This window comes from Pelodiscus sinensis, chromosome 9, assembly GCF_049634645.1.
Source record: "Pelodiscus sinensis isolate JC-2024 chromosome 9, ASM4963464v1, whole genome shotgun sequence".
In the NCBI taxonomy this organism is placed as follows: domain Eukaryota; kingdom Metazoa; phylum Chordata; order Testudines; family Trionychidae; genus Pelodiscus; species Pelodiscus sinensis.
In genome coordinates, this window is record NC_134719.1 from 24,868,151 (window position 1) to 25,392,630 (window position 524,480).

At 43.0% G+C, this 524,480-nt stretch overlaps 4 protein-coding genes and 2 long non-coding RNA genes across 24 annotated transcripts; 3 read left to right on the plus strand and 3 right to left on the minus strand.

Moving 5' to 3' along the window:
- The first annotated feature begins 25,978 nt into the window (after window positions 1-25,978).
- Window positions 25,979-197,182, plus strand: AK5 (adenylate kinase 5). The gene is made up of 14 exons (XM_006129565.4): window positions 25,979-26,631; window positions 29,040-29,226; window positions 32,953-33,120; window positions 40,774-40,943; window positions 41,056-41,169; window positions 63,778-63,969; window positions 106,309-106,399; window positions 114,333-114,409; window positions 144,903-144,945; window positions 145,826-145,870; window positions 166,969-167,135; window positions 170,570-170,686; window positions 181,628-181,807; window positions 195,799-197,182. The coding sequence occupies exons 1-14, from the start codon at window positions 26,572-26,574 to the stop codon at window positions 195,907-195,909; spliced, it is 1,722 nt and encodes a 573-aa protein (XP_006129627.2). The 5' UTR covers window positions 25,979-26,571; the 3' UTR covers window positions 195,910-197,182.
- Window positions 143,780-160,419, minus strand: LOC142830571 (uncharacterized). 2 transcript variants are annotated; one of them, XR_012905930.1, is made up of 4 exons: window positions 160,162-160,419; window positions 156,043-156,118; window positions 148,972-149,036; window positions 143,780-143,921 (listed from the first exon to the last, which is right to left on the minus strand). It is a non-coding gene; the product is annotated as an uncharacterized LOC142830571 (long non-coding RNA). The 2 variants fall into 2 exon arrangements; XR_012905931.1 differs by lacking the exon at window positions 160,162-160,419 and adding an exon at window positions 158,235-158,512.
- Window positions 197,183-199,680: 2,498 nt separating the features above from the next.
- On the minus strand, window positions 199,681-320,171 carry ZZZ3 (zinc finger ZZ-type containing 3). Of its 9 annotated transcripts, none has more exons than XM_075936294.1 (14): window positions 319,995-320,171; window positions 298,978-299,069; window positions 287,209-288,764; window positions 278,434-278,544; window positions 238,294-238,432; window positions 236,752-236,899; window positions 236,552-236,667; window positions 236,149-236,223; window positions 235,811-235,912; window positions 234,236-234,331; window positions 212,269-212,421; window positions 207,897-208,031; window positions 203,331-203,431; window positions 199,681-201,015 (listed from the first exon to the last, which is right to left on the minus strand). In XM_075936294.1, the coding sequence occupies exons 3-14, from the start codon at window positions 288,711-288,713 to the stop codon at window positions 200,871-200,873; spliced, it is 2,826 nt and encodes a 941-aa protein (XP_075792409.1). In that variant the 5' UTR covers window positions 288,714-288,764; window positions 298,978-299,069; window positions 319,995-320,171; the 3' UTR covers window positions 199,681-200,870. The 9 variants fall into 9 exon arrangements, with proteins under 9 accessions (XP_075792409.1, XP_075792410.1, XP_075792412.1 ...); XM_075936295.1 differs by lacking the exon at window positions 319,995-320,171 and adding an exon at window positions 319,562-319,608; XM_075936297.1 differs by lacking the exon at window positions 298,978-299,069 and having other exon boundaries at window positions 236,149-236,220; window positions 319,995-320,170.
- Window positions 256,938-269,966, plus strand: LOC142830570 (uncharacterized). Its single transcript, XR_012905929.1, has 3 exons — window positions 256,938-257,069; window positions 266,252-266,347; window positions 269,837-269,966. It is a non-coding gene; the product is annotated as an uncharacterized LOC142830570 (long non-coding RNA).
- Window positions 320,172-349,880: 29,709 nt separating the features above from the next.
- On the minus strand, window positions 349,881-458,270 carry USP33 (ubiquitin specific peptidase 33). Of its 8 annotated transcripts, none has more exons than XM_075936302.1 (24): window positions 458,115-458,270; window positions 441,568-441,699; window positions 439,649-439,702; window positions 436,284-436,346; window positions 423,385-423,537; window positions 418,269-418,368; window positions 415,652-415,721; window positions 412,824-412,937; window positions 408,742-408,820; window positions 390,178-390,598; window positions 387,986-388,126; window positions 384,635-384,747; window positions 381,468-381,640; window positions 381,277-381,371; window positions 380,590-380,623; window positions 379,689-379,734; window positions 378,634-378,814; window positions 376,632-376,758; window positions 374,989-375,158; window positions 373,200-373,281; window positions 365,957-366,065; window positions 354,317-354,419; window positions 353,646-353,714; window positions 349,881-351,109 (listed from the first exon to the last, which is right to left on the minus strand). In XM_075936302.1, the coding sequence occupies exons 2-24, from the start codon at window positions 441,646-441,648 to the stop codon at window positions 350,952-350,954; spliced, it is 2,736 nt and encodes a 911-aa protein (XP_075792417.1). In that variant the 5' UTR covers window positions 441,649-441,699; window positions 458,115-458,270; the 3' UTR covers window positions 349,881-350,951. The 8 variants fall into 8 exon arrangements, 7 of the variants coding, with proteins under 7 accessions (XP_075792417.1, XP_006129637.2, XP_075792418.1 ...); XM_006129575.4 differs by having other exon boundaries at window positions 381,277-381,347; window positions 458,115-458,269; XM_075936303.1 differs by lacking the exon at window positions 458,115-458,270 and adding an exon at window positions 457,560-458,083.
- A 152-nt stretch (window positions 458,271-458,422) lies between these two features.
- Window positions 458,423-521,725, plus strand: MIGA1 (mitoguardin 1). 3 transcript variants are annotated; one of them, XM_075936323.1, is made up of 16 exons: window positions 458,423-458,567; window positions 460,446-460,579; window positions 467,517-467,694; window positions 468,212-468,348; window positions 473,052-473,175; window positions 474,212-474,348; window positions 475,448-475,571; window positions 494,566-494,666; window positions 508,591-508,709; window positions 509,729-509,801; window positions 510,559-510,645; window positions 510,819-510,917; window positions 511,230-511,364; window positions 512,875-512,928; window positions 516,746-516,862; window positions 517,133-521,725. In XM_075936323.1, exons 2-16 carry the CDS (start codon window positions 460,523-460,525, stop codon window positions 517,349-517,351), a joined length of 1,761 nt encoding a protein of 586 aa, XP_075792438.1. In that variant the 5' UTR covers window positions 458,423-458,567; window positions 460,446-460,522; the 3' UTR covers window positions 517,352-521,725. The 3 variants fall into 3 exon arrangements, with proteins under 3 accessions (XP_075792438.1, XP_006129638.2, XP_006129639.2); XM_006129576.4 differs by having other exon boundaries at window positions 458,424-458,567; window positions 460,446-460,621; XM_006129577.4 differs by lacking the exon at window positions 458,423-458,567 and adding an exon at window positions 458,661-458,684 and having other exon boundaries at window positions 460,446-460,621.
- Window positions 521,726-524,480: the final 2,755 nt, after the last annotated feature.

A 524,480-nucleotide genomic window follows, 5' to 3' on the forward strand; every position in this document is an offset into this window, starting at 1 on the left:
CCTGAGGCGCAGGCTTGGAGGGAGGGTGAGGAGCAGGCTGTGAACTGCCCAGAGGCGACCGGGGGGCACCTGCCTCCCACAGCGGGGAAGGGCCAGTGCTCAGTATTGTGGCACCATCCTCTCCATTGGGTGGTTCGAGGGACCCCACGGCACCTGGTGTTGACAGTAGGGGTCAGGCCCGTCCCTGCGCTCACCAGCTGCAGGAAGCAGAGTGACCCAGACCCGGCTCACTCCGCTCTCCCTGCTCCCACATACATGGCTCAGGGGAGGGGGGCTTGTGGGAAAGGGTGAAACACACACACTGGCGCTGGGAAGCAGAGTGATGCTGCTGTGAGCTGGGGAGTGAAGTTGCCCCACTCCCGCCGCTGGCGGATGCTTGGGGGTGACACCTGCTGCTGGCACCAAGCACCACAATAATCTCCCAAGATGCATTGCTTGGGGAGCGGGGACTTGGGTCTAGGGTTGCCAGATGGTTTCAACAAAAATACCAGACGCCGTTGACATTACATCACAATCTAGATTGCGTCTTATTTAGAAAATACTGGACATTTATATTTTCTCAATTTGTTTCCCGAACAGAAAGCTCGAATACTGGATTATCTGGTTCAAAACCGGACACCTGGCAACCCTACTTGGGTAACAAGGTGGAGCAGGGTGGCAGTGGAGCAGAAGTGGGGAGGAGCAGAGGTTCGGAGGAAGAGGTTGAGGTGGGGCGGGGAGGAGCAGACTCAGGTGGGAGCTTGGGGTCAAAAGTGTGGGGGGGAGATGCCACACCTGGGGCAGAAGGTTGTCCCTCCCCCAGGCTAAGGATGGTGCAGGTAGGAGTCACTTGGGGACTGGGCACATAGCCCTTGTGTCCCTCCCCAGTAAACCGCTCTGTAACTGCCATTACATTCAAGAGACTGTCCTCTAACTTCTCCCATTTTTTCCATATTTTTAAAAATTGATTGCTGTTTAATAAATTTTGTGCTTTAAACTTTATGTAATTATCAGTGGATCACTGAAGTGTGAGAGGACCCAGCAGGAGGGATACCCTGCCTTAACTAACCCTAATAAAATTGGGGGACAAGCCTCTCTCCCCTCCAGGAATTCTGGACCCAGCCTTGTTAGAGGATTCTGCCACAAAGGAAAGTGGAAGGAGAGCCCTCGAGCTCAAGGAGGCCTCTGGATAAAGAAAATGGGAGAGAGGACACAGATCCTTTCACTAGTCCATTTCATTGTGGGGAGTGTAGCAGCCAGGAAAGTTCCCTACAAAAGTGGGACCATCCCCCCAGCTTACAATTATGTGTGCTATGTATTACACACACACACACACACACACACACACAAAAAACATTATAGTTACAGTAAGGATGTTAAGTACTGTATTGGGTAATTGACTAATTGAATAGTCGATGCATTTTGCATTGACTATTTGATTATTCTATGAAGTGTCTTTTCCTTTGAAGTGTAGCAACAGTCCTAAGGCTATTGCTACACTTCAAAGGCAAAAGTGCCATGTGGAGCCTGGGGTCACTCCCCAGCTGACCTTGGGCTCCATGCAGTGCTGCCACCTTGAAACACCACGTGCAGCCTGAGGACACCCCAGGTGGCAAGCACATGACTTTTCAAAGCAGCAGCACCGTGTGGAACCCGGGATCTGGCCCCAGGCTTCAAGCAGTGCTGCTGCTTTGAAGTACCTCCCTCTTCTTCCCGCCCTCCCCCATTTGCTGCCTCTATCTAACAGAAAAAAGCAGTCATGTAGCACTTTAAAGACTAACAAGTTGGTTTATTAGGTGATGAAGCAATTAGTTGACTAGCCTGTTGATTATCCAATACGCAGAGTCAAGCACTCAAGAATTGAGAGATGTCTAACTTACGGTGCGGGATGCACAAGGAGGAATTAGACACTACAATTATCATTGTTGGTACACCTAACTTTTAGGTCCACTGGTTCCTAATGGAATTCACAGCTCCAAGTTGTGGGCACCAATACTCCCTTTTAAAGCATGGGAATAGTTAAGTGCCTGAGCAGATAGATGCCTAAATTAGCCAGAGGGGTGGAGAACCTTTCTGGGGTCAGAGGCCACTGATGCACAGAAACATCAGTCAGGGGCCACACATAGGTGAAAAGCAGAAAACCAAAACAACCGCCCCCCTCCTTTCCCCAACTGAGCCAGAAAGACACTCCCACATTTCTGTTGCACACCAGAGCCTAGGGAGATCCAGGCTAGTAGAGTCTGTGTGCTCCAGCCCCACGTAGGGTTTAACTAAAAATACCGAACACTGCCTCCCCCTCCCAAAAAAAACACTGGGAAAAAATTCTGTTGAGGGGAAAAAAAAGGGGGAGATGAAAGTTGTTGGAAAAAAAAAGAGGGCCCGGACAGCAGTAGTTAAGCAAAAAAACCAGCATGGCCCCTTTAAGAAGAAGTTTTTAGAAGAAGCTTTTTTTTTTTTTTTTTTTTTTTTTGCTGGTGACCATCTTGTTTTTCTGCTCCAGCCACAAGACAAGCCCCGGGAGAACCAGATAAGCAGGGGGTGTCTGGGAGCTAGGTCTGGTTGTTGAGTGTGTTGTAGGGTTGTCAGGTGTTTGGTATTTTCACCTCCTGGCAGGGAAAAAAAATAGGTATTCAGTATTTTCTGAGGCTGTGTCTACATTGGCAAGATTTTGCGCAAAAGCTTGCCACCTGTCTACACTGGCCGCGAGTACTTGCGCAAGAACACTGACGTTCTAACGTAGGAAATCAGTGCTTCTTGCGCAAATACTCTGACGTTCCTGCTCTGGGATAAGCCCTCTTGCGCAAGTGTCCTTGCGCAAGAGGCCAGTGTAGACAGGCAACATTAATTTCTTGCGCAAGAAAGTCCGATGGCTAAAATGACCATCGGAGCTTTCTTGCGCAAGAGAGCGTCTACTCTGGCACCGATGCTTTTGCGCAAAAGCACACCTCTTGCACAAAGGCACATGCCAGTGTAGACTCTCTCTTGCACAAATACTTTAATGCAAAAAATCTTGCATTAAAAGTATTTGCGCAAAATCATGCCAGTGTAGATGCAGTATAGAATGTTTTTACCGGACAGGAGGTTAAAATACCAGACTGTCTGGATCAATACCTGACACCTAGCAATCCTAGCCCCACGGTGGGGCAGCGAAGGGGCTGGAGCGCCAGCATGCACTCCCCAATGCTGGTGGGGGGAACCCTGATCTTCAGCCGCCAGATCTAGGCAAACAAGGAGGGGTGCATATGGCCTCTGGGTTTTAGGTTCCCTGCCCCTATTCTAAGAAATGTTGAAGAAAAGGGGAATAGCTCACTTTCTTCCCTCAAAAAAGAGTTAAGTGCCTTTATTCATTTGGGTCATCCAACCATTTTCTGTAGAGTTGAAGAGATCAGTCCTTTTTCAAAGGAAACAGAAAAGTTGTCACATTAACAACCTTCTCGTTAATGGGGCAGGCAAACTGATATTTGAAAAGGAGATCAATATCCTTTCATTTTGCAGGGAGGCTTGAGGTCAGCAGTAAGAAAACAAACTAACTAGAATAAAGCAATCAGAAGAAAAATGATATTCTGCTGACATTTATTCTTATATGCAGAGTTCTAACCTGCTATCAGTTCTGTAATTATGCATTCATCTCTTCAGCACATCTGTGAGAGAATATAGAGTCCCTACAGCTGCACCATAGAACAATCCAACATTTAATCTCATGTAGTCTGAAAGTGAAAGTAATTTTAATATTATTTTATCTCATAATAGAATGAGATTTATATGGGGAAAATATTAGCAACTTGTTTATATTCTCTAAATAGGTAATGTCAGAATCATAAGTTAGAGGTGAAGGTGTATCATATTTGCTTTTATGTGGGCTAATGGGTTAGTTATTAATAGTTTTTTTCGGGGGAGGGGTCTTAATTAAATGTCACTTTTAGTACTGAGAAGCTTCATCTGTTGACTAAAACAAAAATACATGAAAGGAAAAATAGCTCAAAATAGTTTAAAAAACCCCTACTTGTTTCTTGGTGTTTCCTTCCTTGCCAAAGTAAACTGCTTCAGGATGATTCATCCTTGGACAAAAAATTTCACAATACTTCTTAATTAGAAGGTAACAAACAAACATGTAAGAATCATAACATTTCCTTTAAAAATTATTACTATAAAGCTAATGGTCAAAGTCAATTGATAGTATCCTTCCTGATACTTATCTGCTTCATTTTAATGACTCAATCTTCAGATACTTACTGATTCCCTCCACCTTCCTGATTTTCTATACCCTCTGCTCCCTGTCTCTCAATCCCCCCTCCCCTGTTCTCTCCTATTTATTTTGGGTCTGCACAACCTAAACTCAAAACTCTGGTCATCTGAAGAAGTGGGCTGTGCCCACGAAAGCTCATGATACAATCAACATATTTTGTTAGTCTATAAAGTGCTACCAGACCATTTGGACCATTTGGGTTTTTTTTTTCCCCCGTACAGACTAACTTGGTTACCCCCTGAAGCTACTATAAAGCGTTCATACCTTTTTTTGGTTAGAAAGGTAATTTCAAGCTCAACTTTTCTTCAATCTACTCCCATCACCTTAAGAAACTGCTATGTCAAAGCTTTTATTACTATAGCAGGTGTCTCAATTATGTTACAGCTACACCTAGTCTTCAAGGTCTTAGCCTATAAATAAGATTTAGTCGTGAAAAAAAAGTGGTTGTGTTGTTCCTTTTGGCTGTGCAAGGATATTTGTGCTAAGGATGCTCTGGGAGAGTGGAAGCAGAGCAAGCAGGAGGAAAGTTTGCTTTTTACCTTAAGGTCTTTGTGAGACTTAGTTCATGATGCAGAGTTGCTCCAAGAAACTGAAGATAGTATTTGGGTTCAGGTTCCTAGATTGGATGATTCTGAATACAGATTGATCACGTTATTCCAGAATCCATATATACATGTAAATAAAGCAACTTATACTTAGAATATACCCCAATTTTGTATCACCGATTTCTTGAACAGAAACCAACCGGCAAGGTCCTCACATTCTGCTATCATTTAAAAGTGGGTCATGATGGTTTCAGAGTAGATTGAGAGTGCTGAAAGCTTTGTTTATACTACACAGTCTTGTTAACAAACAGTGGGGGGAAGATACACACTGAAATGCTCCTCCCACTGATATAACTCCTGTGCTACGCTGACATAGTAAAACCACCCTGAGCTCTTTGCAACATAGTTTAAGTGATGCAGCATCAGTGTAGATACTGCACTTAATTATGTTGCCTTAACTGGCCTACAGGAGATGTCTCACAATGCCCTTGAGGACTGCTCTCGTCAGCAGTTTGAATTCATCTGCCCTGAAGGTACAAAGGTATACACTCCTCTGTTTAAAGATGTGGGAATTTTTGAAGTTTATGGCCTTTTTGCTCAGTGTGAACAGTTCATTTATTATCTTCCAGCTGACTACACTGCCTTTCTGCAAAAGATCCTACTCCTGTGTGGAGTACACAACATCTGTTGGATGTGTGAGATGAGGCTGTGCAGTCACATTTCCAATTAAACCATAGGAACTTTGATACACATGGGCTGATTGCTCAAGATATGCAGGAGAAGGGACATGCAGCAGTGCCATGATAAGATAAGGAGCTGAGGCAGACATGCCAGAAGGCAAGGGATGTCAACAGTCACTCTGATGATGCATGCTGAAGTCATGCTGCTTCTACAAGTAGATGCATGCCGTCTTCTCATAGGCAGTGAGTGAACCTTGGGCAGGGGGAGGCATGCCACCAGCTCTGCCCCCTTCTGTTTGGGGTGCTCTGTAGGAGCTAAGCTAACCCTCACACTTTAGGTGCAGGCCTCCAGCCCGCCTTCACCTCAGATGGGCAGTGCACAGCCCCGGCCCTAGAGCAAGAGGAAGGTGGGTGGCATTCACTGTCCCAGAGTGTAACAATATGTTTTCTCTATAGCCATATTGGTAGGCCTAAACTTAAAGCCTTTCTCTGCAGCCAGATTGAAGAGCAGAAGCCATTGGCTGTAAAGCCTAGAGTCACTCACTCACATTAAATCGCATTAAAATAGCGTCATACAGGCTGTTAAGGAGATCCTGTCCTAATGGTATTCACTGTCACCGGATAAAGAAATAGATTTTGAGATGGGTAAAGAAAACTTAGTTACCAGCATTTTGTCTGGCAAGAAACTGTTTATCAACAGTTGAGGTTGTGGAATCCTCATTCTATAATTATGGTCCTCACTTTCCAGTTGTTTGTCTGTATGATCTGTGTGGTTTTTGTTTCTGTCTGCTGTATAATTAATTTTGCTAGGTGTGAATCAACTAAGGTGATGGGGTCAGATTTAGGGATGTGAAAGTGTAGTTGATTAACCAACTAACTGATAAGCAAAAAGTTTATAGGTTAATGCTGTAGGTTACACGCATTCTCTTCCCTTTCCTCCCTTCCCCCTCACTTGCCAGTACATTTTTTTTAGTAGGCTGGCTAGCAGCCCAGCTCAGTTCCAGCTCATGACAGGTCTTATATAGGGGCTGCTGCCACCCAGTGCCACTGCCTCTTTATCAGCAGCACCAGCACAGGGCGACACCACAGGTCCACAAGGGGAACTGGGTTTTAAACTGGCTCCCCTCGCAGACCAGCTCCCACCCGGCACCCCATGCTGCTTTCTCTGATACAGTGGCAGCAGCTCAGAGTGACAGGGATCTTCTTGGGAGTGAGGCCGGAGCACACTGGCTGCTGGCTCCGCCCCCAGGGACTATAGAATAGTCGACTATACTTATAAGAATTCATGAGGTTAGTCGACTAATCAGTTAACCGATATTTAACATCCCTAGTCTAATTGGTTAGGTAATTGTTACCATAGGTTACAATTGGTTAGTAAAATTACACAAAAATAATTGGTTATGGTAGAGCTAAGCAGGACTCAGGTTTCTTTATATAAACTGGGGCCCAAAAGGAAATTCTTTGGGAACCAACTCCAGGACACAGCTCCAAGATCAGAACTGCCAGACCTCAACCCTGTGCTAGTGACACCGTGCTGAAACTGGAGTCCCTCAGATAGGCCTGATCCTGACTAGCCATAGAGACAAATTCATCTGTCTTATTGAGAGTGATGAGCACTGGCATATGCACCTGGAATTAAATGGCATGTAAGTCAACAGAATCTGAATTAAACTGAACAGATATAACAACAAAGTTCACTGGTGTTTATACAGCTTGAAAAATTCTCTCTCCCATGGCAGAGAAATAGACTTCAACAGCTGGTGGTTGTATGAATGCTGTATAGTAACAGAACTCTTATGTAAACTAAGTTAAAATAAAGCCAGGGAAGCTGTACTGAGTATTATGGAAAGTCATTAAACTTCTGATATTGTTCTGTAATCCTATTATGAATACACTCTCCAGAGACACCCTGTCCTCTTACAGTTGTCTTTGTAAGAAAAAAGTGTCAATGAGGCTGTCCTGTTGTAGAAAATGAATGAGAGTCAAGAAATGTACACATTAATACCAAGGATTATTCAAATACTAATGTGTGTCTGTTGGTTCTTTTTCTCTTTCCTGCTCTTGACCTAGACTAATGTTTTACTGATAAATATATCTGCTACATGAAAAGGTTATATTTACTACAGCTAGTGACCTTTTACCGTTATAACAAACTTAATTTACTTTATTTTTTGGGATATTGATGTCAGCTGTTGAGAGCTCTAATGGACACTTTTGGAGGAATATTATCTCTATGAAAGTCAGCTACTTACAATTTTAACATTTGGCACTTTAACAGGACCTCTCCTCCTTTAAAAAAAAAGCTTAATAAATGAATGGAAACTCTGAAAGAGGAGGGAAGCAAACAAGTTATACTGACCTTGCAGAAAAACAGCAAGTGTAACTTTAAAAGAACCAATCATGCATAAGTAGAAATTTATGATTTAGAACCTCAGGCCCAGAATTTACTGTGCATCTCAGTTATTTTGATACCTATATGTAGGGAGTTCTGCATTTCCTATCTCCCACCCCCAAACAAAAAGGGGTACGTCCAGGGCCAAGAGAATGACCAACTTATCCAGACACCCCATTGGTCCTATAATCTGAAAAAGCTGTTGGTGCTGCATCAAGACAGACATAAGTCAAAGCAAACCCTAAGACTGTTTTAAATTGATGCTCCCCCCTCCACATCAGTGAGGAAACATAAGGCACTTGCACACCTTGGCTGGACTGGAAGACCTCAGATTGGAAGCATAACATGTTGGGAGGCATAGATAATTAGCGAAGATACTCGTGGCGTCACAAGTCTTCCATGTGAAACTCAGGTGCTTTAAGTAAAATCTCTGCTATACAGGCAGTCCCCGGGTTACGTACAAGATAGGGACTGTAGGTTTGTTATTAAGTTGAATCTGTATGCAAGTCGGAACTGGCGTCCAGATTCAGCCACTGCTGAAACTGATCAGTTTCAACAGCGGCTGAATCTGGACGCCAGTTCTGACTTACATACAGATTCAACTTAAGAACCCCAGGCATCCCCAAGTCAGCTGCTGCTGAAACTGATCAGCGGCTGATTCCAGGAAGCCAGGGGCAGGGGCTTCCTGTAGTCAGCCACTGGTCAGTTTCAGCAGCGGCTGACTTGGGGATGCCTGGGGCAGAGCAGCTGGGGTGCTGCTGGGTTGGTCCAGTAGCGCCGCCGCTCCTCGGCGCTACTGGACCAACCCAGCAGCACCCCAGCTGCTCTGCCCCAGGTGTCCTGATTCAGCCGCTGCTGAAACTAATCAGCAGCGGCTGAATCAGGACTCCTGGGGTAGAGCAGCTGGGGTGCTGCTGGGTTGGTCCAGTAGCGCCAAGGAGCAGTGCTGCGGGACCAACCAGCAGCGCCCCACCTGCTCTACCACAGGCCTGGGGCTTTGCTCCACGTCTCCCTGGTCTGCTGGGGGGGGGCCCACTAGCTGCGCCCTCCCCCCCCAGCAGACCAGGGACACGGGGAGCAAAGCCGCAGCGGCGGCGGCGTGCCGCGCATCTGAGGCTTTGCTCTGGCTTTGCTGCAAAGCCTCAGAGGCGCGGGACCCCTCCGCCTCCCCAGCTTTGCTCCAGGTGTCCCTGGCCTGCTGGAGATGGTCCCCAGCAGACCAGGGGCACCCGGAGCAGCTTTTCTCACCCCGGAGGTCGAGGTGGCGGGACCGCTGCGCTCTGGGCGGTCCCGCTGCCTGCGAGCTCCAGGGCGAGAAAGCCCCGTTCGTAAGTGCGGATCCAACATAAGTCGGATCCGCGTAACTCGGGGACTGCCTGTATAAACTAGATGGAAATATGCTAGCTTTTCTATTAGCTCTTATCTGCATGTCAATTTTACATACATCTTAAAGTAAATTTTTAGTATGTGTCAGCATTGTACATCTCCTTTCTAGAATGCAAATAATTTCAGATTCAGAACTAAAATATGGGTGTTTTTCAGATCCATATTACCAGTTTCTAAATAGAAATTCAAGGTATTATCAACTGTTTATACAGAAGTTCACTTGCTTTGTGTTTGAAATAAAGATGAGAGGTCATAACCTGTGAACCAGTCTACTATGATAAATATGGTGCCTTTCATCTCTCCTTGACTCTACTTTTTAATTCTTTCTTATTACCAGCTCCAATGATCTAAAACTTCCCTTTTGGTTTTCAACTCCATTCCTGAAATAGCTCCACTTCACCCTTCTAACTTAACATTTTTCCACAGGGCTATTGGTTCAGAACTTGCAGAAACCACATTTAGTGCCATCCATAAAGGAGAACATGCAGGTCTAAGTGTGTTGTGGAAAAGAGATAATCAGTGTTTTCTATTGAATTATTACTTGAGTTATAGATATTTAGATATATAGATATTTCCAGAAACTACTATTGTCTATTAAAGATGTCAGCTATAATAACCTGTACAGACTAGCTTGGACACTCACTTTTTCTTCATTTCCACTAATCTAGAAACTAATTAAATGAAAAATTTTAAATGAAAGCTTGCTGGGCTTCCATTAACTATAGCTCATTTTACAGAGGAAAATAGTATGCTAACTAAAGTAGATGGTAATTTTAAAAAAAAATCTGCTGAAGATAGGTATGGAGGTGATTTAGTTTGACAGCCTGGAATTTTCTTAAGGAGGAAGTGAGAATTTGAACCTATTCCAAATATTATTGTATTGCTGTTACCTAGCAACAAAAGAAACAGGAAAGATAACTGCAGTAAAATACCTGATTCTGATCACTTTATATTAAGTTCCCCAAAAAATCTGTTACCATTTAACTATAATTTATCAGATTGAAAGAACTCAGATAGTGAGATTGACAAGCCACAAGATTGTCACAACCTAGCATGAGAATCGTGAAGAATGAGCCAATCTGATCCCATTTTCAAGACTGCAGATTCCCAAAAGGCCAAGATGTTATGGACTCAGGATTATAAGGATAAATGGGATAAAAGATAAGTAACCATATTGACAAGCTCTGTTTCAGCATCCCTTCAAAACCTTGAAATAAGAATGAAAACTTGTTTTTAAGGAATTGAAAATACATTTTAAAATACAGTTTTGCTCCAAAAATGGATATGAAAGGACAAAAGCTGCAGTCATAATGTTTGTTATTAGTATCAGAGTAAAACTAGTAGGCTACGTCTACACTGGCAGGATTTTCCGAAAATGCTTTTAACAGAAAACTTTTCCGTTAAAAGCATTTTCGGAAAAGCACGTCTAGATTGGCAGAATGCTTTTCCGCAAAAGCACTTTTTGCAGAAAAGCGTCCGTGGCCAATCTAGACGCGGTTTTCCGCAAAAAAGCCCCGATCACCATTTTCGCCATCGGGGCTTTTTTGCAGAAAAAACTACTGTGCTGTCTACACTGGCCCTTTTGCGCAAAAGTCTTTCGGAAAAAGACTTTTGCCCGAACAGGAGCAGCATAGTATTTCTGCAAAAGCACTGACGATCTTACATGAGATCGTCAGTGCTTTTCCGGAAATTCAAGCGTCCAGTGTAGACAGCTGGCAAGTTTTTCCGCAAAAGCAGATGATTTTGCGGAAAAACTTGCCAGTCTAGACACAGCCGTAGAATCCTGTAGAGAGCATCTAAATCTGCCATACTCAGCTACCGCCCATCCATGTGTTCCTTCAGTTTGGTTCATAGTTCCTCTAGTCCAAACAGTCAATAGCTTAACAAAAAGTCCAAATGTGCATGGTCCTGTCAGACTTGCTGGCTCTCAGAAGGAGTAGTTGAAGAAGGCTCTTAGTTGGGCTGTGCCCTTTGCAGCTTTTCTCCTTGGAATCCCGCACTCCCATCTTCAATTTCTCTAAGCTGAATAACTTACCACACTACGACTTTTCATGGCCCAGCATGCCCTTTCCTCAACCCGCTCTAGATGGGGATACTGTTGCAATTGCTAGGGATCTAACACTATGTTGATCATGTGCACAAGCTGTTCATAAACAGGACCCAAGTTTGGGTCATTCCTTTCTTCTTCTACAGAGTCTGCTTCGCCAGAGAGCAAATCCACATGCATTAATGGGCCTTACTGCTCTGATTAGGCTCCAGTGAATAGTCACTCATCCACAAAGATGGTTCTTCTTCTGGGTCTTCATCTTTCCCTGGGGTCCTTTCCTTATGATGGTCTCTCTCAGCCACCACATTCATGTCCTGTCTCCTGAGCTTTTTCAGCCTCAGTTGTGCCTCCACTGGCGATGAGCCATCCCACCTCTGGACTAACTCTTCAAAAAAACTAAAACTCTTCAGTCCCACCCAAAGATGACCAAAAAATGCATGTCTTTGGCCACTCCAGCCTGCACTGTCTACGCAGGTTTTTGCAAAGTCTGTTTCAGCTCTCACAATGGGTAAGGTTATATGTCTCCAAGCATACACTAGAAGTAGATCATGCCTCCCTTTCCCCAACTCCCACATTCCCAATATGCAGTCCACTTCTGTGGGGATTAGCATTTTCCCTGGGCCATTTTTCTGAGCCTGGTTATTTGCTGTCTAGGCTTGCTCATAGTTATGATCTATGAATGGATTTGTTGTCCACATGAAAGACAGGACCTCACTGTAGAAGGCAGTTCCACTGTAAATTCTCCCAGGGATGGCTCCAAGTAAGGCTGCTCCACCAGGCCTGGATCCTTTCTAGCTGACTGAGGCTGGGCTTCTTGTTTCCTCTCAAGGCCTTTGTACTCCCCTCCACTGGGGTTCTGTGTCCAAGTGCCCCAGGCACCTTCAGCTGAGTCCAGGAAACAGTGAATTGAGTGTATGGGTCTCTAGGAGAGATGGGGGGGCGGGGTGCAACAGACCAGCCATTGGCATATCTGCATCAGCTCATGGACATCAGATTCTTCTCTGCCAGATTGGCTGCCCTGTCAAAAATTCCAGGAAAGGAAGGATCGGCATGAACTGCTTCATGACTGCCTTCCCAGCCACCGAAACTCCCATGCAGTTCTTTGGCTGGACCCAGCTATGTTCTTTCAGATCCTGGGCAAAAGCTGAGGGCTGAGCCACTAGTGGGAATATCTTGTGGTGGAACAACTGCCAATAGTTTCAAGATGATCAGGTCCTCTTGGGTACCTGCCTTGTCTTGGATAAATTCCTGGGTGGGCCCCACATTGAGTATTCAGTAGACTGAGTTAGCCAGCCCTATCAAGATGGGAGCTAATAAGGGTGGCTCTGCTTTCGGTGGGCCATTGAGTCACAGCAGCAATCCTCACAACATGACATGGAACATCTCTGGGTCATCCACGGGCCCCTTTTTTGTAAGACCTGCTGCCGCCTAAGGGGCTATCAGAGCATTGCCATCTGCTGAGCCACCACTGCTCCTGTGCCACCATTTCTTTAATCACTTGCTGTTGAGCAGCTAGTTCTGCTGCTGGTTCTTCAGGTCACATTTCAGAAGCTTCTCAGAAAGCCATTTTTGCTTCTTTCATTTGCTGCCTTTTCTCTTCTGGCCTAGTTTCAGGCCTCAGATACTATGAATGGCTGCACTCTCCACCACACAACAGAGCACTCAAAGGGCTAGGTGACACAGCAGTTAGCACACCTGACCACCATCCTAACAGTCAAATTCTCCTGTCTCTATAGAATTTGTTTCCAGTTTGGCCTTGATGTAGGGAGACACACAGAATAGTACTAGCTGTGCACAAGCTAGTATTAACTAATACGTTGGGTGACAGTAGAGCAGGAGTGGGGAACCTCAGACGTGGGGGTCGGATTCAGCCCCTGGCTTGCCTGGATCCAGCCCATGAGGCTCAGGCACCCCCCTAGCATTGGAGAGCCTGTGTTGGCACTCTAGACCCCCCACTACGCCACCATTGGACTGGAAAGCCTTTTCCAGAGGATTTCTTATTCCTACTTTCAAAAAAAAGGCTTTATTTTCCGGAGAATAACGTCTAGACTGACGCTTTTCTCCGGCTTTTCCCCAAGCCGGAAAAAAGCGGCAGCCATGTTAATGCAAATGCTGCGGGGGATATTTAAATCCCCCGCAGATTTGCCTATTCCAACGTGCTACATTAACATCCCTTTTCCGGAAAGGGGTGCCAGTGTAGATGTAGCCCTTGAGTATTCTAGGCTGCATTTCATCAGGCCCTGGTGAATTGCAGACATCTAACTTTTCTAAGTGATTTTTAACTTGTTCTTTTTTTATTTTATCTTCTAAACCTACCCCCTTCCCAGTAGCATTCACTATGTCAGGTTTTCCTTCAGCAGACTTCTCGGTGAAGACCAAAACAAAGAAGTCATTAAGCATCTCTACCATTTCCAAGTTTCCTGTTACAGTTTCTCCCTCCTCACTGAGCAGTGGACCTATCCTGTCCTTGGTCTTCCTCTTGCTTCTAATATATTTATAGAATGTCTTCTTGTTTCCCTTTATGCCTGTAGCTAGTTTGAGCTCATAATGTGCATTTGCCTTTCTAATCTTGCCCCTGCATTCCTGTATTGTTTGCCTATATTCATCCTTTGTAATTTGTCCTAGTTTCCATTTTTTATGAGACTCCTTTTTTATTTTTAGATCATGTAAGCTCTCCTGGTTAAGCAAAGGCGGTCTTTTGCCATATTTTCTATCTTTCCTACGCAGCAGAATAGCTTGCTTTCGGGCCCTTAATAATGTCCCTTTGAAAAACTGCCAACTCTCTTCAGTTGTTTTTCCCCTTAGTCTTGCCTCCCATAGGACCTTACCTATCAGCTCTCTGAGCTTACCAAAATCTTCCTTACTGAAATCCATTGTCTCTAATTTGCTGTTCTCCCTTCTACCATACCTTAGAATCACTAACCCTATTTCATGATCGATTTCACTTTGAAATTCTCAACCAGTTCCTCCCTATTTATTAAAATCAAATCTAGAACAGCTTCCCCCCAATAGTTTTTTCAACCTTCTGAAATAAAAAGTTGTCTTCAATGCAGTCCAAGAACTTATTGGATAGTCTGTGCCCTGCTGTGTTAGTTTCCCAACATATATCTGGATAATTGAAGTCCCCCATCACCACCAAATCCTGCACTTTGGATGATTTTGTTAGTTTTTTAAAAAAAGCCTCATCCACCTCTTCCGCCTGGGTAGGTGGCCTGTAGTAGACCCCTAGCATGACATCACCTTTGCTTTTTACCCCTTTTAGCCTAACCCAGAGACTCTCAACACATTGTCTCCTACATCCACCGCAGTCTAAGTGTGTACATTATTAATATATAAGGTACCACCTCCTCCCTTTTTTCCTCACCTGTCCTTCCTGAGTAAGCTGTATCCTTCTATACCAATATTCCAATTATGTGTATTATCCCACCAAGTCTCTGTGATGCCAACGATGTCCTAGTTGTATTTATTTATTAGCACTTCCAGTTCTTCCTGCTTATTACCCATATTTCTTGCATTTGTATATAGGCATCTAAAGGATACTAATTTGATCTTGCCTCCTAGTTCTGCCTTTCCCTCTTTTCTCTCACTATTATAGCTCATACTTCCTCCCATTTCTGACCCATCTCCCAGGATTCCATGTTCTTCATTTACCCATGGGCTTTGGTCACCTGTCCCCTTCAAACCTAGTTTAAAGCCCTCCTCACTAGGTTAGTCAGTTTGTATCCAAATACGGCCTTCTCCTTCCTCGAAAGCTGAATGCCATCCCTGCTTAGCAGTCCTTCATGGAATAGCATCCCGTGGTTGAGGAAGCCAAAGTCCTCCCGGCGACACCAGCTTCGCAGCCAGGCATTAACCTCCAGGATGCACCTGTGTCTGTCTGGGCCCCTACCATTGACAGGAAGGATCAAAAACAGGAAGCATCTGCACTCCAAACTCCTTCACCTGTACTCCCAGAGCCCTGTAGTCACTCTTGATCCGCTCATTGTCACACCTCGCAGTATGATTAGTGCCCACATGGATGAGTAGCATGGGGTAGTAGTCAGAGGGCTGGATAATCCTTGACAATGCCTCCGTAACATCTCAGACATGGGCCCCCAGCAGGCAGCATACCTCCCGAGATGACATGTCAGGGCGGCAGATAGGCGTCTCCATCCCCCTCAGAAGAGAGTCTCCAACCGCCACTACCCTACATTTCCTATTTGCAGTGATGGCAGAAGGCCTCCCATCCTTGGTGGTATTTCTTTTGTATTTCTTTAAAGTCAGTAAAAAGTTCTCAAGGACTACTTATCTTTATGCTTGGTTAGTGGAATACATCTGCAACAGTAAAATATCATATATTTTTTATCGGGAAGATGCTGCAGAAATTCAAGGTTAACGTGTTCATTCTTTCCCATTCTCATGACTTTGTGAAAATATAACTATACATATTAGTAATGATGCAGCTGATACTATTCTGAGTGTCTGCCTACCTCAAGGCCAAATTCTTCTGACTCTACAGGTTTTGTTTCCTATATCTGGTCACTATTTGAACCCACTGTTTCCTATATATGGTGGCAGAGCATACAAGATAGCTGTGGTTTTTGCTAAATCCATGCACAAGAAGGCAGTGGCTCATGTCATATCCAGGCCTCTTTTTACAGCCCCTATAGGCCAAACAGTGAATAGCTTAACAAAAAGTCCAAAAATGCACTGGGCCCTGCAAGTTCTCTATGGCTGGTGGTGACTGGAGAGGACACTACCTGGCATTACCCATTCTGAGACTGACGCTCATGCTCAAACTATCTGGCTCCTCAAGAAGGATTCATCTGTCCTGCAGCCAGTCCACCACCCCTTGCCAGTGCTTCCAAGTTCCTTTTAACTCACTCCTCCAGATAGAGCATGGTCAGCAGGTCCGAAAGGGCAGGGTAACCTGGGCCCAGTATTGCTTTTCAGGTCCAGTTTGGAGTTGGCTTACACACTATATACTATGATAAGGTATTTGGCACAACAGATATAGTCATACAGAATCAAATCCCCAGCTATCCTTAATGGGCTTCCTCTTAAAAATAGCAACCTTCCTTATACAGGTCCTTCCTGAGCATTTAGTTTTGCCAGGACTCTTAAGCTATGTCTACACTACGAGGTTTTTTGGCAGGAAATATGCTAATGAAGGACTCATTAGCATGAGTGGCAACAACATTAGCATATTTTCTGCCGTTTCTTTTTGCGCAAAAAGGAGCAGTGTGGATGTTTCCTTTTTGCGCAAAAACCCCGTTTTGCACAAGATCCTTATGCCTCTCCGGAACAGGCATAAGTATTTTCGCAAAACAGGGTTCTGCGCAAAAAGGAAACATCCACACTTGAAAGCATCAAGCTTTAAGGCTACTTCTACACTATTAGCTTTTTTAGCAGAAAATATGCTAATGATGTCGGAACTTATGCTAATGAATCCCTCCTTAGCATATTTTCTGCCAACAAAACTCATAGTGTAGACGTAGCCTTAAATCCACCTATCTTGATGCTTTCCCGATCCAGGCACTGTTTTTTAAAAACAAGCTTCTCTTAATTCAGCTTTCCTCTTCTGAAGTTCTACAAATCAGTTTAATCTATTGTAAATAGCTTCAACTCTTAAGTCATTTAAAATCCTTTAAGCAATTTACACTTTGTATAAAGCCCAAAAAGTTTAAAATGGTTTAAACAGGAAACTATCCCAAAGATTTAGAGTAATTTAACTTGTTTATGCCCTCTAACACCAAAAAGTAGCACACACTAGTTAAGCCAATGTTCCATTTTAAAACTATAATGCTGTACGACTGGCATCACTGTCAAAGTCTCAGAGAAGTGGTCCCTCCATGTCAGGCTCTGAGGGAAGCCACTTCAACTTGCTGCATCAAATAACAAACAAAAGCGAATTAGCAGTTTCAGAGTAAAGACACAGGAAAATCTAAGACCACCTCAGGATTTGTCCCCATTAATTAAAGAGTGTACAGGTACTTCCCTGCATAACTCATATTGGATTAACAACCCCCTTCCTCGACCCTTCCCTCTCACAAAAAATCTCTCCCACTTAAAATCTAATTTACTTTCCAGTTTTTCTGATTGTTCATTTTTATTTTGTATTGCAATAGAGTACATTTTTTGGGAAATAAAAGAAGTAGGTCAGTTTCATTGTAATTTCTAGTCACTTTCATTTTTCATGTTCTTATTCCTTAGAATAGTGCTGGTTTAAAACACAATAGAAAATATTTGAACAAAATAAGATTAACGACTCTATCAACTAAATGAAAATATTTCTATTAGTGGGTTGTGTAACAATCACTACATCACCATCAATTTTTGTTTTTTTAAAGAATGAATTTTAGGGACTTAAACCAAAGCTGTTAGCATCTCCACAAATGACATGAAACAGCAATTTTGGAGCTAAACCGGTGCTAGATTTAGGACCTAGATTCCATAATGTAAAGTCTTCCGCATTCTTGAGTCATGATTCCATTTCATTCAGATAATCTGAGTAGGTACCAATAAATTGTATCATTGCAATTAACAAAAGCAAAATCTTAGCTAAATATAACAGAAAGGGGCGAAATTTACATACTTATGGAAAGGTTATTAGATAGCTGTAGCAAGGATGTTCAGAAACAGTGTGTTTCTTTTCTTTTAAGCACAAAGATTTCCTGTTAGTCATTCTTTTCTGATGAATTTGCAATTTGCTAATGGATTGAGCACACTCTGCAGTTGCACAAGTTGTACATCTACATTAAAAAACATTCATTCTGGAACAGAAGCATATGAATCAGCAGGTTCTGTTGAAAAGGTCTCACATAATTGTATTTCTCATAGAATTACAAATTCAGGCTTCCCATGTATGTTGCATCAGCCTGGACAAATGTGTCACTCCAAAAACACTATTCCTTGATATGGTAGAGCAGAGCAGCAGTTTCTGTAAGGAATGCTGCTTTGGAATGATTCAATGACAATGTTTTTTAAAAATGGGGGAAAAAAACAACTGATATATATACATATTGGGAGCGTGCGTCTAAGGTTTTCCGTGTCTTCACAGCACAGCCATTATAATGGGCGGCTTATTCCGATGTCCTGGTAAACCTTGTTCCACGAGGATTATGGGACTTGTCGGAATAGTGGTCTATTTGACATGGTCTTCACCAGATTTGGTACTTTCTGTTATAGCAGGGGTGGGGGACCTTTTTTCTGTTGGGGACCACTGACCCACAGAAAAATTAGTTGGGGGCTACACACAAGTCTTCCAGGCCCATGGTGGAGTGACAGGGTGGGAGCTGAGCCTCAGGGGCCGGATCCAGGCAAGCCAGGGTCTGCATCTGGTTCCCGGGTCTAAGGTTCCCCACCCATGTTACAGAAACTCGATCTGAATTAGAATTTGACAAAGCTATAAAATTCAAATTCATGTAACTGTTTGTCGTAGTGAACTTTTTGTGCATATCCTTTGCTTTCTTCCAACCAGCAGGATGGTATTTGTTCTCTGATGTTCTGATATTGTTAGCTGTCAAAGTGCTGTCTTCAAGTTGCATGTATAACTATTAGCACAGCCAATCTGGGTTACTCACCCTTGCACATACATTTAATAAATGTGTCCTCAGCCTTTTGTTCTTCAGAGACAAATCTAATTGTTTTGCTATATATTGCAGTAATGTAAAAGTTATACCAAGCTACTTCAAAGGAGATATGTCATATTAGTCAGATCTAACAGTCTGATTTATCGTTATATTTCTCATATTCAGAGCCTGACAGATTTGCAAAACAGCAATCATTTTCCTGGGATGGTAAATTGTAAAGCATAGGACTAGATTCTTGTTACCAGAACCAAAACAGCTACAGTTCTTTCATTGTATGATAGTAATTTAGAAGTGCATGATAACCGATGTTTGCCTGGCAAGTCAGAATCAGTCTTTACTTTCACAACCTTCATTATTTGACCTGGAGACATGCCCAGAAATTGGCAGCCAAAACAGCGAAAAATGTCAATTCTGACTTTGTACACAAATTGTTCAGGGTTCTGAGGAAAACACTTATTGAAGCTATAGCATTTAAAGAATGTGAGCAAAAAAGATTTTCCCAAGAAATTAAAATACATATTTTTAACTGTGGATTCAGCAGTGCAGAATGGAAGATTATAAATGCAATTTGGAATGAATTGTTCTTTTGGGATAATGATAGTCTTGGTGTACCTTCCTCAAATAAACTAAAAAGATTCGAATTTCTAAACACACGATGCATATTTTATGCTGCTGAAGCTTGTCTTCCTAAATAGACAGTTAATGTACATTCACCATTCCCTCCAGTCGACCAAGAACGAATCTGTTTTAATTGATTTCAATCCCTCTTTTGCCTGAACTTCCGTATCTGAAAATAATTCTCTTCTTTTCTGACAAGTACACATAAACCTTGTCTATTCTTTACTGATTTAAGTTGCTATAAGGGACTTTTCAACCAATTACAAGGTGCCAAGGCAAAGAAGTTACATCAGTTTAATTAAACTGGTGCAACTTTTGTGCATAGACAAGGTCTTTGTGAACAGTCTTTGTTGAAAGATTTTGTTGAGAATAATTTTCCAGCTCTCTCATCCTGGCTAAAATTGTTGATGCTGTAACCTTACTCTCTCCCTTAGTCTGTCAGGCCCTTTAGACACTCTTGATATCGAGTAACAAATTCTTAAAACTGGTTGAAATATTGTCAGTTCCAAATGTGACCAAATGTTCACATTTGTCAACCAGTACAGCAAATTACCTTGATAATCTTTTATGGCTATTGAGTTCTCTTTATTAGTTTCCTATCACTAATCCTTCTCAAGATACCTCAAATTCCTGCATTAGCTAGAAACTAGGATCTTCAGTACTGGCAGAACCTGACACAAGAATCTTTCCAATGAGTACGGGAGTGCATGGAGTGTGAGATAACTGACACTTACTTTATAGAAGCAGTTAAGTTTTCATTAAAAATTCTCTTGGTTAAATCTCTAGTTAATACACTAGAGCATTTAAATTAGAAGTCAGATAATACAAAAAGTTATCTTGTAGAGGCTGCTATTATTTGAAACTAAAACTTAATTAGAAGTCAGATTCATTAGTGTCTCATTTAAAGGTCTCTGTCTCTATTGCTATTACTTAAAAGCAATCCATGACAATATTTCATGTTTGCACTGTTATAGTCCTGTTGGTCCCAGGATATCAGAAAGATAAGGTGGGTGTGGTAATAGAAACAATCTTTCAAGCCAACAGAGTTCTTCTTTGAAAACTTGTCTCTTTCCCCAGTTGGTCCTATAAAAGACACTCTCTCATCCCCCTTTGGAAATGGAATACTAAACTGGGGTATATCATTTAGCCACGAGTTGGCACTGTGTGCAAAAAAAACTGATTTAAAGCAACCTCAGCTACAATAGGTAGAGCATTCAAATTATGAGGAACTCGTCTAGTGTGTACAAGCAAGCTCCCCAGCCAGTCCACATCTGTTATAGAAATATGTCATTGTGTCAGGAGCAGGATTAGAACAGAAACAGAAGAAGAAAATCAACCAAGGCTGCAGGTTCTTAATATACCAGAGAATTTCAGCTTTGATAGACCTTTACAATGGACAGAGTGGAAGCAATACTTTGCAAGATTTTGAATTGAAAATAAACTCCACAAAGACACTGAAGATATAGAGGAGCATCTTTAAACCTGTGACTTCACTGAAGATAGTTAAAAAGATTACTATGAAAGGATTCTGGCTATGTTTGATGACTACCTTATATCTCAAAAAGTGTCATTTGTGAAAGCTCTGCATGCATTGGGAATGCAAAACATGAAAATATCAGACAGGATTATTATTGGTGAGTAATTGATTTGGTAAGTATGAAATGCTAAAATGACAACATGCAACGTACTTCCATACTACATGTGGACTGGGTACTTGCTTATACATAGCAGATGTGTTCATCATCTTTGCATGCTCTGCAATGTATGGCTGAGATTCATTTAAAGACAATGAAAACTCAGAATTATGAACACCTAAAGAATGGGGGTTGTGAACAAAACGTTATGGTTGTTCTTCCAAAAGTTCACATAAATCCGTATCTAGTCTCTTCCACAGTCTCTTGTGCACTAGATGGTCTGGCATTGTTTCTTAAGTTGACTTGTACTGGATCATCTTTCAAAAGTCATAATCAGATCCTCCAAGTTCTTTCACATTTCTCGCAAGGCCCATTATGCCTGTCACACTGCAGTTGAGAAGGTTGTTGGCCTTTGAGCCTTTGATCACATGCACTGTGAATTTATAGCTTTAGTCTTTGTATATTGCTTGGTGAACTGGGCCAAGAATTCCTAATACCTCCAGGAAGAATAAGATGTGTTATATTACATCACGTCTGGGAAGAGTTGAAGGTGATTGTAAGTCCTTTGTGAGAGGATTGCTTCATATGGCATCAGCTCCTGAATAAATTGTAAAGTTAATAGTCTTGCCATGTTCAATTTAACTCTCCAGGCAGGCAGTTATCACAAGTGATAGATCCCAGAAACAATGGCTTTTGACTTTGTGTCATATAAATCAAATCCCTGACTGCTTTGGTGCAGCAAACATATGCAAAGTATCCACAGTTCATGCATGTATTACATCATGCACCTTTGGCTGGACATGCCTTACCTCTTGGGATATGACTTTTTTACACATTGTACATGTAGGATGAATTTGTCTCTGGTTAGACTGGGAGTTCTTTCTCCTTGCCTCAGGTGATTGATAATGACTCTTAGCACCAATAGTGCATCTATTAGCAGTTTTCCTAAGATAGTTTCTTATTTTTTCAAGTTTGAGTTGTTCTTGGTTTTCCTATCTTACCAGTCTGCTTCAGGTTCACATATCAGCTAATGAAATGAAATCAATCAGCATAGTTTATTATTTACCGAATTCTGACTGCTGCTTCCTACAGCACAAAGATGCTTGCTTAGAAATCTCAAGTCCATTAATTCCATTTTCCAATAGCCATTGTCCACAATAGTAAAGAATAGGACATCTAGAAAGTTCTTAAATAACTTGACATTACTGATGGGATTATTCTTATAACAACCTATTATATTCTGTATTTCTACTCTTTAGGGTGAAGGAAATTGCCCACTTTTACTCTTTTCAAAGGAAAGTGGTGGTAACTACTAACTTTAGTTTTTTAAGCCTTTGTAAGTAAACAAAAACAAATGGTGTCTGGGGAGCTAAACTATATTTACACTGTGGGATTTAACTAGTGCTTCTGAAATCCTGCTGAACATAGATTGTCCTTTTATTTAAACAATGTTCAGGACCAGTTTGGCTGCAATTGTTATTGTCACTAAAAGTATTTCATGTGAGAGAAGTGTGCTTGCCGGTAAGACATCCATGACCAATAATAAAAGGTTATTCAGCTATAGCAGAAGAAGTTGGAGGAGGATGAATTTCTTTTTCTGATACAGATCAAACAAACAAATAAAGGATTGCATCATAAATTTTAAAACATCGGTACTGGGATTTTGTGGGGCATGGGGATTCAAAATTGATCAATTTTTCTGTGAAAAATGCCAATAATTTTAACTGAAATTTAATAAATTGTATGTATTTTGTTTTTGAAAACATCATTGTAATCTTCCTTTTCTGGAAATCCAGAGTGTTAGATAGTGAAAAAATATCTCAAGTAATTTTGATCAAAATGTCAAACTATTTCAAGAAAAAAAATGAAATTTTCAATCATGTCAACAATTTTTCACATAAAGGTTAATTATGGAGAAAAGACAACTTTTAATTGTAAAAGATTTCATAAAAATATTCAGCAAAGCTAATAAGAATTTGATTCCTCTCCCTTAGACATATTTGAATGAATGAAACTACATTCAGTAAATGTAAATAAAGATGTAATTAAATAAATTACCAGTGCAAAGCATGAATTCCACTTTGCATTGGAGCACCTTGCACCAATCCAAGTAGCTACATCATTTTAGTCTTTGCTCTGTGTGATTCAAACTGCATGGTTTCCCTCTGGGTTACATTTTGGTGTTTCTTTTACTGTACCTGTTACAGTTTGTTATTCCAAGGGAATAACTGCAGATTTAGTACCTCTAGATAGGAGTGGGCAACCTTTTTTGGGCTGGGGGCCATTGACCCCCAGAAAATTCAATCAAGGGCCACACACAAGTGATAAGCAAAGTGAAAAGCCCTTGACTGAGAAGGAGAAAGACAGTCTCCACATTCCCTTCTCACACCAGAGCCTGGGGGCCTCAGGCTAGTAGATTTTGTGTGCTCCAGTCTCAATTTGGAGGTGATCCTTAAGCCTCAGGGACCAGATCCAGGCAAGCTAGGGGCCACATCCAGCCCCCGGGCCTGAGGTTACCCAGCGGCGGATTTAGGGCAGGGTGAGCGGGGTGGCTGCCCCAAGCCCCGCACTTCCCGAGGCCCCACGCATGTGCCGTGTCAAAGGTGGGCCCCCACGAAATTTCGCTGCCTGGGGCCCTGCGGTGCTGCCCTGGGCCCTGCGGCACTCTCATCCGCCCCTGAGGTTACCCATCCCTGCTTTAGATGTTTGGCTTCAGCATAACAGGGTTCACTCACCCATAGGGTGCCTCCTCCTACTCGCTATGGGGATTAGCTCCCCAAGTTGGGCAGTCCCTCCCATCACTCATGCCATAGTCCCTCTTTTTCTTTCTGGATGTTGCCTACTCCCACTTCTTGACTTGCTTTTCATGATTTGACCCTCCAACCGGGTCACCATAATCCTCCCTCTCTTCCAGGTAGGGGGGTTACCTTATTTTGTTATGGTGAATACGGGACACCTGGTAAAACTGCTCAAATTCAAGCAAATGTAATGGCAATCAATCAGAACAATGTGGTATCCCCCCCCAAAAAAAAAATCTATAAAAACTCCCAGGTCTAGTGGGAAAAAGGAGGTTATAGGGGTCTGGCCTAAGGGGGAAGGGGCAGGGCTCAGGTATAGAACTAGTCAGGTTGACACTGGGACCAGAAGTCTCACCTCTTTCCCCAATGGATACTGATTGGGGACTTAACGGGGCAAGGGGTCCCATGCTGGCAACAGAGGTCATGCCCGCCCCCCAGGCTCACTGGAGGAGGCAGCCCCAGCATAGTCTACTCACTTGGCCATATTACTCTGCTTCCTGCCAGTGACTGTGGGGGCGGTCCACCCCCTCCCCCAAAGCACTGCTCCAGGAAAGCAGAGCAAGCTGGGGCTGTGTTGTTCTGCTTCCCCTGCTTCAGCTAGTGAGTACAGAGGCAGGGATGGACCTCTGTTACTGGTGCTAGCCCCTCCCCCTGCTACTGCCAACAGATGCCCAGAGACTCTGGGCCCACCAGCTGCTGGCTGGCCCCTTGACCATCTTGTCCATGATTGGGGGACATGTGCCCTCTCTTGCCACCCCACACGTCACCTACCAGGTGATTGTAGGATCTGATTGTGAGGTGCTCAGAGATCTGAGGTGGTTGGGACACATAAGTCCCAGACCAATGGGATCTAAGGTCCATTCAGCTTATAACCCTTTCTCTACCTCGTGTAGTATTACTTCTGTTTTGGGAGCAGGGGGCAGCATGTTCAAGCCAGTTCCATATGGTAGGTCTGAGGAGACAGTGCCACCTCCACCCTGATTCACCGCAGCAAGCCACCCTCCCTGTCTTGGTTGTGGCATGGGGAAAATCAACCAAAAATTATGTCTCAAAATGGAAGCTCAGCTCAAAAAGTTAGAAAACAGAGAGGGTAGCTCAGTGTGTGGAAAGAGAAGTAGCTTGGGGTTATGGGGTGGACGGGTGGTCTAAAAGGGCTGGCAAATACCCTCCTTGAGAAACCTTGCTTTAGGATGCACATGGGAAGGGGTGATACACACACCTCTCATTCATCCCCATATACCTTACCTCTCTATAACACACAGGGCTGCCCCTCCTCCTACTGACTTTCTGCCTCTGAACCCTTCCTGAGAGCACCATTTGCTGGCCACCAGCTACCCACATTCACCTGCCAGCTACAAACAGTAGGCTGCTGCAGCTGCGATGACTGCTGACTGACCAGCAGGGAGAGCACCAGAGCAGAAAATACAGGACAATTTGCCTGTTTTTTAAAACAAGATGGGACACCTGCAAGAGGGCTTAAATAAGTAAATAAGTACCATATAAAGTGAGGATGTTTTTTACCCAGGAGTTGGGACCACTCTGCAAGGTGTGTTGGAAGCAAGCTTTCAGACCAGTCCCCATTTTGAATGGGATATTGTAAGGAAAATTAAGCTTTTCACATTGGACACCTTGCAAAGGACTCTGTACCAGACTAAATTAATTCTCTAACTCCATGATTCGATATGATAATTGCTGGACAAGGCAACAGCATTTATGACTTTCTGTCATAGTCCTTAAAAAGGAACCAATGACCTGCAGCATTTGAAGAGTATCTAGGCTGCCTCGATCCAACAGCAAAAACTGCCTGTTAACACACAACCCTTTGTCACTTCAGCACTCACCATCCGATCCAGAAAACTTATTCTAAAGAGTCCCAAGAGCTGGACTGGAACCATCGATGACACAGGGGAGGGAAAGTGCTGGGGGGAGGGATCTAACTGGGCTAGTTACACACTAGTAATGCACATGGACTTCACCACCATGTCTACAAGGGCCCTGCAGCACCACAGGCACCTGTTCACAGCTTTCACAAACAGACTCAGGCACACCCACAGCCCTTCCTCCATTCCCATAGACAGCTGTCCACTCACACGCAGGTGGCGGTGTCCCAGGAATGGCCCGGAGTGAGCGCCACCGCCAGAGTATGCCCGGACCGTGGATTGCAACGTGCCGGGCCTAAGAAACTTGCCCGAGGACTGGGGTCTGCTGGAAACGCTTTGGATCCCGCAGACTCTCCGCGCCTCTCCCCCCGCCTGCAAACAGACGCGGTACCCTTGTGCAGCGCGGCTGGGGCTGCGGATTTCCCGCCCGTTCGGCTCACCCCGCGGCAGAGCGGCCGCCTGGGCTCGCCTAGCGGTGCCTGCCAGCCCTGAAGGGGGCCGTGCCTTGTGCGCTCTGCAGCCCGCGGGCGGGGTGCGCGCTGCTCAGCCACCCACTCCCGCCGCCAGCCGGAGCTGTGCACACGGCTGGGCGGCACAGCGGCGCTCGGGGGAGCTGGCGCTGCCTCCTCTAGCTCCTCTCGGTCCTCCAGAGCTGGCAACCAGGGGCCCGAACCGGCGTCGCGCCGCTCCCCTCAGCTCCTGCAGAGGGCACGGCAGAGAGGAGGCTCCCCGGGGCCGGGGGAGGAGCAGCAGCCGCGGAGCCGTCGCCCCGCTCCCAGGCAGCCGGCCGGCGGCATGAACCCCTGCGATGCCAAGGAGTATCTGGCCCGGAGGGAGATCCCGCAGCTCTTCGAGGTAAGCGCCGAGGCGCGGTGCCCCGCGGGCTGAGCCCGAGCAGGGGCAAATTCCGGGGCCAACCCGCCCGGCCCGCGGGATCCAGCCCGTCTGAGCCCGGCCATAGGGCGGCAAGGGGCCCCCGGACTGGGGGCAGGGTGGGGCGGTCCGAGGCTGGACTCCCCTCCGCATGCCAGAGCCGGGAGCGAGGGGCCGGACTGGCAGGGAGGGAGCCCGCTCGGGTAGACCGGGGCAGGCGGCTGGGCTGCGCCTCCGGTGCCCGGGAGGGAGATGCTTTCCCAGGCGGGGTTCCGCCGCGCCGCCCGCCTTCCTCCTCAGGAGACGGGCTGGGTGGGGCAGGTGACCCCTCTGCACACACGGGCTCTCTGGCCCTTCGGACAGTGCTGGGTTTGCCTCCTGCAGCACGTGCCCCCGCCCTTCTCCGCGGGTCCCAGCCCGCCAGCAGCCATCCCTGGGCTGGGTTAGCAACGCGGGAGCGCAGGCTGGGCTGTCGGGAACCGCGGAACGGGAGTGTGTCAGGCACCTCTGGGCGCATTGGCAGCTTGGATGGAAAGGATAACGTGCGTGCCATTATTGTCTGTTCCGCGAGCAGATTGCCCTTCAGCCAACAGCAGAAAACGCTGTGCGTGACCATCCTTCTTTGTAATTTAGGTTAAAAAAAAACTTAGATGAATCCCGTATATCCAATGAGTTCTTGTAGGGAAAGTAAATTATTGGCTAGGAACTCAGGCATAAATGATCCTTCATTGTTCAATAATTCACTTCACTGATCAATAAGACAGACTATTTAATGAGAGTTTTTAAACATCAAATTGTTAAAGGGATGTAGTGCAAGCTACCAGGTGTATCTGTTAATGAACAGGAATGTGCTCTTTCAAATGTGGATTCCTCCTCTCCCAAAATAAACCATTTTCAGATCCTGTCTAATCTGTATGAAAATATTATTGTAGGCTTTTTTAAACAAGACTTTCTCTATGAAAGATTGAAAAGACATATATAGGACAAAGACGATGTTTATGGTTTATTCATGTGTTTAAAAAATAAATGGTTTAATTATGGATACAGGCAATTGTGCAGTTAGAAAGATACAAGACTTGTGTTAGCAAATAAAAGATTCTGGTACTAAAATGGTATGCATTCTTCCACAGAAATATGTACATAGTTGCAATGCAAGTTATTTAATTATACTATAGATGTAACTCATGCAAATTATTTTCTATGTTATAAATACAATTGCATATAAAGACAACATTGACCTAACTATATAAACTGTAGCTATTAAAATAACACTTGGAGAAATACTGAATCATGAATGTAAGATATTTTCATGTATTATACTAATTGAAACTATAGCACCCAATTTTATGTACTAGGGAAAGCTGAAAAATGCAATGGGAAGGACTACACTTTAGAAGGGCATATGTTAGGAGCTAATCATAGGAATTGCCATATTGGAACTAATAGACCATCTCCTCATGTATCCTTTCATCAACAAAAACCAATCCCACCTGCTTCAGAGGAGAGTATAACACTCCACAGTCTGCTCTCTCCTTCACATATGTGACCTACACCAGTTAGTGCAATACTATAATAATATTACGTGATGGAGGTTTTCTAGATGACTGTGGCTGGTGGTCAGTTCAGCGTCTTAAACCATTCTCATCAAAATGATGTTTGAGCACCTGTCAAAGGTTTTAAGATCTATCTATCTGTTTTATAATTTTCAGAGAGGTAGCTGTGCTACTGTGTTTCAGCAAAAACAACAAGAAGTCTGGTGGCACTTTAAAGACTAACGAATTTATTAGGGTATTAGAGCACAAGCTTTCGTGAGCTACAACTCACTTCTACAGCATCAGAGGAAGTGAGTTGTAGCTCACAAAAACATATGTTCTAATACCCTAATAAATGTGTTAGCCTTTAAAGTGCCACCGGATTCCTTGTTATTTATAATTTTGCTTCTCAAACATTAATATGAACAAAATATTTGTGGTCATATTGGTCTTTCAGGAAATTATATATTTTCATTTAACTAACAAGTGAGCCGGAAAACACAAATCTTGGATCTTATTTAGCTAATGCAAGAACCACTATATATATTTGCCAGTCAGAAATGTAGTTAAGAAAGATTAAATAAACCTTGTTACTATTTTCCAGTTTCATTCCATTTCTAATCAGGAAACTAAAAACATACTCAGGAAACCTATATCTAAGTCCTATTGGTGACTCAGTGTGGGTCCCAGTCCTACATTCCTTGCAAGCCCCAAACATCAACTTGAACTGGAGATTTTGGGTGTGCAGGGAATACAGAAATGGGTACAATAAAATTAAATTCAAAATACCAGTTTGTGCTTATTTTCATAGCCTAAAGCTTTTTTTTTTTTTTTTTTTTTTTTATTGTTATGTTTCAGAGTCTGTTGAATGGGTTAGTTTGTTGCAAGCCTGATGACCCAATAGAATATCTGGAAAGCTGTTTACAAAAAGTGAAGGAATTAGGTGGGTCAGAAAAAGTGAAATGGGACACCTTTGTTAGCCAAGAAAAGAGGACATTACCTCCACTCAATGGAGGACAATCAAGAAGAGCCTTTTTCAGGAATGGTAACGTATCTCTTTGTGCTGAGTATGTTGTGTATCAGTGTGTTATTAGGCAATTTCAGAGCCACTATTTCAAAATGTATATTTACATGAGTTATCTTGTACTATTATGACACATTATATGTTTAACTTGTTTTGAGAAAAAGTTGTAGAAATAGAGGCATACATATGCCAAATTATGTTATATCAATGTGCAAGCAACTAATCAATCAAGCATGAAATGGTAATTTTTAAATTTGATTTAAAGTACTTTTAAGAGGGAGTTGTTTGTTTTTAGGTATGTGGAAAGGTTCTTATGTAGTGGGAAAAACTGATCAAAATTATACCTCCGATGAGGAAGTAGAGTAGTTTTGCTATAGAGGGAGAAGAAGTGTATTTTCAAAACCATGGATTCTAAAGGCATTTATGCCTCAGCTGATGGTGGGGGAAGTGTTTAGGCATGCAACTCTGGCCAATATGATTGAAAAGGTGCACTTGGTGTTTGATGCAGGGGCGAAGCTACAAGTAGCCATGGCCCACCCACTTAGCATTAAGGGCCCTGCCCCTACCCTTTCTCTGATCCCACTGGGGCACAGGGACTTGCTCCTATCCTCCCAGTGCTCCAGCTGGGCCAGGAGAGTGGGGTCAGAAGCTTGTCCTGCTCTGCTCACCCAGAGCACCTCACAGAGAGTGCTGCAGGGGCTTGCAAGCCTCTATGCTCTGTTCTCGATCTCCGGTTGGAGTGCTGGGCATATAGGTGGAGCTCTGTCCGCCCAGCCCCACGTAGCAGATGGGAGGAGTGGGGCAAGCGCAGAGCCCTGCTTTCACTCCTGTGCTGGAGCACTGCATGGGCAGAGTCAGACAAGTCTGGGTGCTGTCACTCTGTATTGAGCACTGAGTGGAGCTGGGCAAACCCTGAGCACATGGTGGAGGAGGGAAAGGAAGAAGGTGAAGTAGGCCCCTGATCAGAGCATCTGTCCCTCCCACTCTTTCAAGGTCAGCTGTGGCAGAAGGAGAACTGGCCCCATCACTCTTACCCCCCAGTTCCACCTATTCCATCCTGGCGAAGCCATTGGTTTGATGCTAGGAAATGCAGCTCTGCTGGTGCACACACACATGCTCTTTCCAGCATGCTAGGTCTCCTGACTAGACCATAATTGGCCACCATAATCCTGCAGCCAAATGATCAACATTTGTTGTGTGGATACGCTGCATGGTGAAAGAGGAGTCTCCTGTCACCTCCCTAATATACCAGCATATAGACATAATTCAGTCTCAGCTTTACAGTATTTGGGACCGATCCTTAGCTGATCTCCATGAGCCAAATACTTATTGACTGGAATGGAACTACACTGATTTACACCAGCTGAAACTTTCCCCCTTTACATTCAAAACAATTATTAGAGCTGTGCATTAATTTACTAAATATAACATGAAGAAATTATTTAGAACATAAGAATGGCCATACTGGGTCAGACCAGTAGACCATCCAGCCAGTATCCTTTCTGCCGACAGTGGCTAATACCAGATGCCCCAGAGGGAGGAACACATCAGGTAATTCTCACGTGATCGCTCCCCTGTCACCCACCTACAGAGAAATAGAGGCTAGGGACACCATTTGTATCCATCCTGGCTAATAGCCATTGATGGACCTAACCTCTATGCATCTGTCTAGCTCTTTTTTGAACCCTGCTAAAGTCTTAGCCTTTATCATATCCTCTGGCAAGGAGTTCCACAGGTTGACTGTGTGCTGAGTAAAGAAAAACTTCCTTTTGTTTGTTTGTTTTAAACCTGCAGCCTATTATATCCATTTTGTGACTCCTAGTTCTTATATTGTGGGAATAAGTAAATAACTTTTCCTTATTCACTTTTTCCACACCAGTCATGATTTTATAGACCTCTATCTTATCCACCCTTAGTATCCTCTTTTCTAAGCTGAAAAAAAACAAGTTTTTTAAATCTCTTTTTGTATGGGACCCGTTCCAAACCCCTAATCTTTTGTGTTGCCCTTTTCTGAACCTTTTCCAATGCCAATATATCTTTTTTGAGATGTGGTGACCACATCTGTATGCAGTATTCAAGATGTGGGCGTACCATGGTTTTAAATACAGGCAATAATATATTTTCTGTCTTATTCTCTATCCCTTTTTTAATGATTCCTAACATTCTATTTGCTATTTTGACTGCCGCTGCACACTGAGTGGATGTTTTCAGAGAACTGTCCACAATGACTGCAAGATCTCTCCCTTGAGTAGTTGTAGCCAAAATAGTCCCCATCATATTGTATATATAGTTGAGATTATTTTTTCCAATGTGCATTACTTTACATTTATCAACATTACATTTCATTTGCCATTCTGTTGCCCAGTCACTTAGTTTGGTGAGATCTTTTTGAAGTTCTTTACAGTCTGCTTTGGTCTTAACTATCTTCAGCAGTTTAGTATCATCTGCAAATTTTGCCACCTCACTGTTTATCCTTTTCTCTAGATCATTCATAAATAAGTCGAATAGGATTGGTCCCAGGACAGACCCTTGAGGGACCCCACTAGTTACCTCTCTCCACTCGGAAAACGTGTCATTTATTTCTACCCTTTGTTTCATGTCTTTTAACCAGTTATCAATCCACAAAAGGACCTTCCCTCCTGTCCCATGATAACTTACTTTATTTAAGAGCCTTTGGTGAGGGACCTTGTGAAAGGCTTTCTGGAAATCTCAGTATACTATATCCACCGGATCCTCCTTGTCCACATGTTTGTTGACCCCCTCAAAGAACTCTAGCAGATTAGTAAGGCATGATTTCCCTTTACAGAAACCATGTTGACTGGTGCTTCTCAGTAAATCTAAATCTTTCATATCATACATGTCATCCATAGATTAGAACAGTAACCTTAATGATCAGTATTTAGTTCCTTTTCAAGTTACCATATTTATCTCTCCTAGTCAGTCTCTATATGCAACTTAAAAGGAGTTCTGCTCACAAAACCATGGATCCACAGGAATCTTTAGGCAGATTTTCATATGATGAAGAATAAAAGTACTTTACCATAAATGCAAGATTGTAAAGTTCAAAAGACAGTAATGATATCTTATAAACCAAGAACTAGTTTGTTTTAAATTGAATAAACCAGGTGAATGCCAAATACTTTAGTACCGTGGTCCCCAACACGGTGCCCGCGGGGGCATTTCTCGGTGCCCGCCAAGTGCTCAGGGCTGGCCTGGCCCCGGGCACGTGGCGCATGTGCGGTGCCGGAGCCGGCCCCGGGCGCGTGGCGCACTGTGAGCACCGGCCCTGGGGGCGCTGCGGATTCACCCCCCGCGGCACATGGGGGGGGGAGAAAGCGCTAGTGCCGGCCCCGGGCGCTCGGCGCTTGGGGGAGGCGGGGGGAGAGAGCGCCAGTGCCGGCCCCGGGCGCGCGGCGCTTGGGGAAGGGGGGGGAGAGCGCCAGCCTCGAGCGTGCGGCGCTTGAGGGGAGAGCGCCGGCCCTGGAATGCGGCTATGGGGGGGCCCCGCCCCCCCGGGCACCCGGCGGGCGAACGGCCTCGCCCCCTGGCGCCCGGCAACCCCAAACGGTTGGGGACCACTGCTTTAGTAAGTAAAATGGCATTCAAGATGTTGAAGAAATTTTGTTACCACCATTTCTTATTGCAGAAACACTACATTATTTTTGTTATCCTCATTTAATAAAAAAGCCATCAATGTTGATTTTGCTATTTATCTCCATTATTCCAGTTTATTTTATTATTTTGCAGTGATGCCTGACAATCCTAATTTTCCTTATCGACGATATGACCGACTCCCCCCAATCCACCAGTTCTCCATAGAAAGTGACACAGATCTTTCTGAAACTGCTGAGCTAATTGAAGAGTATGACGTATTTGATCCTACAAGACCTCGACCAAAAATCATCCTTGTCTTAGGTATGAAGGCAAAGTCAGGGGCAATTGTGTTTGAGAAACCCATATTATTTCCCCTGCACTAGTATTTATAATGCAAATGAATGAGATACCTACTCTGTTTAAATGTAATCCTTCTGCTTGGGTTAGGGAAAGAATATGGTCCAAGTGCAAACTAAGTCTCTGGTTTGGTTGTTGAATAAGAAAATATAGTTGTCCACAGATAAGGAAACATCTGTAAAATTATATCAGTTATTATCCTTGAGAAGAAAATACTGGTCTGGTGTGACCTACGCTTAAAATTCCTTGATGCATTAACCATCGTGTCCTGTTAAGTGAAAGTGTGCCTCTTCAGCCCACTACTTTGATCGTTTATCTGTAGCTACACTCCATCAGTTGTGTCCAATGTGCTCCTCTGTAAGAATGAGCTAGTTAATTACATTCTTTTCACAAAATTCATGATTGCTCCTTGGCATTTGCAAGCAAAGAGATAATTTTCAACTTCAGGTAAAATATGCTAAGCACAGTCAGTGCATCTACAGTTTAAATCCAGGTCAGTAGTTTGTTCAGTGGGTATAAAGCATTTGCATTTCACTTGTCTGGATATTTTTTGTTGTTGTTGTCTGGGTGTTATGTTTCCATATGCCAATAGGGCCTGATTTCTAAATGCCTTGTCTGGTCCTGATACTCCAGTGTTTTGCATCATATTTAACCACTTATATCTGTGTAACATGAGTGTAAATTGCTGCCCAATCAGATTTCCTCTCTCCCTGGTGGTAGTGTTTTGTGCTCATTTTGCACTTACTTTCCATGAATATAAATGACTACACAAGATCCAAAGCAGTGACAAATCAGATTCTCAGTCTAAAAGGAATTATATAAGGGGAGCAAACATCCATCCATGAGAGAGAATACTGTGTGTGTCTCCTTTATGATGTACTACAGAAATGCTGAGAACAAAATGTCTGCAGAACTCTGCAGGGGTTGTTAGAAATGCAAAGGGCAATTCAGATAAAACAAAAAAGCATCACATTTTCATAGCTCTTGGTGCATACCCCTCCTAAGCTGCTAGACAATGGTGTTTTCCTCAGTATGTTGCTCTTACTTTCTAAAACAGAATTCTTTGAGTTGTTTGACCTTCATCAGAAGGAGAAGTAATAAATAGATGGCCATCCTTTTCACAAGGGTGCAAATCCAGGCCCTTGCTCTGGGGCCATGGAAGGCCCTTGTGCAGTGGAATCAATGTGATTCCATTGCACAAATTGGCTGAAGACTGGACATAGGTAAAATGCACAGTGGGTATGTACTCCTGTAATTGGGCTGAATCCTACTTAGTGCATGCTTCTTGCCTGACAGTACGTAGAGAGTAGGCCATGGGTTCTGAGAAGATCTTCCTCTTACACACCTAGGGCTCGTCTACATTGGCCCCTTTTCCGGAAGGGGCATGGTAATTTTTGAAATCGCAATAGGGAAATGCGCAGGGGATTTAAATATCCCCCGCGGCATTTAAATAAAAATGTCCGCCGCTTTTTTCCGGCTTTTAGAAAAGCCGGAAAAGAGCGTCTACACTGGCCCCGATCCTCCGGAAAAAGCGCCCTTTTCCGGAGGATCTTATTCCTACTTCAAAGTGCAAGGGCAATTCAGAGTAGGAATAAGATCCTCCGGAAAAGGACGCTTTTTCCGGAGGATCGGGGCCAGTGTAGACGCTTTTTTCCGGCTTTTCTAAAAGCCGGAAAAAAGCGGCGGACATTTTTATTTAAATGCCGCGGGGGATATTTAAATCCCCCGCGCATTTCCCTATTGCGATTTCAAAAATTACCATGCCCCTTCCGGAAAAGGGGCCAATGTAGACGTAGCCCTAAAGAGGAACTATGTAAGCAGCCCACCAAGGCTACATCAGCCATTGAGCTGACTTTCCCCTATTGAATAGCTCTGAAGCCTAGCGGGCAAAGAATCCTCCTTACATCTATCCATCATTTGTTGGAAACTGTCATACATGGAGTATAACTTTCAAATTCTGTACATTATCCAGAAAAATGGTCACAATTCAACTTCCTCCCTTTTTGTAAAAAGAGGAACATGGATAATTATTTGACATAGGAAATAATTTTGTTCTAGTCCTCTTATCTTAGTTAACGCTCTAAACTTTTTCTGATCATTTTCTAAATCACATTTTGGTATAAAGGCGTAATTTTCTAACTGATAAAAACTGACCTCATATATGAGAAGTTTGTGAACCTTTGTTATCCAATAATTTGTGGCTTAACTATTTTTCTGTGCACAAAACTAAAATGAAAGCATAGAAATACAGGACTGTCTGTACCTCATTTTTGCCATGTGTTGCATGGCAAAAGAAATTTTTCCCTGAAGATAGTGATACCTCATTTCTTCAACAGGCTGTATGGCTTTTTTCAGCTCTTTTGAAATTTTAGGAGTAAAAACCGAATTTTTTCAAGTATTAATAAAGGGGACATTAGTTGGTGATCTTTTTCCTAGGTTTTCACATCAAATATAGGCAACTCTGATAGATTAAGACAAACTTTTTCCCTTCATTCCCACACTTTCTATACCAGACAATATTATCTATATCTATTTTGACTGTTAATTATTGCTTTATTGCTATGAGATGATTTCAGGAACATTTTTAATCTCCAGCTTGAAGGATAGGAAACTGAATTGATTGTTTTTCTTTGGTAACTCAGTTAACCTTTAAGCTTTGTTAAGTGTTTTGATTCTCAGTTGATGGGTGCTTTAATAATAGTCTGTTGCCAGTAAATGAAGCCTTACAACTTCATAGTAATATATTTAAAATTAATTGATAATTACCCATTACAATATATGTGGGCAGGTCTACCCTTGGGAGTTATTTCGAAATAACAAGGTGAGCATCCATACTACCAAGTCTGTTATTTCAAAATAACGGGCTTGTTATTTCGAAATAATAACTCCTGCTTGTGAAGAGGAATACACTTATTTTGAAATTGTTATTTCGGGAGTTATTATTTCAAAATAACTTATTGTGAAATAATCTGGTAGTGTAAACATAGCCTATAGAACCATATTCTGCCATCAGTTACTCTCACTCTGTAGTATTTCATTCCATTAGTAGTCCACTTATTTCAGTGGCAGAATCTTGCCCATAAAAATTGACCATACCTATCTAACTAAAATTATTTTGTAGCACATATGGAGAAATATCCTAGGGTGCATTCCTTCCACAAATAATTGTTAACTAGCAAACTTACCTGGCATTGCCCGGGTTCATCAGGGCAAAGTCTTGGGGTTGGGTTGGTGCAGAAGACTGTTATCAGGGTCTGTTATCCCCTGAATCTTCTCTCTGCCCACCAAGAGTCCCTCTCCCTTTCTCCTTCTGACCCCCCCTTCTCCCGCAGCCATCCAGGCATCTGTCCTCACTCTCCCCCAGCTCACCAGGGGTCTGTTCTCTGCCCCCGCTTCTCCAGCTGTCTTTTTTCTCCCCCCACCTTAGCATTGTGGCCAAGGACTGGGAGCAGGGGGGGAAGGGTTTGGGGCAGGGAGACTATTTACTGGTGTGCTGGAAGGCAAGATGAGTGAGCCCCAACCCTGCTGGCCACTCCCTTGGTGAAACGGATGCCCCCAGGGAACACTCTGCAGGATAGTTTTCCCTTGTGGGCTCACTGACCCCAGTGGACACACTCATATCGTGTCCCTCCAAACAGTGCTCCTACTTTGCATATCCTTTTCCTGGGGCTTCCAGTTGTCCTGGCACAACCAAACCCTGACCTTGCTTTAAGTTAAGAGAAGAGGAAGCTGCGTACTGTAGGAGAAAGAAAGAAAGAGTCTGAAACATGAGCCTGATGCTTGAACCAAAGTTAGCAAGAGTTATTCTATGGGTAACAGACACGTCCTGTCAAAAACAGATGTTTCTCTGCAAATCAGCGTCTCGCGGAACTGGAACTACTAGCACTACTAAAAGCACATGAAATATGTAAATACATTCCACCAGGACAGTACAATGACATTCCAACTTAGTACATGCTAAAATAGTTTGAAACAACAAGAGTGAAAGCATAACAACGGCTAGTGAATGTTTTGGAGAAAAGTACAAGGGGAGATACCAAATGTGTCATTAATGTGTAAGATGATACATAAGGTATATATCACAGATATAAATGTCTATAAATGTTTGGGTATAAATAACTCTCTATAAATGTTGGGGTACCTTGATTTAACTCTTTGGCCTGCCTAGGGGCAATAGTGAAATCCATACTATTGATTGAGACGTGTCCATTTTCATGGGTACAAATGCATAGGGGCTTGTCACGGGGTCACCAGTCCGGGCCGCCGCCCTTCCTGTTTGCCCCTAGGCTGCGCTCAATGTACCACCTGGTTCTGGATCTCCTGGCGGAGTGGGGGGTCCGGGCCCACCCTCTCTCCGGACCCCGACCCAGGGCCCTGACACTGAGAGACGCTCTCTCAGTGGTAGCAGGGGGGGGCTGGTACCCCAAACACACCTGCTCACGGGTTCCACAGCCCACCCTGGGTCTTGCTCCACTCCGCCGGCCCTCACCCTGCCGGTCACACACTGGCCTCTGCGGGTCCCCAGCCGCCTTCGCTGCCCTCTTGCCCGGCTTCCGCGGTCCCCTCCTCTCTCTCCTCGGCTCCTGCCCCTGCTGGTTCCGCCGCCGCTGGCTCCGGCGCCGCTGGTCCCGCCGCCGCTGGCTCCGGCGCCGCTGATCTCGCCGCCGCTGGCTCCGCCGCCGCTGGTCCCGCCGCCGCTGGCTCCGACCCCCTTACCCCGGCCGCTCCTGCTCCTTTTATCCTCCCCCTCCCTTCCACCTTCCCTGGCGTCGCCCCCCTGACGTCATCACCGGCGTGCCCTGGCGCCTCGTGATGACGCGTCCCTTCACCCCCGCTCGGGCCTGCCGCGCCGATTGCCTGCCCCCCGGCTGCCCCGTTCGCCTCGCAAGAGTGACGGGGTTGCTCCACCCCGTCACAGGGCTCAAAGGCCATCTGGCTACCGATGACTATTAATGTACTTTGTTTGACAACAAACCTGACTCAGGTGCCTTCATATCTTATCTGAGTGTGTGGTCTTTGGCGACTCTTGTGAAGTCTATCGTGTTAGCTACCTGTGCAGAGTTTGCATAATATACTGAGGGAGCACAGAAAAATGCTCGCAGCTGAATGTTTATCATCACTGATGGAGTAGAAGACTTGTCAGGATGCTACACAGTGAATCCTTAATTTACTACATCACTGTCCTGACCTCTTATATGCACCAGCTTTGGTGACCCTTGCTCTTACTGTTTAGGAGGAGTTCATGGAAAAACAGACATGCAGATGTTGTACCAATAAAAGCAAGCAGGATCTTATGAGGGGGATAAGGCAAAAAGCCACATTTATTGTAAAGATAATAATACAAAAATGAAGAAAAGCTAGAAGCAAACAACGTTGTTTAACTACTTAACCCTTATACATATAAACATTCATTCATCCATTCATTCAGGTTCTGTGTATTTGTTATAGTTACCAGCCTGGAAGTTGCTTGTGACAGAATACTGGCCAGGTATTCTGTACACAAGTGATGGTAGTGGGGAGTGAAGTCCTGATCAGATGCGCATCTGAAGCTCCTGGTACACTGGCAGCAGAACCTTGGACTCTGATTCCATAATTTTTTAGTCCAGTTCTTATAGGAATTTCTTCCTATGCCAGTCTATAGGAATTGCTGCATCATACTGATGTCTTCAGGGTGGCTGCCAGGTGCTCATCAGTGATCTCATCGGGTGGACCTCCAGTACTTGGTTTTCTCCACTTGACACCTTTTGGTTGCCCTGGCACCTGATGCCTTCTTCAGCCCTTTGTTGCTGTATTCTCAGGCTGGCACCTCTCAGAGCCATTCATTCATCATACAAGCACTCTCTCTCTTACATACAAACCTCCTTTCCTAATTAATGTTTCCCATACAGTATTTCGTATAATAACAACTTTACATATTCAAGAGTTGTAGTTACAAAAAAGTCAAGTTTCTGGGTGGCATTTCTTGAAACATTCTCTGTCTGAGTGCTGAGTTAGTTACAGTTGTTTTGAAGAGAATAGGCATCAATTATGTAACAATGCCCATAGTCAATTACAGGGCTTGGCTCCCAGAGCAGAGTTAGTGGCTTGACAATGCATTGTTACAATGTATCTCTGCAATGTCAATTTCAAGCAGCCCCTTGCACAAGCTTGAGCATGCCCTGGGACACCGGGGGGGGGGGGGGGGGGGGGGGAGCTATTTCTGGCTACATAGTCCTAATATTATATTCCTAACAAATTATATTCTAGAGGGCAATAATTATAAATCTAAACATTTAACAATCTTAACAAATAATAATAATAATAATACTGATAATAATAATAAATCTAAACACTTTAAGTTGTGAGGAACAAATTATGGGAAGTCACTTCCATTTGGGGGAATCATTTTCAATACATTAATATGTTATCCCTACACAGACACACACTAAAATATATAGAGAGATTACAGATTTATGGAACTAATATAGATAATGTAAGGAAGAGATAAGTTATTCTTTGTAACCAGTTAATTTTATCTGTTATCTAAGATATTAGTATTTGCTTCCACTTTATTATGTTATTTTTAAAAGGACACAGAAGAATAAAACTTATTCTGAATAATTCTTAAATTACCTGAAATATGTATGCTTTGACAGAAATCATTACATAATTTGGTTATACCTTCTCCATTAATTTAACTTTTTAAAGTATGTTAATTTTACAAATTCCAGAATGTTCTGCAGATATATTTAGGAATATACATTGATACTCATACTCCATGAATAGTTCAATTGACTTTATTTGGACCACTTGTAGCCTGAGGTACATTTTTAATATAAGGAAATCAGGATATTTGTTCTTCCATTTGGCTTCAGTTAGTAATAGCTTTCCTTAATCAAAATGCTTGATAATAATCTAGTATAAACCAGGAAAAATCTTGATTAAAGAGGTTAGTGAAGGGAGATAAGTGAACCCAGATAGAACAAGCTCATCTTTGACTCATACAGGTATTTTATTTTAGATAGTTAATGTTAGATATGGTTCTGCAAAAGATCCACTTCCAGGATATGTCTAGATTACATGCCTCTGCTGACAGAGGCATGTAAAATAGGCTATCCGACATAGTCAATGAAGCAGGGATTTAAATATCCCTGGCTTCATTAAAATAAAAATGGCTGCTGAGCTGTGCCGGCTCAGCTGATCGTCGGCACAGCGCGCGAGTCAAGATGAGGATCAGTCGACAAGGGAAGCCTTTGTTCTGTAAACCTCCTTTCACAAGGCATAAGGGAGCGGTCGACAAAGGCTTCCCTTGTTGATCGATCCGCGGCTTGACTTGCGTGCTGTGCCGACGATCAGCTGAGCCGGCACAGCGCAGTGGCCATTTTTATTTTAATGAAGCCGGAGATATTTAAATCCCCGCTTCATTGACTATGTCAGGTAGCCTATTTTACATGCCTCTGTCGGCAGAGGCATGTAATCTAGACATATCCCCACTGATTTAGATGAGAGTATTAACTATGGAACAACTCCAGGATTTGATTTAATGGTGCATTGGGAAATTGGGGTTGATGGCAGAGATGTCACAGCAGATTTGACATTTCAAATGAAAGCTCAATTTTTTGCTTATCTTTACAATAGGTGGCCCAGGAAGTGGGAAGGGAACCCAAAGTTTGAAAATAGCTGAACGTTATGGATTCGAATACATATCAGTTGGCGAATTGTTAAGGAAGAAGATCCATGATACAAGCAGCAATAGAAAATGGAGTCTAATTGCTAAAATAATTACTACGGGAGAACTGGCCCCTCAGGTACAACACACCTAAGAAATATTCTCTTTGGTACTTTGCTGTAAAGATTTTTACATGCTACTTTAATGTGCATCACCAAAAAAACTTTTTAAACTATTTCTCTCTGTGAAAGGAAACAACCATAACTGAGATAAAGCAGAGATTAATGCAGATTCCTGATGAAGAAGGTATAGTTATTGATGGATTTCCAAGAGACGTTGCACAGGCACTCTCCTTTGAGGACCAAGTAAGAGACTGTCTTTATTCTTAAGATAACTTATGCATCTCATATCACTGTTAAGCTTCTTGAAATTAATGAGCAGATTCCCAGTATTGCTCTTTAAATCTTTTCAAATACATAATTACAGGTTGACAAAAGGTCACTTTTTTGGCATATACTTTAGAGTATGAAGACAGAAAAATCTGTAATGAAAATCCTCCCAAGTTCAAGGATAAAAGAGATTGAGTCTAACAATTTTCAGACATTAATCATTTAGGAAGGGAAAAAGTTATCCTTTAGTATGTAGTTGAACAATTTAAAATGCTCATTAAGAGGACCACATTGCAATCAATGAATTTCTTCACAATCAAGGAAGAATGGTTTCAAGGTTATTCTGAGGTGCTGAAAAGACTGAAGCAGATGCTAAGGTTAGAATTATCTGCATTTTTGTGAGCTCACTTCATCCAGTAGTGGTCATTTCGTTTTAGAAATAGTTGTCTGTTAGCTTGCTTATTTTGCCTGTTAAAATCGAAAAGGTATCAGATTTAATCAGATAAAATTATTGCATAGTAAAATACAGAGTCCTATCAGGATGACATATGTATGTATGTATGTATGTATGTATGTAAGTAAATCAGTCTAAAAATATTTAAATTTAATTTTTACTTGAGTTCAGTGTTGTGAGGAAAAAGTTATTTCAGTTTCAGTCCAAACACTAACATATAGAAGCTCTTTGTGGCCATATGCAAAGGTTAAAATTCAGTATTTCATTTTTAAAGTGCCTTTCAAGCAAACCATTTCAGAGTGCTCCACAATCACTAAAGGCACTAATTATCATTTCTGTTCTTTGAATTCTAAATGGAATTGCCTGGATAGCAGTAACAAAAAGAAAGCAGCCTAATGAGGCTCTTCATTATTGCTCTTTTATAAAGTACAGTTCCGTACGAAGCTCAGAAAATCAAATTGAGAAAATTAAAACAAACTGACAAAATAGTTATTATGGAAAACAATTGATGACTGCCAGCTACGTTTGCTTATAAATTAAGAAAAGAGAAGATTGTGGTTAGTGTTAATTATTTTAGGAGCTAAAAAAAAAGAAATTTAATCCAAACCATCATTCCTTGACCAATTTTCATTTTCAAGGTATAGTGTTTAAAAATATCTTTTTAGTGTAAGCAGAGTAGTGTTATGCCAGCCCATGTGTCCACTATATATAAGGCTTATAAATTAAGTAACATATGTACAGATACATAAGAATAATTATCATACAGGAAGTACATACATCATTAAAATTTGGCCTTCTTTTTTACTAACTCTGATACCCTTTTACATTTTGCTCAGGTACTGTAATTTGGCCTTAAAGGGGCTAGACTTCATCACACTACCCAAGCCTTATTGCAATTGAGAATAACTATGAGCCTTTTATCTAAGTCTATGTATGTGTTTACTTCTTTAAGAACATATACACCGACCCTGAAGTCTGTGTGCACTAAAATCTCCAGTAAATATCAAGGGAAAATTTGAGTATGCAGAGATAGCAGGAGAAGACCCAAAATTAACATTTTAAAAATGCATTGATCCATGGCAATAATGAAAGATAAATCGTATATGAAAATCTAATGAGCAGAACAAAGAGGAAAACGCAAAACACTATTACCAAACAAGAAAATGTTTTAAAATAATATAGTATTAGAAAAAATAAAACTGTAAGAAGGCACTTTATGGACAAGGCCCCAGATTCAACAAAGCATCTACTCATGCTTAATGTTAAACACTTGCTTAATTTATCACTCTGTAACAGAGCATGTAGGTTCTTCATGTTTTCATTGGACCCAAGAGAATAAAGTCCCTTCTTTGAAGAGTTTATTGTCTAAGAGTTTACAGATGAATGATCACAAAGGAGACACAACTAAAAGCCACTGATTTAGTGGTGAAATGGAGGAAACTTCCTGGTGCTATGACTTTGTTGTTTGTGTTTGTTAGCAAGGGAAGGATGAAAAGAGATAGGAGTGGTGAAATATGCAAGGAGTTAAGATGCACACAGGTTCGTCATACCTCAACAAGGGTATGTCTACACTGCAAAGTTAATTCGAAATAACAGCCGTTATTTCGATTAACTTTAATATCATCTATACATGCAAACCGCTATTTTGAATTTAATTCGAAAGAGCGGAGCCCTTAATTCGAATTTGGTAAACCTCATTCTACGAGGAGTAATGCCAAATTCGAAATAGCTATGTCGAATTAAGTGCTGTGTAGACACTTAATTCGAAATAAGGGGCCTCCAGTCCTTCCCAGGGAGCCCTGGTGGCCACTCTGGGCACAACCAGGAAAGCTTACTCTCCTCTCCTCCAGCCTGGAGACATTAAAGGGGTAGACCCTGGCCACAGTGCCTGTGCTAGCTCCACGCCTGCCAGCCCAGAGCCAGCAGTGGCCACCGGGGCCCCTGACCCAGTGGCCCCAAAACATGAGCCAGCAAGCCACTGGCAGCCAGCCCTCCACCACTCCCCAAGAGCAGTCTGCCAGCTCCCAACAACCTGACAGGGGCTGGAGAAAGCAGGCGCCTTTCTGGTCCAGGGTGGAGATCATGGACCTTATTCAGGTTTGGGGGGGATGCCCCCAACGTCCATGATCTCCGCACTAGATGGAGGAACGTGGCCGCCTATGGCAGGATAGCTGCCAGCCTGGCCACCAAAGGCCACATGCGAATCCAGGAGCAGATTAGCATGAAAGTCAGGTTGGTCCGGCGAGACCCCCAACCCTGAGCCCTGAGCTTCCCCTCCCCCTTCTTTCCCTTGCTTCCCCCTTCCAGCTCCCTCCTCCCAGGTTTCCCCCTCCCCTCTTCCACCCTCTCTCTTCCCCAGAAGGATGGTCTTGTGTTTAAGGGACTAGATTTGGCAAGTTAGCAGATCTTGGTTCTAGTCCCAGCTCTACCACAGAGTTCCTGAGTGATAAGCTTTAGTAAGCCACTTACCCTGTGACTGATATCCTTATTCTGTAGCATGAGGACAATAGTTGAAGGGATGGCACAGTCTTCAGGATAAATTTGATAATGTTTGTACAATGCTTACAGATCCTTTGGGAGAAAGTGCAATGGAATTGTGAAAAACAAACTACTGAACTCTAAACAATCTTTGTTCAAGACTGCATTTAAAATGAGATTTATGTTTTCTACAATTAATATTAAATTTGAAGTTTTCTTACTGGCTGTGTAGAGAAGCCATTCATAATGAGGAAAGTGAAAGGATGAAAAATAATGAACTGAAGCTGTAGGAAGGGAATTTTAATTAAATAATAAGATACTTCTTAATTATCATATCTACTCGGAAGTAGAACCTGATTCCAAGGGAACCGGTGAATTCCCAATGATGAAAATAATCAAATTATACCCAGCAGGAGTTTGTATCCCTTATTCATGTTGGGGAATACCATAATACCCAGTGACTTCAGTCCCTCTGATGTCAGACTTCTCATGTAAGTAAGTGCAAGAACATGTGTATAAGAGGCATACAATCTAGGCTATTACAATCAAATTCTAAAAGGTTAAATGTAATTGAACCATCAAGATGCTAAAGCGATCTGTGTAACAGCTATTTCTCTTCCTCGGCCTATTTCCTCCTTACAGTTCGGCAACATCATTCATCACATTGAATTTACATGAGACTAAACTCTTTGGAACTCTTTGGCTGTGTCTTATTATTTGTTCTATAAGGGTATGTCTACACTACCCCGCTAGTTCGAACTAGCGGGGGTAATGTAGTCATCCGCACTTGCAAATGAAGCCCGGGATTTGAATTTCCCGGGCTTCATTTGCATGAAGCCAGCCGGCGCCATTTTTAGATGCCGGCTAGTTCGAACCCCGTGCCGCGCGGCTACACGTGGCACGGAGTAGCTAGTTCGGATTAGGCTTCTAATCCGAACTAGCTGTACGCCTCGTGGAACTAATCCGAACTAGCTACTCCGTGCCGCGTGAAGCCGCGCACCACGGGGTTCGAACTAGCCGGCATCTAAAAATGGCGCCGGTCGGCTTCATGCAAATGAAGCCCGGGAAATTCAAATCCCGGGCTTCATTTGCAAGTGCAGATGACTACATTACCCCCGCTAGTTCGAATTAGCGGGGTAGTGTAGACATACCCTAAGACACTTAGGTTCTGGGAAATTAATAATATATATTGGGAGTTTGTATTGGGGTATGCAGAACATGCCACAACGCAATGTATCCTTTAGGATCCCTTGAAATAGGTAAGATATGGATTAATGAACAGAGTGTGGGGACAATGGGCAGTGGGGACGGTGTTGTAATAAATTCATCCATTGTCATTTGTTATCTTCTGCAGCATGTGAGGGATGGATGAGTACTGGCTTGAGATAGTGAGCAATGAGCAAAGTCGGGTTCATTGCAAAGCAGCATGTTCACTGGAATCCCCTCCTTTTGTCACAGTTTACACAGAGCTAAATCACATTGCAAGAAGATGTATAATGGCATAAAATTCAATGGGGGAAAACGAGACTTTGCAAAAGGGTAAATGGTTAAATTATTTGGAAATGGAGATGAGTAATAAAAGAAACTGTGGAGAATGGGTAAAGCAGGAAGAGAGATTAAGTTGATGTGGAGAGGGTCAGAGCAATCAGCAGGGTAGGTTTCAAAAACAAGCAGCCTTATTTAATGCTATTGAACATGTTTGCAATTATAGGTTTTTTTTTTTTACTTTTGGCATCAGAGGCAAATGGAGAGGGCCTGCACAAGTGCCCTGTGGCATTTGAGCTCTCCATTGTCTGTGCCTGTGAGATGTAAGGAAGTGATGCAGAAAAAGATGTCTGGAGAAAGTCCGAATAGGGGGGTCTTTGAATCCATAGTACAGGAGAGTGTCAGGTTCTGCCCTGGCTCTGAAGAGGTTACTGTGGAGAATGCAGTTGGTTGAGCCAGGAGGGGGTCTGAGTCTTATCAAAATCCAGTGCACCTAAACCTCCAGATAGGGTGTGTGTTAAGGGCATAGGATACTAAGCTGTGGGCTGGAATAATGGGACAGGACCTTTTCTTCAAGACCTCCAGTGATGGGAATTCCACAATCTCCTTGGAATCTATTCCTATAGCTAGATGGTTTATCCTAATATATAACTTAAATCTTCCTAGCTGCAGGTCCAATGAATTACTTCTTGTGCTATCTCCAATGGATATGGAGACCAATTGATCACAGTCCAGCTGAAGTGTTTTCAAGCCAGCTATTCTGCAATTTGTATTTGTGTATTTGATTTTTCCTTCCTGAGTGTAATACTCCGTACTTAGCTTAATTGAATTTCACCTTTATTGATTTCAGACCAGTTCTCCAATTTCTCAAGGTTGTTTTGAATTCCAATACTGTCCACCAAAATGCATGCAACCCCATCTAGTTGGCGTCATCCACAAATTTTATATCTAAATTTTATAAACTCTCTACTCCATTAATGAAGAACTTGTGCCCAGTAATTACAAAGACAAGCTAATGGCTAACTGTCAGAAATGGTTTACCATACTAGTAATATTCAAAGGCTAAGAGTATGCAAAACATTTTTGTTTTTAAGCATGTGTAGAAATGTTAAATATGTGCATATTTCCCAGGCCCAACAACAGGGTGGCCAAAGAGATCAGTTGCCCTATGACTCAGTGATTTTAATAGGTCTAGGTCTACTGACTACCACCGCTGCTACTGTGGAAGCAGCCAGAGGCTCGGGCCCTTTAACTCATTGCTGGAGCATCATGTGGTGTGCTCCAAGCGGCTCAAAGAGGGTGGGGCAGAGTTGGTGTGGCACATTCCAGGCAGTGTTGAAGGTTGGCTGTCCCCGGTCCCGCCCCTGACACCGAAGGCCCCATCCCTTCCAGGAACATGAAGCTCACCCCTACCTTCCACTTTTCCCAGGGACCTGGCATGACTGTGTGCTACTCTGATGTCTCCTCGGAAGCATTCTTCACACAATACCTGGTATTCAAATAAAATGCAGGACAATGTAGCACTTTAAAGACTAACAAGATGGTTTATTAGATGATGAGCTTTCGTGGGCCAGACCCACTTCCTCAGATCAAATAGTGGAAGAAAGTAGTCACAACCATATATACCAAAGGATACAATTTAAAAAAATGAACAAATATGAAAAGGACAAATCACATTACATTTTTTAAATTGTATCCTTTGGTATATATGGTTGTGACTACTTTCTTCCACTATTTGATCTGAGGAAGTGGGTCTGGCCCACGAAAGCTCATCATCTAATAAACCATCTTGTTAGTCTTTAAAGTGCTACATTGTCCTGCATTTTGCTTCAACTACCCCAGACTAACACGGCTACATTTCTATCACTATTCTACATGGTATTCAAATGTGTGCATTTAATTAAAAATTAAACTTACTTGTTTTTTTCAGCTCACATGGCTCAGTTAGGAAGACTTAGCATTCTTTGAGCTTATATCTTTACTTAATCAAGAAATACTATAGTATGAGTATTAATTACTATATCTGTCTCGCATATACATTTAATATTAAAATATCCTATTAATAGTGAATTCTAGTCACATTTCAGATATTTATTCCTACTAATTTCAACACATTTCCTATTGCCTCTTCAGCTAATCCAAAAGCTTGATTCACTGAATTTCACAAACTCTCATTTCATTAGAACAAAATATAGTTCTTGCAAAATGTGCCAAAACAAACCAACTAATGCTAATATTCCAGAACACAGCCATGGCTTAGAGCTTATAGTACCTCCCAGTCATGTTTCCACCATCAGATTGTATGTGCTTCACAGCTAGAATGTTCCCAAAGTAGCACTACATAACAAAATACACCTCAGGTATTCAGAATGCCTATAGTAAATGGGCATCATCAGAGTACCCAGAGGTGGTCATTATTGCTGTATCACCTCAGATCTACATGTCAGGGCAATGGAGATAATCCTCCAAACAATAATCTCTAGTCATGCTGGAAAGTTTGGAGGAAAGGCATTTCACACCTTTAAGTCCAGATGAATAGATGACACTTCAAATGAGAATTGAGGCTCAATTTTATATTCTTGATCTATAAAACTGCCATATGACTATGTAGAACTGTCTCAGCTCCCTCTGCAGATACTGGATTAGATAAATTAGAAGCCAGTTTATTCTATCTACGTTTGGTAATACCAAGGCTCTTGTCACTATGGTATCTGAGCAGCAATAGGGGTATGTCTACACTACCCCACTAGTTCGAACTAGCGGGGTAATGTAGGCATACCGCACTTGCAAATGAAGCCCGGGATTTGAATTGTTCCACGAGGTGTACTGGTAGTTCGGAATAGGACTACCTAGTTCGAGCCCCGTGTAGCCGCGCTGCACGGGGTTCGAACCAGCAGGGTTTTAAAAATGGCGGCTCCCCACTTATGCAAATGAAGCCCGGGAAATTCAAATCCCAGGCTTCATTTGCAAGTGTGGTATGCCTACATTACCCCGCTAGTTCGAACTAGTGGGGTAGTGTAGACATACCCTAAGAGACTAAAGGAAGCCCTCAGGGATGTTTGCAGACATGCATGGCCTAGTTTTCAAAAGTGCTCAACACCCAATAGCAACCATGTTCACCTGGTGTAATTACATTTGTTACATTTATTTTATTGCTGATATAAACTGGCATGATGTCAAAATCAGTCTCTGAACACTAGGGGTATGTCTAGACTACATGCCTGTGCCGACAGAGGCATGTAAATAGGCTACCCGACATAGTCAATGAAGCAGGGATTTAAGTATCCCCGGCTTCATTAAAATAAAAATGGCTGCTTCACTGTGCTGGTTCAGCTGATCGTCTGCACGGCGCGCGAGTCAAGATGCGGATCGGTCGACAGGGGAAACCTTTGTCAACCGCTCCTGTAAACCTCGTTTCACAAGGTATAAGGGAGCGGTCGACAAAGGCTTCCCTTGTCGACCGAGCCGCGTCTTGACTTGCGTGCTGTGCTGACAATCAGCTGAGCCGGCACAACGCGGCGGCCATTTTTATTTTAATGAAGCCGGGATATTTAAATCCCCGCTTCATTGACTATGTCGGGTAGCCTATTTTATATGCCTCTGTCGGCAGAGGCATGTAGTCTAGACATGCCCTAGGAGTCAGGTTTTTTTAGAGCTACTTGCCTATGTTCAAAGTAAGGAATTTATTTCTCTGTTTTAACTCCTATCTCCTACTGATTGAACATATCACATTATAACCCAGATAGCTTATCTTACAGGAAGGCCTTGGATTCTTGCCCAGTTTTGATTCTCCTATTTCAAGAAATCAGATTCAATATTGCCAACTTTGGTGACATCAGTGCTTCTCTTACTTGAATCATGTGCTCACATAATCATCTCAGTTATCATTTTACGTGAAAATAAGATTTTAGTTTTCCTGATTATAGAGAAAAGCTTGAAACCACAAACCAAAAACCAAATTAAAAGAATCCAAATTTGTTAATGATTTTTTTAAAACTTGTTCATGATTTTTGAATGCTTGAAGTTGCTAGCACTGCTGATTTAATTCTGGTTTGTCTTGTCTTTGAACTTCAACAAATAACTATCCTAAAAGCAGGCATTTCACTTTCCTTTAAATTGGCAAATATTGGAAAGCTATTTAAATTCCAAGCACACTTTGTAAAATGCTGAGATGAAAGTGATTTACTTAGTATTAACCTGTCAGCATGAAATCCAGCAAGTCACCTACATAGCAGCGTGCTCACGCATGTTAAGTATCTTCGCTCTAGTGACACCATATTGTGATGGCTCTGATTGGTGAATTGAATTCAGATTGCTTATGAAGAAGAAACTGAAGCTTGACCTTCTCTTCCAGTGTGAGGTGACAATAGTTCTTTCTTTCCCAGGAAAACTACAGCTTGGCATTACAATATTTCTGAGTTAATTTCAGTTACTGTTATTCCATTTTCATTCATCATATATCACACTTTTCTTCAGAGTTCAGCAGTTATTTTTCCCAGCATGAAAATGTTGACCACTGAAAGAATAAATATATGAAAAATTTGACTGGGATTTATTAATAGGCAGATATATCAATAATGAAATGAAATGTAGGGTAGATATTACAATTAATTTAGATGTTAATGAAGAGTGAAAAGTTTAATTTCATGTTAAAATAAAGGGATTACTTTGTAAACAATAAGAATTTTTAATTGCGCTGTGTGTGCTAGACAATATGGATGAATTTGAGGAAGTGAAATTTTAATTAAATATATATAATATTCTTTTAAAGGTGGTTCTGAGATCATGTACATTCATCTGTATGTGCTCTGCAAACAGGAATATTGAAAGTCTCTTTTGCTTAATTTATAGACAGCCATTTTGTATGAATTAGGTTAACTTGATAATTCCCAAATACAGTTCTCCCAGGAAGGAGTCCATGCTCCCTCCAAAATGTTGGAGTAAATCAGGTTTTGTGCAGAGAATACTGTAGGAACTTGGGGAGAACAGAATTCTCCTTTTGTACAACAGCAGGCTCCAGGCAGCACTATAGATCATCCAGGTCTGCTACTCAAATCCCTGGGTGGGAATAAGGGCTCCAGACTTTATCCAGTCCCACATGGTGTTCATGTTCATGAGTCTTGTTCTCTGTGCTGGGATTTGCAGAGCAGAACCATTCCAAGTCCACTATGCCACAGATCTGTTCAGACCATCCACTGATGGGTGATTTTGCATCTTAGTGCATATAGTAAAAAGGGAGGGATGCTGAAAATTGTATTCTTCAGAACAACTGGCAAAAATGGTCTCTTGAATTTAACCATGCTGTTGTTCATCTAAAGTGAAAGTGCTGCCTCCTGCTAGTGGTGCATTCTGGTTCATTCCAACAGCTACATACTCCCCACTGCCCACAGATCCTCCAAGTGTTATGAGATTGATTCTTTACCCCTGCAAAACAAATTCATCTTTCCCTATCTTGTCCATGACCTCTGATATAAATCTATTGCACACACAGTAAATCTACCTTTTCTCACCCAAAAATCAATCCATCTTCCTCTTGTTGCCTGCTCCACTTGTATTTTAAATCTCCATCTCAATCAGCTTTTCACTACCCCCATGAATTAAGTAGGTTATCTCATCATTTGTCCCTGGCTGCTCACCCCCCAAAATACCATTTTCTACTGGACTAATACCTGGTTACAAGCATACCAGGTAGGAGCCCTAATTAGCTGAACAGAAGAGTAAAGCTGGGCTGAATGATCAGTAACTATTGCTCCCTAACTCCTATATGCTGAGGCAGGGGATTTTCACAATTCCTTTGTGTTCTAGTTATTCTCTTCGAGGTGCCCGCTGGTTAGGACTGTCTCTTACGTTGTGGGAGGAGCAGAAGGTAGAGCTGCTGCATGTGTGACTGGGATGCTGATCTGCAGTAAACAAGGGCAACTAGCAGGTGCTGTTGCTGCTCACTTGTTACTGAGTCCTGCTGGTTACTTCAGAGCCATCACTAAAGCTACACCTACACAACACCCTTACCTGGAAATAAGATACGCAATTTGCACTACGCAAGTTGCATAGCTTAATTCAAAATAAGGCACTATTCCAAAACGTCCCTTATCCCTTGTGCAATTTTACAGGGACATCGGAATAGCGAGCCTGTTATATTTCGATGTACAGTCAGTCCCCGTGTTACGTACAAGATAGGGACTGTAGGTTTGTACTTAAGTTGAATTTGTACTTAAGTCGGAACTGGCATCCAGATTCAGCCGCTGCTGAAACTGACCAGCGGCTGACTACAGGAAGCCCGAGGCAGAGTTTCTCTGCCCCGGGCTTCCTGGAATCAGCCGCTGATCAGTTTCAACAGCAGCTGAATCTGGATACCTGGGACAGAGCAGCTGGGGTGCTGCCGGGTAGGTCCCTGCAGCACCGCACCTCGGCACTGCGGGGACCAACCCGGCAGCACCCCAGCTGCTCTACCCCAGGGTATGTCTACACTACCCTCCTAGTTCGAACTAGGAGGGTAATGTATGCATACCGCACTTGCTAATGAAGCCCGGGATTTGAATTTTCCGGGCTTCATTAGCATAAGCGGGGAGCCGCCATTTTTAAATCCCCGCTGCTTCGAACCCCGTGTAGCGCGTGAAACGAGGAGTACCGGTAGTTCGGAATAGGACCCTAGTCCGAACTACCTAGTTCGAGCCCCGTGTAGCCGCGCTACACGGGGTTCGAAGCAGCGGGGATTTAAAAATGGTGGCTCCCCGCTTATGCTAATGAAGCCCGGGAAATTCAAATCCCGGGCTTCATTAGCAAGTGCGGTATGCATACATTACCCCGCTAGTTCGAACTAGCGGGGTAGTGTAGACATACCCCCCGGTGTCCCCAAGTCAGTTGCTGCTGAAACTGATCAGCGGCTGATTCCAGGAAGCCCGGGGCAGAGCAACTCTGCCTCGGGCTTCCTGTAGTCAGCCGCTGGTCAGTTTCAGCAGCGGCTGACTTGGGGATGCCTGGGGCAGAGCAGCTGGGGTGCTGCTGGGTTGGTCCAGTAGCGCCGAGGAGCGGCGCTGCGGGACCAACCGGCAGCGCCTCAGCTGCTCTACCACAGGTGTCTGCGAGAAAAGCCTGGTCTGCTGGGGGGGGACGCAGTAGCTGCCCCCCCCCCCCGCCAGCAGACCATGGAGACGCGGGCGGCGGGACCGAGACGTGCCGCGGTGCCGCCGCCCGGGTCCTCCGCGGCTTTGCTCCGCGTCTCCCTGGTCTGCTGGGGGGGGCTCCCCCAGCAGACCAGGGAGACGCGGAGCAGCTTTTCTCGCCCTGGGGGACGCAGGCGGCGGGACCACGGCGCGTCTGGCCGGTCCCGCCGCCCGTATCCTCCAGGGTGAGAAAAGCCCCGTTTGTAAGTACGGATCCGACATAAGTCAGATCCACGTAACTCAGGGACTGCCTGTAATGGGTTTGCTCTTAAGAGGTAGAATAGCTAATTCGGGATACCATAAGTATCTGGAAATGGCTCTGCCATGTAGATGAAGCCTAACAGAGTTCCCAACCAGTGCATTCAGGGTAATATTCATATGTACAGAGAGGGCTAGTGCATGGCTTATTTATCACATAAATCCTATCTTTGCACAGGGATGAATTTCGTGCTGAGATCATTCATTTGAGAGAGAAGAGACCCTTCAGCTGGTGTGAAGACCTAACCCACTAGGCAATTTCCCCAACTACCTGTGTAGGCCTAATCAGAATAAATACCTATATGAATGTTGGGAAAACAATTGTTTTACCCATGTAGCGCCCAATTTATGAATGTCTGAATTCAATTTGCAAACCACCAGATACATGCATCATTTGGCATAATTGGAAACACATTTTTGTTTTCCTAAAACAAAAATAAAAATTATGCAAATAGTCTAATAAACCATCAGAGACAGGATTATGCCCAACAGATCAGTAGTTATCATGGAGAGTAACAGCACAATGAACATAAAATAACTTTATAGTACCCTTTATTAGTGTAATTAGAGTAAAATGCACTATTAATCTAATGATGAGTGTCCATGAACTATCAATTAAGTTTGCTCCTGAGTATCCAATAGAATGTATCAGGAATTAAACAATCAAGCAATTTAGTGGTATTTTTTTTGTCTTATGAGGAAAGAAGAGCGTTTAATCATCTAATTTTCTAGCTAGCAAGTGTCACAATCTCACTTATAAGAGGAAACATGAGAAATACCCCCAAGAGACTATAAACCCTCCCTGTCACTTACCCTGGCTTTATTCCAGTAGCACCATTGATTTCAATAGAATTATTCTCAATTCACACTGGGATAAGTAGGAGGAGACGCAGACTGAAGAATTGGACTTGCTCACAAAGAAATTGTATTATAAAAGATAAGAGGACTGGAACCATTCCACAGCCCCTGTTGTATTTAGGGTTGAAACTGTATGTTTTTTGCCTTATTTAAAACTCAACAAGCAAGTCACTCACAGAATGCCTATTGCCCACACACGGGCAGTTTCTCTCTTCTGCTGAGCTCCACTCAGTGGCAGTTGAGAGCCATTTCCAGCTCTCTGACCATGAGGACGAGTCTGTGTGATCTCTGGTCCAAATAAGGTTTAGACACCAATATTTAAAAAGGGCTCTAGAGGTGATCCTGGCAATTACAGACCAGTAAGTCTAACTTCAGTACCGGGCAAATTAGTCAAAACAATAGTGAAAAATAAAATTGTGAAGCATGTAGAAGAACATAATTTGTTGGACAAAAGTCAACATGGTTTCTGTAAAGGGAAATCCTGTTTTACTAATCTATGGGTATGTCTACACTACCACCCTCTTTCTAGGTTGGTAATGTAGGCAACTGGAGTTGCAAATGAAGCCCGGGATTTGAATTTCCTGGGCTTCATTTGCATAAAGCCGGGCGTCGCCATTTTTAAATGTCCACTAGTGCAGACTCTGTGCCCCGCGGCTACACGCGGCACGGACTAGGTAGTTCGGATTAGGCTTCCTATTCCGAACTACCGGTACACCTCGTTCCACGAGGAGTAACGGTAGTTTGGAATAGGAAGCCTAATCCGAACTACCTAGTCCGTGCCGCGTGTAGCCGCGGGGCACGGAGTCCGCACTAGCGGACATTTAAAAATGGCGGCACCCGGCAATATGCAAATGAAGCCCGGGAAATTCAAATCCCGGCTTCATTTGCAACTCCGGTTGCCTACATTACCACCCTAGTTCGAACTAGGGTGGTAGTTTAGACATACCCTATTAGAGTTCTTTGAAGGGGTTAACAAACAAGCGGACAAGGGGGATCCAGTAGATATAGTATACTTGGATTTTCAGAAAGCCTTTGACAAGGTCCCTCACCAAAGGCTCTTGTGTAAATTACATGGCCATGGGATAAGAGGGAAGGTCCTTTCTTGGATTGAGAACTGGTTAAAAGACAAGAAACAAAGGATAGGAATAAATGGTAAATTTTCAGATTGGAGAGAGGTAACTAGTGGTATATCCCAAGGGTCAGTCCTGGGACCAATCCTTTTCAACTTATTCATAAATGATCTGGAGAAAGGGGTAAGCAGTGAGGTAGTAAAGTTTGCAGATGATGCCAAACTGTTTAGGATAGTCAAGACAGAAGCAGACTGTGAGGGACTCCAAGAAGATCTCACCAAACTGAGTGATTGGGCAACAAAATGGCAAATGAAATTTAATGAGGATAAGTGTAAAGTAATGCACATCGGGAAAAATAACCCCAACTATACGTATAGTATGATGGGGGCTAATTTGGCTACGACAAATCAGGAAAGAGATCTTGGAGTTATCGTGGACAGTTCTCTGAAAACTTCCATGCAGTGTGCAGCGGCGGTCAAAAAGGCAAATAGGATGCTAGGAATTATTAAGAAAGGGATAGAAAATAAGACCCAGAATATCTTACTACCCCTGTATAAAACTATGGTACGCCCACATCTTGAATACTATGTACAGATGTGGTCTCCTCACCTCAAAAAAGATATTTTGGCCTTGGAAAGGGTTCAGAAAAGGGCAACTAAAATGATTAGGGGTTTGGAACGGGTCCCATATGAAGAGAGGTTAAAGCGACTGGGACTTTTCAGTTTAGAAAAGAGGAGACTGAGGGGGGATATGATAGAGGTATATAAAATCATGAGTGGTGTGGAGAGGGCAGATAAAGAAAAGTTATTTATTAGCTCCCTAAATAGAAGAACTAGAGGACACCAAATGAAATTAATGGGTAGCAGGTTTAAAACAAATAAAATAAAGTTCTTCTTCACACAGCGTGTAGTCAACCTGTGGAACTCCTTGCCAGAGGAGGCTGTGAAGGCTAGGACTATAATAGAGTTTAAAGAGAAGCTAGATAATTTCATGGAGGTTAGATCCATAAAAGGCTATTAGCCAGGGGATAAAATGGTGTCCTTGGCCTCTGTTTATCAGAGGCTGGAGAGGGATGGCAGGAGACAAATTGCTTGATCATTGTCTTCGGTTCACCCTCTCTGGGGCACCTGGTGCTGGCCACTGTCGGCAGACAGGATTCTGGGCTAGATGGACCTTTGGTCTGACCCAGTACAGCCGTTCTTATGTTTAGAACAATACCTGATTGTTCTAATTTACACCCCTGGCCAGGGCTCTTCAGTGGCTTCTATATATGCAGACGAAAGGTATCGTAGAGTTTTACCCGACAGCCACATCCCATCTCAACATTTTCCACCTTTCCTAGACTCTTCACATACACCAAAAACAGCTGCAGCTAGCGCAGGAACCACCTCCATTAGCTTTATGCTAATGGAACCTCTCCTAAGGCAGGGGAACTCCCCGCTGGACATTTTTGATCAGAAAAAGGCTCTCTGGTGCAATACAAAAGGGTTGGTCTCTCACATAAAGAATTCAACCTCTAGGCTTTAGACTTGCGTAATATTTATGTCAAAATTACTAGGAACACAAGCACTATCTCTTCTCATTCCTACCATCTACCAAAGGAAAATACATACAAATTCCCACAGTTTGGTCCTTTCACAAGGACTGGACTCGATGACCTCTTGAGGTCCCTTCCAGTGCTAGTATTCTATGATTAACAATTCCTTCCTTCTTTGAGTTTGGGGAGTTAAAGCATTATGATTCTAGATACTCCCTCCCTGGGCCAGCACACATTCAGATCAATGGGGCCTTGCCGTTGACTTTAAAAGGCTTTGCATCAGGACTCCGACAAGTAAAACACCTTTTCCCTATACCCTTCCAAACCTGCATAAGAGAAAGCATGGAATACAAATATATGACATACGCAAAAGCTATACAGGTAGCATGTAATTTACATAGTAATTTTGAGTTCATGTACTGTGACATGCATGAATTAGCAGCCCCTTTCATATGCATGTGCAACGTTAATAATCATAGAAATGTAGAACATGAAGAATCTTGATAGGTCATCTAGTCCAGTCCTCTGTACTCAGGCAGGATTAAGTATTATCTAGACAATCCCTGACAGGTGTTTGTTTAACCTGTTCTTAAAAACTTCCAGTGATAGAGATTTCACAACCTCCCTAGCTAATTTGTTGCAGTGCTTAACTACTCTTGTAGTAGTTATCTGTGTACATAAAATAAATTATTTTTATACTGAGGGCCCTTAATTTTAAAATCAAATATAGATAGAGTAATTTGTGAGCACTGAATCAGTCTGGCTCTTTATTAGCTTGGTGCACAGTCTGGGCATATCTCATGGAGCATAAATTCATTGGAAACATAAGGCTTTGCAAACAGAACAGCATTTGCTCAATTCTGGGAATAATTCAAGTGGTTAATCTTCTGTTTGCTCTGTATAATAAATTAAACCTGCCCCTCTCAGCATTAATTTTCACACCAGTTTTTAAACCAAATTTTCTGTAGCCTTTGAATTTTTTTTTTTTTTTTTGCTGTGTCAACTGCTTTAGGAGCCAAGACACCCTACATGTTTTTTTCATCTTCTTGGAAGAAAAATTATGCAGGATGATGATAAACTAGAGAGGATTCAGAGAAGAACCATGAGAACGATTAAAGGATTAGAAAATATGCCCAAGCGATATACTTAGTTACCCCATAATCTTCTCTTTTGTTAAACTAACTTGATTACAGTCTATAAGTATCTACATGTGGAATATTTTAAAATGTAACAGTCTGATGATCGGAAATGACTAGAAATAATGTATGAATTTTTAAAACAGGGAACAATTAAAGAGTCATTGCATCACTGACCATTTTTAAATGAGTGTTTTTTCTAAAAGGTATGCCCTAGACTAGAGGATCACAATTGTCCCTTCTGGCCTCAGGAGCTATGAATTCATTAAAACAGGAAACAGAAAATGTATTTAGTCTTTTCAAACATGATTCCCTTATGGGATTTCCCTTGTATTTCTCAGAAGAATGGAGAGCGGAGCTTATCTCCCTGCAGTGGGAAATGGGACCTGGTTCAGCCCTTGCAGATCTCCAAGGGTCATAAGAGTAACGATGGGGAAGCCCTTTGCGTTCCTACCGCTTATGGGTTCCATTCCTGGGATCCAGACTAGCAGTACTGACCTATCACTTTTAAAGATGTGTAGCCAGAGTAAAGCAGTGGAGTGACAAGAACAATAGATTCCTGACTGCATGTCCAGCCCTCCTGCTCCTTGCCTTTGCTCAGATTGCTGTATCTACATGAAAATAAGTATATTAGAGGAATCACTAGTCTCGAGAAGATGGGATTTTTCCTTTCTGTGCAGGGTGGGAGTGATCAGCATTTGGAGGATCACTTCTGCATGCTAATCCTTAGAAAACAATCTGTCCCCTCGTTAGGAAATTCAGAGCAATGTGGTTTTGAATGCATCTTAACACCAGGCTGATTTTGAACTGAATTATAACCACTTTTGGTTATACTGTAATTGAAAAAACCTTTGTTGTGAAAAAATTGTCCATAGTCATTTTTATATAAGGGGCTGTATCTATCACCAGTGAATTGTTTCCACACATCTCTGTGTCCACAGTAATTTGTCATATCCCTACTTCATATGCATACCCTGGAAGCCATAAGCACTGTATTCTCTTGAAGATGTAGCTGTGGCTGAGGTCTGGTGAACAGGAAACACGGGGCTTTGTGAAGAAGAGAAATGCAATTATTGCTAATATTTGGATTGTTTGCACTTTTTCATACAAATTATACCTGCATTTAATAGAGAGACTATCCTTTTGTGAGCTATACACTTCTTGCATCTAAACACCAAGCAGCAATGCTAAGAAACATAATTTTGTAGCACAGTTTTTCACTTGCTTTCTGACTGAACATTTGTACTGTACTGATGAGAGGTATTGAAGGCACCATCATAAAAATTAGAATCTATTTTGTAGTCCTGCCACATAGGTTAACATCTAATATAACCTTGAATCACTATTTCCTTTTAAGAAACCTTTTAGAGGCTAGCTTGATTTGACAATAGGCTTCACGTGTTGCGAATTTTAAACCACTGTTTGCATTTTCTCTCCATGAATGATATGTGTTTCCAAGCATAAAAGCCAATGCTTCAGAATAAGCTGTTTTAGCTACTGGGTTTCTGATGTCAACAGCATAAAGCTTACCACACTGTTACAATTGTTGTTAAAACCATTAATAACAACAATACTTAGTACTTTTATAATGCTTTACATTTAAAAAGCAATGTGTGAACAATTCTTCCTCACAGCACTCACTGTGACGTCCCCTCTTTTTATCCTCATTTTACAACTTGGAAAAGAAAATTAAGACACAAAATACATCTTCCCATTGACTCTAAAGGGAACTGGCCCCTGACAACCATCCTAGTTTTCATGGTGAAGCCACATCATTTGCCAACGCATATCAGCTCTCCTTTGTTGGAAAGTTGCCATTGGTCAATCTAGTGGTGTATTTTTTTTTATTAAGACTGAGATTAACTAGTGAGGGGGCTGCTCACAAAGGTGGTGGCAGGCAGAAGATGGCATCTTCCTGTTTTGCCCTTTGTGCTACTACATAGTTTTATCTTCTCCCCCCTTATTTGGGGGGGAGCTATCGGTTTCTTGGGAAATCTGTTTCTTGTTGCTCACTCTGGGTGAGGTTTTATGCTGTAGACAGGGTTGGGACTACAGACATTGGCTAGGCCTTGGAATAACTGCAGGCCTTGATAAGCCCAGGCTACATTAGGGTGCTCCAGAGTGGAGTACCAAAAGGGGGGGGGGGAGAACAGTGATAGCATAGAGAGGTTATGGCCATCTGCCCATATTTTTTCATGGCTGCCAGAAGATACGTTTTGTAAATTAAAAGTTGACCACGTTATTTATTTTTCCAAAATACTATGTTGTCCGTGCATACTGGCCCTCTGCTATTATCAGTGGAAATGAGATCAGACCTTAGGTGACTTATATAAGGTTACTTACCTAGTACAAGTCAGTGGCAGAGCCAGACACTGGAGGTCTTGGGTACCACTGATATGCTTACCCCACTAGGTGACACTACCTTTCTGACATGCAGTATATAGTCATACTGTTCCATAGCTTGGAACACTTTGAAATATATGGTACTTTTATGTGGTAAATTGGGGTTTTTTACTGCCCTTTAAAACCCCACAAGTTCTGGTTCTTCGTATTCCTACTTAACAAGAACTACCTGGATTTAACATAACTGCTTTTGCCAGAGTGCTGTACAGATGTCTAATACAGAAATTTACTTTTCAGAGGATGTATTGAGGGTTATGATGTTCTTTGAAACAACTAATATGGCACTGAATTCATTTATCATAAAATACTAGAACTAGAAAGGATCTCAAGAAGTTATCAAGTCCAATACCCATGACACAAGGCAAATTAATTTGTCTTGTGATGATAGGGTATGTGAAAGGAACAGAAGAACATTAACTAAACAATTAAAATAGCTTTAAAAAATGAAATTTTATTTTTGTTGAGATACCTGTCTTGGATTTGGGGGCCAACGAGTAGAAAAAGGACAGGGAGATTTCTACCTGAGTCAGTTGTGTCAAAGAATTTTAAAATAATACATACAAATCATTCCATAAGTTAATGGATTCCCTGTTAAAAATGACCCAAACCAGTATTGCTAGTTGATTTGCATCCAGAATAGCTCTCATCAGTTCAACATAGGACAATGTGTACTAAAGGATCATTAGATTTGACCTGTATTTAATCATTTAGTCCTAATTCCCCATCTGTCAATCCAATGGCACAAAAAATGATTTCATTATCTTTAAACTTTTCTAATCATCTGGCTTTGTTCACTCTAGTGCTGGTGATGCCTCAGTCTCCCTTGACTTCTATTTTAACTGTTATTTATAGTCCTAAAAATCTTCCTATTATCTAGGATAAGTCTCAGCTGTTGTAAGTCCTAGGTTCTGTTCTGCTGACTTGCTGCATGATGATCATAGACTAGTGATTTGGGCTTAAATTTTGAAATGTTAATATCAGTTTTGTGTGCCTCGATTTAAATTTTTGTTGTTGGTGAACCGCTGTTGCTTCCATTGACTTCAGCTGGAGTTTCAAGAGCTCAGCATCCTTGAAAAAAAAACACACCAAAGGTGTTTAAAGTTGGACAGCCAAAAACTGAGACATGCTTCAATACAGAACACTTTTCAAATTGTGCTTCTTGGCCTCTCTACATTACCCACTTGTAAAATAGTGACAGAAGTTCTGTACTGAACTTTGTATGTGTGTATCAGTCTGATTCCTGTGTAAGCCTAAGAACTTCCCTATTTATGGTAGCACTTGTCAATTCAGAATTAAGTGTTGATGACTACAGTAACTAACTATGATTGATTATACTAATAAACATGTTGCTTTAGATATGTGGATCATTCCCTTTTAATAATTTTAATAAGTAAAATGTATGGAAAAAATACTTAATGATATTCCTTTAATGTTAACAAAGCATTATCTTATTTAGATAGTACAGACAAAGTCATCTTAAATAATAGGTAACTTAATGGTAAATAATTCCTGTACCTTTCACTCTTGACCATTAACTATTAGGTTATCATATATTTCATACATAATACAGAGACGTTAAAATTTTAGCAATGATTTTTTTTGGCCAAGTATGTAGAGACATCAGAAATAAATGTGTGTGGAAATGTACACAACCCCTTTGTAATCTGTAGTCAGATGGAGGTCTGCACCATATAACTTAATTTATTTTTGTCCAGCTTCCTTAATAGTCAGAAACACACACACACTCTGAAAGGCAATGACAAACTAAAGAGAAGAAGATTTCCTGGTAAGATTTAAGGAGAAGTAACTGCTTGAATCTAGACAGGCATTGATAGTACAGTTTATCAGTACAGATGCTGACAGGGGAGGGGAAGTGGCAAAGGGGAAAATTGCCCAGGGGCCTGGCTGCACCATCAGCACAGCAGGGCTAAGGCAGTCTTTCTGCTTGCCCTCGCTCAGTGTCACTCCCAGAAGCAGCTGGCATTGTCCCTGGGGACCCCAACGGAGGGGGGGGGGGGGGGACAGAGGGTGTCTGCGCACTGCCTCTGTCCCAAGTGCACACTCCCAATGGGAGCTGTGAGGCCAGTGCCTGCAGGCAGCAGCTCATGGCACTCCTGCTTCCTAACCCCCTAGAAGCCACTGCTAAAGGGGTGAGCCAGTCACTTTTGGGATCCACCCAGAAGTAAATACTGATCCCCACATCCCAATCCCTTACCCCAGCCCAGAGTCAAAACCCCAAACTTCCTTCCTGAAACCAACCTCTGGCCTAGCCCAGAGCCCACAAACGCTCACAGACCCCATACCCTCTCCCACACCCCTTCTTGGAGCCCACACCCTGTACTCCCTCCCACACCCAAACACCCTCCCAAAGCCTGCACCCTCTCCCTTGCCCACATCCAGACTTCCCCCCCAAAGGCTACACCCCAACCCTCTGGACTAGCCTGGTAAAAGTGAGTTAGAGTGGGGGAGAGCAAGCAATGGAGTGAGGGGTGGATCCTCAGAGAAGGGCAGGACAGAATATGGCCTTGGGGAAGCAGTGGCAAGGACAGGGCAATGGTCTTTGGGTTTGCATGATTAGACAGCTGTCAAGCCTACTGGGTGGACATGTGAAAGCCCTGTTCGTTTTGGCCACTCGCAGAGCACTAGCCAGTTCAGGCACAGCACTGGTCTAATGTCAAGCCGACCGTATCCCTGCAGGCGTGGCTTGTGCATGCCTGGGGGGGGCTCATTGTCTGTTCTGCCCTTGGGACTGGAATTGCTATTAGTGGCCTTGGCTGCTGAGCATGAGGCTTTGGACTCAGAGTCCCATGAGAATCAGTAGACTGAGGAAAATGGGTTTTCAAAAGCACCTAAGTGACTTAGAAGCCTAAATCCCATCAACTTTCAGTAGGATTCAGGATCTAAGCCATTTATGTGCTTTTGACATTTTTCCCTATTGTATTTATCATATGAATTAAAGCAGCGATCAGTGGACTCTGAAGACTCCCATTTCATGAGAAATTTTAGCAGCTTTTCTATGAATGGCTATTGTGGCTCTGCCATGAGCATACATTTCTTGCTGGTATCAGCAGTAACTACAAGTCTATGAAGAGCTTTGAAAATCATAATAATTTAAATTGAATAGTGAGATTGCTAGAGTTTGAGGAATGATTGGGTTGATATGGCCTCATTTCCAGCTGCAGCTAAATCATCTGGCTGTAGAATTCTATACTCTGTAAACTTTAGTGCATATGGACTTAGGAAAAGATTTAGAGAAAACCAATTACAATAGTCAAGTCAGGGTTAGGAAACATCTAAAGATGGAACTATGCCAAGGTACAAACGAAAGAAAGAAGAGAAAAATAGAACATTCTGAATCAAGAATAATTGGATGATATTATCATCAATTAACTATAAGAAAAATGAGCCATGTTAAAATAAAAGACTGACCTTAAGTTGCAGAGGAAGTTTATAGTGGATCTGGAAATAGAAATCATGTCTCTCTTCTGGTTCTGCACGCTAGTAAACTCTATAGTGGCTATTGCATTTTAAGTGACATCTTATTGAGTAGATTACTTCCTTTTAGAATTTACACAGGGGTTTCCTGTGGATTAATTACTCAGTTTGTCAATGTCAGAATGCTACTCAGAACTAATATATACAAATATAGCATATTAAAGACTTACAAGAAAGGTAACTATTATTGACAGCAGTGCTGTATGAGTAATTAAATCACTGTTTTTTTGGATAATTCTCTCTGTAGATCTGCACTCCAGATTTGGTGGTGTTTTTGGCTTGTTCCAATCAACGGCTGAAGGAAAGGTTATTGAAACGTGCTGAACAGCAAGGGAGACCTGATGATAACCTCAAAGCCACTCAACGACGGCTAATGAATTTCAAGCAGAATGCAGTTCCACTTGTCAACTATTTCCAGGAAAAGGGGCTAATCATCACAGTAAGTTGGGATTTATGCACCCGATAAATGAATGTAGGGCTGCAGTTGAACTCAGGAGCTTATACCTGGTATTCTGCATTATCTTTGCTTTATAATAATGAGTCTGAGTCAAATTCTGCTCTGATTATTCTGTCTGTGCATCCACACTTCAGTACTGAAAGCAAAGTTTGGCTTGGGCCTTTATAGCTATGGAATGCAGATGTACTGTATTATCTCATGAACTTTGCATTATTTGTATTCACAACTCCTTTTTAAAAGACAAATATTTTTCACTTCCTATAGTAAAGAGGTCATATGGAAGTTAAAGAGTAATTTGTTTATAGAGCATATCAAAGAATGTTTGTTGTGTATTCAAGGATTGGATCAGCTCTGTGGTTGTATTTTCAGTGTTAGTCATCTGTTCCATTTCTGGATTTTGGGTAGGAGAAAGTGATGAATTAGATTTCAGATAATCTGTTGGTAATACCATTAAGAAATGTATACTTCAGGGACATGCCTGCACTTTGAGTAATCTTTGTAATTGTTAACTGACTGTATGAGCATGCTAAAAATTACAATGGAGCCATGGCAGGAGAGGCTTAGCCACACTAAGTAGGTACTATCGGAGTCATACATAAAGCAACTAGACCTCCCTTTACAGGGATGCTATTTTTAGCACAGTGACTCAGAGCTAGTATGGGTATATCTCTGGCTACAAATTCACACCTATCTTAAAGTGTAGACACACCCTTAATTTAATGAAGACTGCATAGCAGTGTAGACTCAGACCAAAATTATATAGCTGCTATGACACATAGTTTCTTTAAAGAGCATCAAAACATATGGAATTAAATTCAGCGCAGTGCAAGCAGCTAGGGTATGTCTACAGTACAGAGCGTTTTTTTTTTTTTTTTAAACTGCCATTTTTCTGAAAAAACTTCAGTTATGTCCATACTGTAATCACATTCTTTTGAAAGAAAATTGGAAGAACAGGCTTTTTCTAACATTGGTAATCCTCATTCTATGAGGAAGAAGCCTTTTTCCAAAGAGTTCTTTCGGAAAAAGAGCTGTGTGGACGGAGAAGGGAGAGGAAAGAAGAGGAAAGAGGAAAAAGCACAGGTGCTCTGGTGGCCACTCCATCCATAGTAATCACAGCTTAAATACGAGGTAGCATCCACTCAGTGTGGACACTATCTTATGAAAAAGCAAATCGCTTTTTTGATGTGCTTTTGCAGTGTGGATGCTCTCATTTCAAAAGAAGTTTTTCTGGAAGCTCTCTTCTGGAAAAGCTTCTTCTGACAGGAGCCTGCAGTCTAGACATAGCCCTAGTGAATACTAAAATGCCCTTTCAACCTTTCTCTCAGGGCATAAATTATTCTTAGGGCCTTGAATTTCATCTAAGGAAACAAAAACAGTGAAACTTTAATTATTGTTTCAAGGTTACAGTGTCATGTACTGCAAGCACCTTTGGGATTCTTTGTCTTGAAAATATCAGAGTAATGTTACATTCCCTGGATTGCAGGGCCAGATGCCCAGCTGGCGTAAACCAGCATAGATCATCTAAACCACGAGTGGCCAATCCAAGGCTTGCGAGCCACATGAGTCTCTTATTCCCCCCCACGGCTCGAAAGCTGCCCCAGTGTCCTCAAAAATGGCCCTCTCTTCCCAGCTCCCTGTGCTAACCTGGGCAGGGAAACTGTCTAGTGCGGCCATGAAAGCTGCAGAAATGATGGCAGTTGGTGGGAGCCAAAAAGCCTCAAATTGCATTTAAATGCGGTTTCTTAAAGGGGCAGAGCCTTTTTTGGGGGGGCTCGACAACTTTGTCCTGACTCCTTGGCTCTTTGCCCAAAATGGGTTGGCCACCCCTGCTCTAAACTCAATGAACAACATGAATTTACACCAATAGAGGATCACTCCATTAAAGTATATGCTATTCAGACAAGACACATCCTGTTTATAAGGTGGTATATAAATGATAATTTTTAAAACTTTGGAAGGCAGGGTCTGGCATAAATTGGTCCTTTTTGAAAATCAGTGTGAAAAGTGATCGCTGCAATATGCTGGAAAAGAGAATCCATCTTTTCATACATACATGCAAGGTTTAATCAGTACAAGCAGGGTTATGAAGTATTGCAAACGTATTTCAATGATTAATCAAACCTTATAACCTGCATCATCACAAATAAGATTATGACAGCTTTAATAAGGGGATGATTAATTTAATATATTTTTGCTTGCTGAAATGTCAGTAGCTCTAACGGAGTACTGAATAACAATGCAGATCTTGAGCATGAACACAGATGAACGTTAAGAGGAATATCTTTATTATAAAAGGATACTTTAAAAATAACTTTTAAAAGGGCAGAACAAGCAGAGAGACTGAGATCAAGGGAATACAATCTGGAAATTAAGATGACGAGAATAAACACAGAATATTTAAAAAAGCAATCTGGTTTTAGAATCTTTAGCTGAGAATTCATAATATATTTGAAAAAACATTGCATAAAATATGGTCAAGTGAATCTCTCCAACTCGTTTATCTCCTGGTAATTTACCATTTCTTACAAGTACTGTCCTATTGCAACCTGGGTCCCAGGCAGCTCTTTAAATCTCTCCCTGCTGGCTTTTGCCGCAGCTTAGCCAGTTCTTGTCGGAGCTGCACCCCAGGGCGCACCCGCTCACTTTTACCTCAAAGTGTATTTGACCTCTTTCTTAGTCCAATTGTAAATAGTAATTCACTGCTCTAGGTATAAAATCCAGATAATGCAATTAGCCTAATAATTGTTCTGTTTCTTTCTCTCTTAGGATTTAATTATGCAAATACTAATTGTTTTACCAAATGCTAGCTAGTTTAGGGTGAAATTCTGGTCTTGCTGAAGTGAATATCAAGTCTCCCATTGATTTCAGTGAGGTCAGGATTTCACCCTGAGTGTTTCCTACTATGAGTGGTCAAATTACTAACAATGAATTATGTGCTCTGCCTGTTGGTAAGAGCTTGGAAGGTTGACCCTTAAGAGAAAAACTGGCATTATATAGTGTATAATAATGCAATCTCTTTTGAAAAGTTCTGTAAATCATACAAATATTTTTCCCAATCTTTTCAAATATGACTAAGCCAGATTCATAAATATGAATAATCAGATTCACAAATGTCAAACATGTCCTTAAATTGCAAGGTAGATATGGTAGGGAGAGGGTTTTTTTCAAGGTTCAAATATTTTGGTCAAGGTGTAGTCACAATTCAGACTCCAGAGAATATAAAAAGACAATAATAACAATAATGATAAGAAAATAAAAAGTTAAAAATATCTCCAATATATCCTTTTGGATTAAAAGTAAAAGATGTATTGGAGACAGATTTTTTTTATTTGGAATGCGTTCAAGACAATCTTTTTATTTCAGAAGGTAGAGAAAGTTACTAGGGGAGAGATTCTAGATTTGATTTTTGACAGATAGGGAGGAACTGGCTGAGAATTTGGAAGTGGAAGGTAGCTTGGATGAAAATGATCATGAAATGGGTAGTGTTCATGAATGTAAGGAGGGAAAACTGTGCAATAAAGACAATGTATTTCAGCAAACTAGCAAACTCAAAGAGTTCGTAGGTAAGATCTGATAGGAAGCAAGTCTAAGGGGAAAACAGTTCAAGAGAGTTGACAGTTTTTCTAAAATACATTATTAGGGACACAAGAGCAAACAATCCCACTGCATAAGAAAGATAGGAACTACAGTCCTGATAGGTATGGTCCCATGGGAATCAAGACTGAGGGGAAAAACAACTGAGGAGAATTGGCAGTTTTTCAAAGTGACATTGTTAAGGGCCCAACAGCAAGCTATTTCGCTGCGTTGGAAAGATAGAAAATATGGCAAAAGACCACCTTGGCTTAACCACGAGATCTTGCATGAAATAAAAATAAAAAAGGAGTCATATAAAAAATGGAAAGTAGGACAAATTTACAAAGAATGAATATAGGCAAACAACACAGGAATGCAGGGGCAAGATTAGAAAGGCAAAGGCACAAAATGAGCTCAAATTAGCTCCGGGAATAAAGGGAAACAAGAAGACTTTTTATAAATACATTAGAAGTAAGAGGAAGACCAAGGACAGGGTAGGCCCCCTGGTCAGTGAGGAGGGAGAAACAGTAACAGGAAACTTAGAAATGGAAGAGATGCTTAATGACTTCTTCATTTCGGTCTTCACCGAGAAGTCTGAAGGAATGCCTAACATAGTGAATGCTAGTGGGAAGGGGGTAGGTTTAGAATATAAAATAAAAAAAGAACAAGTTAGAAATCACTTTAAAAAGTTAGATGCCTGCAAGTCACCAGGGCCTGATTAAATGCATCCTAGAATACTCAAGGAGCTGATAGAGGAGGTATCTGAGCCTCTAGCTATCATCTTTGGAAAATCATGGGAGACAGGAGAGATTCCAGAAGACTGGAAAAGGGAAATATATTGCCCATTCATAAAAAGTGAAATAAGACCAACCCAGGAAACTGCAGACCAGTTAGTTTAATGTCTGTGCCAGGGAAGATAATGGAGCCAGTAATTAAGGAAATCATCTGTAAACACTTGGAAGGTGGCAAGGTGATAGGGAACAGCCAGCATGGATTTGTAAAGAATAAATCATGTCAAACCAATCTGATAGCTTTCTTTGATAGGATAGCGAGTCTTGTGGATAAGGGAGAAGTGGTGGATGTGGTATACCTAGACTTTAGTAAGGCGTCTCACATGATATTCTTATCACATGATATTCTCACATAATATTCTTATCAATAAACTAGGCAAATACAACTTAGATGGGGCTACTATAAGGTGGGTGCATAACTGGCTGGATAACTGTACTCAGAGAGTAGTTGTTAATGGTTCACAATCCTGCTGGAAAGGTATAACAAGTGGGGTTCCGCAGGGGTCTGTTTTGGGACCGGCTCTGTTCAATATCTTCATCAACGATTTAGATATTGGCATAGAAAGTACGCTTATTAAGTTTGCAGATGATACCAAGCTATGAGGGGTTGCGACTGCTCTGGAGAATAGGGTCATAATTCAGAATGATCTGGACAAATTGAAGAAATGGTCTGAGGTAAACAGGATGAAGTTTAATAAAGACAAATGTAAAGTGCTCCATTTAGGAAGGGACAATCAGTTTCACACATACAGAATGGGAAGCGACTGTCTAGGAAGGAGTATGGCAGAAAGGGATCTAGGGTTATAGTGGACCACAAGCTGAATATGAGTCAGTAGTGTGATGCTGTTGCAAAAAAAAAAAAACATGATTCTGGGATGTATTAACAGGTGTGTTGTGAGCAAGACTCGAGAAGTCATTCTTCCGCTCTACTCTGCGCTGGTTAGACCTCAGTTGGAATATTGTGTCCAGTTCTGGGCACTGCATTTCAAGAAAGATGTGGAGAAATTGGAGAGGGTCCAGAGAAGAGCAACAGGAATGATTAAAGGTCTAGAGATCATGACCTCTGAGGGAAGGCTGAAAGAATTGGGTTTGTTTAGTTTAGAAAAGAGAAGATTGAGGGAGAACATGATAGCCATTTTCAGGTATCTAAAAGGGTGTCATAAGGAGGAGGGAGAAAACTTGTTTATCTTAGCCTCTGAGGATAGAACAAGAAGCAATGGGCTTAAACTGCAGCAAGGGAGGTTTAGGTTGGACATTAGGGAAAAGTTCCTGACTGTGAGGGTAGTCAAACACTGGAATAAATTGCCCAGGAAGGTTGTGGAATCCCCATCTCTGGAGATATTTAAGAGTAGGTTAGATAAATGTCTATCAGGGATGGTCTAGACAGTATTTGGTCCTGCCATGGGGACAAGGGACTGGACTTGATGACCTCTAGAGGTCCCTTCCAGTCCTAGTATTCTATGATTCTATATGGCAAGAGATTACAGGCAGTCCCTGACTTACGTCGGATCCACACTTACGTCGGATCCGCACTTACGAATGGGGCTTTTCTTGCCCCGGAGCTCACGGGCGGTGGGTCGCCACACGTGTCCTCCAGGGCGAGAAAAGCTTCTCCCGGTCTCCCTGGTCTGCTGGGGGGGTCCAGCAAAGCGCGCTTGAGCTGTCCCGCTGCGGGTGTGCTCCAAGGCTTTGCTCCCCATCTCCCTACAGACCAGGGATGCCAGCTGATGATAGTATTTCTGTTAGAGCAAAGATGAGTATGAGTGGAACTTCTATGGTGAATAGATCTTATGGTGGCCCTCTGCACAGGAGTAAATTTCACCCCTATGTGATCATCTTGACTGAACAACAAGTAGGGCAATAATAATATCTCCTAAACTCCGATGCAGGGTATGTCTTCTCATGCAAAACTGGTGTTAATCAACTGGAGAAACAGGAACATTAAGCTGAAGATACTGTCTGTTCTTGACCTAATTTTTCTCACTTGTTTCATTCCCAGTAATCATCTGAAGATGAATACTTTAGTATAGCATACAGTGGCTCTCTTATGCGGATGTACCATTCTTTCCGTGTATACTGTTATGTCAAATAAACCAAGGGAGTTACAGATAAATAATACATAAGTAGAAAACCTCCAAGTAAAATCTCTGTGCAGGTGAACTGTTCTATATAGTTCTTGCTGTTCAATCACAAATGGTTAACTGACTCATACCATTTACCTGCTAAAATAATTGTTAGGTTGTACCTTGCTGTGTGTTTAATAAATTGCTCTTAACAATAATCTTACAATAATAATGAGAATTCTACCACTACAAACACCACTTAATGTAGTAATAACACCACTTAATGTACTAATACTTTTTTTCTGAGGGTTGCATTCTGTTTTTTTAAATTGTAGCATAATTAGAAAAACAGTAAAACAAAATAAAAAAAGAAAAAGAAATAAATGGATAAGCAGAGACAGCTAACTAGTTCAGCAATCTTTTGCTCTCTGTCTATTATGATAATTTACTGGCAGGCCACAAGGCATTTGCTGATGTTGGCCGTCCTCAGGTTGGCTGTGGGGCTGCAGGGCATGTGCTGGCTGCTGTTTCCCACAGCTCCCATTGGCCGGGAACAGCAAACCACAGTCACTAGGAGCTGTAGGGAGCTGTGCTTGCAAATGGTCAATGTAAGCACAATGTCTGTTGGCCTGTGAGTGGATTACCCTCATGGGCCAGAAGCCAAAGTTTGCCGACCCTTGAACTAGTTACAAGAAAAAGTCTGTTTTGAGATTTGTTTTTCAACTTAACATTATGCAGTGAGAGAGGAAATAGACAATACAACATAGGTTTTCAAGAGTCTCATCAATGAATAGTTTAAATAAGCATAGTTGCATCTTTGGAGCTATACTGATTTACATTATTTGAAAATCTGGCCCATAAATTTCCTCATTGTCCGAGGAGAACCTGTTATTAACAGAGTTCTTCTCTGCTTTATATGTGCATTAATTCCTTACGGCAGCAAACAGAAATTTCAGTTAGAGAACTGTCCTTCCGCTGTGTTATTTTTCTACCAGGTAAACTAAGCAGTGTGTCAATATTTTTACCATCTGTGCAATGATGGAATAGCTAAGCCCTAAGAGATCTGTATGGTGTTTAGGGAAATCACATTTGCTAATCTCTGAATAAATACTGCATTCCAAAACTATTTTTATTAATGGATATCATCACATTTTTTACTTAATTCACTCCACCACACAAAAGCCCTAAGTACTAAAGGCTGACCGAGAGCTGCAGCCTGAACTACCAGCATATATTTAAGGCCTCTTGTTCATGTGTGTGTACCCATGTGTATAGAAACTGCACAGCTGGTAAAAGAATGGTAATCTCTGGCCCAGCTCCCTGTTTTAGGAACTTTAAATCTTGAGTAGTCCAAACCAGAGCGCTGAGAAACAGCCTTTAAATGTTTAAGTGCCCCTTTTGAGGGGACTTTGTTGAAGGGAGACATGCTTATGTTAAAATATTGGGCTTATATTAGAGTATTTGGCTCCTGGACTCAGTGCTGGTGCTAGCCCTTTGTGGGGGAGGTTATACAGAATATCTGGGGAGTGTCCCCACACAGCAAATACTAATAATTAACAGAGGGGCCCCTAGAGTTGCTTAGGGATCTAAGCAATAGTTTGGTCTGCTTATGCCTTGTACCGGCTCGGACTGTTAAAGTGAACCCATTCCTGATGACTGAAGGAGAACTGAGGCAGGTCTCATCCAAGCGACACATGGCCAGAAGGAGGTGGTGCTGGGGAAGCATGCCCTTTTACAGGTCTACAGAAGTTATAGGAAATACACACATGCTGCATCACAATGTAGTTTGGTATTAACCAAAACTGAATGGTGCTAACTCCAGATCATAAACTAGTATCAGAAATAAAATCCCCTCCCCCAAGAAAGCAGACATTCCTCTTCTATATTTAAACCTAACTTTGTAGACTAAGAGATGAGACCCATTCCAGTTGAAAGGTTCCAACTTTCTTCATCCACAAGGCTTATGCTATAGTCTGAGGGCATATTCAGCTATTGATATAGTAGTGGCCAGAGATTTGCCTCTGCTGCCAATAAGGACATCCTTAAAAAAAAAAAAAAATCACACAGGCTACATCTACATTGCGCTTTCTTGCGCAAGAACATATGGAAATGAGGCACGTCTCATTTGCATACTTAATGAACTGCCATTTTTGCACAAGGGGCTTTTGCGCAAGAAGGAGCAGACTATACTGCTCCTTTTTGCGCAAAACTCCCCTCTTGTGCAAGAGCCATTCTGCTTGAAAATAAGCAGCAGAACGGCTCTTGTGCAAGAGCTGGTTTTTGTTAAAGAAGGAGCAGTGTAGACTGCTTCTGCTTGCGCAAAAGCCCCTTGCGCAAAAATGGTGGCTCATTTGCATATGTTCTTGTGCAAGAAAGTGCAATGTAGATGTAGCTTCATTGTATTAAACACAAGAGGACTCTTGAGTAGTGATTTCCACAGCCATCCTAACTTGTGTTTGTAATGCTGACAGGCAGAATCAAACCTGGAACTTCTGGAGCTTAGTGTTTGAACCTCTACTACATGAGCTAAAAGCTGGCTCTCAGCTAAGGCTGTAGAGCAGAGTCATTATTTTCTCTGTAGGTGGTCTTGGTGCCTCTAGATGGGACAGTACATCACACCCAAAAAGCGCGTGGGTTACACGTTTATATGCTTTAGGGGGGAGGAGGTTAGTTCCTCTAGGCATCTTCTGTCACTATTGCTGATATTTTCTAGTGCCCTCAGTCATGTATTTGGAGAGATGTAGTTAATGGTTTATAACATTAAGCAATTGAATGGCAGCGGTGGATTAGAGTCATATGTGACTTTAATTAGATAAAGAATGTTAAGATATTATTGTGTCAAGTATCTGGACTGTGAATCTTCAAACTGACTTCAAAAACAGATCTGTAAACATTCTATTGCCTAAGGGTATGTCTAAGTTACAAAGTTTTGTTGATGAAACTAACATTGACATGTAAAAAAAATGACAACATTAAAATCTCCAGTGGGTGTTCACACGTGATCTCTTTGTTGACAGATTATGTCCGCATTGGAGGCACCATTATCAACAGTGTGAGCAATGCACTGTGGGTATGTATCCCACAGTGCAGTGTTGTGGAAAGGCAGAGCTGATGGCATCTTGTGATTTCCTCAAAGTTCTCCCACAGCCTTCTCAGTGGCGAGGAGCAGCATCATGAGTAGTTCTGTGAGCTCTCCATGCTGAGGAATATCAAAGCAACACAGCAATCTGTCCCTCTGCCCCCTGTAGCAGCCATCTGCCTGCTGCTGTATTCCTAGTGCAGGTCAGAACAGGAGCATTCCAATGATTTGCCCTTTGTTCCCCAAACCGAGCAGCTCATAAAGCTGTCAGAAACTTTGGGGAGCTTTGAAAGGGGAGGGGCACGTGCTTGCAGGGCAGCAGAAATCAAAACGCTGAGCAGAGTGATCCAGGCAGGCATAGTAGGATACTGGGGAAAGGCAGTTCTGTTGACAAAACAAACAATAGAGTCTACACTGGCTCTTTGTCAACAGTAAAGGGAGGGGAAAAGAAAAAGTCTCTCATAGGCATTTTTTCCAACAGAAGTCACATTGCATTTTGGAGACAAATCTTGGTAGTATAGACATCTTCTTAGTTTTATTAGGAAGTCTACAATTATGTGTCTTCAACTAAAATAAAGTGACTCCTTTGTGGTTTTAAAATAAAAAGATTCTGTCAGGAAGTAAAGTCTTATTAATGTGAGAAATTTTAAAGAAAAGTGCCTTTTTGTTACTAGAAATTCAGTGCCTATATTTTTTTAATTAGACATTTTTTTATACTGATTTATTGTCAAGAGCATGGCAAGAATTCATAAATAGTTACTCCTTTAACATTAAGCCAATGATAATACCTCGGTAATCAGTATTATGTAACCCTTCTGCCAGGTAGCACCAGCAGCAGCCAGGGCCAGGTTCAATATCTAGGGGTCCCTTTTCATCCATCTCACACAGAACCTGCTCGAGCCCCCACCCAGTAGCCTGGGAAATTCACACATCCCTGGGCGCCTCTGAGAGGCAGTGCTTCCCCACTCGCTAGCACAGAGTCTGAGCGTAGAAAAGAAACTTTTAATTAAAGAGAGAGAGAGAGGCATGGCATTAACTTGGGAAAATACCACAACCAGAGTTCATAACCAACCTCTGAGTAACCGTCCCAGCTCACGGAGATTGAACAATGTCTTTTGCCTCTCCAGTTCACTAGTCCAACAATGTAAGGGTCCCATTCACTTACCCAAACTTTCTGCGTACCCCACTTCAAATGCCCCACTTACAGCTCTGTCCAGTCAGTGCGGATCCCAACACATCATCCTGATGACTACACTCATTGAGCCTGAGGCCGTGCCACCTTTGTGCTGCTCCTGTGGTCCACTTGCTCTGCCAGCCACCCAACCGGCCGCCTGCCACTGTTCCTACCGGCTGCCTGCCAGTAGTTCCTGCCAATCACCCTGCTGGCTGCCTGCTACTGCTCCTACTGGCCGCCCACCAGTTGCAATGGGTCTGGCTCCAGGCCAAACCAGTGACTTCAGCTCTAAGTCATTTCAACTCTTATCCACCACCTAGGCTGGCCAAAAGATTCCAGCTTCCACTGGAATAACAGAGAGATTCCTTATGGAGTCTGCTTTAGGTCTATCCTTAGAATGGGGGGGGTGGGGTGGGGAAAGGAGACAGGTAGAACCAGTCTTACAGCTCACACCTGGCAGGCATGAAGCAGGCTGGCTCAGGCCCCTTCCACCAACTCATCCACTCAAATCTGGAAGGGGGAGGCTTGTTCATCGGAGACCCTGTACAATGATGATGTCTCTCCTGCAAGCAGTGGTGTCATATTTTAAGTTCCTACATTTAGGGGTAGCATGGTTTGTGACCCCACAACAGCCAAATTAGTTACAGTACACTATATTCCATTCCAACAATTCACCCTCCATCAGCCCTGGCTGAATTGGATTTACATAACTACACCCTGGATTCCTTCCCCATCCTGGCATGAGCTGTATTTACATATCAACAGTTGTTTATTTTGCAGGGCTAAACAACTTGAGTGAGCATACCTACCCCCAGGGCTGCCCTCTCCTTTCAGCTGGCTGCATTGCAAGCAGTAGTTCAGCCCCTGCTTACAATTAAGGTCCTGCTGTCAACAGCTCTAGCTATACTGGTGGTTAGATTGCTATAACTGCATCACACAGGGGTGTAGTTGCTATGCTGTGCTGGCTAGAGGTATAACTGATTTTGAAAAAGAACTAGACAAATAAATGGAAGATAGGCCCACTAATGGCTGTTAGCCAGGATGGTCAGGGATGCAACTTCATGCTCCCACTGCAAGTTTCCAGTAGGCAAAGATAGGGTGGCATCATTCAAATGTCATGTTCTTTACATTTCTCCCGAAACTCTGGTATTGGTTATTGTTGGAAACAGGATCTGGTCTGAGATGGCACAGGAGTTCTTATGACAATTTCTTTCTGATTGAAAAAAATGAGGCAGTATGAGAGACAATAGCAATTGTCCTCCTAATGTAAGAAGTACAGTATTATTTTTGCCAGTTTATACAGTGTATTGAAATGAAGATTTCTGGTTTTAAGTTTAAAATACAAAACTACACTAAAGCCATTTTTCACGGTTCATACTTTAAAAGAAAGAAGCGCTGATATTAGTTATTTGTAAATGTCTTTTTTTTTTACTTTAACCTTTCTGCCAGTTGTATTAATTTGTTATTGAAAAGATAAATGACATATATAAACACAGAAGGACCTGAATAATACAATATACAGCTTATGACTTTCAATGCAGTGTGACAGAGCAGTCTTTAAATTTGAAAATTTACTGTAGGAAAATATGTATTCAGCTATTTAGGAATTTTTAAAAATAATTTTTATTCTAACCAAAAACAAAATATACAAATTGGAAAGCGGTAATATTTTCATATAATAAAGAATATCAGAAAACACTGAAAACCAGAAATTGTAAATATAATTACATTACGTTACTTGATTAATAAGATGGTACTACATCATCTGCTACTCTTTTCTGTGGGATTTGCGAAATAACTCTGGAAAGAAGATCAAGTTGCATAGTGGGATGTCAAGTTATTTCAGATCTCATTGACTTGTATAGACTTTTTTTTGTACACAAATAAACCTTCAGTTCTACAGTGAGCTCATTATAGGATCTGTGTCATGATGGTCAGCACCAAACAAAATAAAAAGATGATAACATGAGAAGGAGTCGAGGAGTTCTGTGGCACCTTATAGACTAACAGATTTATTGGAGCATAAGCTTTTGTGGACAAAGACCCACTCCGTCAGGTGCATGTAGTGGAAATTCCAGAGGCAGGTATAGATATACAGGCATAAGAAAAGAGTACCAATGAGGTCCAATTCTAGCAGCTGATGTAGAGGTGTGAACACCAAGAGATGAGAAACTGCTTTTGTAGTTAGCTAGCTATTCACAGTCTATAAGGTGCCACAGGACTCCTCGTCACTTTTGCAGATTCAGACTAACACGGTTACTCCTCTGATACATGAGAAGGAGAGTGTGTTCTGTTGGTTTTTTTTTAAAGTGAAACAACCACATAGCTATACACTCAGTTTTATGTGTACAGAATGAACTATATGTTATGAGATTTAAGGCTAGATTAAGTAAGAAGTCTCATTAGCTTACATAGGCCTTTGGTATTAATGCTCACTGAAGACCAAACTAGGGTTACACTTACATTGCTTTTATTAAATGCCACTGTTGAATTAAATGGAAAAGGGGCTGAACCTGATCACACACATACATCCATACACTCATATACAAACAAACAAAACAAACCCCATCTTGCTTTTGTTTAAAGTTACCAGTCCGTCACTCACATTAACTCACCAGACCAATGCTCCAGTCTTCACAAGACGAAACCCAGAGATTCATGCAAGACACAATCTTTTATAAGACTTTTCTCCCATTCAAGTCTATACATTTTGCTGTGTCAGTTCTTAATCACCATCTGTTCTGTTTAACATCTGTTTATCTGGGAGATATTCTTTACTCTGACATCAGTATGTTGGTGCTTCCTTCCCAGTGTTATTTCAAGGCTGTCTTGTTTATAATGGGATGCTTGCCCTTAACACTCCAAGGCCATCTATAATGTCCTGCTTCGGTGTGCTTTGTTTTAAACCTCAGTTTATGGTACCTTGATACTTCTGAGTCTTATGGCCTCTTCTCCAAACTCTCACATTCCAAACTCATTCACTCCCCTCCCCTTCCGTGGAACTACGCAATCATTTCACACATCGGAAAAGGATAAAATTGTCCATACAAAAGGTATCAATCTATTTCACTTCAAAGTTTCTATTAGCACAAGCTTTTAATCATTCATCATATTTTCTTTATAACACAATCTATATTCTAATTACTTCAAAGAGCAACAGTGTGATCATGCTGAATCACAAGAATCCTTCTGATCTCTCTCACATTATACTGCAACTTACATTTACATTATACTCTGTTGGGCTGAGGTTTTACACAAGGATCAGGCCTGGTTTATAAAATGCACAGTGCTTCACATGTCAGCTGTGAGTTAGAGAAGCTGTAACAGTGGTTCCCAAATTTTTGGCATCATTTCCCCTTTTTGATTTTTGAGAAACCCTTATGCCCCCCCCTCAAAAAAATAGAAGCAAACCTTGTTGAGGAAAAAAAAAAGTTGCCCTTTTAAGTGTAGAGCATGCATTGCCCTTTTATGGTGTCCATTTTGAAGTCTGCCCGGGACGTTCCATCTTCCCCCTGCCCCAGCCAGCCCGAGCTGAGCAAACTGGGCTCTTTCTTGGGGGAGATTGACGGGGCAGCTGGGTCACCTCGCGCGCCCCTCCCTCCCCCCCGGAATTTCTTCACGCTCCCCCAAGGGGGGCATGCCCTCATTTGGGAACCTATGTAAGTATTCCACTCAAATAGCTGACTTCATTGAAACAGTCTATTTAATAAAACACTAAAAGGAAGGACTGCATCTTCTTTTATAAAAAGATTGGAGAGGACAACATGCTGTGCCATACAATGCTGATTTCACTAAGATATCTTCATTATCTCACATTTTGAAGAACTCACTATTCCCATGCAAAATAAAAAAATGGCATTCAAGTAATCTACAGGATCCACCAAAAGCAGCAGAAGCTGGAAATGGGCTTGTTGTGCATAGATATAGAAGTTTACAGTTATCAGCAAGGGAATTGGCTTATATAGTTGTCTGACCTAATTAGCATCAAACACGCCTAATGGCTGTCAACTGTCATAGAAAAGCTCCCCGTGGAATTTAGTTGTATAAGATTTTCCTCTTTATTGGATGGGAAAAAGTGGATTTCTGCAATGTTTGAATACTTCTCACCCCCTTGCCCTTCTGAATGGCACAGCCTTCCAAATATCACTCACTTGCATACTGATGTGAACTTTAGCTCTCAAGCTGACAAAACCATCCATAACAAGCCATCTCCAAAGTTCCAAGTGCTATCACATAGGATCTCAACTTGAATTATTTGATTTTCATTTTTTTAGTTTCTTTGGCACTATGAGTACATGTTTATGTAACTCAGAAGGTGTTTGAATGCAGTATGTAGTATAGAAAGCAATGTGTGGGTTGTAAAAAATTCCTAGCTTAAGTATTTTTCTAAATTTCCGAAAGGACTAACTGATGATTCAGAGTAATGAGGGACTATGTGAAGAATTCTCCTGGAGAACTGAAACTATATTTTTGTTTCATTTCGCTGTGAGCCTGCAAAAATATTCTCTTCTACTTCACATTAATTTGTTAGTTAAATTTTGTTTCACCCAGCATCTTAGGGTACTTCTACACTGTATGGCTATTTTGGGATACCAGAGATATTGCGAAATAGCTACCCCACATCTACACAATATTTTTTGAAATGATGGGCGTGTTATTTTGGCATCCTGATAACCCTCGTTCCATGAGGGTAAAAGGATGTCTCAAAATCGCACATTATTTTGAAATTTGGTGCTGTGTAGATGCACCAAATTTCAAAATAAACTATTTCGAAACAGATTTGAAATAAGATATGCAATTTGCACAGCACAAATTGTGTATCTTATTTCGAGTTTAGGGTGCTGAATAGACGTTAGAGACTAACAAAAAATGTAGATGGTATCATGGGCTTTCGTGGGCACAATCCGCTTTGGGTCTTTATCATGAGTGTATCAGTTCATATTCTATGAACCAAATTAATAATAACCAAAGGAAACTAGTCTTCAGCAAAAGCAGCAAGGAGTCCTGTGGCATCTTATAGACTAACTGAAGTGTTGGAGCATAAGCTTTCGTGGGCAAAGACCCACTTCGTCAGATGCATGTAGTGGAAATTTCCAGAGGCTGGTATAAATATGCAGGCCAGAATCAAGCTGGAGATGACGAGGTGGATCCAATCAAGGAGGATGAGGTCCACTTCTAGTAGCTGATCTGGAGGTGTGAATTCCAAGAGAGGAGAAGCTGCTTTTGTAGTTAGCGAGCCATTCACAGTCTTTGTTTAATCCTGAGTTGATTGTGTCAAACTTGAAGATGAACTGTAGCTCAGCAGTTTCCCTTTGAAGTCTAGTTCTGAAGTTTTTTTGCTGCAGGATGGCTACCTTTAAATCTGCAATTGCGTGTCCAGGGAGATTGAAGTGTTCCCCTATAGGTTTTTGTATGTTGCCATTCCTAATATCTGATTTGTGTCCATTGATTCTTTTCCGTAGGGACTGTCCAGTTTGGCCAATGTATATAGCAGTGGGGCATTGTTGGCACATGATGGCATATATTACGTTAGTAGATGTGCAGGAGAATGAACCAGTGCCAGTATGGCTGATCTGGTTAGGTCCTGTGTTGGTGTTGTTGGTGTATATATGTGGGCAGAGTTGGCACTGAGGTTTGTTGCATGCATTGGTTCCTGAGTTAGAGTTATTATGGTGCGGTGTGTAGTTGCTGGTGAGAATATGTTTCGGGTTGGTGGGTCGTCTGTGGGCAAGGACTGGCCTGCCTCCCAAGGCCTGTGAAAGCGAGGGATCATTGTCCAGGATGGGTTGTAGATCACTAATGATGCGTTGGATAGGTTTTAGCTTAGGACTGTAGGTGATGGCCAGTGGTGTTCTGTTGGTTTCTTTGCATCTGACAAACTGGGTCTTTGCTCACGAAAGCTTATGCTCCAACACTTCAGTTAGTCTATAAGGTGCCACAGGACTCCTTGCCGCTTTTGCAGATTCAGACTAACACGGCTACCCCTCTGATACTAGTCTTCAGCAGTGCTCTTTGTACTTCCATTTTTCAGTCATCCCAAGATTATTTCCCCTTTAAGATTCACACAGCCCCTGGCTCTCTCATTCCTGCTGTGTTTAAGTGACTGCTGTTTAGTTTTCTGCTCTCCCTCAAAATCTGTGCTTGCCCTCCATCTGCTGCAGCAACCAGTGTAGCTTCCATGAATGCTCTTGTCATTGACCCTGATCATTCAGAGCAAGTTAAAGTGGGGGTGGTCTTGGTTGGATATTAGGAAAATCTATTTCACTAGGAGGGTGGTGAAGCACTGGAATGGGTTACGTAGGGAGGTTGTAGACTCTCCATTCCTAGAGGTTCTTAAGTGACCACTAGATAAAACCCTTGCTGGGATGATTTAGTTACTGAGGTCCTGCTTTGGGCAGGCAGCTGGATTAATGACCTCCTGAGGTCTCCTCCAGCCCTGTGATTCAATGCTTCTAACTTTTGACTCCATGGTAATTGAAAATTTGTTTGATTACAGTATTTCCAACTGATGATTAATATAGCTGAAACCTCAGGTGAACCACAGCTGTCTTTAAGTGCTCTGCAAAGCCCTCAGTTGGCATGCTTCCAAGCCTTATTAATCTAGGAAACAACTGCAGTTAATGCTGATCGCAGTATTTGGCACTTCTCCATTTTATGCCTTTTATGATACTGAACATTTGTCAGTGTTAAATTAATAATAACCAAAGGGAACTAGTCTTCAGCAGTGCTCCTTGTACTTCCATTTTCCAGTCATCCCAAGATTTTTCCCCCCTTAAGATTCACACAGCCCCTGGCTTTCTCATTCCTGCTGTGTTTTAGTGAATACAGCTTAGTTTTCTGCTCTCTCTCAAGATCTGTACTTGCCCTCAATCTGCAGCAGCAACCACTGTAGCTTTCATGAATGCTCTTGTCATTGACCCTGATCATTCAGAGCAAAGCACGGGTTGCAGTTCTGTGCACACCAGTCGTCTCTTCATTTGTGCAGTTCTTGTTCTCTTGTAGCAGTTGGACTTTTCTAGGTAAGTTCAGGAATCAGGTGGAAACTGAAGTCAACTTGTTTTTGAGATTTTTTTAAAATTATTATTGAAAACTAAGTTAACAGAGTTAGTTTAACATAATATAAGCTAATCAAATCCATACATTCAGCAATTAAGACTTTATGGTGCAAATCATGTGAACTTTTCTTCATTTGGGGTGATAAATGTAAAATTACAGATAAGTATCAAGTAATTCTGAAATGATATTGTATAGGGGTATTTGGAAGCAGCTGCTATAGTTAAAATGGCATAACAATTTCTATTAAAAGCTCATATTCTTAGAGACACTCATCACTAAAGCTGAGCAGAATCACATTGCACATATTGTTTAAGATTCCATAAATCAGAATTTTTCCATTCTAAAACAGAATTAAAATAAAAATTCAAAATTTCCAGTGAAACAAAGTTCTGGAGAAAAAAACATTTTAGATCAAAACACTTCATTCTATTGTCAACTTTTTTAAACTTGATTTTTTTGGGGTAAAAATATAGTTTCAAAATGAAAATTCAAAATATTCTCTTCCAGAAATATCAGAAGCATTATTGAAATGTTTCATTTGATTTTAAAACAAAATTGAATCACAATTGATATTTTTTAAACATTTGGGCATTTTTCTTCAAAAAAACATTCTGACATAACATTTCTAATGTGCTTTATTTACTTTCCAAATATTCATTTTTAAAATTAAATGTCATGTTTGCTGTCTGGACAGAGACAAAACTTTAAGGAAAATGTCTTAAGGCAGGAGCGGGGAACCTTTTTTAGGTTGGGAGCCACTGACGTACAGAAAAATCAGATGTAGGCCAGGAGCTGCGGGGAGGTGACAGGGGCAGGAGGCTAGAGTGCCAGCATGGGCCAGATGCAGGCAACCCAGGATCCACATCTGGTCCCCAAGCCTTAGGTTCCCCACCCATGTCTTAAGCTATTTATGAGAACATCAAAAGGGAGAGGGAACTTTTCTGGTTAAAAAAAAAATCTAATTCTCTCTTTTTCAAGACATAGCTATAATAAAAATGGTATTGATCCTTGAAACTAACAATTTCCTTATTTTGAATAAAACAAAGATACAACTGGTTGGAAATTGCACTTTCATGTACATAGTTGGTTTGTTATTAACTGCTGAGGATATGTGTTTGCTTAGCTCGGATTATATTAAACTGACTCTGTTAAATTAAGCCCTTTTGGATTGTCTCCTGACTGTAGCTTTATAGGAAATAAAAAACTCTCAAAACCAACTTGACTTCATTTTAAATATAGCTCTACAGATGTGCATTGAAACATATTACCTGTGTGTGTAAGTGTTGCCGGCAAGAGTGAGTCTCAGGTCTGACACTAGGTTCTCAAAGTACAAATGACACTACACAAGTATCTGTCAAACACAAGTAGTTTATTTCCTGACACGTATCAGCTGTGCCCCTTAATTAAAAGAACAACATGATAGGAAAAGCGGCATTTCTTACATATCTTCGGCTAGCTGGAAAGCCCATTTCGGCTGTTGATGAAGTGGGAGACTGTCTCAGCTTCCGAGGTGCTTGTACCCAAAGCCCATAGGTGAGGTCCAAATTGTTGTGCTCTGGTGCAACTTTATATACTGTGTCTCTACCTTGTTTGTGGCAGTTTGGAAATATCTGGGGGTTACTCATTGCTTGTTACAGAATGGCGCCGCTGTACTACTTGTCCTTTGACTTTGTTTACATGATCAGTACATTTAGGTAAACAAGATTGTTATGTTCCTGCTCTTATCTACAATTCATTCTTGCTACAATGGCGTATGTTCCTAGAGGCTTGCTTCTGGCTCATCAGTACTAGGGAAAAAGGGGCGGGATGGGAAAGGGGGAAGAATGCAGGCCTCCCCACCCCTATACTTCACACGTACAGAGTTCTTCCACAATTGACCTGTACAGTAAGCAAGTTGAATGCACATGTCCTAAGCATCCATGTGTGGATCTCACTTCCTTTCTACATGGAAGTCATGTCAGCCACTTCCTAAAGCTCTCCATAGGGTTGGGACCTAGGGTGGGAAGGTCCACACTATATCTCACATACCCACATCTGAAGGACTGTCTATGTTTACATGAAATTTCCCTGATGAGTGTAGATAGGACATAACCTTGTTACAGTGTAGGTCTTGCAAGTACCAAGTATCCATGTTTAGACACAGCGTGCCAGAACCAGTTGAACAAACCTTTTCCCCTCTTCAGTCTATAACTGAAGAGTATAGACCAGTTTTAAGAGCACTAGAAACAAATGCTGAATTATATTGTCTTAGAAGTTTGATAATGACTTTCAGAAGCTACTGAAAGCTACCTCATAGCATCTCAATGTAGAGGGAAATTATGCTGTTTCCACCTCTGCAATAACAATGACTGTGCAGTGATTTAACCCAATCACAATAACACTCCTTTTGTAAGCACTTAGCTAGGAGTACTAAGACAGCTGCAGACTTCCTACTCCACCCCCATCTTCTGATTGAAAAGGCAATGTGCTTTTTATTAAATTTCTCTGCTCTCAGAGGGTAACTGGCACTAAGAAAACCTTTCTACTTTAACCTGATTTAATTTGGTATATAATGGTCAAATATACAATAATAGTATTAATGAACATAGAAACCTTTAGTGGGTCTCTTGCTTTGTGGATTGATTGTAATGAAATAGCCAACATTAAAAATGTATACTTAAAGAAAGGTTGTAAAACCTATTTAATGGAGACTAGGGAAAGTAAACAATGACAGTGGTTCAGGAAGTTCTAAAGGAGAGTAAACATAGGAAGGCATGTTTCTTCAGCATAATCACTCCTGCTCTGTGAGACAAAGTTTGGCTTTTTAGTATTGTGGCAAAACTTCTAATTTCACACACTGGGTCCTGCACTTCTGGGTAGCAGTAGGTTGAGTATAATCTCTCCCCATTTGGGGGAAATGGCAACTCCCTATCTAATTGCTCACCTCAGCAGCTCACTATAGCTCTCAGTCTTCTCCTTTAATTCAGGTATCTAAAAGGGTGTCATAAGGAGGAGGGAGAAAACTTGTTCATCTTGGCTTCTGAGGATAGAACGAGAAGCAATGGGCTTAAACTGCAGCAAGGGAGGTTTAGGTTGGACATTAGGAAAAAGTTCCTAACTGTCAGGGTAGTCAAACACTGGAATAAATTGCCCAGGGAGGTTGTGGAATCCCCATCTCTGGAGATATTTAAGAGTAGGTTAGAGAAATGTCTATCAGGGATGGTCTAGACAGTATTTGGTCCTGCCATGGGGGCAGGGGACTGGACTCGATGACCTCTCAAGGTCCCTTCCAGTCCTAGTATTCTGTGATTCAGGGGTAAGTCATAGTGTGATTTAGCTACTCTCATCATTGGCATAGCAGGAAGAAAAGGGAATGGAAAAATCTTGTAGTCTGTGGTGGCCTCTCCAGACATGGAAGCAACAGACTAGATTTCTTATCTCAGTGTCTCCCCCTCTAGAAGCGGTTTTCCTCCTTTAGACTTTTGGAGCTTAAGGAGCTATTTCCCAGGCATGGTTCTTGCCTTTGTACATGCAGGGTTCCTTCCTGGTATCTGACAATCACTACAGTTTCTATTCTCCAGCACCACATTCTCCTCCCTCCATTCCTGGCACATGCCATGACACTGACTAAAGGGGTAGCTTCTAATCAGTTTCAGCTGGTCCTTGAGTGGCTCCAGATGTCCTAGTCAAACCTAATTGTCTCAGTTGGTTCTAGCAGATTCTAGATTGCTTCCATGTGTCATATCTAGCCTAACTGCTTCAACTGATTTTTAGGAGGTGCTTAATTGACCCCAGGTGTCTTAGTTTACCCAGAGTAACTGCTGTTTGACTGCCAAGGCAACAGGGATTTGTTCAGCCTAATATATCTGTCTTCTATTATTTCTGATAGCCATGTGTCTTCTTGCCATCTCTGGCTTCTCCCCATTACAGTATATAAAAAAATTAAAATGCTCACAACAGCAATTAGTATAGTTATGTGATATTATACTGTTTTTCATAGATTCTTATTTTCTGAATTGTAGACTAATAGTAGAAAATGAAGAAATTGAAACATACTAATTGCCTGAATTTAGAGTTTCCACTATTCTGTTTCTGGGGTTACATCTAAGTCGAGTAAAGATAAGCAACTACAGCTACTACGGCAATTGTGTAGCTGAAGTTGAAGTACCTGAACTCATCTTTTGGCGCTGTCTGCCGTGAAATGAGGGTTACCATGAGTTGGAGTAAGAAGCCCTCCAGCTCAACAATATTTCAAAAATAAAGACATGTAGTATTTCATCAGTCATTCTGAAATAACACTACTGTGTAGATGAGCCCTGAGAAACCATGAAAACTCAGTGACTGAGATCCCCTTCTTATTCTACTGAATCCATTGACAACAGTTGATTAGAAGCGTGATTCTACTCTGAAACATAGCTCTTGGTTTAAGCTGAGCTACAGCGCACCTTGCTACACACACCTATCGCATTGACATAGAGCAGGGCTACTTAACTAGCCTGTTTGTTTATGGCCCGGGGTGTGGTATGGGTTTATGAGGGCTCAATACGCGGCTTGTGGGTGGGAGCCAAAACAAAAAAATAATCAATATAACGGTCTTCTGTTGATAAGCGTTTTAGTAGTTAAATTCCTGGACTGTCATTGTTCATTATAAGTGCTGTCATATGGGTGGAAATCAGGTAAATATTGCATTTTATTATATGCAGAACTGATTTAAATGGGGCCTATGTGTTGTGTAGTCTTGCCTTAATCTTTGTATTCCTGCCTGTCAGTGTGAAAGAAGCTATTTTCATATATTTGCATGTATATGCAACCATACTTAAGTTGCGGCCCTCAGCATGTGCTGTGAGTATCATTGTGGTCCCTGGGGCTTCTAAAGTTGAATAGCTCTGGCATAAGATAATTGTTAGTCTATTGAGTATTGTAGAAAATTGAGAATCTTAACTACTAAACTACACACATTCTGATATATCTATTTTGTCATTATAGGCCAGATTGTGTTTAGGAGTGGATGTACAGTTGGTAGGCTTGTCAGAAGGAATTGCACACACAATCCAGTGGGATTCTGGATCCCATGCAGCTGAAAAATGGACAGTGTGAAGCTCCTTGTGCCATCCCTTGTCTTCCTACATTGCTACAGGAACAGTCTGTAATTTACCCTATTTTCAGATTAGAAATTGACTCAGTGAAAAACCATAATCTGAATGCCCTAACACTTTGGGTAGTTTGGAACAGAGTTTAAGTATGCCCATCTCTTTAACTTGCTGTAGAACTGAGCAAATCTGAGTTCTTTGTTGTTTTGTTTTCTGTGCATTTGTGGGCTTGTAGTTTTGGAGGAAAGAAAGCCGATAGTGTATGTCACTGCCAAGGGCCAGACCAGCTGCAAGCCTGCTCCCTAGCTACTAGGAAGCCAGTGAGCCCATCTGCACAGCCTTGCTGGTCACCAGGGTGGGAGAGGAGGGAGGGCCAGCTCTGTGTTCCTGGAAGGAGCTGAATTGAGGAAACCAGCCCTTAGTGCTGCCCGGAGTGCATGTGTTCTGATATATTGTGGCAAGTTATAAGAACAAAAGAACAGTCATACTGGGTCAGACCAAAGGTCCATCTAGCCCAATATTCCGTCTTCTCACAGTGGCCAATGCCAGGATCCCCAGAGGGAATGGACCGAACAGATGATATATCTTCTGTTGCACATTATTAGCTTCTGAGGAACAGAAGCTAGGGCCATAATTCCTGCCTATCCTGGCTAATAGCCATTGATGAATCTATTCTCTATACATTTATCTAGTTTTTTTAATCCTGTTATAGTCTTGTCCTTCACAACATCCTCTGGCAAGGAGTTCCACAGGTTAACTGTGTAGTGGAAAGAAATACTTCCCTTTGTTTATTTTAAAACTGCTATCTATTAATTTCATTTTGTGACCCTCTAGTTCTTGTGTTCTAGGAAGGAGTAAATAACTCTTCTTTATTTACTTTCTCCACATCAGTCATGATTTTATAGACATCTATTATATCTCCCCTCCTTCATCTCTTTTCCAAGCTGAAAAGTCAGTGTCTTGTTAATCTCTCCTCAGATGGCAGATGTTCCAAACACCTAATCATTTTTGTTGCCCTTTTCTGAAGCTTTTCCAATTTCAATATATCTTTTTTTATATGAGGTGACCACATAGTCATGTGGTTCTCAAGATGTGGGCTTACCATGGCAATATGATTTTTTGTGTCTTATTCTCGATCTCTTTCATAGTGCTGCATATTGAGTGAATGTTTTCAGAGAACTATCCACAATGACTCCAAGATCTCTCTCTTGTGTGGTAACAGGTAATTTAGTCCCTACCATTGTATTTATATGAATAGTTGGGACTATGTTTTCTATTATGCATTATTTTGTATTTTACAACACTGAATTTCATCTGCCATTTTGTTGCCAGTCACTTAGTTTTGTGAGATCCTTTGAACCACTTCACTTTCTGCTTTGGACTTAAAACTATCTTGAGCAGTTTTTGTACCATCTGAAAATTTTGCCCCCTCACTGTTTACCCCTTCCTCCAGATCAGGGGTTCCCAAACTTTTTGACACGGGAACCAGTAAATCCATTCACGAATGTTTGGAGGACCGATAACATTCATGTGCATATTTGCATATTCATTAACCAAATGATGAATATTCAAATAAGTTGTTTCTGGTCCTCCCAAAACCCCCAGTGCCAGCTTTAGCAAAGCTTTTGATATGGTCACCCACAATATTCTTGCCAGCAAGTTAAGGAATATGGATTGGATAAATGGACTGTAAAACAGACAGAAAGCTGGTTAGACCAGGGTTTCTCAAAATTTTTACTTTAGTTGGAACCCTTTTTTTTCCAGTACTGTTTTTTGCAGCCCAAAAATATAAACACATAAAAAACAAACTGAGAAAATACCAGGCATATAACATGTCTGGTATTTTCTCATTGGGTAAGTTTTATTATTACTAGATGTATCAGTTTGTAGTTTCGAACTGCCTGGCTGGTAAATGTGCTCAGGCTGCATGAGTGTGTCTACCAGCCAGACAGTTCGCAACTACTCGAGGGGTGAGGTGGAGGGGGGGGGGGGGGGACAATAGAATCCCCGGGCCAGACTAACTCGTGTTTTGTGAGGGGGGGAGAAGGGGGGCAGCACCCCGAGATCTACATATGGCCAGGTTAGTCTCACTTCCCGCAGGCCGATTCAGTCCTCCAACCTGCTCCCCCTGCTGCGCCTCTGGCCAGCCCCACTTCCCCCATCCCCCTCCCGGGCAGCCAGTTCTCCTCCCAATCTCCCTTGCCCAGCCCTGCTGCCTGCGTCCAGCCCTCCTTTCGGCGGCCGCTTCTCTCCCCCACCCCACACATCTTTCCCAGTCAGCTCCCTGCCCCCAACTTCGCCCCCCCCCCACCAAGCAGCCCTGCTTCCACCGGCCCCCTCATTCTCCCCAGCCCGCTCCGATTCCCCAGTCCAATGCTGCTTCCGGTGTCTGGCTCTCCCCTCCTCCTCCTCACCCCGCCCACCTCTCTTAGCTAGGATTCTGCCAGGAGCCGGAACATCTGGCTGCAGACTCTGTCCAGGCCTCTTGTCTCCTCTCCTTGCTCCATCATCTCCCCTGGTGCCTGCTGCCCCCCAACTCCTCACCCTACTCTGCTGTCCTGACTCCTGCCCTTCACACTGCCCTTAGCCCTTCTGCGACCTGCCCCACTCCACCAGCCGTTCTCTTCCCTCTGTGCCCACTCCTCCAGTAGCCCCACTCTGATCATGTGAGCTACCCCTCTTCTAAAACCTCCCTCTACACACCTGCCCTGCCTCTCTCCTCTGGTGCTGGTCCCTCCCCTGCAGGTGTCTGCCCTTCTGCTTCACCCACAGAATCCCCTGGCACCTGCATCTTCCCTTAGCCCTACACCCTCCTGGTGCCTCCCCTTTCCCTTACTGCCTCTGCCCCCTTTGTCCTCTTTTTCCCTGATACCCACCACTCTCTGCCCCATTCCCCTCCTGCCCCTCACACATGACTTGCTCTATACTGGCCTTCCTCATGCCCACCCCTTCTTTCAAGCCTTCTCCCAGCACCTCCTCCTCCAGCCCCCAATGCCCTTCCTCTCTCCTCTCCCAGCATCACCCTGTCCCCCCTCCCACTGACACTTCCCCTACTGCCCTTTGCACTTGGCCCCCTGGCATTTGTCTCTCTTCTGCACCCTGTCCCTTGGTGCCTTCCCCTCCCCCCACCCAAGCCTCTTCTCCTTCCACCCCTCCACCTCCGCCTCCTCTCCTCCCCTGCCTCCACCCAAACCGCCCACCGCCACCGCCTCTCCTCCCCTCCGCCGCCACCACACAAGCCCGTTCCCTACCTTCTGCCTTCCACATTGTGGGGCCGGAGGCCACGCTCAGGCCCCGGAGGCCGAACCTGGAGCCAGCGTGGCCCCGCCACGTACCTCTGAAGAATTTTAAAACCCCGGGCCGTGATGTCATGTCACGCCCGGGCATCCTCCCCGCCCACGTGCAACGCTGCACATGGGCAGCAGCAGGAGGTGAGGAGGAGCCGCGCACGGCAGGACGGTCCGGAGCCGAGGGGGATGCTCGGGGGCGAGGTGGGAGGACGCGCAGGAGGGTTGGTGGGGGGGGGGCTGGGGCCTGCTCCAGGCAGAGCCGGGGGAAAGACCCAGCTCCACATATTGGTGGAGCAGGGCTCCTGGCTCTGTAACTCGCCAGCACTTCCGGGTTCAGGGGCGCGGGGCCCGATTCGACCAAATTGGTCAAATCGGCCTAAGGCCGGCCCTGGCAGCAGCCACCAAGCATGCTGAGGCCTGGTATTTTTTTTCCATGGCCCGGTATCGGGCCGCCGTCCATAGTTTGAGAAACACTGCTCCAGATCATTTATAAATATATTGAATATGATTGGTTCCACTATGGACCCCTGGGAGGCACCATTGGTTGCATCTCTTCATTTTGAAAACTGACCATTTATTCCTATCCTTTGTTTCCTATCATTTAACCAGTTATCAGTCCATGAGAGGATCTTCCCTCTTATCCCATGACAGCTTACTTTGCTTAAGAGCCTTTGGTGAGGGATCTTGTCAAAGGCTTTCTGGAAATCTAAGTACACTATATCCACTGGACCCCTCTTGTCCACATGCTTATTGACAGCCTCAAATTCTAGTAGGTTGGTTAGATATAATTTCCCATTACAAAAACCATGACTCTTCCCAAACAAATTATGTTCATCTATGGGTCTGATAATTCTGTTATTTACTGTGGTTTAAACCAGTTTGCCCAGTACTAAAGTTAGACTTACTGGCCTGTAATTGCCAAGATCACCTCTGGAGCCCTTTTTGAAAACTTATTTTTTATTCTCCAGTCATTTGGTACAGAAGGGGGTTTAAAGGATAGGCTACAAACCACGGTTAGTAATTCTGCTACTTCACATTTGAGTTTTTTCTGAACTCTTGGGTGAATGCCATCTGGTCCTGGTGACTTATTACTGTTAAGTTTACCGATTTGTTCCAAAGCCTCCTCTAATGACACATCAATCTGGGACAGTTCTTCAGATTTGTCACCTTAAAAAGTCACATAAGGAATACTGTTAGTTTAAAAATGTAATATACGTGCTTACTTTGTTACTATCTCTGCGGAGAGAGAGACCTTATCAGAACTCCAGGGTTCCATCTGAGATTTTGGAGGAGTGGGGTTTAGTGGGATGTAAAATGCCGTTTAACATTTAACTAGTTAAATGTTAACTGGTTAAACTGAATAAACGGGAAGGGGCTGGAGCACCACACTGTGGGCAGGGGCTGCTCCAGCCTGGCTTCTTCCGACCCCACATTGGGCTGCAGCTCACGTGGGCTCAGAAGCTGGGAGCCTTCCCCACCCTTGCTGCCACTTCTGGGCACCTCTCCCCTCCCGCAAGGCTGCCAACTACCAGCCTGTATGGGCTGGGAGCCAGCATTCCCATGTGGCTAGTTGGGATATAAGCGACTAGTCCACTTTCCAATAAGCATAAGGTTATCAGATAGTCAACTAGCAATCTGAATAGTCACTTCTCTCCCCCTTGATGTCTATCGGAGAAAGGCAGCAAGAGGGAGGCAGGAGCCGGTGCTGGCAGGATTAAAAGCCGGTTTCCCCCCAGCACCGTCTCCACCACTGGGCGCTTGTACATTTCAAAAGCAGAATCACAGCAGAAGCAGCGGGAGTGGAGACTGCGTCAGTCTCCATTCACACAGTTTCCTGCTGTGCCTCTTACCTCTTGCCCCCAGCAGAGACGGTGCTGGGGAAAACTGGCTTTTAAGCCTGCTGCCCCCAGCACTGGCTCCTGCTCCCCCCTTGCGTGTACATTTCAAAGACTGAAGCGCTGCAGGGAGTGTGGGGACACTGGGGAGTCCCCCACCGGCCCCACGCTCCCTGCAGGACTTTTGCCTTTGAAACATACAAGAGTCCTGGCAGGCACCGCAGGGAGCGTGGGGCCAGCAGGGAGTCTTGGCTGGTCCTGCGCTCCCTGCGGGGCTACCTTTTGAAATATACAGCTTCCTTTTGAAATGTTCCTTTATAAATGTACGCCCCACTGAGCTGAGGCGTGGCAGGGAGCGTGGGGCCAGCAGGAGTCCCCCAGTGGCTTCTGCCTTTGGCTGCGTCTATACTGCAGGCTTCTTCCACACAAGCTTATGCAAATGAAGTGCAGAGTGGAATATCACCACGCTTCATTTGCGTAATCAATTAGCAGCCATTTTTGCACGAATAATGGCTCTTGCGCAAGAGGGGGTTTTTGCACAAAAGGGAGCCATCTGCACAGCTCCTTTCTGTGCAAAAGCCTCTTGCGCAAAAACAGCTGCTAATTAATTATGCGAATGAAGTGTGGTGATATTCTACTCTGTGCTTTATTTGCATAAGCTTTTGTGGAAGAAGGGTGCAGTATAGACATGTACTTTTCAAAAATACTAGAGCCCCGCCAGTGTGCTTGTACATTTCAAAGGCTCAGGCACCATAGAGAGTATGGGGCCAGTCCCCTGCTGGCCCTGCGCTCCCTGAGGGGCTTCCATTTTTGGACTGTAGCAGAGCCCAGCAGGGATGGAAATTTCATCAACTATTCAGTTCGTTAATTAATCTAAATTTAACATCCCTAGTGGCTAGAGTAGCTCTCCATCCGTGATGGGCTGCTCCTGGATAACAGTTAATCATTACCCAGTAAGTATCACCTGTTAAGCATCCCGTGTTCACATCCCTACGGGGTACAGCAAGGGCAGATACATTTGGTTTCTATGTAAGAATATCAGAATGGCCATATGGGTAAGACCAGAGGTCCGTCTAGTATCCTATTAAAGTATTCTGTTTTCTGACAGTGGCAAATTCCAGCTGCGCTTCAGAGGGAATCAAACACAACACATAGTCACTGCGTGATTCATCACATCACCCGTTTCTGGCAGAGAGGTGAGGGACATGCAGAACAGTGTTGGATCTCTGCCCACTTTGACTAATAACCATTCTCCATGAACTCAGCTGCTTGTTTTCTGAACCCTGTTATATTCTTGGCCTTCACAACAGCTTCAGATTGTACAGAAATTCTTTATTTTGTTTGTTTTAAATTTGATGCCTATTAATTTCATTGGGTGATTCTTAGTTCTTGTGTTATTTGAAGCACTAAATAACACTTCCTTATTCAGTTTTCCACATAATTCATGATTTTATAGACTTCTGTCAGATCTCTCCCTTAATCATCTCTTTTCCAAACTGAAGAATCCTACTCGTTTTAATCTCTCCTCACATGGAATGTGTTTAGTTCCCCTAATAATTTTGGTTGTCCTTTTCTAAATCCAATATATCTTTGAGATAGAGTGATGAAATCTTTACACAGTATTCAATATGTAGGCGTACCATGGATTTATACTGAGGCAATATGATATTTTCTGTTTTATCTATCCTGTTCCTAAATAATCTCAATATTCTGTTAGGTTTTTTTTTTGTTGTTGTTGTCACTAGACATGGAACAAATATTTTCAGAAAACTATCCACAATGACTCCAAGACTGCATCATTTTGTTTGTATATTTGAGAATATATTTTGCAATGTGCCCATTTCTCTGCATTTATCAATATGAAATTTTATCTGTTGTTGTGTTGCCCAGTTTTGTGACATTCGTGTGTAACTCTTCAATCTGCTGTGGACTTAACTGTCTTGAATGTATTTTGTATTAGGCCAGCTGACTGTTTACGCTTTTCCAGTTCATTTATGAATGTGTTGAACAGCACTGGTTCCCAGTACAGATGGCAGAGGGACACCACTATTTACTTCTCTGCATTCTCACCATTTATTCTCATCCTTTGTTTCCTGTCTTTTGACTAGAGCAGTGTTTCTCAAACTGCTTCGCGGAGCCCCTGGGGCTCCGCGAGACATCTCCAGGGGTTCTGTGAGGTTGACAAACTGGAAAGCCTTCAAAAGCATAACTGAGAATCGCCTCAAACTCAACACACATCGCTGGGGCTCCACATACATTTTTAAGCATGTAAAGGGCTCCAGAGCCCAAAAAGTTTGAGAACCACTGGACTAGAGTACACTGATAATGCTTTCAAGGATCCTTTTATCATCTTAATCATCTTCTTTCTCTTTATAAACAAACTCCCTGACCCAAAGACAGTGCTGCTCCCAGCTTCAGAGTTCATTACACTTAGGGTGAGGTGTAGGTTAAAGCTCCATCTGGGGCTAAGGTGAGTGGACCCCTAGTACAAAACTTGGGGGGAGGGCTACAGCTCCTCCACCCCCTCTCTAAATGGTGCCCCTAACGAGACAAGGAAGCACACTGATTACTTCAGATTGGTATTGGAAACAGTAATGGCAATGACACTGAAAGCTCATAGAATCACATGACTGGAAGGCACATGGAGAGGTCATTTAGTTCAGTTTCCTGCATAGCAAGACTAAGTATTCTCTATACCACCCTTGAGAGTTGTTTGTCTAACTTGATCTTACAAACTTCCACTGATGGAGATTCCACAGCCTCCATAAGCAATTTATTCCAGCCTTTAACTACCCTGACAGGAAGCTTTTCCTAATATCCAACCTAAACCTTCCTTGCTGCAATTTAAGCCCATTGCTTCTTGTCCTATCCTCAGAGATTAGAAAGAACAATTTTTCTATCTCCTCATAACAGTCTTTTAGGTACTTGAAAGCTGTTACGTCCCCTCTTGGTCTTCTCTTTTCCAGACTAAACAAAACGAATTCTCGCTTTCTAGACCTTTAATCACTTTTGTTGTTCTTCTCTAGACATTCTCCAATTTGTCCACATCTTTCCTGAAATGTGGCATCCAGAATTGGACACAGTAATCCCGTTGAGGCCTAAGCAGTGCAGAGTAGAGAAGAAGGGTTATTTCTCATGTCTTGCTTACAGCATTCCTGTTAATATATCCTAGAATGTTTGCCCCTTTTTTTTTCGCAACAGTGTTGCACTGTTGTCTCATATTTAGCTGTGACTCCTGAAGTGCCTGTGCCGTGCTGTGTTATTTTTCCAATAGATGTTTGGATACTTGAAGTCCCCCATCACACCAAGTCCTATGCTTTGGATGATTTTGTTAAAGTTGTTTAAAAAAGCCTCATCTTTTTTTTTTTTTTTTTTAAACTAGTTAGGTGGTCTGCGGTAAACTGCTACCATGACATCATCCTTGTTTTTTTCCCTTTATCGTTACCCAGGGACTTTTAGAAAGTCTGTCTCCTATTTCCATTGTAACATAAGTCCAAGTGTTTGCATTTTTAACATATAAGGCTGTTACCTGTCTATCGAACAGAATGAGGAAGGTCAAAGGTGTTTAAGGACACTTCCCAGAGAGTTATTGAATAACCCAACTCATCTGCTTAGGAATGGTATTTCAAGATGGGACCCTCTTACCGTATCTAATCACCGGGTGAAATATCACTTCCCAGGGAAAGGACGCATAAATAAAAACTTTAGATGTGGGTTCAAACTAACAACCACAGGACTATATTTTAACATAAAATTTAGATTACAATACCTCTACTTGACATATAAGGGGCGGTCCCTTGTTAAATTACATGGATATGAAGGGGAGGTCCCTTCATGTCCCTATACCTACTACAGAGTTCTCGACGCAGGGCGATTGATGGGGCGCTGGCGACCTTCAATCCCTTGGCTAATGTCAAGCCATAGGAGAGGAACTCCAGGTGTCCCTTGTCGGCTGTCTCAGGGTCGAAGCTGGCGACCTCGATCCGTCAGTCCTTCTGGACCTCAAGAGAGGAACAGCCAGGAGTCCCACAAAGAGCTGAGTAGAATTGCTGACTTCACCTTCCGTGAAGCGCGATTCTTCAGGCTCTTCGGCGCCTCTGGAACAGGCGATGGATGCTAGATTCTGCTCTACCTAGCCTAATCCTAACCTAAAGATAAAATCTTAACTAAACCGCGACGCGCCCGCCGAACAAACTTGACGACGGCCAATATGCATCCACTGACGCAGCCTGCCGGACAAACTCGACAACAGTATCTAATCTATCTAAAATACTATTCTAACTAAACCAAATCTAAAGAAAGAGGAGGTCTGACCTTCCGTCAGCCTACCTCTAAAAAGAACTATATTAACTTAAAAATAGGAAGCATGATCTTCCATCAGCTTCTCTAAAAGAATACTTTACAGGACCTCTCTCATACCAGCATTCTCTCCTATGCCTAAGCCTAAGCCCGACGCAAGCAACGCCCTGATCTCAGAATAAGCCCGAGGACCAGAACGAACTGATGCGCAGCAAGAGCTTTTATAGCTTCTGCTCATGCATATGCATAAATGCTTTATTTCAAAATGATTGGCTGAACCAGGATGCTTTTACAGCGTGGTTTAAACTGATTGGTTGGCTTAGAATGCTCATACATATTCATGACTTATGCAAATTATAACAGGTGAGTGAGTTTTTAAATCCTAACAGCCACCTGTGGACATGTCAGAATGTATAACTCAAATGGATGACACCAGAGAGAATGTCTAAATACAAAATGGAGTTTCAGACTCCATTTTGTAAGATTGCAGAATTTCATAAAATCTTAAGTTTACAGGTATTTAACATAAACGAGTTAACCTTTACATTTGAAAAATCATCAGCCCTGAACACTATACAGAGGTTCACATGGTACATTTTACATCATCAGGATATTATACATTTGCATTTCTTTTACATATTCATTTCTACCTTACAAGGCTAAACCTCCTCCCTTATTTCTCTACCTGTCCTTTCTGAATAAACTATACCCTTCTATACCAATGGTCCAGACATGTATTATCCCAGCAAGTCTCTGTGATGCCAACTATGTCATAGTTATGATTATTTAGTAGCATTACGAGCTCTTCCTGCTTATACTTTTCGCCATTAGCATACAGACATCTAGGAACCGGATATGATTTCACCCCCTCTTCTCTGTTCTGTTTTGTTTCTCCTTTATCTCTGCTATAACAGCCCATGCTGCCCCCAATTTCTGACTTTCCTCCTGAGTCTTCATTTTTTTGACTTACCTTTGAGCTTTGATCAACTGCCCCCTTCAAACCTAGTTTAAATCCCTCCTCACCGGGTTAGCTAGTTGGTATCCAAATATGCTTTTCCCCCTTCTTAATAGGTGGATCTCATCTCTGCTTAGCAGTCCTTCTTCCTGGAGCGGTATCCCATGGTCAAGGAAGCCAAAGCCTTCCAGGCAAAATCATAGTCTTAGCCGTCTTTTACCTCCAGGATTAATCTGTCTCCTTCACCCCTATTCCCAGTGCCCTGTAGTCACTTCTAATCTGCTGAGGGTTACACCTCACAGTATCTTTAGTGCCCAGATGAAATTAAAATTTGTAATGTTATGTGGGAGGATAGTGAATAACCTTAAAACTTACAGCTGATATTAACCTCATAGCCTTGACCAAAGAGGATCTGCAGCAAATAACTGACAAGATAGACCAGGAAAGCAGAAAATTTGGACTGGAGATCTAGATGGAGAAGACTATTGACAACAATTGGAAGACGAGATAAAAACCAAAAGTTGGAGATGAAGAACTAGAGTAATGGAAAAGTGTGTGTACCTTGCAGAATTAGTATTAAAGAATTGGAATTTGTGACAATGACATAAAATAAATCAGACTACCCGCTACTACTTTTGGAAAATATGGCAATAGCTGACAAACTAAAAACATTTAGGTAAAAACTAAAGATTGCTGTCTATGAGGCAAATGTTGTGCTGCTATTGTTGTATGTAATGTGAGGAAAGCTGACTGCAAAAATGAACTCACTGAAGGGAAAACAGAGTTTCAAGACTCCAGAAAATAACAAAAAGTGACAGGAACACAGTTAGGGCAATAAATAATGCTGTTACAGAAAATTTGAGAGAGACCACTGTGATAGTTTGAACACACGTTAAGAATGGGCCATGAAAGAATATTATACATGGCAATGCATACCAGAGTGCCAGGAACAAGAAAAAGGAGACCAAGGATGTGTTGGATAGACAGGGTGAGTAATGGCATAGAACAACAAAAAATGTAAAGCTGGATGAAGCTGGTACAAGACAGAAAGTGGTGGAAAGCCTTCATTCAGCATTGTTTTTGCTGCTGAGCTGACTGACGGTAATCAAAAAGGATGACTCAGGTATACCTACCAAGTAACCCATGTCCACATGGCAGAGCAAAGGAAAAAACAAAACAACAAAAATTCAATGGTAAAACAAAGTCACTATCAACCTGACCTGGTGAAAAATTCCTTCCAGACCCTTCATACAATGGATCTTTTAATTAAAGAATATAATTTAAGATGCCAAAAGGCTGCTTTTTTCCAATACGTTCCTTTTACTTGCATTTCTGTATAGCATTCATATATACTATTCATGTTTTTCCCCAACTGACAGAAAGCACACTCATCTATAAATTACAGCTGCTGTTACAGCCTTTGCCTACTAACCAGATGAACAACTAGAGCATTCATCATCCAGTCCCTGTAATCCAATTAGAGTTGCAGATGGATGGGAAGTTTGCCATACATCCATGAACTAGGCCATAGCTTTTTCTGTTTCTTCCTATCAGTCAGAATAGATAATTTCAGTTGTTACAAGTATTTATTCAACTATATCTCTTTCCTTGATTTTTTTTTCATTACTGTATCTCTCTCATAGACTCTCTGGGCAGAATTAAGTATCCTTTGTCACACAAGCTTGTTATGCCTTGCACTGACCTGAAGTGTCCTCTATTCAGACTCCTTTGTATTCTTCCACTACAACCTACATTGAGACTATCACTGTCACTTTGTAAAACAGTTCGTGGATGGGCAGTGAGGGTGGATTACTTTACCTTCAAACAAAAGCATCCTCATTCATGCAATTTCCTTGATTACATGTGTTTTCTACTAGCTAAAGAGGAAAGAATCCTGGGTCACTATACTGTATCCTCTTTCTCTTTTCAGTAATGGTGTCCATTTATTATTACTGCCCACCTAAGCCCACTTATTCAGAAGCATTGACAATTTGCATATAACTTTATGAAAACATTCCTTTGGAATAGGCTTCTCTGAGAACATCTTAAAAACCCTAGTCTAGTGTTGGATAACTAGCAACACAACTGATTTCCCTATAAAGATTACTTATCACATGCAGACCACAGAATAGGGATGTTAAATTGAGAGTAATTGACTAATAAAATAGTCAATGCATTTTGCATCGACTATTTGATTAGTTGATAAGGGCGCCGCATGGACTCTGGGCTCAGGATCCTCGCAGCATTTCAAAGCGGCAGTGCTGAATAGAGCCCGGCGTCATCAGGGGAGTCTCCAGCTTATCCTGGGCTCCATGCAACACTACCGCTTTGAAATGCCAGATGCAGCCTGGGAACACCCCAGCTGGCCCAGGGCTCCACGTGGCGTTTCAAAGCGGCCGCACTGTGTCTGACCCCAGGCTCCATGTAGTGCTGCCGCTTTGAAGTTCCTTCTCCTTTTTTCCTCCACCTTGCTGACTCTTTCTGATAGAGGCAGCAAGTGGAGGGGCGGAGGGAAAGTGACTAGATGGCTAGTCTTTCACATCGCTACCACAGAACTCATTCTGCACTTTATCATAATCTGGTGTTCTGACTTTTGATATATAAACCTTTATCACAATCAACCCAGCCAACAGAATACATGAACCCAGGCATTTTTACAGAAACTTGTTTTCCAGAGTGAAACACACAAAAACACTGAAGCTGAAGGACACTTTGCTATTTTATCTACAGCGTTCTTTGTAGCATGCCTTTACTTTTAATTCTCCCTCTAATGTTGTCAAAGGAAAATCTTATCAGAAAGAATATTTAATATATGTTCACTTTTTGACTGTCAGTAATTTAATAAGTCTGTGTAATCCGAATATATTCCACCACTTGCTACCATGCTTCCTGATGCCTGGTCTGTAAATCTTCCACATGGTAGTAATTATATGGCAATTTTTCTCAATTGAAAGGTGAAGGGGAAAACAGCCCATGAGTAGGATGTCCTGCTTCTGAAAGCTTGTTTTGATTGTTGGACCACTCTAGTTGAAGATATGCAAGAAATGAAAACCACAGCCAAGTTCCCCAAAAAGCCAGCTATGTATATTAGAGAGACGAGGATGAGGTATTATCTTTTATTGGACCAACATTTGCTAGTGAAAGAGACAAACTTTCAGACTACATTGAGCTAAAATCAAGACCTGATCCAAGGGAAATATTTATGAATTTACAAATGGTAAATGTCATTGAATAATAATGATTGCCTTTTCTTAAAACTATACTGCTCAGATAATGTATATTTCTGCCTAAAGGACAAATCTGAAATGTATTTTTAACAATGGCTTTGTGGGGTTCTATAGTTCTTTTCTCTGAAGCTACGTCTAGACTGCAGGCTTCTTTCGGAAGAAGGTTTTCTGGAAAAATTTCTTTTGAAAGAGAGCGTACACACAGCAGAAGCGCATTGAAAAAGCGATCTTCTTTTTCAAAAAATAGCATCGAAATTTATTGGAGGCTATTTCGCATTTAAGTTGTGATTACTACGGATTGAGTGGCCACCAGGGCACCTGTGTTTTTTGTCTCTTGTGAAAAAAAAAACCCCTCTTTCCTGTCCACACACGCCTTTTCCGAAAGAGCTCTTTCAGAAAAAGGCTTCTTCCTTGTAGAAAGAGGTTTACTGCTTTCAGAAAAAACCCTGTGTTCTTCTGACTTTCTGCCGGAAGAACACAATTGCAGTGTGAAAGTTAGTGTAGTTTTTCTGGAAAACCCTCTGTTTTTCTGGGAAAACTGTACAGTGTAGACTTAGCCTGAGTGGCTTCTGGATCAAATGAGCTCAATTTACAAGTAAAAACATGGTTCTCTCACTCCAATTCTGAAAACAAAAACTTAAGCTTAGTCTACACTTAGAATTTAGATATGGATAACTAGAGCCCTGCAGATATTTGCTTTATAGCCACAGGTATCTGCATACGCTGATATGGCTGTGACTATCCTCCGTTCATTTTTGCAGATACAGATGCAGAAGAGGATACAAATTTTGTATCCATGCAGGGCTCTCTACATAGTTACATCCCTGAGCACCATCGGTGTGCCAAACGAATAGTCTAAGTAGAGTTGGCTAGGCCGATGGAAAAGAAATATGGCACCTGGGGAAGTGGATTGCCTATAGCAACCAGAAAACCCTCTTCTGTCCCTACAGGAAACAACTAGGCTATTGTACTAGCTACAGCACCATAGTTGTGCTGCTGTAGAGTCTGTAGGATAGACAATTACTTGGGCACGTCAAGCTAGGTACGTTCCTTTTCATGCATCATTATACATCATAAGGGCTGCATAAATCATATTTTATCCTCAGCCACATCTCTGGAACTTAATTCAATGGAAATTGCACAAATGTGGCTGGTTACAATTTAGCATGTGGTTCTGTTGATAAAGGAACAGCAGCCGTCTCTCTGTCAATTGTATTGTTTCCCCAAGGACAAAAGAAGCAAAAAGCTATTACAATTTACTCACATAAATTTTTATTCTGAAGTAAGTTCCAAGTGCCCACACAAATGCATCCTTGTGGAACCCCAGCAAAAGTCAGTGGATCACTGTGCAGATAAGCAGGTGCCATCACATATTGCTTATTGCAAGGTCAGTGCCAAAAATCAAGCAGATGTGGTTCTGAGCACTGATCTCTTGAGTAACAAAGTGTCATTTTTATTAAAAAATTATTCAGAGTCAAACTTCACTTCAGTTCTCCACATTTGGCCAAGTTTATTGTTTATGAATTAAATATGTGTGAAAGAAAAGTATGTGCTTTGACTATAAATATTTTGTATCCATCAAAGAAGGCTGGATGAGAATTTAGCGGCACATGCAATTAATCAACCCTTTTAGAGACCTTGTTTGGGCTCTGCAATTCTCTTTCATAAGGCGAGAACTGGATTGGGCATATAGTAGAGACCTTTTTTCTTGTAGTGATTAGCAATTCTATTTTCAATATGTAGAAACATCCAATAAATTCACAGATGACATGTCAAAAATATTTAATTATAAGGGGTTTGCTATTGTTTAAAACTGAAGTGGGTCAGTTGAGCACCCTTATGTCCTATTCAAGTATCTGGCAGTTATCAAAGAATTTCAGTTATAAAATGTGTAATAATTCACTTAAGCACAAACTTAACATCTCTCTTTCTTTTAAAAATATTTCCCCCATAGAATCTACCTTCCTTTCCACAGTTCTGGGTATTACAAGTCCCGTAACATAAGGGAGAAACTGAATTAAGTGCAAAAGTTCAAATAATTGATTTTCCTCTGTTTGCAATAAGAGCATTTCACTGTACAACTTAGATTTTCAGCTCTGTGCTGATTAGGCCTCAATTGGAGTATTGTGTCCAGTTCTGGGCACCACATTTCAATAAAGATGTGGAGAAATTGGAGAAGGTCCAGAGAAGAGCAACAAGAATGATTTAAGTTCTAGAGAACATGACCTATGAAGGAACACTGAAAGAATTGGCCTTGTTTAGTTTGGAAAGCAGAAGACAGAGGGGACACAACAATTTTCAGGAATCTAAAAGGGTGTCACAAGGAGGAGAGAGAAAAATTGTTTTCCTTAGCCTCTAAGAAGCAATGGGCTTAATCTGCAGCAAGAAAGGTTTAGGTTAGACATTAGGAAAAACTTCCTAACTGTCATGTTGGTTAAACACTGGAATAAGTTGCCCAGGGAGGTTATGGAATTTCTGTCTCCGGAGATATTTAAGAGCAGGTTAGATAAACATCTATCAGGGATGGTCTAGACAGTACTGGGTTCTGCCATGAGGGCAGGGGACTGGACTCGATGACCTCTCAAGGTTCCTTCCAGTTCTAGAGTTCTGTGAAGAGAATCCTAGACATGCTGTAGATTCTTGTGGGAGGGGGGAACTCTTAACTAGATGGCTAGGCAGGGTTTGATTTATTGACACCTGGTTCTTCAAACATTAGCTGCTTCCTTCCAGGGCACCCTGTTTCTCTCTGCTCAGAGTAAATCTAACAAATGAGATTTTCTCCAGAATTTCATATTTTTCCCCCCATTTTCAACTCTTTTTCTAGGTTTGCAAGGCAGAAATTCTGCCTCTACATGTTGATATCTATTATGATGAAAGGCCATCAGCAAACCTTCTTTGGGTTCCTTTTTGCTTCTGACATCTCTGTTAGGTGCTGAAATGAAATTAGTGAGAGTTCTGTACAAGTTGTCATGAAGGTCCATGAGGACCAATAAGTGGGGTGGTATGGATGTTGTGGAAGTAGGGACTATTAAGGGTTTTAGCAGGTTCCTGGACAAATCCTTGGATATCATTTTGCATTCTTAGCCAATATCCATGATAAGTATTGGAAGAACAGCTGAACTTCTCACCAATGCTAGTTTTCTGCTACCCAGCTCATCTGGGCTGTAGTAGGGTTTGCACCCTTGGAGCAGCATACAATGCATAATAAATTATGGAAATAGCACAAGGTGTAGAAATAAGATTGATTCTTTTAAATGAGATATCCTATTGCTGTTTGCATTGCTCTAGGAGAGGGCTTCCCAACCTGGGGTATGCGTACCCCAAGGGGGTACGAGAAGCTTGTCAAGGGGGTACAGGGAATATTTGGTAAATAACTAGATTATCCTAATTGAAATATTCCAAAAGTAGTAGTGTTAGTGAAAAAAGTTGTGGATTCTAGTCTAAAATTTATTTAATTTCATATTGAATAGGGGTATAGGAAGGTTTACTAATAGCCAAGAGGGTATGGGGACCGAAAAAGGTTAGGAACCCCTGCTCTAGGACATCATTTGTTTCATACCTTCTCTAAGAAATCTCCCCTTCCTCCCCCCAATGGATCCCTAACCAAAAAGACAGACATTGACTATAGCGCTGGAGCACACTTTTCAGCATAGTTTCAGACTAGAGAGGCCAAGTTCATCAAAGCCCATGAACTCACGTTTATGAGTGTACTGTTGTTTGCCCCTTAGGCTCATTCTCCATCACAAAGCACATTGGTCTGAAGATGAAAAATGACCACAAATGTGGAAAATTGTTCTAGGAAGCCCATTTATGATTAAAATTGTTTCAAGCATTATAGTCAAGAAAGGCGCTAATGGTATATATAAACACTCAGAAGGAGGAGAGCTTGTTTGGTTTAAACAGAAACGTAGTTTGGTGTGCAATGGATTGGGCTGGGAGATTGATTTAACCGTATGTCGACACTGAGGGTATGTCTACCCTACCCCGCTAGTTCGAACTAGCGGGGTAATGTATGCATACCGCACTTGCTAATGAAGCCCGGGATTTGAATTTCCCGGGCTTCATTAGCATAAGCGGGGAGCCGCCATTTTTAAATCCCCGCTGCTTCGAACCCCGTGTAGCGCGGCTACACGGGGCTCGAACTAGGTAGTTCGGACTAGGGTCCTATTCCGAACTACCGTTACTCCTCGTGAAACGAGGTGTACCGGTAGTTCGGAATAGGCACCCTAGTCCGAACTACCTAGTTCGAGCCCCGTGTAGCCGCGCTACACGGGGTTCGAAGCAGCGGGGATTTAAAAATGGCGGCTCCCCGCTTATGCTAATGAAGCCCGGGAAATTCAAATCCCGGGCTTCATTAGCAAGTGCGGTATGCATACATTACCCTCCTAGTTCGAACTAGGAGGGTAGTGTAGACATACCCAGGGTGTTTACTTTTCTCTTGGAAACCTGGCAGGCTTCAGTTAAGGAGAAAGAATAGTTTAATGGACGCAGATGTAAGTTTTCCCTTTATTGCTACATTCAGTTAAAATGAAGAACACTGAAGGCAATCAGCTGGCAACATTCAAATCAGTAAAAGAAACCTCTTCAAGCAGGCATTACTAGTTTATTAAGTAGGAACAATACATTTAAAAATGATTGAGTTGAGTGTGTCAGTGATAAATATCAGATACGAGGAAAAATAGTTTAAAATGATGGATCAGGACACAGGTCATAGTATAGGAGAGAGATTAGGGTGTAGGAAAACAGGAGTTAAACTTTGGACAAAGGATTTTATAAATGAGAGGAGGAAGAAAGTCACAAACTCAAGAAGCTACTGTACAATTATAAGGGGATTTTTACCTCCTGTGATTTTAAAAACTTATATTAACCAAGATAGTACACATACCAAACAGCAAAACATAGAGGAAACCTTTTCTTCCTCCATCTATTACAAGTAAATTCTCTAAAGTATATCCTTTTTCCAGTGACTCTCTGAAATTCCGATACATTAAAATGATTAATTTGTGTGCAGTTCTAAGACAGTTCAGAAGTTTCTAAACAATTTTGACAAATTAAGTGGTGTTACTTCTTCCCTGTAAAAATCAGGTGATAAGAAGTATTCATGTGATATGTAGTTTCATAGTCTCCACATAGTTGCTTTGGATGGCAGAAAAAATGTCACATATAGTGCTGTGTGTTACTAATAGGCTGTGTCTACATTGGCACCCTTTTCCGTAAAAGGGATGCTAATGAGACACTTCGGAATTGCAAATTCCACGGGGGATTTAAATATCCCCTGCGGCGTTTGCTTGACCATGGCTGCCGCTTTTTTCCGGCTCGGGGTTTTGCCGGAGAAAAGCGCCAGTCTAGACGGGATCTTGCGGAAAATAAGCCCTTTTCCGGAAGATCCCTTATTCCTACTTTCAAGTCCCCCTGCCCAGTCCTTTCAAGTAGGAATAAGGGATTTTCCGGAAAAGGGCTTATTTTCCGCAAGATCCCGTCTAGACTAGCGCTTTTCTCCTGCAAAACCCCGAGCCGGAAAAAAGCGGCAGCCATGTTCATGCAAATGCCGCGGGGGATATTTAAATCCCCCATGGAATTTGCAATTCCGAAGTGTCTCATTAGCATCCCTTTTACAGAAAAGGGTGCCAGTGTAGACACAGCCATACTGTTTCCTGAGGTTCTACCTTGGAAATGTCAGTCTTTTAAAATGACTCAACTTCTTTTTAATTGCAACCTATGAACAATGATGGTCAACTTGGCAAAAGAAAGAATCATAATGAAGGGTTTGAGTCAAAGCCTATGGAAGGAAATTGAAAGCTTCCAATTGACTTCAGTGGTTTAGGAATGGATTGCATTTTATATAATAGCATTCATCTAAATAATTCATCCTGTCCAGAAGTGTCTAACTTCCTTCTCCCTTTCCAACAGTTTGATGCAGATAGGGACGAGGAGGAGGTTTTCTATGACATAAGCATGGCAGTTGACAGTAAGCTGTTTTCTCCCAAAGAGACCATGGCAGGTGAGTTACTGTTCAACATCAAATGTAACAAATGTTTTTTGTACCCATCTCATATTGACAAAATACTGAAACAAACTCTAGACCACCTGCCTAACCCCCTCCAAATTGCTAAAGCTCTCAGAGAGATGGTGACGGAAGTAATGCCATTCAGAGCTCATCTCCAGGTCTGGGAAATAGATTGTTTATTTTACTGTTTAATGGGTCAAATATTTGGAGAATTCGCATAAGGGGAATTAGCATGGCTTGGATATGAAATCTCTGTGGGGGACCACAGTGGGCATGTCACCCACAGAACAGATTAGGTCCAGTGGCTCTACAGATAGCATAAATCCACATAGGCAAAAACCCTTGTGCAAGGGGAGCAGCAGGTAGCATCTGCTCCTCATCCTAATACATAGATGTAGCTGCCAATGGGCTCTATCGGCACATGTTGGAGGATTCCTCCTGCCCAGTCCTTCTGTGTTAGAGTGAATTTTCCTGTCAATGGGAACCTGGTACAAGACTTTGTTCTCCTTCAGGATAGGATTCAAAAGTGAGATAATCAGGCCTGCAGGTGAAGAGCTGTCATTTCAGTAATTAGCCTTTTCTCCAAAACAAAGGACACCAGACCAAAGAGGATACAGTTAGTTGGGAACCTCTCTTTTGCACAAAGAGTGAGAGGATTAATAAAATAGAAGCCAGTTAAAAGCTTTTTGTTTGTTTCAATAATGTTAAGATGTTTAGCCCCACTGCATTTTGTAGCATAATTACAGATGTAAATTGATTCATAATGACTAACAAACACAAACATATTTCTGAACACGTTCATGGTTTCACATCATCATATTTGATATGCCAAACCTTGAACTACTCTTCAAGATCCATGTGCAACCCCCTATACAACAAATATTTGGAGAAAGAAAGCTATGCAGTGCATTTGTAGATAATGATATTCTTTTCCATCGTGGCTTCCTGAGATATATTAAGACTGTTGCCAAGAGCAACAACCTCTCATGAAATTCCACCAATTTCAATATATTTTGTATTAAACATCTTACTGAGAGCAAAAATGAAACTGTTATTCTAACGCTGATTAGTTGTTTTTAAGTTATTTTTTCTTGGACAATGGTTTTCTAAGTATTTCTCTGGCTTGGAATGCTGAAATGTAAGCCCTATTAACTGAGTTGACTGTTCTTCAGAGAATTTCATAAAAGGACAATTTAATTGTATTAAATCTAACAGCTATGTGGACAAACCTAGGTTTCATAGAATTAAAAAAAAAATTATGACAATGCAAATGTAGAAAGCTCAAATACAATTCTTAAAAATATGTAGTGTGTGAGGATATTTGAGCCAATGTATGGATTGAAAAGTTGTGAGAATATATTAATTCTATGTTATTGAAAAATAAATGGTCCAGTCACTTAACTTGCATCGATGTGATTCTGTTACCTTTTAATAGCAAATTAACAGCAGCTAAATTTTGACAGATCATCATTTAGCTCCATGACATAAATGAACATAATTAATTAGGGTGGAGGGGAACAGTGCTTGTTAGTAATATGCATAAAAAGCTGATGGTAAAGACTTTTTCAGTAAAGATGAAGACAATGCAAAGCCTTTTGCAACGCTCATTAAGTGATACACAAGTGGAATTCCTGAGGTCATTAGCACAGGGGTACATTTCTGTTCTAAAAATCTAAACATCTGTTATATGAATAGGCCCATGATTTATATCTTGATAATTTTTCATAAATATTTTTGGAATTCAGCTTCATTATGACAAAAGACATATGAAAATTTAAGCCAACACTTTACTGAGAATGAACTCTCAATTTACAAGATAGCATAAATGCTGCCTTCAGTCTTGAAGATGCAAAATTTAGCAAGAAAGCAAATATAATTGCTGAAGTTGTTCCTTCAGTAACTCCTTGCTCTTTGTGGAGCTGATTATATAGGTAGGGGCGTACCAGTAAAGAAGTAAACTGATTTTTTTTCAAAAATGTACACAACTGTAATAAAATCGAGTCCATTTTTTCCCTTGGGAAAACATGGTGCCCAGACCCACTTACACACTGGAGAACGGAAAGAGATATTTCAGTTTATAAAAGCACCTTTTCTGATCACGTCTTGGTTTTTGCATTCTTTGACCCCATTCCAGCATAACATTAAGCATTAGGTTAGCTTTAAGCACAAGAGAAGGTCATTGAAGTCCCTGGGATTACTTAGATACCTGCTGGTAGCTCTGATGTAAATGGTCACATGCTTTATGTTAAGCAAACATGTCAATGCTGTGATGGAATGGGACAATGGAATGCAAAATGATTCACAGCAGCTAAGACTGTACCTCCTAGTGTTCGCCAGGTGCTAAAGTGCTTTGCACCTTTAATATTAGGAAGAAAGATGCAAAAAACGATAATAAAATTAAATAAACCTTATTTTCAATTTCAGGTTATTACCAGACCACTGCTACACATAAACTAGCCATGAACATGCACTGATGTGTTAAATAAAACATTTGAGAACTCTTTCCTCATCCATTTATTTGCCTAATCCTGAATTCAAAATTCTTTGTTTCCCCATTAACACTGATGATGGTACCACGAGATTAGCATCAGAAACTTGGTACATAAAGTTTTAAGTAAACTTCCCTCTCTCATATTTCAAGGACTTCTGGTGTGTTGGAACAGGCTTAAGCAAAATATGGCCTATGGTGCTGCCCGCCAAGCCAGCAGGTGCCCCAGACAGACTGCCCTGCAGCCCTGTGCAGAAATGCAGCTTCAGGGCTCTTTCTGTTTTAAAACTGGAGGGGCAGGAGGAGTTTCAGGAGTCGCCCCGCCACCAGCACATTCCCATTGGCCGGTTTCTGGCCAGAAACCAGCCAATGGAAGCTGCTTGTTGGAATAACAAGCAGCCAAGAGGAACCACACGCCCTCTCTTTGGCTCAGTTATTCAATGAAGCACATGGCCAACCCCAAGGGCAGATATCGACTGAGGGTTTTGGTTCTGTGCTGTGAGAGGGGGGCTGGGGCTGGAGTTCTGTGGCTGGGGCACAGGGGGTTGGGAGCCAGGGGGCTGAGGATGGAGGTGGAGTTCTGGGGCTGGGGGCCGGAGGTCAAGGGGCTGGGGATGGAGTTCTGGGTCTGGGGGCCGTGTTCCTCCTCCCCCGGGGCCAACCCCCCTCCCCCACGGGGCAACCCCCCCTCGTTCCTCCTCCTCCAGGGCCGACCCGCTCCCCACCGTGGCACAGGGGAAATCCCCCCACACGCTGCCTCTCCCAGGACTTACGCCCTTCCTGGCCGCAGGGAAGCCGTGCTCTAGGTAAGGCATGGGAAATGGAAGGGGCAGAGTTTGGAATTTGGCGCCCCATGCAACTTGGCGCCCTAGGCGGCTGCCTAGTTTGCCTATAGGCACGGGCCACCCCTGCAGGTAAGTCTCTTAGCCACAGCCTGCTTCTAGCACCACAGCCCTTTCCTGCTCCAACCCACTGCCCCCCCCACTCAACATACCCAAGCCCTCTGTCCCCCTCTTACACCCATACGCCCTCCCAGATCTGGCACCCCAATTTCCTGCCCCAGATCACAATCCCCTCTAATCCTAGGTCACATTCCAAACCCCTGCACTCCAGTCCCCTGCCATAGGTCAGAACCGCCTCCTTCACCCAAACTCCCTCCCAGACTCCAGTCTCCCTTCTATACCCCAATCCCTTACACCAAGCTCCCTTCCACACCCAACCTCCATCCCAGATCCTGCATCTCCTCCATTAATATCATCGAAGAGCGTGGTCCTCGCCCACTTTCCAAATCTTTGGCATGGCCCCCCCCATCAAAAATTATTGCCCACCCCTGTGTTAGAGCCTTTCCCATCCCCTTCCTTATCACTTCCATTATTATGCAGGTTGATCAGCTGGCCCCCTCTCACTCCCAGTCCCCTTAGAGTGGATGGCCAGCAAGCGTGCTCACTTAGTCACTTCCCCTACCATCTTGTAGTAGTAGGCTTTACTGTGGGTCCAGCAAGTTAGGCATGCTCCCCCTTATGTACAGTTAGATTGGCAAACTACTGCCTCCCTTCTCCATTCTTACCAATACTGCAACAATGGTATCCAACCCTCCCACCCCCACTACTTTGCCTTATTTGCAATAACCTCTTACTACAGCATACCATAAGGCATCTCTTTTAGGTTTATTTCATTTCACTCAGCAAAAGCACAGCTCTCTGTAGAATATTCAGAGAGTGACAGATGGTTTTCCTTTCGCTAAGTTCTCAGTGAAAACGAGAGAGAGAAAATCTCTTAATTTATCCTACCCTTCCTTCAACCTTGTAAAAGAGTTGGTGCTTCTGCGGAGAAGGCAGGCAGTTTTTCCTTGAACATGAGCCTTTATATTATGCACCATGTTAAAATACATAACTATTTGGGATTTTCTAGCTTAAGGCATGTCTACACTAAGAAATAATTTCAAAATAAGTAAAATGGAAATAACGCCTGAAATAAGAAAAACAAAATAGTGTCCCCCCAGTCTGGGGGAAACATTGAAATTAGAATCCGAATAGCACGTCCACACTGATTGGAGCCTGCCTCAGACCTAGAGCCCCCAGAAGCACTTTGGAGGGCAGACACTTGCTGTGGTTGCTTGGTCAGGCAAGCTGCGACACGTACTTTCAGGGGCCCTCTCTACGGCTGCATCTCACACACTGCTCCTCCACTGCCTTCCCCCTCACAGGACACAAAACAAACAACAGTGTTCTCTGGTTGCCCTTGGGGACACTACAGACTCACAACATGGAGCTGGAGCTGCTGCAAAGCAGTGCCAGGCTCACAAGCCTTGTGCTGCGTCTCATGGCGCAGTTCATCCAGACTGCCCACATGCTGCTCCAGCAGGATGACAACCAGGCCAGACTGGAGGCTCTTATCACCCAGATCCTGGCACTCCTGCTGCTGCAAATGCCCCTCAATCTCCTGGACACTGGGGAACACCGCTTCCGCTAGAGAGAGAACAGTTCGGACTAGTGGGATTGCATCGTCCTGCAGCAATGGAATGAGTGGTTGCAGAACTTCTGCATATGGAAGGCCACCTCCCTGGAGCTCTGAGAGTGGCTCGCCCCTGCCCTCAGGTGCCAGGACAACCAACTGATACTCATCGTCCCTGTGCAGAAGCACGTTGCCATTGCTCCGTGGAAGCTCGCCACACTGGACAGCTACCGTTACATGAGGAACCAGATTTGGTGTGGGGAAATCCATAGTTGTTACTGTGCTCCTGCAAGTAGCCAAGGTCATCAACCACATGCTGCTGTGAAAGGTCATCACTTGGGTAACATAGACAGCATCATTGATGGCTTTGCCACGATGGGCTTCCCCAACTGTAGGGGGGCCATAGATGACACTCACATCTCCATCTTGGCGCTCAACCACCATGCCTCAGACTACAGGAAAGGGTATTTCTCCGTGGTACTAAGTCCCTTGTGGATCACAATGGATGCTCCACCAACATCAATGCCAGCTGGTTGTTGATGGCCCACTCCATGCACGAGGCCTGGCTCTTCATCACCGAGGAAAGGGAGAAGCATATGGAGAAGCACTGAGGAAAGGGAGAAAGCACAGCCCACTCCCAATGCTCCTCCTCGAGTCTCCAAATGAGGGACTGCAGTCAAGCCATCTGTTCCCTCATTTGGTCCTCCCAGGTTTTCTTCCTCCTGAAGATCCCACAGAGTTGGGAAAATGGTGTGGAAGGTGAAGGACGTGCCCCGCTCACAGCTGGATCAGCTGTGACGAAAAGGTTACAAGGAAGTCATCCCAGGAGACACTGCGTGTGAAGCCTAGCCCTAATCACTGAGCCAACACTGAAGATCTCATTTCGGATGATGGTGATGTGCTTCGAGCCAGGCCATATGTTGCTAAGATAGCAGGCACTTTCCTGCAGGGGCATGGACGTCCCAGAGAGCATCACTACACTCTCAGCCTGGGGACAAAGCAGCATGGGAAGGTGCTGGCCAGGGCTTAAAGTATATTAAATGTGAACATTAACTTTCAGCCCGATCTGCACATTTAAATTTGTAATCTATTTTTTTTTAAATTACTTGTTTTCTACAACCAATATTTAATGTTAATGATCCTAGTTAGAGAGGAGATCACCACTCCCAATAGATAAGGAATATTAATGATAGTTTATCAAATAATGTCCAAAAGTATCTTTTAAAATAATTGGCAGCTCAGTGTAGGTTTTTCTCAATCAAGATTCAGGCTTACATTATCTACATTGATGCAATGGTAAGTTTGAGACTTCAGTTGCATAAAAATACAAGTACTTAATTAAGCTTATCATAGTAGCCTTAATTCTGTCCTTTTGCACCTATCTATAAAACAGGAACTTTCATTAGAAGCTCACAAAACACCTATACCAGAGTACAAAATGCAGCACAGGTGTATCTGTGGTGGTACAGATGGTAAAGTCTAATTCCTTTCTACTACCTGTAAATTAAAATAATATTGTGAAAGTACAAGAACATTTTTGTTTAAACCCACACAAACAGATTGTGGGACAATCCATCCCTGATGTAAATCCCATGAAATCAACAGAGCTACATCAAGGATGAATTTGGCCATTTATAATATGGATTACAATTTAAATAGCATTGGAGTCATCTGCTTTACAAAGCTTTATGGTTTTACTCATCATGCTATCCAGTTCTGCTCCTCATGTTCTCTTATTGTTCATCTCACCACCTACACAGATTATTACTATGCAAATGTTAAAAACAAACAAAAATAGCTGATGCTTAAATGGATTGGGAACTACAAATCAGAAAAGCATTTAAGGACTGTGCATGGTGCAGACAACTATCCATGTACACGGTAAAGGAAGGATTAGCTTTAATAGTGAAGAAACTATTTAAATTGAAGATTAGTGATTGTCAATACCGCTTGTTCTCCTGAGGATATTTTGTTGCAAGAGCAGACATGCAAATACAACCCACCAAAACATCCTTCCTGCTTCCCTGTCCACAACCCTGACTGATTACAGCAGGTCACAACAAAAATTATATTTATTCGCTGCTCTAGTGTTCTTTACTGCCCCCAACGTGGTAAACAGTGTTTAGGGATACCTTGGCTTCTTGACAGCTAATGTGTAGCTACAATCTAAATCTAGGACCTCTCTCATTATTTGACTTTGTTTAACTTTCTCTAAATCAGTGGAGTGGTGACAGCTGAGCATTAAATAAGAGGAGTAATTTTGTTTTTAATCAGTCTACTGAAATGATGGCAAAAACTAAAAAAGATATACTGATTTTATAGCATCAGAAATTCAAATAAACATGTAACAATGTGCCCAAATACTGGTGGGCTGTACTGAGATATGAATGGGGTTATTACTACTTCAGTAGAAAGAACAAGGAACCCTTCCCTTCTCCAGCCCAAGAAGAGGAGACAGATATAATCTGCCAGCACTGGAGACCAGAATTGGTGGTTTCATAATAGGTGTTTATGGGATGCAGTCTCTGGGGGCCATGGCTCTATCCTGCTCTATCCTCCAGCACCTCTGGCAGTACTAAGACCTATTTTCCCATTCCCCTGCAATCACTGACGTGATTAGAACAAAGCAAATGTAAAATGTAACCATTTTTGTTTTATTAGTATACACAAAATAGATGTTTTTCTCAAGTCTGTTAAGAACCATTAATTGAGCTCTGTGTGTATAAAATTATGTTTATTCTTCACCAACTTTGTAGTTAATTAAAATCCCAGTAACATTTATGTAGAGCATTGCGCAGCGTGTTACACTTTGCAGAATACACGGAAGGCAGTGTAATTCAGACAGTGTACTCATTAGAAGAGCCATTCATTATGTATACCGACAATGAAAGGGCCAGATTGAGGTAAAAAATATAACTGTGTCCCATCATGTAAAGTGAAACCTACTATTCCATTTCTGAAGTTTCATTTCCTTTCATATTTTAGGGACAAATGTACTTGATCCGAGTCCGATTATGGATTCTGGAGATATTCTGGATACTGAATTTGACTTTGAAGACCAGGTAATTGCTTATATACAGTGTTTCTTTTCTCTCCCCCACACACTCCTCCCTACCCCTCATTGCTTTATAGTTTATGTATATGTTGTGTTTTGCCTAAGTAAGATGGATTAAAAATTTTTAAAGTTAAGGGCTTTTGTCATGCCATGTAAGCAAGTATGTCACAGCAAAGTAGCCATTGCTTTACCAATACCAGATAAAGAGTACTTTGGCATTCAGAGCCATACTCTGCCATCCTCCCTTACATTTGAAGTTTTTTCCAAACAATTTAGAAATATGGCACGAATGGCTCAGTTATAAACAAACAGAATTCCGTCATGGTCGATTTCCCTGTCTCTCTAGGTGTATTTTATTTGGAATAGGGGCAGTGGTTAAACATTTCAGAGGAGATGGGCTAAAAAGAAAAAGGCATGGAATGTAATCAGAACTGAAAGGAAACATTCTCCATTTTATGGGATTCAGGGAAAAAACTTCTAAGACCAACCTTCCTCTTAGCTGCAATTTCATTCCTGTTGGGGGAGTCCAATTCAGATAGCCTTTTCTATGTCCATGGAAAAAGAGGTGGTCAGACAAGTAACCGTGCCACACTACAATTTAATCCATGGAGGTAGGAAAGGGCAGGAACTAGATATGCTCAGTCTGTTTATAGTTTGTTTATGCCTTGCCCTAATTACCCCTCCTCTCACAGATTGCACCTGTCCATGCAGGGCCAATGCATGGGAGGGTAAGAGGGGACATGTGCTCTCTGAGGGGTAAGGGGCCAGCCAGCCAGAGTGCCTGGGCATCTGATGCCTGCAGCAGGGGTCATTTCCCCCTGTATGCGCTGGCAGTGATGAGAGAAGCAAAGCAATGCGTCCCCAGTTCACTCTACTCTCCCAGTGTTTCACTCTGAGGAAGTCTGGGATCACCCCACACTCACTGGAAGGAAGTAGGGTGACGTGGCTGGGGAAGCAGCGTGAAACTGGCTCCTTCCCCTACCACTGCCAGGGAGTGCAGGAGTGCTGGACCCCTGACCCTGCTAGGCCCCTAGGCTGCATCACTCAGGGGAGGCAGAGTGGAGACAGAGCAAGGGTGAAGCAAGTGTGGGAAGGGGTAGAGCAGAGGTGGGGCCTGGGGCAGAGAGGGTTTGTTCTGGTCCTTACCTGGCTGGGGGGGCAGTCAGATGGCCGGTGTCCCCTCCTTCCCATTCCTCCTCACCCGTCAACTCTGTGTCCATGGCAAAACCTGTCTGAAAGGGACTCTGCACAGGGGGCACAGCCTGTCACACAACAGGTCCACACTAGTGACAGCAGGCCACATCTGTTGCAGAAATGGGGAAAGGCTTGAACATGGTCCTGTTAAGTAAATCATCACTGACTGACTGAATAGAACTGGATAATCTCCTTATTGCACTAGAGTATTTTACATGTCACATTTTCCTTTCCTCATTCACATATTCATACTTCAGTTTTCTTTTGCCAAATCTGATGCAAACACTTTCCAAGTCCAGTATATTTTATTCTCTTATTCCTATTTGTTTTACTCCCCATGCTTCCTTTTAACTGTTCTTTACAGCTTTTCTCTTCCCAGCCGTTTGATACACACACTCTCCCTTCCCCTGTCCATCGAGCAGCCTCACTTCTCCCTTCCAAACCTTCCTTAAAGCACACATTTCCAGCAGTGGTTCTCAACATGGCCTCTTTACCAATTAAAGTTTCCTTTGTTTTTTTGCCTTGAATTGATCAGATCTGTCTCTGTAGGACAAGGAGAGGGTCTGTTTGCTTTGTAACGTAGTGAGTGTATTGCTGCAGCACTATACAAATCCATAAAAGAATAATCACATATTTTTTAATCATAGGAATGCATGTTCCCTTGGCAAGGTCTTTGGAGAACATCTTATTCCACACTGCATTTACATAAAACCAAATTATTTTCATTGATCCTTAAAAGTGTAGCTCATGATTACAAAACAAGATTAACAGGAAAAAGTATGAGATTTATACTAACTGCTAATGTCATAGTATTGGGTCATTGTGTGTACAGTGGACTTTGCAGATGGAGGATTAAACTTACTTGTTGGTTAGCAGTATGTTTTGATGAGAAGACTGATATGGCACTTTAGACAATTCAGCAATTGAAAGTTTTCCTCCCACTGCTTGGGGTTGTCTCCCATTCTTGCCCAGAGCAGCACAAGGTTGGCAATGAAGCAAGATTATTGTCAACAAGGGAAAGGAGGAGAGGGGCGCAGGGGGATCAGATTTGAATATTTCCTAGCCCTAAGTACCAGAAACATCTGGTGCAGTTTTAAAGCAGCTTGTTGATAATGGCTGCCTTCATCGGGCAATGGAAATTATTAATATGGTCATTGATTCAGGAAAACCGATCAAGTAAAAAAAAAAAACCCCACAAGACAGATTTCTATTGCAGCTTATTCATGATTTTGGGTCTCTAAAAGTGTGATAGGCATTTAACAGAAATGGACAGAAGAAGCCAAATTGTACTCAGATGCACTAATAAGTTTAAGCGTTACGCAAGTGAAGGAAATATATGAAAGCAAGGGAGAAAGATTAGGACCAGGGTTACAATCACAAAACCATCCAGTTATTCACACATTTGCACATCTGAAAGACTAAATTAGAAAGTATCTTCAATAAAAGATAAAGTAAAATTAGATTACTAGGCTGTGTGGAAGTGCTTGCATTCAGTGATGAAACACATTTTGACTAGGATAGTGACTTACCACACGACAGGTTATTTAGTAATTTTCTCAAGCCTAAAACCTGTTACAGCAAGACTCTCAAATGAGGTAGGATGCATGTTTAGATACAAGTGTGTCATGTGAGGATGTTAGTGCATAAAACAGCTATCAGGCGGAATGTGAGGGCTAAGTGGGTTGGTTTCCAAGCAACCTTATAGCACTAAGCTACTAAAATAATAGTTGAGATTTAGCGTAACATCTTGGTAGCCATTGAGCAACAAGAGATAAATGCATCTGTGTTTTACTTCTGTATGGTAGGTGCTACTTTCATTGGGGCAGAGCATCAGCATGGGCTGAGCAGCAGTTGGCACAGCTGAAATAGAGGCACAAATAGTTCTGTTGTACCTACTACATTTTGGGAGTGCTTTGGGTCTAAATGGTCCAGGGGTAAATTAGGACAGCCTGTGGACTGCATTATTTTATGTCACTTGCTAATGGCTGCTTGAGACCATTCTGGCAACCAATAATTACCCCACCCACCCACACCTTGTACTGGCAGCCAAGAGGATGGAGATGGTATAGGAACCTCTAGGATTATGCTACCCAAGGATTCCCACACACAGAGGAGAACCTCCAGTATACAGCTGTGCTGACTTCAGGACAGTGCTTCACTGTGCAAAGCAGCATTAATTGCCAGTCAAGATCTGGCTCTCTTTCTAATAGTTTAAACTGATTCCCTGTGTTTGATATAATTTATAATGTAAATTAGGCTACCCCTACACCGCACAGTTATTTCAGAATAAACTATTCCAGAATAATTATTCCAAAATGTGCTATTTTGAAATAAACTATTTTGGAATAATTATTCCACATCTACACTGCAGGGAAGCTTCAAAATTAGTCCAAGGCAGGCTTCCCTAATGTAGACATGCTCTCTTAATTTAGAGCCCCAGAAGGAATAACTTAGAATGGCCCTGTGAGGGGATATTTTGAAATAGAAGTGGAACGTCTACACACACCTTGTTTCTAACAAGCTATTTTGGAATAGGCGTTATTCTTCGTAGAATGAAATTTACAGAAGTTGGAATAAGCTTTCTGTTATTTCAAAATTATTTCAAAACAACAGAATTGTTGTGTAGACGCTCGCATAGTTATTTCCGAATAATGGCTGTTATTCCGAAGGCCCTAACCATTGTAAGGTTACGCAAGGGAAGCCACCTAAACTGAAGAAATTCACAGAAGCAAATTTCCAGATAAGGATTACGTTTCCATTCCTGATTACAGTAATTCCTCATTTAACACGGTAGATACATTTCAGAAAATCGTGCTAAGTGAAAACGTGTTATGCGGGGTCAATTTTCCCATTGAAAATAATGGAAAAGGTGGGGGTTGCGTTTCAAGCGCACGTGCACTTGCAGCTCCAGCCTGAAGTTGTTAGCAAATGGAACCGGGACATAAGGTTGGGGGAGAAAAGGGACTGGGTTATTGCAGGGAGGGGAGATGTTTGGCTCTGAAGAAGGGAAGGGAAGGACAGGGGAGGAGGCTTGCAGCTGTCGGTTGGGTTTCTGGCCAGAGCGGGTCACCGGGGAACTGTGCAGCGAGCGGCAAACCTCTGCTGCTTTGCAGGGAGGCAGGGGAAGCCTCGCGCAGCTCCTGACAACCAGCCAGCCATAGGGGAAATTGTGTTATTGTGGGGATGGGGTCATTTGTTTGAAAAATATCCCCTAAAAAAAAATTGTGCTATCACGAAAACGTGTTAAGCGAGCACGTGTTAAATGAGGAATTACTGTATATCTGAAACTAATGAGTCTAAAAAACAGTGTCAGAGATGGTGTAGACAGACGCATTTTAGAAATACTGTTTCGAGAACAGTTCCGAAAAACCCACACAGTGCATTCAATTCATAATTTCTTATGGATGGGTGGGCAGACGGGAAGCATTTCCAGCAAATGGAAGAATCAGGGCTGGATATCCCAACCTCCTGCATGTTCCCTATAAATTCCACTGTATTGCTTTACATGTATAGTCTACCAAGTCGCTGTTCCTAAGAATCTCATGCAGACTTTTTTAGGACTATTGATATCTGACTATTCCTCTTTTTCTGGGTTATGATTTCTAAGCCTATCAGAAGGTAAATGCAGTTACAGAAGTCAACGCACAGCATCTTATGCCCAATCATGTCTGAACTGCAGCAGCTGAATTCTTTTCCGCTGCCAAAAGTCTTTCTAGACTGCTGCCTATCAAGGCACATCTTGGAGTCGATGTATTCTGTTCAATCAAATGTTTAAATATAGAATACCTCTTGTTGACCTGTATTATGACTAACAGTGGGTCTGCCAGAGAGGTATAATGCTCTTGTGAAGTTGTACATGATGAACTGGAAATAAAAACATTTATTATTAAGCTACAGGAGAACTTCAGATCCTCCACATCCGAAATATTGCTTCTAAAATTTTCAAATTTATTCAGGACTCACTCTTCAAAAATGTTGCAATACATCTATGTGGAAGAAGTGATTTCTTCATAGTTCTTCCTAGTTAGTAACATTTTATTGCTGCATTTAAAACATCAAGTTTACCTTCGAAGTCTTTATACTCAACAAAGATATTCCCAAGCTAATAATTTTGCCTTCAGTGGAGAGAAACAATCTCTACAACCTTTTAAAGCTGTATGAAACTTGTCTTCAACTTAAAATGCACAAAAGCTTCAGATTCACCCTTATCTTTCTTTTCCATCTAATTCGCAACTTAATTCCAAAATGAGATTTGTGCTTTTTAGGTTTCTCAAAGATAGGTCTTTCTTCAACTACATGTTCTCCACAATTTCTATTTCAAAAACCTTGGATCAAACAAAGCTCCAGTCTATCCATTGCTCCTCAACTAAGCACCAACTTTAACTTCCATGTTAGCCTCTCTTTCTTCATTAACTTCTTTTAATATCACATCCAGTGTGTTGGTTAATTGAATTTGGATATGTTACTCTGATAAAAGTCCTATTTAAGGCAATCCAATCTAGTGACACTACATGTACCTCACCAAGGTTATGCCAGATATGATATTGAACACTCTCTTTAAAAAAAACACACCATATGGGTGGGCAGACGGGAAGCATTTCCAGCAAATGGAAGAATCAGGGCTGGATATCCCAACCTCCTGCATGTTCCCTATAAATTAAAGAGAGGAGGAGTTGCTGTTTAGTCAGCCAAGCAATCAGGGCTTCTCCTTTAAAGGAAATGATGGTGCCACTGACATAACTGAAAAATAGACATCTGGAGAAAAGCTATTTCTACTCATACCAGGACCTCATCTTTGGTGGTTCATCGTGGGAGGTGACAGGATTGCCTAGGCAATGGAAATATATATATTGTATAATAGTCTCCTAATTTCGAATATTCATTTTATAAATATTGTTATTTCTATTTATTTAATAAAGAAATTACATTTACAATTGTGGATAATGTAAGTGCTTCCATCTGCAAATGCAGTCTTTGATTACAGAATTGCATTCCACTGTGATTGCTGGCATAACTATGTTGTCTTACTGCCCGTTGTATCCCGTTATGCTGACTATTGAGTTTCTTGGCCATGCAAAATAACTAGTTGCTATTGTACCGTTTGATGCTATTACCGAGACATGTTTTATCTTCCAAAACTGAATACTTAATTTGAAGCCATTTAATTCAGTGCATTCAGGCCAAACAAGAATATAAGAACGGACATACTGGGTCAGACCAAAGGTCCATCTAGCCCACTAGCCTGTCTGCCGACAGTGGCCCCAGAGAGGGTGGACCAAACACAATGATCAAGCGATTTGTCTCCTGCCATCCTTCTCCAGCCTGTGACAAACAGAGGCCAGGGACACCATTTCTATCCCCTGGATAATAGCCTTTTATGGACCTAACCTCCATGAAATTATCTAGCTTCTCTTTAAACTCTATTATAGTCCTAGCCTTCACAGCCTCCTCTGGCAAGGAGTTCCACAGGTTGACTACACGCTGTGTGAAGAAGAACTTTCTTTTATTTGTTTTAAACCTGCTACCCATTCATTTCATTTGGTGTCCTCTAGTTCTTCTATTATGGGAGCTAATAAATAACTTTTCTTTATTCGCCCTCTCCACACCACTCATGATTTTATATACCTCTATCATATCCCCCTCAGTCTCCTCTTTTCTAAACTGAAAAGTCCCAGTCGCTTTAACCTCTCTTCATATGGGACCCGTTCCAAACCCCTAATCATTTTAGTTGCCCTTTTCTGAACCCTTTCCAAGGCCAAAATATCTTTTTTGAGGTGAGGAGACCACATCTGTACACAGTATTCAAGATGTGGGCGTACCATAGTTTTATACAGGGGCAGTAAAATATTCTGTGTCTTATTTTTTATCCCTTTCTTAATAATTCCTAGCGTCCTATTTGCCTTTTTGACCGCCACTGCACACTGTGTGGAAGTTTTCAGAGAACAAGCCACGATAACTCCAAGATCTCTTTCCTGATTTGTCATAGCCAAATTAGCCCCCATCATACTGTACGTATAGTTGGGGTTATTTTTCCCGATGTGCATTACTTTACACTTATCCACATTAAATTTCATTTGCCATTTTGTTTCCTAATCACTCAGTTTGGTGAGATCTTTTTGGAGTCCCTCACAGTCTGCTTCTGTCTTGACTATCCTAAACAGTTTGGTATCATCTGCAAACTTTACCACCTCACTGCTTACCCCTTTCTCCAGATCATTTATGAATAAGTTGAAAAGGATTGGTCCCAGGACTGACCCTTGGGGGACACTACTAGTTACCCCTCTCCATTCTGAAAATTTACCATTTATTCCTACCCTTTGTTTCCTGTCTTTTAACCAGTTCTCAATCCAAGAAAGGACCTTCCTTCTTATCCCATGGCAATGTAATTTACACAAGAGCCTTTGGTGAGGGACCTTGTCAAAGGCTTTCTGATGAATTGGATGAATATAGATGATTGGAGCCAGTATATCATAAAAAAGAGCTTCAAAAGGAAGCAGCAGATTATTTTCTTGTGAAAGGCAAAGTTTATGGACTGCATCAGCCAGCCTGTAGGATAAGAACATACATACCTTCATTAGATAAAGCGGAATTATGTCTTGAGAATAGGTGGAACCTTACAATCTGAATGCATCTTAAACCAAGAATTAAATTTAAAACAACCCCCTAGACTTCAGGTAATCTAGGAGAAAGTATCTTAGTCTAGGTGATAAAAGCCAACTGGACAAAAATACTTTGGGTTAAACTGTGAAAATGCTGAGTGCTTGACTCTGGGCACAATCTGCACACGCATTTTGTGCCACAATATAAAATTGCCAGCTCAAATGCAGTCCCCCCCGGCAAACTTCCTGATTTGAACCTGCAATTAGATAGTTTGAATACGAGTGTAAATAGCACTTACAAAATGGAGACAGCAATGTATGTCAGAGATAAAAGAAAAAGTGCCAGAAATCTGTATAATTTAGAAATGTGTGTAAGTCTGTGAATCTGTTTGTTCAAAAACTCCTTCTGAAAACGGTAAGAGCTAGGGCCACCAGATTTGGAATACAGCTTTCCTCTCACCCAAATGTAAAGCTAAGTCAGTAATGCCAAGGAAATGTGCCAGAAATGGGACTGTTTTTCATAAAGTTGAAAGGGAGGGGTCAGAGAGAGGAAGGATGCAAAAGGGAGGGGCACAGAAAGGAGAAACACGATACTGAACCACGCCACCAAGAGAGTGGCCAGTCAGTTCGGAGCTCTGCCATCTTGCCTGACACCAGACTGCGTAAATAAGTGCCCCTGCCCCAAACCCTCTTCCCTGCCTGGCCCTTGGCTGCAGTACCAGAGGGGGGAGAAAGGAAAAAAAGGCCCCTGACAGCCAGGGAAGGCTGGGGGGGGGGGGAACAGATGGCACGACAAGATGGACTCCTTGCCCTGAGCCCTTCCTCATCCCCCCCAACCCTCCTCGCTCTCACCCACCCACCCACACCTGCAGCCTCTTGTACTGCCCCTCCCATATCCACAAAGCCCTGATCTCTTCTTGCACACACACCCTCTTGCACACAGACCCCCACATCGCTAGCCCCCTGCTCTGATGGACCTGGGCGATTTCAGGTAAGTCTTCTAGTATATCAAAGGTTTTCTGTTCAGGAGTTCTAATCTTCTGTATTAAGAAAATTGCATTGCCCAGTCTTAACTGCAAAAGAAAAACAATATTTTATAATTAGAAAATGTCCCAGGATTACTCAAAAAAGCAACAGCAAAAGAGGAAATAGAAAAAAAATCCTCTCAAAAGAGAACTGCATTCTACTAACCTGAAAAGCAAATTCTTGATAACTAAGTATGGCAATAACCCTTCAAGATGTATGGCTACAGTATCACCTCTAGTCCAAACATGAAAAATTATGGCTTTAGGATACAAAAATTTAAACAGCAAGGTATCCACTCATCCAATGAAAAACAGACACTGTTTCTAACAGGAGTAGAGCAATATATCCACCCTGATCCTTTATCATAAGTGAAACCTGAACTGATAATGTCCAAGAGAAAATCAAAACACTCTGGAAAAAAATCCAGGATCAGTACTGTAGCAGAGCAATTTTCCAAAGATGGATCTACAGCAGTGACTTCAGAATCCCTTTTTATTTAAGCTCTATGGATATCAAAGATCTTCTTTCTGCTTCTACCCATCTTATCTCATTTGTCACATTTTTTCTCTCAGTCCTCACTTCTGGAAGGCAATACCCTTGGGAACAATTCAACATTACATTGGTGATAGTTCAAGAATTGACATTACAACATGATAAAATAACATGGTTCTCATCTTTATCAGATAAAGAAGAACTTTTAGTTTACACTGGGACTTCTATATCAGTCCTTCAAAAATACATAATGGATTAAATTATTTAAGAGGCTGGGTCAGAGTCAGACTATAGGAGAATACACTATAATTGCTTTAATTGTACTCCAGGACAAAGTACTTAGTAAAGTGACAGTTGCATTCACATATGCTATACAGCATTAATCATAAGGAGTCTGAATTTACAATATGATCATGAGCATCTGGAAGGTCACAGTTCTCCAGGCTTATCAACTGCAATATTTTTGTTATGGACTTGTCTCCTTCATTGATATGCAGTGGCATCAATTCAGATTATAGATCCAGATTCTGCCTTTGTAAGAAGAGAGATTGAAAACGGGAGGACGTGAATCTCAATAAGGAAGAATGAGCATTCAAAATACAGCAGAAGTTCTAAAATCTGTCCTAACTTTAGGCAAATGAAACATGCTTAAAAGAAATCTATTGAAGCCAATGCACAATCTGTTCATTTTGAGTTGCCATGGAAACTATCCTATTAGGGGTTTAAAAAACCAGTTCTAGAAACAAAAGAACTATAGTTTGCCTTGAACAAAGTGCTGCATTATGCTCAAAACTAAATGTCTTTTGGGGGGCTTTTATTTAATTTTGTACATCTTTCAGAATTATTCAGTTATTTCAGAAATATACATTTTATACCATAAAACAAACCCTATAGCTCGACTCTCACTTATGCAGTTTCTTTCCACAGAAAGGAATAGAAATGCCACAAGGTTCAACCTGCAGACTTAGAATTCTTTGGCATTCTTCTGCCATTTACAGAAGTGGTGTTTGCTTCTCCATATGTAGAACACACCAGGCTTCACACCCAACCCACAGATCTTAGTTAGGATCTGCCAGAGACAAGGTGAAAGGTTCCTTGCATCTTTCACTGCTGTCTGCCTACTATCCCAAGCTAAGTACCTCCGGGAGCCAAGCTGTCAAAGGCTCCTTAGAAGCCTCCTCAGTTGGAATTTCATTACATGGAGGGAAACCTAGACAAATTACTACAGATTTAATCATTATCCATAACTTCATTTTCCAAAAACCACTTGCCTTTTAGGCTCCCCAGATTCTGAGAGCAGTAATGTGAACCTGGCTTACAAAAAAGTCTAATGCCTCCAGGTATTAAGACAGGGGCAATGTACCATCTCCCCACCTTTAGCACAGTTTGCTTCTGCGCAGGTATACTTGAGCCTATAACTTACACATGCCCAGTTTTTACTCCTGCTTAGCTCCCACTGACTTTCAGATAGCAAGAGCAGGCAGCAGGTCAGTTTGGGCAAGTCTTTGAAAAGACTTGCCCCAGTACAGACTGTGAACTTTGGAAAGAGGGCCAGTGAGCAAGCTCTGATTCATAAAGAATGTGAATGCTCTTTATTAACACTCACACCTGCTTAAAGTAAATATATAGATTGGTGAACTGCAGTGTCTCCACAAATGCTATTTTGTTCTATTGGGGGACAAAATAGCTCTTTAAGATATTTATTTGTATTTCAAAGCTATGGAATGGCTCTCATGGAGTACAACTAATATAAATATAAATATATTAAATCCTCTACGTATTTGCCTGAGTCAGCATTTGTCATCTGTGCATCCCTCCTCCAGGTCTGCCTCTTGATGTGTTCCAAAAGCATGTAACATTTCAGCATGGTTAAATTTGTCTTTCTGTGCCAGTTGGCCAAGGGAAAAGTGGTTTAAGAACTCCTTCCTGGTAGTTCCTTCCCTATACTGTTGCCTCTTCAAAGATGGAACTGCATGAAAAATTGCACTCAAAGGAAATTCGCCTTATGAAGAGTTATAACAAAGTATAGTAAAACTCCAATTGTCCAGCATCCAGTGGTCCGGCACTCCTGATAGTCCGACACCGGCACCAACTGGAACCTTGAAGTGCTCTGGCCAGCCCAACAATTGGAGCTGCTCTGCCCCCAGCTTCCCCAAGTCCGCTGCTGTTGAAACTGATCAGCGGCTGACTTGGGGAAACCAGGGGCAGAGCATCTGGGGTGCTGCCGGGTTGGTCCCGTAGTGCCGCCCCTCACCTGAGCAGCACTGTGGAACCAACCTGGCAACACCCCAGCTGCTCTGCCCCAGGCTTCCTGAAGTCCACTGCCGGTCAGCAGCAGCTGATTTGGGGAAGCTGGGGGCGGGGAAGCTGGGCTGCCGCCGGGTTGGTCCCGCAGCGCTGCCCTCTCCCAGGCTGTGCAGTTCCCTGCCAACCCCCCCCCCCCCCCCGCAAACTCCTCATAGCCCCCCTTCTGGTACTCCGGCATAGCTGATAATCCGGCACTCCCTGGGTCCTAAAGATGACAGATTATCGGAAGTTTACTGTAGATAGAAAAATAATTTAATACAATGTAAATGGCTCTCTCACCATCGCTAGATTTATACTTGGCCATAAGTTACACCAGCTGAGTCTCTCACTTTCAGAATAATAAACTAACTTGGATCTTACTAAGAGCAAATTCTAGGGTCTGCTGTCCTTTGTCAGCAGCCTCCCATGCAGTCCCCTTTTCCTGTGATGCAGTCTGATTTAGTAGTCTGCCTCTCCTCCCCACTTCCTGGTAGCCCAGTGTCTGTCAGGCAGTAAACAATTAGATTACATGGGCTCCTCTTTTCTGCAGATTTGTTTCCTTGAAGTACATCTCTCTGCATCTTAAACCAGTCTGTCAGGTGCAGTAAAGTGTGTATATGCCAGTGAAATCTGGGCTCAGCTATTCTGTGGAAAATAGCCAGTTATAGCCATCATCTTACTTGCCTCTTCTGTTGCAGGAGTTGTTTACTCATCATCTGGGCATATGTGTTGTCCAAAAGCCAACCTCTCCCAGGCGCCAACCTTTTTTTGCAGTGCCAAAATATAATTGGGAAATTAAAAGAAAAAAAAGGAGAGAGTTTTCTATCTGGATAATACCATTTTAGAGTAAACAATATATAGTGTTATGGGGGTGGACAGAGTTAGAGAAAAGCTAGGAAAATGGGAGCTGACAGAAAATGTTTTGGGCTGGATACCACTTGTAGCCAGCCCTAGAGGGAAGCAAACCATGTGTGCAAGGATTTTGGCTGCATTAAGGTTAGACTGTTAGGGTATGTCTACACTGCAGCATTTTTACGGAATAATGGGCATTATTCCGGAAAAAACAATACTTGCATCCACACTGCAATTGAGCTTTCAACTTTTTGTTGAAAGAACTCAATTGCAGTGTGGATGCAAGTATTGTTTTTCCAGAATAAAGCCCGTTAGTCCGTAAAAATGGGTTTTCCCCGACAGTGGTAAACCTCTTTCTATGATGGAGATCGCTTTTTCCAAAAAAACTTTTTCAGAAAAAGACGTGTGTGGACACAGAAGAGGGAGTTCTTTCGAAAAAAGAGGCCTCCAGGAAATAACACAGGTGCCCTGTAGGCCACTCCTCCGAACTCATCACAATTCTATAGTTCCTGTCTTCCAGCAGCTCTTAAAGCCGCAGGCCGTTGTGGTCAGGAACCGATATCCTGGCCCTCCTGGAGGTATGGTGTGAGGAGACCACCCTCCAGCATCCAAAGGAAGCTTGCAGTCTAGACATAGCCTTATATTTAAAAGCAATATGTTTTTGCCTCACTGTGTTTGGATATTCCTGATCCTGTACTATTTTAACTTCTGAATTCACTTTTTTATTGCTTCACTTTTTATTGCTTTTTTTATTACACACACAGGTATGAATAGAAATGTTCCATTTTAAACAAAATTAAAATGATTAAAACTCACAAGGAAATTAAAAATGAAGGTTACCTTCTGTCCTTGACTCATGATGTTAGATCATTCTGTTCTCAAAACCAAAGAGTTCAGATGTCTACTTTGAATTTCCTCACTTTGTTAGTTTGCTTCACAGATTCAGTGCTCTCTTTTCAAAGCAGATTGCTATTTTTATGCTTCCTTTAAGTTCAACTCTGCCCCAAATGCACAAAAACATGCATCTCCTTTTAGGAAGGACTATTTCTGAACCAATAAATGTTTCTCATATAATAACTCCCATTTTAATGTGAGTCTAAGTTGAAGAATGTGGGGCATGATTTTCAGACATACGAAGAACCCCAAGCTCCATAGAATAGGGTGTGGTTTTTTTTTTAAATAAAATGAGAGCGCTGAAATCAAACCTCATTTCAATATGTAATGTAATAGCTTCAAAAAAAAAACCAACCCCAAATTCTCAATTAATCTTCCCACACTGGTGAGAATGCTACCTCCTTTACATAAGTTTCAATCCAGACCAGAATGCCACTATCCTAGATGAAAATGCTGATGATACGCAGTTCTCTGGTCCATCTGCAATCACATAGAGGCCAGGTGCTATCATCCCTACTTCTCTTTTAGGTGCTTTTCACTGAACGTTTTCAAATTATTTTCACTTAGCTTATTTTTTCCAACTTTTATCCCATTGTAGTTTTTGGCCAGTACTTCTCCTCTGGCTTTATTTCTCCATCCCCATTATTATTTACATTTTCTCCCAATTGATTATCATCTTCAGACTTCCAGTGTGCTGTGTAGTTCCTCTTCTTTATCATTGTTAAATAAAACCAGTCCCTGCAGAATCCCTTTTGACACTTCCCTCAGCTCAGTACATTGAAACGCATTAGTACATTGAAGCACATCAGTACACCAAGGCTGAGTCTACTCCAGGGAGTCAATGGTGGCATAGATATGCTGGCATAGCTTTTTAGCATAGATGCAGCCTACATTCACAGAAGGAGGTAAGTTTCTGCTGGCATTGGAAAACCACATCCGAGAATGACATTAGTTACATTGGCAGAAGACATTTTCTGTCAGCATAGATGTGTCAGACGCTTTTTTTGCTCAGCATAGCTATATCAGTAAGGGTATGAAAAAGCACAGAAGAGGGCTTCTGGCAGTATAGCTAATAACGGACGTTATTTTGAAATAACAGTCCACATCTATGCTGCAAGCAGTTATTTTGATATGTCTTACTCCAACTTTCTCTCCAACTTCCTGCTTTGTAGACAGTGCCAAAAGCAGAAATAAGCTATTTCGACTTAGACTATGCAATTGACGTAACTCAAGCGGCGTAGTTTATTTTGGCTTTAGCCCTGCTGTGTAGACGTGCCTTTAGTGTGTACTGCATGCTTGCTAGGAGTCTATGGCAGCATAGCTATATCGGCATAGTTGTGACATCCTGGGCTCTACAGTGAAGACATTGCCCCGATTTCCTGACTTCTAGTGAGTTTCTAATCTACAATGGTTTTTATTCAATGGAATAAGTTTGTCATTTAAGATTGTGTGTGAAACAAATGTTTTACAACTAGGTATTTAACAATGATCTGCAGAAGCTATTTAATTTTTCTGGAGATATTATGTACTAATTGAATGCAAGTAAGGGTAACACTGGCAAATTCTTTACTACTTCCTGTCTGGCCATTCTCCTTTTCATTTTTTAAAGGCCCATTTTAAAAACGTTTGTGAGGTCTTAGCTATTTTAAAAATCATGACCGGCTTTCTAAACTTCCAGATATATTAATGAACTTAGAGAACTCTGGTATTAGTCTTCAAAAGAAATAAGGGAGAAATCATAGCAATTACTACTCAGTCTAAATTCAGTCCCTTGTAAAACAGTTGAACGAATATGAAGAAAATAAATCTGTAGGGACCCAAATTATAATGAGACCATGAGCATAAAACAGTATTGGTCTATATGTGGAAAACATACTAGACAAGCTTGATCGTTTGTTTTTTTTTGTTTTTGTTTTTTTTTTTTGACAGCATTACAAGAGCCATAGATAAAGGGAATGCATGAGATGGAATATAGCTAAATCTTACAAAAAGTTTCCTTTACTTAAGCGTCCCTTTGATTTGCTAGATTATCTATGTATTGCAAGGTACTCTCTTGTTGCTCCCTTAGGGCATGTCTCCACTAGAAAATTATTTCAAAGTAACACAATTCAAAATAACTCCCAAAATAGCTATTTCAAAATAAGCTTGTTCTCCAAGGAAAGCAGGAGTACAGATTTTGAAATGAGTCCTTTATTTCTAAACACCAGTCTTGGTAGTGTGGACACTCCACTTATTCTTTCAAAATAACTTCTTAGCGTAGACCAGGATTTAGTGTCCTTTAGGTACTTGGACCACCTTAAAGGCCAAACTTAAAACTTCTTGAAGGTCCGTATCTGTCAAGGTTACCTGTCACCAGAGTAGTCTCTTTTCTGACACTAGTTTGTATGCATCCACAAAACACTTTTATATGTCATCTGTAAGTAGCTCACAGGTCTCCTTGAGAGAATATCTGCAAAAGCCTGATTTTTTCCATGAATGTATCTTGCAATTGGGTTGAATCTCATTAACCTTATCAATAGACAATGGCATCTCAGTAAGGTTTAATTCAGGTCTTTCAAACTGATGAGGGTAATATGCAACTTGTGATCTGTTATCAGTATAAAATATTCCAATTCACAAAAATATGTTAAAAGTTTTCATATGCCCACATGCTTTCCAGCCATTCTTTTCAATCTGCATAGATCCTTTTTTCTACTTCTTTGATTAGGACAGAGCAAACTATAACAACATAGATCTGGGTGGAAGTAAATTACAATTCACCATGTAGGCCATAGTTGCTTGCATCTGCATTGACCATTGTGGGTTTGTTCACATCACAATGCTTGATCTGGAGCTGTTGAAATCATTTTTGCCTCTTTGAAGGCAATTTCTGTATTTGTGCCCCCACCCTCATTATATATTTGACTATAATACTTAATCCAGTACTTTTGTCATTTGTAGAAAAGTCCTGGAGGTGTAAGCCAAGATAATTCACCTTATTCATAATACATCTCAGTTCTGGGTCATTTGTTGTTGCAATCAGTTCTTAAATAGCCATGAAAAAGAAAGCAATGACTGGATTTAATCTGTATATTGCCTGCCCCTAAAAGCTTGATTTGGGGTAGGTGGAAAACACACTGGTCCTTCTGCTTCCATCCAGAATGATTGATTAGGGGCTTAGAACTTTAAGGGTTTTGTTGTGTTCTATCAATGACCCATATATATAGGCTATGAAAAATATAACTGCATTTGTGGTGGTGAACTGTTCTGTCATCTTTCTTTGGAAAAATTTCAGATTAACTTTTGGGATTACCAGTTCATCTCCAAAAGCAAAATTTCCCAAACCATGTGATCAATGTAGTCAGTTAACACTGACTAAACATTTGCCAGAATCCACTTGAGGCGTACTATAGCTCCTTTTGCTTTGGGGAGGAAGTCCAAGTCATCTAGGCTACGTCTACACTGGCATGATTTTCTGGAAATGCTCTTAATCGTCATTAAAGCGATCGGGGCTTTTCTGCGGAGATCAGTGCTGTGCTGTTTACACTGGCCCTCTTGCGCAAATGGTTTGCGCAAGAAGGCTTTTGCCCGAACGGGAGCAGCACAGTATTTCCCCAAGAACACTGACGATTTTACATGAGATCGTCAGTGTTCTTGCGGAAATTCAAGCAGCCAGTGTAGACAGCTGGCAAGTTTTTCCGCAAAAGCAGATGATTTTGCAGAAAAACTTGCCAGTCTAGACACAGCCCTAGTGTTGGGAGGATATATTTTTCTTCAATCACTATTTAAAGATGCACATATTTGTATTTTTCCATTTGTCTCTAAAACCAATACCATTGGGATACACATCATCCTCTTGGCTCAAATTTTCTCTGGTGTATTAATCTGTTCCATTCTCTTTAATTCAGGTTCTATTTTATATTGGAATTGGAAAAGGTTCAGAAAGGGGCAACACAAGTTAGGGATATGGAATGGATTCTGTATGAAGGGAGATTAATAAAACAGGAATTTTTCATGTTGGAAAAAGAGAGGATGTGCGGGGAGGAGGAGGAAGCATAATAAAGGTCTATAAAATCATGACTGGCATGGAGAAAGTAAATAATGAAGTTTGCCAGGGTCACAGGGGGCTGGATCATTTGATGATTACCCATTCTGGTCATTCTTTGTGGGGTACCTGGTTTTGGCCATTGTTGGAAAATAGGACACTAGGCTAGCTCGACCTTAGTCTGATCCACTATGGCCACTTTCTTACAAAGCAATGGGAAAGAAATTCTGCAAGGTATATGTAATCTGTATGGTGCAGAATTGTTTATCAATGTTATTTGTATTGGATCTCCTTTCAAGTGCTTGAGTGTCTCCTAGGCCCGTCATGGCTGCTACACTGAAGTTAGAAGGTTATTGGTCTTTGCCCATGTATAAACACTAAAGTTGGAGCTGAGTGTGTAAGTTTTCTGTGATGAACTGGTCAATGAAATTCAAAATACCTCCAGCACAAATCAAGGCTATGTCAAGTGATTTCAGCTCTGGCAGGCATTGAAAGGTTGTAAATTCCTTCTGAAAGTTAGTCACATCTGCTTGAGTCAATTTTAATCAGTCTTCCACAAACACTCAATTTCAGTCTTCCGGCAGGTTGTGTGGTTGTCACGTGATAGAACCGAGAAACAAGGGCTTTTATTCTTTCTAATCGTGGTTCACACTCTCTAATCTTGTACACTCAGTGCGTTGGTGTGGTAAACAGCTACAAAATGTCCATATTTTATGCACTCTTACATATTTCACCTTTAACTGGGAAGTCTTCCACATATTGTATATTTATTCTAAAAGCCTGCGTAGTTTAGCTGGAATTTTTCTTCTTGAGCTCAGGAGTCTTAATTACTTTTAGCAGCCATGGTGCAGCTGTTCACAACTTGTTAGTTTTTTGTTTTTCAAGTCTGACAAGTGTGTTTTGCTGCTTCACAAGTTCCAACTGCTTTGCTACTTGAATCACTCTGTGTAGTGTTAGACCTGCCTTTAATTGTAGCGGTTGTGAAAATTTGCGAGTGATATTTTCATATTTGTTAGTCCAGATATAGTTCAGACAAAAGTTCTGCAGATATTGGAAGAGGCATCTTTTCTCCTGGTTCTTGAACACTTCTGAAAGAAGCATGTTTTCATAAATCACATCTGAGAGGTGTCAAACAAATAGAATCCTTTCACGGAGATCTTTATGACTATCTTCAGTAAAGGGATGAGATTTCAAGATATACTTTGCCTACTTTCTCATAGTAAATGTATTACACACCTGTATCCCTCAAGTTTTCTTGTGGATTTTTGTAGCAATTTGAAATTTTGTGAAATAATGTTTTCAGTCTGTCCATTCTCAAGGTCTATCAAAGAAAATTCTCTGGGGGTACTGGAGAATGGCATGTTGATGAGATCCTGCAACATTTGTTAATTTTTTCCATCTTCCGTCTCCTCCTTCCTTTTGTTTCTGTACCCTTCTGACACTAGTTCACTTCTGATTCTATGTAATTTACACCTTGTACACCAGAGGCTTTTGTACCAGACAGGTACTGACTACAAAGCTTCCTTCCCAGAGGTACATTCAGGTTTAACGCAGTTTTTCCCTCAGTGACCAGACCATGGACTAGCACCAATCCCAGAGATTACCTGACAGTTTAGGAAGGCAGCAAGCTGGTCTGATATAAAAAAGGCTGAGAAACTACTGCTTTAAGGCACTGCCAAGACTTACATTTGATTTGAAGGACACGTGTTCTGTCTTGTAATACTGATCAGAGTTGACAGACAACTTGGCCGGGCTCTGTGCAAGGTGGGGAGGGGCTCGGCTCCAGGCCCCTCAGAAGGAGCAGTGCTTCAGGCAGAGAGGTGGAGCTGGAGGGTTAGCCTCCCCAGCACCACCCAGAATGTACCTCATAGGGCTTTGATGGGGATTTAGAGATCTTGGGGTTCCTTACAGTGGAGTGCTTAGTGTGTCATGCGGTGAGTGGGTGTGTAGACAGGCAGCTGGGTCTCGGCCCCTGGTAACAAGGGCCATGAGTGAGGCACCCGGAAGCACCAGAGGGTCAGTGGGTGCAAGGTGCAGGCTGTGGGTCCTTTAAAATGGAGCTGCTCCTCCCGCGTCTGGTGACATGACAGGAGCTCAGGCTTCAGCAGCTTACACTCCAGACCAGGTTTTCATAGCAGCGCGGAAAATTTATTCCCTGGGGCTCTGAGCTTGCAAGTTTGTCCCTGTCAGGGGAAAGGAGGAGGAGAAAGGAAACTATCATTCACCACCTGTAAGTGGCTACACCACACTGTGGCAAGTAGGGCATAAGATGGGGACAGAAAGCCCGGTGATGTCTACCTGGTGCAATACAAATGCCATATATATTGCACGTGCCTCTGATACTTATGTCTGGTTTCATCTAGGGTATGTCTAGACTACAGGGTTTTGTTGACAAAATTGGACTTTTGTCAACAAAACTATACCTGCGTCCACACTACCGCTGAGTTCTGTCGACATAACGTTGACAGAACTCAGCAGTTTTGTCGACACTGGTAAACCTCATTTTACGAGTTTCTGTCGACAGAAGGTGTTATTGCATATAAACTGTCCTTTGTGTCTACACTACCATGTCGACAAAGCAAGGTGCTTTGTCGACAGAACTCAATGTAGTGTAGACGCTCTTTGTCGACAGAAGCCTGTAGTCTAGACGTACCCCTAGTGTCCTGTTCACAGGTCGCTCGATAACTCTGGTGTTTGCATCTTTGAGGTTCTGCTGTTCTGCCCAGCCTTCTTCTGGACAGTCCAACTGTATTCTCTTTAAGGGAATAATATCCAGTAGCTTAATTAACTAGGAAAAAACAAAGAGTCTAACAGACTCTTAGAGACTAACAAAACACATAAATGGTATCATGAGCTTTCGTGAGTACAACCCACTTCTTTAGATGGCAGGAGTGTTAGGAGTCCAGATCCAAGAATAAGTAAGGGAAGGCTGGGTAGGAGGAGGAGGAGGAGGAAGAAAGAGAAAAAAGTGCCCATTGGTTGGTTAGCTAAATCATTAAGGGTATGTCTACACTACAAAGTTAGTTCGAACTAACGGACGTTAGTTCGAACTAACTTTAATAGGTGCTACACTAGCGCTCCGCTAGTTCGAATTTGAATCGAACTAGCGGAGCGCTTAGTTCGAACTAGGTAAACCTCATTTTACGAGGACTAACGCCTAGTTCGAACTAGCTAGTTCGAACTAAGGGCTGTGTAGCCCTTTAGTTCGAACTAGTGGGAGGCTAGCCCTCCCCAGGTTTCCCTGGTGGCCACTCTGGCCAACACCAGGGAAACTCTATGCCCCCCTCCCGGCCCCGGACCCCTTAAAGGGGCACGGGCTGGCTACGGTGCCCGTGCCAGGTGCAAGCCTGCCAGCACCCAGCTAGCAGACCCTGCACCTGGCACGGCACAGAGCCACCCACCCGATGCCCCCCAGCCCACCCCCTCTTGCCGGGACCAGGCTGGCGGCTCCCGGGAGTTTGCCCTGGACCGCAAGAGGCGGGCACCTTCCTGGGCAAGTGCGGACATCGTGGACCTCGTCCACGATCTCCGCACTAGGCACAGGAAAGTGGCCGTCTAGGGCAGGAGAGCTGCCAGCCTGGCCACCCAGGACCAGGTGTGCATGAAAATCAAGGGGGTCCACTGAGACCCCCGACACTGAGCCCTGAGCTTACAATGGCCGTCCTGGGTCAGACCAAAGGTCCATCTAGCCCAGTAGCCTGTCTGCCGACAGCGGCCAACCCTAGGGACCCTGGAGGGGATGGACCGAAGACAATGACCAAGCCATTTGTCTCGTGCCATCCCTCTCCAGCCTTCCACAAACTTTGGGCAGGGACACCACTCCTACCCTCTGGCTAATAGGACTCCATGGACCCAACCTCCATCACTTTATCTCACTTCCCTTTAAACTCTGTTCTAGTTGTAGCCTTCACAGCCTCCTGCAGCAAGGAGTTCCACAGGTTAACTATTTGCTTTGGGAAGAAGAACAACTTTCTCTTACTAGTTTCAAGCCTGCTACCCATTCCTTTCCTTTGGTGTCCTCTAGTCCTTCTTTATGGGAACTCAGGAAGAACTTTTATGAATGCACCCTCTCCACCCAACCCCTGCTTTTAGAGACCTCTATCCTGTCCCCCCTCCGTCTCCTCTTTTCTAAGCTGAACAGTCCCAGTCTCTGTAGCCTCTCTTCATCCGGGACCTGTTCCCAACCCCTGATCATGTTAGTTGCCCTCCCCTCTCCCAGCCTTTCTCTTCCCCTCTCCCACCTCCTTTTCCCAGTCTCCCCCAGTTTTTTTTAATAAAAACAGAGTCAATGTTGGAAGAAACGTTATCTTTATTTTGTACATCAATAAGAAGGGGGGCTAAGGAAGGGTAAGTGGAAGGAGGTGAGGGAGGAATGGGGTACGAGCCCCCGATGGGGAGGACTGGGCTGGCTCTGCGGGCTTCTGGGGGTGGAAGTTCTCCTGCAGCCCCCCAATTACTCCCTCTCCCCAGATGGCAGCCTGCGGCAAGTGCAGCTGGGCTGATGGCCGAGTGGTGTGATGTGCCCAGTGTGGGCACTCAGGGCACTCCAAGCCAGAACTTCTTTGCAAGCGGGGCACCCCTTAGAACTGTGTGTCCGGGGTGGGGGTCGGGACCCTTTAAGCGCAGCCCTCGGCTAGCCTGAGACAGCATCTCCATGCTCTAAGTCCTCCTTTTATGCCCTGCCGGCACTGCTTCCGGCCATCCTTAAGCCCTGTTCAGAGTCCACTCAATGTGGACTTGCTAGTTCGAACTAGCAAAACGCTAGTTCGAACTAGTTTTTAGTTCTAGACGCGTTAATTCGAACTAAGCTAGTTCGAATTAACTAATTCGAACTAAGTTAGTTCGAACTAGCGCTGTAGTGTAGACATACCCTAAGATGTGGAAGGTAGTGTGTGATATCTTTATTCATTTCTCTCTGATAACTTCATTTACAAGTTTGATTCCTAAGTTCCAACTCTTCCCTGTGTATTTGGCTTGTGGAATTGGCCTGAACACTGACTTTGAGATCCATTAATTAGTGGATTAGCAACTACAAAAAGATTGAGTACAAGAAATGAGGCATAAAAAGTCAACATGTACACAAGATAAAGTTTAGGCACTGAAGGGGTTTATTTGAGTTTAATATAGGTTTCTCATCCCATGTGACCAAACTCACCAGGATCCCTTCCTAAGAGTGCAACAGCTGTTTTGTCTTCTCAGGTACAAATAATGATATGGGCAAGGAGAGAACAAGAGATTGGAAGGAGTGTCTTGTGGTATTTTCCTTTCCTTTTTATAGTTTAGTCCTTTTTGAAAAAGATTTCCAGCTGAGAACCAGGAGACTGTTTCTGGAAGAAGCATGTTCCCTGCTGATCTTTCACCTGTGTGTGACTTCTGTTTCTCTCCCTTCTCTCTGATTAATGACTGTTTATAGTTTAAATGCCAATTAAGACAAGGGTACACTCCTTTGTGCAAGACAGGTCTGTTTGACTGGTAGTTTCATGCTACATGAGTCTGAACACTTTTAGCAGCTTTCTGTATAACATTTAAATTTGCCCCTGTACAAACACATTTTGCCATAATATTACTGATCAAGAAATATTACAACAGTACTGTGAGGTGTGATCATAGGGCTATTTTCCATCACAATCTTACAGCATGATGTTTAACACCACTTCCAGGAATGTGTGTTAGCAATAACAATTATAATCTCTGAATATTCTTGAAGTCTTTTGCTGTGATAAAAGTTGACTCTGTAGTTTTATTCTCTCTCCTAGCCAATTTCTGATACATAATACTTTTTACTTTATTACTACTTAATTTGACAGACACCCATCAGACAATTAAAGACCTTTTAAGTCTAAATTATGCAACTAGTTCTCTTATCTTATTGTGTAAAAATAATGACAGACTAGTAAAACATTTTCCTTGAATACATCAGCTTTCTCCATAGCTATTCATATCCTCAGGACTGGTCCTTATTTTCTTTTAGAACACATTCCCCACGCACTTTAAGAGCACCATCCGTAAATATCCAACTTCCTTTAAATGGATGTGATGAGTCAAATTTTTGTAGATAGTAATAATGCTCAATTGTAAGTGGTGCTTTAATGTTCCCTCTAATATGCTGTGACTTACTGTCAGCCTATTTCATTATAGTAGTTCAAGTCTCCGTCATTACATTCAAGCCTATAACAATAACCAATATAGGCTATCTGCCTTCTAATGAATTAAATGACAATGTTATTGTAGCCCAAACTATTCAACAAGACATTTTATTAATATTTCCATTATAATAATTAGATCACAATAACTTATTGTACTCCTGATAACTCCAATAGCTAATGATCATCTTAGTCTAAAACTCCTTCCCCATTTGGAAAAGGTTATTTTTTGTTCAATTATAGGCAGCTAGATCCCTCTAATTGATGATCCTTCAGTCAGCACAAATGCAATTGCCCAACCCAGAAATGGATACACTATATTTGTGGACAACCTGATCTTGAGGTATCAATACTTATAACAATGGATTGTAAACTATCCATCAAATATCTTTACCAGAATCATAACTAGCTAATTTGACACCTGAGGCAAGGCCATCCTTGACACAGGAAGGGGTGCTGACGTGGTGTAAGGCACGAGCGAAGACTGTGTAATAGCTGTATTTTCTGCGCTCCCTCAGCTATGTGCCAGAGACAATTGCCTCACTCGCCTTGCCTTTGTTACGGCCCTGATCTTTACTGAAGGTAGCTATCCTCTAATGTCAGTAGGAGTCACACATGCCTCAGCTAAATGGAAAGACTTCCGTCAAGAATACAAAGACTGTTCTACTCTTTCATTTGAATGGTAGGTCAACTTGTGACTAAGGGTATGCCAAAAAAGTGGGGGTGCATAGGCTGTTCTTAATTTTGGTCAGCTAACCCAGCTTAAAACAGCAGTGAAGACACTGGCACCTCAGCTTCTAACTCATGGTAGCAGGTTGAATTAAATCTGATAGGAAAGTATCTGAAGTAGAGTTTCTAACCTGAATAAAAGCAAAGTTAACTATGTACTTATTGCTGTTTGAGTTAAGAGTTAAAAACACCCTTTGTCATAACAGACCTTCCTAGAGTTGTTTCTAAAGAAACCTCAATTTAGCCTTCCATTTTCAGCTACAAATAATTTTTCATGCAGTTGTTTGCATTCAAACTAACCAATGCAAAATGAGAGGCTGCTTGTAAGAACCAGGAGAACCAAACTCTTAATATTTTATGCCCATCTTCAGAGACAGAAGGTTGCTTATGTTATTCTCTCTCAAAAAAAGTGATGCTAGTATGGAGCAAAGGTAGATTTACCCTTGTTATTTTTCAAACATTGGCTGTTCTGACTTTCTCCATTATCCTGAAATTTTGCTATCATCCTAACAATTGAAATCACTACGGGTTGAACCTCTCTAGTCCAGTGTTTCCCAAATGGTACTCCGCGGAACCCTGGGGTTCCGCAAAGCGAACGTAAGGGTTCTGCAAGAACCCGAACACTCCCCTCCCCCCGCGCATAAAGAGACAGAGGAGCCCAGCGCTCAAAGATGCTGGCTCCTTCCCCGCTCCCCTTTCAGACATCTCCCGCGTCCCCCGCTGCCGCTCTGCTTTTACCACTAGACCTAGCAGCAGCGACAGCTGCTTGCCCAGCTTCTGCCTGATCAACCCAAGATCCCTCTCCCGCATCCCCCACTGCCGCTCTGCTTTTACCACCGGAAAAAGCAGAGCGGCAGCGGGGGACACTGGAGAGGGATCTTGGGTTGAGCGGGCAGAAGCAGGACAAGCAGCTGTTGCTGCTGCTAGGTCCCTTGGTAAAGGCAGCATGTGTGTGTGTGGAGGGGGGGAGTACTATTAGTGAGTGGAACACCGGAACTCCTACGCACTGTGAGGATCAGAACAAATCCCCATACACACTGTGAGGACATGTGGCTCCTGGGTGTGACTAAGTTTAAGAATTCAATCTAATATCAAAATTCCCCATGGATCGTTGGTTAAAAGAAGGAACTTTAAAGAGAAAAGTGAGTACTTCAAACTCCAATATTTTTACTGAAACCAGCAAGGAAAATACTGAGGCAGCTCAAGTTAATTATGAAAAATTTCAGCTGACTAATAAGAAATGCAGGTATTGTGAGGACTATTTGGCATTTGGATTCACAAGCAATGGAAATGAAGATGCTCCAGGTGCCCAGTGTGTAGTGTGCAGCAAAATATTATCTAATAGTTGTTTAGTGCCCACTAAATTGCGAAGACATTTTGAAACAAATCATCCAGAATACAGAGATAAAGACATTCTTTAAGCAAAAGCTTGAATCGCTTGAAAAAAAAAGTAAACTTCATGTCAAAAATTGCCAAATCTGATCATGAAAATGCAACAGAGGCATCTTACAATGTAAGTTATCGTATATCGCTCGCCAAAGCAGCACACACTATTGGGGAATCACTCATAAAACCATGTGCAAAAGATAGTGATGTGTATGTTGGATCAGGAGTCTAGTAAAAAAGTTGAGGCTGTGCCACTATCAAACAATACTGTCACACGTCGTATTCACGATCTTGTTGCTGACATCGAGAAGAAGCTTATTTTTCGACTGCATTTATGTGATGCATATGCATTACAATTAGACGAGTCCACTGACGTTGCAGGTCGTGCAGTTCTGCTTGTATTTATCCGTTATTATTTTAATAGTTCTATTGAAGACTTACTTTTATGTGAACTTTTGCAAACCAATACAACTGGTGAGAATATATTCAATTGTATCAATAACTTTATGAAAACACATCAAATAAGCTGTGCTGATGTGTGCAGTGATGGTTCCAAAGCAAATGGTAAGAACAGTGGCTGGCGCTGTAACACGAATAAAAAAAAAGTAGCACCAAACTGCACCCGTAATCACTGCATTCTCCACAGACACGCTCTGGTAGTTAAGAATATTTCTCCCTCTCTTAAAAATGTGTTGGACGAAGCAGTACAGATTATTAATTATATATAAAAACTCGACCATTACAATCAAGACTGTTCAAAATTATGTGTGAAGATATGGGTAGTCAGCACACAGCCCTGCTTCTACATACAGAAGTCAGGTGGCTATCACGAGGAAAAGTGCTGGTTAGATTATTTGAATTGTGTCATGAGCTCTCCGCAAATCTGATGCATCACAAATTCCAACTGTCTGATCATTTAACAGACTTTTTGTTGTTATCTAGAGTTGCGTATCTTGCAGAAATCTTTACAAAACTAAATGAAGTAAATCTGTCGCTGCAAGGAAAGAATGTAAATATTTTTAATGCGAAAGAAAATTGTCATTGTCACGGAAGCTACAGTTTTGGATCTCATCTGTAGGACGAAATTATTTGGATTGTTTACCAACTCTGAATGATTTCCTTGAAGAAAATGGATAAAAATTTGATGAAGATATTTGCAGCGACATTGCAGATCATCTCCGCGATTTATACACGAACATCATTAAGTATTCTCCAAACATCAATGACAACAGTAACTGGATTCAAAATCCATTAAGTTTAACAGAAAAGCCAGTCAGTTTTTCTACACAAGATTATGAAAACCTAATTGAAATTGCTTCAGATGGCCAATTAATACAAAAATGTAAAGAAGTTTCTCTGATTACATTTTGGAGTGACTTATGTCAAAGTCAAGAATATTCATCTTTATCAAGACGCGCAATTCATCAGCTGTTACCCTTTGCCAGTACATACTTGTGCGAAACTGGGTTCTCAAACTATGCAGCGATGAAAACGAAATACAGAAAACGACTGAATGCTACGCCAGATATGCGAATCCAACTTTCTAGTATTAAACCAAATATAAAAAGAATTTGCCAAGAAAAGAAAAACCACTCTTCGCATTGAAAACTATTAATATAATTAATATTATTTGATAGTTTTATTTTTTGTACATATTTAATATGATTTTTGTTGAATATAAATTAATGGTGTTATATTCAATATGTTGAATTTAAATGAATGGTGATCTCATGACCGTATTTAGCATCTTATTACTACCAGTTGTGGTGTACTGGCCGTCTGTGTGTGTTTGGACTAGTAGTGGGCATTACTCTCAAATCAAGAAATGAAAAAGAACTATAATCATTTTTGGTACTTAAGTCTAATCAAGACTACTTGTGTTTCCGAGATGATTGAAACAATGAGAAACCTGTACATGTATGCAGGACACTTGCCAATTTAAACAGTTTGCACAATATATTCTCCCACTTCTGTTCACTTCACTCATTCTATTCATGTAACAATGAGCATTGCAACGGTCATATTGCCATTTGTTTAAAAATCACTAAACGTCAGAAGTAGAGTTTTATAGTGTAAGGCGCCCCGTCCCCGGAAGGAAAGGGGGGAGGGGAAGACCCCCCCCCCCCTTTTTAACCGTCTTATTGCTGGGCGCACCCCTCCTATCGCTCAAGGGTTTTGTAATCCTCGCTAGTCCCACCGTGCTATGCCCCGCACGGATTACCCCGCCGCCTATTCAGCGGCCACACACTCGGGAAAGGGGGCGAGTAAGGGGGTCCGGGCCCGCCCTCGCTCCGGACCCCAACCCAGGGCCCTAGAGTCAGGACACTGGTCCTCACTCACAACGGGGGGGAGGGGTCTGCGAACCCTAAACTCCCCCGCTCACGGGTTACGCGGCCCCGCCCTGGGCTACTTCTTTCTCTCCCCGGTCCGTCCTTCCCTTATCCTCGGCCCCCTGGGTTTAACCGCACCCAGGGCCGCCAGTACCCGGTCGCCCCCGGCTCCTCCCGGGCTGCTCCGTCTCTCCGCTCGCCTCCCCCCACAGGGCGGGCGGTGGCTACTTTTAAATCCCCCGCCCGACACAGGCCGATGACATCTCGCCCTGCGTCATCCGCCGGCGCCGTGTCCCTCCGTCGCGCTGGTGATGTCATGCTCGGTGTGGGGCCGGGCGGGCGCCGATTCTCCCTGGCGCTCGGGCCTCCCGGCCCTAACAGCGTCTTTCCGGGTTCGGGGCGCCCCCGGGTCGCGGCCGTCTCCGGGAGTGGCGGGGCTGCCCCGCCACACAGCCACATACTGGTACTGTACAGTGAATTATAGTATGAAATTATAATTCATGATGCAATTATCTTTCCTAGTATATGAAATATACAGATTACTCAATGCATGTGGAGTTTTAAAACCAATTGAGGTATTTTGCAGAATACATTAAAATACTGCTAATCTGAATGCCTTAGTTCCAAGCAATTTAGTTTATACTCCATTATTTCATGTAGATTTACAGAACAAAGGGGTGTCTATCTGACTAGAGAGTCAGAGGAACTCAAAAGGTAACCTAGTCCAGAACCCTGAATTCATAGCAGAACTAAGACCATCATTGAGGGATATCTGTCTAACCAGCTCTTAAAAAGATCTGATGATTACACAACCTCCTTAAGCAAGTTATTCCAATGCTTAATTACCTGAACAGTTAGGAAGTTTTTCCTGATGTACAACCTAAAGTGTTCTTGCTGCAATTTAACATCATTGCTTCTAGTCCCATCTTCAGAGGAGAAAGAACAGTTTCTCTCTAGTACTTGAAAACTTATGCCTCCCCCCCCCCCCCCCCGCCGTTTTCCTTTCTCCAGACTAAACAAACCCCTTCCCTTACCCCCAGTCTTCCCTCACAGGTCATGTTTTCTAGACCTAAATCATTTTTGTTGCTCTTCTCTGGATTCTCTCTCATTTGTTCACATCTTTCCTGATTAAATGTTTGACGGAGGTAACTTTCAAAAATACTACAAATCAAATATGAAGCTGTAGCCCCATGACAGAACAACATTAAACTACTATTTTGTGCTGCCTGGCTAACCAAACTTCCCATTTCCCCCACATATTCTCCTCTAACAACATTTGTTGCTTCGATAGCACTTGCAGCTTATCCTGAAGGTCAGATTCCTTTTTTTTTCCCCCCCCAGACCAAAGACAAAACCACTCCAAATCCCTAATATACCCTTGAACAAGAGCCTTTATTGTGGCCAGAAAGGTTCAGAGGCAGTTTGCATAACTGTCCTTGCAGGAGCTGCTTTTTTCCTCCAGGCATTTCCTTACCACTCACATTCTTTGCTGGTTTCAGGGTATGCATCTTCTGACCCTGTGTTCTATCAAAGAAATTCTGACTGACAGGTAAAGGTGTGCAGGCTGTAAGAGAAAGCAGAAAGTCATGCTTCTTTGTTCCTTCCTGTGCCTCCATAGAGGCTCAGATTCACTTATTTCTCCTGGTTATAAGTGCTCTTCAACTATTGCCCATGATTTGCTGGGAAAATAGTTTCCTGACCAGCTCTAGTCAGGAGCTGAAAACAGCAAGAAGGTTTAATACACATTGCAGTAAAATGGTTGCAACATACACCAGAACTGTGGGCGATAGTTAAGGACAACTTTTTACCTATATGGGTCTAATGAGTCTACCAAAGAACCTCTGAATTCATTGTTTCTATTACTTATACAAACCGCACTATTTATAAAAATGAACACACATGCCAAACTTCATGTGTATCTGATCCTTCTGGCAGGGGAGGCTTCTCCTGTGAGCCCAAACCGTTCCCAAATTGACAAGAGTGGGCACTTGAAGCAGAGTAATGCAAGTTAGTTTTCCTCTCCCTTATGGTACCATCAAAGCATGCCTGGTTCCTACTACCTCAGGAGAGAGCATGTCATAGCACAAGTCCTGAACTCCTTTGAGAGGTAGTGCAATGGGCAACAAGTTAATTTCATCTTTATAACTCATTTTACACACTACAAGTCAATCTATTGTTGTTTAGCTTCCCAAAGTAAATGGTTGACATATTTCCAGGTCAACCACGGGATATTTAGTATTCATACTAGATGCCTCCGAAATAGCCGTTATATGGCTTAACACTATAATAGTTCAGTCATTTTAGTAAGTACAGAATGGGGCAATATCAATCAGCTTGAGCTACCTTAGGTTCCCTATTTGCAAGTGCTGCAGGGAGAAAAAGACATTAGAGTTCTTTTGTAACCATTGTTATTGTATATTTGGGCAAGCATAAAATTGCAAGGTATTTCATTGGTCACATGATTAGTTTTACTATCCGCAGGTACAAGAAGAACCCACAGACTATGCAACAACAAACTTTAAAATGTCAATTCCTTAATTAACAGGCAGATGACCAATCAAATCTCTCTGGATATGAGAACACAGGCGGTGAGTTTCTTCTTATGTATAGAAGAATGTATTTATTATGGTACTGGTAGATCTGTATTTAGTGTAATCAGGTACCTAACCAGTGTAGTAGTAAGTTGTATCCAGATTTTTTTTTTTTTTAAATGAAAGCTATGCATTTCAGCTACTGATGGAAATCACCTTTGATTACATACAAAATTGGGTGTCGGAGCTACTTCAGTTCCATTCAAGTAATTGGACCCCCATTTATTCAGAAATCTTACTATAAAGCGAACAACAGATTTCAGAATTTGGCAAACCGTTATTAAAGGCTGATGTAAGGTCTGATTTGACAAGGTTCTAAGAGCAGCCTGAGGGTTAATGAAAATCTTCAGCTAGTGCTATACTATAATTAGAAGTGTGCAAATCACAGGTGAGTTTTTTTTCTAGTCTGGCTGAATTTAAGGTTAAGTTTCCTTTTAGTCAGAAATGTGGAACACTGAATGCAAAAGCCTAAGGGTATGGAAACTCTTGCATACGAACCTTAATCAAATTATACTTTTAAAATAAAAGAAAGAAAAGAAACATGGTGTCCCATTATGTATATTATTCTTATCTCAAGAGCAGATTGATTCTTTTTAATTATTATGATTGTCTTTTTTAGTCTTGGTGTGCATATGAAAGAGCTGTCATTGTTTCAATGGAAGAGATATTTTTATCACATCTGCAGTGACAGCTGCAAAACTGGGACATAAGTGAGCTTGTGAGTAACAGCTCATTTCAAAATAAAGAACATTGTGGAAAATGAAAGCTACTTAAAGTTACCTTGAAAATCTTGCTAGGTGTTACATAACTATAGAAAGAACAGAAGATTAAAATCAGTAGCTGCTGCCAATAAAACAAAGCTTTTATTTTTATTTAGATTTTACAGAAGATGTAAGGAAATCTAACATCATTTTTGTAGTTGGTAAGTAAGAGCCTTAATACAACTGTTCCATTTGCAACTGAGTCAGAGTTTTGATTGTTAATATATGTGGCTTTGAGGGGAGGGCCCGGTTTGGTCAAATCTTTATTCCCCAATTACCTGTCCCAAAGCTACATCGTAATAGGAGTAACACTGCGGAAGGTGTGATATTTTGGATGAGTTTTGAGGGGGTCAATCTGTTATAAGTCTGAGAGCTTGTCTTCGGTGACAAAAAAAAGGGTGTTTTCACTGTGGGATAATACATATTAGCTATCCCACAGTAAAAACATCCCTGAGTCAAGGCACTGTTTTGCCAGAGATAAACTTGAGAATGAGAGCCTCTGGTGGAAATCACATTGTGCGGACCTTCCCTAGTGATGTCATGGTAAACGTCTCAAACACTTAGTTTTAGGATTTTATAGCAAGTAGACATCGTATCTTGCTGTAAATACCCATACCTTTTTCAATCAGTGAAGACCAAACTAGGGAGCGGCGGGGTTAATACAGGCTTTGATTTAAGCTTCTGCGCAGGACAGTCTAGGTGCCTGAACAGATTCAGACTGAGTTTAGTGCTCATGCAGCTAAGAACTATGTGTTTTGTTTTGACAAAAAACTGATTCACATGTACTTATTAAATACTACAAGTTGTAAGTCAAGTCTTTGAAGACTTAGGACCATGTGAAAAGAGCCCTTCTTTTGTGACACGATCACTGTAAATACAGGTTCCCATCCTAAACATAATTAACTTCATGCATACTAGTAATGCCATTAAAGCTGGCGGGGGCTAATCCCAGCATATTAAGGTATGTACATGTGTAAGTCTATGCAGGATCAAGAACACAAGAGATTTCAATAAACTGAACACAAACTAGAGGACACACTGTATTAATGACAGATGTGTGACATTACAGTGATCCAATTAGTGTAAGTTTAAAACCGTTTAGTTATACAAAAATCATTTATAAGTTTCTGAACATTTTTTACAAAGCATTTGAAAGAAATAAGAGAAAGATTTGTCTTGGATCAAGCAGGAGTGTGCCTGAACACATTACAGCAGGGAGAAACAACAAGTTTCCTGGGGGATACTCCAAAATTAAAAAAAAAAAAAAAAAAAAAAAAAAAAAAACACAACAAAAAAAACCCTTACATGAAAATGAATTGGTCTTTGAGTTAATGTCCATATGGTTACTCAACCATAGAATGCACATGTACACTTGTAATTGGAAGTTTTATCTAGCAGTGTCTGAAGGCCCACACCTATGCATCATACATTTTTGTGCTCTGGTACAAGATATTGGGAGGTTTGAATCTGCTTCCACTACAGTTACCTCAGGTGACTTTGGCTTTAGTCAGATCTTAACACTGTTTGCTGCTAGCTTTGCATTTCTTTCTTACAGCTGTTATTTCGAATAAACTTTAATAGTAGTTTGCATATATAGACGCTATTTCAAAATTAATTCAAAATAGCAGAGCACTTAATTTGAATTTGGTAAACCTCATTCTACGAGGAGTAACACCAAATTCGAAATAGCTATTTCAAATTAAGTGCTGTGTAGACAATTAGAAATAGGGGCCTCCAGCCCTTCCCAGGGAGCCCTGATGGTTACTCTGGGCACAACTAGGAAAGCTTACTCTTCTTCAGCTCTGGAGCCATTAAAGGGCTAGACCCTGGCCACAGTGCCTATGCCAGCTCCAAGCCTGCCAGCCCAGAGCCAGCAGTGGCCACCAGGGCCCCAATCCAGTGGCCTCAAAACATAAGCCAGCAAGCCACTGGCAGCCAACCCTCCACTGCTCCCCAGGAGCAGTCTGCCAGCTCCCAGGAGCTGGTCAGGGCTGGAGAAGGCAGGCACCTTCCTGGTCCAGGGTGAAGATCATGGACCTTACTCAGATTGGGGGGATGCCCCCCAACGTCCATAATCTCTGCACTAGATGGAGGAATGCAGCCATGTATGGCAGGATAGCTGCCAGCCTGGCCACCAAAGGCCACATGCAAACCCAGGAGCAGGTTTGCATGAAAATCAAGTTGGTCCAGCGAGACTCCCAACCCTGGGCCCTGAGCTTTCCTCCCCCTTGCTTTCCCCTTCCAGCTCCCTCTTCCCAGGTTTTCCCCCCTCCCCTCTCCCACCCTCTCTTCCCCTCTCCCACCTCCTTTTCCCAGTCTCCCTAGAGGTTCATCTCCCCCTCTCCCCCCCCAGTTTTGTTCAATAAACCCAGTTTCTATTTTTGAACATACATGTCTTTGACATCAGGAAGGGGGGCTAAGGATGTGAGCGAGGAATGGGGCATGAGCCCCCAATGGGGAGGACCCATGTGGCTCTGAGGGTTCCTCGCAGTGGACACTCTCCCTCAAGGCCTCATGGATCCTGACATCCCCCCGATAGACCCCCCGGATGGCTGCCTGCAGCAAGTGCAGCTGGGTTGATGGCAACAACCCCACGAGATGCACCAGCATGCCCAAGGGCAGCTCTGGCTCCATGTGGCCAAGTGCTGTGGTGTCCCAAGTGCTGGCAGTCAGGGCACTCTAAGACAGGACTGCTTTGCTGTCCCTCATCGAGGTAGACAAGCAAGCAGGGAACCCTGAGAACTGTCAGCCTCAGGCAGCAACCCCACATACTAAGTCCTAACCTGATGCCCTGCCAGCACTGGTTTTGGCCAGCCTTAACTTTGGTTTAGGGTCCACTCAGTGTGGACGCGCTATTTCGAAATAGCAAAACTATTTCAAAATAGTTTGTATATAGATGCGTTATTTCGAATTAGCTTAATTCAACTTAGCTATTTTGAATTAACGCTGTAGTGTAGAGGTACCCTTACAGAATCTAGGGAACCTGCAGTCTGTTGGGATATACAAGCCTGCATTAAAGAGACTGTTTATTGAATCCCAGATAGTTCATTGTTTCAGATCAATAGCAGACCTACACAAGACTCCCAGAATTTCCAGAGAGAGGTCTAGACCTCACAAGAAAGTACCCTTCTCCACTACCCTTCTCCACTGTTCCATTTGGTTGGAGCTGCTAAGTTACATGTAAGTTGTGTCAGCTTGGGCAAAGATCATGAGTCAATCGCTTTTCTTTGTCTCATACTGCAGAAAACCATCCTCCACTTACCATTTGAAAACTCTCCTGTCCTCCTTTGGTCTTTCAGTTGCCCTCTGGGTCAACACTGCTGACCTCTGTCAAAAGAAAATAGCACTTTCCCTTATCTGGGCAGCCTGCTTCTTACCAATTGCTTGTGTTTTGAGGTCCAGTCTGCAACAAACGGGTCCCTAACCAACTTTCACTCTCTTGGCCTTTGTCTCAGAGAAAGTCCACTCCTACTCTGCTACAGAACACAAAATTCCTCTGAACCTGCTCACAATAGGACAGTCTTTAACCGATTGACCATATTCCCAAGAATCCTCAATTTCCTGAGCTGGCAAAAAACCCCAGCAAGGCTTGTGGGGGAGTTACCTTCTCACTCTACTCCCATCAAGGGTCCTTACCACTGACATCTAATACACCCTTGCATTTTCACACAGTTGCAGCTTCCCTTTTAGAGTACTTCTAGACTACAAGCAGATTTTTTTTTAAAAGCGAGCTGCTTTTTCGAAAGTCTAGATGCTCTTTCGAAAAAGCAGTTTGCATTTAATAGCACTTTTTTTAAAATACTTTTGAAAAAAGGCGTTATTCCTCAAAATGAGGAATTACTGAGACCGAAAAAAACTGCCGCTTTCTTTTGAAAGAATGCGGCTGCAGTCCAGATGCAGGTGAAGTTTTTTTTTTCAAAAAAGGCTACAGGGCTTTTTCGAAAAAACCCTATAGTCTAGACACATCCAGATTCATTTGAAGGAACAATACTTTTTTTTTTTTTTGAGGGGGAGGGAGCTGAGGAACATTTAAAACTGCTATTTTTAGGAAATAGGCTGCGATATTCTTCCTCACACATCACCTCACCCATGGAGGCATCTCTTATATCAACATCCTCAAACACTTCGTTATGGGCATCAGCTCTGCCTTTGCAGCACTGAGGGCAGCTCAATCAAAATAATGCTAAATAGAGCGGCAGAGTTCTATATAATCTGCTGCACAGAAGCAAGATCCCAATGCTTGTGTACAGCTTGAAACTAGCTCATATACCACCACATATACATCACAGTGATCTACCTATTGGACCTGCAAAACACATTGTCTGAACAGACACTTTCACCAGATCTTTCTTTGGGAACTTGGTCTTTCCCTAGTGCCTGATAGCCTTGGGGCTTCCCAAAGGTGCATTTCTTTGCAATACCATCCAATGCAAACTGCTGACTCTTGTTTATGGTAGAGCCACAGTTCAATGGAGAATACCTCTTAGTCATCTGGCATTACACCCTCCTGTGTGCCTACTGACACTACTCAGCCTCAGGGTCTTAAACAGGAACAAGTGGTAGAAATGTCCCTCGCTCCATCTTGGCCATAAATTCAGCTGTCAAATCTGGCTTTCATCATCACAGTGGCAGTCACACAAAAAAGGAATTTTCAGACCCAATCTTGGGCACCACGTCCTAACTTGTCTGCACTTTAGAGCTTGGTTCCATAATGGTTTGTGGGCACAAAATTGGACTATTCCATGAATGTTGAAATAAAGCCACGAAATTAAGTTTTGCAAAGATTATATTTTTGCATAATTTAAGCCTTGTCATATACTAAATGAATAAATCCAACTTATTACTATCCTGCATGTATATAAAAACCTCTTGAAAATGAGATTGGACTATTACACAGTTGCTGTGGTAACCCAGAATTTTCATAAAAGGAAAATTTGCAATGATCTGCTTCATAGGTATTGGAAAAAAAATGCAGTCCTGGGGTATACCATTACAGCAACATTTTCCTCTCTGAAATTCCCACTTCATTGAGTATTCAAGTTTTGGTTAGTACAGAGCAGCTTAACCATCCTGTGAAGTTATCTGTAACAAATTTAAGAAATTGTACTGAGTTGTCCGCACTCAGTGTTTTTCAAATTTATTCTTTAGTCAGTTTTTTTATGACTAATTCTTGACCCCCCCCCTTTCATTTGCAAGTACTTTATTTAAAATATTCAAAATTTGAAGTTATATCTCTTGTTCTAGGAGAGACATAGGCATATCATAGGACTTAAAGGGATCTCAAAAAAAGTCATGTAGTCTAGTCCCTTGCAAACATGGCAGGACTAAGTATTATCTAGACCATCAGTAGCAGCTGTTTGTCTAACTTTCTTTTAAAAATCTCCACTGATGGAGATTCTACAATTCCACTAGGCAATTTATTTCAGTGCTTAACCAACCTGACACTTACCATTTTTTCCCTAATGTCCAATCTAAACCTCCCTTGCTACAGTTTAAGCCCATTGCTTCCTTTCCTTATCTTCAATTGTCAAGAACAATAATTTCTTCTTCGAGTAGTGTCCCCGTGGGTGCTCCACTGTAGATGAAGGGTCGCCCAGAGCCGCAGACTGGAGCTTTGTAAAGCAGTTTCCCCCGTTGGGCTGCACATGCGCAGGAGGCATCTTGAGCCCCTCCCGCTTCCTGCAGCGCGTGGCTCATCCCCCTCCCTTTCAGTTCCTCTTTAACCGCCCTCATCAGCAGACAGAGCAAACAGGAGCTCCCTGTCAGTCTGACTACATCCCCACTAGTTAGGTTAGGCACAGTTGTTTCCCCTGTTGTATTCCAAGTTTGTTTTTAAAGAAAGAAGGGAAAACTAAGAAAACAAGAACAAAAACCTAGTAATAAGAAGAATAAACTTAATGAAAATCCTCCCCCCCGCCGCCCCAAAGGGACTTGAACTCTGTTCAAACCAGGGACCTGGTTAACCGGAATTCTCACGGCTATAAAAAAAAGGAAAGAAAAGAGACAGACCACAACGACGATAACAACGGAGAAAAACAAATAAAACAACAAAAAACAAAGTGTGAGGAGAAGGAGGAGAGAACTGGCCATGTCTGGCTTCTCGGGGTTTGAAACATGTGACCAGAGCCGCGAGCCTATGCTGGCTTCAGACGGCCATTCAAAGTGCATTCACTGCCTGGGGGAAAACTCACTCTCCCCACAGCTGCACTCATTGTAATTCACTCACAGCGAGAGCCAGGAAAGACCATGAGCTCCGCTTGAGAATGATCTTATTTGAAAAGGCTTTGCAGCCTACTGAGGGACAGGCGACAGCGTGGCAGGAGCCCTCCCTCCCCCCCCACCTTCCAAGAGGGAAGACAGAGAGCCTCGCCATCCTGCTCTCTTCCAGCCTCCTCCTCCCCAAAACGCAGGTGAGAGGCACAGCGCGCTATGAGGACCCCTGCCATTAAGGCAGCAGGACAGTCCTCACACTGCACCGGGACCAGTGCGCGCAACCTCTGAGCCATCCTGGGAGCGCTCCAGGCAGTCAGCACGGCAGAAAAAGCCGCCACCGCTTCCAGTCCCGCCACCGCAGCACAAGAACCTTCACCCTGCTAAGCCGGCACCAGCAACAGCTAAGCAGCAGGACGCTGCACCGGTGCCTACAGCACAAACAGAGAAGCAGCCAAATGAGGCTGCTACGGAGCAGCCCCAGCAGGAAACACACTCATAGCAGGCAGCAGTATCCATGCCTCCCTTCCATGGCTTATTCACCCGGGAGGTCTCCATCAAGACAATCCCCTCTCCAGGTCTATATCACCATTGTCCCTTCAAGAGGCTCCCCTGCCTGACAATGACCATCACACAGCATACTCCTCACAGCACGCATCACCTATGAGGTCTCGCTCCTACCACTACAGGGCTGCACCACAACAGAGCCCATGGCACCAATACTGGCTTTACTCACCCCCCACCTTATCCACTGCAATGGGGACCCTGGGACCCATATAGACATCGGTCCCTACCTCGCTCCACTCCATCCCGGAGAAGCTTGCCTGAGCCACAGCCCCTACCTCCAGCAACTCATTCAGAGGGGAAGGCGGAACGAATTTCGGACAATGAATCAGACATCCATCCAATTGATGTCACACTCTGATACTCTCAGTGCGCAACCGGATGACGCCGTTGTACCATCAGACACTGTAGCGATTGAGGACCTGAAACAGTTCCAAGAACTGTTCAAGACAGAGTAGCAACAAGACAACGCGCATCTCTGCAAGAAGTGCAAAAAAAGCAATACCAACTACAAAAGAACCTACATCCTACATTACACAGCAAGATTGCCTCAGATTGGTAGGCCAATCATGGAAACTTTGGAGGACACCTCCCTGAATCCAAAAGAGCCATCTTGAAAGCAATAGTCCATGAGGGCCATATGATTGCCCGCACCGCTCTTCAAACTGCAATGGACATTGCTGACACTGCAGCCAGAGTGACAGCTACGGCAGTAGTGTTGCGCAGAGCTTCCTGGCTTCAGTCGTCCGGAGTTCCCCGCGAACTCCAACCCAGAGTAGAAGACCTGCCATTTGACAAACAAAAGTTGTTTGTGGCTACTACAGACTAAATGCTCCGTAACAGCAAAAATTCTAAGACCACGCTTCGCACGTTGGGCATGTTCATGTCACCCTACAAATGCAGGCAATACACTCCATATAACTCCTATAACTGATACGGGCAGTACAATCTACCACAGAGGACCTAGGAGGACACTAGACCAAGACAACAAGCTCCCAGAAGGCACCCCAACCAGGGCCGCCCTACCCAATCCTCCAAGCAGCAAATTTGAAGATGTGGTCGAGGGTCTGCAAGATCTCCCTTACGATCTAGCACCAACTCAGCATGGCCATCTATTCACCCACTGTTTGTGGCCGTTCCTTCCACAATGGGAATCCATAACATCGGACCGCTGGGTTCTAGAGATAATTCGAGTGGGCTATATCATCCCATTTAACCACTGTTCCACCTACCCTTTCCCCTACCCCATCCCTCCTCAGGGACCACTCTCATGAGACCCTACTAAAACAAGAGATTGGTCAGCTCCTCGTTATCAGAGCCATAGAAAGGGTACCCGAAGAGTTCCACGGGAGAGGGTTTTACTAGAACTATTTCTTAACCGAAAACGGAACAGGGGATTGGAGACCTATATTGGACCTCCGCAAACTGAACAAGTTTCTCAAGAAACAGCGTTTCAAGATGGTCACTCACAACAATCATTCTTGTGCTAGATCAAGGGGACTGGTTCACAGCCCTCGACCTGCAAGAGGCCTACTTCCATATAACCATCCATCCAGCCCACCTATGCTTTACGCTCGGCCCAGAACACTTCCAGTACAAAGTTCTCCCTTTCGGTCTCTCGTCGGCTCACAGGGTATTTTCGAAGGTACTAGCAGTTGTAACCGCATACCTCAGATGACAGAATGTCATCATATTCCCCTACCTGGATGACTGCCTTAAAGGGATTGTCACAGGACAAAGCCACCTCTATGATACATACGACCACAGCCCTCCTCAATTGTCTAGGCCTTCTAAATCAACAAACAAAAATCAACATTGTGAGTTCATTGGCGCACGTCTGGACTCAGTTACGGCTCAAGCATATCTACCTCTACAACGTTTCACAACTATAATTTCCTGTATAAGTGGGATGCTCACAATTCCCACCACTATAGTACTTACCTGCCTCTGACTAATGGGACACATGGCTTCCACTACCTACGTAGTCCACCACACTCGCCTGCACTTTCAATGCTTTCAACTCTGGGTAGCAACCATTTATATCCCATCATGACACCCTCTAAACAAGGTTACCATTCCACCAAACATTCTTGCATCCTTAAGATGGTGGACAATGCCAAACAATCTTCTGGCAGGGGTCCCAATCCAACAAACCAAACCCACTATCCAGATTACCACGGACGCTTCCCTGCTCAGCTGGGAGGCACATATGGATGGTCGCGAAGTTCAGGGCAGGTGGTTCCCAAGCAAGAGACTACTACACATCAACCTCCTCAAATTAAGGGCCGTAAGGAACGCCTGTGCACTTTGCCTCCAACATTGCCAATCATACAGTCCGCTTCTTAATGGACAAGATTTGCATGATGTTCTATATAAATATAGACAGGGTGGAGCCAGCTTCCATGCAGAGGGAGCGGGAGCGATTCGCCTGTGGAACTCGTGTATCTGCAACCAAGTCACCCTTGTAGCATCCTACCTGCCCGGGGTGAACAAGACCAAAGCAGACTCCCTCAGTCGCAACTTCACCTTGGACCACGAATGGGAGTTAAATATGGAGGTCACAAATTCAATTTTCCACCAATGGGGATGGCCATCTATAGACCTCTTCACTTCTGCCCAGAATACCAAGTGCCCCCAATTCTGCTCATGTGTGGGACTTGGCAAATTCTCTGGGGGATGCCTTCCTAATCAAATGGACAGCACCCCTACACTACGCTTCTCCCCCCCCCCCCCATACCACTCATCCCAAGAGTCCTATGCAAAATCTGCAGAGAAAGCCATAGTCATCCTGATCTCCCCATTATGGTCTCGTCAAACTTGGTACCCATACCTCCACAGGCTAGTGGTCCAGCCTCCCTATCCACTACCATACCGAGGAGACCTACTATCTCAGGACAACGGAAGGATACTGCATCCACAGCTCCATACCCTATATCTTCAGGCATGGCTTCTCTGGTTCTCAGAGATAGAAAATCGCTGTTCTCAGCAAGTAAAAGAGATCCTCTCCACAGTAGGACGCAATCTACTTGGAAAACTTACCTTCAAAAATGGACACAATTCTCTCACTGGTGTCAGTGGTCCAAAGTAGAACCCCGTGTCTCCCCACTAAATACCATCCTGGACTACATTCTACACTTTAAAATGTCAGGACTAAATTCTCTAAGAGTACACTTCTCTGCAATAGCAGCATTCCATGCCTCAGTAGATGGTTACTCCATTTTTAACCATCCTATCACGAGGAGATTCCTTAAGGGACTCCACAATGTGTACCCGCCATATAAGGCCCCACCCTCCTTATGAGACCTAAATCTTGTTCTGGACTACCTCACCAGACCTCCTTTTGAGCCATTGGCAATACTACCACTTCCCTTTCTTTTTATGAAAGTGGTTTCCTCTTAGCCATCACCTCCGTCAGGAGGGTGAGCGAGCTTGGAGCATTAATGTCAGAACCCTCTTACATAGTTTTCACAAAGGATAGGGTCATACTTAGACCCCACCTGACATTCTTGCCAAAGGTCTGTACAGAATTCCATCTCAACGAACCAATCATACTACCTACCTTTTTCCCAAAACCACACTCTTCACAGAAGGATGCCAGCCAGCATACTCTTGACATCCAAAGGGCTTTGGCCTTCCTAGAAAGAACAAAACTGAAAGACTTTATCTCCATTGCCGAACAATCCAAAGGAACACCAATGTCACCACAACAAATCTCAAAGTGGATATCGACATGCATAATTAAGTGTCACACTCTGGGCAATAGACCACTACAATGCCCACCACGAGCGCATTCCACTCGAGCAACGGCTGCTTCTACAGCCTCTCTGAGCAATGTCCCCTTAAGAGACATTTACCGGGCAGCAATATGGTCTTCGGACCATACCTTTGCAAAACATCACGCTATCCTACCAGAACTCAAGGATGACTCAGCAGTTGCTACAGCGGTGCTCTCCACCACTGCTAAACACTGACTCCGGCTCCCTCCAGCCATATACCGAATACTGCTTTGTAGCCAACTACAGTGGAGCACCCTCGGGGACACTATTCGAAGAAGAAAAGGGAGTTACTCACCTCATGCAGTAACGAGTGTTCGAGAGGTGTGTCCCCATGGGTGCTCCATGACCCTCCCTTCCTCTCCTCAGAGTCTAAATTACTTGGGTGGAGACAAGGAACTGAAAGGGACGGGGGTGAGCCATGCACTGCAGGAGGCGGGAAGGGCTCAAGATGCCTCCTGCGCATGTGTGGCCCAACGGGGGAAAACTGCTTTACAGTTTGATCTGCAGCTCTGGGCGACCCTTCACCTACAGTAGAGCACCCACAGGGACACATCTCAAAGAACACTCGTTACTGCACGAGGTGAGTAACTCCCTTTTCCCCCTTCCTCTTTGTAACATCCTTTTAGGTACTTGAAAGCTATGATGGCACTGTAGTCTTTTCCAGACTAAACAGATCCAGTTTTTTCAGTCTTCCCTCACAGGTCATGTTTTCTTGACTTATCAATTTTTGGTTGCTCTTCTCTGGACGGTCTCTAATTTTTCCACATTTTCTGAATGGGGTTGCCAGATGCTTTCACAAAATATCCCAAACAAGGCAGGAAAAAAGATTGGTTGAGCACAAAAATCTTGGGGAGCCAAAGTTGTTGAGAAAAAAGTCACTCTGCCTTTAAATATCCTCACGCGCTCCTTGCATCCCCCACTAGACATGGCAGAGAAAGAATGTCCCTGCTGGCCTTCCGTCTGAGAGATAATACCGGATATTTTTTAATAGGACGGGGCCAGAAGCAACAGACTGTCCATGCAAAAACCAGACACCTGGCAACCCTATTTCTGAAGTGTGGTGCCCAGAACTGGACATAGTTGAGGCTTAATGAGTGCAGAGTGGAAAGTCTTACTTACAACACTCCTGCTAATACATTCTAGAATGATGTCCACCCCTCCCGCCCCAACAGTATTACACTGACTGTTGACATTACACTGACTGTTGACATATTTAGCTTTTGGTCCACGATGTCCCCCAAATCCCTTTCTGCAGTACTCCTTTCTAGGCAGTCATTTCCCATTTTGTACAAAGGAAGGAACAATCAATTTCACAAGTGGAGTACTTTGCACTTATTATTGAATGATTATAGGATATATTTCTTTACCTTACTTCATTAGCCTAGCTCTTAGGAGGTATTTTACTTGGCTAGATTCAAAATTTACTTTCAATGAAACTCAAAAATTAGAGGAAAGCACAAAATAAGCAGAATGTTTAAGAAAGGAACCAGATTGTACAGTGATGAGGTTAGGTATCTAGGTAGACAGACTGAAAGAAGCATAACTGACTGAAAGTACAGATCAGTAAATATAATTTATCACAGATCCTAGGGACTGCAAAACATCTGGGAAAAAGCCATTCATTTGAAATAAGTCACTAACCAGCATAGTTTCACAAGGCATAGCCTTTGTCTGACATATCCAGTACCATTTTTCAAAGAGAAGGCAAAAAGAAAAGGCTAGTCTACTTAAATAGGCCCAATCTTGATGATCATGGAGATGTGGCTATAACCCAGTAAGAGGTCGTTGTCCTTCACCTGCCTGTCAGATGAGCGTCATGTTTTTCTGGATATTACCACTGTTTGCTAGTATATTGGCCAAATCACAAGACAGAGCTTTCTTTTTAAAAAGTATGTTTTTCAGTAAATTGCTTTCCAGAGAATCAAGAACCAGGCAGGCACCATTCAACTTTCCCCAAACAGTCACCATTACGTACCTCTGCTAGGGTAATACAAGTGAGGAGTTCTGTGTAGCCTTCACATCCTTTGCTCTTTGTAGCACTGCCATGGCATCACACAGAGTAAGACTCAATTGTATAGGTCCTATTTGTCTTCCTCCGAGACCTGATATTAAATTGCCTTGGCTACCTGTCAGAATACTTTTTTCATGGGCATAGTAGATGTTTCTCAAAGACATGTTCTGGACTCTGCGCACACTCACACAAACTTTGGCTGATGTTATTTGTTTCCCTGGAGTAATGCACAGAAGGCTTATATCTGCAAACACCCACGAGAGTAAACCTGTTCATGTCAATATCACTCTTTACACAGGGTAGAGTCACTGTGCAAGTGTTTGCAGCCTAACTGTTCAGTCCAGTCATTGCTGAAGACAATGAGAGTCTTTATGACGACTTCACGTAAGAGTTCAACTGATCCCTTAACAGTGGGAACTAAAAATTGTAACAACATTTCCAAAAATCCTGCTCTTCCTTCTAATCAGAAGCACAAAAGGACTCCTACTACCCTAACTGCCCTCAGTAAAGAAATATGGACTTGCCATTCTACTATATTCCTGAGGCAGGAAACCAAGCCACCGTAAAGAGGACTTTAAAATTAGCATTTTAATTGTTTACATAATAATGAAGTAAATATGCACATCTGCTATAGCTGACAAGTTGAGACACTGTTTATAAAAATCACTAACAAATCTAATTTCTCTCAAACATCTCTAGTAAGTGAATGAAAACATGGACTGATTAGCAAAGATTTACGTGAAGGTTACAGTAGGAATTAATTAGAAATGCAGTTGACTCAAACTAATTAGGCAACAATATCAATGTTTCATCCAGACAACCAAAGCAAAGGTGTAGAATCAGAAAGAAAAAAAAAAAAAAAAAAAAAAAAAAAAAAAGAGAGAGAGAGAGAGACATAACAGCACGGTAATAGACTACGACAAGATTAATCCATTGAATTTAGAAACAGCCTGAAGAGACAATTAAGGAATTAGATGTAATCAAATAAATTAATGAAATGGGGGGGGGGGGAGGTTGGATGCTAGTACTTCACATTCTTGTAATTATTGCCAATGACTAAAATTGGCTCTCACCTGCACATAGTGATGAACACCTTCAGTGTCTTTAAACAATAAAAATATGATGGACAACTTTTAACCAAACACTACAGCTAAGAAAGCTAGCACTTGTGTTGGCTTCATAGGCACATGCACCTGACAACCTCACCTTCTGCTAGAGTTTAATATAATACAGTACGTGACTGAGACAATCCCCACTCAAATCAATAAGAATATTTCCATTGATTTTATTGGAGCCTGGATCAGATGCTAGGCACTCAACTATACCCAAATATTAATTAGTCCCCTTACTAGCAATATTTTAAGAGTGTTTTTGTGGACAAGCTGAATCTAAAATGAAATTAAAGATAAATATGATGTTTTTTATTTTCCCCACATAGGACATAGCCCTTCCCTCTGATAAATGATAATAGTTTGTTATATAACCATCTGAGGACTAATATGAGGCAGGACTAGCCATTAAATGATGCTATCAAATTGACCCCATATGACTAATCAATGCCTACGTTGATTGTAGGGCTGAAGGCTTTTTAACTATAAGCATAACGGGAGCAGATCATTTTGGGGGATACATTAGAAAACATTCTCAATAGACTTGTTGGTCCCACCTCTACTTGTAATAAAGGCATTCTTAGTATGGTTCAGCTACCCCATTGGCCTTAGGTGCACTGACAAAAATAACATGGTAAAGTCTGCAAAATAGCAAGGTTCTACTACTTTGACACATCACCTGCACAGGACTAAGAAGTCCTCACAAATTGTTTCTTCAGCTATTGTTATCACGGTGTATATGCACATCCATCTCTCTCTCTCTCCCACTACAAGTACAGTACCTTTAATCCTTCTATCTCCAAATTTAGCAGAAGTATACACCAGGAAGGAGCCTTGCACACACCTCTTCTCCTCAAGCCAGCTCACCTTCAGAGCTTTCCCCTACTTCATATCTGCCTCTCCCAAATTATATGTCCTCCCAGATACTTAGACAATTGCCTCATTAACCCAGCAGTTACCACCAACTGTCAGTAATCCTCATTATCAACAGGTTGATTAGCTCCATTTCAGCCTGTAGCTACCTTGGTGCTGCAGCAGTTTCAGTAATCAGGAAATGCTACAGCTACCACTCTAGCCCAGTAGCCAATACATAAAACCCTTCTAAATGACAAAGAAAGAAGTTGGTGGGTGTTCCTTTCTGCCATACTCCATGGGAGCTACCCCCCACAATCATCCTGACTAGGCACGGGATATCACTGAAGTTTTTCAAAAAGCTCAGAAAAGTTATTTTCTGTTTTCAGCCAATATGATCTTTAATACATGGGATTTCAGCAAGGGGTTTGAAAGTTATGGGGAGGGTAGGAAAAAGGAGAAAGCCCAGATACTCACAGTCACTTGGCTTTAGGAGCTGGAACTTTACAGAAAAAACTGTATCATGAAACTCTCAGTGAAATCACAAGAGTTGGCAACAGTGGTGTCATTGAGATATCTCACACATTGATGCATTACTTCTAAGCAGACTTGCTAATGAGAGTGGCAAGGGGGCAGTTGCCCCAGGGCCCGGAGGCTCTAAAGGGCCCAGGGCTCCCAGCCACTGCTACTGTGGCAGGGGTGGCATTTGGAGCTCCAGGGCTTAAGGGCTGGGGGTGGAGAGGGAGGGCAGTGTGGCGCACTGAAGGAGGCTGCCCTGGCTCCATCCCACTCTACCTTCCCAAGGTCTCTCCCCTTGTAGATCCAAAGAGTGTGTCCCCCCCCTCCACCTTGCCCAAGGGCCCATCACGGCAGTCGACTAACCTATTCCTAAGTGGCTCTGGAACATTACACTGTGGGAGTCTGTCCCCTATTTGACTCACTGTATCACAAATCCAATAGAGGACAGAATGCTTGTTCCAAACATGGGGGAAGGAGGATGGAGGGTGTACAATTTAATACTTTAAAACATTAAAAGCTTGCACGCACAAAAGATGCAAACGCACACTGGTGCCTCAAAGCGTATTGATAGCCAAATAATTCCTTTGTAATCACTGAGGCAGCTTAAGACTTCACTAGCAAAATCAGTCCTGAGCTGCACCACCTATTAAGAATATTCATTTTCTATTCTGAACCTGCTCACTCACAAAAGGGGATTCAGGTTTCCAACGCAGATGGGTAATGGATAAACAGAATATCAGCTAGCTGGGACAGCCAGATAAAATGTTCCTGTTTATAATGAACAATGTTTGAAAGAAATCAAAGCATCTCTAGCCTAATGATGATTTCCCCCATTGTCTTTTTTTATTACATACACCTAGATTGAAGGATGGTCTTGTAGTTTGATTTAGACACTGGCTTGAGAGTTGGAAGGCTTTCTGTCCTATGTTCTGCTACAGAATTGCAGTATGATCTTGGATAGCTCATTCAGTCCCTCTATACCTGGATTTCCATATACATGAAGTGGAGTAGTAATATTAGCCTGCCTCAAAAGTATGTTGCCAGAGTAAATAAATTAATTTATGACATGATCAGATAATGCACAGGAAAGGGCCGTAGCAATAGACACTCATTTCTTTTTAAAAGTGTTAAATTATGAGAGAAGTTTAGAAGAAACTTATTCTTATCCACAACCTTTGCTCAATGTAACAGTTGTTACAAAACAGTTTTAAAAGAAAAGTGCAATAAGTCTTAAATGACATAGTGCTCCAAGCAATGGTAAAAAGTGTTATACCTTAACAGCTTCATAAGCACTCTCTCTACTGTATTAGTTGGAAGGAAGAAATGTGCTTCTGAATGAAACAATAAGGCTGCGTCTACACTGGAATGATTTTCCGCAAATGCTTTTAACGGAAAGTTTTTCCGTTAAAAGCATTTGTGGAAAAGAGCATCTAGATTGGCATGAATGCTTTTGCGGAAAAGCACTTTTTGCAGAAAAGCATCCGTGCCAATCTAGACACGGTTTTGCACAAGAAAGCCCCGATCGCCATTTTTGCCATCGGGGCTTTTTTGCGCAAAACAGTCCTCCCCTGTCTACAGTGGCCCTCTTGCACAAATACTTTTGCGCAAGAGGGCTTATCCCTGAGCGGGAGGCCTTATCCCTGATCATAGTATTTGTGCAAGAACACTGACAATCTTACATTAGATCGTCAGTGTTGCGCGAATTCAAGCGGCCAGTGTAGACAGCTGGCAAGTTTTTCCGCAAAAGCACTTGCTTTTGCGAAAAAACTTGCCAGTCTAGATGCAGCCTAACATTTAAGCACAGTACAAAAGATAGTAACCGGTTCTTTCTGCACATACAAGCTAAAAGCCATAAACTCCACACAGAAAAATACAAGACAGCACTTTTGATTCCTTCCTGGCTGTATCATCCACTCACCCTCAAGCATTAACTAGTCCCTCTTTCTGTTGCTGAGCCCAGTGGGCTTTAGCTGAGCCTTGTGAGAGTTAGCAGTTGCTGATTAGCTCACAGCTGAGAGGACCTCCCTGAGTTGATCTTGAGTCATAGCTGGCAATTAAACCAACAAAGTCCAGCCCTTTGTCCAGCTTGGCAGTGCCCTTCCTTTGCTCTTCTCTATGGCTTGTTATCTCTGATTTTACAACTCACACGCATCTAATAGAATGTATAATCATAGTGGCCCAGCTCTGAAGTAAGCATCATTTTCTCGTCCAGTCTTTTTGGCCACAAGTAGGTCTTTGATAATAAGCCTTTAGGACCACCAAAGGTGTGGACGCTCCTAAGAAGAATACTAGAGGTGAGCTCTCCCTGTTCTTTGCATTGGTTGACATAGATGTGTAAACTCTGGTTGTGGGACCTTGCATTGAGTGTAATACAATATGCAGGGATGTTCATCAGTAACCTTGCAAAACTGTTGAGATCAGAGTTTAGCAAACCAGGCAGTGGGGGAAGAGCATTCTGAGTGGAGAAACAAGAGAAATGGAGCTCCACCATAAGGTGCTACCTCTTCCTGGGCATGGTAGGAGGGAGTAGTCTGGGCACCTCAAAGAGTAGAGTAGGGGTTATAACTAGCTCTTGAGTTGACTGTGAAAAGCTTCCTTCTGCCACCTCCCTGCGTAGCTGTACCAAGGCAAAACAGAGGGTAGCCCTAAACCAAAACTGTTAATTATTGTGTTAATTTCTTAAAGAGGGACCAAGCACTATACCCTAGATCTTGCAGTCTTTGCACCTAATACTCATGACTTGAGTCCCCTCATTCTTTTGAGTTCAATTCTGTGTGATGCACTGTGGTGTATTTGCATTAAAATGAGCTCCAGGCTTAAAAAATGAAAAGCCTGCTCTGCCAGCGTACAAGCTCAAGCCCGTTAGCATTCTGGGACCTTTCCTGGCACCACTTACATTATTTAGGGGACTGTGCAATTATTGGCAGAGAGGAAAACAAGCGGTAAAGGACAAAGAACTTCAGACCAGGGAATGGTGTTATTGTTTACTTTCAGTCACTGGGCTTCCTAGCCTCCCATCATGTTGTTTACACTCCTCTTTGTATTTTCAAGCTAGTAGCATAGTAATTAATTCTGGTAGCACTTAGGGAATGTCTATACTGTAATTAGACACTCTCGGCGGGCCCATGCCAGCTGACTCATGAGGGTTCTTGGTGCTGTGTCATTTCTGCATAGACATTTGGGCTTCTAAACTCCAGGCTCCTAGCTCAGAGCTAATGTCTACGCCACAATTAGACAAGAGCCAATGCAGGTTTTTAACTGCAGGAGAGGCCCCAACTAAGATTAGTGATTCTTTGTGCTGGGCACTGCACATAGTAAGAGCTGGCCTATGACCCTCAATGCCTATAGATGAGACACAAAAGATGGGAGCGAAGGAAAGGAAGGAAACTTTCCCAAGATCATAACAGGTTAATTACAGAGGTGAGATTAAAACCCAGCCTGCCAGACCAATACCTTATTCACCAAACCACTGCTTCTAATAAAAAAAAATGTACCTGGAAAACTTAGGGTTTCCTGTGACTCCTATTTTCTGAGACAGGACTCAATCATTTTGAAAATATTAAGTCACTTTTTCGGAGAGAGTGACCAAAAAAAAAAGTGTGATATTTTTTCTTTGAGGCACTCTTGAGTTGCTGTCAGTGGGTGTTTTATGCATCAATATTGTAAATGCACATAAAGAATTACATTGGTGATAACTGAGTTAGGATTAAATAAAGCCATCAACAGTAAAATGTGCCAAGTCAGTTCCGTCTGCACTGTGTAGCTATTTGTAGAAGAAAGCAGGGACACTTCCATGCCAATCCTCTTAGGTCTGATCATGCAGTCCTCAGTTTAGTGACAGTTTTGCCAGTAGAAATATCTGCAGAACTAAATCAGCAGTTGTCAAAGATTAACATATTCCTGGTTTTGTTTTCTTTTTTAATTGCCAGTTGTCTGATAACAAAATGTAACACTCAGATGATCCTCTGTCAAGAAGGTGTATTGAAGACTTCTTTTAAGTCCCAAACATATTCCACACTATCCTTGTGAATCACAACACATTCATACTATGCGTGTGAATGTTCTTAGGGTCCAGCACTTTATGTTCATGACATATTTCAAATAAAAAAGGATAAGATTAAATCAGAAAGATGCACAGGCAGTTGCTAACCGTCATTCTGTTGCTAGTTAATACTCATCCATCTTCCAAAAGAATGTAGGTGGAGCAAAAAATGACAGCATTCAAAAACTGACAGAATTCTCAAAGAGTTTTACACCTTTAATACAAAAATAAGAGCACAGGTTCCTACTTCAAAACATGGCATAACAATGGGGCCATTGTGGAGACTGTTAACTGATTCCTTTAGCGTCTTCTCTCTGTTCTGTATAAAAAAATAACATGGAAAAAAACCTGCAGTGGAAGCTCCCTATCTGAAGGTTTCTAACTGCAAGTATCTATCTGTTGTTTAATATGTTCATTACAATTCTAATATCTTTATTTGGCATATACCAAGCATGGTGAAGAGTGGGCACTTTCTGCAACTGCATTTTTACTGAGCCACTGTTGGTTTACAGTTGAATGCTTAAGTGCCAGTCTCCCCAGTGCACTCCCTGAAAAACAAGAGAAAGTTTTAGTAAGGGAACCTTCTTTCACATATTTTCCCAATGAGACAGCTCTTAGCCAATCATAGTAACCAATTCCTGGCCTCCAGTACTAGCTTCAAGAAACACAGCAAGCATACATGTCCCCAAATTCCTGAAATTCACAGACTAATGCAAAACTGGAATGCTAGCCTCAGCAACATTACGGTGACCATAGTGATGTATGCATGTACTGGTTTGGAGTATGTTGTGTTATAGGTGCATGGAGAAAGTATGAGACTGGTGTTAAGATTTTATGTTGGAGTGAATTTCAGGAATTTGGTGTGTGCTTATAATTTCAAAACCAGAGGAAGGATGGGAGGACTGGATACAGTGATCCCCACCCTCAGCTACCCAAATCTATTCTCAGTTTTTCAGAGAAAGAAAATGGAAGCAGATCATTAGCTTCTCCCCCTTTCCTGCTATCGCTTGCCTGGGAAGAGGCCTGGGCAGGTGTGAGGAAGCTAAGAATTAATTGCTGTGCAGGGTTCAGGTTGATGGGTGTGTGTGTGAGAGAGAGAGCGCTATTGTAGCAGGAGCAACAGTCACCTTTCCCAGTACATTTGAGAGAGAGGGCAGGACTAATTGTCATACACACCAGGAATGGGCTGGAGGAGGAGGAGAGTTAAAAAAAATCAGAAGACAGACTGCAAAACACAACTTCTTTCTGACTTTCTTTAAAATCTCATGATATTGGTGGCGTGACTTATGATTTTTGGTGGCTTGAGGTTCACAATATTATGTACTGTTCTCTTCTAATCTGATCCCTGTCTCAGAAACAGGCCCTTCCTGCTTCCCATAATGCCCATACCTGGACTAGGTTAGACAAGAAGGCAAATACAGGCAGAAAAAACCTCTGCGTATGTTGTCTGGTCATTTTTGGGTCTCTGTACTTGGCAAAGACAGCCAAACTCCCGTGCTTGCCTGCTATTGCATCCTGTGATGCAGCTGGAGAACAAACCTGCATCTCCCAGCACTGAGGAGAATAAATTAAGCTTCCAGTTTAATCTTTCACCCAGTGGAATGGACAAACCAGGAAAGAGACCGTCTCCCCTTGAGAGAAGCCAGGAAGGCAGAATCTTCTGATGCCTGTTGGTGCATCTCTGCTCTAGAACATACAAGACAATAACATCCCTTACTGTGCTGACTAACATTGAAGTAGTGACAACATTCTATGCAGTATCTGCCTGGTAATTTGCTGCCATGAAGTTACATTGCTGATTCCGAGAGCCTCCATGGATGCACCAGTGTGAAATGAGTGTGAAAGGCGAGTCTTTTAATGGCTTGTTCTGTTCCCCCAAATAATTGCCACATAATGAGGAGAAAAAGGGGAGAAGGAAGAACAACTTATTTTAAGATAAAAATATCTCAAGCAAGGGTCATGCTGTCTTCTCAGCAGTGTTACTTAATGGCAGTATGCTACCAGGCAGTTTCTGCGCAGAATGCTGTAACTAACTATGTGCTTGAAGGCCCAGTCAGTACAAGAGGTCATGCTATTTTCATCACATTTTCCCAACAGCAGTGATTAATAAAACAGCCAAATGTTCATCTCCTTTCAATTTTTTTTCTAATTTGATTCTTTTTTCTCCCTTATGAAGGTGGCCCTGGCTCTGGCAAAGGAACCCAGTGTGAAAAATTAGCACAGAAATATGGATTTATACATCTGTCCACTGGAGACCTCCTCCAATGTGAATTATCATCATCATCATCAGAGAGGAGCAAACTGATCAAAGACATCATGGAATGTGGCGAACCAGTCCCTGGGGTAAGCTGCTGTTTCATTTGCATACTAAAGCAGGTAGGAGGTGTCCCTCAAAAAGTGTGGAAGTAGGAAAGCAGCACTGGTATGTATTCCCATTTGAGGGGAAAGTAAGCCTTGGTAGAGTCCTAATTCCCAGATATGTGGCTTTCCTCTTTCTTTTATATACTAGGGAAGTAGTTATCCCTTCTCATACCATACCAATACATTCCCTATGGTGCATTAATTATTATACACAATGGGCCAGATGACATGCTACATATTGGAAGAGGTGCAACACAGAAGGAGTAGCAAAAGGAACTTCATGCCACTTATACAGCTTCCAAAATCTGAGCTGGTCCTGGGCTGGCAAGGCTTTCAATGTAAATTAGAGCATTTGGTGGCTCTCTAACGATCAAGCTGGCAGCCCAGAATAGCTGCATGCCAACAGATTGGAATCATGAAGCAGGATAAGGGCTGTTATTGCAGTCTGTGCCAGGAAATCCCCCTTACTATAATAATTCCCAGATTAAAAAGAAGTGAAACCTCCCCTCCCCACCCCACCCTATCTGAGAAGCATAAAGGGGCCAGGCTGCGGGCCAGAATGAGGGACAGTATGATGTGCAGCAAGTGTGCATAGATCAAGGTAGGAGAGGGGTGTGTGTGTGTGTGTGTGTGTGTGTGTGTGTGTGTGTGTGTGTGTGTGTGTGTAGATCAAGGTAGGAGGTGTGTGTGTGTGTGTCTGTAGATCAAGGTAGGAGGTGTGTGTGTGTGTATGTGTGTGTGTCTCTGTAGATCAAGGTAGGAGGTGTGTGTGTGTGTGTGTGTGTGTGTCTCTGTAGATCAAGGTAGGTGGTGTGTGTGTGTGTGTGTGTGTGTGTGTGTGTGTGTGTGTGTGTGTGTGTGTGTGTGTGTGTGAGAGAGAGAGAGAGAGAGAGAGAGAGAGAGAGAGAAATGCCAACCATAGGAAATTACAAGGAGTGCTGAGTCTAGGATAGTGTTATCCTCCCCCATTTGTCTGATGGGACAAACTCTCTCATTATTTACAACAAGATGCCATGATATTGCCATTCAGATTGTGAAGCGCCGTTATAATGCCATTATGATGTCCCCACAGTGCAGAGCAACTGCTCCTCTATTTCCCCTCAGTGATTCAGCACCCCAGTTGTTGCTTTTCTGTTCAAGTCCCATGTCTGCTTACCTTCTGACTGGAGTGTTTCCAGGCTTCACAGCTTCCTGGCTTCACTGTGTTATTTGCAGCACTGTCAGGTTGCCCAAGGACACTTGCTTTCTCACCAGGGCTGGTTAGGTGTGATTGCTTCAGTTACCACACAGCACTTTCTATGCAAGCCTGCTTCATTCTGAAGCACTACAGAAAAAACATTAACCACAATAAAGGAACCCACGGGCATGCTAATAAGCTGACGAGAATTACCCCTAAAGTTAACATGGATTCTGACCCAAGCAGTTCTTCAGCTTACCTCCCAAGGGAAGGGTACGTCTAGAATACATGCCTCTGTCACCAGAGGCATGTAGATTAGGCTACCAGGCATAGGAAAATGAAGCGGCAATTTAAATAATCGCCGCTTCATTTAAATTTACACGGCTGACGCGCTGAGCCGACAAACAGCTGATTAGCTGTTTGTCGGCTCAGCGCTGTAGTCTGGACACGCGGGTGTTGACATCAAAGGCATTTGTCGACCACCCAGGTAAACCTCATCCCAGGAGGCATACCTGGGTGGTCGACAAATGCCTTTGATATCGACACCCGCGCGTCCAGACTACAGCGCTGAGCCGACAAACAGCTAATCAGCTGTTTGTCGGCTCAGCGCGGCAGCCGTGTAAATTTAAATGAAGCGGCGATTATTTAAATTGCTGCTTCATTTTCCTATGCCTGCTAGCCTAATCTACATGCCTCTGGTGACAGAGGCATGTAGTCTAGATGTAGCCTTCTTCGAAGTCACAAGTTCATCACGGCTTCAACTCAGAACAAGCACCCAGTTTTCTGGGACCTGAGTTGGTCTAATCCATCTAACCCTATGTTAGTAGTTGGGGCCCGTAGGGGCCACTGGTCCTGTCCATTTGCAGGATCAGAAGGAAGCCCATCAGCTGGTTTAAAACCAGGCAATTTATCCAAAAAATATTTCTTTGCTTGTTGGTCCCTGGAAATCTGGCTTGAACGAGTATGTGTAGACCTTTGGGGGAGGAGGAGGACTTCAGAGGGCTGATAATGCAGAAATTACATTAGCATCCCTCCTCCAAACTAGAGAAAGTGCATATAGTGCCCCGGGAACAAAGACACAACTTTGTGTTAATACAATGTACCCCAAGTTTAGTAACGTAGTCATGCATGGCTTACCTCAGTGTAGTAGTGTAGTCATGCATGGTTATTACAGGGGAGTGTCAGGGGAGTCAAAATAGATTTTGAGACTCAGATATGTCCCACAGCAACATCCACAACAGGAAAGAGTCTGGAAAATCCAGTACAGGTTGGCCTTTGACCCTAGCTCTGGGGTTGTGTGACATAGCCAAAGAAAGGTGAAAATAAGCTGGTGCGCCCTCATGAGACACCCTGGTGAGAGATTGGGCAGGTGGGGTGAGGTTCTGGATGCTGCCAGCACCCAGGGCTACGTGGCCACAGCACACCCAGGCTCCAGCTCCAGTGCTTGGGCATCTAGGCAGTGCGCTTCCTGCCACCCTGGTGCCTGTACAGCCAGGCTTTACAGTCCCCACCATCCCAGGAATCTGCAGCCGAACAGCATGGTGATCACCTCCCTCCCAGCCCCCCCCCCAGCCCCAAACTCCCCCCACACCCTCAAACAACCTGCCCTGAGCCCCCCACATCCGGATCCCCTGACCTGTTCCATCCCACAACCCCCTACACCCTCTACACCCCAGCTCTGAGTCCCCCCTCCTGAACCCCCCCACTCTAGGCCTCCCACACCTACCAACCCCTTTTCTCCAACTCTTGTACCCACCACAGCCCAACCCTGCACTGATTTCTGCACCCCACACATCCCACGTCCCAACCTGAGCCCTCCACGAATCCTATGCCCCTGCCCTGAGTTCTCCCTCACCCATATCCCTCAACTCCCTGCCCCTTGCACTTCATACCACACTTACATTTCTTATAGGTACTGTACTATCACCTCACAACACACACACCCCAACCCTCTTCCCTGACCCCTGCCCAAGGGGGGATTGCAATAGGACAGTACCTAGATATGTAAGCTACTTTCCCCCCGGACATAACTTCCTGAGGGAAAGCTATTCCTCCCTTGTGGCAAACTATCTTCTGCCTGGGAAGCTAGCAAAATAAGGCCTGTCTTCAAGGGACCTGCTTGAAGCAAAGCAGAGTTATGATGGTTCCTGAAGATATAGCATTAAAGTTCATGTGTAAAAATGGAGCCCTTTAAAGCACTACTTATTAGTAACCAAATAATTATTTTTCTTCAATACAGGATATTGTTTTGGCGCTCCTGAAGGAAGCCATGATTGCCAGTTTAGGAGACACAAAGGGATTTCTGATTGATGGGTATCCCCAGAATGTGAAGCAAGGAGAAGAATTTCAGTGCAAGGTGAACATCAAGTTATTTCCCATTGTTGCTGACATTAAAATTCAACTTGCATCTGATCCACAAATTAGCTACTCGGATCCCTAGTTTTGGCAGAGATGACTCTTTATAAGCCGCTGCTCCAACTTGTTGGCCAACAGAGTAGAGTTGCTGTTGATCACTGGGGATCTGGCATCCAGCAATACAGTGAATCCAGAGTGCTCGCCCGATTGGTCTCTGTAGTGCCAGAATGAATAAAAATTGATTTTAACCATTTAAGTTACATTAAAGACAGACAGCAGCAATTCAGTTTAGTCAGACTCTGCCATTTAGAGAGTCATTTTTCTGACTGTAGCTATACTTTGCTTGTGCTGCTGCTACAACTCTCATCAAAATGCAATAACAGAATTTCAAGCACGATCAGATGTGTGTATCATTGGTATTAAGCTGTTGCTATAGGCTGAGTCAGATTGCTCAGTGCTTGTAACCATTGCGACTGAGCAAAGCACAAGCCAAATTATTGTGGTAGGTATGTTGAAATACTCAAAAAAGCATTTGCAATGTATTGTGTGGTGGTTTACAAAGATTAAGAAAGTTATTGATTTTCTCACTATGCACAAAGTCCTACAGAGAAGTCTCAGTTATTGATTTCTCAGTCTGAAAAAAATATTCCTCTCTCTCTAAGTGCCTGGATTAAATTTGCACGAGCTCACTGGCACAATGAAAAAGCAGAACAGAAGTGGCTGATTAGTTCATATCCTGGGGGGAAATAATTGTGTATTCCATTATATTGCACCTTCACCCTACACATTGTCTTGTAACTTATTTAAAATGCTGTGAAGACTTATTGAGTCCTCATGTCATGTTCTCCCCCCCCACACACACACATAAGGACCTTTAGTTGCTTTATATAGAATCTGTTCACTACAAAAGAAGCACAAAAGTCACAGGTGGTGGGAGAAATGGCTTTAGTGCCCAGTCAATGTAATTAGCAATAAAGTTGGGTAAGTCACAGATTTGTTTTTGGTCCATTAGCATCTCCCTGTGCACAAAATTAAGAAGTTCTCCCATGTCTCTTTCTGATAGCAAATGCCAATTTAACAAAGGGACTTCTATAAAAATGTCCTCTCTCTGCCGCTGATAAACTCGACTTGCAAACTCATGTCTTTGCAGCGTGGGGTGCAAGACCTGAGAAACTCTGAATCCAAGGGAAAAGGGGCAAAGGGCAGCACCACCAGACAAATACATTTATAGATTGCACTTATTGGAAGTGACTGTACCTGAAATAGGATATGAATGTCAAACCCTTACTCAAATGAGAAAGCTTTACTCAAGGGAATATAGAGTAATCAGTAGCCTAAGTAAGAAACATACAACTGAGCACAGGTTTTCAGGCTCATACTCAATGTATTGACAGTTCAGCTGTGTTAGATTTGTGTAACTTAAAATGGTGTGGGAGGAGGTGGGGGACATATCTTACTCTAATATACTTAGAACAGACTCACATGAGGTGGAATCAAATTCATCGCAAGAGTTGCTTGTTTGGATTTTTTTTTAATCTTCAGCAGAATCTCAAGAAGTAAAAGTCGCTGGCAGCAATATCAACAGAGGGGTTGAATCCTTTCAATTTGGTGGCAACATTTTAATAAAAGTTCCCAAGAGCCATCTCTAGGACATTTATGTTCTACTGAAGAAAGACAGAGGCAGTCATTCATTAAATTCATTAAATTTAAATGAATGACAAGAGGTAATATATGCAACATATGCAAAAATCATTGCAAACTTCAGAAATAGCTCATATAGCAATAATTACAGAGCTTAGAGTCCCTAGACTAATTTCCTCATGAATCCATGCACCCCAGGACTAGTATTCAGTTGACATATTCTCCCAGTCACATTTTTTAATGTACGTATCTTGTTGGAGGCATCACCGAATTTGTAGGTCTCTATATGTAGGAGTCTAAGTCCAAAATAAGAGAGAGATTGAGGGAGAGATCTGCATCAATCATGCACCAAAAAGGAATTTCAGGATATATTCTGGTATGTGTGTTGAGCATCAAGTTTGTGGGTCAGAGCTATCTCTCAGTCAAAAGTGACATAAAATTTGCTGAATCTACAGCAGAGTGCTCCCGTTTTGGGGAAAGGTTCAGTAAAAGGGAGCGCTTTGCTGTGTTTTTTTGAGGAGGAAAGCTCATTTTACAGTGTGTACATTTTGCTAGCTACTATTACCACACACGAAAAAGGTTGCCCAAAGTGCTTCTAGAAATGACAAGGAATTAATTCATCTTTGCAATTTTGGAATCATTTCGCTGTTCACAAACACTCCTTGGGTTGTCTTGACAACAAAGCTTAGAGTGATCTTTGTTTTACGATGCTGCTTTCATTTTAGAAACCATTCTTAAATGCATTGAACCTAAGGTCATTTTCTTCTTCTCTTGACTCTTTAGTTTTCTCCTTTATATGTGATTAAGCTAAGAGAGAAGAGTATTTACCGAGGAATTTGAGAAATTAGATCCTTTTTAATTTAAAAGACAGAGTCTTACAGACTCAATTCAGTAAGGTGCTGAGATCCTCATGTCAGGTGCTGAGCACTTCAACCCATATAATAACAATGGGGGTCGAGGGTACTCAGTACCTCACTGTGTCAGCCTGCAGATGTGGCATATCAGTATGATTACCACACCTTTAAATCCCTAGAATTCTGCTTATTTTGCAGGGCAAGTTTGAAGCAGCATGTTACTGAGGACATGCAAACATTGTTCATTCTTGTTGTTTCCATTAATCTGGAATAAAATTACTCAGACTAAAAGTATGACTCCTCTCTATATATTGAAAAAGATAATACCAGAGTAGGTGGGTTTAAATGCAGTCTTAGGAGACTCACATGACTTTTCAAAAGTCAAATATGCCTGGTTTACCATGCTAGGTAACATAGGGTGTGTCTAGACTACCTAGTTTTGTCGACAAAAGTGGACTTTTGTCGACAAAACTATACCAGCGTCTACACTACCGCTGAGTTCTGTCGACATAACGTCGACAGAACTCAGCAGTTTTGTCGACGCTGGTAAACCTCATTTTACGAGGCATAACACCTTCTGTCGACAGAAGGTGTTATGCCTCTGTCGACAGAAGGTGTTATTGCCTGTAACATTGCATCCAGACTACGGAGTTCTGTCGACAAAGCAGCTTGCTTTGTCGACAGAACTCAATGTGTCTGGACGCTCTTTGTCGACGGAAGTTTTGTCGACAGTATCTGTCGACAAAACTTCCGTCGACAAAACGCGGTAGTCTAGACGTACCCATAGTTACCTGTCAGTCAACAGAGCCCTTAGTACCCTCATAACTGTGAGCAGACACTGGCCCATTTATCTTGCTGTGGTATTTGTTACCAGATTTGCCCAATACTCTGGGGTATGCTCATTTATAAGGATTACTCTTATGGGACTGGGGGAAGGTTAACAATTCTATCCATGTGCTGTTTGTGCTTACCTGTGCTCTCATATGGAGCTGAATTCTCCCTGCTGCCAATTCCCCCTCTCACTGGAGCTCTCCTGCAGGAACTAGGTCCTAAACTAGGTCCACTAATCAGAGCACGTCTGAGAGGACTGGGTACTCAGCACTCAACCCTCATATGTCCCTGGACTCAGCTGGCTGGATTTCACAGCAATGCCACACTGCACCTTCATGTGCCTTTGGACTCTGTGGGCTGGATTAAACAGCACTTTAAGCTGCCATCCTCATAAGCCTCCAGGCTCAGCACCCCCTATCCCCACTTTCACACCACAGTCATTCACTGGTAAACCACACGATGAGCAAACCCCACAGGATTTTGCTCACTACAGGAATCTTTAGCTTGGGTACAAGAAGCGTTGTTGCAGAGCGAATGGGGAAGCCAAAACAACACCCTTTAAGGAAGAGTGAGCAAAAGAGAAAGAAAGAGAGAGAAGCAACCAGCTTAACAATGAAAGTTATTTATTTCTGAGTAGTGAATAGATATCAAAGAGTTACAATATTAAATGTAACAATTACAATATTAAATCTAAATTGAAACTGATTACAAATGTTAGGTAACCATATAACAGTTTACATAGGGCAGGGTCAGGAGGCTATGCTTAGAGAGATAGTTGATGGGAGAGAGAGAGAGAGAGACCTCACCACTCCACGGAGCTTGCACTGATCGGGGTTCCCAGATGATGATGGTAGCCGGGGGTCCAGAGGGCAGGAGAAAAGCAGAACAGAGCCCCCAGCACGATCAGACAGGAGATGAAGAAGTCTCTATGGAACTGATGCAGTTTAAGTCCAGGTATCAGAACAGTTTTCTTGGGGCAAGGATAGGCTTTTTTATAGGGATAGTTCAAAGAGAAAGAGGTGAGACAAAAGAGACTGATCATCCCTGGTTATGGGTGATGTTCCTTGAATGAGCTCACAATGCAACTAGGCAGTTTCAGTATTTTAGAGGTTAACAGGATCGTTACTAGAATTGGTCTAATAATGACTAATTTGGGTGTGAGCAGGCCTAGGTTCATTAGCATCTGGAGCAGGGATTGACCATCAGGCAGTGCTTCTCTGCTTTCCGTGTCCCATAGTTCACTGCGGTTCTTGCCTTGGAAGAGCTGCTCTCCATTCTGTATGATAATGAGATGTCCCTCTGTTCCATCTTTAATGCAAATGAGGCTGGGGTGTTTCCTTAATTGTATCACCCTGGTCTGAAGCAGTTTAGGTGTGTCTTCCCCGGCCTTTTCATTGCTTTGTCTTTGATTCTCGCAGACGCCTGAGGTGAGGGGGGGGAGGGAGATGGTGTTTCATGAATGTCACTCCCTGGCTCCCAAAAGCAGAGGGCTGGAAGGTAACATTTTGGAGGTAAATATTAACTCATTAATAACTTTGCCACAAGTGGGCAATCTGAGCATTTATTTTAGGCACAGATAGTCATATTTAAAACTGCTTCTGGTTCCTTAATTTTAAATCCAAAAGACAACATTTCAGCCAGTGCTGCCATTTGTCTTTCTTTGGTTGTGCTGAAAAGTCCTAAGAATGAAAGCCTGTCTTGTAACTGAAACAGAGGCTCCCGCAGCCTAAGATCAGATGTTACAGCTGCCTCAGAATATAAGGGGTAGAAAACAAAGCTGAATAATGCATAGTCCAAGCCTTTTCCTTTATTCTTCAGCTGCTGTAGACCTGATGTGGAATATTTACGTTTAAAAACTTACTTTGAAGATATTACCTGCTTAAAAGAATGGACTCCAGAAAAGCATCTTCCTTTCTGGGAGGTCCACCTGTCAGTCAATTAAGGCTCTTTTATAGTGAATGGCCACATTCTCTAGTTCATGGTCATTAATGAAAGGAATACACACTTTTTCCAGGGAGCTCTTTTTTATCTTTTCCTAGAGAGAAGCCCTTCAAATCCCTGCTGTGATGGAAAAGAATAGGGAGGATTTTTAACTGGAGGCCCTTTCAAAGGATCTCAGACATATGTGCATGGAGGTCATAGCCAATATTCTCATTACATGTATTGATCATTTAACAAAGTAAGATAGAAAATGAGTCATACCTTGCAAGGGACATAAAAGGCAATAAGAAGAGCAAGACAAGGATAAAGGAATGTGTAGGATTTCAGGTCTCTAAGTGGGGAAGACGAGCTAAAAACCGATGACATCAAGAAGGCTGAGGTTGTTAGTGCTTATTTTGCTTCAGGCTTCGCTAAAAAGGTTAATGGGAACAGATGCTCAACACAATTAATATTAAGTACAAGGGAAAAGAAAAATGAACCAAAATTAGGAAACAATAGTTTAAAGGCTATTTATGTAAGTTAGATGTTTTCAAGTTGGCAAGGTCTGATGAAATTCATCCTAGGGTACTTAAGGAACTAGCAGAAGCAATCTCAGAACCATTAGCGATTATCTTTAAAAATGCATAGAGGACAGGTGAGGTCCCAGGGAACTGGAGAAAGACAAACATTAGTATCTGTCTTTAAATAGGGGAACAAAAAGGAGCTAGGAAATTTTAGACCAGTCAGTCTAATTTCAATACTTGGAAAGACAATGGAACAAATTCTTAAGCAATCAGTGGCTACATCTACACCGGCATGATTTTCCGGAAATGCTTTTAACGGAAAAGTTTTCCGTTAAAAACATTTTGGGAAAGCGTGTCTAGATTGGCAGGATGCTTTTCCGTGGCCAATCTAGACGTGCTTTTCCGCAAAAAAGCCCTGATCGCCATTTTCGCGATCGGGGCTTTTTTGCAGAAAATAAATCTCTGCTGTCTACACTGGCCCTTTTGCGCATAGAACGGGAGCAGCATAGTATTTCCGCAAAAGCACTGACAATCTTACATGAGATCGTCAGTGCTTTTGCGGAAATTCAAGTGGCCAGTGTAGACAGCTGGCAAGTTTTTCCGGAAAAGCGGCATGCAATTGGAAAAAAGGGTAATATTCTGGGGTGTATGTAACAGATGGAGTTAACTGTCCCACTCCACTCAACACTGGGAAGGCATCAACTGGAGTACAGGCAGTCCCCGGGTTATGTACAAGATAGGGACTGTAGGTTTGTTCTTAAGTTGAATCTGTATGTAAGTCGGCACTGGCGTCCAGATTCATCCGCTGCTGAAACTGACCACCAGTTCTGACTTACATACAGAATCAACTTAAGAACCCCAAGCGTCCCCAAGTCAGCTGCTGCTGAAACTGATCAGCAGCTGATTCCAGGAAGCCCGGGGCAGAGCAACTCTGCCTCGGGCTTCCTGTAGTCAGCGCTGGTCAGTTTAAGCAGCTCCTCGGCACTACTGGACCAACCCAGCAGCACCCCATCTGCTCTGCCCCAGGCGTCCTGATTCAGCCGCTGCTGAAACTGACCAGCAGCGGCTGAATCAGGACGAGAGCAGCTGGGGTGCTGCTGGGTTGGACCAGTAGCGCCCAGAGCGGCGCTGCGGGACCAACCGGCAGCACCCCAGCTGCTCTGCCACAGGCGTCCGGAGAAAAGCCTAGTCTGCTGGGGAGGGGCATACTAGCTGCACCCCCCCCCCCCCACCCCAGCAGACCAGGAAGACACGGGCAGCGGACCAAGACGCACCGCGGTCCCGCCGCCTGGGTCCTCTGCGGCTTTGCTCCCCATCTCCCTGGTCTGCTGGAGACCAGCAGACCAGGGAGACGGGGAGCAAAGCCTCTGAGGACGCCGGCAGCGGGACAGCCGCGGGGCGTCTGGGCTGTCCCGCTGCCGGCTTCCCCCGCGGCTTTGCAAAGCCTCGGGGAAGCCGGCAGCGGGGCAGCCCAGGCGCGCCTGGGGTGCCCCGCTGCCCGAGCCCCCCCCCCCCCCCGCCGCTTTGCAAAGCCTCGGGGAAGCTGGCAGCGGAGCAGCCCAGGCACGCCTGGGCTGCCTCGCTGCCCGAGCCCCCCCGCAGCTTTGCAAAGCCGCGGGGAAGCCAGCGGCGGGGCAGCCCAGGCACGCCTGGGGTGCCCCGCTGCCCGAGCCTCCCCCCCCCCGCTGCTTTGCAAAGCCGCGGGGAAGCTGGCGGCGGGGCAGCCCAGGTGCGCCTGGGGTGCCTCGCTGCCCAAGCCCCCCCACGGCTTTGCAGACCAGGGAGACGCAGATCAAAGCCCCAGAGTACATGGGTGGTAGGACCGCGAGGTCCCGCAGTCCGTGTACTCTGGGGCAGCCCCGTTCGTAACTGCGGATCCGACGTAAGTCGGGGACTGCCTGTATTGTGTCTGGTATTGGGCACACACTTTGTCCAGAGGAAAGCAACATAAATCGTAAGAGGTTTAGAAAATCTGACCTATTCAGAAAATGTTTTAAAAATGTTTAGTTTGAAGCAAGAAAAAGATTGAGGTGTGACCCAAAACAGCTTTAAAATATGTGAAGGGACATTATAAAAAGGACAGTGATCAATAAAGGTAAGATAAGGAGTAACGGGATTATTCTTTAGTTCAAGAGATTTAAGTTAGATATTAAGAAAAGCTTTCCAAATACAAGGTTAGTTAAGTTCTGAAGTAGGGTTCCTAGGGAGGTTATGGAATCTCTATTACTAGAGGTTTTTAAAACAGGTTGGACAAACCCCTGTCAGAAATGGTCTAGGTCAGGGGTTCTCAAACAGGGTGTCACAAGATTATTACATGGGGATTGTGAGCTGTCAACCTCCACCCACAAACCCTCTGTTGCCTGCAACATTTATAACAGTGTTAAATGTATAGAAAGTGTTTTTTAATTTGTAAGAGCGTCACACTCAGAAGCTTGCTATGCGAAAGGGGTCACCAGTACTGAGGTTTGAGAACTACTGGTCTACATTTACTTGATCCTGCCTCAGTGCATCAGGCTGGACTTGACCCCTTGAGGTCCCTTTCTGTTCAGCATTTCTATGATTTTATGATGTAGTTTCTTACATACTAGACTCAGTCTTACGGTTCTTGTTCAAACAAAACACAGTATCAAAGGACAATTTTGGCAGACTGGGCTGCAAAAGAGTTCACTTAACCCAACATGAAAAGCCTTCTTAACCTAATGTGAAAAGAGACATTCACAACTATCCTTTAACATTAACTACTGGGAATCAGCCTCCAAATTTGTGTGAGAATATCTGACACACACACAAGATATTTTGTATCAGAGGGGTAGCCATGTTAATCTGGATCTGCAAAACAAGGCGTCCTGTGGCATTTTATAGACTAACAGATTTATTGGAACATAAACTTTCATGGGCAAAGACCCACTTCATCAGATGCATGAAGTGGAAATTTCAGGGGCAGGTATAAATATACAGGCATAAGAAAAGAGTACCAATCAAGAGTAAGGCTAGCGATAATGAGGTCAATTCAGTCAGGGAGGATGAGGCCCACTACTAGCAGCTGATGTGGAGATGTGAACACCAAGAAAAACTGCTTTGTAATTGGCTAGCCATTCACAGTCTTTGTTTAATCCTAAACTGATAGGCTACGTCTACACTGGCACCCTTTTCTGGAAATGCTTAAAACGGAACAGTTTTCCATTATAAGTATTTCCGGAAAAAGTGCGTCTACATTGGCAGGATGCTTTTCCGGAAAAGCACTTTTTCCGGAAAAGCGTCCAGGGCCAATCTAGACGCGCTTTTCCGCAAAAAAAGCCCCAATCGTCATTTTCGCAATCGGGGCTTTTTTGCAGAAAAGACTACTGTGCTGTCTACACTGGCCCTTTTCCGGAACAGTTTTTCCGGAAAAGGACTTTTGCCCGAACGGGAGCAGCATAGTTTTTCCGGAAAAACAATGACAATTTTACATTTGATCATCATTGCTTTTCTGGAAAAGCAAGCGGCCAGTGTAGACAGCTGGTAAGTTATTCCAGAAAAGTGACTGCTTTTCCGGAATAAGTGGCCAGTGTAGACACAGCCTTGGTATCAAATTTACAGGTGAACGTTAGCTCTGCAGTTTCTCTTTGAAGTCTGTTCCTGAAGTTTTTTTGTTGCAGAATGGCTACCTTTAAATCTGCTACTGTGTGTCCAGAGAGATTGAAGTGTTCTCCTACAGGTTTTTGTATGTTACCATTCCTGATATCTGATTTGTGTCCATTTATTCTTTTGCGTAGGGACTGTCCAGTGTTTTGTAACATGGGAACAGTGCAACCTATCCAGGGTTTTCCCCCCTTATTTTTTCAGATTCTTTTTCAGATGAGAATAAGTAAATGCAGGGGAGCTGACAGCCTTTGCAGGCCCCTGGGCAAGGTAGGAAGAGGCCCCGGCCCCAGGCTTTCCTGAAGGGGAAGACCCTGAGGTGGAAAGGGTGGGATCAGGCAGTAAGCCCTCTGCGCCATCTGGAGCTCACTATGCCCCCACCCCACCCTTAGAGCCGCATAAATTGTGCGATGCAGGACTCTGCAGTATACCACTCCCAAAGAGGTAACAGGAAGTCCCGGGACCCTTTGAATTGCTGGATCATCTCTCATCTCTCCTGTCAGCGGGCTTGAGTAAATGTGTATAATGTAATCTTCAATTCAGCTCAGAAGTGGACTGTGTCTTTGTCATGTCAAAAGAAAGAAAGAAAACTGTTTCATTTTCCCTTGATTTACTTGAGTCTCCCTTGGAAAAGGTCAGAGCCTCCCCAAGGAAGGGAGCCTCTCAGTTTGAGAAGCACGCAATGCAAGGTTTCTTCTTGAATTGTTTCTAACCCATGTATCACTGCATAAATCAAAGTGATAGAATACATTTCTCTGTTCATACTGGGGCCATAAGGATGGAGAGTTACATTTCAAGTAGATCTAGGCAAATATTGTGATGAAATACCTATGAACATTTGTGTGAGGAAATACAGTGAATTACATTGGATGGCATTCCAAAACCCCTTCATTTACTGTGTAACCGCTATTCAGATAGTCAGGGTTTTGTTTACATAAACAGTTGGGGGCTTTCAGACACAAGATTACATGCATTTGTGTATAGTTGCTTTTACCTACCGGCAATTACACATGTTCATGTGAAACCATGTGGCTACACATGAAACTATCCACAGTATATTCATCCAGTCATGGAGTTAAAAACCTTACCAGGTGATTAGTCACACAGCTTGAACAGCAAAGCCTGAATATGTCTAATGGGCACTCCAGAAGCTGGAGTTTGTTTGCCTAAAACATTTGTCGGATAACTGCAGATAGCAAACAAATTCTCAAAGCCATAGTCTGGTTTTATGCTTGTAAGGTACTGTATCTTTGAATGTGTTTACCTAGCACAGTAGGGCCCTTCTCCTGGTTGAGGCCTCTCCGTACTGCTGCATAACATGATTATTTATTAACAATAATCTGCTTCTGACAAATCACAAATAGAAAAGGGACTAAATGCATTAACTCACTTGTTTGCTGCAGAGAGTTGGGCTTGCTTTAATTATATGACTAACCAGCTAGCTTGTGTTTTACAGTTATCTGAAGAAGAAGAAAAAAACAGGGTTAATGAACAAAGCCAGATTTTTCCAGCTCAGCATTTGAACTGGTTATTGTTTCTCCAATTCTATAGATTGGGGAGCCAAAACTTGTGCTCTTTATGGACTGCTCCTCTGAGACCATGAGCAGTCGCTTTTTGAAGAGGAGTCAGTGCATTGAGGATGCCGAAACTGTCACGAAGCTAATTGAATCATACTATCAAGCCACTGAGCCCATGATTGCATATTATGAAAAGAAGACACCTTTATGCAAGGTAAATTGCTTAACTTTTGAATTAAGCTATTGTTCTCCTCTTCCATTAGATGAATGGTATTTCAGGGTGAGTGATTCAAACAAAGGCCATTTATAAACTGTTCAGTTCCTGCCAGTTTCCCACAAAGCTCATATTCTGATCTGATCTGATCTTTCTTTTGCTTAATTTATTTTCTCCTGTGCACAAGCTGGCACTGACAATTTCAAAGAGTCTGTGTAAAACACACTGTTACTTTCAACGCTCAATGGAGCAGCCTGCAATATACAACAACTGCAGCCAAATCTCTGTCTTTTGCAAAACAATTTTAAAGCTTAAAAGGGCAGATACACCTAGAATACCATGCAGCACCACAAACCACTGTATTTTCTCCTATTAAAAGCTTTTATTTAAACAATCTGAGGCTTAGGTTTACACTACAGAGTTTTTGTTCAAAAACTCACGACGTATCCACACCTCAAGTGCATTTTTATGCAAGTAAAACGAAAAAACAGAGGGGTTTTTCCGGTGTAGGTATTCCTCTTTCTACGAGGAATAACTCCTTTTTGCGCAATAGCTGTTGTGCAAAAAGGTGTGTGTGGATGGGGAACAGGGGTTTTTTGTGTGCAAGTGCATTTTTGCGCTTTCGAGAAGTCTGTACGCTCTCTTTCACAAAACCACATCACTTTTTCAATGCGCTTTTGCAGTGTGGATGCTCTCTTGCATAAGAGCTCTTCTGAAAAAAAGCTTCTTGCGTAAGAAGCCTGTTGTGTAGACATAGCCAGAGTGTATTTCTCTGCAGCCAGGACAGCAGATTAAGTCTGTCATAAACACCTTGTTGTGACACATAAAACTCCCTCCTGCGCAGATCCTCAACTGGTATCAATGGCATAGGGCCACTAATTTCAGGAGAACCACATCTTTTTATGCCTGCTGAGAATCTGACCCTCATAGCATAGCATGTTTGTCAACACAAAGCATGACTCTTGTTCAAGTAAAAAGAATAAATAATCAGCACTTCATAGAGCTGCAAGAGCAAAACAAATGTGTGTTTAATCGATTGATGTACTAAACTGCCTTGAAATTCTGTGCACCCTCCCCTCATTCACAGACCACCTTAAAGGAGGGCAGAAAGAAGATCCGAATCATACATGTCCCAGGGATCCCCAGTCACCCATTCTTGCTGGCATTAGGAAGTAAATTACATCTTTCAGTTCCAGCTTGGGTTTCTACACCCAGAATGGACTCACCTGAGGAAAGGGCCAGTGGCGATGCCTGTGATGTTGCTTCCATCTGAGATCTCCTCTTCCTATAGGGCAGAGGCCCTTAGCTCCACCACCCTGCCTCAAGGCAGAAGCCCTGAGCTCCCTCTGCCTTAGTTTGGTAGATGGCAAATGGACGTAGGGGGCTCACAAGCTGCACTTTACCTGTAAAAGAACTGCAAAAGGTTCATGAGCAAGGGTTTGGGAACCCCTCTACTATGTTAACAGATTGTAGTTGGTAAAATAATATTTGTGTGATGGGTTCAGTCAGAGATATCCTTTGGGGTTGTCACCCCATGTGCTGATCATACCACTGAGCCCACCTACATGCCTTCTGGGTCTCCCCACCACCCTGTCCTGCTGGGTCAGAAGCTCTCGTCTCCCCCATGCAAGGCACAGAGTTGGGGTAACAGCCCCCCCAGCAGAGCAACACAGATACTGAACCAGCTCAGCTCTGGAAGAACTCAGCTATAGGTCCTACGCAGTATCCAGGAACACAACCCTCAACAGGGACCAACCCCACCAAATCAGTTTTACTCTGTATAAAAGTTTTACGCAGAGAAAGTTCATCAGAGTCACTTCCTTTATCAATGAAAGAGAAATATGCACAGCTGTTCCTTCCCTGCCCCCTTCCTGTAATAATTTTTTACACTAGGTTTGATAATTAAAAATGTTTTAATAAGTATAAAAAGTAGAATTTAAGTGACTGCAAGTGAAAACAGACAGATCAAAGTAAGTTACTAAGCCAAAATAAACAAAACACACTCATTAAGCCTAATATCTCAAGAGAAATTATTTCAAAGTATATTCCTCACTCTGATCCTTATTTCAAGTAAAATTCATCAAGACAGTTGATTTTTCTCTGGCCTGTTGATAAATTCTTCAGACTGATAAACAGAAACATTAGCAGCTACTCCTGTGCTGCTCCATGGCAAACCCTTCACCACTTACCAAGTTCTTGGAGTGGTCCCCATCAAAACTTATTGCCCACCCCTGCTCTAGTTTCTTGTCATAACGTCTCATTTACTTGGTACAGAGTAGAGATGTCAATGTGTAGTCGAGCACATAATTAACCAAGTACATGAGCACCAGATCCGCCTGCCCCTTCCCCCCTCTTCCCTCCACTACTGCTTCTGATAGACAGGCAGCAGCCTAGAGTGGCAGAGGATTCCCTGGGAACGGGGTCAGGAGTACGCTGGCTGCCAGCCCCGCCCTTGGGGACTAGCGAATAGTCGTGTAATCAATAATATTTTGTGCAGTTACACAACTGTTCAATTACACAATATCTAATATCCCTTGTACAGAATCAGGCATCTGGTGTATTTTTGGGTGTTTAATTTTAGTTTAAAAAATACTCTCTTCCACTTGTACTAAAGCCAAGTACCCTCTGCCCTCTTAATGTAGCAATGGGGGGCATTACAAAATAAACACATTGGCTGCGTCTAGACTGGCAAAAACTTTTCTGTTAAAAGTATTTGCGGAGAATCATGCCAGTCTAGATGAAGCCATTTTGTGCCTGTCATTGCCGCCTGCTCAGTCATCTATTTTGTTTTATTCCATCCCTACTTTGCCAATCTGTTCATTGTCCAGTTAGGCTGCAAACTCATTGGAGAGTAGAGAATCAATATGTCAGTCAGTCGCAAGATTCTTACAGACTCAGCCATTAACTGTGTCCATAGGTTTCACTCTACCCAGAAATGCATTCAAAGGTCCATTTGTCACTGCCTTTGAAAGTCTCTTTCTCCCTTTTCTTGGTCTTACTAGTGTTCAGGGCCCTGCCCACTGCCCTGTTGAAAGGAACAGACACAGAGCACATTATCATATCCTAACAATGGGTTCTTACTGTGTTCCTCACTTCCTGGGTATACATTTTCTTAAGATTGTGTATTTTGCCCCTCTTTAGGTCGCAGGCAAAAAGGATATGAATGTAGCTCACCCTGTTTATTGGTTTAAATCTAATTTGAAATATTTGTGAGCGAGGCTTGTTAGTCTTTGTTTTGAAGAGTCCTTTTCCCCACTGATGTTTAGCACCATGATACACCTGAGTGACCCTCTTTGAATATAAGACAGATCATCTCCTTGCTGATGTAATTGGTGGCCAGCAAAGGAGATGGGAAGGTCAGCTGATGGAGAAGGTCATGGTGTGAGCCATCAAGAGGGAGGATCACATTTTATAAAGAGCTTGAACATTAAACCTTAGTTTGCTCATTGACTGCATTAGATTTACTATTAGGATATACATGGAAGAAGCTTTGAGGGCCTTATGGAGACCATGAACCTTTGGAGTCTGGTCTGGTTGCCTCTGAAATCAATAGGATTCTTGAAATGATGATTTGGCAATGTCAGATTACTGTGGCCAGAATGTCAGGTCCATCTGAATTCACTGTTTAACAAAAGATAATTGCTAACTGCTTCTGTTCAGCAGTCAAAGAGCTATAACTAACAAAAAGATTGGAATGTTAATATACACGTTTCCCCTGTCTGTGATCCTGACCAGAATAAATGATAGTGAATCTTTAGAAAGCTCAGCTGAGCAGAGGCATAGGTAGTGTGCCACACTGGTGTGCAGTTTCACAGAAAATCTAATCAGACAAAAGAAAGGTGATAGAATTGAAGGGACTTGGGGGCAAGGGTGTTTGTTTTTAATCTGCATATTTTCAATTTGAGCAGAAAGCTTCCAAACCCAGAGCAATGTGCCTGTAACAGTAGGATAGAAGTTATTTCCCAGGCGAGGAATTTAACATCTTGATTTGGGAGGGGGGGGGTGTAATTCAGTTTTTTATGATTCGTACCATCTACCAGCTGGTGACAACAACTACAGATTGTTTTTACAGACTATTCTTATCCTACATGTCAAGACAGAAAGTACTTTTTGAAAGGAACAAAGACTGTAACTTCAGAATACAGAAGCATTCATACTATTTAGTGCTGTTTTTCAAAAATACAAAACCATTGCACTAATTTCAGAAAGCTGATGTTAGTAGTTTGCAATTAACTAGTGAACTATGACATTTCATGGCAGCTGTTGATTATAACAGAAAAATAGTAAAAAGGGCAAAATTTCATCGCAAAAATGCAAACATCAAGCGTTAATTAAAAAAATAGGAAAACTGCTGGCAAAAGTCTATTCTAGGTGCAAGAACAAACTCATGGAATCATACTCACATTTATTATGTGTGACTGCCACATGTGAATCCAACTCTGCTAAAACAAATGGGGTGCTTTTTTTAGAAAGGGCTATATAAACAAAGACCCAATTATATAGGGCAGGCTGCATCTCAGGAGCATTCCTTCATACGTGGTTTGTCAGCTAAACTATTTTGTAGCAAATGTTGATTTTTTTTCTAATACAAAATCAAATTATGAAACTAAAATATGTTTTACTCTTATAGCCATCAAGTGTGGTTATCCAGAGGGACAGAGGTCTTGAGGGTAGGAATTATAAGTAGTCTTTCACAACGTAATGGTTAAATGAAGTAGTGTGGGCCAATGTTCTAGTTTTTCTATCCATGTGCAGAATAAATTTTATGTGCATCGAGGCAGTGGAAACACATGCTGATAGTGTGGGTGCTATGCTAATCAGCTGGGGGGGGGGGAGGGGATTTGAATCTCTCCTGGGTGGTCACTCAAGCACTCAGCTTACGGGAACACTTGTATGGGCTGGATTTCTAATGTATACAAGCTATGCTACCCTTACGTCATTGTGTACACTCCAGTCACCACATGTCTAGCTACACGCCACATGGAAAGGCAGGCTACATCCATGCTTCTCACTGTGGTTGGTAGCTACACATAGCAGTGAAAGGCTCTGGCAAGGGAGAGGCAGTGAAGAATGGCTTCAGTTGCAGGGAGGGGCTAGAGGTTCCCCTCCTCTCTATCCTCCTGCCTGAAACTTTCCTGGCTGCTTCTCTCCTGCTAAAGCAGGGGCGGGACACTTTTTTGGGTCAGGAGTCACTGACCCACAGAAAAATCAGTTAAGGGCCACTCGGGGAAAGAAACAATCCTCACTGACCTGGTCCTCAAGTGAGAAGGATTAAAAAAACCCTCACAGATGTGGCCCTCAACTGAGAAGCAGGAAAAAAAAGCCACACTCACCTCATTTCCCTCAGGCTTCAGCCCCAGGGCTAAGGGGAAAGTGATGTAGCTCAGGGCTTCCCCCCAGGGCCTGATTAACTCTTCTGGGGTTTTAGGGCTCTAGATCTGAGGTTTTGTGGGGCTCCCTAACTCGGGTGGAGCCAAAAATTAGGGGTTCAGTGTTTGGAAGGGGCCTGCTGGGGAGTGGGCTGGAATTGGAGGTGCAGAGTCTGGTAGAGTGCAGGAGTAGGCTGGATGTGGGAGTCAGGGCAGGAGGGAGGGTGCAGGAGTGGGGTGGGAGTGCAGGATAAGGGCAGGAAGGAGAATGCAGGAATGGGGTGGAGAGGGTCTGGGCAGGAGATAAGATGCAACAGCAGGCTAGGCATGTGTGGGGTCTGGGCAGGAGGGAGGGCACAGCAGCAGAGCGGGGATGGAAGTGGAACAAGGATGCAGGATGGGACAAGAGATAGGGGCACCCACCTGGTGCAGCTCCCAGGGAGCACAAGTGGTTCTGCGCAGGCACAACCCCCTGCTGCTCCCATTGGCTGCAATTCCAGGCCCATGGGAAGTGATGGGGTGCAGTACCTGCAGGGAGCATTTCCCTGTAGTGTGCAGAGCCACTTCCTTCCCCAGTGCCAGGCAGAGCCCTCAGGCCAGTGTGGCCTCAGCTTGCCTAGATCGGGCCTGTGAGGCGCAGAGCTCCCCACCCCCACAGAGAGTTGGTGCTAGCGTTCCAGCCATGGCAGCCCCCCATGACTGGAGTGCCAGCTCGCACCACTACTGTTGCGGGGGGGCAGCAAGAGCTGGGCCTTGTGGGCCACATCAAGGCAAGCTGCAAGCTGGATATGGCCTGCAGGCTGTAGGTTCCCCACTCCTGTGCTAGAGCCTTTCCCTGTGGCTACATGGCTAAAAACAGCATTGTAGCCATGGGAAGCTCTGCCTGCACTGGAAAGTTGTATAGGGGCTGTAGCTGAGGCATTCCAGGAGTAGTCTACTACTTGCCTTTCAGAGCCTTACTCTTTACACTCCTGTTTATACGCTTTTTAGCTGGGCATGCTGTGTGTGTACACACACCACTCCATATGTGTAGACATACTCACAGATAGGTGCCTCACCCCCATTAATTTCCAGGTGAGTTAGGCACATTGGTGCTTTTGAAAAGCCCATTAGCTTCTGTCTGCATCTTTTGGTGCCTAACTACCTTTAAAAACCAGGCTGTCTGATGTAATTGTGGCTTTTCCCAGAGTTATGCTTTTTACTGACACACAAAAATTCTGATAATTTTGACTCATCCTTTAAAGCTTGATGTATTGACAGCATGTGGGAGTTTAATCAGTAATATTAAACAGCAATACGTAGGCAATTAAGCAACATCCCCAACCTGGTTTACAGCAGCTGAGTAGGTGTTTTCCTAGGAAACTTCATGTTCAAATAGACAGCTAAATAAAAGGAGTGTGCACTTATCAAATAATGTAAGTCGCTTGGCCCAGTGGATTTTCAGGGAATCATAAAAAATACCTATTTCAGTCTGAAGTTTAGCCTACAAGATGTCAAAGCAGATGCATTTTTTTCCTTGTACTTTTCAAAACAGGGTGAAAAGTAGTTAAGTCGTGTTGATTAAGGAGCAGAAGAAAAAAAGTTTTTGTTACTTATTGCAGAGTTTTTGCGCTGCTGTTACAAAAATCCCCGTCACTCATAGAAATTGTAAATAGACCATCTGGTGTACAAGTGTCCAGTCTCTGACAGCAACCCACACTGTTTATTTTAGAGTGTTAATCTTTTCAGGTGGAGGAGCCTTTATTTGAAGTGGCATATTTCTGTGATCGCTACATTTGTTACAGCCTGTTATAGAGAATGTATCTGAGAGAACAGTGATTCTCCCATATAATCAATGTGTCTGTCTAAAGGTTGGTGGAGAATACTTGAATGTAAAGGTTTAGGATATTTGGGGAAGTGAGAGTGTGCATTAGATTGTAATAAAATTTAACACCACCTCGTGACCCTCTTGGTTACTTTTTGTGACACCTCACCCCGGGGAGCGGCAATCCCGTCGTTTCTCAACTGCTTCAGAGAGAAACGATAACTGACAATTATGGGTAATAAGGTCACAAGGGACAGTTCTTTAAAATATAAAATTAATGGGCACCGGTGCAGCAGTTTTTCTAAGGGCTTGTTTGCACAGGAAATTAGTAAGGATTAAGGCAGAGTGTGAGTGTAAAATGCAATAGTAATTCTGCTGCAGCTCCTCATGAGTCCTAACATAGAATGTGTCCTATGACTATATTATAGGCACAGGCCCCAGCATATAGGCCAATTAACCTGATAGGAGTTATTCCTCCCAGCATAGGAACAACATCTCTCTGAGGGTATGTCTACACTGCATTCCTCTTCCCAGCAAGGAATGCAAATGCAGACAAGCAAAATTGCAAATGAAGCACAGATTTGAATTTCCCGTGCTGCATTTACATAATCACAGACTGCCGCTTTTCCGAAATGGCGTATTGCGGGAAAATGAACGCAGTCCATGCAGGGTTATTTCAAGAAAATAACCCTGCCTTCAAAATAACACTTACTCCTCAAAATGAGGGTTATTTTGAAGGAAAGGGTTTTTTTTCCCCTCGAAATAACCCCACACGGATCACATTCGTTTTCCCAAAATATGTTATTTCGGAAAAGCGGCAGTCCGTGATTATGCAAATGAAGCATGGGAAATTCAAATCAGTGCTTCATTTGCAATTTCACTTGTCTGCATTTGCATTCCTGTCTCAGAAGAGGAATGCAGTGTAGACATACCCTGAGTGATGTTAGTTAGCATAGCTGTGTGTACATGGAGGACTTTGTCAACATAACCAATATATGCCAATATAACGTTCACATGTAGACTGAGCCTCAGAAGGACTCTTTTTGAGGTGTGGCTTAAGTACTAAATCACATCACTTTTAGTGTGGAATAAAAGTTCCATGGGGGCGTTTGTGTAGAATAGCAGCTGTGCTTTAAATTCACATTTTTAGCTTATTCTGTGATAACTTCCTATGTCACTAAACCTCTGTGTTTGTAGATCTCTGAACTGTTTATTCAGGCTAAGTCTCAGAGAGATAGCCATGTTAGTCTGTAAGGGTACATCTACGCAGCAGCGTTATTTCGGAATAACTGACGTTATTTCGAAATAACAAAATGCCAGTCTACACAGCAAGCCAATTATTTCAAAATAATGTTGAGATGGAGGATTTCTTACTCCAACATATGTACTCTTTCTGCAATGCAGGTTAAGGGAAGTCGAAGGAAGAGTGTTCTTCCTTCTATTAGATCAAGACTGAAGCCTCCTTATTGGAATACAGGTTCTTCACCTGCACTGTAATTGTATTACTATGTATTAACCAAGACAAATGAAAATAGGTGGAACAAAAGCTGTTTTAAACTTAGAAAACGAGCATAAAATTCAGTTGTCACAAATGAAACCTGGCATGAGGTCAGAACCCAAAATAGGAATAGTCTAAACAGTCCTACTACTGTCTCGATGTCCGAAGAAGAGAGGTAGGTGAATGTCTTCAGGCTGAGGAAAAGGAACAAGCAGAGACGGGACAAAGTTGCAGAAACCCAGGTAGGTAGATAGTCGTCTTGCTTTTGATCTTCTTTCTTCCATACTTGACACGCTGTCCTGCGTGTGGACTGGAGGACGAGATGGTACGTATGCATGTATGACTGGCCCTACTGCAGACTCCTAACTAAAAATAAATAAAACCTGTACTAGCAGTCATTATGGCTGTGAAACTAGATTACTGCACCACAAAGGGCTGTCAGCAACCAGGTTGGCTTCTGCCCCAGAGGGCCTACTAAGTCAAACAGCTTGGTAGCTGTCGATCGAGCACTGATGGTTTGTGCTGATGACATGGACAGACAGCTTCTACCTACCTCAGTAACTGCAGCCCCAACTCTCCATGGCTGAAGCACTGAAGGGCTGCATCTAGACTGGCAAGTTTTTCCGCAAAAGCAACTGCTTTTGCAGAAAAACTTGGCAGCTGCCTACACTGGCTGCTTGAATTTCCGCAAGGACACTGACTTCCTATTGTCTGAGATCACTGCTTCTTGCAGAAATCCTATGCTGCTCGCATTCAGGCAAAAGCCCTCTTGCGCAAATGCTTTTGCGCAAGAGGGCCAGTGTAGACAAATCGGTATTTTGTTTTGCGCAAAAAAGCCCCGATCACGAAAATGGCAATCGGGGCTTTCTTGCGCAAAACCGCGTCTAGATTGGTACGGACGCTTTTGCGGATCTAGACGCTCTTTTCCGCAAATGCTTTTAACGGAAAACTTTTCCGTTGAAAGCATTTGTAGAAAATCATGCAAGTCTAGACTTAGCCAAGCAGTATAGTACTTGCTGCTATTGGGTCCATTGTGCTTGGGATTTTCTTCTTTTGTTTGTTTCTGTGCTGCCTGAATGATTACTTTCAGTCCCTGTGGTGGCCATTTGACAAGTAAGTCTATAACATTTGTTTTCGTATCTTTGAGGTTGTGTTGTAAAATGTTTATGTTGATTCTTTGTCTTCAGCTTTGATACAGTTGACCATGACGTTCAACTGATTTGTTTGTGAACATAAGGGATGGTGGATGGAGCCTTCCCTAACTGTATGGCCACGTCTAGACTGGCATGATTTTCCGGAAATGCTTTTAACAGAAAAGTTTTCCATTAAAAACATTTTCGGAACAGAGCGTCTAGATTGGCACGGATGCTTTTCTGCAAAACCACTTTTGCAGAAAAGTGTCCGTAGCCAATCTAGACACGCTTTTGCTCCAAAAAGCCCAGATCGCCATTTTCGCGATCGGGGCTTTTTTGCGCAAAACAAATCTCAGCTGTCTACACTGGCACTTTTGCACAAAAGTTTTGCGCAAAAGGGACTTTTATCTGAACGGGAGCAGCATAGTATTTCTTCAAAAAGCACTGATTTCTTACAGTAGGAAGTCAGTGCTTTTGCGGAATTCAAGCGGCCAGTGTAGATAGCTGGCAAGTGTTTCCAGAAAAGCGGCTGATTTTCCCGAAAAACTGGCCAGTCTAGACACAGCCTGTTTTTATCCTCCTGAGAACTCAGAGTGTAGTTGTGGGAAGTTGTTCCTCTACCCCATGAGCCTTGTCTATTGGGATATGACAGCTATGGATATTATCACCTGAACAATTTCAATAGGTAGAAGGGAGAGCAAAAGACAGACTGCAAGGTATCCTTGATTTTTAGAATTTACCCCCCATCTCCATTGGATCCACCAGAATCCAGAGTTGTTAACCTTTGCACACATTTATAAAACATATCCTTTCCCCCTCTTTTCTAAGGCAGTTTTCTGAAGGGAAGGTGCTGAGGTGGATCTAGTTATGGAGAGCCTTTTGTGTATAGAATCATAGAACACTAGAACTGGAAGGGATCTCAAAAGGTCATCAAGTCCAATCCCCTGCCCTCACAGCAGGACTAAGCACCATCTAGATCAGGGGTCAGCAACCTTTCTGAAGTGGTGTGCCAAGATTTAACCCTCCTTCCCTGAGTCATGTCACTCTCCTGGGAGGAGTGGGGGTGGCGCACCACCGCATGCCCTGTGGACCACCTGGGTCAATGCAAACATTTCCACAGACTACCAGTTGCTAATGGAAACTCACCGTTAATTACATAATTATGCTCGAGCCATTTTGCTAGTGCTGCAGCTAGGAAAATGGTTTCATTTAAATTATTAAACAGATTAAGGATTTTCTGTTTAGGGAAGGCTCCATCCACCGTCCCTTATGTTCACAAACAAATCAGTTGAATGTCATGGTCAACTGTATCAAAGCTGAAGACAAAGAATCAACATAAACATTTTACAACACAACCTCAAAGATACGAAAACAAATGTTATAGACTTACTTGTCAAATGGCCACCACAGGGACTGAAAGTAATCATTCAGGCAGCACAGAAACAAACAAAAGAAGAAAATCCCAAGCAAAATGGACCCAGTAGCAGCAATTACTATACTACTTGGCTACGTCTAGACTGGCATGATTTTCTTTCTGCAAATGCTTTCAACGGAAAAGTTTTCCGTTAAAAGCATTTGTGGAAAAGAGCGTCTAGATTGGCACGGACGCTTTTCTACAAAAGCACTTTTTGCAGAAAAGTGTCTGTACCAATCTAGATGCGCTTTTGCACAAAAAAGCTCCGATCACCATTTTCGCGATCGGGGCTTTTTTTGCACAAAACAAATCTGAGCTGTCTACACTGGCCCTTTTGCACAAAAGCTTTTGCGCAAAGGACTTTTGCCCGAACGGGAGCAGCATAGCATTTCCACAAGAACACTGACAACCTTACATGAGATCGTCAGTGTTCTTGCAGAAATTCAAGCGGCCAGTGTAGAGAGCTGGCAAGTTTTTCCACAAAAGCAGGTGCTTTTGCAGAAAAACTTACCAGTCTAGACACAGCCACAGCATTCTTTCAAAAGAAAATCGAAAATGCAGGGGGTTTTCTGACAGCAGTGAATATCATTCTATGAGGAAGAATGCCTTTTCCAACAGAGCTCTTTTGGGAAAAGGGGTGTGTGGATGCAGAAGAGGGAGTTTTCAAGAGGCTTCCAGGAAAAAGCACAAGTGGCCACTGTCCATAGTAATCACAGCTTACATGTGATATTGGGCGCTCTTTCAAAAAAAGTAGATCACTTTTTCGATGCACTGTGGCAGTATGGACTCTCTCTTTTGGAAGAAGTTTTTTTGGAAGATCTCTTCGAGAAAAGCTTCTTTCGAAAGAAGCCTGCAGTCTAGATATACCCTCCTTTGCCTGCAGCGCCGGGGCTGGGTAATGCAGAGCCCAGGGCTAACTCCAGCCAGGCCAGGAAAGGCAGAGCATTGAGGAAGGGGCTCCCTGCCCCCACCCACAGCTCATGCCTGGTGCACCATGTAGGTCAGCTGCACAGTCTCTGTGGAGCAGGCCCAGCCCCGCCTCCTCCCAAAGAAGGAAGCCCCAGGGATGTTCCCGTGTGCCTCTCTCGCCACTGCTCCCCCCGCCCACTCTAGCCTGCAGCTTCGCAGCTGAGGCTCGAGCCAGAGCACGGGCTCCCCCGCTGTGCAGGGGGAAGGGGCAAAGCTGAGCTTCCACCCCACATATCAGGGGCTGCTGACTTCTGATCTAGCTCATCCCTGATAGATGTGTCTAACCTGCTTTTAAATATCTCCAATGATGGAGAGTCCACAACCTTCCTAGGCAATTTATTCCAGTGTTTAACCACCCTGACAGGTAAGAACTTTTTCCTAATGTCCAACCTAAACCTCTGTTGCTGCAATTTAAGCCCATTGCTTCTTGTCCTATCATCGGTGGTCATGGAGAACAGTTTTTCTTCCTTTTCCTTGTAACACCCTTTTAGGAACTTGAAAACTGCTATCATGTCCTCTCTGAGTCCACTCTCTTCCAAACTAAACAAACCCAGTTCTTTCAGTCAGTATGTAGTGGTTTTAAAATTAAGGAATAAGCACTGTGAGAAAGCAGTGCTAGAGGGGAAATATATAAACCTTAGGGCTAATTAAAGCATGGTTCCCTGTAGTCTAGGGAGGGCTACTACAGATTAATTGAAGCACCTGTAGTCAATTAAGGCCCTGTCAGGAACCTAATAAAAACTGCCAGGGTCAAACAGTGTGGAGCAGGCCTGAAGTTTAGATTTAGGCCTGTATTGCTGAGATTTGAAAAACCAGAGAGCTAGGAGGGAAGGGGGGTGGGTCCTCCCCCAATATCAAGGAAAATATATATATATATATATATATATATATATATATATCTCACTCACACACACACACACACACACACACACACACACACACACAGCATGAAAGAGAAATTTCTGGAATACACACACACACACACACACCCCACCCCCGCTAAATCAAACCCCGTGAGATTGATCTCCAGTGTGTCAATCCTCCGGTAAGTATAAACAAGCCCTTGTCAGTTCTCCAAAGTGAGTTTAACATCCAGGAGAAAATCTGGTCTAAGCGGAATCAGTAAAGAACTCAAACTAAAGGGAAAAGCTCAGACTTACCATCTGTTTTGAAAAAAGCGAGCAATAGACCAAAGCAAAACAGTGCCCACTGTAGAACATAGCTCACACCAAAGAATAAATTCACAAAGTTTGAAATAAAAAATTTTTTGAGGTGACAAGCCTTGGTTCGGAGTTGTTGCCTGAAAGCCCTTAGATCATAGGATTATATTCAGTGAAACTTCCAAATGGGAAGTAAATAGTAAACAGTCAGTGCTAGAGACGTTACCAGTATTAAAACAGGTTTATTTTATTGAGTTCATGTTTATCATAAGTGTTAAAATAGCTCAGAAATCTTTAGAGCTCTTTCCCTAAATCAAATATGTAATATTTTTAACTGTGATTTTCTGCAGAGTCCTTCAATGCGCAATTGAAACTTCCAAAACCTCCATATGTAGTCTAGCAGAAGCATAAGGAATGAATATTCTGTTTTCCAATTCAGCATTTACAGAAGCTGCAGACAGTACATAGTACAGTAGGATTTTCTTAAAGAGCATGTTTATGAATGCGATCCCAAATCCAGAATTAGTACTGCGCTGAGGCCTTTGAGCCAATTTTTTAGACAACATGTGTAAATTAAATTTTTATACCTTAATCAGCATAAACTGTGCAGTCACATAATTTCTATCTGCTTTTTGTTTTAATAGATAAATGCAGAAGGAACGCCAGAAGAGGTTTTTCTTCAAGTCTGCACATCAGTCGACTGCTTTCTGGAAACGGAAACGGAAGCGTTTTCTCTTTCAGCAGAAGTACAGTAGTGGTTCAGTTTTATCTCATGTGCACTTGTCACAATCGACTAAAATGCTGTTCAAAGCAATACCTGCTGTCTTGAGAAGTATCTTGAATTAGTGCATGTTGTATTAAATGTTATTTTGAAAATATTTATAATCATACAGTATACTAAACACAAAATGGTTCCCATACTAAAACCAGTGTGGTTTTACGCTCTGCAGTACTGTATGTTTATCAAAATGTTTGCACTTAACAGGTTAAAAGCAGCATGGTGAACAGCAGGTTCAGTTTATATTTAGTGTTATGCATTTGAATATAATCAGATGTGTTGCACAATCAGCAGTCAGCTCCTTCAACTGCCATATAGCAAAGATTTTCAGGATTGCTCCCTCTCATTGCAATGAGTGTTTTTCTTTCATTAACACCATTCATTTTTGTACTAACATTTAGCTTGTAGATTTGTAGTGGTTGAAAATCTGTCCTCTGCCATTTTGCTTTATAATGGAACATTCCTAGAATTAGTCATAATTTGTGGAGTTGTAGAAGTTGAATGGACTTTTGACATTTCCCAAAAATCACTGTAAATGCATTGCAAAAATGAACTGAACATGAAGAAATTAATAAGTTCTATAGAGATCATAGAGACCTGTCCATCTGTTCCCATCTCCCAGACAAACTGCTTTGAAATCTTTGCTGTAGAATTTGCTGCATATTACAATAATTTTCTAATAGGGCCAGGAATATCTTTGCTCTTAGCTGAAAAAAAGAACTGCATAACGTTAATACAATCAAAAGCGCAGATAACTAGCAGTTATCCATGCTAGTAATGATATATTTCACTAAAAATTATCATGTGAAATTGTTTGATTACCAAATACCATTAAAAACTACTCCGGCAGTATTCCAAGTGTAAATTTCAGTTCTGGATCCTTAGCTGTTGTCTTGTGGCACTACAAATTTTGAAAATGACAATCCAAAAACAGGCACCCCCCCCAACCATTATCTTTAGCAGTTCACCCTTCCAAAATTTCTGCATAAAAATACATAAAACCATATATTTCCATCTACTCAGCCAAAGTGTTGGTTTTTTGGTATACTGATAGCCAAATAAAAACATTTGACATTTTTGTGGAGTAATTGCATCCCTTCCGTGCTGTTGCACCAGTACACAGTTTAAGTTTGCATGATTGATCTTTTAACATTTGTACTATCAATGAGCATTAATTGGACAGATTTGTATTTTTAAAGTTATCTTTCTTGTAATGAAGACACAATGCAAATAAAAAATGGACAAATGCAAAGAGTCATAATTTATGCTGCAGTACATGTGTGTTTGATCTTGCCTACAGCTCCATGAAATGTGGTTCATTAGTAAATATAGTTCAAATAAAGCACTCTAAACTCAACCTGCCCTGATTTAGGAAGGGAGTTTTTTTGGGAGGGTTTTTTGGTTTGTTTTTGCGTTTCTTCTACTTCCTATCTGCAATGCAAGCACTGGCTCCAGTGCGTCACTAAAGGGTAGTTTTAAACATGCTCTTCTCCTTTAATTATGGATTTTTTTCCTCGTTGGATTCCTTTATAAAAGTTAATCTTTACCTCTGGCATCCATTGCCAACTCCAGAAGACAGCCATTTGATACAATATGTCCACTTGTACAATAAACCACTTATTGAAAATAAGGAAGTTATCTTCAGAATACGGCTAGATTTCTCCAGCTTGAAGAAAAGCATCGTTTCAGCTTAATTTGAACCTGATGGCACTATCGGCTGCATTCTTATGTTATTTTCCCAGTAATTAGAGGATTTTAAAATGATTGTGTGGTTGTAAGTTATCCTAGGAACAACCACATTTAGATATTTCTAGTCATTTCTTGACTTGATTCTCATTAGAAAGAAAGTTAAAATGAGTGAAAGGTGACATTTTGGTTTTTAGTGCTGTTCCTCAGAAATTGATTAGTTTCTAATGCCAAAAGTTACTTATAACATCAGTAAACACACAATTCCATATTCCAAATGTAGTGTATCTGATTTAACCGGTAATTCTGCCCTCCTCCTAAAATCACATTTCCTAGTTCAGTGGTTTTCAACTTGTAATCCACAGACCTGTTAGGCCTCGCTCTGCAAACTATGTCTAAGTGAGCCACAAACTGTGACACTGAAAATACAATTTCAGATCTCAGAAACAGTATTCTGTTTTCTGATTAATCAAAAGTAAGTGTCTACCCCCACCTACAGGTCAAGATCCAGAAGTATTGTCATTACCATAGAAAACTCAATCTAGTGCCCTTTTTCACATTGTATCAAATGATATGCCCTGCAACATCTACAGCTGAATTCTAATCAATCAGTTTTCAGTCTAAGACTTCTATGGTAGGTATGTATGGATCTCAGGTTAAACTTCAAAAGAGTCTGCAAAGAGTCTGCACCCCTATTTGAAAATGTTTAAGGATCTGCAAATGAAAAAAGATTGAAAACCACTGTCTTAATCCATCAGGTATAGCTGCTATGATGCTAGTCTAGAGCCAATGCAAACATTATATGGATGAATATGCAAGTATCTCTCTCTCACACACACACAAATTAGATTTCCCCATATCAATAAGCAGTGTATGTTATATATTTGATATCCAAAACACTTACACATCTCCATACACATACATGTTGTTTAGGAGAAGAGAGAATTGCGTGTGCACATGCACACATTCATTCAAATAAGAAATGGCTTTAATCAAGTATTTCAGGTCTGAATTCCCTCAACTCCACACTCCTTCAAACCATATTAACCTCTCTCTTGTGCACAATTGTAATTTTTTTCTCTCTCATATATTATGGTTATTTTCCTTTAAGAACATTTTTAAAGCCCATCAAAAGATAACAGATTTGTCTCTGATAATCACTCTTCACCAAAACTGCTTCCATAACAATAGTGTAACTGAATGGCGGAACTTAATATTTTATGTTCCCATGATATTATAGATTCTCTCACACAATAGCTTTAGTCTTTCATTAAAGAGAAACGTGAAATACACCTTGTATATTTGTTGTATTATATTTTGTTAGGTTTATTAATTTCTCAAAAAATATGAGATATGCTTACAGATGATGTATTACATCATTTAGTGTTTTAGTAATTGTACTCTTATCTACTCAATATATTTTATGCTTAAACTTGTTTTCCTCAGAAACAAAAAGTAATTACACCTAAGTGAAACTGTGAAATTTAACACTGATCAGGCTACAGTTAAGTTGCTCTCAAATGCAATCAGCCAATTACCCTTCTTATTGCCATGGTTTAAGCTAATGTGTTCCTTTTACATTCTAATCATTCTGAAAACTGACGTTTTTATTTAAGCAAGTGGAAAGCTAATACAGTTTAAAATAATTTGTGTCTGAATCACAAGCTATACAGTTCAATAAAAAAGTTATTTGATGAAAAATATCACAATAATTACAAAGCTTTGCAGACATCAGCATTTTTTAGATTAATACAGCATACCAAAGTTGCTAACATTCCTTTCTTCTACAGTCTGGGAAAACAAAAACAAAAACCCACAACTACCAGCTTCTGAACAAGATATGAGAAAACCAAGGCTCGTATCTTGCAAGAGGCTGAGCACATTGTATTAGGAGCGGCGTGCATTCAGTTCCATTGAAGTAAACAGTAGTGCCAAGTGCTGAGCCAATGCAGATATGGGCCCTTTAAGTATTCCTGTGACCTACTAAACTGTATTGTTTTCTATTGTTAATGTTGGTTAAAAAGTTAATTACTACCCAAAAAGGAAATCACAGTAAGCATTCTATATATAAACAGAGTGTATCCACATAGTTTATTTCTCACAGTATTCCTGACAATTGAACATTATTTAAGAACATACTGTATACACAGATAAGAAGAAACATACAAAATGTTTTAAATGATGCACAACAAAATCCAGCAGTATAAAAGAATGCACGTGAACCTTTGCTCACTGCTCAGGCTAAATTTAATCACTTGTTTAAATAGTAATAAAAATACAATCTTTCATGGATCTTGTGCAGACTACAAAAGAGGAAAATTATTACCATATATATGATTTATATTAGGCAGTTTTCTTTGATGAGTTGCACTAACAACTCCAAATACAGAGGCAGAAGGCTGTGTACTTTATTTTAAAGGAGTTAATGTTGAGTATTAGAGACTTTACACAGTTACTACCACTGGCACTTTTCACCATATTTTGTACACATCACATGATCATATTATATAACATTACATTTAAAAAATATATCTGAGTGACAATTTTATAACATTCACACACCATGAGCTGGTTAAGGAAGCAATGCAACAGTTGCTTCCTGTAGTGCTTCACTGTTGGTAATAGAGTTCATTGTGGTTTTAAAAAAAATTAGAAGTCAATGAGATTAAGCAGCTCCAATTTAATAAAGGCCTGTAACCAACCATCACCGGAACAGTGAGTATTTTTTAGAGTATATCCTAGAAGCAAACACTGTCATTGGTTAAAACCTTAACTAAAGAAGTCAGTTTCTGTGCTGAAAACTATTTCACAACAAAACTGCAAGCTACTAAACTGTTTTTATATAAATACTTCATCTTCTCTGGATCTCATAACCAAGTTCTTCAAAGCCTTTGGAATTTATTGTATCATTATATGCATGCTCTCATTTCTGGCTCACCCTTCTGTATTTTTTTCCTTTCTTTTTTTTTGTTTTTGTTTTGGATTCACCATCTAAAAATGACTAATGTGGCGAAAGGAAAGTCTCCCAGTGAAACCTTCTGCACACTAGGAATGTTCAGCTGCTGTTCAGCTGATCAAGAACCGTGACAGTTTGGAGCTTTAGTTTGACAAGTACACCCAGGAAGCTGTCATGCTGTGAGTGACATTTCAGGGAAAGCAGAGTCTTTCCAAAGTGTGCACGGAATTAACAATGATGCCATTGTTACTTTTCAAAGAGGATAATAAGCCCAAGGTTGTAGTCTGTTTCCCATGTCATCTGTTTGCTGGAAAGTAGTTTGGGTCAAGATAATTGTAACTGGTGCCTTGGGACATGCAGTAGTCTCTATCTAAAAATGTCTCTGCTCTGTAAATAGGCTCTAACTGGTGATCTTCCTTGTGAATCTCTGTTTCATGTAGACTGCAAAGAAAAGAAAACACGATTTGGCAAGTGAACTTATTTTTCATTATATATTCACTTCAGAAGAGTGAAGGAAGTTTCTTTTTATTTTTTTAATTGACAGATAAAAGTCAAATTCTATATCACACACCATTACTTCACAGTTGAGGATTTCAAAAAAAAAAAAAAAAAAAAAACTTTTCCTGTCTCATACTTAACTGTCCAAGTATAATTACTCTCTCCATTGCACTGAAAGAATTCTTGATTGTCACACCATCCGAAAACACACATCATTATAATCTAGTCACATCTAACTTTCCCAAGGTATCATGGAACAGCTAAATCCTATATATGTGAAGAGTTTACTGAGTGTTTAAGCACAGGGGGTCGGCAACCTTTTCAAACAAAAGAGCCAAACTACATCAAAATTCAGAACAAGAGGTCAACAAAGAGCCATATAAGCAAGCCCATTTGCATGACTGAAAATATACAACTTAATATTATTGATAATTAACATAATGATTAATAATAGCATCAATGAAAAAACATCGTACTCACAGACTAATGGGACTTCTGCTGCCGTATCTTTTCTTTGACGTTTACATCATTACTGGTCAAATCCAGTTTTATGCACGCATTCAGACTTGTCTTCTGTCGATCTTATGGCAGGGGACTGAGTATGTGGGGGGTGCAGGAGTCTGGGCTGCAGTGTATGGGGGGCTCAGGGCAGGGGGTTTGGGTGCATGATGGACTCAGGGCACAGGGTTGAGGTGTGGGGGGGGGGGGGGGGGGGGAGTGCAGAAGTGTTATGACGCTGTGGCCAGATAGGGGGTGGGCCCAAATTGGGTGTCTGCTTTACTTTAAATAAAGTAAAATATTATGTCCAACACAAAAGGTTTCAACATTGTCTTCATTTATGGAAGAGTGGGAACCTTTTTAGGGTCAGAGGCCACTGACCCACAGAAAAATTAGTTGGGGACCACACAAGTGAGAAGCAATAAAACAATCCCTCTAAAACCCCTAACCCCCACCGATGTGGTTCACAACTGAAACACCTCACTCCCTGGTGCTCCAGCCAGGAGGACTGTGGTTCAAGGCCTCAGGCCAGATAACTCTTCTGGGGTTCCAGGATTAGTGGATTTTGTGGGCCTCCTTAGGCTCGGGGAGAGAAGGGGAAACGAGGGGGTCAGTGTGTGGGACAGAGCTGCCAGTGAGTGGGATGGAGTGCAGAAATGGATGGGAGATAGGATGCAGGAACAGTCTGGCCAAGGGAGAGGGGACAGGAGCAGGCTGGGGGTAGGTGCCCAGCCAGGAGGTAAGGTACAGGAGTGGGCTGGGGACAGGTGTCTGGCCAGGGGGCAGGAGTGGGCTGGGGACAGGTGTCTGGCCAGGGGAGAGGCGGGCAGGAGCAGGCTGGGGGTGCAGGGTCTCGGCACGGGAGGCGGTTCAAGGAAAGGGCAACACTTTTTTCCCCCCAATGTCTGTAATAGGGTTTATTTATGGTAACAGATGCAAGTCACTCCCACGTGGCAGCCAGTCACTGCTCTACATAGGTCAAGGAATAAGCAGCCCAAGGACCGAGCATGGAATGGAGGTAGTGCCTCACTAGGAGTACAGGGGGTCCGGCCAGCAGGTCTGGGCACAGAGGAGAACCAGTCTGCTCAGTCATGCTTCTTGTAGTTCTCCAGGCTGGCCAGGATCCAGCCCACTGGCACCAGGAAGAAGGTGCTCAGGCCGATGAGTGACTCCAGTGGCCCCATGGGGCTCTCCAGCTGGTGCGAGTGCACAACATGCACGGGTCGCACAAGGCAGGGGCAGAGCAGTGCGTGGAGCAGTGAGGACAGCCATGGCAGCAGTGGGTCCTTCACGGGCAAGATGGTGGCCAAGTCTGCTCTTGTGCCCCATGCTGCTCTCAGACTTGCTGTCCAGGCATGGATTCTCACTGCTCCACTGGCTGGATTCTGGCCAATGGAGCAGCAGGAAACATCTCCAGGCAGCACGTCTGTCGTTGCTTTGTTCCTCCAGTCAGGGAGGGGGAAGAGGAGCGTGCAGAGAACCATTTGTGGCTATGGCTTCTTCCCTGATTGCACAGTGAGGCTCAGGGCTTCCTCCATCCTCCCCTGCAGCCCACCCCACCCCACCCCACCCCAGGAAGCTAGCACTGGATCCAATCTTGCAAGGAGCACAAAGCTGGATCACCAGAACAGGCTCCCCATTGGGGGAGGGAAGGGCTCAAGGGGGGAGCTGAGCTCAAGCTGCAAGCCATATTTGGCTCCTAAGTGAGATATGGATATTCTGGTAAGTACAAATAATAAGCATCAATACTTGTTGCTCACCAGTCAGAACAAGAGTCACAGAAATCCAAGGACATTTCTTGAGGGCAATCCTGGCAGTGCCATCGAATGCCTTGAATGGGTTCAATTCCGCAGTTATCGCACTGTGAAACATATTGAACAAAAAGGTAATGAAAGAAAGTAGTTGTTAAAATACATATCGTTTCATTTCGACCGACATATTGCATATAAAGGATAACAAAGAGCATGATTTTTTTGCAAAAATCACCACCACCTGAAGATTAGCTCTGTGTAACCTTGAAAAACCCACCAGAAATTGGCCCAATACAAGATCTCACCCACCTCTCTAATGTTTATAAATTAACATACCCTAGGAAAGACTACTTAGACCCCAGGTGATCATTCTATTTTCTGCTTTGCTCCCCACTCCTTCATGACTCCCTATTAAAATTCGTTATGACCAAGAACGAATGGACTTAGTTTCCTCTGGAATCTATCAGCACCAGCAATACAAAGCAGTCCTTTCTATCTCTGGGATGAACATGATGCCTCTGCAGTTCTCCAAGCTTAACTAGCTGAAATGCCTGAACTTAGGATCCTCTACATGAAAGCAAAACATGTTATCAGTAGACAGCTATATTAGTGACCTTTTAAGGTAAGTTGTATGGAATGATACTACTGTATATATTAGTTTAGGTTTATTAACCAGAAGCATTCCCAAGTTCAATATATGGCATATATGAGCAGGGATTGTATTTCCATCTATTATTAAGGTTACATTACAGTTCCCTTTATAAGACCATTTTCAGTTGCCTATAACTCTGCCAAAAACACATTTAGGCTGAAATTTTCCATGCTGAGTATTAGCCGAAGGCTGATACTTATTTATTCATAACTCAGTCGAAATGGTTTGACTATTTCCAAGAACCAATTATAGGGGGAAAATACATAGTTCTGCCCAAGTTTTTTTTATATATATATATATAAAAACCAAACTCATAAAAAACCCCAAAACAACCTTTGAGATCTTTTCTATCTCTTGAACCATCATGTATTAGAGTAGAGACTTGAAGGGGGCGGACTTAGGGTCAGGGATGAGACTTCTGCAGTCTCCAGGGGGGAAAAAACCTAGCCACATTTGTCCAATTTATAATCACTGGAAAAAAATCAGTCTTCACAGGCTCAGTAGACACTTCTTCCATTTTGCTAATTAAATCTCTGAAGAAACTTCACTGAACATGCTCTTACTTCTCACAGATCCTAATGCTGACCCACATTGCATATGCACAAGTCCCACAGAGGGACTGGGCATACTCCAGTCCACGGTTACATGCGTGAAGATGGACTTTCCCTATAATGGATGTTCTCAGCTGTTCTAGTGGGTGCACTGCAACTGAAAGCAAGTAGTATTTCTTGTGCTCTCAATGACCCTCCCCCTACTGGCAGCCATCTCCTATAGAGGAAGACTATGCCTTTTTTGAATGCAGAGGAGACAAAAGCTGGCTCTGGGTGGGTGATGGAAAAGGGGAGACTAGGACTGGAAGTGTGGAGGAGAGAGACTGGGACAGGCTGGCAATATTGGCACTGGGAGTAGACCAGGATAGGTCAGACAAGGAGACAAAAGTAAACTCCCAGCCATAGTCTGGAATATAATATGAGATTCCTGAGTCTCACCATTCCTGTGCTGACAGCCAATAACTATGAAACCCTGTGGCAAACGGTGTTTCATCCCTCTATTTGGGAGTCCCATACAGAAGATTACACTCAATGTTGATTATCATTGAGTGCACATGGTGGATCCACTCTGGAAATGAATCAGGGTTATTGTAAAGGAGGCTGGTGTGTCCCAGACCCTGTTTCATTTGCTGCAGATGTTTGTGTATAGCAAATGGGGCAGGTTGTTGCTAGAAGAGAAAGGATGGTTTCATGGTTAAGGCATTTGAATGTTATGAAGAACTAGATTTTATCGCTTTCATAGCCTAGATGATGCTACACAAATCACTTCAACTCTTCTTTGGTGGTCACTAATTGTATGTTCCTCATTTTTTGAGTCCCTAGCTCCAGACCCAGGGATCGGATATGCAGAAATGCTGAGCACTCGCAGTTGGAGCTGAAATCAATGGGAGCTGTACTTGGAACATATCAAGTGCTGTATAATGCCACACCATCTGAAAAATAAGGTTCTGACTTATGGATGTCAGCAGTTAACCAGCAAGCATCACCCTTGCTGGATGGTACTTACTGGTTACCAATTAAACTGTGGCCCAGTCCACTTCTGATGGCACAGTGAGCCCAGCTGGGCTGGAATGCCCTCGAACCTCGGTGTTGTGGGCTCAACCAGGACCACTGCACTGTGGGCTGGGGCTGGGGTGCACCAGCTGTTGGGCCGGTCACACTGCAGAATCTTGTTTAAGCTGTTAATGGGTTAAATGTAATGTTTAACCGGTTAACTGATTAAACAGATTTTACATAATTTCAGACTGGTGGTAACCTTTTTATCTTAATCTCTCTGCGCTTAAGTTTCCTATCTATAAAATAGAACACCATCTCCTTCCAGCTCAGAGGGGTTTTGTGAAGATGAATTAACGTGTGTGAAGCACTCAGACACTACTGTGAGGAGCACCACCAAATAAAAGCCCATGAGGAAATAAATAATTCTGAACTTTGAGCAGAACCTGAATAATATGCAGTAAATTAGGCAAGAAGACACTTTCAACAATAAGGGGGAAAAAAGATTCAACAGTGATTCATTAAGTTAGCAATGTCTATTCTGTGCTCTGAATGAGCTAGCAGTCTAGTGGAAAAAATACAGTATGTGTTCATGTAATTAAAAACTTCATTATGATGCACACACACTAGGGGGACAAATTTAGGTTACAAAAACCCTTAATTCTGCCATTTCCTAACTGCTGAATGCCTTATTTTCCCATCTTAACATTTTGAATGTAGTATATTAAAGTATATTAGTAACTCAAATTACTTTGTCCAATAGACCTCTCATATCTCTAAGAATTCCAGACAATTCCTTTGGACTCCATATATGGGGAACAGCTACAAAGAAGGTTGTTGGTAATAGGCATGTTAAATTGTGGGTAACTGACTAATTGAATAGTCAATGCATTTTGCATTGACTACTCGATAGGGCCTCTCCAACTTTGAAGTGTAGTAACAGTCCTAGAGCTGTTGCGACACTTTAAAAGGTGAAAGTGCCATGTGGAGCCCGGGGTAAGATGGGGACTCCCCACTGACCCTGGGCTCCGTGTGGTGCCGCTGCTTTGAAATGCTGTGAGGAGCCTGACTCTGGGCTCTTATGGTGGCATTTCAAAGAGGCAGCACCGCACGAAGACCAGGTCAATTGGGGAGTCTGATCCTCGGCTCCATGCAGCACTGCTGCTTTGAAATGCTGGGAGGAGCCCGATGCTGGGGTCCTGCAGCGGTGTTTCAAAGCTTCAGCGCCGCATGGAGCCCAGGGTCTGGCCCCAAGCTCCACACAGCGCTGCTGCTTTGAAGTTCCCCCTTTCCTTTCCACCCCTTGCTGCCTCTTTCTGATAGAGGTGAGGAGCGACTAGTCAACAAGCATTTGCTTATCGGATAGTTGACTAGTCCTTCACATTCCTAGTTGGTAATGACTGAAAATCCTTCCAAACTCTAACAGGTATCCTAGGGCATTCCCTCCTTTTCAATGCTGCCTATAAATGGATGTGCTAGGGATAACATGTATGTTACAGCATGTTACTGCAAAAAATTATGTAATATTTTTTATTATATATCTATCATCCTAAAAAAGGAATTTTTTTTCCTAAGAAACACCCACATGCTGCTAGTCTTAAAAAATGCTCAGTAAGCTCCTTCCTCAGTAATACTAATTGAACACAGTAGAACCTCAGCACTACAGACACTTCCAGAATAGATGTTATTTGTACTTTGAAATGTTAGTAACTCTGAACAGCATCTTCACCTCCTACATGTAAGTGGCTGCCCTGTGAATGGGGATAGGGAGAGGCAGCTGTTTTTAGTCTCTGGCAGCAAGGATGATGATGAGTGAGGCACACTGAGGCATTGCAGCATCAGTAGCTGCATGGTACAAGTTGTGCTCTTTAAAACTGAGCTGCTTCTCCACAGCAAACATGCTCGCACCAATTTGGGCTCATGCTCTAGGCCAGGCACTGGTCCAAAAAGGAGCTGCTCTCACACCGGCACTGGCAGCTTCTTTGCAGCATCAGCAGCTCAGGCTGTGGCATCTTCTTTCCTGGGCTTAGACTGAGGTTGCAAGTTAGGCCGCCTCCCGGACAAGTGGGGGCCTGCAGGAAAGCAGCACAGACCACAGCACTACCCCTACTCTGCCTGCTTGGGCTGGCAAAGCGAACACATAGCTGTGCACGTGAACCTCAGCATATTCACCTCTTAGCTGATAGGAACATGCAGCCCAGGTATGCCTACCTTTAAGATGCAACACAGGGACACTACACTATTTGCTTTTTTGTGGTCTCCACTGCTACCTGATCGATTGCTTCAAGTTTTACAAGGTGACCAGTTGATGGGTCAGATTGTAACTCTGGTGTTTGTATACTTGAAGTTCTACGGAAACAGATCACCAGTATACCTTACCTTGAAGCCCACATGCTGCACAAATCCACTTTCCGCATGCATCTGCTGGAGTTTTTGCTTCTTCAACTTTTTTAACTCTAGCAGTTCTTTGTATTCAGGTAACTCTCGATAAGCTATTGGGATACTTTCCTCATCCTGTTCAAAGAAGAAAATATTTGGTTTGAGGATATAGTTACTGAAGATCTAGCTTCCTCCCACTTACACATGTGAACACATTTCTTTCAGAAAAATACTGATAACATAATACATAAAGAGATGTCCAAAATTATTTGGGGAAAAAGACACTCAAAAAAATCTATTAATTTATATTTTTAATTATACTGTATTGAACCGTGCGCTACAGAACACATATTTAAATATGCAAGATAGCTCACAGATAAATTAGGTTATGCTTCCTAATTTTACTTCCTATTTTTAATTCCATTAAAGAAATGTATGTACTTTAATTTGTGCAGAACATATTTGTGCACACATTAGATTGAAACTAACACATGGAGGACAAAAGTTAGGTTCCTCTCAATACAGAGCTAAGTTATTTTATGTGCAAATATCTCATAACATGGAGTAAGAAATGAGAAAAATGTAGCAAACCTACAGCAAATTAATTAGACTTTGTTCTCTTTACCATGGTTCTACAGAGGAGAAATAGTTTTGTCCAGTGACCATTCAAGTACCTTAATTAGCTGAGAAAATGAGTAAAAAATGATAGATCCCTAAAGATTGTTATATGTTAAGGGTTTTGGACAACATCACATTTAAATTTATTGATGATGCCAAAAGAGGCATCATATTTTCACTGATTTTTTTTTTAATCTAAACGTATGGATCTTTTACTTCTTGGTTCAGTAGAGAGTGGGAGTGGTAAAGAGACATCTTTTTATGCCACTTGAAAAATTAAGTCCCAGAGAATGACCCCAGTATTTTCCTTTTTCCTCCAGCATCTCTTTTAGTCCACTGCACATACAAAACACACATGCACACCCTCTCCTTTTACCCTCCTTGTTGAAAAAACAAGGTCCCACAAGTAGCTTTTGAAATGAATATTTAAGCTCAATGGTCATTTTTGCCATTATTTTTCATGAAGTTTATCCGCCACCAAAAGCTCATACATAAAATCATCTTAAGAGAACCTCATGAAAAATCACTTGCTCTCTTGATTTTGAAATAGTGACTACCTCCCTTTAGTCTTAGCAAAGGTACCAAGCTACCTCACAGAAGATGGTGCCCACCATACTGTTAGAAAGCACAGACAGTTCCACTGGGGTCTCTTTCTCTCAAAATGCCCACCCAACTGAAAGGGTTTCAAAGCCACTGATAGCAATGGGAGATGGCTACAGTTTTGGAAGAGTACAGTTTTCATTGAATTCTCTGTATTAAAATATTTTTAGCCCCTCCTGAAGAAGAAACATTCAGTTCTGAAGAATAATGAGAAATAGTGGCAATTAACACACCTCAAAATTCTTCAAATATAGCCATACATAAACTTGTCCCATCATTTGCTCGTTGCACTGAGATGCCTCACAAAACCATTCTGTGTTGATACAACTGCCACTAAAGATGTATTTTCACTGCCATTAAATAGCCATGACTGGCTTGTGTCAGATGACTAGGGCTCATGGTGCTTGGGCTATGGGACTGGTAAGCAGTGGTGTAAGACAGCTCTGGGACTCAAAGTGGGGAGAGTCCCGGAACCAGAGTTCCAGTCTGAGTCAGATTATCTACACTGAAGTTTTACAGCCTAGAAGCCTGAGCTCCTCAAGCCCAAATTAACTGGCATGGGCCAGCCATGGGTGTTTAACAGCAGTACAGACATACCTGAGCCCTGCTTTGAATACTGAAATGCAGTTCAGTATGCTCATTTTGTAGCAAGACATGGTATTTTTGTTCTCCTAATACTTTCATTTTGCATTGATTATGGTGGGGGAGGGGGTCCTTTCCGGTAGCACAGCTCACCTGTGTTTTTCTACATTACTGCAAACATGAAAAATTTCCATCTGGAAATTCTGTACTAGAAAAGAAAAGGTTAAGTCAAACTTCCTAAAACAGGACACAGTCCAGCATTACCACTGTAAAATGCAAAAAGCTACTATTAGCAAAATTGAAGAGAAACATTGGTGTTGAAATATGGGCTACCTAAACCAATTATAATTGTGCTATCATGAGGGTGAAGCTTAAGCAGTTTTGGCAAAGGAAAAAAAATCTAGATGTAGAACGCAATATAAAATGTGCATTTTATACTGTATGCTACCTGTAGATTTTTCCCCAAAAACGGTTTATGATTGTATATATAAACACACAGAAGAAAAGTATAATTGACTCTAGACACATGTAAAGATGTAAGATGAAAATTTTAACATTTATGTTATTCAATAAATTTAATTATTTAAAAAAAATACTTTTGCTACCTCTTTTCAGATTCAGGTAAAAGAACTTTAAGTTATCCGATATGCTGGTAGGGGATGGGAGAGAGATGTCCCAGAGAGCTCAGAAATTCAGTCACAAGGAGAAGACAGAGCACATTTGAAGAAAAGGGATGTAGCTGGGACTGAACAATGCATCCAGAAGTATTTAACAATTTAAGAAAATGAAAATGCAGTACATGTCACAAAATCACTGAGACAAACTGAACTGATCTGTAATGGAGAGCCACATTACTTTTTGTAATTCTGTGAGCCCATTATCTTCAGCCATTGAATGTATTCCTTATATGAAGTACTGTATACAGAAGTTTTTTATATTATAAGACCACAAACCTAATCAACTGATTACATGACATTGCTGATTGGGTTCTCTCTGTGGACCACTAAGATAAGGTAAGAGCCATCTATAGTATGGGATGCATTTATATCAAATGAAGGATATATTTCTTTTGCTGCAACAGGTCCTCAGGCAGAAATATGGCTACACATTTTTATATGGTATTCTGAAGAATTCACAGTTAATGACAGAATGCTTTTTGAAGATGTGAATGTGCAATTACATATTTTCAGAAGTTGTCTTATTCTACTATGATATAACGAGTAGTCCTGCAGCACCTTAAGCTATATTTACCGTCATCTTCACTATATGGACTCATGGAAAGGAGACCCTTGAAGGATTCCACGGGGATTTCAACAATTTCCACTCCACCATCAACCTGAGCCTGGACCAGTCCACATAAGAGACCCACTTCTTTTACACTACAGTACAATTAAATGATGGCCACATTACCACCACCTTATACCGGAAACCTACCAACCGTTATTCTTACCTACATGCCTCTAGCTTCCATCCAGGACCTATCACATGATCAATTGTTTACAGCCAGGCCCTAAAATCAGTGTTCCCTCTAAGCTGCCTGCCTTCCCAGGCCCAGAAGCACTGCCTGCCCACTGCAGCTGGTGGAATACCTTCCCCGAACATGGAGCTTGCCAGTGAGTGCCCATCCAACACTCCAGCTCCAGCTCCAGCTCCGGCCCAATAAGCAGCTCCGGCTCTGGCCCTGGCCAGGGCCACCAGAGCAGCTGCCATACACCACATAACTCCAGCTCTGGGGAGGGGCTAAAGCTAGGGCCAGTGCGCTGTGGTGGCTGACCTGCTTTTCCTGGGATAGGTTTCCGGTATAAGGTGGTGGTAATGTGGCCATCATTTAATTGTACTGTAGTGTAAAAGAAGTGGGTCTCTTATGTGGACTGGTCCAGGCTAAGGTTGATGGTGGAGTGGAAATTGTTGAAATCCCTGTGGAATCCTTCAAGGGTCTCCTTTCCATGGGTCCATATAGTGTACAGCCTTAATATACAAATTGACACATTCTCTCAGGGCTTCAACAAAGACAAACTGGATGGGCCATTATAAAATCTGCTTTCCTTACATTCAACACTCAAAATGACACCAAAAATGGGACACTTCCAGCCCACTCAATTAGCCTCATTAACAGCAGGACTACAGTTGACAAGTAATTTCCCCCGCTTCCTTTTTCTGTTATATATTATGAGGATACTCCCTTTTCTCTCCACTCTGCTCATCTGAAGAAGAGAGTTTTGCCCATGATACCATATATATATATATTTGTTAGTCTTTAAGGGGCTACAGGAGTAAGGGGCTACTCATTTTTTAAAATCACAGACTAACACAGCTACCCATAAGACTTTTTCCATGGTATAAATTTCTTTTTTGGTTTGGACGTCCCCTAAATTTTCTGTACACAACTCTTCATATTTAAGAGGTGGCAGAAATCAATCTCCTGATCTACATGGCTTATGCAACTGAATTCACAACTGTTTAATAAATACTTGGCAAGGACATTTTGGTAAGGGTGCTTTTTTTCCAAATGCCATGAGTCAATGAACCCAGTGAACAAGATATTTCGCAATTTTTTATTTAAATTACATACCGACACTTCCTCCTCTGCTGCAGCATCCATATGGCTCTGAAAACTCGATCTGTCATCATCCTCATCCATATAAACTGGAGGTTCATGGGATGTCATGAAAGTTGAAGGTTTGAAGAGATGTTTATTAAGAGGATGCTGTCGCCGGCTTGATGACTACAGTAGAAAAATGGCAGACAATGAGCCAATCAGATTCCTCAAAAAAACAATTTTTCGAGTAAGAAATTCTTATCAATAAAACCTGTAGACAAAATCTTTATAATGTTTGTACATGTTTCCCACAAGCTTTCACACAGCAGCATCCACCTCTAGGCTTACTGCAAGGGCTCTGGAAGCATTCATTTGAGAGATTAGTGCATTATGCCGTGGAGATTGTTTCCTATTATCTGTCCCATACATAAACACTGTGACACACTCCTCTTTTAGATAAACCTTAGTACAGGGCTACTCAACAGGTGGCCTGCGGACCACCGGTTTGTTTGTGGACCATGGTGTGATTTGGATTTACGCAGGGCTCAACATGTAGCCCGTGGGTGTGATCCTTTCAACATGGCCTCCACTGGAAACACGCTCCACAATGGTAAGGCATCTCCCAGGTGGGGTGAGCACTGAAAGACGCAAGTGGACAAGCTGGCTGGAACAGATGAGTACAGGGTATTGGTGTTTTTAGCCCCCAGGGAGGTGGTGCTGGGAACGCCGGAGCATTGTGAAGTGCTGTCTGCTTAGCCTTGTGGGCGAGCCTGAGAGGTGCTGACTGGCTTTCACAGCCCTGCCTCCATCCCGCATGGAGCGAAGGACTCCTGTGTGAGGACATCAGCCCTGCTGGGAATCCAGGAGAGGGCTCCTGGGTACCTGTCCTTTTTTCGTCTCTTGTCTCTGGCCCAACTCCCCGCAGGCTGGAGTATTCTGGCTTAGAAACATTTCTTTTTACAGTAAAATTACTCCAAGAAATGCACAACCTGAAGCTTAAAGTTAAACACCCAGAACGCTGGTATACAATTTTCTTTTTAATAAGAAGCATTCAAAATGGCAACAAAGAAAAGACACTTGTTGGGTGAATATAGGGTTTTCAACCCTGTTTGGGAGATGGAATTTGCTTTTGCAGAGATAAATGGAAAAACCAATGTGTCTTCATTGTCAATAGACTATTGCTGCATTAAAGAAAACAAACCTGCAACGGCACCATGAATCTTGTCATCCTGAGTTCAAAGACTTGAATCCATCTGACAGCAATTTAAGAAAAACTAAGATACATTCCTTACTGGAAGGTTTCCGTGCTCAACCACACTAAGCTGCAGCCCTCGGCATATGCTGTAAGTATCATTGTGGCCGTAGGGCTTCCAAAGTTGAGTAGCCCTGCCTTAGTATGAAACAGTCCTTGTCCTGAAAAGCTTACAGTTTACATAAATAAGATAGACAAAAGAGACTGGGCTCTGAAGCACAAAAGAAGGAAGTGAAAGATTGGCACAGTCAAAAATTAAAGAGAGTTTTGCCTACTGGCAAGCACACTGGCTTTGGAGTTAAGAAATCTGTTTTCTATTCCTGGCTTTGCTGCTGGCTTAGTGGCCTTGGGCTGGTCTAACATCTTGTCTCAGTCTCTCCATCTGTAAAATGGTGGTAATGTAAAGTTGCAAAGCATTTTGAGTTCCACTGATGAAAAAGCTCTGTGTAAGAATATTACCACCATCACTATTGTAGTCCAAGGCCTTAACCACAAACCTTTCCACAGTAGTGCTTTCGGAAACAACATATCCAGCTTCCTTGCTAAATTCTGACAGTCTAGCAAAAGCTTAAGCAAGACAAAAGATTTAATGTGTGTGTGTGTGCTGAGAGAAGAAATGTTGAGTAATATGAAAGTGAAAAGTAGGTGCCTCTGATTCTTAAATAACGTAAAAACATTTTTCTTCCTATGTAACCAAGCCACAGGGTTTATACGTTTTTAAAATAATGGCAAAAAGTTGGAGAGAAAGGTAAAGTTCAAACAGTAATTCTAATTAAGAGGGTAAGTACTATTAATACACACATCAGTAGAGTCCCAACTGAATACATACAAGCAGCCATGTTGTCAAGCACCTGCAGAAGTCTTTGCAGTATCAGGGCCATAATATGTTTTGTCACAGAAAAAAATTACTTCTACTGTGTCTCTTCAGCATCCATTAAATATCTACATTTACAAATGAACATAAGAATGGGCATACCAGGCCAGACCAATGGTCCGTCTAGCCCAATATGTTGTTTCTGACAGTGGCCAGTACCTGATGTTTCAAAGGGAATGAACAGAACAGGATGGTTATTGAGTAATCCACACATCACCTAGTCCCATCAGAGGGAAAGTGACACCCAGAGATAGGATTGCGTCCTCCAGGAATTTAATGGTTTACTGAATCCTGTTATACTTTCATCCTTCATAACCTCCCATGCCAAGTTCCACATGCTGACTTAGAATAATGTGATGTAGTCCTTTCTTTTGTTTCTTCTAATCTTGCTGCCTGTTAATTTTATTGGGTGGCCCCTAGTTCTTGTATTGTGATGGTGTAACATCATTGTGACATTTTTCCTCTTCCTTTTCTCTATACCATTCATGATTTTATAGACCTAATCAATGATTACCCCCTGCACTGACATTTTTCTCTCAAACTGAGAAGTCCCAGTGCTTTTAATCTCTTCCCCTATGGAAGCTATTCCTTATCCCTAATCATTTTTGTGGTCCTCCTTTGCAACTCTTCCAATTCTAGTATATCTTTTTTGAGATGAGTGACCAGATGAGTGCCATATTCAAGGTGTGCGCATACCATGAATATATACAGTGGCATTATGATATTTTCTGTTTCATTATCTATTTCTTTCCTAATGGTTTGTAACATTGTTAGCTTTTGTTGACTGAGGCTGTGCACTGAATGGATGTTTTCAGGGAACTATCCATAATGACTCCAACATCTCTTTCTTGAGTGGCAACAATTAATGAAGACCCTATCATTTTGCATGAATAGTTGTTCATTACTTTCCAATTGCCAACACTGAATTTCATATTCCATTTTGTCAGTCTCCCAGTTTAATGTGATCTCTAAGTTTTCACTAGGGATGTCAATGTGTAGACATATTATAGATTACAGTATTACCAGATAAGCCTGGTCTTATCGGTTAATCCTGTCAAGTACATGCATTCCCCTCCCTCCTGATAGCTGCTTCTGTATCAGCACCAGCTCCCCATAAGCACTGGGTCAATCTGCTCCCCCCCCCCCACCCTATGTCCCTGCCTCGGACCTGCAAATAGGGGTTGCTGCCCCCTCGAGTTGCTGCCTCTGTATCAGAGGCAGCAGCATAGGGTAGTAGGAGGTTCCCCAGGAGTGGGGCTGAGAGCACACTGGCTGCCAGCCCTGCCCCTGGAGACTATTTAATAGTTGTTTAACCACTAAAATTCGATGCGGTTACATGACTATTTAATTACATGCTAACATCCCTATTTTTCACAGTTTGCATTTCACCTAACTATCAAATAATTTTGTATCACTTCACTGTTTACCCCGTTCTCCAAATGATTTAATGATATATTGAACAGCACTGAACCCAGAACACATCTTTCGGGGACCCTGGTATTAACATCTCTCCACTGTGAAAACTGACCATTTATTCTTACTGTTAATTTCCTATTTTTTTAAACAAGTTACTAATCCATAAGAGTACTGTCTCTCCTATTCCATGACTGCTTAGTCTGGTTATGAGCCATTAGTGAGGTACCTTTTCAAAGGCTTTATGAAATTCCAAGTGCACTATATTTTCTAGAACACCTGGTCCACACGATTACTGATTCCCTCAAAGGATTCTAATGAGGCGGCAAGTTTTCCCTTTACAAAAAACATATTGACTCATCTGCAACATAGTGTTTTTATCTGTGTGATGGGGCATACCAAACTCTGAGGCCCCGTGCTGGAGGCCTCATGGCTCAGCCAGACCACACCCCAAAAAGGGAATGACAGGATCCTCCAAGATGCCTACAGTGACTGTGTGGAACATAGCCAATTGGGCCCAGAAGCCTAGTATAAGAAGAGCTGCACAGCAAGAGGAAGTTCAGTTCCTTAATGGAGTTGCAGGACAATGGAGAATAGGGTGCTGAATTATACCCAGTCATATACCTATTCATGCCTCTCCAATGTTTGCCAACCCTCCCAGACTGACTGGACACCATTCAGTAATGGCATCTGATCTGGGAGAGTTGGCAACTCTAGCCTCTGGCTGCCTAGGCTGGGGCCACAGCTGGGGGCCAGCTACTGAGGCCACGAGCAGAGCCTAGGGCTGCAGCAGAGCTTCCAGGTTTGGTGTCCTGGATCCTGGGGACAGCAGGCTATGGAGCCCATGGGAACAGACAGCAATGGGACCTCACGGGCTGGTCGAGTTAGTGAGGCTGGTGAGACCCCCAAAGGGTGCCAGAGCCAGTGCGGCAGATGGGACCCTGAAGACCCAGCAGGACCTGGAGCTGGCAAAGTCCGCAAGTGGTCAATAGTAGGGCCAGTTCCGAGGCATGGGGAAGCTGGATGCAAAACGTGGGGGAGCTGCAGCACTCCTATATCCCTACTTCCCATATCTATGAATGAAGATGATGCATGGCTGGCTGACAGACAGAGCTAAAGAACCCAACTGAGCACCAATTTGCCTGGCACTGAAATTACACTTAATGGCCTGTTACTGCCAGGATCTATCTTTTTCTTTCTTTCTTTCTTTTTTTTTAAATATGCATTACATTAGCTACTCTCCAGTCATTTGGTACAGAGGCTAGTTTAAGCAATAGGTTACATATCATAGTTATCAGCTCTGCAATTTCACATCTGAGTTGCTTCAGAACTCTTGGGTGAAGACCATCTGCTCCTAGGTACTTACTACTGATTAACTTATCAATTTGTTCTAAAACCACCTCTATGGACTCCTTAATCTGGGAAAGTTCCTGGTCACCTAAAAGAATGGCTCAGCTCTGGGGATCTCTCCAACATCCTCTGCAGTTAAGACTGATGCAAAGAATTCACCACAATAGCCATGTCTTTCTTGAGTGCACATTTAGAACCTATATCACCCAGTGGCCTCAAGGACTGTTTGGCATTGGACATTTAATACCAGGCACTCTAATTCTTGCATCTTATTTAGATTCCTAGAATGTGTATGTAAGTACTTGTAAATTTTGTCAATATTTGGCCTTCATGTGTTACATTTAAATATATTACATTTGACTATTCCTCACTAGCTGCTACCTCTACTTTACTAATTTCTTTCCTATCCTATTTATTAGGATAGAGAGTTCCCCCTTGATTAAGTTCTTCCCTAAGAGATGTCTCCACCCAACTCTGTGTTCCTCTACATTTGTCAGTTTTTCCTCAGACCTTAGTTTAAAAAAAATTCTCTACAATCCTTTTACAGGCAGTCCCCGGGTTACGTACAAGATAGGGACTGTAGGTTTGTTCTACTTCAGACACTGCTGAAACTGACCGCCAGTTCTGACTTACATACAGAATCAACTTAAGAACCCCAGGCGTCCCCAAGTCAGCTGCTGCTGAAACTGATCAGCAGCTGATTCCAGGAAGCCCGGGGCAGAGCAACTCTGCCTGGGGCTTCCTGTAGTCAGCGCTGGTCAGTTTCAGCAGAAGCTGACTTGGGGACGCCTGGGGCAGAGCAGCTGGGGTGCTGCCGGGTTGGTCCAGTAGTGCCCCAGCTGCTCTGCCCCAGAGTCCAAAACAAAAGCCTGGTCTGCTGGGGGGGGGGGGGGGGGGGGGAGAGCTCACTAGCTGCGCCCCCCCCCCCCCCAGCAGACCAGAGACACGGGGAGCAGAGCCGCAGCGGCAGCGGGGTGCCGCGCCTCTGAGGCTTTGCTCTGGCAAAGCCTCAGAGGCGAGGGACCCCGCCGCGGCTGCGGCTTCAGTCTGGGTGCCTGTGGTCTGCTGGGGACGGTCCCCAGCAGACCACAGGCACCCAGACTGAAGCCGCAGCAGCGGCGGTTCCCCGCGCCTCTGAGGCTTTGCTCTGGCAAAGCCTCAGAAGCGCGGGAACCCGCCCGGTGCCCCTGGTCTGCTGGAGACAGTCTCCAGCAGACCAGGGGCACCGGAGCAGCTTACGAACGGGGCTTTCTCGCCCCGACCTCCGGGGCGAGAAAGCCCCATTCGTAAGTGCGGATCCGACACAAGTCGGATCCGCGTAAGTCGGGGACTGCCTGTAATTTTACATGCCAGCAGTGTGGTTCCATTTTGGTCTCCGTGAAGCTCATCCTTACTGTATAGGTTCTTCTTTTCTAAAAGGTTGGTTAGTTTTTAATAAACCTAAAACCCTCTTCTCCACACCATCTGGTGCTGCATATGGAACAGGAAGTGTTTGAGGGAATCCTACTGTGAGGGCCCCCAAATTTAAACTTCTTACTCAGCAGCATAAATTTAGCCTCCAGGACGTGCCTCCTACCCTTCCCTTCATCATTAGTGCCTACATGTATCGTGAACGCCAGCTCCTTCCCAGCATTGAACATAAAAATCTAATATCGGTCTAATAAGTCTGACTAGATGCCTCCTGAGTTCCACAACTTTTGAACCCAGCAGGCAATTTTCCATGTGGTCATAAAACCCAATTTAGTGTGCATCTAAAATGCATTAACCTTTACCTTGACTGAAAGCTTGAAAAACATAACAATATTAAAATAAAACACTTAAAGTCACTCAGACCCAAATGCTTATTCCACGAGGAAGAATATTTAATATTAAACAAAAGCATTTTACCAACTATAATTGACTTGGCTTTTTACTTGGCAGCTCTCTAGATTGGCATTTGGATGCCTCAACTTCATTCCAAAGTTTAAAGAATCATTCAGTGATTAAAAACTAAGTGAAAATGTCATTTTATAATTACAAAGAAAGCTGGCCTTACATTGGATCTAGATTCTGTCATGGACATAAAACAGAAAATACCAGTATTTTCAGTAGCTTGATTTCATAATGCTTTTTTTTCCCTATATAGTGTTTTTTCACTTGAAGGATCCTAAAGTAAATTACAAACAGCGAAGCACTGTAACACAATCACTTATCTCTAAATGAAATTTTGCAACTAACACCATGCAGCAAAACTATACACCAGTTCAGATTAGACAAAGAAGATAACTCTATTTTATTATAAATTTAGAAAGAGTTTAATGGGTATGGAATGCAGTTACCAAAATAGAAATTTAGCTAAAACATTAGGCTAACACCATTTAATCTTATGGAGAGTGGTGAGTTCTTTAATGACCACACAAAGTCAGACAAAGTTACTTACCTGAAACTGGAGATTCTTTGAGATGTATTGTTCCTAGCTGTAGTCCACCAGGGTTATGAGAATACTATACCCAGAGCCAGAACTTTTCACGTAGTACTGTTTGGCAATCTGCTTGTGTGCCCTATGCTGTCTTGTGGTATTGCCCAAGGTAATAAAGCGCACAATGGGGTGACAGCATCTCCAGTTCCTTCTCTATCACAAATCTGCTGAATCTGCAGCAGAGGGGAAGGATGGCAAGTATGGAATACAGATATGGACAACACATTTTGAAGACCCTCCAGTTACAGATAAGGCCCGCCAATGGCGGGGAAGGGGGGGGAAGGGTGCAGTTGCCCCAGACCTGGTGATTCAAAGAAGCTAGAGCTCCCATCTACCATTGCTATTACTACAGCTGTGGCTGGAGCCCTGAGCTCCTTCAAATTGCTGCTGGAGCACCCCTTCGTACAGCTCTGAGGACTGGGGTAGGAGTCCAGTGCTGCAATCCAGGGTGGTGCTGAGGCTGGCCGGCACACTCTCACCCCTTCTGCCCAATGCTCTGTCCCTTCTGGAAGCACAGCATTGCCCACACACTCAACTTTGCATGGAGCCCCATCTGTAATTACAAAGCTATGAAATTTGTGGTCAATTTCAAAGCACTTACTCAGACCTCAACAAGTATGTTCTGGGAGCCCAGTACATATACCACGGTCAAAAGAACATGATACACCATTCTCATAGGTGTTTGGCTTCTCTAGACAGGGCTGAGAATCTTGTTCCTCCCTATTTATACAGAAGACCATGATCATGTTATTTGACATGACAAGAACATGTTGGTCATGGCTGGTTGGCAGGAACACCTGGCATGCTTTGCATACTGCCCAAAATGCAAATATAGTACACTTCCGATAATCCGGCACCTTTAGGACCCAGAGGGTGACGGATTATCAAATATGCTGGACTATCGGAAGGGGGGCTGGGGGGGGGGGGATCTGCTCTGCCCCGGGCTTCCTGGAATCAGCCGCTGGTCAGTTTCAGCAGCGGCTGAATCAGGGACGCCTAGGACAGAGCAGCTGGGGTGCTGCCGGCATCCCCAAGAGCAGCTGCCCGGAGCACGTCCGGGTTCCCGACGGTGCCGGACCATCAGTAGTGCCGAACCATTGGATGCCAGACCAATGGAGTTTTACTGTATGTTTAAAAGCATCATGGCTGCCTGCACTAGCCAGGTGCCTTGTGTCATGCAGTAACCTATTATGATCATCTTGGTGGGTGGAGACAGGAGGAAGGCGATTCCCAAATAGATATGTATTGGGTTTATTCACTGTTGAGAGAACTTCTGGTGGCATGCAGACTAGAGACTGCATAGGTTCAGGCATGGAGGAACAGAACCTTTGTAGCCAAAGGTGGCACAGGTATAGACAAGCGAATGGCATGATGTATAACAGAGCGGCAGATATTGGCCAAAACTCTTTGTGACTTCCCTTAATGAAGTTCCCATTGGCTACATCTACACTGGCCCCTTTTCCGAAAGGGGCATGCTAATTTCACAGGTCGTAATAGGGAAATCCGCGGGGGATTTAAATATCCCCCGTGGCATTTAAATAAAAATGTCCGCCGCTTTTTTCCGGCTTCTAGAAAAGCCGGAAAAGAGCGTCTACTTCAAAGTAGGAATAAGAGATCCTCTGGAAAAGGGCTTTTTTCCGGAGGATCGGGGCCAGTGTAGACGTTCTTTTCCGGCTTTTCTAGAAGCCGGAAAAAAGCGGCGGACATTTTTATTTAAATACCACGGGGGATATTTAAATCCCCCGCGGATTTCCCTATTACGACCTGTGAAATTAGCATGCCCCTTTCGGAAAAGGGGCCAGTGTAGACGAGTCCTTATTGTCTGGAATCTTTCCCATGGTAAATAGGCTCGGGCAGAATTTGCATCATGTAAGCTCCTGTGAATTCCATCAACTGCATAGATGAAAAGTTGATTTTCTTTTTATACCGACACTTCTTTGTAAATGCTTCTATCAGACAAGATCCTCTGACATTAGCTGCCACACATTTTTGGAACACTTGTGAGGCAGCAGTAATTCTGACAGTAGAACCCTATCAAAGATGCTGAGGTCTCACGTTGAACCTCAAGAACAGGTGCGTCAGGTATTGACATGGAAGTAGCCATTCTGCATTTTGAGAGCCAGAAAATACATGCCTTTGTCAAGGAAGGGAATGACTATTCCAAGCATGACTCTGTGGAGTCTTGATTTGGAAACTGAATGGTGGAGGCATTGAAGGCCCAGTAATAGTCTCCATCCTCCATTCTTGTGTGTGGACTAGGAAATAGCTAGAGTAGAACCCTATTCTTTTCAAGAGGTTTAGGATTAGTTCCAAAGTAGCTCTCCACATTAGGGAGTCGACCTCTAATTGGAAGAGGTTGTTGCATGGGTGAGCCAAGGAGGAGTGTAAGGTGGAAGCATCTCCGTAAGTGTAAAATCCATGGCATTGCCACCCTACACGACATTTAGAACCCACTTGGCCATTGTTAAGGTTTTCCACGCATGCTAGCTTTCCATGCAGAAAAAAAGTTTTAGGTGGCCACTGAAGGTGGTAGGTAGGACGGACATTGGAATATGGAGTGGTAGATGTCTCTCTAAGGACATTCAAATACATCTTATGCGACAATTTGGTGTGATGCATAGATGACTGGACAGTTGATGTATGCAGATGGGGTCTGTGAACATTAGGGCACTTTTCAGGAGGCTTGTAGGTACACTGATGGTATAGCCGTGGGGCCTTATTGCAACATGATGAGGTTGATGGTAGAATTTCTTTTTTGAGTGCTGGTGTGTAGATACTCAGAGAAGCTCTAGAGTCCTTTAAGGACCACAGGGACTTGTCCATCTTCTGACTGAAGAGATACAATTCGTTGAATGGGAGGTCTGCTATAACGTTCTTCAACTTCCTGGTGAAGCCAAAGGAGTGTAATCAGGAATCCTCCCTCATGACTATCCTCACTGCCAAGACACAGGAAGCCATGTCTGGGGAGTCCACTAAGGTTTTATCACATGAACCTGGTAAGTAACTTGCCCTTCTGAAGAACTGGCAAGAACTTCCAATCTTGCTAAGGCAGGTTGTCTGTGGACTCACCTAACTGGCTCAGTTAAATAAAGTCATACTTGGGAGATCAAGCTACATAATTTGAAATAAGAAACTGGACCTCACTGAGGAAGATCTTTCTGTCACTGAGATCCAGCATTTACCATCTCTATTGGATGGGATGGAGAAGAGGTATTATTGTCTGGAATGCTCTGAAGCCACTTTGTGGACCGATGACAATGAGTGAACAGTAGATCTGACTCTTTTGTGAGGACATAGTTTCTCTGTACAACTCCTTTTGGGGTGAGTGTACATGTGGCCAAGGTATGCCATACACTGAATGCTGGATGGAAGATGGAATCACTGATTGGTATGGACACCTTTGCTAGTACAGAATCATGTATGATATCAAGTAGCTGGTGCGGACTTTCTTTTATTTCCTCTAATGGGATCTCTAGAGTACCTCCACCGCAATTCTTGGAATTGGTGTTAATCATCTGATGGAGAGGAGAGGACTGAGGACATAGATGAGTTTGGAGAACATGATGGATGCCTCTTTAGATCTATCGGTGCCATCTGATTTGGGCTAACTGGTACATCATCCAGTACTAGGTCAGACAACCTATCTGTTGAAGGTTGTGGTGGTGGTGCATAGCAGGATCATTATAAGGGTGAATATTGGGGTCTTGAACTCTAGTATGGCCAAACCAGTTGATCCTACTATTGCATAGTGAGTGACCGCTATCCCAGATACCAACTCTGCAGGAAACGCAGATGGGGAAATACCACAGTGCCACTGTAACCCACTGGTCGTCATATTTGCAGAACTGGAGTGGTGGACCATGTCACCTGTCCTCTGCTACACTCCTGCTGTGTATCTTTGAGATGGTGATCAGATCAAAGCCCGTGGAGATTGAAGTCCCTCCACTGCAAATACTTTGTAGAGACCCAGGGTGCTTCCAAGTCTCCCAGGGGTCAACGGTATCCATTCTGCTATAGAAGCCAGTACCAGGAAATGCATCTGTCTGGAGATCAATAGCTCCCAGAATGCTGGTAGAACCAGAGGATCTGTGATAGGTACTGGAGGACCTAGTGATTGGTTTCTTGGTCTTGTGAGGCTTGAACGTATAGCTCCTTTGTTGCTAAAACTCAGGAATTGTACTGAATCCTTCTTAGACTTGGAGGAAGACTTATTCCAATGGCTATGTGCATGCTTCCTAGGTTCATGGCTAGGCCCCAGCACAGCCTCCTTAGTATTGGTACTGGTAGAGCCCGATGGAGGCTCTGAAGTAGGCATTGCCCATTCAAGCGGCTGTACAGTGGAAGTTCCCTGGCTGCTCCTATGACAGCTTGTACTGCCTAAATCAGAGAGTCCAGCTCTCTCAAGTACGGGCAGGAAAGGAGAGCCATCTATTGCACCTGGACACAATGTGGAACTCCCCCAAGCAGTAAAAACAGAGTTTGTGCTCATTGTTGACAGAAAACAAGTGAGGGCAGGAAGCACAGGTTTTGAACCCCAGCAACTCTGACATAAGCCAGTACCCATATCCACATACTGCAGGAGGGGAAGCAGGAAGTTGGACTGAAACACCGATGAAATAGCATCCCAAGTCCTAACTCGGGTATAAAAAGAAAATCTGAACAAAAATAGTTGAACAAAAAGTTTTGGAAACTGCATCACAAGGATAACTGGAGAGCAAAGGCTCAGACTCAATGAGGCAATGCGAAGGAACTAGAGAAGGGACTGTGGGCACCATGCACTTTATCATCTGGGGTAAAGCCAGGAGACAGAAGAGGGTATGTATGGATTGCCAAACAATACTACTTTGAAAAGCCCTAGCTTCGGGAGCATGGCACATAACCTCAGTATAATACAGATACAAATAATTACTTGAAGAATTCAGTTTCATCTCTCAACTGAAAAAACAGCATTTTTTGCAGTCCCTAACACTATGCTTGTACTTATTCAGTTGCAATGTGGGCGGAAGCTTGCCACCTCATGCATTATGACCATTACTCTTCTGTACAATGTTTCCTTGCAGCAAGGGTGGTTTAGTTTGGACAATAGGAAAAACTTCCTGTCAGGATGGTTAAACTGTGGAATAATTTGCCTAGGGAGGTTATTGAATCTCTATCTCTGGAGATAGTTAAGAGCAGGTTAGACAAACATCTAACAGGAATAGACTCAGAGCTGGAAGAGACCTCAGGAGGTCATCAAGTCCAGCCCCCTGCCCAAGGCAGGACCAATCCCAACTAAGTCAACCCAGCCTGGGCTCTGTCAAGCCGAGACTTAAACACCACTAGGGATGGAGATTCTACCACCTCCCTAGGTGACTTATTCCAGTGCTTCTCCACCCTCTTAGTGAAATAGTTTTTCCTAATATCCAACCTAGACCTCTCCCACTGTGACTTGAGACTATTGCTCCTTGTTCTGCCATCCGTCACTACTGTGAACAGACTTTCTACATCCTCTTTGGAACCTCCCTTCAGGAAGTTGCAGGCTGCTATTAAATCCCCCCCCCCCCCCCCACTCTTCTCTTCTGCAGACTAAACAAACCCAAATCCCTCAGTCTCTCCTCATAGGGCATGCCCTCCAGGCCCCTAATCATTCTGGTGATCCACCTCTGGATCCTCTCCAATGTGTCCACATCCTTTCTATAGTGGGGGGGGGGTCCAGCACTGGACACAATATTCCAGATGTGGCCTCACCAGAGCCAAATAAAGGGAAATAATCACTTCTCTAGATCTACTGACAATGCTCCTCCTAATGCACCCTAATACGCCATTCGCCTTCTTGGCTACAGGGCACACTATTGACTCATACCCAGCTTCTCATCCACTATAATCCCCAGGTCCTTTTCTGCAGAACTGCTACTTAGCCATTCGGTCCCCAGCCTGTAACAATGCTTGAGATTCTTCCATTCCAAGAGCAGGACTCTACACTTGTCCTTGTTGAACCTCATCAGATCTCTTTTGGCCCAATCCTCTAATCTGTCCAGGTCACACTGGACCCTATCCCTGCCCTCCAGAGTATCTACCTCTCCCCCTAGCTGTGTGCATCTATGAACTTGCTGAGGATGCAATCTATCCCCTCATCCAGATCATTAATAAAGATGTTGAACAAAATCGGTCCAAGAACAGATCCCTGGGGCACTCCGCTAGAAACCGACCACCATCCTGATATCGAGCCACTGATCACTACACGTTGGGCCCGACAGTCCAGCCAACTTTCTATCCATCTTACAGTCCATTTATCCAATCCATACTCCCTTATCTTGCTGGCAAGAATATTGTGAGGGAACGTATTAAAAGCTTTGCTAAAGTCAAGGTATATCACATCCAGTGACTTTCCCATATCCACAGAGCCAGTTACCTCATCATAGAATCTAATCAGATTGGTCAGGCACAACTTGCCCTTGGTAAATCCATGTTGACTATTCCTGATCACTTTCCTCTCATCCAAGTGCCTCAAAATGGATTCCTTAAGGATCCCTTCCATGATTTTTTCGGAGACTGAGGTAAGGCTGACAGGTCTGTAGTTCTCTGGATTGTCCGTCTTCCCTTTTTTAAAGATGGGCACTACATTTGCCTTTTTCCAATCTTCAGGGATCTATCCATGAGTTCTCAGAGATAATGGCCAAAGGCTCCACAATGACATTTGCCAACTCCCTCAGTACCCTCGGATGCATTAAATCCGGGCCCATGGATTTGCGTATCGTTAGCTTTGCTAAATAGTTCCTAACCTGTTCTTTCCCCACCAAGGGCTGTCTACCTCCTTCCCATACTGTGTTGCCTAGTGCATTTGTCTGGGAGCTGACCTTGTCCGTGAAGACAGAGGCAAAGAAAGTATTGAGTACTTCAGCTTTCCCCACATCATCTGTCACTAGGTTACCTCAGTCATCCAATAAGGGCCCCACACCCTCTCTGATCATTCTCTTATTGCTAACATGCCTGTAGAAACCTTTCTTGTTACCCTTCACAACCCTTGCCAGCTGCAATTCCAGTTGTGCTTTTGCCTTCCTGATTACTACCCTACATTCTCGAGCAATATATTTATACTCCTCCCTAGTCATCTGTCCAAGTTTCCACTTCTTGTAAGCTTCCTTTTCGTGTTTAAGCTCACCATGGATGTCCCCGGTAAGCCAATCTGGTCGTCTACCATATTTGCTTTTCTTGCTGTGCATCAGGATGGTTTCTTCCTGTGCCTTTAATAAGGCTTCTTTAAAATACTGCCAGCTCCCCTGGACTTCTTTCCCCTTCATGTAAGCATCCCAGGGAATCCTGCCCATCGGTTCTCTGAGGGAGTCAAAGTCTGCTCTTCTGAAGTCTAGGGTGTGCATTTTGCTACTCGCCTTTCTTCCTTTGGTCAGGATCCTGAAATCTACAATCTCATGATCACTGCTTCCTAGGCTGTCACCTACCTCTACTTCCCCTACTAGTTCCTCCATCTTTGTGAGCAGCAGGTCAAGCTGGGCATGGTCCCCTGGTCGGTTCCTTCAGCACTTCTACCAAGAAGTTATCCCCAACATTCTCCAAAAACTTCCTGGATTGCCTGTGTACTGCTTTATTGGTCTCCCAACAGATGTCAGGGCGACCCTGAGAATCAGGGCCTGCGATCTGGAACCTTCTCTGAAGTTGTCCAAAGAAAGCTTTGTCTACCTCATCCACCTGATCCAGCGGTCTATAGTAGATACCAAATACAACATCCTGTTGCTTCCACCTCTAAATTTAATCCATAGACTCTCAACAGTCTTTTCTCCCTCTAAGTACTGGAGCTCCGAGCAATCATACTGCTCTCTTACATACAATGCAACTCCTCCTCCTTTTCTCCCCCACCTGTTCTTCCTGAACAGTTTATACCCTTCCATGATGGTCTAGACCAGGGGTGGGCAAAAGGGCCTCCACGAGCTGGATCTGGCCCGCCAAGCAAGTTGATCCAGCCTGCGGAAGCCCTACTGCTACCCCACCCCCAGGCCAATTAGGGCCTGGGGGCAGGGGAGAGCACGAAGCTTCCTCCTGCCCTGCTAGGAGCATGCGGAGCTTTGAAGCACCATGTGCTGCTCGCAGGGCTCAAGGAGATGTCACGCGCTCTCCCTCCCCCAAGCCATGATTGGCCTGGGAGCAGGGGAGCTGTGCAAAGTTTTCTCTGCTCTTCCTCTGCTCTGGGGGTGGAGAGAGCGCATGAAGCCTCTTCCTGCCCTATGAGGAGCGTGTGGCACTTTGAAGTGCTGTGTACTCCTGGCAGGGGAGGGAGGGGAGGGCTGACGGAGGCTTTGTGCATTCCCCCAAGTCCTGATTAGCCTGGGAGTGGGGGAGCAGTAGGGCCTCTGTGGGCCGGATCAACCCTGGCACGGGTTCCTAGTGGGAAGGGGGGGCAAAGGGGTTTCCCCACCTCCAGACCAATCATGGTCTGGGGAAGCCCAGAAGCATCCAGGCTCCACCCCTTCTGGTTTAGGCCCCGTCCCTTCCAGGGCAGCCTGGGGTCACTTGAAAAATTTTTCAAGTGGCCCCCAGCCAAAAATTATTGTCCACCCCTGGCCTAGACAATACTGGGTCCTGCCGTGAGGGCAAGGGACTGGACTCAACCTCTCAAGGTCCCTTCTAATTCTACTGTTCTATGATTCTATAATGGCTATTCAGAATCTTGGGTTAAAAAAGTTCAGTTCAGTTCCCTCAGACAGACACATCCACATCACAAAGGCCACCAACATAATCTTCTACTATATATTTGAGAGAGTTTGCCTGTCTGAAAACTCATCCTAAACATTAAGAGTTAGGGCCACCAAATTACATGTACAATTTCTTCTTATCATAACTTATAGCAAAGTTTTTGGTTGTACCAGGAAAGTGGGATGTACCTAGAATGGGATAGCTTCTCATTAAACCATACAGAAAAGAGACAATCATCAGGCAGGCGAAAGGAGATGGCTGGGCGTACACCCTCCCAATCCAAGACTGCCCCAGCTCTGAGCCTCCCAACTGCTCTTTAGAGAGAGCAGTGGAGATGAAGTTGGTAAATCTTCTAGCATGCTCATAAATGGCAACATCCATGAAGTCCCAGGATGGAATAGGACTGTAGTCTAAACCAGGGCTACTCAACACTCAGCCCGTGGGCTGCATGTAGCCCGCAGACTGTTTGTTTGCGGCCCATGGTGCGGTTTGGGTTTACGTGGAGCTCAACACGCAGCCCGCATGCAAGATCCTTTGAACATGGCCTCTGCTGGGAAGAGGTCTCCCAGGTGGAATGAGCATTGAAAGATGAAAGCGGATGGGCTGGCTGGAACAGACGAGTACAGGGTGTTGGAAAGAGGTGCAAGGGTATTGTGGGAAGTGCTTTGTATTCATGCCTGTCAGTGTGAAAGAAGCTATTTGCATATATATATTTGCATGTATATGCAATCACATTTAAGTTGCGGCATGTGCTTTAAGTATCATTGTAGCCCCCGGGCCTTCCAAAGTTGAGTAGCCCTGATCTAAATTAAATTATCGACAGACTATCTACAGCAGTCACCAACCAGTCAATCGTGATTGACTGGTCAATGACAGAGGCACTACCAGTCAATCTTGATGCAGTGTTCCCAGCCCCGGCAATAAGGAGCCTCAGCTGGCATGATAGCCTCCTGCCTCTCACGAAATTGGACCCAAAACCAGCTTCCTGCAGTGATGGGGAGGAGGAAGAAGTCCCATGGCTCCATGTCAGATCCCGTTTCTCAGGAAGAGCATGCGCTGTTCCTCCTCTCACCACAGCAACACACACACTTTCTTGTCTTGCCTTCCTTCCCCTGTGTACCAGGGAGGTGGGGGTGGGTGAGAAGGGGATGGTGGTTAAGATGGCAGCAGAGGATCAAGATCCTGGTTTTCTTAAAGGAGCTGTACATGCGCTTCTTCCAGCACTGCCTGCAGATCCTTGCCAAGAGATACTTGTCCCTGGAGACCCCCAGATACCAGCCAAACTGCCCCTCCCCCACTCCTCTAGCCAGACACCCACCAGCACCCTGCTCCTGCCTCCTCCAACCTCCTGGCCAGACACCCACCAGCACGCTCCTCTTGCCCCCCCGACCAGACATCCATCAGCACCCACCCCCTCTCTCCTGCCCAGATACCCACCAGCACCCTGCTCCTGACCCCTGCCCAGACATCCACCAGAAACCTGTTGTTCCTGGCCAGACACTTACCCCCAGATTGTTCCTGTACCCTACTTCTCATCCAGATTTTGTACCCCCATCCCTATCCCATTCACTGGCAGCTCTGTCCTGCACACTGGATCCATTATTTCTGGCCCCACCCAAGAGCATAGGGGTGTCCACAAAATCCACTAACCCTGTGTCACGATCATAAGAGATGGCCAGCAGCCTGGGGACTAAGGGGTCAACTGTACCTAACTCAGGTAGAGTTGGCCAATAGGGATGTAGGTAGGAATTTCTAATGGGGACAAAGGAATGTTTGTTTTTCCCTCCTTTGTCTCTGGGTAGTTTCTCTCCAGCTATTGAAGGGGACAGGATGTCTCCCTCTAAGAAAATACTCTTCACAGTCTGTAAGTAGGATAAAGTTTAGATAAATCCGCTAGGTTTTATTGTTTTATGGCTTGTGAAATGGGATCTGGTCTGTGCATTTAAAAATGGGTTTTGCTCTCCTTTGTAACTAAGTTCCTGGCCCATAGTAAATTTCTTCTCCACGAGTATATTATTTTGTTACTGTTCCATCTTGTCATTATGCTTGCAACAGGAATATTGTGGTGATAATAAAAGTTCTCTCTCTTTTCTTTTTAATTAACCTGGTATTGGTTAATTTGTGTGTCCTGGTTTGTACTTTAGGGGTGAGATTTCCCAAGTAGTCTCTCCTTGATTCCTTTATTAATATTTGGGTGATGGCAGCAGAGTTTTATCCCTAAAATCTAGGTTAAGGTTTTGGAGGGAAGTTTTAAAGCCTGATAAGGTTTTGGGGTACTTTTGCTGGCCCCCACTTCTGCATTTATCATGCCAGAGTGGGGAAGGAGCCATGACACTCTGGAACCCCAGAAATGTTAATCTGGCCTGAGGCCTTGAACCTCAGTCCTAACCTACCCTACCCCCCATGGGGCTGGAGTGCCAGGGGAGTGAGGTGTCTCAGTTAGGGACACACCAGTGAGGGTTGGGTTTTTTTTGGAGGGGTTGGCTTTTTGCATCACACTTGTGAGGTCCCCGACTGATTTTTCTATGGGTTAGTGGCCCCCTAACCCAAAAAATGTTCCCTGCCTCTCCCACAAATAAAGACAATGTTGAAACGTTTTGTGTTGAACATATTTTATTTTAAAATGAAGCCTGGCCAGCAAGCCCCCAACTGGAGCCAAATCCCCATCTGGCCGCAGCATCGTAACACTCCTGCACCCCCACACCTCCGAAATCTGAGCCCATCATACCCCTGAATCCCCTGCCCAAAGCTCCCCACATCCCCAAACTCCTGCACCCCCACATATCCAGTCTTGTGCCACAACACTCCTGCACCACCCACACACTGCAAACCTACGCTCTGAGCCCATCGTATACCAGACCCCTCTACACTGAGCCCATCATATACCACAACCCGAACTCCTACACACTGATATCCGCAAGTCTGTGGATCTCTCAGCACCTCAATCCTGCACCTGATCCCAACACTCTCCAGCCTGGAGCCCCCTCCCTGAGCCAGCATCTCCTTCTCCACCTTCTCCTGCACCCAAATTTCCACCCAGGGCTTGCACCCCTTCCCACACTCAAATCCCTCATTCCCACCCCAGAGCCCACATCTCCTGTCTCATCCCAGTGAGAGTGAGTAAGGGGTGTAGACAGCAAGTGATGGAGGAGGGGAATGGAGAGGGTGGGGCCTCAAGGAAGAGATGGGGTTTTGGGGAAGGGACGGAGTAGATCTTGGCTTGCCCTGACATTTAAAAAGTGATCTTGGGTGTAAAATGTTGGAGACCACTGATCTACAGTAACAGAGTCTGATAAGTCAATGTGGAGAAACCTGAATTACTTCTGCTTGTAGTGCATCTATTTTATGAGTACAGTCTGCATATTTTACATTTTTTAAAATTTGTCCACATTAATATATTAAGCAGATGTATCAGCATGCAGATGGCACACAATGAATACTGGGTACAAAGCAGGTATTTTGTGTGCATTTTAAGTATGTGAACAACCATAATCATAGTATAATCATGAAGCAACCTTATCGTACCACGTGCAAATATTTTCCATCATTCTGTGTTAGCTCCACTTACAGATCTGGGAATAGTGAGAGAACCCGTGGTGCTTTAAGCAGACTACTCCATTAGCAGAGCTCAATTTACCCATCCTCAATAAAACATTTCTTTTATTGTTTAGAAGTTTAGACAGGAGGGAGATCCCACACTCCTTCAGGACAGAATGGTGGAGTGAACCTGGGAAAAACTCAACTGTTCCAGTGTGAATCTAGTATTCAGAGCTAAAATATGAAAGCAAGCATAACTATAAGTTCCATGTCTTTTAGAAAAACTGTCTGGAAAGTTTTCCATTATAAAAAAAATTCACAATGTATAAATTAATATAAAATTGAACATCAATTCCATTTTTAGCCCCGCCTAATACTTACCGAGTACCATAATGCGAAGGAAATTAGACAATCTCTGTAAACTTTGGGGGACAAATATTTTTAAAAGAATTATAAAATTACCCATGAAGAAATAAATATTATAGTTACACAGCAGCTGCAATAGGCCACAGTTTGCTAACATCCTGTACTGTTCTGTGTTTATGTTTAAAACAAACTGAGGAGATGTATTTTTTCTCCAACTGTCCTCAGGTCATCAAGTATAGTAACTAGATCTGGATGGATAAAAGAATGCTGATTTTTAAGTTCTGAAGTGGCAGCAACGTTAGCGTCTTCTGAAAGGTTTTTTGTACAAATAACTCTGATGGAGAACAGTCTTAATTAAGGAGCTGATACTGCTGAGACTTATAGAATCATAGAGAATCATAAAATAATAGGACTGGAAGGGACCTCGAGAGGTCATCGAGTCCAGCCCCCCGCCCTCAAGGCAGGACCAAGCTCCGTCTACACAATCCCTGACAGATGTCTATCTAACCTGTTCTTAAATATCTCCAGAGAGGGAGATTCCACCACCTCCCCTTGGCAATTTATTCCAATATTTGACCACGCTGACAGTTAGGAATTTTTTCCTAATGTCCAATCTAAACCTCCCCTGCTGCACTTTAAGCCCATTACTCCTTGTCCTGTCCTCAGTAACCAAGAGGAACAAATTTTCTCCTTCCTCCTTGTGACACCCTTTTAGATATTTGAAAACCGCTATCATGTCCCCCCTTAATCTTCTTTTTTCCAAACTAAACAAGCCCAGTTCATGAAGCCTGGCTTCATAGGTCATGTTCTCTAAACCTTTAATCATTCTTGTCGCTCTTCTCTGTACCCTTTCCAATTTCTCCACATCTTTCTTGAAATGTGGCGCCCAGAACTGGACACAGTACTCCAGCTGAGGCCTAACTAGTGCAGAGTAGAGCGGCAGAATGACTTCATGAGTTTTGCTTACAACACACCTGTTGATACAACCTAGAATCATATTTGCTTTTTTTACAACAGCATCACACTGTTGACTCATTCAACTTGTGGTCCACTACGACCCTTAGATCCCTTTCCGCCATGCTCCTTCCTAGACAGTCGCCTCCCATCTTGTATGTATGGAACTGATTGTTCCTTCCTAAGTGGAGCACTTTGCATTTCTCTTTATTAAACCTCATCCTGTTTACCTCTGACCATTTCTCTAACTTGCTAAGGTCATTTTGAATTATGTCCCTATCCTCCAAAGTAAAATAAATGCAATGAGGAGTCCTGTGGCACCTTATAGACTAACAGATTTATAGGAGCATAAGCTTTCATAGGCAAAGACCCACTTCGTCAGATGCATGTAGTGGAAATTCCAGAGGCAGGTATAAATATACAGGCATAAGAAAAGAGTACAAATCAAGAATAAGGCTAGAGATAATGAGGTCAATTCAGTCAGTGGAGGTGTGAACACCAAGAGAGGAAAAATATAGTAAAATAAATGTGTACACACAAAGTGTGGATGATCTTACATCTTAGAGGATTTGCAGACCTCAGAAAAGCATGATGTTTCAGACTTAACTCTGTGGCTGTGCTAATTTAAATGTAATCATTTTTGTGAAAAATCATCTTCTGTGTTTTTTACTTTTTGTTCTTCTCTGAAAGATGACATTTTCACAGTCATTGCTAGAGTTTTATTTTTTTTCTCTCTCAAATAGATAAAATTTGGTCATTTTATGTGTGTGTGTGCGCGCGTATGCTGCAAGAAACAAGAGGGACAAAGCTGTCTATCCTGAAACTCAACCTGGGAGCTGAAAGCTGTGCGTTTCTGGATGGTACTTCATCATCAACAAAGATTATGCAACAGGAATTTACTTAAAACAAAGTGCAAACCAGAAGAGAATCCAGCTTGCTCTTTGGTGCTAACAACAGTAAAATAATAGATACATATAACTTGGGATAAGCAGTCTATTTAATAAAAAAAATCCATTCAATACTTTAAAAGTAGGGTCCTTAATTTTTAAAATGTATTTACACATATGCACATGCAAATATGAAGTCTTCTGCTATAATCTAGTCTTACCTTTTTGGAATATAAATACAAGTTTGGAGTTCTGCCTGGTACTGGAATGCCAGCTTTAGTCAGTTTTATAAAATACTTTTGCACCCTGCTGGCAACCTAGAAGAAAAAACATGAATTATTAAATGTTAGATGAGTAAGTATGTATGACACTTAAAAAAAGAATTCAAATACCCACTTTAAAAAAAATCTAATGTTTGAAGTGCTTCAGGAAAAATACAAACTTCAGAGAAAGATGACATTCTAAACTTTATGTATCATTTATAAAAGGCAAATGCCTAGGTTATTATTCTGCAAAGAGTTCAAAAAAACTGGGTGTTGAGAATAGCAGTAAAGTTTCTGATTCTGAAACTGCATCAAAGACAGTGTCTGATCAGATCCACTGTCTAACAACACTGACATATATTAATCCATTCTACAGTGTTGGTGAAGAACCTATCCTTTATACACTCTCTTTCTGATCTAAATAAAAGAGTACGTATTTTACATTCATGGTAACTTATAATAGGAGTTAAAAGTAAATGAGTCTGAATAACTGGTGTTGCTGTACTTTGAAATTATCATAGGGACAATGTCAAAATCTAATGGACAACAATTAGACCTGACAGCTTAATCATGGTTTGTGGGCATTTATTAAAAATCAATATAATTTCACATTTAAAAGTCCTATTACAGATGTTAGTAGTGCTGCAGTCCTTGACATGGATGACTCATTACATTTGTCATCAAAATATTAAGATTAATAGGTTGGATCTGATGACTTGGCAACTTTCCTGATGCCCGATTTTTTTACACACACACACACACACACACACACACACACACACACACACACACACACACACACACACACACACACACACACACACACACACACACACACACACACACACACACACACACACACACACACACACACACACACACACACACACACACACGATCTCCTGTACTCTTGGTACCTTAATGATCCAGTATCTTGGTCCAGTATGCTTGATACCTTCATGATCCTGAACCATGGAGTTTGCCATACCAGGGGAGGGCAATTCTGCCCTGCTGGCTGCCAACCCTACTTCTGGGCCCACCTCTGGGTTGTGGGCTAAGGCTCCCCAGCCACTGCCACCGCTTTCAGAACTCCTGTTCCCAGCCGCCAGAGCTCTTTGGTCCAGCGAATCTGGGGTCCTGCCAGACCACAGGTGTTACTGGACCAGAAAGTCTCAGATTTGAGAGGTTCAATCTGTATGACTTTTGTAAAATCTCCAAATGGCAGGTGGGCCATTTCAATATCCTCAAGATGCAGAAATTCATGTTTGTAATCTCATGGCATCACCACTAATGCAAGTAAAGAATTCGTTGGTTTCTTCCCAAAGAAGCAATCCATTTTTTCCTACCTATATATATTTTACAGTTTCTAAAAAAATCCTTGTCTCTTCATGAATTGACCTGAGTTTTGCAAGGTACATTGCACATAAGAATTTAATCACTGAAGAAACTATGCAGAAGAGCACCAGATACATATCTCCTCTAGTATTTCCTGGAATGTTTACAATGCAACAAGAGAGATGGATTCCCCATTACCTGTTTTGCAGTACGATTTCCCAGTTCATCAGCTATCTTTTGCCACCGTCGGGATTCTACTTCCTCTGGTGGGTACTTCAGAAGTAACTGTTCAAGTTTTTTCTAAACCAAGCACAAGACAAGATCACAAACATTAATACACCAAATCTAGAAGAGGCATGGCTTGTCACTAAAAAAAAAAAATCAAACTGGTGCAAAAAATGTATAAGTATACATATTATCTTTGATTCCAAAGCATTAAGCACTTTAAACATTACTACACAATTTGAGTTTATTTTGGTGAACATCACTGTAAGGTTACAAAATGGTCTAACGAGCTAGCTAGGGTTTCCCATTACCTGTTCTTCTACAGTCCACAGCTGGTTAAAAGTTTCGGGTTTGGTCTCATCGCAAAGTCGCCCTCTTATCATCTGCTTAAATACAGTATATAACATGGAATAGGACTTTAGAAAAAAAGTTAGGATAACTTGATTTTAACCCTTTTTCCACCCAAGTAAAAGAACAACATATATGAAAACATTATTTTGATAGAGGACAGAAAAAAGTTCTGACTTGGTCACATGAAAAGACTGATTCCACCATATGTTTTGATGATTGAGTTTCTGAACATTTGGAAATAGAGGCATTAAATTTATTGTAACAATTTTAACACTACCCACATAATCTAGTATTAATAAAGAATCCATTTAAAAAGTTACTATTATGTACAATTTTGCCTACTTTCTTTTTTATAACATTTACCTGTGGACGACTGTTTGTAGAACCTTCTGGACCATCACTTAAAGGCAATACAGAGTATGAAATGGACTCTCCATCCTTCTTGGGATCCAAAGGACTTTTTGGTCTTGCAGGCAAGCCTAATGCAAGCAACATAAAGGAAGTTATTAAACCAACATGGCAGGTTAATTTTTCCTGTAATATACACTTAGTTTTTCATTTACCTTTATCAAAAATCAGCTTTGCTCTCCTACTGTTACGTTTCCGGTTTTTGAATTCTCTTTCAAAGTTCCCAAGGCTGGTGGTATATTGGTCCCAGGCAATCTCAGGCAGCTGGACAACTCTTTGAGGATATGGAAGTCCTATATCAACCTGAAAGAATCAAAATGAGAAGCAATACTTAATGCAATCACTGAGCATTCAAACAAAAGGATATAGAACTACAGAAATCCTGCTTTTAGCCAACAGTGTGTATATGAAGTGCCATTCAGCACATATTCCTTATATAGGGAAAGTATTTGTAAAGAGCAATACATAGCAGGGCATATAAAATATGCAGCGGCACGGTCAATGATGGTTTATTGGACATGGAGTTTTAGAATTACACTGAATAGTAAGCCAAGTGTTTCCAGTTTTCCTATCCTGTTACTGATTTGTTAAAAAGCTCATACTGTATAACCAGACTGTATTCCTATAAGTAAACACAGAAGACTAAAGAGAACTAAAGAAACCCAGTTATCAGAACTGATTAATCACATCCACATGTAAATGTAAACATCTACTATAATAAAAATGACTGAACATTAGACACTGTTTTTACTGATTTTGTTGCCTTCCGTAGAGAATACAATAGCATAAGCACACTTGTTTCTAAGCTCAACAATCTCTCATACACACACAGACATGGACTCCCCTACCCAAATGCATCTGCATAATTTGGTTAGTTGCCAGAGCATAGTGCTTGGATGCTGGATGAGTCACAACTATAATTTGCTTAGAAATCAATTCAGCACCCACAGAAATCAATGGAAACAGAACCATTAACTTAAATGGTTATGCATCAGGCCCCAAGTTTATACTATGCCTATGGAAAGGCAATTTCCCAGAACCAACATCACTCTTTTATTGAAGCATAATGAGCTGCTAACATAGCATAAGGTCAATCATTGCTTTCTTTTAAAAAAGACCTAACGATTGTAACAATTTTTAAAACTTCCTTTTAAACTTTTGAAAAGGAAATAGTTTCTTAACTGAAATTTGTTCTCTTCCACACATGTACAGTGATATGATATAATCACTGGCACTCTCCTGATTTGTGGTATGCCTTCAGAGCTCATTTTATTTTGAGTTTCCTGCTCACAATCGCCATAAAAATACCCTACCTATAATTGAACTCAAAGCATTTAAAATCTCTTTGGTGTCAAAGGCCATGATTTCTTGATACCGTTCCCGACCACACAATGCTTTCTTTTTAATCACAGAAGTCTTGAAAAGCCCATTGGCATTGAAAGCTTGAAGACAAGAGCAGTTCTATACTCCTATAAAAATGTGTACTTAATTTTGTCAAAATACCCGTATTTTATAAGTTTAATCAACATTTAACAAACCATCAATCCTGAACCAAGGACAGTTCTTTATCACTACAGAAATAATTTGAACCTCTTAATATTTACACAGGTATAGATAACATACACTAGTTTCTATAGGTGAACAGTTATTTGTTATAAAAATTCTCATAAAAAACTTAAGAAATGCCTATTGGATACCTTCTTTTGGAGTCTCTCCACAAATCCAATGGGATTTCTCAGTGCTTCTCTCTGGTGTCTGCCTAAACTTTCAAGGTCTTGAACTGCTTGAGTACGTTGAGCCTCGAGTACAGCAATCGTCTGTAACAGTCTCTGATAACTACAGAGACAAAGGGAAATATCTCACCAAAATTTTCTAGCAAAAACAAGAAAAAAAAAACTAAATGCCAACCATGATTATCTACTAAGAAGTAGTCAGGCAGTCTTGCACACTTAACTTTAACAGTTTAGCAAAACATTTTGCTGAAACAAAAATGGTCTTGGCTGATATTTAAGACTTAAATACAAAGCACACCAATAAAGAGAGAAAATTCAGGCATTCCTTTAATATTAAATCCTTATTCTAGCAGTTCTCCCATAAAAATGGCAAAAAATCACGGTGATATTAGGTAAGCTCCGTAGCTACCCAATAGCTCCACTGGACAACCAGAATTGCTCACAACAGTAAAAATAGACAAAAAAAAAATCATGACTTTTTATTTCCTATTTCAAAATAAGCCTCCCTCCCACCTCACGCCATTCCATGACAAATGGTTCCTTTACTAAAAGTGTTAAGTTGTTACTCTACCAGCAGCAGAGAAGAATGATTGAGACAACTACGGAAACAGAAAATTTCATGGCAGCTTCAGATGAAAATACGACAGTGCAATTATTCATGAGGAACCACCAAGAGAGAATAAAACAGATTCAAAATGAATATATGTAAGAAAACACTACGTAAGAATACAGAAATCCAAGCTAAGTATTAGATCCCGTCACATCTGTCAAGCTGTATTCAATAGTATACTGCTTTTCCAGAATGTAAAATTATTTAGAAGAGAATCTGTTAACGCATTTCCCGACAAACTGACTTGCATAGGTAATCCTGGTGATGAAAGTAAATACCGTAATATGAACCTTTAAAAATTTTAGAAAGCTACTTTTTAGAAGATTTTTATTAATGTTATAGTTGCCATTATTTGGAATATCTTAATAGGAATTGACAAATGTAATTTTTCTCTGCTGTCTTTGTCCTTTACACATTCACCAATTTACTTTTTGAGCTTTTCTAAAAAAAATAAAATTAGCATGCATTTTGTTTACCATTTTAAAAACTGAATACAAATATACACAAAGCTTTAAGAATAACTGATGAAATAAATCTAATAGGGGGAACTCACAACAGTCTTTTCTGTTGTTCCTGTAAAAACCTTGTCTATTTTATTTAGATTATTGAGTTGTGTTATGGTAGATGTCCATTCATGTATAGGACTCCAGTCCTACAAACAATTATGCACCCAATCCAATACTTTTGCATATAAGTATTTCTGATCTGTATAAATGTAGATCATTTCTACAATACAGCTATTACTGTTGCACAGCCATGGCACTGCACCTGTACAATCCTGAGCAATACAGCTATGTTGATCTAATCTTTGACTGTACACCATGCATTATTATAATTTTATATTAATTTAAGCAAGAGGTTCTTCAACTTTTTATAGGTGCAGCCCCACTGTAATGAAATATTTCTTGCTGAGACCCCAGACAGCATGGAGGATTTCCATTTTATAAAGAAAAATTGCATCCTCCATGTATCATAACCTCACATGCACTGCATACGTGAGGTTAGTGTGTGCAAGTAAAACAGCATCTTGTGTGCATTAAGGATTGCCACTCCCCAATTTGCTAATAGTACAATGATGTTTGAGAACTGCTGATTTAGATTAATCATGTGACTTGACTTGCATTAAAACCTGGAAACAAAACAGAGAGAACCTTAAAAACAAAACAAAAAAAGTTACTTACCTTCATAACTGTTGTTCTTCGAGATGTGCTGTTCATGTCCATTCCACTTAGATGTGTGCATACCACATGCACAGATTGCCAAAGAATTTTCCCTTAGCTATACCTGTTGGGCCAGCAGGGGAGTCCCCTAGAGTGGTGCCGCTATAGCGGCACATATATACCCCTGCTGGCCCTACACCCCTTTAATCTCTTCTTGCCAGAATCCTCTGATGCAGGGGAGTTGGGTGGGATGTGGAATGGGCAACACATCTCGAAGAAAAGTTACAAAAGGTAAGTAACCATTTTTTTCTTCGAGCGCTTGCTCATGTCCATTCTACTTAGGTGACTCCAAAGCCAAACCCAAGGAGGCAGGGTCGGAGCCTACAGAGAGACAGAATGCAAAACAGCCCAATGCAAAACAGCCCTACCCACCACTGCATCCTCCATAATGATTCACAAGAGTGTGCACTGACCACCATGTGGCCACTCTGCGGATCTCTATGACGGGCACCTGGGCTACGAAGGCAGCAGAAGACTTACAGGCCCTGGTCGAATGGGCCATCGTAGGCGGAGCTGGAACCTACACCAGCTCATAGCATTCCTTGATACAGGAAGTGATTCAGGACAAAATAAGTTGGGCTGACATTGGCAGGCCCTTCATCCTGTCAGCTATGGACACAAATAGCAGAGGGACTTACGAAAGGATTTGGTCCTTTCTAAATAAAAGGCTAAGGCTCATCTAACATCTAAGGTGTGCAAAGCTCCGTCCCAGAATTGTGGGGTTCTGGGTAAAAGACCTCTAGAAAAATGTCCTGATGGAGATGAAAGTAGGACACCACCTTAGGCATTAACACAGGGTGAGGGTGACGCCTGACCTTGTCCTTGGGGGTGGGAGGGAGTGTACGGTGGATCCACCGTTAGGACCCACAGCTCTGAAACGAGCCTAGCAGAGATAATGGCCAGAAGGAAGGACCCTTTCCAGGACAGGTGCAAAACAGAGAATGCAGCCAAGGGCTCGAAAGGGGGGCATGAGCCTAGAGAGTACCAGGTTTAGATCCCAAGGGGGCACAGGGTTACGCACCTGAGGGTAAACCCTATCCGATCACCTAATAAACCTGTGCACCATTGAGTCCATTAAAATAGACCTACTCCATGACCCTGAGTGGAAGGCCGAGACAGCTGTCAATTCCACCCTTACAGAAGAGGGGGTCAGCCTCCAGGTTTTAAGTTCTAGGAGGTAATCCAAAATGGCTGGAACTGGGGCCTCCATAGGTGAGAACCAGAGTGCTAAGTGCTTCCACTTCACCAGGTAAGAGGCCCTTGTACCTGGTGGTTTATGGCTTTCCAAGAGAACTGCCTAAACTCAGCCCAAGCACTGCCTCTCAAAGGCCATCAGCCACGGAGCTTCCATGCCATGAGATACAGGGATTGAAGGATTGGGTGCCGAAGTCTGCCAAACTCCTGAGAGATCAAGTCCGGGTAAAAGGGGAAGGGCCAAGGGCCACTCCACTGAGAGCTCAAGGACAGCTGGGAACTAATGCTGGCGAGGCCACGCTGGGGCTATCAGGATCATGGAAGCCTTGAACTCCCTGACCCTGAGGATTACCTTGTGGATCAGGAGAAAAGGGGGGAAAGGCATACAGAAGATCCTGTGGCCAGGGGACCATGACTGCATCCCTCAGTGACCCTGGCCTGTGGTTGAAGAGGGAGCACTACCTGTTGTCACTTCGAGTTACGAACAAGTTCGGGGGGAAAAACCACTCTTGCGGAAGATATGCAAAGCCACATCCAGCCTGAGGGACTATTCGTGCCCCTTGAAGGACATGCTGAGGCAATCCACCAGTGCATTCTGGGCCCCGGCGAGGTAACAGGCCACAGGGTGAATGCTCTGACAGAATTCCTTCAAGAGGAGCGCTTCTTGGCACAGGGGATAAAAGAACATAAGAATGGCCATACTGGGTCAGACCAAAGGTCCATCCAGCCTAGTATCCAGTCTGCCAACAGTGGCCTATGCCAGGTGCCCCAGAGGGAGTGAATCGAACAGATAATGATCAAGCGATCTCTCTCCTGCCATCCATCTCCACCTTCTGACTAATAGAACCTAGAGACACCGTTCCTTACCCATACTGGCTAATAGCCATTAGTGGACATAACCTCCATGAATTTATCTAGTTCTCTTTTAAACCCTTTATAGTCCTAGCCTTCACAACCGCCTCAGGCAAGGAGTTCCACAGATGGACTATGCACTGTGTGAAAAAGAACTTCCTTTTATTTGTTTTAAACCTGCTGCCCATTAGTTTCAGTTGGTGGCCCCTAGTTCTTATATTATGGGAACAAGTAAATAACTTTTCCTTATTCACTTTTGCCACACCACTCATGATATTATATACCTCTATCATATTCCCCCTCAGTCTCCTCTTGTCCAAGCTGAAAAGTCCTAGTCTCTTTAATCTCTCCTCATATGGGACCTGTTCCAAAACCCTAATAATTTTCATTGTCCTTCTCTGAACCTTTTCTAATGCCAGTATATCTTTTTTGAGATGAGGAGACCACATCTATACGCAGTATTCAAGACGGAGCACCACCTTTTCTGTTTATATAAAACATCACTGCAGTGTTGTCCATCAATACTGAAAAATACTGCATGCAAGGTGAATAGCCCTCTGCTCCCTGACGCTGATGTGGAGGGAGAGGTCCACAGGAGACCACATACCTTGAGTCTGCAGCTTCCCAAGATGGGCTCCCCAACCACTGTCGGAGACATGAACCACAAGGTGAATGGTTGGGAAAAGGCTATAGAATGGCAGCCCCTCACAGACCATCTCCTTGCATAGCCACCAGTCGAGGGACCTCAGTACATTCACAGGCACCATCGCCACCACGTCGACTGGCTGGAACACCGGGTTGTGGATCCACGCCAGGCACAGCTTGAGCCTGATGCTGCCATGAACCCCAGCGGCCTCATGCGGCACCATGCCGTGGTGGTGGGGAACGACTGGAGCCTCACGACAACCTCTTTTATTGCCAGAAACAGGCCCCCCCCATGAATTCTATCCTTTGGGTGGGAGTCAGAATGGACTTGGTTTCGTTTAAGATGAGGCCCAGCCTGAGAAAAGGTCTCCCTGACAAGGGATATGTGTTCCAAAATCTGGGAAGTGGAAGAGCCCTTTATAGGGAGTCATCCAGGATGGGTAAACCTGGACCCTCCTTTTTTGCAGGAATGTGGCGACAACTACCATATGTTTTGTGAAGACCCTGGGAGCTGTAGAAAGGTCAAAGGGGAGGGCCCTAAACTGGTAAAGATCCTGGCTCATTGCGAATTATAGGAATTACACCTGGGAGGGGGCACACTCAAAATATGGAAATAAGGGTCTTTGAGATCAAGGGCAGCATAACAGTCGCCTTGTGGCTAGAGATGGGATGATTGAGGCCAACGTTACCATCTTGAACTTTGGCTTCACTAAAAGGCACTGAGGCCCTTCAAGTCCAGGATAGGGAGAAACCCACCCTCGGCCTTCAGGACCAAGAAATAACAGGAACAGAACCCCCTGTTTCTGAGGTCCAACGGAACCTCCTTAGCAGACCCCAGCTCAAGGAGCTATTACACCTCCAGCCTTAGGAGATGCTCATGAGAGGGGTCCCTGAAGAGGAATGGGGGGGGAGGAGCGGAACAGGATATAGTACCTACTCTGCACCATACCTAGGACCCCGCAGTCTGTCATGATATGCGACCAGGCATGGTGGAAAGGAGATAAACGATTGGTAAAGGACTGCTGACCTATGGCCGGTATACTGTCCCTGCTCGAACCTTCAGAGGCTTGGCCTAGGGCCCTTGGGCTTGTTGAGGATGAGGAGCGGAATAGCCGCCTACCATTTCTGTTATTGTTGCAGCCCCTGTGCCTCAAGAAGTCCAGCTTATTCCCCTGCTGAAATGGACGGGCAGGGGTCCTAGGAAGGCAATGTGTCTGCAGGGCTGGGGTGCAAATGTGGAGGGACTTGAGGGTCATTCTAGTATGCTTCAACCCATGGAGGCTGGTGTCATTGCGCTCAGAGAGCAGGCCTGCCCCCCTTAAATGGTAGGCCCTGAATGGTGTTCTGGACCTCTGGTGGAATGCCCAACACCTGAAGCCAGGCACCCCTTTATAGGACCAGGCCAGTCGCCATGGTATAGGCCACTGCGTCCACAGCTCCAAGGCAGCTTAGAGTGCTACCCAAGATACAACCTTGCCCTCTTCTGATAGGGCCTTGTACTCCTGTCTAGAGTCCTGGTGGAGCAACTCCCTAAACTTGTCCATCGCTGCCCAAGTGTTGAAGGTGTACATGCTCAGGACCACATGTTGGTTGCAAATCCTGAGCATGAGCCCCCCGAAGACATAGATCTTTCAGCCCAAAAGGTTCAACTGCTTGGCCTATTTTTGGGCATAGGTGCAGGTTGACCCTGGTGTTTGCGATTGTTGGCAGCAAGCACCACAATCAAACCTGGCGGTGAGTGAGAAAACACTGAAGAACAAAGTACCACTATTCAGCCATTTGCTTGTGGGCGCTATAGAGGCAGGCATTTTCCAGAGGGCCTTTGTGCTTTTGTCCACTGTCTTATTCAAGGTTAGGGCCACATGAGCCAGGACCTCCAAGTTCAGGATGTCTACAATTGGTTCGGAATCCTCTGGTGCTCGTTCTGATGGACCGGTTTTATTCAACATCTTTATTAATGATCTGGATGAGGGGATGGATTGCACCCTCAGCAAGTTTGCAGATGACACTAAGCTACGGGGAGAGGTAGATATGCTGGAGGACAGGGATCAGGTCCAGAGTGACCTGGACAGATTAGAGGATTGGGCCAAAAGAAATCGGATGAGGTTCAACAAGGACAAGTGTAGAGTCCTGCACTTGGAATGGAAGAATCGCAAGCATTGTTACAGGCTGGAGACCGAATGGTTAAGTAGCAGTTCTGCAGAAAAGGACCTGGGGATTATAGTGGATGAGAACCTGGGTATGAGTCAACAGCGTGCCCTTGTAGCCAAGAAGGTGAATGGCGTATTAGGGTGCATTAGGAGGAGCATTGCCAGTAGATCTAGAGAAGTGATTATTCCCCTTTATTTGGCTCTGGTGAGGCCACATCTGGAATATTATGTCCAGTTCTGGGCCCCCCACTACAAAAAGGATGTGGACGCATTGGAGAGGGTCCAGCAGAGGGCAACCAAAATGATTAGGGGGCTGGAGCATATGACTTATGAGGAGAGGCTGAGGGATTTGGGTCTGTTTAGTCTGCAGAAGAGAAGAGAGGGAGGATTTGATAGCAGCCTGCAACTTCCTGAAGAGAAGTTCCAAAGAAGATAGAGGAAGGCTGTTCACAGTAGTGACGGATGGCAGAACAAGGAGCAATGGTCTTGAGTAGTTACAGTGGGAGAGGTCTAGGTTGGATATTAGGAAAACAATTTCACTAGGAGGGTGGGGAAGCACTGGAATGGGTTATCTAGGGAGGTGGTGGAATTCTCCATCCCTAGAAGTGTTTAAGTCTTGGCTTGACAAAGCCGTGGCTGGGTTGATTTAGTTGGGATTAGTCCTGCCTTGAGCAGCGGGCTGGACTTGATCACCTCCCGAGGTCTCTTCCAGCTCTATGATTCTAAATTGCACCCCCAAACTTTGTGCCAGCCTCTAGAGAAGGCCCTAGTGGGCCCAAGAGTCCATTGATGGGGAAGCCAGCCCCAGGACCCCAGCTAGGGAGGAAGACGAGTACTTGCATACCATCGAGTCCTCATGCGCCTAAGGTCACTCCGAGGCCTGGGATGGAGCCAGGTGGCTTGGGGGGAGCGAGGGGGGAGAGAGGAGGGGAGGGGCAGGGGCCACTGCCCTGCTGGGAAGCCCTATTGGCGTGCATCAGTTTCCCACCATCCTGCCAGTCTGCAGGGCTCCCAGTGCTAGCTCTCCATTAAGGATGTAAGCGACTAGTTGGCTATCCATAGGCATATTATTGGAGGGAAGAGAGCAGGAGCTGGTGCTCTTAAAAGCTGGTTCCCCCCAGCACCATCTCCATGAGGAGGGGAGGGGAGGGGACTGCTCGAGTCCCCCACTGGTCCAGTGCCCCCCGCAGTGCTTCCACCTTTGACATGTAGCAAGAGCGGAGGTGCCCTTATCAACTAATTGAATAGTCAATGCAAATTGCATCGACTATTCGATTAGTTGATTAATCTAAATTTAAAATCCTTACTCTCCACTGGGACTCTCTGGTCCTGGAACATCCACGGTCCAGTTGCCAGACCAGAGAATCCCAGTTATGAAAGTTTCAAACTATACTATAGGTAGGTAGGTAGATAGGTAGATAGGTAGATTGACAGACAGGGCTACTCCCACCAGGACAAGAAAATATGGGGGGGGAAAAAACCAACCTTACATTATTGTTTTGAGCAAGAAAATGCATATATTTATTTCTGCGGGAAGGTGGGACTCAAAACTTCTTCCTACCTTTTCTGGACACAGTACTACATGATTTCATCAAACATATGACATTTAATAGATTAAGCCTTGAGAATTTATCCAAGAGACTGAGGTGATTAAAGTAGTTAAAGGCCTAATCCAGTGCCCATAGAACTCAATGGTAACATATTAAGTCCATAGGCACTGGATCAAGCCCTGATCCTTCTTTCACCTAGCTTCCAGCATTCACATCACAACCACACACCACTCTGCACAACCAGCAATATCTGCCTGAGACAAACCTAAGAGACTAACAGAGGTGTCACTGATTAGAATAAGGTATATTAGAAGAACTGTGTAAAAAATTGGCCAAGGGCCTGACACCATTTTTTGTGGCTCTATCCAGGTAATCCCTCATGTTCACAATCACACACAAAGTTTGAAGACAAAACATTAAACATATGTTATCATTTACACAACTACGTAAGAAGGCAGAAGTTTATTTGAAATCTTAGTTTTAATAAAAACCTGGGGTATCAAGCAATTTTCCGCAGACTATTTAAACAACTATTTTTCAAAAAGAAAAGAAACCAAGACAAAACAATTATAGTACTGGGTTCAATGAGGAAATTATGTCCTTGAAGAAACAAGAAAATTCAGATCTGTGTAACTATTTCTCCCCATCTAGTGGCCTGATCAGCTCAATAAGACAATACACGAATTAAAAGTTCATTGGTTCACAAATTATCTCCCTTACCTTTCAGATTTTAATCAAAAGCAATTAAAAAAAGATGTCAAGAGAAAAATCCTGAAGCACCACGTGTGGTGTTTATTAGCAGTTATTTAGCTTTATCTTCAGGTCAAACCCAGCTTGCTGACCAAACTATTCAGATAAACAGATTTCTCAGTAATGTTTTTAGCTTTTGCTAAAGGTATTTATTTTTATTCAGAAATTATAACATTCATCAAAGTATATAGTCATAATTTGGCTCCCAAATGTTCTGTATAATCATAGAATCATAGAATATTAGGACTGGAAGGGACCTTGAGAGGTCATTGAGTCCAGTCCACTGCCCCCATGGCAGGACCAAATACTGTCTAGACCATCCTTGATAGACATTTATCTAACCTACTCTTAAATATTTCCAGAGAAGGGGATTCCATAACCTCCGTGGGCAATTTATTCCAGCGTTTAACTACCCTGACAGTTAGGAACTTTTCCCTAATGTCCAACCTAAACCTCCCTTGCTGAAGTTTAAGCCCATTGCTTCTCGTTCTATCCTCAGAGCCAAGATGAACAAGTGTTCTCCCTCATCCTTATGATACCCTTTTAGATACCTGAAAACGGCTATCATGTCCCCCCCCCCCCCCCCCCCCAAGTCTTCTCTTTTCTAAACTAAACAAACCCAATTCTTTCTGCCTTCCTTCATAGGTCATGTTCTGTAGACCTTTAATCATTCTTGTTGCTCTTCTCTGGACCCTCTCCAATTTCTCTACATCTTTCTTGAAATGTGGTGCCCAGAACTGGATACAATACTCCAATTGAGGCCTAACCAGCGCAGAGTAGAGTGGAAGAATGACTTCTTGTGTCTTGCTCACAACACACCTGTTAATGCATCCCAGAATCATGTTTGCTTTTTTTGCAACAGCATCACACTGCTGACTCATATTCAGCTTGTGGTCCACTATAACTCCTAGATCCCTTTTTGCCGTACTCCTTTCTAAACGGTCACTTCCCATTCTGTATGTGTGAAACTGATTGTTCCTTCCTAAGTGGAGCACTTTGTGTTTGTCTTTATTAAACTTCATCCTGTTTCCCTCAGGTCATTTCTCCAATTTGTCCAGATCATTTTGAATTATGACTCTATCCTCCAGAGCAGTCGCAACCTCCCTCCCCTTGTTATCATCTGCAAACTTAATAAGTGTACTTTCTATGCACATATCTAAATTGTTGATGAAGATATTAAACAGAGCCGGACCCAAAACAGACCCCTGCGGAACCCCACTAGTTATACCTTTCCAGCAGGACTGTGAACCGTTAATAACTACTCTCTGAGTATGGTTATCCAGCCAGTTATGCACCCACCTTATAGTAGCCCCATCTAAGTTGTATTTGCCTAGTTTACTGATAAGAATATCATGCGAGACCATATCAAACGCCTTACTAAAATCTAGGTATACCACATCCACTGCTTCTCCCTTATCCACAAGGCTCGTTATCCTAGCAAAGAAAGCTATCAGATTGGTTTGACATCATTTGTTCTTTACAAATCCATGCTGGCTGTTCCCTATCACCTTGCCACCTTCCAAGTGTTTACAGATGATTTCCTTAATTACTTGCTCCATTATCTTCCCTGGCCCAGAGGTTAAACTAACTGGTCTTTAGTTTCCTGGGTTGTTCTTATTTCCCTTTTTATAAATGGGCAATATATTTCCCTTTTCCAGTCTTCTGGAATCTCTCCTGTCTCCCATGATTTTCCAAAGATGATAGCTAGAGGCTCAGATACCTCCTTTATCAGCTCCTTGAATATTCTAGGATGCATTTCATCAGGCCCCGGTGACTTGCAGGCATCTAACTTTTCTAGGTGATTTTTAACTTGATTTTATCATCTTCTAAACCTACCCCCTTTCCACTAGCATTCACTATGTTAGGCATTCCTTCAGACTTCTCGGTGAAGACCGAAACAAATAAGTCATTAAGCATCTCTGCCATTTCCAAGTTTCCTGTTACTGTTTCTCCCTCCTCACTGACCAGGGGGCCTATCCTGTTCCTTGGTCTTCCTCTTGCTTTTAATTTATTTATAAAAAGTCTTCTTGTTTCCCTTTATTCCCAGAGCTAGTTTGAGCTCATTTTGTGCCTTTACCTTTCTACTCTTGCCCCTGCATTCCTGTGTTGTTTGCCTATACTCATTTTTTGTAATTTGTCCTACTTTCCATTTTTTATAGGACTCCTTTTTTATTTTTAGATCATGCAAGATCTCGTGGTTAAGCCAAGGCGATCTTTTGCCATATTTTCTATCTTTCCGACGCAGCAGAATAGCTTGTTTTTGGGCCCTTAACTATGTCCCTTTGAAAAACTGCCAACTCTCCTCAGTTGTCTTTCCCCTCAGTCTTGATTCCCATGGGACCTTACCTATCAGCTCTGTGAGCTTACCAAAATCCGCCTTCCCGAAATCCATTGTCTCTATTTTGCTGTTCTCGCTTCTACCTTTCCTTAGAATTGTGAACTCTATGATTTCATGACCACTTTCACCCAAGCTGCCTTCCACTTTCAAATTCTCAACCAGTTCCTCCCTATTTGTTAGGATCAAATCTAGAACAGCTTCCCTCCTTTTTCAACCTTCTGACATAAAAAGCTGTCTTCGATGCAGTCCAAGAACTTATTGGATAGTCTGTGCCCCGCTGTGTTAGTTTCCCAACATATATCTGGATAGTTGAAGTCCCCCATCACCACCAAATCTTGGGCTTTGGATTATATTGTTAGTTGTTTAAAAAAAGCCTCATCCACCTGGGTAGGTGGCCTGCAGTAGACTCCTAGCATGACATCACACTTGTTTTTAACCCCTTTTAGCCTAACCCAGAGACTCTCAACACTTGTCTCCTATCTCCATCTCCACCTCACTCCAACTGTGTTCATTTTTAATATACAAGACCTCACCTTCTCCCTTTTTTCCCTGTCTATCCTTCCTGAGCAAGCTGTACCCTTCCATACAAACATTCCAATCGTGTGTATTATCCCACCAAGTTTCTGTGATGCCAACAATGTCATAATTGTACTTATTTATTAGCACTTCCAGTTCTTCCTGCTTAATTAAATAAAAAGATTCACAAAACAAATCTCATTAAAGTTTTGAAAATAAAGTAACCAGCTTTTCATTCAAGGCTTTCTAGGCTAGTAAAATCATTTTCATACCTGAAATTCAGAGCTGTCATTTAAAAAATAAACGTGCTTTAAATCTCATTGTTGCATAAGAAGGCTAGAAAAATGCAAACACCAGAAGTTAAAAAACTAGGAGAAAAAACATTTTCTTTCTGTATCTCATGTTTTTGGGAGCATAGCTAGGGTTGATGTTTGTTTGGGTTTTGTTTTAATTTGTGGCCAGCAATACACACACTTAGTACTACAGTTCTCTCTTGAAAATAATCATCCTAATAATACAACTGCAGATAGCAGCTGTTTAAAGCAAATTAGACAAAACAGAGATTGATATTTTAAACTACATGAACCTCATAATGGAAGATCAGTACTTTGTCACAAATACTCTAACATTGAAAATATTTCTCAAAATATGAACATCTTTACCAAAAAAGTCATCCTTGCTCTGATAGTGCTTTACTTCATATAATTAATGTTCTCCCCAGCCACCATGCTAAATAAACAAACTGAAGATTAAGAAAAAAAACCATGTACTTTTTGCTTACTCATTCAGCACAATATATATTATATTATAGTAAAACTCCGATGGTCCGGCATCTGATGGTCTGGCACTCCTGATGGTCCGGCACCATCAGGAACCCGAAAGTGCTCCGGGCAGCCGGACCATTGGAGCTGCTCTGCCCCCAGCTTCCCCGATTCAGCCGCTGCTAAAACTGACCAGCGGCTGACTCCAGGAAGCCCAGGGCAGAGCAGCTCTGCCTCGGGCTTCCTGGAGTCAGCCGCTAATCAGCATCAGCAGCAGCTGACTCGGGGACACCTGGGGCAGAGCAGCTGGGGTGCTGCCGGGTTGGTCCAGTAGTGCTGAGGAGTGGTGCTGAAGGACCAACCCGGCAGCACCGCAGCTGCTCTGCCCCAGGCATCCCCAAGAGCAGCTGGGGTGCTGCCGGGTTGGTCTCGCTGCGCCAAGGGTCGGAGCTACCGGACCAACCCGGCAGCACTCCAGCTGCTCTGCTGCAGGCGTCCCCGATTCAGCCGCTGCTGAAACTGACCAGCAGCGGCTGAATCAGGGACGCCTGGAGCAGAGCCGGACTATCGGAAGGAGGGGCTATGAGGGGTCTGGGATGGCATCCGCCCAACCCCACCCCACCCTAGACCCCTCATAGCCCCCCCCTTCCAATAGTCAGGCAAATCTGATAATCCGGCACCTCCTGCGTCCTAAAGGTGCCGGATTATCGGAAGTTTACTGTAATAGTTCAGGAGTGCTAGTGTCAATGCACTTCAGAAGATTCCATAGGTTTTGATCCTTTAAAAAACAAAAACCTTTTAACTGGTGCCTTAAGCAAATACTGTACAAAAGTTTTTTATAAAAACGGAAGATACATGCTTTGTGTATGTTACAATTAAGCAGTTCAGTCAGGTTTCCTTTATTACCAGTTTTTCTAACAGCTATAATTCATTCTTCCTATTATTTACAATGCTGCTTCTTAATTATACAACCAATTATTCATTTGGCCATAAGTCTATTACGTTTTTAACCATTCCAATTTCCAAAGATTGGTACAGACTTTTATCTATGTAACTCCCATCTGTTTTAATATGCGAACTAAGTACCCCTTTGAAAGAGCATCTTGCACAATTAAACAAGTGAACTTTTATTAAACTAACATTCAGACACATTATTTAGATACTACATCAACTTAACTCAAGTTACAGACTTAATCTAAATAAACATCTTTAAATCAATTATTATTCAATTATTGGAACAATTATTCTAAAAAAAAATGTCCAAAATTCTCCACAGGAATGCTTTTAATCTGGGAAATTAAGATTTATTTTCATCCACAGATGCAGTGTTTGAACACCACCAAATAATAGACAGAAGTTTTCAGAGAGCTTTCCAAATAAGATGATTGGATAATTTAGTAACCTAAGTAAAGAAGTCTACCAAGGGTTCTCAGATCTTTAAGATGAAATAAAAGGCTTTTCTGAGACTGATCTTTTAAAAATAAAACAGGGTTTTTAGAAGATAGAAATAAATTGGCAAGCATCCCATATTCTAGTGTTTTACTATAATGGTTGTTGCACCATTTTTAGATTTCCTCACAAAGTAAAAACTACACTGCACTCTGGCTTTCTAAGATTCTACCATGGGAGGAAGGGACATTGAGTAGTATGATTTCACCTTTTTTTTCCTGACAAAGTTATTTGGGAAATCATGTATTCTTCTTTTGCCCACAACACATCTTCAAAATTGTGCATCTAGTAATTTTCAAGATCCATTTGTTTTTTGCTGTGGTCAGTTTTTTTGAATTACTTGTCTTTTACAGGTTGAACCTCTCTAGTCCAGAACATTCTGGTCCAGAAACATCCGTCATGTGGAATTATTTTAGTTAGCCAAAACTCCACTTTTCATGGGTGTAACCAAATTTCCCACGGTCCCATAAAGTCTATTTACAGCCACCAGTCCTAGGTCTCCATGTTCTGTGCTGTCATTCAGCTCTAATTTATCCCTAAATATCCTCTAACAGCTTAGTAAGCAGTGGAAACGATAATGCTGCTAGACAATATTGACCTCCCATTATCCAGAAAATTCTCTCATTTGGAACCAATCAGGTCCTGAAAGTGTCAGACTAGAGAGGTTCAACCTGTACTAATTATATTTCTATCCTCAGGTATTCAATAATGGATAACATTTTATCTTCATTGAGTTGAGAAATGACAACTGCTTAACATGAAGAATGGTTTCCAATTGCTTCAGGAACAGACCAAGTTTCTTATATTTATTTTTCTTTTTAGGAAACAAATAACAACACACTTATGGCAAGTTTCTTCACAGATAATGTGTTATCACTCAGGATCTTAAAACAATGGATTTCTCTCTACAATATCACCAGTCGTATATTGTGGCACTGCTATATTTTATATTTCTTGGGTACAGTTCGTGCCAACAACTTTACCTATATCTTCTCAAGACCTCAAATATTGCTTTCTAAACTTAATGGTTTCATGTAACTGAATGTTTTAAGGAACCAATGATGGGAAATCAGGGATTTCATTGACAGATCACCAGTCGAGGGTGGATAAAAATCAATGATTTAAAAAAAAATTAAAATCAGTTTATTTAAAATCAGATTTTTTGATTTTCTAAATTTCTTATGTAAAAATAGCAGATACAATTAAATCTTAAAACAAACTTACTACACCTATACTTACAGGATCATAAAAATGAATTAATGGCTCTAGTCTGTTCAGCCTAACAATCAGCTTTTACTTCTTGAAAGTTCTGGGTCTTCAAATTCCGTTTCTCAGTAGACTAGTGTGTGTAGACAGTCAGACACACACTGAATAAGATTAGTGGCCAAGCTAGGCCATACACAGCAGAGTTAGTTAAGATATTACCTAAAACCAGTGAGACAATGTATAGGAAAGGATGGAGGCAGCATAGAAAGGAGCAGTGGAGTGGTCTGGAAAGTAAAAGGGAAGATGTTATTCAGCAGACACACACTGCTTTCTTTTGCCACAGAAAACCTGTCATGGTTTCTGGGTGTAAAAGAGACCCTATCTGGGAATATTATGAAGAAATGTATTTTCTGGGCAATGCAAGAAGAAAATGCAGAGCCTAGCTGCAAGAAACAAAACATAATAAGGAAAATTGCTTATTGAGAGAAAATAATGTGGATATGTGTAAGAAAAATGTTGCTCAACTTTGCAATGCATCATTCTTCAAGACTCTTTCTAGGCCTTTTACTATAAGTGTAATTTAACAAGTAAATTCCCAATCTGTATACTATATTGCATGTTACTAGGAAAAAAAATTAGTTTAGCTAAACCCCCGCTGTGGTTCCCCGCTTATCGACTAATCGATGGAAAATCCATAGACTAGTTGATTAAACTAAATTTAACATCACTAATTCTAGACAATTTTTTAAATAAACAGAGAATTTATGACATCTTGCTTTATATGTAGGGTTGGTATAATGCAGTTTTATTTTAAAAAATAAGCATATTTTCTACCAAAAATTTTAAGTATTTTTTCAATTTATACCAATTTAAGTTTTCACAGTGGTGGAAAAATATGGAAGGGATCAAACAACAGGAGATCCTCCAATACTTATTTAAATGATAATAAATAATGAGATACCAAGAGTTTAAGCTTTTTAAACTATTAAAAAATGAATTATGCACATCACATGCCAAAATATACGAAGTAAATATCCTTAATTCAAACTCTAGTAAGTCTCAAGCAGCATTTTTCTCACTTTGTCTTTCTGTATATGTATATGTTGATTATTACTGATGTTAATATTTCTTTTTGGGTTGCGCCTGTACAGTAAAATTGATATTTACCAACATTTATTAATAACAAAATATAATCCTTTCAAGCCTATTCATATGACTAATAAGAGAAAAAAGCACACAGCTGTTATATTGTTACAGAATGCTTTTATTACTCCAGAATTGTATATGTAATAAAAATCAATACGAGTTTGCCACAATTTGTTTTTTCTGCAATTTTCAGAGTAGATCTTAAAAAGAGCAGTCTAGTCAACTGTGTGGATCTAGAACATCCCACAACACCTTTCACAAACAGAGGTTTTCATCTTGTGACTTTAGTAACCAAAATGTTTCTTCTCTTCCCCATCTAAGGAAGTACATCTGTTGATTGTCAATTTCCATACCCAAAAGTGGCTGCATTTCATTGGTAGCATGAATATATACAAGAGCAATTATGGCAATTTCTATTTTTGGGATCTATGGAGCTAAAGAAACAATGCTCAGTTTTACAAGATCTGAAATACCAATTATGCCATATCTTGCTATTGTGCACATCGATGTATGATTTTAAGCGAAAGGGCAATACCAGTTTGTCAAACATTAGATTAAACCTTTCTTTTACTGCCATCTACTGGCACTCAAGTAACACAAGAAAAGCCTCATATTTAGTCATCACGAATTGGAGAGAGGGTGTTTTTGTTTGTTTCCCACCTACTAGAATATTGATTTAGGAGAAATTTCACTAGATGCTGGGCTAAATAAGGATTAGTATATCACACACTTTATATTAGAAGATTGCAAATTACTGTATAAAATATTAACTTATTTAGAATTTAAAATGTAACACACAGCAAATAATGAGATTGCTGTTTAACAGAAATCAATTAATCAGATCAAATATTTTCTCTTGGCCAGCTGTATTTTTCTCAGCTCAGATGCATTCAGGTAGCACTGCTAGATTTCAGGTATGGCTTGAAATCTTTTTTACTGACTGGCAAGATACAGTATATGGGCACAAAGTATTCTGAGGAACATCCAAGACTTAAAATACACACACACACACACACACACACACACACACACACACGCACACGCACGCACGCACGCGCGCGCGCGCGCGCGCGCGACAGAAAACTGAGTGAGAGATTGATGTGGCTCCAAGTCAGGGACTAACGGAAAATAGGGAAAGAGAAGATGAAAAGGGTGCTTATTCTTGGTCCCCATTAACAAACATACAAAACAAACACTTATTAATTTCACATCCACAGATTTAAAAATGACTGCACCTAGTATTGAGCATTTGACTAGTTTAATATTGTAAAATTAGAAGACATAACCAGTGCTGCTTGGGTCTGGCCCAAGGAGGGAGCGGGGGACAGAAGAGAGAAGAGGACAGAACTGGCCTCCTGCTGACGCACCCTGGGCTATCCTGGATTCAGAGATGAGGGGCGGGTCCACAGTCATCGGGGGGAGTTCAGCCACGGCACATGCAGGGGAAAGGACTTGGCCCCAGGGTTTGTGGGGGGGGGGGCAGGGTTTGGGCAGGCTAGGCTGCAGTGGCCACTCTGGGCAGCCCAGTGGTGTAGGGGGGTGCTGCCAGTGGCTCTTATGGGGGGGCAGTCGGGCTGGGCTGTCTGGCCCCGGTGGTGCTACCCGAAAGATTGGAAGCCAGGGCTACAGCAGTGGGGTTAAGGATTGGGGTTTTAGCTAGGAACGTCACTTAATGACAGGCAAGCTGACAGAACCCCATTCCCAGTTGGCCACCTTGGTTGCGCAGCTGCCCGCAGAGGTCACTTTGCAAGATAGCTCTCCCCTGTGCTTGCTGGCCCCAGTGGTGAATGTGAGGATTGCATTCCCCTCACTGCTTCCTTCTTTTCCAGGTTACAGAAAACTATTTTCCTGGCACAACCAAACTCTGACTCTTGAATGAGAGTCAACAAACATCCATAGAATCCATAGAATCATAGAATACTAGAACTGGAAGGAACCTCAAGACACATCAAGTTCAGTCTCTTGGCCTCACATCTGTACCAAGCACCATCTAGACCAGTGTTTCTTAAATTTTTTAAGCCAAGGAACACCAAACAATTTTTTTTAAATGGGGAATACCAAAGATTTTTTGTTGAGAATGAGGGGGGGAGAAAAAAAAAAGGTGTGTAGGTGGGGGGGAAGTTATTGAGGGGGAAAAAAAGGGTTGCCTGCCCCTTTAAGGGTGGCCATTTGGAATTCTGTTGCTTTCCGTGGCACACTTCCAACTGCCTCCACCGTGGAACACAGTTTAAGAAACACTGATCTACCCAATCCCTTATAGACATCCAACAAACCTGCTCTTAAATAGCTCCAGTGATGGAGATTCCACAACTTTCCCCAGGCAATTTATTCCAGTGTTTAACCACCCTGACAGGTAGGAACTTTTTCCTAATGTCCAACCTAAACCTCCCGTGCTGCAATTTAAGCCCATTGCTTCTTGTCTTATCATCAGAGGCCCAGGAAAACAATCTTTCCCCCTCTTCCTTGTGGAACTGGTGGCCGGGAGCCTGAGTGGGCCCAGCAGCTATGGGGCTGGCAGACCAGCTGGGGCTGGCAGTCAGCAAACTGGCCAGCAGGGGGCAGGCGACAGTGGGCCAGCATACCACGCAGGGAGGGTTGTAGCGGGGCTGGAAGACTGGCCGGGCTAGATGCAGAGCCATTCCAAAGGAACAGTGGCCAGGGCCAGCACTGGAATTGGGTAAAGGACTAGGATTGTCCTCTCCTAGTCCAACAAACTCCCTCGTCTGGGACCAGTTAGGTCCTGAGAGTGCCCAAGCAGGGAGGCCCAACCTATACTATGAAAAAAGCCCTAATTACTGTATTACTTAAATGAAGCAAGGGTACACAAAAATTTAATATACAGGCAGTCCCCGGGTTACGTACAAGATAGGGACTATAGGTTTGTTCTTAAGTTGAATTTGTATGTAAGTCGGAACTGGCTCCAGATTCAGCTGCTGCCACTGAAACTGATCAGCGGCTGACTACAGGAAGCCGGAGGCAGAGTTGCTCTGCCCCCAGCTTCCTGGAATCAGCCTGATCAGTTTCAAGAGCTGCTGAATCTGGAGCCTGGGACAGAACAGCTGGGGCGCTGCCCAGTAGGTTCCCATAGGAGCAACCCGGCAGCACCCCAGCTGCTCTACCCGAGGCGTCCCACAACAAAAGCCTGGTCTGCTGGGGGGGGGGGGGGGAACGACTAGCTGCGCCCTCTCCCCCCCAGCAGACCAGGGACACCCAAGCAAAGCCGCCGCCTGGGCGGCTTTGCTTGTTTGCCCGGGAGCAAAGCCGCCCAGGCAGCGGGACCCCCACCGCCTGGGCGGCTTTGCTCCTGTCCCCCTGGTCTGCTGGGGGGGTCCAGCAAAGCCGCTGGACCCCCCCAGCAGACCAGGGACACCCAAGCAAAGCCGCCGCCTGGGCGGCTTTGCTCGTTTGCCCAGGAGCAAAGCCGCCCAGGCAGCGGGACCCCCCGCCGCCTGGGCGGCTTTGCTCCGGTGTCCCTGGTCTGCTGGGAGGGTCCAGCAGCTTTGCTGGACCCCCCCAGCAGACCAGGGAGACCGGGAGAAGCTTTTCTCGCCCCGGAGGACACAGGTGGCGACCCGCCGCCCGTGAGCTCCGGGGCAAGAAAAGCCCCGTTCATAAGTGCGGATCCAACATAAGTCGGATCCGCCTAAGTCGGGGACTGCCTGTATATCCCATCTCTTTAAAACAATCTATTATATATTTGAGAGCCTTTGTCTGTCTGTCCATTTGTTCTCAACTCCTCCTAAATGGTAAGAGCTAGGATCACCAAAAATGGTATACAGCTTCCTCTTACCATAACTTAAAGCAAGATAAGGATTTGGTTGTGGCAGGAAAACAGGATGTGCCTGGAAAAGGATTGCTTTTCATAAAGCCATACAGAAAAGAGAAAGAATCAGCTGACAGGTGAAAGGGAATGGATGGGAGTGAGCCCCCTCCAGCTGGCACTGCTCCAGCACTGAGCCTCCCATCAGCCAGGCGCCCTTTAGGAAGGGGGGAGGGGCCCGAAGTGAAATCCCATAGACTATTTGATTAATCAAAATTTAACATCCCTACTGGGGAGCGCATGAACCTGGACCTGCCCCAGCTGAGGGTCATGTACCTTCTTCCTCCATCTGTGCTCGCTAGAGCTGCAGTGACCATGGAAAGAGACGCAGTAACCACCATGTAAAAGAAGCAGTGAGGGACAAAAAGGCATCTTTTAAGAAGTGGAAGTCCAATCCCAGTGAGATAAATAGAAAGGAACATAAACACTGTCAAATTAAGTGTAAAACTGTAATGAGAAAAGCAAAATTTTTTTTGGAGCAAATGTTAACAAATCACCAGGACCAGATGGCATCCACCCAAGAGTTCTAAAAGAACTCAAATGGGAAACTGCAGAACTGTTAACTGTGGTTTGTAATTTATCCTTTAAATCGGCTTCTGTACCTACTGACTGGAAGATAGCTAACGTGACACCAATATTTAAAAAGGGCTCTAGAGGTGATCCTGGCAATGACAGACCGGTAAGTCTAACTTCAGTACCGGGCAAATTAGTCGAAAAAATAGTTAAGAATAAAATTGTGAGGCACATAGAAGAACATAATTTGTTGGGACAAAAGTCAACATGGTTTCTCTAAAGGGAAATCCTGTCTTACTAATCTATTAGAGTTCTATTAGGCTGCTTTTGTCTGCTGTTCTGCAGCCTGTTGCTCAGGGGAGGGGGCAGCCTGTTGCTGGCAGGAGGGGAGGGGGGAGGCGTGCAGGATGCGAGGCGGCGGGGGGGGGGGGGGTCAGCGGGCGTGGGGAGGCACTTTTCCTCTGCCCGGCAGCTCTGCGGGATCCCTGTCCCTGTGGCCAGCTGCTGCAGGCAGAGGCCAGTTGGAGCCGGCCGAAGAGGAGGAGAAGGTGGATTCAAGGACCCAGGTGAGCGAGCCCCGGGGACGCTGCTGCGCTCCGGGAGCCCGGCATGTATAGAGGGGAGGAGGGGCAGAGAGGCTGCTTTTGTCTGTTCGGCAGCCTGTTGCTCAGGGGAGGGGGCAGCCTGTTGCTGGCAGGAGGGTAGGGGGGGGGCAGCGGGCGTGGGGAGGCACTTTTCCTCTGCCCGGCAGCTCTGCGGGACCCCAGTCGGAGCCGGCCCAAGGAGGAGGAGGATCCTAGGACCCAGGTGAGCGAGTCCCGGGAATGCTGCTGCGCATGTGCGGGAGTTGCCTCACCCGTTCGTATCTAGGGATCTGACGTAAGTCGGATCCACGTAAGTCGGGGACTGCCTGTACTTAGATTTTTCAGAAACCCTTTGACAAAGTCCCTCACCAAAGGCTCTTGTGTAAATTACATTGTTATGGGATAAGAGGGAAGGTCCTTTCATGGATTGAGAACTGGTTAAAAGACAAGAAACAAAGGGTAGGAATAAATGGTAAATTTTCAGAATGGAGAGAGGTGTCCCCCAAGGCTCAGTCCTAGGACCAATCCTATTCAACTTATTCATAAATGATCTAGAGAAAGGGGCAAGCAGTGAGGTAGTAAAGTTTGCGGATGATACTAAACTGTTCAAGATAGTCAAGACAGAAGCAGACTGTGAAGAACTTCAAAAAGATCTCACCAAACTGAGTGACTGGGCAACAAAATGGTAAATGACGTTTAATGTGGATAAGTGTAAAGTAATGCACGTTGGAAAAAAATAACCCCAACTATACGTATAGTATTATGGAGGCTAATTTGGCTACAACAAATCAGGAAAGAGATCTTGGAGTTATCGTGGATAGTTCTTTGAAAACGTCCACACAGTGTGCTGCAGCGAGCAAAAAGGCAAATAGAATGTTAGGAATTATTAAGAAAGGGATAGAAAATAAGACACAGAATATCTTACTGCCCCTGTATAAAACTATGGTACGCCCACATCTTGAATACCGTGTTCAGATGTGGTCTCCTCACCTCAAAAAAGATATTTTGGCCTTGGAAAGGGTTCAGAAAAGGGCAACTAAAATGATTAGGGGTTTGGAACGGGTCCCATATGAAGAGAGGTTAAAGCGACTGGGACTTTTCAGTTTAGAAAAGAGGAGAATGAGGGGGGATTTAACAGAGGTATATAAAATCATGAGTGGTGTGGAGAGGGCAGATAAAGAAAAGTTATTTATTTGTTCCCATAATAGAAGAACTAGAGAACACCAAATGAAATTAATGGGTAGCAGATTTAAAACTAATAAGCGAAAGTTCTTCTTCACACAGCACATAGTCAACCTGTGGAACTCCTTGCCAGAGGAGGCTGTTAAGGCTAGAACTATAGCAGAGTTTAAAGAGACGCTAGATAAATTCATGGAGGCTAGGTCCATAAAAGGCTATTACCCGGGGGTAGGAATGGTGTCCCTGGCCTCTGTTTGTCAGAGGCTGGAGATGGATGGCACGAGACAAATCGCTTGATCACTGTCTTCGGTCCACCCTCTTCGGGGCACCTGGCGCTGACCACTGTTGGCGGACAGGCTACTGGGCTGGATGGACCTTTGGTCTGACCCAGTACGGCCATTCTTATGTTCTTATGCGCTTCTCACCTTACCCTAAGCTGGTGCATTGAGAGAGGGCTGGGGTAGTTCTCTCTTGCCAGAGCAGCCTGCATACTGAACTCCTCCGTCCCCAGTGCCACCCCAGAACAATGATTTTAAAATGAAGAAAAACAAAAATTGAATTAAGGACCCACGCAACACCAGGGAAATCTAGTATTGATATAAAATACTTTCAAAGTATTGGCTAAGAAGCTTGGAAAAGTAATGAGCAATACAGTTCACTCCAGTCAGATAGGTTGATTAAAAGAGCCTGGTTCAGATTAAATATGTCAGTTGATTAACATTATGGCATTCCCATGAACACTCTAGAAATTCCCTATGGAATGATTTCGTTCAATGCAGAGACAGCTTTTGACATAGTGAACTGCCTGAATCCTCCCTAGATGAATTTGAGTTTGTGTAGATCCTTAATTTCATGATGTGTGCATTACAACTCCAACTCTCGTATCCTATCAAACTGCACAATATCCTCCCCTTCCCTGTTTCAGGGAATTAGGCAGGCATGCCCCATCGTGTTCAATCTAGCATTAAAACCACGTGCTATACTAAATAAGGAACAGAAAGGTATTTGAGGGATCAAATCAGGCACTCAGAACTAAGGTTGTTAGCTACTATGTAATTGAATAGTCATGTAACCACATGAAATCTTAGTGGTTTCACGACTATTCGACAACCCCCACTCTCAGGGAGCCCCCTGTCACCCTATGCTGCTGCCTCTGTATCAGAGGAAGCGGGGGGGGGGGGGGGGAGAATGCATGTAATCGACAAGATTAACTGATAAGACTAAGCTTATTGGTTAATCATACAGTAGACTACACATTGACATCTCTACTCAGAACACAAAAATCTTTCTGTATCAAGAGGTCATTCTACTAATTATCAAAAATCTGAGCCAGTTTAGTTCAAATATTCTACAAACAATATACAATTTTGGTGCATTCTCTGGTAACAAGACAAATTGGGTAATTCAGAAGCAAAAAGAGGATCTTCCTTGGTCTAGATAGCAGTTGCTCTCCAATAGGGACATCTAGATGGCAACAGATAATCCTCAGACATCTTGGCATCCTGTTCCCTAAGGAAATTAAAAACTGTCAAGGTTAAAATAGTCCCATTAATCATGCAGTTAGCAAACAAATTTAAATAGATGGCAGGCACTTCTTCTCTCCCTTTAGGGAAAAAAATAATCAAAATGAAATCCCCTAGCTGTATTCTTGGTTTCATTTTACCAACAATCACCATTATGAGTAAAGTATCAGAGGGGTAGCCGTGTTAGTCTGAATCTGCAAAAGCGACGAGGAGTCCTGTGGCACCTTATACTTTACTTCAGTTAGTCTATAAGGTGCCACAGGACTCCTCGTCGCATTATGAGTAAGTTCTTTTTGTGGGTTATACAACAAACCCAGAAAAGGTGGCTTTAAATTTATCAACCTTGAACACATTACCATCAGACAATATTTCTTAGCCAAAGCCACTCCGTGACTGATTCCTTTGTTCTGGAGAGCCCCAGATTGGCTTCATCAGGAAGCAAAATTCATTGCTCCTTTACCCCTTTCCAGTGTGCTGCACTTGAATTATCAATTCCCTAAAGAATTATCATCAACTACAGTATTATGGAAGCCAGAAATACTTGGCATGGCTACTAAATTTAAAAATCATTCCCTTCTACATAGCAAAGCATCAACTTGGGATAGCTTGAAACTCTGTATAGCGGAACATCCCATCATTTACTCAGATTGAATTAGGAAAGGGATTTTGACCATCAGTCAATTTGTTGAAAACAATACCTTTCTCCCTCTTAAAATATTAAAGGGTTCAATCTAGGAGGAGGAATAGGAATATATCCAACTTGAACGTACCATCTACAATCTGTGTGGCTACAATGCCTGGGCTACCACAACACAACTGAACTGTTTCTATTTTTTCAAATATTACCCAGACATAGTATGCAGACAAGGTCAGAAAAATCTGAATTAAACACAGGTTCTCTAAAACAGAAATAGAAATAGCAACTATGTCAATTATGATCTGCTAACCAATGGAAACCAGTTTTAGTCAATTCTTTGAACAGTTCCTTGGACCTCCATTTAAGATTAATCCGGCAGAAGAGCATATGGAAGTTGCACTGGTACCCTCTTTGATTCGTCAAACCAGGTGCCTCTAAAGCAAATCTTACCAATGTTGATGCTATTATTCAGCACATATTTACTTAATCCATATGCTCCTGGAATGCTGCTATACTTGTATGTTTTGGGCAGAATTCAATTGCAGAGTTAATTTTTTTCCTATGAAATAAAATTGTGTTACCAGATACACATTATCTTAAATCTAAATCTAATAGGAAGCTGAATAAATGTGCAAATTATTAGTGCTTGATAGTCAGACTTCGATAAAAGACTAGTTTACAAAACTGGAATTTCAAAAAAAGATTAATAGTTGAGGACTTAAGCACAGACATCCTAAGTTTGGCCATCATAAACATAATTGTATACTCTAACAAATACTCAAGAAAAATTTTCAAATATAGGATGACTAAGGAATTATCTGCATGATCCTAATAAATGTATGGGCCTCTCCCTCTCCTCTCCCTTTCCTCTCTATCCACTTCCTTCCCTTCCAATCTCTATCCCCTTCCTCTGAATTCTGCTTCTATTCTTTGTCATATCGTAATAATGACAGGGGAGGGATCACGTGAGGATTACCTGTTGTGTTCCCTCTCTCTTGGGCATCTGGTATTGGCCACTGTCAGTAGACAGGTTACTGGGCTAGATGGACCATTGGTCTGACCCAGTTTGGCTGCTATTATGTTCTTAATAATTTTATTTAACCTGGTTTAATTTTTATAAACAAAAGCTGTTTATCTGTAAATTGTATAGTACAAATAGTTGATTTATATTTGAACCATTCACATTTTTATAAATAAATGTTCCAAGTATAGGTAAAGTTAAATAACAAAGTTGATTATTATTATGAAACATTTATGTACTATGAGAAGTTTATGGATAGCTTATATGTTTAGTTTTTCTGCTTATTTTAAAATGTTAATAAAAAGTTAATAGAGTCCATACTAGGGATGTAATTGCGTAGCAAATTAACCGATAAGCAAAAGCTTATAGGTTAATGCTACAGACCACATGCATTCCCCCTCCCCCCCCCATCCTCTTGCCGGTAAATTTTTAGCAGCCTGGCTCAGTTCTGGCTCCCACCAGGTCCAGAACCTTCCCCTGCTGTGGCTCTGCACTTAAAGTGTATTAGGAGCCAGGTGGGCAGGCTGCCCAGCTCAGTTCCAACTCACACCAAGTCCAGGAGCTTAGACACACACACCCCTTAGACAGGGGCTGCTGCTACCCCACACTGCTGCCTCTTTACCAGAGGCAGCAGTACTGGGCAAAAGTCAGCCGGTTCAGAAGTGGAGCTGATTTTTAAAGTGGCTCTCCACATGGACCAGCTCATGCCTGGCTCCACCCCTGGGAAATAAAGAATAGTCGACTAACCAATAAAAATGTATGAAGTTACTCAACTATTAAATTAACTGATATTTAACATCCCTAGTCCACACCAAATGAGTCATGTACCATAGTTAGGGTTAGAATGTTACATATCATTTTGACAGATAAAATTGAAAGAAAATGCTTAAGAATAAATATTATCAATTTACATTTTCACAAATATGGAAAATCATGGGGTCAGACATTAACTATTTAATGATAGAGTGAAGTTACTCACCTTGGTGCAGTAACTGTCATTTTTTGAGATGGGTCCTCCCCCCCCCCCCCCGTGGGTGCTCCACATTAGGTGCTGGGCTTGCTCTGGCGCCGCAGGACGGAGATGTCTAAAGCCGTAGTCAGTCGAATCGTGCATGTGCAGGCCTTGCGGTGTTCGCGCTCTCCCACGCTGCGTGATCCAGTTTCATCCAGTTCCTCTGGACCCGCCTCAGGATCTGCAAAGAAGAAAACAGACTCCGAAGCGGGGAGGTGGGTGGGTAGTGGAGCACCCACGGGGACACACATCTCAAAGAACGACAGTTACTGCACCAAGGTGAGTAACTTCGCTTTCTTCTTCAAGTGATGTCCCCATGGGTGCTCCACATTAAGTGACTGAGTAGCAGTACCCACCCGAGAGAAGGAGGTGCGATTCAGAAATTAAAGAGTATGTAAGAAGGAGAGCACTGCAGATGCTACAACAGTGTATGACTGCCATTGTGTTTGAATAGCGCAGTGCTTGGCGAATGTTTGAAATGAGGACCACATGGCCGCTCTACATATGTCAGGGAGAGGGACACCTTTTAAGAAGGCAGTAGAGGTAGCCACTGCCCTCGTAGAGTGGGCTCTTGGGTACTGAGAAAGGGGTACATTTCGTGTCACAACACTGGGTTACACAGGACACTATCAAGTTGGAGATTCTCTGAGAAGATAAGGGCTGTCCTTTGGAACGTTCAGCAAGGGATACTATCAACCTGTCAGTTCTTCTAAACGGTTTTGTATGTTCCAAATAAAAGGCTAGAGCCCTAAAGACATCTAGTGTATGAAGGGTTGCCTCATGAAGTGAAGTGTGTGGTTTTGGATAAAAAGCGGGTAGAACTATCAGCTTAAGGTGAAATTCCTAGCAAACCTTAGGAATAAAAGCTGGATGGTGTCTCAAAACAACCCTACCTTTGTTAAAGACGGTGTAAGGAGGGGATGCTGATAATGATGTGATCTCACTGGTTCTATGTGCCGACGTGATAGCAATGAGGAAAACCAACTTCGTGGTGGTTCAAAGAGGTATGGTGGCTAAAGGCTCAAAAGGTGGAGTTGTTAGGGTTGAAAGCACCAAGTCCAAACTCCAGAGGGGGGCAGGGGCAGGGGCAGGAGCATGCAAGGGAGGGTTCAGATTCAGCAGTCCCTTAAGAAACCTTTTAGTAATGAGGTGAGTCAATAACGAAAAACCCTCTATGGGTTGCCGAAACGCAGTCAGCGCCGAGAGATGGACTCAAAGAGGATAAGGCTAGACCATTCTGTTGCAGGTGCATTACACAGTCCAGGATCGTGGAGATCGGAACTAGCTGGGGATCCATATTGCGTTCAGAACACCATAAAGTAAAATGTCGCCATTTGGAGAGGTAAGTGATGTGCGTATTCTGTTTTCTGATATGTATAAGTTTGTTTTTGACACTGTCAGAGCATAGGGCCTCAGAAGGGTTCAACCAACTAGGTACCAGGCTGAGAGGTGAAGAGTAGGCAATTGCGGATGCCCGAGAGAGCCGTGTTTCTGGGTTAGGAGGTTCTGGATTAACGGTACACTGTATGGTGGACGTTGTGCAAGTCACAGGTGGAGTGGATACCAATGTTGGCGAGGCCACTCTGGTGCTATCAGAATTACCAAGGCTCCATCGCATTTGATTTTCTGTAGGACTCTGAAAATAAGAGGGATAGGTGGAAAAGCATACATGAGCGGACCTTTCCAATTGAGGAGAATAACGTCCCCTAAAGAGCGGCGACCTAGGCCTGCTCTGGAGCAGAAACGGTGACATCTTCTGTTGTTGGCAGTAGTGAATAGGTCTATTTGAGGGGTGTCCCAACGACAAAAGATATAATGGAGAACCTCACGATCAATCTCCCATTCGTGGTCCATCGCAAAATTCCAGCTGAGAGAATCTGCCATCGTGTTGCCGGTGCCAGGTAAATAGGACACCAGAAGGGTAGTGCCGTTGGCAATGCACCAGTTCCATAGCCAGATTACTTCCATACACAGTGAGCGGGATCGCGCCTGCCTTGGTGATTTATACAATACATGGTCGCTATATTGTCCATAAAGACGCCCACTGTGGAATTGTGGAGATGTGTACGGAAGTGTCTACAGGTATTCGCAACTGCTCTCAACTCGAGAAGATTTATATGCAAGAGACACTCCTGTGGCGACCAGCGACCTTAAACGGAGAAGTTACCCATTTGAGTGCACCAGCCAATTAAAGAGGCATCTATGGTCATGTGTCAACAAGGGGGCAGATGCTGAAATGGAGTGCCTGAAAGCAAATTGTCATCTACTGTCCACCAGTGGAGTGAAGACTTGACCCTGGACGGGACAGTGATGTTCTTGCATACGTCGTGTCTGGTGGGGTCGTATATTGTGATCAGCCAGTGCTGTAACGGTCAAAAGTGTAGCCTGGCATGGGAAACAACGTATGTCGTGAAGGCCATATTACCTATTAGTTTGAGTACTGTAATGACTTGTACCGAATTCTTGTAAAGAAGTGCGTCTAGTAGGTCTTGCATTGTCTGAAATCTGGAGATAGGTAGATATGCCTGTGCTGTAAGTGAATCGAGATGAGTGCTTATAAATTCTAGGCTCTGAGTAGGGATCAAGGTGGATTTGTCTTCATTGAGAAGACGACCTAATAGGCAGAAAGTCTCAATAGTGGTTCGCACCATCTCTGCTGTCTGTATGGACGAAGTTCCCTTTATTAGACAATCATCCAGATAAGGATATATGACAATGACAATGCGCTGCAAGTGAACAGCAACGACTGCAAAAGTCTTTGTAAAAACTCTTGGTGCAGTTGCAAAACCAAAGGGCAGCACCCGATACTGGAAATGGTCTGTGCCAATCTTGAAGTGTAGAAATTTTCTGTGAGCGGGATAATTTGTCACATGGGAATAGGCATCTTTCAGGTTGAAAGCAGCAAACCAATCGCCTTGTTCTAGAGCCAGTAGAATGGAAGCTCAAGTCACCATCTTGAAGCGTTGTTTTTGTAGATATTTGTTTAACTGGCGAAGGTCTAGTATGGGTCTCCATCTGCCATTTTTTTTTCTCTACCAGGAAACAATAGGAATAGAATCCTCTCTCTTGAAATTTGGATGGGACTTCCTCTATTGCGCCTATGTAGAGAAGATGGAAATTTTCAGCCCATAGTAGGGCATTGTGAAAAGGGACAGGGATGGTGGGGTTGTAGGTGGAGGAGAAAGGAATGGGATGACATAACCTGAACAAATTATCTCTAAGACCCGTTTGTCGGTTGTGATGTTGGCGCATTGGTCATAGAAGGGCCTTAAATGATGGTGAAAAATGTGACCGAGTCTCTGCAGGGGTGGGTGCTTGCTCCTGACCAACATATCAAACATGCTGCTTGTTGCCAGGGTGCGTTTGCATGCGGTTATTTTGGTTTCGGTGTCTCGTTGGTCTTTGACATTGATTCTTACGTGGTTAGTCAAACTGCCGATGTAGTGGTTGTCAGTGTTGTCTAGAATGGGAGTAATTGCAATGCCTCTGAAATGGTGTATATCATTTCCATCTGTATGGTGGAGTGTACATGCCAAGTGACGGCAAGGTTGTTATAGTGTCCTTGCGGAATGCAAGACTGAATCAGTCTTTTCTCCAAATAATGATTCTTTTTCAAATGGCAAATCCTCCACTTTGGATTGCAAATCCTTTGGCACTCCCACTGCTTGAAGGAATGAAGCCCTGTGCATGACCACAGCTGTGGCTGTGGTGTCCACTACATCCATAGCAATCTGGAGGCTGGTACGGGTGGCAGCATAGCCCTCTTGGACCACAGATGGAAGGAGAGGCCTCAGATTCAGGAAGGGCCTCTATCAGGGCTGTCAGCTTTGCATAATTATCAAAATTATGGTTTGATAAATGTGCGAGGTAGTTACCGATTCTCAGGAGAACAGTAGACGATGTATACACTTTTCTCCCAAATAAGTCAAGCCTTTTTGTCTCCTTACCTGATGTGCTTGATTTATATTGAGGAGCCTTGGCCCGTTGCTGAGCTGCATCAAGTACCAAAGAATTAGGGTGAGGATGAGAAAACAAAAATTCAGATCCTTTAGGGGGTACAAAATATTTTTTATCAGCTCGTCTGTTGGTAGGAAGAACAGAAGCAGCAGTCTGCCAAAGCTCATTGGCAACCTCTAAGATACCCCTGGATGAGGCTATTGCCAATTTGGTAGTATGAATAATCTGCACATCTGCACCGGTAATGGTTTTGGGCATCTTCAAGGCTGAACAGGTGCTTGAAGCAGAAGTGCCCGACTTCAAGCTGGAGGTAGTTCTGCCACAACACGTCAAAGTCAGAGATCTACTCGGCGATGGCCTGGGTTTCTTAGGAAGCGTCCTGGATGGAGAGGAAGAGCTGTTTTTGAGGGTGTTATGCTGGCAGAGGCGGGGAGGCTGATCAAGGTGGTTAGAGCGCCTTATCAAAAACGGATCATGCAGAGCCTCATTTCTCGGTCACACCGAACCCTGGCCATAAGTTTTGAGCAACGTACAGTTTTGTGGTACATGGCTCTCACCAAGACAGCGAATGCACGCAACATGGCCGTCAAAAGCAGGCATGGCATCGCGGCACAGGGAGCATTTTTTAAATCCAGGAGAACCCGGCATTGTGAGGATTACTCCAATTCCTTCCTTTTCTATTCCCTCTTCTTTTTTAACTATATACAAAATTAAGTAGTAACAGGGAGAGGGAAGGAGAACGAAAACTTAACAGAATAATGTTATGAGGAAAGAATTTTTTTTTTTTTTAAGAACGTGAACTGGTATAACAACTATTTAAGAACTATGTATAGAAGTAACAGGGAAATAACAGGTATTTTCTTTTCTCACAAAGCTGAAGGAGGAGGAGAGATGATTAGCTCCATCTGCAGCCTGAGGCGGTTGAAGAGGAACTGGATGAAACCGGATTGCGCAGCGCACGAGAGCGCAAATGCCACAAGGCGCCCTCCCCCGCACATGCGCGGTCCGACTGACTAGGCTTTGGACATCTCCGTCCTGAGGCGTCGGGGCAAGCCCAGCACCTAATGTGGAGCACCCATGGGGACATCACTCAAAGAAAAAAATTGGGATTCCAAAAAGTATAATCAAAGTTTACTAACATTTACCAATAAAAATCTAATCCTTCTAACATTAGGCCACATCTACACTACAATTTATGTCCACCTAATCTGTGTCAGCATACAAGCACTGCAGTTATTAAAATACTTGTGTGTATGTGCACGCTTTGCTCTGTGTGTTGGTGAAACGCATCCTCACCAGAAGAATTTGTATTCACTGAATTGTCATGTGGGACATTATGTAACAGCCCCTGAAGGCCAGAAATAATCGACATAAGCAAAGTTGTATCTTAACGGACACTGCATCAACCTAATTACATTGACCATGACTCTAGGCTGCTCAGAAAGGTGATATTACTAAGTCATAAGGAGGCACTTACATTGGTGGAAGACCAATTTAAATGAAAACACTTCCACAGATAGGTGAAAGCAAGGCAGCATGTCTCACCCTAACTAGATAGATCAATACTCAATCATATGATATAGGTTGGATCTTCCTGATCCAGCATCCTCGGGACCAGTTGCAATTTGCCAGACCAGGCGAGGTCCCCTGCCACTGGCCCCCCAGTCCAACGAACCTCCCTGCCGTAAGCTCAGCTTCCAGCCTCTGGCACCCTGCCTCCAGCTGGCTGTGCTGCCAGACCAGGCTGGACTTGCCAAACACTATCACCCCTCCCCAAGCCACACCACTATATCTCCCTGTCCCTGGGCTCTTTGGTCCAGGAATATCTGTGGACCGGATGTTGCCGGACAAGAGAATCCTAGTTTCGATAGTTACAACCTGTATTCTAATTTAGGTGGGCACCAAAAATACAGCTGCTACTTACCAGTCCTCATTGAGACCAACTAGGCTGGTTCAGATATACTAATTTTATTTTGGTGTAATTTCACTGCCTTCAATTGACTTAATTCTGATTTAATTTGACATACATGAGAGCAGAATTAGGACCTTCCCTAGTAATGGTATAAATAGTTTTGTTACTGATGTACTTTTCATAGAGTCTATGTATCCCAATGGTCAGTGCTTGTTACAAAACCCAGCTACAGAGCCTAGTACTTGAGGGCTTGTCTACACTATGGAGAAAATTGACCCTCTGGAGGCTGATCCTCTAGCATTCATTTTAGCAAGTCTAGTAAAGACCCCCAAATCGAACGCTGAGGGCAGCTCCTGCTGGCATCCTGTACTCCTCATTCTGTGAGGAGTAAGGGAAGCTGGTGGGAGCAGCATAGATGCTGTGGCAGCTTGGCTTAAGGTAAGCTGAATCCAGCTACACATTTTGCATAGCTGGATGGAGTATCTTATGCCGACCTGCCTGCTCTAAAGTAGACCAGGGTTCATTTCACTCTGAAAAGAATCATGCTTTTAAGCTTTGAAGGGCCCCAGTTCAATCCTTGCATCAGTCATCATAGAAGTAGCAGTATTTCTTAGTTCTACTGTATGTATTTAGGCTGTTTTTTAAACTGGCTTGCTCATGGATTGGCTCCCCCGGCATCCTGCGTTGCTGCCTGATACAGAGGCAGCAGTTCGGGGTGGCAGAGATCTCCCTGGGAGATGGTCTGGGAGCGCACTGGCTGCTGGCCTTTCCCCCAGAAACTATCAAATAGTTGTGTAACCACAAAGATTTCATGCAATTACATGACTATTCAAATACCCGCTTTCAAAGAACCCTAAAAGACATATCTTTACTAAATTCATGACTCATTTTCTTTACCAGGACATTAACTAAATTGAGAATGACTCAAAATTAAATATCTTTAAACCAATAGTCTGGACTGAGGCTGCAAAATATAAAAATACTAAACTACCTAAAATTACTGTAACCAGTCGGACACAACCCCATCCCACCTCTTCACTGGCATCTAGCTGACCAGACATACTCCTCTGCTTTTCCATTCTTATCTGGCCTTGGCTTTCTTAGTTATAATTTAAGCCTTTTATCATGCCATTGGTATGTTATCTGTAGTACAATGCAATTTCCTGTACTCAAGGCCATCATGAGGACCAATTTTGCTTAGAAACCATATTGCTTATGAATATGTATGTAACCTGTGGAATGTGTGTGAGGTGTGAATGAGAAATACCCAACCAAAAAGGCAGTTTAGGATCCATGACCTTTTAAGGCAAGCAAAGACCCTGCAAGCAGACAAATTAACTAAGAAGCAGCCAGAAACTCTCCCTTGGACAAAATGTAACCTCACAGCTGAAACCTGGAATCGCCCAGAGGAATCTCCGGAGGAAGACTATGGTCGAGTCTCCGGGAAACTGACGCCTGGCCAGCACTCAAGCCACCAGTGAAATCAAAAGTAATCTACACCACACTTACTGCTTGCTTACAAACTGGCAGCATGAATGTGGGGGATTGTGGATGTTTCATGTAAGCCTTCTAGTCTGACTGATGAGTTTCTGAACGTAGTACAGAAGTATAAAAAATGTATTTAAATAACTGTTCTAAAATTACAAACATATAAAGTGAGTCCTGAAGTCAGACGAGAGAGCATGTAATCAATTCGTGTATAAGCCAAAGGCATGGTTCATTCCTCAAGGAATGTACTAAGTATACGCCTAGCCAACAAAACAAAACACACATGGAAGCAAGTATTCAACTGACTCAGGGTTGCAGGCTCACACTGCAGAGATAAAAGTAGCAGTGTAGATCAGGGGTGGGGAACCTTTTTGGGGTCGGGCACCGGTGACCCACAGGAAAAAAAAAAAATCAGTCTGGCAGGAGCCAGTGCGGGCTCCCCAATGCTGGGGCTGAGGAGCCCTGAGCCCCAGGGGAAGGTATCCAGGCAAGCCAGGGACCGCATCTGGCCCCTGGGCCTGAGGCTCCCCACCCCTGGTTAGCGATATTAAGAGGCGAGCATTAACTAATCGAGGAGTAGATATAATTTTTATCAATAGGCAGCCCGGATCAGTCCCATCTCGTGCCAAGTGTGCGACCAAACCCTGCTGCAGCTCTGCAATTTAAAACACAGGAGGAGCGGGGAGAGGAGGAGGGTGGGTGGGCAGGGTGCCCGGCTCCTACTGTCTTTTAAATTAAATTACAGAGCCACAGCAGGGTTTGGTACCGCACCCAGCACAAGCTGGGACTGAGCAGACCTCCCTGCCCAGCCGGCAGCAGCCCCTGTGCTGAAAGAGGCAACAGCGGGGGGGGGGGGGAGGGAGGAAGGAGAGCAGCACTGCAGAGATGATGCTGGGGGGGGGGGGGAACCAGCTTCTAAGCCAGCTGCCCCCCCCAGCTCCTGCCCCCCCCGCTTGCTACAGAGGCGGGGGGGGGGGAGGGAGGGGGAAATGCAAGTAGTTGACTCAACTACCCAATAAGGATAGGCTCCCTGATAGCCATACCCCTGGTGTAGATGTTCAGGCTGGGTCTCAGAGCTGGAACTTCTACACTCCTGAGACTCCAAGCCTGAGCATCTATACTGCTTTTTTTAGCACTGCAGCAGGAGCAAGTCAGTTAATCTGGACTCAGTCTCACTGTTGCACATTTTGTTTTGTTTTTTTTGCTGTGTAGAGGCACCCTGCAAGAATGCACAAAAGACTTTTTTTAAAAACATAGGTGGAAATGGTGACATACATAATGGCATCAGTTAGAATTAGGGATATAAAAGCCATTTAAAAATGTAACCATGTAGCCACTAAAAATCCTAGCAGGTTCTGCAGTATAAAGTATGTAGCTTTAATGCTGCAGAGCCTAACTATAATAGAATCTGATAAGCGAATGCTTAACAATTACACTTTCACATCCCTAGTTAGGATCTGTAGACCTCACAAAAGGAGTGGGCCATTGAGACATTTAAATTAAGAAAGTGAGAAAGAAACCTGGGGCACTGAAATAGGAAAGTTGTATGGACACATTTCTTCATGCTTAATTCTAGGGCAGGGGCACAAGTCCACATTTCTAACCATTTTTAATATTTTAAAACTGCCAAAACATGTTGATAATTTCATGCACTCTTTTTGCACATTATTTAGTTCCAATTATTTTTCCAGTTTTCAATATGCATCAATAATGACATAGTACTGAAACAAGTTATAGTGTGTCAGTCCCAAAATCATGAGTCAGACTCCTTAAAAAATATCTAAAGATCTGCCCAAAAAATACCAGTTTTTTAGAGAAAGTATAGTGAGTATTTAGACTCTTAGCTTTTGAACATCCGCTGCTAATGCCCATGGTGTTAGTCAATTACTATCTGAAATGTACTAGAAAAGCTGATTTTGGTCCCCATTGCAGGAACAGATGTAGGTGAGTGCACTCATCTCCTGGCTCAGCAATGAATGCTCCCCTCTCATCTCTCAAATCAATCTTGTCCCACAAACCCACCAATTCTATTCCACATTAGTTCTGCTCTCCATCCCCATCAATTCTTAGTCTAAGTCTGTGTCCTCCCAGAGCTGGTGGAGTAGAGGTGGAGGCAGGGAAGGGGAAGAAGGGCTGCCCTGAGCTCAAAGCAGAGGAGATCAGTGGAGCCCTCTGAAGTGCTGGGTCTCTCTCTTCCCACCCTCCTGTGAGAACAGTGCTGGTTCCTTATGGAAGGGAAAGAATTCGGATTCCTACAGCAACCCTTATTTGGTGCTGTTTCCCACAATGTGTGAGAGAGGGAAAGGCAGACAGTAAAAGGGGTTTTTTCCTAAACCAGGCTCAAATTCACCAGAGCTAGCTGAAATCCCACAAGTCTTTAAAAAAAAAAAAAAAAAAAAAAAAAGTTGGCAATGCTGCTGTTTAATTAGGGGGTCTCCTAAGTCATGTATGTAAATTTTGCACTATGCGAAAAAGCCCAACAACAATGGGCCCAGAAACAAGTACTTAAACATATACTCTTGTTGTAAAAGTAATTACAGCATAATCCCATAAGTATTGTATTATGCTAATATTATAGAACTACAACCTACTTATAAAGGACATGAACTTGCAGTCATGAACAGTTTAATGAATACTGATGCAAGGGATCATGTGTAAGTATTACTTTAAGACTAAATCTTCAATAACAGCAAAGCACAGTAAAATGCGATGATGGCAAGAAGATGAAGCTAAAAAAATTCAAACTGAAAAAAATATATGCATTTTAAACCATGAAAGATAAATACCCTCTGGTATAGTCTACCAAGGCATATTGTAGATTTTATCAAGATAGGATGTCTTTTTAAAAAGTTGTGCTATATTAAAAACACAAACAAGCAAACAAACAAAAAAAACCACAGCTACTGAGTTTGAGGGAATCCCTGGGTAAAATTTCATGCCCTGTGTTATGCTGCTCAGACTAGATAATCATAATGGTCCTCTTTCTGGCCCTAAAATCTATAAGACTGAAAAAATACTTGGGTTAAGAAGAAAATTTCCAGACACACTGCTGCACACTCTTGCATTTTTTCTTAAGCATTTAATAGGTACCTCTGTTGGAAACAACATACCACATTAGATCAGCTATAAAACCAAAAGGAATAGTACACAGAAGTCCCATGTTTGTTTAGTAGAGGTATCAGAATACTTTCCTCTTGTTTCTTCTGAGCTAAAAATGCCTTTCTTCTACTTCAGTGGTTCTGAAATTGTGGGCCAGGACCCAAAGTGGGCTCTAACCCCATTTTCGTGGTGTTGCCAAAGCTGGTGTTAACTTGCTAGCAGGGTTCCTGACAAGACTTCACAGAGCCCTGGGCAAAGTATGGCAAAGCCAGCTCCAGGCCCCTGGAAGGGGCAGGGCTTTGGGCAAAAGGAGCGAGGCAGGAAGCTAATCTCTCCTCAGCCAGCCCTTCAGTACCACATGGGGCTCTGGCAGCAATTTATAGGGCCCAGGGTATCTGCCTCTTTTGCTGCCCCTGCCCCTCCCATTGGTGGGCCTGTTTACTGGGGCCCAGGACTGAAGCCTGCGCATGAGTTCTACTGCCCAGAGCCAAAGCTCAACATCTTAGGCTTCAGCCTTGGGTGCTGGAGCTCAGGTTACGGTTGAGCCAGTCCCTACAGTTCAGCACAGGTGAGTCTGATGCAGGGTAAGAAACCTTTGGTAACCATGGAGTTTGCTTTGATATTGCAGGGATACATCTGTTCATTTACTCTTTTATAATCGTGCTAGAAGAGGTAGGAAATCATCAACATAGATAGACTTGCTATCTGCTTGTGATTTCCTATGTACACTTAGAGGGGGCACAGCAGAATAGTTTATGTACACAGGGGTGTCCCATGAATCCTCCATCACGATCTTGAGGAAACTTTCCTGGAGGTCATTTGCAATATTCTACTGAAGGCTTCTGGGGAGGTCTCCTTATTTCTTCTGCTGCATTAAAATACTTTCCCATGCCACTCAGCAATTACTTCAGAGGGTACCCCTGCAGCACTCATGCTAGCAGTATGAGGACCTGATCTACAACTGGATGTGTGTAGGAGCTGTTCCCTTTCAGCCTCTGTAACCCTCAGAAGTAAGATATTTGCTAAAACCACCACCATCTGTGGAAAACAATGCCAGTTTTCAATTCATTAAGCCTATCAGCATACACTCATGTTCATGAGTTACCCCATCTTACTGTCCCAACTAGCCTTCTTCCCTCTCTCTGAGTCATACGCATCAAGGCTGGGACTGCTACCTTGCTCTTTCCAGGGGAAGTGAAAATATAGTGTTGTAACTTGTGTAGGTCAAAGAAAAGTGAGCTCAGTATACTAAGTTTCCATTTATCTTGGGAGTACAGTAATTCCTCATTTAACACTATAGATAGGTTTCAGAAAATGATCAAGTTAAGTGAAAACGTGTTATGCAGGGTCAATATTCTCACTGAAAATAATGGAAAAGGTGGGGGTTGCGTCTCAAGTGGTGGTATCTGTTGGGTCCCGGACATAAGGTTGGGGGAGAAAGGGGACTGGGTTACACCAGGGAGGGGAGGTGTTTGGCTCTGGGGAACAGAAGGGGAGGAGAAGGGAGGGGGACTGGGTTGGCAGTATGCTCCTGTGATGGGTCTGCCGGGACCCGCACTGCGTCTGGTGAGGGGGCATCGCTGGGGAATGGCGCGGCGAGTGGCAAACCCTCCGCCGCTCTGCAGGGAAAGCCCTGCACAGCCGCCGGCAACTTGCCGGCTGGGGAAATCGTGTTATTCCAGGGACGGTCAGGTAATTCAAAAAACGTTCCCTAAAAAAATCGTGCTATTGAGAAAATGTGTTAAGCGGGCACGTGTTAAATGAGGAATTACTGTATAATCAATAGTATCTCTGTGCACTATATCTTTTGTAACTAGAAATGTGTTTTTTAGCATATCTCCTTCCACACCAGCATAGCAGTTAAGACAGATGAAAAGAAACAGGACATGGGGTGACATGTTTCACAAGATCCTGCAAGACTCTGGTGCTTTGGCTACTGAGCTCAGGTCTTGGTGGATCACCCTGGACATGGATGGAGCAGAGAGGAAAAAAGCACAAGAAAAGGAAAGATGTGCAGAAGGAGATGCTAGTGTTTCGTTAGCAGGAAAGGAGACATACTGGAGATACGTGCTGACCTTCAGGTAGCACAGATTCAGTCTTGCCTTTCTCTGCAACCCATACAGAACTACATTCTAGTATCTCCATACACATCTATCACACATTCCACATGGCATCCAAGGCAGCTGCACTATCTCTACCACACCAGCTTTGGGGGAAAATACAAAGAAACAATCAGAACCACACATGCACTGACCTGAGACATACACAGATGGCATATGTGTTTGTGAAATGAAAATAACTGCTCATTCCCCTTCAAAGATTCTCTCTCCTATATTTATAAAGTTTCATTCAGTTACAAATACCTCTCTCATATGAGTTTGGAATAAAAGTCTATGGAAACCTAATTCATATGCTAGTTGGGACAGACACTCACAGATAATAGCAAAAGGTGCATTTGCAACATTACTAAAAACTTACAGAGCACTCATTCATACTAGAACGTAAAAAAACAAAACAAAAAAAGCAATGCTAGGCAGAGCACACTACAGCTATACACAATTACTGTGGCTCACTTAAAATGTTCTTTCAACATCTCCCTGAGCCTTATACCAGCGATAACAGGATGCTATCTGGCTGCTCAATATCAGCAGACAGAGAGCCATGGAAATGTTTCTTCATTTGCTTCACAGATACTCCGAAGCACACAACAAGCTGCTATAATCATTGGGATTTTTCCCCCCCACTGAAGTCAGATCTTGTGACTAGACAGTACCAGAGTCTTTCAAAGGGCAAAAGGCACATTCAACTGTCACTCTCAACTGTTGAGCCTATAGTTCAAGCACTCATTGCTTCTACTGAGATGGCGGATATCTGGCTCCATGAGCCATTGGAGTAGGCTGAGTTTCCCAGGATCACAACAGGCATTTCAACATTCACAATGGTCTGTTCATAAAGATGTGTATGGGATGTACCTTCCCTGATCTTTCTCAATGGAGGTAAGTAAAATCCCTGGTGCTCCACTGGCACTTCCAATACCATAGCAAAGTAGCCATTTCTGTTGCTGTATCATATAGCAAGGTAAACTGGTGGAAAAAAAATAGGGATATGCATGTCAATTATTATTGCACCACAATTTACGAACTCCACTGCTATGAAACCATTTACTGCACTCTACACATTGCCCAGAGCCACAGTGCTTTGTAGCAGGATGTACTTAATCACCCAGCACACATGCATCACAGTAACTCCCAGGGTGGATTTCTCAACTCCAAATTGATTCCTGACCAACTAGCAGCAATTTGGAGTTAACAAGCTTTCCCAAAACGATCTCCATTAATTTCTCCAATGTCAGTGCAACTTTCATTTTTGTGTCGCTCCACTGGAGGTCTGGGCGAGTTCTGCACATTGTTCAAGGAATATGGCTTCGTGCATTTGAAATTTCTGCAGTCACTGCTTATCATCCCACACCTGCATAATGATTTGATTACATCAGTCAATGTTGTGTTTTTTGGGCCCACAATTGGCATTCAACCATCTGCAGCTGCTCCATAAATGCCAACAACTCTGAATTGTTTCCATCTCCCACAGAAAGCTAGCCTCCAAGGAATCATCATGTTCCCCAGAGCTCCTCTGGTGGCTCTGCAAATATGGAGAGTGCTGTGTTTGCAATACAGGCAGTCCCCGGGTTACATGGATCCGACTTACATCAGATCCCTACTTACAAATGGAGTGAGGCAACCCCGCACTAGTTGCTTCCCCCCAGCAGACCAGGGAGACGGGAAGCTAGTGCCCCCCCTCCAGCAGACTAGGGAGACAAGGAGAGGCTTTTCTCAGCAGACACCTCAGCTTGAGAATAAAGGACTGAGGGAAGTGAGGTGTGGGAGAATAAAACTGAGCTCTGGAGAAATGTTTGGCTAGAGTTTCCCCTATAATATGTACCAGTTCCGACTTACATACAAATTCTACTTAAGAACAAACCTACAGTCCCTATCTTGTACATAACCCGGGGACTGCCTGTACTTATCACAATAGTGCAGAGCTCTGCAGAATCCAATCTTTTCACATGCATGGTAGACACACAGGTTTGCCGGGCTTTTGAAAAGAGACACAAGACTTTACAGAATACAGATAACAATATAAAATGGAGAAAATGGGATCATGGGACAATGACACTATGTTCCCAGTCTCCCGTGTAATTCATATGCCCTCATGAAGTATTGCAAACCCTTCCCAAAACACAATGCACTAGATGCAAGTGCTAGTGACTGTGGTGTATGTTCTCACTACAAGGAACATAGTGAGGACATGCAAAAGCAATTTAATTATTAGGATGGCTGTACGTTGACAAAAGTTATGTCAACTTAATTTTGTAGTGTAGACTTGCCCCAAAACTAAGTAGATTAACCAGGATGAAAACTGCAGATGAAGTGGTGCCCCAAGAAAATAACTTAAAGGAATAAATCCACTGTTTATTGGGTACTTTTCATTACACCATGTGACTCAAGTTACATTAAAAAAAAGTAAATACAAACCTATAACATTTCTTTTTTCCTCCCTCTTTAACAATCCTGATTTGCTCCCTTCACACTTTGATCTTTTTGTGATTGATATCTCCTCTTTAAATTTCTCTCTTCTTCTCTCAACAACACAAGTAGCTCTCCTATTTTGTGTAAATTCCTCCTTTTTCTATACCCATGAACACTCTCCCCACACACCCTAAACCCAACCCATCATATAAATTTAACATTTTAACAGATTCTTAAGAGCCAGATAATTAAAGATGTTAGTCAAAGACCAACAGAAATGATAAGGGAATTCCCAATGTCCAGGTGCCAAAGGAATGGGAAGGTATAGGAATAAATACAAAGGTGTCATACCTAGATCTTAGGTGAATTTAACTTTAAAATCAGTCTCTGGCTACTAATTGTATAATAAATGTGTAGTGTTCTTGTCCATGTCTCCATAAATCCACCTGTCTCCCAGAAAGAAAAAAAGAGCATGCACATTTTGTCTCATGCTGTTGCTCCTCTTTCATTTCAGGGCCCCTACCAAAACCAAAAAAACCAAAACACTGGCAGTCTTCATTTCTATACCATTAGTTGTCTTATGGCTGCTATGACTATTCCTTTACCATACCATTCTGGCTATTTTTAGGGAGATGTTTCCACTACTGTACGCCTCCCTTCATATGCAAATTATTTAATTTTTCTTCCTAATAAGCAACTGCAATGCCTGCTGTGTTCCTAGTCAGAGATTTCCCAGACAGCTACACAGTGAAACTGACCTCATTCTTGTCAGAGTCCTAGGGACAGCAATGAAATTAGTTAATTTTACTCTGTTGCAGTTTGGCAAAGCTACGACTAGATGGCAAAGGAAGTGGAACTGTAGTCCACATGCTGCCTCAGCAAGACAACATTATATTGGTTTAGACTCCACTCAAATTTGAAGATTATTTCTGCAAACTTTTAATTTCTTTTTTTTTAAAGCTACTCTGTAAAAACTGAAAGCATTCACCCAAGCTTTTTACTAGTCATGTGTAATTTGCCAAAATCATTTTTCAAGTCATGTGAAGAGTTAATTTATTTATTAATTGAATATTTAATAGAATAGTTTATTATACCTATTGCTTTCTCAAGGTTGCATTTCTTATAAAAATAGCATAACTTCACTAATAATTCATTCACATTGTTAGTATAATGCTATTTTGCAAAAAAACCTATTTGTATTACTACAGTAGTTGTAATACTCATACAAAAGGTTTCTTGTACAGCTCCTTCAACTGTGGAAGAATAAAGTAGAAGCATAAAGTTCAGATTTTCAGTTGAATCAGGATTAAATCACTTCATTTTCTATGAAAAATTCTACCAAAGCTCAATAAGGTACAGTAAAACTCCAGTGGTCCGGCATCCAATGCTCCGGCACTCCTGATGGTCCGGCACCATCAGGAACCCGGAAGTGCTCCAGCTGCCGGACAATTGGAGCTGCTCTGCGCCCAGCTTCCCCAATTCAGCCGCTGCTGAAACTGACCAGCAGCTGAATCGGGGAAGCCAGGGGCAGAGCCGCTGGGGTACTGCCGGTTGGTCCCATAGCGCTGCCCCTCGGGGCTGCAGAACCAACCCGGCAGCACCCCAGCTGCTCTGCCCCAGGCGTCCCCAGGTCAGTCGCTGCTGAAACTGATCAGCAGCGGCTGAATCAGGGACGCCTGGGGCAGAGCCGGACTATCGGAAGGCAAGGCTATGAGGGGTCTGAGGTGGCATCTCCCCACCCCACTCCAGACCCCTCATAGCTCCCCCTTCCAATAGTCCAGCATATCTGATAATCAGGCACCTCCTGGATCCTAAAGGTGCCGGATTATCGGAAGTTTACTGTAATAGCATTGTGGTCTTTGAACACAGAATTAATTTTCTGAATCTGCAGCTAAACCCATTAAGTATTTTATGAGCTAAAATAAACTAAAGCTTTTTCCCTCTCAGGCCATATTGTCCTTAGTAGTATTAACAGAATAACAAGGGCCCATATCATAGTTAGCATTCACTCTAATAATACGCATAGGCTATATCTGGAGACTGTTTTTAAAGATCAAGGGTAACTTATTACCATTAGTCTTCAAAAGTAAAAAACTTCTTCTTCAATTGCAGCTGTCAAATAATATTCTTCCACAGAGAATATGAAGAACTGTCCCATTTCAAAGTATTTGCCATCTCCTATTGTTCTTAATGTCTGGTGATACAAGGCTGCTTATAAGTAAAAAAAGTCCCTTTTCAAAATAACCATCAGGCCTCATTGTTCCAAATAAGACTAACGTTAAGCTTCCCTCAGGAAAGATGGTGTGCCCCTTGAAGGGAGAAATAATGAAAAAAAATTAATGTGTCTCAAAATCAGTATAATATAAACTGGAGCGGCATGCACTATTAGGCACAACTCATAACTGCATGATGTCATTACAAGGTAGAATTTAAGTTGTATACTTATAAATGTATACTTCAAATGGGTCCTCTGTAAGAAGGTTTTGAAATAACTGGGACAGCAAAATAAGTGGGTGTGCACATGTCATAAAAAATTGTAAAAGTTAAAAGTTAAAATGTATGTGTATTAATTATATTGTTTGAAAATTATCATAAATGTATCTTGGTGTGACTCTGTAATTCTTTGTCCATAGGTAGACTCTTGTATCTGCACAAGCTCACTGGCTTCAACTAGGGCGCCACATTAACAAAACAATCCATTACAGACAATAGAGATTTTAGAAATATAATGAAGTATTATACATTCTTTGTCTTTTCTTTTAAATTCACATACGAATACATCATTTTTGAACTATAAGTACAATAAACGTAGGCAGAAAGATAAGGACACTTGTCTATTGGGAATATATAGGTTTCTCGGTCTATATCTAGTCACCTTATATAGGCCCTTGCGCCTGTGCAGAACCCCACTGAGCTCAATGGGATTCCATGCAAGTACACGTGTCCCCATGAAAAATTGATCTCAGATTCAGTCCATAACTGTGGAGCAATGCATAAAGGTATAATGAACTCACCCAAACTTGGCCACGGGACTAGCCAATCTCTCAAAAGATGGTTCTGAGCAGACCCTTCCAGCCCCCAGCCCATAGTCCCTGTCTAAGTATCTATGTAAAGCATTTCAAGACAAACAGGAAAGGTAATGTAAGTGGAGAGTAGTAGGTTAAGAAAAGAGACAGATTTAAGGAAAAATGAAAAGCAGCACAAAGAGAAAGATACAGAAAACAATAAGCCTGAATTGAGAAGACAGACAATTTAGGGTAAGCAAGTTGATAGGAATGATAAAGGTTGACAAGGAGACAGCAAGTGGATACATTAGCGAGTATTAAGATGCAATGAGGCAACTAAATAAAAAGACTTTTGAAAAGTGTTAAAACGTAATAATTATGTACTGGAAAATTATATGAAAAATACTCTAAATTATATACAGAACTGATATTTTTTCAGAAAGACTTGTAAGAGTAGAAATTGCACCAAAGAAAAACAAAACCAAAGCCTGAACAAACAATAGATACATGAAACAAAAAGGACACACCCTCCCACACACATTTTACAATTATATAAACTCTAGATCCTAGCCTGTTATTTATTTCTACTACAAGTTGCACCTCTCTAGTCCAGAACCCTCAGGACCTGACCAGTTTTGAACAAGAGAATTTTCTGGACCACAGGAGGTCAATATTGTCTAGCAGCATTACCAACACTTCCAATGCTTACTGTGCTGGAGACATTTAAGAGGTAAATTAGAGCTAAGTAACAACACAGAACATAGAGCTAGGAGTGGTGGCTGTAAACAAATGTTATGGGGCCGTGGGAAATTTGGGTACACCCATGAAAAGTGGACATCCAGCTAACTAAAATCATCCTGGACGAGAGAGTTCTAGATGAGAGAGGCTCAACCTGTACTGTATAACTATAGATTATAGTATTCTCAATCACTCTTTGTAGGAGGGACTGTCATTTGCTTTAAGACTGTATAGCGCTTACCATGAACCCCAACCTGGCAAAGGCTGTTATAACGAATATAAATAATAATATTCCACTATCCACCCAATTTGTGGTATTTATTTTCCAGTAATATTTTCATATTTTCTTAGAAGTGTCCAAATAAAAACGTTTTATGAATAGTGTCAAATAAAAACAGTTTCACATAAAAAGGCCACAAAAGATATGTTATTGCCTTGTTTTTCTGGGCAACAAATCTTAAGGGTTTTTGATGAGCATTTTAGCACAGTCTAACATTCTAAATGGAAATATGAACATTTTACAAATAAAGTTACTGTAATTATTGAGGTAAGTAACAGTAGGAAATACCTTAAATTAACAACATCAATATAAATTTAGCATTCATCAGTAAATTACAACTCCTGATAATATTGTATAAAACAAAGCCATTTTCAAACATAGTGAAACTTAGGTTTTATGAATTTCACAATTAAGATTTATGAGACAACTAGGGATATTAGAGGCTGAGCAGTTTTGTATATATATTGTTCTGTGGCAGTAGTAACTTTTCATGGTCATGCTTCCCCTTACACTTGTCTTGACTCCCCTTCCCCTCCCCCCACCCAGGCTGGGAGTGGAGCTGTGGCTCTGGGGGATGGGGAGAAAGGGAAGGTCTAGGAACAAAGCTGGGTGCAGTACCACAGCCAGCAGCCAAGGCTGGGGCCAGAAGCCTGACCATGCCAGATGGGAGAGAGGGTGCCAGGGCAGAGCTGGGAGAGGAGCAGGGCAGCGCGGCGGCTCCTTCCCTGCCCTGTAGTGGATGGCCTAGATCCAGTCCGACATCCAAAAGGTTCCTCTGTAACCCAAGGGAGGTGGGGGGGAACCACAATTTGGACACTCTTTGTTAACAGTACAGGTGGCTATCAGAAAAATCCCGATTTCTCACTGATGACCTATGGAGTGATAGTGAGTGTCATCTATCGAATGACTGCCTGGATTGACTTGTAAAAGGAATTAAAGGGTGCACAAAGAGAGCACAATTCATCCACAAAGAAAAAGCATGGCTAATCATGAATTGCTGTAAGATACTGAGAGGTTATCCTCTTTGCAGAGCTATTAAACAGACCACCACGCACTGTAAAGCCAAAATAAAACAGAACTATCAGTATCTGCCTTCTATAATAGAAACTCTAAAGGGACTACCTTAATGTAAACTAGTGACATTTAAACTCACACTCAGTTTCCACAGAGGGGAGTTTGGTGCACACTGCTAATCTCACCGCAGACTTGCCCATTCTTTGTACAAAGGCTCAAGATTAAATAACAGTATTTCAATAGTTTGCACTTCAAAATAGGACACCATCCTTCCCTGATTTATACCATGATTTCTAGAAGATTGCAGAAGTCCCACTTTCTTGCTGTATCTACTGATGGAATGTTCTACATCTCAGAAACTGAGATAATTTGCTTAAAATTCTGCATTTAGATCATTACCCCTTAATAATCACCAGTGGCTAGAAGCAGCCTATAAATATATCTATTTTCAAAACCATTCCAACCAGATGTCACAAGTTGCCTGCCAAAAATCAATAATAACTAGTCAAATTCAAAAAGCAATCATATACATATAGATATTAACAAATTGGTCCATGTTTCAAAGTGGTCTCAAATTAGCTTCTAACTTTACAGGAATATAGATTTACACCCATTTGCACACACTACCAGAGAAATTAAATGCACTATTCTCTAATGTTTATCCATATGTGGATTTCCCCTACAATAATGTTGGTTTTCTGTATGTTTAATTTTAGAAGAGCAAAATGCAAGGCCCCACTGTCCCATTCTATTTCTAATAAGCAGCAGTTACAGAGCTGAGAGAAACACTGTCCTTACATAGACATGAAATTAAAATAGGTCACCTTGTTAAATAAAACAAAAGAAAACCCTAAAAAACGATCAGCTTTCCATTTCATCTGACCTTTACCACACATTTAATTTTGTACAATATGCAATGTCTGTCAACAGCAAAGCCATTGAAAAAGTGCTGTAGTGTCTGCACACTATTATTGTTAAGGATAATTTATGCAAACCTCACAGCTGAACTACTGCATACTTTAACTGGAAGTGTTCTCTAATCAAAGCAAATTACTTATAGCCAAGACTGAAGAAATTTCATTACAGCAATAATGTAACTCCACAAGTCATAACAACACAGTCAAAACTTCTGCAGGAATAGAGACAATCATCTGTGTCTTGTGCTTCATAATGCCCCAGGGGTGTCATTATCTCTGCAAACCACAGCTTCTGTCAAGTCTTATAGCTAACAATAACTTTGTTTGTTTGTTCATATGAAACAAAGTAAAGCTCCTCTGCATTTAATAGTTTTGGTATTTCAGTACTCAGAAGAAAAACTAGACAATATACTAAGTAGTAAGAAAAACAAAAACACAAATTTTAAAAAGGTCTTAATTTGTCATTTGGCATAAAGTTGTGACATGATCTGTCATATATGGGCAAATTCTTTCCATGTATACTTTGTTTACAAAAATAATCAGTGCTTTTCCTTTACAAGGACTTTTACCATATTACATATTTGTGATTATCTGAATAGCTCTTAGTAAAATTGAAGTAAACAAATCACATTTGCACTTTCTAAGAGTAATTAGAATATCCATCTGTACTTTTTGTGCTAAAATAATGTCACTATAGATGAAAACATGATGCAAATGACAGCACTGGTGTAAGTTTTCAAATCATTGTATTGGAATTCAGCAAAATAACTCAAATTAATTGACACGAAAAAAAGCTAATTTTCTCCCTGCTTTGAAAATGGATTCCATAGCAGTTTGTTTATATACTCTGTTATGGATAGCAGTATCACTATTTAATAAACCTGTATGTACTGTAACTGACAGGATGAAAAATAATCAAAGTATTTCTAGTTAAAGGCTGTAATCTTTTAGTTTGGTTTCTTCAACTTCCCTATAGGTGAAAAACTGAAATGTGTTTCAAAAAATATTTTTTTGCTAGAAACTTAAATTATCAGAACTGTATAAACCACATTGCTGTACCACACTGCATATTAAAAAGATTAAAGGTTATTTTTGAGAAGACAGGAGAAATGAAGATTGAGTTTAAAGTATTTATGAAAACTAATAACTGAACAATTAAGAAATATAAATACATAAGTTATTGTGGAAGTACTTAGATAATTTTGGAATATTAGATTTTTGGCTAAAGAACAAAAGCAGAATTCATGGTTACCATAGTTACACATACTCTTTGTTGTGTTTCAATGCCACATGATCTGATTCAAAGTAATATACATCAGGTTCTTCCTCATCATCTTCTGCAGTGTGCAGGTTGGCACTCTCTTTGGCAGATGATATATATCCAGCAATTAGTCGAGCCTCAGAGGGTGGCTTACTTAGTCCATCACTCACATAATCTCCAGAGTCACAACCTCTCACTTTTTCATTCTGCATCATTTCTTTAGAGTTTATGGGAGATCCACTGATGATATTAGTACTTGCAGCTACATTCTTTTCAGTGAGACTAAGATTGTTTTCCTCAACCTGCCCATTTTCTCTACAAGGAGAGTTATTTTTTGTAGGGCTACCTTTAGCAAGGGCCCTTCGTGGTGAAGTTCTCAATGTGTATCTGTGTTCTTGAAGATCCGACATAGAAGTAATTTGAGCTGAAACACATTCCAGCACAGAAGATGGTGGTTCAGGTTCACCTGAGATTGATGTACTATCATGACCGGTGTTCAGGTTGTTATTGGTGTTTTCAGCACACTGTTCTTTTGAGGCACTGCTATCTCCCACCACATCTACTTCCTCCTCAGAATCCCTTAAGAAAGATGACTGGGTTTCAGAAAAGGACCCCGTAGCTGGCTCATTTGCCTGAACGGTCATTTCCGCAGGCAAGCAGTCATTTATTTTGTGGTCCTCTAACTTTACCTGTTCTGGTGAATTTGTGCAAGGCACATAATGGTCTATAACACTGTCCTCCTTGCTGCTATTAAGCAACAATGAAGAATGGGGAAATGAATTCCCATTTTCTGCTACTGTTTTTTCCTTGGGCATACAGGAATCAGCACTGTTCTGTTTAGTGTTCCCATCAGGCTGACAGTCATCACAATTTAGAGCATCTGATTCTCTCTCATCAACCCCATTGACAGCCTGATGGTCTGTGAGCTCTTCAACTATTGCAGAATTATTAAACCCTTCTGCATAAGCATTCACCTTTTTAACTTCCCTTTTGTCACAATCATCCAATATAAGACATCGACAGGCTCGTTTAGTCCCTGCAGAGTCTGCATCATTGTCCGATATTGAACTCTTACACTCCAATGAGTCCTTTTCTGTTTTAGTAGGCAATTCCTCTTCTGAGCTGCTTGGTACCTCTGAACGTAGGCAACGTTTAATTCGTTTTAAAACTGGCGATACAGGTTCTGCTTGTCTTTTCTCACAATTTTCCACAATTTGTTTCTCAGCGTTATCTTTTTCAGAAGTAGACAGTCCTCTCTTTCTTGGGCTCACCCATGACTCCCGAGCACTTTGCTGTTTCAAATCAGTAGTTTTTCCACTGTTACTTCCCTTCTGAGTTTGCACAGACTCTGGTCTCTTCTTTGGTGATCTTGATCGTACTTGAGAATGAGGAGATAATTCTTCTGGATGAGCAATACTACGGTTTCTTAAGGTTCGACCACAAAAGTTTTCATCCAAACCATTTAACCCCACTGTTGATCTTGTAACACGAGTAGATCGAGAAGCAGCCATGCTATGGCAAGTCCCTAAAGTATGTTCATCATGATCCACTCATTGGGAAACCTTCAAAAAAATGTAAACAAAACAATGAGAAAAAAGTAACAGTAAAAAACACTGGCATTTATAAAAATATGCTAATGTTCTGAAGGACATATTCTACATTGCAACAAAAGTAACAAATGTTTATTTAAAAGATATTTCTTCATTCTGTTTCAACAAATAAGGATTTCTACAGGGAAAGATATTGAGCCCAAGAAATAGAATAGTTTACTTACTATTGTTATTTATTCAGTATTACTAAAAAGCACTACCTCGTACACAAAAATCATTATGTACAGTTATGATTATTAAATGTCTGCACCTACACAAGAGATACCAAACCTCATCCTTAAAGGTCCATATTCACCAACAGCCATATTATCATCACACAGCAACAAAAAATGTATTAACACAATATCTTGCTAGCTGAATGCATAGCCTTTCTAAATCAAAGAAACTGATACATACTATCTTTGTGTAGAAATGGGTCCAAAACAAAATATATTTAAAATTTGAAGTTTCAACCTATTGCTATAAATGATGGACAAACTCCGGTGTATGGATCTGAGATGTCAGTGTAACATAGTAGGACTCACTAAAGTTTGGTCCAATCCATGGAACCTTTTAAATCCCAGCCTTATTTTTTGTATTCCTCCAATTCTTTAAAAGTTGAACATGCAACACTGGACATCATCCATTGGAGCACTATTACATCAAAGATGATGGACAGACTCTTTTTCCCCCCCCCTTTTCCACCTCTCAGAATTCCAGATTTCAGCAACCTATTCAAATGACATATGATGCACATGGCCCAAAAGTTTTTAAAATTAGATAAATATATATATATATACTCAGGCCACCCACTTGTTATGAATGCATGGATTGACAAATGGAAGGGAACTACTTCAACAGTTTCTTTCATTTTCAACAAGAAGGAAAAAGAATGATGGTGTCACCTATTAGAATGTTATATATAGTGTTTAGTAGAAAAACACTTGGGGTACAGCATTTGAATTAAGGATGTTAAGTATCAGGTAACTGACTAATCGAATTGTTGATGCAGTCTTGCATTGACTATTCAATTAGTTGATAGGGCACCTCCACCTTTGAAGTGTAGCAAAAGCTTTCGGGCTGTTGCTACACTTCAAAAGCAGAAGCACGAAGCATGGGATCAGCTGCAGACTCCTCTGCTGACCCACGGCTCTGTGTGGCACTGCCACTTAGAAATGCCACAACTGAGCTCCCTGTGGCATTCAGAGTGGCAGAGCCACACAGAGCAGCTGACCCCAGGCTCTGTGCAGCACTGCCGCTTTGAAGTACCACACTCTTCTCCCCACAACTTGCTGCCTCTCTCTGATGGGGGGGAGGGGGGGTGCACGCAACTAGCTGACTATCCTGTCGACTACTCCTTCACAGACATCATTTGGATCAATCAGAGCAAGACAATACTCTTCTAGACTATGAGAACAACTAATGAAACTGCCTGCTTGTATATGCTTACATTAAAATTGCTATTACAAATACACTTAAAATGCTAGCATACTAGCAAAATATTACTTATACCTCATGACTACGATTTACATTATTTTTATATATTAAAAAACAAAGAAAATGCTCATCTGAAGAAGTGGGTTTTGCCCATGAAAGCTTGTGATACTATATATATTTTGTTAGTCTCTAAGGGCAGGACTACTCGTTTTCAATGAAAAATGTGTTACTATTTATTAATAAAAAGCAGTCCAAAGTAATTGTTTGCAATGATTAGACACAGGTTAATGCATTTTAGGTACTCATCCATGAGAGTATGAAAGTAAACTTAATGAAAATGAATTAACCCCACAATTGTTAAGAGGGTACTTGCATGAAAAACAATGCCATTAATTTACACAGGTTAAAGAGTAGGTAGAAATAAATTCAAAATCCTGACAAATTAATTTCTCAAAACATGGAAATATTTTACAGTATTAACTAAGCCATATCAAGAGCCCTCCTTTCCTTGTACATTCATCCTAAGTAATGTGAGGATGCCTGTTTTAAACCTCATAGCAGTATCAAGCAATGTTGACTGATTACAAAGACATTTCATAAACTGCAACTTTGAAATTGGGAAAGTGGTGACAGATGGTGGCAAAAAGGCCTGAAACAAAGCCTTGCGGGAGCAGGGCAGGCTTGGAAGATGCAGCAGCTGTATTCATATCTGCTGAGCAGCACTCCACTCAGGATGCATGGCAGGTGGAATAGTTCTGTTCCTCAAACCCATAGGATGGCAACCACTGGCTTCTGTATCTTAAAAACATAAAAACAGGCCATACTGGATCAGACCAAAGGTCCATCTAAGCCCTGTATCCTGTCTTCCAACAGTGGCCAATTCCAGATGCCCCAGAGGGAGTCAACACAACAAATAATCATCACATGATCCCCTTCCTGTGATCCATTTCCAGTCTCTGGCAAACAGAAGCAAGGGACACCACCCGTACCTATCCTGGCTAATAGCCACTGATGGACCTAACTTCCATGAATGTATCTAGTTAAAGTCCTGGTCTTCACAGCATCCTTTAGCAAGAAGTTCCACAGATGGACTGTGCACTGCGTGAAGAAAAGCTTCCTTTTGTTTTAAATCTGCTACTATTAATTTCATTTGGTGACTCCTAGTTCTTATGTTATGGAAACAAGTACATAAGTTTTCCTTATTTACTTTCTCCATACTTATGATTTTATCGAGCTCTACCATATCCTCCCTCAGTCTCCTCTTTTCTAAGCTGAGAAGTCAGTTTAATTTCTCTTTATATGCCCTCCCCCATTCCAAATCCCAAATCATTTTTGTTGCCCTTTACTGAACCTTTTCCAATGCCAATATATCTTTGAGATGAGGTGACCACACTGGAACACAGTATTCAAGATGTGGGCATACCATGAATTTATATAGTGGCAATAAGGGTGTGTCTAAACTACATGGCGCCGTCGATAGAGCCATGAAGATTAGGCTGATCGGCAGAGGGAAATGAAGCCGCGATTTAAATAATCGCGGCTTCATTTACATTTAAATGGCTGCCACGCTCTGCCAACCAGCTGATGATCAGCTGTTTGTCGGCAGATCGGGGCAGTCTGGACGCGCCGCTGTCGACAAGGAAGTCTTTGTTCACGAGGCATACCTGCGCCAGTAGACGAAGGCTTCCTTGCCAACAGCGGCGCGTCCAGACTGCCCCGAACTGCCGACAAATAGCTGATCATCAGCTGATCGGCAGAGCACGGCAGCCATTTAAATGTAAATGAAGCCGCGATTATTTAAATCATGGCTTCATTTCCCTCTGCCGATCAGCCTAATCTACATGGCTCCATCGACGGAGCCATGTAGTTTAGATACACCCTAAGATATTCTCTATCTCTATCTTTCTCCATGGTCCCCACAAGACAATACGTTAGCATGTACTGAACCTCATGGTGCTGCATCCAACACTTCGTCTGGCTATAGACAGAACCTTGCAAATGTGTGGATATCCATTTTATATCTGCATGTATCTGTATCCACAGATATGGATGTGGCTACCCAGGGCTCATTTTTACAGATACAGATGTGGATATGAATACAAAATTTTGTATCCCTGCAGGGTTTTAGCTACACAATTTCTCTCTCCTGGAGCTTCTAAAATGGCAAGTGGATAAGCTGAGGAACAGAAAATTACAGGAAAAAAAATCATTTAGGCTGATGTACACCTAACAGATTTAAGTGACACCTTAGCAAAAATTACATGGCATTTACATGGCTGCATAACCACATAGTACATGATGTCCTGGCAATACTGAAAAATTCAAATTCAAACACTAATGCAATAGGTTAGCACCAAATCAACAACACCACACAAGTCATAAGGGTTAAGCTGATCAGCTGTTCGTCGGCTCAGCGCGGCAGCCATGTAAATTTAAATGAAGCGGCGATTATTTAAATCGCCGCTTCATTTTACTATGTCGGGTAGCCTAATCTACATGCCTCTGGCGACAGAGGCATGTAGTCTAGACGTACCCCTAATCCCCTGGCTCCCACATCCTCCTTCTCCCTTACCCAACCCTTCCCACCCAACCCTCCCCACTTCCAGAGTCCCACCCCCGTGACTCCCACCCTATCCAACCCCTAAGCTCCCTGCCCCTCGATCATGCTGCCTGGAGCACCAAGGCTTGTGGGACTGTGGCCACATTACCTAAAGCATCGTGGCTGGCAGTGCAACGACCACACCATCCAAGCACTGGCTGGGGGAGCTGAGGCTGGGGTACAGAAGGGGAGAGGCTGGGGACTAGGTGCTCCTGCTTGTCATGCTGCTCAGGAGTTGGGCTGGCTCTCCAGCAAGAGCTTTGAGGATTGCCAAGGGCCGGACTGAAAGGATCAACCAGTTGGATGTGCTCTGTGGGGTGCAGCTTGTCACCCTCTGCCTTAGATGCAAGTGGCCACCTCTTAGCTATACTCAGCAAAAGGTTCCATCTGAATCAAAGAGGCAGTTGGCACTGAGAAGAGGAAGCTGAATCAGTAATGAGAGGGGAAAGGAGAGAAGAACAAGTATGTGGGTAATGATGAGAAACAGGAGGAGCACTTTGCCAAAAGAGGAAATGGAAGAAAAATGTTTTCAAATACGTTTACAGTCTGTGCAGTCTGCTGAAAAGTTTTAGTACATTCTTATGAGTTTTGGACAAGGCTTTAACAGTGCAGTGCATGAAACCTAAATTACTCAATCTGAATAAAACCTGTGGCAAAATGGACATCATGTAGAGTGTTAACCAGTCACCAAATGTTTACAATATATACAGCACTGGGAGTCAGTACAGTGATTTACATAAAAATGAGATACCATATATGCCCCAAAGAGTTCATAATTTAAAAATAAATGGCAAATTTCAGTTTGTAACTTCTTTTTAGAATAATTTCAGTCTAAGTGAAGCTAAGTGCAAAAGAAACACTTTAGATGGGATGACTAGCACGAGTGTCAGAAGGTGCTGAAGGGGAATAGGACGAGACATGTGTCACCTTGGTAACTTCAATTGTGCAGTCACAAAACTCCACTTTTACAGGGCTTAGGAGGAGACCTGCTAAACAACAGTCTTTGCCTACCATACTGTGTCTAAAATGTGAAGGGATTTCATGCAGCACAAAAGAGAAAAGCAGTTAACAAGTAGAACTTCTAGAGCTCTCAAAACCTGAGCTCTATTCTGGACAGCTTTGGGTCCCTTTGTGGCTATCAGCTATCTCCTTTAGTAGTCCTTCCATTTCTCCAGTTCTTTCTAACTCTTTATATCTGTGTATGGAAGTGCAGTTTGCTTATCTTGATGAGCTGGGTAAAAACTTTTACTTCACTGCCTCCCATTCAGTTCTGAAGGCAAGAAATACACCAAATTCCTCCTTATAAGGAAGACACAGAAAACCAGACATGGAAAAAAAAGCCAAAAGGGTATAAAAATGCTGAGGAGCTGGTAGATGGTAGGAAATGAACATTTACCACAGTAACTATTTCTCTTTAACCTAAATGTCCTGCATGGTTTCACACTCAGTGATGTCCAGTCCCTTCACCTACAAGCTCAGTACCTCTGGATAGCAATGCTTATTGGGGTGTGTGAACACACTCAACTATGCCCTCATACACTATTGCCTGATAATAAATAGGGGTTACAGACCCAAAGGCCATCCATTTCCTTCCATTAAATAATCACCCAAAATAGTCAGGAGGATAGAAAACTAGTGTTAAATCAATGCAGACCGTATCCTGAAGAAACAGCTAATCACTTTCTTCTTCACCACTGCCTCTGGAGAGTTACACCCTTATTTATTAAGAAGTGGAAAGGAAATGGATTTTAGGAGTCTCCGTTGAATAACTGCAGAACTTCTCTCCTGAACTGCACATCTAATATAAAAGCTAAATCCAGAGTGCAATATCAAGATATGGCTAGAAATCCACACAGTAGCCTTGCATGTCTCAAGTACAGACAGACAATGTGGCAGGGATTCAAATTTCTGCTGTTCATAGCAAGTGAATACGCATAATCTAATCCACTTTAAGGATACCTGAGTGGAAGCTGACTTTCAGGATTAACCTCGTACTTGTGATACAAATGACCTAGGTAACATACAAAAATTTAATTCCTTTTGTAAAGCCATTTATGTGCTTCCTTCACCTTTAAATAATGCAGATTCATCTGCTACGATGACTGGTGGTTTGAGGGGAAAAATGGTGCACAAATATTAGTTGAGGGAGAAATCAAAAGACCAAAGATAAAATACCACCATGCGGCACATCCTTTTCTATACAAAGGTTCAGCCATTGGTATCAATATTTTAGACTGTCTTAGCTGATATAGTTTTTAATGAGAGATGATGCAATGACTATTCTGACAACAGTTGCTTGAACAATCTCAGAACACATTTACATCCCTAAAATAAAAATAGTTCCTGAAGAAAAAGAAAACCATGCATCAGTTTCTTCCAACTAAATGTGGTCATTTTAGTATAAGAAAATAGTAGAGTCCTGCACCAGTGGGCAAAAAGAACAAAATCACAAGCAGGTGTATCTTATGGAGCTGCAGGGAGAGACCAGTTTATCTGAGAAGCAGATACTTCAGGAAAAAAAGGAAATGGAAAATTGGAGAGCATAAAAACTATTTTGTCTTACCCAGAAGAAGAAAATAACTTCTATACTGTGGAAATTTCTAGCAGATGGTCTCCTTCCAGCAGATAATTCTGGATTTTTGAGCAATCTACTCTAATATGGTCAATCAGCTGGTACACATACTAATAGATTCAACAACCTCACACTGGGATGTAGAATGTGGACTTGCTTCTAGCATTGGAAATCTGATCCCCTGAGCAAAGACCCTCAATGACCTACTGACAGAGCCAGCGGATTAGAAAACAAAAGCTAACAAAACTACAAAGACTAAGAAGCCTCTTGATCTTGTTCCTTGATATCTTCTGGTAGACCAAGGGTATGAATGGAAATGAAGGGGAAAAAATGGGAATATCTAGCTCCATCCTACATGAAACGTTTCTGTACAACATCTGAACTTCTCCAAACCTCGAAGAGAAAGTTGTATTTAGTACTGTGTGGCATAGCAAACAGATCTACTTGATCTCAGAAGCAGATCTTTACCTACTGCTACTTCAAGAAACTACTTGGGATGGCATGCAACTCCTTTCTGATGTTATATACCAGGATATTGTCTTTTCCTGTAAAACAGGAATTAGTGATATATAGTGATGTGCACACTGGTTCCAGAACTTTCTGGCTTGCTGATGAACAATATAAAAGTATAAGTTCATATAACCATTGAGATAGCATGAATATATAAGGAGTAGTGATAGAAATGTAGCAGTGTTAGTCTGGTGTAGCTGAAACAAAATACGGGACTATGTAGCACTTTAAAGACTAACAAGATGGTTTATTAGGTGATGAGCTTTCATGGGCCAGGGGTCTGGCCCACGAAAACTCATCACCTAATAAACCATCTAGTTAGTCCTGTATATAAGGAGGTACTTCTTAAGGAGGCAAGAATTCTTTATAGACCAAAAGGCCCAATCTCAGTCACAATAAATGAAGTTGGACCGTCTCCTGTATCTAGAGGCTTAAGATTAGGAATTGATCAAGATAAACACCTCAAGTTAAACATAAAACATTCATCAACTATACCACTAATATTGGAGTTGGGTGAAGAGTATGCGTTTGCCATCAGTTTATCTACAACAGTCAGGAAAGCACAACCGCAGAAGGTAAGATGATCTGTCAAGTCTAAGTTGAGGGAAAATGTTCCACAGAACAAATAGGACAGCTAGGCTACAATCTTCTATTGTAAGGGCAGTTAACTGACTTTTGTGCCTTTTAAAAAAAAATCTCTCCTGTTACCCAGAGCAGCAATTTCCAAAGTATGGGTCATGACCCAGTACTGGGTCATGAAAAGACAGGCTCTGGGTGTGACGTAGTGGGGGTACTTGCTGGGCTGTGGTGACCCCTGCTGTCTGGAGCAAGACCCAGCAGGGAAAACCTCGCTAGGCAGAGGTAAGGCCAAACTTGTTGAACCAGTGGCCAGACACCCCCCGTGGAGAGGAACAAAGGAAGGTGGAATGCTGCCCTGGCTGGGGGGGCAGGGCTGCAAGGGAATTTAGTTAGTTACTGTGGGAGAGCATGGAGGAGAGCCTAGGAGAAGGGGCTGGAGTTTAGGGGCCCAGTCTCCCCCATCTCAAGGGGGCCTGAGGCATCCTAGCCCAGCTCTGGGACCAGACTACATCTGTGCTATGCTGTATCCTGGAGAGGCAATAAACTTCCTCTATTCCACCGGCTGGTGAAGTCTGTTTGTGCCATTTCGGGGTGCAGGAGACGGGGAACCCCCAACGCGCCGTCACACTGGGTCACCATACCGCAGGGTGACCAGGTGAGTGCTAAGGCCACTTTCCTGCCTCTGTGGACCATGCGGTGTCCTGGAAGTGATCAGCAGCAGGTCTGGCTCCTACATAGACACAAGTAGCCAACTCTTACAAGATATAAAAGCAAAACAAGCCAAAAAAATGAAGTCAGTCCCATTTCAAAGGAAGCCTAAAATGAGCTCCTTCCATTTTTGCTCAGCAATGCTTGGCAACAAACTAGGAACAAGCCAATGGAAGTGTGGAGCCAGAGCTTGGAATGGGGACAGTCTGTGGAGCTGGACCTGCTGTAGGCCACTTCCAGGGTGCAGTGCAGCCCACAGTGCCAGGACAGGCAGGGACCTTGCCTTACCATCCCACTGCATCACTGACCAGGAGCCACTGGCAGTAATCCTGTGCCTCAACAATCCCGTCCCCAGAAACCACTTATCCCCAGCCCTATCACATAGAAAAAAATCAGTTGGGGACCACACAAGTGAGAAGTCACATGGTGAGGGGACGGGAAGAGAGGACTGAGATTCAAGGCCTCAGGCCAGATTTACACTTCAAGGATTCCAGGGTTAGTGGATTTTGTGGGCCCTCCTAAGCTCTGGAGCAAAGCTAAAAATGAGGGGATACGTGTACGGGACAGGGCTGCCAGTGAGTGGGATAGGGGTGCAAGATCTGTGCAGGAGGTAGGGTGCCTGAGTGGGTAAGGATGTGAAGTCTGAGTGGGAGATAGGGTGCAGGAGCAGGCAGGGAGTAGGGCGTCTGGGCTGGGGGGAGGATTCAGGAGCAAGGGATGGGGAAGGAGCAGTCTGGGGGCAGATGTCTGGCCGGGGGAAGGGGCAGAAGCAGGTGGGAGGTAGGGTGTCTGGCCAGAGCAGAGGGCAGGAGCATGCTGGGGTATGGGCTCTCAGCAGGGGGAGTGAGTGAGTAGGCTGGGCGGGTGGGGTTTCAGCAGGGAGGTGAATCAGGGGCTGAGGGACAGGGACACTTACTGTACTTGCTTTCGCACGCAGGCACTGTAGCTTAGGTACCACCTCTTGCTCTTCTCATTTGGCCGGCTTCTGGCCAATTGGAGCAGCGGGAAAAGCCTCCAGCAAGCTCATCCCTGCACTACTGTGTCCAGCCAGAGGAGGGGGAAGGAAAGGGGAAGCATGAGTGCTTCCTCGCTAACTATATATGGCACGGAGCTTTGAGGCGCTCTCCCCCCTTGCAGGAAGCTGGTGTTCTAATCTTGCAGGGGACCACGAGGCTGGAACACCAGTGTGGGCTCCCTGCTATGGGAGCAGAAAGAAGAGGCTGAGCTGGAGCAGCGAAAGAGCCATAAGTTGTTGACCCCTTCCTTAGGACATCAGGAAGTGTATGAAAAGGCCATCATGGAGCGTGACTATACAAAGTAACCTATCTCCAACATCAAATTTAAGAAAGTAGGACAGAGCTCTCGTATTGTTGTTTGGAATAACCCTTAGCATCATAACTTTCCTTATGGGATGATACTGTTCAGTCCCTAGGCATCATGCTTTTTAGGGGTGTGAGGCTGCTGGTCCTGGATTCAGACTAGGGATGTTAAGATCTGGCTAACTGAGAAGTTGATAAAAAATGTATCAACTACTTGATTAGTCAATAAGGGAAGGCAGCTCAGTTCAGTCCTGGCTCACACTGGATCGAGGACCTACCCCTGCTGCAGCTCTGTATTTTAAATGTAGTAAGAGCTAGGTGTAGGTACTGGACCCAACACGAGCCTGGCTGCCCGCCCGCCCAGCTCTTAGTACATTTAAACTTCAAATGCTCCCATCGGCTTCTGTTATTCCTTGCACAAGCAGGAGAACTGGCCACTGGTGGGGGTTTAATTAGACTCACTAAATCCAAGTCCAGAAGATCAATCACAGCAGCATCAGTCTTCAATTTAGTCAAGACGTGGCCTCAGACTTGATGTACGCCTCTTTAGAAGGCTAGGATACAAAACAGAATTCAAGATCATGTCCACTGCTGAAGTAGAAAAGGCACAGGCTTTTTTTGGCGCACAGAAACAGCACCATTTAAATCAGTTAAAAGAGTGACTATCATTGATTTAATTTAATTTAGTAAATAATTGAAGTACCTACTCAAATCAATTTAAAAATGCTCACATGGAAAATTGCACCAATTTAACTAAATTGGTTTAGAAACTGATTTCGTTCAACTGGTGACTCTTCTGTGATTAGACTGGGCTGTACACTTGCTCATTGGTCTCCCACACACACAGTACTAGGAATATAAAATCCTGTATAATTAGTTAACTGGTTAAACATTATGTTTAGCCAGTTAACCAATTCAATGGGGGTGAGCTGGAGCAGCCCCCTCTGGTTAACCGCAATCAGTAAACATCACCATTCACATTCCTACAAGGTACTAATGCAAAAGGAACAATGCATGAAGTTGGCAGATTTGGCCAGAATGATCCAAACTGAGTTAAAAAAGCTATGCCCTACTATATATATTCATTCATTCATTCATTCATTTAAGAAATGAGTGTCTGTTTATTTGTGAATCTGTTCAAGAACTCTGCCTAAATTTTAAGAGCTAGAACTACCCAATTTGGTATGCAGCTCCCTCTTACCCTAACTTAAAACAAAGTGAGGGTTTGGTTGTGCCAGAACAATGCGATATGCCTGAAATTCTATTGTTTCTGATCAAATGGAAAGGGATGGGCCTAGTAGAAGGGAGTTATACTGTGGAATGACCACAGGCAGGCAAGTGCCCAGCAGGAAGCCAATAGCCAGGAGTAGCTGATATCTTGGCCTGCTCCAGGGAGCAGCTACTGGCCCTTGCTGGCCCCAGGGAGTGAGAGGGGTCAGCCTGCATGGCCCTCTCCCCATTGGGCCCAGGATGAAGCCAATTGCCAGGGTGTGCGGTAGGGATGTAATAGTGTAGTCGAATAACCGATTAACTGATAAGCAAAAGCTTATAGGTTAATGCTATACACTACACACATTTCCCTCTCCCCGCCCCCCATGCCAGTTCATTTTTTTAGCAGGCTGGCCAGCAGCCCAGCTCACACTGGGTCCGTGAGCTCAGACACCTCCCCCCCTTCCAGGGGATGCTGCCACTTCATGCTGCTGCCTCTTTATTAGAGGCAGCAGCACATGGTGACAAGTAGCCAGTCCCTGAGGGGAGCTGTTTTTTAAACTGGCTCCCCTCGTGGATCAGCTCCCACCTGGACCCCATGCTGCTGCCCTTGATATAGAGGTAGCAGTGTGGAGTGGCAGGGGGCTCCTCAGGAGTGAGGCCAGAGAATGGCCATATCCCCGGGGACTACAGAATAGTCAACTAACCAATAAGAAATTCATTAGGTTACTTGACTATTCAATTAACCAATATTTAACATCCTTAGTGTGTGGCCCTCCCCTTGCCCATCCTCAGGTCTGCCCCAGAGTGAAGCTGGAAGGTGAAGTATACCCTCTTCCACTCTGACCTAGGGTGAAGCCAGCATCCTGAACATGTGGCCCCCACACCCGCCCTGGGTTGGACCACTATTATAACTTTAAACTCATGAGAACTAAAAACAGTGTAGTTTCCCTTGAGTTTAGGGCAGCAAATTCAAAAGAGAAAAAAAAAGGTATAAACGTTTTTTTAGCAATTTATTTATATTGTTCATACTTTTAATATATACCTATTAAAACAAGTAGATCTTCTCTTTACAACATACACTGAAAATTACATGGAAAAACTATTACCAAGGTATTATCAAGAATGCAATGCGGATGATAGAGCAAGAAGCAAAAGACGGGCTAAAATAGAGAATTTAGCAATTTGATTTGCAAGCACCTTATGATTACACACAGAAAAAATAATTATGAAGTTAAGTAAATGTGTTACAATGAGATGGGTAAAAATATTTTGGATATTAGATCAACTGCTCTTAAAAAGTACAAGATTCCTGAACCAACTAGTTATCTTTTAACATAGTAAGAATTTTGCAATTCAGATTAACTCAGATTTCAAAATATAATGGCACTGTAATAGGATGGTGTGTTCCTTTAAGCCCCATCCCCAACCAGCCTTGTTCAATGATAAGATCCAGCTTGGAAAGGGTCAGGTCTTATCTATAAAGGGCTGAGAGTGCTCTGTTGAAGGGCAGCTGTGGGCAACAAGGACATCTTTTGTGTCTGTCCCTGGAGCAGGGAGGAGAGAGACAAGAAAACCCTAAACCCTGCAGAAAGCCCTAAATCAGGGACAGAGTCTGGTTTACACATACAACTTATGTTGAACTATTCTAGTATTTGAACAAACTTTGGGCCTGGTATTAAGGGAAACAGGTCCGCATCCATTAACACAGTTGAGAATATGGGCACATGACTGGCCTCTGAAATTGTGGGACATTCTTTACCCAACGTGCAGTCAACCGGTGGAACTCCTTGCCAGAGGATGTCACAAAGCCCAAGACTATAGCAGGGTCAAAAAAAAAAAAACCCACAATCCACACTATGTAAGTTCAGAGAATAGGTCCATCAATGGCTATTAGCCAGGATGCGCAGAGATAGTATCCCTGGTTTCTGTTTGTCAGAAGCTGGGAATGGGCGACACAGGATGGATCACTTGATAATTACCTGTTTTATTCATTCTCTCTAGGGCACCTGGCATTGGCACTGTCAGAAGACACTGGCCCAGATTGGTCTGTCCCAGAATGGCTGTCCCAATGACATGTATTAAAGGGGTGACTTTTTGAAAACCAGGGCACTGGGTGATGATCCTGAGAAACAGGAGATCCTCTGAATGAACAGTATAAAGAATCAAATGGGGAAAAACAGAGCATGCTAATGGAACAGAGAACACCCAGGTAATCTGAAGAGAGGCAGATTAGGAGAGAGATTCTATTCCAAGCAAGGGACAGACAGGGAGAGAGAGAGGACCCAAAGACCAGCACATCTATAGAGATGATTCACCAGGCTGACAGAGCAGTGGTGCAGTAGCCCTACAGAAGACTGCTGCATAAATAAATGGGAGGTTGCTGGAAATGAGGAAAATAATGAGAATATGTGGAGATCTTTGCTTAATCTAACAGCCCTCGTGCTTGCAGCAGAGGCTGGCTACAAACACCAAGGAGTAGAAGTACAAACCTGAGATAAAGTAGCATATGGTGAGAATGTAGCTAAAGCAAGGAAACAATAGGTTATTCTTAATAAGAAGTCTGTAGCCATTAAACTCAATTCTGATAATAAAAATTAAAGGATGCAACTTCTTCTCTACAACCACAGAACTACTTCAAGAGTTCTGATAATGAAAAATTAAAGGGATATGTTAAAACAACATCTATGTTCTAAAATTAAAGACTCTCAACAGTTATCAAACACTGGAATTTAGGTTGCCTGTGCTTTTTAACTCCTTGTGTACATGCATGATCTTCAGTTACATGATCAAATAACATTTTTTCAGTTTTTTTAAATTACAGGGGGGTATTCAGCTCATTTGAAGTTTCAGAAGCAGAACCAAACCTCCCAGTCACCTGCAAGAAAAATCATGATTCAGTCCCTGAAGACCAGTTTAAGATAAGCTTTTGTGGTCAAAGTTTATCTGTTGCCAATGAACCAATACAGAATCCATATAAAGATAGATAGATATTACAATTATGTACTGCACAACTTATAAAAAAAAAATCAACATTTGCTAACAATCAAAAAATCAAAATGGGACCCACATCGTAATGGAAAAAATCCAAGAATGGGCCAGTTCTGTGGAACTTATTCACTCAAAGACATTTTCAGAAATGAACAAATAAATTGTATTTTCTCTCTTACCAGAAGTCCACAAATCTAATTCAGCAGAATTTGGAGAGAGACTGAAAAAATAGTATTGTAGACACAGTACTAGAAACACCAATATTAAGGTTATCCAGCACTTTTCCATTATGATACAAATATTTATAAACTTTTAAATATCAGTTTGGAAGACTAAAACTTTGAAATAAATTTTTATTGTCCTACTCTTTTCTTTGCACTCATAATATTTTTCTACTGCTGAATATTGGTAGACTATTTCCAAACTAAATTCCAATACTGCTCTAAAACTCACCATATTAATACATAATCTCTGACATGTATTAACATTCTTTAGCAATTATGAATCTTTGTATCCTCTATCAAACATTAAGCTTCCAACAAAATGACAGTTTTAAAGTCAGTAAGTGATACACTGACTAAACTTTAGGAAAGGAAGAATTTAAGAGAAATAATTCTCAATTTTAGATATTCAGTACCTATGTTTATGGTGGCACAAAGGAAGTAACATCCGAATATTTGGACCATCCTTCTCTAATTAAAGTCACTGGAAAAACTGAGGATAAAGTTCAAAGGACCATATTCAAAACCCACTGAAGTGAATAAAAGACTCCCAATACAGTGAATTCAAAAGGAAAATTAAAAAAGGAAGCTTTAACCTAAACCATTTATTTCAATTAAAATTATTTATGCATATAAAAATAAGAGTTTCCTGAAATATTAATAGACAATCTGTAAAGAAAAACCAGATACAGGCTGAACAAATGATTTTCACATTCTGTGTCACAAATCAGACCTTTATCTTCCATCATGCTATCCATATTAGGGAGGTAAAATGCCAGTTAAATCAGTTCACTGGTTTAATGTTAGGTTGCCCTAATATTTAACTGTTTACTGACTAAAGCAGGATCCAGGCTGGGAACCGCTCCAGCACAGCTGGAACAGCCCCCAGAACATGCGACTCCCACCTCTAGTGCTGTATGAGGGTTCTCTGCTGCCTCCCAATTCCACAGGGGCTTGAGCTGCTGTCAGTTCCCACTGGAGTAGTCCCTGCCTGCGGCAAGCCTCCTCATTCTATCTGATGTGCTGATGAGGCGCCTACTAGTACACTTGTGATTGCACTCTCTCTTCCAGGTTAACCTTGACTCTTGGGATATTGTTCTTTGGCCCTTATGTTACCTATTGTAAGAGTTCAGAAGTGACAGCATACCTAGGTAATCTGTTCTATCAGAGAGAACATAATGTCCAGGAGTTATAGACAATCACAAGACTATTTTCTTTTGCTTGCAACATGATCTTGGCAATATGCTCCTTTAATACATGGACCATCTCCAACAAATATAAGACTGTCCAGTGGTATACCTGATGTTCTCTCAGCATCAAGGGATTCTTTTCACAATAGCTTACAAAATCCACATTCTTCAATAGGAACACCTTTAATTTCACGGAACCTCCTCAGAAGGATTTAATCTCCCATGATTCATCTCACACATGACTGCCATTATGCAGTCTCATCAGACAGTGAGGCTATACTGCATCATGGGAGATGTGGTCCAACAAAAGGGAGCTCAACAGGCAGAAGAGAATGGGCAAAGTAGTACTCCCATAATCATCATGATAGCATTTCATTATTTTCTATTTTCTGCAGAAAAATCAAAATGCCTCCAACTATATTTATGAATATGTTTTAGGAAATATTATCACTTCGCTGTTTTCCTTTGACAATATCTTTGTATCGTTTCCAGTAGTTTACAAAGTTATTAAGCTTTTCATTCCTTCAAATATATTTAGGCCACATGAAAGTCTTGGCACTTAAAAGTAAGAGGAACTCAAATGTTCCTCTTCCTAAAATGTACTGGATAAGATTAGGAAATCTGAACTACTGATATACATTGTATAGTTCATACTTAGTCAAATAAAGACTTGTAAGCAAGCAAGCATGCAGGAAAATTCTAAATACAGAAAAATAGCGTGTAGGTTGTAGACAGAGGTAATAATCAACATGTTCTGTGGGATGGGATTTAATTAGCATTTTACAGAGTTGTAGCTTCTGAGCAATACTTCAATCAAAAAGTTACAAACAAGACTATTAACTTTCAAATAATGAATGATGACAAAAGAGAGGCCCACATTCACATTCCCTAAAAGGGATTATTTAGCATCCTTTCTGACAAATTTATTGCTATGGTGTCACAAAAAAAAAAAAAAAAAAAAAAAAACAGAGAATTTGCACACTGATGATAGCCATCAAGACAATTCTGCCAATAATCATTTAAGTTCATGAGCACTAAAAGGACCAGAAAGAATCACATGAAAGTGAGAATGACACAATTGTTTTTAATGCTGTTTCACAGATAGGTAGTCTTCAAAGATACTTTTATATAAACAAAATTGAAATTATTGTTTTCTATTTTATTTCGAATGTGAACTAGGGATGTTAAAATTCATTTATTTTTGTAAATATGTAACCGCTGAAATTTTCAGCAGTTACATGTTTACATACCGGGGGGGGGGGGGCACTAGACAGAAGCGGATGCTGGTGAGGAGCTGACTTTTAAGCTGGCTCCCTCCTACACACCTCTCCCCCCCACCCAGGATTCTGCCTCTGTAGCTACGGCAGCAGAGCAGACGGCAGGCAGCTCCATGGGAACTGGTATGCACAGGGATCCAGTTTGAAAGCTGCACATACCGGCTCCCGCCTACCCTCCCCACCAAATTGCTGCTGCCTCCTTGCCCGTTCCCACCTGTTATGCTGCCTGCTGCCTTGGTATCATCACCAGCCATAGCCAGCAGGGTCTGCTCCAGCCCAACCCACTCTAGCCTGGCCCCAGTTCACCGTGGCTAATCAGGGCTGCTCTGGCCCTACAGGCTAGAGGCTACCGGGCTTGGCTGTCAGGGGAGGGGGGCAGGAGACTGCTCTCATCGGCCAAGCCCTTCAGTTAAACAGCAACCCAGTAAGCATGTTGGTAAAACTAATGCTTACTGGGTAGCTGTTTAACCTTTTACATTCCTACCTTATAATCACTTTCAAAACTTATGTCACCTCTCAGTCTTCTCTTTTCCAGACTAAACCACCAATTCTTTCAATATTCTCTCATAGGTCCTATCTTTTAGCCCTTAAATCATTTTTGTTGCTCTTCTTCGGACTTTCCCCAATTTGCCCAAATCTTTTCTGTGATGTCCAGGAGTAGATATAAATACTCCAGCTGAGACCTCATCAGCACAGAGCAGAGTGGAAGAATTACTTCTCGTATCTTTCTTACTACAATCATGCTAACACCTCAAATCATTTCCTTCAGTTTGTCCAGAGCATTCTGAGTTAGAAACCTATCCTCCAAAACACTTGCAACCCCTCCCAGCTTGTTATATTTAAACTTTATAAATGTAGTCTCTCTCTCAATATCTAAATCACTGATGAAGATATTGAATAGAAGTGGACTCAGAGCTGTTCTCTGCAGGACTCCATTCATGAGCTGTGAACCACTGACAACTACCCTTCTGGGAATGGTTTCCAAACAATTATGCACCTACCTTCAAGTAGCTCCATCCAGATTTTATTTCACTAGTTTATGAGCAGAATGCAAATCTGATATCTTCAGATTTTGTAAGTATTTATTTAAAAAAAAAAAACTTTTCAGCCACTCCAACTATATCATTGCAGCACAATTAATTACCACACAGAATATGCTAGTCCAGAACCCTAGCTCATCTCAGGCAAGAAGAATTGGGTATACCAAAAGAAAGATATCTTATATATAAGGTACATACCAAGTAGCTTTAAACAACACCTGTGTGGCTTCACACCACAGACATGATTCACAGGTAGGCAGATCCAGGAAAAATATCAAGAACACCAGGCCTTCATTGATCTGACCAAAGCCTCTGATGGTCAACCATGAGGCTTTATGGAAATCATGTCAAAATTTGGCTGCCAAGCAAATGTATCACCAATGCAAGACTCCTCCACAACTGGATGACTGCATTCATCCTGTGCGGTGGCTCTACCTCTCGGTACTTTGTCATCCGAAATGGCATAAAACAAGGCTGTGTACTAGCACTCACCATTCTCTCAGCAGCTATTAAAACATTTACTCAAGACCTTCTATAAGCAGGTATTGGCATCCAATATCAGACTGACAGCAGCATCTTCAACCTTCCTCATCTCCACGCCAAAAGTAAAATAATATCATCAATAATCAAACCTCAATATGCAGATAATTGAGCTATAGTTGTACACTCAAAGGAGGATCTACAAAACAGTCCTTAATTGCATCTCTGAAGTTTGGTGACTGAGGAGTCTGAACCTTGCAAAGGACCAGGAAAAATAAAGCCTGTGCAAGAATCCTCTGCAACCGCCAGAGACTGCCGTTGATGAACTGTTACTTATTTATGTAGCTTCCACCATAACAGTATCTGAGTATATCACAATATTTAATGTAGTTGTGCTAACACTCCCCTGTGAGTTTGGGAAGTATTACAATCCCCTTTTGACAGATGGAGAACTGAGGTACTGAGAGATTAAGTGATATAGGTATAGTCACATGGGAATTCTGTAATTGATTCAAGAACTGAGCCTAGATCTGCCACGGCCCCAGTTAGGATTTTAGGCAGTAGAATGTCCTTCTTTTCATTTCCTAACACATCTGGAACTTTTAAGTATAACTTTAACTCGGCACTTCCTGGACTTGGAACATCTGTTATTAGGATCATTACAAAATATTTCTGTAACTATTTTTAAACCTTAAATTACTGATATGGACTCTTAGCATTAATTTAATTTACTTTTAAACAACAAAATAAGCCTTGGAAACTTTAAAAGGTATATTTCTTAATGTTACTAAAACATATGTTTGAGTCTATTTATTCACCCATTTGCTTCTTGATAGAAAAATGGAGTTTTTCCGTAGGAGCTTATAACTTTTATAGAAAAGTACAGGTTGGACCTCCCTGGTTTGGCACCTGACCGGTCCTGGATGAGGGAATTTGCCAGATAACAGGAGATCCTCTGACACCTGCTCTTCAGCCCACTGTCCCTCCCCACTGCTGGTTCCGTCAGTCCAGCCAGGCTGCCTGCCGGACAGCCCCAACTCCGCTACCTGCCAGGTGGCACATGGCCCCAGCTGTGCTGATTCTGTTTGGCTGCTGCGGCCCAGCCCGACTTCCCCCCACAGGCTGCTGCAGCTGCAGCCCCGGCCCTGCTGCCAGGTAGCAGGCAGCCCCAATCACGCTTCCACCACCATCCAGGATATTACAGCCCTGGTGCTGCCTGAGCTGACACAGCCCAGCCAGGCTTCCTCTCCTGGGCTATGGTCCCGGCCCTGCTGCCAGGCAGTAGGCAGCCCTGATAGCACTCCACCACCACCTGAGCTGCCTCAGCACTACCGCTGCCCTGGCTGCTGAGGCCCTATCACCACCAGACTAGAGAGGCTCTCAGTGGATGGCCCTCCTGCTCCGCAGAGGGTTCTCTCATCCAGGATCATCCATGGTTATGCCGGACCACAAATGTTGCTGGACGAGAGAATCCCGGTTAAAGGAGGTGAAACCTGTAGTAGAATATAGAAAATTAATGTATATAATGAACAGATGTGTAAAGTACAGGAAACCCCTGACCAAGAACATCACAAAAAATTCTTCCTCAGCTACTGAGGAGAGTCAAAAAGCACAAATTTAAAATAAAAAAGATTTTCAACATTAAATAATAGAAAAACAGGAAGCAAACCACAGTTCTCTTGTTGTTTTGTTAAAAACATTACTTGAAGTTAAATCAGACTTAGTAGCAAAAAAAACATTAACAGCTGGTCATATCAGAGGAGTTCTTCTGTAAGCACACTAAAATAACTATTCACTCCTTTGAAAAAATACTTGGAATTACACAGAAAAGAACTCTGCTCACAATCGCAGAATGCTATTAAATTTATTTCCATTTTTCTCCCATTAAACTGGAAAAAGGAGGGAGAGTGGGAGCAAAACAAGATGCATTTTTCAGTATATTTTGGGATTTCTCTATACACACATTTGTGAGCACAGACTAAAAGTACCCTTGTTATATCAATATATTTAAAAAAGATTCAACTGAAGAAAGAAGCAGTAGTCTGCATTTACTCCTCTGAGGAAAAAAAATTCTGGATACTACTATGCTTTTACAAAGAGGCAACAGCAACATCCTGTCACTTTTTGTCAAATCTAAATTTACAGATTATATCCATAGATGATGCCCAGTCATTTTGCCATTCACAGTATAAATTTACTTATATTGACCAGACAATCTTCAAACATTAAATGCAAGTCAGTAATTCAGGAACTTCTCTTAACATTTTGATACATGTCAAATTACAGATAACCATGATTTGTACTTCGCAATTGTACCCTTAAGGTATGGAAATGTAACTTATTTTAAAATATCCATTTATAGATGTCAGAAAATCCACTCTTTTTAAGAGCCATAAATGCACATCACAAAATATTTAATTTCCTGTGCACTAAACACGTTTTGGTGATTATCGAGTCTAATTACTGAAACAATTCTGAATACATATATTTCAGTGTTCAGTATAGTAATGAACTAATGAGGTATTCTTGGAAGGCAATACTTAAGAATTCACAAATACATTTATGATAAAAACTATATGCATTATGCACGCTTCCAATGCTTTTCAATTACTTATTACTACTTATATTTGATTCACTGTTTCTTTGCTCTATTTTACAAAACTTAGTGTGTGAAATACAGTGCTCTTCTTTTTTCAAGTGATATGAAAAATAGCCTCTAAGAATTTAGAGCAGTGGTCCCTGCCATGGCGCCCGCCAGGGCATTTGTGCGTGCCCACCGACAACCTGGGCCAGCCCCGGTGCTGGCCCCAGGCGCACGACACGCACCGGCGCCAGGTGCGCGGCGCTCGAGCGGCCCCATCCCTGGGGCACATGCAGGCGCTCAGTGCTCGAGCGGCGCCGGTGCCAGCCCTAGGCGTGCGGTGCTCGAGCGGCGGCGCCGGCCCTGGGCCCACGGCACAAGGCGCTTGGACGGCCCCAGCCCTGGGGCACATGCCGGCACCGGGTGCAAGGGCATCCCCGTCCCCTGGCGTGCCCCCCGGGCGCCCGGCGCGTGAGTGGCCCCGCCCTCCGGGCGCCCAGGAGCCTCTAAAGGTTGGGGACCACTGATTTAGAGCAACTCCAAGGAGCAAAATAAGAAATCAAACTAGCAAGAAATGTATTTTGTTTTCAGGGGCCTCAGACTATCAGCCGTATTGTTAACCAAAGCAAACCATAGCAGGTTTTTTTTTTTTTTAAATGACCACAAGGCATGTTATCTTAGCTTTTTAAAATTTAAATCTTTATATGAAACTTTCTGGAAAAAAATAATCATGGAATTTGTTAATCCACCTGATCAAACTGAGCTAAGAAAGTATGTGTGCACCACAGACACATTACTATATCCATATCCCATGCTGTTCCTGACCATACAGTAGTCGCAACATAATTATCCCTAGATGTGAAAAGACTGCTGACCATTTAATACAATACATTCTTCTCAATGTTTGTAGGGATGGGCAGACCTAGAATTTTTATGGAGTTATATGGTGGGAAAAGACAGAAAACCAATGGAGGCACATGTTTAAACATCTGACCATCACACAGGAAGTCAATTTTAAACAATCTTTACTAAGATGAGAATGAGAAGAACTCTGCAAATCCTCAGATATTCATTCACTTTATATCCGTGGCTATCTGCATCCACAAATGTGGATGGAGATACAAAATTTTGTATCTGTGCAAGACTAAGAATGAGCTTCCCACTCAACAATACTTTTTATATTAAGACCATCCTCAACTTAAACCTTTTCAGCATGCCTGGAGTATAGTATAATGCCAAACTTTGCCCACAGTACATACTTGATGGGTCTGTAACACGCTTTGCAACTGATTTTATATCCCATGACTGAGAAAACAACTCTTAAATCCTATGCACCTCAGAGTACCTTCCTTTAGGAAATGGGTATGCATCTGCCTTGGATTATACTTGTTTTACGTGTTTCTTTCCGCTGACAATCTTTTTGAAAAATAGTCTTAATAGGTGTGCAATAAGTACCCTACTTATTTGCATCTGTGTCTCAGTACAGTAGAGTCCCTATCATCCGACCTAAACGGGACTGACACATGGTCGGATTACCAAATATGTCGGATGATACGGACTCTACTATAGAGAGCAATGGAACAGCTGATGCCGCTCCTGCCAAGAGGAAGTGTCCCCGGCAGAGCAGCATCAGCTGTTCTGTTGCTCTCTAGGAGAAGCTGCTGCTGCTACCGGGACGCTTCCAGGCAGGAGCAGCATCAGCTGTTCCGTTGCTCTCTAGGAGAAGCTGCTGCCACTCCTGCCGGGGCCACTTCGCCCCTGGCAGGAGCAGCAGCAGCTGCTCTTAGAGAGCGACGGGGCAGCAAGCAGGGCCGTTCTCCCAGCCCGCACTGTATCCGACTTTGTCCCCGGGAGCTGCAGGGTTGGATAAAGCAGAGTGTCGGATTACCGGGTGTCAGTTAATCTGGACTCCACTGTACAACCATTTTCATTATAGCTTTTGAAATGATATTTCTATTTAATCACTGAAGAAATAAATCTACACTCAATGGCTGACTTTGGTGAATCTAATATGCAGAATTCAAGGATACAAATAGTTTCTGCCAGGGGTGGGCAACCTAAGGTTTAGGGGTAAGATGTGGCCCCCAACTTGCCTGGATCCAGCCTCTGAGGCTTGGGGCTCCCCAACCCCCCAGAACTGGGGCTCCAGTGGCACTCCAATCTCCCCACCTCCCTCCCACAGGGCTAGAGCACACAAAATCTTCTAGCCTGGGCTCCCCTTAGGCTCTAGTGTGCGAGAGGAATGTGGGGAGGAGTCTTTTTTTCCTTGTCAACAATGAGGGTTTGTTTTTTTCTTTTGCTTCTCACTTGAGTGTTGCCTCTGACTAATTTTTCTGTGGGCCAGCAGCCCCCAACCCAAAAAAACGTTCCCCGCCTCTGGTTTATGCCATTTCTGTATTCCTGCTGCATATTTTGACATTTAGTGTTCCAACAGTTTTATTTTCAAATTAAGCAGAATTGAAAAGAACCTTAACAGAAGTTCACAAACACTGCAGAACCTTTGTCTAGTAACATTCCAAAAGTTGGGGGTCAGCAAAAGTTAGTACCTCAAATAGCAACATATTTACGACAGAATTTAAAAAAGAAACGAACTGCCTCACAGCCTTCTGCCACAACCTCCAGACAGATTAAAGTGTGGTAGTGCGGGATTTAGGGATGTTAAATTTAGTTTAATCAACTAATCGACTAGTCGATGGATTTTCCAGGGTTAGCTCCCGGCCCAGGAGTTAATCCATTTAAAAGACAGAACCACAATGGGGTTAAGAGCCTATAGGCTCTTAATACATTTAAAAAGCAGAGATATATCTGGGACTAGGTGCCTCCTGCAGAGACAGTGGCACGCGGAGCGGCCGCGCTACTGGACCAACCCAGCAGCACCCGAGCTGCTCTACCCCAGGCGTCCCCAAGTTAGCCGCTGCTGAAACTGACCAGCGGCTGACTACAGGAAGCCTGAGGCAGAGTTGCTCTGCCCCAGGCTTCCTGGAATCAGCTGTTGATCAGTTTCAGCAGCAGCTGACTTGGGGATGCCTGGGGTTCTTAAGTTGAATCTGTATGTAAGTCAGAACTGGTGTCTGGATTCAGCGGCTGAATCTGGATGCCAATTCTGACTTACATACAGATTCAACTTAAGAACAAACCTACAGTCCCTATCTTGTACGTAACCCGGGGACTGCCTGTACTGACCAAGTGACTGCAATCAACAATATCATCATATATCAGAGCAATCTGGAGCCTACAGCAGAATAATCAATGAATGACTATCTAATAAATAGTGGCAGGACCCCAAAAAACTCAAATACTTGGATGCAGATGCAGTAGAACAATTATACTTTCAAAGGGCTAGCTTGTGAAGTATTGCTTGACTTAATAATGCCTAGAGTTGCTCTTACATTCATCAAGCCCTACTATACATTAAAAGTGTAAAGGAAAAACAACTCTGACTAATGTATGAGAGAAAAAAAATTCACCTCTCTCCCAAGGTAGCATTCTCTACATTAAATAGAAAAATGAATGCTGGAATAATGCCTTTTAACAGGAAAGATAATCTGTGGGTGATTTTGTGTTTATGTTGGTGCTGATCATACATTTCTAATTAAGACTCAATGGTACTATGGGAGCTGCAAATAATGAACTTCTGAATCCTAGCAGTCCAGAGTCCTCTCAATTTCACACCCACAAGTAGGAGTGAATGATCCCACTACTCTTGCCACTACAAGCAAGGAACCTAAAGACTTTTCTTTTGTTCCTCAAAGTAAGAAATTAGTTAGGGTCTTCAGAAAACCAAAACAGTAAACTAAGAATATGATGAAAAATACAAACCATAGAAAATACACTTGCCAAATGACAAAAGTTGCCTTTTCTGTTTCTCTTCTGGAAGGCAAGACGACCAGATAAAAGGTGGGAAAGTTGCAGACCACAGAGGGATGAACAAATGAGGGCTTCCGATTGGTTTCTTTCCTGCCTGAAATCTACAGAAAGAGGAGCTAGCCACAGATCTGCACTGGCACAAAGTAGAGTTTACACAAAAAATAATTTAAATTTGCCATTTTACCTCTAGCTTTCAGAAACAGGTACAATGAAAAATTGTAAACATAAATAAAACAAAACCAAATAGCCATATGTATATGGCAAGTTAAAAAAAAAAGTTAAATTCAGCATGCAACTGATATCAATATCTATAAAAATAACAAGTCCTACAGATTAAAAATAAGTACAGATTCATTCTTGAATATGCATACCCAAAGGTAACTATCTGAAAAACAACTCCCCCCCCTCCCACACACAAGTTGGTTCTCATTTTTCTAAATTTTATTTTTTCCTGTTTTCTCCAATATATATTAAAAAAAAGTTTTTCCTGCTTTACAAGACTGACATCATTATACCACTCTGAATCCTGCCTACCTCCTCCCTCTCTCCCTTTCCCCCTCCCAGTTCAAGCCCAATCTCGGCACCTCCCCTCGCCACTTGGAATTGCTATTTTAAACCAAGCCCCTACTCTCTTCCCTCCATCCCCACTCCTGAGTGCTTTCAATGCCAAGAAACATGGCACAATAGCTAGCAGACCCCCACATTGCAGCCATGACAGTCAAGAAGGGTAGGGCGGGGAGGAAATCGAAGTTGCTTAGGACAGCAGTCTGAGGACAGGCGCTAGGAGCTGGGCTCCCAGCCGGGCAGTGGACGCTTGGGGGCTCCCTCACCTCCAGGCTTTTCGGGAGCCAGAGAGTGGTGTCTGACCACCTGGAGTTTGGCTGACCCCACAGAGACTCAGTCCCTCCCCAGTGGCTGCACGTACGGCTACCAGAGCACCCCAGAGCCACCTGGGGCAGCTGCTGCACCAACCTGTCTGCTCCTTCCTTCCGCTCCCAGGAGGCGGACGGGTGGCCCAGAGCTCTGTAAGTAGGGCTGGGGCAGTGAGCAGCATAGATGGAACCACATGAGAGAGCGGTTAGGACAGCGGCCCCCTGGATTGCTGCTTTCTTCACCTCAGTAGGCAGCAGTCCCCCAAAGCATCGCATGCTGTGTGCCTGCACCTCAATGCACCCCATGCGGGATGGGCAGGCCCCTTTGCATCTCTTTTGTCATCAGGGTTAGAGCTGCGCCTGGCGCGCGCTGCAGCCAGAAGAGTAAGGATTAGGGTTGGGAGGAAGGGAGGGGGAAAGAAAGGGCCTGAACTCGTGGCAGGGAAGGGAGGCTGGCTCAGGGGGTGGAAGGGAGAGAGCAGGGGCCTGGGTTGGCATGGAAAGGAAGAATAGGGGCCTGGGTTGGCATGGCAGGGCAGGGAGAAGGGGCCTGGGTTGGCATGGAAAGGAGGAAGAATAGGGGCCTCAGTTGGCATGACGGGGGAGGGAGAAGGGGCCTGGGTTGGCATGGCCACAGCCCAGCCCTCCCTCGTGGCCAGGGTTGCCTATCCCACACGAAAAGAGGGTTGGCGAGCTTGGTGAGCAGAGGGCACAGCCCCCTAGTATTCAGAAATATTGAAGATTGACTTCAAGGGACATTACAAAATATTGAAAATAGGAAGGAAGGTGGTTTGAAAGACAGTGAACAGGAGAAGGCAATCTCTGTATTAAAGCGTGGCCCAAAATATAAAAAGTTGGACAAGTCCTGACAGAATTGGAACATTCTTAAAACAAAGGAAGAGATGAATTCTTCTACATCATTCAAATTGTTTTAATAAAGGGAAAAAGCTTCCTTTGGTTTTTTTGGAAATCAGGTTGTCATGATCTTTAAAGTCAAATTTATGTTTTTATTTAATACAATAAAGTTTTAATTTAAGGAACACTTAAAATTCCTTTCAATGATATATTTGCAATCATGCAGTGGGCTAAAAAGAAATCTCATATTAACAGAAAGGAAACAAATACAAATGTACTACAGGATTTATGTTCTTAGCATGTGAACCAATGTAAAAAAATCATGTAATTTTCTATTATTTTGTTCCTTTATTAATAACTAATTTGCCACAAACTGTAACAAATCAATATAACAACACAGCATTAAGCCAAAACAATTAAGTATAGAATAGGTCAACTACTTTCACTGATCAAATGCAAACAATCCTAACAATCTAATTATGATTAGACAGTAATAGACTGAAGCATAGTTTTTGTCACCAGGCCACGTGTTGTCCTCATCTTTATTTTGATTACAGATGCCAAAATATGCAACTTAAGTTATATTCTGCTATACTTCAAACTTCACCCACAATCCAGGAGCACGTACAAACATGACAATTTGTCCTCAACTGCCCATCAAACATATGGCAATACACTTAAAAACAGTTTTGACTTTGGTACCAGAAAGAGCTTGAATAAAGTTGCACTAAACAGAGATTAGAGTGATTATGGAAAGAAATGATGTAGAAGAACTATTGAGTTCTTAACTGTATAGATTTGTTTAAAATCATATTAGTCTAGAAAGTATATTATACAGTAGAAAGAAAAACCTTCTTATGTCAAGTTTAATCCTATTTTTAATAAATATATTTCAAAATTAATTTTTAAAACTTTCTTAAACAGGATATAAATGTTTTTATGCAAATAAAATATAGTTTGTACAAAATAGCTAGTATATATGGGCTGCTGGGGCCTGCATGTCATAGAATGCTGGATATTTTTTATTTGTACCTATATCTATATGATATTAAAAGTTCTCTTTTATTAAGTCTGCTCTACTGTGAAAGCGACATTTGAAAAGAGAAGCCATGGCTATCGTGTTCTTAAAAGTTATAGCTATATAAAACTTCCTATAAAACATTATTTATAAGCAAGTTCTCATAAGCATAATGCAAGATTGGTGCTAAAGCAAATGCTGCCAACTTTAAAAAACTACTCATCTCAGATGAGTAAGCTTTCCCTAACAAATCGGAGGACCTATAGCATTATTCTACAGAACATAAGTCTTTAAAACAAATTATGGCCCTTATAATCATAAGGACAACATTCTAGATTTGAATAAAAAGTAAACCAATTAAATGCCACAAAAATGGAGGCTGTGGAAAGAACAGAGACTTCTACTCAGCGTTGTGAGTACTGTGTAGAGCAGGAGGTGGGCAATAATTTTAGATGGGGGGGCCACTTCACTAATTTTTGAAGTGGTACTGGGCTGCCCCAGAAGAGGCGGGGCCAGGATACCTCCATGCTCCCCCTCCCACATACCCTGACTGGCCTGAAGGCGAGGGAGCACGTGCAGTTTTTGCCCCCATCTGAGCCCCTAGAGAAAACTGCCAGCTGTTCTGAAGAGCTGGCAGTTTCTTCTAGGCCAAGGGTGGCCAACCCATGGCTCGCAAGCTGCATGCGGCTCTTCCCTCCCAAAAGTGTGGCGCGTAAAGCCTCCCTTGCGGCTCACGTAGCCCCTCCAAATGGCCCCTGGCTTCCTGTGCTCACGGAGGCAGGGGAGCTGTCCAGCGGCGATTCAAAATGGCATCTGCAAGATGGCTTCGGCTGGCAGGAGCCTGATGCTGCCAAAAAGCCTAAGCCTGTGTTTTTTAAAGGGGCAGCATCTTTTTTTGGTTTGTTTTTTGCTCAACAATTCTGGTGCAGCTCTTCTCATTTTTTCCACCGCTGTTTAAGCTCTCTTTGTTTAGTGGGTTGGCCACCCCTGCTCTAGGCACCTGTCCGGTTACAGGGCAGGAGAAGACTTCACCAGCTCCCCTCACCTCCAGGCCAATCAGGGCCCAGAGGCAGGAGGAGGGATCCAAGTCTCTCGCTCCCTGTCCCCACCCTGCAATTTAAAGTGCTGCGCGCCCTTGACAGGTTGGAGGAAACCTCATGCACTCCCTACCCGAGCCCTGCAAGGAGCACATGGCACTTTCACTCTAAGCGCCACATGCCCCTTGCAGGGCAGGAGAAGACATCACACACTCCCCTGCCCCCAGGCCAATCAGAGCCCGGGGGCGGGAGGAGCACGCAAAGTCTTCAAATTCTTACTAACCAGATGCTCATACAAAATAGATACTCTGGGCAGACGGGGAAGGAACTCTGACAGAAATCAAAGCATCTTCCCATTGTCCAGCAGGTGGAATGGACAGACTAGATCTCTCAATAGAGCTTTGTCCTTAGGCATCAATGATAAAGATCCTTCTTCCATACTTAACTCTGTAGTACATTTGGTGTTCTAGATAAGTGTCTGGTAAATTTTTCAGATTTTGCAAATGTTTAATATCAGAAAATCTATTTAAGCTTAATTAGTCCTTAATAATTACACTATTTGAAATAATTATAATACTTAAAGAAATATACATTTTATACATTACCGAGGCAAAATAATTAACTTCATTTTTAATTACAGCAAAAGAGAACTCAGAATGGTGACAATTACAGTACTGTACTAAATTACTACTACACCCACTTGAAATAGAAACACACTGAAGGATCATATTAAAAAAATATATTCCTATCTGAGTCCTAGTCTGCTACTACTTACCCCAAACATAGTTGCACCATTCAATAGAATGAAAGAATGTATTGTGCAAGGGTTGCAAGATACAGCCCAAGATTGGGCCCAAAAATATTTCCTTTCAAAACTACTTATTTTATAAATCTTGGAAGCAACAAAATGAAAAGCCTTCATGTGTAGCAGGATCCAACTTGCTCCAAGTCATACTGACAAGACAGAATCTGGACTCCCACTGAAATCAAATGGAGTTTTGACATTCATTTGATGGGGGCCAGGATTTCCTCAGATATCTGCAGCAGAACCAAGATGACCTTGGTCTCCATGCTCTCTATCTTGTACTTTGTGAAAATAGCAAACATCTTAGCATATACTTTTCTACATAATAAAATATGTAAAACTATTTTTTTCCCACTTCAAGAGCTTAAACACATCAGAAGCAAAAACTTGGAAAAGTGAATAATAAACAAGATTAAACTAACACTACTAGAAAAAACACAAACAAAAAAAGTGTGCTATCAAAAGCTTGCCAACTGAATATCTAACTGGAACTAAATAATAAACCAGAATTCTACCAGCTAACATAAGTTTCTCAATAACTGATATGCTCCATAAATCCTGGCTTAAATAAGTGTTACATGTGCAGAAATGCCAGGAGTTATGTGGACATTCAGAACTATAACAAGGCATGTCGCAATTCTAGCAAAGAAGAACTGTCAAGGGAGTAATGGGTAACCAGAGATGAAACATAACAGGGATGAAACAGGACAAGAGTAGGACCACATGCAAAACCCTGTTTATATTAAAGCAATAGGGACTACTGTAGATTTGGAATGCTTGGGACTACAGACTATTATTTTCTTTACTATCCAATAGTAGTCACAACGTGAAAGGCACTTTTCAAATATGAGGGAAAGTGTGTTTCAGGTACAGCCATCCACAGCAGTATAGTTAGAGGGGAGGTCATTTCTGCAGTAACTAGGACCTCTGTCCAGTTTATTGAGACTTTTCTCCCTCACCCATCACAATCATGATAATGACACACAACCTATAAACTAGAAGTAGAGGGGGTGCCCTCAGAGGCATCACAGTGGAAACATGCAAGGAGCGCATGAATCCAGGAATGAAGGACAAAGTGGGGTCACCACCTGAAAGAACAAAGCAGTGCTGGGAGCCAGGTCGACACAGGGGAAGAGCATTACTGCAGGTTCTGATTTCCAGCAGCGACCAGAGCACGTAGGCACTTTGTAGAGACAAAAGAGGTGTTTGGGGTGCGTAGGGCACTGCTCAGGGAATGGCCCGAGTTGCTACAGGGCAGGAGGGCATGGTAAGAGCCCAGCAGGTCTGGTTTGTCCGAGCACAATGAGAGGTGCTGGGGCAGGCAGGGCTGTCTGAGAAAGTTATCGGGGCAAGGCGGTGGGGCAGGCAGCAGGAGATGCTGGGGGCGGGGAGGAGAACAGCCAATAAGCCACAGGGATACGGGGGGCAGCACAGGGAGAGCAGGTGAGCACATATGCGGAGCCACAACGGTTGCCACACAGGCCCAGCGGGCGCTGGTCCGACCGCCTGGGGCGCCCAGCCCGCCCCCGTGAGCTCGGAATCAAGTCGGGTAGGAGGAGGCTGGTCCCAGGGTCCCCGCCCCCCGAACCCCAGTTACCATTACCCAGCAAGCCCAGCGCCGCGCCGCCATCCTGCTGCCGGCCATCTCCCACGGGAAATGCACAGCCTCGCGAGAACTCCCTCACTCCCCTTTCCCTCCTCGTCTCATGCGGGCCCCTCCCCCACCACAGCTGCGCTGGGAATCAACATGGCGGTGGCGCCGCGCACGTGTCCCGACCCCGCAGCAACCACCTTGCACCCGCGGCGCGCGCGCACACGCACGCACGCACGCACATGTCCACGCACGCGACAGGAGGGAGGGAGGTGGAGCCGATGCGCAGGCGCAAGAGTTGCCTTGCCGATCCGGCCCCAAGCTGTTGGGATTCGAACGGGGCGCGCTGGTCACGTGGGAATTTCCCCCTCCTCTCCCCCCCCTCCTGCGGGCGCCGAACTCGGCATCATCCGGGTCCCCCCTTTCTCTTGTGCCTAGACCTCACCTGGCTCCCGCTATCTCGCGCGCACGGAGCCTGCCGGCAGAGGCGCCGCTTCCCCTGCTCGTTCCCTCTGCGCCGCGCACCAGGCAGCGGCGGCGGCTTCGCTCCGCACAGCGCCTGCTCCCCCCTCAGCGCGGCGGCGGCGGCTCCTTCCGCTTCCTTCCCCTCCCCCCGCTGCAGCGGGGACCAGCTCCCTGCAGCTCCGCCTGCTGGTCGCTGGGGGAGGCGGCCCGTCGCAGCCTACGCTCGTGGGGTGAGGGCCGGTACATGCCCCCGGCGCAGCTGGGGCGCGAGGCGGGACTCGGCGGCTCGTCTCCCCCAGCGGATATTCCCTGCCGGGGGGGCAGGCCGGCCGGCTCTGCCCACGGAGGCGGGCCCCGGGCCGGGCCTGACTTGGGCCATGCGAGGTGGAGATGGTGGAAGCAAGAGGTGCGAGGGTCGGGCCAGAACGGGTGCGTTCCCCGCTCTCTTCACCCGCCCCCCTCCAGCGCCTGCAGGCCCACGGCCCTGCCCGCCCCAGCCCGAGGACGCGGTGCCAGCCGTTCCCCAGGCAGGCAGCTCTGGCTCCTGGGCTTCTACACTGTGTTGACCCTTTGTCATAAGCACGTGACCAACTTTTGGGGTCTTGCAGGTTTGTGTCCGTTAGAGAGAGAAATTGATGGGCCAGGTATATTTTGGCCCACCCCTGTTGGCTTCCCGAGGATGTACAAAGCGTCCTGTTTCCCAGGGTTGTAGTAGTAGAAAAGAGTAAGGGAGTTTCCTTGCTCAGCAATCCGCAAGCCTGCCTGTCCAGTCTCTTCTCTGCTCTAGGAGTTTTGTGTGTCTGCTACTTCTCAGGGCCACTTCTGTCCCTATCTGCTGGCTTTCTTCTCCATCTGTACTTAGCTTGCTCCCCTAGCTTCTGCATTTGCTATAGTATCAGAGAACACATCATTCCACAGAGGTTAGCTTCTGCACAAGCATTTGCCATATGGCCCATTGCTTTGGGCAGTGTGGTAGCTATTTTTTGCAACTATGTCACTACATAAAATAGCTTCATTGCTCCTTTCATGGAGCCTGAAAAACGGGTGCTTAGATTAAAACTAATTTGTGATTGTAGCTGAAAGACCCACTTGATGGGAGCCACTAAACATCTTTCCCGCATAACAATATCATCTTTATCTGTGACCTTTTCCAGAACAAGAAGGTTAACTTCATCACTACTCACAAAGAACAATAGTTCTGCATCCTGTCCCTTCATATGGTATCCAAACTGATATTCCCAACCTTTTCTCCAAGTTATTTTCAATCAGCTCCTATCTGACGGAAGTCAGTGAAAAATCTCCAATGGGAGCTGTACCTGTTCTGTGTGTTTTGCATCTAAGGTGCTGTCTTCAGGCAGGTCTGATGTAACTTTTATTGATCTCTTCTATAGTTGCAATTAATTACTTTATAAAATGTTAGCAGAACACTACATTTAGTCTGTAGAGTTCTTTGAGGGGGGGGGGTCAACAAATGTGGATAAGGGGGATCCAGTGGATATAATATACTAAGATTTCCAGAAAGCCTTTCACAAGGTCCCTCACCAAAGGCTTTTAAGTAAAGTAAGTTGTCATGGGATAAGAGGGAATGTGCTTTCATGGATTGATAACTGCTTAAAAGACAAGAAACAAAGGGTAAGAATAAATGTGAAGTTTTCAGAATAGTGAGAGATGACTAGTGGTGGCCCCTAAGCATCGGTTCTGGGACCAATCCTATTCAACTTATTTATAAATGATCTGGAGAAAGGGGTAAATAGCGAAGTGACAAAATTTGCAGATGATACCAAACTGCTCAAGATAGTTAAGTCCAAAGCAGACTGTGATTAGGTAACGAAATGGCAAATGAAATTTAATGTTGATAAATGTAAAGTAATACACGTTGGAAAAAATAATCCCAACTATACATACAACATGATGGGGACAGATTTAGCTACAACTACTCAAGAGAGAGATCTTGGAGTCATTGTGGGTAGTTCTCTGAAAACATCCACTCAGTGTGCAGTGGCAGTCAAAAAAGAAAATGTTAGGAATCATTTAAAAAGGAATATAAAATAAGACAGAGAATATCTTATTGCTTCTATATAAAACCATGGTACGCCCACATCTTGAATACTGCATACAGATGTGGTGCCTCATCTCAAATGAGATATATTGGCATTGGAAAAGGTTCAGAGAACAGCAACAAAAATCATTAGGAGTTTGTCACGGGTCCCATATGAAGAGGGATTAAAAAGACTTGGACTTTTCAGTTTAGAAAAGAGGAGACTAAGAAGGGATAAAATAGAGGTATATCAAATCATGACAAGTATGGAAAAAGTGAATAAGTAACATTTATTTACTAATTTCCATAATATAAGAATTAGGGGTCACCAAATTAGATTAATAAGTAGAAGGTTTAAAACAAACAGAAGGAAGTTTTTCTTCACTCAGCACACAGTCAAACTGTGGAACTCCTTGCCAGAGAATGCTGTGCAGACCAGGACTTTAGCAGAGTTCAAAAAAGAGCTAGATAGATTCATCAAGGTTAGGGCCATCAATATCTATTAGCCAGGATGGGTAGGAATGGTGTCCTTAGCCTCTGTTTGTCTGGAAATGGATGACAGGAGAGAGGCAATGTGATGTCCTGTTGCATTCACTTCCTCTGGGGCATCTGGCATTGGCCACAGACAGGATACTGGGCTAGATGGACCTTTGGTCTGATCCAGTATGGTCATTTTTATGTTCTAAAGAATGCAAATAAGTATGGTACTTTACTAGTATCACACCACCTCTCCATGAAAGCTGTCCACTTTACAACCAGAAGCTTCTACTTGGCATTCCTGGTTAATCCCAGGTTGATTATATTGCAGAAACACAATATAGAAATTAACAAATGTGGGGATTATTATGTTGGAGTAGAAGCAACTCAATAGATAGGATGCAACAGGGTTACCACTTAATGCCAAATTTCCAAACATCTGAAATCCAGTTAGCATTGTGAAAATTAGTATGTCAATTCAAGACCCCAGCACAGAATTTATGGTGCAAATAAGAGGTCATGATGACTGCCCAAACCATCTCCCCAAACAAGATATCCGTTTTTAAAACTGAAAACATTTTGTTTTTGTTCTGGGGTCAGGTAAAAAAGGGGTTTAAGGGAGAGCAAATTTGATCATTGAGCAAGGAAGAGGGTCAGAACTGATAGTCACTGGGCTCTAAGGAGAGCAATTCCTAGCATCACACCACTTACTGCTGGGTAAGTCCTTGCCTCCCCATCTTGACAGGGTTTGCTTAAAGGGGTCATTATCCATTCAATTCCAAGATGATGCATCTTCAAGGACAGGGCAGAGGATTGCCCTTTTCACATGGCTAACATTGAAGGTGCTGAGCTGTGGTCCTTTTTTCTGTAGGCTAGGTTTGGAAAGAAGCCCCATCCACTAGTGGCAGGAGTTCCCTCTCTGGGGAAGATGTAATATATGAGAGCATTCTCTATTGTAGGAAGACTCTGGTCTCTGAGGGAAGAAGTGTTGTAGGCCCAACCAAATGTATTTTCTTGGATTAGTGGGCCCATGAAGAAGCATTTTATGTGATATGGAAGATGGTTGATCCTCAAAGAAGGAAATGGGATGAGCTGAAGACTACAAAAGAGAATGGAGTGGAATGGTTCTTGGACCCTCCAAGAAGACACCAAAATTAGCACTGGGGGGGCGGGCAGTAGGGTCTACTCAGCAAAAGGAGAGGAGTTGGGCATTCAGGGATGCAAGGGTAAGAATAGCAGAGGGATTGGATCTGCATCAGGGGAAGATAGACATATAATGGAAACTATGAAGAGGATCAGGATTGTAGCTGAGGGAGTAGAGAGAGGAGTATGTAGGAGAGCCAGAGTGGAAGGAAGCAATGTGGGGGATGAAAACAAGTCAAAGCTTCCAGTCTGATAGCTAGATAAAAAAGTCTCTGAAGGGGGTTTGTATAAAAAGGAGTGGCACGTGGGACAGATTTCTGACAAGCAAATCATTAATAACCACAGTATTCCTCTATGGATTTGAAGCAGGGTGATGGAGGGGCCATCTCTAACTCTGCTGTCTCTATAGCATTGGTCCTAGAATGAACAGAGGCTACAAGTAGGGACTTATGCAAACATTGTCAGGAAATGCTTCACTTCATTTTCTGCAGTATGATATTGGGACATTTCTGTGGCTTTTTGGCCCTTTTTAGCTCCTCTAGACCAGTGGTTCTCAATCAGGTGATTAAGTACATGTTGCTCTTGGTGCTAATGTACAGTAACCTTGTACCCCATTTAAGAATGGGAAAGACAAGTTTAAAATAACTAATAATTTCGTTAGCTTGCAGATCTTGAAAGGAATAAAGCCACACTTGCTGTAAGCTTTAAAACAATATATATTAAACCACTCATTATACTGGTTTGGTTTTTAAACCAGTCCAAATAAAATGAACAACTCCTCATTGAACTAGTAGCTATTATACATTGATAAATACATCTTTCCCCAGCATTTAGATTGAAGTTGATGTCCAGAGGAGACTGCTGAACCACTGTCATTCCTGTGGCAAAACTTCCATTTGATTTCAGCAATGCAGATTTGGGTCATAAATATTTTTTCCTTATTGGTAGTGCATGATCCCTTTCACAGATGCACCATGTCAAGATAGTTGCAATGTGGGTGCTACTTAAGATGCTTTCTTCTAATGCTCATTCATGAAAATTTTCAGTTACTGATCAATATTCTTTCTTTTCAGAAGGAAACTATTTTGAAGCTGCCTTGTATTTTGGCCCCCTCCTTTGTTAAAGTTACAGCAAGGGTGGCTTGATTCCTTTCAAGATATTTCACATATTGAAAGAAAATAAAATACACAAAATGCAATCTCCACCATGTAAAACACTGAGAACAAATTATTTCTCATGATTTTGTAACCATCTAGATAACTTTGGAGATTCCTAGAGAGACTTCCCCTTAGCCAGCAAGAGCTAAGTGCAAATCCTCAGCTATTGTTCCCAATGACTATGGAACCTTCCTTTTCCAATGTTTTCCAGTGGTCATGCCTATTTTTCTGTTCAAATACCAGTAAAAGGGATAATAGGCATGATTTAAGTGACATAAGTGATCAGACAGAAAGTCTGTGACAGAGCTGGGAATTGAACCTTGGTATCCAAGCTGACTGTCTGTCTTAAGCACATATCCAAAATTCCTCCCCAACTACAGATCTAATATTGATGCTAATTATATGTGCTCCAAAGACAAATCATCCTTTAGAACAGCGCTTATAGTTTGCATCTCTATTAACTTGAGGTTGTAGTATTTATGGAATTAATAGCCCTTCATACTAAATTTACTTCAATTTACAGTTCCATAGATGGGGATTTCTACAAGAGTTTGGGATCAACAACCTTCCTCACTGAGGTCTATTGAGCAGATCTTTAGCCCTCTCTCTGGTCAAGGTAAAACCGAAACAATCTTCCCCTTTCCTGCCAACTCTCATATATAAACCCAACAATATTCAGGTAGCAGCTAGAAAGTTGCCATGAGAAATCAGATATCGCTTTCAAGCATGCTTTGGTGCATTAGAGTTCTGCTCTTTCACAATAATTAGTAACAATATTATGCAACGTATTAGCTGGGCAACAGCTCAATTTAATAACTAAGGCTAATTATATGTGCTCCAAAGACAAATCATCCTTTAGAACAGCGCTTATAGTTTGCATCTCTATTAACTCGAGGTTGTAGTATTTATGGAATTAATAGCCCTTCATACTAAATTTACTTCAATTTACAGTTCCATAGATGGGGATTTCTACAAGAGTTTGGGATCAACAACCTTCCTCACTGAGGTCTATTGAGCAGATCTTTAGCCCTCTCTCTGGTCAAGGTAAAACCGAAACAATCTTCCCCTTTCCTGCCAACTCTCATATATAAACCCAACAATATTCAGGTAGCAGCTAGAAAGTTGCCATGAGAAATCAGATATCGCTTTCAAGCATGCTTTGGTGCATTAGAGTTCTGCTCTTTCACAATAATTAGTAACAATATTATGCAACGTATTAGCTGGGCAACAGCTCAATTTAATAACTAAGGCTATGTCTAAACTGCCAAGAAAATTTGGAAAAAGATATGCAAATTGTGAACCGCAATTTGCATATCTTTTTCCGCTTTTTTTTTCCCCAAAAGAGGCTTTTCTGAAATTTGGGGCCAAATTTTGGAAAAAACTCATCTTTTGGAACATCCCTTATTCCTCTCACCGAGAGGAATACAGGGATGCCAAAAGTACATGTCCGCTTTTTTGGAAACTGTTCCGAAAAAGCAGACGCGTTCCTTGGATGTGGCAGAGCTTTTCCGGGATACTTCCGGTATCCAGGGAAAGCTCTACAGTCTAGACATACCCTCAGTCTCTAATTTTCAAAATTAGTGTCAAAACTTGAAATCAAATGCCAAAAGGTTGACTTTCAAAATACTACATATCAGCCAATTTTAGGGAATCTTCTGCCTACTTGACGTTGAAATTTAAACAGTTGATTTTTTGGAAAAAAAAATCTCTCTTGGAAATATATTTGCTTTTGTATGTATTGTAAATGGAGATGTGGATGGTTAACCAGCAGGGGCTGGAGTAGTCCCCTGCACCCACTGTGGGTGGGAGAGCGCTCTAGCCTGGCCAGAGCATGGCTGACCCATCCCTGGCTGACCTATCCCAGCACACTGCGAGCAGGGGCACTCCAGCCTGGCCAGAGCAGCCCCTGTCCGCAGCAGGGCCATCCTATCTGCAGAGGGCCTGGCCTGGCATGCCAGTCCATCTGCTGAGGCCCACTCCAATCCAGATGGGCTGGAGCAGCCAACCTGCATGCCCCTACTTAATCCATACACCAGTTCAACATAACATTTAACCGATTAACTAATTAATTGATATTTTGCATCCCTAATTGTTTTATGTAATGAAACAATTATGTAAGAGATTAAAGTAGGAAGATTTTAGTTGAGATAAGAAACATTCTTAATATAACAGCAATTCAACAATACAACACCTTCGCACATGAGTTCAAGACGCTATAAATAGGCATATTTAGAGATAAGACTAGGGACATGAAGCAAATGCTTATCACATAGTCAACACACTAGTCTACTAGTCGCTTCCCCCTGCCTTGCTGCTTCTATCAGAAAAAGGCAGCAGTCGGAGAGGAAAGACGAGGGGGTGCTTTAAAGCAGCAGCACCACATGGAGCCTGGAGTCTGATACTTTGAAATGCTGCATGCAGTTTGGGGTCCCAAGCAGGTCCAGGCTGCACACAGCCTTTCAAAGTGGCAGCACCACATGGAGCCTGGGGTCTGCTGCTCTGAAATACTGCAAGCAGCCTGGAGCCAGCTGGGAGTCCCCAGCTGGCCCTGGGCTGCCTGTGGCATTTCAAAGCAGCAGACCCCAGGTTCCACATGGCTCCCCCACTGACCCTGAGCTGCATGTGGGGCTGCCGCTTTGAAATGCTGGAGGGCGCACAGGGTCAGTGGGGGACTGCCCCTGCTGGCACCTGCTCCCCACAGAGCTTTCACCTATGAACAACTCTGGAGCTGTTGCTACACTTCATAGGCGGAGGCGCCCTTATTGATTAATTGAATAGCCGATGCAAATTGCATCGACTATTCAATTAGCTAATCAATCTAAATTTAACATTCCTAGACAAGACTCATTAACCTTTGTGATAGATGCAGTCCTTTTCAGACATCACTTTTATTGTTGTATGGGAAGATGTAAAGATTTGTAAAAGCTTTTAGACCTAAATAAGTGCCAGAATGCTATGATCTAGACAAGCTGAAGCCACAGAAGATATAAACACTGAGAAAATAAAATGATTAATAGAAAGTTATATTTACTTTGATTAAAGATACCAAAAGCCACAGGGAAGCCTATTGAAAAAATAAATCTGGGAGGGAACATATTTTGCTTAAACAACTGCCTGTGCCATAAAAAGCCAAATTCTCACCTCTGTCAAAATAACCCGTGTTATCTTAGTTGCATGTCCTCTGCTTTGCTGCCCAGCCATGCTTGCTGTTGCCTCTGGACTGCATGAACATTTTCCTTAATTGTACTCCTAGGAGCCACCATGACTGTCATCTGTCACTGGAATCTCTCTCTTGTGCCATGAATGGAAGGAGTGAGTCTAATAGAGATAATTTTCTCATCTGTAATTCTCTAGCCAATGTTTTGTTTTATATGGGGTAACTTTTAAACTTTAAAATAAATTATATTAATCCAGTTAGTGGCTCCTTTGGTTAACATAAATCTTTAATGTGGGTCTACATTAGTAACATTACAATGTGCTTTTATGCAAAATAAGCCACTAAAATGCTAAAATATAATCAGAAATGTAATCTTTTTCATTCAGTTTTTACTCCTTTAAATTTAATGTCTGTTAGCAATCTAATAAAGATAATATTAGAAATAAACAGAACATATTTATTACTAAAGGACTGAATGGATTTTTACACAAAGCATTTAGAATGCATCTGTTATAATTCAGCACAGACTCAATCACAGAAATTGCAGAAGAGATTTCAAAATCAGGTGACCGGAGAATAGTGGCTGGAATGCAGAGGATTACAAGGCAATGATTTCATCTAGATCTTTTGGTGATTCATAAACCACAAAAGCAGTACTCAAAAAGGCAGGCAGGCATTCTGCTTAGCTTATCAGAGTGTACTTACTGTCATTTAAGAGTATATTTGGATGTTGGATTGCACATTACATACTAAAATAACAGTGTAAGTTTAAAATATTTAAAACTATTGTAATTGTCATTTACTTTTAGCTATTTTGAGCTTCACTGTCCTCTTTCTTGAACTTTATTTTAAACTTCCAAAAAAGTAACACACCCATTAGAGTCTGGAAAATTTGACTGATTTAACAGTTGGGAAAGGTTCTGAGTATGATTAGAATGGAAACCTTTATGTAACTTTCATTGTATCCATTGATATCATTTACCCTATAATCAGTTATTACAGTTATTTGAAGCTCTTGACACTAAAATAAATATATTTGGAAAGTTAAATGAAGCTTTTTCTGAGAGGGACAAAAACCTAGAGAGTCTTTTTTTTTTTAAGTTAAAAAATGAGTTAAAAGTCACCTCTGGCTCCTGCATCAGCCAGTGGTAGTTTGCAATCATACTTCCCTATTTTTAGCAATGGTTTTCCTCTTCCCTTTGCTGAGTAACACAGGGGAAACTGAATAAGCCCCCAGTCGTGAAATGAAGTAGTATGTGGGCACATGGATTCAACTACTCCACTCTATTGCAGGATTGAGCTTTACATTACTAATTACCTTATTGTGCTGTTGATTGCAGTTTTGTTCCCCCAACATTCCTTGCCTTCAAGATCAACTCATTCACTTGTGGAGTTCTCCCTTTCACTGCCCCTTATGTATGGTAATTCCTACAGAAGAACCATCATCCGTTCACTACCTTGCCCCCTCCACAAGAATCTCTGCTCTGCTGTTGTACTTCCAGAACACTCTCGGATAAAAATGGTTCCATTGACAATAAGTTATATTGTGTGCACAGCTAAGCTACATGAACACATGCTTGTATTATTGTTACCTTGTCCTCCCTACTCCAGTTTGTTTAATTTAGCATGAAATGACTTATCCAAAGTTAATAACTGGCCCATGGCATACAGGAATTAGAGCCCTTGACTTGTCACTTCCAATCCAGTGCCCCATACACTGGGCCTCATTTTCTTTGTGCTGTTTAAAAATAAACTGTCTATGCTGAAGTGTACCTGCCTCTGGGCTCAGCTGTGTGCAAAACTATGCTTGTGGATGATCACAGGTGGAATTGGCATTGCTCTGCGGCATCCAAGTCAGACTCATCTAGCTGTGTCCACACTGGTATTGCAGCTACTCTGGTTTGCACTAAAATTCACATATCTCAGGATTCTTCGTACTTCACTAAATGGGGCTATTTAGGAACTGATTTGTAGAAGATTATTGTAGAAAAACTTGCACATACTTCCTAGGTCCGTATGCAGAAGTGTTCTTAGCTCACCAACACATTTAGCTGTGACATATCCAGCTCGACATGCTCCCTGCTTCCATTCATTCTAGCAGTAGCCTTTATGGTACTGCCACAAAGGCACAGGAAAGTGAAAACCACAAAGGTTGTTTCTAATACATTCAGCAGGCCTTGGTCAATCAGCAAACAGGTTTGTGAACACCAATGCAGGGGGGTACTAGCAAATTGCATGATGGCAGCATGCTGAAATCTGGTGATTTCTGCTTGGACAAGCAGAAACCTTATTCCCTCCAAATGACATGGTTATCATAGAGGGTGAGAGTCTGTGCGCATGCTTACTCTTTACACATATACCTCATCAAACTACACTCTGGCTGTGTCTACACTGGCATGATCTTGCGCAAAAGCGGCCGCTGTTGTGCAAAAACTTGCTGCTTGTCTACATTGGCCACATGTTCTTGCGCAAGTAATCTGACATTCTAATGTATGAAATCATGGCTTCTTACACCAGAACTCTGATGCTCCCGCTCAGGAATAAGCCCTTTTGTGCAACTGTTCTTGTGCAAGAGGCCAGTGTAGACAGGCAACATGACTTTCTTGCGCAAGAAAGCCCTATGGTTAAAATGCCCATCAGAGCTTTCTTGCGCAAGAGAGCATCTACACTGGCATGGATGCTTTTGTGCAAAAGCACATGCCAGTGTAGACGCTCTCTTCTGGAAAAGTTTTTGCATAAGAGTTTTTGCATAAATATAAGAGTTCTTGCGCAAGAAGCTGCCAGTGTAGACGTAGCCTCTGGCTATAGGGTACCTGACAGAAGCTTAGCAGTTATAGGAAGTGGTAATATGTGAATTTGAAAGCAAGGGGGCACTGCCTACAAAACTCTTTGGATGCCACTGTGATCAATGCCATCTGTATTACTGTGGTATGCTTCACTCTCTACATCTCTAAGGATAAGGTGAGAATTTTCACACGGAATAGGCCTGACTCTGTAAGTTTCCACATTTAGTACAGGCTACCAGAAAGTGCTTTGCCATCAGTAAGATGGGTGCAGGCAAGCAAAGGAAATACAAGGATTAGTTATGTTCTTATATACTTTCAGTACAGATAAACATACATGAGGAAATAAGATATGTGTAGCTGCAGTAGAGACATGAGTTTATTTGGTATTTTTTAATTTGCTGTTGCTTTTATGGGGTAAGAGTTTGATACTTTATTAAAAGCTTTAGACAACTTCATGACTTTTTTCAAGCAAACCAATTAATCAACATAACCAAAAGTATTCTGAAAATCGTTGCAGGTACTCGAGCTTCCTGTACACTAGTAAGTGAAAGTGCAAAGGTACAGAATTGTGCCATTACCTAACATCTCAGCTGTAATCTCATTGCTAACTTGGATGTTAAATGTGCATCCATTTTCATTACCTGCAGATCTACAGATTGTATAGAGAGAAAATAAATAGGAAACATTTGCCCATTCCAGTTTATAGAATGGGTCATAATCAACTCCATCTTTGGATTGTCCAATAGCGGCACAAGGGGGAGGATGTGGTAAGTGAGGGTATGTCTAGACTACATGGCACCGTCAACGGAGCCATGCAGATGAGATTACTAGACATAAGAAAATGAAGCGGCGATTTAAATAATCACAGCTTCATTTACATCAAAAGGGCCGCCACGCTGTGCTGATCAGCTGTTTGGCGGCACAGTGTGGTAGTCTGGACGCTCCACAGTCGACAAGGGAAGCCATTTCATGAGGCATAACAGAGCCATCAACAAGGGCTTCCCTTGTCGACCGAGCGTCCAGACTATCACACTGTGCCGCCAAATAGCTGATCTGCACAGCGTGGCGGCCATTTTGATATAAATGAAGCGGTGATTATTTAAATCACTGCTTCCTTTTCCTATGTCTAGTAAACTCATCTACATGGCTCCATCGACGGAGCCATGTAGTCTAGACATACCCTGAGGATACATCTACACTGCACGGCAACACAAGCCCCCTGTTATTTCAAAATAACAGGTGCACTATTTCACCATACCAGTAAACCTTCTTGTACAAGGAATAAGGGATGACCCGAATAGTGTGTTGTTTCAAAATTTGGTGCTGTGTAGATGTGCCAAATTTCAAAATAGATTTGAGATAAGATACGCAATTTGTGTACCACAAAGTGCAGGAGCGGGGCACTTCAGTCAGCTAGATTCAGCATGAGCAGCTACTCATAGAGCTCCTTCTTTGGCCCTCCTCTGTGGGATATGATAAAGAACTTTGCAACCATTAGACATCACTGCTTTCTCTCTTTCCATCTCCTGCTCCTCCAGGGGTTCCTTCTTCTGATCTGTGCCCTCTCTAAAACAACAAGTTATCTGAGCCTCTTCCGTTTTTCATGCTGGTTGATGACAGCTCTGCATGATCGCCTTTATCCAACAGGGCCTTCAACTTTCATCAGGGCAATTAAATTATTTTTGATCTGTAGAAAGAGGAATTAAATCCCCCATCTGTAATAACATGGACATAATGTCATCATTTTATTCCATCTTTACACACTGGCATTTTCAGAAGTTCCTGGCACCCATGTACGGGGGATGGTTAGACAATTGAGATCAATGGCCTGTCACCAATGTTAGTTTCACAATTATTTCCTGTCAGGGAAGCCTGCTAGAGGTCTCAGAACAGAAGCGAGAGCAATGTTCCAGGCTAGTGCTCGAATTCCACCTTGATCACCTTTTTCATCACTTGTTGGCTGAACAGTGTATCAAGGGGTTGAGAGCTCTTAAACTGCAAAGCAGCTACTGGAAGCTTATGCTGACCAGAACTCTCTCAGATTTTCCAGCGTAACGAATTCTCAAACATCATCTGCCGTGAGGGGAGGAAAATTCAGATAACATTAACAGGATGCTGAATTAGGATGCAAAGGCTTGATAATAGTAGAACCAAGTCACCTTACTTCCTTCTCCTTAGTTCAGATAGCTAGCTGTGGACAGACTGAGTTAGAAGGCCAAGCACAGACATCCACAAGGGACTTTGCTTAATAGAGCCATTAGAGTTTATAATCTATGCTGTCTGGGACAAGGCCTGAATGCTAGTAATGCTGTGACTATATCAGTATACCAACGTGACAGCTACAAACAGAGCAATGTATGCAGAAATATTCACTCACACTTGCTAAACTTGTAATCTTGATTTTCTTTGTAAAGTGGAAACTTAGCTGCATGTTTAATTCCCCCCCCCCCCCCCCCGCTCACTTGGAAGCTATCTTGGCTGGACCAATGGAAAGAAGGCGCCAGGGAAATGACATGACTTGTATCCTCATCTGAGACTGAAGTTGTCCCATCCCCTTCATAACTATTTTATTGGCCGTAACCCAGAAATCCCTTCCATTTATGCTACAATTTTCCTCATAATTATAGTAAAGATGTTGGCTGCTGCTTACCCTGCTGCTGATCTGTTGCAGTTCCCTGTCACTCCTTTCCCAAGCTGTTTCCTAGGTCCATCCCTGAACAGATCCTCAAAAAAGACCCAAGATGTCCATTACGCTGGATCTAGGGTTTCTGCTGCTATGACTCAGCCTCCTCTTCTACTAGGGCTTACTCTGGTACTGGCCCTTGGTCCATCTGCCTCTAGTCTAAAAATCAGAAGAGAGGCCAGTTATCCAGCATTGTAGGAACTCTAAAAAGGCCTGGTATTTATCATCACAGTTGTATTTGTGGGAAGGTTTTTATTTTGTTGCTCTAGAAACCTTTAAAAAAATGTATTTAACTTTGCTATTTTCTTTATTTTTCACTCAGAACCAGTAATGGCAGTGTTGTGAGGTACAACCTTTTCTGGGACCAAACACAACCGTGTCTGAAAAACAGCTATGGGGTAGAATTACTAGTGAAATCAGACATTTACAATTGAACATTTTACATGCAGTCTTTCAATAACAGGTGAGTGTGATGCAGTTTGAAGTCATGTAATGTATTACAAGTTGGACCTTGCAGGTCTGGCACCTTCGGGATTTGACCAATCCCCAACAAGGGAATTTGCTGAAACAGGGAAAGTCCCTGCCACTGGCCCTCCAGCCTGCTGACCCTCCCCACCGCTGGCTCCACTTCTGGGGCAGTCTCCACCCCCCTTTGGCCTGGCTGAGCAGCTGACCCTGGCCAGTCCTCCACTTCCCTACTGCCAGCCTCTCTGATACAAGGACTTCTTGGTTTAGGGAGGTAACAACGAATATTTCTTTCACCAGTGCAAGCTGGGGAAAAAAATCTCACAAATCTCAGTGAAATCTGGCAAACTATTGAATACATCATTGTTTCCAAAGACAAGCTTCGCTTGCTATTCACTTTGAAAAACTGCACTGATCTATTATTTATTTTAGCTAGAGGTTCCTGATACTTCTTCAAAAGTCCCAGAAAAAAAATGGTAATAGTGGCAACAAAACATTCTCAGTTTCTCACCAGAACGCTATAAAATGGAAATGAACCATTGACTCTTACTAAATTAAGACTCCCATCCCTCAAGCACTTATGCATATGACTGTTCATATGCCTAAATATTTGCAAGGGATTAAATAATCTTCAGATTCTGGTGAGAGCTTGATTGTCAGCACTGTTAATGTTTATGTAGAGTGATGCGTTACACTCACAGTAAATTTCATTCAGTTCTGTTCCCTGTCTCATCTTTGTTTTGTCATTTATTTGACCTGTCAATAGTTTGTTGCTCACTCAAACATCATACTTAATTCTATATTGCTTGGTTCTTTGTCAGGCAAATAAACTAACTAGACTACACAAACAAAAAAAGATGAGACACAATGTGTCTTCCTCTATTAAATTTGTACAGGGATTTTTAGGTTCTGAAGAGGTCACAACTAAAAAATGTCTTGGTATTTATTGCTTGTGTATCGGAATTATAGAATCAGTCTAATTATCAACAGCATTAGACTGGAAATGTAATTAGAAATGTTCAACTTTTAGAACAGTAATAGAGAAGTAGCAGTGTTAGTCTAGTCTAGCTGAAACAAAAAATGATTAATTAAGCCACTGAATTAATAGCAACCAAACATTTGGGCAACTATGGAAGTGTTTGTTTTACCAATGAAACTAAAAATCTAATTAAAAAGTCTTACTGCTCGTCTTGTAGAGCAAGTTTACCCACAGGTGGAAAGAAACAGTATCAGAGCTACATCTTTTTTCTTGTGATTTTACCATTTTAATAGAAGCCAAGAGAAAAGAAAAAAGTCAGTGTCACCATGGTAACAAGGACATCTTGTTTTAGAACGTACATTACAAAAAGGTACATAGACTAGACAGAATAAAATTAGTTACCTAAAAAAATGTTGATTTGGGGGGAAAGCAAACATTGCATAATCTGAACTACAAGATTATTTTGTTTTGTTTTCAATGTTTGCAGCTGTTTTCAGCTAAAATAGTACTGACTTGCAAGAATTAAATGCCTTTTCGTACTGTGCTGTACACAAGCAATGCCCCATTCATAGTTTACCTTTCTTATGATTTAAGAGTTGCTTCCTAAAATCCCTTTTTTCTGTAAAGTTCATCCAAGAAGTGTACTAAACAAAATATTAAACAGACAATCCTCTCACTTATTTTTTCTTCTCAGCTTCCCAGTAAGTCAGTCAGATAGAGCTTTCACTGGTAGGAAGTGCCAGACTCTGTTTGAGTCACTAGAGTTGTAACAATCAGCTCAGAATATTCTTACGTCTTTTCCATTTCTATTATAACAAGTTTGGGACAGGAACTGCCTTCATTTTGTGTCTTGCACAGCGATGAACACACTGCTGGTGTCTAAAATATATTAATAAAATAACTGCAATGACTCATCCACCTACAATGTTTAGAAGGCATTTCAAAACAATGTAAGCAAACAGTCTATTCATCTTATGAGTGAGTCTAGTCATCTTATGATTGACTGTGATTATGTTTCTATATCACCTTATTTCTACACTTCAGTGTCCAAATTTAGTGATGTACCTTCCCCCTATGCAGTTGAAAGTTTTGAGCAGGAAATCTCTAGATATTGTCAGAAAATTAAATTTGGCTTGTTTCCACCAGTTGGGAGGAAACAGGTTGCAAGGATGAGCAGAAAATATCATTTTTTTAAATCCACTTAATGTATCCATCTATGACTGTTAAGAAAAATTATGCTCAGATGACTAGTATTATGTAGAATGCAATACTTCACAGAAGCTCTCAGACCTGCCAGTCATGTCCGCTGGTCTCCAAATTCATTTTGAAATGAGTCCACTTTTGCGATCTAGAGAAAAGAGCTTTCATGTGGGATATGAAACTATTTTGGTTTTAGGAAGGGAACCAGATTTGACATACAAACAGCTTCACACAGTCCATGACATGACAAGCATGTTGACTCCTCCTTTCTGACACAGACTAGATCGCAGAATTAAGTGTTTTTGTAGACGTTTCCAAACCCTCATTCCAAGAGAAGTATAGCCTACTACCGTTTTCAGCTAGCTTCTGATGAAGTCTATGCAGTAAATATGTTGCATACAGGATCTGATATGGAAAACAGACCCTATCCAGAATGTAGGGCTACCAGAGCTCATAGGGAAATTCTCTCCAACTAATTTTGTCAAGACTACATATTCTTTTTGACTCCACTTGGGTCTTTTCTTGATATGGTTATTTAGCAATGAATACAAGAAATAGCTGTACTACCTTAACTATCATTTAGGATTTAGGGAAATAATTGAAGATAAGCCCAATATCCATCAGAACAACAAATCCAAATATTTTTCCCTTTTAGGAAAAAACATGAATTATCCAATACATTCACTCAAGATTCTTATTCCCCACCAGAAATAGATGCAGGCATTTTTAGTGCCCCCATGTTCATCAAACTTAAGTATTAGGACATTTTTTAACGTGTCTCATTTTTTCCTTTTCTGAGAATTGTGTAAATTAATTTGTGAATTCTTATGGGGCTTTGAAGGTAGGGGATGGCCAGAAAGGCAGAAGTCGATAAAGTAAAGGCAGGCATAGAAGACGAGGGTCATTCGATCCTCTGGCATTTGTGCGAACAGCTTTTGGTAGAGGAACTGGCAAGCCCTGAGCCACTGTGTTGTTTGTAGGCAATAGAATTTCCTCTTGGGTACATGTTGCTAGATGTCAAGCAATCAAAGCGTGGCTCTTGAATCCTTCAGGGTATGGAATGAATCATCAGTTTTCTTGTTAAAATGATGTAATTCAATAAGAGGGAGGTTTTAAATGGTATTTTGCACCTCTGTGGGAAACCAGGTGCATGAACCCAGGATGTCCTCCCAATGCCCAGAGCCACTGAATACAATGAGATAGCAGATTGAAACACCTGCATTACCATATGTTCCCCTTCCTCCAGGACAGATTGGAAGCAGGACTGATCTGGAAAAGACAGCTTTTCAGTAAAGTCCTCCAGTTTGCCACAGGTGAGAAATTTGTATTTGGCCAACAAAACTAGATAGTTCAAAAACTGGAACTAGATACTAGTTATAAGAAGACCTGGCTTCCCAGATGATCCAATCGTTTGCCCTCCTTATCAGCTGGGGTGGAGCACAGGCGCTGATGTCTAGACGGGGAAGTTACTCACCAGGTGTAGTAACGATCATTCTTCGAGATGTTCCCCGTGGGTGCTCCACTCTAGGTGTCAGGCTCGTCCCGGCGCCGCTGATCGGAGGCTTTTCGTAGCCGTAACCGGCCGGACCGCGCATGCACGGCAGGCTACGCGCAGTTTCTTCAGTCACGCAGTCCGGCCCCTCCGCCAGTTCCTGTCACCGTCCGGAATCTGTAATGAGACAAAAAGAACAGACCCAGAGCGGGGAGGAGGGCAGGACGTGGAGCACCCACGGGGACACATCTCGAAGAACGATCGTTACTACACCTGATGAGCAACTTCCCCTTCTTCTTCGAGTGGTCCCCGTGGGTGCTCCACTCTAGGTGACTACAAAGCAGTAGCCCAGATGCGCACCGGGTCAATGTTCCTCCGTAGAGGCTAGAACCGCGGACGCTACTGCTGCATCCGGGGCCCAACATCGTATTATAGCGTAGTGATGAACGAAAGAAGGGCTAGAGGACCAGGTGGCTGCTCGGCAGATGTCGCTGAGAGGTACGCCTCTGGCAAAGGCAGTGGAGGAAGCCATCGCTCTAGTGGAATGAGCAATAGGTTGAGAAGGGAGAGGCCTTCCCTTGAGCGAGTGACACATCAAAATGCAATCGGTAATCAGTCTAGCTATGCGTTGACTGGAAAGAGGATTGCCTTTGGAGCGCTGTGCTATGGACACGAGTAGCCTGTCCATACCTCTCCATGAGCGCGTTCTTTCTATATAAAAAGCGAGTGCTCGTCGCACATCGAGCATATGAAGCAAGGTCTCTGATGAAGAAGCATGCGGTCTGGGATAGAAGGCAGTCAAAACTATAGGTTCATTAATATGAAAAGAAGTATTGATCTTGGGGATGAATGTTGGATGTAGGCGCAATGTCACTGTGCTCCTTGAAAAGGATGTGTAGGGCGGACTCGCCATCAGCGCCCCTAACTCGCTCACTCTATGTGCGGAAGTGATAGCCAGTAGGAATACAACTTTCATCGTTAACATTCGGAGCGGTATTGATGCCAACGGTTCAAAGGGGGGATGCATAATTGTGCGTAGGACCAAATCGAGGCTCCAGGCTGGTGGAGGGGGTCTGTGAGGTGGGTTCAAGTTCGTTAGACCTTTTAGAAATCTTTTTGTAATTTGATGGGAAAAAATCGGGGAACCTTGCAGAGGTTCATGAAAGGCACTGATTGCTGCTAAATGAACTCTCAGGGTAGCCATAGCGAGACCGGAGTCGTGAAGGTGAAGGACATAGTCCAGAATGTGTTGGAGAGGAGAAACAACAGGTTGTACGTTTCGAGCTCGGCACCATTGAAGAAACCTACGCCATTTTGCCAGGTAAGATTTCCGAGTAGAAGTTTTTCTACTGCTCATAAGAATCGTCTTAACTTGCTGTGAACAAAGGTGCTCGTCCTGCTTGAGCCAGTTAACCACGCTGTGAGGTGAAGTGACTTGAGTCTGGGATGTAGGAGAGCTCCCTCCTGCTGAGATAACAGGTCCGGGTGAAGAGGGAGTGTCCACGGTGGGCATATCGACATCCTATGCAATAGTGGATACCACGGCTGTCTTGGCCATGCCGGAGCTATCAAGATGACTGTCGCTCGTTCGAGTATTATTTTCTCGAGAGTTCTCGGTATTAGAACTGTCGGGGGAAATGCATAGAGGAGCAATCCGGTCCAAGCAGTGAGAAGAGCGTCGCCCAGAGATCCTTTTCCGATCCCCGCTCTGGAACAGAATTGGGGACACTTGGCATTTTGCATTGTGGCAAAAAGGTCTACTTTCGGCATACCCCATCTGCGAAAGATGCGCTGAAGAACGTCTGCCCTTATCTCCCACTCGTGATCTACCGGGAATCGTCTGCTTAACGAGTCTGCAATGACATTGCTGATGCCAGGTAAGTACGACGCCATGATGGTTACGCCGTTCCTTATGCACCAGTTCCACAACCGTACTGCCTCCTCACAGAGGGAACGAGATCTGGCACCTCCCTGCCGGTTTATATTGTACATTGCTGCCACGTTGTCTGTGAATATCCTGACAGCAGTGTGCCATATGCATGGAAGAAAATGCTTGCATGCTAGGAAAATGGCACGTAACTCCAGGAGATTGATATGATATGTCTTCTCTATGGAGGACCATTTGCCCTGAATGCAGTCGTTGCCCATATGTGCCCCCCAGCCTATGAGAGATGCGTCTGTCGTTATAAGCACAGAAGGTTGAGGACGATGGAATGGGACTCCGGAAAGGAGGTTTTCTGTGCATTTCCACCAACGCAGGGAGTCGTCAATGTGAGGCGGTAGAGTGACTGTCTTGTGGATGCTGTGTTTCTGTGGTAAGTATGCCTTTCGTAACCAGTGCTGAAGATCTCTGAAGTGAAGTCTTGCATGAGGGACCACGAAGGTGGTGGATGCCATGTGGCCCAGGAGACGCAGACACATATGTACGGACACAGTCGGAGCGATATCGAGGACCTTTACCAGTTCCTGTATTGCTTGGAACCTGTCTAGAGGTAAGTATGCCCTTTCCGTGATGGAGTCTAGGACTGCGCCGATGAACTTTATATTCTGTGTCGGGACAATGGTCGACTTCTGTTCTTTTATTATCAGGCCGAGAGAATCGAACGTGTTTCTGGCCAACGAACGTGTTTCTGGGAGCTGCCGCGAGACCGAAGGGGAGAACCCTGTATTGGAAAAGGTCATTGTTTATTACAAAGCGCAGAAAACATCTGTGCGCCGGGTAGATTGTAATGTGAAAATATGCATCCTGCAAGTCGAGGGCCGCAAACCAATCGCTGAGATTCAGAGATGGAATTATTGTCGCTAATGTCACCATCTTGAAATGCCTTTTTTGCAGATAATGATTGAGATGACGCAAATCGAGAATCGGTCTCCATCCCCCTGTCTTCTTTTCCGTCAGAAAGTAACGGGAATAAAACCCTTTCCCCAGAACTATTTCGGGACTTTTTCTATGGCTCCTCTGGCCAGCAGGCGTAGAACCTCCTGTCGCAAAAGAGTATCGTGAGAGGGGTCCCTGAAAAGGAACGGGGTTGGTGGGTGGGTAGGGGGCATTGAAGTAAAGGGGATGGTGAAACCTGATTTTACTATGTCCAATACCCATTTGTCGGTGGTCATTGCGGCCCAGCGATGATAATAAGGCCGAAGACGATGATGGAAGATGGGAGTAGTATTGGTAGTGATGTCGACTGCGATTGGTATGACTGCGCCCTCGACAGACGAGTCAAACCTGTTGTTTGGCGTGTGGTACGTTGGTCACCCTAGAAGGTTGCGGGCACCTACGTTGTGGCCTCTGCTTGGATCGGATGTGATCAAACGGGCGAGGTTGTTGTTTTTGGAATTGGAAGTTATATCGCCTCTGATATGGGAAGAACCTCCGGTGGCGGAACGGTGGAACGTACATGCCCAGTGTACGAAGGGTCGTACGGGAGTCCTTTCCGGTGTGGAGCACCTCATCCGTTTTATCAGCAAACAATTTCAATTTGTCAAACGGGAGGTCTTCAACTTTCACTTGCAAGTCTCTCGGAGCCCCAGCAGCAGCCAGCCACGAAGCCCTACGCATGGATATCACGGTGGCTATTGATCTCGCGGCCGTGTCCGCAACATCCATGGCTATCTGTAGACTGGCCCAGAAGCAAGCATACCCCTCCTGTACCACTGCACGAAGAATGGATTTATCCTCTTCGGAGGCATTCTGGGCCAGCCCTGCCAACTTGGCAATGTTGTCAAACCCATGATTGGACAGTAGTGCCGCATAATTGGCAATGCGAAGAAGGAGGGTAGACGATGAATAGACCTTCCTACCGAAGATGTCTAATTTTTTGGCCTCTTTTTCCGCTGCCGCATTCCTTGCCTGCGGATTCTTGGCACAATTAAGGGCTGCGTCCACTACAAGGGAATTCGGTTGGGGGTGTGTAAAAAGAAATTCCAAGCCTTTGGAAGGTACAAAATACCTCTTCTCCGCCCGCTTTGACGTAGGCGGGACAGAGGCTGGGGTGTGCCAGATTTCTGAGGCTGGTTCAAGAATCGCCTCATCAATTGGGAGTGCTGCTCTAGACTGTTGTTTGGGGTGCAAGTTCTAAAGTAACTTGTATTGCTTCGTCTGAACGTCCGCCATATGAACGTTCTGCGTGTACGCCACTCGTTTAAAAAGATCTTGGAATTCCCGACCGTCATCCGGGGGTGAATGATCCCCTTGAAATATCGCTTCGTCCGGAGAGGATGAGGCAGCGTCAGCTAGAGATATTGCATGCGAAGGAACATCCTCATCCGAAATTTGACCTTCCTCAGGATCAGACATCTGAGGAGGTGGTGAGGGGGCAGCTACCGGAATCTTTGGGGATTGTTGCAGAGAACCCGCTGGGGACTGGTATCTATGCCGCGAGGTATGTCAATGGCAAGAATGAGGAGATCGAGACCTTGTGTAGGCATAAGGAGAATAGTCCTTCTCTCGATGGCGATAAGAGCAGTCAGGAGATGGTCTCCTGGACGAATAGACAGCACTGTATCTGCTGCCATAGGACCTCGAAGGTGAGCGCGATGGTGAGCGAGATCTAGGTGTGTGCATCCCGAAATGTGGTATGGGATGCCTATAGACATGCGTGTAGTGTGGCCTCGAGTAACGGTGCGGAGAACGTGAGGCGCGATAATAACGAGGCTCCCTCGGAGAATGGTATCGCGGGAGGGAGGGAGACAGTGACAGCGAGAATATTGGTGATGGCGAAGGGGACGATCTTCGAGGAACCGACTTCTTTTGGGCTTTTGTAGGTACCGCGCAGGGCTCCTCGACGGGAGAGTGCCTGGAGACGTGATCGTCATCATCATCCAAGAGCAGTATTGGAGAGTGCTGCACCGATACTGATGGGGAGGCAAACTGACCCTCCGGTGCCTTAGGCAGAACCGAGCTGCTGCGGTCCGCCGGTGCCGCAAACCCCTTTTTAACAACTTGCGGTGCCGCCCCCGGCACCGAGGTGTGACTGTCGCTCGGCACCGAATCAGGTGCCGTGGGTGTTCGGCGCGTTGGTGCCGCCTGCTCTGCCGGTGCCGCTGGTTGAGTCGGTGCCAGCTGCGGTGCCGTAGCGTGCTTCCGCACCGTCGGTGCCAACATTTTAGGGTCGGACAGACCGATAGGTTGCCGCCCTTGAATTATCGGTGCTGAGTGTTACCTGGTAGGGCTGGCGGCAGTGGACGGTGCCGGCACTGAAGATGACCGTCCCACCGACTTACTCCTGTCTGGTTTTTGTTTCGTAGGTTTATAACCCATTCCAGAGGTACCTGGCTGGTCACTCTCACTGATTTTAGATCAAGGGACCGCGGCCAGAGATTGCGCCGGGGAGACTCTTTTAGCTCTCTTTTGAGTCGACCCGCTCTGCGGTGGAGACGTCCTCTTGCAAGTCTTAGAGGAATCTCCTTGAGGCGTTTCAGAAGGCTGTAGAGCCTTATCAAATAGAATAAGCTTCAGCCTCATGTCTCTGTACCTACGTGCCCTGGCCGTTAGTTTGGAACAATGGGCACATTTGGTCGGCGCATGGGACTCCCCCAAGCAGCGTATGCATGCGTCGTGGCCATCGGACGCTGGCATGGGGTCTTTGCATAGCGAACATTTCTTAAACCCCGGTGAACCGGGCATTTTGAATTTTCTGTCTTTAAAGATAACGAAAACTAGAAAAAAACAGTAAGCTTAACTAGCTACGTCCAACTTTAAGACTTTTTTTTTTTAACAAATAATTAACTAACTAACTGTAACTATAAACTGAGGAAAACTCGTGACAATTTTTAACTTTTCTATCTAAAGGAGCTGTCTCTGAGGAGCGAGTCCGATCTCCGTCAGCAACCTAGGACGGTTGAAAGGAACTGGCGGAGGGGCTGGACCGTGTGACTGAAGAAACCGCGCGAAGTCTGCTGCGCATGTGCGGTCCGGCCAGTTATGGCTACGAAAAGCCTCCGATCGGCAGCGCCGGGATGAGCCCGACACCTAGAGTGGAGCACCCACGGGGACCACTCGAAGAAGAACATTCAGTTGCTGCTTGCATCATGAGATTGGGATGGAGGTGTGAGAAAAACTCAGACCCCATAGCTGATACATAATATGTGGCAGGCATATGCCAAGCTGTTTTGAGCTGGCTGCAGAATGGCCTTGTTGACTGGCAGAGCAACTCTACTCAGTGCCAAGGAATGAAGGACGTCCAGGAGCTGATGTTACTCATTTTGTACTTCTTCCAGAAGTGTGAGACAAAAATCATCTGCCACATAAGATTTTGGAATTGTCAATAGTCATCTGGAAGTGAAGGGAAAGTCAAAATCACTGCAGCATCTGGAGAGAATAACGGAAAATGCCCTTGCTCCAGCAATACCATTGGAACTGGACTGAGTGGTTCTTACTCCATACTTGATTTGGCATCCTCAAGCAGATATTCCCATGTTGGGGGCGGAGGTAAAGCTTCCCTTGTAGAATGGGTAGATTCTGAGGGTAGTACTGGCATCAGGATCTCCAATATGGCCAATTGGACAGGGGCCCCCAGATCTGCACAAGGCCCCATTGTGTGGGAAACTGGTGACTTCTCTGCTTTTATAGAAGAGGGTACTGGCATGATGCCAGTGGTCATTCTGAGTACTTGTAGTAGCATTAGGGAATGTGAGGCCTTTGTACTCCATCTGAATCCTCTGAGGATGAAAATTGGGATCCTAGTTCCAGTGGTAGTACTGTTGAGCTAGTGGAAACCTGTAAACTATAGGAGGATGTGCTGAAGCATGTCTTCAGTGTGGTATGTCTTGGGTAGAAAATATGGCCTTCCTAAATGTGGATGGTAGTGGAAGGCATGGGAGATCCCAGTTTTCTTAGGCAAACAAGTCATGTGGCTGTGATGCTTTCTCCAATCTCCCTGGCATTAATCTCAGAGGGGTAGCCATGTTAGTCTGTAAGGGTGAATCTACACTGCACTGTTATTTCGAGATAAGTTGTGTTATTTCAAAATAATGCCAACATCTCCACAGCCATTCTGTTATTTCAAAATAATTTCAAAATAATGGATGGCTTATTCCAAAACCTCATTCTAAGAGGAATAATGCTTATTCTGAAATACCTATTTCGAAATAAGGTATGCGTACACGCTCCACTGCTACTGCAAAATAGCCCCTCACAAGGGCCATTCTAAGCTATTCCTCCTCGGTGCTTCCTGGCGCTCTAAATCGAGATAGGGAAACTTGCCTTGGACTAATATTGAGGCTTCCCTGCAGTGTAGACATGCTATTTTGAAATGAGTTATTTTGGAATAACTATTCCGGAATAGCTTATTTTGAAATAAGCGGGCAGCATAGACGTACCCTAACTGTAAAAAATTAGTCCAGTGGCACCTTAGATTTGGGGTGGGCAATAGTTTTTTGCAGGGGGCTACTTCAAAAATTTCTGAAGTGGCCCTGGGCCTCGAGTGGAAGGGGTGGGGCCTTGAGCAGAAGGGGTAGGTCAGGGATACTTTTCTGTTCCTCACCCCCAGACCTCCCCTTTCCAGAGGTGCCCGTGTCCCTGGCTGGGAGGAGACTTCCCATGCTCCCCTGCTCCTAGGCCAATCAGGGCTAGGGAGCGGGGGAGCATGCTAAGTTTCTTTTGCTCTGTCTCCACCCTGCACAGTGCTTAAAAATGCCACGCACTCCTGGCAGGGCAGAAGGAAGGTCTGCATGCTCCTCCTCGATTGGCCTGGGGGTGGGGGAACGCACGAAGCCTCCTCCAGCTCTGCCAGGAATGCCTAGCACTTTTAAGCACCACATGCTGCTCGCAGGGCAGGAACAGAGTGGAGGAAAGCTTGTGTGAAGCTTCCTCTAGCCCTGTTAGAAGCGCCTGGCAATTCCAAACACCACGTGCTCCTAGCAGCATGGAGGAAACTTCGTGCACTCCCCTTGCTAACAGGCCATAATAGGCCTGGGGACGGGGGAGTGGCAGGACCTCTGTGGACTGGATCCACTTGCATGGTGGGCTAGAAATAGTCTACGGAGGCCCCTTTGCCAACCCCTGCCTTCGATACTAACCAAAGTATATAAAATCATTAGCTTTTGTGGGTAAACCCCACTTCATCAGATGAATTGGAGTGGAAATAACAGAAACCAAGATTATATAAAACCACAGAAGAAATATCTGAAATTGTAGGACCTGTGATAATGAGGCTAACTGACCCATACATAGCTTTTGATGTGGAAATGCCAATGTTAAAGGCAGGAGAAATTAGTTTTGTAATGCACTAACCAGATAATGTCTTTGTTTAAGCCCAGGAAAATGGTATCAAATCTGTAGATGAATTCCAGTTGTGCAAAGTCTCTCTGTAATTGGCTAGTGAAATTCCTTTGTAGAATAATGGCTACTTTTAAATTTATTATTTAGTGACCAGGAAGGTTAAAATGTTCCCATGTAGGTTGTGTTACCATTTCTGAGGTCTGATCAGTGTCCATTTATCCATTGTTGTGGAGACTGTCTAGTTTGGTCAATATACATGGCAGAGGGGCACTTGATGGCATATATCACATTAGGATGTTGAGTAATATGAGCCTTTAGGTTCTGAGTTCGGTGATTAAGTCTTATGATGATGTGATGTCACTTGTATAGATATGTGGACAGAGTTGGCAACAGGGTTTTCTTGCAGGAGTAGGTTCTTGGGTGAGTGAATCGGATGTGTGACTCCTGGAAAAGATTGGCTTCAGGTTGCAGAGGGTTGTCTGTAGGTGAGGATTAGTTGGTCTCCCAAAGCTTGTAAGAGTGAGAGATCATTTTCCAAGATAGGTTGTAGATTGTCAATGATTCTCTAAAATGGTTTAAGCTGAGGGCTGTAGCTGATGATTGGTGGTGTTCTGTTTGCATTGTTGATCCTGTCTTGAAGTAATTGACTTCTGGGTCCTTGTCTGGCTTTGTTAATCTGTTTCCTCACTTCCCTAGGTGGGTATTTATGCTTGATAAAGATCATTGTAGGTGTTGGTCTCTGTCTGTGGGACTGGAGCAAATCTGGTTGTATCTTATTGATACTGGTTCTATATCTGGAATCAGCACCATAATGGAGGACTTCCCTGAAATTGACAGATTCCTTGTCTAAAGGGAGTTCAGTATTGATGGTATAAGTGGACCAGGGCGGGGCAAGATGAGACCCAGGGGCTGGACCCGGCCGGCTTAATCTTAAACTTTGATCTGCCCCATGGACTGCATCTGGCCACTTTCTATTTATATCCTGCTGCCCATGCCACTGAATTTCCAGGCGGCGGCTCACGCAGCAGAATCCCATTTAAATGGCTCAGCTCATGGTCACGGCGCTACCCTGGCAGGGGACAGAGTTGCAAGCTTTTTAAATAGTCGCAACGACCTTAGGTAGCTGCCAGGCAACACAGTAGTCGAAGAGCTGGGAGCTGCGAGACCTTTGCTATGTTTTTAATTCAAAGCATCTCTGGCTTAGACGACTCTGGGGGAGGCTGGAGGGAACTGGCGTTTAAGCTGGCTCTCCCCTCCCCCAGCCCTGGCTCCTGCTTCCCCCACTTGTTGCCTCTCTCTGATAGAGGCTGCAGGGAGAGAGAAGTGACTAGAGGCAACACTAGTCTACTATCCAATTAGCTTATGCTTATTGGATAGTCGATTAATCACTTACAACCCTACCCTAGCCTGGGTCTGAATGAGACCTAATGGCAACTTCCATGAGGTGCTTCTTAGGGCAGAGACCTCTTGGATACAGCTTGGCAAGGACTGGCAGATACTGCACCTGGGATGAGGGCAGGCAGCACAGATTTGTAATCCTGGTGCCTATGTCAAATTTGGTACTCACCTATGGGTACTGACGTGGTAATGGAGGAGGGGGTAAACTAATACACAGATTCCTCTGAAATCTTAGTTCTATTAAAATACTCCTAAAAGTAAAACTACATTTAAAGAGTAAAAGTACAAAATACTTCAAGCAAACCTAACAATAGACAATTCTAAATGCTTGGAGGTACATCATATTTGAGAGAACACTGGGAGCTGTGATTTGGACCATGCAGCAGTGAAAGGAACTGGAGATGCAGTCATCCACCCTACCTTTTATCACCTCCAACAAAATCATGAGGTGAGGCAAGGACACGTGCAAACCCACAAAGAAATACAATAGCAATCATCATGCAAAGAAGCTGAATCCCTTCCCCCCCTACAGTCTGAGCCACTGAAAAATTCCTTACTGACCCAAAATATGGCAACCTGTTACACTAAGCACATGGGTAAGACTCACAAGCCAGGCCCCTGGGAAAGAATTCTCTAGTAACTCTCCAGCCACTGGAGCCTTTCTTGCTACTAGTTACAGATCAGCTACATGCCACTGCAGGAAGTCTCATTATACCATAATCTCAGTTTGCTGCTATGAGCCTTAAATCCGGAGTGTTCAGAAGGATTATTATTATTACTTATACCAGGGGTGGGGAATCTAATGCCCAGGGGCCAGATGTGGCCCCAGCTTGTCTGAGGTTCAGGGCTCTCCCACTCCAGTATTGGGGAGCCTGCACTTGTGCTCCAGCCTCCCAGCCATCCCCTTGTGGGGCTGGAGCACACAAAATCTACTAGTCTGTCCCCCCCATCCAGGCTCTGATGTTTGAGGGGAATGTGAGGAGTGTCTTTTTCCTTCTCAGTTAGGGGCAACATCAGTGAAGGTTGGGGGGAAGGGGTTGGGGTTTGGTTTTTTTGCTCCTTACTTGTGTGCAGCCCCCCCCCCCAATTGATTTTTCTGTGGGTCAGCGACTCCCCAGCTCAAAAAAGGTTTCCCACCCCTAATGTATGCCCTGGGAGAATCTGCTTCAATACAGAAATAAAACTCCCTTTGATTGCACACTCATAGCTGTCACTTGCCACACCACACTGGAACCTAGTATATGGGATATCATTACAACCCAAACTCAATAGGAACTTCATCCCAAAAGAAATCTTCCCTGAATCCCCTCTTTTGGCCTTCAAACAACCCCCCAACCTCTCCAAGGTCATCATCACATGCAAGCTCTCTACAGACCAAGACACACTAACTCAAAACAGCAACATACCCTCCCAGAATAAATGCAAAGCCTGCAGTCACATCTCCACTATTAGAGTGCTCTAGTCTATAATCTCCACAATACTTACACGTGCCCATCACAATATCTGGTGCACTTCATTCAGTGCATTAAGTGCATGAACAGCAACCAAGTGGGTGAAACCAGACAACTGAATTAATTCGCAAAGAAAAATATAAAAATGCCACATCACTTTTAGATAAACACTTTTCTATATCTCAGCTATCAGTCCTCATCCTCAAAGAAAATCTGCACAATAGTTTTAAAAGATGAGTAGGATCTTAAATTCATAACTTGGCTAGACACTAAAAATCCAGGACTGTGGAGACGCACTGTATTTATGGCTTATTACAACAATCCCCCAACTCCGCTCTTCTCCCTGTTCATGACTGTAGGGTGTTTAGGGATCACTTCACCTTGAATGGTCCCTTGAAATGTGTCTTAGCTACTTATGCTAAACAACCTGTTCCACCTTGTATTTAGCTGTGACACTGAGTGCATTCCCCAGACAGGAAGAAGAGCTTGGTGTCAGCTCAAAGCTTGTTTATCTCAACAACAGAAGTGGTCCAATAAAAGAGAGTACAGGCTCAAACTCTTGCATGGATGTTGCAGGACCAGAGTTCCAGTGGAGGGCCAGCAGCAATGATCCCTGCAGGGAAGCAAGCACGGCTGCCCAGCAGGGTTGGGAGACCTAGCACATGGTTGCCTGGTAGGCCCTGGAGCTCCAGAGTGGCTGCCCAGTGGGTACAGGAGTTTCATTGCAGTGCGCATGGCTGCCCTGTGAATCCGGGAGCTCTAGTACAGCATGAGTGGCTGTCTGACAGGTCGTGAAGCTCCAGCACAGTGTGGGAGACTGCCCTGTGTGTCTAGGAGCTACAGTGCAGCGTGCAAGGCTGCCCTAGAGGTCCCAGCAGCACGACAGCAATGTCTGCCCAGCAGGGTCGACACTTGCATTGGGACCAGCAGGAGATGGGGAGTCAGCTGAGAGGCCAGGCAGCCAGTGGCAAGGGTCCAGAAATGACCTGCCCTGTTCCAGCAAAATCCCTCATCCAGGACCAGATAGGTTCTGAGGGTGCTGGACCAGGAAGGTCCAACCTGTACCTAATCCACCTTGTCTGTCAATGCCATTTCCTAAAATCTAAATGGAAAAAAATTTTAAGGAATATCTCTAGAACATGTGAAATCTGGACTGAAATTATATTACTTCATAATTATATGTATTTCACTGAAAAGAATTCAAACATTTGAATAAGTATTTCCAGTTTGTAAAGGTCATTTTTATTTGAACCAGCCTTGAATAATGTTGATTAGCTCGCAGCTATATCAGGCAAGGGAAAAAAGAAAAGAAGACTGAATGCCATTCACATTCCAGTATAAATTATACAGCAAGATGTTGCAATCTTGCAACATATTTTATCCAACTTCTGACATCACAAATCATGCCAAAAAGTGTTTTGTAGCTATACAATATTTTTTCAGAATGAACTGTTTATGCATTTAATTAAAAAAAGACTAGATAATTTAATTTCTCAAGTGTGCATCAGTCTTATGTCCACAATCATTTACATTCCACACTTCATGCTCTCAAACATATACCTGAAAGAAGTCTAAGATTTTTTTCAGTCACTGATACTATTAAAGATATTAGGTAGTTTTATATACAGAAGCTTATTATATGATTTAAACTCTAGCAGGCAATAAGTTACTGACATATGCTGACCAAAACAATATTCCATCTAGATCAATTATGTATTTAATACATTGAAATAAAAAAAAACCTTTTGGAAGTTTTATGCTGCTCATTATTTTATACTTTGCAGTGCATAAGAAAGTAAAACTAACTTTTCCTGAGTGTTTACTACCTCCCTATGAGCCACTTAAAATATGCTTTTTATACTAGTCTTGTCAAAACTGTACAATTAAGACATGCTGTATTTTGTAAATTTCAGAAAAGACTGATCAGCAATTCACAGTAATATTTAAAAGCATTTTAAAATTCCTTCATCTCAATTTTATAAGTCTACAAAGGATAGCATAGGTTTAACATGTAGCAAAAATTGTATTAACATCTTTTTCAATTAACCAAATATTCCAAAATATATAAGTCATATCTTCCAAAACATGGAGGGAATAGTCTGCCTGAAAGGTTTCAAAGTACAATTTTAACAATTTATTTTTCAACTCATTCTTCCATTACTAACATAATGCTTAACGAGCTGCCCCCATTCTAGGCGAAAATAAAATAAAATAAAAACTGAACACCTTTCAGTATTGTGTTTTGGACCAGCAGGAAGGATTTCTTACAAATTCATCTTTGTGCCAAAGGCTACAGACAACGAGTTTCTAATTCAATCTTCTCCTCTGTTTGAAGCACGTCTGGTTCTACTGGAGCAACAGGTGGTCGGAGTATAATCTCTGGCCCTCCCCCATAGATTGACTGGAGAAAATTCCAAGTTTCTTCAGAAATCTGTCCAGAATCTGCTCCTGAAAACAATATTTATTTTTTTAAAACATGTATCTTAAAAAGTTTAGATTGATCTAAACTCTTAATTTTGTAGTTTTAAAAATGCTGAAGAGTGGCTAAAAATACCTTGCTCTAAATATAAAATACTCACAGGTTGCACCTCTATAAACCAGAACTCTGGTCCAGCAACATCTGTGGTCTGGAAGGACCATGGATGTTTCAGGATCAGAGAGTCCTAGTGCTATGCAGGGAGTAAGGAAGAGGAGGAATGCACAACCCAGCTGGGCTGCAGGGGCGTGGGGGATGCAGGAACTGGTGCAAGGCTCAGTGGGGTGGACAATGGGAGCTTCTATGCAGCGCAGCTCAGCTGGGCTGCGGGAGGGTGAGGTGGGGGTGGCAGGAGCCAGCGTGCTGCTCAGCTGGGCTGTGGGGGAGGAGGAGGTGGGTTGCTCAGCCATAAGGTTAACTATAGACAAGCTTGTTGTCAGGTTCTGGCAATTAATAAAGGATTTCACATCCAATTCCAGCTAACTAAGTCATGGAATTAAGGGACTCCGCAGAGTCCAGTCATAGTGGCTAAGACAAAATACTAAAGGTGCAGCGTATAAAATGGGAAACATGAAGGAATTCTCAGTATCCCGGGAAGAACACAACAATAGGACACTACAGATGACAAAAGCAGAATCACATTGACCTCAACAGGTGAGGGATCAGCAACTATGTAATTTACATGGTGCTGTACAGTATTTACCAGAGTTCCTATCATCTCTTTCTTTTTCAGCTCAGCGTCAATGAAAGGCAGATGAGTATGGAAGAAATACTTTTCCAATTCCTATCAAGTTCTGTTATGGCTTTGGATGTATCTTAAGCTATAGAAGAGGTGGGCAAAATACAGCCTGTGGACCAAATCCAGTCCATCCAATATTTCTATCTGGTCCACCCAGCTGATTAGCAGACCACTCATAACTACAATCGGCAGCAGCAGTTCTGGTCTGAAGTATGAATGGTGAATGACTGAGACGAGTGCTTCTTAAAGAGGCAGTACACTGTTCCTAAGATTTCTACAACAACCAACTTCCACACATACCACAAGCGCACACACATGAACACATTATGTGTCACACCGACTTTCCCCCTTCCCTCCTGTACTGCTTCTCTGCAGAGCAAGGGAAGGAAAACAACAGAGCAGGAGAACTTTTCCTGTTTTAAAGAGACAGTGCATAGCATTTCTCAGAAATTTACCCAGCAGTATCCAGCACACGCACACTGTGTCTCACACATCACACCCACAGTCTGTCACATACCCAGTCTCGTGCCACATACATATCCACACACATAATTTGTGTCACAAAGTCTCTGCGTCTCTCTCTCTCTCTCTCTCTCTCTCTCTCTCACACACACACACACACACACACACACACACACACACACACACACACACACACACACACACACACACACACACTCGCTCGTTCGCTACCCCTCCTTCCATTCAAGGTCCTGCTCCTTTTGGAGGCCTGACCCTAGCTCATGACAACTTACCAAAATTTGTGGAGTGGGCCCTCTGCAAAAATGATTGCCCACCCTTGAGCTAGAATGAGAGCTTGGTGGCCACTCTACCAGTAGTGATTTAACATGGAATTTCCTTGTTGTTATGATATGATGCTGAATAAGGTGTACACAGAGTTTAAATTGGGGGAGGTAACCTCAGGCCCGGGGGCCAGATGTGGCTCAGGACTCCCCACTAGGCATAGGGGAGCATGCACTGGTGCTCTCCCACTGTTGGGCTGGAGCACACAAAATCTACTGGGGGGAGTGACTTTCTCCTTCTCAGTTGGGGACCATGAGGGTTGAGGTGTTTTGTTTTTTTTAAACTTCTTATTTGTGTGTGGCCCCCGACTGATTTCTCTATGGGTCAGTGGCCCTCAACCCAAAAAGAGATTTCCCACCCCTGATTTATATAATTAAACCTCTAATATGCCATGGGTCTATGTCTCCTAAGTTAATATAAGTATTTAGCCACACTGTATGTCAACTTTAAATCCAATCTTAGAGGGCAATATTATGAAATGCATTAAGATGGATTTTGAAAGAATATAGTTACTATATATTATAACTGCAGATGACTCCCTCTGTATTTAATGACCTATCTATAACAGTCCACTATAATAACCCTAGGCTGTCTCATTCAAATCTCTTTCAAAACATTGACTTCAATCACACTGCAAACTACAAAAAACATTAAGATTATTTTTATTTTATTCCTCTAGATATCTCAGTGCATTTTTTCTATCTGGATTTTAAAGTAAATTCTCTTGGGCACATTAATTTTCATGGGTAAACTCTTAAGAGTCCAGGTTGCTTGGGATCAGGTGTTCTGGGTTTTTTTCCAATTGCCATGTATATTCTCTGAACCTTAGCACGAAGAGCATAAAATCACTAAACCAGAAATGCATTGTAACAGAAATGCATATAGAACTTCAAAGCAGCACATTTCCCAAACCATTAACAAAGAATAGGCTGTATAAAGAATTTGTAAGATCAGAAGATACTTACCTGGTTTTAATACAACATTACTACATTTAGTGGCTGCAATCTTAGTATTATCAATAGGGCCTGGAGGATCTAGTGTGGAAAAAAGAAGAACTATAAATTAGGACTTGGAAAATGGAAAAAAAAAAGTAGTGTTTTTTTTTTTTTTAAAAAGCATGCAGTTGATTACTTCCCATTTACCTGCTGACAGATAAAATTTATATTTTGTACAGAGGAAAAGGAAATATATGCTTTCAGAACTATGATATGAAGACACAAATGGATATTTTTTCAGAGAGTAATCACTGCAATAATGAATAAAATCTCCAAGCAATTTAAAAAGCATGTGAGCCCCACTTACTATCCTTACCCACTCCCAAAAATAGTTATCCAATATTTAAATTGCAACTTTACAAAATAGACTTCCACCTGAAGAAAGTTCTATTAACGACACTGGTATACTGTGAAATTGATATGTTGCAAATATTATGCAAGAAGTCAAAACAGCATTTAATATTTTCTTTACTACTCTGCTCATATTTTATTTTGTTTTGTTTTCTGTCTTATCCATTCAACAACATTCAACCATAATTTACTTTACTGGAACTTCTATCTGATAAGGCAATGAACATAATGAAAGAGTACAGAGTACCTACCTAACAAAGAGAGTTTTACAACCCCAAGTAGCTACTTACCACTGTCTTTTCCCTTCACAAATCCTTCCCATTCTCTGAACCACTGCATACTGATGCAGTAAAAAATGGATGGAGATTCTTCTTCTTGGAATGCTCTGTTGAGCTGGAAAATAAACCAGGCCTATTACCCACACTGTTACAACTAGCTGCAAAATAGTTTTTTTCAATAAACCATTATTTTTGTCCAATATCTGATAAGTTAAGTCACAATATTTGAATTAATACAAAATTGTTTAAATGTTTTCAAGGTATCAAATCACTTGGTAGTTTTCAATCTTACAAAAGTATCTGAAAGTCAATTCCTACTTCCTTTGATAGTTTAAGATTTGTTCTTTCCTTTGAATAAACTAGTACCATGAATAACAACTTAAAACTAATACTCCTGTATTGAGTATAAAAGTATCCACCAACCATTACAAGTGAATAGATAGAAGGGAAGCATGGACTCAGATATGTGAAAGAAGAAATGTTACATTTGATTTAACCATCTCTCGCTTTGCATTTCTTATACCTAAACCTCAAATCACTAAGATAACCAGATCTTGCTCACTTTCCAAATGATGAGACCTTCAAAAGAAAAAAGTGATTTTGTGCCCTTTGTTATAATGTAAAAAAACAGAATGAAAGATTTTTATTATGATCTTTTTTAACTCTGAAAAAAAAAAGGTTACTAACCTTCCCTAACTGTTGTTTTTCAAGATGCATAAAGCCCTGCAAATCCACAGAACTACAGCTCGTTTTTGTGGATATGGATGCAGGTGTGGATACAAATTTTGTATCTAGAATAGGGATGTGAACAACTAGTTGATTATTCAATAAGCAAATGCTTATTGACCACTCATTGACTAGTTGCTTCTCCCCACCCTTGCTGCCTCTATCAGAAAGAGGCAGCGAGGGGGGGGAAGGAAAGAGGACTGGTGCTTCAAAGCAGCAGCGCCACATGAAACTCAGGGTCTGCTGCTTTGAAACACTGTGTGCAACCCAGGATCAGCAGAGGACTCCCCTGCTAACCCCAGGCTCCATGCGGCACTGCCACTTTGAAATGCCGCAGGGAGCATGGGGCCAGCAGGGGATTGCTTGAGTCTCCTGCTTAAGTCTCCTGCTGACCCCATGCTCCCCTCAGAACTTTCGCCTTTGAAGTGTAGAAAAGGCCTGGGATTGTTGCTACCCTTCAAAGGTGCAGGTGCCCTTACAGACTAATTGAATACTTGATGCAAATTGCATCAACTATTCAATTAGCTGATTAATCTAAATTTAACATCCCTAATTTAGAACCCTGAAAATCTGCAGATATCCACTTCACATCATGGGTGTGTGCATCCACAGGTATCCATGTAGATGTCCACGGCTCATTTTTGCAGAAACAGATATTGATACAAATTTTGCATCCGTGCAGGGCTCTAAAGATATGTTTGTCATGTCCATTCCATGCTCCATGTGTGCACACCCATGTGCACAGTTGCTGGAGATTTTTCGTTTAGTGAAAAACAGTATCATGCAGTGTTCCCTCTAAGCTATGTGGCAGCACAGCTTCACAGGTGATTAATCAGCCTGGCCCAGTCAGAGACTCAGGGCTCAGTGGTGTCATGGAGCCCTACACTCATGCATTTATATAAAAACAGCTCCTGCCCCTGCGGTTTCTCAGTTCCTCCTGGACATAAACTCCATCAAAGGGATAGGAAGGAAGATCATGAAATGGAGATGAGCAACACTTCTCAAGGAAAATTTAAAGTTAACTATTTTTTCCTTCTTTGAGTGCTTGCTCATGATGATTCTAGGCTAGCTGACTCCCAAGCAGTATCCGTGGAGTGGGGCTCAGACTTCATGGAAACGTTTCTTGAAACACGGCTCTCATGAAGCAGGCATTATCCTGCTGGTGTACTGGGAAGTGAAAGTATGAACCAAAGACCAGGTAGAAGCTCTGCATATGTCCTGGATTGGTACCTGCACAAAGAACGCCCCTGACAATGCCTGTGTGCTCATGGAATGGGCCATCGTCAAACAGAGGCAACACCCTTGCCTGCCCATAATAAAATTTGATGCAGGCAGTTATCCACAATGAGATCCTCTGGGACAATACCAGAACTTTCATCTGGTCCACCACTAATAAAAAGAGCAGAGTTCACTTGCAGTAGAGTTTTGTTCTGTTGGTATAGAAGGCCAGGGCCTATGTTGAAGGAGAAAGAACGATACACAATGAGAAAATCCAAACCACTAGGGTAAGAAGCCTGGCAAAAACAAGAAACTGTTCCAGCAACCATCACAAGGTGGTAAAAAGGAACTGAGAAGGCACAGGGTTAGTGGTGCCTCTTATAATGGGGCATGAGCACAGGGCTCCAGAGGACCCAAAGGCAAGCCCTACGGATACCACTAAGGGACATATCTCTAACAATGCAGATGCCTACCATGGAATCAACCTGAGCAAGCACTCAAAGAATCCAAGTTTTATCTACCTGATTTTCCTAGAATTTACACAGATGCCTGGAGAGATCCTAAGTAAGGAAGTCTATATTTAGATGGGTTTAAATTCTTATTTGTTGGGTTTGTTTACACCTATTTAACTAGAACAACTAATAATTTGGAGGGAAAAAATTCACTTTGCTAAAGATTCTCCAGCTCAGCCCCTGCACGAACTTGGAAAGTTCTTACTTCTGTGTCGTTTTCCTCAGTGTCTTTTTGGAAGACCCAGAGGAAAACAAGACATAGAAGTAGAATAAAAATTTTAAAAGCAACCTTAACTCTTCTTTCTACATCACCATTTTTTTCGCTCAGCAAGTCCCCTAGGGTGCGTCTACACAGCAGCATTATTTCAGAATAATGGCCATTATTCCAAAATAACAATGCGAGTGTCTACACAGCAATTCTGTTATTTGGAAATAAATTCAAAATAACAGACGGCTTATTCTGACTTCAGTAAACCTCATTCCACAAGGAATAACGCCTATTCTAAAATAGCAATTTTGGAATAGCAGTAGTGTGAATGCTACACTGCTGCTATTTTGAAATAGCTCCTCCCAAGGTCCATTCAAAATAATTACTTCCCAGTGCCTCCTGGGGCTCTAAATCGAGGTAGCATGTCCACATTAGGGAAACCTGCCTTAGACTAATTTTGAGGCTTCCCTTTAGTGTAGCGTAGTGTAGATGTGCTATTTCGAAATAAGCTATTTCGGAGTATTTCTTCCGGAATAGCTTATTTCTAATTAAGAGTGCAATGTAGACATACCCTTATATTCTTTGTGCTTAAGATTTAATAACCCTGTTTTCCTAATACCTTGAAGTCAGCTAAGCTATTATATTCTTCAATAAGAATGTAATGCGAAGGTACATAGTATTATTTTCTTTGAAACCAAATTTCCTAGCTTCTCATTTGCTCATTAGCAACAATGGAACCTCCAGGAATATCAGATAAAATAAATCTACAACAACTAACAGTAACTTTATGTATACTTCTTTCACACTGACTAGAGGCACAGTGCACTTCACAATAGGGCTAATGCAAACAGCATTATGGTTGGGAAATACTGACATTCAAAGCAAATGGGTTAATGTGTGTTAGATGGAAGGCTCATGGGGCTGACACCATTAATATGTATCCATTAGTAAAACAGACTACAAATCAATTCACAGAATTAGGATCTCAGTAAACAGAAATCACAGTGTAGAGCAACTGTGACCAATCCGTAATAAACAAGAAGACACACAAGTAGTTGTATGTATGTATATAACTTTATATGCCACTATTTAGTATTTAAGTGTACTGGTTTGGCAGTTAGTATTGGAGATATAAACTGAAACAATATGAACTGGATATCAAATTAATTTATTCAATTACACACTAAAAAGACAGAATTTTTTTTGAAGACTCATAATAATTTTGGCTACCAAATCTACATAAGTGAGACAGTGTCTACAGTACAAATTTTGCTTGAAACAAGTTATTTTGGTGGTACAGCTGCCAAAATTTGTACATCAGTTGGGCATATATATACCTGGCAGTTTGTGTCGGCTATGCGTGTATTCACCAAGAATGTTCATGCTGATGTGAAGTAGGGTGCACTACGAGTAAGTATCCAAGTGTGTCACATGCCAATATCTGGCACAATATCTTTTGCAACATTCTTATGTTTTGTGTGACAGTAATGATGCACCTACAGATCTCTGGGAACTAGGTTCTCAGCATGCAACCATCCATATACCATAATTTTCATGCCTTTTTTAAAAATTCCACAAATCTGAGCAGCATTTTTCCATGTTTGCTATTTCTGACACAGAGTCCACAGGGCTCTGGACTATTCTTATGAAAGCTGCAGATACAGGCCCCGTGTCTCTCCTAAATTTGCAGATCCGCAAGCAATACTGCAACTAGGTGGGACATGACTCTTCAAGGACAGATCTGCTGAGGGACAATGAAAAACAATTCAAGGCTGTTGGTGGTGGTCTTAGAGCAGCTGCAAATGTGGGAGCACTGTTTCTGGGCCTGAGATGGAGCATGGATTGTGGGGAAAAGCATTGCAAAGCAGATTTGAAGTGACAAAGCAGTGGCTGAAAACCTTTCGGATGGGAAAGGCCACATTCCTGGATCTGTGTGCAGAGCTCATCCCAGCTCTCTAGTGCAGGAACACCAGGATAAGAACTTCATAGACAGTGGAAAAGCAAATAGCGATCACTCTTCAGATGCCTGCAACACCATATTGCTAGTGATCAGTGGATATCATTTTGAAGTTAAAAAAAATCCACAGGTGGGTGGGGTGGGTGTGTCACAGAGGTATGTAGGGCCATAAATCATCTCTTGCTACAAAGGACAGTGACTTCAGAAGTGTCCAGGAATGGATGGATTTGCAGCAATATGATTTGCAAAGTGGGACAAAAGACAATATGAATATCCTGTGCATCAGTCCACAAAGCACACCAACTGAAAGGGCTACTTTTTAATGGCAATGGTAAACCAGAATCGGAAGAATTTTGTTTTGCTGCCTGAGAAAACCAACTATGTCCTGGTCCATTTCCTACTACTCATCCTGCTGGGATTCCTGATCATCCATCTTTCTTTCATGCTGCCAGTTTATGGCCCTCCAAGCCCTCTATTCACAGTCTGAGGCAGCACTGGCTTAGTAGAACATGTCTTCCTTGTAAGCCCTCTTTTCTCCTCTTCTTCAGGATCAGGTGTTCTATAGCCATAGATAGGGTGCCTCTTCAGATAGCCACACAAGAAGCTGCTCATAAAAAAAGGGACACATGTACCATCTGACTTACAGTCGCACAGAAAGGGAACCTAAGTTTCAAAATTCCTTTCCCTAATTCCCATAAACACTTTTAATATATGCTTACTAGCACTTCAGCTGTGGTGCATCTTGGTACAGCACCACTCTCCTGCTCCCATTATCATAAATATGTTCCATCAGAGAGGAAAGAGGATTTTTTTTTCTATTGCATGAATTTATTACATTCTGGTTCCTATTCAATGAATCTGATTATAGGGGCTGTAGCACTGAATACTGGCATTATTTTTCACAGGCAGTGGAGATTTTAGCTGATACCTCACTCCTAACAGTCACAAAAGCAGAGAAAATAAAGTTTCTTTCTACTGGTTTCCGAAAGCTGTCTAAGGACAAAAGAAGAAAGTTTTATCCTCAAATCTGGTTCAACATTCAATCTATTTCTATAATTATTTTTGAAGAAAACCAAAGATGAGAAACTAGATTCACACTTATATGTCATGACGAAAGGCATTAAGAATTTGACTGCTTTCTCAGATAAATGTGAATATTAATTTCTACAGCTCAACCAAAAATCAATCAAGAAGAGTTTATCAAAGTTCTCTTTTAAGGCAGAGTCACAGGAAAGTTCAATTAATGAATCCACTTCTGATGCACTCAATTGTAGTATTTCTTCATTTTCGGTGTCAATAGTAAACAGGTTCTTAATCCACATTTTACTGGCATCAACTGGAGGAAAATATTCATGTAAACTTGATGTTAGCCCCAAGACATGTTCTTGGATTGCTGCAGAAATCGCATCTGAGATATTAGTTTGAGCATATTTTTCTTGTAATTCAGTTAAAGTACAAAAAGACTTAAAGTTTCTCTTGTTAACTCGCTGTGCCCATAAACGAAGTTTTTTAATTGTTGCCTCAACTTTTTCGTGAACTTTGAAAATATTAATTTTAGTGCCTTGTAAATTCAAACTTAAAACTTAAAAGAAAATATGTCACATAAGTAAGCCACCATTGTTAACCAATCAAACTCATGAACCCTGTCTTTAAATGTAAATATTACATCTTTTGCTGATGGAGGGTGTCGCTCCAAGAACAATAAAACTTCATTCTTCGTTTCAAAGGGTTGTTTCAAAATGTTTCCTTTCAACAGTCATCGAATCTCACAGTGTAGTAAGAGATGCTCATGTTCACTTCCTAATTTGTTGTACAAAGCAGTAAAGATTCTGGAATTCAAAGGACGAGCTTTTATATAATTTATAAACTTCACAAATTCTTGAAAAGTGGAACTCAAAAGTGATGGCATAGTTTTCACAGCTAGTGCCCCTCTGTGAATACTACAGTGCACCCATACATAGTCTGGTGCTACAACTTGAATCCGCGAGACAAGCCCAGTACGAGACCCTGCCATTGCTCGAGCCCCATCACTGCTCAGTCCAACACACTTTTTCCAATCAATATCACTTTGAATAATAAAATCATTGATTAGCTTAAAAATTTTGTCAGACGTTGTTCTTGTTGGAAGTGGTTTACAAAATAAGAAATCTTCTTGAATGGAGTTTTCATAATCACATCTAACAAAACACATCAAATTGGCAACGTCAGCTATATCAGTGCTTTCATCCACTTGTAACGCAAAAAACTGACTATTCTGTAATCGATGAATGAGCGTTTCTTCAATATTTTTCGCCATTTCTTCAATTCTACGTTTCACTGTATTGTTGGATAAAAACCGAGAACCCAACTGATTTCCCTTTTTTCCTCCATAAATACGGGATGTAATAATATTAAATGCAGGAAGTATTAACCTTTCACCAACAGTATATGGGTAACCTGTCTTGGCTATTAGTTTTGAAACTTCATATGAAGCCAACACAAAGTTTTCATTTGAAAGCCCATTGAAAGTGCACTTTTCATGCTTTTTTTTTTTTTTTTTAGCAAAAGCTAATTCATTTCTCTTATTTATGAAAAAATCCACGGGCTTACTCGTGTATTGTGGATGTTTGCATTCCAAATGGCGTTTCAGTTTTGATGGTTTCATGCACTCGTTGGATAGTTCTGTGACAGATTAGGCATAATGGCAAGTGATTATCACTACCATCACTTATAAAACCAAATTTCAAGTATTCATCAGAATAATTGCGGGTCCAAGGAGTTTTAATCTTCTTATTCTCACTTGTATTAGGCTGCACACTTGTACTAGGCTGCACATCATTCAAACATTTTTTAGTTGTATTTACAGTCACATTCTTCAGCCATTTATCCATATTGAAAATGAAAATGAAAGGTATGTTATTGAAAATAAATGAAGAAAGCTTAAGCAGTTAACCTAAGAGGACGTGCACCGCTGTGCAGAAACAAGCTGAGGCTGCTGTATCACGTGACAGGAAAACCAATGACACAAGCTTGGCTGCATGAAAATACACGTGCTTCCAGGAAGACGAAGCCCTTTCCCTGCCCTTGTCAGGTGGCCTGCGCTCCCTGGCACTGCCAAAGCACTGTGCTGCCCCAGAGAGCCCGCCCCCTGGAGGAGACACTGAAATCCCATAGGAAGTAGTCTGCCACTCCATGGAGACCACCGTCCAGCAACCCCGGCTGCATCCTCCATCCAGCCTGGACCAGGGCTTGGGCGCGCCACATGGGCAGTCTGGGAGCCCATAATTCCTGGCTGTATCCTCCGTGCAGTCCGGGCCAGGGCTTGGGGACGACGTGCCGCATGGGCAGTCCGGGAGCCCATAATTCCCAGCTGCATCCTCCGCGCAGCCCGGGCCATGGCTCGGGGCCGCAGTGCCACACGGGCCAGCTGGGAGGGGGGAACTCCCGGCAGCATGCAGCAGGCAGCCCAGGACAGGGCTCGGGGCTGCGGCGCCGCACAGGGCAGCTGGGAGGGGGGAACTCCCGGCTGCATGCAGCAGGCAGCCCGGGCCAAGGCTCCGGGACGCGGCGCCCCAGAGGTCACACTGAGGCCCGGTATGTTTTTACCGTGGCCCGGTACCGGACCGCGGCCCATAGTTTGGGAAACACTGCTCTAGAGAATAAAAAAGAGACATCCCTCTTCTAAATCGATGATTTAGATGATGGCATAGAGAGTACACTCATTAAGTTTGCAGGTGATATACCAAGCAGGGAGGGTTACAAGTGCTTTGGAGGATAGGGTCATAATCAGGGCTTGACAAATGCACTCGCCCGCAGCGAGTAGATTTTTCCAGCTGGCAAGCGCAGGGGCGGACTGGCCCAGTGGGCCGTTGTGATGGACTGGCTGAAACCTGCCATACGGGCAGTGCAGCCCCATCCAATCCGCCGGCCGGCGAAGGAGAACGCCTCTGGGAAGTGGGAAATGCAGTGATTCTTCCCACCGAGCTGCCTGCGTGCAGCTCCGGCGCGAGGAGGCGGGGCGGGGCGGGACGCCAGGACGCTAGCGTGGCCTGGCCCTGCTGATTTTAAAGGGCCATGGCAGCTCGGCTCTGGCCGCGTGTCCCTGGGAGCTGGCTGCGGTGCACGTCTCCAGTCCTGCCACGACCCCAGCCTCCCTTTGTCTCCGCGTTGCCCGTTCCCCACGCCTTCCCTGCATCCCAGACCCCCTGCTCTCCCTCTTCCCTGCGACCCTTTGGCTCTGCGCCACCCTTACACCCCGCACCCTGCTCCTCCAGATCCCTGCCCCCACAGCTCTGTGCTACCCGTTCCCTGCACTGCCCCTAGACCCCGATCCCTCTGCCCCTCCTATTACCCGCATCCCATTCTCCGTGCCTCCACCACACCCTGCTACCCCCGATCTCTGCATCCCTCTGGCTCTGTGCCTCCCGTTCCCCACGACACCCCTGTACTCCCCCACTGTTCTCTGCACCCCTCTGGCTCTGTGCTGTCCCTGCTCCCCCTGTAGGTTGGGAGTGAAGGGTTCTTGCCCATAAGGAGGGGCTATACAGGGCAGGGAAAAGGCTGCTGTGACCCAGCAGCGAGTGAAAGGGAAAGTTCACTTGAAGCGCCTTTGCCTTTATGGAAAAAAACAAATGAAAATACTATGTGTTATTTATAGGGCTAAAATGCCGGGACAAAAAAGAAAACAAACAAACAAAAACCCATTACAAAATGCAAACGTGTAAAAGACAACAACAAAGGGGGGGGGAAAAATGTTTTGCTTGGGGCAGCAAAAAACCTAGAGCTGGCCTCTGGGGAGGGGAAGGGGCTGGGCTGGGCTGTGGGGATGGGAAAAATATGGGGAAGGGGCTTGTGCTGAGGGGAGGAGGTCGGTAGAAGAAGAAGAAGAAAGGGGACAGCACCAAGGGACAGGGGTGCAGGAGAGACAAATGCCAGGGGGCCAAGTGCAGACAATGAGGAAAAGGGCAGGAGGGGAGGTGTCAGTGGGAGGGGGGACAGGGTGATGCTGGGAGAGGAGAGGGTAAGGGCACTGGGAGCTAGAGGTGCTGAGAGAAGGCTTGAAAGAAGAGGAGGGCATCAGAAAGGCGGGGATGGAGCAATGCATCTGTGAGGGCACAGGGGCTTGAAGGGAACGAGGGCAGAGGGTGGTGAGGGGGTAGGCATCAGGGAAAAAGAGAGCAAAGGGGGCAGGGACAGTGAGGGAAGGGGGAGGCACCAGAAGGGTGCAGGTGCCAAGGGATTCTGGGGGTGAAGCAGAAGGGCAGACACCTGCAGGGGAGGGACCACCACCAGAGGAGAGAGGCAGGGCAAGTGTGTAGAGGGAGTTTTAGGAGAGGGGATAAGGAGGGGTAGCTCACACGATCAGAGTGGGGCTACTGGAGGAGTGGGCACAGGGCAGAGAGAAGGGCTGGCGGAGGGGGGCTGGTCTCAGGAAGGTTGAGAGCAGTGAGATGGGCAGGAGCAGAGGGTGAGGGATTGGGGGGCAGCAGGCACCAGGGGAGCTGATGGAGCAAGGGGAGGCGACATAGCAGCAGAAAGAAAAGTTAGAGGTTTATAAGATATTTATTAATAACCTGGGTGATATTTATTAATAACTTATTAGTAATTACTGTTCTTATTCTTATTAGGAATTTATGCCATTAAAAACGCACTTTTTGTGGGGGAGGGTGGCAAGTCCCTTTTTTGTCTGGCGAGTAGGGTTTTCCATAATTTGTCAACCTCTGGTCATAATTCAAAATGATCTGGACAGACTAGAGAAATGGTGTGAGGTAAGCAGGATTAAGTTCAATAAGGACAAATGCAAAGTACTCTGCTTAGGAAGGAACAATCCATTTTACATATTCAGAATGGGAAGTGACAGTCTAGGAAGGAGTAATGCAGAAAGGGATCGAGGGGGCATAGTGGACCACAAGTTAAATATGAGTCAACTGTGACGCTGTTGCAAAAAAAAAAAACCAAACATGATTCTGGGATGAATTAAGAGGAGTGTTGTGACCAAGACATGAGAAGTCATTCTTCTGCTCTACTCTGCGCTGATTAGGCCTCAGTTGGAATGTTGTGTCCAGTTCTGGGCACCACATTTTAAGAAAGATGTAGAGAAACTGGAAAAGTTCCAGAGAAGAGCAACAAGAATTATTAAAGGTCTAGAGAACATGACCTATAAAGGAAGACTGAAATAATTGGGCTTGTTTAGTTTAGAAAAGAAAAGACTGATAGGGAACATTATAGCAATTTTTAAATACAGGTTGAACCTCCCCGGTCTGGCACACTTGGGACCTGACCGGTCCCAGATGAGGGAATTTGCCAGACAAAGGGAGGTCTCCTGACACCTGCCCTTCAGCCCACTGCCCCTCCCTGCTGCTGGTTCCTTTGGTCCATCCAAGCTGCCTGCTGGCCAACCAAAGCTCCGGCTCCGTTACATGCCAGGAGGCACATGGCCAGCTGTGTTGCTTCTGCTGGGCTGCCGCAGCCACAGCCAGGTTTCTCCTCCCAGGCTGCTGCATTTGTAGCCCTAGTCCTGCTACCAGGTGCATATGTCCCCAGCTGTTCTTCTTCTGTTGGGCTTCAGAGGCCCAGCTCAGCCTCTCCCTCCCAGGCTACTGCGAGGCAGGCAACCCCAATCATGCTGCCACTGCCGTTCAGACAGCTGTGGACTTGCTGCCACCACCCAGGATATTAAGGCCCCTGGGTGGGACTAGGGCCCACACACCTATTCAGGGGCACCCATAGGGACAATACTTGAACTAATTGCTCATATAGTGCTGACTGTTTCCGCCTAAGTAGCACTAAAACCCAAAACAAAACAGCTAACACAATACATTTTTTCTTTATGCTATAGTTAGCACTTATGGAATTGCCATAGATACCACAGGAATATTTTGTTATTGCAAATGGCAGTAGGTGGTTCATATAAAATATCTGCTCTAGTGAAATATGAGTCACTCTATGAAAGAATTTGAGAATCCTGGTCAAAATACCACTTCTGAAGAATTACAAGTAAAAAGGATAAAAAGACAGGGAATAATCTGAGAATATCAATTACTAGTTTTTACCCGAATAAACATTTCCAATTCAGTCTTCCGTCTTTTTTCAATTTTCTCAGCCTCTATTTGGCAGGTATGACAAACATACAGGTGGTTAACAGCCGGTCCTCCCCCATACCTATAATCATAGTAAATTTCCTGATTAATTTCATGACAAATATTGCATATTTCTCCTCCACACTGCTAATACCCACAAGAATGTCAATACCAGATTCTGTTTCCTTTAATGACAAGCAACAAATACTCAACTGTATAGGGTCAATTTCTTTCTTTTATTGCTATTATCTTAGATAATTCATCTGTAAATTGGGGCAAGGGACATCTCCAAATTTCAATAGGTGTTGAGAGTTATGAAACACTCAGGGATTGGTCACTATGACACATGTAGACTACCATTTATTCTCTACAGTAATATTTACCATAATTGATGGTACTGGCATTTGATCTTTGAAAACAATTCTTTCAGATCTCATTTTGAATAGTTTCTTCTCCTAATGAGAGTTGGCCTATACTGAAGAACAGTAAGTTTTAAAAAAAGGATATTTAAAGAGAAAAATAATCTTTGTTGCTCAGATAATGACCACTACAAAACACACACACACAAACGACCTACCCCCAAAAGTCTTTATGGCTGTACCACAAAAAAGCTAGTAGCAGTTTATTCCCTCTAAATCCAACAGTTTTGAAGGAAGAAACAATATAATTAACAGAAAAAACTTTAAAAAAAATACTTTTGGACATTTCTCCCAGATGAGAATTCAGGCAGCAGTCAGTTATCAACACAATGTTTATTTGCATTCTTAAATGAACAATTTATCTGACAAGCACAGAGTCATTGTGACTGTATTATTTCACTTTTGCTTCTCAAAATTAATAATCACAAAACTAAAATAAACTATGGAGGTGAACTAATAAGACAAATATAACCCTTACACCCATGCCATGCCAGTTAAAAGTTATTTCAAGTTTTCAAACAAAATAGCAACAATGGTATATTTTTAAAATTCATCCACTCACTATATGGCTTAAAGCAGGGACAATCAATTGTTTTTTTGTCAGGGTCCAAATCTCTTGGTCAGATATAGCCACAGTTCAGACTTCAGAGAAAATAACCACCAAATAATAAAAAGTAAATAAAAAGATTTCAGAGTCTGTTCAAAAGTGTCTGGTGGACCACAGTCCACCTACTGACTATCCCACTTAAAGGAGTTATCATCCAAAAGAAAACGTCTCTTCACCTGGTAATTCAGATTCAAAATCCTAATGTAAGCATGTGCGATGTGCCACATTAAAATCTCCACTTCATATACATATGTCACCAAAACCACTTGCAAATATGTCGTCAAGTTATGTCTAAAAATAATATTGGAATGGGGATATTATTATTGGCACTCTCTACCATTGGTCAAGCTTAGATGTTTGAATCAATGTCCACTATTTTGTTCATAGAAGATTATTTCTCCATTTTTTTGTTTACCTTTTCTGCCAAATATTAGCACATAAGAAAGTTATAAGGCCAATGCTGATACCAAAATGCAGGACTTTCAGAACCATTATCTTGGAGACTTAGTGCAACACCGGCTTATAACTTTCTGACTAGAAAATCAGACATGTGACAAAGCCAAGACAGTTGGACTGCTTCTGATCAAATGCCCCATGTCTTGAAAGATAATCTTGAATATTTCCTTTAGCAGAAAAGTCAGTGGAAATGTATACTATAGATAGAGTATTTTAATGTGTTCCATTCCACTGTAAGTCATTGTTTATGGAAGACACACAACCATTTGGATAATCTAATCCTACTTGTAGGATCTGATTTACCTATAAAATAGGGTATTAAAATGGTTAACCAATTAAATGATAGCGTTTAAGCAGTTAACCAAGGTCCTATTGTTACTGTATCAGGCTGTCCCAAACTGAGCCAGGTGTCCACCTTGCCACCGTCTCCTCCCCCGGCATTATAGCATCATTGGGGGAAATCTCTCTCACTCTCGCCTACCCTACCTGATGTGATGTCATTCTGTCATCCCATAGGAAAATGTTTGTATATATAGCGAGAGAGATTCTACCAGCTCCGATTTGTCTCTCATCACTCAACCTATATAGATGTATTTAACTCAGTAAGTCTTAGTTCATGCACTAGTAGTACTTGAAAAAAAAAATCACATTTTATATTAAGGACTATATTCTCTGCCTGTATGTATTTTAGACTGAAGATTATACTGTTTACTTATTAAAAATAAAAGAGAAATGCACTCATTAAAAGGATTATTCCTTCTCAGTAAATTTAGATTTAAGAGGACACAATACGTACACTCTTTAGCACATGGGTCGGCAACTTTTCCAAACCAAAGAGCCAAACTACATCAAATTCAGAACAAGAGTTCAACAAAGAGCCGTATAAGAATGCCCATTTGTATGACTGAAAATATCCAACTTAATATTATTAATAATTGCCATAATGTCTAATAATAGCATAAATGAAACCTTGCACACTCGGACTTTATTTAAAGTGACTTCTGCTGCTGCATCTTTTTGCACAGTTCTCTAAAGTTTATATCATAACTCATCAAATCCAGCTTCATGCATGCATTCAGGCTGTCTTCTGTCAATCTTATGGCAGGGGGCTGGGGATGCAGGGGTGGAAGACTCTGGGATTTGGGTGTATGATGGACTTGGGACACAAAGTTGGGGTGTGTGGGGGTGCAGGAGTATTATGGCAGAGGGCTGGGGATGTGGGGCTGCAGGAGTCTGGGTTGTGATATATAAGGGGCTCAGGGCAGGGGGTTCTTGTGAATGATGGGTTCAGGATTGGTGGGAGTGTATGTAGGAGTGTTATGATGCTGCAGCCAGATGGGGTTGGGCCTCAACTGGGGGCTTGATGGACAGGCTTCATTTTTAAATAAAGTAAAATAGTATTACCAATACAGAAGTTTTCAACATTGTCTTTATGGCAGGAGTGGGAACCTTTTTTGGGTCAGGGGCCACTGATCAACAGAAAATCAGTCAGGGACCACACAAGTGAGAAGCAAAACAAACAAACAAAATTCCCCCAAAGCCTCCCAACCCTCCATCTGAAACACCTCACTCCTGTGGTGCTCCAGCCACATGGAGGGGAATGGAGGACTGAGGTTCAAGACTTCAGGCCAGATTTTCTCTTCTAGGGTTCCAGAGATAGTGGATTTTGTGGACCCCACCTAGGCTCTGGGGTGGGGCCAAAAATGAGGTGTTAAGTGACAGAGCTGCCAGTGAACGGGACAGGGCTGGGGATGCAAGATCTGGGCAGGAGGCAGCATGTAGATTGTAGTGAGGGTGCGAGGTCTGGGTACAAGGTAGGGTGCAGGAGTAGGCTGCAAGTACGGGTGTCTGGCTAAGGGAGGGCAGGAGCAAGAGACGGGGCAAAAATGGGCTGTGGGCAAGCTGTTTGGCCAGGGGGCAGGCTGTCTGGCTGGAGGCAGGGATATGTGAGGGGATGGGCGGCACTTGTTTTTGCACCATGTCACAGGCACTGTGTAACATGGCCTCCCGCTGCTCCCATTTCCTGGAAGGAAGCCTCCAGGAAGGATTCACAGGGGAAGCCTCCAGGAAGTGTGTCCCAGGGAAAGGAAAGGGGTACTGTAGTGTGCGGAGCCATTTTTGGCTCTGCTTGTTCTCCATATGTCAGATCCAGTGGGGAAGCTCAGGGCTTTCTCCCCCCATGTCCCGCTGCTGCAGGAAGCCAGTGCTGGTGTTTCAATCATATGGGGAGCCATAAGGCTGTAGTGCCAGCACGGGCTCCCTGCTACAGGGGAAGCTGGGGGCTGAGTTGGGGCTCCAGAGCCACATAGATTGCCGACCCCTGCTTTAGTGTGTTTTAAGTAAAGAGCTATCTCCCCAGCCCTATGGAGAGGATGAGAGAACAAATACCACATGACAAATGTTAAGCATGTTGCTTAATAGAGTTCTGGAAGGCATCTGAATACACAAATGAGTGCAGCATAAGAATAAAAGCTGGTCAGGAATTTTCTGCCAATAATTTCCTGAGAGAAAATTTTGATTTTGCAAAATATTGATTTATTTTGTTAGAAAAATCAAAATGAAATATTTTCATTTGGGAATGGTTCACCCAAAATTGAATATTTCATTTTTTCCATTTCAAGAAAACATTAAGCAGCAGTTTCCTATCATAGCACATTGTCTTACGAGATTTGTAATTCTAGCCCCACTTCTCACATATGGGCTAGGCTCACTGGAGGACTGTAATTCCCATAAGGTGACTGAGCTGCATAGTCATGGCTATTCCTTGACTCAGTGCATTATGAGAAATCTATGCTAGCCAGGGATGTGGCCCCGTAAGGGAGAGTGGGATATGGATATTCCCAACTACATCTCCCCTAAGGAAATGCACCACAATGAGAACATGCAGTTACAGTTACACGCAAGGCAGCAGCCAGCTCCCTGGGAGCTGGTGCATGTTGGAAGCCAGCTTTTAAGCTAACTCCCAACACGCACTGGTTGCAACTCTGTTCTGCTGCTTCTGTAACAGAGGCAGCAGTGCAGGGTGGCAGTTGGCTCACCACAAGCCTGAGTGAGAGCCACATGTAACCATTTAGGAAACTGATAAGCTCATGCAGTAACCAATAAGCGCATGTTTTTCAGTTATCTGTTTAAACAGCTACCCTCTTACATCCCTAGTTTAAAACAAAGGAAATATTTCTTCACACAACACGCAGTAACCTGCAGAAATTTTTGTCAGAGAACGTTGCGAAGGCCAAGATGATAACATGGTTAAAAAAATAATTAGATACATTAATGGAGGACATGTCTATTAATGACTACTAGCCAGGAATGGTGACCCTAGCTTCTGTTTGACAAAAGCTGAGAATCCACACCAGACAAGGGATGGCCTGTTAGTTTCATTCCCTCTGGGGCACCTTGCATTGGCCAGTGTCAGGAGACAAGATACTGGGCTAGATGGACATTTGGTCTGATTCTGTATGACTGTTCTTATGTTCTTAATGTTGACGTTACTTGAAACAAAGCATTTCAGCTCATCCCAACAAAGCATTCTGGTTTGAAAAAGTATAAAATGATTTGTTTTGGTCAAAATATTTTGACATTGTAAAAATGTGGTTCAAAATGTGGTTAAAGATGTAACCGTGTAACTACTAGGATTTTCAGTGGTTACACAGTTACATGCACTGCAAGCTCTGCAGTATAAAGTTTAAATAAGCTTTATGATCCAGAGCCTGCAGCGAAGCCTCCCTGGGAGCAGGACCAGCAGGGCCTGCTACCAGCCCTGCTCCGGGGCGGAGGTTCTGCTGCCAGCCCCGCTCCCGGGAAGCCAGTGTGTCACCTGTGGCTGTGCTGGTGGGCCCTGTGAGGCTGGAGCAGTCCCGCCTGGAGTAGGCAGGGAGCTGTTACAGCCCCTATGGTTAACTGGAAGTGGTAAGGCTTACTGGTTAGGGTTAACCTTTGACAATCCTTGTAGTTATACTGACATAAATATGGTTCTGGTCGGTACTGCTTATTTTGCTATTATAAACAGTCTTTACACTAGGGAGTGTGCTGGCGTAGACCTGACCTTAAGCCGCAATTTTAAATTAGTTTAAGTAGTGCCACTTATCTATAGACGAGTCCTCTGAAAGCACTGAAGGCAGTCCAGTCTGGCTTAATTCCACCTTAACATGGTTCCACAACAATCTGAATATTTTTAGTGAGGTTTCTGGTGGATGAAATTGAATTTCATTTGCAAGATGAATTTCAGTTTTCTTCAACTGAAGAAGCCTTTTAGGTTAGCATGGAAAGACTGTTCCACCTAACTGCAGAGCAAGGGCAGTCAATGGATACATTGTGGGCCAAATCTGGAGTGTCAGACACTTCTGAACAGATTCTAAAAATTTGTATTGTATTTATTTAATATCATTCTTGGGGGTTTTATTATTTTCACTGAGAGCTGGACCTTGACTATACCTTAACTACGAACTTTCGATCTTGACAAACAATAATTGACTACCCCTGCTGTAGAGAAAAAAAGCAGCAGGCACTCTCTGCCTAACCGGAAATGCTGACAAGACCCATGACTTAGAGTAAGGATAAGGCTTAGGTAGGGAATGTCTCAGAACATGATATTTTCAAAAGAACTTTGAAGTGTTTTTGCAAAGTAAGGTCCAATCTTCTACAGGCCATCATACTTTGGTCTAATTCTGGTTGTGAGACTTGGTTTTGGGGTGGTTTGTGGGCTGTGATGTACAGTAAGTCAGACTGGATGATCCTTTACAGCCTTAAACTTTATGACTGACTTTGAATGCCTGACTTTCTCCCCATATAGGAGAAAAAGTCAGGAATTCATGGTCAGATCACATTTTCTCCCTGACTCTCAATATGGAGATGACAAAGTGCTTCCCAGTCTCTCTGTAGGAACCCCAGATAATTACTCAAGGAGGAAATACTTCCTCTGCTGGGAGGAGAATGGCAAGTACAGAAATGAGTGTCTATTAGGGTGGGAGGCACTAAGAAAGGAGGCCTTGGGAGGCAATGGCAAGTTCTGGTGTGCAGAGAAGAAAGAGATGTTGCTTGTATGGATTAAGGGGATGAAAAGACAAACTACATAGAAAAGTGAGAAGCAGATATATGGTGGGGATGTAGGAATACGTTTCCCTTTTTTGCTTGGGGCTATCTACACATCATTATATCCCTTTTCTGCTCGGATACCTGATTTAAAAGATAGAAATTCTTGGAATGTACAACAGAGTCCTCAGTGAACTCAATGGGACTCTAACGCAATTTTGTTGTTTTAAAAAGAACTGGGCTTTACAAGGGTCACTCCTTCAGGAAGTAATCAAATTCAACCTATTAAGAGGAGTACAGCGTATGTACAAAGAAACCTCAGTTACTTTTAAGTAATTCTAGCAGCTGACTGAGGCAAAAACAACAAAACCGAGGGACCAAAAAGCTAGTTCTTTCTATAGCTAAGAAGCTGTGATACAGGCATTTCCTTCAAAATACCTCTTGCAAAGTATGTTTTTCCTGTCATGATTTGTTATTCTGTAGACTAATATACATGGCATTTATTGGTATAATACCCCCATTACCTGCAACATCATTTACTCGAGTTGTCTTATACAAGCTAATTTCCTAAATCTGCTTCTTGTACTCCCTTCTTTCAACTTTGTATCTGGAATTCCATTTTTACACTAACCCCAAGATTTATGAACTCAAGACTTAGCACAAATGCTAGTTCTTAAACCACAGAACAGAACAAGTCAGTTACCTGCTATATAGGGTATCCCATATGTTCTGAGGTAGCATTACAACCAAGTCTTCTACGAAACCAGCCTTATGTGGAAGAACACCTATAAAAGAAGAAAAAGATCTTGCTGTTTTGTTCTTTTTTTCCCCCTGGCTATTATACACAGAGTTCAGGAAAAAGATGACTAATGTTTTAAAAGTTTCTTTAAAATCATGAACTATCTCTTGACCACTTCAAATTAAAACATAAGATATAATATAGTAAATGTGACTTTAAATGACCCATCAAGCTACCAAGTCAAGAGCAGTTTCTCACAAGAGGCCTACTCTTGATAAGAATCACTTAAAACTTTTACTGGAGAATCTGAAGGGAATCACATTAAAGATTTAATTCAGACATATTTGAAAGCTGAAATGGATTGACTGTAAAGGCTTATGTTAAGAATAGTAGTTCCAAAATGTTCTTTAAAATGCAGGATTAAATTTTCATTTAAAATTGTTACTAAGAGCTTCTGCATTACTCAGATAAAAGCCACTGATTGTGTCTTGTCTTAAACTCAATTCCACTTATTACTCATTAAAGCTCATTAGTTATCTTCAGACTTTCCAGATAGTATCAGAAGTCCAAAAAGAGGCTTAAGGATTATGAACAATGAAGTCTCATTTGCAGTTGCTCCTACTTGTTGTGTCAGCACTATATACTAAAAATAGCTACTGTACATAAACAGCATCTTAGCCTCTCTGTGTGGGGAAAACTGATGTTCTGCCATGCATGTGTAAAACAGCAGCATGCCACCTGTTCTGAAAAGAGAAGCCAAACTTTCATAGAAGACCCCTGTCCTGGAAACTGACTGGTGAAACACCAGGGATACCAGCTGTTGCTAGTTAAACCCAACACAACAGAAAGTTGTCCATGCAACCAGGTTCAACCTACTTAGGGCTGCTTTCCCAGCAATACCTGTTCCTACTGCCTGCTGCTGATAACCTGACCTTGCCTGCTCTCTTACACCTGACCCTCATTCCAGGAGTCAGACCACCAATGTCCCAGGCATGACAGTGACATCTGAGCAATGAGAAGGAGGTCTTATAGATCCATTCCATTCTAATAGGCTCAAGTTCTCCTGCTGCAAATGTACACCTCCAAATGGCCACTTTCTCTTTTGCACAGTTACTTGGGAGAGGGTGTTAAGATACTGCATGGTGGTTGCTTACAGAGTTAGGTGTTCAAATAAGGGTGATGTCACACAACACAGCGCTTGTTAATGTCTGGCAGAGGAAACACAATTTTAAAAACTTGTATACAAAATATGCAAGAAAGTGTCCTTAATCATTATAGTTTTCATGTTTGAAATGCTAGTGTGTCTTATCACTTCCAGGCTTCTGAGCACGTTATCCTCAGAAGGCAGTTCCAACAATGGTTTGGGCTACAAGGTGTTGGTCCAAATATTTCTTAGGGGAGAGTAACTATGTAATCAAAGGTATAAAACAATGTCAAATAGAAATGTTTTGAAAACATGCAAACAATATTAGGGTCCTATAGAAAAAACACACACATTAAAGAAAAAATATTATATATAGTTAGATTTGGACAGTTACACACTGATCAGATCTTGACTTAAAATACTTAAAGTAGGTCCCTAATAAAAAATGACAAGATAATAAATAACTTCGGTTTCTGACTAACTGATAAGAGTAAAGAATAAGAAACTGATTACATACAAGTTCCTGTATTAAAAAATCTTGCTGTCTAATAAAATAAGATTTCATTCATTCTGTTTTACTGGTACATTATAAAAGATTGGCAGTCTCACCTCCATGCACACAGAGGAAATCATTATTTGAAATAGGCCCTGGCTCAGCAAAAGTCTTGAATTTATTCAGCCACTGTCGAGAAATATAGAATTGAAGGAGACTTGGTTCCATCATAGTCAACAGACTTGATACCCTTTGCCTCTCTCTTTGTGCTTCTTCGTTGCTCTTCCTATTATGTATGAATTTAAAAAAATCATTAAGCACAGGATGGATCCTTATATGTGGCGCTGATTTAATCTGAATATTGGTTTGGAAACCAGCTTTTTCCTTCACTGAATATCTGGGTTATTACATTTAATACACCTAAAACCCAATTCAAATATCACATTACTATATCATTAAATAATGTTAATTCATATTAAAACAACCAATCCAGTAGAAAAGATGCTCATTTAAATAAACAAGGATTTTAATATGTACTACCAAAATAGAAATATTCCACATGCTTGAGTTTGTATTCTAATTCCGAAGTGTTTATTCTCAACAAGTGCAGTATTCTTACTGACAATATAGTCTATTCCTAAACGGATCACAGAAGCAGTCATTCTGGGTCAGAGCAATGACCCTCTCTTGGCCAGTAGCCTGCATCTAGTGCTTCTGGCAAAGACAAAAATATTGTAAGAATGTATCTACTCATCACTTACTTCTGCTAGAGTTAGTATTCAGCTTTCAGTAGCAAACACACATCCTTTGTTAATTAAAACTAAATGTCAGTATAAAGAATGTAATGTTTAAAATAGAATAGTTTAATAGCTGTAAAACAGTTAAAAGGTAAGAGTCTAATTTCTTGTACCGTTCCAAGTACAGAAGTGATAAAGACTGAGCAAGTCGCTCTTTACACTGTACACTGTCTAAGTTTCAGCAAAATAAAGACACAGTAAAACCCCTGTTGTTCCAGTTCCCAGCTATTAAAGAGTTTCCTGAACTCCCTTTATAGCTCTAACAATCTCAGTCTGTCTGTGTACAGAATCCTCCCTGAATGCATCCTCCTCCGAATAAAAATGAGGTAATCTTAGTTGCCAGTTCTAAAAGACTATTCAAGTTGTAGTAATCTTGCTGAGTTTTCACTGTCTTCAATATGCACATTGTTCTGATCCACCCCTGTGGCTTAATTCTGAAATTTTATAAGCATTTAAACATTTGAGCCATTTCACTTTGTAACTATTACATCAAAAATAAACTGGTGGCAAAGTATTTTCACTAAATCAAAGCAAAACATCTCCACAGTGGCATCTAGTGCTCCTCAATACCCTATTAGAACACATCCAGAAGCCTTCTCACTATGGTAACTCTGCTGCATTATTGCCCTCTTCAGAAGAGTGCAACCTCCTTTTTTTACTTATTCTGAAACTGTTATGCATTTTCTGAGGGCTATTATAAAACAAAAGCATTTCTCCAGCCTAGCTGATTTTGTGGTGATATATACATGACATTAGTTCTGTGTATACTACAGGGTCTCTCCAATAGATGGACATCTGTCTTACTCAACCTCCCTTCTCCATTTCCAAGTATCTCTCAAACTTTATTTAGCAACCTAATTTTAAAAACTGGATGCCAAATGGCCAACTTACAACTGATTCATTTAATTGAGCAAGATTTATACTGATGCTAACTTTACTCCTCCTTTTATTCACTGTCTTACCTGTAGAAGAGAACATAAGCTTCTGCATTCTGTACAGTGGATTCTGGTACTTCTGTGACACTCTGATCATCAAATTCATACCAAAGATTATTTAAATTGTTTCGGCAATAAGCTATATAATGTCCACCTAGAACCAGAAGGTATTAGAAACTGTACTGTGAAACATGCAGCTATGAACAACTAAGTAACAGATCAAGAATACAAAAAATTTGAAGTCTTTTCACCACATTTAATGATATTAACGAAAGGGACTTTTATTGTACAAATCTGGCTTAAGTTCCTTATAACTCTAAGATCAGCTTTTTGTTTCATTCACACCAGCTAAAGGGAAAAGGCAGACATGGTTATATTCTTTCAATATATGCTCTGTTCCCCAAGGGTGCATCCAGACTTCACTTACATCCACACTTCTATTGCGTTCTTTCGAAAGAAAATGGAAAGAACAGAGGGGTTTTTCTGACATTGGTAAACCTTTTAGTTTTCTTTCAAAAGTTTACAATTGAACACTAATATAGCATTGAAACTTTACTATGCAGAAGAAAAATACAGCTTTTCCCCTTTTTTCTTTTAGTAGTGTAGCACGATGAAAGCTTGGTCCCTTTGATTTGTGCCCTGCTTCCTTCTCAAGTCAGTCAGGTTGATACAAACCAGTGCTCTTTACGTACAGCTGTTTCCCACCACTACCTTACTATCTCCATACAGGTTTATGCCAAACTTCACCAGCAGCAGGGCAGAGTCTCTCAGCCCTCTCTATGCCCTGTCTTTCTCTTCCCTCCTCCTCCTTCCTGGCTTCCTTTCTCTCAGCATTCTAGCCCTTGGCTCATTAGGATGGCAGCCGTTTCCCATTGCCAGGCAGACACAGAGCTGTTCAGTCAGCCCCATGGGTGCTGAAATGGCAGGGACTAATTAACTCAGCACTCTGTCACTAGTTTCTGTTATCCTGTATTATAGCTGCTTTTTATTTTCTCTGCTACTGTGTGATTTTGTACTTCTGTATCCAAAGGTGTCTGGTTGACTAGTGAGTTGGTAACTGGTGTTCATAACTCAGTTCTACTGCCCCTCTTCCCATGTCATGTTGCCAGAGTTTATAAGAGAGGCACTGGAACTCTTTTAGCCAAACAAGGAAGAACTACAGGTTGAACTTCTGTAAACTGGGACACTTTGGTCCAGCAACACCCGTGGCCTAGCAGGACAATCTATGTTCCTGGACCAGAGAGCCTCGGCAGCCCAGCAGCAGGGAGGGCCAACAGCTGGGAACCCTGCTAAGGCCAGGAGCCCTGCTGTGGTGGTGGCAACAGGGCCAGCAGCCCTTGCAAACCGAAGGGCAGGAGGGTTGGCATTGACTTCCCCTGTTCCAGCAAACTCACTTATTTGTGACTGACCAGGTCCTTAGGGTGCCAGACCTGGGAGGTCCAACCTGTACTGGGAGAATATTAATCATAAGGGAACTTGCAGTGCACTTCCCCCCTTTGACAATGACTTTGAAGATCAGCTAATTCTCTAGAAATGCCACAAAGTCCATCTTTTATTCACAGACCTTTGTGGAGAAAGGGGCTTATTTTATTATTTCCATTGTATTTGCTTGTCATGTTGCTAGGTGGGATGAGCAGTCCTTTACATTATATCATTAATTGTAATGTGTATTTGAATTTATGTACCAGGCAGGACAGGATGGTTAACTAGAGAGGTTTTGTAAGGTCACAGGATTGGTTGATTTATTTCTCTAAAAACTGTATAAGACTCCTAAATAACATTCCAAAATGTACGTCAAAACTCACTTAAAAAAAACAACTAAACAGAACATGTACTAGCCTTTTGCTAGAATCAACAGTAAGACTAGTCAATTTTGGAATTAATATTACCCCCACCATTGTTTATTTTTATCTTACAGACCAATAAATCTAAATGGAACCATTAATCCTACATCTATTTCCATAAAGCAAAGTGTGCCATGAACATCTGTCACCACGTTTGCAGTCTGAAACAACAAGCATATACTTACTGCTGGCAGTTCCATGGTGGCAGATGACAGACAAGAGATCATATGTCACAATCTGTGCTGGACTGTCCTTAGCAACAAAAGGCTGAAGATCAAGTCCTTCCAGAGGAAAGGATACATGGGTACCAATTTTTGTGGAAAACATGAGCTCATGTCTGAATCTTTTGAGATGAATGCACAATATCTGTAACAAGGATTAACATAATTTATTAAAAACTAATTGACGTGTACTTTTCTATTAAGCAACTATAGATAGAGGCCCTATTGCCATCCTCCCCAACTCTGTTAAAATCGTAAGGATTCCTATGGGCCCTAGTACAAGCAACTGGAATCAATTTATTCTGCAGCAGGAGACAGGACTCCTCCACATTTATTTTAAATTAGTTATATTTGTGGATCCCAAATATGTTTTCAGGATTTCCCCAAAGATTAATCTTCATGAGCCTTCATGGGCAAAACCCACTTCCTCAAATGGGAGTGTTTTTTTCCCATGAAAGCTCATGATGCTATGATTGATAGATAGATAAGGTAGATAGGTAAATAGTTTTTGTTAGTCTCTAAGGAGCTACAAGATTACTTGTTGCTTCAATGAAGGGCAATGCTCTTTCTCTACTGAATTTAACTACTTGTACAAGGCTGTCACCAGGCAAATTCCTTCCTGATTGTTGCAGACATCAGCTGATGCTCTGAAGTACAAGATTTAATTACCTTTACCATGCTACAAATATAACAGGTCAGAAACATTTCCAACTCAATTGCAGTATTTAACTCTATGCCCTCCAGCAGAAATGAATTCCACAGGCTGGCTACAGAACTGTAGGAAAAATATTCTAACTTCACCTTTCATTTTATCTCTTGTTCACTTTCTTGTAAAGTACTTGACAAAATGTGATTGGACATGATCAGGTTTCTTAGGAATGCATAGGAATGTTAACATGTTGCTAAATTTTAATTTTTTTAACATTCAATATCCAATCTACTTTCTATGCAACTCATGTGACCTTGTCACATTCCCAACCAGGCAGAAGAAATATTTTGAACGTGTGTGATTACAATACCTCAGGAAATTTTTGCACTTTGCAGAACTTCACTCCGTTTCTTAGTCTAAGCAATGAAGAAAAAATATTATTTAGTTTTATAAGTGTTTCACCTCCTGCGACAACTCAGGAAAAACAAGTCTTAGAGTTATGCATTACATTAATTAACCTGAAATATTTCTGGAATGCAGACTAGAGTTACTTAGCTAAAGTGGTATGAATAATGAAATCATGAAGCAAAGTGAATCTGTTCTACTGAATAATTCAAAGCAGTAACTATGTATGTGTCTATAAGTTCTATTTAGCCAATGGCTTTTCTTAACATGGAACAAATTATGAAATACAGCTTTTGCTAAGTAAGTTTATTCTTGAAGAAAAATCAGCTACAGCAAAGTATCTATGAGTAATTATACTGGAGTGCTAATATGCACTCCATTTCCACCGAAGGCTATGAACATTTTGGAAGAGTCTCTGTAGTTTACTGTTCCCGTACTATATTCAAATTATATTCTGATGCTTGTACAAGACAACAGTGTTACTGTGTAACTGCTATAGTCAGACAATGTTACATTACATTATTTTGATAATAATTTAGACTGCATTACAATTAAGGACTTATAGTAATACAAAGAATTGGTATATCTAGATGAAGTATTTCTTTATAATTGCAATATGGTTGACTCAACCATAAAACACTTCCTGCCAGATGCACCTTCATTGCTATTAGACTTTTGACAGGTATTGGACAAGCTTATATAACAAAAAACTACTAATTAAAAATACCAAAAATACAGGAGCCTCATCCATGAAAGTCACTGTGTGATGCATTTATTTCAACACACATAAAACTTCGGTAGCAACAGTTAATGTGCTGATCAAGACTGAAGTTTACAAAGCAAAAGTAAGGTAAAACATTACTTACTTTTTACACTTTTCACAACTGTACATATTATCACCTGTAGATATTATGGGGAGAAAACAGCCATTATTCCCTAAACACAAGAATATATTCTTCAAGCTATCAGCTATATTTTATTAATTATAACTGTGATTTACAATAGCTATTAATTATAATTTCTATTGCTTTGTGTCACCAACTTCAGGGATAACTTAATGTTTCAGTCAATGAAGATTTTGGATTGCTCTAAAGAAAATGTTAGTATTTCACTGAGCAAAATGTACAATAGGGTTTTCTTAGGTTTTATGTTTCCAAACATTAAATAACCCAACAAAACCCAGAATATGTATGTAATAATTTTAAAATAAAAGGGAAGAAGTATATGTTTTAAAGGCAAGAGAAGGAGCAAATTCCCAAATTTAGGTAGTGCAATAATTTCAGAATGAAGAAGGAAAGGAAAAGTACTCATTTGAAATTGATGATTTATTTCATTAAGAGAAATTCAGTCATTGTCTATTTCCAAGAAAGGTTATGTGGAAAACTCTTGCTTCAAAATCAGTTTCACTAGTGATTTATTTAAAAAAAAGTTGATCCAATGACAAGGAATATTTTGTATGCTTTGGTTCAATTATAAAACACAAAAGTACACCACCTCATCTATTTATCTCATTTTAAAGAGGCAAATTAGATGTAATTTAAATACTGGCTTACCTTTAAGTTCATCTCTGGCGAAAAAGGCAGCAAGACAATCTTGTAAGGTTACTACTGGACCCCAAAACCAGCTAGGAACACATGAGATAACAAACCTGAAACATCATTGACAGAAAACACAACAAATGTTCTGCTGGTATAGCAGAAACTGCAGTTTTAAAAACTAAGCACTATAAAAGAGAATCACTTACCTTTTAAAATACTCCACAAAAAATGCTATCCATCCTTGGGGAGCATATGCTTCGCCACATGAACCTGTCTTGATTAGAGAAGTCTGATGACTTGAAGAATGCAGTTTGGCAAGATCTTCCTTACCTGGAATAGGCAACGACAGATCCTGAAAGGTCTCCAGGGTAACAGACACCTATGCAAAAAATAAAATAGGGAGAAAAATTAGGATTTTGTTAAAAGAACAAAAGATTTGGTGTTTTATACCTAAAATTCCACTAGATGGCTATTTCTCATTTATCAGTTAGAACAAGATTTACCCGGTGTTGCTCAGTCCTTAATTTTTGTTTTTCACTTAAATCGTTGCACTGGGGTGGGGTTGGGAATGAGGGGTTCAGTGTGCATGCTTCTCCAGGGAGAAAAGACTACCACAACACACTCTCACTGCAGCAGCTTGGGGCCAGGTGAGAAGCACTTCTCTATGGCTGCTGCAGCTCCAGTGGGCACATGCAGGAGAGAGATGCATGTCTCTTAGCTGGGGCAGGTTCAGGTTTGTCTGCTCCCTGCACTCCCTAACCAGACTGAGGAATAGAGCAAACTATTCACTTTCCCCTTGCTACCTGAAGAAGGGAAACAGCCAGCTATATTCCTGTATGAGTGGAGAGGGGGCTCCTTAAAAGGCACCTGAGGAATGGGAGGTTCGGGATTGAGGCAGTCCCAAATGGAGGGAGTGGAGGGTGTCCCCAGCCAACCCCTTTCACCTGCCTGATTATTCGGCCTCTTTTCTGTATAGTTTTATGAAAAGCAATCCCGTTCCAGGCACATCCTATTTTCCTGGCACAACCAAACCCTTACACTGCTTTAAGTTATGATAAGAGAAAGCTGTATATCAATTTTGGTGGCCCTAGCTCTTACAGTTTAAGAGTTCTTGAACAGACAGACAGACAGACATGCTCACCCACAGACAAACTCTCTCAAATATATAGTAGAAGAGACATGGATGTGGGTCAAACAGTGTTCCCTCTAAGTTGAGTGCTTGAGTGGCCACTTAGGAGAGATTCAAATGCCACCCAGCTCATTAGCAAAGCACCCACAGCTGGCAACACGTGTTTCTACTGGTGGTGCACATGTGCATATACCTCAAAAGGCAGACCAGGACTTCAAACTACTTTGAAAAAATCTAATTTTAAATGCCTTTAATGAGATCTGAATTTTCTCAGATCTCACTTGCACGATGAGGCTGCTGAAACAGTATGCCTATCTTTTTGCGTATTCCAAATAATTACAAATAATTAGGCCTAGTCTACACTATATCCTGTCCTCCCATCAATCTAACACAGGCAACTTCAGTTACACAAACAGCATAACTGAAGTCGACACACTTAGACCTGCAATGTCTTCCATGGCAGTAAGTCCGGTGGCTGATGTTCTCCCATCAACTCTGCCTACTCTTCTTGTCATGGTTGATTACTGGAGTCAATTGGACAGTGCTGAGAGGTTGATTTATTCCGTATAAGACAACACAATAAATCAACTACTGGTGGATTGATTGCTGCAGCAACCATCCACCATAGAGTGGAGATGAGCCCTTAATGACTTGCCTTTTCTAATCCAATGTAGTCGTTGGACTATTTTATATTATATTACAGTTTTCCTTTAAAAAGTTGTGCGTGTTAGAAAGAGAAAGTTAATCACCTTGTGCAGTATCTGAGGTTCTTCGAGAAATGTCCTTCTATGGGGACAAATTGTAGTTGGCTAGGAAAGCAGCATAGTTGGCTATGTGGAATTGCAGGGTGAAGAAGGTATAAACTTTGCAGCCCAGGAGGTTGAGACATTTGGAGTCCTGTGGAGCTGATCTGTGCCGAGGGTGTTTAACCCTGTGATTTGCAGCCTTAACTACCAGGGAGTTGGGTTTAGGGTGGGAGAATAGGAAGTACATGCCCTTCGCCAGGACATAGTATTTTCTGTGAGAAGACAATTGAGAAGGAACTGAAGGGATCAGGACATGCAGCCAAACAGATTTGCAAGACACCTACTACGCATGTACATTCCTACCAGGCACTGCTAACAAAGATCTCTGATCAAAGATGCCAAGACACACTGTCACCTAGAGTGGAGCACCCACAGGGGCAACACTCAAAGAAGAACTCAGGGTAACCAGGGCTGGATTTTCTTCTAAATGAAGTTGGAGACATAAAAGATTCCTCCTTCATATCGGGTTCCATTCTTCTTCCGTAAACTGCTTTTCATGAATAAAGGATGTATGTTGGGGAAGGAGAAATCCTTTATTCTTATTTTAAAAGAGAGGAACTGAAAAGATGCACTTTGGAGCTTAAAGTATAAATAACTGAAGGAGCATTTCCGAGTGATATTAATAATCTGTGACTGACAGCACATAGATATTAGAGTCATTGGTTAGCTATAATACCACAGAAAAGGAATAGTGATAGAAATGTAGCCGTGTTAGTCTGGTGTAGCTGAAACAAAATACAGGACTATGTAGCACTTTAAAGACTAACAAGATGGTTTCTTAGATGATGAGCTTTCGTGGGCCAGACCCACTTCCTCAGATCAAATAGTGGAAGAAAATAGTCACAACCATATATACCTATTTTCTTCTACTATTTGATCTGAGGAAGTGGGTCTGGCCCACGAAAGCTCATCATCTAAGAAACCATCTTGTTAGTCTTTAAAGTGCTACATAGTCCTGTATTTTGTTACAGAAAAGGAACTGTGACTTTCACCTGCACATACATCTCACTGTGTGTCTAAGCAAAGTAACAGAATTGTTTAGCAAGTCTCAACAATAGTGGGAACCTCCTAAATGGTGGGAGGTAAGAGGAAGAAAAGGAAAACTTAGTTGCACTTAGTAAAAAAACAAACATCCACCATTTTAGAGTTTCAATTCAGCTTATATTTTTTCTAGCTGAAAATGAGAAGCAAGAGTCTTCATTAAAGAAGGGTCGCCACTGTCATTATTATAAACTGAGAAATTAAATTCAAGAGACGTAACTGCTGCAGAGCTCAGAAGAGGGACAATAGCTTTGCTAGAATGCCCAGGGAGTTCGCAACAAGAAAAATCCCAAAAGAAAGATTACACACACAAAAGTAAAATGACTGAAATTAACTATGTATGTTTTAATATAAAAATGAACATTAAATGCAAATCAGAATATCTCTTTAAACTCACCCGATCACAAGTCAGGCACTGCACTGAGCTTACGATGGTCCCATCAAATATGTCAGATATGACACTCTTGTATTTCTTGTGTTTCTTCTTTTTTGGAGAAGATACAGTTGGAACTTACATAAAAAGGCAAAAATAAAAATAGAGGGTTCAAAGTTCAGCACTTGACCTTTGATTCTTCTTTTCCTGAATCCATTTTTAACATGATATGATTAAATGACTGTGCACCACCTCTTCAGAATTGAGATAAAGGAATTAATTCTCTTTCCCTTATCTCATCTCTTATGGAACCAGACAGACAAATTATTGACAGCTATGGCTGAGTTAATATATCTCCTATGCTCACGTGTTCCTACAGGTTACTAGAGTGAAGGTGGACAAATATGCTTGATCTTTTTTTCTTTCCTAGTGAAATTTCCAAGGCTAGCATTCAAGTTAAATAAAAATCAAGACTATCAAATAGAGAAAATTTAGAATCCTTGGCCTAGAACTCTCAGATAAAGGCCAATTTTAAACACATTCTCAGAGTATAAAATGGGTACATCTGAGATCATATGCTAAACTCATTTGATCCTAACAGTTTTGTAGGGAGTCTTCAACACAACTTAGTTCAAGGAAACCAAATAATACAGACTCAAAATACTAAGCCAATGATTATGCTGGGACCAACTGGGGTGAGTTTAAGACACAGATACAGAATTTAAAAAACAGACTGACCAAAAAAAGAAAACCTGTCCCCTGATGAGACCATCTAAGTCAGGGGTGGGTAATAATTTTTTGCCGGGGGCCAGTTCGAAAATTTTTGAAGTGGCTTCGGGCCACACAGAAAGGGGCAGGGCATCAAGCAGAAGGGGGGGCGATGTTTCCAGGTTCCCATCCCCAAGCAATGATTGGTCTGGGGGTAAGGGAGTGCCTTTGTCCCCACCCCAAGTTCTCCAAAGTGCCCATGCCCCTGGTGTGGGAGGAGACTTCCTTCACTCCCCTGCCCCCAGGCCAATTAGGGCCTGGAGGCAGAGGAGCGTGCGAATCCTTCTCCGCCCTGCCCCTGCCCTGCGAGCAGCGCTTCATAGTGCCACGTGCTCACCAGAAAAGCACAGGGAAGCCGGGGGCCAAGGGAAGCCGGAGGAGAGCAGGGGCCGTTGGAGGGGGAGGGTGCAAGAGCGGCTTCACAAGCTGCACTTTTGGGGGGCAAGAACCGTGGGTTGGCCACAGCTGGTGTTGAGGGAGGCATCACATAGCCAGCTTCCAGGTCTCTGCTGGTCACATGGGCCAGAGCAGAATGCACTCCGCTCCCACTCCAGCCTGGCGCCCCCCCCAGCATGGTGCCCGGCAAGTGCCCCTTCCTGCCCCCTTTTGCTACGACTCTGCCACGCTCCTTAATCCCCCGCCCCTGCCAGATGTGGCAGGGGAAAATTGTCCCCTTCCGTCTGAGGGAAACAGGAAGTACCGGACATTGCACATGTCTGGTATTTTCTGAGGTTTTTTTCACAGACGGAGCCTGCAAATACCAGACTGCCCAGGTGAATACCGGACACCTGGCAACCCTAGTTGAGACCGCCATCAACTTCTTAATGCTTTGAGTAGCCTATCTCAGGGTCCTTGGGACTAAAGCTGTGACAGACAGTGGGACAGAACATGTTAGAATGGGACTTCAGATCACTTCTCTGCCAAGCTATTCATAGGTTCTTCCAGATGAAAGAAAGGGACAGGTAGCTTGAGGAGTAGAGTAAGAAAGAGCTGCTCCTGTTGAAAAAGACTTCCATTTTGATGTCAATGCCATAAAAGGACCTGTAAGGAGTCTAGGCCAGCAATATGGCCTCCTTCTGACCCAGAAGAGGAAGGGCCCTCTAAGAACACTTGGAGCCCAGCCTCACCCAGCTTCGCCCACAGGAAGGCGGGACTCAGGGTATAAAAGCTCAGTGCTCAATTGGAGCCCAGTGGCTGAACAGACCAGATACTTGCTCCCTGCTCCCGCAGCGAAGGGCCCAGCCAGACTGTGCCCGATGGGAGAACTGGGTTGGGCCTCCAGTACCCCTGCCAGCCCCCGGAGGCCGCTGCCATGGCCTGAACACCCGCTGAGGCCTCCAGAACCCTCACCAGGACCCAATGACTGAACCGGACCACCTGGGCCCTGCTGGAGCCAGAGCCAGAACCGATGGACATACTGCCAGTGCCTCCATCCTCAGCTGACTCTGAAGAGCAACATGTGAGCCAGGCAGGCCCCCAAGTAGTCCAGGGACTGCCGATCCCGGGGCGACTGATGAGATGGAAGTCAGGTGGGCAGCACATTGCCACTTGGATCCCTGCTGACCCACAAACCTGGTCAGCATGCTGTAGTCCAGATCCCCAGCGACCCAGTGGCCACCATCTGCCACTGTCACTTCCCCCTCTGCACTTGTCGGCTCTCTGCCCAGCTGGGACTTGGCCAGAAACTTAAACTGTTACTGACCCCCCCCTAGTAAACATTTGTCTTTCTGCCCTGCCCTGACCCAGGGCTGGGCCTTATAAACTGCTTAGTTATAGACTGTGACATTGCAATTGCCCTTGAACGGACAATAGTGTGAGTCAGCACTGCCTCCCGCTGTCATAGACCCTCTACAGAGAGACATATAGTCAGGGAATGAAGTAGGAGAATTACTGTGGTGAAAGAAGAAACTGCTATAAAAACATATCCCTTGTGCTGGGAGACAGCAGTAACAGAGAAGGAGCACTGTCAGAGCTAACCGTGCAGGCAGTGAGAGGCTAGCCCTTTCAGGTACTGACCAATTACAAATGAGTAGACTGTAGAATGCAAGCAGCATAAACAGACTCTTGACTATTCTGTGTTTGTAACAGGAATAACGACTGTTCTAATGGCTGAACTCGCCTATAGCAGTAGGGACAGGCATGAGTTCTTTTACCCTGGGAGACTCAACTGAAGCCTTTGTCCCTGAAAGAAGCCTAACGCTTGAATACCCAATAGGCTCCTTCCCAAACTCTTCTCTGAAGACAATACCTTTTTTTGTTCTATGAGCATTCTTCCCTCTACCTCAATTTTTCCAACCAGGTTCTATAAAGAGATCAAGAAAAATATTGTTCCAGGCTTCAAGAGCAAGGAGACAAACAACTGAAGGGGCAGGAAAGGCTACAGATACACAATTATCTATAGTGACTGGTAATGATACACTATTCTTCAATAGAGTGAAAAGAGACAGCACTGTAGAAAACATGGGAATAAGTTCTATACCCCATTAACAGTTTTAAAGCTCTAAGTAGAGGCCTGGAAGGATATCTAGAATCAACATTAAATTTAAAAACAAACCTAATGGCACCCTTATAAATAATGCAATGCAAGGAGAAAAAAGTAGTATATACCTTTTTTGTGTGCAGTTGCCAATCCAGACCATAATGAAGCTGATTTTGGAGGAGTGGTTGATAAATGTGCATTCACTCCTTCATTGGAGGGAGGGCTTTGTGGTGCGGACAGATCGGTCATATGGACATCATTGATGTAATCTGCAACAGAAATCTGTATTACTTCCCAACTAAATTTTCCCAGTGGTAACATTTTGCTCCAGATTGAACTGCAAAATAGTCAGATAACTTATATTTTAGCAGCACACCAGTAGGTTACTGATTAAATGTTTGCATGTAAGAAAATTCGTTCTAATTAGGGATGTCAATATGTAGATGACTGTACGATTACCCAATAAGCCTGAGTTAATCTTGTCCACTACATGAACTCCCCACCCTTGCTGCCTCTCTCACTGTGGGGGAGCCAGTGCCTGTGAGGAGCTGGCTTAAAAGCTGGCAATCCACAAGCATCGGATTCACCTGCCCCACTCCCCGCACTGCTGCCTCTGAATCAGCATAGAGGGTGGGGGAGGCAGGTAGAGGGCCAATGCACACAGGGATTCAGCTTTCAAGCAGGATCTCCACACATGCCACCTCCACAGACCCACCTGGCTCCACTCTTTCTGACTCCTACAGAGGCAGTGGGAGGAGAGGGCAGGCAGAAGCCAGTTCCCCCCAGCACCAGCTCCGCGTGAGAGAGGAAGGCTGCCACGAAGTAGCATCTGTCCACGACAGACTGGATTCACTAAGGACAGTGAGGGGTCTGAGCTGCCCACGGACAGAGGTTGCTTCAGCAACCCAAGGAGCAGCCTCTGTCCGTGGGAAGCTCAGACCCCCCCCCCCTTCCAGACAGGGTCTGCTGCCACCCCGCCTTCTGTATCAGAGGCAGCAGCACAGGTGGCAGGTGGGAGCTGGTCTGCATGGAAAGGCAGTTTTTAAACTCTCTCCCCTTGCAGATCAGCTTCCGCCTGCCATCCCGCACTGCTGCCTCTGATATAGAGGCAGCAGCACAGGGTGGCACGGGGAGGGACCAGGAGCACACTGGCTGCCGTCCTGTCTCCAGGGTCTATCAAATAGTTGTGTAACCATTAGAATTTCATGTGGTTACACAACTATTCAATTACATGCTATCTAACATCCCTAGTTTTAATTCAGAAACTCAAAGTAGAAATGATGAATCAAAAACATCTGAATGCAATCACCAATTGTAATGTTATCTGAAGTCTTTCAATTGTTGCAAATCTTAACTAGTTGGTAAATAGTCACTGGACTTCAAAATGGATTAAATAAATATATAATAAAAGTATCACATTAATGAACTTAAGCACCAGTTTAGAAACCCGTCTACTCTAACAGGATACATGACAAACATGACAAGTTATATATACCTACAATGGTTTCACTCATTTTCACTTTAATATGCATTTCAGATACTACAGGCTAAAGCTCTAAAATCTGTGACTCTCTGGTCCAGCAACATCCATTGTCTGGTAGGATCACAGATACTGCTGGACCAGAAAGCCCTGTCTGGCCAGGTTCAGAAGCGCAGCCTGGGCTGGGCTTGGCAGTGGGGAATGCAGCCCCAGTGAGGCAAGCACAGTAGGGAGCACAGCCCTAGCTGGGTTTGGAGGTAGTGGGGCCACCAGCCAGGAGTGCAGCCTGGCTGGGGCTGGCACAGTGGGGAATGCAGACTCATCTCGGGATGGTATGCTAGGAAGTACAGTCTCGGTTGGAGCTGGTGCAGTAGAGGGTGCAGCCCTGCCTGGGGCTGATGGCAGGGAGCGCAGTCCCAGCCGAGGCTGAAGGCAGCAGGACCGGCAGCCAGGATCACAGTCCCCGCCGGGGCTGGTGGCGGAGAGCACAGCCTCAACCAGGGGTGGAGTCAGCGGGGCCAGCAGCTGGGTGCGCAGCTAGGGCCATGGAAGGTGCAGCCCCAGCCAGGGCTGGATGCAGCAGAGCAGGCCCCTATTTGGGGCTGGCACAATGGGGGAGACAGCCCCAGCCAAGGTTGGCATACTGGGGGACTAGAGGCAGTGGCAGAGAGCACAGACCCAGCCAGGAGTAGAGCCTACAGCCAGGCAGGGAAGCCTTGACCTCCCCATGTCCATCAAACTCCGTGGACCACTCAGGTCCCAAGGGTGCAGGACCAGGGAGGTCCAACCTGTAATATGATTTTGTTTTAACTACACATTAGCAACTGATCATATAGTCACCTGAAATTCTGCTGTGTATTTGCACTTTGACGGTTCCTGGATTATGTAAAAACTCAGCAGTTTCTGAAGCAATGTTTGTGTCTTTTTTTAAATCCTCCATAGAACTTGCCAGGTTAAGCTTGTTATACAGAGTTTTTTCTTTCTGCCAATCTTTGGATGTGAGGGAGTGGTTTTCATCATCTTGAATTAACATAGTAGCCTCTGCATGGTCCTCTGAGAAGGGTCTGGAACCAGTCTCATTCTCTGCCTTATCACTGCTACCACAAGATTCACAGGATTGGAAATCTACATCTGATAGGCTCTTGTCTTCTTCCACATTTTCTTCTATACTTGTAGACTGGGTATCTTCTATTTCCATGACTGGCTCCTTTAGCTCTTCATGAAGTAGATCCATTAGGCAACGCAGGAATTCTTGTGCATCCTGGAATTTAAAATAAAGTACATAATCCCTTTTTACATTTGGAAGAGATGCATATATTGGTGTCAGAACAAGATCAAACAACAAAAAACTAAAGCTGGGTACTAGTAGAAAAAATAAAGTAAATGCCACCCGCCCAGTTTAGGATGTAAAAGAAAATTAGACTTTCGGTCCAAATAATGTTTCATTCTGGATTTTGTAACCTCCTACACAAGTTCCATTTCATGTCATAAGGGGTTTTACTTGGCAACTTTCCTTCTCATGCTTTTACTCATCACAAAGCTTACAGTCTGTGCCAGAATTTTTTAATTCTTAAAACATGTCTTGCGTGGTCTCTGAGATACAAAGGCTCCTTGGCCTAAAGGGTCCCGTTTTTACACATACCTCACATGATATCTGTCCATAAAAAGTAACAGGTAAGGCAGCCACAGAAAGCTTGTAACTCATCAAGATTTATAATCACTGCAAGATGTACGTATGGGTAATATTTAAGAAATTATAAATATATGTTAAAAGTATGCATTATGGGCTTGGAGTAAATGTTAATCACCAAAGGATAATGTCTTAGTGAATGCCTATTCAGCAAGAGGGAGATGCCACCCCCTGGTTTTGCCGTAGATACAAGGCTCAATTGTTTAGCCTTGCCCAATACCAAAACTTTCAACATAAAACCGTCAGAGGCAAATGCAAACAAACAAAACCATTTGAAGGTAAAAAAGATAAATAACTAAACCTGACAAGATTGGGGTTCACCCTGTCTATGAACAGAAACAAAAAACTATTTCAGGATAACACAGAGAAGAGAAAACATCTTTTCCATTGACATACTGAGGAACAAAGTGTCCTCATCAAAAATTGGATCCTAGATTCTGTGAAATTATAAAACAGACTGGGCACTGGAGAGTGGGGAAACCTATTTTATTAGCTAGGAAAAATAACTATCAATAAGTGTAGACCCAGGTTCATATTTTGATAACTATTTGTTTCATCATGTATCTCATTTGTTGTTATCTTCATTCTTTCTTAAATAAGTCTACTTTTTTTACACATGGTCACAAGTGATGTATGATTTGCAGGAGCAGCTTTTTAAGGTAAAATTAGTTAACTGGAGCACATTGCACATTTGGGGGCAGATCTGGGATTTCTGTGAATAGTCCGTGTCCGGGGCAGAGGACTGATTCAAATGGACTGGGGTGGACCTTTTGTTAACCTGGAAGGTGTAGGCAGCCCAGAGAAAAGTGTTCAAGTAGCTGAAAGGCTAATGTGGCAGGCTGTTTCCTGACACCATTGGAGGTAGGGGGTAACAAGGTGATTCTCAGCCCTGGTACCTCAAGAACCATCACAATGACATGTGCATTCTAATTCATACAACCACCAAAAATCTGGTTAGCTTTCAGTAGTGCTCTTAATAGAGGCTGTTGGTAAAGGAATCTAACTCATAATAGAAGACTTTCATATTTTTTATTTTTTTTGCAACACCTAAACAAGTCCTTATGTACACTTGTCAAGGAAATCACATTTGCACCTTTCAAAAGAATCAAGTTTAATTTGTCCCAGCTCTCCAGCTGTTCCAGCCATACCTGGACAGGAGAAGGAAACAAAGTGAGTATTGTAGATTCATTCTCCAACAATTCAGCAATTTCTTGCAGGAGGAGTAGCTGTGCTGTAGTGGGAATGGCACTGCTGCCTTACTTTCAGTTTGAGCAAGAAGAGGGCAGAAGTGTGACCTCTTCCTGGTTTCTGGTGTTCTCATCTTCATGTTCATTCATTAATTCCTGGTTTGTTGTTCTTAACCACTGTTTATTCTTATTGAACAAAAAGTCTCAGAGAGGTAGCCGTATTAGTCTATAACTTTAAAAACAATGAGTAGTCCAATGGCATGTTAGAGACTGTAAAGAAATAAGGGCAGTTACTCACCTTGTGCTGTAATGACAGTTCTTTGAGATGTGTGCCCCAGGGGTGCTCCACTGTTGGTGTCAGGCTTATTCAGTGCTGCGGAGTGGAGACTTTTTCTAGAAGTATCTGGTCGGCTACGAATGCTCGAGGGAGTGTGTGCTGTTGGCGCCTTTGGAGTTCACGTGTGGCCTGACTCCCCTCAGTTGTTTTGTAAACGCCCTCTTGCATGAGTGTCAAATCAAAGAAGAGGGAGGAGGCTGGGTCATGAAGCAACCATGGGGACACCCATCTTGAAGAATTGTCATTACTGCACAAGGTGAATAACTTCGCTTTCTTCTTTGAGTGATGTTCCCGTGGGTGCTCCACTGCTGGTGACTACTTAGCAGTATCCAAATATGGTAGGTGGGCTTCAGCAAGGTTTTATGTGCAGATGAAAGGACTGTGCTGGCTACTGCTGAACTCATGTAGAAATTGCATAGTGTCTCATGAAAGTATGGTAGAGGACCAAGTAGCCACACAACAGATATCTTTGAGCAGTACTCCTTTCAAGAAGGCTGTTGATGCTGCCACCGAGTGATGAAACTGATAGATCTTGTTGTTTCAGGAACATAATGTAGTCAAGGACTGTGCAGAAAGCTGTGGTGGAGATTTGGGTGTTTTACTCGCACACCAAGTCATAAAACATCTCCACTTATACAGGTAAGTATTATGAGTGGTCTGTCATCTACTATGGATTAAGATGTTCCTTACTTGTTATGAACATCTCTGTTCTGCCTCTGAGAACCAGAGAGGAACCATGCTGTTGGATGTAGAGTTTGCAGTTGCAGATGGCAAAGGGTGCCCCTGTTCTTCAAAAAGAAATATGGACAGGTCAGAAGTGGGTAGGAAGGTTGGAAAGACATCTGATAGAGATAGGGAAACCAGATCTGCCTGGCCCATGCTGGGGCTCTGAGTATGAATAAGGCATTGTCTGACTATCTTGCAGAAGACTCTGGGGATGAGCAGGATGGGAGGAAAGGCATAGAGGAGGTGAGTATTCCATGCGATATGGAAGGCATCTCCCAGAAAACTGGGCCCTATGCCTGATCTGGAGCAATACTGAGGGCACTTGGTGTTGTGGCACATTGCGAAGAGATCTACTGACGGCCAACCCCATTGGTGGAAGATGTCATGCAGGACCCAGGTATGGAGTTCCTACTCGTGTTATATTTCAAACTGGTGGCTGAGGGTTTCCGCAATAACAGTTTTGATTCCAGGTAGGTATGATGCAGTGATCGTGATATTGTTGTGGATACACTAGTTCCACAAGTATACTGCCTTCACACAGAAAGAACGGGAACATTCAGGAACATGCAGGCCCCTATCAATTGATGTAAAACATCGTAATTACATTGTCTGTAAAGATGTCTACCTTAGAACCCTGGATGTGTATACGAAAGTGTTTGCAGGCATCATGTATGGCTTGAAGCTCCAGGAGATTGATATGGAGCCTGGACTCGTGGGCGGACCACTTGCCTTGAGCGAAGTGATGTTGGAAACGAGTGCCACAGCCGAGGAAGAACACATCCATGGTAATGTGGCCGGATCATGATATTGTTGTGGATACACTAGTTCCACAAGTATACTGCCTTCACACAGAAATGTTCTCTGGTACCAGATCTCTTTGGTGCCAGAGTACCTGGTGCCACAGTCTGTTTCAGACTGGATTCTGCTGTCTGTTTATGGTTCAAGAGCTTTATCAAATAGCAGCTTACGTATTCTCAGCTCTCTGTCCTTCAAGCACTGGCTGTAAGACTATGGCAATGCACGCACACTTCTGGGGTACATGTGTCTCCCCCAGGCAGTGAATACAAGACTTGTGGCCATCTGAAGTAGGTATAGGGTCATGGCACTTCTCACATTTTTTAAAACTGGGGGAGCCCGGCATATTTTTTTAAACTCTTCTATGGAGGGGCGGCTCTCTCTTCTCTCTCTTCAATGAACTAAAGTAGTAGTAAACCTAATTCAATAATTTAATTCAACAATATTTATCTTAATTGTTTAAGATATTGTCAGTCTATCACAGTTTCAATGGCTGAAATTCAAATTACAGAGCGGCCAAAGGCTTTTGGTCTTACAATCCTGATTGGGAACAAGCTAACCATCAAGGATTGATAAAGTTTGGTTGTGGGAGGGCCCAAACTCTCAATGAGACACCTAGGTCACTTTAGTACTGTGTGACAGGACATCTGCTTTGCTCTGGCCCTTTAAGGGATTAAAACCCAGCCCTGGATGAGGGCTGGGGCCATGGAGCAAGCAGCTGCAGCAGATAGCTGCCAATTAAGGCCTAGCTGTGGGCTGTATAAATAAGGGCTCCTGGAGGGAGGGAAGAGAGAGACACTTTTGTTCTGGCTGGGGAACAGGAGGAACCTAGCCGTTAGGGAAGCCAGAACCTTCCTGATTTAGAGTAAGGCTGGGGAAAAAGTCAGCCAGAGCTGGAGAAGCTCTGGCCAAGCAAGGTACCAGGCTTCAGGGCCTGAAGCAAGGCCTCAAAGTGCTAGGGCTGCAGGGAGGGAGCCAAGATAGGCAAAAGCAGCAGGTTCACAACCCTTTGCCCATGATAAGTGACCATTTCAGACTGTAGTTTGCCCCTGTGGCAGGGGCTAGATGAAGACTGACAGTGGATCACTGAGGTAAGGTGGGCATAGGGAGACTGGCAGTCCCCAGAGGGGAAGGACTCCAGAGTGTTGGGGCACTGCGGTAGGGCAGTACCTAGGTACGAGGGTGCCACTGTCTGGGAGAGTCAGCCCTGGCCTAGAGTACTGGTGAACAACTAACAGCAGGTGAGACAGAAAGGGGCGCTTCAGCACCAAAAAGGCTAATTCCTGGCTACGTCTAGACTGCAGGCTTCTTTCGGAAGCTTTTTTATGGAAGAGATCTTCCAAAAAACTTCTTCCGAAAGAGAGCATCCACACACAAAAGCTCATCGAAAAAGTGATGCGCTTTTTTGAAAGTGTGTCCAGACCGATTGGATGTTCTCTTACATAAGAGAAAAGATGGTTACTTACCTGTAACTGTTGTCCTTCGAGATGTGCTGCTCATGTCCATTCAAATTAGGTGCGCGTGCGCGCGCCATGTGCACAGTTCCTGGAGCATTTTTCCCCCAGCAGTACCTTTCGAGCCAGCAGGTCGCCCCCTGGAGTGGCGCCGCAACAACAGAGCATAAGTACCCCTGCAGGCCCTCCCCCTCCTCAGTTCCTTCTTGCTGGAGACTCTGACGAAGGGAAGGCGGGGGGATCGAATGGACATGAGCAACACATCTCAAAGAACAACAGTTACAGGTAAGTAATCCTCTTTTCTTCTTCGAGTGGTTGCTTATGTGCATTCGAATTAGGTGAATCCCTAGCCAAAACTTGTGGAGGTGTGGTCAGAGGCCCAACCCAGAAATCAATTCAAGTGACTACTTTCTAATACGCTTTTCTTTGATTACGTTACAGAACTGAACTTAAAACTGCAGAACCCAGGGCTGTGTCACTCCTTGCTTGCTGCGTAATGGCATAATGCACAGTGAACGTATGGACCAAGGACCACGTGGCTGCCCTACAGACATTTACAATCGGGACCTGAGCCACGAACGCTGTAAAGGATGCATTCGCTCACGTGGAGTGGGCCATCATGTGAGGCGGGTCTTTGCCTGCTAACACGTAACACTCCTTTATACAGGACGAGACCCTCTCATCCTTTCCGTAAATGAAATAAAAAGTTGGGACGACTTGCGGAAGTGTCTGGTTCTGTCTACACAGAAGGATAACGCTCTCTTGGCATCAAGAGAGTGGAGGGCTTGTTCCCTAGAGGACTTATGGGGCTTTGGGTAAAACACAGGCAAGTATATGTCTTGGTACATATGGAAGGCGGACACTACCTTCAATAGGAATGCTGGGTGGGGACGTAAACTGACCCTATCTGCTGAAAAGAGCAAGTAAGGGGGCTCTATCGTCAGCGTCTTGAGCTCTGACACCCTCCTCGCTGAAGCAATTGCCACTATAAATGCTACTTTAAGGGAGAGGTGCTTTAATGACCATGTGGCCAGCAGTTCAAAGGGTGGGGACATGAGTTTGGTAAGTACTAAACTGAGGTCCCTCTGGGGCACTGGCGGTTTCACATGTGGGAAAAGCCTATCTAGACCCTTAAGGAACTCTTAACCAAGTGGCTCGCGAATAAGGACCTGTTCCCTTCCCCCCTGTGGAAAGCCGACAGAGCCGCAAGGTGCACCCTAATGGATGCCGTGGAAAGGCCAACCCACCTTAGCCCCAGGATATATTCCAACACCAGAGGGGTGGGTGCTGTACTAGGATCTATACTTGTATCCTCAACCCACCGTGAAAATCTTATCCACTTACCTGAGTACACTGCCCTTGTAGCAGGCTTTCTACTACTCAGCAGTACCGATCTCACAGCCTCAGAATAATTTAGTTCTGCACCAGTTAGCCATGGATAAGCCACACTGTTAGATGGACGGATTTGACATTCGGGTGGTACAAGAGACGTCCCCCACCTCCCACTCTTGAATGATTACATCTGGGACTGCAGATATGGCTTGAAGCTTGTCCTGGAGTATGTCCAGGAGGATCGGATACCAGAACTGCCTGGGCCAGTCTGGAGCTATTAAGAGGACTAGTGCTTGAGTCTCTTGACTCTGATGAGAACCTTGTGAATCAACAGGAATGGGGGAAACACGTATAGCAGTCTCTTGGGCCAATTGGATACTAGTGGATCCCAACCCTTGGACCATGAACAAGAAATAGGCTGGACACTTCGGAAGAGCCCCCATAATGTCCTCCCTTATGGACCACTCGAGTCCCGAATGAGCGGCTCAGTTCGTCCGCTAAGATGTTCTTGTTCCCTGGTAGATACATTGCCTGTAGGTGAATACCATGGGCTATACAAAAATCCCAAAGAAGTAGAGCTTCTTGACAAAGGGGAGAAGTGCGAGCACCACCCTGTTTGTTTATATAAAACACGTCTGCCGTGTTGTCCACATACACTAGCCCCGAGTTGGTCAAGAGGTGGGGAAGGAAGATTTTGCACGCTCTCCGAACTGCCCTCAACTCTCTGACATTTATATGTAGGTCTCTCTCCAGAGGATTCCATAGACCCTGCATCCTGTGGTGGTCCAAGTGAGCCTCCCAACCTAGGTCTGAAACATCAGTAACTAGTCTCACAGTGGGTGTCTCATTCAGGAACGGGATACCCTTGCACACTTCCCTTTCTTGAGTCCACCAGTGCAGTGACTGGAGTACTTCCTGTGGAAGCGACAGCACCGAGTCCCAATGCGTGAGTCTGGCTGGATGACCAGGCCAACCATGCCTGTAATGGCCTGAGTCTCAGTCTGACATGGGGAACCACGTGCATGCATGACGCCAAATGGCCTAGTAGTCTCATACAGTTTCTTGCCATCATGAGGGAGGATAGCTGAAGTCCCTGAATAATGTGTGTCAATATTGTGAATCTGGTTGTGGGAAGGGATGCTCTGCCTGCAATGGCGTCCAGATGTGCCCCCACAAATTGTGTGTCTTGCGAGGGAGTTAACATGGACTTTTCCTCGTTTATCAGAAGTCCCAGCTCCCCAGACAGAGACTTTATTAAGTCTATGTGAAAGAGGATTAGATCTCTTGATCGCGCTCTGATGAGCCAGTCATCCAGATAAGGGAAAACCTGCACTCTGTGTGTTCTGAGGAAAGCTGCTACCACCACCATGCACTTGGTGAACGTCCTCGGGGCGGTGGAGACACCAAAGAGCAGGACTGTGAACTGGAAATGCCCTACCATGAACCTTAGGTAGAGTCTGTGCATCGGCCGTATGGCTACATGAAAATAAGCATCCCTTAAATCGAGGGTCACGTACCAGTCTCCTGTCTCTAACATGGGAATAATGAAGGCGAGCGTGACCATCCTGAACCTCATTGTCTTTATGAGCTGGTTGAGGTCTCTGAGGTCCAGGATTGGCCTGAGACCCCCTTTTGGTTTGGGGATGAGAAAATATCTGGAATAAAAACCCCATCCCTTGGAAACCCCTTGGGACCCTCTCTACTGCTCCCCTGGAGGGTATTGTGGTCTAGTGGGTGCCCTGGCATTAAGTGACCGTCTCTGTGGAGCTGCTGTATGTATGCCTAGAATCCTAAGGGTGACCCTCGTGTGGAGTCTTGACTCCGTGCTTTTAGAGAAAAGGTCCTTGCCCTTGAAGGGTAGGTCTTGAATGGTGTTTTAGACATGCTAGGATATACCTGACAACTGTAGCCACGCGCCTCTGTGCATGACTACCCCCGATGCCATGGTTCAGGCTGTCGAGTCCACAGCATCCAATGCCGTGCGGATTATGGTTCTGCCCTCATAAGTCATGACAGTATACTCTTGTCTAGAGTCAGCAGGTAAGAGGTCACAAAACTTGTCCATCGTCTGCCACGTGTTATATGCATACCTGCTGAGCATCGCCTGCTGGTTTGCGATGCGCAATTGAAGACCCCCCAGTGGCACAGACCTTATGCCCCATTACGTCTAGGCGTTTGTGCTCCTTAGACTTAGGAGTAGGCACTGGTTGCGCTTGCCCTTCCTTCTGGGCCGCTGCCTGTACCACTATTGAGCCTGGAGTAGGATGAGAATAGAGGTGCTTGTGTCCCGTTTGTGGGATGAAATACCTTTTCTCTACTCCTTTTTGGGTAGGCAGGATTGATGCTAAAGTTTGCCACAGAGTAGTTGTGCGTTTAGCCACTGTTTTGTTAAGAGGCAATGACAGTTTTTCCAGGGTATCTGCAGTCAATACGTCTACCATGGGATCAGAGACTTCAACTACTGACTCCACTTGGACACCTAGATTAGTAGCCAATCTACGCAGGAGGTCTTAGTGAGCATGAGCATCCATAGATGGCATTGAAGGTGCCGGGTCTGCCAAGGCTTCATCGGGCGATGAGGAAGACACTCTGTTGCAGCCCTGTTGTTCCTCCACCACAGGCCGGCAGTGGTCTGGCGTCAGTTCCACTGGAACTAGGTCTGTAGTTGGCCCCTTTCCGCCTCATCTCTGGGCTCCTGCCTTAATGGACTTTGCCAAGTGTCCACCTTAGGAGGCCTTGACACTGAGGCTGAAGGGATGCTCAACCCTCTTGATGGTGGCACTGGACTTTGCCATTGGTGATAGGCCCAAGGTGTCCAAAAAGGCCAGGGTGGTTGAGCTTGTGGAGGCCATGTTTGCTGAAAGTCTCCTTGTCTGGGCCAGTGCCGGGAACGAGAACGGTACCGAGATGAGATCCTCGACGAAGACCAGAATAGTAGCGATTCAGCTTCCGACTCCGAAGAATATTAGGATGCAGACCATGGCGGTGCCGTGGGCAATGCCCTGGAGAGGTGATGCTGTCTAAACCTGCCCATGGACTCTGGTTTCCCTGTATGCACTTGTCTAGGTGGGGGCATGGTGGCCGGTGCTGGAGGATCGGTGCCTGGTGACCTTTGCAGCACAGCAGGTGGAACATCCTCTGATACCGAAGGCGGTACTGATGTTGTAGCTGGCAGCACTGATCCCATCTGTGGTGCCGTATGACATAGCGCTGTAGTGGATGGTACCGCCATTGGTGGTGTGACCAAGATACGTGCTCTGCCGCTGTTACCAGTGCCGCCGAGGCCCCCAGTGCCGTAGGCAAACACTCCCGATACCGAGGGAGCGCGGGCTGAGGTGGCGACGCCATGAGCTCTATCAGCTCTTGCGCTGCTTCAAAGGTCCCCAGCGTGAATGGCCTTTGCAGCTGTATCTGCTCCGGACTATGTTCCCGCACCGTGTCATTGCGATGCCTCTGGGTGCCATCTTCCCATCAGCGCCAGGGGGATCGAGAAGGTGAATGTAACCAGTGCCGGCTCTTGTGCAGTCTCTTGGCCAGAGATCTCCCTCTATTGTCCCTTTTCTTCTTCGGCACCAGAGACTGGGATGGGTGCCTCGGTGCTGAAGGCTTTGGTGCCGCGGTATGGAGAGGTCCCGGTTGGGCTTCCCACACCCATGCTGGTGCACTGTGGACTGCACCTTCCTTCTCTGGTGCCATTTGAAGCGCCAACTCTATTAAAATGAGTTTTAAGTGAGAATCTCTCTCCCTTTTGGTTCTTGGCTTAAAACTTCTGCAGATTTTACAGGAGTCCGTCAAGTGGGCCTCCCCCAGGCACTTTAAGCAAGAGTCATAGGGGTCTCCACGCGGCATCGGTTTAGCACAGGACGCACAGAGTTTGAAACTGTGTGGGCCTGGCATACCCTCCCCCATAGGGGAGAGAACACTCAAAATACCTAAGTGCTAACTATACAATTAAATGCAAACAGACTAAAGATCTATTTACATTACAAAGAACTCTGATCTCTGGATTAACAAGTCAACAAGAGAAGCTCCAACAACCGACATGGACGGTAAGAAGGAACTGAGGAGTGGTACTTATATGCTGTTATCGCGGCGCCACTGCAGGGGGCAACTTCCCGGCCCGACGGGTACTGCTGGGGAAAAAAAGCTCTGGGAACCATGCGTGAGGCACGCGCGCACCTAATTCAAATGCACATGAGCAACCACTCAGAGGAGAACCTGGAACCACTTCAGCCAGGGCTTTAGGTCACCAGTTGCTTCCAAGTGCTGGTGCCGGAGCCTTGCAGAGACACATGCTAAAAGGGATCCCCCCCCCCTTTGAACAACCATTTCTCTGCTTCTGTTGCATGCTTGCATACCTCTTTGAGGGACAGCAAAGCTCTCACAGTGCCTGCTGTGGTTGCCCAGCTTTTTTGGATGCCACAGCTTTTCTGTTGGTGCCATGGAGCCAGAGCTGCCCCATGGCATGTGATGGCCCCGCATGGCCACTCTGCAATTTTTGCAGCACTTTGTGCCAGCTTCCCGGTCCTGACCGAGCTCGACACTGAGCTCATTCTGAGACCCTCTCCCTGGGTGTGGGAGCTATACTCTGGCAACCACAAGCCACTGTGGAGAGGCATTTCTGGAGTCTGGACACCAGTTTGGACTGGTGGGACCAGCTGGTCATGGAGCAGTGGCATGACCAGCAGTGGCTCCAAAACTTCTGCATGCAGAAGGACACCTTTTTGGAGCTGTGTGCCTGGCTCACCCCTGCCCTCTGGAGACATGACACCTACCTGCAGCCCGCCAACCCCCTGGAGAAGTGGGACACAATTGCCCTCTGGAAGCTTGCCACCCCAACAGCTACCAGTTGGTGGGCAATAAGTTTGGTGTGAGGAAGACCCATCGTTGGGGCTCTCCTCATGAAGGTACAGCTAAAGTCCCTACACGGGGGGGGGGGGGGGGGGGCAGAGTGGGGAGGGAGGGAGAGGAGAGATTCCTGTTAAAGGGGGACCCTTGGGAAAGGGAGGTTGGAGTGGTAGGGGGGGAAGCCCCATCTGTAGCCAGACAGGAACCCCTCTGTAACATCCATCTTTGCTTGCCTGGAGCATGCAGGGCACACAGAGCAGTAAAAGCCTTGAACAGAAGGCCTGGATATGCAGGCTGCTGTGACCCTGAATGGCAGTAAACAGAGATATGCCAATTGCTGACCAAGAGGCTGCTGAGGAGTGCCCTTGACTGAAACCCATATTGATATGAACACACAGCCATCCACAGGGGGAGGAATCTCTCACCGAGTAAAAAAATGTCAAGTACTTAAAATTTAGTTCTCTCTCTTGCAAGTGTAAATTAAGTTGAAATTTGCTTGTAAGAACTGGCGTCACAAAGACAGACCAGTACAATTTGGCATCTTAGATAAGAAAGAGGATACGGGCCCTTATGGGTATAAAGATGGGTCCAGCAGCACATTTACTTTGAGTATCAATCTACCATTGATCTGCTGGTCGGGTTAGGTGATTGGCCTCCCGAGGTTCCATAGGGTTCTATCCAACAGAACTGTGCTGCAACTAGAATACATAATCACTTCACATTCCATAGGTTCCTCCACACTGCCCTGACCACCTCGTATTCGTCTTTCCTAGGAATTGAGGGACCAGCCCTGGCTTGATCCGCTGGAGTCGAGAGGCACAGAAGGGGGTAAAAATTGTACCTGGATGTGGTCCTTTGTCTTAAGTGTACACATAGACTTAGAGCTCTTTAAAGATTAAGCTGTTACTTAGTACCATTATTTCTATTTTCTATCTTCATTTTCTTTATAACCATTTTTAAGATCTATATTTGCTAGCAGTTAAGAAATAGAGCAATAGCCATTGTAACCATATGATTATAAGCTTCTTTAATAAACCTGTAACTGTTTAAGTTTTAACCTGACTCCTTCAGTACTATAACAGAACCAAGCACAATTTAAAAGAACTTCAGCCGGTCATAAGGGACAGGTATAGGGGGAGCTTGAGCGTTTGGATCGTGTCGCTCCCAGGTGACAGATCCGTTGGGGCATCTCTCAGTCCTCCCTAGACTGCCCGCTGCGAAGGGATCCTGTATCCTAGCAGCTGAAATCTGATATGTAATAAGCTCTTCCTATAAAATTCTGGGGCGTCTGTCAGCCTGTTGGCTGCCCTCCGTGACGGGACCCCGGTCCTAGCGGTAAAGGCACGGACGTTAAACCTTCTCTCAGTAACATATATACACACACACACACAGCCCTGACCATCGGCTGACACCATCTCTGGGAAGTTGTGCCTTCCTGTCTTCACACAGCCCTTCTGCTGGGGGGGATGTCCACATAGGGGGTGGCTCCTGGGGTATTTGGAGGGGGAGAGAAGGGGGGGAATCCCTGACTCATTCTCTGTTTTTTGTGTTTGTTTGTTTGCTTCTGCAGGTGGTGAGTACCATTAACTCAATTCTGCTGTGGAGGGTCATCCACCTGTGAGACCTGGACCAAATCATGGCCGAATTTGCTGCCCTGGGGTTCCCAAACTGCGATGGAGCCATATATAGGACCCACATTCTGATCCGAGCACCAGAATATCGAGTGGCCCAGTATATTAATAGGAAGGGCTATTTTTCTATGGTGCTGCAGGCCCTAGCTGTCCACCGTGGACAGTTCACAGACATTTGTTAAGTGGTCAAGCAGGACATATGATGCCTGCATCTTCAGAAACTCCAGCTTGTACGGGAAGTTGGAGGCGGGCACATTCTTCCCCTTTGTGGTTGGGGATGTGCAGATGCCACTGTGCATCGTGGGGGATGTGGCCTACTCCCTCATGCTGTGGCTAATGAAGCCATATTCCGGACACCTGGACCCCACAGGGATCAATTTAATGCCCGCCTGAATTGGGCCTGGATCCAGGTCGAGTGTGCCTTCAGTTTCCTCAAGGAGTGAGTCAGGTGCCTCCTGACCTGCCTGGACATGGGGGAGCGCTACATCCCCAAAGTGGTCATGGCATGTTGTATCCTCCACAACATCGTGGAGAGGAAGGGGGAGGCCTTCCTTCCAGGGTGATGGGCAGACGCCAGACATCACCTTCCAGCAGCCTTCCAGAAGCCGATGACAGCTGCCATCCAACAGGCCCATCAGCCCGGGGTGCACATCAAGGGGGCCCTGAGGTAGAGGTTCTCTCAAGCACCCCAGTAACTCTCCCCAGGGCCTCCCCACCAGGGGCCTCTGCTTGCAGTTCTATCCCTTCCCCACTACAACCCCTCCCTTCACCTCTTCCCTGACCTCAAAATAAAGACACTTATTTGGTTGTGAACAAAATGAAGTCTGTATTTATTTTGCCCTCAAAAAAGGTTGGCGGGGGAAGAGGGCTCATAACCTGGAGGGGGCAGCAAGATATGCCACCTCGAGGGCGAGGACCTCGTCAGAGCTGGGGTTGGATCCAGGGACCACAGGCGGGATGGGGGGGGGGGGGGGGGAATGGGGTCAGGGATGGCAGGGGCAAGGCCATGAGCATCACTTGAGCTACGTCTACATTGGCAAGATTTTGCGCAAATACTTTTAACGCAAGAGTTTTTGCGTTAAAGTATTTGCACAAGAGAGCGTCTACACTGGCATGTGCTTTTGTGCAAGAGATGTGCTTTTCCGCAAAAGCATCCGTGCCAGTGTAGACGCTCTCTTGCTCAAGAAATTCATGTTGCCTGTCTACACTGACCTCTTGGACAAGAACAGTTGCGCAAGAGGGCTTTCTCCTGAGCGGGAACATCATAGCTGTTGCGCAAGAAGCACTAATTTCACATATTAGAACGTCAGTGTTCTTGCGTAAGAACTCCCCGCCAGTGTAGACATGCAGCATGAATTTTTCCGCAAAAGCGGTGCTTTTGTGCAAATAATTGCCAATGTAAACACAGCCTTGGGGAGTGGGCATGGGAATCACCTGGGAAAGGAGCAGAAGCATCGCATGGGGGGCAGGAGGGTGGAAGCCAGGAGCAGCGACAGCAGGTGGTTGTGCCATCAGGCGTGACATGATGGCACACATGTTATCACACCGCTGCATGAGCTGGTCCCAAGCACTGGCGCATGAAGTCTTCCTGGACCCTGGCATGCCTTCAGCTCCTCCAGGCTCTGGTGGCTGGCTCTGGTGGTGTGGCTCACCCCTCAGTCCCAGCTGGTCTGGCTGTGGAGAACACAACAAGGGAGAGGCAGTCAGTCATCCATGCAGACACTGTCCCTGCGGCCGTGCCCTTCTCTGTGAGCAGCAACCAACAGTCCTCAGGGCAGAGGAGGGAGATATCCTGGGAGCAAGGTCATATGTGGCCTGCACAGTGGGCCATGCCTCACAGGGGCCCCCAAGTACCCAGGGGACTATGCTGCCCTCTTCCCAACCCCACCATGGCCCACAGACAAGCAGGCAAGGGAAGTGTCCAGCCATAGTGGGATCCCCTCATGGGTGTCAGAGGAGCCTGGCCCTCCCTGGTGTCCGCACACACACCTGAGGCTTGCAGCGCTGCCCGCAGGAATGGATGGTGCCTCGCACATGTAGGCATGCCCGTGTGCTATGTGCGGTACTCCTCAGTGCCTCTGGAGTCATGCCTGCGCCCTTCTGGATAGCCTGCTTCCAGCCGTGGCAGGGGCTAGGAGAGCCCCCCACCCCATGGCAGGACATGTGTAGCCTCCTCTGAGCCTGACAGCTGGATCCCACCCGTGCTCAGGGGCTGCTTGCTGTGACCACGTGCTGCACACTAATGCTGCACATAGTTCCATGTGTGCGAACCGCAGCACAATGTCCAGCCCGAGAAGCCCGAGCACCACTTGCCTTCCGCTCCCTGTGCACCAGCCTCCCCGCCCTGTGTGAGAGACAAACTAAGACCACTCACCTGCAAATCCCTCCCTAGATTCCAACGAGGCCTGGAAGATGTCCTGGCTCATATGCACCGGCTCCAGGGACAGGGTCATGGTCTCCGTCTCCTCCTCCTCTGCTGGCCCTGGTCCTCCTGCTCCTCCTCCACCATGACCTCCAGCCAAGAGACAACAGGGGTCTGGAGGCCTGAGTCCACCACAACAGGTGGGGAAGACGTTTCCACACCGCCCAGGATCTGGTGCAGCTCCTGGTTATAGGGTCCTGCCCCTAAGTGCGAGCTATGCACTGTAGCCGGGACATATCCCTGGCGGAGCTCCCTGACCTTACTCTGGACCAGTTCCAAGGTCCTGGGTGGGTGTTCGCACTCCTCCAGGGACTTGGCCATGTGCTCATAGATGTCGGCGTTGCACCTCTTGGTGTGGAGATCCTGCAAGGTGTCCTCCTCGCTCCACAATTCGAGAAGGGACAGGATCTCTGCCCCGGACAAGGAGGATGCCTGCCTCTTGGTCCCCCTGGGTGGGTCCTGGGACCCCTGGGGCTGCTCCCTACGAGGGCCAGGGAGGTTGCAGGGAGCTTGAGGCTAGGACATGAGCGGCAAGGTCTGTGACAGGGAGAGCCACGCGATGAGGTGCTGCTCTCGGGCTGGCTTCCTGCCACAAGGCTTGTCCAGGGTGCCTGCAGATTTAAGAGGGGTCAGGAGATAGGAACTATAGAGTCCTGATTAATTTGGACAGAGTGTCCACCAGGGCACCTGTGTTATTTCCTGGAGGCCTCATCTTTCAAAAAAATCCCCTCCTCCCCATCCACACACACCTTTTTCAGAAAGAGCTCTTTTGGAAAAGGCATTCTTCTTTGTAGAAAGAGGAGTACCGCTGTTGGAAAAACCCCTTTGTTCTTTCTATTTTATTTTGGAAGAACGCAATAGCAGTGTGGACGAAATGCAGGTTGTGTTAGAAAAATGTCTGTTTGTCCGACAAAACTCTGTAGTGTAGACATACCCTGAGTGACCAGCAGGAAGTGCTATTGATGGTCAAGCCTACCCTGTTACTATGTTTAACACTGCTTAAACACTGCTATGTTTAAGCAGCCACCGTAAGACCTACTAAGTAACGTAGGGTGATCTGTTGAGGAAGAACAGTGGGGTCCTCCCTCCTTCAATACTTAAAAGAATATAGAAAGGTATGCCCACCCCAAATTTTAGCTTCCAGGAAATGTATGTTAATAAAGCTGCAAAGGAGTCTGTCTTTTTCCATTATTTAGTGAATTAATTTCTTCCTTTAGGTATATGAATAAAATGTGGATACCCTGGACATAATGGAAAGTCAGGATGTCAGTAATAATGAAAAGCATCTACAACAATTCTCAGGTTTGCTATTTTAAAAAACACTAGACAAAACCTCCAACACTTAGAGGATTTGCACATCAAAAGTACAGTTTAACCCTCCGTTTCACAAATATTAGACTTGCTAACTTTATTATACTGAATTACTAAAGTTTTCCCAACAAACTACTGCAATGAAGAGAATCTGACAAAATTATTAAGGCTCTGGTTCTTACTACAGAACCAGAAATTAATATGGTCCCTATACCAGGGCTTTTAAGAAAATACGTTTTAAACAGTAAAACAGGTATGTTAGAACACACACACTTAAAGATGCTTTGAAGAATTAATTATATTCTAGGCAGAGTTACAGAACCACCAGTTTCTGCACTACAAGAAATTACCACCTACACAAGAACTGTAGGACACAAGTATTCAGTACCATCACACTGTAAACATTCAAAAGAAAAGCAACAATGTGAGGCTCATTGTCTCTAAACAAAACAAAAAAATGAACCTCTATAATCCAAGATTCCCTCATCAGGCAACATCCCTGGTCCAGCATCATCAGTGACCCCATGGGTGCTCTGGGCTAGAGCACTTATGGAGAGAAATTGGCACCAAGCTCCCCAACTCTACCCTGCCCCTCCACGTACTGGCAGTTCCATGCTTAGCAACTCCTTCCCCATCTTCCCAGAGCTTCCAGTGCACCACAATCAGCCGATCTGTGGTGGTCAAGCTTAGGGAGAGAAGGAGGGAGAACGAGCAGGGACAGGGGGTTTAGGAGAAGAGACGGGGTGGTTATGAAGCCCCACAGTCAAGAGCCAGGATTGGAGCCCAGAGAGTGGGGGGTGGGGGGCAAGGAAGCAGTAGAGAGGCTTGCATTAACCACTCTTGGTCTAGCAAATTCCCTGATTTGGAAGTGGTCAGGTCCTGAGGGTGCTGGACAAGGGAAGTTCATTCTGGATTACCAACTCAGCTTAAAAATATTCAAACAGTAAAGTTAATATGATAAAAGTTTGCTCTATTATATTCTTTATTGTTTGCTTAGAAAGACCTTTTCACCACTTTCTCAGAACAGCATGAGCGCCAGCTACTTTCAGATGACAAATTTCTGATATTAACCATCCTGCTGTTTAGGAGACATTCATAAGCATCACAGAGCCTTTCAGCAATTTTAGCTGAATTCAACACAGAAGTCTGCAATTCAGAAAAGCTATAGTGAGGAGTTTTAGGGGATATAGTTTTAAAGGATGGAAAGATAAAAACTAAATTTATGATTAGCTTGATTTAAATCAAGGGTCAGCGAATTCCGATCCATGGGCCAGATACGGTCGACAGGGTTAGTCCCTGGGAGGCCTCCACCTCTATATTTACCTGCGCCTCTACAGGTATTGGGCGATTGCAGCTCTCATTGGCCATGGATCAGTGTTCATGGCTAATGAGAGTGATGGGAAGCTGTGTCCTGGTCCAGACCACTTCCTGCTGCTCCAATTGGCCATGAATAACAATCTGCCTGTGGAGGCGCAGGTAAAAATAGCCGTGTTGGTACACCAGGGACTAATTCCAGTGACCACCATTTTTGTATGGTTCACCCCTGATTTAAATACATATTTTTTCCACTTTATGAAGTTTTGAATCTGACAATTTAATCTACCTCAATCATGCAGTATTCCTTTTGACATTTCATTATCATAATACTGGATAATACTAAGAAAGGTTTACCTGTTGGGAGTAGCCTCGAAACATTGGATTAATTGTTTTAATTCCTTGAAACAAATTAGTAGGAACAACAGAACCAGGTCTAGGAAAGAAAAGTTTGTGAAAAAATTAAATGGCCTGCAACTTCTTCACTGGTATCATCATAATCAGCTTGATCACCATAAGACACATTTTAACAAATTTCAAACATATTATTCTTATCCCAATGTAATTGTGTCTTTTGGGGGGCTATGGGGAAGGGGAAGATGGGTAATGAATACAAACATATATTTTTCTCACAGCATAGGAAAACCAAATATGTGAAACTGGGGTTTTTGTTTAAAGGCCTTGAAACAAGTCCAAACAAAATTAATTGGCAATACAGCAAGGAATTAATTTGGTATGCATGAGACATCAACTTCCTCCAAAGTCCTGTTTAAAATATTAAGGAGTATTTATTTGCCACACAGTCAATGCAAGGAGATAAGTTTATCTGTCGAGTATCAAGCTTCCTTTTGAAATAAAAAAGGCTGATATCAAATGGATACAGCGTCAACTTCACAAAGAAGTTGTAGTTTATACACTGAGTAAGGCCCACAGAAGGGAGGCTGGGTAGTAGCATAGGCACAAGAATGCTGTGTAACTGACCCCAGGATACAAGATACACCACAAGGACAATCATCAATACATATTTGAGTCTCTTAACCATATCCAATACCAAAAGTGAAACCTTTTTGAAAAGAAGGAATGGGAAGGAAATTATGCACCAATCTGAATTTTAGCATAAACTGTTAATTGTTCTTTAAAAAAAAAAGTTAATTCCACCTACATTTTAGAAGTCTCAGAGGGGTAGCCATGTTAGTGTGTAACTAAAAAAAAAAAAAAAAACCCCACAAAACAACCCTTAAAAAACAACAATGGTCCTGTAGCACCTTAGAGACTAATAAAAAATATATATCATCATGAGCAGGGATCGACAAATTATGGAAAACCCTACTCGCCAGACAAAAAAGGGACTCGCCACCCTCCCCTACAAAAAGTGTTTTTTTTTAATGGCATAAATTCCTAATAAGAATAAGAACAGTAATTAATAATAAGTTATTAATAAATATCACCCAGGTTATTCATAAATATCTTATAAACTTCTACCTTTTCTCTCTGCTGCCATGTCTCCTCCCTTTGCTCCATCAGCTCCCCTGGTGCCTGCTGCCCCCCAATCCCTCACCCTCTGCTGTCCTGACTCCTGTCCATCTCACTGCCCTCAGCCTTCCTGAGACCTGCCCCCATCGCCAGCCCTTCTCTCCGCCCTGTGCCCACTCCTCCAGTAGCTCATGTGAGCTACCCCTCCTCATCCCCTCTCCTAAAACCTCCCTCTCCACACCTGCCCTGCCTCTCCCCTCTGGTGCTGGTCCCTCCCCTGCAGGTGTCTGCCCTTCTGCTTCACACCCAGAATCCCTTGGCACCTGCACTTTTCTGGTGCCTCCCCCTTCCCTCACTGCCCCTGCCCCCTTTGCTCTCTTTTCCCGATACCCACCCCCTCACCACCCTTTGCCCCCATTCCCCTTATGCCCCTGTGCCCTCACAGATGCCTTGCTCCATCCTTGCCTTTCTCATGCCCACCCCTTCTTTCAAGCCTTCTCTCAGCATCTCCCCCTCCTCCTCTAGCCCCCAGTGCCCTTACCTTCTCCTCTCCCAGCATCACCCTGTCCCCCCTCCCACTGACACCTCCCCTCCTGCCCTTTTCCTCATTGTCTGCACTTGGCCCCCTGGCATTTGTCTCTCCTGCACCCTGTCCCTTGATGCCTTCCCCTTTCTTCTTCTTATTCTTCTACCGACCTCCTCCCCTCTGCACAAGCCCCTTCTCCATATTTTCCCCTCCCCCCCTCTTCCCACAGCCCAGCCCAGCCCAGCTTCTTCCCCTCCTCAGGGGCCAGCTCAAGGTTTTTTGCTGCCCCCCCCCCCTTCGTTGCTGTCTTTTACATGTTTGCATTTTGCAATGGTTTTTTTTTGTCCCGACATTTTAGCTCTATAAATAACACATAGCATTTTCATTCTTTTTGTCCATAAAGGCAAAGGCGCTTTAAGTGAACTCCCCCTTTCACTTGCTGCTAGGTCACAGCAGCCTTTTCCCTGCCCTGTCCAGCCCCTCCCTATGGGCAAGCACCCTTCACTCCCGACCCACAGGGGGAGCAGGGTGCAGGGACAGCACAGAGCCAGAGGGGTGCAGGGAATAGTGGGGGAGTACGGGGGTGGCGCGGGGAACGGGAGGCACAGAGCCAGAGGGATGCAGGGATCGGGGGTAGCAGGGTGTGGTTGAGGCACGGGGAATGGGACATGGGTAACGGGAGGAGCAGAGGGATCGGGGTCTAGGGGCAGTGCAGGGAACGAGCAGCACAGAGCTGGGGGGCAGGGATCATGGGAGCAGGGTGAGGGTGCGGTGGAGGCACGGAGAATGGGACACGGGGAACAGGAGGGGCAAAGGGATCTGGGTTTAGGAGCAGTGCAGGGAATGGGCAGCACAGACTGGGGGGGCAGGAATTGGGGGGAGCAGAGTGCGGGGTGTAAGGGCGGCACAGAGCCAAAGAGTCTCAAGGAAGAGGAAGAGCAGGGAATCCGGGGTGCAGGGGAGGTGTGAGGAATGGGCAGCGCGGAGACAAAGGGGGGCTGGGGCCGTGGCAGGACTGGAGCCGGCGGGGCGGGCCCTGGATGTGCTGCACGCTGCAGCCAGCTCCCGGGGACACGCGGCCAGAGCCGAGCTGCTGCAGCCCTTTAAAATCAGCGGGGCCAGGTCACGCCAGGTCACGCCAGCAGGCAGCCCGGTGGAAAGAATCTCCGCACTTCCCCTTTCCCAGCAGCGCTCTGCTCCTCTGCCAGCCGGCGGATGGGATGGGGCCGCGTCGCCCGTAGTGCGGGCTTCAGCCAGCCCGTCACAACGGCCCACCGGGCCAGTCCGCCCCTGCATTCGCCGGCTGGAAAAAATCTACTTGCCACGGGCGAGCGGGCGAGTGCATTTGTCGAGTCCTGATCATGAGCTTTCATGGGCACAATCCACTTCTTCAGATGACAGACTTGTCATCTGAAGAAGTGGGTTGTGCCCATGAAAGCTCATGATACTATTTATATATTTTTGTTAGTCTAAGACTGCTACAGGACTATTATTCCAACACTTAAGGTATTTTTTTAAAAGAAGCAAAGGGGGATGATCGCTCTACCCCTTAAAAACACTTCTCAGACAATTCAGGAGATAAGGGGAAAAGGAAGCATAGAGTTTCAAGATTTGTATGGCCACAGCATTGTTTGCTCTTTGACTGCAATGTGTTAAAATGGGTCTTGTCAACATATAGAAGTATGTAGGAAAAATGTGCATTTAAAGTAGAACAGTTACTATTAAACAAATCCAAGGTAGACAAGATCTTATTATAGAGTCTAACACTGCAACTCTTTTTTTCCCTCCTTTCTCTTCTCACAATTTCCAAACATCAAAAGTGATGGGTCATTTATAAAAAACAAGTTATTGAAATTTATGGATGTCACTGAAAGAGGGAAATAGATGTATGTAATGATGCTGAATGAAACAGATAGAAAACCAAAGTTTGCTCTATCTCAGGTTGTTTAAAGAACTGGAAACTGGAGGCTCAATTATCCATAGAAGGGCGCTCTTATTTATAACTTACATGTTTCACTGTGTAAGGAAGTCAATCTTGTCATGTTTCCTAGGATGAAAATCTAATGCCATTATGAAATCATTATGGGTTCAACTATAGGAATAGCTGTAATGGGAAAATCATTCTTTCAACCTGAAGGCAAACATTGTGCCATCATCACTCTAAGCAGCTAAATGGCATGTGTTTTAAATTGTCGCATAATATACAGAAAAGCCTCTTTTGTGTAACTTTTACACTCAAACAAAGGTTAACTTGCCCAACTTCATCACACATCCTTTGAGAATTGTTTTTAAATTAATTAAATCCAAAGCCTGTAACTTCTGCAATACACTTTTTGAAAATCACACACTGGACAAAGCAACTGGAGCTAAGACAAATTCACTGCTGTGCTGCTGTCCAAAGTTTATATATAAATATATTCCACAAAAAAGTGGTAAATACCTGCTTTTGTGCCAAAGTTCTGTCATAAGCTTGAGATAACTTTTACATATTGCTGGTTTCTTATCTGTTCGTGCTAAAGCCCCGCAGTCAAGAAAAAACTGTGTCAAGGGTGGGCTGATTAGACAAAAGGAAACAAGATTATTATTCTTTAAATAGTGCTAAGAGAAATGTAAGTCCTACATTCATTTTAACAACATTTTAGCTAAGGATAATTACTGACATTAACATGATAAACATTTAATGATTTATTTTCCTAAACCCTCTGGTAATATTCATGTGTTGCTTAATTAAATTACTTTATCAGTGACACAATGACTTACCCAGACCAATCCTGGCATTAGTTTGAGATACTGGGATAGCCCAGTGGGAGCCACCTCACAAGGACAGGTTCCCACTAGCCTGAGGGGTATCAAGGCAATGTAGCTTGCGGGGGATTGTGGCATGTCACTGCGATCCTTGCCCTGCGAAGTCATGATGGCTGAAAACTGGCATTTTCTGATTATGTAATATGCTACAAGACATTTTCAGAGAACTTTTATAGCTAATATATTTTTAAATACTCCTTAATGGCTTACAAGAATAGCATTAAAAATATCACCATAAGGACAGGCTAATCTTGTCATGTTTCCTAGGATGAAAATCTAATGCCTGAAAATTAACATTTAGTTTTACGGTAAGAATTACAAAATAGCTTGATCTGGAAAATTGTGATTTTTTTTTTTTAAACAGATGGGTAGATTAGTTCCAATATCTATTATTTTAAGCAACGCAGAGAGTACATTGTTCCTTTAAAATTACACTTTATCATAAAGAGGAAGAAAACACTGACAGTCTACCTTTAAAGGGGTACCAACTTAAAAAAAATAACTACTGACAAAAAATTGTTTACATACACGTACGTACTAGACTCCTAAGAATACTACTATAGAGATTAGAGAGAAAAAGTCTCTGCAGCAATTTACTTGATACGTTACACGATCTTTCAAATACAAAAGTGTATTTCATTGTTTCCCATAGTTTGTAATTTCTCTATGGCTGTATGGGTGTTGCTTCCAGAAACAGGGAAAAAGTTTGAAAAAAATGTATATTGTAATTCAAACAAAAAAAAAGTAGCAGAGTAACTCAGAAACAGGTGTAATAAAGTGCTTAAAACTATTCTAGCTCCTTTTTCTAAAACGATAATGTCACATTAAGGAACATTTGTTACATGAGCAGTGAAAACTGATGTTAAGATTTCTCTTTGGAATAATACATTTTGTAGACTCTAAATTTAACTGCTGTTTACTAGTTAGGTAATCCAGTGCTTTCAAACTTTCAATAGGAAATCAAGAAGTTTATTTAACAAAGATATGTTCAACCAATCTGTTAAGAAATATATGTAGTCTAGGAACACACCAAATGTTGGTACCTCTCTGACCCCAAAGGCCTGCCCACCTATAACTATAAGCCCCTCCTTCTGTATTATTATTCTAACTTAAAGCAAGGTCAGGGTTTGGTTGTACCAGGAAAATGCGATGTGCCTGGAATCCGACTGTTTTCCATAACATGGAAAGGGAGGGGGCTGATAGGGTGGACAGTTATACTGAACAGTGACCACTGTGAGCAGCGAGCACAGAGGACAACTATACTGCATAGTGACCATGGGGCGGTGGAGGAAGGGGGAAGGCAGGCCATAACAGAAACAGAATGGCTAACCGGGGATGGGGCTTTCCACATTGCTGGTCATCAGCCACAGGTAAAACGCCCCAATGCTGCAAATCCCTCGTATCCAGCCCTTGGCCACAATGCCAGATGGGGGCAGAGACCCACTGGGCCACCAGTGCAACTGCTGCACCCCCTCCAAAACCATACTAAGAGGTGGTTCTGGGGGTAAAGGCACAAATAGAAAACCTATTAATCAGCAATAAATTATTAAACATAATGACTAGGTTTTGGTTCATTACACAAAAGAAATAGCTAGCAATAATGTACTTTAAGTAAATAGGTTAATTACCAGTCTACTTTTTTTTAAAAGAAGGTGAAGGATAGTCTATTTTATAATTGGGAGAAAATTTTAATAAAAAATGAAAGCAAAAATTAACAAAATATCCCTGATACTTTCAAGCTTTTTGATCTATGAGTATTTAGAGATAAAATAAAAATCTATTTCACTTTGAATGTTTATCATTATTTAATATGCATTGTGAATGTTTAGTATCTAATTAGGATCTTGAAATTCTTTGATCTGTTTTTGAGATTAAGATCCAAGTAGTTCAAATTTTTAAGCATTATAGCAGCTGCTTTTATAACATTTGCTAATTTAAACTTATGTTGCTAAAAGACTACACAATGCCATGTCATTTTAGCTACTGTAAGTAGCCACTTAAACTTTTCAGACTGGAAAACAACATAGGAATTCAAAGCTTGCAAATGCCCCACACATCACATTTTTTTGCTGGCAGGAAAACAAAAAAACAACTCAAAGAATGGTCCTACACTGAAAAGAAGACCTGGCTATTAATCACCAATTCTCTTTTTAATTTTTAGAACTAATATTTTTGATTGAGGGCTGTAAGATATTAGAAGGGAAATGCATTAGAGGGAAAACAAACCCACAGATAAACTAAACTATATACATATCCTACAACTCTTCCATAATACATTCATTTCACTAGCACTATTCACACTATTGAAGGATAAAGCTACCAAACACATCAGAATAAGGTTTATATTGATACAATTTTTCTAAAACTTAAACTGAAGACTTTTTTGAGGATCAGGTTTACAACTGAAAACATGCAGATAAATATAACCTTAAAGTAGGTATCTGTAACAGTCATTTTCCTTACCAATTGGAAAGAGCTTGTAAAGCTGCATTCATGTAACAAGTGTTTCCAATATTTTTCAATCCTGTAAGACCTGTAAATAAGAAAAATACATAAGCCAAGCTAAAATTTAAAAAGAACTATGGAGAAAAGTAATATTCTACCCAAAGATTTATTAGTCATTTTTTGCTCCCAGTTACACCTCCATAACCCTTTAGAGCAGTGGTCCCCAACCTTTTGAGGTTGTCGGGCACCAGGGGGCGTGGCCGTTTGCCCGCCAGGCGCCAGGGGGCGGGGACACTTGCACGCCCGGGGACGGCCCCCCCCCATAGCTGTGCGCCCGGGGGCAGGGCCCCCTCCAAGGACCACATGCCCGGGGCCGGCGCTCCCTCCCCCCCCCCGCCGAGTGCCACGTGCCCGGGGCCAGCGCTCCCCCCCTCCCGCCGAGTGCCCGGGGCTGGCGCTCCCCCCCGCCGAGCGCCGCGCGTCCGGGGCTCCCCCTCCGCCCCCTCCCGCCGAGTGCCGCGCGCCCGGCGCTCCCCCCGCCGAGCGCACTCCCCCCGCAAGCGCCCGTGCGCCATGTGCCCGGGGCCAGGCCAGCCCCGAGCACCTGACAGGTGCATTGAAATGCCCCCACGGGCGCCATGGCGCCCGTGGGCACCGTGTTGGGGACCACGGCTTTAGAGACTAACGGGAGTCACAGGTTAAACGAAGTAGAATTTGATTCCTAAACCGATAAAATATCTCAACTTCTGTTTTTCTGTTGGTTGATTAGAATACCTAGTGTGAGTAGATTTTATTTTATCTTTTCTTTCGTGGGTGGGAGAGAGAGAGACCTGGATTTGAAGATTATAAAGATAAGGGTTTGAAATGTTTACATTTTATAGTAAACTTCCGATAATCTGGCACCTTTAGGACCCAGGGGGTGCCGGATTATTGGATATGCCGGAAGGGGGGCTATGAGGGGTCTGCGGGGGGGGGGGGGGGGATCGGCAGGGAACTGCGCGGCATGGGAGAGGGCAGCACCCCAGCTACTCTGCCCTGGCTTCCCCAAGTCCGCCGCCGCTCAGGTGAGGGTAGGCACTGCGGGACAAATCCGGCAGCACCCCAGCTGCTCTGCTCCCAGCTCCCCCAAGTCAGTCGCTGCTGAAACTGACCAGTGGCTGACTTGGGGAAGCCGGGGGCAGAGCAGCTCCAATTGTCCGGCTGGCCGGAGCGCTTCCGGGTTCCAGTTGGTGCCGGACTATCAGGAGTTTTACTGTACTTGCATTTAATCAGTATACCAGTTCTACTATTTGCCTGCATATAAATGAGGGCTACAGTCGTTAATTATATAACCAACAGATGATTTTTTTTAAGGAGGATTTATCAATAACTTTTCAAGACCTTTAATTTGTGCAATGATATTTAGATTATATAACAGTACAGCCGCTCCCCGAGTTACGAACAAGTTATGGACCAACACTTGGTCCGTAACTCGAAGTGTTCGTAACTCGGATCCCATAGAGTTACATGGCGACCACGCTGTTCGTAACTCGGATCTGCATTTACAACCACTTTGGTTGTAAGTGCGGATGGTCGTAAGTGGAAGTGGTCATAACTCGGGGAGCAGCTATATACATAAACTCCACTACAGCTAATGGGAAACAGATACAACTTTATCTGTACAGCAACATTAATATAAAATATATCCCCAAAACAATTCATAGGGTTAAATATAAATAAAAGCAGGAGGAGAGAAACTAACGTACTGACAGGAAAACAGGTTTTTCAAAGATTTAAGAGCAGATGGTGAATCAGTGAGGTAGACACACACAAGAAGACAATGCCAGATGGTAAGAGCTGCAAAGGAAAAGGCTTTGGGCCAACTACAGGGAGGCTGAATGGCAGAAAGCTATTGCTAGCTTAGTTAAGGGAGAACAGAGAAAAGAAAAGAGAAACCAGGACCATGAGATAGAAATATTTCCCCAAAGCTTATACAAGAAGAACTGCCTTAACACATTCACTGGTGTCTCAACAAAGCAACTCATTAAAATGCAGCCAGGAGATAAACTGAAGGAAATAGTAAACAAAATTTATTCTTTACAAAGTGTTTAACGACAAAAATCCCTATTAGTTTTAAGAGTTTCACTACACTTTTCCTTTACCCCATTTTCCATTATATAATAACCATGCTAGGTTAACATTTAGACAGCCAGCCTTTGAGTTCCAGCTCCATTACCAACTTTAAAAAAAAAAAAAAAAAAAAAAGGAGTCCTGGCAACTGTAGGCCCAACATGCTAACCAGTATGCAGAAAGCATTCATACGGCATCTTTTAAAAGAAGCAAAAACATTAAAACAAATTTTGCCATAAGTACCCTGTTACCAGCATGGCTATGACACAAATTTTAGCCCAATGAAAATTATCAACTACAGTAAACATCATAACTGCTTTCTTTATCAGTGAGTGATTACCAAAAATGACATCATGAGAGCCTCTACTCTGAAAAAATGGAAATTAAGCTATAGTTGGCAGCTCTTAGAATTGGGGAAAATATTTCCAGCTGGAAAACAAGTAATTTCTAAACACCTGGGGAATGGATTCAAAGATATACACATACAGGTGGAATTAGTTGACAGTTACTGCTCCAGTTTCATTACCTCTTGTCTTCAGCTCATCTTCTTCCATGTCTACATCTAAAGCATCAAATACAGTAACTAGAGGAATCTTCAGTGCTGGATTACCAGGTATTTTAAAATCCTTATTGGAAAAAAAAGGCAAAATATAAGTCTGCTTGTATTTATAAATCCATTTGTTCTTTGTTAGTAATTTTATTGAGAAATGCCTATGTATGAAACATAGGAGATTATTCAAAATACCTGCCTTCTAAATCCATGTTTCATTTTATGTAAAGCAAAACAAGTTTGCAGTTACACTATGAAAGCTTACTAATTCAAGCAAGTTCTCAGGGTAAGAATACACCACTGCACCATTTTCTGGAAAAAGTTGAGAAAATAAGTCAGTGAAGATGCAATGCCAAACATTGGAAGATTTCTTGCCATGGCTTCAGGGACGGTAAACCTGCAGAAGTGGGTTATGCCCATGAAAGCACATGATACCATCTACATGTTTTGTCAGTCTTTAAGATTCTACTAGACCATTTGTTGTTTTTTAAGTTTAGTCCTCTTACAGGCTAAAACGGCTACCCCTCTGCTGCATTAAAATGTACCACGTAACAGTGAATTATAACACATTTATAAAGGATTAGATGAAAGCACACAAATTTGCCACTAGGTGGCCAACTGCATTTAATCAGGAGAGACAAAAGTTGTAAACCCTGTGCACAGAGATGCAGTATGAGAAGCAAATCCTTATTGCATTTTGTGTCATTTTTCTGTGAGCATATGAGGGGAGGAAATCCTAAATAAAATGTTAAGGTAAAAATTAACACATCATACATCCTGCTAATTTCTTCTTATGCTGTCAAGTGTGCTGCAACTTCCTTGAGGGCAGAAAGACAGTTGTGTATTGGATGCATTTCGAAGCTAATTGTACAATTATGCCAAGCATTATTTTTAAGTCAATACATCATATATTTCAGGCACACACGTGAATAACATCAGAAAATCCAATATGTTTAGATGAAACACCACACAATTAGACTTATGTAACTGTCATTTTAAAATAAAAATTTATTATGCCTTACATCAGGGCTACTCAACTTTGGAAGCCCCGGAGGCCACAATGATACTCACAGCACATGTTGAGGGCTGCAACTTAAGTGCGGTTGCATATTCATGCAAATATATATGCAAATAGCTTCTTTCACACTGATGGGCATGAATACAAAGATTAAGGCAAGACTACACAACATGAAGGCCCCATTTAAGTCAGTTCTGCTGATATTAATAAAATGCAATATTTACCCGATTTCCACCCATATGACAGCACTTTTAATGAGCAATGACAGTCCAGGAATTTAACTACTAAACACATATCAACAGAAGATCATTATATTGACTACTGTTTTGTTTTCACTCCCACCCATGGGCCGCAAACAAATAGGCAGCAGGCCACGTGTGGTCCACAGGCCACGTGTTGAGTAGCCCTGCCTTACGTCAAATCTACTAATATTAAAACTGAAACAAGCTAACGATACACAAGCATTTTTCAGTCATTTCTTCAGGTGCACTTTCCCCAGAACTTCTGCAACTTCCCTTTTATTGTATAAATGTTGCCAATATCTTCTTGGACTACAACCACTTAGTAGATTGTAACACATGTGGTTAAAAGAATACACAGTATCTGATTTTCTTTAAATCAATTTATTGTACTATTTGTGTGTATATCATACTATCGTCTCTCCCAGAAAAGAAACCCATAGTATTTTCACTGGCATAGTTTTTTTATTCATTTTACTCTTTACACACATTTTTTACCTTTGTATTTGAACTTCAGCTGGCACTCAACAAATAGGCATATAAATAGTGTTTATCCATTCTTCACATTAAACTAACTCATCTGATGGCTACAGAGAAATACTGATGCAGTTTCTCAAGAGCAATGTTGTATGTCTAAATATTAATTCTTTAATGTTTTAATGTGCACAGCACTGTTCAAAAGCTCTAATACTGCTAACAGCTAAGAATCCCAACTCTCACGGATTTCTGTGGGAGAAGTAGGTATATGTTGCATATGGAAGTCAGTACCTTCTCCAAGGAACATATTTACAATCTTCTTTTAAAATATACAGCATCGTTTCCTAAATCCTGGCCATGTGCAAATGTGAAAAAGCTTAATTATCCTAACCTCACCATAAACAATATCAGCTCTCTGATTATTTAATTGTATCTTAATGTCTCGATGATGATTGCATGCTTTAATAATAAAGTTATTCTGTTCACTTTTCTTTTTAAAAATCTCACACACATATACTGTAGTGTAATGGATAAGAGGAGTGCTGACCAGCACCTGGTGACTAAGGGGTTAAACTCAGGTAGCTAGCAAAAGTGTTGGCCAGGAAAACCAATTGAGATAGAGGGTTGAAATCTGAATTGGATATAGATTGCTTGCCTGCTTTCTTTGGGTGTGTCTAGACTACAGGGTTTTTTCGAAAAAGTGACCTTTTTTTGAAAAAACTTCACCTGTGTCTAGACTACTGCTGCATTCTTTTGAAATTAAATCATAAAAACACAGCAGTCTTTTTGACTGTGGAAAACCTCATTTTACGAGGAATAACGCCTTTTTTTGAAAGTGCTCTTTCAAAAAAAGACACTATGTAATGCAAACTGTGCTTTTTCAAAAGTACTGGCTGTAGTCTAGACGTACCCTTTCTGTGGGAGAGAAAAACCAGGAGCTGAGAGACACAGAATGATTTAAACCCAGGCAGGACTACCATGTCTCCAAGGAATTTGGGGCACGGGAGTGGACTGAATAAAGAATAAACTGGAGATAAGTAAAGGGAAAAGTGAATCTAGTCATATTGAGGGTAATTTTTCTTTATTTTGTGATTTGATTTGAACTGCTCTGTGTGAATCTATGCCTCACCTCCCCATTTACCCGCTAGCACTGAGCCCAGAGACTTGACTTTGTTTTGTTTTCATTTGTTGCTCTGCAACATCTAGCAACCAAGTATGCTTTATCAAGTTTATCTTTTGTTCTGTAATTAAAAAAATCACTTTTTATAAGGGGATGATCTGATTCTTGTATTCTGGAAGGTCTGTCTGTATCTGCATGCCTCAGACTGAGAGGTCAGCTAGTAGAGACTGCAGCTTGTTTTCCTCTTTTCTTTTTTCAAGCTCTTTTAGAGCAAAAGAGCTTGGGGTACCCAAGGGTGGGTTCAAATGTTCACCCCTGATTTTGTAGGGATAAAAATCACTTGATAGAGGCAGTGATTCCCCAAAATTTCTGTATTATGATTCTGGGGGGAAGTTTTTGTAACCAGTGTCTGTAGAAGCAAAGGTGGTTTTTTTTTTTTTCTTTTTCTTTTTGAGGGCCCTCACCTTCTGCACTCAGAGTTCCAGAGTGGGCAAGAGCCCTGAAATATACCATTTTCTGTTTTTCTCTGAGGAAACATATATCCTATCTAGTAATTTTGGTCTTTTCAGTAACTTTGGATGTACTGCTCAATGGAAAAAATAGAAAACAATTACATATCTTGTTCGTAATTTATAACAATGCAAATCATTTAAGTTTTAATGAGTTACACCAAAAACGTAAAGTTACGCAAATCCTCTTAAATGTCTTTATATTAGTGGCTGAATGAATATAGACTGACAATTGCTAGTAAGTTTCATTTGATAAACACAATACTTGTACCTCCATGTGAATTTGCACTTCTTTGGTTAGAGAGGCTCCATAAACAAACACCAAAAGACTTTTCTCTGAAGTAGCCAGTAATTACTTGAATGTAACAATTAAAAACTTCTCTCTGACCACAAGATAGTAAACTATTTTAAAATCTGAAATCTAGCTTCACAGTCTCCAGTGTCTGATTTAAAAAAAACAAAACAAAAAACAACACCTTAATAAAATACACTTATAACATCATTCTTGGGAAACAAATAGTGTTACACAGAGATTTAAAATGTAGTTTGGGAGTTAAGGTGCATTAGTCCTCAGAGAGAGCCTTATAATAAATACAGAGACACAAGAAGGGATGACTACAGCACAGCAGCAGTCCCCAACCACCAGTCCGTGGTAGGCTGTGGCACTATGCCAGGCCATGCCCCCAGCTACTAATAAGCTCCGCCCACTGGGGAGCTCCATGGGATATCCCCTGCCAGCTCTGGCCTGCACCATATGACTGGCCACTTCCCAACATCCTGGGGCACTACAGCCTGAAGCACTGGTCGGAGTTGTGCAGGAGAGATGGGCTCCCTAACTGAAACCAGAGTATGTCGGGGGATTAGTGCCGCCCGGCTGTCGGGTGGGTACCGCAAGCCCAAGACATGCACAGACTAAGTGACTCTGCGCCTCCAGGTCCCGACTTAACAGCCTGGGTAGGATCTCTTGATCCACCAGGAATGTGCGCCCACCCCTGTCATCTGTGCTGCAGACACCACCGATCCTGTGCGTGTGTCGGGAGCTATGCTGTTGTCAGGTCTAGCAGAGCAGGGGCAGGTTCTCTTCTCAGCTGGGAGGCAGCGCAGGACTAGGTGAGGGGGGCAGGGCTAGTGCTGGGGGCTCTGTGGGTGGGGGGGCTCTAAGAGGTGGCGGGCTGGCACTGGGGGATTCTGGGGGCAGGGCTCAGGAGGATGGGGCTAATACTTGGAACTGGGGGCTGCCACTGAGAAGCTCTGGAGGGATTGGGTGCAGTGGGGCTATGGAAAAAGGGGCTGGCACTAGGGGGTCTGGTAGTGGGGGGGCTATAAGGGGCAGGGGGCTCTGAGGACAGGAGGCTGGCACTGGGGAGTTTCAGTGTAGGGGGCTCTGGGGTCAGTGGCTGGCACTGGGGGGCAGTGGAAGAGTGGGGACTCTAGGGGTTATGGCTGGCACTAGGGGACTTTGGAGGCAAGGGTTTTGTTGGATTGGTAACATTTTATTTGCATATTCTTTATAAAAATAATGAATATGCAAATATACGAATGTTACCAGTGCACCACAAGTTTGTGAATGGGTTTGTGAGTCCCTGGTATCAAAAAGTTGGGAACAACTGCAGTACAGAGAATCACATTATCTCCAACACCAAATAAAACAACTGAAAAATAAAACCTTTATTTCAAACAACAGCTAAAAACAAGGTCTGTGTGTATTTCACTTGTTTAAAGAACATACCTGTAAACTATTTCCTTGTGTTTGGTGAGACAGTCTGGCATTTGGCAATGGAGAATGTGATCCCAGTTTTCTATCCAAAAATACTTCTTTGCTACATGCATAACACCAGACACGCAGGGTGGTAAGGTTGACAGTGAGACAATGCTTTGTGTCCTAAAACAGAAGAAAAAAATGATTTAAGAACATGCATTAAACTTCAATGTGCCCAAGCCAGAACTGTACGAAATCTTTCATAAAAAACTAACACAAATTTTAAAAATATTAAATCTAGCAACAATTCAACTGTTCTTGAAATCCATGCTTTTCACTCATTACACTTAGATTGAAGGGATTCAAACCACATCACAAACACAATCAAAAAGCTATGTCTGGTTTAATTATCAGAACAATCTGAAAAGGGAAGATCATCTTAAATTGTTAGAATTCACTCGCCAATAAAGTACAAGAGTATTACAAGAGCCCTACCAAATTCACAGTTCTTTTTGGTCAATTTCTTGGCTAGAGAGTTTTCAAATTAGTCAAATTGCTTATTTTCCCATGTTTACATCTAAAATTTCAGTTTTGTAACAATAGAGGTTCCCACACATAAGGCAGTCAGGATGGGAGTGTTGTATGGGGGTTGTGAGATTGCATGCTTACTTCTCATCTGCTGTTGGCAGGACTGCTGTCTTCAGAGCTAGGTAGCCAGAAGGTTGCTGGCCAGACACCCATCTCTAAATTCAGCGCCACTACCAGCAGCAGCACAGAAGTGATGGTCACAGAATACGGGAAGAGGAATGTTACTACATGTCTGGTCTTCCTGACAGTGTCCCACCTATGTGCAAGAGGGAATGACACCTAGAGCCCCAGCCTCCACGTCAGGGGCAGGGGAATAGCAGTTAGAGTTACCAGCTTCAGGAGGTGGGTCTGACCCAGCCAGGTAGCAGCCCTTACAAGGGAGAGAAGTCTTCATCCCCGCCACCCCACACACAACATTCCCAGCTGGGACTAGCAGCTGGAGCCCTGTCCTCGGAGTGGCCAACAGACTTCTCAGGGCCCCTCGTACCAACTCTCTTGTCCACTCTGATTTTCCCTCCACTCAGCCCCCTTTCTATCACTGTGAAGTCCATCACACCAGTCTCACTCCCAGCATCTGCCCTCTCCATCAATGTCCTTGTGTTATCAAACATTCCTGTGAATAGTGATAGAAATGTAGCCGTGTTAGTCTGGTGTAGCAGAAACAAAAAACAGGAATATGTAGCACTTTAAAGACTAACAAGATGGTTTATTAGGTGATGAGCTTTCGTGGGCCAGACCCACTTCCTCAGATCAAATAGTGGAAGAAAATTGTCACAACCATATATACGAAAGGATACAATTTTAAAAAAATGAACGCATATGAAAAGGACAAATCACATTTCAGAACTGAAGGGGGATAGAAGGGGGAGGTAAATGTCTGTGAGCTAATGATATTAGAGGTGATAATTGGGGAAGCTATCTTTGTAATGGGTAAGATAATAAGAGTCTTTATTCAAACTTAAGTGTAAAGTGTTGAATTTAATCATGAATGACAGTTCAGAGGATTCCCTTTCAAGTGTAGTCTTAAAAGGCCTTTGAAGCAGGATGCAGGTAATCAAGTCGTTGAGACAATGTCCTTGCTGGTTGAAATGGGAAGAAACTGTTTTTTCTTTGTGATCCTGTCTAATATCTGTTTTGTGGGCATTGATCCTTTGGCGAAGTGTCTGAGACGTTTGTCCAATGTACATAGCAGACGGACACTTTCGGCACATGACAGCATAAATTATATTTCTGGATGCGCAGGAATGTGAGTTCTTGAACTTATAACTCATTATTGGACCTAACCAAGTGGTATCAGCAGAGTGAATATGTGGACAAAGCTGACAAACCATCTTGTTAGTCTTTAAAGTACTACAAGGTCCTGTTTTTTATACCTGTGAATGACCTCACTAATTTCCTCCCTTGCAGATTCCTTCTCTCCTTCAACTATCAAGGCACTTCCCAATCAACTACATTCGCCCTCCTTGAGTCCCGTCCCCATAATTTCTTGGCAACATTTGAATTCCTACTTAAATGTGGAAATGTCTACACCACAGAGTTTTTGCGCAAAAACGGCAAGCGTGTTTTTGTGCAAGTAAATTTACAGTAAATCAGAAGAACAGAGGGGTTTTTGCACAAGAAATATTCCTCTTTCTATGACAGCTAGAGCTTTTGTGCAAAAAGGTGTGTGGGGATAGGCAGGAGGGGGGTTTTGTGCAAGAAATAGCACCCAGGGGGAAAAAAAGGTGCTCTGGTAGACACTCCATAAACCTCTTCACAGCTCTATAGTCCCTGTCCCTTGCTCCCCTCCCTCTCCCAAAGCTGCAGACCCCCTGGGCAAGTCATGTGGCAGAAAGCCGGCCAGAAAGCAGCACTTGACTGAGCGGCTTTGCCTGCCTCAGGCCTTATTAGCCATGCCCGCCCCTGAAGCCCTCATGACCTCTCTGACCCTCACCAGGAGCAGCCCCAGGGGTCCCAGGATCCACCCAGGGGGAGCAAGAGGTGCGCACCCTCCTGGCCAGGCCCAGAGACTGAGTCCCTCCTGGAGCTGTGGGACCAAGAGGAGACACTCCAAGATCCCCAGGCCAAGAGGAGAAACGTCAACATTTATGGCCAGATGGCTCCGGCTCTGGAGGAGCACGGACACACACCCCACACCATGGAACAGGTCTGAAATAAGGTAAAGGAACTCCGCCAGGGATATGTCTGCTCCACCAAACACAAAGGGGCAGGATCTCACACCTGCCCCTACTACAGGGAGCTACACTGCATCCTGAGGAATGGGGAGGACAATTCCCCATCCACCTCTGTGGACTCTGGGCTGCCAACCCCCGTAGTCACCCAGCCAGAGGAGGAGCAGGAGCGGAAGGGTGAGGGCTAGCCAGCCACGGAGGAAGAGGAGGACAGGGGCAGCATGACCCTCTCCCTGGAGCCGGCGCCCGTCAGCCAGGAGACATCTCCTAGCCCTCCGAGGCGGCCTGGGAGGGATCCTCAGGTGAGTGCTCTCTGTCACTCACACAGAGGGTAAGGGAGGCAGGCACAATGGGGGCAAGTGGTGTTCGGGCTGGACATCGTGGTGTTGTCTGCACATGTGCAACTTCATGCAGCATTAGCGTGCAGCACGTGAATGCAGCAGGCAGCCCCTGAGCACACCTGGGATCCTGCTGGCCATACACATCCTGCCCCGAGGGCAGAAGGCGTGCCGGCTGGACGGAGACTAGCCACAAGGATGCAGGCCCGACGCCACACACACCGACGAGTACTGCACACAGTCCGCAGCCATGCCTGCACGTGCCAGACAGCAGCTGCAGCCATAGGCAGTGCTGTGAGCCGCCCGTGTGTGCAGCCCCCAGAGATACCCAGGCTACTCCCAGCTCCTCTGCCATCCCTGAAGGGATCCCACTGTGTCCAGACACTTCCCTTGACTGCTTACTCGCAGGCTAGGGGGGGGATGGGAAGCAAGCAGCCTGTGGGCTGGTCCTGTGGGACACAGACTATTGGTGTCTGCAGAGATGACTGGCCACCCCTCCCTCTGTGTGTTCTCCACAGCCAGGAGTGAAGGGCCAGTCAGTCCACCACAGCCACCTGCCATAGCCCAGAGGATAAGAAGGCACGCCGAGGTCCAGGAGCAGCTGATATGGCGGCACATCACCATCCTTGAGAGGATGGAGTAGACTCTGGTGCACAAGGTCCGTGCCGACCTCGAGTGGCAGGAACATGCCTGGGGCCAATTCCTGGAGCGGTGTGACGACATGTGTGACATCGTGGCCAGCATGGCGGCACACCTGGCTCATACACTCACCCGCAGTGGCAGGGCAAGTGGAGCAATGTGGTCCCAGCTCCCCCGGCCACTTTGCTCCCCTTCCCATACCACTGCCAGTGAATGCAGGAGTAGTCTTGCCACTCCCCTATGCTGGAGGAATAGAGCAAGCTGGGGTCATTGCTCCACCATTACTGGTGAATGAGGGGAAGAGGGGAGCAAAGACCCTGCTATAGGCAACAATCCCCCCACCAAGTCCCTCTGCTGGCTGACCCCTTAATCCTCCCGCCCAAGCTAGCCCTGCTCAGACTACTATGATCCTTTGATAGCTCCAGGATGAAGTGCATGCACTTCTTGAGCAAGCTGTTGTAGGTTACCCAGATGTTTCGGACTATAAAATGTAGTCTAGTCCAAGACTGACTTGCAGATAAGGCTGCTAGAAACTGTGACATTCATTTTCAGCAGAGTATCTGTACTAATTAAGTAGAACTTCCTTAATTATCAGGATAAGCATTCACCTGCAGTTTCAGCTATGCCAAAACCTACAATAAATTGCTAGAAGGCTCCGCAGCAGGGGCTCAATATTCTCAAAGTGGGGGAGCTGAAAATGTTTTCTAGCATAGCCAAATGCAAAACAGTTAAAGCAAGAAAGGTGGTGAAAACAAGAGGGAATGACAAACTGACCTCAACCGTAACTGTTTCTCAAGCTAGAAAGGCCACTCTAGGGATTTTTATTCCACATAGCTATTTATAATTTTTTTACTTAATACATGGGATACTAGAGGGATGGATTAAATGGATAAAAAGAGTTAAATATGGGCTACTGTCCAGAAATTAAAGGAAACGGAACAGGAATATGAGACAATACTGCTTTTAGAAGTGACAGCAGGTAAAGTTATCTTTTTAACCTGTGTGCTACCTGAAAAACACATATAAATAGCACTAAATTAGAGTGCAAGGAAGCAGCAGTAAACTTCAGTACAATATCAGGAGATTTATAAATGGTTATAAGAAATTTAGGGTACTTCTAGGGATGTAAAAAGTGATCACAACAGTTAACCAATTAAACTGTTAGTATTATATCATTTAACCAGCTAGCGATTGGTGTAGGCATGGTGGCCAGTGTGGGGGGTACTACCACGGCTGCGGTCAGGTATGTCAGTAGGGCTGATGTAATAGGGCCAGGGCTACTGCAGTGTGGCTGGAGTCACTGTGGCGAGTCTGCCCCCGCTGCAGTGTGGCTAAGTCAAGGTCCTACCTGCCCTCACTAGGGCCGCTGAGGCATGCATGGGGCCAGGACGTGGTGTCCTGACCTGGCTAGGTTCCCACTGACAGGCTCCACGTGGCAGCCAGTCTGGTTAAGCATTCCGGTAAGCCTAATGCTTACCAAGTAACCGATTAACCTTTTAGATTCCTACATATCACTTATTATACAAATGCCCTAAACAAGCAGCTCACACAATATATCATTTTACTTTAAAGTTGTAAATCTGATCTTTACTCCTAGTCATTAGCAAATCAGATTGTGATATAATCCTGATATAGGCTCTTAATGTCTAAAATATTAGCTATATTATAGTAACACCCCAAGAGTAAATACTGATTGATTAACTGTCCTGTTATGAACAATAAAAAATGATCCCTGCCCCAAGGATATAATTACTCTAATTAACAATAAGATGTAAGAAGTAACAATAGGAAAAGATACTGATGGGTAGGAAAGGAGAAAAGATGAGGGATACAGTGCTAAAATCTGAATCGGATATAGATACCCGGTCTGCTCTTCCTTTGTGCCTTCTAAGTTAAGGGCTGGAGAGAGCAGATGGAGTAATCAGAATTACCATGCCTATATTAGAAATTTTGGACGAGTGAACTGGGCCTTGAAGTACAGGAAATAAAGGGAAATTTTTTTTTTGGTTGTTGATTCACACAGCATTTAGCCAGTTAACTGATTAACTTAAATTTTACATCCCTGCTTACTACCCTTCTCAGCCCCTAAATCCACTAACAGAAGTACAAGGAATTCACACTACTGCCTAATACAGGGGTGGGGATCCTCAGGCCCAGATCCACACACTCTACTAGACTGGGCCCTCCTAGCCTCTGGCATGCAAGGGGAATGTGGAGAGTATCTTTTTCCTTCTCAGTCAGGAGCCACAGTGAGGGGTTTTTTTTTTGGGGGGGGGGGGGGTTCCCTGTTTCTCACTTTTATAGGGCACCTGACTATTTTTTGATGAGTCAGTGGCCCCCGACCCAAAAAAGTTTCCCACTCTGGCTTAATATGTCAGTAAAACGGAGAACATGCCAGTTCACACATGGGAAAGTATTTCTACACTGCAATGTAAGCCCCGGCTTGAGCTTCCACACTGAACGTTGACCTTAGGTTGAGAATTTCTAAACCAAGATTGCATACCCACACTATACACACTGAATTGGAGAGACCCAAGTCAAACCCATCTATCACAGGCTTCCTAGTGCTTTCCATAGCTGTAACTGCCCTACCCCTCTGTTTATAGTGCACTGTGGAAAAACTTAACTTTCCACGCTGCAATTTAGAGGAAGTTGTTGCTGCCCACTGATTCATCCTGCCAGGCCATGTTCTGGAGCTGCACTCTCCCATCAACCAGAACAAGCAACATGGAGCAGTCACCATTAGAACTTATCTTGTTTAGGTTTTCACTCCTGCTCAGGCAGAGGACGTGTGTGACAATGGTGGACATACTGGCAGCATTTTCTCCTCTACAAGAGACACCTGTTAGAGCAGGATGACAAAAAGGCTGATGCTGCTTATGACTCTCAGCATAACCACTGATGGTCCTACGTAGGCCAGTGCTTTGGGAGCTGGACCAGAAGCACAGAGTGGTGGGATCCCATTATATGTGTTCTTGAAATGACCACAAATGAGAATCTCCACTAGAAGTTTCATTTCTGTAGTCTTGTGAGCAGCTTGCCCCAACCTTCCAGTGTCATGACATATGCAAGAGGATAGCCACACCAATCCAGAAGCAGACTGCTATATCCACTTGGAAGCTGGCTACTACAGACTTATAGATCCACTGCTAATCTGTTTAGCATTGGAAAGACAACTCTGGGTAAAGTGGCAGGGGAGATTTCAGCAATTATGGTGTGGTCTACCATAAGGCTGTGGGCATAAACAATAACCTGGGGGTTTTGAGAGAGCAGGGTTTCCAAACCGTGCCAGGGCCATTCTTAAGGGCACATGAGTACATAAAACCACAAAGGATACTACTCTATTGTTATGGAAGTCTTTGTGACCACAGAGGCCTATTTATAGATGCGAACATGGGCTGAACTGGAAGCTTTCATGATAGTAGGGTTTTTTGCTGAACAGCAGTGTACCTTCATGCTCAGGCCTGCACACTAGTCTCACCAGGCAATGGAGGTATATATGGACTAACTCTCCCCACTGTTCTGGGGCACCCTACATACCCTCTTTTTGCCTTGTGTTATGAAACTGTATCCTGATCGGAGACCCCAGACAAATGCTCAATAGGTAAAGAATGATTAAATGGATATTTGGAAGAGTGAAATCCCTACCGCACTATTTACAAAACTGTTTAAATTCCAGCATTACATCAATTTAGGCAGCACTAATCGCTTGGTGTGCTCTACAAAAATCTTTGCAAAAGCCACAGGTGAGCCACTTCCTCCTAAACATATCTATGACACATGATTTGGAGAACCAGAACACTCAGCCAGACAGCGAACTTCTGACAACTAGAGCAGGATACATAAGTGCAACAAATCACAGATGTTCTGTGCTCACACCTCATTAATTTATGTGGGCCAACAGAGGAAGGATAATGGTATGGTTTATGAATGTTAACAGTAATAAGGTAGTGTCCTTATACAGTGAAAGGGGCATAATGGTATTAAACTTAATTATGGGTGAGATGACTGTTTAAAGGGGACAGTGCTGTGAGGCAAAAATTATACACTTTCATTACAAATTGATAGTACAGTTAACTTTTCTGTTTAACAGAAAATCACTGAACTTTATTACATGTTTGGATATTTTTCAAATATTGATGTCATTTATAACACTGAATGCAAAGTGTACCCTGCTTAATTTATATTTTTAGTATTTGCACCGTAAAAATGATAAACAAAATTACTAGCATTTAATTCCTCATACAAGTGTCATAATATTTCTTCATTATGAAACGTGTGCAATTTACAGATCTAGATTTTGTTACATAACTACATTCAACAACAAAACAATGGAAAACTTTACAGCCTACAAGTCCCCTCAGTCTCACTTCTTGTTCAACCAATGAACAAGACAAACAAGTTTGTTTACATTTACAGGAAATAATGCTGCCCATTCTTTATTTACAGACACACCAGAAAGTGAGAACAGGCAATCACATGGAACTTCTGTACCAGGCATTACAAGGTATTTACAAGCCAAATACACTAAATACTCATATGCTCCTTCATGCTTGAGCCACCATTCCAGAGCACATGCTGATTACATTTATTTTCAAAAAACAACAACAAAATTTATTTAAATTTGTGACTGAATTCTTTCGAGGAGAACAGTATGCTTCCAGCTCTGCTTTACCTGCAGTCTGACATATTTCATATTACAGCACTTTCAGATGATTCAGCACATATTCATTAAGAACATTTTCTCTGCAGATTTATCATAGAATCATATAATAATAGGACTGGAAGGGACCTCAAGAGGTCATCGAGTCCAGCCCCCCGCCCTCAAGGCAGGATCAAGCTCCGTCTACACCATCCCTGACAGATGTCTATCTAACCTGTTCTTAAATATCTCCAGAGAGGGAGATTCCACCACCTCCCTTGGCAATTTATTCCAATATTTGACCACCCTGACAGTTAGGAATGTCCAATCTAAACCTCCCCTGCTGCACTTTAAGCCCATTACTCCTCGTCCTGTCCTCAGTAACCAAGAGGAACAAATTTTCTCCTTCCTCCTTGTGACACCCTTTTAGATATTTGAAAACCGCTATCATGTCCCCCCTTAATCTTCTTTTTTCCAAACTAAACAAGCCCAGTTCATGAAGCCTGGCTTCATAGGTCATGTTCTCTAAACCTTTAATCATTCTTGTCGCTCTTCTCTGTACCCTTTCCAATTTCTCCACATCTTTCTTGAAATGTGGCGCTCAGAACTGGACACAGTACTCCAGCTGAGGCCTAACTAGTGCAGAGTAGAGCGGCAGAATGACTTCACGAGTTTTGCTTACAACACACCTGTTGATACAACCTAGAATCATATTTGCTTTTTTTGCAACAGCATCACACTGTTGACTCATATTCAACTTGTGGTCCACTATGACCCCTAGATCCCTTTCCGCCATGCTCCTTCCTAGTTTAAAGCCCTATTTGAAAAATGCAAAGAAGGTACCAATGTGTAGTAACTGGAATCAATATATTTGAAGCTATATAAAACATCCAAAATATTTGAATACAATGATATTCTATTTGAATTTCCAATCAAGTGATCATGTGGTTTACCCATGCTTCTAAAATGTAAGTTTTTAAAAATGTGATTTAGCAACAAGGTTAAATATATAAACTTAATTTTAACACAACTGTTTTGCTTATAAATTCAGTCACACAAACCAAGAACAGAATGTATGAATATGCTGAGGCTATGTTTTGAAAATTAGGAAACTATCTTCTTTTCTAAACACTAATGTATAAAATATTATTTGCTCATTACCCATACTATGAGGCCATAGTAAAACACTGCTTTTCAGCAATCAAGACACTGTACTAGATACATTTGAAGCTTCTCAGATGAAAGTTTTTTTTAAATGGAAGTTCTAGAAAGACTTGAACGCGTCTGCTCACAATCTACTTGCTAGTAAGATAATTACCTCTAGGATGACATGGCATAATTAATTATTTTTCAGTTTTCATGGCTATGAGATGCTGTAAAGGTCAAAAGTATAACTGGATTTTAAAAATTTTGGTCAGTTCATGGATGCAATTAGCAAGATGGTCAGGGACCCAACCTCTTGCTTCAGGTATGCATAAACCTTCAACTGTAAGAAGCTGGGACTGGACAACAAGGAATGGATCATTCAAAATTTCCCTATTCTGTTGATTCCCTCTGATGTAGCTAGAACTAGCCACTGTTTGGGCTTGATGGACCATCACTAGGATCCAGTGTGGCCATTCTTATGTTTATGTTTCACTTGCACATCAGCTCTCTCAGACACCTTATTGTTATTTACTGTGCATGAAATGTAAGCCACCGTTGAAATATTTTCATTTTGCAGTTAAAGCACTTCAATCAGTCCATCATTCACCAGAAAAAAAAACAAATAAACAAATAACCCCACAGATTTCTTGCTTTGTAGCATCCATGTAACATTTCATTATAGGCTGCTCAAATATTCCTGACCTTCAGGTAAAAATGACTGTTAAATATGAAATTAACTTCTTTAAAGTGAGCAACTGGTATCAACATACTTAACTGACACAGAGTACTATTAGGATTCACCATTAATAAGTTGCAATTTTTCACAACTGGTTAAACTACTCAATATTGTTTAGGTGGTGGCTCTACATTTGGAACCCAAGTCACTCCTGATTGAAAGAATATAATTCTTTCTTCCTATGAAAATCTAAAAGAAAAACTTAAAAACAACACACGATAAACAAGAAGTAATGACACAAAAGATATTGGATATACAACTATGTAGATTATCCACGCTGTCCAAAATCAACATATAAAACAAATCTAAAATATACAAGTGTACTCTTTCAGGAGCAAAACATTCACTAAGAACCATCTCTACCTGCAACTGCTTAATGCGTTTACACTATCCAAAATGATCGGTGTGAAGTGGAGCAGTGTATCCATTTGCACAGAGCATTCCCTCAAATTATGCCATACCCATCTCATAACTTGGAAGTCCCAGCAGCCTAGACTACATGCTTAGCTTTGTAGGAGATTACTGAAGCAGTACATCAATAGCTATATTATTCAAATGCACTTTATTATAGAATACATATTTTCAAATGTTTAGATAGTCTAAGAGTTTCCAAGATTACACTGCAATGTACAGGAGGTCAGAAAGAGCAGGACTGCACAGTAAAGCATATGGCGGCCCTAAACAATAACATTTTCTCCAAAGATTCGAAAACACGTACACAGTCTTTCCAAAGACCTGATTCTGGTCAACCAGCAGTTAGATGTTGAAGGAACTGTAGACTGGAGTGATGAGAGAAAAACATCCACAAGCCACAAAGGGCACATTTATAATCTAGTAAAAAAATCTGTGGAACCAAGTTTTGGAGCTCATGTCAACTGACTTGGCCTCATGGAGGGGCTGTAAAGCTGAAAATTGCAATGTAGACATTCAGTCTGGACTCTGAAACTGCTCCCCACTGGGTCTCAGAATCTGGGCTCCAGCCCAAGCTTACACATTTACTCTGCTAAATTAACCCTGTGAGTCCATGTCAGCTGACCAGGCCAGCTATAGCCCTGCTGTGTAGACATACCCAAAGGGTATGTCTAGACTACATGGCTCCGTCGACAGAGCCATGTTGATGAGTTTACTAGACATAGGAAAATGAAGCGGCGATTTAAATAATCGCCACTTCATTTACATCAAAATGGCTGCCGCGCTATGCCGATCACCTGTTTGGCGACACAGCGGGGCAGTCCGGACGTGCCGCGGTCGACAACGAAAGCCATTGTCGACCGCTCCGGTAAACCTCATTCCACGGAGCCATGTAGTCTAGACATACCCTTAGAGTGCAGACAGACAATTAACTCAAGCATCATACCTAGGAAGAAATAACCTATTTGAAAAAAGATATTACTGTCAGATGGCTGGGTACTGCTAGGAGTTGCAGGAATTACCAAATAGATTCTGTGAGTTGAGCTGCACATTAGACCTGAATTATACAGTAAGGATTTTTCCTCCCCTTTCTTGCACTAGTCCCTGCTATTAATTGCAATTAGAGGTGTATATGAGTAGTTGAGTCGACTACTCGCATTCCCCCCACTTACTGCCTCTGTATCAGGGAAGGGGGGCAGGGGAGACTACCCTGAAGCAGCCTCTGCCCATGGTGGGCATAGGCTCACCGTGGGCAGAGACTGCTCTGCATCCTGTGGAGCAGCCCTATCAGTGGTAACCAGGGGTGGCTGCAGACAGGAGCTGCTCTGGCAGCAGCCCCTGTCCGCACGGGGTCCCAGCTCCCTGCTGGGATCCCCTGTGAAAGCTGCGACTGAGCAAGCCCAGCTTAGTCCCAGCTCGTGCCAGGTCCAGGAGCTACCTCTGCTGTGGCTCTGCAATTTAAATGTAGCAGGAGCAAAGCTGTCTGCCTACCCAGCTCTTAATACATTTAAATCGCAGAGCCGCAGCAGAGGTGCGGGGGGAATAACTCCTAGAGGCTTCCTCCCTTATCGACTAATCATGTAGTCGTTAGAATTTCTATTGACTACATGATTAGCTATGTACTCACTTCCTAACATCCCTAATTTCAACATTAAATTCAATGTATAACATGCAAATTTGTATGTTTCAAGCATAAAGTCGTTTTATAGAAATTGTCAAGGAGAAGGAGGATATTGCACCAGGGAGAAAAAGTTCCTTATTCCTTGTGACAATGAACTGTTCCAGTGCACCCAGACCTACTATCTGTCTCTACATTCAACAGTGACAAATATTTTGTTAAAATTATCAGCAATGAAACAGTTAACCTAAAAGAGCATCATTAAACTGCACTGTTACCTCCCAAGTGAGATGCATAGCTTATTTTATTCTGTGTGGAGCACCGTTGTGAAGTTTAAAAAGATGAATAATTATGTAGCTGCATAATCATATTATAAACACATGGTCCCCAAATGAATTAGACGTGATACCCAAGGGCAGGAAGACGTTGTCAACAAACAAAGCTCCAACTCAGTAAAGACTACCTGACTGTACTGGTCAAAGACAAAGACAAAGAGAACTTCACCTGTAATTCCCTTCCTCCACCCTTGTCCCTTCAAAGAGGGGAAGCGGCTTTCCTAGAATAAAGGACTCCTATCATTTGATGAAGAGACCCTCACTGCCAAAAACTGGAATGAAATCAGAGATATAGATACACATACCTGAGAATGTATGGTACTGTGATCCACATGGGATTCACCACAGCCAACATAGGAGCATCTATTCTGTCAAAAAAAATAAGAGAAATCATCATGGTGCAGCATACTCTTAATTCTTCCTAGTGAGTTGTCAGAAGAAAGTGATAAAGCTTTCAGATGCATTTTTAATTCACAATATTGTATATTAGCAGGATTCTGAAGAAAGCAAGGTATCATGCAATGTAAGCACTGCAATAAATAATAAAGTAAATTGAGACTGAGGCAAGATTTTCCTCTGAACTTCCTTGATTTTGAAGATGGCGTTTGACAACATTTTTTATGTATGTCTCCTCTTCAGCTGTTTTAACTTAATTTTTAATAAGAAAAATCATGCAAAAATAGTCTGTAAAACCATGAAATGTAAAAATTCCACTATCAATTCTGTGTGTACTATGTGTGAGCTTTAACTCAGACACTGACACCTTGAATATTAACAATTTTGACAATCATTTCAACATCAGTGCACATTTATATGCACGTCAAGTCTATTCACCATCTGAACTTTATCTTATATTATTACAGTTCTGCTCTAATGTGTATTTACTGAGCTGGTGGGCAAAAAACTTGCAGCTGTCAGTACAATGTTAACCTTGAGACATTGTTATCAATCATTCATTTCCAAAGCACCAAACAGGAGCACTTAAGTAACCTGCCATACTGTTTATGTACGTTAATATATACAAATGCCACTCATACAAAGCATTGATACCAAAACTCCAAATAGTTCCTGTATTCTAAAACTTTAATATCACACATTTATAAAAGCCAACCATAGGTACTGGTTAAGCAATGAGGCAAAGTTTCTGTCATGCTGGGATCTCACCATGTGCTGGGTGCTTGGCTAAGCACAAAGGAAAAGGCAAGGTGCCAAATCATCCAAGAGGAGGAAATATCACACCATGACACCTCCTTTGAAGCATCTTATAGTGACTATAATATCACCCTATGGAAATAGTGGTAGGAAATTAAGATAAATTATTCAATAAATGTCCAAGTGTTCCAAATGAAAGATATAAATTCAAAATAGACAAAAATTATTTTTCTTTAAGCAAATGCCTGGCTCTCTCTTTTCCTCCACCTTTAGTTTTGTGACTTTTTCACCTGCCATTGCCATCTTGTTCACTCCTTTCACTTGGATTTCCCCCTGCTAAAAGTTTATTTTAAATGCAATCTGTTAGCTTTAAAAATAGCTTAATGAGAAATGTTTAATAAGTCAGCCAGCATTTTTTTTTTTTTTTGGAGGGAAGGAGAGAAAAATCTGTTATTTTTCTTGCAAGCATGAATCTCTCAAAGAGGACAGGGTGGAAAGCAATTTTAGATATATATATGCATGTTGGCTGCTCATTGTCATGTTTCAACTGAGATTTGAGTGTTGACAAGAGCTCACAGAGGAGTTAAAAAACCCTGTTGAGGTCGATCTGCATACCTGCAGCACATCCAGTGACATTTTACAATTGATTCAGCTGCCTTTCCCCTCATGTATCATAAAGATGCACCTTAATCAGAAGTAACATCCCTCCATTTTTTTTTTACCTGGAAACTCCTCCTGTTATGCTCCTCCCCCCCATGCTTTATGAAAACTGGCTTATGAATATGAATATAGCTCAAAGATGTTTTATGCAAAACAGGTCATATAATATCAATTTTACAGTTACATTCTGCTGAATCTGAATATCCTATTTTTGTGCATTCTGGTATGTGAAGTTAAGAAATATCAAATGTGAATCTGTTTATAATTACAAATGTGCTAACAAGGGCCATTACTGATGCTCCAGAAACACTCAGTACTAACCAAAGACATGAAATTTCCTGTAAGCCCAAACTGTGGCTGGGCCTAGAAAGACATGTGACCATACCACCTAGTACTAGAATCCATCATGAACCTGGTATTTTTCCATAGGGATGGGGGGTGCCAAACAAAGGGTTCCTGCTGGAAGGGGGGGGGCTATTTAAGCAATAGGAAGCAATCATTTTTGTCTTCAGGTGGCCTTTGAAACTGCCTTGCCTAACCTAAGAGGAAACCTAAGAACAAAATTCTGAAAAAGCTGTACATCTAGGCCACAGTAAAGATCAATTCTGACTTCAAGCTTTTTAACTGAGATAAGACCAGCTGCTTAGGATAAGAATTTGCATGTAACAAGTTTCTTAGTGGATTAGAACTAGCTAGTGTTTTTGTTTTAATTTAGTAACTTACATTGATTCCGACTGTTTTCACTTGCAACCACTTAAATCCTACTTTTTATACTTAATAAAAAACACTTGTTTATTATCAAGTCCAGTGTAAACAACTATTAGGGGGGGGGGGGGAGGGTGAGGGAAGCAAACACTGAATAGCTCTCTTTCATTAATAAAGGAGGTGGACTTCATGACCTTTCTCTGTGCAAAACTTTTATACAGGGCAAGACGGATTTGTTTAGGGTTTTAGTCCCTTTTAGGGGTTGGTTTCCTGGGTGCTGAACCCTCTCAAGATGAACTGGGTTTAGTTTCTGTTTTGCTCTGAAGGGGGGCAGTAACCCCAACTCTGTGTCCTATCTGGGGGAAACCAGAGAATCTGGCCCACCAGGACAAAGTGGCGAGGGAGCCCCAGAGAGCAAAAAGGCAGGTGTCAGTGGCATGGATCAGTACATAAGGGGACAACCCCAAGGGGATTTCTGTGACTCAACCCATCTCATCCCCTTTTTGCCAAAAGCTGGAAGAGTGAAGCAGCAGTATCTCTTAATACTTGAGGTAAGGTGGTTAAATTATTTTAAACAGAAGCAGGATAAAGAGGTAAGTGGGGTAGAGTAGGCAAGGACAAAGCCTGATGAAAGAATACTTTTAAAATGCTTAATTAGGATTTTTAAATGTTTGAATAAATGATTATTTTTCTTGGTGATCATTATGAAGTAGATAACACTGTACTCTGTTCCTGTTAACATTGACAGTATATCCACTATTTAAAGTAACTCAAGAAATGTTATTTGTGGTGTTGCACAAGGATGTTCCCAGAACTACTGAAGACAGAAAGAATACAGGACTACCTAAAGCTATTCTATAATCTACCTCACTGACAAATGAAGCTGGATGAGCTACTGAACAGAAAGAAAAATTTCATTTTTAAGCACATGATCATTTTCAGGTGTAAAACAGCTCTCATTCTTGATTTGTTATAAAGCAAATTATTTAGGGGCTAAAAGCTGATATCATAAACTTTGACAAAGTAATGCTTAAGAGTTAAATTTTAAGCCACTTATAAGAGCTGTTTGTGCAGAAATGCTGCACTCCTTTATCGCTTCATTGGAAAAGGACCCAGTTCTGTCACACATACACCCTGCAGTAGGTCAGCTTACCTCTAAGCATGCCCAAAGGTTTGGTCCTCTAACTTTGCAGTCTTGACAAGTGCCCTGTTAATAACATGTAATTAAGGAATTATTTTGTTAATCCAGTTTCTAGGAATTGGTTCTTAGCCCAACACTATTTAACATTTCCATCAATGATGTGCAAGAAAAAGTCACTGATAAAAATTTGCAGAAGACTCAAACACTAGGGGGAATGGTAAATAACAAAGAGGATAGGTCACTGATTCAAAGCAATCGGGATTGCTTTCGCCCAGTTTACCAAGATGACAATAGGAGTTTTAATGTAATTAAAAGTACATTCTTAGGAACAAAGAATGTGGGCCATAGCTACCAGGACGGGGAACTTTATCTTTGGAAACACTGACTTTTGAAAAAGCTTTAAAGGTTATGGTGGATAATCAGTTGAACATGAGCTCTCAGTGGATGCTGTAGCCAAATGAGCTAATGAGATTCCGAATGCACGAATTGGGGACTCTGGAGAGCAGTAGAGAGATTATTTTACCTCTTTATTTGGCACTGCTGGAATACTATGTCCTGGTACACAATTTAAAAAGCATGTTGGTAAATGGGTTCACAGAAGAGCCAGAAAGTGATTAACTAAAGTAGTGGTTCTCAACCTTTCCAGACCACTGTAACCCTTTTAGGAATCTGCTTTGTCTTGCATATCAAAGTTTCACTTCACTTAAAAACTGCTTTCTTAAAAAAAAACGAAGACATAAATACAAGTGTCACTGCACACTATTACTGAAAAATTAATTACTTTCTCTTTTTTACCATACAGCTATAAAAAACCAATAGGAATGTAAGAATTGTACATACATGTCAGTGTGATACTTGAACTTCTTTTCACCTGAGAGCTACATTTGAAGAGGGAGCCCCAGGTAATGGGGATGATGCTTGAGCCCTGATGACTACAGCTTAAGCACTATAATTTAGCTTCACAGGGCCTGTGTTGCTTCGGGCCCCATGCAATGGCCCTGCTAGACACCCTTAATATCAGCACTGCAAGTGCAATCCCATAAACACAATCTGACACACACACACTTTGAGGATCACAAACCTTAGGTTGAGAAACAGTGATCTAGATTGAGTACCCCGTGGAAAACCTGCTTATATCCCCAGCGTACCACCAGTTGCTTTTCTGAAGCAACAATCAACATTTGGGGCAAAAAAGGCATCAGCATAGCCGGCATACTCCAGGCACTCCAGTAGGGCATTGCACCAGTCACTGGCCCGCTACAAGGACAGCATCGCAAAGATGGACTCAGCTTTAGGTGGCTGTGTAGCATCAGTGCCACCTCAGTGACCACAGTGGAGCTACCAGTGCAAGTGCCTTCAATAAGCAAAGCACTGCCAGGAGTTGGCTGGTCACAGGGTGCTAGATTCTTCTCGTTATTTTCTCTGATAACATTAAAAGTCAGCTAAAAGGCAATACATTCTTTATGGTATTTTTCCACCTTAGCGACTGTGGTTGCTACAGGGATGTTAATGGATTCCAAGTTAGAAAGAGATGTAGTCTGTACAATCATGAATAGGAGCCAGCCCACAAAAGTCTGTCTTAAAATAACAGTCCATACTATGAAAGAGGCAGAGAACCCTTGAGACAGGCTAGCTAGCATGTATTATTCATCTTGATACAGAATTATTTATCTTCATATGTAATGTATGAAATAAATTATTTTATTGCTTAATTAGGTCCATTCCTGTCTCTTGTTTAAGAGTAGAACTCAGATAGTGTACACTAGAATTTGGTAAGATTTTAACCTAAATATTTTGTCCATGATAATGTTTACCACTTAAATGTGTTGTACAAACAGTAATTTGTTGATACATTTAGTGACAAGCCTTGCAGCTAAAATATACACATGGTTTTACTCCAGTAGGGAACCCAGAAAAGAATTGAAACTCACATGAGATTTCTGTATCAATTCCTCCTTTGTTATTTCACCAACTGATTCCAAGTGTGGGCAATCACAGCTGAGAGCTGACATTTTAACAGCAGTAGTTTTCTAGCTCCTCTAGCATTTAAGATGAGGCAATATCTACAAGACAGGAATAAAAAAAATATAACCTGAAGAAATGTTATTCTTGTAAGCTATAATGAGAGAATTTAACAGAGCCGCTGTATACATTTAACCTTGTAATATAAAACCAGGACAATCCCATTAGTTGTTCAGTTAAATAAAAAAAACACACTTAGAAAATGCACATGCTGCATTTCAAAATGAATGAAAGCAGCTGTTAAATGAAAGCAACAGAATCTAGTAAGTAAAATTGAATATAGCGGAACCTGCTAAATTACAAGCCTGCACTATAAAGGAATTTTGCATTTGCAACTTATTGAAATACAGACCTATGATATCCTGCTAACGTGCAAGCAACAAGGCTAATATAGATCGAGTCATGTTCCCACACACATAACCAGAGAAGCTTATCACACTCCTCATCTCTATCACAGCATGCAGAAATGCCCCTGAAAAACTGCAAGCCAATACAAAACTACACACCAAGAACTGGAACCACAGCAACTTAGTGTATTACCACAGCTTTCCGCCTGTTGGGTAAGTTTGAAATACAGGAGTATTTTTCTTCCCTTGTTAAAAGAGAAAGGAGTCGATACAGGAAACTTTGCCTTGGTCTCCTTTATTTACAGTGACATATACGCCTGACCAGGTATATTAGATGTCAAAAAATGTCACATGTAGTGCAGAACTCTCTCCTGTTCTCTGGCAGACTTCCACTTTCTTGGATACAAGGCTAGTTTAAGACCAAATATAGGTTGGACCGCTATAGTCTGTCCTTCTGTTGACCAGCAACATCTGTGGTCTAACATTCCAATGGATGCTCCCAGGCTGAAGCACTCACAGGGAAAAACTGGCCCCTTGCTCAAAAACTCTTCTCACTGCCCTCTCAGAGATTCCCGAGTGCTGCATATACAGGCAGTCCCCGGGTTACGTACAAGATAGGGACTATAGGTTTGTTCTCAAGTTGAATTTGTATGTAAGTCGGAACTGGCATCCAGATTCAGCCGCTGCTGAAACTGACCAGCGGCTGACTACAGGAAGCCCGAGGCAGAGTTGCTCTGCCCTGGGCTTCCTGGAATCAGCCGCTGATCCGTTTCAACAGCGGCTGAATTTGGACTCCTGGGACAGAGCAGCTGGGGTACTGCTGGGTAGGTCCCCGCACCGCCGCACCTCAGCGCTGCGGGGACCAACCCGGCAGCACCCCAGCTGCTCTACCCCAGGTGTCCCCAAGTCAGCCCTTGATGAAACTGATGAGCAGCTGATTCCAGGAAGCAACTCTGCCTCGGGCTTCCTGTAGTCAGCCGCTGGTCAGTTTCAGCAGCGGCTGACTTGGGGACGCCTGGGGCAGAGCAGCCGAGGAGCGGCGCTGCAGGACCAACCCGGCAGCGCCCCAGCTGCTCTACCCCAGGCGTCCTCGGCGAGAAAAGCCTGGTCTGCTGGGGGGAAGGGGAACGCACTAGCTGCGCCCCCTTCCGCCCCCTCCCCCCAGCAGACCAGGGAGACGCGGAGCAAAGCCTCGGAGGACACCAGCAGCGGGACAGCCGCGGCGCGTCTGGGTTGTCCCGCTGCCTGCATGCTCCGCGGCTTTGCTCCCCCGCCCAGCAGACCAGGGAGACGCAGAGCAGCTTTTCTCGCCCCGGAGGACGCAGGTGGCGGGACCGCGGCGCATCTGGGTGTCCCCCTGCTCGCGTCCTCCGGGGCGAGAAAAGTCGGATCCGTGTAACTCGGGGACTGCCTGTAGTTTATTTGCTGTAGAGCCCAGTAGGGCTGCGCTCCTGGCCCAGGCCATGGGACTCTGTAGCCTCCCTGCTTCTTCTCTCAAGAGTCCCACCCCATCAATGCTGGCCCCTCTACTGCCACTAGAGACCTCCCTTGGTCCAGAAGATTTGAAGGTGATGGATCAGGGAGGTGCAATCTGTATATAAAAATCTTTTGCTAAAAGCATTCCCAGGCTCTTGCAAACACAGTCACTTAGTCAAGTGTTAAAACTACTGTTTGGTGGTTGCATAAATAGAAAAATATTAATTTAGTTACATTTCGTCTGAACCTTTCTTACTACTTTACCCCTTCCAGGACTCTGCGTTGTTTTATATACCATAAGTTTCACCTCACTTAAAAACTACTTGCATACAAAATCAGACATGAAAATACAAAAGTTTTCTGTGACAGACTGACATCATCACGTCACTCTGCATCCTGACTGCCTCCACCCCCTTTCCCCTTCTCCCACTTCGAGCCAGACTTCATTGCTTCTCCTCACCACCTGGAATTGCTATTTTAAACCAAGTCCCTACTGCTCTTCCTCCACCCTCATCCCACACGGCTTTCAATGCCAAGACACATGGCACAGCAGCCGGCAGACCCCACACTGCAGCCATGAAAGCCCAGGGGTAGGAAGGGAGGGGGTTTGCTGTGCTTAGGGCAGCAGCCCGGGGACAGATACTAGGAGCCAGGCTCCCAGCCAGACTTACGTGCCAGCAGCAGACTCTTGGGGGCTCCCCGGCTGCCAGGCTCTTGGAGAGCAGGAGTGCAGTGCCCAACTGCCCGAGTCATGCTGTCACTTCAGAGACTCACCCTCTCGCCAGCAGGTGCACCCAACCTGTCTGCCACCACACCAACCTGTCTGCTCCTTCCCTTCCGTTCCCAGCGAGTGAATGCGCGGCCCTGGGCTCTGCGAGCAGGGCTGGGGCAGTGAGCAGCACAGGCAAGACCACATGGGAGAGAGGCTGGGATAGTGGCTCCCTGCGCTGCTGCTTTCCTCACCTCAACAGGCTGCAGTGTCCGAAGTGCCACACGCACATGGCACTACCTATGCCTCACTGCACCCCATGTGGGGCAGGCAGGTACCCGTGCACCTCCCTGGCCACTGAAATTATAGCTAGGCCTGGCACGCACCACAGCCAAGAGAAGGGAATATAAGGATTGGGGGGGAGGGAGGGAGAAAGGGCCTAGGCTGGCGGAGGTAAGGGGAGGAAGAAGGGACCCTGGCTCATGGGAGAAGGGGAGGGAGAATGGGAGTTCAGGCTAGCACAGCGGAGGGAGGAGGGAAAAGGGGCTCAGATTGGCATGGCAGGGAGAAGAGGAAGAATGGGTCCCGGGCTGGTGTGGCGGAGAAGGGAAAAGGGGCCCAGGCTGGTGTGGCAGGGGAGGGAGAATGGTGGCTTAGCCTGGCACAGCAATGGGAAGGGACGTAGGGAGAACGGGTCCGGGGAAGGGAAAAGAGGGTATTAGTGAGTGCAGCAAGCCAGGAGCACAGCTTCCTAGTATAATTATAAAATAAATGTACTGAAATATAAATATTGTACTTACATTTTAATATATTTCATTACCTGTATGAAATTGCTTGTGTTTTTTATGTACAAAGCAAATACCTAGATGAGTTGATCTATCCTCAGAAAACCTCTGTGTACCCTAAGGGATACACAGACTTCTGGCTGAGAACAACTGGTCTATACTCTGTGCAGTCTGGCAGCCTTCACTATAGTCACCCAAGAACTTTCTGTTGACCCACACTGCCCAAACTACCACCATCTTATGCTCCCCTCTGATTTGTCACCAAAATCCTGGAATATGCTTTGTACAGTTCCTCTCCAACTGTTTCTACAACCTCTTCCAGAATGAATCACACATACCAAGTTCCCAAACTAAATCCTATCAAATTAAAAAACTCACTTTCTATTTTTTTGTATACTTGATATGTCTGATGCCTTCAACATCATCTATCACAAGGGTTCCCAAACTTTTTGACATGGGGACCAGTAAATCCATTCACGAGCTTTTGGAGGACCGGTAACATTAATTTGCATATTTGCATATTCATTAAGCAAATGATGAATATTCAAATGAATATTTGCCAGCTTTAGCAAAGCTTTTGATACGGTCACCCACAATATTCTTGCCAGCAAGTTAAGGGAAAATGGATTGGATAAATGGACTGTAAGATGGCTAGAAAGCTGGCTACACCAGGGTTTCCCAAACTTTTTACTTTAGTTGGAACCCGTTTTTTTTAGTACTGTTTTTTGCAGCCCAAAAATATAAAAGCATATACAAAAAAAGTATTAAAATGAATAAATGTTCAGTGTTCCACCCAGCTGCATCCTCCGCCCGGCCAGGGCTTAGGGGACCCAGTGCCACATGGGCACTCCAGGAGGTGGGAGCAGGAGCAGACTGGGGATATGGTATCTGGCTAGGAGGGAGGGTGCAAGGAGGGGTAGGGTTGCCAGGTGTCCGGTTTTGTACCGGACTGTCCGGTATTTGAGGATTCTGTCCAGGTAAAAATTGAGAAAATACCGGACATATAAAATGTCCGGTATTTTCTAATTAGGTAAGTTTTATTATTATTAGGTGTATCAGTCCGTAGCTGCGAACTGCCTGGCTGTTAGATGTGCTCACACTTCGTGAGTGTGTCTACCAGCCAGGCAGTTCGCAACTACTCGAGGGAGGGTATGAGGGGAGGGCAAAATGCTTCCTGCAGCTGGTTCTCCCATCCTCCTCCTCCCAATCTCCCCCATCCAGCCTCTCCCTCCCCGCCCCAACCCCTAGCCTGCCCCGCTGCCCCCATCCAGCCCTGCTTCCAGAGACTGATTCTCCAGTCCTCCTCCTCCTGATCTCCCCTGGACAGCCCCCCGGCTCCTGGCCAGCCCTGCTTCCACTGGCCAGTCACCTGCTTCCCTCCCAATCTCTGCCGGACAGCCCCGCTGCCCCCAGCTCTGCTTCTGCCAGCCGCCCACCCACCCACCCCAAATCTCCGCCAGAGAGCCCTGCTGCCCCCAACCCTGCTTCCCGGTGGCCGGTTCCGCCCCCCCTCCCCACCTCCTCCCAGCCCGCCCTGCCCTGCTCCCCTCTCGGCAGCCATGCGGAGGCCCGGTATTTTTTTCCCGCGGCCTAGTACTGGGCCACAACCCATTGTTCGGGAAACGCTGATCTACCACATCCTCCTCCAACAACTGGGGTACAAGCCTATACTTTTGAAAATGTTAAAGTTCAAAAGAATTAACATTAAGTAACACAGCAGCAAAATTATATATATAAAAAAATCCCTATAGACCAAAATGTGACTTGGCACACAAGACATCCGTACTGGTTTATAACAGTATATGTTCCAAGCCCTGGTGCTGGACCCAGTGATGAGAAATAAAAAATATCTTATCCAACATGCTGCAACTGCAGAAGTGTCCCTCAAATTATTCCAACCAAGAAAGTATTTGAATAATAATTTTAATTTTCCTGCCAAATGCTGCAATGAATACGGTTTTCTGGATCCAAATTTATATAAATTTAACTGTGCTTTTCATGTTTAAAAATACAAAAAATTCTGCTCTTACACATTTTCTTAAAATTAAATAAAACCTAAGCTAAAGTGAAAATTTCAAAATTTTGATTAACAGCTCCCCAACTTCCTTTAGAATTAATGAACTACAGTTAGAATTAAGAAAGCCACTGAGTGTACGGAAGAGGTAGCAGAAATGCAGGCTTCTTTAGCACTGATTACGAAATCCTACCAAGACATTAGAAATGGCTGACTGGGTTTTGAATAATGCCTACACCAAGTGATAACTTCTGTACTATTTTAATGCTGAAAATCAACACAAACGCCTCTCTTAGGAAGGGTATAATGGATTAGTAAGGCCAAAATTATTTTATGCAGTAAGAGTTCTGAATGTATTCCAAGAAATACAAAGGAGGTTAGCAGTGAGTTCATTTTGCATTACTGGATTTGTAACTAATGAGCTGCTTTAAACCTCTGGAACTTTTCCTCAAGTCCAACCTACAGTCCTGAACAAATGAAGATTAATGAGATCATCTGACCATTTCATACAATTAATCCAAGACCACAAAATCCGCTCCTACTTTTCTATATGCAGCCCGTACCAAAGAGAAATCTGGAATCAAGAACATTAAGATCAATATACTCACTCATGTCCAACTATAAAGAATTATCTCCAGTAGCATGAGGCAGCAGTTTCTAGCTTAAACAGGGAATCTCATGCTAATGCCAGACCCTCAAATAGATTAAATAAAAAAGCTTTTTTTGTTAAAATTAATTCCTTCCTCTCTTTCCTTCTAGTCCTGTGGCCAAAAACTCAACTCTTGTTCTGGTGCCTCATCCTTTATTGATTACTGTAATCTCCTCCTTCTTACCTTCCCTTTTTCAATCTCGCTCCCTTCTACTCTACGTAAAATACAGAGGCTGGCATTATCTTCCTTTTTCATTGTTCCAACCATGCCACTCCCTACCACAGCAGCCACTTCTCAAATATCTGCACTAGGGATGTTAGCACGTAGTCATTTACACAATTAACCGATAAGCCCAGGCCTAGCGGTTAATCCTAATGACTACACATGCTAGGGATGTTAAATTTAAAGAACTAATAGACCGGTCGATGGATTTTCCATCAGCTAGTTGATTAGCGGGGAAGCCACAGTGGGGTTAGCTTCTAGGTCCAGGAGCTAATACATTTAAAAGGCAGAGCCGCAGCAAGTTTAAGAGCTGGTCAGCTCTTAATGCCTTTTAAAAGCAGAGGCACAGCATCTGGGACTGGGCAGGAGCTGGGGATCAGCTGATTCCCTTGCCCCCCACGGAGATAGTGCTGGAGGAACCAGCTTTTAAGTCGGCTCCCCCAGCACCAGCTCTTATCCCCCTCCCCCCCCACACACACACTTGTTGCCTCCATCAGACACAGGAAGGGGGGAGGGAAGTGACTAGTTGAGGGACAAGTTGACTATCCGATAAGCTTTTGCTTATTGGATAGTTGACTAGTCACTTACATCTGTAACACACACACACCCCCCTTGCTACGTCTCTATCATAGGCAACAAGGATGGAGGCGAGGAGCGGGGGCACTGGCTCTCACAGAGCCAACTGTCCCCCTCTGCGCTGCTCTCACCCACATAGGCAGCAACATGGGGGGGCAAGCAGGAGCTGGTACATGCAGGGAGCCAGCTTTTATGTCATTTGTTCTCCCTCCCTCACTTCCCAAAGAGGTTGCAGCACAGTGGGGAAAGAAGGAGCCACCTCCCCTCTACACATTGCTATTTCTTATACAGGGCTGGCCCGAGCCATACGTGCACCCTGGGCGCGCAGCGCCGCCCTTGGACATGCGGCGCCGCCCCCGGACAGGCAGCGCATGCACGGCCCTGCCCCCGCCTGGCCCAGCAGCCCCACACGGCACCCCCTACAATAGGGAACCCCAGGCAGTAGCCCGGTTGGCCCATACCTTGGGCCGGCTCTGCTCTTATAGGAGGTGAGGGGAGTTGGTGGAGACAGTACACAGGGTTCCCCGCGCATACCGGCTTCCCCCTGGCTGCTGCTGCTGCCTCTATATCAGAGGCAAAAGGGCACGGGGCAGGCAGGAGCAGATATGCATAGGGAATTGGCTTTTAAGTTGGCTTCTGTGGAGTATGGAACCACCTCCCCATCCTGCTGGCGCCTCTGTATCAGAGAAAGCAGTGCACGAAAGCGAGGCCAGGTAGGTTCTGGTACACATGGGAAGCAGGCTTTGAAGCCAGCTCTCTACACATACTGGCTCCCACTGATCCTACTGCCCTCCCTGCCTCTAACACAGAAGTGGCAGAGGGTGAGGGAGGGGGAGCCAGTGCTTGTTAAGGATGTTAAATTTCAATTAACTGACTAATTGAATAGTCAATACAATTTGCATCGACTATTCGATTAGTTGATAGGGTACTTCCACGAAAGTGCTGCGGAGAACACGGGGCCAACAGGGCAGTCCCCTGCTGGCCTCAAGCTCCCCACAGCGTTTCAAAGCAGCAGTGCCATGTGAAGCCCGGGGTCAACTAGGGAGTCCCCCGCTGTCCCCAGGTTCCATGCAGTGCTGCCACTTTGAAATGCTGCAGGGAGCCTGGAGTTAGGCTTCATACAGCATTTCAAAGTGGCAGCACTGCATGAAACCAGGAGTCAGTGGGGGAGTTCCCAGGTAATCCTGGGCTCCACACAACACTGTCACTTTGAAACACTGTAGGGAACCAGATTTAAAGTTGGCTCCCCCTCTCCCCACTCTCCATGTAAACACTTATCTGTTGAAATTTGTTTATGAACACATTTTAACATCCCTAATCTGCACTGGCTTCAAAGATCTCCTACAAACTTTCAAAGTACTCCATATGCTTCACCTCTATCTTCAGCACCAGTATTCACTCTAAGCTTCGGGGCAGCACAACTTCACAGGTGATCAGTCAGCCCCGTCCAATCAGTCAGCTCCATGCACAGAGCCCTGAGCCTCTGACTGGGCAGGGCTGATTAATCACCTGTGAAGCTGTGCTGCTGCAAGATTTAGAGGGAACACTGTTCAGCACTCCATTCTACTTTATAATCCATCTATGGCCCACTTCTACATTGGTGTCTTTTTCCCACTAATGATAGCATTTACAGAACTGTGCCAACATTGAAACTCTCCCCCACCCCCCAGCCCCACACACACATAGTGCTTGGCAACATATGTACATTAAAAGAAAAGGCTAAATCCCCCCAAAATAGACAACAAAGATAAAAGAGGATACAAAGGCACAAAAAATTAAAATAATTTACCCAAAAGTCACATAAGGAGGTAGCAGAGTTAGGAACTAAAGCCAGGTTTCGTCACACTAACTTTACTTCTCTATCCACTGGACCATAGTGCCTCTCAAGTGGCTACTGTTCACATGGAAAAACCTTCGTTAATTACTCCTAATTCCTTCCATTGCCTTCCCAAAAACATCAGCGTGATTGTTCCATTAAGCATTAGTCTGTATGGCAAATAACCAAAATGGTCAGGGGTGCAGTCCCATGCTAAGGATGTCCCTGAATCTTCAAGTGCCAGAAACTGAGAATGGATGATCAGTGATGGATCACTCAATTACCCTGTCCTGTTCCTTCTATCTGAATCACCTGGTGAGGGATGTAAAATTCCATTTAAAATGTTAACCAATTAAACTATATATTGAACTGACCTGCCACATGGTGGGTGGGCTGCTCCAGCCTGGCCGGGAGCCAGTTAACAGGTTACCCCACTAAGCATACCAGTAGGGCAATGCTTACCAGGTAACTAACTGGGTGGGTGAGATTCTGTGGCCTGCACTGTGCAGGGGGTCAGACTAGATGATCATAATGGTTCCTTCTGACCTTAAAGTCTATGAGTCTATGCTTGACCCTTTATATCCCTACATTTAGCACTGGACACCTTACAAAGATAGGATAATGATTTAAATGACCCACAGGACTGCCCTGGAATGAATATTCTTATGTTCTTATATATTCTATAATATAGTCATTGAACCAATCATACCTTTGCTTTTCAAGATATGAACCGTTATTATTTAGCATATTTTAATTTACCATGTAACTGGCCAACTTTAGCACCATACATCACTGTGGTCCTATATAAGTAAGGTTTTTACATTGTTAGGCTTATGTTAAAAATCAAGGTTATGTAATACCCTTTTGTAAGAGTTCTGTTGAACAGCTTTGATAATTACAGCAATGTGAATGGCTTCTTAAATCATCTTGGGTAGCTACTTATAATTCCACAGCACCATAGACTAGCATAGTGCTTAACACAGAAGAATCACCTTATCCATAAAGATCCTATACAGGCAGTCCCCGGGTTACGCGAATCCGACTTACGTCGGATCCGTACTTACCAACGGGGCTTTTCTTGCCCCGGAGGACGCGGGCAGCGGGACCACCCAGACGCGCCGCGGTCCCGCCGCCCGCGTCTTCCGGGGCGAGAAAAGCTGCTCCGCGTCTCCCTGGTCTCCCCCAGCAGACCAGGGAGAAGCGGAGCAAAGCTGCGGAGGACCGAGGCAGCGGGACCGCGGTGTGTATGGGCGGTCCCCTGGCCCGGGTCCTCCGCGGCTTTGCTCCGCGTCTCCCTGGTCTGCTGGGGGCCCCCCCCAGCAGTCCAGGGAGATGCGGAGCAAAGCCGCGGCAGGACCGTGGCGTGTCTCGGTCCCGCTGCCCGCATCTCCCTGGTCTGCTGGGGGGCGCAGCTAGTGCGCCCCCCAGCAGACCAGGTTTTTCTCGGGACGCCTGTGGTAGAGCAGCTGGGGCGCTGCTGGTTGGTCCCGCAGCGCCGCTCTGGGCGCTACTGGACCAACCCGGCAGCACCCCAGCTGCTCTGCCCCAGGCATCCTGATTCAGCCACTGCTGGTCAGTTGCAGCAGTGGCTGAATCAGGACGCCTGGGGCACAGCAGTTTGCGTGCTGCTTGGTTGAGACAGTAGCGCAAGGAGTGGCACTACTGGAGCAACCCAGCAGCACCCCAGCTGCTCTGCCCCAGGAGTCCCCAAGTCAGCCGCTGCTGAAACTGACCAGCGGCTGACTACAGGAAGCCCAAGGCAGAGTTGCTGTGCCTCGGGATTCCTGGAATCAGCTGCTGATCAGTTTCAGCAGCAGCTGACTTGGGGACGCCTGGGGTAGAGCAGCTGGGATGCTGCCGGGTTGGTCCCCGCAGCGCCGCACCTTGGCGCTGCGGGGACCAACCCGGCAGCACCCCAGCTGCTTTGTCCCAGGCATCCAGATTCAGCCGCTGTTGAAACTGATCAGCGGCTGATTCCAGGAAGCCCCGGGCAGAGAAACTCTGCCTCGGGCTTCCTGTAGTCAGCCGCTGGTCAGTTTCAGCAGCGGCTGAACCTGGACGCCAGTTCCGACTTAAGTACAAATTCAACTTAAGAACAAACCTACAGTCCCTATCTTGTACATAACCTGGGGACTGCCTATAATCCAAAAGGGTCCCTAACCACTCAAACATTGAGATAGACAAATCAGATAACTTCAAAAGCATCATACATCCTGAAGCTTACATTTCATTTCCACTTAGATTTAGATATTATAATTGGGGGTGTAAAGAAGCATTTAAAAAGGTAACCGTGTAACTGCTAAGAATTCATAGTGGTTTCATGTGCTGCGAGATCTGCAGTAGAACGCTTAAATAAGATTTTTATGTAGTTCCCATAGTGAAGCCTCCCTGGGGGTGGGCAGGAACAGCCCTGAGCCCCCTACCGGGGAAACAGCTTCTCTGTGGCTTTGTAGCCGGTTCCAGAGAGCCAGTGTATAACCTGCTGCAGAGGTCAGGGGTCGGTCACAGACAGGCTGGAGCAGCCCCTTGCTTGGGTTGGGCAGGGAGTTGCTCCATCCCCTATTGTTAACCAGAACTGGTAAGCTTTACCTTTAGGGACGTAAAAGGTTAACAGGTTTACCATTAATCACAATATACAAAAAGAAAATCATATCAACTATTTAACATAAGCCTGTTTTCATCTGCCCAAGTTACCTATCAAAATTCTATAGTGTACTAGAACAAACAAATACACACATCCCACTTCCTTCATTATGTTGAAGACCTTAAAAAATGCAGCCATTTACCACTGATTTAATAGGATTCTTTCCTGAGTACAGGCAGTCCCTGGGTTACGCGGATCCGACTTATGTCGGATCCATACTTACGAACGGGGTTTTTCTCGCCCCGGAGGACCCGGGCAGCGGGACCACCCAGACACGCTGCAGTCCTGCCGCCCGCGTCCTCCTGCTGCCCCCCCCCAGCAGACCAGGGAGACGCGGAGCAAAGCCGCGGAGGACGCGGACAACGGGACTGTGGTGCGTCTCGGTCCCGCCGCCAGCGTCTCCCTGGTCTGCTGGGGGGGGGGGGGGGGGGGTCGCAGCTAGTGCGCCCTCCCCCCACCCCCCCAGCAGACCAGGCTTTTCTCTCAGACGCCTGGGGCACAGCAGCTGGGGCGCTGCCGGTTGGTCCCACAGCGCAGCTCCTCGGCGCTACTAGACCAACCCGGCAGCACCCCAGCTGCTCTGTCCCAGGCGTCCAGATTCAGCTGTTGTTGAAACTGATCAGCGGCTGATTCCAGGAAGCCTGGGGCAGAGCAACTCTGCCTCGGGCTTCCTGTAGTCAGCTGCTGGTCAGTTTCAGCAGCGGCTGAATCTGGACACCAGTTCCGACTTACGTACAAATTCAACTTAAGAACAAACCTACAGTCCCCTATCTTGTACGTAACCCGGGGACTGCCTGTACTAAACAATGTATATTATATACACTATAAGAACATAAGAATGGCCATACTGGATCAGACCAAAGGTCCTTCCAGCCCAGTATCTTATCTGCAGACAGTGGCCAATGCCAGGTGCCCTAGAGGGAGTGAACGGAACAGGTTATGATCAAGCGATCTCTCTCCTGCCATCCATCTCCACCCTCTGACAAACAGAGGCTAGGGACACCATTCCTTTCCCATCCTAGCTAACAGCCATTAATGGACTTTATCTAGTCCATTATAGTCCTGGCCTTCACAATGTCCTCAGGCAAGGAGTTCCACCAGGCTATATCAGGGCTACTCAACTTTGGAAGCCACGGGGGCCACAATAATATTCACAGCACCTGCAGAGGGCCGCAACTTAAATGTGGTTGCATATACATGCAAATATATATGCAAATAGCTTCTTTCACACTGATGGGCATGAATACAAAGCACATCCTACATCCCACAGTGCCCTGGCACCTCCTCCCTGGGGGCTAGAAACACTGACACCCTGTACCCATCTATTCCAGCCAGTCCGCCCGCTTGCATCTTTCAATGCTCACCCTGCCGAGGAGATGCCACACCATTATGCAATGTGCTTCCAACGGAGACCATGTTCAAAGGATCCTACATTCAGGCTGCGTGTTGAGCACCACGTAAACCCAAACTGCACCGTGGGCTGCAAACAAATGGGCTGCAGCTCGCAGGCTGCATGTTGAGTAGCCCTGCACTATACAATGAACAGATCCCAATAAAAAGTTTTGTAGGATTCAAAGAATTAATATTCATCAAGGTTAAACATTTTTTAAAAGTATGAGGAAACTAAGAATTTATGTTGGCACGAAAAGAAAAACAGTTTATGTTAAGACTTTTTATTAAAAATATCATATTTAGAAGAGTTCATCAATAAAGATAGTCATTGCCTTAGGTGATATTACATTCTTGTCATGGAAATTTATTTATCTTATGTAAGTTAATAAAAGAAGTTAACTACTGTACTACTAAGAGTTAAAATGATTTTTTAAAGAAACCCACCCAAAGACCTTTGAGCTTTGGGTAAAATAAGTGCGGATCAAATTAGGCTGTAATCCAGCAACTGGCTCTATGATGTTATAATGGGTTGCCTTTTTAGATCAAGTTTTAGGATTGGAGTCTTTGTTTATGCCTGTACCCACTTCAATAACCACCCCGTGACGTACATTTATTTCATTTTTTTCAAAAATCAATACATTCACAGCAACTGTTATACTATCACTTTTGTACAGTTAAAACATAACTGCATTAAATTCATAGATTTCTTTATATATTCAAATTCTTAATTTGTAGATTTTTCTGTCAAATAGCTCACAAAATTATGGAGTTTTCAAAATCCTGTTACAATATGTCTGATTGATCTCCTCATGTTGACTATACATTTCATGAAGTGGATACATTGCTTTTCCCAATTCTTTTCAATTTTGAGCACCTTTCTTCCTACATTAAGAGATGTGACCAAATGGAACATTTATTCTATTTTCACTGCATCCTTTAGTGAACTGGTAAAATAAAGAGCCATTACATTCTTCTTCTCCTGAGTAATTATCTAAGGTTTTGTAAGCTCCCAACATTTCATTGTGTGCAAAGTCCATCAATACATCTGTAAGCAGGGGCTGAACTGCTGCTTGCTGTCAGCCAGCTGAAAGGAGGGGTGGGTGTGCCCACTACAGTTGTTTAGCTCTACAAGGTAATTAACTGTTAACTGTTGACATGTAAACACTGCTCAGGAGAGAATCCAAGGTGTGGCTATGTAAATCCCATTCAGCCAGGGCTGATGGAGGGTCAGTGTTGGAATGGAATGTGGAGAATTGTATATAATTTGGGACTGTTGTGGGGGTCACTAATCATGCTACCCCTAAATGTGGGAACTGTCAAACATGCCACCAGTGCTTGCAGGAGAGACACCACCATCATGGTAAGAGGTCTCGGAAGAACAAGCCTCCCTCCTTCCAGAGTTGAGTGAACAGAGCTGGGGGAAAGGGTTAAAGGACTTGAGTCAGCCTGCTTCACACCTACCAGGTGTGAGCTATAAGACTGGCCCAGCCTGCACCTTTCCCCCTTTGTTTTAAGGACAGACCTAAAGCAGACTCCCTGAGGAGTCTTTTTGTTTGCTAGTCCAGTGAAAGCTGGATTCATTTGAGAGCTGAAATCACTGGTTTGGCTGAGAGTTGAAATCACTAAGCTGAAATCACTGGTTTGGCTGAGAGTTGAAATCACTAAGCTGAAATCACTGGTTTGGCTGAGAGCCAGACCTACTGCAGCCAGTAGAGTGGCAGCAGGTGAGGAGCGGCGACTAGCGGTGTGGCGTGGTGCGGCGGCAGGCGAAGAGCAGCCATCAGCGGCGTGGCGAGGAGCGGCCATTAGCGGCGTGGCGTGGAGCGGCGGCAGGCGAGGAGCGGCCATTAGCGGCGTGGCGTGGAGCGGCGGCAGGCGAGGAGCGGCCATTAGCGGCGTGGCATGGAGCAGCGGCAGGCGAGGAGCGGCGACCAGTGGCGTGGCGTGGAGCGGCAGCAGGCGAGAAGCGGCGACAGGTGCCCAGCGGAGCGTCCAGAGGTGTGGGACGAGACAGCTGGTGAAGCGTAGCGGAGTTTTGTATAAGGTGCCCCCTATCTATCTCCCCACCCCCATTTCTACCCAGGTTGGGAGGTGAAACCCTGCGGGTGAACTTTGGGACTCTGGGTGGCACAGAGACTTTTGGGGAGTCGGTGGACTTCGGGCGAATCTTGGCCGGGGTGGGGGCTCATGTTTGGGTTATGAACTCTGTTTGTGGTGTTTTCTCCAAGCTAATGCCGTATGAATTCTTCCTCTGTTTCATTAAATGTTCTTTCCCTACACTCAGACTCAGTGCTTGCGAGTGGGGAAGCATTGCCTCTCAGAGGCGCCCAGGGGTGCGTGAATTTCCCAGATCACTGGGTGGGGGCTCGAGCCGGTTCTTTGTGAGATTGACCCCAAGATATTGAACCCAGCCCTGGTTCCTGCCAGGCCTACCCGGCAGAAGGGCTACACATCTATTCTATCCTTACACTGACAACTCTTTTCAGCCCAGACACAAAATCTAGTTTTCCACACTTATTATGAAAAACTGCTATAATGTTGTCAACTACCAATAACATGTTAAGTAAGTTGCATCTGACGAAGTGGGTCTTTGCCCACGAAAGCTTATGCTCCTACACTTCAGTTAGTCTATAAGGTGCCACAGGACTCCTCGTCGCTCATGTTAAGTAATATCACAAAGAAGAACAGATGACAATATTATTCCGGCTCTGAGATACAAAACTCACCTCAGGCAAGTACTGTAGCATTATTACAAGAAAACCATTTTCATTGTCCTTTGCTGGAATTTCTTTGCTCTCTCAAAAGGAAACACAAAATAAAACCACACTCCAAATGAGAATATACAGTCTTTCGGTATAAAGTCATTTGTGTTTCATTTTCCTCTTTTGATACATCCAAAACAACTCATTATACATTACATTGCAATAGTTATATTTTGCACATTTTACCTGTGGCACTGCTTAGATTTACAGGCATTAAAGGAATATGGCCAATCATGCGGTTTTATCCCTTTATTTGATTAGATCTTCCGATGTTTGTCTTCAATACCCTTTTGCTATCATCACCGTAAAGTAAATGTAAATCCCTGGCAAAAACAGCCACCTGTATCTGTCCCTTACATCCCGAATCTCAGACGGTAATATTTCAATACTGGGGCTAAACAAATATTAACATCATAGCTCTTTATTAAGTGACAGCTTTACTGAACGAGAAAAAAACCCCTCTGCTTAGGGAGACATGAATGTTCACAGCCTCCCACCCCTTTCTTACCAGCACAACCCCACACTGTGCTGCAGACCCCGCATCGCTCAGGCGGCCCAATGGCTGATGCCGCAGCAAGGCGAGCGGCTCTGGGCCAGCGAAGCGAGAGACACCGGCAGAGCGGGCCTGGCCCTTGGGAGAGAGGCAGTAGCGCCGAGCAGAGCCAGCCGCGAGCCGGCAGGGCCATTACGCGGCGCAAGCAAGGGCAGACCGGGCCTGTCCGCACGCTCCCTCCTGCCGGCTCGCACAAGCCCCTCAGCGAACAGCTCGTCCCGCCCCGCCGCTCGGGGAGGACAGGCACGTGGCCGCTGCCTCGGACGGGACGGGGCTCCCGCACTCAGGCACCGGTCCGAGTGGGGGGGCCCGGGCCGGGCCTGAGACACCGGCGGGGACTAGAGGAGGCTGCGGTGTCAGCGCGAGGGGAGGGGAGGGGCCGCGCCACCCGCCGGCCTCAGGGAAGGAGGCCCCAGGGAGAGGAACAATCCTCCGCGGGAAGGACCCAGCGCCTACATGAGGGGGAAGAAAGGGCGCCCGGGCTCCATACTCGCTGCGCGGCAGCCTCACCTGCTTGGCGGTAGCCGGTGTTCGCTTGTCCCTGCTGCCCGCAGCGGCAGCTCCTTCCGCTTCCTACTGCCTGATCCGCCGGCTGCAGCAGCTCTGCCTCAGACGCCGATGTGCGCCCCGCACGAAGATGGCGCTGCTGGGTGTCTGTCACGCAAAGAGCTGTGCCCCGCACAAAGATGGCGCTGCTGGGCGTATTCAGGCATTCAAAGAGCTTTGCCCCGCACAAAGATGGCGCTGCTGGGTGTCTTCACGCATTCAAGGAGCTTCGCCCCGCACAAAGATGGCGGTGACTGACTCGCAGTTTTTGGCCACGTGGTGTAGCGAGGCACCTTCCCCCGTCCTGCGTTTCTTTTTGACACCGGAAGTAGCTATGTTGCCTGTCTCCTAGCAGCGGGCGCTGCGGTGCGGGAGCTGCTGGGGTGGGGCGGAGGTTGCTGTTTTTATCGCGGGCAGGTAACGTGGGGAGGGACGGAGGGAGCTTTTGCCTGAGCAGCGCCGGGGCTGGTGCTCTGCGTTCGCCCCTTAGCTGGCTGCGGCCATTTCTCCGCGCGGGTCCCGACTCCCTACCGGGTAAGGGCTGGAGCGAGGCCCCCATCGGCCCCTCACCGTGTCGTCCCGCCCCGCCCTCGGGAGCCCGAAACCGCGCGGCACGTGCACTGGGCTGCGAGCGCCCCGCGTGACGGGTCCCGGAGACAAAGGGGGTTCGGTGCTGCCCGGGGCTTCTACGCCCGCAGCCCGCCAGGGAACGGGGCGTTGGGGACCAGGCGAGGGGCCCTGCGCGTGCCTAGCCCGAGGCTGACAGCCGGGTGGCAAAGGGGGGCTCTTCCCCAGCGACCCAGTGCAGGATTCGGGTGATAGTTTAGGGGAGAGAGCAATTTCTCAGCCTGGCCCCATATGGTGGGGTGGCCAGCCCGCAGCTCTTTTCACATTAACATGTGACTTATACAGCCCCCCAGTCTCCCTATTCTTCGCCTGTCCGGGGTGGAGGGGGAACTCAGGGCTTTGCACCGTGGTGAGATGGGGGCTTCTGTGTTCTCTCCGTGTGGCGAGACAGCGACAGGCTGCTGGGAGCTTCTGGGAGAAGCCTCGGCTTTAAGCTGTGTGGGGAAAAACCGCAGCAAAAGCAGCAGTTTTCCCCTACTGCTCCCATTCTCCAGCGGTTTGCTGCTGCCTTTCCCCAAGGCCACAGCGACCAATTCGCCAGCTGCCTCCCAGGGAGGGGAACTTGTGGCACTGTGTGACTGAGTGGGGCAAACAAACCCTGGCAAAAATCGTGGAGGATGTGGGATCCCCATGCATCTTTTCTGGCATTTGTCCAGCAGAGAGGAGGTTCTCAGGGCTTCAGCCTTTCAGGGCACACTTGCCAGTATTCAGGGCTTTAGGAGTAGCAGAGCTGAAGTACTGAGCCCTGACAGGTGCATTCTGGTGCTCAGGCTTCTGAAGAGTGACATACGGCCAGGAAGTTTAACCACCCCTGCCATATGACAAACAATTGGTATAATTGACAGATACCAAATGCCCTCAAATATCAGAGGGGTAGCCGTGTTAGTCTGAATCTGCAAAAGTGGCGAGGAGTCCTGTGGCACCTTATAGACTAACTGAAGTGTTGGAGCATAAGCTTTCGTGGGCAAAGACCCACTTTGTCAGATGCATCTGACGAAGTGGGTCTTTGCCCACGAAAGCTTATGCTCCAACACTTCAGTTAGTCTATAAGGTGCCACAGGACTCCTCGCCGCTTTTACCAAATGGCCTGTCACTGTAACTGACCCTGCAGCCCTATGCTCTTCTGTTTACTCCAGTAAGTTGTTCAAAGGAGGCTTAGAACTAGAATTTTACTACCTTTTGCCTTTACAGACAGTAAAGAGTGAAATTCTTGTTTTAAAAAGGAAACTGTGGCAACCTTGAAGAGGAGAGAAGCTACTTTAGAAGCTTAAATTCTGTAGTCACTAGTTATTCAGTCTAAGTCCCACATCATTTTAGACAGCAGATTTTTTTCTAAGAAATGGAGAGTGTGACTTGCACATTGGGTGTGGAATTAGATGCTTTCCTTCTTTTACTATGCATATATCATGCAAGCTGTTTCATGTGTGACACTCAGTTTTTGGCTGTAGGGCTCTTACTCCATAGAGCAGTTAAAAGTATTTGAGCCTAATTTTATCTGTTTTTCCATCCTATTCTTAAGTGCTAGTGAGAAAATCTGTTTCACCCTTTCATGTACAAATTATCCAAAATAAACATGCAGCCTATAATGTAAGGTTGTTGGAAGCTTGCAGAAGAAAACTATGTATATGCTTGTCATATTTAATTTATCATGCAATTTTCATTTGGCAGACTACGTCAGATACCATCTGTGGCTAAAATTTTTTCGAGATAGTTTGACTTAATGAGGTTATGGGACAGAAGAAGCCATGTCGGAAGAAGCTGTTAGTGAAACACGCTTTTCTTTGAAGACAGCAGCTTTACGGGTACTTGATTTTCCCCTTTCCTGGTATTATTCTGTCATCCAGGTAATTAATATATTGTTTCAGTAGTCTCATTTCTGGTGTGTGGGTTTTTTTTTTAAAGTAACAGATCTGAAGGCAGATCAGGAATTAAAGTTGTTCATTACACTGAAATGTTAATCACGCTGAACAAAACATTGTGGTAGTTCTTTCAAAAGTTTACAAATCAATGTTGATTTCAGGAAGCTTTGACACTTTATTATGATGAGGAAAAATGCCAGTTTCCCTTTATTTTTTTTAGTAGTTTACATTTAACCCTGTGCTTTATTTTCCTTTTTATCTTCTGCTACTCAGTTGCTTACTTCCAATTCTAATTAAGGCATATAGTTAACTGCATAGCTGTGCAAATTCATAGAGATCTGCTTTGAACCCTGCAGATCCAATGATATCTGCTTTATATTCACTGGTATCTGCATCTATGAATGTTGATATCCATAGCTCATTTTTGTGCATATGGATGTAGACACAAATTTTTGTATCTAGAATCCAGTAGATTTGCCAACATCCACTTTATATTATCAAGTATCCACATATGTGGATGTCAATGTGGATATCTGCAGCTCAATTTTGGTGATATGGATGCACATTTTGTATCCACACAGGGCTCTAGTTAACTGTTCAGTTCAGAATTATGAACATCAGGGTTAAGAGTTGAGAGACTCTTAGTGTACATCCAGTCTGTTTTCTATTTTCAATGTCCTCTTATAACTGAAACTCCCAAAAAGCCTTAGCTAGTGGCTCTAAGGGGTAGGGATTGTGAGTGTGCGGACTATGGGTGCTCTTGAACTGAGCTGTGGAGGGGAATCGGGTGTGGGTATTTGGGCTGTGGCGGCATCATGGCTGAACTCTGGTGGAAGATGATTTCAGTGTCTGGCCTTGTGGCTGGATGCCATAGGGCAGTGGTTCCCAAACTTTTCAGCATCATGCCCCCTTTTTGATTTTTGAGAAACCCTCACACCGTCTCTCCCCTGTAGCAGCAAAACTTGTTGAGGAAAAAAAAAAAAGGAACTGACCAGGGCCAAAAAACAGAAATAGCAGCGAAACGACGGGGGGGGAGGGGAAGCTGGGTCACCTCATGTCCCCCCCTGGAATTTCTTCATGCCCCCCCTAGTTTGGGAACCCATGCCATAGGGGAAGGGATGTGGGTTTCTGCGCTGGGAGGGAGCCTGTGGCTTGCCCCTGGGGAGAGGGTGTGTGTGTGTTTGGCTGTGCGGCTAGGCCAGGGGTGGGCAGTAATTTTTAAAAGGGCAGCCACTTCAGAAATTTCTGAAGCAGCCCCAGGCCATCCCGGAGGTGGCAGGGCCTCAGGTAGAACAGGCAGGGCCAGGAAACTTCTTGTGTTTTCCCCCTATCCTGATTGGCTTAGGGGTGGAGAGCGCAAGAAGTTTTCCCCCTTACTCCTCCACCCACCTGAAGGAAACAACTGGTGGTTTCCTTCAGGTGCCTAGCAGGAGGAGACCTCACGTGCACTCCCTGTCCTCAAGCCAATCAGAGAGTCTGGGAGTGAGGGAGCATGCGAAGTCTCCTCACCCCTGCAAGAGCATGCAGTGGCTTGTGCAACATACCAGCTGTACTAAAAGAGCTGGCGTGTCTCTCTAGACCAGGGGTGCACAAAGGACCCTCTGCAGGCTGGATTCAGCCTGCCAAGCCGGTGGATCCAGCCCCGACTGCCCTGCCACTTACCCACCTCCAAGCCAATCAGGGCCTGGGTGCAGGAGGAGTGTGTGATGGCTAGAGAAACATGCTGGCTATTTTAAAACAGCTGGTGTGTCTCTCTAGGCACTGTGCGCCCCTGGCAGAGCGGGGACAGGACGTGAGAGACTTTGCACACTCCCCACACCCAGGCCCTGGTGGCATGGTGGTTGAGGAGTGGCAGGGCGGCCACAGGCTAGATCCACCAGCTTGGCAGGCTGGATCTAGTACACAGAGGGCCCTTTGCCCACCCCAAGCTAGACTCTGGAAGGAAAATGCAAAGAGACAGCATCTTACAAGTTTCTTTAATTCTCTACATCTGGGGGAAAATTTTGTTGTCTGTATTTTGTAATGTAGTTGCTAACAGATAATTTTAGATAAATTACCAAAAATAATTGATATTGACATAATGGTATTTGGACAAATAAAATATGCAGAAATTTGCAGAATTTTAAAAAAAGCATATTTAATTTTTTGTCTCATAATTCATAGGAGTAGTTTTTGTTGTATCCTTTGGAGGCAGCAGTGAAAGCAAGCTGGTACATGCAATACATCATACCAGAAAGATATTTGTAGTGGGTACAGTAATGATGGGCAACCTAGGCTCGTGAGTGGGTTGCATGTGTAGCCCTCCTTCATCTTAGTGGCCTGAAAGATTGTCATAATCAAGATAGTGTCCCAATTTTGCTAATGGTACTTGTATACCGAGAATTCGTGGGTTGTGCTGATTGAACCGGAACAGCACTTTGATTGGATGCAGAAACACCACATGGCTTTCACAGTCAGTATTGTGTGCAATCAGCATGCACTTCACTTCACATCCTCTTGCTACATGTGCTTGTCACTTTAGTAATAGTGGGTATGTCTAGACTACATGGTTCCGTCGACAGAGCCATGTAAAATAGTTTACTCAGCATAGTCAATGAAGCAGGGATTTAAATAATCCCCGCTTCATTAAAATAAAAATGGCCGCCACGTTGTGCCAACGATCAGCTGATCCGGCACAGCGCGGCAATCTAGACACGGCACGGTCGACAAGGGAAGCCTTTTTTTCCACGAGGCATACCGGAGCGGTCGACAAAGGCTTCCTGGATCAGCTGATCGTCGGCACAGCATAACGGCCATTTTTATTTTAACGAAGTGGGGATTATCTAAATCTCTGCTTCATTGACTATGCCGAGTAAGCTATTTTACATGGATCCGTCGACAGAGCCATGTAGTCTAGATGTACCCAGTGGTAGAAAAAAAACTACAGAAATGGAAACCAATGGAATTTTGCAAAATGCCTCATAGGCTGTACATAAAACCCCTGATGGGCCGCAGGGTGCCCACCTTGTAGGAGGAGCCGGCTACCCAACTCCTCTGGCATGGCTGTACAAACCCAAACCCCACTACCTACCCTTCCACAAACCTGTGTGTCTTTGTTCAGCAGGACAGAGCGGGTGGGGGACAGAGCTGGGAAAGAGCTGCTGGCGTTCTGCTCCTTCCCCTGCTGCCTCTCCCATCTCTGTGGAAGGGCAGCGCTGGGGGTTCTGCTTCTTTCTTAGCTGTGGTTCCCAGGAGAGCCTTGAACCACAGGGCTATTTCAGGAACCGCAGTGGAGAAAGGAGCAGAATGCTGATAGCAAACTCTGGTATGGCTGCCTGGAAGGGCAAGGGGCAGTACAACAAGCATGTCCAAAGAGCTGCTTGCATTGGACTATGTGCAGTGGTCTGCATTCTGCTCCTTTCCTGAAGTCACCAGCACAGCAGGAGGAGGACAGAGCACATAGCCCCATGCCCTCTGTATTCCCTGTAAGCTGTGCACCTGGGCAGCTGCTCAGGAAAGATTCAGATGCTGCCCAGCTGATTAGCAGAGCCCCTACAGCTAGGTTTTCTAATCCAACTGGTGGTGCACATTCATATGTGTCTCAGTGCACATAAAATTTATTCTGCACATGAATGGAAAAAATCCACACATGGATGGAAAAGACTAGAGGGAACACACTCCTTCTCCCCCAGTAAAGAGGGATGAATCATGCCAGGAAGGGGGAGAACATGGGGTCCAGAGGGTGAGGGGAGGGAGTCACATAGAGGATCACATTTTCTTCAACCCTCCTTCCCCTCCCCCCAACTTTGCTGTCTTCATCAGTACTGGTAAGAAATGGTTTTCATTTATACCACTGCTTAGAGGATATTATGACTATAGAAAACTTCATGTGCTGTTGCCATACCATGTAGAAAAATGAAATGCTGTTTGTGGGGGGAAAAAAAAAAGAATAAAATATAAAATTGAATCCAGAACTTGTTCTCAATTTAATCCATTCAGCCACAATGACGGGAAATCAAAACTTGGTCTGCTGTGCTGACAGTCTCCAGATTTTTTTTTTAATGTGAAAGACAGTGATTTATATTAATTTCATTGTATACAACCAGTGGCTTCATTAAATACATTATGTATTGAAATGCACATACATATTGAAATTAACATTTTATGATGTATTACTTTGAATAATTTGGCAATATCCAAAATATTTTTCTTATTTTACTGCAAATAATGAGAAGTCTGATACATTCATTCTTTTTCTTGTAAAACCAGCTCAGATCTCAACTCACTGAGTTCATTGGTCTCACCTTGGGCATTACTGCACTATTGTCACCAAGCTAATGAACTCTATAAATGTGCTGTCAAGCTCTGGGATTAATATTACATCCTGAAGGGTTTCCTTTATCTCTGCTCAATTGTTTGCATCATGTGTGCATGCACAGTTGTGTGAAATGATATCTGCAGAATATCTAATTACAATTTTTTAAAACCCCAAAACTTTATGTAGTTCATTATTAAATCAAAAGACTACTTGTAATTATTTATAAATACATGATATATTGTTGATTTTTTGCTCCCTGTAATCTTATTTTGGGTTTTTGCAATGCTGCTGGGTTTTTAATGCTTGTCTTTTCAGGTTTGTTATAAACATAGTATCTATATACACTTATGTTTTCCGAGATCTACAGCTCTGGCCAAAAGACTATATGTGAGTGGGGATAAAACATCAGAGGAGCTCTAAACTGCTTTCCAGTTGTCTTACCATGGGTTTGGCCTATATCCAGGTGTCTTACCATGGGTTTGGCTAAAGGCTTGCTGGCAGGACTTCTTTAAATTACTAGCTGCTTATAGCTCCAAGCAATCTGCAGCTGAGAACTGCCAGACAGTTGAGATGCTTCAGCCATGCCCCTTATTCTGAGGGAGGGGCATTCCATAAAACCACTATGCCCACCCTTTGTCTCCCTGTGAGAGCCTCCCATGAAAGGTTTCTGTTTTCTGCTCTCTACCACCAAAACAGCACAAGTCCCTTATAATCTTTCCCCTTATATTCCATTTAAATATTTTTCTTTAGTTTTCTGAGCTGTTTGACACTTCAGATTTCCAAAGGTTTATATATATTTAATTCCGATTGTATCAATGAGAAGCATTCTAAATATGCAACAAGTTGTACCTCCGGGGTCCAGCACCTTGGTGATCTCCCTGGTCTCGAATGAGGGAGTTTTCCAGACGAGAAGTCAATTCCAGCTCTTCAGGCTGGCTATGCTCCTGGCCTCGACTGACCCCCTACCAGCAGCCCAGATGGGCTGCTAGACGCTGGTCATGCAGACCTTAGCGCCAGACCCCCTACTTCTGGTCTGGATGGCTTGCCAGACACTGACCCCTATGGAGGCTGGACTGGGCCCTGCGGTTGAACACCAGCATGTTGCTACCAGTCCAAGCTCTGTGGGTGGATGCCAGCGCAGCTGACCCCCCTGTTGGTTTGGATGGGAAATGGATGCTGGTCCCAGCCAAGCGCCAGACGCTGGCAGGGCTCCCAGCCACTGGGCCCCTGCCACTGGCCCAGCAGAGCTCCCAGCTGCTGCCCTTCCTGCCACTGGACTTCCTGGGGCTCTCTGATCCAGAAACATTTGTGGTCCTAGCAGACAACAGATCTTTCCAGACCATAGAGTCCCAATTAGGTGCAACCTGTATTTGAGCTTTGTTTATCACGATAAATACAGAGATTTACTGAAGAAATAGAAGTTGAGACACTAAGATTCAATCTCACGTAGGAATGTGAAAGGTTAACTGGTGAGGACTAGAGCAGCTCCCCACCTACCATGGGCACGGGGTTGCTCCACCCACGTGGGGCCCACCGCAAACGGAGGCTGCTTGGGTGTCGAGTTGGGCTGGAGTTTCCCCCTCCCTCCGTAACTGGTTAACATGTTAAACTTCACATTTAATAGGCTAACTAACTGCAATTTTACATCCCTAAATTAGGTTTAATCGCCTAGTTTATTTCTCTGCCTGTGCAGAATTTTGCTTTATTGTGTACTTATTTATGGTTTTCTTCAAAACTTAAGAATGAAAATGGCCTATATCCAGAAAAAAATGTAGAAATAATGTATTGCTCTGGTAACCAAATATGAAGTGTGAGCACATGTGATTCAAACTAAAAAAAAAGAATGAACAGTTTTTCTTAAATTGTGGAAAGAGGAAGGATAGAGATCCAAAAAACATTTGTCCAGCAAAGACTTGGCTGTTCCTCATGGTTTTGGTGGGTTTTTTGAAGGAGATGTGTGTGAGTTGTTGTTTTGCTTTTTTTTTTTTTAAGCTATTAGGTAAATAATTTTGACAGTAGCAATGGTATCTTTGTCAGTCACTGAAATTTAAAAAATATTTACCTGAAAGTTTGAATATCACATCCTTAGGAATTCAGTAAAATTATAAATGCCTAAAAATATCCCAACTCTTAGGGTGTCTTTACAGAAGAATTACCTCAAGTGACAGGCACCCACAATTGCCTACCCCTCTTCCACCACGTGAGAAGCCACACTGCAAGGCCATACCTGTATTGCCGTGTCTTCACAGATGCTGTTCTCACCCCATGGGTGTCATTAAGTCTTATGGATTCGTTGTGCAGCAGTCAGCTGAATTACTCTGATTCTTTCCTAAAAAATTGTGGAAGAACTTGTCTGTCCTGGGCCAGCAGGGAAAACGGGGGAAGGCACTGAAGGACTATCAACTCTCAAGTGATTTAGACTGTGTGGTCATTGTAAAATGGGTGGGTTAACTCCAGGTGACCTGGGTTGAAAGCACCACCACGATGACATGAGAGGATTTTGTATGTAGACAGGAGAAGGACATGGTGGCCATGCTTAAATCAGAGCTTGTGTTAACTCTGGACATACGTATGTCTTTTCAGATAAAACTTTCTCCTGGGTTGAAGAAGTTGTTTGCAGTAACAGCAGTGAGTGCAGTATCTATAATTTTTCTAGCACATCATTTTAAAAGAAGACGTGGAAAGAAAAACACAAAAGCCTCACCATGGGAGCCAGACCATCTTGTATTAGAATGTACTAAAACAGCTGCATCAGAAAAAGGTACATGAGAGAATCAAAGACTTTTTTTCTTTAAAAAAAAATTGTATGTACTCTGCAGTCAATTGCAAGTCTTTTTTAAAATTATTTTTGGAAAAAAGACACTGAACATGTTTATTATTCTAACCATTTAAATAAAGTAGAAAAATAGACAAGTGTAAGAACAAAAATTAGAATACTAACTCAGGCAGGCATTGCTCTTATCATTGAATGATAATCTCTGCAAATTAACTCTTTAAAGCTTATTGAGAGCTGATAGTTACTGTTTGTTTTCAACAATTCTGGAGATATATCAAAAACACATCTATCAATATTCAAGCTTTATTTTAGATCAAATAAATTGTTTTGATACTGTGCTCTTTTTTGCAGATATTTTGATACTTTTATATGTCAGCATCAGAGTAAGAAAATAAGATAGAGATCTATCTATCTATCTATCTATAGATATACAAATCTTATGATATAGTGTATAATTAGATATTCTAGTTGCAGAAACTCTTAAAATTAGTCTCTTTATTAGGTTCCAGTTGTTCCAGTAGCAGACAAAACTTGACCCTTTCTTTGAGTTCAGCCAAAGAAAAAGGATCTCAGTCTTGTGTTTATACAAATGGAGGACTTTTCAGTAAATACTCTGGTTCAGTACAAAGTTTGGCCTCGGTAAGTATTAGCTATTCTTAAAGATCTGTTACACAATAAACTGAATAAACTACTGAACTGTAATTTTCACTGCCTATTGTGAATGCACACAATGATTCTCTTGAGCTGAAAATGTCTGACTCTGATGTGCTGCACAGCCTCGGAAGGCAGATGCTGGGTGCACAAAAGAAAGAGCCATGTGTGGTCAAGGGCAATTTATCTTCTACATAAGAGCACACTAAGTTCCATATTAGAGAGTGAAATAACATTCAAGATGGGGGAAGAATTCTCACAAATCCTCTGTTTACTGTGTATATCTCCCTCTGGACATTTTCTTTTCTGTGCTAGGACAGCCAGAGGAGGTAAATCAGTCCTGGAGTTTAGTAGCTCAGAGAAGTGGGAAGAGAGCTTGTTTTTTCGAGTGCTGATCCCCATAGGTATTGGGTGTGCATGACCCTGAGATTAGAAATTCTTTAATAGCAGTGTCAGTTGTTCTGCACATTGCATCTCCTGGTGCTTCCAAGCAAAGGCATAAAAGGTGGCTCAGACTGAAGTTATCCAGTTCCTTTTCTGCTGCTTGTGGTCTGGGATCCATTGGGATGGAAACTCCTGTGTCTACTTTCTACTCTTCTGCATTCTGCTATTTGAATGTTTCAATATTGTAAATTGTTTTTATTTAGGATAGTAGTTTTTTAGCTTTTAGTGTTAGTTAGAAATAAGGGAAGGAGGGATTGGGGGCAGAGTGAGTTCCCCCTTTTTCCTGCTCCCCATCATTTTTTGCATCTTTCATGCTCTAACCTCCAGGCATTAAGTCTTGCTTGGCCTGGCCCTGGGATTTCACTATGAGCAGCCTGCATGAGAGCTTCCTGAATTGTCTATGGGGGAAGCTCATGTCTCCTTGAAGTGCAGCATCTCCTGCTCTTTCTGTTTTATGTATCAGGCAATTTCATTATTTCAGGGTATGGGGACAACTTATGGAGCTCTCCACAAGACACTGTTGGTGCCTTCCCAGTACCCTTCCACCTACCCAAAGCCTTTGGCTGGCACTCTGCTGTTGTCCAGTAGTAATGGTTTGGAGTCCTTCTCCATGTACAGGGAATTCATAAGCAGAAAGGATAGCAACACCAGGGCAAAAAGTCCCACAAGAAGAGTGACAAATCCCTGAATAAGTCATCAAAAATCGATCTGCCTGGCCCCTTCCTGTGGCACCACTCAAGACTCTGCCTACGAACAAGTGTACTTGGAAATCACAGGAAAAAAGAGGTCAAGGGCATCAACAGTATTAGAGCTTCCAGTGTCACAAAAGCAGATGCTGAAGGGCAAATACAGCACCTATGTCTCATAAGAACAGACAGGATTGTTCTCCCCTTGCTGCAAAGTTCTGACCACGTATGGGTTCCATCCATTGACAAGCCAGACTGAGTCAAGACACCTGTCAGTTCACCTCAGACGGGGTCTCAATATGATCTTCTAGAGGCTCCAGATATCTGTATGGAACCAGTCCTGCTGTGGCAGGTTCTCACACAGTCAACCTCACATTTGCCAATACTGGAGGTGCAGCTGACAACGACGTCAATGTCTGTGGTACCATCTTCACCTGCTCCCATTTGACCTACATCAGATTACACAAAACCTCTGGCCCCATTGTAAGGTCATGAAGAATCTTTTCCATAGAACAAGACTGAGCTGGTACCATTGGTCCCTTCTGCTACTCAGCAGATTACTGTCAGTCTGGGTAGGGCTTCCACATCCATACTTTTGCTCCCATATCCTTGTCAACGGCAGTTCTAGTCTTGGCGTCGATAATGCCCATAACGTCTAGACCATAGAGGGGCTTCTGTAACTCATATCATCTACCATACTGGGACCCATATTTCTAGGCACGGAATATGAGTACCCTCAAATTGCGCACAGTAGTAGCTACCCTGAATGGATTGAAGAACCACAGTCTCTGCAGTAGTTGATGGAGGAAGAACACCAGTAGTACTGATGCTGCAAGTGATACTTTCTTTATTCTTTCCAATAAGGCAGTATTCTCAGTGTCTCCTTCAACCCCTGATAATTTTAAGAAGTAACGGGATCTTCTCAGGCGAACTGTGGACATGCTTCAGATTTCTGCTAGAGGAGGTCCAGCCTGACTCTCAAACTTCTGGACAACACCTAGACTACAGCTCTCTCTGAAGTGGCACTTCTCATTAACAAAGGCATCATGGAGCCTGCCACAATGATCTGATACACACCAAACACCTGTGCCTCACCCCCTGTGAGGGAGGAGAAACATCATTTTGTTTCCCTACCCTCACCCCAATTCCCTCATGGTTCAAGTGGATAGATACAGAGTTGTCAGCAACCCTAAGCCAAATCCATTCCACGGAGTCCAAAGTTACAAAGCAGGAGGATTTGTATGGTCCTTGTGGGTATTTGCAACTTGCCCTCTTTCTCCTCTGCTTGAGTCATTATGTGATTCGTGGTAGAATTGGACCTGAAGAGGTGTTTGGCCATGCTTCCCACATGGCCATGCTTCCCTTCACTTGAAAGCACAAGGAGATGTAGCATGCAGCCGTGGACTAAAACAGGTGTGGGGAACCTAAGGCCTACGGGCTGGATGTGGTTCCCAGCTTTCCTAGATCTGGCTTCAGGGGCTAGGGGTTCCTGGCCAGCATGGGAGAGTCTGTGCTAACACTTGAGCTCACCCCCGACACTCCCCCAGGACTGGAGCAGTGTTCCCTCTAAGGGTACGTCTAGACTACATGCCTCTGTCACCAGAGGCATGTAGATTAGGCTACCCGACAGAGTAAAATGAAGCGGCGATTTAAATAATCGCCGCTTCATTTAAATTTACAGGGCTGCCGCTTTGAGCCGACAAACAGCTGATCAGCTGTTTGTCGGCTCAGCGCGATAGTCTGGACGCTCCCCTGCCGACATCAAAGGGAGCTGTCGACAACCCAGGTATGCCTCATCCCAGGAGGCATACCTGGGTTGTCGACAGCTCCCTTTGATGTCGGCAGGGGAGCGTCCAGACTATCGCGCTGAGCCGACAAACAGCTGATCAGCTGTTTGTCGGCTCAAAGCGGCAGCCATGTAAATTTAAATGAAGCGGCGATTATTTAAATCGCCGCTTCATTTTACTCTGTCGGGTAGCCTAATCTACATGCCTCTGGCGACAGAGGCATGTAGTCTAGACGTACCCTAAGATTTTCCGTACGTGAGCAGTGAGTTTTGTCTTGTGCACCAATATTGAGGTTATGTTTACTTGTTTGGATATGTGACACCATGGTACCCACCAGTTACTAACAAAATCACACCTAAACACGTGCACACACATGTAATTTAAAATTATGTAAGAAAAAATAATAAAACATTGGATAATAAACAAGATACAAGACCCTGCACTCACCCACCGTGAACACCACCCAGCTTGCTAGCCCCAGCCCCTAACACACTCTGTGCCAACAATCAGGACTACACACCCTCTAGTTGTGCCCAACCTTGAAATCTGCCCCCCACAATATGCCACCAGTATATAAGCCATGGCCATGCTATCTGCCCTCCAAACACAAACAGCCAGGATCTGAACCTAGAGCCCATGGCCCAAGCACCACTTCCCCGAGACCTGTGCCCATTCCCACATCTCACCTATTTTGCCTCTCTCTGCCCCCATTGCTCAGAGACCTGTGTCCAATCCCACACCTTGCCCTTCCATCCTCCCCCGGAATTTACCTGTGCCCGTTACCTTCCACCACCTCAGATGGCTGGTGTATTTGCCACCTACCCGGCCAGCTTCTGTGCTGGGTCCACACTATCCTTGTACCCTGTGGTAAAACCCCTGTACCTTCTTCACCATTCTCCCACCCAGACTTCCGCATGGCTTGTGGCTCCTCCAGCCCTGGCCACTGCAGGAGCCTCCAGCTTCACAGCTTCTCCAGCCCCTGCCATGTGGTTCACGGCTCCTCTGGCCCCAGCTGCCGCCTCAGCCTTCCACCATGTAATTCGCGGCTCCAGCTGCCACAACCTCCCACTTCATGGCTTGCGGCTCATCCAGCCCCAGCTGTGCAGTAACCTCCCGCTTTGTGGCTTGTGGCTCCTCCAGCTGCAGCTGTCTCTTGCTGCCCACCATGCGGCTGTGTGGTTCTACGTAGGAGGTGCACGGGATTGACATTTTTCTGAGCGCACAGCTTAGAGGGAACCCTGGACTGGAGCGCACACAATCTACTAGCCTGGGCCCCTCCTAGGCTCTGGCGTACTATGGGCATGTGGGGAGTATCTTGCTCCTTTTCAGTCAGGGGCTAGGTCAGTGAGGGTTCACTACTGCTTAGTGAAGCTGTAAAATATCCAATAAAACTTACTTTTAAAACTTGTTTTTAATACAGTTTTACAATCAGTCCTCAAACTTAGTTTTGAAACTAACATTACAAAGTCTGATATTATGATATTCTAGTTATAGTAATGGATTATTTCTGATTAATTTTGATGTTGTGCATTTGAATTTCACAGCAAGGCTGAGTATTAACACTTCCATGATATCATTGTTATTCATATCATTAGTTGTGGTGTCATGAGCAAGCCATTAACATTACTCTTAGCCTAGAAAGAGCCATTACTTGTTATACTTTCTGAAATATAATCTGTTATGGTAACTAGTTGAATAGCCCTGATTATAGTGCATTGAATCAGAAAACTATTATTAAAGTATCCTTTGTTTAACAATGCCCCTCACTTTTTAGGTCCAAAGTGCCACCTCCTGTCCCAGTTGCGCTTGTGCCAATTCCAGTTCTTGGGACAAAGCTGATGAAGATATTAAACTTGTCAATATTCCAGTGACCACACCTGAAAATTTATACTTGATGGGTAGGTTATAATCATATGTTACAGTACTGGTTTTTTTGCTCGCCACTTTCAGATGCTTTAAAATTTGAACAAACTACCCTGAATTGTAGTAAAGTGACTCCCTCACAATATTATCATGATGTGCTTCCAAGACATCTAAAAAACTCAATCTTTTTACTTACGCTGAACAAAGTACCTTTTTATGTACAAATATCGATACATTCTTATTTTATCTAAAACCAATAAACAGATTTTGTTTATAGAAACTAGTTAATTTGGAATTAAAATTGACAGTGAGATTTTTAATTAGAGCTGTGAGAACAACATTTGTTTGTTCGCCTAGCAATTCTGGAAAAAAAAATAATAAAAAAAATGTTTTGGGTTGAACTGAAAACAATATTATTTGACAAATCATAAGGTCAAAAATATTGTTTGGGTTTGAATGAAATGTTTTGTTCAACCAGAAATGAAATGTTCTAAATTTGGATCATTTTAAAATGTTTTCAGTTAACTTTTAATAAAATTTGAAAGCAACTTCAAGCCAAAAAGCTGTTTTGTGTTGAAATATTGCTTTTCAATATTTATAAAACTTTTTTGTAGATATAATTTGGCAAAAACATTGCACATTCATGAAAAGTTTCAGCATCAGCAAATCTACTTTTTTTGCCTGAAAAAGTTTAGCCAGAAATGTTTACCAGTATTAATTTTATTTAGTTTAGAAGGGAAATCTTTTCCAGTTATGACAAATGTTTTAAAAGTTGAAAAATTGACAATATATGGTTTTTTACATTAACAGATTGGTAGCTTATCATAAATTTCTGTAACTAATTAAATCAGAGAGAGAGTCTTACTGAACTCTTGTGTGCTTTGTTTTAATCATAAATTACCTCTTATTATGAACTTAATTAAATTATTAACAATTGCAACATTATTTCTTAAAACAACATTTCCATATGAACTGTAATAACTTCATTTTGTGTGTGGTTGGTTATGTATGGTGAACTGTAAAAGAATACAGAGCATTCCTATTGATTGAGGTGTTCGTGATCTTCTGTAGGCATGGAGCTTTTTGAAGAGGCTCTATGTCGATGGGAGCAGGCGTTGACTTTCCGTAACAGACAGGCTGAAGATGAAGCAAGTTGTAGTTCCATCAAACTAGGAGCAGGAGATGCCATTGCAGAAGAAAGTGTAGAAGTGAGTGTTACATACACTACAGTATATAGTTGCTGCATAGCCAAATCATTTTCTCACAAATGTCTATCAGAGCTCAGCGTCTACTAAATCACTGAAACTGACTCTGAATTTGAAGCTTTCATGTGAAATACCTGCAGTTGGATCATATTTTCTCTTTTTTTTATCCCCCTTTATCTCCTGCTTTGCCTCCAGCATTAGCCTATTTTTAGTCATACAGGTAATTGTTGCTTCATTAGTATTTCTCCTAGAGGATATTATCAAACCACCATATAACTAGATATCCTTTGACATTCCCTGAACCAGTTTTCTGCAACTCTGGTCACTTCCTCCCTGCAAAGGAAAACTGGGAGATGGTAGAAGGGCTCAGTATAAATGACTGTTAGACGAGGGGACTAATTGGTGAACATGCACAATGTAATGCAATTAAACTTTGATCTCTTTGTCCATAAAATTATATTCTAAAATGCCTTATATAGTAAAACATACTCACATTTCAGTCACCGTGGTGTTCATTACTAGTGCAGTAAATATCAAGAATAATAATTTCATTTATCTTACAAAGATTTTAAATGCTGGTTTTATTTATATCCATACCCAATAGAACATATATTTTGGATGCTTAAGCTATTTGACAATGTCTGTTGAACCTTTTCTCCTGCATAGTTAATGGGATACAGTTTGAACCAATCTAATCCGTCACTCTCTAGTCCGGCAACATCCGTTATCCGGCATGGTTTTAGTTAGCTGGATGTCCACTTATTTTGGGTGTGACCAAGTTTCCCGTGGTCCTATAAAGTTTGTTTACGGCCACTAGTTCTGTGCTGTTATTTATCTTTAATTTACCCCTAAATGTCTTCTAAGATCCCAGTAAGCACCGGAAGTTTTGGTAATGCTGTAATGCTGCTAAACAATATTGACCTCACGTAGTCTGGCAAATTCTCTAGGTCAGCACCGGTCAGGTCCCCAGGGTGCTTGGACTAAAGGGGTTCAACCTGTACTATAAACTCTTTGAAAGCTTAATATTTTTCATTTTTTAAGAAGAAGTTAGAAAGAAATGTGACTTTTTTTTAAGTTCAAAGTAATTTAATTCTGTTTGCAGGATATCATTAGTGCTGAATTCATTCATAAGCTTGAATCTCTGCTTCAAAGAGCCTATCGTCTTCAGGAGGAGTTTGAGGCAACCCTTGGGGCATCGGATCCTTCTTCCCTAGCTAATGATATTGGTGAGTTCTTCTAGCTTTATATTTTTATCATTCTTAAAGTGATCATCCAGAAGGTAAAAAAAACACCCAAGACCAAATAAACAGAAATAAACTGAACAGTAAAACGACCCTTACAGAATTCAATATTTACTTCACTATCTGGCTTCATAGTATTGCATGTCTCTTGGCTCAGTCTCCAAACTTTATACGTCGTTAGAAATTGATTCAGGAAGAGTATCTTTCTGGTATGTTTCTCAGTGTTTCAGGATTACTGAACCCAAAATATATTGCAATGATACTTGTAGAATAAGGATATATGGGCATTAAAGCCTATGAAACTATTTAAACTGGCTAATTATGAGGATACAGGTTGAACCTCTTTGGTCCAACAACATGCTGGACCAGAGAGCCCCAGCATCATAAGTTGCCATCTGCTGGGAGTAGAGCCAGCTGGCGGTCCTAGAGGACAGTGGAGCTTGTAGGCCTCTGGAGTCCACAGGGCAATGGAGCTGCTGTGTCTAATGGGGCAGTTGGGGCCGGCAGGGCAGTGGAGTCAATGGGACTGGAGTTAGCAGAGCCCAGTGGCTGGGGAGGAGAGCCTAGTAGGGAGGCTGGAGATCATGTAGAGCCTTGAGGCTTGACTTCCTCTTGCTGGCAAACTCCCTTGTCTGTGACCAGTCAGGTCCTGAAGGTGCCAAACCAAGAGGTCCAACCTGTACTTATAATAGGGTGCTAATGTTTCTTTGAACTTTCTAAACTGCTAACAATAATTCCTGAAGTGTTATCAAGAACTGAGAGAATTCAAAGATTGCAAGAAAACAATCCTGAAATAGATTTACAAAAGATTAGATTAAACTAATCTCTAATAAATTGAATGAAATTTTCGTATGGCTCTCTAGCAACTACAAGAACTGTAGTAATATTAGGAGTATTTCTATTTTAACTGTCTTTACGGGAGAAAGTTAATTTCACATTCTTGCTTATCACTTGTTCCTTCTCCTTCGTTGTTCTGCGCATACATTACTGTTAATGTTAAAATGATCAGACACAACAAAGATTTTAAATAAAACGGAATAGGAGATTTAACTCACCTGCCCATCTCTAACGTGTGCCCAAAATCTACAACAGCATTGCAAACAATTATAAGGTTTCATCATCTCCTCTTCCCCTTACCAGGCTTAGTGTTGGAGCAAAGAAGAAGGAAGGACAGGAAAACAGAGCAAACTGACCCATTTTTCACAACCAGGGGAGGAATTAGCAGAAAAGCATAGCAATTCTACTGTTTCCCTCCCTCCTTGTAAAAAAATGGTACAGATGGCTGCATGTTTTCCCTCTCTTTCCAAAATTTCATGTCAGCTGAGAAAAAGAGTTCTGCCTGACTCGTGTAGCAGCCTTTACAGGGATCCTTTCCCCCAGAAGATAGGAAAGACTATAAAAATTCACTTTAGTCTGCAAATTGGCAGTCTCCTGGATGGGGGAGCACATGTAGGGTTCTGCGGTGTGTGTGACAGAGACAGAAATAATTACACACACAAAAACTAGGTTTAAAAAACATTACTAATGTTACAAAGGCAAGCACTCATAAGTTAGGAAATGGCAATGTTAAGGTTGGTTTTGGAACCTTAATTTAGCCCTCTTGTGGATATGCACTGTAATAAATATTTAGTTATGTGAGTTCATATTATTTTTTTCCACAAGATCCCTTCCTCATTCAAGACACAGAATGGATGGTGCTCAGTGAGCAGCTATTCCATATTTTATGTTTATCCTCCTAGTTATCTTCAATGTGTAGCTTCAGAATTTATTTATTCCTATTATTAACACTGTTAGGGGGAGGGGTAGCTCAGTGGCTTGAGCATTGGCCTGCTAAACCCAGGGTTGTGAGTTCAATACTTGAGGAGGCCACTTGGGGATATCAAGCCACTTGGGGATCTCAAGCAAATTGTCAGGGATGGTACTTGGTCCTGCCATGTACCATAACAAAATTCTAAAGGCAGTATTAATTTCCACATGAGTTTTTCTATGGTACTCATCACAATAGTGTAGTGACAGAAATGTAGCCGTGTTAGTCTGGTGTAGCTGAAACAAAAAACAGGACTATGTAGCACTTTAAAGACTAACAAGATGGTTTATTAGGTGATGAGCTTTCGTGGGCCAGACCCACTTCCTCAGATCAAATAGTGGAAAAAAGTTGTCACAACCATATATATCAAAGGATACAATTTAAAAAAATGAACACATATGAAAAGGACAAATCAAATTTCAGAACAGAAGGAGGGTTGGGGGGGGAAGGTAAATGTCTGTGAGTTAATGATATTAGAGATGATAATCGGGGAAGCTATCTTTGTAATGGGTAAGATAATGTTTTGTTTAAGCTTAGGTGTAAAGTGTCGAATTTAAGCATGAATGACAGTTCAGAGGATTCTCTTTCAAGTGTAGTCTTAAAAGGTCTTTGAAGCAGGATGCAGGTAATCAAGTCATTGAGACAATGTCCTTTCTGGTTGAAATGGCAAGAAACTGTTTTTTCTTTGTGATCCTGTCTAATATCTGTTTTGTGGGCATTGATGCTTTGGCAAAGTATCTGAGACGTTTGTCCAGTGTACATATCAGACGGACACTTTCGGCACATGATAGCATAAATTATATTTCTGGATGAGCAGGAATATGTGTTCTTGATCTTATAACTCACTTGGTTAGGTCCAGTAATGGTATCAGCAGAGTGAATATGTGGACAAAGCTGGCAACGGGGTTTGTTGCAAGGAAAGGTACCAGGGTTGGTATTAGTGTGGTATGTCCTATGGTTGTTGGTAAGAATCATCTTGAGGTTAGGTGGTTGTCTATAGGAGACTATGGGTCTGTCTCCAGAAACTCTTGGAGTTTAGTATTCTGTTCCAGTATAGGCTGTAGTTTATTGATAATGTGTTGGATAGGTTTAAGTTGAGGGCTGTAGGTGATTGCAAGTGGTGTTCTATTCTATCCTCTGAACTGTCATTAATGCTTAAATTCAACACTTTACACCTAAGCTTATACCTTATTCAGTATATACCTTACAACTTCTGTAATGAATGAAGCAGTAATCTCACAGACAACAGTCTTTTTACATCCAAAACCTGATTTATCCCCAAAACAGATCCATCTTGGGCCCTGAATGAGGCAGAGGTCCTATGGAGGAAAACGTAGTTAGTGATAATATAATTGAAGACTCTTTTATAATTGAAGAGGGTAAAACTGAGGTTTCAGTCAACTTAAATTTTGGCTTTCCTAACATTTGAGTGTTTGCCTTTGCAACCTTAACATTCTTAACATACTTCTTTGTGTATATGTGGTTTCCTAAGTTTTCTGAAAAAACAACTGAAAAACATATTTTGTCATATGGCAGGGTGGATTCTTTAGATCCAACATACAGATCTCTGCCGCTTGAGCCTCACAGAACAACAAAGAGAACTTGAGTAGACCAGTACTAGATGAGAATGAGTTTTCCAGGGGACTCTTTCCACAGATGTTTGCTGACAAAGGCATGGTGAGACTCTGGAATTTTTAGGTTCTGGAAGGTACTGTGCTGTACTAGGCATGGAGATTCTGTTCTGCCCCTTCTAATTTCTCTTAATGCTGTTCTCCTAATCTAGTCCATTCACTATGTGCTCCTTAGACTTCTTGTCTCCGTGTCATCCCATCTTGCCTCCTGCCCTTTTCTCATTTCCTTTTCTCCATTGGATCATAGTCCCTGTTTTGCTTCATGACCTCCTATTCAAATCAGGTTTGTACTTGCCTCTGTTTATTATCCCATTCTCTTTGCCCATCCAGTTATCAGTTCTTTTCCAGTACTCTGATATGTCTCCCGTCATCCTATTAGTTCCCAGGTAGTCCCAGTCTCCCTATATCTAATTAGGACTGTCCTTACGAAAGAACATAAGAAGGGCCATACTGGGTCAGACCAAAGGTCCATCTAGCCCTGTATCCAACAGTGGCCAATGCCAGATGCCCCAAAGGGAGTAAACAGAGCAGGTAATCAAGTGATCCTTCTCCTGTCCTCTTATTTTCAGCCTCTGACAAACAGTTTAGAGACACCATTCCTACCCTTCCTGGCTAATAGCCATTGATGGATCTAACCTCCATGAATTTATCTAATTCTTTCTTGATCCCTGTTAAAGCCCTGATCTTCACAACCTCTTCTGGAAAGGAGTTCCACAAGTTGACTGAGTTGCGTGAAGAAAAACTTCCTTTTGTTTGTTTTAAACCTGCGACCTATTAATTACATTTGGTGACCCCCTAGTTCTTATGTTATGGTTCTGAAAATTTATGGGCCCATACACAATACTATTAAACTGGTGCCCCTGTTTCCAAGGTCAGCCAGTGAGGAATGGCGAGGGTTTGTTTGTTTTAAGAGATGTGATTTTATAATCTTCAGCAACATACTAGTGCAATATTTTTAAAGCAAATTTTAAACTATGGTATTGTAGACTAATACAGTAATGTCAGAAACTGACATGTACTTGAATAAACTTAAAAAAACCAGTGAATACAGGGCATCCCCACTATAAGTCGCCCTGGTATACATCCATTCCACACTAAAGTTGTTGACGTTTGTAGGAACTGATGCATTATAAATCCTCCCATTCCCAGCTATAGGTCATGCGAAACACTCCCCCCAATTTGCTTAAATGGAAGTCAGACGCGGGAAAAAAATTCCCCACTTTAAGTTGTTTCGCTGTAAGTCCAAGTTTTTTGGAAGTATCTTGGAGTATAGCTAGGATGGCCTTTAGTCCTGCAGCACCTTAGAGACTAACACAGTAACGTCAGAAACTGACACGTACTTGGATAAACTTAAAAAATAGTGAATAGTCCTGCAGCACCTTAGAGACTAACAAAAAATGTAAATGGTATGATGAGCTTTTGTGGGCACAACCCACATTACTTCAGATGTACTTGGAGGTTCCAGATACCTGTTAAATGGCTTCATTACCACTTGAATGGCTCTTCCACAGGTTCAGTGTTGCACTAATAGGTCTGGGACACTTTTAAGTTAACTAGATCCCCTCTGGAGACTCAGCAGGTTGCAGCAGCCACGGAACAGAGAAAGGAAGAAGTGGATGGATGGACATTTAAAACTCAGTTGTTCCTCAAATTTTCAGGTGCCCTATGCAGCATACTCTGCAAATGGGTAAGGACAACCCAAATCCCTGACTAACTCCCAACCAGTCCCAGTCTCCTTACCCCTCCCCTTGCCTCTTTCCTCCAAAGTAACCCTGGCTCTTGTCTCCTTTGCATTTGAATTAGGCAACTTCCTTTCTGGGCATCAGGTTGGGGGCATAAAAAATAGAGGGCATGCTGTCCCCCTAATCTCAGGCCTTAGGCCTAGCCCTGCTCACAGTAGCTCAGAGCTACCACTGCAGGAAAATGAGCTGTGAGGATGGAACCTTAGGAGTAAAGTGTGAACCTGTAAAGTGTGAACTGTAGTTATTTCAAATGCTTATAAATTTGCCAAACTTGGGAGGGGAGGGATTTTCACAGGGCTGGACAAAGATACTTCCTTGACTCAAATACTCCCTGACCTAAAATGAGTAATTGCCAATTACTTAATGCAAAACATATCTTATGTTTGCTTTAACTTCGAATGTCATCAGAGGGCAGTACTTTTCATCTGTTAATCCCGCTGATATTCTGTAACCACTAAATATAGCTCTTAGTAACATGCGAGTTTAAATTTAGGTCAAAGTTAGCTTTATGGCATGTTTTTCTTACACCTGTTACCATAACTCATAAAATAGAAAGGGGTTTGGATGTTATATTTTGAGACCTGAAATCAGTCAGATACATTTCCATTGGTACAAGGTTCCTGTGCATATCAGCTGTTGTATGTCAGTTTACTTGTCATTTCTTCTTTCCTGCAATCTTATAGATTATAAAACTAAATAATGTGAAATTTTTAATATTTCATTATAGATAGATTAAACACCATTTAAAAGACTTAATTTCTAAGACAGACTTATTAAAAATGTATGTTCCAGTGTTTAGATGTGACAAACCCATTACTTGTTTACTAAGAGTCTGATCCAAGTAATTGCATTCTTCTCAAATGTTCATTTTTTAACTCCCTTGAAAGTTTTAACTTCCCGAAGGAAAGCTTGTCAGTTTTCTTATGCAACTCATCATGAATTTTATGTGTACTCGCCAACTTGAGTAGGAAAACAACCAATAAAGCATTTTTGATACATAGTGCCTGCTAGCCATATTGTTGCTATGATATCTTTTATCTTTTTAGTTGATATCTTAAATTAATGATGTAACCAGCCAGTTTTAATTTGGGAAGAGTGTTCCAGTCTCTCTCCAGTCAAACTGAAGAACATAGTCTCAGAAAAGTTATGGCATTTCTTACGGAATAACCTGCATGGATTTATCGTGGCATATATTTTTGTTCAAGACTTTCTTTACATCTAGAAGGTAATGAACAAATTCATTATCTGATGTTACTTAATTTGATGTGGAATATGGCTAGTTAGTGGACTGCATGTGACATTATTTAAATCTGATATTTAAAGATATTAAATAGAATGATAATTAGCTCCGACTTTCTCATGTTAATTTTTGTTTTGACTTTTTTGGGCAAAAGTCAGTGAGGGGTAGAATAGAATGGAATTGGTTGGAGACACTCTGACAGGTACTAATTCCTATCTTCTCTCTTGTCAGGGAATTGGTCCTTAATTAAACCTTATGAGAGAAATCTATGGGTTCATTTAACTTCCACTTTGTTTTATATTTGCAACCTTACTATAAAAACTGCCCCTGCCCAGGCCAGGACAAAGGGCCTGATCTGTCCACCATAGAGGTCAGTGGGAATCAGATTAGATTATGTATGATTTGTAAATTTTCTCTCATAAACTTCAGTAATTGATATATTGTTGGAGCTTTTTTAGAATTTGTTACAGGAATGAAATCTAAAGAGTAGGGCTGTCAAATTGTAGTTAATTCAAGCAATTAGCTCAAAAAAATCAATCGCAATCACAATTTTAATTGAACTGTTAATAACAGAATACCAATTTAAATTTATTATGTATATATTGTGGATGTTCTACATTTTCAGATATAGAGATTTTGTTTACAACACAGAATATAAAGTCTACAGTGCTCACTTTATATTATTATTGATTCCAAATATTTGCACTATAAAAAGGCAAAAGAAATAGTATTTTCAGTTCACCTCATACAAGTACTGTAGTGTAATCACTTTATCGTGAAAGTGTAATTTACAGATGTAGAATTTTGGTTACATAACTGCACTTAAAAAATGCAAAATTTTAGAGCCTACAGGATCTCTCAATTCTACTTCTTTTTCAACAAATTGCTAAGACAAACAAGTTTGTTTACATTTATGGGAAGTAATGCTGCCTGCTTATTTACAATGTTGTCTGAAAATAAGGCAACATCCCCATGACATTTTTGTAGCCGGTATTTTACATGCCAGATATGCTAAACATTCGTATGCCCCTTCGTGATTCCACCACTGTAGAGAGCATGTTTCTACAAGCTAAAGTGTTTCTAAATTTATGACAACTCCTTGGGGGAGAATTGTATGTCTCCTGTTCTGTGTTTTTTTACCCACATTCAGCCATGTATTTCATGTTATGGCAGTCTTGGGTGGCAACCCAGCATATGTTACTCAATTTAAGAATGCTTTCCTTGCGGATTGGACATATTGCAAAGAAGGTATCCTATTATTGATTAATCATGGGTATTTTTTTAAATTTCAGTTAATTTTTTTAATTGTTTGACAGTCCAACTAAATAGTAGTTCTTGAGCATGCCTTAAAGATGGGTTAGGGAGGAAATGGAAGCAACTTAAAGAAAAAAATTAATTTGCCTTTGGATTTCTCTAAAGTATTACGCAACATGTTATAATCAGTTAAAATGTAGTTTTAGTTTACAAATTATTCTTTCTGCTATTAAAGATCTACATATACTTTATAATTTGTATGTTTTTACATACCCCCTGAAGCTTATAGTACACGTTTACTAACAGCAGGAAGACCTATGCCAAACAAATATCAAGTTTTCTTGTGAGACAATGTTGTTTTTCTGGCTGGAACTGCACAGCCTGAGGTTATATAAACTGATTATCAGGAGCAAATTTTGACCCATATAATTTCTGAAACTGGAGTTTGCATAGCTAAAAACAAATCTGATTTTTTTTCAGTAAGTTTTGTCTGAAAGAATGTCAATTTTTAGAATATGTGACAAAAGATAAAACTGAGAGGTTGTTTTTTAAGTATTTATTTGGCAAATTAATCTTGAAAACATGAGGATACATTACTCCTCATCATTATGATTATCTATCTTTTTAAAAATAAAATCCAAATAAAATATTGTAAGAGTTGCATAAAGGTAATGAAGTGTGATGGATAACATTTTTCCAAAGCATTCCTCTAGCTAGTGTAGGACTCATATTTAAATGTATTATCAAGTCAGACTTTTGCAGCAGCACATTTTGAAGTTGAATCACTTGAGTGAAAATACTTCTTGTTTTTCATGGCAAACATGCTGAATTTCCACAATCACTTTTTTTTTTTTGTTCCCAATAACTGGGAATGATTTATTTTACATAAATGGAAACTCTCGTTCAGTAATGTAATTCCATTCTGCACCAGAGACTGAAGTGTTTCAAAGTTTAACATTAGTTAAATGCTTCTAATACAGTTAATTTCTGAAACCGTTAGGTGTAGATGCAGTGACCAACCTTGTCTAAGCCAGTGCAATGCTTCTATATAAGCCACTCTACAACCATTGATGCCCATTAAAGCACCTGGCCCACAGTTGTCTATACAACAATCCTAACAGTATAGCAACAGGTGTGTAATTAGCAGCAGCATATATTTTGATTTTATATAAAATATACACGTTCCATCTCTGTGCACATCCGCATATATAGTTGACCTTCCAAAGTGTTTCCATTCTTTATTTATAACTTTCTCAAACTTTCACTTTTAGGCTTAACTGTATAGTTTGATTTTTGCTCAGGGTGAATTTGTCAGTCTGGAAAGTCAGAATAAAAATGTTTTACATTAAGAACAAAGACAACAGAAGAGGTAAAATTTGTCATTATTAAACTTTTTGTGCAAAATATTTTGCACTTCATTGCATGTGAGAAGGAAGCAGAAGTATAGTACAGATTGGTATTGGTTTTGGTTTTAGAATGTCCATTTCAGTGGTGTGAGGTATATCCATTTTCATTTGATCAAATTGCAAGCCTTTTAATGTACTTTCTGCCTTTTGCATTCATTTGTAAGAAGTTTTAAATAACAATTTCCCAACATTTATAGCGGCCTTATATGCTTAATTAAGATGACAAGTTTTTTTGCTGGGGCTAATTTAAAAATAATCCTGTCATTCGATGCACAAGTGTAGGTTGAAGGAAGTAGGGTCCTAGAGGAAGAACTTTCCTTCCTTTAATGCAAGTTGAACCTCTGTTAACCAGGGCTCTGGTCCATCAACATCCATGGTCTGGCAGGATCACAGATGTTCCAGGACCAGAGTCCCAGTAGAAGGCTGGAGGCTGGGCTCCCCAGCTCCCTGCATCTGGACTTCTAGGTACAACCTGGCAGGGCCAGGAGCCCGGTGCACCACAATGGGGTTGCCCAGTGGGGCCAGGAGCCCAACACAACGTGTTGGGGCTGTCTGGTAGGGCCAGGAGCCCAGCGCGCTGTGGTGGGGCTGGAGCTGGGCTGGCTGGCTTAGCAGTGGTAGGGGAATTGGCAGGGCAATGGAGCTGGCGGCAGTGAGTGGAGTGCGAGGAGAAGGGGTGAGAACCGGTCCAGGGCTGGGAGGAGCCAGTAGCAGGGGAGCCTAGCATGACCTCCCCTGGTCTGGCAAAATCCCTCATCTGGGACCAGTCTGATCCTGAGGGTGCCATACCAGGGAGGTCCAACCTGCACTTAAATTAAAGATGCTTTCTTCAGTCCATATTATTCTTGTGAGAAAGTTGAATGTGTTCAGGCCCCAATTCAGCTAAATACTTGAACATATTTAGGTCATGTGTCTCAAATTTAAGAATGAGTTTTGCTGAGACTGTTAACGTGCATGCTCCATGAAGTCAGGCTTTGCAGAAGCTATATTCAGTTCTGAAAAGTAGATTATGTTTATAAGTGCCAACAAACGTGCTTAAAATACATTTGTTTGCCAAGTAATGTCGTTTCTTCTCTTGATTATGATGGACAGTGTAACTTTCTTTAAATGGGAAATAAACCAAATATATTCCCTTTGCCTCACTGCTTCCTTGTATTCCATTGGGACATAAGATTTAGCACTAAGGAAACACGTTTTTGCAAAAGCCCTTTATTTAAAGCAGGGATGGACCACACACAGCCCCACAGAGGGATGTGGAGGCTCAGGATTTCTCCCGCAGTAAGGTAGCCAATACTTGTGGCTCCAGCCCTGCGGGTTGAGGGGAGGGGAGGAGAAGGAGATTGGGGTGGGGCAGAAATGAGTTGTTCTGGGTGGAGTGTATGGGGCTCCAGGCTGGGACTGAGGACTCAAGATGGAGGTGCAGTCTCTGGGGTAGGGCTGAGGATGAGAGATTTGGAGTGCTAAGTGGGATCTGGGCTGAGGTGAAGGGAGTTGGGAGTACAGAAGTGCACTCAGGTCTGGGGCCAAGGGGCTTCGGGTGTGGAAAGGGATTGTGACTTGGGGCAGTGGGCTTGGTGTGGAGGTGCGGGGTCTTCTTTAAGGCTCCTGGTCAGCGAGACTAAGGCAAGCTCCCTGCCTGCCCTGGCTCCACGCTACCCCAGGAAGCAGCCACTATGTCTGGGCCCTATGCAGAGGGGCCAGGTGGTTCCATACTGTCTGCATGTTTCAAACTGGTACTGGGAGCAGCGGCAGCACACAGAGATTCCCCAATCTCCACTATGCCGAAGGGCCACAGGGACGTGCCAGGGCTTCTAGCCCACAGCACAAAAATTTGCTGCAAAGTGAATTAAATTAATTTGCACCTAGGCTCTGGTTTAAATATTGGTAGCACATCACTGCCGTACTTGAGTGAGTGAGAATATTGTGTGAAGCCGTGTTCTCGTAGTCTCCAGCAAAAAATTGAAAATTTATGGATGCTAGTCTACCTCTCCATTTTTCAAGAGCTTAAAATGCCAGAACATTTGATTTTTTTAAAAGTTTAGTTACTAGTAGATTCCTGTCATTACTGTGCTTTTTTACTGATTTTTTTCCCTTCCTTGTCTGCTCATCCACTGGGGCAGCAGAGCAGAGATCCGGAAAGGTGGCAGAGAGCTGCTTAACACAGGAGCAGTATGTAGCACTGATTAATACCTTGTTTCGGTAAGGTAGTTAAACAAGTGCATAACTATAAAGCATATAGTAGTTCCATTGCATGTGTAAGTGGCTTGCCTAAGGGAGGAGAAGACCTTTGAACTTCAAACTTGGTGAGGATTCACTCCCTATAATCTCTGTAGAGGCTCTTTGGGGCCTGCCTTTAGCGGGAGAATAAGACTGGAATATGGAGGAGGATGGGAGTTTCTCTGAATGGAAGCCGTAGAATTAATCTTCCCTCATACTCTGTAAAATGACTTTTTTCTGAATATATTAAAGTGTTATCAGACTGAATTTGAATGTAGAGACCATTTCATAATTACTGAGATACATCCCTGTGCAAAAGAAGAGGAGGGACTGGATTCCAAAGCCTGTTTTAAAATATGAAAATAACAGTTGACATTCAAATCAGATGGTTATGACTTCTGAGGTAACTGGAAATAATAATGACGCTGTTATAAAATTCCCAATCAACAGCCTAGTTTTTTTTTTTTAAGTATTCCTGGAATCTAAAGTAGAGTTAGTGCCAAAATAGATTTGATGCTTTCAAGGCCTCAGAAAAATAATGCAGAGAGGGAAGGAAGAAACAAGAATAAGATATGGAAATCTCTTTGAATTAACTATGAAGGAATTAGACCAACTCAGATGCCAAATCTCTGCTTTCTTTAATGAAATGAAATTTAAGTAAAGAAGTCAAATGATAAATGAATTACTATGCTTCAAAATAAATGGGATGCCCCAAAGCCAGTAAATTCTTCAGTTGATGTACTGGAATTTTTTGATTGTGATTTAAGAATATTAGGCTAAAACCAAATGGGACCTATTGATTATTGACTTCAGTGCCTACCTGAGTTAAAAAGCAACATATGGACATCATCTATTTATGTAAATGTTTTAAATGCGACTTAAAGCTTATGAAAGGACCAGGATTTTTTATTTAAAAAAAAAAATTGATAGCCATTTGAAAACAGGACTAAGAATATACTCTCTGATATTGGGAGGCAAGCAGCTTAGATTAAGAAGTTATTTTATGATGTATTTCCTCTTGGAGTGCAAGAATGTCACACAACAATGCTTTTAGAGGCTAAATACAGCTTAATTTTGGGTTTACAAGTTTTAAATTGTGTAATGGCAGAGTAGCACAGTGGAATATTAATAATACTAAACCAGGAGTGGACAATACATTTTGATGGAAGGCCACTCTCAAGAATTTGGAAAGTGGTCAAGGGCCACACTTTTCCATGATATTAATGGAGGAGGTGCGGGGTCTGGAATGGATGTTCGGTGCGGAAGGGAGCTTGGGAATAGGGAGTTTGGGTGAAGTTGTGACCTGGGGCACTGGACTGGTGTGCAGGGGATTGGATTATGACTTAGGGCAGGGAATTGTGGTACAGAAGGGGTGCAGGGGTTTGGGTTCTGAGCTAGGGCAGGAGGGGACTGTGATCTGGGGCAGGGGGTTGAGGGTGCCGGATCTGGGCTGGTATGGGTGCAGGAGGGGGGCAGAGGATTTGAGTATGTGGAGGTGGGGGGCAGAGAGATGGGGAAGGGAGAGGCTGTGGTGTCCGAGGCAGGCTTTGGCCAGGAGACTTACCAGCTAGTAGCCCATTCCAGAATCAGCCTCCCTGCCTGCCCCACCCCATACAGGCTGCAGCCATGTGCTCTGTGAATAACTACAAGCCCCTTGTGCTTCATGGCTGCCTGTTATTGAAATAGGAAGCTCCTATTGGCCAGTTTCTGGCCAAAAGCCGGCCAATGGGATTGTGCTAGGGGCAGGAGCAGCTCCTAAAGCTTCCTCCCTCCTCTCCAGGCTCAGTTTTTAAAGTGGAACTGCCCCGCAGCTGAGTTTGAGTGGCGTGCGAGTGGGGGGGCGAGGCAAGCGAGGAGCCTGCCTGGGGCTCCCCGCAGTGTCCATAGGCCAGATCCGGTGGCTTGGTGGGCTGAATCCAGCCTGCAGGACTTATTTTGTCCAGGCCTGTACTAAACAAACAAGTGCAAAGCCTTTACTCTGTTGCCTGATCTCAACAAATGATTAAGATGCTGTTTATTCCAAGAACTATTCTTTTGTAGTATGATTTCAGTAGCTCCATTACTCACTCTTTTATACATTTAGGCTACATCTACACTACATGCTTCTTGTGCAAGAAGCCTTTTGCACAAGAGGTTTGCGCAAAAACTTCTTGCGCAAGAGCACGTCCGTACCTCAGAGCAGATCGCAAAAGCAATGCGCTTTTGTGTAAGAGAGCGTCCACACTGCATGTACGCTCTTGCGTAAGAAAGCTCTGATGGCCATTCACAGAATGGCCATCAGAGCACCTGTGCTTTTTCCCATAGGGGTTTCTTGCGCTAGAAACCCCTCTGGAGCGTTCACAAGAACTCTTACACAAAAGGGAGTTATGCCTCATAGAAGGAGGTTTACCTAGGGCTGAAAAAGCCTTCTGTTCTGCCGTTTTACTCTTGATTTCCTTGTGCAAAAGCGCATTTGAGGTGTGGACACTCCACGGGTTTTTGCACAAAAACAGCTGGTTTTGCGCAAAAGCCTTGCAGTGTAGATGTAGCCTTTCAGTTATGCAGGAGGCAAAGGAAATGTAAAACTGTCTAAATTCTGCCCCTGAGTTTCTCCAGAGAGGTTCAACAGAGATTATGGCACTGATGACAGAACAGATGAACTTTTGGACATTCACTGTGCAAGCATAAAAGAAATGTCACATAAATATTGGTTACACACAAGTATACCATAAGAGCAAGAAGCCTTATTGAGAACCATTGATAAAAACTTGTAATGTGCAGGTGTAAACAAGCTTAATTTTCGAAACAATTGAAGGAAAAAGTAAGACCCCAGGAGGGCTTTTTTGTGTATGTATCACAAATTACCAGTTTCAAAAGAACTTGTTATATAGGTCAAGCAGAGTTAATCAGCAACAGACAATGAAAAGGCCAAGCTCATATTTAATGTGCATATTTAACTGTTTCCATGATAAAATTTTCAAAAAAGCCTACATTCCATTTTTAGAATTCCTGATGGCAAGTGTACACACTGGCTCCTGCATGCCTTCCGTGCTGCTGTTTCTGTAGGAGGCAGCATGGAGCGGAAGAGGGGCAGCTCCGTGGGAAGTGGTACATGTAGGGAGCTGCCTGTTGCCTCCTGCCCGCCTCTCCCCCCCCGGCTGCCTCCGATACAGAGGCAAGGGGTGCGCACATGTGTGTATGTGTGTAGTCCTTTGGATTAACCAGTAACCCAGAATTATTCATTAATTGTTTAACAACTATATGCTATCATCCCTGTTATGCGTTTAGAATGGCAGCTTGACAATTATGCACGAGATATCAATAAATTCAATATCAAACTAAATATTTATCTGAGGAGACCCAAGGAAAATAATATTAGAGTCTGGACAAAAGCTTTATTAGATATTGCTATATAGCATTCAGTTACAGACTGAATCCAATTTACCTTTGAGAAGACTCTCACTTATTAAAGAAAAAACTATTACAACATCCATGTGGATTATTCAAGGATGAAGGAACAATCATATTGTACATTTGGAGGGTTGGGATAGTAAAGCTTCTCATACTCATCTGGAATACTGGTGGCCAGCAAAGCACTTGCTGGAGGTCTGCAGAAAGCAGGCTGACAAAACAGTACTGCTTCCTCCTTATTTCTAGCTCATAATTTGAATTAATAGACATCTAAAATACATTACATGCTTTTTTTAAATTACTTTTCCACATAAGCAACTGCTATAGCTGTAATATAGTTGTTAAGGCAGGACTGCATGTAGAGGAAGTTTGGCTGTAGAATTTTCCATAGAATTAATCTTTACTGCAGAACTCTCTCCCATAATCTAAAGTTTCAGTTTTAAAAATAATTTATCTCTCTCATGATTGTAAAGAAAACCTCTAAATCAATGGCTCTCAACCAGGGGGAGGGTGTACTCCTGCACTACACGGAGGTCTTCCAGGGGCACATCAACTCATCTAGATAGTTGCTGGTTTTACAACAGGCTATATTAAACTACTAGCAAAGTCAGTAGAAACTAAAATGTCATGCAGATAATGACTTGCTTATACTGCACTACGTATTATACCCTGAAATGTAAGTACAATATTTGTATTTAAATCAGTTTATTTTATAGCTAGCTGGAGTTACCCGATTAATTAGCTCAGACTTCCTGCTGTGTACACAGTACCAAAAGCCAAAATAAGCTATTCCGACTTAAGCTATCCCATTGACATAGTTGAAGTTGCGTAGCTTATTTCAGCTTTAGCCCCATGAGCACTGGCTCCACAGAGCTACCTCCTCCCCCGCGTTGCTCCCTCAGAGGCAGTAGCGTGAGAAGGTGGTTGTCAGGAGGGATGCCAGAGCAACCTCTATCCATGGGGAGCTGGGGCCTGCCGCAGATAGGTGCTGCTGCTGCTCCACACTGCCTCTGTATCAAGCAGGAACTGGTCTGCGTGGGGAGTTGAACTTTAAACAAGTTCCCTTCATGGACCGGCTCCATCTGCCACCCCACGCTGCTGCCTCTGATACAGAAGGCAGCAGCACAGGATGGCAGAGAGCTCCCCAGAGTGGCTGCCGGCCCTACCCCTGGGAGAGCACTTTAGTCATGGTGTACTGCTAAAAATTGTTGTGGCTATATCATTACTAAAATTAATTAGATCTAACATTTCTAACCCATAACAATTACTGAAATAAAATGTGGATTGTAGCATTTCAACTAATGAAGCATTGCAACAAAATAATGTAGCGTTGCAACAAAACTGGCATTCAGCCATTCTATGTAATAGTGTTTTTTATACAGTATTACCATAGTAATTGATCTGGAGGATATTGAATAACTGGTTGTTGCTGACTTCTGGAAATAAAAGAGTCTTTTTAGCAACATGTGTAATGTCTGAAGGTAAAGTAACCAAGATAAATGCCTGTGCTCTGCTGAGAATGTAGTTTATAAAGTACATCAAGCCAAGGTTTGACTTATTTGCCAATGAATCTAGTCCGTCTGTGAAAGTGCTTCTGCATGATATAAACAAAACCATATTCACTGGCAGTGTGTGCAGTAATTGTTGAAATCTGAAAATGTAAATACAAATTGAAATAATTTGTATTGCAGATTAATAGAATTGATATTAGTGGAAAATGCATCTTTTGTGGCAGTTTTAAAAAATCCTAATGCTGATAGAGAAGTTTCTGGATGTGTTTATTTCACTGAAGAAAGTTTGAGGGAAGGCAGGATAGGAGAAGTGATGGGGGTTAAATTTTCCCTTGCATTTCCTTTTTACGATAATGAGAATTAGAAAATAAACTGACTTTACTCTTTTTAATCTCCAAGCTAAGTGAAATACAGAAACTATAGAATTGGGATAACTTAAAAAACAAAACAAGAAAAAACTCAAAACAAAACTCTGTGGCCTTGTTTAACAGGAATTATACCTTTTTTTCTTTTTTTGTTTTTTCTTTTTTTAAATGATCAGTACATCTGGATATTGGTCATGTTATAAAAAAAATGTGAAGAATATGTATACAGTATTTAAAATATAATAAAAATGAGTGGAAATAAAACCCCTTAGTAATAAGATGCACAGAGTATGTATAGGATTCTTATACTTTGGAGATTAGATTTTAAAGAGTTAATTGCCTTATGTTTTTAAAAAACCTATACCACAGATAACATGTCTTAATTACTAAAATAGCTTTTGCTATTTGACATTTTATAAGATTTATAGTCTTAAACCAGGTCTACACCAACCTGGAAGGTTGGCTTGAGGCAGTGGTAGATCTTGGAGCCTCTGACAGGTGATCCTGACTAGTTTGGCCAGGAAGCTATCAAGCTCTGGCACTTCAGTTGCCCCTCCACCCACTGTCATGCTGCTCCTGTCCTCTGCCTTGGAGCTGCCCCCCTGGGAGCCTCCTGCTTGCTGTGAAGAGTGTGGGAGGGAGAAGGGGGAAGGGTGCTGATCTCAGGGTGTCCCTTCTCCTCCACTTCTGTACCCTATCTCCACACTGAGAAAAGGGGATGGAGGGAACTTGACAATGCAAATCTATCACTCACTATGTGTCTGTCATTCTCACAAACTCACACTGTCCTTCACTCTCATCTCCCGACCCACGTACGCATACGTGGGGAGTTGTTGCTTTTTTTACTGCTTGCAAAGTGGGTTATTTTGGGTTTTTGACAGTCTGTGCATTTCATAATTTTCATTTCTCCCTTAACGCTTAAATTTAATTATTTGAGTAGTGAGTTCTAAAATTCCCAACCTGTCATGGATGGAGTACTTATCTCTGTGGTGATTGCTGCTCTTGGAAGTGACTGGCATGTGCCTGAAGGCCCTGAGAGAAGCAAAGCAGGGGTCTCCACATGCTGTCCTTGCCTGCAGCTTTCATTGCTCAATAATGAGGAACCGTGGCTAATAGAAGCTGTGGGATTACTGCCTGTAGAGGAGGAACAGCACATGGTGCCATGGAGCTTTTGCTGTACGTGCCAGCTGCTTTCAGGAGTGTTGCAGGGCCAGGGCAGCAGTAAACCTGCCTTAACTCCACTGCTCCACCACCTGGAAACCGTCTCAGTTAAATGGTGCCCAGCCAGAGCCTGCTTCCTGAACCTTCTCCTGCACCCAACCTCCTGCCCCAGATGTGAGTGCCCCTGCACCCAAGCTCCTTCCCAGGGCTTGCATCCTGAAACCCCTCCTGGACCCTAATCCCCACCCTGGGCTAAGCCCAGAGCCTCTCTCACACTCCATCCTCCTTGGTCTGAGACCAAAGCTTGCACCCAACCCCTACCCAACCTGCTAAAAATGAGTGAGGAAGGGGGAGTGAGTGAACAGGGGAGGCCTTGGCGAAGGGGTGGAGCAGGGGCAGGGCCTCAAAGAAGGGGTGGGAAGGAAGTGGGGCAAGGTATTTGGGTTTGAGATAAGTCTTACATTGCACTTAAATTGCAAAAGTGATCTTGTGGTTTAAAAGGTTGGAAGCCACTGACTTAAGGTAATGTAACTCCAGCTACGTAGAATATGTAGCTCGAGTCAGCTTACCTTAAACTGAGCTTCGTGGTGTCCCCACAGGGGGAGGCCAACATGTACAAACACTCTTGTCAGCTTCACTTACTCTTCATGACTACAAGGAGTTCAGTGGCTAGCCAGAGCTGCCTTTAACATTCGATTTATGGATCTATACTAGACCTGCTCAATCAAATACTAGAATGTTGAGCTTCAATGCAGCCAGTGAAGACATTTATTTAAATTAGTTCAGTGAAGTAGTAGATCTTTGAGGAGAGAAAAACAGCCTGAGAAGACAACATCCATAGAGCATCTTTGGATCTTTCTTGCACCTGCCCCCCACTAGCAGTTTCACGTATGGCAAAAAGAAGATGGTGTTTTTAAAGCCACCCTGCAAGTAAAAACTGAAAGAAAAGCCCCAATCTTGTGTGTGCTAGGGTTTGGTTAGGGTTTGATTTGATAACTTTTTACTCATTATGGCTGTATGCTGTAGCTTTCTAGGAGCCTCACCAAAATGAATGCATTACTAAACTTGAAAAGTTTTCAATACATTCATCATATCAAAATTTGTTTAAACAACTTTTATATGCAAAATAACAGTATGACATCTTATTATTTCCAACATTAAAAGACGGGTCATCTAAAATGCCATTTAAATTCAAGGCTTGTAATTAGACTGTCAAAATGGCAAATCGATCAATTGATTTATTTTCATTTTTAAGATAAAGATACCGCTATAACTGTGAAGAATAATACAGAAGATTTCTGTCTGCGAGATACTCTGAGCATTGCATCAACGGATTCCTTTGTTTCAGCAGCTGAGGTAAGAGTCAAACTGATTGTTTCTTTAATCATACTGGAATCTTTCTTCCATGAAAAATAAATAGATGATTAATGTTTGTCTTTGCTTAAATTAAAAGCTAATCTCTGTGCGGAGAAAGTAAATGGCATCTCACATGAAAAAATGCCTCCCTTTGAGGACAACTTCCGAGTACTTTCTTTACCATGAATCCGTAGAGCAGGGGTCGTCAACCTTTTCAAAACAAAGAGCCAAACTACATCAAAATTCAGGTCAACAAAGAGCTGTGTAAGAATACCCATTTACATGACTGAAAATATACGACTTAATATTATTGATGATTGACATAATGATTAATAATAGCATAAATGAAACATTTCATTCAAGGATTTTATTTAATGAGGGTTCTTCTGCTGCATCTTTTCACACATTTCTTTGAAGTTTACGTCAGAACTGGTCAAATTCAGCTTCATGCATGCATTCAGGCTGTCTTCTGTCAATCTTATGATGGGGCTGGAGATGTGAGGGTTCAGGAGTCTGGGTTTGGGTGTATGGGGTTTTAGGACAGGTGTTTTGGGTGTATGATGGACTTGGCACAAGGTTGGGGTGGGGGAGTGTTATAGCAGAAGGTTTGGGATATGGGGGTGCAGGAGTTTGGGTTGGGAGTGTATGAGACGCTCAGGATTTGGGTTTATGATGGACTCAGGGCTGGGACATGCCAGGAATGCAGGAGTGTTATGATGCTGCTGTCAGATGCAGGGCTTGGCCCCAATTGTGGGCTTGTTGGCTAGACTTCATTTTTAAATGAAGTAAAATATTATGTCCTCACAAAAGGTTTCAACATTGTCTTTATGGCAGGGCTGGGGAACCTTTTTTGCGTCAGGGGCTACTGACCTACAGAAAAATCAGTCAAGGACCACACAAGTGAGAAGGAAAAAAAAACACTCCAATCCTCCCCGATGTGGCCCCCAACTGAGACATCTCACTCTCTTGGCGCTCCAGCCCTATGGGTGGGTGGGGGAGACCAGGGAGCACAGAGGTTCAATGCCTCAGGCCAGATGAACTCTTCTTGGGTTGCAGGATTAGTGGATTTTGTGGGGTCCCCTAGGCTCTGGGGTGGGACCAAAAATGAGGGGTCCAGTGTGTGGGACAGAGCGGCCCAGTAAGTGGGATAAGGATGGGATGCAGGATCTGGGTGGGAGGTAGGATGCAGAAGTGGGCTGGGGCCAGGGTGTATGGCCAGGAGGGAGGGCATAGGAGCAGGCTGAGGGGACGATGTCTGGCCAGGGAGTGGGTGCAGAAGCAGGCTGGGGGGAGGGTGTCTTGCCAGGGGGGATGGTGCAGAGTCTTGGGGAAGATGCTTCCTTTGTGCAGTGACTTATATAAAATGGATTGAAATTAAGCTCTCAATCATAGGTCATATGTAACAGTCCAAGATTCCCAGAGTTTGATAGCTCAAAGTAATTTACAGTACTATGATGAAAAGTAATTTCTAACAAGGAATATATATCCAGTTACTAATTGCCCTTTCCTGGACTTTGGAGAAGACGGGTTATCCAAGGTCCCTTCACATGAGTGAGTCCTGTCAGCTCAGTAGGATACAAAAAAAGATACCACATCATCTCCCATTTTTTTTGCATGAGCTTTCTTACCGTTTAAGAAGATGTACAGAGAGGATGCAATCTGCTAACTTCTGTCTGTTTGGTAACAGGCAGAGGACACGGTCTTTTAGTAAGAGAGTGTAATGTTTTGTCAGTGAAATTCTTCCTATCCTGAGCCTAACGTGAATCAGTCTTCTTAAGAAACACTGTTATAATTGCAAGAACAGTAATCCTCTGGCTGTTGCCTTTCTAAAACATCAAGCTAGTCTCACTGTCTTGATATTCTAAAGCCATCAAGTATGTTTGCACTTCAGTCAGGAGGAGAGATTGCAGCACAGGTAGGCATATACACAAGCTAGTGCTGAATAAGCTAGCTTGCTAAAAATAGCAGAGAAGCTGCAGTAGCCTGTGCTTGCCACTTGAATATGTATCCAGGGTCCCAGACAAAGCTTGTATTTGATAGATTAATTTGTGCCATTGCCTGTGTTACTGTTGCTTCAGTGCTATTTTCAGCAAGATAGATCAAGTATGTCTACATGTGCAGTGCAGACATTCTCTTAGGGCTAGTTCTGATTCCCTTCCAAAAGCACAGAAAAAGATGTAAGATGTTCTCTTCCTATTCAGTTGTCTTGGCCATTTAGCAACCACTCCCTGAAATTCATGACACCTCCCAGTGACAGATTCATTTGGGGATCCTACTAGTTACTTTTTAAGAATTGTGTTTCCATTGGAAGAGGAAGTCAAGGAAACAGCAGTTCATAGGAAACTATATATTCTTCTTCGAGTAGTGTCCCCGTGGGTGCTCCACTCTAGGTGAAGGGTCGCCCTGAGCCGCAGATCGGAGCTTTGCAAAGCAGTTTTCCCCCTGTTGAGCCACACATGCTCAGAAGGCGTCTCGAGCCCTTCCCGCCCTCTGCAGCGCGCGGCTCAACCCCCTCCCTTTCAGTTCCTCTTTAACCGCCCTCGTCAGCGGACGGAGCGAGCAGGAGCTCCCTCACAGTCTCTCAGACTGTATTTTCCATTAGTTAGGTTACATAGTTTTTCCCCTGTTACTCCAAGTTAGTTTCCCTTGTTTTTCTCTTTGAAATAATAACAACAAAATATTTTTATAAGAAGAACGAAACTGACAACAAAATCCCCCCTCTGGGACTAAAACTCCCTTCAGACCGGAGCCCCGGGTGAACCGGAGCGCTCTCTCTCCTGGCTCCTCAGCCAGAAAAACACATAAACCATATAAAAGAAAAAGAAACGAAATACCAACACTTTAAAGAAACAAGAAGCAAGGTTGGGGTGGGGCTTTAAAAAATGCGAGCAGTGTCGCGAGCCTATGCCGGCTTCTGACGGCCACACGAAATGTATCCGCTGCTTGGGGGAAGCTCACTCACCCCACAGCTGCACGCACTGTGCTTCCCTCACGGCGAGAGCTAGAAAAGATAGAGAGCTCCGCCTGAGGATGATTTTATTTGATAAGGCTCTGCAGCCTTCAGAGCAGGGGGAACCACAGCATGAAACCCCCCTGCCACCGAAACCTACAAGGCAGAGAGCCTCACCATCTCGCTCTCTCCCGCCTTCTTCCTCCCCCAAGACCCAGGGAGAGGGGCAAAGAAATCCAAGGACCCCTGCTAATAAAGCAGAGGGAAAATCCTCGCGGTCTACATCAACGCCGGTGCGCGCTGCTTCTGAGCCCTCCCGGGAACGCACTGAGAAACCCGGGCGAAAAGAAAAGCCGGCGCCGCTTCAAACCGCGGCGCCGCAAAAAACCCCGGCGCCGCTTAAAGGGACGGCACCACTAAAACAATCCGCACCGCAGCAGAGCAAACCCCATACACAGCCGGCACCGGCTGCGACCACAAACCAGAGCTCTACACTGGCACCGGCAGCAGACAGCGAGAGGCATCTTCAGGAGTCTGCTACAGAGCTCTCTAAGCCACCGTCTGACACTCACAGCAGGCAGCAACATTCATGCTTCCCTCCCATTGACTGCTCACCTGGGACATCCTTTGCAAGGCATTCCCCTGCCAGATCTATGTCCCCAGTGTCCTTGCAAGGCGCTCCCTTTCCAGATGATGACCGCCACACGACATATTCTTCGCGACAAATGTCGCCAAGGGGGTCTCGTTCCTACTATCAGAGGGCAGGACCGCAACAAAACCCGTGGCACCCTTACTGGTCTTACCCGTCCCCACCTTACCCACCCCAATGGGGGCCCTGGGACCATTGGGACCCATACAGACGCCAGTCCTCAGTCCACTCCACACCATCTCAGAGGGGTCTGCCTCATCCACGGGCCCTACCCCCTGCATCACACACAGAGCAGGAGGAGGAGGAGGAACGACTTTCGGATAATGAATCCGATATTCAATCGATAAACATCACACACCCAGATGACCTGAGTGCCCAACAGGACGATGCGGTTATACCATCAGATACCGTAGCGATTGATGAACTCAAACAGTTTCAGGAGCTATTTAAGCGGGTAGCAACAAGTCAGCATGTCTCCCTACAAGAAGTGCAAAAGAAACAACACCACTTGTTAAAGAACCTGCATCCTACGTTGCATAGTAAGATTGCCCTGCCAATTGACGAGGCAATCATGGAAACATCTGAGGATCTGTGGAAGACACCCGCATCCATCCAACCGACTAACAAAAAGATTGATAGAAAATATTTTGTTCCACCAAAAGGCAATGATTTCCTCTTTACGCATCCACAAGCAAACTCCTTAGTGGTTGAATCTGCACAGCAAAGAGCGAAGGTACCGCAATACAAGAATGGCAATACAGACAAAGACCATAGAAAGCTCGACTTCTTTGGAAAAAGAATATATTCCTCTTCTACCCTACTACTAAGAATATCAAATTATTCTGCCCTCTTAGCGAATCATGACTTTGATAATTATTCAAAGTTGGGAGAACTGATACCACATCTCCCTGAGTCCAAAAGAGCTATCTTGAAAGCAATAGTCCACGAAGGCCATACCATCGCTCGCACTGCCCTCCAAACGGCAATGGACGTTGCTGACACAGCAGCTAGAACTACAGCTACGGCGATAATCATGCGCAGAACTTCCTGGCTACAGTCATCTGGAGTTCCCCGAGAACTTCAGCCCAAAGTAGAAGACTTACCATTTGATAAACAAAAATTATTTGCAACTTCTACAGCCGAAATGCTACATAACAGTAAGAACTCGAAAACCACACTTCGCACACTAGGCATGTACACACCGCCTTTCAAACGCAGACGATACACCCCATATAACACGTACAATCGTTACAGATATGGGCAATACAACCGACCACAGAGACCCTATGAGGACACTAGGCCAAGGCAACGACCTCAGAGATGGCGACCTAATCAAGGCCGCCCACCAACTACCCAGTCCTCCAAGCAGCAAATTTGAAGTCGTGGTCGAGGGTCTGCAATACCTCCCTCACGATCTAGCAATAACGCAACATGGCCATCTGTTTACCCACCGTTTGCGGCCGTTCCTCCCACAATGGGAATCCATAACATCGGACCGCTGGGTTCTAGACATAATTCGAGTAGGATACACTATCCCATTTACCACTACCCCACCTACCCTTCCCCCTACCCCATCGCTTTTCAGGGACCCCTCTCACCAGACTCTACTAAAACAAGAGATCGATCGCCTCCTTTCAATCGGAGCCTTAGAAAGAGTACCAGTAGTGTTTCACGGGAAAGGGTTTTACTCGAACTATTTCTTGATCGAGGAAAAAAACGGGGGGCTGGAGGCCAATATTAGACCTCCGCAAACTGAACAGGTTTCTCAAGAAACAACGCTTCAAAATGGTCACACTTACAACAATCATTCCTGCGCTAGATCAAGGGGACTGGTTCGCAGCCCTCGACCTACAAGATGCGTATTTCCATGTAACTATCCATCCCGCCCACAGACGCTGTCTACGCTTTACTCTCGGCCAGGATCATTTCCAATACAATGTCCTCCCCTTCGGCCTCTCCTCAGCTCCGAGGGTATTTTCAAAGGTACTAGCAGTTGTCGCTGCGTACCTCAGACGCCAAAATGTCATCATATTCCCCTTCCTAGACGACTGCCTTTTAAAGGGCTCGACACAGGACGTAACCGCCTCCATGATAAGTACGACCACATCCCTCCTCAATCGTCTAGGCCTTCTACTCAACGAAAACAAATCAACACTGCACCCAGTTCAAAATATAGAGTTCATTGGGGCACGCCTGGACTCAATCACAGCCCGAGCATACCTACCTCGACAACGTTTCATAACTATGCAAGAAATTATAAGCGTAATGTTTACAACTCCTACCACTACAGCTCTTACTTATCTCCGACTAATGGGCCACATGGCTTCCACCACCTACGTCGTCCACCATGCTCGTCTGCATTTCTGATGCTTCCAACTCTGGATAGCACGTGTATACATATCGTCATGACACTCCCTCAACAAGACGGTGACTATTCCACCAGACGTTCTTGCATCCTTAAGGTGGTGGACTATACCGAACAACCTCCTTACAGGTGTTCCATTCCAACAGATCGAACCCACTATACAGATTACCACAGATGCTTCCCTCCTTGGCTGGGGAGCACATATGAACAATCAAGGGGTTCAGGGAAGGTGGTCCCCATCCGAGGCACGACTACACCTCAACCTCCTCGAACTGCGTGCAGTAAGGAATGCCTGCGCACACTTCGCCCCCAACATTGCCAATCAGACGGTCCGCATTCTAACGGACAACATCTGCACAATGTTCTATATAAACAGGCAAGGCGGAGCCTGTGCCCGCTCCCTCTGTGCAGAGGCTATCCGCCTGTGGAACTCATGCATCCGCAACCATGTCACCCTGGTAGCATCCTACCTGCCCGGGGTGAACAACACCAGAGCAGATTCACTCAGCCGCAACTTCACCTCGGATCACGAGTGGGAGTTACACACAGAGGTCGCAAACTCAGTCTTCAACCAATGGGGATGGCCATCCATAGACCTTTTTGCATCTACCCAGAACGCCAAATGCCCCCAGTTCTGCTCACGCGCAGGACTTGGCAAACATTCCCTAGGGGATGCCTTTCTAATCAAATGGACAGCCCCCCTTCACTATGCCTTCCCCCCCCATACCGTTAATCCCGAAAACCTTACGCAAGATCTGCAGAGACGGAGCCCTAGTCATCCTGATAGCCCCATCTTGGCCCCGCCAAACTTGGTACCCGTACCTGCACAGGCTAGCGGTTCACCCTCCTTACCTGCTACCTCACCGTGTAGACCTGATATCTCAGAGCAATGGAACGATACTGCACCCACAGCTCCACACCCTACACCTTCAGGCTTGGCTGCTCTCTGGTTCTCGGAGATAGAAAATCACTGTTCCCAACAAGTGAAAGACATCCTCCTCCACAGTAGGAGACAGTCCACTCAAAAAACTTACCTACAAAAATGGACTCGATTCTCCCTCTGGTGCCAGCGAACCAAGGTAGAACCCTGTGTCGCCCCATTAAATAAAATTTTGGACTACATTCTAGACCTTAAAGTGTCAGGTCTGTCAATTTCTTCTTAAAGAGTCCATCTTTCTGCAATAACAGCGTTCCATACCTTCATTGATGGCTTCTCCATATTTGCCCATCCTATCTCTAAGAGATTCCTTAAAGGGCTCCACAACGTATACCCACCCCGTAAGGCACCACCCCCCCTTATGGGACCTAAATCTTGTTCTCCACCAACTCACCGGACCTCCTTTCAAGCCTCTGGCTACAGTACCACTCCCCTTTCTCTTTATGAAAGTCTGCTTCTTATTAGCTATCACGTCCGTCAGACGGGTGAGTGAAATTGGGGCATTAATGGCAGTACCCCCTACACAGTTTTTACGAAGGACAGGGTCATACTTAGACCTCACCCAACATTCCTGCCAAAGGTCTGTACAGAATTCCATGTAAATGAACCGATCGTACTACCTACCTTTTTCCCGAAACCGCATGCATCACAGAAGGACGCCACTCTGCATACCCTGGACATTCGGAGGGCTCTCGCCTTCTTCCTGGAAAGAACAAAACCATTTCGTAAATCCGAAAGACTTTTTATATCCATCGCTGAGCGTTCTAAGGGAACACCTCTGTCATCACAACGAATCTCAAAATGGATCTCCACATGCATAGTCAAGTGTCATACCTTGGGCAATAAGCCACTACAGTGCCCACCAAGAGCGCATTCCACTCGAGCCACGGCCGCTTCTACAGCCTTTTTGAACAATGTCCCCTTAAGGGATATTTACCGAGCAGCAACGTGGTCTTCAGACCACACCTTTGCCAGACATTATGCAATCCTACCGCAACTTAGACATGACTCAGCAGTAGCTACAGCGGTGCTCTCTACCACCGCTAAACATTGACTCCGGCTCCCTCCAGCCATATGTTGAATACTGCTTGATAGTCACCTAGAGTGGAGCACCCACGGGGACACTACTCGAAGAAGAAAAGGGAGTTACTCACCTCGTGCAGTAACGAGTGTTCTTCGAGATGTGTGTCCCCGTGGGTGCTCCACGACCCTCCCTTCCTCCCCTCTGCACGGAGTCTAAATTACTCGGGCGGAGATGAGGAACTGAAAGGGAGGGGGTTGAGCCGCGTGCTGCAGAGGGCAGGAAGGGCTCGAGACGCCTTCTGAGCATGCGTGGCTCAACAGGGGGAAAACTGCTTTGCAAAGCTCCAATTTGCGGCTCAGGGCGACCCTTCACCTAGAGTGGAGTACCCACGGGGACACACATCTCGAAGAACACTCGTTACTGCACGAGGTGAGTAACTCCCTTTTTCTCATTTAGAAGTAGTTGTTTCTGGGGCTAATTCTAGTTCAATAGCATGTTAAGTAATCCCACAAATAAAGAGTGCACACTATGAACGAAACTTCAATAAAGGACTACTCATCATGAGTCAAATGGTTTCTGATTGTTAATGTATAAGTCTCCTTGCTGGAGACCAGGTAAATGAGAAACATATTTAGATGAATACACTAGAGAGGAAGGTGATGAAGGCCCTTAGATGTTTTAAAATTGACTATGAAGTGTACAAATGGTGTTTTCAGTCTTGCTTTTGAGATATCAGAACTTGCCTCCTCTACATATCAAGCTGCAAGAGGATTTTGATAGTCTTTTGAGGGTCTGGAACATCAGAGCTGTAGGTTGAAACCCAAATTGCCATATTCCCAGCCACTAACCTGGGGGAAGGCAATGGTCTTTCTCAGTGTTTCTCAACCAGTGCTACAAGTACCTTTACGGGTACTCAAGAGAAGTCTGGGGGGTACATCAACACAACTGAAATTTGGAGAAAACTGAATTTTTGTTTTAAGTTTTACAGTGTTTTTCTACTTTCTACACCCAAAAAATTCATCACCCACCTGGCTATGATTAAGTTGTTTAAACAAACGTGTTGCAACAGTAGAAAAAAATTGTGTGTCTGAAAACTGTAGATACTGGGGCTACTTATACATTTTTTTTAAAAAAGGGGGTACTTTATAAAAAAGAAAAAAAAAGGTTGAGAAACACTGGTCTATCTTAACCTGAGCCACAGTTGGTCAAGTTTTCATCCTATAGCAGTGAGGTGCAGATGCAAACTGGAAGTTGCTAATAAAAAAGTTGCTGCGAGCTGAAGTTGCTAATAAAAAAGGCCTCAGTTCTAAAATAATAAACTATTAAATCTCTGAAAAGCTTTACCTTTCAGGCATCTCAGTTTTGGGAAACCAATCCCATTTGGTACAATCCCCTGGTCTCGTCACATGTCAGGTTTGAATTCAGGACTTCTAGATCTAAAAATGTGACCTTCACAGCTTGAGCTAAAGGATTTGGTGTGTTAGTTTAGTGGCAGTAGCATGCTCAATATCTTCACATGGTCTAGCCACAAGAGAGGGGTGAAGAATCACTATGTTAATGTGAATTATTTCTCTCTCTCTCCCTTTTAAAAAAAGGATATATTTACACACACACAGATTTTTTAAAAATAAAAAGCTTTATTTCCAAACTATTCAACAAGGCAGCCATCTTGTCTGTTGGATTATCCTAAGCTTGTCTTTACTCTGGGAAGAGAAACCCATTAAAAATAAATGAGGCAGTTTGCTGTAGGTATAGGCAAATGAACAATTATTACTTCCGTGTATTTTAGCTATCGGTAGAGAATTGTGATCCCCAAGGAGTAGGTTGTGTTCTTCAGGGATGTTGAAATAAACCACAAATTTCTACATTCTGAACCTGGGTATGGAGTCTACTTAACCTCACTGTTGTCTGTAACTGGTATATATCCTCCTTTTTGTTCCATTTCTTTACAAGACAAAACTGTTGTGTCATCGTGTTTACTTTGATCGTAATTAATCTTACTAATCATCCTGAACTAGACATTCTCTTGTTGAAGAAGTTTGTAAGAGTCAGTTTCATAGGAATTTTTGGCAAAGCTATGAATATGTCTTTTTAAAATCTTGGACGTAGTGTGCCTCAGGGAGTTAGTGCTCCCTTTGGTACTAGCTTGGGAGGTTTGTTTAAGAAACATTCCATGCTCTATATGTTACTAATTCTGTTTAAATTTTGTACTGGTGCCCAACACTGTAGTATCTGACCCTTTGTGGCAAGATTTATCTCCACTGTATCAGATGTGGATGTGAAGGATACATGTTAGAGCTTCAGTGTTTCTGACTGTTTGCATTCTGAGAGTAGTTTTATGACGGAATTGTCTGCAGATCATCCTTCCTTTCATAATCTGTTCGACCTGGTGGAGGGCTGCAGTCAGTCCCCATCTCTAAAGCCCTGCACATCTGCAGATATCTGTTTTATATCTGCAGCTGATATCCACAGCTCATTTTTGTGGACACAAATGCAGATGTGGGTACAAATTTTGTATCTGTGCAGGGTTCTACCCATCTCCCCTGACCTCTCCACATCTAGTCCTACCCATTGCTGTCCTCCAGGGGCTGGGGAAGAAAGTTGTCTCCTTACTGCACCATACAGTAGGAACCCTAGCCTTGTCCCTAGCTGCTTCTTCCAACTAGGGGTGTGAATGTGTATTCATATACACGGTTAACTGAGGAGCGCGGGCTCATCAGTTAACCTTCATGGTTACATGCAGCCCTCCCACTCCCATGTGTGCTGCTGCCTCTGCTGTATGTGCAGGGAGCTACCTCTTCCCTCTTCCCCCCCCAGCAGCAGCTGGCAGCACGGGATTGGGCTGGTGGGAGCTGATACGCGCTTAAAAGCCAGATCCTTCTGTGTACTGGCTCCCGTGGAGTGTGTACACACCACACACACACACACACACACACACACACACACACCATATTGCTGCCTCTGTGTCATACAGAGCAGCACAGGCAGGGGAAAGCAGGCAGGAGCCAGTGTTCACAGGGAGCCAGCTCCCACCTGTCTCTGCACCCAGCATGTAAACATGTAACCGCTGAACTTTTCAGTGGTTACATGTTTAAAATGTGTTTATTTAGGTTAATGTCCCTACTTCTAGCTGCACTTCAGATTCCAGTTTAGAAGACTCCCTGCTGATCAAGTATCTGCACCAGACACCTGTCAAGTTGCAACAACTTTAATTTTACCTTTGCCTTCTACCTTGCCTATTAAGTTCTTGAGCTGCCATGGGAAAGTCAAAAATAGCCCAGGCCAGGCTTAACAATGGGGGGGGGGGGGGGGGGAGTCCTTGTCAGTCCTAAAAAAAGCAATTAGCACACACTAGACCCAAAAAACCCTGGTCCTAACCTCAGGATGGGAGAATAGGAGCTGTTTTTTTCTGGTCATGTAATGGAGCCCAATCAGGGGAATAGGGCTAATATGCCACATTCTTGTACGTATAGGACCATATGAGCTTCCGTTGCACTCTTTAAACAACCCAGCTATCTAGGATGCCCCACATCCAAACCCATGAGGAAGCTGGGCACCCATTAGAAAGATGAGGGGTGACCCTTCATGAAGCCAGAGAGCCCCTCTCTCCCTTGCCTGTCCAGATGAATCCTCTAATCTCTGAGACCACTGGGGTGCATGGACAGCCTTTGGTTTTTTAAAGTTCTCCAACTGCTTCTAGAAATCCTCCTGCTAAAAACTGAGCCACTCTAGAGGTAAAACACCTCTTTTTATTGTCCTCTAGTTTTATGAAAGAACTGAATGTTCATTAGTACACTAGCTTCTACGTTTTATAGATTAAATAATTGTCACAAATTTTATTTGATTTATTACTAGATTTATTTCCTTTTGATTTGGATAGTTTTTATAATTTAGATGAAAATTTTTACAGAAAAAGGATAAATTGCTGCAGTTGCACTATTAGGAGTATTTTTAAACTAATATATTTTCTTTTCTATGAAAGTGCCATGTTTTATTTTTCATATTCAGGAAAGTGAAAATGCTACTGTTACTCTGACTAGGGCATTTCAGGTCTTAATTCTCCATTATAGACCATTGAGTAAAATATATATACTCTGTAGCTGTAATAACTAACTTATGTAGCTGTAATAGGTAACTTTGGCTTTGTGCTTCAATTTATTGTGTACTACTATATGCTTCTGTTTGAATATATTGTAAGTTTGAAAAAGTTTTCTATAAACACTGTAGACGGTAACTGGAAAACAGATTCTATATGAAGTAAGATTTTTTTCCTTATTCTGAAACTACTGGGAAAACTTGTACAAAAGGTATGTTTATATCTCAAATATGAAAAAATACTATAACATCTGTTTATTTTTACCACCACTAATCAGCTACAATGTTACTTACTATTTCTAAAGCATACATTTGACAAGCTTCACATGAAAGAACTTGTTGCTTTCTTAATTTAAACACAATAACTTTAGAGAATAACACTCTAAATCCTCTAAACACGTTTTAAACTATTTTGTTACTATGAATATGATGCTATTGTTAACTAGTATCACAACTTAAATCTGATACATTTTCACAGCTGCAGATCTATTTCAGGAAGTCAGTTTATCCTAGTCCATTCTGCTGGGCCAGCAAATAAACAAGACAGAACAAAGATTTAAAACTCTCAAGACAGAAATGTAAATTTTCATGCTAGTTTAATTACTTGTAAATTGCTCTATGTACATTCTTATCAATTTTAAAAAGTTTTTATTCTTCACTTAGTCTATTAAGTACCCAGTCTTGCTTTAGAACCAAGTTCAGGAAAGCGTCTCTCTCCATGCTTATACACGCTAAGTCCCATTGAAATCAGTGGAATTTAAACACATGCTTAAGAGCTTTTCTGAATTAAGGCCATAAGTCTGGCCATTGTATTCACTGGGGTTTGCTCCAGTGAGGCCCACAGAAAAGGCCCATTCAGAAGTATATTTTTTTGATTAATGTGCCTGGAGAACTTTTCTTGCCACCACTTAGATAGAAATATTCCCAGTGATGAGGAAAAATATGCCCATAATTTCTTTTCTTAACCTTAATGTTAAGGAGAGACTGTATTTGAAAGAAACATTGTATCAGTTATTTGTCTTACTTTGAATATATGTAGAAGACAGTGACATAACTATGTTAAAAACAGCGTATATTTTAATTGTTGTAAAAGTTTTATTTCAGACACTTCTAAATTAGGGTTTTGATAGCTAGCTGTACAGAATGCCTTTTAGCTGATCTGCAGTAATATTGTAAAGTAAATTTTATTGAGATCATTTGAATGTGTGTTCCATTTACTAAATGGAAAAATGTGGGCCTTTAAACGTTTTTGGATAGATAATAAGAATGATGTAATATTTGTAATGGAAATGGTAACTGTTTCACCTACTAGCCACAGCTACAAAGAGCGAAAAAATCTGGTATTCCTAACATTGGATGCTTTATATTAATGTTTTTGAAGGGTTTAAATATTGTTTTCTTTAATAATTTGTGCATGGGTAATGATGGATTTCTGTAGTAGTGTCAGCCAAAGGTTTAAACTCAAATATTAGAAACTGTAGATAGAGAAGAGCCCCCCCCCCTTTTTTTTTGGCACCCAGAGTAAACACTGGATTGTAATGTCTTCATAGGAAATCTGGTTTAGTAATGAACAGCCACGTTTACTAGGAAAATGACAGTGATTATTTTTTGACAACCATTCGCAGCTTTCTTTATGATGTTACTCTCTTCCTCCTTTTAGTGCCTCATCAATTTATTCTTCATGACCGGCAGCGAGACATTTCATTTCAACAAACCCTGTTGTGGGTTTTTAAGTATTCAAATTGAAAACAAACTAATCTGAGTCTGATCTACAATTTAACTCTTCAGAAGCCCAAATCTAAAATTTAGCTTTCATATTAAAATCCACGGTGTTCAATGATGGTGTGTTGGTTTTAGTAATTTAGCAATTTAGTTACTAAGCTTTAACAAAAAATGTCTTTCAGCTTACTGAACATAAGGAGTTCCGAAATACCTGTGGTTTAGAGTCTCTTTGCCATTGTCCATTATATGAAGAAGCTATGCACTTAGCAGAAGAGGGCAAAATTTATTCCAGAATATTAAGGTATTGATTGATGTATAATAATTAATTTCCAAGAGAAGCAAAGGCATAAGCTAAATACTCTACATCAGTGGTTCCCAACCTTTTTTTATACCATGTACCGGCAAACTGATTCAAAAAATGTTGGCGGACCAGCACTGAAATACTTGCATATTCATCATTGTAATGAATTTATTTGCATATCTTCATATTCATTATGGTAATTTTAAGAGGTCATATGTTACTTTACATTGCATCTAGATGCACACAATACATGTCATTGTAATGGATATTTTTATTATTTCCCTCCCAACGTATTCGCTTTCCACCTTAAAAAAATCATACACTTAATAATGCATGTGCATGCTGGCTGGGAGCAGTTGGAAGCCAGGGGGAGGTTCCACTAAGCTGGAAGGGAGGAGAAAGGAGTTGCAGGGACAGCCACCCATCATGCGCTGCTGGGACAGTCACCCTCTATATGGCGCTCAGCCCCAGTGGCTGGGGCAGCCACCCTCTATGTGATGCTCTGTCGTAGCAGCTGGGGCAGCCGTTCTTCATGCAGCTCTTGGCCTTGGCTGATCACCGCAGCTGCCCATCATGCAGCCCTGCCAGCCAGGCCATGTAACAGCTGCCAGAGCTGGAACTGGAGCCACAGTGAGGTTGCCCCAGTAGAGAGAGCCTCGCCTCAGCCCCAGCTCCAGGCATAGCACACCCAGCTTCCAGCCACACCACTCACCGTACTGCTGCGTGGGGAAGCGGGCAGAGAATTTTTTTTGTATACACCCAGGTGCGCACGTTCTGGGGACCCCCATCATTAGCAACTGGGGACATGGACTGGCAATGTGCTGAGGCCCAGCAAGCCAGGGTTTGCAGCCCGCCACAAGTCCGCAGACTGGCGGTTGGGAACGCTGCTCTACATAATACTGCATTTAATGCCCTAACCCCAGAGTAATGAATGCTATTTCTTAATAAATCCTAGTCAAATTCTGGTATGCTTCTGTTTTTTAAATGTAGTTTACAACATTTTTTTCCCTTTTATGTAGGACTGAAATGCTGGAGTGTTTAGGAGACAGTGATTTTCTTGCTAAGCTTCACTGTATTCGACAGGCTTTTCAGGTAAATGGTTATCTATGTTATATCCATGCTGTCACTCACACATCCTCTCTGTGTAACTTAAATGTAGAAGAATTAGTCCTAAGCTAAAAGCTTTTGGTCTTACCCTACTTCTGCAGTGATCTACTTTTAGTGAAACAGTTACATTGTCATTGTTGAATGCTGTTTATGAGCAGCATATTATTGTTTCACATTGAGCTCACTGAAGGAATATTTTTTTGAGTACTGTGAACTTTGAGGGTTTTTTCGTTATTTTAAAGCTTCTTGAGTAATGTTTTATCTACTTAACAGTGTTGTTGTATTCAGCCTACAATTGAGCCTACAATTTAAAGGACTTGCTTAAGTAGCTTTCTGAATTGGGGCCAATTTATTAAGACAAAATGAATGGCCTCTTTGACAATGATGTGTATCATTGGATGGGAGCAGTGTTCCCTCTAAGTGCGTGGCAGCACAGCTTCATAGGTGATTAATCAGTCCCACCCAGTCCGTCACCTCCACACAGGGAGCTCTGAGCCTCTGACTAGGCAAAGCTGATAAATTGCTTGTGAACCTGTGCAGTTTAGAGGGAACACTGGATGGGAGACACATCTTTTTGAGTGTCCTGGGAATTTTTGCTTCCTGTTATACTTGCATACTGTGTTGATATCCAGCATCTCTTTGTTTCTTTTAACTAAAAGAAACAAATAGCTTTATTTAGTGCAATTCCCTTTATAAATAAGTTGTGAACTTACAGATCTGTATTGCATGGAAAATTTTCCAGGTAATTCTTTCAGAAACAGCTAACAGAATATTTCTTGCTGAGAGCGGAAGAAAAATATTGTCTGCTTTAATTGTGAGAGCTCGAAAGGTAAATTCCTTTTTTTACTGTTATTTTAGTGTAGTCATAGTAATCAAAATTAATTTTCCTGGTCATAGAGTTAATCATGATTATTCTGTGGGCACATTTAAAAAAAGTGCCTTTTAAGCATTTAGAAGTGAAACAAGTAAGCTTACTAGGAAACATGACTCTTAATTTCACAGAATCCAAAGAAATTTGAAGAGGTCTTTGATGAAATGATAAATTTTTTAGAGCAAACAGACCACTGGGCTAATACTGAAATGGAACTTGCTGCCAGGGGGGTAAGTTTGGATTTTTGTAGTGTTGTTTTTCCTTTATTTGACTGTATTACACAATCTGTTTTCATTCTCAACATTTTTCTTTATTCATAAGTATGGAAAATGCAGCTGCTTTTTTTTATACTTCAGGTGATTTAGAGAAATGTGCTTCCTCTTCTTTTTAAATCTCTGTACCACTGAGTTGCAATGTCAGTTTTTTTCCATTCGAAAAATGCTTTTTAATGTTCGATAAACATTAGAGTTTGGAATGCTGGTTTATGCTCTGTTCCAGCTTTGATAGAGAAGTTATTTTAATCTTGTTTTAACTGACTACAGGTGAAAAATCTAAATTTTTACGACATTGTTCTGGACTTTATATTATTGGATTCCTTTGAAGATTTAGAGAATCCACCCACATCTATACAGAACGTAGTAAACAACCGCTGGCTAAATTCCTCCTTTAAAGAAACTGTGAGTGTTTTTTTAAATTTCTTATGATTCTTATTATTGCAACCAATAGGAAACATAAAATTAGTTTCAACATTCCTTTCTAAAACTTTAAATAGGCATACTCTTGGGATTAGGTACCTATTTTACTCTTAAAGATTAGGATAACAGCATCTGTAGCATCTGAATTCATCCTTTTTATCCATGGGTTACAAACAAGATAAGATTCGTCATATTAGCCTACAAGTGGATTCTACTCTGATCTAGGGAGATTTTTCTCTTTATGTCAAAGGTAATTCCATTTCCATCCATAGTTCAGTCCTAAAATACTCCTGAGGAAAATCTACTACAAGGTGTCAGCTTTGCAAAATCTTAATTTAAAATGTATCAAACTTACTTGCCAACCTTTTGCCATAATAATCAATTATAACGGAATAAATGTTGTACTCACTTGGCATAAATAATTATTTTCCTTGGTGAGTAGACTTTTACAAGGCTGCTGTATATGTTCGCCACATTTGAAAGAAGGCTACTGATTTATGGGGGAAATGTATTTGTTCATATCCCAGAATTGTACTGGTCAGGTATGGAAAAGTAACAGAAATTATAAAAATATACAAAGACTCAAACTTCCATAACATTTTCAGAAACCTGTTTTAGGTTTTCTCATAGGTACATTGGCCTGTTTTGCTTGCTAGAAAATGTTCATAATAATAACCAGGCTTCTCCATACATGTTTGAAGGAAGGCATTGTGGTATGACCAATTGTTCATAGATAGTGTTGCTGTCATTGCATCTATTTAGAACTATAAACTGCTGGCTTTCCTTTTTTATTTTTTTATCTTTCAACTATTTCTTCTACAGAAAAAAAGGTAAGCCACATATTTTTTGTAACGTATGTGGTAAAGTTGTGTTTTTGTGAGTAGCAAGTTTCCACGTGGTATTGAAGTTAGCATCACATTCCATCAGAATTCTGTTATGTGCTGTGGCGAATAGGAGCCTAGTTTTGCCATCAGTATGTTATATTGCTCAGATCCATATTTGGACAAAACTCCATAGCTGTATGCACAACTATTTCAAGTATGCTCTTTCTTAAAGTGAAAAAGGCCATTACCATGTGTTCATATGCTGCTACTTAAAATCTGAAATAGTTACAGTTTTGGGATACACACATTTTGGAACACAACATACTGGGTATCAGCGAGGCTGAATTTAAGAGTTGCTAAAGTTATATTGTGAAAAACAGTTGGGGGCTTCGTAAGTCAAATACCATTTGACGCTAATGCAAAATGGGAACTTGCTGGGAAATAACACACAATTTCATTTTTTTATTTAAACATAAGAAACATGATCTGATAGTAAAAGGAGCTGTTCACAACAGATAACATTTTATGTTTGAACTTATAGTGTCACTGCATTAAAATTAAAGAAATAAATAACTGGTCATCAAATGCAAGATCATATAACATACTTTTTTTTAAATAGTCAGTTTCCTTGTGTAGAAGTTTCATAAATAATTTCTTCTTGTATTTAGGCTGTGGCTTCAAGCTGTTGGTCAGTACTGAAGCAAAAAAGGCAGCAAATTAAGGTAAATTGTCTTGATATATAATCTGAAATCTGATGAGTTTTATAATTCAGAGAGTCTGACCAAACTTGAGTAATCAACTGCTGATCACCACCCTGCATTCCCCAGGCAAATGCCCAATGTGGATTACTTACATAGGCTGCTGGCCTGTCACCCTGGGGAGGTGTGGCAGCTCCAACTAGAGCCCAGCTGCATCCTGGGATTCGAGCTGCACGGACTCCTTGGCTCCTCACCAAGAACCTGACTGCCCCTGCTCAACTCTCTGCTGGCTGCCAGACTCTACCTCCCTCTCTCCCCTCCCCCCGCCCCGCCCTTGGGTTCATGGTGGGAGCCAAAAGCCTGGGAGTGTGGGGACTTGAGAGCTGGGGAGATTGGTAGCTGAGCTTCTGGTGAGGAGCTGCTCACGGAGCTGAGAGCCTGAACTCTCAGTCCCCCACACTGCTCTTCTTGAGTCGGTGGAAGCGCTCCTGGTGAGGATGCCCATCACTGACAGAAGGAGGGTAGTGTGGACAAACACCACCACAGTAATTACTGCAGTGGCTAGAAGTTCACCTAACATAGGTCTACTGAAGTTTTTATTGTAGATATGCCCTGAGGCTTGAAGACACTCTTGCAAGGGAGGCAAAATGTTTTAGTGAATAGAACACAGAATCTGGAGTTAAGATCTGGCTCTAGTCTTATCTAGATATAAGCACTTACGTGGACCACCATTACTGTAATATCTAAACGTGAAGGCATTCAATGTGTTTATCCTCACAGCATTCCTGTGTGAGGTACGGAGGTATCACGGTCTCCAAATTTAACATATGGGGAGTTGAAACCTAGAGACTAAGTGACTTGTCCACTGTTATTCAAGAAGTCTGTAATGAAGTAAAACATGTAACTGGAGTTGTCCTGAATCTTAGCTAGCACTCTGAGTGTCCTTTCTCTGCCACTGACTTCTGATCTCAGGTAAATCACATCGATCATTTTAAATAAATCTTCAGACAGTTACTTTCATTTCTAATTATACACTTTGTTAAAGATCATTTACAAATTATACTGTCTGAACTGGTGATGGGAATCTTGATTTATGACATCACTATATCAATGTAGGTGGTCCTTGAGTGGTTGCAGATATGTGCCACTTATGGGTTCTGCAAATATTTCTGCACATCTAAGTAAGGCGTTTGTGCTCTGTAGTTAGCCCCTCATTGCATTATTTAAGAATAGCACACCCCAATCCTCCTCAGTTTCTTCTCACCACTTACAACTAGAGTTGATTCATTCTGTGTAGAGATTTACCTCATTTTTCCCCTCAGTTTTGATGGGAATTTATTATATATAGTTAATTGCTAGTTATTGTAACTTAGTAGGACTTTTCAATTTAGTTTCAGTTGTTAGGATAGATAGGTGCCTGGGTTTAAACATTGTCGTGTTGATTAGGTATTCCCAGTAGTCACCTCTTAGTGGCAAGGAGCTCATTAAGGAAAGGTGCTCTATATGTAAGTAGTTTAAGAAGAGGCCTTAGATGGTGAGAGACTTACATCTGAAATAGCAGCTCTTAGAACAAGCCAGGAGGCCCACTTTACCACTGGAAGTCTCTTCAAATTGTCTGCCTTATGTTCTCCTTTTAGAGTCTATCTGAAATGTGCTTTCTGACTGAAGATCTGGTGCTCCCTCCAGCAGGAAGAGAGTGTTCTCTCCTTCCTAGAGTCCTCTGAGGAAGAGGTCCCATAAGACCAATCAGTTTCTTTCCAGGGCTTGTGAGGGACTCCTCTTCAATGTCTAGGAGGAGTGCTGACTTGCACTGCGAGTTCTGTGAGATGCATGATGGAGCTGGCCCATCTAACCATTCCTTGGTATCATGACAAGATCATTTGTACTTGTTAGAGAAGAAACAGGCGACCCAGGCACGGATGGGGTAAACAGAACTGCTTTATGGCTCACGCACATTAACTTCAGACCCCAACACATTGCCAAGTGGCAACAATTACACCGTTTTATCTATTTTAGTATGTTAATTCACATGTTTATCATTACTTTCCCTAAAACCTTATTTGGTATGTTAACTCCCATACAATGAATATTAACAGGCAGGTGATGAATATTATTATACCCTCCCCTAATTACTATTTACAAAATTTCTAATTAAATCAACACTTTTCTGTGCTACAAACTTTCCGAATCAGCAGGTTACAGAGATGATAAGAAAAGTAACCCTGAAATATTTTATACAGAGCCAGTGAGGGTAAGTAAAAGACACAACAAAGAAGAGTAGCTGCATGCTTATCTATCTTTTTAAACTGCAAAAACGAAGGGAAAGAGCATATTTATACATCAGAGAGGATAATACCTGCTTTGGCCAGACTCTTAATCTGTCTTTCCAGACTGCAGAAACAAAGGGAAAAATACATGTTTAAAGGCAATGCCTATTATGGCTGATCTCTTACCACTCTTATCTCAGACCCCTATTAATTTTTACATATCCGAGCAGTACTCTGTACTGTTGAATATGGCCATTGAGCTTCTGTTGAATTTGATTCCTATCACAGCAGCATTGGCATCAACTATCTCCATGCCATTGTCGTACTGGATGACATCTGACCTGCTCTGTTTTTCCATTCCTGATTCCCCTATAGTTCAGGAGCTGTCAGTTGTGTCTTTTACATCATCATCTTCTGCTGCACCACTGGTGGTGTCTGTTCAGGTCATATATTGTCTTACTCAGTGGTGCTGCATTGCATGCTGTCTTGGTCTCAGACTGCAGTGTCACAGCCAACATCTTTTGTGGTACCAAAAAATTCATCAGCACAGATGCTTTGTTTGGCAGTAATATCTGTACTATGGACCACATCATTGGATTTAGTCTGACATTGGTTTTGGCACCATCATTTCCTCAAGTGCTGACTACAGGGTGATGCTTCTCCTGATACTAATAGCGACAATCACACATGTATCTTCTGGGTCCAGTTTCAACCAGCCAATTCTCATCATCCTCCAGCATCAAGCAAGCATCCATTTTGAATTGCATTTCCAGAGCAGTGTGGTGACCTTTCCATCTCAACCTTCTTGGTTCAGAGAGAGTCTGTCTTGCTTTTACAGTGCTTATGATATGGTTGCAGTGGATAAACAGACCTAAGCACCACTGTTCCCTCTAAGCTGCGTGGCTGCACAGTTCCGTATCTGCTTAATGAGTCTCGCCCAACCAGGGGCTTGGGACTCTCACACTGAGATGCCTGGCTGGATGAGGAGCATTTCTCCCTCAGGGACAGCAGCAGCTCCCTGCTGAGGATAGAGCTTCAAGTTTCTCTCCCAGACAGTAGGGAGAGGACCTGCTATTATTCAGAATTCTTCTACAAAGGAGTTTTATCACCCCATTACAGCGGGAGACAGCTAAACTGGAGTTTATTTACAAATCTGACACTATCAACTCGGGCTTGAATAAAGTTAGTAACTGGTTAATGCACTACAAAGGCAATTTCCCCTGCTTTTGATATTCGCATTTCTAAATCAAATTATATGAATGGAACACATCCAGCCTGACTTAATTAGTTTCATTAACACCAGTCCCACAATTGACAGACCACTGCTTTTCCTGTTCTATATATACCCTAGATTCTGTAATTTCCATTCCAGCTCATCTGATGAGAAGTGGGTTTTACTCTCAAACTCATGATCAAATATATTTGTTAGTTTCTAAGGTGCCACAGAACTGCTCAGTGTAATTTAAATGAGTAGCTTGGCTAGTTACCGGAAACCTACAAAATGCTTTAATTTGATGTAATGGAGATTCATACTGAGAAAAAATAACTCGTTTCTTTACTACTTAAATCACCAGGTGCCTGAGGGTTTTTTTGCCCACTTCTATGCCATTTGTGAGCATATCAGTCCTGTTTTGGCATGGGGCTTTTTGGGACCTAGAAACTCTCTTTATGATTTATGCTGTTTCTTTAAGGTATGCAACCTTTTTTTAATTATCATTTATATAACACAAAAAAGCATCTGTCAGATGATCAGATGGCAGGATCTTAGTGACACCATTAAGATTAAAATAATTTATACAAAAAATGTTGTGCTAGTTAGTCCATGGTAACCCTGCTAATTCAGAGATTAATGTTTATGTATAAAAAAGAAGAAATATTAATTTTTTTTTTTTTTTATTTTTTTTTACAAAACTCTATACATTTTTATAACTAAACAAAGATTTTCCTTTTTTATCCACTAGGATCAAATTCTTTACTTCCTCAAAGACATTTTTGACTTTGAAAAGGTGCGTTACTCAACTATGGAGAGTTTAGCTGAAGATCTTATGCAACTTCTGATTCGTCGCACTGAACTTTTAATTGCCTACCTTGGAGCTGATTCACTAAGACATGTCAGTGGGTGTATAAGTGGTCATGAGCACATCATGGCCAATGGGCTTTTAGAAGAAAAAGTACAATAAGCTAAAAAAAAACTACTAAATTGAGTGCACCTTGACTTTTTCCCCCTCCAATGCTATTATTGCTGATTTTTAGCAAACATCTGCAAATGTACTATGTTGCTAAATCTGGAAGGGACTCAGGGAGATTAAAAAATACATTTAGGAAAATAATTGGTGAGCATATTACTATATGTACATAAATTAAAAATCATAGCTCAGATATCTCTGTATTTATGTATGCTGTACCGCCAATATTTTTTCTTCATTATTTGGGTAAATTTTATTTATGAAATACTTTACATTTGCCACAGATATTATGTGAGATGTGGTATATAAACTTATTAGATGAATTTATCTTTAAGCCTTACTATATGAAATGTTCAGTACATACTCTGCAGTGTGCTTTATATCTAGAAAGTGTTACAGTCAAGATAGACACATCTTTCAATGTATGTGACATTACTGCAAAAAAAAAAAAAAAAAAAAAAACACTTTCACTGACAAAATATTTAACTACATCCTGAAATTGTGTTTGTGTATGTAAGCAGTCATTTTATACTGAAACATAATAGGCTAATGTAGTAAATGCAGTCACCATTTGGGCAGGTGAAATTTACATGAAAAATTCAATGTTAATTGGTGTGGACTTAAAATATGTAAATACATCATCACCTGAGGTTGACATTGGAAATCGCTAGTCGGAGATCACTGTTTGGTGTATTCTAAAAGTAATGATGGTTTTTTCAAGTTAATTGAGTGGTTTAAATCTCATCTTTCTAGGCTTTTAAAATTATACTGTGCTTATGAATAAATAAGCTAGTATCATTCCTGGTTGATATGTAGCTTTTTAACTATTTTAAAGTAAGGATGTATGATAAAACCTAAGAAGACATGTTGTTTCTCAATTAAATCTGTCTTTTCTTTCAAAAAGCCAACCTTAAGTTTGTGAGAGGATTTTATATTTGAGTTATGGTAAGCATATTTGTCAGCACAAAAAAAACATGCTCAGTGTAAGTAATCTTTTGTGTAGTATTGTCTTGAATTTCAGAATTAAAAGTTTCAGAGGAAAACTTTTTTGTGGGCATCCCTTTGAGAAAGCTATGAAGACCTTTTTTATGGTACTTTATAAGATTAGAGTGTTTCAACACCTGAGTAATACACATCATGAATAACTTTTTAGCTTTTAATATAACATTTTAGATTACAGAGATCCAGGTTCTGATGCTTTGGTGCCAAAGCTGAAAGTGTTAAGTTTAACATTGCATTATAGTCCAAAAACAAAAGTAGAAGAGTTGAATAAGATTTATTTTTTACTGAATCTGCATTTAACAATATAGAATAACCTGTAGCATCTTACTGTGCTGGCACCAGCATTTATGACTTCTTGACAGTAATTGCTAATGCAAACTACAAGCACTATTGTCATGATATGCTGAAGATTGTAAGTGGTTTAGTGTAGCTACTGTATTTATGCTGCACTTTCTGGCTTAGATCTTTAGCTGTGGACAAAATGTGCATTATGCTCCTTTGGTCCCATATAGCATATATTAGAGCAGCTTTTAGATTGCTTAAACTTGTGCTGACTGCCAACTGCCATACAGTCCAGTTACAGTAGCTAAAGATTACCAGGGTACAGGGATCTTAGCTGTAGCCAAGTCCATTTTCCCTGGCCACATTCCTTACACTAGCAGTCAGGAGTAAAGATGGTGAAGGATCATGTCTAATGTCAAACTGAAGTGCTCTTTCCATGATTGGCCTCCCTAGCTTTTAGGCTGCTTTTGAACTGCTTTTACAGCATCAGTGTGACATTAGAAGAAACTGTCTCCCCTCACATAACAATTTATATGGGATAAATTAAAAATAACTGCAGCTTTGTAGCTAAACACTTTTAGTTTTGAATATGCAAACAAACTTGAATGGTATTTCATCTACTGTATTTCTATATTTGAGAGAGTTTGTAGTTTGTGTCTGTGGTTTCTGTCTGTCCGTCCATTTGTGTGTGTTCAAGAACTCCTCCTAAACCAGGGTGGGGAACCTTTTTTGGGTTGGAGGCTGCTACCCACAAATTGGTCAGGGGTCGCACAAAGTGAGAAGGAAAACCCCCCCAAAAAACACTCTTTAATGCGGCCCCCAACTGAGCTAGAGAAAGACACTCACATTCTCCTCACACACCAGAGCCTATGTGGGCCCAGGCTACTAGATGTTGTGTGATCCAGTCCCGTGGAGGAGCAGGAACACCAGCACGGCATTCCCAATGCTGAGTGGGAGCACCAAGCATCAAGGGCTGGATCCAGGCAAGCTGGGGGTTGCATCTGACTCATGGGCCTTAGGGTCCCCACTCCTGTCCTAAACTATAAGAAGTAGGACCATCAAATTTGGTATGCAGCTTCCTCTTATAATAACTTAAAGCAAGGTAAGGATTTGGTTGTGCCAGGACAAAGGAATTTGCCTGGAATGTGATTTTTCTCATAAAATGAAAAGAGATAGTTTACTGTATAATGACCCAGTGGGGCAGCAAAGGGCCAGAGATGGCAACTGGGACAGCTGTAACCCTATTGGTGCAGCGGGGGACAGGAGTTGCAACTGGGACAGCTATCGACTATATATTTCGAGAATTTGTCTCTGTGTGTCTGTCTGTCCCCATCCCTGGGTGTGCCCACTGCAGCAGCCATGGACAGGCATTTCTCATCTGCTGTCAACCTGCTATGGTGAGAGAGGGCTGGGGTTGTCTCCTCTCCCCTGGGGCAGCCTACATACTAAATCCCTCATCCTCAGCCCCACCCTAGAGCAATGATTCAAATGAAAGAAAACAAAAACTAATCGAATGAATGAACCAAGCAATGCAGGGTGTAAATCTGCTAGTTAAATATCTTTCTGCAAAAACCAATTAAAAAAATCATGGATAGAATACTGGATAAAGGTAAAAATTCTGAATACTAGAAGATGTTACTACTAGTGAATCTACATGAATGTCAATTGAAATACTGTTAAAACCAGAATTATATTTGATGTGTATGTAAAATACAGATATAAAAAACTATTGCTGATCTTAAAAAACAATGAATAGTCTAGCAGTAGATGGTATCATGAGCTATCGTAGGCACAGCCCACGATCTGTCTACGTTCTGCTTAGCTATCAGTTTCAAGATGATATGGTATTTCGCTATGTGGGTTTTCTCCAAAGAATATTTTCAGATAGTGTGGAATCTTTCACTTTTCCTGATTAGTTCAAAAGAAAAATATTCATTTTTCTAAGCAAATTCTTCCAGAAATTCACTTTAACAATTTTTTATGATATATAAAACTGATGCTACTGGGATGAAAACATTAAGGAAACAGCATGATTTACACCAGCTGGAATGATATGTAAAATGAAGCTCTATTCATTCTCCTCTCTCCATTCTGCCTAGGATGTTTAGAACACTGCTCATGCGGATGTGCAAATTAGGGTTTTTTTACACAAAATTCATTAGAAGTGTCTTCTTTTAAATGCTAGTGGGCCCAGTTTTTCCCACTCTAATAACAAACATTCCCCTATGGGAAGTACAACCCAATGTTATTCTGTTGTGCTAGTGAATAATATAAATGTGGCATTGACAGGAAGCTGAATAGTCCTATTTTATACCCTACATGAGAAAACTGCCATTTGTGTTTCGAAAATGCAGAATAAAGTAAAATTAATTAAACTTTTAATTTGCAGTGTGATAGCCATGTTGGTCTCAGGATATCAGAGACAGAAGATGAGTGAGATGAGGCAAGCTTTTGCGCACTAGAGAGTTGAAGAAGACATGGGTTCCATAGTGCTCAAGAGCATGTATATTTAATCAGCAGAAGTTTGTCCAATAAAAACTATTACTGCACCCACCTTCTCTTTCAAGTGTAAAGTGGAGTAAAACATAGACAATAATTTAATGTGTTGATTTTTTTAATCTGATGGATTCCTTTTAAACCAGGCCTTATAGAAGCTGTTGGTAATCAACATCCCACAGAATTTGAATTAGGCTGTAAATTAGGTGCATGTGTTTCCTATTCTGATGTAGCCACTACCTTATTTTTCAGCAAGATGGTCACCACATTGTGCTTCAGATAGAATGTAGCAAGTAAGACTTCTTGTCATGTGAACGTCCAATAAACTGTGCTGGTGAAAATGGATACAAATTTGGAGAAGAAAAGAAAGTTCATGAATGCAGTTATTCTGGATTGTAATTTTTTTTTCTTTTTAGTTCATATTGCATCTGGATATTTCTAGCACAAATTCATTTATTTTCATGGTTCTTGAGAAGATCATACTTGAAGATCTGTTGCTAACAAGCCACATACAACTGAAGTTCTTCTACTTGCATCTGTTATCTTGGGAAGCAGGAATGCTAAAGTTACGTGTCAGCATTTATGGTATGTCTCCTACTGCATTACAGTGGCTTATATGTAGAATTTCATAATGAAATATCAAAACTAGATTTATTGTGCTACTGCATTGAAAGTTACATTCAAAAGTAAGATAAAGTTGCATTCGAAAGCCAAATAGTATTTCTAAGGCCAATCATTAAATGGTACAAGGATTAAGGTACTAGCTGTGTTTTAGTTGTAATCTCACTTTTAATGTTGTTGATTATTCTACTTCACTCATGTAGTCATTGATTTTTAGCAAACTGAAGATTAGTCAACTTGAGTTGATACAGGTCAGCATACTTGTCATACTTGTGAACTAAGTGAACTGCAGCTGTGTATATCAAATGTCACAATTTAATGAAATTAAAATGTAGAAGAAAAATAACTCATTTTGAGTTGTACAATGAATTTGCATATATAAAATGAAACATTACTTCTGCAGTCTCTTTTCTGTTTATACAACCATCTCATATTTTCTCAAAAACTTTAGAAATACAAGCTAAAGACTTTTAAAGGGAAAGTACTCAAGTGTAAAGAATATAATTATTTTAAGTTATGAGTGATATTTTCTTTACGGTAAAGAACAGGGAACCTCTACCGGTATTCTGCAAATTGGAAAACTAGCATCTACAATTCAACTTAATTACTATGTGTTTACTCTAAAGCTCATTCGTTATATGTAGTTGGACCGACCTGATGCATTTCTACTCCGGGCCTTTTAATTAGGTTTTTCTCGTGTGTGTGTGTGTGTGTGTGTGTGTGTGTGTGTGTGTATGTATCTATATTTTATGTGCAGTCAGCTTTAGCACCAATCAGACTTTGGTATTGGGACTTTCTTCTAATTTAAATATTGAAAAGAAAAGATAGGGGAGCAGGAACTGCGTAGAACACATTGTTTCATTTAAGTGCATTAGTTTAAATTAAAAATATTAACTTTTTTTGCTTAAACCTCCACATTAAACAATCTCTAAACATGATTTTCAGCATAGTAAGATGATCTAGAAAAAGCCTAACAGAAAATTGATATTTAGTCCTGTACTTTAAAACTTATTACTCTTTTTGTATCAACAAAAACATAGGTGAAAAAAATCCTCTAAGCCTAGGAAATCAAACATAGGCCAGAGGCAGAAACTAGACCATGTCATGAATGTATGGCCTGACAAGCCCTGCTCATCAACCTTGTAGCATCATGGGGCTTAACTCCCACCATCTGCCGGGCAAAAGAACCCCAAAAAGCCATGCTTTGCATGGGGGAGAGAGGCTAATTAATAGCTCCAGGAGGCAAAAGAAGCTCAGTTGGAGACTATCTGTAGAGGAGACAGATCTCTGGCAGAGAGAATCCATGGAATAGTGTTTAACAGTTAGGAAACTATGGAAAAAGAACCTTATTATAGGTGTACGTATGCTTCTTGCAGAGGAATCTCTGAAGTAGAGTCAATGAGATAACTAGCATGAAGCTTTAGCGGGATGTAAGGATATAGGTTTGGATGCTGCTTTTGACTTTCGTGCTACCCTAGCAGGCATTTAGACTTTTATGTGACATGGCAGAAAAGCCAAGTCATTAAACCCTTCAGAGGGGGATTTAGAGGAAGAAGCAGGTTGGGAGAGTCCACTACACATCCAAGGAAGAGCCTAGTAAGGCAGCATTTGAGAAAAGGCTCCTGTGCAGCCAAAGATGAGAGGGCACCTCGGAGGTGAGGATGCACTACCACCAAGTGTAAGCCAATATCACAGGGTCTGTGAGGGTCTAAAATAGTAACTAGTAGGTGTGAATGTTTCTTTCTTCTGCTAATGTTATTGGTGTGCCTGCTCAACAGGTAATGCAAAAAGGATTAAAGTAATGCATTCAAGGGATGAGAATTGCAAGTTGATGTAGAAGAAAAGCCAAAAGAGTACAGAGAACGTGCAAAGTAAGAGAACAGAAACAGCCAAGAGGAGAGCAGTTTTTCTCACTAAATCATGGTAGCACATGAATAAATTATAAATAAAATTGTAGTTACCATACACACTATGTTCTTCCCTTATACAAATTAAAGTTCTCAGATTCCTCAGAGATGGGTACTTAAGCCTTGTGGGGAAAACAACATCATTTTAGCAACCTAACTAGATAGTACTTTTCCAACTAATTCTTATAGCCATGCACAGTGTGCTCTATGTAGCACTAGGTCACAGGGCATTTTGTTTTAACCCTGTCTTCACAATTCTCATAAAAAAGAGAACTCTTATGTTCAATCATCTGCTCATTTTTGCCCAAAGATTTTTTTACTAGCTCCATAGGGTAAAGAAGAAAGGCTAAAGAATGGTCTCCCCTCTTGCTTTTTTTGTAAGTTGTCAATACTACTTTGAACCTGATTTCCAGAGTACAGCCCAGAAGGGATCACTGTGATCAGTCACACTGACCTACTATATATAGCACAAGAACTGCCTCAAAATAATTCCTAGAGGTGATCAGATCTTCTTGAAATGTATCTGGTCTTCATTTAAAATTGTAATTGATGGAGAATCCACCACAACCATTGGTAAATTGTTCTACAGTTAATTACTTTGTGTTATGCCTTATTTCTACTCTGACTGATGTTCAGACTGCCTGCTGTAATATCACTTATGATTCCAAGCTGAATGCAGCCAAGTTAATGTTGGGGCCCCACTGTGCTGAGTACAGTACAACAAATAACAAGGAAGACAGTCCCTCTTGCCTTACAGAGATTATAATCAAAGGAAGAAAAATACAGTAGTGTTTAAAGGGGGTGAAGTTATATTT

Coding starts and splice junctions, on each gene's coding strand:
- ZZZ3 (XM_075936294.1), bottom strand. CDS start 288,713: ATGGCTGCTTCTCGATCTACTCGTGTTACAAGATCAACAGTGGGGTTA. Junction 236,668..236,751: donor AAAGCTGATTTTTGATAAAG/GTAAATGAAAAA, acceptor TGCTTGCATTAG/GCTTGCCTGCAAGACCAAAA. Junction 203,432..207,896: donor TGCAGCATGTGGGCTTCAAG/GTAAGGTATACT, acceptor TATGTTTCACAG/TGCGATAACTGCGGAATTGA.
- AK5 (XM_006129565.4), top strand. CDS start 26,572: ATGAACCCCTGCGATGCCAAGGAGTATCTGGCCCGGAGGGAGATCCCG. Junction 41,170..63,777: donor CACTCTCCTTTGAGGACCAA/GTAAGAGACTGT, acceptor TTCTCTCTGTAG/ATCTGCACTCCAGATTTGGT. Junction 114,410..144,902: donor AATTTGACTTTGAAGACCAG/GTAATTGCTTAT, acceptor CTTAATTAACAG/GCAGATGACCAATCAAATCT.
- MIGA1 (XM_006129576.4), top strand. CDS start 460,523: ATGTCGGAAGAAGCTGTTAGTGAAACACGCTTTTCTTTGAAGACAGCA. Junction 467,695..468,211: donor AACAGCTGCATCAGAAAAAG/GTACATGAGAGA, acceptor TCTCTTTATTAG/GTTCCAGTTGTTCCAGTAGC. Junction 509,802..510,558: donor GTATTCGACAGGCTTTTCAG/GTAAATGGTTAT, acceptor AAAATTTTCCAG/GTAATTCTTTCAGAAACAGC.
- USP33 (XM_075936302.1), bottom strand. CDS start 441,648: ATGTCAGCTCTCAGCTGTGATTGCCCACACTTGGAATCAGTTGGTGAA. Junction 390,599..408,741: donor TTCGAGGCTACTCCCAACAG/GTAAACCTTTCT, acceptor TTTAAATTCCAG/GATGCACAAGAATTCCTGCG. Junction 384,748..387,985: donor GGCAACTGCACACAAAAAAG/GTATATACTACT, acceptor TTTTTATGTAAG/TTCCAACTGTATCTTCTCCA.